The sequence below is a fragment of the Neofelis nebulosa genome, chromosome 8, assembly GCF_028018385.1.
Source record: "Neofelis nebulosa isolate mNeoNeb1 chromosome 8, mNeoNeb1.pri, whole genome shotgun sequence".
In the NCBI taxonomy this organism is placed as follows: Eukaryota; Metazoa; Chordata; class Mammalia; order Carnivora; family Felidae; genus Neofelis; species Neofelis nebulosa.
The window spans coordinates 118,536,030-119,112,745 of NC_080789.1; the positions used below are offsets into that span (position 1 = coordinate 118,536,030).

The window sequence follows — 576,716 nt, forward strand, 5'->3', positions numbered from 1 at the left end:
TGGAATCTTTAGGGTTTTCTATAGAGGAGATCTTATCATTTGCAAACAGAGATAATTTTACTTTTTCCTTTCCAATTAGGATTCCTTTTATTTCTTTTTTGTGCCCAGTTGTTCTGGCTAGAAGTTCTAATATTATGTTGAATAAAAGTAGTGAGAGTGTACATCCCTGTCTTGTTCTTAATCCTAGAGGAAAACAATTTCAGCCTAACACCATTGAGTGTGATATTTGCTATGGGTTTTCAGATATGGCTGTTACTAGGTTGAGATAGTTTCCTTCTATTACTGATTTCTTAAGAATTTTTATCATGACAGGATGTTGAATTTTGTCAAGTGCTTTTTCTCTATCCATTGAAATGATCATGTGATTTTCTTTCCCTTTATTCTGTTTATGTGGTATATTATATTGATTGATTTTCATATGCTGAACCACCCTTGCATTCCAGGAATAAATTGCACTTGGTCATGGTGTTTAATCCTTTCAACATGCTGCTGAATTTTGTTTGCTAGTGTTTTGTTGAGGATTTCATTTCTCTTTTTGTGCTCATATGATTTATGTCTAATATTCTCCACCTAACTCCTTTTTTTCCTCTTTTGCCGCAAATTAACTTTTTTGCTATAGGTCAAACATGGCCACTGCCTTGGAGCAGATCTCATGGACTCCAGACTCTGAGATAGAGATTTCTGTGCAGAAAATTTGTTGCAAATGATCTCAGGAACAATGCTTGCAAAGGAGTGAAGGAAGAAGGATGGAGATGGAGAAGTTTGGCTATGATATATTGGCAATAGAAGCTTTAGCCAATTCTACAGAGAGCTTTAAGAATGGGAGGCAGGACCTTTGCTTACCCCTTATTAACCAGCCATTGGATGCTGGTTGTCTCTGGGGAGGAGGCTGTGCCCTTAGACAGAATGTCTCCCTTTGGTCAAGGACAGTTTCTGGAGAGGGACTCAAGTATAAACAGTCAGCAGCTACCACTGCTATAAAGGAGACATTGAACCTGGGGCATCCATTCAGCTACCTAGTCCAGATTGACGTTCTGTCACATCTCAAACACCAACTGGGACCGAAGAGAGTTACTATGTTCCATTTTCAAATTCCTGGGAGCTAGAATCTGATTGGCCATGTTTTATTAGGTATCTTCTGATCAGCTCTGGCTCTGGAAGTGAATTTTTATGAGGTATATTATCTCCTAGGTACTGATATGTTTGCTGATATCCAACTATCAAAACAATTGTAATTTGTCTTTGAATGTAAATGCAAATTAGTAAAGATTTGGTAGTCTCTAAAGCAAATATTATTTGCTTAACATTTTTGTGGAAGAGCAGTTATGATTTTGTTGAAATAGTGGCAAACATTTAGATAAATATGATTCTAAAAGTCAGTGTTTGTACAGGGAGGGATGTGTGGGTGGAGAGGTCATGTAAAAAATAAGAAACATCCAAACCCACATTTATCCAGAAGACAGACTGAATAATTACCTTTTAACAGCATTTTTGTTTACCATCTCTACAGTTTTACCTTTTCCAGAATGTTCTATACATGAAATAATACAGTGTATAGCCTCTTCAGATTGGCTTTATTCACATAGCAGTATGCATTTAAATTGATCCAAGTCTTTGTGTGGCTTCACAGCACATTCCTTTTGTCACTAAAAGGTATTCTATTGGATAGTTAGACTGCAGTTTGTTTATCCATTCACCAAGGACATCTTGATTGGTCCCAATTTTTGGCGATTGTGAATAAAACCGCTTTGAACATTCACATGCAGAATTTTGTATGGACATAAATTTTCAAAGCAGTTGGCTAAATTCCTAGGAGCATGATTTCTGGCTCATATAGTAAGGCTGTGTTTAGCTTTGTGTGAAACTGCCAAACCATCCTCCAAAGTGATGGTACCATTTTGTATACCCATCAACAATAAATGAGAGCTCCTATTGTTCTTCATCCTCACCAGCAAATGGCATTGTCAGTTGTTTTGGATTTTAGCCATTTTAATAGGTATGTGGTGGTATCTCACTGTCATTTTGATTTGCATTTCCCTAATGACAAATGATGTTGTGCATCTCTTAATATGCTTACTTATTATATACATATCTTTTTTTGTGTGAGGTGTTGTGTCTATCCAGGAGAAATAAAAGCAGGGGTCTCTGGGTGGCTCAGCTGGCCAAGTAAGCATCCAACTCTTGATTTCGGCTCAGGTCAGGATCTCACTTTTTGTGGGATAGAGCCCTGCCTCCAGCTCTACACTGACAGCAGGGAGCCTGCTTGGGGTTCTTTCTCTCTCTGCCCCTCCCCTTTCTCTGTTCTGTGCTCTCTCTCTCTCTCTCTTTCAAAATAAATAAATAAACATTTAAAAAAGCATTTGTCCACCAGAAGACCTGTTACATGAATGTTCATAGCAGCTTTGTTTGTAATAGCCCAAAATTGAAAACAAATGAAATGTTCATCATAGGTGAATGGGGAAACCAATTACACCATGGAATACTATTCTCCAAAAAAAAAAAAAAAAAAAAAAAAAAAAGGAATAAACTACAGATACACCCAACAAGGTGGATGAATCTCAAAATAATTATGCTGAGTGACAAAAGCCATATTAAATAAAGAATGCATGTTGTTTGATCTCATCTAGATAAAATTCTTGAAAATTCACACTAATCTGTCCTGAGTAAAAGCACTGAGAAGGGGAGGGAAGAGGGAAAAAAGAAGGATGGGGGAGACACAGGAAACTTTTAGGAGTCACGAACATGTATATAATCTTGATTTTAATGATGGTTTCCATTTAGTGTGTACATATGTCAAAACTGATCAAATAGTATACTTTAAATATATGCAGTTTATGTCGATTGTACCTCAGTAGAGCTACAAAAAAATTCTTTGCACCTTGGACTATTCTTTAATTCATGACTGCAAAAATGTAATTAAAAACATATATTAAATTTTAATTAAAATCTTATTCATCAAAATAAGGGAAAATTTAAATTGTAAATATTAATATTTATAACAAATATTGATAGATAAGGAAGGATCACTGCTTTAGACTTTTTAAAGCTGAACATTTTATTGTTGGAAGCCTTGATCTAAAATACAAATAAAAGAGAGAGAGAACATAAAATTGTATGGGAAGAAATTGGAAATCAAATACTACAAATGTTTTGGAAGCTCTGTGAAATACCATAGGCTACAACAAGCTTCTGGATATTGCAGAGCCTTACATGTACTTCAGGAAGGTGATAAAATAATAGTAGATGTGTTTCTACAGCAAAGAGGGTTTTGTGCCAGGACTGAACACTGAAAAAAAAGCATATGACTTAAGAAACACTGGTGTTACATATTTTTAAAGTTTAGAGCACAAAATTTACTACAGGTCTTTTTCATCCAAATTAAGTTCTTTTATCTTCCTTTTTGCTAGATCCATTTGGCTCCTGGTAATAGAAGCCAAAACACACAAACTTCTCAGACTATCTAGCAAAACTCTATTTCAAGTTACTTTTTGTAAGCAGTATAAGATAGAGCTTGGATTATTTGCCGCTGTACATCTTGCCTCCCTGAACTGTCGTTCTTTGTTTACATAAAATTTAAACTTGCCTTTGTACTTAGGATAAAATCTAAACTCTTTGACAATATCATTAAGACTTTATAAGATCTGGGGCACTTGGGTGGCTCAGTTGGATAAGTATCCAGCTCTTGATATAGACTCAAGTCATGATCTCTTGGTCATGAGATCAAGCCCTGCATCAGGCTCCATGCTGAACATGGAGCCTGCTTGGGATTCTCTCTCTCTCTCTCTCTCTCTCTCTCTCTCTCTCTCTCCCTCCCCTCCTTTTCCCTCTCCACCCCCCTGCTTGCGCGCGCGCACACACACACACTCTCTCTCTCTCTAAATAAATAAATAAACTTAAAAAAATACTCTTGTTTTAAAAAAGGAAAAAAAAAGATTTTATAAGATCTGCAGCCAAGCCCACTTCTCCAACTTCATCTTAGAGTTGTCTGTCCCCATAGAAAACTAAGTTCAAGGCATATTGTCTTCCTCTTTGTTCTTGAAAATTGAAAACTGTTCTTTGCTGCCAGGAATGCACGTCTGGTTCTTTGAATGACATCTTCTTGTCCTTTTAGTCTGAACTTTATGATGACGTGTTGCCTTTGTTAAGTAAGCTCCACGAAGATCTGGAGACGTAGCTGAAGTGTGAAGAAAGGGGCACCAAGGGAACTTAGGCTCCATTTCTCCTAGCATATCTTCTTAGACTGGTGCCTTTTCTAAGAGTAGTGTGCACAGGCTGAACCTGCGAGCAGACTGTGAAACATAAGGTCAGAAGATGTTTTTTTTCAATATTCTCACCCTATCCACAACTGTAAAATGAGGCCAATAATGTTTTCCTGTTTGAATTGCAGGGTTGGTGTTCAGAGAGCATGTACAAGATTGCTTTGAAAGCTGTAAATAGACACAGATGTTAATAAATTCAGGTTAATGTGGTCTCCACACTAGTGGTGCCTTCCCTTGTGAATTCTGCCAAGGACGAAGTCAGCTCAATGTGCTTTGAGAAGAAGCCCTCGGTAGGCATTTCATTGCCTGTTCTGGGACCTCAACAGATTCTGCACTCCACTACTGCTCCTGTAGCAATCCTCAGACACCATTTTTTTTTTCAATCAATACAGCAAAAAATATATTTTAAGTGGGAACCTTTTCTCTTTTCCTCCTCCATTCTCTTTCTCCCTTACCTTTCTGCTCTCCCTCTGTCCCTCCCATCTTCCCTTCCTTCTCATCTTTGTCAATTGAAGAAGGAATCTGGTCAAACTGAAAAGTTCTATATGAACAAATGAATTTGAAGCTCAGTAAAATACGTGGCAGAAGGTGCTGGTGTAATCAAATGACAAAGCAGAGTTGCTAAGACCCCACAAAATCTCTCAACTACTTCTAGTTTTCTTTGCTTTATCCAGTTTTAAATCCTGTGAGATCTCAGATAAAAGTATATAAAATAATTCATTGTTGGGAATTTAAATTTCTAATTAGATCCATATCAAAATTATTTCCCCACTTTTTAATTGTAACTCATTCTTAGTGAGGGACAAAGACCATACTGTCTCCTGAGCCATGCTTACAATCAGTCAGTGAGGCAATTGGTAAAACCACTGTTTCTGTCTACAGTTCTCTTTAATTTCAGTTCCCATCCTTATCTCAACTGATTCCAAGTTTTTCTTATTATTATTTTTAAAAGTACTGTTACTCAAATTTGCTCCTTTATTTTTTCCTTTTGCATGATGATATGACTTTCTTTCATTTGAATCTTGTGATGCTAATCCCAGCAAACTCCCAAGGACAGGGTCACACAGTCTGGGTCCCCTGGCAGTCTTCCCCTTCAGTCTATGGAAACTCTCTTGGTTGAAAGCTCTCCGTCCTGTCTTTACCATTCTGGGCACACAGGAGAAACGCTTGGCTACTTTCCATATCATGCTGGGTAAAGATTCTGCACCCAATTCCAGTGTGTGAGGGGAGTGTTCCCCACACCAACATGCAATTCTAGGACACTAGCTGCCCCTCCCCCACAACTTCAGATGCCAGTCTCATGTGGGATTCTGACTCATCAGCTAGAGATTGGAAGTTCCTACAGCCCCCTCCTTGGGTTTGATTAATTTGCTGAGGCAGCTCACGGAACTCAGGAAACCAGTTTACTCCCCAGATTACTGTTTATTATGAAAGGATGTGACTCCGGAACAGCCAGATGGAAGAGATGTGTACAGGGAATGGTATGGGGAAAGGTCACCGAGTTTCCATGTTCCCTCTGAGGGCACTATTCTTCCTAAATTGCCATGTGTTCACCAACCTGGAACTTCTTTGAACCCTGTCTTTTTGGGGTTTTTTCGATGGAGGCTTCATTCCACAGGCACGATCAATTAAATCATTGGCCGTTGGTGGTTGATTCCAACCTCTAGCCCCTCCCCCCTCCCCAGAAATCGGTCCCACCCCTCTCTTCATGGTTGGTTCCCCTGGCAGCCAGCCTCCATTTTTGGGTGCTTTCCAAGTCACTTTGTTAACATAAACCCAGTTATGGTGGAAAGGGGCTTGTTATGAGTAACAAGACACCCATTTCACATTTATGACTCTGAAGTAATTTGAGGAACTGAGGACAAGAGACCAAATATTACAACAGAAGATACTCCCATTGCTCTTACTGCTCAGGAAATTCCAAGGCTTTTAGGAGCTCTGTGCCAGGAATCAGGACAAAGACCAAAATTATATTTCTTATTACAAATCACAACATTACGCTGGGGCTCAGGGTTGGTGAGAGGCATGTTTTGACCCATCTTCTTTGGCTTGCCATGCAACTATCTTTAGTTTCCCAGTTGTGGGGGTTTGGGGGGAACACTGGCTCCTTCCAAAGGCAAGCAGGTTGGAATCAGGGTATAGGTCCACCTGAATCAGGACTCTTATTTTTGCAGACTTGGCTGAAAGGCTGGGCAACCCATTCCAACTGTCTTCTCTGTTCCTCCCAGACTCTGTCTTCCCACCCAAGCTTTGTCTCATTGGAAGCTGGAAATGCAAGTGGGAAAAATGAATTCTGCTCAATCACATACTATTTCAAATCTATTTTTCTTACATTTTGTGTTATAGACCATCACTAGGCTCCAATATCCATTGTCTTCTTATATAATATGGAATTTTGGAAAATGTGTCCAGCCTCCCCTGAAGCTACTTGCAGCCATGTGAGTAAATTTTGGCTCACGAGGGAGAAGTGAAAGTATTATTTTGGACTTTTGAGAAGCTCCCTTAAGATGTGTCTTCATTCATATCGTCCTCCCTGTTGCTTAAAATACAAACCTTGGAGAGGCTCTCTTGGACCATGAGATGACCTTGAATATAGAAGCCACACACTAAGGATGGCAGAACAGCAACTTAGGAGGTGCCTGGGTGTTTGAGGGTTTTGTGGAGCAGCTGCATTAGTCCTAGACTGTCTACTTCTAGATAGTTATTTCGTGTGGGAATAAGCCCTGTGTGAGTAAGCCCCCAATTTTAAGATCTCTGTTGCATTAGTGTACAAGGCTGCCGTAACACAATACCAAGGATGGGTGGCTTAAATAACAGAAATTTATTTTCTCACAGTTCTGGAGGCAAGAAGTCCATGATCAAAGTGCCAGAAATTCAGCTTATGGTGAGGCCTCTCTTACTGGTTTGCAGATGTCCATCTTCTTTCTGTGTCCTCACATGGGTTCTTCTTGGTACACATGTAGAGAGAGGGAAGGGGAAAGAGGAGGAGGGGGAGGAAAGGAGGTAATCTTTGGTGTCTCTTCCTCTTCTGATAAAGACACCTGTTCTATTGAATTAGAGCCCACCCTTATGTAACCTTCATTTAACCTCATATAACCTGCAATTACCTCCTTATAGGCCTTATCTCCAAGTACAGTCACAATGAGGGCTTTAACATATGAAATGGGGGGGACCAGTCCATAACACACACAGAAAAATGATTCCTATCTAATATGCCCAGCAACCTTCACTTTTGGGGTTTAAGAGCAAAGAAATTGGCTTAAATTTTCTTATATATATTCTTATTTGTTTTTTCTTATATACATTCATATGTTTCTGACACTGGGAGCTTGATGCCTGAAATTTCCAAGCCACAAATAAGATACTTTGTCCTCTAGATTTGCTGAGACAGCCCTGCCCTACAGACCCTCTTGCTCATGCATGGATGTCTGGGCTGAGAAGTGGGTAAGATCAGGAAAGTATCTAGTTACAGGGAAGTATATGTGGAGGTGGAATTCTGGTGAATATTATCTGGACACACTACCAAGCACTTCACCTTTTCTCAGTGGGACCTCCACCGTGGAGTCAGAATGGCCTCTTTAATGGTCTAATTTGACCAGGCCACTCTTCCTTCAAAATTAGGGTACATTTGATCTCATCTGTATATACCAGACATTTTGATTTAGGGATATTTCAGCATGGCCTAAAAAAGAAATTACTAAAGTTTCAACTTTTTTTTTATTACTAAGTAGTGTATGAAACAGATATCCTCACCGCATGCCTGAATTTTCCAACTCTAAGATTCCGCACCCTGGAGTGGGGGTTGGGGATGGTGTAGAGAGGGGAGGTGAGAATGAGGGGGATCATGGATCAAAACAAAAAGACTGGGTGGATGAAGATGGACTGGGGTTCGGTGCCACTTGGAAACATGGAGCCATAGATAGTTCCTTACTCATTCACTTAAATCAATCTGGCAGAGGATTTGTTTTGTTCTCTGAGAATTAGATGCTGCTGGTCAGCAGACTCCCCAGTTTCTCTGTTAATGTTTCAATGAGTGTAGGCAGTTACTCATGATAAGTATTATACTTTGGTTAATAATGGGACTGTATTGAGTTGAACAGTGTCCCCTCAAATTTGTGTGTACTAGAACCTCAGAATATGACCTTATTTGGATCTTTGAAGATGTAGTCAAGTTAAAACAAGGTCATACAGGAACAGGTTGAGTCTTAAAATACAATGGCTGGTACCCTCATGAGAAAAGGGAGATTTGGATAGACATAGAGGACACACAAGGGAAGTGGCCATGTAATGACAGAGGCAGAGATGGGAGTGATGCAGCTATAAATCAAGGAATGCCATGCACTGATTACTGGTGAGCACCAGAAATTAGGAAGAGGCAGGGAAGGATTCTTCCCGAGGGCCTTCAGAGGGAGCATGGCCCTGCTCACACCCTGATCTTGAGACATCGGTTTTTCAGAACTGTGAGAGAATACATTTCTATCATTTTAAGCCATCCAGATTGTGGTCATTTGCTACGACAGCTCTGGGAAGCCACTATAGGCACTTTTTCTTTTAAACTCTAGAGAACAAACACATCTGCCTTTTAAAGTTGTAATTGTGCTAATCTTATTTGATTGGGAATATATTAGGCATTAGTCTAATCCATCTGAAACCATCTAATAATAGTTTTGAAAGGTCTTGGAGACAAATTGAAGTCTAATTATATTGTTATGTAATTTATGAATTGTGGAGGTAATACAGGCTCATAAAAATTCAAGGAAATCAAGGGCGCCTAGGTGGCTCAGTGGGTTAAGCATCCAATTCTTGATTTTGGCTCAGGTCATGATGTCATGGTTTTGTGAGTTTGAGCCCTGTGAGCTGACTGCACACAAGCTGCTTATGATTCTGTCTGTCTGTCTGTCTCTCTGTCCCTCCCCCACTCATTCTCTCTCTGTCTCTCTCAAAATAAATAAAATTTTAAAAATATTTTAGGGGAAAAACTGAGAGCTTTCCCCCTAAGGTCAGAAACAAGACAGGGATGTCCACTCTAGCCACTGTTATTCAACATAGTATTGGAAGTCTTAACCTCTGCAATCAGACAACACAAAGAAATAAAAGGCATCCAAATCAGCCAGGAGGAGGTCAAACTTACACTCTTCGCAGATGACATGATACTCTATATGGAAAACCCCAAAGATTCCACCAAAAGACTGCTAGAACTGATCCATGAATTCAGCAATTTTGCAGGATATAAAATCAATGCACAGAAATCAGTTGCATTCCTATACACCAACAATGAAGTGACAGAAAGAAATCAAGGAATCTATCCCATTTACAGTTGCACCAAAACCATAAAATACCTAGGAATAAATCGAACCAAAGAGGTGACAAATCTATACACTGAAAACTATAGAAAGCTTATGAAAGAAATTGAAAGAAGACACAAAGAAATGGCAAGAGATTCCATGCTCCTGGATAGGAAGAACAAATATTGTTAAAATGTCGATACTACCCAAAGCAATTTACATATTCAATGCAATCCCTATCAAAGTAACACCAGCGTTCTTCACAGAGCTAGAACAAATAATCCTAAAATTTGTATGGAACCAGAAAAGACCCCGAATAGCCAAAGCAATCTTGAAAAAGAAAACCAAAGCAGGAGGCATCACAATCCCAGACTTCAAACTATACTACAAAGCTGTAATCATCAAGACAGTATGCTACTGGCACAAGAATAGACACTCAGATCAATGAACAGAATAGAGAACTCAGAAATGGACCCACAAATGTATGGCCAGCTAATCTTTGACAAAGCAGGAAAGAATATCGAGCAGAATAAAGACAGTCTCTTCAGCAAGTGGTGCTGGGAAAACTGGACAGTGACATGCAGAAGAGTGAACCTGGACCACTTCCTTACACCATACACAAAAATAAACTCAGCATGGATGAAAGACCTAAATGTAAGACAGGAAGCCATCAAAATCCTTGAGAAGAAAGCAGGCAAAAACCTCCTTGATCTTGCCCGCAGCAACTTCTTACTCAACACGTCTCCGGAGTCAAGGGAAACAAAAGTAAAAATGAACTACTGGGACCTCATCAAAATAAAAAGCTTTTGCACAGCGAAGGAAACAATCAGCACAACTAAAAGGCAACCGACAGAATGGGAGAAGATATTTGCAAATTACATATCAGATAAAGGGTTAGTATCCAAAATCTACAAAGAACTTATCAAACTCAACACCCAAAAAACAAATAATCCAGTGAAAAAATGGGCAAAAGACATGAATAGACATTTCTCCAAAGAAGACATCAGGATGGCCAACCAACACATGAAAAAATGCTCCACATCACTCATCATCAGGGAAATACAAATCAAAACCACATTGAGATACCACCTTACACCTGTCAGAATGGCTAACATTAACAACTCAGGCAACAACAGATGTTGGCGAGGATGCAGAGAAAGAGGATCTCTTTTGCATTGTTGGTGGGAATGCAAGCTGGTACAGCCACTCTGGAAAACAGTATGGAGGTTCCTCAAAAAACTAAAAATAGAACTACCCTACGACCCAGCAATTGCACTACTAGGCATTTATCCAAGGGATACAGGTGTGCTGTTTCAAAGGGACACATGCACCCCCATGTTTATAGCAGCACTATCAACAATAGCCAAAGTATTGAAAGAGCACAAATGTCCACCGAAGGATGAATGGATAAAGAAGATGTGGTATATATATACAATGGATTATTACTCGACAATCAAAAAGAATGAAATCTTGCCATTTGCAACTACGTGGATGGAACTGGAGGGTATTATGCTAAGTGAAATTAGTCAGAGAAAGACAAAAATCCTATGACTTCACTCATATGAGGACTTTAAGAGACAAAACAGATGAACATAAGGGAAGGGAAACAAAAATAATATAAAAGCAGGGAGGGGGACAAAACAGAAGAGACTCATAAATATGGAGAAAAAAACTGAGGGTTGCTGGAGGGGTTGTGGGAGAGGGGATGGGGTAAATGGGTAAGGGGCATTAAGGAATCTACTCCTGAAATCATTGCTTCACTATAGGCTAACTAACTTGGATATAAATTTTAAAAAATAAAAAATAAAGTTAAAAAAAGATAAATAAGAATCTAGAAAAGCACAACAACATTACAACAGAATGTAATTGACATTTATAAAATATTCTACCCCAAAACAGCAGAATAAACGTTTGTCTAAAGTGCCCATGAAACATATGCCAAAAGAGACTATATCTAGGCCATAAAGCAAATTTAAAATAGCTGAAATTATACAGTGTTCTATGACTGCGATAGAAGAAATAAATAAAATTACTAGAAATAAAAAAAATATTTTAAAAAAATTGAAGGAATACAGTAATGAATGAAGTATAAAGTGCCATTATTGATATGGGAATTAATAGTGGAATAAAGGCTTGGGATGATTTAATAATTTTAAAAATCAGTGCTTTTATGTTTTGACAAGGTAATTTTTGTAGTGGCTGCAGCAAAAGATGCCTGCATCCAAAATAGCTGTATGCAGTTAGTTCTGATTTGCAATTCATCACTTACAGGACTGAATCTTAATTCCTTGGCAGATAGGGTGACCAGTTAATGTATGGTCCAACTGAGACACTTTTGAGAGTGAGAGGAAAAGCTATTATCTGAGATAAATAGGGACTGTTCTGGGTAAATTAAGACATGCAAAGCTTTTCACAAAGTGAGTACTGTCTTAATGCTCCCCAAACTCCCAAACTCCAGAAGTACTGGGCAACTTCCAGAACTGTGTGCCTGCACGTACAAAGTCCTTTGCTTCTGTTTGTGGCTGAATCTCAACACAAAATGCAATCTCTTCTGTAAAGCCTTCTCTGGCTTTTCAGACGTAGGCATTTGGTTCACAAATCCCACAGGTGCAAACACCAACTTATCGTATCATATTTCTTCATTTGCATGTCACACAGAATGTAATTTACTTGAAGACAGGCATCTTGTCTGTTCTATGTCTAGATCTCCAGTTGTCAGAGAAGTCTTTGGTTCCATAAACACTTGTTGAATTGAATACGTAAATTAGTTACAAGATTGTTTTTCCCTTTAGGTTTGTCAAAACGATTAAAGAATAATTCCAGACATGCTATAATATTAGTTAGGATCAGGACAGTGAATAAATTCTTGAATTAATACATATAGGCTTGAATGCTAGGACAGTGAACCAACAATGAAGAATGTTCTTTTCTCTCTCTTGTCGACCTTGAGCCTGGTCTGGAAGCTCTGCTGTCCAAGGCTGTTAGAAGTCCAGGATCCTTCTGTTTTGTTGTTTTGCTGTGTAGATATCCACAAGATGTTCACAGGAAATCTTCAGCAAAGACATTTATTACTTTCCAAGGCTTTTTGGAGTCAGAGTTGTGTTTTTTTTTAATGTGCCCTTATACTGTGACTGACCTTGAAGTAGAAAAAAGCAGCTCCTATTTATGCAAGTCATGGAGTCTTTGCATGGTGAAGTTCTGAGGTTCATTTATTTGGCTTATTATTCTTTGCGTGTAATGCAGGCAGACCAGGTCCAAGGGCCCGGGGCCTGGTGGGGAGGGTCCTACGGGACCAGCCAAGGGGGTCCTTGGTGTTGTGCAGGATGGAAATCAAACGTGAGCCAGCAGGAAGTGGGAGCAGAGTTTATTGAAGATATAGAGAGAGAGCAGATATAGACAGAGCATCTGGGAGACTCAGAAAGGAAAGGATAGAGAGTTTTATCTTTGCTTGGGGTCTGGGGTTTTTATTCACAATTGTGGTCTGGTCTATCCACTCAGGCATCCAGGAACTGGTCAGGACAAGGACAGGGGCCAGGTGTCTATCATAAAGTCACTTACTCCCTGGTGCCAGGGGGCTGGATGTTGAGATGTCTAGTGCCAGTGGCCTTGGAATATGCACATGGTCACCTTGTGCAGTCATTCCTTAGATGTTCTCTGTCACTCTGGAAGACTCCAAAGAAATCATTAACTTCTTGTACCCTACAAGGAGGACATATATTAAGGCATGTGTAAGGCAGGGGTGCAGGACCTAGCAGGAATAGAAGCAGGGAAAGGAGAAAAAATGGTTTTCTTTTATGGGGTCCCTTCAGTTTCTCTATCTCACATTTGTACATTGAGATACATTCTAAAGAGTCTTGATTTATATCTTCAAAATGAATGTTCTCTCTTTTGTGGTCAATGACATTAATGCTCATAGTTTTTAAGGGAAAAAGGGAAATCATCTTTAGACAGAGTCATTCTTGTCAAATTTTTCCTCTCATGTGAGTAAATAATGAAACAAATGTGGTATTACAGCCTCCTGACATGTACTACTTCTTAAATAAGCTAAACTCTCTATCTAAATTGTTCATAACTAAAACATTCAATTGAAATAATTTAATTTATTTTGGAAAATGAAAGGAAAGTCACCACATAGAAATAATGTATGGCCTATATTAGAGTGTTATATTGTTATTTACATTTTCTTTTTGCTTGTGGCAAAACATGTAATAAAACTATAGACTCCAGTTACTCTGAAAGCCACTCACTCACATCCCCACAAAAGCCAAAGTGATCTTACTAATGCAAATCTGACCATGCCTTTCTAGCATTTTAACCCTAATGAGTCCCCAGTTATCCTCAGGATTAGCTAAGAATAGCACCCACATATCTTTCTATTTCAGTCCCTGAAAGTCTATTTCCATGTTATTTACAATGTTATTCAAACATTCCATGTTTGAACATATGGTTGCTATGATAGTTAGTTGAGATAATGTATATAGAGCACTTCAGAGGTACCCAAATAGTTGCTAAACAATCTTCAACTTCCCCAATGTACAATTAAGTCTTTTCTGAAGGAAGAACTGTTTATTCATAGAACAATTTTTTCTATCTTCTTTTCTTCAGCACATCCTCCTCCCCTGAATCTTTCTTTCCCTTTCTCTCTCCTGGGAATTGGTGGTCATTCTTACTCAGTGTTCATAATGATCTAGAGAGTGGAGCTGACAGGGAGCCCCCAAGGGAGTAGGATTTCAGTATTCTAGAAAAATGAAGAAATGAAGGGCAGCAGGAAGTCCACACAAGGCCAGGAGTGTTCAATATCTTGGATGTCCTGCGATGTGTGGACAGGCACTCACACTATGAAGCACAATGGACAACTTCTGATACCACGTCTTAACAAATGTGTGTGTGTGTGTGTGTGTGTGTGTGTGAAAGAGAGAGAAAGAGAGAGAGAGAGGTGGGGGACAGAGAGAGAGAGGAGAGAGGGAGGGAGAGGAGAGAGAGAGAAAAAAAGAGGAAGGGAGGAGAGAGAGGAAAAGAGGGAAGAGAGAGGGAAAGGGAGGGAGAGAAGGAAAGAGGGAGAGGGAGAGACAGAGACAAAGGGAGGGAGAGAAGGAGAGAGAGAGAGGGAGAGAGATAAGGTGATTTGTAATTTAGGTAGTGTACTCCTTGAAACTCATATCTTGATTTCCCATTCCAATTGCTGCCTATGCTATTTGAGTAAACAAAGAAAACATGGATAAAGAGAAAAATAATTAAATACCATTGGGTTAAATAAGAGCATTACAAAGAAGATAAATAACAATTTATAATGCACTGAAGCAGAAATAAGCAGTAATTTTAGTATAAAAATTGCATTTGCACAAAGAAGCTATTTAGTAACAAATATCATTAACTACATCAGAAACATGTCAAAGTTGTATGAGTCACACATATACAATGTCACAGTTCACATGAAACTTTGCTTCGAATAAGCCATCTGAAGGTCACATCCTGGTCTGAATGCAGCAAAGGTCTGTCACCGACTTATATAAGAAAGAAGATTGTAGATTTTCCTGTCTTTCTAGTGATGCCTGGGCCAAGTGACTCTTCCTGCCCCGCTGCCAAGGGGCCACCTCTGTTATCATTCATTTCTTCCCTGTCCTTGCATACTGCTTAGCTTACTGCCTGTGTTCTGAGGTTACTTTCCTCATTATAAATTCATGATATTATGCAGGCAGTGGTGGTGGGTCCTTGTTCAGTGGTTATGCAGCAGTGATTTTTGCTTCTGTCTAGTAGAGTCATTCCCCAAATCTTTCACACAGTTTTACAGCCAGTTAAAGTCACTAATCTTCATTGTCTACCTCTTTTTCAGGAAAAGCAGGTAAACCTCAACAGAGAGAAACACAGTTATAGGGACCAATGTGAGGACACCTCTGGTCTTTTTATATGACATTCATAAAGGCCTCATGGTACTTTCTTATATAGTCTTAAAATTCACACACATACTAATTATAATTTTAATGGAAATAAGTGTGCCAGGACCCAAACTGAGGACTGAAATGTCAGATTGAGTTTAATACTTTATATTAAATGAATGAAGAATAAAATCTTGAGCCAATTGATTGCAGGGCTAATAAGTAACCCCCTCTCTTCCTCTCTTGAATTCTGAGCCAGCAGAAAGATAGGAGCAGCAATCTGACAGATGGAGATAAAAAGAGCAGCTTCGTGATTCCTAAGTCTCAATGGAAAATTTGGCTTGATTTGGGGCAAACGTGGCTTCCTATTATTTCCCACAGAACAGAACTCACCTGGCATCAGCTGACCAACTGCTGGTGGTTTCCATCTTGGCCACACATTGAAATCACCTGGGGATATTTTTAATATTTTTTATTTTAATGTTAACATTTTTGAGAGAGAGAGAGTGAGCAGGGGAGAGGCAGAGAGAGAGGGAGACACAGAATCCCAAGCAGGCTCCACGATGATAGCAGAGAGCCTGATGAGGGGCTTGAACTCATGAACCGTGAGATCATGACCTGAGCCAAAATCAAGAGTCTGCTGCTTAATGGACTGAGCCACCCAGGTGCCCCTCACCTAGGGATATTTTTAAGACACCAGATACTTGAGCCCCCTGCCCCCAAATCAAGTGAAAAATCATCTCGTGGGTGCATTTAAAAAAATCTCCCCCAAATATTCTCAGTGCCTATTGAAAAACTATGAGGGTTGAGGACCTTTGAGCTGGATCATTACAAAGGCCGGTGGAGAGGAGAGAGCAGAACCAGGAGCACATCAGGGCAGTCACACCTGAAAATGGAGAAGGTGATGGGAGGGTGAGCTAATCATCCCCGCAGAGAAATGAATGAAGACATGAATCTGTGGTTTCATGTCTTTTGACAATTTTGGAAACTTCTCCACCCTTAGCCTATCAAAAGTCACTTTGTTTCCTCTCTTCTTCCTTACTCTGGGACTCTAATTACATATTAAATGTTTTTACTGTGTTACATTATGTCTCTTACGCACTCTTCTAGATTTGAATCCAATTTTTTTTCTGTGTATTAATCTTCTGATTTATTTTCTAGCTTACCTCTTTGAGCTGTGTAATCTACTGTTAAATCCAGTTGATTTTGTTCATCATTTCAGTTCTGTCATTTCCATTTAATTCTTTTTAAAAGCAGTTTCCAGGGGTGCCTGCATGGCTCAGTTGGTTGAGCTTTCAACTCGACTTTGACTCATAAGCCCAGCGTCATGAGATGGTGCCCATGTTGGGCTCCATGCTAGGCATGGAGCCTGCTTGGGATTCTGTCTCTCTGTCCCTCCCTTGCTTGCCTGCTCTCTCTCTCTCTCTCTCTCTAAAAAAAAAAAAAAAAAAAAAAAGCAGTTTCCAGTTCTCTGAGATTTTTCCATCTTGTCATCTAACTTCTTTGAGCATATTAATCATAGCTATTTTTCCAGCTTTATGGAAATATAATTGACATATAACCTTGTAGAAGTTTGAAATGTGCAATGTGATGATTTTATATACGTACACATTGCAAAATGGTTACTGCAGTAGAGTTGGCTACACCCTTTAACCTCCCATAATGACCACTTTCTGGTTATAGTCACAAAGGTAAAGCTCTACTTTCACAGAATTTTTCAAGTATTCAACACAGTACTGTCAACGATAGTCACCATGCTGTATGTGAGATGCCCAGGACTTAATCATCTTGCAACTGAAAGTTTGTACTATTTCACCCACCCCATCAGTCCCTGGCAACCACCATTCTATTCTCTGTTTCTGAATTTGATGTTTTTATGTTCCACAAGTGAGACCATGCTGTATTTGTCTTTGTCTGATTTATTTTACTTAGCATATTGCATTCAAGGTCTATCCTTGTTGTTGCAAATGGCAGGATTTCTTTCTTTCTCATTGGTGACTAATGCTCCAGTGTGTGTGTGTGTGTGTGTGTGTGTGTGTGTGTGTGTGTGTGTTTTCTTTATGCATTCATCCATCAATGGACACTTGGGTCGTTTCCTAACCTGGCTATTGTGAATAATCCTGCAATAAACATGAAGTGTAGATATCACTTTGAGATAGTGATTTTATTTCCTTCAGATATATACCCAGAGGTGGAATTCCTGGATCATATGATAGTTCTATTTTTAATTTTTAAAATAATGTTTATTTATTTATTTTGAGAGAGAGAGAGAGAGAGAGAATCCCAAGCAGGCTCTGCACTGTCAGAGCCATGAGATCATGACCCAAGCTGAAATTGAGTCAGAGGCTTAACTGAATGAGCCACCCAGGCACCCCTATTTTTAATTTTTGAGGAACTTTCATACTGTTTTTTCACAGTCGTTGCACCAATTTATACTCCCACCAACAGTGCACAAGTTTTCTCTTTTCTGCACATCTTCACCAGCATTTGTTATCTCTTGTCTTTTTGACCATAGCCATTCTAACAGTTGTGAGGTAATATCTCACTGTGGTTTTGATTTGCATTTCCCTACTGATGAGTGATGTTGACTGTTGCATGTACTTGCCAGACATTTGAATGCATTCTTTGGAAAAATGTCTACTTAAAAGTACTCTGCCCATTTTTAAATTGGATTGTTTGCTACTGAGTTGTGTAAGTTCCTTATATATTTTGAATATTAACTCCTTATCAGATATGGTTTGCAAATATTTTCTCCCATTTTATAGGTTGCCTTTTCATTTTGTTTATTTTGCTGTATGGAAGATTTTTAGTTTGAGGTAGTCCCACTTGTTGATTTTTGTTTTTGTTGCTTGTGCTTCTGGTACCTACATCCAAAAGTTTATCTCTAAGACCAATGTCAAGGAGATTTTCCCCTATGTTTTTTCTAGGAGTTTCTTCTAGGAATTAAGTCCTTAATGCATTTCAAGTTAATTTTTTTTTATTATTTTTTTTACAAATTGTTTGTTTGTTTTGAGAGAGGGAGAGAGAGAGAGACTCCCAAGAAGTATGCAATGCCAGTGCAGAGCCCAATGTGGGGCTTGAACTTATGAACCATGAAATCATGACCAGAGTGGAAACCCAGAGTTGGATGCTTAATTGACTGAGCCACCTAGGCACCCCTTAAAATTTTATTTTATTTTTTAAAAATTTTTTAAATGTTTTTTTTAAATTTATTTTTGAGACAGAGAGAGACAGAGCATGAGTTGAGCAGGGGCAGAGAGAGAGGGAGACACAGAATCCGAAGCAGGCTCCAGGCGCTGAGCTGTCAGCACAGAGCCCGATGCGGGGCTCAAACTCACGGACTGTAAGCTCATGACCTGAGCTGAAGTCGGACGCTCAACTGATTGAGCCACCCAGGCGTCCCTTAAAATTTTATTTTTAAGTAATCTCTGCTCCCAATGTGGGACTCAAACTCACAACACTGTGATCAAGATGTGTTCCTCAAGTTAATTTTTGTTACTGGTGTAAGATAGAAGTTCAATTTCAGTCTTTTGCATGTAAATATCTAGTTTCCCCAATACTATTTATTTAAGAGACTCTCCTTTCCCCATTGAGTATTCTTGGCTCCTTTGTCAGATATTAGTTGCTCATATATGCATGGGTTTATTTCTGGGCCCTCTATTCTGTTCCATTGATCTATGTGTCTGTTTTTATGCCAGTATCATACTGTTTTTGAATACTATAGTTTTGTAATGTGGTTTGAAATAAGGAAGTATAATGGCTTCCATTTTGTTCTTTCAAAATTACTTTGGCTGTTTAGGATCTTTTGTGGTTCCATAAAACTTTTGGTATTGTTTTTTTCTACATCTGGAAACATGCCATTGGAATTTTGATGCATTGGGATTGCATTGAATCTATAGATGGCCTTGGGTAGTATGGACATTTTTACAATATTGCTTCTTCCAGTCCATGAGCCTGGAGTATCTTCCCATTTATTTGTGTTTTTGTCAATTTCTTTCCTCAATGCCTTCTAATTTTTGCAGTCTACATCTTTAACTTTCTTGGTTAAGTTTTTTCCTAAGGATTTTATTGTTTATGATAATATTGTAAACGTGACTGTTTTCTTTATTTCTTTTTTGGATACTTCATTGTTAGTGTATAGGAATGCAACTGGTGTTTTGTATGTTGATTTTGTAAAACTTTTGCTGAATTCTTTGACTGTAACAGTTTTTTGGTGGAGTTGTTAGGACTTTCAGTGTACAAGCTCATGTCATCAACAAACAGAGACAATTTTACCTCTTCCTTTCTGACCTTGGATGCCTTCTTTTTTTTTTTTTTTTTTTTCCTAATTGCTCTAGCTGGGATTTTCAGTATTAAGTTGAATAGGGGTGGTGCAAGTGGGCACCTTTGTATTGTTCTTGATGTTAAAGGGAAGGCTTTCAACTACTGGGTATGAGGTTAGCTGAGTGTTTGACATATATGGCTTTTCTTATGTTGAAGTATGTTTCTCATATACCCAATTTATTGAGAATTTTTATTATGAGAGATTGTTGAATTATGTTTATTGCTTTTTCTGCATCTGTTGAGATGCTTATATGATTTTTGTCTATCATTCTATTAATGTGATGTGTTGCAATTATTAATTTGCATATGTTAAACCATCCTTGCAACCCAGGAATAAATCTCATTTGCTCATGGTGTATGATCCTTTTAATGTGCTGTTGAATTCATTTGCTAATATTTTGTTGAGGATTTTGGCACCTATGTTCATCAGTAATATTAACTTGCAAATTTATTTTTCCATAGTGTTATCTGGCTTTGGTGTGTGGGTAAGTTGAGCCTTGTAAAATGACTTTGGGAGTGTTGCCTCATTTGCAATTTTTTATAGAAGAATTTTGAGAAGAATTGGCTTCAATTTCTCTTTAAATGTTTGGTAGAATTCACCCATGCAGGCATCTGGTCCTGAGATTTTATTTTCTGGGAGAGTTTTGATTACTGATTCAGTCTCCTTACTCGTTATTGGTCTGTTCGAATTTTCTATTTCCTCATGATTCAGTCTTGGTAGGTTGTCTCACCAGGAACTTCTCCATTTCCCCTAGATTGTCCAATTCTTAGCCATATAATGGTTCATTGTAGTCTCTTATGATCCCTTGTATTTCTGTAGTATCAGTTACAATGTCTTCTTTTGCTTTTGTAATTTTAATTACTTGAGTTCTTTTTCATTTTCAATAAGTCTAGCTACATTTTTGCCAATTTTCTTTACCTTTTCAAAAAACCAATTCTTAGTTTTGTTAGTCTTTTCATTTTTCTATTCCCTACTAAGTTTATTTTTGCTCTTATCTTTGTTATCTCCTTCTTCATGCTAACTTTGGACTTAGTTTTTCTCATTTTCTAGTTCTTTGAGGCGTAGAATTAGGTTATTTATCTGAGATATTTTTCTTAATGTAGACATTTGTTGCTATAAACATCCTTCTTAGGGGGCGCCTGGGTGGCGCAGTCGGTTAGGCGTCCGACTTCAGCCAGGTCACGATCTCGCGGTCCGTGAGTTCGAGCCCCGCGTCAGGCTCTGGGCTGATGGCTCGGAGCCTGGAGCCTGTTTCTGATTCTGTGTCTCCCTCTCTCTCTGCCCCTCCCCCGTTCATGCTCTGTCTCTCTCTGTCCCAAAAATAAATTAAAAATGTTGAAAAAAAAAATTAAAAAAAAAAAAAAAAACATCCTTCTTAGAACTGCTTTTGCTGCATCTCATTAGTTTCGGGATGTTCTGTTTCCATTTTCCTTGTCTCAAGATGTATTTTGGTTTCCCTTTGATTTCTTCCTTTACTCATTGGTCATTCAGGAGCATGTTGTTTAATTTCCACATATTTGTGAATCTTCCAGTTTTCCTGTTATTGTTGATTTCTAGTTTCATACCATTGTGGTCAGCAAAGATAGTATAATCTCTTCATTAAGGGGGGACTTCCACTTGTGGGAGGGGGATGCTGGAGCATGCTGTGACCCCAAATCTAGTGGTGCAGGTTGCCAAGTTCAGGGGCACGTGGTGGCACCAGGACCAGGGGTCCATGGTGGCTTGCTAGCTCAGGTTGTTGGATTCCACAGCGTTGACAATTGTATGGTACTTGGTGGGTACTGTGAAGGGAGAGGAAGGAGGTCCAGAGAGGCTGCAAGTGCTGTTGGGGTCCTGCAGCACCTCTGGGTCCAGGGGGACAGGGCAAGCAGTGGCAGTGGCTGGAGCTGGTGGTATGTATGTATTTGGCTGTGGGGGCCAGCTAAAGGTGCCTGTGGGGTAAAAGCCAGGGAAGTCTGTAAGGGGTTTGTAGTGGCTGTGCTGGCCATTGGTTTCTCCAGTGGTGAAAGATGCTGGGTTTTTCTCCAGAACAGGCTACTGGGAAGCTGATTATTCCTGCTATATGGCTGCTATTGGTACCCCCTGCTTTTCTTTCTTGTTACTAGCCATGTCTGCTAACATCTCAGCTTTGCTGATCTCTGGATAGGGGCAAACTGAAATGGGACCTTTGTGCAGGGCCCTGAAAGGCTAGGGAAGCTGGTCACTCACCCCACTCTTCTTCTCCCTGTGAGGGGGAACTCTTTCTAATTGGGAAGTTCCCTCCTGGTGCTCAGCAATGCTGGCTTGGAGAATGGGATGATGCAGGCAAAATGAAGCTGTCTTCCTTCCCTTTTTTGTACAGTTATTCTCAAGTTTTTTGTTCTACTATGTTACTGAAATTTCTTACGTGGACTCCTGAGTTCTCCCAGAGCTATTTTTTTGTTCTTGGATAGCTATATAATTGTTGATCTTTGTTGGGGGGCAGAAGCTAGGCTACTCTGCCGTTTTGGTTACATCACTCTCCCTGATAGATGTTGAAATATATGTAATACATGCACACACATTGTATAAATGGAAATACCACAACAAAAATCAAAGCTAGACCACTTTTTCATGCTTATACATAGTAAAGATGTCATATTAAAAAACAATAAACGATTAAATAAAATTTTCAAGAGCAAATTTTGAAATAGGGAAATCCTCCAGACAGACCAAGAAACTTGGTCTGTCAGAAAGACAGATATGTCTTTCTACATATATGTTTTTAAAGGTTCATGACAATTTTTTATGCTAAATAAAAAAGCAGACTGGAAAATAGATTTTCAATAGACATTACAGACAAAACTATTAATATCCATAACAATAATATCTCTGGATTAATAAGACATAGAAAACACACAGGAAAGAAAGGGCAGAGGTGATTCATAGAAGATAAAATGTAATGACCAATAAATAGATGAAAAGCTTGCTAGAAGTCAAGTTGGTGAAAGTTAAGGAGTTTATATATATATATATTTTAAAGTTTTTATTTATTTTGAGAGAGACAGAGACAGCACCAACAGAGGAGGGGCAGAGAGAGAGGGAGACAGTGCAAGCAGGGGAGGGGGAGAGAGAGAGAGAGAGAGAGAGAGAGAGAGAGAGAGAGAGCGAGATGGGATCCTAAGCAGGCCCCGCACTGTCAATGTAGAGCCTGATGCGGGGCTCGAACCCACAAACTGAATTGTGAGATCATGACCTGAGCCGAAAACAAGAGTTGGTCGCTTAACCGACTGAGCCACCCAGGCACCCCAAGGACTTTATATTTTCAAATCATGTAACTGGCAGGAAAAAAAAAAGAAAAAGAAACGAAGGGGAGAGATCACATCATGTGCAACATGTCGTAGGTACAAAGCAGGTCTCTTACTTTGCTTCCGACAGTAGTGGATTGCTATGTTTTTTTCTGAATGTAATCTGACTATATCTATTAAAATTTAAAAAATCCATTCTCTTTGGCATGGGAATTCCCATTTTGAAATCTATCTTATGGAGATAATGATATGTAAAACCACATATTCCTGAACATTTATTACAGCATTCTTGTAGTGGCAAGGAAACTGAAGATGATTTAGTTGGTTATCAGTTAGTGAATGACTAATTTAGAATGATGTTCAAAAGTCAGAGATACATTCATTCATGAAAACCTACTGATATGGAGCGATGTTATGTGATCTTGTTTCTGCAGCAAAAACTGCCCCAGGGGAGGAAGTGCCCTGACCTTGATTTCAATATTTTATAAGAGCTACTTCTTTATGTTTGAAACCTCTCATCATGAAGATGTTTAGGTGTTTGAGTTTATTATCTGTTCTGTTTTAGTTGGGTATGATAGAGTGAGCTTTGCCTCCATGTGCAGTTAAATAATCCTGGAGCTTTGCATGTGCCAAACTGAGTGTGTTTATGTCTATAATATATTTATGTGTATTGATATATATTTTGTACATATTGGTATATCAATATATATCACATGTATAATATATATATATATATATAGATAGATATGATATAGATATGTGTTGACAAAGGTGGAGAGTTTCCATGATTATTATTATTAAATAAGAAAAACAAAGTACTAAGAAATATCTGTAGTGTGATCCCATTTTGTAAGACCAGATACACTCCTGTATATATCTCTACATATTTTCATTTGTTCATATAAATTTGGAGAAATTTGTTGAAGAAATACCTATCTGCTTATTAACATTGATTTCTTCAAGCAGTGGGAATAGAGCTGTGTGATTGCATAGGTATATCTTTAAAATTTTTTTTTAATGTTTATTCTTAGAGAGAGAGACAGAGAGAGAGAGCATGAGCAGGGGAGGGCAGAGAGAGAGAGCGAGACACAGAATCTGAAGCAGGCTCCAGGCTCTGAGCTGTCAGCACAGAGCCTGACGTGGGGCTCAAACTCATGAACCATGAGATCATGACCTAAGCCGAAGTCAGGCACTTAACTGACTGAACCATCCAGGCACCCTGGCATGTATATCTTTCACTTTATGTCTTGGATTGTTTCTCCTGTTACAGTGAGCAGGTACTTCTTTAATTTTTATAAATTAATAAATATATAAAAATAAAATATATAAAAGAAAAACCCTTAAAGGTAAATTTGTTTGCTGAAGATAGGAGTAAGGGGCTTGAGATTTGGTGAAGAGGGTCAAGACTGCAAAAGGGTGGGAAACAATTTGAAAACCAACCAGAAAGAATTGTGAAGCACCATTGAACACCCACTTGAGGTTGGGGACCATGGATTTATGGGCTTACCAATATGCCCTGGTGTGTGACTTTCTCTGGTAGTGCTTGACAGAACTATGGAGAAGGCAACATTTTGCAAACTCTAAATGGGGCTGTGAAAAGACCCTGGGATGAAGCAGTTAAAGTTTTCTGCAGCATCTTGCTGAGATGAAGGATCATTAAGTATAAGCTAATTGAGTATGGAAATGAAGGAGAGAGAGACCTTGGAGAAACCAGAGGAGTCAATAGATTGGTCCCAGTGAAGTTGAAGAATAGTTTAGTGGGAAAAGTCAAATGTGGTTTAGCATGTGCTCATGGCTAGGGCAATATTAAAAATATTTGACATCAGTGAAACATGGGTACTGGCCAATCAGATGGATATCCAGTCAATTGACACAACACCCAGTTCACCATAGGGAATAGATAGTAGAAGAGTTGAGAGAAACATCACTGGGGCTAAAGAGATCAAGAACTGAGGGATAAGCATTTTGTCTGAATTGTCCTAGTGGACACTAAGGTCACACCATATGATGGCAAGAAATGAAGTAGAAAGAGACTGTGAGCCAGTTGTCTAAATCTTCAGTGAGTGACTGGGATTGGTGGGAGGATTGATTGTTGATGATGGTGACAAGGAGGGGTGAGGGTGATAGAGTCTAAGGGCATGAGAGCCTAAAGAGGAGAGGTTTTATAAGAGTTTGAAGAGGAAATCGGGAGTGTGGGGGATAGCAACAGTGAGGACCTCCCAACTCTGATGGCCACATGGGAGAGAATGTATAGACTTGGTTGGGGCATGCTGCGGTCTGGGCAAGTTTTAGGTAAGGCTAAGAGGTGAATGCTTTCAAGGAATTTACACTCTAGTAAGGGAGATGGGTGAAAAGGCAATGAAAATAGGGTATCTTAAACGCTATGATAAGACCTAAAGTGCTATGAGAGCATAAGGGGAATGGTTGACATAATCTTGGGAGTTTCTGGATAAATGAGATCTGAATGAATAACAATAATAAAATATTATGATAAACTATAGCAAATTAATAAAAGTAATGACAGTTATAGCTTTGCATTTATTGAGGGCTTAACTATGTACATGACCAGGTACTCTACCGAGCACTTTACATGGTTTTTCCTTAATTCCTACAACAACCCCAGCAGGTAATACAATTATTCCTCCCCAGTTTACAGACACGTAAACAGAGAAATCAAGTAACTTCTACAGCAGCACAGCTAGTGTGGTGATCACTGTGATACGCTGCCCAAATCCCCAGTAGCTGGGAGTGCTGCCAGCTAATAGTCCTCAGCTGTTAGCCCTTTCTGGAAATTTCTCTCTTCTAGAGAGAGGTGCCTTGCCCAAGGTCACCACCGTCTCCAGGTGACAGTCTGCACACAAGAGTGGTTGATGTGGATGCATGAAGGCCCGGCCCTTTTCCTGCAGCTGGGGACAGTTCTGAAGGGCCATCCTCATTACAGAAGGTTTGCTTGAGACCTTTGTTGAGACTGCATAGTAGACTGATTTTCCCCCTGTCCGATGCTGCTTCATTCCTGCCCTTCCAGGTATTTACCTACAGACCACCCCCCCACTAAACTTCCTGCACTAATCTCCATCTCCAACCCTACAATCCAACCTATAACAGTTGGCGCCAGGAAAGGTCCAAGAAGGTAGAGGCTAAAACAAGAATGTAGGGTTGGATCACCTGCCAGCTGTATTGAAATGAGCATCCCATCAGTAGTGATAGAGGAGAACAGGTAGTCCCTGCCTTGAGGTAGTAAAGCAATTGTGAAAACATCCAGTCTTGGTGACATAGGGTGAGGATATCCATAAGGATATTGAGTGGCTGTTGCTAAGTGCAGTAGATGCTTTGAAAGGACTTACGACTGATAGGGATCGAAGGTACCATCCTTGATAATGCTTTTCATTTAGAGTGAAGACCTAATTTGGCAGGAGATGAAGATGCTTCTGCTTGCTTTGGGATTTCCAAGATGAGGTTGGGAGGGCGGGATGTATGTGTGTGGATATATGGGTTTGGAGGCCAACAGAGACATTAGCCCTGAAGATACAGATTTGGGAGTTGCCAACATATATATGGTAACTGAAAAACCATAGCCAGAGATGACAGCTGGAGGGGTTGTGTAGGGAAGATGAGGGATGGGATTGTCATAGGCAGTGTGTGACCCATGTGGTACAGTGCTGGGGACCAAGCATGGGACTCTGAGGGACACCAAACACTAAGGAATGGGTGGAGGATGATGAGCTAATGAAGGAGATTTTCCTCCAGCCAGAGAAGTCAGAAGAAAATCAGGAGAAAGTGATGTCATCAAAGGTGAAATGATGAAGCACAATGAGAAGCTTTAGCTAGAAGTGGTTACAGGATTAAGGAAGAGTTCTTTTATTGGTTCTTGTTTAATAAGAGAGAGGGCAGAAAACCTTTGCATGTTTACAGGAAGGAGCTAATAAGAAGGGGGAGGTGATGGTACTGGGAGGCAGGGAGATCCCCACAGGTAGAAGGGGATGGGTTTCAGAGCCAAGGGAAGGGGTTAGCCTTGAAAAGTAAGAAGAAGGCAGAGAGGCATGTAGATACAGATAAATTTATAGTGGCAGAATGTTGTCGGAGGTGAGGTCTGGTGACTTTTAGTTTCTTTTCTGTGAAGCAGGAGGTAAAACCATTGGCTAAGGTCAAGTGAACCTGAGAGGTCAGAGGTTCCAGAGAGCTGCTGGGGAGAACAGGGTGGAGACTGAGGAGAGAAACATAAAAGGATGGCTGGGGAGCAAGGAGCGTCCAGTTGACGTTGGAATGTAAACTACAAATCGCCCCATCTAAGTATCTGTATGTTTAGCTGCTGGGTATTGAGCCACAGGTTTACTGAGAGATTTAAGAATCCCAGGAAGGGAGATGATGAAGTGATAGCAGATGCAGTCTATGGGAGGAAATGAGGAGAGAAGGGGGAATGATAGAGTAAGGAAAGTTGAGGTACAAATACCATGGGGATATTAATACATCAAACCAGTGGTAATTTTTCTGTAACCTACTAAACTGGAAACTCCTGAAGGGCAGTTGTGAGAACTAGCAGTTTATTAAATGAATCATATTTACCTTAAATAGTTAGCATGAGGCTAAGAGAAAAATACACACAAGAAAATTTGGTATAGGGTCCTCATGTACAAGGTGTTGGGTAAATGTTATTTGAATTCGAATCTGAAAGAATAGTTTTCAGTAGAAATCAGTGCGTGATTTCTTAGTGTAGAAAAACATCACCATAAATAAGAGAAAATGATAGGAAGTGATGTCGATGAACAGGGAATTCATATAAAAAAGACCAGCTTTGGAGTCTGAAGTCCTGTTTGGAATCTGCTCTGGCAATTGTGAGCTTGGTCAGGTCACTTGACCTTGTTGAGGTTTTCAGCATCCTCAAGGGCGTAATTCATGCTTACATTACAGGGTGGTGTGAAAAACCAAAGAGCAGTGGTTTTAGCACTGGGAAATGCTGTAGCATATGACATGGAAACAGTGATGGCAATTAAAACTGAATTCTGTATTGAATAGTACTCTGTGTTCACCCTGCTCCCGATGCATAGAATGACAATTAGTTTCCATTACACTTTTTAAAAAATTTTTTTAACGTTTATTTATTTTTGAGACAAAGAGAGACAGAGCATGAACGGGGGAGGGTCAGAGAGAGGGAGATACAGAATCTGAAACAGGCTCCAGGCTCTGAGCTGTCAGCACAGAGCCCAACGCGGGGCTCGAACTCACGGACCGCGAGATCATGACCTGAGCCGAAGTCTGCCACTTAACCGATTGAGCCACGCAGGCGTCCCTCCATTACACTTTTTCATCCTTTCCTCAGGGGACAGAAATCCCTGTTTATCACATGCCAGGTTCTTAGAAATCTGTCCTCAGGGGACAAAGCAAATGTTGCCTAAGCAGTGTATTTATTTATAACCCTCCTAAACAGCCAGAAATCAGGCAACATCAAGAGGCAGAATGATGTACTAAAAAAGGCTCAGACTTTGGATCCTGACAGAACCCAGTTCAGATTTAGACAGATCAGGGTTTAAATTCCAGAGCTTCCAAGGTGTTTGACCTTGGGCAAATTCTTAGTTGCAAGTTCATCTTTTATGAAGTAAGGATAATAGTACCTGTCTGGCAGAATTATTGTGAGGACAAAATCTGATGTTACACACACACACACAACACATACACACACTACTACTACTACTACTACTACTACTACTACTTAGCACAGTGCCCTGCACATGGTAAGTACTGTCTTCCATAAGTGGTGGATATTATTAGATATAAGACTGCAGTCTGACTTAAAGAAAATCTATTTAAAATACTTGGTACATAATTGGTGCTTAATACATGGTGGCTAGTACAGAACTATACTTCAAACCAGGAGAAAATATTAACTGTTTTTCATCTTCCTAATGTTTAGTAATTTATTTTTCTTAATGTTTAATTTTAAGTAAGGCATCAAAAATGCTTACAGCTTGGATACTACTGATTGCATAATACTGATGTGTAGTGGGAAAAAAAAACGTTTAATGAGGTTCCTTGATTTTCTGTGTGTGTGTGTGTGTGTGTGTGTGTATTTGTATGTATAATTTTGTGTGTGTGTGTGTGTGTGTGTGAGAGAGAGAGAGAGAGAGAGAGAGACTAGTTCAGCTATGATTAAAAAAACTTTAAACTTTTAAATGGTAAAAATATATTAAAAACAGTTGGATTGGTATTGCCTGATTTTTAGAGAAAGCATCCTTCCTGCAAATCATTCTTATTTTCATGAAATGCACATATAAAATGTTCTGTTTCAGGTAATGTATAGTTAGTATCATGTATTAAGTCAATTAGAAAGTATATGTTTAGTCTTTTTGAGGTATGTATTGGCTAGAACCCAGAACATTACTATATTGGAGAGCAATAGCATAATTTGACATAACAGAATTGAAGGAAGAAGAATAACGGGCATCATTTATAGGTCTACACACCGTGGCTTCTAAATTCAAACTGGACTCTCATTTAAGGTAGGCTCCTGCTGGCTGGGTGGAGCCTGCCTGTGAGCACGTAGAGCCCTGTGCCCTCACCCTCTGCTCCTGCCCACAATGCCCGACCCCTAGAGCCCAGCCACCCAGGTCCACAAGGCTGCTGTGCTACTCCAGGGGCCAGGAATCTAGGGGAAGCTCCTATGAGCTGGCCCACACTGCTGCCCAGCTGGGAGGCACAGGCCCTGGGGTGCAGCTCCCCCATGACATTGGGCCAGTGGCTTGGGATAGGGGAAATCCACCCGGTGGTTCCTAAACCCCTTATGCAGCATATTTAACTGTGGAACGTGTTTACCATATAACTCTCTGGATGCCTTCTGCTGGGCTCGATACAGCTTGGAAATTTGCATTTTACTGTGAGCTTTAGGTCATTTGAGACTTCTGGGGAGCCAACTGCCTGTAGGCAGGTTTTGGTTCTTTTCTTTGTGCAAAGGAGAGTTTCATGTCATGCCTCCAATAAGCCTAAGGACAAAGAAAAAGCTACAAGAGTGACATCAAGCTAGTTGAGACAAAGTGGCTTGCATCAACCAATGGGCATGCCTAGGATAGACAACTTTTAAGGAACTGAAAGTGGCTTAAATGATTAATTTACACATAACTATAGAGGACAAACTGATGGTTACCAGAGGGGAGATGGGTGGGGGATAGGGGAAATAGGGGATGGGGATTAAGGAGTGCACTTATCATGATGAGCACTGGGTAATATATGGAATTGTTGGATCGAATATTGTACACCTGAAACTAATAGAACACTGTGTGTTAACTACACTGTAATTAAAAACTAATAATAGAAAATAAATAAAAATGATTAATTTATACAGATAGTTGACTTATTGACAGTTTTTCACTTAAGGTATTTTCAGATAGTCTAAAGAGCGTTTAAGGTTACACAGTTCAGGGTGCCTGAGTGGCTCAGTCAGTTAAGCGTCCAACTTCAGCTGAGGTAATGATCTCACAACCCGTGAGTTCGAGTGCTGCATTGGGTTCTGCACTGACAGTGCAGAACCTGCTTGGTATTCTCTCTCTCTCTCTCTCTCTCTCATTCTAAATAAATAAATATTAAATAAACAAACTTTTTTTTTTTTTTAATTTTTTTAATGTTTTTTATTTTTATTTTTGGGACAGAGAGAGACAGAGCATGAACGGGGGAGGGGCAGAGAGAGAGGGAGACACAGAATCGGAAACAGGCTCCAGGCTCCGAGCCATCAGCCCAGAGCCTGACGCGGGGCTCGAACTCACGGACCGCGAGATCGTGACCTGGCTGAAGTCGGACGCTTAACCGACTGCGCCACCCAGGCGCCCCTAAACAAACTTTTTAAAAAGAAGTTATACAGCTCAATTCTTACATGTTCATAACACATCTTGTGGCTTCAGAAGTATTATTAAATTCTTTATTCCTTTGACATACAATTTCAATAGAGGTTTAAAGGACTAAGGGGCCACTTTTAAACTTTGCGGATCCTCACTTTCTCTACTGTTGCTGTCACTGCTTTTTATCATCTCCTTGCCATTGTTTAATGCTGTCAACATTCATTTGTATGTACCCCTCCTGCTCAGGCATTTACATGTTTATAGAATCTAATTTATATGGACCCAAATTCCAAGTCCTAGAATGTCTCTATTCACTAAGAAGGTCCCTACAAGAGAAATATAAGCTGAGTATAATCTAAAACCAAAGTAGTGGTTTCATTCCACTAGGTCAAAATCAACTTTGATGATATGGAACCAGATGACAGAACTGAAGACTCCAGTTAATATTCTTTTTATTATGTGATGTGAGCTTGGTCGAAACAAGGTACACCTCTTCATCAGGAGTTAAGTCTAGAATATTTTCTGAGACTTGTTCCCTCAGCCAGGTTGAACACAACTTAAGATGTCTCAGTTACCTCTGGAGTCATCTCAGTGACAAAAGTAATTGGGAGAATTTAGGAATATTAGTCAGGAATTAAATCTTAATCATCAAGTTGGGAGCATCATCAAAGGTGCATCCAGGATATTTAGCTCTGCTCATAATCCAGTGGGCTAGTCATTTCTCCCCCAGGTCCTAGTTTTCTCATCTATAAAATGAGAATTGAACTTGCGAGGGGGGTCCATAAGGACTCTGGCACTCCTCATTTCCATGTGTCTATAGTAGAGAGCACTGCTAAACTCAATCACATGTAACATTGAACCCCAGAGAGGAATGGATGGAATTTCTTAGTACATCAGACCACCAAAGCCTCCAAAAATAATTTAAGCAGTCTCTGGGACCTTTTGTCACTGTTGTTAGCTGACTTATTAGGAAGGGGCTGGAATGTTCTTGGTGGTCATTGCAGAGATCTAAGGGAGTTCTTCACCTTAGGTCCCTGGGAGCCTTATTAAGGAAGGCAGATTGGGTATTATAGGTAATTAATTTGATTGAATATTTGGTATCATGTAAAGCTAAAATAATTGGGGAAGTATTCTTAGCAAGAACATTACACACACACACAGAATAATTATAATTATGTTTAAAAGACTGTTTCCACTCCAACTCTATATTTCTACTCAATTGGGATAAGAGTGTTGGTAAATGACAGCCTTCACACTAAGTGGAAGTGGTTAGTAGGAGTCTGGTTTGGTGGGTCCACTGGATCAGAAGATAATTCTTCAGTAGAGCCTGGAATGAAAAGTGGAGGTTTGGGCATAAAGAGATGGTGACAGTATGAGCAGCCCTCTCTGAAGGAGAACATGTTCTTGTCACATTCCTAATCTGTTGGCTCTGATCCGATAAAAAGGAGCAACCAAGATAAGGGTTAATGTTTTTGCCTGGTTCCAGTTAGATTTTATATAATGTGAATATAAAATATAAAAAATTTATATATATGTGTGTGTGTATATATATATATATATATATATATATATATATATATAGTATAGTCTTTGGGTTTCATCATAAAATAACAATTTCACATATAAAATAACCATTTCCTTAATGTAAAAGGAAAATCTTTAACAAAGTTTTCCCCAGGTATTTCTCATTGTCTCACACTATTTAAGTATATACCATGATTTTAGTATGCTATCAAAATGGAAGCTTTGAGGAGGGAGATTTGTTATCCCAAATATGATTACATAATTTCTTCAAACATCTCAGGGCTTGCTAATGTGCTTTCATAAAGTGGTTTGTAGAAAACTATGGACAGAACTCCTCAAAGAGCCTTTTTTTGTTAAAAAAAAATCAGTGTGTGGGATGCGACTTTTCTCAGGAAAATACCTAGCAAGATCTCACATTACTTTTACTGTCTTCCCTAACATGCTTATTTCAACCTACAAACATTGGTTCAGCTGTTGGGCCCACTTAGTTACTAATTTTTCTGTAGAGTTGGTTGATAGGTATAGTTAAGGGTTACTTTAAATTTCTAGGCATTAGATAAAAATCTTTCACTCTTTTCTGAAATAGTGTGATTTCTTTTAGCCAGAATTGTCTGAAATGTTAGCAAATTTCCAGCCATGTAGTTACACAAATTTTGTGACTATGAGTAGATAAAAGGAGGGAATGTTAGTATATTGTGGTTATCATATTAAATTAATATTCCTAATTAATCTTCCTAATTTCCTTCTAAGTTGTTTTTGGCATTCATTAGTGGTTTGTGTTTTCCTTTTTTTATTCCACAAACAAGCTCTGAATTTATGAATAAAAAATGAACAGAACCTGTGTCTCATCAGATTGGTCACCCTCTGGAGAAAAGCCTAAGTATAAACACACATAGACATATACACCCACACATAAACACACACACACACGCACACACCCCTGCCACTTATAGGTACACAAATAAACACATAAAAGAAGCTACGATCCCATTATCCATCTCTTCTAGAGGCTGAGATAAATTGCAAAGTTAGCATTTTCTGTTAACTGATAAATTCTGTGGATAGCTTTGCATAACCACAGTCTATGTGTCATTACACTTTGAACTATGGTTGTATGTAAACTTTAAAACCACATAGTTTTTATATCAAGGTCAATACTTTTGGTCTTTGGAAGCACCTATTAAATTTTGATGCTCTAAAACTGTAAATAATACAAGGTTTTTGTATATGCAAAAAGCCAAGAGCTTAAAACTTCATGTTGGTGCATAGATGGCATGTTCAGGACACTTAAAATTTCTTTAAGTTTAAAGTTTCCAAAATAAGAAGTCATGTTATTAATATTGCTGTTTTAAACTCAGCGCATTGCCTGAAATGGAAAATGGTGAGCAGTTGTGTATGACATCATTGTTGTTCTAACTGTTGGAGGAGAAAACGGAATCCCATCTGAGGATACACTGGTCCTTCAACTGGAGTCTGCTAAGGGACAAGAGAAATTTGTGGAGATGCTAAAGAGCCAGCACATGATTGTCCCTGATTTGCGGCAGAAATTCACAAAACAACAGCAAATATTGATTAGCTAGCAATGAACTATTCTAGACCAATGGAAGAAAATGCATGAGCAAATGAATCTGATGAAGGTTCAGTGTGGCATACTCTTTGATACTGGGAAACAGATGTCTTTCCATAGCTTGTAGGGGGACAGCCAGTGTTCTTTTGAAACTCATCTTCAGGAACTACTGCATCATATCAGATATCATCTTATGAGGTCATACCCTCTGCAGAAAGTTGAAGTTGATGTGAAAGTAATTAATGTTGGGGGGAAGCTCCCAAGAATGTGACCTTTGCAAAAGTGATGAATTTTGCAATTTTTAAGAGACCATCACAGTGTGAAAATGAACTTTTTGCCCTGCTGGGTTTTCCCCAGTTGTCTGAATGTTCCACAAACATGGATCAGATCCATCAGATGAAGTATTATAATTTTATAATTAGGGATTTAAAAATACCTCTGTAAGGCAGTGGGCTGCCTTCTCTAAAGTTGTTGAAGTAATTATGACCTTTAAGTTTAGTTTTTACTTGGTTAAATGTGAATATGTTAATGTAAAAGATTTCAAATTAATTTTTAAATGGTACATAGTGAGCAATCTGAAAAGCTTTATTTGCCAAAAATATACTGGTAAAAATAATATAACCTAAATAAACTTCTATGTACAGATTTGCAAACAGCATATATCTAAATTTGGAACTCCAAATTTCTTTATCTTTCCATAATTTAGTGAGAAAGGTACATATTTTCCTCAAAATAAGATGGCCAAATCAGCATTTCAGTGTCCTTATATCGTCTCTATTTTTGTGATTATTGTGCTTTTCAGGATAGAGATGAATGCATTGAATCTTCAAATATCTGTGGTGAAAAGATAAAATGTCTGAATATCCCAGGTAATCTATTTATGAAGTACCTAGTTTTTGTAACAATGAAAGAAAGGATAGTATCAGGCCCAGATTTGAGCATTTGAGGCTTTTTCAAACACATACATGCTTAAACACACAGGCCATTGATCCTTGTTCAACTGCATATAGATTAGTAAATTTCTGGACTTTTGGGAGAAAATTCTAGCTCTAAATTGTCTTCCTTGTATTTTGTTTTAATTTCTCAACCTCTGCTTGTGAGTTCTCAGGAAACACAAAGATATTTTATTCATTAGCAAGGGGGGATGTAATTTAAAATGTAAATTAGATGTTAACAGGTAAAACAATGCATTTGAAAGCCAAAAAAACTTGAGTTAGGTTGTTTGGATTTCCTGGATGATTCCTTGAATTCAGATGACTGACCCAGCTCAAGAAAAGGTTAGGACTAGTTCTAAGATGAAGGAGGATAGGAAAGAATGCAAGACTGTGGTCCCAGAGCACCTTCCTTTGTGGGCTGAGCTCACTGAGCTGATGGAAGAGAGCAGGGGAGCTCCAGCTTTTCCCTCTTATTCAGAGCTGAGAGCAAAGGGACTACTTTTCATCATTCTTCCCCATCATTAGTTGCTAGGAAGAAGGGAGATGATTGAGGGTGGAAAACTGCACATGTGAGTGAGTAGTGTATTTTGACTATAGATGAAAGCTGATAGGGAACTTGATTTTTATGAGAACTTTTAATGAGATATGTATTAGAAAAGTTGTTGATTGAAGATAGAAGCCTGAAAATATGAGTCTAGGCTGATTGATGCCTTCAGGTTTCTGTGATACCTTTCCCATGTATCAACAAATGGATCATGCAAGTCCTTTTTGAGAGTGTGCAGCTATTTTCATTTAAGCCTGTTGCCTGATTAGGTTATGTTGTCCACTGGGCCATGTGTATAGTTTTCGAAGTCCTGCCTGAACTTGGAAGTATATTTAGTTTGAATTATGATACATTTAGGGGAGTTCATTGAAACTTATGGCATGATTAGCTCACTAATTTTTGCAAAAAAAGATTGGTGCCTGTGGTTCAGAAATTTTGTTGTTTTTGTGTTTTGTTTTTCCCCCCTCCCCTTGAGCTAGACCCCTTTTGGAGAGTTCATAGGTTTAGAATCTTTGGGTTAAAAAAATATCAACGACAACAGCAAGAACAACAACAACAACAACAACAACAAAAAGAATGAAAAAGAGTGAAGTGAGCTTAAAGGACTTTTAGGACACCAATCCCAGAAGGGTAAAAAAGAAAGAGACAGAAAGTGTATTCAAAGAAATAATGGCTAAAAAATTCTCTTACCTGGGGAAAGAAACAGATATCAGATGCAGGAACCCACAGAGTAACAAATGAGATAAGACTATGGAGACCCATACTGAAATATACTATGGAAAACAGTATGGAGTTTCCTCAAATAATTAAAAATAGAATTATCGTATGATCCGGCAATTCCACTTCTGCATATACATCCAAGGGAAACAAAATCACTATTTTGAAGAGATATCTGTACTCCCATGTTCCCTGCAGCATTATTCACAATAGCCAAGACATAGAAACAACTTAAGTGCCCATTGACAGATGAATGGATAAAGAAAGTGTGGGATATATATATATATATATATATATATATATATATATATATATATATATTATTGTTTAACCTTAATTTTGTTAATGTTTATTCATTTTTGAGAGAGAGAGAGAGAGAGAGAGACAGAACATGAGCAGGGGAGGGACAGAGAGAGAGGGAAACACAGAATCCAAAGTAGGCTCCAGGCTCTGAGCTGTCAACAGAGCCCAATGTGGGACTTGAACCCACAAACTGCGAGATCATGACCTGAGCTGAAGTCAGCTGCTTAACCGACTGAGCCATCTAGGTGCCCCATATTTAACTTTAAAAAGGAGGGAAACCTTGCATTTTGTGACAATACGGATGATCTTAAAGTGCATGATGCTAAGTAAAGTAAGCCACACACAGAAAGACAAATACTACATGTTATCAATTTGGAATTTTTAAAAAAGTCAGTCTCATATAAACAAAGAATAGAATGGTAGTTGTCAAAGCTAGATGAGAAGGTGGGAGAAATAGAGGCTGATATAAGGGTACACAATCAAGTAAAAGATGAATAAGATACAAGAGACTCTCATCCAACCTAAAGACACATAGAGATTGAAAATGAAAGGATGCAGGCTCCTGGGTGGCTCAGTCGGTTAAGCATCTGACTTCAGCTCAGGTCATGATTTCGTGGTCCATGAGTTTGAGCTCCACGTCGAGCTCTGTGCTGACAGCTCAGAGCCTGGAGCTTGCTTCAAAGTCTGCATCTCCTTCTCTTTCTGCCCCTCCCCCACTTGCTCTCTCTCTCTCTCTCTCTCTCGAAAGTAAATAAACATTAAAAAATTATTTTTAATAAAATAAAGGAAAATGAAAGTATGGAAAAACATATCTCATGCAAATGGAAGTGAAAAAAAAAACAAGGTAGTAATACTTATATAAGACAAAATACACTTTATTTTTTTTAAATGCTTTTATTTATTTTTGAGACAGAGAGAGACAGAGCATGAGCAGGGGAGGGGCAGAGAGAGGGGGAGACACAGAATCCGAAGCAGGGTCCAGGCTCTGAACTGGCAGCACAGAGCCCGCTGTGGGGCCCGAACTCATGAAGCATGAGATCATGACCTGAGCTGAAGTCAGACGCCCAACCGACTGAGCCACCCAGGCGCCCCAAGACAAAATAGACTTTAAAGCAAAGACTGTAACACAAGATAAAAAGGGCATTACATAATGATAAAGGGATCAATCTAATAAGAGGATATAACAATTATGAATATCTATGCTCCCAAATTAGAAGCACCTAAACACATAAAGCAAATACTAACAGACATAAAGGGAGAGATTGATAATACAATAATAGTAGGGGACCTTAACACCCCCTTTACATCAATGGATAGATCATTTATGTGGATAATCAATAAGGAAGCAGTGTCTTTGAATGACACATTAGACCCAATGGACATATCAGATATATACAGAATATTCCATTTAAAAACAACAGAATACACATTCTTTTCAAGTGCACTTGAACATTTTCCAGGATATAGTGCATATTAGGCCATAAAACAAGTCTCAATAAATTTAAAATTGAAATCAAATCATGTGTCTTTTCTGACCACATATAAAACTAGAAATCAACCACAAGAAAAAAAATTGAAAAAACAGAAACACGTGGAGGTTAAACAACATGCTACTAAACAACCAATGGGTCAAGAAAGAAATGAAAGAAGAAATAGGGGTGCCTGGGTGGCCCAGGTCATGATCTCACAGTTCATGAGCTCAAGCCCCAGGTTGGGCTCTGCTCTGACAGCATAGAACCTGATTGGGATTCTCTTTCTTCCCCTCTCTCTCTCTGCCCCTCCCTCAACTCAAAGAAGAAATAAAAAAATACATGGAGACAAATGAAAATGAAAACATAATGATCCAAAATCTTTGGGATACAGCAAAATCAGGTCTTTAAAAAAATTTTTTTAAGGTTTATTCATTTTTCAGAGACAGAGAATTGAGGTCAGGGGAAGGCGCAGAGAGAGAGGGAGACAAAGAATCTGAAGCAGGCTCCAGGCTCTGAGCTATCAGCACAGAGCCCAACGTGGGGCTCGAACTCATGGACCATGAGATCATGACCTGACCCTCAACCCACTGAGCCACCCAGGCGCCTCACAAAAGCAGTTCTAAGAGAGAAATTTATTGCAATACAGGCCTACCTCAAGAAACCAGAAAAAACTTAACTAAACTATCTAACCTTACACCTAAAGGAACTGGAAAAAGAACAAACAAAGCCCAAGGTGAGTAGAAAGAAGGAAATAATAAAGATCAGAGCAGAAAAAAAATGACGTCGAGACTTGAGAGAGAGAAAGATAGAGAGAGAGAGAGGTATCAGTGAAACCAAGAAACCAAGAGCTGGTTCTTTGAAAAGATAAAATTGATAAACCTTGAGGTAAAGTCTCCAAGACACAAAAAGAAAGGGCCCAAATAAAATCAGAGATGAAAAAATAACAACTGACACCACAAAACACAAAAGATTATAATAATACAAAAAATTATATGCCAGCAAATTAGACAGCCTAGAAGTGGATAAATTCCTAGAAATGTATAATCTCCCAAAAATGAATCAGGAAGAGAGAGAATATCTTAACAGATTGATACTAGTAATGAAAGTGAATTGGTAATCAAAAAGCTACCAAAAAAATGAGAAGTCCAGGACTTAAAATTCTACCTAACATTTAAAGAAGAGTTAATATCTGTTCTCCTTAAACTATTCTGAAAAATAGAAGAAGAAAAGTTTCCAAATACATTGTATAAGGCCTACATTACCCTGATACAAAAATCGCTGCAAAAAAACACTGGGAAAAAAAAAAAGAGAAAACTACAGGTCAGTATCCCTGATGAACATAGCTGCAAAACTCCTCAACAAAATACTGGCAAACTGTGCTCAATAATACATTAATAGGATAATTCACTACAATCAAGTGGGATTTATTTCAGGGATACAAGGGTGGTTCAATATTTGCAAATCAGTCAACATGATATACCACGTTAACAAAATGAAAAATAAAAACCATATGGTCATCTCAATAGATGCAGAAAAAATCATTTGACATAATTCAATATTTATTTATGATAAATCTCTCAACAAAGTGGGTTTAGAGGGAACAGACCTCAATATAATAAAGGCCATATATGAAAAACAACACAGCTAATATCATAACTAATGGTGAAAAACTGAGGGCTTTTTCTCTAAGTTCATGAACAAGGCAAGAATGTCCACAATCACCACTTTTATTCCTATAGTACTGAAAGTCCTGGCTATAGAAATAAGACAAGAAAAAGAAATAAAAGCCATCTATATTGGTAAAAAAGAGGTTAAACTGTCACTATTTGCAGATGACATGACACTACACATAGAACACCCTAAAGACTCCCCTGAAAAACTATTAGAGCTGATAAATGAATTCAATTAATTTGCAGAATACAAAATTAATACCCAGAAATTGGTTGCATTTATATATACTAATAATAAAGAAGCATAAAGAGAAATTAAGAAAACAATTCCATTTACAATTGCACCAAAAAGAATTAAAAACTAGGAATAGACTTAACCAAGGAGATGATCTATATTCTGAAAACTCTAAATCATTTGATGAAAGAAATTGAAGATGACACAAACAATGGGAAGATATTCCATGGCTCATGGATTGGAAGAATTAATATTGTTAAAATGTCTATACTACCTAAAACAATCTACACTTCAGTGCAATCCCTATCAAATTACCAACAGCATTTTTCACAGAACTAGAGCAAATAACACTAATATTTATATAGACTCACAGAAGACCCTGAATAGCCAAAGCAATCTTGAGAAAGAAAAACTAGAGGTATCATAATCCTGGATTTCAAGATATACTGCAAAGCTATGGTAAAACAGTATGATACTGAGACAAAAAATAGACACGTAAATAATGGAAGAGAATAGAGAGCCCAGAAATAAACCTACATTTATATGGTAAATTAATCTATGACAAACAAGCCAAGAATATACAATTGGTAAAAGACAGTCTCTTAAACAAATGGTACTAGGAAGACCAAACAGCTACATGCAAAAGAATGAACTGGACCACATTCTCACACCATACACAAAAATAAATAGAGGTGCCTGGGTGGCCCAGGTCATGATCTCTCAGTTCATGATATCAAGCCCCAGGTGCGGCTCTGCTCTGCTCTAAAAAAAATTTAAGCTTTTGCACAGTGAAGGAAACCATCAGCAAAACAAAAACGTAACCTAATGAAAAGGAAAAGATATGTACAAATGATTTCTCTGATAAGAGGTTAATATCCAAAAATATATAAAGAATTTAACACCAAATTTAGAATAAAAAAGACAATAAATAACATGTGTTGGTGAGAATATGGAGTAAAAGGAACTCTCATGCACTATTGGTCGAAATGTAAATGGGTACAGTCACTGTGGAAAACAGCATGAAGTTTCCTCAAAGAATTAAAAATAGAATCACCTTATGATCCAGTAATTCCATTACTGGGTATTTACCCAAAGAAAACAGAAATAGTAATTTGAAAAGATATATGCCCCTCTATGTTTATTGCAGCATTATGTACAATAGCCAAGATATTAGGTGAAGCAACCCAAGTGTCCATCGATAGATGAATGGTTAAAGAAGATATCGTATGTGTGTGTGTGTGTGTGTGTGTGTGTGTGTGTATGTGTGTGTGTGTGTGAGTGATATTACTCAACCATAAAAAAGAGGAGATCTTGCCATTTGTAACATGTATCTAGAGGGTATTATGCTAAGTGAAGTTAGGCTGAGAAAGACAAATACCATATGATTCATTTATATGTGGAATCTGAAAACCAAAACAAAGGAATAAATAAACAGAAAGCAGAATCAGACCCATTAATACAAACCGATGGTTGCCAGAAGGGAATAGGATGGGGGGATGGGCAAAATGAGGGAAGGGTGGTGGAAGATGCAGGCTTCCAGTTATGGAATGAAGAAGTCATGATATTAAAAGGCACAACACAGGGAATATAGTCAATGGTATTGTAATAGTGTTTTACAGTGACAGATTGTAGCTACACTTGTGGTGAGCACAGCATAATGTATAAACTTGTTGAATTACTATGTTGTACACTTGAAACTAATATAGCATTGTGTGTGAACTATTCTCAAAAAAAAAAAAAAAAGATGAATCAGATCTGAGGATCCAGTATATAATGCGGTCACTATAGTTTATAATACTATGGTATGTAATTGAAATTTGCTAGGAGAGTAGAACTTAAGTGCTCTCACTAAAAATATATATTTATAAATAAATATGTGAGATGACAGAGGTGTTAATCATCTCAATGGTAGGAATTCTTTTATGATGTGTACATCTGTCAAGTGATTGTGATGTACACTTTAAATATATTACTATTTTATTTGTCAGCTATACCTCAATAGATTGGTTCAGCTACTTTTCTATTCCTTCTGTTACATACACACATATAATAGATATATATGTGTATATATATGTTTATATATGAAAATGCTTACATGGCTTTTAGTGTTTAGCAGTACAATAGTATCTTAAATTTAGAAAGAAGCTTTGTGGAAACTTTCTACACCTCTATTTATTACTTTTTAAAAAATATTTATTTATTTTGAGAGAGAGAAAAAGAGAGCATGTGAGCAGAGAAGGGGCAGAGGGAGATGGAGAGAGAGAATCCCAAGCAGTCTCCATGCTCAGTGTGGAGCTGATGTGGACTCAATCTAATGACCATGAGATCATGACCTGAGCAGATATCAAGAGTCCATCACCTAACCAACTGAGCCACCCAGGCGCCCGTCTACACCTCTCTTTAAAGTGATTTAACAGTGAGGAGGGGCGTCTGAGCTCACTGGGTGTCAGTTGAGCAGCCTGAAGAGAAATACTTCGGAGTACTGATGTCAGCAGCAGGACCCAAGTGGAGCTGACCATGCGCTTGAATTATGCGTCAAAAATACTTATTAGTTTTGCAACCTAAGCAAAGACTACCATGTGTTGATCTTCACATGCCACTCAGCTTGTTTTGTTTCATGACAGAGGGTGGTGGCCACAAAGGCCTAGACATCAACAGTGATGCACTACCTAATTACCTATTGTCCAATTAAAACAAAAATTTTTTTTAAGTAGGCTCCATGCCCAATGTGGGAGCTTGGTCTCATAACCCTGAAAGAAAGAGTCACATGCTCTGTGACCTGAGCCAGCCAGGCATCCCATCTATTTTTCTATTTTTAAAATGAACTCTGACCCACACATAATCAGCCTATCCTGTCATGGCAAGGTTGGATAGTTCACCAAATCTGGCACTGTCGTTTGTTTTCCAATGGGCTTCGTATTCCATGGCTCCCACTGGTGTCTGTGAAGGGTTGACATTGGTCTCTTATATCAGCAAGAATGGTACCAATGTGGGACTGATGAATATATGCAAATGTGCTGGAAGTTACCCAGACACATCATTCAATCTCTGGATCACCAAGGTCCAGGCTGGAGCTCTGATGAACTTTGAGATTCTCTCCCCTGATCAGTGCCATGTATAGTATTTTTGGAGATGGCTCTGATGACAGTATCTTTAGCTTCATCTGGATCCTGTCAGCAATTCCTACTGCTCTTTCAGTAGTAATACCTACTACTGTTTCCAAGACAGGATTGCTTACTGGAGCTGTAAGGCACAAACCTACTTAAATCCACAATGAGAAGCAGATACAGCTGGTTCCTTCCAGACAGTTTGTTCAGAAGTCTTTTAGATTTCCTGCCAAAGGGCATTGCTAATGTTGCCATTAATTTAAAGCTGCTCCACTCATGTAGTATAACTAAAGTTACTTCAAGTCAGTTGGCTCATGATGACATGCAACCTGCCTTAAATGCTCAGTGACTTGGTGGTCAGATGACTGAAAGAAGTCTGTGGGCATTGTAAGTCTGTCTTCTTTTGAGGTTCATAATGACTCAATGATCTCTGTTTCTCCAGAAGTACACATAGAAGGATCAGTTGGATGGCTCAGTAACATGGCACCAGCATATCTCTTTTATGGGTTGCCTCCTAACTTCCTTGGGGAATAGAGAAACCTGATTGACAGCTTTTGGATTGTCCTTGAGGAACACTATCTAATGTTTACATATTGTGATATCAACATTTAGAAGAACTGTATTTTTGAAATATGTTTGAGTCATCATGAGCTGATTGCATTCCATAGAAAGATGACCCATCTGTCTTTCTTAATATACACAGAATTCAGTCTTATTTATAATCTCATTTCTTGTGGGTTGGAGTTAGAGTTGGGTTAAATATAAACTCAAATTTTAAGTATTTATCATAGTAAATTCAGGACTTACATTTATTTGGACACCAGAGCATGTTACTAAATTAATGCTATGGAATTTTGTGGATCTAACTTTAGGTTAAGTGAATACATAACCGTTTCAGTTTACACAAAGCTCATAAGAATACTTATGAGCTTTGGTGTTGGTGCTTCTCACACGTCATGTTAACTAAGGTAACAACAATAAGTCTTTTATGATTTAAAGCTGGATTAAATGATTAAATGATGATGTTCAACATGTAAATGCTTAAACTATCAATCATGTTAGTTTTGCTGACTTGTATTTATTTATTAATCACATGTATTTATACTCTTGCTCTTTTTTGCCTTTTAAGAGTATTTGGGGCTTTCATCAAGCATACTTCCTTATTTTTAGAACTTTCTAATGTATAAAGATGGTTATAATGGCTATGATTTTTTCTATTGACTCTGCTCTATAAAATTGCACAGCTTCCTTTTAAAAATTATAAAAATCACAAATTTGTCACAAGGAAGGCCAATGGAGAAAATGCAGTATCCAACTTAGCCATGTATAGGATTGGATTGAACGATGGTGACTTTACTACTGATGTCTTTTGCAGCTGTTTGGGAGCATTCCTGTTGGCACCTACAGACTTGTTTACTATTGCATTAATACTTGGGAGATCAGCAAAATGCCTTGTTCTAGCCTCTAACTCAGCTAATGAGCAAAGAAAGGCAGACTTCATGTCTAGAGGATAATCAAAGGAGCTTTATCTAACAGACTGAAATGTTCAGTACCAAAGGCAGTATAAAAGTTCTTTGTTTCAGCTGTGAATAACCAATACCCTAACACTATTCAGTACCATTGGACTGAATAACCTGGACATATAAGAGGGAGCCTTGTGTCCTTGGTGTGGTTGTGAAATCAAGCTTTGAGATGGAACTGAAGGGCTGGTGAGAAGTAAAAGTCTCTGATCTATGAGACTGTGGTTCTCAATCTTGCTGCAGATGATGTACTTGGCTTTGTGTGTGGCTTGTTTTAGCCATATTAAGTGGCAATGTGCCTGATGGTCACAATTAACATTGGCTAGCAATATAGGAGCACCAATCCATGGACCTGAAAGTCACCCAAACTATAATTTATTTTTAAATATCGAAGTAGGAATATAACATGTGTATGAGGTAGTCTACCCTCAGGGAATTTTCTGTCAAATGGTATGATCACCACTTTTATATTGGTTATTTAAATCCTGACATTTAAATATTTTTTACTGTTGTGAATACAGTGTTTCTTAAACATATAATTACTCTTGTAAGAGCTAGTTTTCTATTAAAAGGTAGTTTTCTATCAAAACTAGGTTTCTGATTGAATATATTTCAGTATTCCTAACTTTTAGTACTGGGAGGTATCTATTAGGGGTCTAAATTATAATTCATTATATATAAATTATTTGTTGAAACATCAGAGATGCTGATTTATACATATTATACCTTTAATAAGTGAACTCAACTGCTATACATAAGAATTAAAGGTACTTAAGGAAGAAATAAATTTTTTTCTGGGGTTTATGGTTTTTTCAATTACACTTTTGTGTCTTAGCTAGTGCTGCCATAGTAAAATATCATAGATTGGGCGGCTTAAACAACAGAAATTTGTTGTCTCACAGTTCTGGAGGCTGGAAGTCCAAAATCAAGGTCTCAGATGATTCAGTTTCTGGTCAAAGCTAACTTCCTGGCCTTCTTGCTATGGCCTCACATGGCCTTTTTTTTTTTGGTGCATGCACACAGAGGGAGTAATGTGGGTGTGGGGGTCATTGGTTGGAGAGAGAGAGAGAGAGAGAGAGAGAGAGAGAGAGAGAGAGCTATCTGGTCTCTATTTATAAGGCCGTTAATCCTATTGGATCAGACCCCATGCTTATGACCTCATTTAATCTTAATTACTTTCTTAAAGGCCCCATCTCCAATATAACCTCTCTAGGGGTTAGGACTTCAACATATGAGTTTTGGGAGGGACACAGACATTTACCTCATAACAACTGGTAATCCACAGTTTCACATAGAAAAGATAAATTACCCTTTATGTTATTACAGCTGGATGGGGCTTCCCTATATACTTGGGAGAATTAAGTTATAAGATATTGTTGTAATTGATATTTGAATAATGGGCATAGACATACCACAGATTAATGTGAAGTTGCCTTAGTTCTTTTTTAGCCATTACACCTAATGGAGTAATATCAATTCCATTATTTCATTGTGTGTAAGCTAATTAAAAACACGAATATATCATTTATTCCCATCACAAAGTGTGATAGGAATAAATCATATATTCGTGTTTTTAATTACATATATCTATATATAGATATCTTTATGATAACTGTGGTAGATAAGTGGTATTTTACTCTATGGTGGTCTAGAGAAGTAAATGACTCACCAAGTTCATGGGGCTTGTCTAGGCAGAGGCCTTATTTGAATCCTTTTGGCTATCTCAAACTTTGTGCCTTTTTCTTGCATCACTGTTGCTTAAAAGAGAGTGTTACGTGTCCAGGAATGTAATGGAACCAAAGGCAGTACTACATTGGGATTCCCACATTCGGGATTCTGGATTGTTTAGCCTCGTTTCTATTAACTGGGCAGGATAGCCATAAGACTGCTCTATTTAAATAAGCCCAACACTAAAGCCCCTACCTACTGAACTTCGAGAAATTTTCCAAAGAAACATTTTCAAGTAGCCATCGTGAGAGCTGTAGCCTGAGTACAACTTAAATGATAGTACCGAAATAACTTAGGTCAAGCTGTATTTCTGCAGGGCAATCTGGAGCCTAGCCTGAATGTTTGGTAGCTACAGTCAAGCAGAACTTTGTTATTTCATTTTTCACTTGTATAGTATGGGCTAACGGCATCTTAAAAATTGAGGTCAGTTCATTCTGGTAACTGGTGGTGTTTCAGGGCTATAACACTATAGCATGGGAACTCACATCAGGATTTACCAATAGTAATCGGGTGAGCAGGAAGTGGTAAATGAACTTCATAAAAGCATGAAGTCAGCAGATGCCAGAGCAAATGTTGGCTGCTGGGCATGAATGTAGACTTCTGACACGATATAGGACAGCTTTAAGGAAGTGGCAAGATAAAAATAAATTAGAGAAGAACTAATTAAGTTCCATACCAGTTTTTGACTGTGCCTGCTAAAGCTGGCTGTCTATTAAACCTGGTTTTCATTAAAATCGCCTTGGGCAGAGAAAGGTGTTCTTACTCTGTTTTCTTTTGTATCATAATGTAACATTTTCATTTCACCTGTAAGTTGAAGACAGATTATTAACCTATGGTTAAATATGGTAGGAAGTTATTATTGAAGGGATACACACACACACACACACACACACACACACACACACACACACACATATTGCAAATTCATGAAGCATCCTATTCCATTTTTATCTTATGTTGAGTTGGACAAGTTTGTGCATTTATTTCAAATGATAGTTAATTAAAATTTGAAAGCATTTAAACTGTCACAGAAAGTTACAATTCTTTCATTGCAATGATAGCAATTCAGCAGTTTTAGAATTTCTGTTTATAGTTTTTATAATTGTTTACTAGAGATTTTGAGATTCTAGTTCTGTGTTGAATTTGCAAAGGTGGATTTAGATAGCACTGCAATGATAGTTTAACACACTTAAGGTTGTAAAAGTAATTGACTCTATTTTGGAGTGGTGTTGATATGACTAATTCAAAAAGAAAATGTTCATTATATCTAATTGCATTAGAAGAAGGAGAACCTTGTATCAGGGTACAATTAGGAGCCTGAAACCATACTGGTAACTTAAACAAGGGAAATTTATTACAAATATTATCATTTTAGTCCATTTAGGTTGCTATAACAAAGTGCCACAGACTGGGTAGCTTATAAACAACAGAAATTTATTTTGCAGTTTTTGAGGCTGGAAGTCCAATATCAGGGTGCCAACATGGTCAAATGAGGGCTCATTGCCAGGTCCCAGACTTCTTGTTATATTCTCACATGGCAGAAGAGGCTTAGGTAGCTCTCTGGGGTGTCTCTTTATAAAGGCATTAATATCATTCATGAGGGTGTCCCCCTCATTAGCTAATCACCTCCCAAAGATCCCACCTACTAATACCATCACAGTGGGCATTAAGATTTAAATATATGCATTTTGAGGGGACACACGCATTCAGACACAGCATTTATTAACTAGGAAAAGGTAGGTAATTACTAAAAGGGGTAAAAGAAATTTGCAAACAATATAGCAATAACAAAGATAGGGAACAGCTGCTACCTCTAGGGCTAAGGGAGAGAATCCACAGAAGTAAAACTTGGAAGAGGGCTCCTCCCCCAAAGATAGATATTCAGACCTTTTTGGAGAGGGTACAGCTGCAGGCTACTAGATGCAAAAGAAGTTCCTGAAGTCCTGAAGTGCCTTAGACCAGAGCTGATTGTAGCTGTTTGGCTGGGGCTGGTGAAGAAGCAATTCACCTCGCCAGGGTGCTAGCCAAATTTGCTGAAAGATGAGAACCAATGGGTCTTTCATGTGCCACTGGCAGCCTCATTATAGGGGTAAGAAGAAAAGCAGATCAAAATGAGGAAAAGAAGCTCCTTCCTCTTGCAGTGTGCCTTCCATGGCCTCTGCAGAAAAGCATCACCTTTGCTAGAAGACAAAGAAAAAACGTTTATAATATCCAGCTCCGTTATCATAAAGCACTGCAAAGAAGGGTAATTCCACAGTGAGCTAGCACTTCACACACCCTAGAATGGCTATCAATATCAAAAAATTGTCAAGAAGATAACAAATGTTGATGATGGTGTGGAGCAACTGGAAGCCTCATACACTGCTGGTAGGAATGGAAGAAAGTGGTGCAGTTCTTTGCAATAGTCTGACAGTTCCTCAAGTGGTAATATAGTTACCATATTACCCAGAAGTTCCACTCCTAGGTATAGCCCAAAATAAATGAAAAAACACGTCCACACAAACATCTGTGCACAGATATTGATAGCAGCATTATTCAAATATCCCCAAAGTGAAAACAACCCAAATGCCCATCAATTGATAAAAGGATAGGTTGACAAAATATGATATATCCATACAATGGAATATTATTCAGCAATAAAAAGGAATGAAGTACTGATACATGCTACAACAGGGGTGACAGTTGAAAACGTTATACTGAATGAAAGAAGATAGTTACAAAGGATCACATGTTCTATGATTCCATTTAAATGAAATGTCTAGAATAGGCAGGTCTATAGAGACAGAAGGTATATTTATAGCTATCTGGGTGGGTAGGGGATGGAGAATGAGTGGTGATGGCTAAATGTAGAGTTTCTTTTTGAGAGGAGATGACAATGTTCTAAAACTGATCATGGTGATGATCACATAGCTCTGTGATCTTAAAACCATTGAATTGTATATGGTAAGTGGATGAATTGTATGGTGTGTGAATTATATCTCAATAAAATGTTACAATTTTTTTTAAATTAAGAAAAAGGGCAGATTTGAAACTGAGAGACAATAAATTGATTGCTGTAGAAATCTCAACACTTTGGACAACAATGTAGCCATTTTACTATGCTAAATTAAAAAAAAAATTTTTTTTACAGGAAGCTACTAAAGATGTCCAAAGCCCAAATAGGATAGGTGAGTTGCTCAGAACATGTTTTTCCTGACTCCCAGTTTATTGTTTGTTGTACAAGACAATACTACTTTAAGAGAGTCTTTAAGAAAGGATTCCAAAAGGGGCACCTGTGTGGCTCAATCGGTTGAGCATCTGACTTCAGCTCAGGTCATGATCTCACAGTTCATGAGTTCCAGCCCCATGTCAGGCTCTGTGCTGACAGCTCAGAACCTGGAGCCTGCTTCGGATTCTGTGTCTTCTTCTCTCTGCGTCTCCCCCTTTCATGTTCTGTCTGTCTGTCTCTCTCTCTCAAAAATAAATAAACATTAAAAAAAAGAAAGGATTCCAACAACCTCTGTCCTTCCCAGAGAAATGCTTTCTGAGAGCAGAGACTTAGGCAGAACTCTGTAGCAGAACCTGTCTATCTCTGACTTAGATGTGTTAAAGGGATAAGGTATCAATTTTTAAGGTGAAAACTACAGGTCTGAGTATGAACATGGCCTCAGGTACAGGTATGAAAAACAGCTGTTTGGAAAATATATTACCAGTCTGAAGATGAAAGGACTGTTGATGGAATGAAGATAATATTTTGAATTAAGTTACTAAGAAGTTTTTGAATTTTGATAAATATAGACTTCTGTCTTACTACAAGAGAATATTATTTCTTACATGCATTACTGTTTTAATGCTTTACATTTTAAAGTCTTGAGACGTAAATCAATATGGACACAATTCTGGATCATGCATTAAATAACTTCTTTCTGGGGGCTCCTGGGTGGCTCAGTCAGTTAAGCATCTGACTTCGGCTCAGGTCATGATGTTGAGGTTCATGGGTTTGAGTCCCACATTGGGCTTTGTGCTGACAGCTCAGAGCCTGTCTGGAGCCTGCTTCAGATCCTGTGTTTCCCTCTCTCTCTGCCCCTCCCATGCCCATGCTCTGTCTCTTTTTTCCTCAAAGATGAATAAGCATTAAAAAACATTTTAAATAACGTCTCTCTGTGTGATAATTCACATCCAAGATTGCTTAGTTATAGGGTTTATGTTCATCTGTAGATGATTTGTGATGTGTTTCTCATTTTCACTGTATCTTTAGCACTGTGTCTTTCTTCTGTCACTTCTAGTTTGACAAGCAGGAATAGTAAGCCATGTGGCATTTACTGTATTAATATTACACTAAATATTTCTTCTGGTTGTATTTAAAGACAGCATTCCCTTCCTTGAACAACAGAAGTATCACAACTAACAACATTTTTGTTATATTTTGGAGGTTAAACCTTCCAAAAAGATCAGGAATGTAGAAATTTTATTTTTACTTTTAAAGGAAGAAACTGTATATGTTTCATATTAACTGAAGGATATATACTATTTTTAAGCAATTTTTATATTTTCCTGAATGGCTTCAAATACACTGAAGGTTTCAGTGTATCATTTAATCTTATTTTTTTTAACTGATTATAATTTTTAGAGTTTGAATATTTTCCTGCAGTGGAACAACTCTCATCACCATCTTAATAAGAGATTCATAAATACTAAACACAATAGCTAATAAATCAATAAAAATATTAAGTTGCCTTGTAGTTTTATTATGTAAGTTGTTTTTTGATTGGAAGAGTTATGTTATAAAAGGCAGCAATCTCTGAGGTATGACACAAGAGTGATGAAGAGGATGGCCAGAATCTTTATTCACATCATTTGAGAACAACCCTACATCCTTTAACTAAAGCATAAGCACCTTGAGAGAAGGACTGGGTCAAATGCTATAATTGTGGATTTAGTGAAAGACCCAGAAGTTATTTTCCTGAATTGAATAATAAAATTCAGTTAATAAGTGTTTCCAGATCTTTGGAAAATCTGGCATAAAGCTCTCTACATGGGTATTTAAAATTTAGGGGTGCCTGGGTGACTCAGTTGGTTAAGCATCTGACTTCAGCTCAGGTCATGGTCTCGCGGTTCATGAGTTTGAGCCCCACATTGGGCTCTCTGCTGTCAGCACAGAGCCCGCTTCAGACCCTCTGTCTCCCTCTCTCTCTCTGCCCTTTCCCTGCTCACACATGCTCTCTCTCTCTAAAATAAAAAAACATTAAAAAAATTAAAAAATTTAAATAACCTCTTTCTAGACAAAAAGAGAATAACGTTAAATAGCCTTAACTGACATGTTATAAATGTGCTTGGCAGTTCATGTTACTCATAAATGTAGGAGCTTTCAAGTTTTAGTGAAACATGTTTCACATTTATATTTTTTTTTTTTGGAAAAGTGTTTTTGTACTTTATTTGTATTCATTTGCCACAACGATAAAAAATCATTAGTTTTTGATTGTTTACAACCTTGCCCTTGTAACTATTTATTTATTTATTTATTTATTTATTTATTTATTTTTTAATATATGAAATTTACTGTCAAATTGGTTTCCATACAACGCCCAGTGCTCATCCCAAAAGGTGCCCTCCTCAATACCCATCACCCACCCTGCCCTCCCTCCCACCCCCCATCAACCCTCAGTTTGTTCTCAGTTTTTAACAGTCTCTTATGCTTTGGCTCTCTCCCACTCTAACCTCTTTTTTTTTTTTTTTTCCCTTCCCCTCCCCCATGGGTTTCTGTTACGTTTCTCAGGATCCACATAAGAGTGAAACCATATGGTATCTGTCTTTCTCTGTATGGCTTATTTCACTTAGCATCATACTCTCCAGTTCCATCCACGTTGCCACAAAAGGCCATATTTCATTTTTTCTCATTGCCACGTAGTATTCCATTGTGTATATAAACCACAATTTCTTTATCCATTCATCAGTTGATGGACATTTAGGCTCTTTCCATAATTTGGCTATTGTTGAGAGTGCTGCTATAAACATTGGGGTACAAGTGCCCCTATGCATCAGTACTCCTGTATCCCTTGGATAAATTCCTAGCAGTGCTATTGCTGGGTCATAGGGTAGGTCTACTTTTAATTTTCTGAGGAACCTCCACACTGCTTTCCAGAGCGGCTGCACCAATTTGCATTCCCACCAACAGTGCAAGAGGGTTCCCGTCTCTCCACATCCTCTCCAGCATCTATAGTCTCCTGATTTCTTCATTTTGGCCACTCTGACTGGCGTGAGGTGGTATCTGAGTGTGGTTTTGATTTGTATTTCCCTGATGAGGAGCGACGTTGAACATCTTTTCATGTGCCTGTTGGCCATCCGGATGTCTTCTTTAGAGAAGTGTCTATTCATGTTTTCTGCCCATTTCTTCACTGGGTTATTTGTTTTTCGGGTGTGGAGTTTGATGAGCTCTTTATAGATTTTGGATACTAGCCCTTTGTCCGATGTGTCATTTGCAAATATCTTTTCCCATTCCGTTGGTTGCCTTTTAGTTTTGTTGGTTGTTTCCTTTGCTGTGCAGAAGCTTTTTATCTTCATAAGGTCCCAGTAATTCACTTTTGCTTTTAATTCCCTTGCCTTTGGGCATGTGCCGAGTAAGAGATTGCTACGGCTGAGGTCAGAGAGGTCTTTTCCTGCTTTCTCCTCTAAGGTTTTGATGGTTTCCTGTCTCACATTCAGGTCCTTTATCCATTTTGAGTTTATTTTTGTGAATGGTGTGAGAAAGTGGTCTAGTTTCAACCTTCTGCATGTTGCTGTCCAGTTCTCCCAGCACCATTTGTTAAAGAGACTGTCTTTTTTCCATTGGATGTTCTTTCCTGCTTTGTCAAAAATGAGTTGGCCATACGTTTGTGGGTCTAGTTCTGGGGTTTCTATTCGATTCCATTGGTCTATGTGTCTGTTTTTATGCCAATACCATGCTGTCTTGATGATGACAGCTTTGTAGTAGAGGCTAAAGTCTGGGATTGTGATGCCTCCTGCTTTGGTCTTCTTCTTCAAAATTACTTTGGCTATTCGGGGCCTTTTGTGGTTCCATATGAATTTTAGGATTGCTTGTTCTAGTTTCAAGAAGAATGCTGGTGCAATTTTGATTGGGATTGCATTGAATGTGTAGATAGCTTTGGGTAGTATTGACATTTTGACAATATTTATTCTTCCAATCCATGAGCAGGGAATGTCTTTCCATTTCTTTATATCTTCTTCAATTACCTGCATAAGCTTTCTATAGTTTTCAGCATACAGATCTTTTACATCTTTGGTTAGATTTATTCCTAGGTATTTTATGCTTCTTGGTGCAATTGTGAATGGGATCAGTTTCTTTATTTGTCTTTCTGTTGCTTCATTGTTAGTGTATAAGAATGCAACTGATTTCTGTACATTGATTTTGTATCCTGCAGCTTTGCTGAATTCATGTATCAGTTCTAGCAGACTTTTGGTGGAGTCTATCGGATTTTCCATGTATAATATCATGTCATCTGCAAAAAGCGAAAGCTTGACTTCATCTTTGCCAATTTTGATGCCTTTGATTTCCTTTTGTTGTCTGATTGCTGATGCTAGAACTTCCAGCACTATATTAAACAACAGTGGTGAGAGTGGGCATCCCTGTCGTGTTCCTGATCTCAGGGAAAAAGCTCTCAGTTTTTCCCCATTGAGGATGATGTTAGCTGTGGGCTTTTCATAAATGGCTTTTATGATCTTTAAGTATGTTCCTTCTATCCCGACTTTCTCAAGGGTTTTTATTAAGAAAGGGTGCTGGATTTTGTCAAAGGCCTTTTCTGCATCGATTGACAGGATCATATGGTTCTTCTCTTTTTTTTTGTTAATGTGATGTATCACGTTGATCGATTTGCGAATGTTGAACCAGCCCTGCATCCCAGGAATGAATCCCACTTGATCATGGTGAATAATTCTTTTTATATGCTGTTGAATTCGATTTGCTAGTATCTTATTGAGAATTTTTGCATCCATATTCATCAGGGATATTGGCCTGTAGTTCTCTTTTTTTACTGGGTCTCTGTCTGGTTTAGGAATCAAAGTAATACTGGCTTCATAGAATGAGTCTGGAAGTTTTCCTTCCCTTTCTATTTCTTGGAATAGCTTGAGAAGGATAGGTATTATCTCTGCTTTAAACATCTAATAGAACTCCCCTGGGAAGCCATCTGGTCCTGGACTCTTATTTGTTGGGAGATTTTTGATAACCGATTCAATTTCTTCGCTGGTTATGGGTCTGTTCAAGCTTTCTATTTCCTCCTGATTGAGTTTTGGAAGAGTGTGGGTGTTTAGGAATTTGTCCATTTCTTCCAGGTTGTCCAATTTGTTGGCATATAATTTTTCATAGTATTCCCTGATAATTGTTTGTATCTCTGAGGGATTGGTTGTAATAATTCCATTTTCATTCATGATTTTATCTATTTGGATCATCTCCCTTTTCTTTTTGAGAACCCTGGCTAGAGGTTTGTCAATTTTGTTTATTTTTTCAAAAAACCAACTCTTGGTTTCGTTGATCTGCTCTACAGTTTTTTTAGATTCTATATTGTTTATTTCTGCTCTGATCTTTATTATTTCTCTTCTTCTGCTGGGTTTAGGCTGCCTTTGCTGTTCTGCTTCTATTTCCTTTAGGTGTGCTGTTAGATTTTGTATTTGGGATTTTTCTTGTTTCTTGAGATAGGCCTGGATTGCAATGTATTTTCCTCTCAGGACTGCCTTCGCTGCGTCCCAAAGCGTTTGGATTGTTGTATTTTCATTTTCGTTTGTTTCCATATATTTTTTAATTTCTTCTCTAATTGCCTGGTTGACCCACTCATTCGTTAGTAGGGTGTTCTTTAACCTCCATGCTTTTGGAGGTTTTCCAGACTTTTTCCTGTGGTTGATTTCAAGCTTCATAGCATTGTGGTCTGAAAGTATGCATGGTATAATTTCAATTCTTGTAAACTTATGAAGGGCTGTTTTGTGACCCAGTATATGATCTATCTTGGAGAATGTTCCATGTGCACTCGAGAAGAAAGTATATTCTGTTGCTTTGGGATGCAGAGTTCTAAATATATCTGTCAAGTCCATCTGATCCAATGTATCATTCAGGGCCCTTGTTTCTTTATTGACTGTGTGTCTAGATGATCTATCCATTTCTGTAAGTGGGGTGTTAAAGTCCCCTGCAATGATCACATTCTTATCAATAAGGTTGTTTATGTTTATGAGTAACTGTTTTATATATCTGGGGGCTCCAGTATTTGGGGCATAGACATTTATGATTGTTAGCTCTTCCTGATGGATAGACCCTGTAATTATTATATAATGCCCTTCTTCATCTCTTGTTACAGCCTTTAATTGAAAGTCTAGTTTGTCTGATATAAGTATGGCTACTCCAGCTTTCTTTTGGCTTCCAGTAGCATGATAAATAGTTCTCCATCCCCTCACTCTCAATCTAAAGGTGTCCTCAGATCTCAAATGAGTCTCTTGTAGACAGCAAATAGATGGGTCTTGTTTTTTTATCCATTCTGATACCCTATGTCTTTTGGTTGGCGCATTTAATCCATTTACATTCAGTGTTATTATAGAAAGATACGGGTTTAGAGTCATTGTGATGTCTGTATGTTTTATGCTTGTAGTGATGTCTCTGGTACTTTGTCTCACAGGATCCCCCTTAGGATCTCTTGTAGGGCTGGTTTCGTGGTGACAAATTCCTTCAGTTTTTGTTTGTTTGGGAAGACCTTTATCTCTCCTTCTATTCTAAATGACAGACTTGCTGGATAAAGGATTCTCGGCTGCATATTTTTTCTGTTTAGCACACTGAAGATATCGTGCCAAGCCTTTCTGGCCTGCCAAGTTTCAAAGGAGAGATCAGTCACGAGTCTAATAGGTCTCCCTTTATATGTGAGGGCACGTTTATCCCTTGCTGCTTTCAGAATTTTCTCTTTATCCTTGTATTTTGCCAGTTTCACTATGATATGTTGTGCAGAAGATCGATTCAAGTTACGTCTGAAGGGAGTTCTCTGTGCCTCTTGGATTTCAATGCCTTTTTCCTTCCCCAGTTCAGGGAAGTTCTCAGCTATAATTTCTTCAAGTACCCCTTCAGCACCTTTCCCTCTCTCTTCCTCCTCTGGGATACCAATTATGCGTATATTATTTCTTTTTAGTGTATCACTTAGTTCTCTAATTTTCCCCTCATACTCCTGGATTTTTTTATCTCTCTTTCTTTCAGCTTCCTCTTTCTCCATAACTTTATCTTCTAGTTCACCTATTCTCTCCTCTGCCTCTTCAATCCGAGCCGTCGTGGTTTCCATTTTGTTTTGCATTTCGTTTAAAGCGCTTTTCAGCTCCTCGTGACTGTTCCTTAGTCCCTTGATCTCTGTAGCAAGAGATTCTCTGCTGTCCTCTATACTGTTTTCAAGCCCAGCGATTAATTTTATGACTATTATTCTAAATTCACTTTCTGTTATATTATTTAAATCCTTTTTGATCAGTTCATTAGCTGTTGTTATTTCCTGGAGATTCTTCTGAGGGGAATTCTTCCGTTTGGTCATTTTGGACAGTCCCTGGAGTGGTGAGGACCCGCAGGGCACTTCCCCCGTGCTGTGGTGTATAACTGGAGTTGGTGGGCGGGGCCACAGTCCGACCTGATGTCTGCCCCCAGCCCACCGCTGGGGCCACAGTCAGACTGGTGTGTGCCTTCTCTTCCCCTCTCCTAGGGGCGGGATTCACTGTGGGGTGGTGTGGCCCGTCTGGTCTACTTGCACACTGCCAGGCTTGTGGTGCTGGGGAGCTGGCGTATTAGCTGGGGTGGGTAGGCAAGGTGCATGGGGGCGGGAGGGGCAGGCTTAGCTCTCTTCTCCTTAGGTGATCCACTTCAGGAGGGGCCCTGTGGCAGCGGGAGGGAGTCAGATCCGCTGCCGGAGGTTTGGCTCCGCAGAAGCACAGAGTTGGGTGTTTGCGCGGAGGGAGCAAGTTCCCTGGGAGGAACTGGTTCTCTTTGGGATTTTGGCTGGGGGATGGGCGGGGGAGATGGTGCTGGCGAGCGCCTTTGTTCCCCGCCAAGCTGAGGACGGCAGAGCTCAGCAGCTCTCCCTCCCTTTGTCCTCCAGCCTTCCCGCTTTCTGAGCAGAGCTGTTAACTTATGACCTCCCAGACGCTAAGTCGCGCTTGCTGTCGGAACACAGTCCGTCCGGCCCCTCCGCTTTTGCCAGCCCGACTCGGGGGCTCTGCTTGGCCAGCGAGCTGCCCCTCTGCCCCGGCTCCCTCCTGCCAGTCCGTGGAGCGCGCACCGCCTCGCCGCCCTTCCTACCCTCTTCCGTGGGCCTCTCGTCTGCGCTTGGCTCCGGAGACTCCGTTCTGCTAATCCTCTGGCGGTTTTCTTGGTTCTTTAGGCAGGTGTAGGTGGAATCTAAGTGATCAGCAGGACGCGCGGTGAGCCCAGCGTCCTCCTACGCCGCCATCTTCCCTTGCCCTTGTCCACATTTATATTTTGAGAAAAATTTTGCAGCTAGTTCTGCAAAGATAATCTGAAAGATGAAGTTCATTAAAAGGAAGAAAATCAAAAGCTGAAACAGATTTCCTCTCATGTCCATGGTGCTGTTGGCATTTCTTTTCTCCCCTAGTTGAAGCAGAGTGGATTTATTTTGTGCTACTGGCACCACCTGGGAAGTGAAATAGTTCTTAGGACTGTTTGTTTATAGGTTGCAGATGGGAAGGAGAGAATCTGAAGAATAACTTTATCTGCATTATTACACCATAAGTGGGAGACCAGCAGATGTCAGCATAAAGATACAATTTCTGCTGTTTTCCATTACACCTAGCTGAAAATATTGGGTCCTGCTGCTCAAATAAATGACAACAGCTGGAGCTTCTTCCCATTTCCAGATGATAATTCCCCCTCTAGGGATATAGCAGCAATTAGAGGTATCTGTAGAAGAATTATTTCATGCTCTTGGAAATTATCTGTCCTCCATACACATGACAAATACCAGCTCTCAGGATTCTTATTCTACATTTCTGGAGTAGCATCTTGGATTTTTGTATTTTTGGTAATCTCTACAGGTTATTCTAATGCACAACTACAACTGAGAACTGATGTCTAAAGGAGTAATAAATATATGACTTTTGCTTCCCTTCATACTTGTTTTTTCTAAGTGTGTCCTTGGATTTCACTTTTTTGAAAGCTATTTGTTGATGTATTTTTATTAATTCATCTACAATTTACTGAGTCTACTATGCCCCAGGAATTGTGCTGAGGCTAAGAAGAGTACCCTTAAGTGTGGTTGAGAAGATATATTAACAAGTAATTTTAATACAAGGTGACAACTATGATAGAGATAAATTCAACAGTGGGGAGGAACTCTTAAGGAACACAGTCATGACATGACTAAAATATTAATGGGGAGGAGAGAGCCTGGACAGACAGCCAGGAAAGTAAGCCTGGACAGTCATGGGTGCCCCCTGTCCTTGGTGCTGAACCTTCTCTTCACCTGCTAGGGTAAGGAAGTTGTTCCTAATATATGGCTTCTGATGATTTCTTTACTACCTCTCCACTAATTCTGAAGCAGATGAGGAAAGAGATAGCAACAATGGAGGAACACAAATATAAGCATATTAAAGAGGTTTTTGCATAGACAGCTACTGAGTTATTGACTCAGTAATGTGGGCATTTGGGAAAGTAGAGAGCACAGTTTTCAAATAATTAATTCCAAGAAAAATGTTTCTTCTTTGGAAACATAAGCTCTTCAGTACTTTCTACAGTGCTATTCTTATGGAGGCTTTCCAATAATGCTAACAATGTGAAATGAGTCTGGAAATACACCTCTAGATGAAGGGGGCATGAAAGACATTCGGGGACAGAAAGCATTATTAAGCAAAAAAAAAAAAAAAAAAAAAAGGAAAGGAAAAAAGGACTCATTCAAGGATCTACACGTAATTTAATATAGCAAGAACATATAGTATGATGATATGATATAATGGTGAAGATCTAGCTGTTACCAAACAGGGCCAGCCCTTGGGCTCTCTAAGCAATAAAAATTAACAAGAGGCCAAATGGGAGTTTCAGGCAGGACTTTATTTATTTTTTTTTAACGTTTATTTATTTTTGAGAGACAGAGAGATACAGAGTATGAGTGGGGGAGGAACAGAGAGAGAGACACAATCTAAAGCAAGGATCCAGGTTCTGAGCTATCAGCACAGAGCCCAATGTGGGGCTCGAACCCACGACCCATGAGATCATGACCTGAGCCAAAGTTGGATGCTTAACCAACTGAGCCACCCAGGCACCCTCACAGGTGGGACTTTATATTGGGACTTGTGTTTGAGTACAAGTGAAGCAGCACAAGGGAGAGAATCCTCAGGCTGACTCACTGATCAGGGAGAGTTTTTAAGAAAAAGTTGGGTGGATAAAGGATGACATATAATCATGTAGAGGCAAGGATTTGTTAACACCTGTGTACTTGAAGGTCTTGCTTTTTCATGCATCACATGTTTAATTTCATGCACCACATATTAAATCACACCTGGGGGTGATTTTTAGTATCACAATGAGGAAAAAAGTTGATGAAAGGTCAGCACTGGGATCCATCTTGGAGCAGACTGTTTAGGTCTTGAATCTTCTCCAGTCTTTGTAGGAAGCATCCTCCTTTCAGTAAGCATTCTCCCTATGCATTCCTGCAGAATATGCAACTTAAGAGGCATAGAGTTTTAGCCTTTACTTTTCCTTATGGAGGCAGCCAAAGAATGATGGATTTTGTAGTCAGGGTTGAGGGGACCTGAGTCTAGTCCCTGCTCTGTCTCATAGCTAGGAATTATCATGGAAGATCTTGCATGTCTATTTGTGTGTTTGATAGTGTCCAGGGAGTCTCTTAAACTATCTTCATTCTTTTTCATTCTTTTTCCCTTTTGATCCTCTGATTGGATGAATTCCATTGCCCCATCTTTGAGTTCTCCAATCCTTTTGCTTCATCTGCTCTGCTGTTAAACCCCTGAATTGAATTTTTTTCAGTTCAGTTAATATATTTTTCAGCTCTGTGATTTCTGTTTGGTACCTTTTAAATATTTCATATTTCTGGGTTGAATTATCACTGCTTATGCATTGCTTTCTTAACCTCAGTGAATATTTTTATGATTATTATTTTGAACTCTCTATAGGGCAAAGCATGTATCTCCATTTTGTTCAGATTGGCTTGTGAAGATTTCTCTTATTCTTTGTTTGGTACATATTCCCCTGTTTTTTTTTGTTTTCTTTGATTTTTTGTGTTGGTGTCTGCACTTAAAATAAAACAGCCTCCCCTTCCAGTCTTAGAAAATGAGCCTCATTAATCAGTCCAGGTTGAGCTCATGATTGCCTCTCAAAATTTTTGTGATCATCCAAACCTCCTTCTTTCTAGATGGTTCTGAGTAGTTGAGGGTATAAAAGACCTACCAGTGTTCTCAAAGGATGGATTATAGTTATTACCTAGATGCAGGGTGATTTAGAAGCCAGACCCTCAGATAGCAGCTAGGAAAGTATGTAGTTAAGCAGCCTGCAGGGAGAAACTAGGAAATGGGCATTTTGTCTGGGAGTATAGCTACAAGGAAGTTCTCTGGCACCCATTAAGAACTGTTTCTTTGTTTGCTATAGTCCCACAGGACTCATGAATGCAAGCCCTGTTGGGTATTAAAGAGCCATGCATCTGGGGAACTTGTCTCTTGTGTGGCTGCTACAAAAGCTGGGGCACCAGATATGTGGATAAGCTCCTTCCTTGGAGTGGGTTAGATGGGGAAGGCAAGAGGGGTATCCTCTAGCTTCCTTGGTCTCTGGAGGAGAATTGCAGCCAACCCTTATTAGTATCTGCTGAGGTAGAAGACTGGCCCTCATAAGACTAGTAGCTTTGAAAATATGGAGATAAACCTCTTTCAGGGAAAGACTTAGAGATAGGCATTTTTTCTTATTTTCTCTGCACTGAGGCCTGGAGGGGATAGTTGCAGTGAGTGCTCATGCATTGTTAAGGTTGATTCTTTGTTTGCTATAGTCTTGTAAGTCTCATGGACACAAGCCTTTGGCTTTCAGAGCTGGGCTTGTTAGAAACCCAAACATCTGGTGGGAGTCTTTAAAGTTAGGGTGCTAGATATGGGGTCCAAACCCTTCACTCAGGGTGAAGCTCAGAGTTGGGAGTTTCCTCCCAATTGAATGGCACTGTGCTGGGTATGGGGTTTATGGTAAGAGAATATCTCAGCTTTTCCTATCCGTTTCAATGTGAGTATTTTCTCATTTGTCTAATGTGTAGGAGTCACTCAGCTAATTTCTGAATCTCTTTCAGAGGGGTTTGCTCTGTGTGGAGTTGTACATTTGGTGTGTCCATGGGAGGAGGGAGGAAGAGAGCTCAGGATCCTCCTATATTGCCATCTTGGTCAACTCTTCAGTCCCCAATTACTTCTCAAATATTTTGCTAAGTTCACACATTGGTTTAAGTTGCTTATTTTACTATTATTATGAATAAATTGCTTTTTAATATGGTTTATGTATTCTTATTTTTATTGTTGCCCCATCTTTGGCCAGTGGGAACTTCTTCAAGTTGTCTCATAAGTGATCTGATGTATGGTCAAAGTACTGTATTTTAAAATTATTTGAAATAATGTCTATCTGTGTGTTTTCAGTTTGATACAGAGATGACTTCATTTATTTCATTTTGCTTTTGATATTTAGGGATTGCTTTATTTTCATTTTGATTTGTTTTAAAGTTATGTAAAATGTTTACATGATTCCAAAGTCAAATTGACAACACATGTTGTATTCAGAAAAGTTAAGTGTCTGTTTCTGGCCCTTTCTCTCCCTCTATAGATAATCCTTTGATGTATTTTATACGTTATTTTTTTAATGCTTTTTATTTATTTTTGAGACAGAGAGAGACAGAGCATGAGCAGGGGAGGGGTAGAGAGAGAGGGAGACACAGAATCCGAAGCAGGATCCAGGCTCCGAGCTATCAGCACAGAGCCTGACGCGGAGCTCGAACTCATGAACTGTGAGATCATGACCCAAGCCAAAGTCGGACGCCCAACTGACTAAGCCACCCAGGTTCCCTTATAGTTTATTTTTTAAAACTAAAAGTGTGCATGTGACAGGCACCTGGGTGGCTCAGTCAGTTGAGTATCTGAATCTTGATTTTGGCTTAGGTCATGATCTCATGGGTTCATGAGTTTGAACCCCGCACTGGGCTCTGTGCTGACAGTGTGGAGCCTGCTTGGGATTCTCTCCCTCTCTCTCTCTCTCTCTCTCTCACTCTCTCTTTCTTTGTCCCTACCCTGCACACATTTTCTTTCTCTCTTGCTTTCTTGCTTTCTTGCTTTCCTTCTTTCTTTCTTTTCCTTTTCTTAGATAAATACTATGTTTATTCTTCCACATCTTGTTTTTCTTCCAGCTAAGATTATATTTTGATGATCACTTCATATTAGTATATAGAAGTAATCCCCATTCTTTGTATAGCTGTGAGTTGTAATAGGAAGCTTAATTTATAATGTTTCATACTTTGTAATAGATCCTTTAGATTATATAGAAGAGATTCTGTTATCTGAAATTTAACCAAACCAATAAAATACTCTAGAAAAATCTCTCAAATGAACACTGAGACATCAAAAGAATATTCATAGAAGCATTGTTTGTAGTGGCAAATCTGGAAACAACCTAAATTTCCATCAGTAGTAAGAAGGATGAATGCATGCTGGTATGGTCAACTAATAGAATGCTGCAATAATGAAAATAAATGACCTATAGTTGTGCACATTCAGTATGGATAAATCTTAGAAATATAATATCAAGTCAAAAAATAAGTTGTGGGATATGCATGATTTCATTTTTAAAGAAATAAAAATGTGCAAAATGAAACCATATGTTGTACAAGGATACAATCATAGTACTAAAACCATAACTAAATGCAAAATAATGATCAACACAAACTTTAAAATGGTGGAATACTGATGGGAGCCAAGTGGGTAAGGAGGAAGGACAGTGAGATTAGGGAGGGACCCACAGAGAATCTTAAGCAGGTTCCACACTCAGTGTAGAGCCTGATGCAGGGCTCAGTCCCACAACCCTGGGATCATGACCTAAGCCAAAATCAAGAGTCAGACGCTCAACCAGCTGAGCCACCCAGGCACTCCAATGCTCATTTCTTATGCTGAGTGTAGGATGCATGAGATTTTTCTTTGGACCAGTTGGTTGTTATACCTCAAACACATGTTATAAATATTTTGTATTTATTCAATATTTAATATATTTTTCTACAGAATCATACATCAAATGGTAATGTTTAGAGATTAAGACTATGCAACTATGAGTGAAAAAGCCAACTGACAGTATTCTGTGAATGATTATTGATGGTATGGAATAAACATTTCAGAGCCAGAATCATATTTATAAAATATAATAATAATGTGCTCTGGAGAACTGTACTCAATAACTCCAAAAGTGATTTGAATAATGGTGAAGATGATGATGTCAAAGGCACAGGTAAATAACTTGAATACATTTTTTAAAATGTAATGTGAGTGTAAAAAAAATCAATGTTGGTAATCAGAAGGTGTTTAATAATACACGACTAAAGTATATATATGTAATTAGGTCAAAAACAGCAACAGGTATTATCAACAGGTAGACATTTGACTATTTCATATACATCACTAAACATTTGTGTATCCAAATTGACCAAAACTCTTTGTACAATACCACCTCCCCACCCGCTGTAGGTATAATGCAGGGTTGTGGAAATGGGACAAATCAGTCTTTCTCTCTTCCCTTTCTCCCTCCTCTTCCCATAGGGCAAAAATTACTTTCTTCATAGACATAGTTATTTCTAAATTATGTTGCCTGTTTTGTCACTTTATTTTTATCATCTGATGCCAACTGAAGACCATAGGCTTCTGGAACTAGCTAAATGCAAAGACTGGGATATGGGGTGTAGGTGGTGGAGGAGGGACCTCAGAATCCACATGCTTTTTGCGCTTACTGAGGCTCTTTGGAGTCCCTTGTATGTGGCTTTTTAAAAGGCTGCTTTTATCCTGAGCAATACAAGACACTGAGAGGTTTGTTGAGCACTGCTCTAAATCACTGGGTCACTTTAGTTCTTGGTTTCCTGTTCCTGAACTATTAACTGTCTTCCCATCCTAGTACTGTGCAGTTTCACCAGATATATTTTTAGGCTACTTAATTTTCTTGGCTTGTTTTTTACTTCCCCTTTATTTCAGTTTTCCATGTTTACTTCCTTTTTTTTGTCCCCTCTCTACTGGTATCTTCTACTTTATGGATTCACCAACTTCCTCTTCCTTTTTATCACTTTCTGTGAGTCCTCAATTAATTTTGTTTTTCACATTGTCACATATTGTTGTGAAGCCTCTGTGTAACCTAAACAGGCCCTCAGAGTGGTCATAGATTTTTCAATAAATTCTTGATAAATTTTCAGTGATAAAAAGATATAACTAATACCACCAGCCCAACTACCTATTATACCTATGCTATTCAGGCACTGCATTAGGCACGTCCCATTAAGTAGGAAACTCTTGTTTGGTAATTTAATTTACAATTTTAATATACAATTGTATAATTTTACAATTTTGGTTTTTTAGTTTTCTTTAAGAAGTGAGGCTTTCCCAATTTCTACTTATCCAAACTACTTTTTTCTTTTATACAAGCAAAAGGCACAACAAAAACACATGCAGTACAGAACATCGACATAGCTGATTTCTCAGATTCATTGTTCATGGGTTCCCAAAACTAGAGCTGCTATTAGGAGGTACGTACCAATATGGTATCTGTTCTGGTTGGTTGGGCTTCCATTCTGAGTGATCAGTATCTCCCTACTGGATGTGAAATATTTTGGTTATGACTTCTGCCTAAGGTGCTATAAACTCATCCTACACTAGATCTGATATGGAAAATGTAACCGAATAGGGAATAGTTTAAAGAAATTTTCAGTGGCAGGTAATTTTCAGAACGAAGCATTAGTCCTTCTAAAGAGCTGGTGCTCTTATTACCTCAGCAGAAGTAAGGGTCATGGCCACTCACGGCTTCTTGAGCTTCTTCATCAGGTCATTTCTCGTGACTAGCCAAACCACAAACACTCAGAACATGATGCAACAAGTACAGAATCATTTCTGTATGTTTAAGGATGCCCATGTATACATGACATCCTTTGGAATAGCCCTGCTGCAAATGCAAATATAAATTTCCAACAGAAAAAATACAGTGATTTTTTTCCCTCAAGGATTTTCAGGACTGGATTCTATTTCTTAACATGTTCTCATTTTAAAATGCTATTCTTTTTTTTTGTGATTAAACTTGGACTTTCCATTTAAAAGTTCTGCAATGTTTGGAAAAAATAAACTTTTCAAGGGTAACACATAGTAAGTGTACACATAGTAAGTGTATAAAAGGAAAATAGTCTGTAAAACTGAGACGTTGCAATGCCTCTGACTGGCAGGTGTTATTCATGAGAATTTAGAACCATGAGGCCAGGATTTGTGTGCCAGCATTAAGGGTTGGTGAGATTCTCATGGAGAATCAGAACAGAGGTGTGTAGAGCCCCAAAGAGCAACCTAGGACAATGGTGCAAGGTCATTTCATAATATACTGAAGCAAATTTTACTTACTTTAAAACCATTGTGAGTATCTGGTATTTTCTCACCTGGTTTCCCAGATAGAGAGCTCCAATATGGGGGCTGTCTGATTCAAAACCACACATTTGGCAATACTTGTTCCTTGGCAAGTATTGGAGAAAATACTTTGGTTGTGGCAGAAAAGAAAATGAACAACAACAACAACAAAAAACAACTGGAAGAGAACCATGGAAGAGCATAAAATAAAAAGAGACATAGAAACAGACATATTAGGAGGAAGAAAGACCAGAAGACTGAGATGGTGGAGAAAGGGTGAGAGGAGGGAAGAGTAGCCAATGGCATTATTTTTAGGGAAAAATATGAAAGAATAGTGGGTTGGAAAGAAGATAAGAGGCTGAAATAGGATTGCTGCAGGGTAAGTTCAGTGGGGCAGCTGAACACATGTGAAGTAAAGGGAATGAAGAAGGTGAATGTGGTTTCCCACTGCTGATGTTCCCACTGCTTACTGTTTGAGCACAGAGGCCAATTCTCGGGGCCGGCAGAAGCAGGACAGGAAGCTGGGTCCAAGGAGAGCCAAGTCAAAGTTGCAGAAAGAACAGAGGCAGGATAGGAAAGAGGTTCATCTCAGAAAACTACACAAAGGAGGAGCCTGGGACAAGACAAACAGCTGGATGGTGAGAAAACATGGACACAGAGTTCTGTCCCAGCCAAGGAGGCTCTAATGGGGCCAGGAACAAAATCTAAGGCATAGCTCCTGAGGCTTTACTTGAAAGCTGGTAACCAGATGGGAAATATGGCGCCTAATGTCAAAGCTTACTTAGACAGTCTTCCATCAAGCACTGTTCTTCCTGGAAACTGGTATTGATCCTAGCCGAAATAAGTCCATTGGAAGCTTTGCAGCACCAAAATGAGATTTAAAAATAGTCGTCTCATATAAATGTTTACAAGTGTAGTAGTAGTTAATTAGTCAGTGACCTAATTAGATAATTTAAAAACCAGTATTTTAATAACTTTAGGTAGTAAATTTAAGGTGAACATCTAAAATTGTGTGAAATTCTGTGTAGAATTCACATTCCATTGAGCTCTTGTCTTAAGGAGAAATGGGTTATATTTAGAATTCAGGCTGCATAGGACTGAATGTACAAGTTTAAACCAGCAAGTTTTAAATCAGACCAATTGCCATATGTCAGGAGAGGCTGTGCTAGTGTAATTTTGGAGTTTTAAACGGAGCAGAAACTGATGACTATCTTCAAAGACCTTGAATACAAATTGAACCAGGGGGTTAAGTCTTCTGAAAACCTTGTATAAATGTTTACAAGTGTTTCAAAAAGCAAAATAAAGAGAAACTGGGGAGGATTTTTTTAATGATTTTTTCATCTTGTAAATTCTCTGAGAAATATTTCTTTCTTTTTTTTAATATGAAATTTATTGTCAAATTGGTTTCCATACAACACCCAGTGCCCATCCCAAAAGGTGCCCTCCTCAATACCCATCACCCACCCTCCCCTCCCTCCCACCCCCCATCAACCCTCAGTTTGTTCTCAGTTTTTAAGATTCCTTTATGCTTTGGCTCTCTCCCTTTCTAACCTCTTTTTTTTTTTCTTCCCCTCCCCCATGGACTTCTGTTAAGTTTTTGAGAAATATTTCTAATAGATAAGTCTGTCTCACAGAAAGCTCATAAAAATACAGAATGGTAAAGAATTTTTATCATTTTTCCAATTTTTAACAATTATTATGGTGATATTGACCATTTTTTGGTCAATTTTTAGAGCATTTCCTGCTTTATCATGCAAAATAATTTTTCTTTTATATATTAGAGACTTGGTATTAGCCAGGTCTCCCCAAGAGAGAGAATTGATGTTTATTGCTTTTCAGGATACGTACTCCCCATTTAAAGACACGTGGGGGATCGGGAGAGGGATTGGGTGAACCAGAAAAGCAGAGATAAGAAAAACAGGAGAATTTCCTCATCATAGGACCCTTTCTGCAAAACCATTTTGCTGAAGGACACATGGGACCTCTTTCAAAGCTCTTGACTCAAATTTATTTGTCATCTGCTTGAAAATCTCTCATTTCTCCCATTTTCTATTATCCTAAACATACACCCCCAGATGTTCTGTCTGCCATCCCCCTTTCTTTTCATTTCTTCTCATTTCATCACCTTGTATGAAATGGTGGAGATTTAATCATATGTAGTGCAGCATCAAGGACAGTCTTCAGTGAAAGTGGATGTTTTAAACTATAAGTACATGGTGATAAAGACTATGGTAATGACCAGTATAGTGTAGTTTGGTGCCACTGCCTTGATTCATGTTAAAGCACATGCAATTTTAATCACTATTATTTTTGCACGAAAATGTCAACACAGTAAAAAAAAACACAAATAACGTTTTACAATTATTAATCGTAAAATAATTTTGACCCCATGGGCTCCCTGAAAAGGTGTTTGGATCCCCAAGGTTGAAAGAACCCCATTTTGAGAACCACTGCTCTAATTACTATGTAATATTGTTTTTTTGTATTGTAAACATATGTTGTTCCATCCATATTCCCACTATCTTCTTAGCCATAAATCATGGCTTGCTCTTTGATTTTATTCAAGTTTTTTACTCAAAATTTATTAGAACTTAACAAAGTTTTATTTTGAAACTATGTCAAGAGTCTAAGGCACTCCAAACATTTAAATATATATATAGGACCAAAGTAATACCAATGTGACATGGTATAAAGGGATCCATATATATAGAGAGAACTAAACTATGTTTCTCTAAAGGCAAGTATATTGCCAATTCCTCTAACACAATTCAACCTTTATAATTGGATACAGAGGTGTGCAATTATTGATGAAAATATGGTCATGTTATGTGATTCCTCATGTCTTAAATTACTGTGGAATATCAAAGTTGAAAACAATGTTTCAATTTTATATACTTTTTATATAAATAGTATATAACATATTATAACATATTATATATACACCTAGATAAAGCCAATTGAAAATAACTCTGTTTTTGTAAGTTTTACACTTTTTGAGAGTTTCATCTTTTATTTTTAAACCAGAAACCTCCCAGCCCAGGCCCAAGCTACTGCTGATCAAATTCATCTCAAAATTCTATCAGCATTATTCCTCCATTCAGTCATGTTAGAATCAAATTTTTGACATAGGGAGCATGTTGATTTTTATAAACGATATTTTTTTGAAACTTTATTTATTTATTTAACTGTTTTGTTTTTGTTTTTTATATGAAATTTATTGTCAAATTGGTTTCCATACAACACCCAGTGCTCATCCCAACAGGCGCCCTCCTCAATGCCCATCACCCACTTTCCCTCTCCCCACCCCCCATCAACCTTCAGTTTGTTCTCAGTATTTAAGGTTTTTATGGTTTGCCTCTTTCCCTCTCTGTAACTTTTTTTTCCCCCTTCCCCTCCCCTTGGTCTTCTGCTGAGTTTCTCAGGATCCACATATGAGTGAAAACATACGGTATCTGTCTTTCTCTGCCTGACTTATTTCACTTAGCATAACACTCTCCAGTTCCATCCACGTTGCTACAAATGGCCAGATTTCATTCTTTCTCGTTGGGTATTTTGGCATGTATCTAATCTGATCCACCGTGTGTTGATTTTATGTTTTATGTCTTCAGAGGACAGTCCTATTTATCACATTTTCATGCTCTTGGTATGCCAGTAATGGACCTTAACCCTGAACAGAGTGGCCAACGGCTCAGTGTTCTGGATGACATTCATGCCATTCTTCTGAATACACATTGACCCTTACTTAGAACAAGGCATCCCCCTTTTGGGAGCCTTATCTAAAATTTTCCTCTCTGACATCTCAGTGTACCTGCCATTACAGATCGGGGTATATCTACAGAAACATCCCAAGAACTGTATTAGTTTCAACTCTGCTTGCAAGCCACAGAATTCAATTCAGGCTGACTGAAAACAAAAATGAAAAGGTAGTGGTGGGAAGTTCATTATGTGGGCATAAGGGTGTCTCATGGACCCCAGCTGGACTCAGTATGGAACTTGGGCTGGGAATTGCCAAGCTGCCAGGACCCTCCGTGTACACCCACTGCATCCTGCTCTTAGCAGTCTGACTTTTTCTCACCTCTGGGTTCAAAGAGCTGAATATGGCCATGCCACACTGTCCAGTGAATTGTCCCAATCCTATTCATACAGGATCTTTCTTCCTCCCTATTCTCCCTCCCTTCCTCATTACAGATTTTTTTGGAGGAAAAAAAAACCCTAATGGGCTAGCTTTGTTCTCATGCCCATTTCAAACCCCAAAAGCACATCCAGGCATGGTGCTAAACATCTACATACATGTTCATATCAACTCTGTGTTGATTTGGAAAATGAGAACAGGATTGTGATTGACTAGCAAATGAACTCACACGGGCTATTTGGGTCCCCTGTGTAGAGCGAAGGTGGTGGTAATCACTGCATTTAATGTGGCAGAAAAGCCTTTGGTACAAACATAATCAAAGTTACATAGGCCATCTGATCAGGATAGTTTCATGATTTAAATGAGTCTAACAAAGAAGAAACCAAACCTTAGACACTTTTGTGAGTTATTAGAAGTATTTCACTAAGGAAAGCGTCAATTGAATCCCCAAATCGAAGCAGCACTGATGGAAAGCATCCCCTGTGTCTCTGAACATCAATTTTCTGCTGCTTCCTCACCCCCTTGCTATCCTACCCTCTCTGCACAGCTTTTGATAAACCTTTGCAGGTAACAATGTCACCGATATTTTATGTTACCTCTCTCAGGAGAATCTGCATTTTTAAAGACCCTACCTGGAAAAAGCAATGCCTGATCCAAAGGGATAGCCCTCTCACAGTAAATTTGCCTGCTCTGTGGAGGGAAGGACAGGCAGCATATAAAATAGTTCAGAGTGGGAAGGGCAGAAAAGTTCATCCTGGCATCCCTTGAAGCTGACTATCTAGGTTGTGTCCAGGGGTTATATTTTAAGTCCAAGATATAAAATAATTTTAACACCTAATTGGAGATTAGATATCCTTTCAAAGATGGAACTTGGATTTGGCAAGTCCCAAGTTCAGGATCTCTTTTATCCTCTTTGCACCACATATTGTTACATACTGTCCACGTTTGATCAACTATTTACATGCCTTCCACCTCACACCTCTTTAACATGATATTTTCTTTTTAATTTTTAGTTGTATTTCCTACCCAACAGGTATTGGTGGAAGGAGGTAAACTTATCTTCCAACTATTATAAAAATGTCATATAAACGCTAAAGGAGCCCATGAACCAGGGGTGAGTTCTGAATCTTCTTGAGTTATGAGAAATGCAGACCTTCATCACTGTGATTTGCAATGAAAATTTGAATATTACTGGAAGCAGAATGCTGATTATATTGAAATGGACAGAAATAGCACCTCATTCACTTGCAAATAGACAACTTAATTTCAAATGAGTTTTTCTAGGTTGTGATATTTTTTGCTACCTTCTAAAAATGTTTCTCCTTAAAAAAAGGGCCACATCCTTCCAAAAAAAAAAAAAAGAAGAAGATGCATTTTAATAAGAGAGTCACATAATTTGCAAAGCTCATGCGGTGAGTGTAGAAATGGAATATTAAAAATCTGTCCATGTCTACTTTCATATTTTACCCTTGAGAAAATTGAAACAATATGCAACTCCTGAACAACAATTAGTATTACCATCTGTTACTACAGAGATGTAGTCAATAACCTTGTGCTTTTAGCTTCTTGATTTTTAACAGTTTTCTTCTTAAATGTTTTTTTTTTTTTGAGAGAGAGACAGAGAGAGAGAAAGAGCACACAAGTGGGGAAAGGGGCAGAGGGAGAGAGAGAATCTTAAGCAGGTTCCACACTCCATGCAGAGCCTCATGCAGGGCTCGATCTCACAACCCTAAGATCATGACTAGAGCTGAAATCGAGTTGGACACTCTCCTGACTGAGCCACCCAGGCACCCCAACATTTTTCTTCTAAATCCACTTTTTTGGGAATAGGTCTGAGCCTTCTGTGATGCCACACTAGGAAACCAAATTTCTCTTTAAAATGTTTTCATGAGTGATCTGGAAAAAGGAAAATAAGAACATGCATGTTAGATTCATATATACTACTGAATTGGTTGAGACTGAAACACTGTGTGAGTGGTACTGATACTTTGTAATCTTAGAACAAAATTTAAGTAGAAATGGAGAAGTTAGAAAAAATAGTCACACACAAAGAAGACAGTATTTGGATAGAGAAATTGATCACTTCCTTGGTCATCTCAATTGCCTTGGGAAGGCTCTTACTTTCTATGTGACATTGACCCTCGTTCAGGGCTGAATGGAGTGAAAGTGGTCACCTGACCCTTATAATAAGGGTCACCCAGAGTCTCTCCCATGAGAATCTGGAATTGCAACAGGGAAATTAAGGAAATGTTGCTTCATGCTATTAGAAAATATTTCTGAAACCTATGATGTCAGGACTCCAGGTAAGTCTGTATAAGCCAGAGCCACATGTAAAAAAAGTTATAGGAGAGGAGCGCCTGGGTGGCCTAGTCAGTTGAGCATCTGACTCCTGATTTGGCTCAGGTTGTGATCTCACAAGTTCGTACTCTGAGCCCCATATTGGGCTCTGCACTGACAGTGTGGAGCCTGCTTGGGATTTTCTGTCTCCCTGTCTCTGCCCCCCTCTCTCTCTCACTCAAAATAAATAAACTTTAAAAAAAAGTTACAGGAGAGGAGTGAGATTTGGATCCTCCCAGAGGAGGTGAATCTGGAATGTATTGATGGGCAGAAAGAAAGAGATGAGAGATCATCTCTCTATCACTTTAGTAGTCCTTTAATCCTCTGATTACCCATCAGTGGCAAGGAGCACAGTTGTGGGCGATGAGGTGGAGGGGGATGCTAGAGCTTGACTATGAATGTGGTCCAAGGTGAACTTAAGGATTGTGAGCCTCTCCCTCAGGGCCGTGGGTATTAGCCAGGAATGGCCAGATTTGACTTGTTTTAGGAGAATCTCTTTGGCTGGAGGGTGGAGATTGGATGCCTATGGCCTAGAAAGACTGATAACGTTGAGAAGTGGATAATGGGAAGAATAACTTCCTTTTGGTTTTAACTTCCCTTGTGGCTCAAGTCCTGGCGTCCTTAAAATAACCTCCCCCTATCCTTGAAATTCATCTTTTCTTTTCTTTTCTTTTCATCTTTTCTTCCTTCCTTCCTTCCTTTTCTTTTCTTTTCTTTTCTTTTCTTTTCTTTTCTTTTTTCTTCCTTCCTTCCTTTCTTTTTTTCTTTTTCCTTCCTTCCTTCCTTCCTTCCTTCCTTCCTTCCTTCCTTCCTTTTGTTCTTTCTTTCTTTCTTTCCTGAGCAACCCATATTGCCCAGCAGAACTGCTAGGTAAACCTTCCCACAGTCACCTGTAAAAGTAAGGTGTTCACACCCGAACTTTCATCCTGTGCTTCTTGTTTGAGTGAGTCTCATAAAAGTAGGATTTATCCTCGGCTCTGTTGTCTTCTTCAGTCCCCTTATCTAGTTTGTCACTAAGTCCTGCCAATTCTTCCCAATACATCTTAAGTCTGCCTTCCCTTTCCTTCCTCTAAGCCTCCTGCCTTTGTTCTCTTGGGAGTGTTCATCAGCTTTCTCCCCTGCTCTCCCCACCCTTGGCTCTTCCATCTCCAATGCACACTTCCCCTGGGTGCGAGGAGGAGCTTTTCGAAATGTGAATTTGTCCATGTCACTCCTGAAATAAAATCAGCTCAATTTCCAACTTCTAGCCCTAATTTATCACCCAGCTTTTACATCCCACCAATCTCCAGGCCAAACCTTGCAAGTGCATTAACTTTTCATTGAACTAGCTTTCTGTTTTTCTGTCTCCTTTCTTTTGTTTATTTTACCTCCTTTGTCATGAAGTACATTTCCTACCTCACTTTTGGTATCTTAGTCTATGCTCTCTTCAAAGTCAGGAAGAAGAAAGCTTTATTAACACCAGGGTATAGAGCAGGAGTGGGTGTAGATGTAATCTGAAAACATTTTTATTATGGCTAAAGTGCATCATTGTTGAGGATTTTATTTGAGATTTGAGAAGGCAGACAGAAACTTAAAGAAAATTAAAAAAATAATTTTTGGCTTATCAGGCACTCTATAGAGCTGCTGGAGTTCTATGAGATCTGGAGCCCAGCCTCAAGAAGGTTATGATCTGGCAAGTACATAGCTTTCCAATATCATAAGCTATCTTGGAACTACTATCTTTATCTTTAAGAGATGGGTGGATACACACACACTCCAAACTATTCTAAAGATTGCTAGCATGGTACCCAGAGGCTTCTGGAAAACTAGCCTTTGTTCTGGGCTCCCAGTACTGAGTTTAGAGATAAACTTGAACCCAGCTGGAAGAGCCTAGGAGGTGGAGAATACATGGGTGCTTGTCCTTGAGATTTTACTGTTGCCTGTATAATTCCATGATGGATGAGGTGTCCTCAGCCCAGGTGAGGTGATCTCTAGCACATTTCCAAATTAGGACTGCCAGGAAGGAGAGAGGTTAGGCTTCTAGTACCATCTACAATTGTGCATCTCCTAGGGAGAATTTTTGGAAACTTGTACCTCTGGTTATCCTGGGTGATGTTGGTGATCTCTTTGCTGTGTATCTTGGCTGTACTCTGTGTTCTTTCTATGGATAACCTTTCTGATTTACCCAAATCTAGTCTTTTCCCAAACTATTGAAATCTGAGCCAACTATTATGTTTGTCAAAAATGGTACCAGCTTTATCTATAGATTTATTTTTGCTCTATTCAGGCTTTCTAAAAGCTATATCCTTAAGAAGTATTGGTATCCAATGTTTTCCTGAGTGAATTCTTTTAAATTTTCAAGAAATAGATAATTCTGATGCCTTTATAACTGTACAAGAACACAGAAAAAGACAAGTTTTTTTTTATAAAACGGCATATAAATTTTGACAAAAATAGCACGCAAAAAGGAAAATTATAGGCTAGTCTCACATGTGAGTGTCTATGCAAAAATTCTAAATAACAAAGCAAATAAAAGCCAAGAATAAACTAAAAAAGTAGACAAAACCAAGTGAAGTTTATTCTAGGACTTTTAAAAAGGCTTAATATTAGAATATTTATTAACAATTTACCTTATTAACACGTCAAAAGGTAAAAAGACATAATCATGTTGATAGGTATGGAAGAGGTATTTGATAAAAAGTTAATGTCTATTTCTGACTTTAAAAATCATAGTAAACTAAGAAGATGTGAACATTTCTTTAATATTTAAGAATATATCTGTCAAATCAAAATGTCGGATTATATGGATGGCAAAACACTGGAGGCATTCATGGTAAAATCACAAGTATTACTAAGATACCATCCTTACTACACTGGACTTTATTTTTTATTTATTTTTTTAACGTTTATTTATTTTTGAGACAGAGAGACAGAGCATGAATGGGGGAGGGGCAGAGAGAGAGGGAGACACAGAATCGGAAGCAGGCTCCAGGCTCCGAGCCATCAGCACAGAGCCCGACGCGGGGCTCAAACTCACGGATCACGAGATCGTGACCTGAGCTGAAGTTGGCCGCTTAACCGACTGAGCCACCCAGGCGCCCCCACTTGACTTTAATATACAAAAGTTAATATGTTTCCTATATAACCAATAATCAGGAAATAAAATGCATAGACCAAGTCCTGTTACCATTAAGATGTTTGCAAATATCTCTGTAGAGGGATGTAAAAGAAGACAAATAAATAGAGAAGCATACTTTACTCATGGAAAGGAAGACTCCTTAGACTTATCGATTCTTAAATCAATGTGTGTATTCATTAGGATCCCCATGTAAAACTAGGCCAAGATTTTTGGGAAAATTTGCCAAAAAATAATTTTGAAGTTAATTTAGAAAAATAAGCATAAAAGCATATTCAGAAAGAGAAAAGTCACAAAAGTAGAATAGCTTTATGACATCCAGTTGTGTCATGAGGCAGCTGAAAATCGAGAGATTGTCTTTAAGGCTGGACAATCTAGGTTAAAACCTTGGCTCCTCCATTTAATATCTGTGTGAACTTGGGTAAATTAATGAACTTCTCTATGTCTTATGTTCCACTTGTAAAAAACATAATAATATCAGCACATAATAAACATTCAATAAATCAGCAAAATAAAATTGCTGTTGTCACTAAAGTGACCTTAGTTAATACTTTAGGGTACTTATACTGAATGGGTGGTATAATCAATGGAAAGGAATCAAGAATTCATTGATAAATACAAGAACTAATACAAATTCAGTATATAAAGAAGAGTGGCATTTATTTATTAAAAAATTTTTTTTAATGTTTATTTATTTTTGAGACAGAGAGAGACAGAGCATGAATGGGGGAGGGTCAGAGAGAGGGAGACACAGAATCCGAAACAGACTCCAGGCTCTGAGCTGTCAGCACAGAGCCCGACATGGGGCTCGAACTCACGGACCGCTAGATCATGACCTGAGCCAAAGTAGGACATCCAGTTGACTGAGCCACCCAGGAGCCCCAAGAAGAATGGCATTTAAAATCAGTGACAAGAGGGGAGCTTGAGTGGTTCAGTCAGTTAAGCATCTGACTCTTGATTTTGGCTCAGGTCATGATCTCACAGTTCATGAGTTAGAGCCCCACATTGGGCTCTGGGCTGACAGTGTGGGGGCTGCTTGGGATTACCTCTCTCTCCCTCTCTCTCTGCCTCTTCCCTGTACATGTTCTCTTTCTCAAAATAAATAAACTTGAAACAAATGAAATAAAATCAATGAAAAGAGTAAATGAATAAATAATATTAAAACAAGTGATTAGCCATTAATAAACTCCTACATTACTTCTTTTTTTAATATGAAATTTATTGTCAAATTGGTTTCCATACAACACCCAGTGCTCGTCCCAACAGGTGCCCTCCTCAATGCCCATCACCCACCCTCCCCTACCTCCCACCCCCCATCAACCCTCAGTTTGTTCTCAGTTTTTTTTTTTTTTTTTTTTTTTTTTTTTTAAATTTATTTTTGGGACAGAGAGAGACAGAGCATGAACGGGGGAGGGGCAGAGAGAGAGGGAGACACAGAATCGGAAACAGGCTCCAGGCTCTGAGCCACCAGCCCAGAGCCCGACGCGGGGCTCGAACTCACGGACCGCGAGATCGTGACCTGGCTGAAGTCGGACGCTTAACCGACTGCGCCACCCAGGCGCCCCTTGTTCTCAGTTTTTAAGAGTCTCTACATTACTTCTTAAAAAAAATTATCCAGGAAAAAAATTCAGATAGAGCAAAGATTTAAATATAATAAATAAAGTCACAGAAGTGCCAACAGAAAACATGAGAAATTTTTTTTTTTTATAATTTCTGGGGTGGGTATGGATAGGCATAAAGCCCAAACCCATTAAGAAAATGTCAATAAATTTGCTTCTATGAAAATTAAAACTTTCTTTATGTCCAAAGGAAACAAACAATCAAAACAAAAATAAAAGCAAAAACAAAAATTCTCCTCCACTCATAAAAAAATACACTGACCAAAGTTCAGAAAAATATTGGCCAAGTTTCTGTACCTGAAAAAATGAGCAGTATTTGTTTTGCTCTAGGGAAGAAGGTGTAGAAAAGAGATATGGGCAGAGGAAGATGGGGCTCACTCCTAGGGATGCCTCGCTGTCTTTGCTCCTCACTTAGAGCTCAGTTGGGCAGCCTTCTTCTCTCCCACCCTTTCGGCCACTCTGTCCCCTTTCCTGCCCTCTCAGAGCACATTTTTGCTCATATACTCCAGTGGAATGGTTTAGTCATCTTAAAATAGCACCTGACATATACTAGGTATTTAATAAATACTGACCATAACAAAGAAAATGATGGTTTTTAAAATTAGTTCATCTTTTGTGTTACTCTGTCTCTTGCAAATACCTATGTTTCAATGTCTCACATCCCATCCCAAATGACCTTGCAAAAGAATTTTCTTAAACAAATGCAGTTGCCATCGTGAGGAGAATTACAGTGCCAGGGATAACAGATAAATGTGAAAATATATGTATTGTGTATATGTATATATATGCACATTTGCATACATATATCTATATATATACACATGTACATGTACATTCACATGAAAACAAATATACCTAGAAATATGACCTCACACAGCTATGTATTTCTCAAATTTTACCCTCTATCTGTTTACTTCTATATTCAGTAATACATATAAATCCAGAAACACATATACCTATAAATATATTTAGGTATGTATGTATATATATACAATTTTATTCTATGTCTATGTAAACATATATACTGATACATCTATATGTTTGCAAATGTGTAGAAAAATTCCAGTGTGATACAGCCAAATCTCTTTACAGAGGTTATCTACAGGGTTTGTAGAAAGGCTTTCAGGTTCTGTTTTTTGCTTTTCTGTATTGATTGGATTTTCCAGATATTTTATTATTTTGACAAAAAAAAAGACTTAAAAGTGAAAATTGTTTGGAAGAACCATAAAAGAGAAAGTGAAGATAGAAAATATTCCCAGGTTTAAAATTTCTAGAAAATACTTGCAGTCATTTTACCAAATTCTAAATGAATTTTTAAAATGTCTTTATTTATTTTTGAGGGAGAGACAACATGGGGGGGCAGCAGGGGAGGGGCAGAGAGAAGGGGACAGAGGATCCGAAGAGGGGTCCGTGCTGACAGCAGAGAGCCCGACATGGGATTCAAACTCATGAATTGCGAGCCGTGGTCTGATGCTCAACCAACTGAGCCACAGAGTCTTGAATCTTGGGCTCTCTACTTAAACAGCAGCAGCAACAACAACACCAACAGCAAACAACCTGGTGCCCCTCTGTCATCAGCCTCCTGCATCCTGCAGCAGGGTTGTATGCCACATGGAGAAACATGCAGCCACTCTTCCAGCCCCCAAGAGCCCATTCTGGATTATCAAGTGTCCTGACTTGTTCCCCTGTGCTTTTGGACCATTTTTACTATTTCCTATCATCATTCTGGGGGAAAGAGAAATGGAAAGAGAAAGAATATAGATCCCAGTTCTGTTTCTCCTTTCCCTCCCTCCCTCTGTGTGTGTGTGTGTGTGTGTGTGTGTGTGTGTGTGTGTTTTCCTAATTGCTACTGTTAGGGTTTTTTAAAGTTTATTTATTTTTGAGAAAGAGAGATAAGGAGAGAGAGACAGAGAGAGAGGAAGAGAGAGGATCCCAAATAAGTCTGCATGGTCAGCACAGAGCCCTACCCAGAGCCTCAACTCACAAACCATGAGATCGTGACCTGAGCCGAGATCAAGAGTTGGACACTTAACCAACCAAGTCACCCAGGTGCCCCTAATGTTAGGTGTTTTTATAATAGAACCTCATGGAGGCAATTGTTGCCCACTGCAGACTTGAACGGTGGGGAGTAAGGTGACACTTCATATATAGCATTTAAAGGTTCTACTTTTTAAAAGTACCAATAATTATGATTTGCCAGCCTCAGCAACAGCATTCATCAGCATGCTGGCAATATGACTCAGAAAACAGTTTCTTTTTATTTAAATGTGCTCAGTTCCACTCTCTGCTTGTGAAAGGAAACTGAGGGGTCTAATTATATATGAAGAATAGATAAGTGACAAAAGAAAAGATTTGTCCTCCAAGAACCACAATAGAGAATTAGGAGTGGAGGACAAGGAAATGGCAAGAATACCAAAAAAATTATTTTCTTTGTGTCTTTAGGAATTGAGGTGAAATGTGGCACAAGCCAGAAGTTTACCAGTGATGAGAGAATTCACAGAAACCCCTAGCTATTCAATGATGACTCCTTGCTCTCAAAATGAAACTGTCTTTGTGTTCCATGTGTCCTTCAGTGTGAAAGGAGCAGAAGAAATTAAAAACGAGGACCCAGAAAACATTTTCCTTAGAGTGATCTCTAAAACAGCTGATGAGTCCATTCTTTGTAAGTGAACATTGGAGAGAATGAATGCAAATGTAGATGCTGTGTGAAGGCACATAAAAAAAATGCAGGAGGGGCATCTGGGTGACTCAGTCAGTTGAGCGTTTGACTTCAACTCAGGTCATGATCTCAGGTCATGATAGTTAAGAGCCTGTTTGGGATCTTCTCTCTCCCTCTCTGCCCCCCCCCCCCCCCCCACCGCCCCTGCTCTCAAAAATGAATAAACATTTTAAAAAATACTGGAGAAAAAACAGCTTGAATTCCTTGAGGAAGACACTGATGCTGCTTGGTACTGCCCTTTGAACAGGTTGAAACTATAGAGCTGATAATAGGAGCCTAGATTCCAGAACAGGTGCCCTGAGATCATAATATTGGCACCAGTTTCTGAGCATCGGCTAGGAGCCAGGCATGAGCCAGGAAGATGCTGGTGCAAAAGTCAAGTTCAGGTGACTCCATCTCACTGTGAAGGGTGAATATATGGACGACTATTGTGACCATTGTGTGCGGATGTGGAATTTGTTTAAGCTGATTATGGGCTGGAGGAAGGGCTCAAGGGTGAAAAGAATTAGGAAAGAACACTCAGATATTTAGGCTTCCACTTTCGTGTTGGGTTCAGGCATCTCCTTCAAGCTTGTATTGGTTTTATGCACAGTCCAAGTACGTCATAGTTTTTCACCTTGTGTTACTAAGGTAAGTAAGGTCACTAAGGTAAAGTAAGTTACTGAATACACTGAGTAATTAAAGCCTAACTCTGTCAGTTTAGTTTTATCCACCCCCTAAAGAGGATTTTCTGTGAAAATATAGCCCTGTCTTTTAAGTGCAGCATTATCATATGGAGTATTGGTAACCACGTATGAGGCTCAAAGGAATAATTACATTATAGTTGAAAATTTAAAAGCCCTGTGAGAAGCTTTCTATGAGAAAAAGATGGTGCTTTTCTTCAATACCATATTCTAGAAAAAGCTGATGAGGCTATTTGAAATTTTCTTATGGGATCTCTTTGAAGATGTCATAGAGTTTTCTGCGTGGGAGAATAGACTTAAATACAATTCTGGAGGAGACGAGTCTCAAGTTATTAATGATAACTGGAATGTTTCGAAGACGTCTCTAGTACTTGAGGTTTGCTTCATGTAGAGTAATCCCGTTTTCCCAAAGTAAGTCCCTTGGTGTCACTCTCAGACCTACAATCTCTGGAAAAATCGGATGTTAGTTCTTACTTCAGTTGACATATATTATAGACAGAAACGTGGGTGTCTGACAAGCTACATTTGGCAGAGATGGGGCCATGACAGGGCAAGGTTGGGCTGGGAGTAAAGAGATGGCAGGGAAAGGGTCAGCAGGGAAATGAGTCGCCATTACTTACTGCAAATTGCTTTTCACACGGTAGAGGTAATGGGCCTGTTCATTGTTGTAAACGGAGACACTTATGGAGATATAGATTCCTGGCTGAGATTTCCAGTGGAAGCCAGGAAAGAATTCTAAGTAAGTGGTATCAGAAAATCTGTGAAGAGGGGCCCTGGGGTGGCTCAGTCAGCTGAGCATCTGACTCTTGATTTCGGTTCAGGTCATGATCACACGGTTCCTGTGATAGAGCCCCACATTGGGCTCCGTGCTGACAGTGCAGGGCCTGCTTGGGATTCTGTCTCTCTCTCTCTCTCTCTCTGCCCCTCCCCTGCTCTCTCTCTCTCTCTCACACGCACGCACACACACACACACCCTCTCAAAATAAGTAAATCTTAAAAAAAGAAAGAAAGAAAATCTGTGAAGAATTCTTGCTGAGCAAGCAGAGGCTTGGAGCAGGAATCCTGGGTGCTCTTGCTTTTCTTGAAAGTTACTTCTCATTACTATGTCAGGTGATCCAACCTTAGAGCTACACATCTTCTGTTCCTTTCTCCTTTGTGCCTGTTTGGAATTCAATGCACTATGAAGCAGCAGTAAAGACAGCTGGGACCTGTTGGCCAGGGTGGAGAATATGCATTTACCAGGTAGGCCAGCGATCAGAGAGAAAAAAACCACACGAATATTACCTCAGAACCCATTAAAATTCAGAATGTCTCAAACTTGCTTAAGAAAATGAGAAGCTGTTTAGGGCAAAATAACACGTTTTAAGATTAAAAAATATCTTTTCAAAGAAGGTGGTTGCAAACTTGAGAGAATGCTGGCTGAACTATATCAAAGACGTTTGGTGCAAGGGGAAGCAGGGTTGGCGGGTCTGAGGCAGGAACCGTGTGAGGAAAGGAAATTTAGGGAGACTGCTAAAGTATTATGTATTCCCCGTGTTTCCCAGGCAAGAGGCAGTTGAAGACATAGGGCTGTGTCCTCCCATCAAGACCGTTCTATTGCAGGAACACTTTGGCCCAGGTTCCTTCACCAGGTGTTGGATCCTAAAATAGAAGTGTTGCCATCAGTGTCATCACTGATTTTGACAGGTTCTAAAATATATTTTGTCATGTAAGAGGTGCTTCTGAGATGAAGTATATTTTAATACAGATTTTGAGTGCAATCAAGCCCCCTTTAATCTAGAATGACAGGAAAGTGGCATGACCTGTGGGATAGTTATGTTAATTATTTTTCTCTAGAGACAGAATAAGCAATGACATATTTTATTAAAGGCAATAAAATGCATTAGCCACTAATGCTTTCATTTGTTTAATATGTGGCTTAAAGATGGCTTCGCCTTTTTTAGCTATTTTTTTTTTCAGATTATTCATATATGTTTTGGGAACCAGTTGTTCTAAGGGTCATTTTTACTCACAATGATATACAGCACCAAAAAAAAAAAAATGTCCCTAATGAGTTTCTGAATAATTCTGTTCTGTGTAAATAGTGGTTCTTGGATATCGGTCGGTTATTCTTATTTCTTTCAGTTATTATACAAAATGTTTACTGAGTACCTCATCCAGAGCTCACAGCCTGGGAAGGGAAACAGCTAAATAAACAAATAAGTTTGTATGCTTTTCTCCTGTTAATCTGTTTTTATCAGTTTTATCTTCAGACCCAGCCAGAAACTGAGAGTGTTGAGGAAAAATCCCCGCACTGTTTTTAATTTTCTTTATGGGGGAGGGCATATTAAAAATCTCTTCTGAAAATGCATGCAACTCAAAATGGAAGGATTTTAGCTATCCAAGCTAATCTTAAGAAGGATAGGGTTAAGAACAACAATGCTTAAAAAATAAGTTCTCGTTCTTGAAAATATTAGGGAGGTAGTTACATTCTGAATTTAAGTTTAATCTCTAAAAATTACAACTTTTGTTAAGGAAGATACTACTCTCCCATAGAGCTTCTGACGGCATCAGTGGTTAAATGGCAATTGTTTCAAAAGAGAGGACATGAGGGGCGCCTGGGTGGCTCAGTCAGTTAAACATCTGACTTCAGCTCAGGTCATGATCTCACACTCTGTGAGTTTGAGCCCCATCGGGCTCTGTGCTGACAGCTCAGAGCCTGGAGCCTGCTTTGGATTCTGTGTCTCCCTCTTTCTCTCTTGCCCCTCCCCTGCTTCTGCTCTGTCTCTCTCAAAAAATAAATAAACATTAAAAAAAATTTTTTTTAAAGGGAGAGAACATGAGACAAAAAAAGAATATTCTGAATTTTGGGAACACTTCAGACTCTGGATATTCCAGATTAGGAGAGGGAGAGAATGAAGTATCCTTGTTTCTTTATCGCTAAATTCCTACACAGAGGGCTGCCTTAATCCTTCTCTTCTCTGAAATTCCATTTCATTGTCTGCATTGGTTTTTCTTTTTATTTAGGAGTCTGCTTGTGGTGAAGACTTGAGGACAGAGCATTCAGAGGAAATTTTCCCTCATTCGGTTTTAGTTTTAGGAATCCTCTTGCTCCTGGATGGTGGTGGTCTGAGAAAGCCACTGCCTAAGCCCATTCTCGGGAGTTTCTTCTGGAGCCCCCACATCTGAGCAGGCTCCCCTTGTTAAAATGGGGTCATACATACTTCAGCTTTGAGCCTTTGGATATCCTCACTATAAATCCATTGTAAAATAGTGTTTACTGCTCTGGGGAAATCAGAAGTATATATTTTTTTCAGGCGCACATAATTATAAGTATTGTTTTCACATGACATTATGCTAAAGGATCCCTAAAGAGGAAAAAAAAAACCTTAAGGAAATTTAATAGTTTCTTTTGAGAGACCAGATTTATATACTCAAGAAAGGCAATTCCTTCGTGCCTATTTGTGTCAGTTGGTAGCTGTGTCCTAATTTGGCAAACAAAACAAAACAAATTCAAAAGAAAAGAAAAACAATTCCTAACAGTTTTCAAGCCTGACTTATGGCTTCACTGAGAAGGCACTGAAAATCAACGCTGCTAGGGTAAAGCAATTCCACACTCCTAGAAACTCTCCCTGACCTTTCACTGGATCCATTAATAATGCCATCATTTTACATGCTTATGTGAGTGGCTTTCTCAGAATTCACATTAAAGTAGTTACAAAAAGCCAAATAGTAAGGGGGTTAACTATGCTATTTGAATTACAAAGCCTATTCTAAGCTCATTCATTATCATTCTCTTTGAGTCTTGTGTGGGAATTAGTGGAATGCTCCTGTCTTTCCAGAAGGCCCAGTTTAAGTAAGCTCTATGTCCAACATGGTGCTCAAACTCAGCACCCCAAGATCAAGGGTCACATGCTGTACTGACTGGGCCAGCCAGGTATTGGAAGGCATGGTTTAAACTGAGAGTCTTACAAAGTGTAGAAAAGAATCAGCTGAACTGAGTCGGAATGAGGAAGAGTCATGTCATTTTATATCAGAATCAGTGTATGATTTAGAATTTTTGTGTTCAGTTACCTGACACAGTTTGAAATTTTTAAAAATGTTTTTATTTTATTTTTTTTGAGAGAGACAGAGGGCAACCCGGGGAGGGTCAGAGAGAGAGCGAGACAGCCTGAATCAGACTCCAGGCTCTGAGCTGTCAGCACAGAGCCCAGTGCGAGGCTCAAACTTATGAGCCATGAGATCATGACCTGAGCTGAAGTTGGATGCTTAACTGATTGAACCACCCAGGCACCCCTAGTTCCTTTTTATCACAAACATTTGGTTCATTCAAGTAGTTTTGACAGAGTCCAATGCTAACAAGACATATCTCTCTCTCAAAAACTGACCTGCGGGATGTGGATAAAAGGGAACCCTGTGCCCTATTGGTGGGAATGTAAATTGGTGCAGCCACTTTGAAAAACAGTATGGAGGTTCTTCAGAAAATTAAAAATAGAACTACTATATGATTCACCAATTCCACTTCTGGGTACTTACCTAACGAAAACAAAAACACCAGTTCAGAAGGAATATATATATCCCTATGTTTATTGCAGCATTATTTACAATAGCCAAGATATGGAAGCAACCTAAAGTGTCCATTGATAAATGAATGGATAAAGAAGATGAGGTGTGTATATGCAATGGAATATTACTCAGCCATAAAAATAATGAAATCTTCCCATTTGTGACAACATGGATAGACCTAGACGGGTATAATGCTAAGTGAATAGGCCAGAGAGAGACAAATACCATATGATTTCACTTATATGTGGAATCTAAAAAAAACAAACAAACAATAACAGAGAGAAATAGACTCATAAATACAGAGAACAAACTGGTGGTTGCCAAAGGGGAGGTCTGTGGGGCTTGGGTAAGAGTTATGAACTTATAAAATAAACAATCCTGGGGATGAAATATACAGCATTGGGATTAGTCAATAATAATTGTAATACACTATATTGTATAACCCAATAATATTGTAATACATTTACCATGGTGAGCATTTTGTAATTCTGTAATTGTTGAATCATTATGTTGCATAACTGAAACTAATTTAATCTATGTTAACCGTATTTCACTTAAAATTTTTTTAAAGAAATTATAATTAAAAAGCTGATATATAAAGCAGAAAATACATGGATATTTAACATTTATTCACTAAATATTTATTAGATGCCTACCATGTTCCAGGAACTGTTCTTTATGCTGAGTATTAAAGCAAGGAAAAAATAAGCAAAAATCCTTGCCATTGGGGTTATATTCCAGTGAACATAGAGGATTTAAGTAGCAAATTTTAGGGGTGCCTGGGTGACTCAGTTAAGCATCTGGCTTCAGCTCAGGTCATGATCTCAAGGTTCGAAGTTTCAAGGCCCACATTGGGCTCTGTGCTGACATCTCAGAGCTTGGAGCCTGCTTCAGATTCCGTGTCTCCCTCTCTCTCTCTCTCTCTCTCTCTGCCCCTCCCCTGCTCATGCTCTGTCTCTCTCAAAAATAAATAAACATAGAAAATAATAAAAAATGAATAGCAAAATTTACAATTAGATTATATACATATGTGTGTGTGTATAAGTATTATACATAACATGCATATGTAAAACTTGGGAATTTTGTATGTACATGAATTTTTTTTTTTTTTCAACATTTTTTATTTATTTTTGGGACAGAGAGAGACAGAGCATGAACAGGGGAGGGGCAGAGAGAGAGGGAGACACAGAATCAGAAACAGGCTCCAGGCTCCGAGCCATCAGCCCAGAGCCTGACGCGGGGCTCGAACTCACGGACCGCGAGATCGTGACCTGGCTGAAGTCGGACGCCTAACCGACTGCGCCACCCAGGCGCCCCTGTATGTACATGAATTTTATATTTATACATATAAAATGGGAATTTTGTACATGTATATGTATATATACGTATATATGTATGAAGTATATATACATATACATGTACAAAATTATATATATATATATATATATATATGGGAACATACATATGCCCACACATAGAGATTTGTATCTAAATCCATTCAAGTGACTATGAAATACCTATGAAAATCAGTAAATGTCACTATCCTATTATATAGGCTGTATTTCCAACCATGGCTCATTGCAATTAGAAAATAACAAGAGGATAGTCAAAAATAACTCATCAGAAAAACTTATGGAAGGCTTCTGGGAAGATGGCGGTGTAGGAGGACGCTGAGCTCACGAGTCCTGCGGATCACTTAGATTCCACCCACACCTGCCTAAATAAGCCAGAAAACCGCCAGAAGACTAGCAGAATGGATTCTCTGGAGCTAAGCACAGATGAGAGGCCCATGGAAGAGGGTAGAAAGGGCGGAGAGGCGGTGCGCACTACATGGACTGGTGGGAGGGAGCCTGGGCGGAGGAGCGGCCTGCCAGCCAAGCAGAGCCCCTGAGTGCCAGCCAAGCAGAGCCCCTGAGTCTGGCTTGCAAAAGCGGAGGGGCCGGATGGAGTGTGTTCTGACAGCAAGCGGGACTTAACATCTGGGAGATTATAAGTTAACAGCTCTGCTCGGAGAACGGGAGGGCTGGAGGACAACGGGAGGGAAAGTTTTTGAGCCCCGAACGACAGAGCTCAGCTTGGCGGGGAACAAAGGCGCTCGCCAGAGCCATCTCCCTCGCCCATCCCCCAGCTAAAATCCCAAAAGGGAACCGGTTCCTGCCAGGGAACTTGCTTGCACTGCGCAAACACCCAACGCTGTGCTTCTGCGGATCCATCCCTCTGGTGGGTCTGACTCCCTCCCGTTGCCGCAGGGACCCTCCCAAAGCGGATCTCTGAAGGAAAAGCGAGCTGAGCCTGCCCCTTCCGCCCCTGTGCACCTTGCCGATCCACCCCAACTAATATGCCAGATCCCCAGCACCACAAGCCTGGCAGTGTGCAAGTAGCCCAGACAGGCCACACCACCCCACAGTGAATCCTGCCCCCTAGGAGAGGGAAAGAGAAGGCACACCCCAGTCTGACTGTGGCCCCAGCGGTGGGCTGAGGGCAGAATTCAGGTCTGACTGCGGCCCGCCCACCAATGCAAGATATTCAAGACAGCACAGGGGAAGTGCCCGGCAGTCCCACACCACTCCAGGGACTATCCAAAATGACGAAACAGAAGAATTCCCCTCAAAACAATCTCCAGGAAATAATGACAGCTAACGAATTGATCAAAAAGGATTTAAACAATATAACAGAAAGTGAATTTAGAATGATAGTCATAAAATTACTCGCTGGGCGTGAAAACAGTATAGAGGACAGCAGAGAATCTATTGCTACAGAGATCAAGGGACTAAGGAACAGCCAGGAGCAGCTAAAAAATGCTATTAATGACCTGCAAAATAAAATGGAGACAACCACGGCTCGGATTGAAGAGGCAGAGGAGAGAATAGGTGAACTAGAAGATAAAATTATGGAAAAAGAAGAAGCCGAGAAAAAGAGAGATAAAAAAATCCAGGAGTATGAGGGGAAAATTAGAGAACTAAGTGATACACTAAAAAGAAATAATATACGCATAATTGGTATCCCAGAGGAGGAAGAGAGAGGGAAAGGTGCTGAAGGTGTACTTGAAGAAATAATAGCTGAGAACTTCCCTGATCTGGGGAAGGAAAAAGGCATTGAAATCCAAGAGGCACAGAGAACTCCCTTCAGACGTAACTTGAATCGATCTTCTGCACAACATATAGTGAAACTGGCAAAATACAAGGATAAAGAGAAAATTCTGAAAGCAGCTAGGGATAAACGTGCTCTAACATATAAAGGGAGACCAATAAGACTCATGACCGATCTCTCTACTGAAACTTGGCAGGCCAGAAAGGAATGGCAGGAGATCTTCAATGTGATCAACAGAAAAAAGATGCAGCCGAGAATTCTTTATCCAGCAAGTCTGTCATTTAGAATAGAAGGAGAGATAAAGGTCTTCCCAAACAAACAGAAACTGAAGGAATTCGTCACCACTAAACCAGCCCTACAACAGATCCTAAGGGGGATCCTGTGAGACAAAGTACCAGAGACATCGCTACAAGCATGAAACATACGGACATCACAATGACTCTAAACCCGTATCTTTCTATAATAACACTGAATGTAAATGGACTAAATGCGCCAGCCAAAAGATACAGGGTATCAGAATGGATAAAAAAACAAGACCCATCTATTTGCTGTCTACAAGAGACTCATTTTAGACCTGAGGACACCTTCAGATTGAGAGTGAGGGGATGGAGAACTATTTATCATGCTACTGGAAGTCAAAAGAAAGCTGGAGTAGCCATACTTATATCAGACAAACTAGACTTTCAATTAAAGGCTGTAACAAGAGATGAAGAAGGGCATTATATAATAATTACAGGGTCTATCCATCAGGAAGAGCTAACAATTATAAATGTCCATGTGCCAAATACAGGAGCCCCCAAATATATAAAACAATTACTCACAAAAATAAGCAACCTTATTGATAAGAATGTGGTACTTGCAGGGGACTTTAACACTCCACTTACAGAAATGGATAGATCATCTAGACACACGGTCAATAAAGAAACGGGCCCTGAATGATACATTGGATCAGATGGACTTGACAGATATATTTAGAATTCTGCATCCCAAAGCAACAGAATATACTTTCTTCTTGAGTGCACATGGAACATTCTCCAAGATAGATCACATACTGGGTCACAAAACAGCCCTTCATAAGTGTACAAGAATTGAGATCATACCATGCATACTTTCAGACCACAATGCTATGAAGCTTGAAATCAACCACAGGAAAAAGTCTGGAAAACCTCCAAAAGTATGGAGGTTAAAGAACACCCTACTAACGAATGAGTGGGTCAACCAGGCAATTAGAGAAGAAGTTAAAAAATATATGGAAACAAACTAAAATGAAAATACAGCAATCCAAACGCTTTGGGATGCAGCGAAGGCAGTCCTGAGAGGAAAATACATTGCAATCCAGGCCTATCTCAAGAAACAAGAAAAATCCCAAATACAAAATCTAACAGCACACCTAAAGGAAATAGAAGCAGAACAGCAAAGACAGCCTAAACCTAGCAGAAGAAGAGAAATAAGAAAGATCAGATCAGAAATAAACAATATAGAATCTAAAAAACCTGTAGAGCAGATCAATGAAACCAAGAGTTGGTTTTTTGAAACAATAAACAAAATTGACAAACCTCTAGCCAGGCTTCTCAAAAAGAAAAGAGAGATGACCCAAATAGATAAAATCATGAATGAAAATGGAATTATTACAACCAATCCCTCAGAGATACAAGCAATTATCAGGGAATACTATGAAAAATTATATGCCAACAAACTGGACAACCTGAAAGAAATGGACAAATTCCTAAACACCCACACACTTCCAAAACTCAATCAGGAGGAAATAGAAAGCTTGAACAGACCCATAACCAGTGAAGAAATTGTATCAGTCATCAAAAATCTCCCGACAGGAGAGATTTGGTCCAGGACCAGATGGCTTCCCAGGGGAGTTCTACCAGATGTTTAAAGCAGAGATAATACCTATCCTTCTCAAGCTATTCCAAAAAATAGAAAGGGAAGGAAAACTTCCAGACTCATTCTATGAAGCCAGTATTACTTTGATTCCTAAACCAGACAGAGACCCAGTAAAAAAAGAGAACTACGGGCCAATATCCCTGATGAATATGGATGCAAAAATTCTCAATAAGATACTAGCAAATCGAATTCAACAGTATATAAAAACAATTATTCACCATGATCAAGTGGGATTCATTCCCGGGATGCAGGGCTGGTTCAACATTCGCAAATCGATCAACGTGATACATCACATTAATAAAAGAAAAGATAAGAACCATATGATCCTGTCAATCAATGCAGAAAAGGCATTTGACAAAATTCAGCATCCTTTCTTAATAAAAACCCTCAAGAAAGTCAGGATAGAAGGAACATACTTAAATATCATAAAAGCCATTTATGAAAAGCCCACAGCTAACATCATCCTCAATGGCAAAAAACTGAGAGCTTTTTCCCTGAGATCAGGAACATGACAGGGATGTCCACTCTCACCGCTGTTGTTTAACATAGTGTTGGAAGTTCTAGCATCAGCAATCAGACAACAAAAGGAAATCAAAGGCATCAAAATTGGCAAAGATGAAGTCAAGCTTTCACTTTTTGCAAATGACATGATATTATACATGGAAAATCCAATAGACTCCACCAAAATTCTGCCAGAACTGATACATGAATTTAGCAAAGTTGCAGGATACAAAATCAATGTACAGAAATCAGTTGCATTCTTATACACTAACAATGAAGCAACAGAAAGACAAATAAAGAAACTGATCCCATTCACAATTGCACCAAGAAGCATAAAATACCTAGGAATAAATCTAACCAAAGATGTAAAAGATCTGTATGCTGAAAACTATAGAAAGCTTATGCAGGTAATTGAAGAAGATATAAAGAAATGGAAAGACATTCCCTGCTCATGGATTGGAAGAATAAATATTGTCAAAATGTCAATACTACCCAAAGCTATCTACACATTCAATGCAATCCCAATCAAAATTGCACCAGCATTCTTCTTGAAACTAGAACAAGCAATCCTAAAATTCATATGGAACCACAAAAGGCCCCGAATAGCCAAAGTAATTTTGAAGAAGAAGACCAAAGCAGGAGGCATCACAATCCCAGACTTTAGCCTCTACTACAAAGCTGTCATCATCAAGACAGCATGGTATTGGCATAAAAACAGACACATAGACCAATGGAATCGAATAGAAACCCCAGAACTAGACCCACAAACGTATGGCCAACTCATTTTTGACAAAGCAGGAAAGAACATCCAATGGAAAAAAGACAGTCTCTTTAACAAATGGTGCTGGGAGAACTGGACAGCAACATGAAGATGATTGAAACTAGACCACTTTCTCACACCATTCACAAAAATAAACTCAAAATGGATAAAGGACCTGAATGTGAGACAGGAAACCATCAAAACCCTAGAGGAGAAAGCTGGAAAAGACCTCTCTGACCTCAGCCGTAGCAATTTCTTACTTGACACATCCCCAAAGGCAAGGGAATTAAAAGCAAAAATGAACTACTGGGACCTTATGAAGATAAAAAGCTTCTGTACAGCAAAGGAAACAACCAACAAAACTAAAAGGCAACCAATGGAATGGGAAAAGATATTTGCAAATGACATATCGGACAAAGGGCTAGTATCCAAAATCTATAAAGAGCTCACCAAACTCCACACCCAAAAACCAAATAACCCAGTGAAGAAATGGGCAGAAAACATGAATAGACACTTCTCTAAAGAAGACATCCGGATGGCCAACAGGCACATGAAAAGATGCTCAACATCCCTCCTTATCAGGGAAATACAAATCAAAACCACACTCAGATATCACCTCACGCCGGTCAGAGTGGCCAAAATGAACAAATCAGGAGACTATAGATGCTGGAGAGGATGTGGAGAAACGGGAACCCTCTTGCACTGTTGGTGGGAATGCAAACTGGTGCAGCCGCTCTGGAAAACAGTGTGGAGTTTCCTCAAAAAATTAAAAATAGACCTACCCTATGACCCAGCAATAGCACTGCTAGGAATTTACCCAAGGGATACAGGAGTACTGATACATAGGGGCACTTGTACCCTAATGTTTATAGCAGCACTCTCAACAATAGCCAAATTATGGAAAGAGCCTAAATGTCCATCAACTGATGAATGGATAAAGAAATTGTGGTTTATATACACAATGGAATACTACGTGGAAATGAGAAAGAATGAAATATGGCCCTTTGTAGCAACGTGGATGGAACTGGAGAGTGTGATGCTAAGTGAAATAAGCCATACAGAGAAAGACAGATACCGTATGTTTTCACTCTTATGTGGATTCTGAGAAACTTAACAGAAACCCATGGGGGAGGGGAAGGAAAAAAAAAAGAGGTTAGAGTGGGAGAGAGCCAAAGCATAGGAGACTGTTAAAAACTGAGAACAAACTGAGGGTTGATGGGGGGTGGGAGGGAGGGGAGGGTGGGTGACGGGTATTGAGGAGGGCACCTTTTGGGATGAGCACTGGGTGTTGTATGGAAACCACTTTGACAATAAATTTCATATATTGAAAAATAAAAAAAATAACTCATCACTTGAATTTTAAGAATACTGTTGTATATACTTCATGCATTAAGAGAAAATAAAAACTAAAATTATAGGCAATTAAGAAATGAATGACAATGAAATTACTTTAATTTAATATCTGTGAAAAGGGGAGAAAGCAGTGCTCAGAAGAAAATCTATAGACTTGCATTTACTAGAAGAGAAGGAAGCTGGATGAAGAAAGGGAGAGCAGTTAACAGGATTGTTGCAGTGGTGTGGAGGGAGTCCTCAGGGCAGCAGGTGAAGGTATTGAGTGTTTGGATATGGGTTAGATTTTGTAGAAGTGCTGAGTGAGTTGGGAAGGGAAAGAAAGCATTAGTCATTTCGTAATGACATTTCAATGAAATGAACTCCAGCCAATTTGATAATTAAATTAAACATTTGCGATCTAAACCCCCCTTTCTCCCCTCCTCCCTTTGGAAGAGAAAGGCTTAACTTCAAGTTGAAGGGGTTTCAGGCATCATTAAGAACATAAATGAAACTTTGAGGCGTGAGGAAGAGCAGAAGCCTCCTGAGACAACTGAATACTGGCTTACAAATTCTATCTGGAAGTTGACTAGGCTTATTTCTTTCAGGATGCAGTGTGGTCATGGTGGCCCGGGAGGTAGGAAACAGGGACAGAGCTGATGGGTGGGTTCCTGCAGAAGAGAAAGGAAGGTGAGTGATGGGCAGGTGCACAATGAGCCCTTCCTTATCCTCTGTATGTCTGGAGCAGGGGTGCACCCAGCCATGGCTGAGATTTAGTGGCTGTGAGCAGTTTCCTGAGTGGGTCTTCCATGCATTCTCCCTGGAGGAGAAGATAAGAGCTTTATTCTCTCTGAGGCTGCTTTCTCTGCCTCTTTCCCCATCTCTTGCCTGAATACAGATAAACCATCTGCCCTTCCACACTTCTCTCCTTCCCCCGCCCCACAAGCTTTCCAAATGCGTATTCTTGTTTTCTTGTAAATCTATATTATTTTCGTCAGTATTAAATAATTTTCCATACTAAAACTTCACTTATAACCGTGCACAAATCGTCCTTTGACTCTGGGGCATGAGATTCTAGTTCAGATGTTGCTACCTATTGACTTGGTGACCTTGCTTGTCTCCCTGTGTCTCAGTTTCCTCATCTGTCACTAATGGGGTTGAATCAGGTGATGTCCTCTTGTGCCATCACTTGGATTCCCAGACAACACCACAACTTGGAATAAAATCTCTCAGAAAGAAACATTTTGTTAGAAAGCATCCCATTTGGCTCAACCATCCCATAAATTTGGCTCATTTTGATCTTCTTTGGTTTCCACTCACAGTGCATGATTTTTCCAATTTGAAAAGTCTACATGTAAAAATGGGAGGTGGAATTCCCAAAAGCTGGGTTGGGAAAAAATGCTTGGAAAGAAAATTTTTTTTTTAACGTTTATTTATTTTTGAGACAGAGAGAGACAGAGCATGAATGGGGGAGGGTCAGAGAGAGAGGGAGACACAGAATCAGAAGCAGGCTCCAGGCTCTGAGCTGTCAGCACAGAGCCCGACGCGGGGCTCGAACTCACGGACCGTGAGATCATGACCTGAGCCGAAGTCAGACGCTTAACCGACCAAGCCACCCAGGCGCCCCGAAAAGTTTTAAAAAGAGGGAAAAATACTAGATTTTCATTGTTTAAAGGAGAATAATTCTGAAAATAACTATTCTTTTGTCATTTATCTTATACATAAAATAACCCAGGAACCAATTACACTTCCAGACCACCAAAAACTTGTGTCTCTTTTAAGAGAACACCCAGAACATTTACTTTCATGGAAGTATTTAGATGCTACTAAACTAGAAACTTTTTGTAAAATGGTTTTTATTTCAACCATAGCTTAACATCTCTTTTGCTTTATCTTTAGGATGATGGGTATCTGAACCTCAGACTTGATCCTTATGTCTTTAGGGTCACTGTGTTCAGAGCATGTTAAAAATGCCTTTGGCTTCATGGTGACACATTTAAGAAAAAAACCTGTCTGGAGTCTGCTTCATTTCCTTACTTCAGAGTAAAACAGTATACTTTTCGAACCTAGTAACTGAATGAAATCTATTTTGGAATTTCTTGCCATCATCTGAAACTCTTTTATTAGGCAACTGTCAGTAAAACACAGAAATAAATGTCTGTTGTTTTGTAGTTTTCACTTTCCCTAAAGAAATTGTAGTGGGAAGTATGTTCCTGTTGAGTGGGTATTCTGAACACAGCACACAGTGATGCTAGAGTGACGTTGACATTCATGCTCAGGTGCTTTCCACTGAAATTTTGTATCTGTCTTCCACTTTTTTTAACTTTTCCTCTCTGTCTCTCTTCCTTATACTTTTTGGGACAGGGACTTGACCAATTTTTCCAGGTCATTGGTTGCTTCTTGGTTTGTATCCACTCTGTTCTTTAGCGTATTCTGTTGAACGCATTATTACAATTATATGTTTCATACCCTGTGTCACCTGGTTTCTTTTTTGTAACTATTTCTTCTTACTTCATGTTTTTAGTATCCTCTTTTATCTCATCGAGGATATTTATTAGGCTTATCTTTAAAACAAGTTTTTTAATGTCTATTTTTTAGAGAGGGAGAGGGAGGGAGACAGTATCTGAAGCAGGCTCTGTGCTGCCAGCACAAAGTCCAAAGTGGGGCTCGAACTCACCAACAGTGACATCATGATTTGAGTCTGGCTGCTTAAACAACTGAGCCACCCTGGAGCTCCTCTTGGCTTATCTTAAAGCTTTAGTTTGTCTCGGTTATTTATTCCTCTTCTTCTAATATAGATTATCCATTTTTTGTCTTTATTTTGTAATGTCCATGCTCCCAAATATCTCATTAGTTTTCTCTGGAGTGTATAGTCCCATCCAGCCACATTGGCTTGTCAAGTACACTATGACCTGGGCTCTCCTAGCCTCACCCTTTCAGATGAATTTGGGGATGTTTTCTTCACTGTGAGGTTTGCCTCACGTTAAAATCTGGGCTCAGCATCTTCCCATTTGTGCTCATCAGTAGATACCCCTACCCTCACAGAATCTCCCAGTACTTCCACTTGAAGGGCTGCTATTTTCCAAAAGTTTTCCCCTTGCTTCTAGTTACATTTCCCACAGGTTGGAGATGGGGAGGAGATGATAATGCCCAGGGGCTGCACAGTCTGCCTGTACCTGTCATCTGATTCATACTCCAGTAGCCCCAGCCCTGCCCAATGTGACCCTGCTTACTCCAGCCAGGGCTGGGCAGGTGCTGTTGTTTCTTTTACTCTGCTATGGAAACGGGTGAACCTCTCCCATGTTCCTGCCAGAACAATAAGGGAGAAAAACAAGGTAAAACAAAAAAGTTGTTCCCTTATGGGTTCCTTGTGTATAGCAGACTGCATCTGCTCAAGGCTAGAATTTCTCCTCCAATCTGGGATCCAACCACCACTCTCTCTCCCTTGGGGTTTACATATTTATTGATGTTTTTATTCTGCCTCTCATGTATGGGGTGGAGAGGGGAACCATGTTTGTGCTACATGATACATCATCTTGGATATGGCCAGTTTGACCAGAGTGGACACTTGACCCACCCAAACAAAATTTGCTCACCCAACCAGATTCTTCCTTATGAATAAGAGCAAGACACAGAGACTGGGAATTCAGAGCTGGGTCAGGTAATCAATTGATGGCAGGGCGATAGAGGGACCAAGCACAAACTCTTGCAGCTGGAGTCGTTGGAGTGCTTGGATCACTGCCTTTCTCAAGTCCTGAGTGCTCCCGGGGTTCCTGAGACTCTATGAGCTTTTCTAGTATCCTACCAATTTTTTTCCTAAGCTAGTTCAAGTTGATTTTCATTACTTGCAAGCAAAAGAAACTTATCTTACAGAAGGTAACTACTATTGCAAAATTCCCAATTAGAAATTAGGGCCAGAACTGAGGTGAGTGGCAGCAGCAATAGACAGGGCGTGATGGATTTGAAGAAGTGGACCTGACATTGGTAGAACTTGGTGCAGTGGAGTATGGTTCAATGTAGTCCTGTCTGAAATAGAAATGATGATTTTTAAGATGCTCTGTGGTAGAGGAAGCCAGGAAGCAGCTCATGTGCCTAAAGGTTTATTGCCTCCAAATCTAATAGATTTAATCACATGGAAACTATTTCACTAGTATTCATTTTCTTGGAGCCCAGTGAATTTATAAGGTTCCCCCCCCCCACCTTTTTAGCATGGCTGAACATATCTTAAATCTTATGGCACTGAAGGGGTATGAACCCAGGGCTAGTCCTAAAACTGCACTTGTTCCAGTACTATCTACCCTTGGAGAAACATGGTTTCTAGAGAAGCAAAAAAAAATTAAAAAAAAATTTTTTTAATGTTTATTTTTGAGAGAGAGAGAGAGAGAGAGAGAGAGCATAAGCAGGGGAGGGGAAGAGAGAGAGGGAGACACAGAATCTGAAGCAGGCTCCAGGCTCTGAGCTACCAGCACAGAGCCCGACATGGGGCTTGAACTCACTAACAGTGAGATCGTGACCTGAGCTGAAATCAGACGCTTAACTGGCTGAGCCACCCAGGCGCCCCTAGATATGCTCTTTAACACAGGAAATTTATATTTATATTCTTGGGCACTGTGATGGGTCTCCCCCAACCCTGAAGCACATTGTGTGTTATTTAACATCAGAGGGAATAATGACTAAGACCCCTTTCCGTTTCTTTCCTCTCTTTCTGTTCTTCCCTTGTCTGGGCACAGGGAGGATGAGACGATTATGGGTTCTGTGTCGGACGGAACTTGAAAGGACCTGGTTCCTCCTAGGGTTGTTCTTAGCAGACGGGGCTCCTTGTGCGTGATCCTGTTCAGGGGCCTGGGGAGACACAGGGAGAGTGGCTTTCTGTGGCCTGTGAGTGACATGAATGAGGCAAACAGCGATTCTTCCCGAGCGCCAGTCTTGTGGTGTGGGATGTGGGAGACAGAGCCTCACTGGTTCTGTTCGCTTGCACGCTGAGGCCTTCCGCGGCCCACAGGAGTCAGCTCCGCAGCTGCCTTGAAATCTGTCAGCCTGGGGTCCTCTGTCTCAGGTGTCTGTTGCTCACCAGCTAATAGCTGATTATCTGGTCTGCGCCTTGTGGGGCCCTATCTAAATGGAATCCAATAAAACCCTTATAAATGAGCTTGCTGGAGTCAAACCTGCTCCCAGTGTGCTCAAACCCGCGACTCTGTGCAGCAGCACACGGTCTCGACGTTTTGTTGCAACAAACGAGGAAACAAAACCCCTCAGTTAAGTGAAGAGCTACCCAGGGTGGCAATCACATTCGTAGTGAATACGTTGTCCTGGTTGACTCCCCAGCAGCAGTTCTCTCGGGAGGCAATTCTAGTGCCATGGGAAGAAAGAGCAGCCACAGGACAGGGGAGGGAACAGAGGGAACAGGCTCCAGCAGCTTACTCTCGACAAGAGCCTTGAAGGTATTTTCTCATCGAATCCTTACAACCTCTGTGAGAATTATCACGAACCCGATTTTACAGATGAGGAAAAGACATTCAGAATTCATAAAGACAAGGGACAATATATTACGGGGGAGTAGGGAATTTTGTCATTAGTCCAAGAAGTACTAAAGGGGCTTCTGGAATTCTGGAATAGCTGTCTTAGATTCAGAATGAGTCAGGCAAAAGCACTGGGCCATGCCTTTGCCAGTTCTCCCATCCCTCAATTCCTGCCCTGAGTGTTGTTATAACTTCTAGATTAATTGGTGTCAGTGGCTTGGGGCCCTTCATGCATTGCATTTCTTCCCCGACTGAGTAATCTCTTATGATAAACTATTATAGCTCATCATGACCTGGGCAGAGATAAGGACTTGATGTCAGAATTAGATGGAATTAGATTTCTCACCCATGAATCACTGTAGATGGTCCATCCTCAATAGATATTTTACCTGAGATTCCATCTACCCTTTGGCAGAAGTGAAGTGAGGGGATGCTTTGTTTCTGCAACTTTACCAAGCGCATACAGAAAGAATACTGTTTCCTTACATCTTGGCTCCTGCGTGACAATTAGAGTAATCTTCTCTTCCCCAAACATAAACCAGAGCAGGCTCAGCCGTCTGTGGAGACGCACAACGAGGAATGTTTCTCCGTCTAGAAGAGATCCCAGCAGCACAGAGGGAATGTAAACCTTCCACAACAACTGAAATAAAAATGGACACTAAAGAAAAGCCCTATTCTTTACTATCCTGATCTCGACAATCCCCAGACATAATAGGAAATAAGGAGAAGGCAAAAGATTTAGCAGCAAGATTTCCTTGACTGACTGAAATCTGAGTTGAAAGAAGTCCTTTGAATCTCTCCTCTTCTCAACTTGGTATAATTGGATTTTCTTGGAATTTACAAATTTAGCATATTTAAATAAATCGGAATTCCTCTTAAAGTCATTTTCTTGCCAACCGTGATAAGCTTTTGATTACTTTTCCACAGCCAGAGGCCTCAGTTCTGACACTATTTGAGATCCCAAACATTTTTTCCAAAAATGGGAAACGAATCCAAGTAGAGAGTGGAGCGCTTGTATTTTATTTGTGTTTAACTGTGCACATGCTACATGCCAGGACCAATGACAGCAGATGCTGGCCAGGGAGGACCTTCAACTCAGTACTTTTAGTGCTTCCTTGCTACTTGTTTTTGAGGTGTTGGAAGCTCTTTAATGGCTTGGGGGAGACAAAGTCACTCTTCCTTCTTGAGGTGTGCCCCGGTGATACATTTTCATTGTATAAATGGAAGCTCATAAGCCTTAAGAACATATTAGCAATTCCAATGAAGCCAAAGCTGAGTCTCCTTCCATTTTGCTCTAACTCTGATGGGTGCCTGTCTGAGGCAAGGATGTGCTTTGGGGGACAGGGTTAAAAACAAGTACTGGAGGGGCGCCTGGGTGGCTCAGTCAGTTAAGCGTCCGACTTCGGCTCAGGTCACGATCTCAGGGTTCGTGAGTTCGAGCCCCGCGTCGGGCTCTGTGCTGACAGCTCAGAGCCTGGAGCCCGCTTCAGTTTCTGTGCCTCCCTCTCTCTCTGCCCCTCCCCTGCTCATGCTCTGTCTCTCTCTGTCTCAAAAATAAATAAACACTAAAAAAAATTAAAAAAACAACAAGTACTGGATAAGTCATCCCATCTAACATAGCTTACTTCCTTGTTGCCTCTTTACTCAGCTGTCTTGTCCAGCTTATCTGGGTCTCCTCCTAGTCTCTATTAGTACTGAGACCGAGGTGACCAAGGCTTCCTCAGTCACCCGCCTGCTATTCTCACGGTTGATGATTCGTAGAATGGCCTTCTACAGGAAGATGCAGCTGTCACCTCCTCTATGTGTTTGGGACAATCTTCTCTAGCGGAGTTAAGGATGAGGGGCTTGCATCTAAGCCTGGACCTTACAGGCACAGCATAAACATAAAATGAACACGTATTGAACATTTGCTAATGTTCCAGGCATCTGGTTTTCTTTTCATTTGAATCTTCGTTATCAGTCTATGAGATAAGTACTATTTTTGCCCTTGCTTTATAGCTGAGACAACTGGGATTCAGAGAGGTTAAGTGATTTGCTCAGGGTCACAGAGCTAATGAAAAGCAGAGCTGGCATCTGAGGCCAGGCAATCTGGCTCCAGCAGCTGCCTCCTTTGGAGGAATGTATGTGAGCACAGGTCTCCGATCTCTCCTGGCCGGAGCCTAGGTTTCTAGGCTGCCACAAGCCCACTCTGTTAAGGCTCCTCCCATAAAATTATAGTACTCCTAAGTGCCCATATACTAAATCAGATTTGGAGTTACTTGGAGCCATGGAAGTCCTTGGGAAGGAAGTTAATAGGACTCGGTGCCTCTGTAGACGGCAAGGACAAGAAGAGGGTCCTGTGGGAACCCTCAGCGTCCATAATTAACACCTCCAGTTTGTTGTTTTATCATAAATGTTGGGCAGGTAATTCCAACACTGGTTGGGTTAGCATGGTGATGGGAATCCCTTACTATTACACAGGAAAGAAATATCAGGTGAGGACGTGGGAATGGGGACATGTTTTAAAATCTCTCATATTTTGGGGTAATACCTTTTTTTTTTTTTTTTTTTTTTACAATTTAAACAAATCCCCTCAGTTATTTGGTCTTCCAATACTCACATTTACAAATGGGATGAAGAGGTTAATACAACAATAGAACTTGGTTTCTCTGCTCATATTCATCTTTCTCCCTATTCCCTACAGCAGACTTCCAGGAATTAACCGGGATGGCAAGAATCAAGAATATCCCCGAGTTTATAAAGTCTTTGCCAATCAGAGCTTCCTTTGCACAAACAAAGACAGATGTTAAACCAGGTGCTTTTCCTAAGTGGACATTTTGATGTATGTTGCTGCAAATTGTCAGTTTCCACGCAGCGGCAAATGGTATCAGATGTGTAAATTTGTTTGAATCACAGACAAGGAAACTTCAGGAAATGTGAAGTAGAAAAAGAATTGCCGCTCTACTCAGTGGAGCACAGGAAACATCCAGGTCACAAAACAGTCCTATAACTCACTCTCATATGAAGTCAGCAGAGTAAAGCAAAGAGATGGTTTTGATACTTCATAGTCAGAGCTTCTCATCCGTCTATCAAAGACTAATTTTGAAAGTCTTTGTTTATTTGAAACATCATGAAAGATCTTAGGCTCTAATATCCTTAAGTAGCTGCCTGGGGGGAAAAATTAAAATCTTATTATTTTGCATGGCCAAAGATAACATCTACCTGGGTAAATCACAATAAAATGCAAGGAACGAATGAGGAGTCTGATGCCAAAAGGTGTGGGGATGTACGTGAATTTGAAAATGAAAATATTATTGGTGGACAAGTAGACTACACCACATTCCAGTGTTTCAAAGCATTTGATTCGACTTGCAAATACTCAAGTCAATTTAAATTGCATTCATTAAAGGCTGATCAAGTGCCTTGAAATGGAAGTTGGGGTGGGGAGAATCTGAAAGATTTGATGAAATGAATGGTTCTCAGATTTATGGTTTACATAAAAAAATGCAGTTAGCAGAGTTGGTAACTCTTTCTTTTGCCATCACTATCATGTTAGAAATGACAGGGCACTGATGAACGACAGCAACAACAGAATGTAACAAGGGCAGAATCTGAGATGAGAGCCTGCCCTTCCAAATGAATGGCTTTGGTGGTACAAAACCCCCTCTTTGTTGTCCTCATCTTCTATAATTTGCCCCAGTTTGGAGAAGTCTTCATTCTTCTTGGGTCCCCCAGCCCAGGGCTTGTGAAGCTATGGGCCAGATAATCTTTCAGAGTCTTTCCAGGTCTCTAAGCCTGTGACTAGGAGGCCTGTTCTTGCCCTTGAAACACCATGGACAGACCAGAGTCACAGATATCAAACAGTTGGAGAATGTTTCCAAAGCAACATAGATACCAGTGAGCCTTACAGAGATGGAACATCTAAAAGCACAGTGTATTTGCTTAAGGGTACGTGAGGAAGGCTTTGTGGGGAGGTGAAACTGAGTCAGGTCTTCGTGTTAATGGTGTTTTCTTCTGGTGGGAGATTAGGCAAGTGAAAGTAGTTCCTGGAATTGGGCTACTGGTAGAGGACTCAGTGAGATGGGTGTGGAAAATGGGCTACAGTTTCCCTCAGCCAAGGGGCATGCAGATCTGAGATGGTCACTTACTTGGGCTTTGGTCTATTTCCATCCACCCTCTTGGCCCCTCATGGCGGCTTTATCCCGTTTTTTTCTTTCTCATTCAATCATCGTTCTCTCCATGGCAGAAGATGGCCCATTGGTAGTTATTTTACCCTTTTGATGCAATTTTTATTTTACATTTCCTCAGATAAAAATAGCTCAGCAGCTGAGAGAAGGGTAAACGGTGGCCGAAGAAGGCGTGGGGTGGTATAGACTCCTTGGAGACTGCTACCTTCCTCAGCCTCCCTGCTCCCTGCCTTCCTTCCTTCTGGGCCTCCCCCATTCATAGGCACAAAGAAACGGTTATGACTATTTGCCAGCCAATGCTCACGGTGTGTTTTTATAGCGCTTCTGCTTATTTCTTGGGAAATCAACCCCTCCAGTTCTCTTTAAACTTGGGCTCTGAGCTACTGAGCATTTGGTGAGTGCTTGATCTTCTTTTGTGTCAATTATTAAAATTGATTGGGATTTTTTAAATGCTTATTTATCTTTGAGAGAGAGAGAGAGAAAAAGCACTTGAGCAGGGAATGTGGAGAGAGAGAGGACAGCGGGCTTTATGCTGACAGCAGAGAGCCTGATGCAGGGCTCGAACTCACAAACCATGAGATCATGATCTGGGTCAAAGTTGGGTGCTTAACCGACTGAGCCACCCAGGCGCCCCTGAAATAGATTTGAATTTTATTGTGGTACCACTAAGTGCATTAAATTATAGTGGATGTGTGTGTGTGTGTGTGCTTTTATCTGCATAATTACAGATAAGGGTATGCAACTGTGTATAGATAGAATATCTATATACATACATACATACATACATATTTGTATATGTACTTTTTTTAATGTTTTATTTGTTTTTGAGAGAGAGAGAGCACAAGTTGGGGAGGGACATAAAGAGAGGGGACAGAGGCTCCAAAGCAGGCTCTGTGCTGACAGCAGAGAACCTGACATGGGGCTCGAACTCACAAACCATGAGATCGTGACCTGAGCTGAAGTTGGACACTTAACTGATTGAGCCACCCAGGTGCCCCTGTATGTATATTTTAATAGGCAAATAAATTAAAGAAGATTACACTGGCTGGTCCCGTTATTGTAAAACATAAACAGAACCTCAGACAGAGTTGTCCAAGATGGTAAAAATTGGGTTAAGCTGGACATTGCCTCCGGTTTAATTTTAGAGCTAGCTGTGTTTGCCCAATTGCAACAGCCAGCTCAAAAATCAAGTTAAACAAGAAGTCTAATTCATAAAAGTAGAGTGTAAGAAGCCCAAGGTAAAATGTGAAGAATCATATAATAGAAAATTTCAAGGTCTAAATGAGGAGGGAGTGACCATAGAAAGCTGATATATGGCCGGGCACTATCAAAAAGCCTTTAGTAATTGTGTATTATCAGGATGTTAGGATGGGCATATTGCTCCTTCTTTTGCTCATTCATGTTTGAATTTTCTCATTTTGACAATGATGGAGTCTAAGAAAATTCAAATTCAATTTTTGATCATAAATTTCTTGGATAGGCCATGGTTTGCATTGTTATCTCCCACCGAGGCATTTTAGAAGTTTGCAAAAAATGAATAATGAGAAAATTGTTATGAAAAAATTAAATGAAATGGCATGATTAAGAGTGAAGAAATTCAGATCAGTTGGTCTGGGAAGGCTTTGACAAGGAGGTGGTATTTGGAAGAAGGATCCAGCTGTGGAAAATTCTTGGGCCAGCGAGTTCTCAACCGAGGGCATGGTAAGGGCAAAGGCCCTGGGGCAGGACTCAGAAAAGGCTAGGTGGCATTGAGTGTGGGAGAGAGTGGTAACAATGGAGATGGGAGATGTCAGTAGGGAAATACGGAAGACGAGATGAAGACAGACAGTCTAGAAGGGTTCTAGAAGGCAGGGTTCTGAAGCTTCACCAGGTGTATCAGCTCATTGCAAAGTGCTGCTAGTGCTGTGAATTCACTGACTTTGGAAAATGGCTAAACTTCTCTGAGTCTCATTTTTCCCATATGTCAAATGAAGGTGCTGGATTAACATATGAAAGCATCTGGCATAGAGTAACTCCTCAATAAAACTTAGCTGAATTAATTAATGCATCTGAGGGCCTTCCAGATTTGTAAACCTGCAATCTTTTTTCCACTTAGTCTTTTGATTTGTTTACTATTTACTTATTTATTTTTAAATTTGAAGTATAGTTGACATACAATGTTACATTAGTTTCAGGTGTACAACATAGTGTGATTCGACAAGCTTATGCATTATGCTATGTTCACCACAAGCATAACTATCATCTGCCACCATACAACACTATTACGACGCCATTGACTATATTCCCTATGCTGTACCTCTTACTCCCAAGACCTTTTCATTTCATAACTGGAAGTCTGTATCTCCCTCTCCCCTTTACCTATTTTGCCCATCCCCTTCTCCCCTGTCCTCTGGCAACCATCAGTTTGTTCTCTGTATTTATGAATCTGTTTCTGATTTATGTTTGTGTCTTTATTCAACTTTTTTTAGATTCCACATGTAAGTAAAATCATATAGCATTTGTCTTTCTCATATAGTATTTGTCTGACATATTTTTCTTAGCATAATACTCTCTAGGTCCATCCATGTTGTTACAAATGGCAAAATCTCATACTTTTTTATGACAGTAATATTTCATTGTGTGTATGTGTGTGTGCACATCTTTATTCTATATATATATGTCACATCTATATACTACATCTTTATTCATCCTTTAATGGACACTTGGGTTGCTTCCATATGTTGGCTATTGTAAATAATGCTGCAGTAAACATAAGGGTGAATACATCTTTTCAAATTAGTGTTTTTTTGTTTTGTTTTATTTGGTAAACACCCAGGAGCAGAATTACTGGATCACATGGTATTTTGAGGAACTTCCATACTGTTTTCCACAATAGCTGCACCAATTTACTTTCCCACCAACTGCGCACAGGGTTCCTTTTTCTCCACATCCTCGCCAACACGTTTCTTTTCTTTTTGATTCTTGCTTTTTTGACACGTGTAAGGTAATATCTCATTATGGTTTTGATTTGCATTTCCCTGATGATAAGTAATATTGAGCACCTTTTCACGTACCTGTTGGTCATCTGTATCCCTTCTTTGGGAGAATGTCTAGGTGTCCTCCTCCCATTTTTAATTGGATTATTTGATTTTTTTGGTGTTGAGTTGTATAAGTTCTTTATATATTTTGGATGTTAACTCCTTACCAGATATGTCATTAGTAAGTATCTTCTCCCATCCAGTGATATAAACCTATAATCTTAAAACACATTCCACCTACATTCTTCTTGGAGATCAAGTAGCTTCCCCCACCCCATTTATCAGCTGAAGGAGTTTTCTTGCCTAGAGTCATCATGGAGAGGTCCAGTGACAGTAGGGATGGAGGGCCTTCTACTTGTAGGACACCACTGGAGACTGCAGAATTTTGTCAGGGGTGTGTGTGCTGTTGGAGGGGGAACATAAGGGAAGGCTGATAGCATAGAAGGATAAGAAACAGACTCCACTTATAATCTACGTTGGTTAAGCAGAAGAAAATGCAAAAGGTGATATTTCCAACCTGAACTTGTTAGATAAGTGCCCAGTGAACACTACTGACCAAGAGCAGGTAGTTGGGGAATCCAGAGAAGGGTGGGTGTTTGAGGAGGTGACAAAGCTGATTTATAGAAGTTATATATAATTACCAGCATCACTACAAGAACAAGATTGTTGAAAGCTTATTGTGTGCAAAGCATCATGCTAAGTGCCGTACATATGTTTTACTTAACCCACACAAAATCTAATGAAGAAGGCTGTTGTTGTAACAATATCCATGAGATCCTGCTCTCTAGAGCAAGGAGGAATGGAGATTCTTCCCAGGCTGAGGAAATAATGAGAATAAAGGCAGGAATGCACAAAGTGTTCTCTCTTTAGCTCTTGTCTATTGGGTCCCCTATAAGCAATACTGAAATTATCAAGAAACCTTGTCTCTCCTTCCCCTTTATGTCCTCCTCCAGCCCTGCATCTGCTTGAAGTAGTATCTACTTACTTCAGACTAATACCTTTGAGGGCAACTCGAGCCCATAGGGGCAGCCTGGACCTGATGAGGCACATCAGGATATATTCCACCAACTAAATCCCCATGGCTTTCTAGCATTTAACCTCTTAACCCCTAAGAGCGAGCATGGGAGAAAAGCCCTTGAACACATGATACTTCCAAAACTCACAACCCACAGAAGGGCAGAAATAACCAGTATTATACAACAGCTTGCAGTAGCCCATGTGTATAGCATCGTATCATGCTCCTGATTCCTCTGTGCCCCACCTGTCCTGAAAGCTGTGTGGGCCTCACTGGCTTTCCTGGGCCACAGGCCATGGGCTATGGGTTTTGCTATAGAATTAAAAATCAGGGAAATGAGAACATTAACTGAATATTTGCTACTATTATGACAATATTATTCTAGTTTTAGTTGTGATAATTGTCATGACCTTTTTCTAGGAACCCTTTTACAGATTCATATACAAATAATCTGGTGTCAGGAAGGATGTGGGGTAGGGGAATGGTTGAAACAAGATTCAGTCTCTGACTCAGTAAATGTTGAATCTAAGTGAAATCTATATGGGAGTTTATTGTCTCCATTTTTGTATGCATGTGTAATTTTCCATAATAAATGTTTATTTTTTTATTTAAAAAAATTTTAATGTTTTTATTTGTTTTTGAGAGAGAGCATGTGAATGGGGAGGGGCAGAGAGAAAGGGAGACACAGAATCCAAAGCATGCTCCAGGCTCTGAGCTAGAGCCCACAGAGCCCAACACGGGGCTTGAACCCATAAACCATGAGATCATGACCTGAGCTGAAGTCGGATGCTTAACCAACTGGGTCATCCAGGGGCTCCTAAAATGTTTTTTTTTTTTTTTAAAGATTGGATCATGGGGCACCTGGGTGGCTCAGTTGGTTGAGTGACCAACTTTGGTTCAGGTCATGATACCACGGTTCATGAGTTGAAGCCCCAAGTTGGGCTATCTGCTGACAGCTCAGAGCCTGGAGCCTACTTCTGATTCTGTGTCTCCTCTCTCTGTCCCTCCCCTGCTCATACTCTCTCTGTCTCAAAAATAAATAAAGACATTAAAAATTTTAAAAATAAAAAATAAAAAAAGATTGGATCTGATTGAATGATTGAAGCCAAAGCAGTAAAACAACATCCTTCAGAAGCAACAGTAGGAGTCAGAGCTTTTTCCCCAACAAAGACCCACATTCTGAGCTCCGTGACAAGGAAAGGGCCTCTTATTCAGGCAATTCATTAAAAATTAGCTCCACAAAAAGGCAAAACCAGAAATAAGCAACCAAAACTTGAGGTGTGTCCACATTTACACATTTATTTGGGTTTAGAGAGACAACACAGATAAAATACTTAGATCATACACAGGTTTATATTTGGTAAGAAGAACAGGTTGCCACATGTTTATATTTTTTATTTTTTTCTGTCTTGAGTAATGGAGTAATGTTGGGAAGATGGCGATGTCTTCCAGAAACACCAATTGGGAACAGTATTTTGGCACACGTAACTAATAAATACACAGTGTTTGTACTTAGCATTTGAAAACAGGAAAGCACGTGCAAGATGATACCCACCGTTAGGGTCCTTGATTCCCTGTCCTGCTGCTATATTTACACCCGTGCATCCTTTGTCCATATTCTGAGGGGTGGCGCCTGCTCCAAAACCCTGGCAGGGACAATACCTGCAATTTGGAAGGGTTGTGACACTCTATCCACATCGGTTTCTTCTATTTTCAGAGATGAAGTCGAATTCACCTTGCCTTTTGTGAAATCACATAGTTCTCAAAGGAGATTTCTCAGTGGGGAGCTTAGCTGAGGGCATGTTCTCTATTAGAGCTGATGTGGAGGGTGTACAGTTTAGCAGAGAGAGGGAGGGGGAGAGAGTACAGCAATGGATGCAAATGTAGTTCTCATATCAGTACAGCTACCACACGGAAAACGACATATCAATAATATATTGTACAAGCTTTTATAGCAACACATGTTGATTTGCAACACCATACAGTTCAGATCTAAAGTGCGCAACCCCAATCTGAGGTGACGGGACAGTACTATCAATATAAACAAAGGCAACACGATTATACACACAATTGATTTCCTTTCCTTTCCTCACAAGCCTTGTGACAGTACATGAAGTCAATACCATTTATGCATCTCAGATAAAGACATACCACTTTTTTTCAAGTATTTAAAAATAATAAACACAATATTGCTGAATAAAATGAAAATGGCCATGTCAACTCTGATTAAGCTAAAACCAGGCTTTTCTAAAATTTGTAAAGGATGGTCCCCTCTAAAGGCCTTTGGCACTGAGAATTTGAGCTAATGTTCAAAACAACCTTCCTTCCTTATTCCTTCTCTCCCAAGTAGATTACAGACCTACTTTAAAGAATATTTATTAAACTACTGGGACCTATTAGGCTTTCATTTACCTCCTTTTCTGGGTTATGGTTGGCAGGGATTTTACTGCATAGGATTGAGCAAGGCTCCCAGCCAACTTAGGGAAGGATCTGGAAGGGGCAGGGGGTGAGAGAAACAATCTATGGGTAGAAGTTATTTTGCTGGAATTTCATGCACAGGTACAAGTGTTCCTCCTTTTAAATTCTGTCATACTATCAAGTTAAAAAACAGCAGCTTCTGACAGAGAATCCATACCACAAGGTATAAGCATCCTGGGGTTAAGAGGGATCTGTCTAGGGCAGGGCCCTGGACCCCACCATCTTCTCCAAGCAGGACAATGGGTTTGATAGTGACTCTGCCTCTGAGGTAGGACCTTTTGGCCTGAGGCTCAAAATAGGTGGGCAGCTCTGTGCTTAGTCTCAATAGCCGATATCTAGAAAGGAAGGGGATGCATAGCCTAGATGGGGAAGCTTATTCCTTCATGAAATTCTGGGGCACAGGTAAAAGTTTTCTCCTAGTCGTCATAGGGAACCTATTTGCTTCCTAGGCAGGAAAGACCCAAACCTATGTTCGTTTCAAGTATCAATGTTTTTGTATATAATGTGGGAGAAAGAACGTAGGGGCAAGCTCATGCAGATTTCAGATGGTTGGATCTTGTGGTATGTATTATAGGGCATTTCTTTCTTTCTCCCCTTGTACACCTGAGTGTACTGAATACTAATCCGGTCCATATAGAAAGGACGAATGCTTCTAAGTTTCTATCTACAGTCTGCATCTATGAGTCTGCAGTCATCATTCTAGTACTTGGAATCCAACAATCTGTGGCCGCACAAATATCTATGAGAGCTCGTTAGCTCGTGTCTCTCCATCAGGTTTATAGGGGAAGAAGAATGCTTTCAAAATATTATCTTGAATTCTAAAGATCTTACTATTTCTGCATACTCTGGTCACTTTGGATCTTGATGAGAGGCAGATCAAAGAAGGTCTTAAGATGCTGTCTCAAAATCTCAGGTGAGGAGCTCACTTTATGAGAGGAAAATAACCATCCATGGAATAGAAATTAAGTATTCTGGATTTCAGTGATGAGGCCTAGCAGGAGAGAATTTTTGTGGGTAGGAGAGGGGGAGGGAATGGGAATAAGCAATTACCCAGGAGGTAAATGACTCCTCCCCGGACAGTGGCAATATGGTGCCCAGGATGACATCATTGTTCTCACGCAGAGATCTCCTGTCTCAGGGCTGAGTTCAATTTTCTGGGCTCACCACATTTCTAGAGCACGCTTCATTCCTCTTTGCTCAGGCTGATTAGATTTTATTTTTATTTTACCTAATTAATCCAAATGACGTACTAAAAGAATATTGTTTGGGAAGATGCCTCAAGAACTGGCATCAACCTTCTGTTCAAAACAAGCTGAACTGGAAAGCAGAGAACAATTACCCTAGTTTAGCCTAAGATGAAGCTTGGCTTGTCAGGCTTCCTGAGCAGCTCTGCTCGGGGCCAACTGGGTGGAAGACTTAACTAGGAAGAGAATCTTATTGTTGATCTGGTCAGTCATTTTAAAGAACTTGCAATATTCTTTTGTGTTCATTTTGTAATACTAACTTTAGGGATGTGATAAGCCATACCCTAAATAGAAAGAAGGCAAGATACCTTTTAAGAATTTTGTGGGCCTAGGTTTCAAAACAACTTTACTGTTTATTGTGCCTCCATTAAAAGAAAGAGAAAAAAAAAATCTGGCTTAGTTTTTATATCTGCCCCTGCAGTTTGTATAACCCATATAAAATAAAAATCTATATGTTACAAAATAGGATTTCTTTTTAATATATATATTTTCCTTTTGTAAAATTATATGTATTTAAATACATTTGAAATGTCGCTATAGGTAAATTAGAAATTTTTTTTTCTAATACTATGAAAAAGGCAAGAGTTTTTATTGTTAGCATACATTTTATATGTACTTTCTCCTTTTGACTGCACCCCAAAGAACCTTTTATGATTCAGGGGCAATTTGGCACTATTCAATCATACTACTCTGAAGTGAAAATAAAGTTTGATTTGCACACTATATTAAAAGTAAGGGAAGTATTTAAAACAATTTTAAGCTTCTCATTATTGATTAGAACACAGCCTTTTGTCGCTAATTTTTAGAGAGGTATTCTAAACTTAAGAAAGGATTTTTAAAAGGAGCAATGTGGTTTTTTTTGTTTTTGTTTTTTGTTTTTTGATTTTTAAACTGTACTCTACTTTGACACCACAATAGAGAAATAGATTTACTTTGGAACAAACTACAAATACATTCGCACAGTTTGTGACAACTTAATTGTCTACCTAGAGAATTGAAACAGCTCAGTGAGCTAATTATAAATCTTGTCCAAGGCGTTCTATTTCTTCAATCAGGAAGTCAATGTCTTGGTGAGTTGCTGCGGGATTTGAGATGACCATGCGGAAGAAATTGACCTTGTCTCCCAAGGGCTGATAGCTGACCATTGTGGTCCCATACTCCATCATTCTGGCTTTAATCACTGGGGCCACCTGTGGGAGAGACCAGATCAACATAGTGACTCCTGGGGACTCTTCCTTTAGCCAAAGAACCCAATATCAAGTAGCACTTTTAGTTTTTAACTAAATAACTAAACTCATATTTGTTTTCCTTAAGGGAATTGTCTCCAAGTTTTGGGGGGAATCAGGGGACTAGAACAGTTTCATACATCCAAAATCTTGAAGGTGATAAGATGAATAATAAATGATAGGCTCTCAGGTGCTTTCCATGTCAGGTGATTCAAGGCCTGAGACCGCAGGCCCAAAATAGAGTCACTTATGCTGGGCCATTTAACCAAACCCCAGGCTTCGTACCTAACCTACTTGCACTTTCAACTTTCCCCAGAAATATAGTCTGGTCAGAAATATAGCTGGTCAGTCAGGAGTTTTCTGATCAGCACCAATAACGTACTCTGTCACATGGGGCCTCACCATCCCCAGAAGAAAGATGAGGTAATTCACCTAATAAGAGCTTTTTCCCCAAGGGAAGGTGACCTCACCCAAAGTAATTCTTTCTGTTTGTGACTTCCTTGTCCTGCTTTTAAAAATCTCCCCCTTTCTACTTGCCAGAGGGGATGCTGCCTGATTTATGAACTGATTCATAAAGCCAATTAGATCTTTAAAATTTACTCAGTTGAGCTTTTGTTATTTAACAACTTCCTAGTTGCTATTTTGGGAGCATAGGAACAATTGGGTGTTGTTTCCGAGGCTAAATAGTTTAGCAATATGACATTTGGTGGAAGGCTCTTTTTCCCTCAGTATGTGTAAAAACAATGGAAACAAAACATAGTTCAGAGAATGGTTATGGAGAGGTAAGCCTCAATATCAAGTGATGTCTGAAAATAAGCAGACTTTTGAGGCCCTAAAACACTTATTTCTTGATACCCCAAAGCTTTCCCATTTCTTTTCATTCTCCTTTTGCATTTTCTCAGTTTATATTTTGAAATATAGTCCATAATCATGATGAAAATCAGCAGAACCCACAAAGACGTAACATTACAGAAGTGGATCACAGAAAAGATCTTACCACTTGTATGCCAGATTGATGATTACAGAGTTCTCTGACTACTGTGTATGAGATGAAGTTCAAACTCTAGCTCAGCATAAAGATGTTTTGTACCGCAGCTCTGAAGACTCATCTTCCAGTGCTCACCAAAATGAATCTTCAACTCTGACAAAACCTATAGTCAATATCCCTTGAATGTGCCACACACACTTTTCTCCTTTCACACTTGTCCTCAGTCTTACCGTGTCACACTTGTCTTGGCTGAGAGTCCCTTTTCTCTTCCAGGTCACATCCTGCACACACCCCAAGGCTCTACCATAGACCTACAATCACTATGAAGCCTTTCCTGACTCCTCTAGTCCAGTAGCATGTTTTCTCTTTCAATGATCCTTACCCATACATTCTGTCTACAGAATATTTCCTATTGTCCTCTTGCTTATGAGAAAATACATTTCATCTCTGTAATTTCAAAACTGTAAGCTCTGGAGGGCAGACACAGTGTCTTTTACTTCTTTTGTTTACCAGCACAGTACTGTGTACACATTGAGGGCTTCCCAAGTCCTCGCTGATTGTACAGAATAGAATAACAGGGATAGCTATCTAGGAAGAGGAATGCATTTAAATTATGTCTAACCGTGTGCATGATCTATTCACGTATTTTACCATTGGAGTTTATAAAAATTTCTGGTGCCTGATATCTCTTCTGTGCTTATGACTGAGCACGGAAGGTTTCACTTGGTGGGTCAGCCAACTTCGGCAAGGGTTCTCGTTGCATCATGAATGGCAGTAAAGCTAACACCTGATTACTTATTTTAAGGTCTCATAAACTTGCCCTCAGAAAAAAGAAGCAAAAAAAAAATAGGGGGGTTGTTAGGGGGGGCACCTGGGTAGCTCATTAGGTTAAACATCTGACTTCTGCTCAGGTCATGATCTTGCAGTTCATGAATTCAAGCCCCACAATGAACTCTCTGCTGTTAGTGCAGAGCCCGCTTTGGATCCTCTGTCCCACTCTCTCTTTCCCCTTCGTCTGCTTGCATGTGCGCGCGTGCATTTTCTCTGTCTCTCAAAAATAAAGATAAAATTTTTGTTCTAATAATAAAATTTAAAAAAAAGAAAAGAAGCAAATAGGGTAGTTACAAGTCTGGATATGCCAGTTCTGAAAGTCCTGGTTCTGTAGGATTCCTCATGAAGGGGAGTGGGCCTGCACACCAAGGAAGAGGTTGGATTTCTCCTAGAGACATGTGCATGTTAGAGAGATGCCATGCACGTGGAAGGCCCAGTGTACACACCAACGTATATACCAGAGGAGCCTGTATCACTGACCTTTGAGAGGCGGCTCATTCTCTCTTCATTGTCTTCCAGGACACGCAAACTTGGAGGCACGTACCAGAAGCAGACATTTGTGTGCTGAGGCTACAAGGAGGAAAGTAAGATTCACATTCAGCCCATGGTGGCAGTTTAGAAAATTCCAAGGACATTTCAAATCTATTCTGCAACTTCTGAATAGAATTCCTACTTAAAAAAATTTTTTTTTAAATGTTTTATTTTATTTTCGAGACAGAGAGAGACAGAGCATGAGCGGGGGAGGGTTAGAGAGAGAGAGAGTCACAGAATCCGAAGCAGGCTCCAGGCTCTGAGCTGTCAGCACAGAGTCCAACGCGGGGCTCGAACTCCCGGACGGTGAGATCATGACCTGAGCCGAAGTCGGAAGCTCAACCGACTGAGCCACCCAGGCGCCCCAAGAATTCCTACTTTTAAATCCATAACCACTTTTAGAGTGCCTGACGTTCACCACGATATACAGAGTTATTGTTTTGTGAGTGTGATTTCTTACTCCAGCTCAGAACCCCTGCTTCTCCTTTGTAATGGTCCCACTTACCTGGACAGTACATGATTGACACACAAAAAATCAATGATAAGAATTAGAATTGGGGCACCTAGGTGGCTCAGTCAGTCAAGTGTCCAACTCTTAATTTCAGCTCAGTCATAGTCTCATGGTTCAGGAGATGGAGCCCTGCATTGGGCTCTGCGCTGACAGATTCTCTCTCTGTCTCTCTGCCCCTCCCCTGCTTTCTCTTGTGCTCATGCTCGCTCTAAATAGAAACTTTAAATATAAACAAATAAACATTTAAAAACATAAAAAAAGAATTGGAATTGACTAAACTTTTTGAGATCGTAGAGATCAGAATACATACCTTTCCATCAAACACCATTTCATATCCTTCTCGGTTTTTTATGATATTGTATAAATATTCTGCCAGCTCCAAACACTTATCAATATGTGCTTCAAACCCAGTGGTGCCCTGGGTAAGAGAAGAAGAAAGGTTATCGGCAGGGGGCTGAGAAAGGCAGGTAAGCTCTTTGTGGGACAAATCTCACTGGAGACTGAAGGTCTTTCTGTCACTTCCAGCTCAGCTCTGCTCCACACTTTCCTTGCACAAGACTGTTTCCAGAGGCTTTTCTGGTGATTATTTCTCCTTTAGTGTTCTCCCCTCAGGTGTTTTTGTTGCCTTTCATGTCATCTCGGCTCTCCACGGTAGTTTCCTTTTCTTTTGGAGCCCTCATTCTCTAAGCAATTATTTTGATTACTTGAGGGGAAAATTTGCCTCTGTCATTCTGAGGGGTAATTATGGAAGTCATTAATGACAGAGGACTGGGCTATTCTCTTCCTGCGGATAAGAAGCATCATCAGAGACCCCCCCCCCCCCAGCACGCCTGTTTAGCTCCTGACCATCATGAAAATTTACCATTTCCAGACTGCACTTCTGTTCACCAATGTACCCCCATTATGGAACAAATAGGGTAGGTACTCAATGAATATTTGCTGAACAAATGAATGTATTAATCTTAAAGGGCACACAGATGCTTTGTTAGCCTGTCAGTCTGCAAGGCTCATTAGATTTCTCCTTTGGGGACAAATGATTTACATGCTTGTAACAGGCGAACATAATCACAGAGGTCTTTTTAGTTTCCGGCTCTGGAAGCCCAGGATCTGGACTTGTGAAAAACAACACTACAGCCTTGGACTGGTGCTGTTTACCGACCTCAGGACACTTCAGGGAATTACTTTTCAAAATGGCTTTCCTCCTAATCCTTTCAGCATTTATGGAGCACTAATGGAAAGCTTAGACAAACAGCTAATGCTCATCCCAGGAGCACTTAGAACAGGCCAACCAGTGACTAATCCAACATGGAAACTGGAGGAAGAAGCTGCAATGGACATAAGATGGGCCCACATTCCTATTTATAGCCTCATCACCTCAGCTAAAAGGGGGATACAGCATGGCCAGTGACTTGAATGTCTGAAGCATCAAAGAAATCTGATGGGTTCAGAAATCATTTCTGTGGAGATTGCTGCCCTGGTTGATTGGCCACGAGTTTGACTGGTTCCTGATGGCTCAAAGGAAGGGCCCCAAAGCTGAATATTCAGGCCAGAGCCTACACCATGCACTATATGACTCTGTGGTACCAAGGATTCGGGGTTGGTTCGGACTGACCTGGCAGTTTGGGTACACTTGGTAGGTACACTTTGGGTACTCCTAGGTAGGAGGAGGGAAGTTAATTGGTCTCCATACTGGATCCTTTGGACCACTCCAGAGTTGGATTTAAACTTGCATGTATCTGATCCAAGATAATAGCCAGGACCACTAGGACTCATCCTGTCTAGTCACATGGCCTTGGCTAATCTTACTGGTCCCATGGGAATGATGGTGCTTGTCTGATCTCCCATATAGGGACATGGTAAAAGTAAAATGAATACTCTGAACATGAGTTTGATTGTATCACAAAGGCAGTGGGATTATCAGAGACTAGAATGGGAATCTTCTCGCTTTTGCTAGTCTAGGACTTCACTTAAGATGATTAAGGAGTTAACTGATCATCCTTTAGTTGAAAGCTAAAGAGGTACAAGGGGGAGTGACACAGGGAACTCTACTTTGCCCTTAGAAGCCTGGCCTCTCTTGATATTGGATATTTATGGGAAGAAGATCCATGTTTTATTTCCATAGTTTGGAAGGTTTTACGAGATTCTCCAAAATGCATTCATTCATCAAATACATGTTGGGTAGTTGTCACATGCCACACAGCTCTTATTCTGAGGATGACAACAGCACATGGAAAACTTTATCACCATGACCTGGGTTGCTATGAAGGAGGCTGAAGGCTCCGAGGGACACGTCTAAGTGAAAGTCTAGAGACCAGTGTCAGAGTTATGCTGAGGGAGCTTCTGGAGAAAGGTGGTTTTATTTTCTCCCTCGTTGCCTACACACTTAGGATTGGTGTAGACTTATCTGGCTGAAGTGGACACTCCACAAGGGCACAGACTGGTGTTTCCTTTGTTCACTACAGTCTCCGTCATACCAGCAGGGTTGGCATACATTAGGGGTTCAATGCACACTGGTTGAATGGGTGGATGAATGAATGGAGGTGTAACTTTTACTCCCTGGGGCGGTGTTTTGACACAGTATGTTCTGAGGAACCATCTGTATCAGCACCAGATCAACTGTGTTATTAATGTAGATTCTCGGGTCCCACCCCAGACCCCCAAGTTGGTATTTTAGGAAGATGAACACCGCGTATATCCACTTCTTCAGTGATGCCACTGTCTACCAGCGTTCAGCTACTGCAGCTGTGTTGTCTCCAGGGCCTGACACCATCAGTGCTGCTCACGAGTCTTCTCTGCTTCTCGAAACCCTCATCTAATGCTCTCAGGCCCCAGAAATGCGGGTCTGCAATAATGATTGAATCCCTTGCTACCATCTCCATTTCTATGGCTGCCCCCCTACCTAGGCCCTCTTTTTACCTGGATGGTAGCTCCCTAATTACCCTTCCATAAACCTGGACTCTCCACTAGCATCAGAGTATGCAGGAGAGCTCCTGCTAGACCTGCATCCCACGGTGTCCTCCCAGCTCCACTGGCTGAAATTCTATGTATTCTACCTGTCCTGCTCTAGACCCATCTTTTTTTAAAAAAAATTCTTTTTAAGTTTATTTATGTGTTCTAGAGAGAGTGAGAGCAAAAGGGGAGGGGCAGAGAGAGAGGGAGAGAAAGCAACAATCCCAAGAAAACTCCACAAGACAGGGGTAGAGCCCCATGCAGGGCTCAAACTCATGAACTGTGAGATCATGACCTGAGCAGAAATCAAGAGTTGGACACTTAACCAACTGAGCCACCCAGGTGCCCCTTGAAGGTGACCTCTTAAAACATCATTCTTGGCTCTCAAACTCGGGATGGGCTCCCCATCCTCAAACTTTTGGGGAGGTGCATCTAGGTTTCTTTTACAACCAGTTATATTCTGTCTTATGTGATGCTTATCTGTGCATTCATCTTATATCATCTGAAAATTGTGTCCCCTTCATCCCATCCAGGATCAGGCACAAAAACAGATGCTCATTATCTAATGTATTAAAATAAGTTAATATTTTAAGAGAAAATGAACATTCATTCAGTCACTCAGCAAAGAGTGTGCCAGGCATCAATTTCCCTTTAATAGTTTTCTCCTGGTATTTTTTTTTTTTTTCTCAGCCATTTGTCAGTCCCTTTGTTATCTACATTTTCAATGAGGGAGGCCAATCACAGAAAACTATAGGGAAACCTGCTAATTTGCATAATTTGCATAACTATATACAAACAGATTTACTGTGAAAACTAGGTAGTTATATATTACACCATCCTTGCAGGCCTAAAATTAAGGTTTGTTCACCTATCTTCCTTCCTTCCTTCCTTCCTTTCTTCCTTCCTTCCTTCCTTCCTTCTTTCCTTCCTTCCTTCCTCTCCATATCTATCTATCTGAGTTTTTAAAACAGTTTTTTAAGTTTATTTCTTTACAGAGAGAGCGCTCTTGCAAGCCAGTGCGGAGGGGCAGAGAGAGAGGGAGAGAGTGAGAGAGAGAGAGAGAGAGAGAGAGAGAATCCCAAGCAGGCTCTGCACTGTCAGCGCAGAGCCCGACGCAGGGCTCGATCTCATGAACTGTGAGATCATGACCTGAGCTGAAACCAAGAGTCGGCTGCTCAACTGATAGAGTCACCCATGCACCCCGATCTACACTGAGTTTTAACCACGATGGAAATTTGTGACATCCGGAAAATAATCATCAAGTCTTAGCATTCTCTAATTAAATTGCAGACAAAATGAAAGGTCTACTCAGTAAGAACAGAGTTGAGGGCAGGTGGGGGCCTCTGCTTATGACAGGCTTAGGTATCTGTCTAGAATGCCTCCTAGCATTCATATCAAGAGGCTCATTCTTTTTTTTTTTTTTTTTTTCATACAGTTGCTCTTATCAATTATCTTGGACTTAATCTGACGCTGTCATCAGTGCATTTAGCTCCACCAGTCATTAACAGATTAAGCAATATTTATATTTAGGTTAGTATTTTTCCTGTGGTTTGTATTGCTAAGGAGAAAAATACGGGTTTACCTTACTATGGGTATTCTCCAGGTATATCTGATAACAGAGGATTTACTGATTAACGTTAGCTCCTCCTCAGTCTTGTTTTTTCATTCCTGAGGGGATTCAAGATCAAGTCATCGCCAACTCTTTCACAGTTCTTTTTTTTTTTTTTTTTTAATTTTTTTTTTTTTCAACGTTTTTTATTTATTTTTGGGACAGAGAGAGAGACAGAGCATGAACGGGGGAGGGGCAGAGAGAGAGGGAGACACCGAGTCGGAAACAGGCTCCAGGCTCCGAGCCATCAGCCCAGAGCCTGATGCGGGGCTCGAACTCACGGACCGCGAGATCGTGACCTGGCTGAAGTCGGACGCTTAACCGACTGCGCCACCCAGGCGCCCCTCTTTCACAGTTCTTATTAGGACAGGAAGACTTCTCCTTCCCTGGCTGGCATCACTAGAGAGATGGGGATGTGGGAGGGTGCTTACCCGCACCTCTCATCTGGATTGTAGGACTGATCTTATGACTTTTATAATTATTATCATCTCATTTTGCAAAATGTGCAGCTTTAAGTTGAAAAGCAAATGGACGTTTTTGCCATTTACGTGTCTAGATACTTAAGGTTTTGCGTGAGAAATTAAAGGAATATGTATCCATAAATTATGTGGCTGCTGGGATTGTTCTTTTTTCCTTTTTTATTCCCTCCTCTGGTGCCTTTATTTCAGCACGTTAGAAACTGGATCCTCTGCCTATTTCAGGCTTCAGTTGTTGCTGTTGTTTAATTCACACCTGATGTCCTCCAAGTTATTTCTCTTATAACCAACCGCTGCCCCATGCTGGCGAGGAGGCTTCAGATGGAAGAGAGCAGCGGGAACTGATGAACCATGAGAGGAACATTTTTGTGTAAATATAGCTAATGATCATCATCTTAATAGAAACGCCGCAGGAAAAGGGGACAAGAAGGATGATACTGAACAATATTTAGAGCTCAGGCTTTCCTCAACTACCTAGCTGATATTTATGTTCATCATTTTTGATTCCCACCAATCAAGGAAATGAAAAATCTACTCATGTTAAAACAATTTGAGAGTATGCCAATAATTCCTTTTCTTTCTTTCTTTCTCTTTCTTTCTTTCTTTCTTTCTTTCTTCTTTCTCTCTTTCTTTCTTTCTTTCTTTTTTGCCAAATGCAAGTGTCTTTGCCAACAGAAGGAGTCTCGTTTGGGTGGTGGGGACCAAGTAAGTGTCTTTGTCAGGCTCTCATCTTTCAAGAGAGGAAGGGGCCCCTGCCCGGCTCAAGGGATGGAAGCCCACCCCTCATACCATGTTTATGAGGTAACGACTGCAGGCAGCTGCTGGATGGATACTTAGCAACACACTTAGAGGAAATTCAGTGAGAGCAAACACTATTACAGAGGCTTGTCTGAAGAATATGTAGCCCAGCCATCCCTGGAAACCACGTAAGAATTATTTCTGCATTAAGTGAGACCATCTTTCTACTGCCTTTTTTCCTGGATGAATTTAGAGAAGATTCCATAAAATGGCTGTTGACTGCATTATTTCACTCCCAACCCTCCTTATTTTCTTGTTAGCTATCCACCTCTTTAACTGCTCAAGGCATTCAGTTTTACTTAGAAACATCTTGTAAAGAACAGCACATGGAACTTGTTGCCATAGACATGGTTCCTCTTCACACGGACCCAGGGAAGGGCACATTCTCGGGTCTTACCCTGGCAGGTCTCACTCCTGCTGACCGAGTTATTTCTGTGTCCCCTGGGATTGAACTGCCACCTGCTTGTGCAGGCTCCTGAGAAAGCTCACAGCTAACTCTTGGGGACCCTCTCCCAAATATACAGGACCTCAGGGAGTGCCAGCCTTCCTCTAAACTCTCCTTTTCTTGTTTCCTTTGTCAAGGTTCCCTCGTGCACCCTTTCGGTTAGTTGGGTTTTTCTAGCAGTTGGGTTTTTCTGGCATGTCCAGCTGCTCTGACCATTGCCTCCTGTGAGAGGTAAATGAAACCAGGTGGGAAGTTACTGATGTGTGACATTGAAATTAGGAATCTGGCCAAAATTAAAAATAAAATATTGGACCTTTCCGTCCCGCTTACATTTCAGCAACCAGGTATGCTCTTTGAAAGGGCAGCAATTAGGTCCAGCCAGTACCGTATTCCCTTACTTACAGAGTCTCTGTCCCTGAGAGGAGTGATCATCTATATTTAAATGCTGGGGTCAACAGAGAAGCTGAACAAATGGAGGTTACTGGGTAGTTCCAGAGTTTAAAAAAAGCTTTATCTCGAGAGGTTATCCCTTAAAATGTCAAAAGAAAGCTATCACGGTGGGGTTTTGACTTTTCACTTTTGTCCTCCAAACAAAAAGAAGGCACCAACCACCCTGAGGGATCAATCACTGGGTAAAAACCAAGAGCTAAGAGCCAACAACAACAAAACAACAATAACAAAACACCTCTTAAAAATCCAGATGTCCTGCCGTATAAAGCAGCCTGGATTTGTTTTCTAGATGAGTGAGCGTTACAAGCAATTTGGCTTATGTTCTTGCCCGTGCAGAAGGCAGATATCTAGAAACAGGATTAAAGAAACTTAATCGTGGGTAATCTGCAATTTGGAAATCAGTTTTTAATCTCATAATAAGGGTCACCAGATATAGTTTCTGTCTTTAGTCGATATGCAGCGGATCTACACATGCTCACCTTTGCCCTCCACATTAGCCATAATTTAAAAACATCGACATGGCGTCCGCACTGTAAGGCCTTGTCTCCAGTGTCGTAGGACAGGTCGTAGTGTTTATCTTGCTGGAAAAGGTAGGAAGCATGCATCTGGTTGCAACTCTGCATCAACCCCTAGAAGAGAAGGGAAAATTTAGGAAACTCTACTGACTTGGTCAGGTATTCCATCAGATTTATATTGTGGTGAAAAGTATTAAGAAAAAAACTTGCGGAAGATGGCGGCATAGGAGGACGCTGGGCTCACCGCATCCTGCTGGTCACTTAGATTCCACCCACACCTGCCTAAATAACCCAGAAAACTGCCAGAAGACTGCAGAACGGATTCTCTGGAGCCAAGCGCAGACGAGAGGCCCACGGAAGAGGGTAGGAAGAGCGGAGAGGCAGAGCGCACTACACGGACTGGTGGGAGGGAGCTGGGGCGGAGGGGCAGCCCACCAGCCAAGCAGAGCCCCCCCGAGTCTGGCTTGCAAAAGCGGAGGGGCCGGACGGAGTGTGTTCTGACAGCAAGCGAGACTTAACATCTGGGAGGTTATAAATTAACAGCTCTGCTTGGAGAATGGGAGGGCTGGAGGACAATGGGAGGGAAAGTTGTTGACCCCGGAATGACAGAGGTCAGCTTGGCGGGGAACAAAGGTGCTCGCCAGCGCCATCTCCCTCGCCCATCCCCCAGCCAAAATCCCAAAGGGAACCAGTTCCTGCTGGGGAACTTGCTTGCACCGCGAAAACACCCAACGCTGTGCTTCTGCGGACCCATCCCTCTGGCGGCACGTCTGACTCCCTCCCGGTGCCGCAGGGCCCCTCCGGAAGCAGATCACCGAAGGAGAAGTGAGCTGAGCCTGCCCCTCCCGCCCCTGTGCACCTTGCCCATCCACCCCAGCTAATACGCCAGATCCCCAGCACCACAAGCCTGGCAGTGTGCAAGTAGCCCAGATGGGCCACGCCACCCCACAGTGAATCCCGCCCCTAGGAGAGGGGAAGAGAAGGCACACACCAGTCTGACTGTGGCCCCAGCGGTGGGCTGGGGGCAGAATTCAGGTCTGACTACACCCCGCCCACCAACGCAAGTTATTCAAGGCAGCACAGGGTAAGTGCCCCATAGTTCCACACCACTCCAGGGACTATCCAAAATGACAAAACGGAAGAATTCCTCTCAAAACAATCTCCAGGAAATAACGACAGCTAACGAACTGATCAAAAAGGATTTAAACAATATAACAGAAAGTGAATTTAGAATAATAGTCATAAAATTAATCGCTGGGCTTGAAAACAGTATAGAGGACAGCAGAGAATCTCTTGCTACAGAGATCAAGGGACTAAGGAACAGTCAGAAGGAGCTAAAAAATGCTATAAATGAACTACAAAATAAAATGGAGACAACCACAGCTTGGATTGAAGAGGCAGAGGAGAGAATAGGTGAACTGGAAGATAAAATTATGGAAAAAGAGGAAGCTGAGAAAAAGAGAGAAAAAAAAATCCAGGAGTATGAGGGGAAAATTAGAGAACTAAGTGATGTACTAAAGAGAAATAATCTACGCATAATTGGTATCCCAGAGGAGGAAGAGAGAGGGAAAGGTGCTGAAGGTGTACTTGAAGAAATAATAGCTGAGAACTTCCCTGATCTGGGGAAGGAAAAAGGCATTGAAATCCAAGAGGCACAGAGAACTCCCTTCAGACGTAACTTGAATCGATCTTCTGCATGACATATCATAGTGAAACTGGCAAAATACAAGGATAAAGAGAAAATTCTGAAAGCAGCTAGAGATAAACGTGCTCTAACATATAAAGGAAGACCTATAAGACTCGTGACCGATCTCTCTACTGAAACTTGGCAGGCCAGAAAGGAATGGCAGGAGATCTTCAATGTGATCAACAGAAAAAAGATGCAGCTGAGAATCCTTTATCCAGCAAGTCTGTCATTTAGAATAGAAGGAGAGATAAAGGTCTTCCCAAACAAACAGAAACTGAAGGAATTCATCACCACTAAACCAGCCCTACAACAGATCTTAAGGGGGATCCTGTGAGACAAAGTACCAGAGACATCGCTATAAGCATGAAACCTATGGACATCACAATGACGCTAAACCCATATCTTTCTATAATAACACTGAGTGTATATGGACTAAATGTGCCAACCAAAAGACATAGGGTATCAGAATGGATAAAAAGACAAGACCCATCTATTTGCTGTCTACAAGAGACTCATTTTAGACCTGAGGACACCTTCAGATTGAGAGTGAGGGGATGGAGAACTATTTATCATGCTACTGGAAGTCAAAAGAAAGCTGGAGTAGCCATGCTTATATCAGACAAACTAGACTTTAAAGGCTGTAACAAGAGATGAAGAAGGGCATTATATAATAATCACAGGGTCTATCCATCAGGAAGAGCTAACAATTATAAACGTCTATGTGCTGAATATGGGAGCCCCCAAATATATAAAACAACTACTCACAAACATAAGCAACCTTATTGATAAGAATGTGGTAATTTCAGGGGACTTTAAGAAAAAAATTTGCAAGGGACACTGAATTTCCTGGAGAAAGAAAGCAATAAGAATCAAATTTTTTAGATGGGGCCAATATCCAGACAGGATGAGCTGTTGGGATAGGTAAACCCTGTGGGATAAATGGCTCACGGTCAAATGTAACTTCAGGTTAACAACAGTGAAATATATGCTTTTACTCTCCTTTTTACAAGAATGCATTTATTCAAAAACAATCATAATCAGAGTATAATGTTCATTCTTTGAGGAATATCCTGATGTTTTGGTTTTATTGTAATTAAAATACTTTAGAAACTTTTGTTTTGTAAAATACTAATAGTGTGATTATTCTAGTGTTTCATTTACACTTAGTTCAGGTACTTTATCCTCTGGCTGTTATGGTTTGAATTCTCTTTGGAAGTCATAGCTTTTAAGACAGCTTATTGTTATTTTTACATGCTGAAATCTAAAAAAATAAAGACATCATTATTCTGAGATGTCTTAAATAACCAATCTTTGAAATGCCATATTCCCCTCTCAAGAGTGGTTAGAGCTTCAGTACTGTATTTTTAAAAAATGTTCATTCATATATTTTGTATTCATGCAAGAGAGAATGGGAGTAAGAGGGGCACGGGGGTAGGGGCAGAGAGAGAGGGAGAGAGAGAATCCCAAGTAGGCTCCACACTCAGCTTCTTAGAGCTTGATACGGGGCACAGTCTCATGAACTGTGAGATCATGACCTGAGCTGAAATCAAGAGTGGCCTGAGCCACCCAGATGCCCCGAGGTCGTATGTTTTGAAAGAACCACTAGAAGCTGGTCCTCTCTACCCACCGTTCCACACTTTGGGGTGGTCTCCCTTAGGACTGGTACACCTTTTTGTGAGCTTGCATGCCGAGTTTCTGTGACCATGAAACAAAATGGAGTCACCTGTTGCAACTTTCAATTTTATTGGCCTTCAAGTGAATTTTCTTTTTCAAATCCAATGTCATTTTACCACTCTATTACAATTATTTAATTTCCCTCACCCTCAAAAGAATAACAATGAATTTCACTGCAAAAGGAGCCCGAACTATAGGGTTGAGACCAGTTTTATTGCCTACCATCTGGTCTTTCAGGGTCTCCTTACAATTTTAGTTGTGTTACATTTTGTGTTAGTTTGGATAAATTCTTTGTTAAAGAACTCTCACTTCTAACTTTAACTAGATGATCACATTTTCGTCTTTTCTTTACTTGCCATGAGTCACAAGAGAAAAAAAAGCCAAACGTTCTGTAAAAACACAATTGTACTATAGATAATGAAAGAGTCAGAGGCTTCCTGTGGCTCGTGACAAATTAAAACGTGGTGGGGTTTCTGGTGAGGAGACCAGCAATGCTGCTTTAGTCAGAGAGCATGATTCATTCACTGTTCTTTGGAATAGTTCGGTCACTTTGCCACCCATGTTCCATACTAAACTTCTGGTGCTGAGGCTAATTAATTATCATTGGCAATGAAATATCCCATTGTAACTACCACAAGCAATAGAGTATAAAAATGCAGTAATGGAGTGCCAGTACTTGGGATTCTCTCTTTCTCTCTCTCTCTCCCCCTGTCTCCTTCCCTCCCTCCTCCCCGTCTCAAAAATAAATAAATAAACATTAAAAGAAACCAAAACACATGACCTCTTAAAGGTTGGCCAGCACCAGTCTCATTGCACAAAGGGATAAGTAAACGTGACATTTTTCACATAAAGGGCCTTGATAATATCCTGATTCCAAGCCATTAAAAAGTTATAGACCATTATGTCGTAAACTGTTTTAAGTAGGCTCCGCACCCAGCATGGAGCCCAACATGGGGCTTGAACTCAGGACCCTGAGATCAAGACCTGAGCTGAGATCAAGAGTCAATGCTTAACCAACTGAGCCACCCAGTCACCTCTGTTACAAACAATTTTAAATATAGTAATAGTTGCTGTGCTATAAAATAGTTGTAAAAGAAATTCCCATGGTCAAATAAATTTAGGAAACTCTACTTGATAAATTCCTTCTTTAAAGATATTTGCAATATATATCCGCCTATGAAAGGCTCTGGTATGCCCCGAAGTAATGAATCTTGCTTTTAACTCTTCAATTTAAAATATCCCAAGTTTTTAAAATCTTTTTTATTTTTATTTAAATTTTTATTTAATGTTTATTTATTTTTGAGAGAGAGAGAGAGAGAGGAGAGAGAGAGAGAGAGAGAGAATATGAGCAAGGGAGGGGCAGAGAGAGAGGGAGACACAGAATCTAAAGCAGACTCCAGGCTCTGACTTGTCAACACAGAGCCTGATGCGGGGCTCAAACTCATAAACGGTGAGATCATGACCTGAGTCGAAGTCAGACGCTTAACCAACTGAGTCACCCAGGCACCCCTAAAATATCCCAAGTTTTGTAAGCCCAGAGCTCCCTTATCACAGAATACTTAATACGGTCTTATACAATGTCCTTATTCCTTATATCTCAATAAGGAACATGCTGTCAGAGCATCATAAACTCTTGGATTTGGAAGGGATCCTAGGGGTTTTATTCTGTTCTTTTTCAATAAAGGAATCTTTTCTCTCCCTTTACTAATAAGCGTCTGTCCAATCTCCAGTCACTTACCCCCGGTGGTGAATTTATTCCTATGCAAAGCATTCACTACCTCGGAGGAAGCTTAATTTTTAGAAAAGCTTTCCTTTTATTGACCAGAAGTCAGAACTTCAATCATGGCATATTCTGATTGTGCCATCAAATCACTCCATCCAGTGCTACAGACCTAGTTCCCTGAAGAAACCGAATCTCTTCCACTTGAGTCCTTTAAACTGTGAAGGATGCCATCTTCTCAGTCTTTTAAGTTTCTTTTTCTTTTTAGCTTAAACATCCTTGCTTATTTCAACCACATCTGTCACAGGTTCACCAATTGTTGCCCACCATTCAAACCCTAGCTTGGTGGGGTCCCATATGCAATTTGGCACTGACCTAAGCAAATGGCTTCAGGCATGGTTTATCTAGAGGACAGTGGGAGACTACCACCTTTCTCATCCTGGAACTCTACTTCTTTTTTTTTTTTTTTTAACATTTCATTTAATTTATTTTTTAAATTTACATCCAAGTTAGTTAGCATGTAGTGCAACAATGAGTTCCTTAATGCCCCTTACCCGTTTAGCCCATCCCTCCCCACAACCCCTTCAGTAACCTTCTGTTTGTGCGACTCCACTTCTTTTAGACCCATTCCTTTTTTTTGAATGCTAAGTTTCTCTTGATGCATTGTTGAGCCTGCCAAGTACAACCTAACATTCTATGCCTTTTTTCACAAGTACAATTTAGCCATGTATGAAACATACCTGTCTTGTAGACTCAAACTATGACCGTCCTATACTTGGACATAAGAGGACCTCATAATCATCCTTGTTAACAATTTGCCCTTTTTGGAGATGGCTCGCTGTTCCAGGCTGTCAAATCGTCCCGTATTCTGATTCTGTTACTACACACATTTATTCTACTGAACTCCATGGATGGACTGGGCCATGAGTCAGGGAAGACATACCTCTTCTCTAACCAGGAGAGCAGAGCACTGTAAGGGGACGCCCATCATCTTGTGTGGGTTCCATGTCACAGAGTTGGCCCTAAAGGAAAGAAATGAAGTTAAGAGGGTGGCACCCATGGCAGACTCAGACTACAAGGTCCCGTGCTGGGACAACAGAGCTTCAGTGTTCTTAGCACTGTTTCTCAGACTCCCAGATGACACTAACTTTATAAAACAAGAAGTGGGCTCTTAAATCTACAACTTTTTCTTTGTCTACAAAGAGAATAGGCGAGGGTCGGCATCTTCACGCGGTGCCCCCTTAGCTTCCATGCAGTAATTCAGCCAGCCTCCCTGTGGTCCCCTTTGAGGGACTGGGATCACCCAGTCCAGGGTCCTGCCTTTGGCCATCAAGGAGCAGAGCACCATGCAGGTGAAGGGCTGTCCTTGTGTGCCTCCACTGTTCATGTTTCTGACACTACCACAGTGGCTCATTTCACTGCTTAATTTTGTTCTCACTCAGCTTCTCCTTCTTCCTTTTCAATTGATCATGACGTTTCTCCCAAATTTCCCTTCACAACAGCTTCTAGCTCATCCATTTCCATCTCTTCTCTAACCCACAGACATCCTTCTGGACCACAGGTGGGATATGCTATAGCCCCTACAGCAGTTTTCAATCTATTTTGTCCTGACACACTTGAGAAATACAATGCTCTCCCATCAGCGATTGCCAGGTATTTATGCTATCTGAAAAGTCTAAAGCATAGTTCTGGGTCAGATGATGATAATAATGATAATAAATAATAATAATAATGCCCTCAAGGGTGAGCCCAGGCCACGTGTTCTGTCTTGTGTTCTTTCACTTTTCCATACCCATTTTCTTCACAACAGACTATTTTATTTTCATTCTCAGAAAACTCTATACTCACGCTCCTGGGTCTCCTTAATACCATTTCCTCTTTTTGGAATGTCATCTCTCTTTGCTTCACTTGGTTAAATCTTACTTATTCTCTAAGGCTCAGATCAAGTGTTATTATCTCTGCAGCCTTCTTCAAGTTCATTCAACTTCTCTCCCTCACTCTCTCTGGACTACTCAACTAGCTCTTCCCCCAGCTCCAGGGAAAGCAGCAGTTCCCTCCATGAATGAGTTCCCATTGCAAGGTGAGCCTCTATGCATGTCTTCTGAGAGCCTGAGGGATCCTTGGGGTGGAGAATCATGAGTGTGACCCCGGTATGAAGAGACTCACAGCAGGAGGGAAAGGAGAACAGCCATGGCAGCTGCCTCCGGAGTGTGGGAAATTACTTCCCCTCCTCTGAGGGAACAAAAGACTTGGGTTCACCCTCCTCTCAGCTCTCAAGGTGCAAGAACACTGGGAAGAAATGAGAAGCTGGGACAGTCTCATTCGTTTACCTGATGAATGGTGGGCGTCAGCCGGCCAGTCGGAGAACGCCTACTGGCCTGGGGATCTCATCTGAATCAGTGAATAGGCCCAGCTCATCTTCTGATACATGGTAAACATTAAATAAGGTTGGCTTTTGCTATCAGTTTCAATTCTATCATTTCCACGCTTGGTGACATGAAGCATATATATATATACTGCTTCTATAATATTCTACAGCTATATGACTAATCCTGATGAAACTCAGCTTTGTTAATAATGACACCTGATGGAGAAGAAAATAGCTGTTCTCCATTTCTCTGACTGGAGGTGTTTGTTTCTATGCAGTGGCCAACTTGTCTTTTTAGAGTAGAAGCTGCTGAGGTTCACAACTGCCTGTCACTGAGTCTCCTGTCTTTCCTCTCTCTCAGTGGGGCTGCCTCACAAACATGGCAAAAAGCTGCACACAGTGATTCAGTGATGTGCCGTTAGTTTATTTGAGAAATGTTGGCAATTTATGAAAAACAGCCTCAGGTTCATTTCAAAGTGTTTGCTGTGAGACTCAGTTATGTGGCTTCTGTGATTTACTTTAAGTTAGAAAAAATGAATCCCTTAGGGCTGTCTTAAGACATATCCTTGTGCCCTCATTTGCGCCTCAAACTCAGAAGACCCCACACGAACTCATTAACTTACCCCCTCCTCATCCTTCTAGATCTATCCTTTCTTGTGTGTTCTGTGCCTCAGTGCCTCACACTGTCTTCCTCCCACACATCCAGCTCTCAAACCTCAGTGTTTTAGTATCATTTTCTTTTTCCTGCTCTCATGACATCACCCCTTGCAGCTTTATTTAAATAATAGTAATAATAATAATCATAATCTCTGTATAAAGTGTTTTATTCTTTAGTCCTTGGTGCTAGATTTTGTTGTAATTTTTAAGGAAGATGTTTCAAGATGCCAGCTTGGTCAAAGATATCTACAAAAAAAAATGTCCCCCATACCTTTTGACATATTATGCAAGACTGTAAAATCTGCCAAGGTGGAAAGTCTCTAGAATTTCTTAAAGTATTGGAAAGTAAGGCAAAAGGAAGTATTACGTACAGACAGTGTTTAAGCATTCTGTAATGTACAATGCTTTTCGTGTAATTAGATATATATATATATATATATATATATATATACACACACACACACACACACACACACACACACACACATACAGTGTTTCAGAAGCAAGGGAGGTAAACAGAAGTCCTTGTTCTTTAAATTACACTTGGTCCTGGGGCGCCTGGGTGGCTCAGTCGGTTAAGTATCTGACTCTTAATCTCAGGTTAGGTCATGATCTCACAGTTTGTGAGTTCAAGCCCTGCATCTGGTTCTGTGCTGATGGCACAGGGCCTGCTTAGGGTTCTGTCTCTCCCTCTTTCTTTGCCCCTCTCCTACTTGCTCTCGAAAGAAAGAAAGAAAGAAAGAAAGAAAGAAAGAAAGAAAGAATGCAGGAAGGAAAAAGAAAGTTTAAAGAAATAAGAACCAAAAACTTAAAGAAAAAATCACACTTGGTCCCATAGACGAGCAAGTCTCTGTGAATAGTTTGTCCTTTTTGGTGGAAGCGACACTCCTGGGTTCATCCTCTCATTTCCCTCCCTGCTGCTACTGCCCCAGTTTGCACCCTTAGCTTCTCTTACCTCCGCTACCACTTCTCACCTGGACATTCCCAAAAGCTCAATGGTTTCCATCTCCTCCCAAATCCAGAGCTGTCTTTCCAAACGGCAGGTGAGATAATCCGCCTCGTCTCCTCAAACCCCTCCATGGGTTTCATTTTTGAAAGCCACAGTAGGGGCTTTCATTTTTGTGCCCCCAACCTTTGAAATCCAAGGCTCTCCATGTGAAATAGTGGCTCCTACAGCAGTGATTCTCAGCTCGGGGATTTCTGTTGATCCTGACATGGCCCAGGAGGCAAGTTCTCCACCGAGACTCCCTGGGCAGGACTTGTGGACATTCCACGAGCTTACTAGTCACTTCCATGAGTCCAAGGCTCCAACCAAACTTATCTGGACTTCCTCCAAGGACTCTTTCCAACCTCCATGTCCTAGCTAGCTCTTCACCTTGAATGCCCTTCTTCCACTTCCATCTCATGAAGCGCCAATGCCCACCCCTGTGCGAAGCCTTCCTTTAATAACCCTGTTGAGTAGGAATCATTCCTTTCTCTGTGCTTGCCAAGCAGCTCGCTTGTCTGTCTCTTGAGCCTTTACTTCCTCTGCCTTGAATTTTAATCCATTATTGACTGTCACTCTTCCCTACTAGATTCTAAACCCTTTGAAAACAGGCTTCACACCACGTTGGTCTTTGTTCTCTCACTGTGCCTTGCATATGGCAGAGGTTTAGTAGCTACTGAATTGAGTTTCTAAATAGCTCTCGGGGCAGGGGTGAGGGCAATAATTGGTGATATGGTAGAAGGCATGCCAGGACCTCCAGCTGGGCTGGAAAACCTGGAGAGTGGGCCACCACAAAGGGTTATCACAGGTAAGCAGCAACCTGCTGTGGGGAGGGATTAAAGGAGTCAGTTTACATCACACAGAAGCATACTTTGGAGTATTAGGGCTTTTGGCAAGCCCTCTCAGCTATGACATCTCTAGAAAATTTGACAGAGTTAGTGAGGAAGAAGGTTGCTTTCTGAGAATTTGGTAGGCACTCCAAGGGAAGCCAGGCAGGCTCTGGTTACATGTGCCATTTTGTTATAAGGATGTCATAGGGGACCCTGTGACCACTGGGGAACCTCTTGATCTGGAGACAAGAATTGTCCATGGATTCCCTCCACTTTAGAGTGAATCTTTGAGAAAATGTATACTCCCAAATGAGGCAAATTTCTTTCTTCATCTTAAGCCCATACACATTATGCCCAGGGCTTTCCACTGGCCCTACAACCTTATTTGCCAAAGATAGTGTGCCTTTTGCTAATAAGTCAGCAAGATGGATGCTCTCAGGTAGACAGGTGGCAGTCCCTCATTTTTTGGGACTTCATATTTCGCTATCCCACTTAGTAGATTTAGTTATAATACCGTTTCAAGAACTATGGCCATTGGAACAGACTCTATGTTCCACAGTGAATGTTCTAAGCTTTGCTCTCAAATAATAGTCTTTAGTACAAAAGTGTGTGGGTGTTTATTTTTCCCAGGTTCAGGGTAAGTAATTTAGTGAGCTTTTAAGTCATCATTGGCGGAGGACGCTCCGTGACTCTCAGCACTTGGGAGTCCCAGGTGTATTAAAGGTACAATAATAGACGCTTACTTTTTGTGCTAGAGAGAAAGAAACTCAAAGAAGAGAGAAGTACTGTGTACAGGCCACCTCTCTCAAAAGCACGAGAATTTTGTTCTTGTTCTGATCATCTGAGCAGGCACCTTCCAAGCTGTTCTTTTCTTTTCTTTCTTTTTTTTTTTTTTTTTTTTTTTGCATTGTCTCTCCCTGCTTAGTGCATTGCCTCCTCCTTACGCGTCTGGTTTCATTCAGATCTTCACAGGGAAAAAAGAAATTGGGCATGGGAGAAGCACCTGGACTAGAGGCAGAGGCCAAGACCGGCTCATTCTGGGAGGGGGCTATGCCTGCCTTTAGCCTCCCATACCTAAATGGGTACCAGCGATCAGAGAGCATAAGCAGTTCTACAGTTGGGCACTGACCCCAGCCAGCAGACTCAGGGACAGCTATCCTGCTGACCTGAGCCTCAGCCGGTCTATCTCGAGTCTTCCATGAATCAGGCAATGTGCCCCTGACTCTGCCTTGGTAACCCCCACCCCTCTTTCTACATTCACGGGCTCTCTGCGTGTGAATGGGCCTGGGTATTGCAGAGCATGCCTCACGCATTCATTCTGGTCTGGCTGCCTGCACGACCCGTGCTGACAGACGCTCCCACACTCCACTGGCCTCTCTCCTCGTCCCAGAATAGAAGTTGTGCCAAGACGTCTAGGGGCAGAGCCAGTGGGAAGCTCTTTCTGGGCAGCATCTGGCTACCTGGCAGGGCATGGGGGGCACTTGGCCTCGGATGAACTCAGGCTCTCTCAGCTGCCTGAGTGTCAGAGCTAACCATTGCTGTTGACCTGCCATGGTGTAATGGGAGAACTGGGAACGTTGAGCTTCCTTTGCACATGGTCAGCAAAGCCTGGGGCTTATTTTGCATTCTATAATTTTTTTTCCTTTCTCTTCAGACCTGCATATGTTTTATGCTAATCAAATATGACCTCCTTTGCTTTTCTCAACCATCTACTGCTTAGTCTTTGGGGAAGAAAGAAAAGGTACTCTGCTGCATCAATCAGAACTATGTAAACAAAATTATCATGGAATTATAACCATGAGATGATGTTATCACAAGTATGTCTTGCTTTCAGTGGGCTGTATCAAACCCCAGACCCATGCTTGCAACACTAATAAACTATAAGGGTGCAAATTTACTTATTGGTTTCCTTAAGGCGGTCAATATTATCCTTTTATGGAGCATGAAAGCTACAGATCCTCTCCCTGGAAAACTATGACCTGCTAAGAGGTTTTAAACAACTTTGGTAGTTGGTTCAGAGATTCTAGGAAGGTCATTCCTGAGTCCTCTGGCCAACCACGGACTGCAGTTAGGAATCTCTATTGGAGAAACATTCCGCTTGGGCCACTTGATATGGGAATTTGATTTCTTTTTGTTGTTTACACATAATACACATGTGTCAATGACCACACAGGCAAGGCACACAAACACTACAGAAATGGGCTCACCTGTGTTCTAAGAGTTCTTAGAAATTGTGTGCAATTTGCTTTTATATTTAGCTTTCATGCTTTACGTAGTTAACAAGAAAAATGGGCATACCTCTCCACGCCGCTCAGTTTCCACTTGTGTTTCCGGGACATCAGTAATCCCCCACCCCAAGCTGCCTGCAAAAGGAAGATCATACAAGGAAAAAGGTAGTGGGTTTTCATTGCCTAGATTTCTAAAGTTTGGTGTCTTCCAGAACAGTGAAAGTCTTGTGGGGTGAAAGTGATCTCTTCAACCCCAGGCAATTTAGGGGGTTGGCCACCTTATTCTGGTACTAGATTTGCAAAGCTTAAATTGGGGGCTGTTCTAAGGTTTTAGGTTCCACACTACATTTATACAAGTGGAAGGAGACAGATTGGGGGGCACATTTTTTCTGTCTGCATAAGAAAAAAGATCCTTTCCCCAACTTATCACCACCACTCATAGTGCTAATGAAACTCATGATCTCAAAATGAGAAACCCTATTGTCTCCCCAGTTGGCATTACAGAGGATGAGCTAGGTACCCATTAGACTTCTTCTGAGTTGTAAGGAAAACTCCTTTGACGAGTCTGGATAATTCCAGAGGAAATAAGCAGCTTCATGATCCTATTTTACTAATGTGTACTTTTGGATAAGATAATTTCTGTACCCAAAAAAGAAAGAAAGAAACAAGCAGGAAGAATGTGTACCAGTCAATTCCCTGAGCGATAGGAACATGCTTTTTAAAAATTTGTACTCAAGTCTGAAGATTTGAATTAGTGTACTGATGTAGTGATCTCTTTTAAAAAAATGTCAAGATGGAGATTCATTGGAAAATGTTGACATTCTTTGTGGGTAAAAATAATCCTAGGATAATTTTAACGAAAAAAAAAACCCACCTGTTAGGGTATAATTGCTTTATTTACTTATTTCTTAGTTTGTTATAATTTCAGGTTGAAAAATTATCCAATTTTCCAAATGGGTACTATTTTAAGAATTTTTCTAATCTAATTATAAAAGTATAAACATTTAAGATAATACGAGTAAGTGCTAAATTTGATATGTTTCAAAGAAAGCAAATACGATTAGTTAAGAAATCTCTCTATTTTAAGTAGAAATCCTGGAGGGGAGACAGCAGCATCTGCTGGTTTAGGACACACAGACATTGTTATTTTTAATGTTGTCAGGTTAATCCTCTTCCTGAATCAGCTAGCAAGGTTTAACAGGCTCTCCAGTTCTGAGATCCAGGTCATAATGCTACTGGAATTGTTCAACCTTTTCTTAGTGTCTTCATTTCTAAAACGGATGGGGTCATTGGTAGCCTAAGAAACAACTCACACTGTGAATCAGGGAAGGAAAAGAAGACTGATACCCGCCATGCAGGATAACACTGGGATAGTGGAAATTTACCTGGTTCAGCCTTAGTTAGTAATAATGGATTAGTAACAAACATTTTGCAGGTAACAGCTGATCTTTGAGCCAGACTTTGATTTACAGTGGTTGAAGTTTAAATCTTTTCATTTTGTCCATGGAAAACTTGACATTTTTTTCATTTGAAAATGCTTTGGTGGGCACATCTTCATTTTAGTGTGCCCAGGCCTGGAGTCAAAACATTTCAAATATGAAGTATCTTCTTAAGTGACCCAGCTAAGAAATTGGAAATTGGTGTCCCATATCTCCTAGCAAGCTGTCAAGTCTGCTTTCCTTTCCAAATATACAAATACCTGACTTGAGTTTGAGTTTTGTATCCTTTGGGTTTCCCATGGAAACGTAACTCCTTTATGCCTTTTTGATCATTCTCACAGGGAAGTACAATCTGCATGTGTGTGACTGTGTATGTATGTATGTAGGCTGCATTCCTCCGTGGATGTTATGGGCCAATGAACCGAGAGCTAAGTGCTCAGCTTGGATACTGGTCATAGAAATGAGAATATTATCATGTTGGGAACATTAACGCATCATCAGCCTCCAACTTCCTCTAGTCAACATTGTGTGCTATGTGAGTTGTGTGCTTTGTCTCTGCAATCTTAAAATCTTAAATATCCCTATTCTAAAAAGAAGCTCCCAAAGGAAAAAAAAAAAAAAAAAGAGAAAAGACAGACTTCATTCCATGAGCCTCAAATGAATAAACATGCAAGGGCATTTTAGTGGCAGTTCCTATGGGATACTCACATCCACATGCATCCAGATCTTGTACTTTTTGCAAATGTCAGCGACCGCCAAGAGGGGGTCAAATGCTCCATACACAGTGGTCCCAGCTGTGGCACTCACAAGGAAAGGAACAAATCCCTATGCAAACGAGAAAGCCCCAAATAAGGTCAAATAGGGCTTTGAGAATTTTTTCAAACAGCTGATGAAAACAGTAGAAATTCTCCCCCATCATCTGCAGTTTTGGAAACATCAGCAGGATCATCGACACCTTGGAGCCTGGAAGGACATTCACTCTCCAGGATCTGAGTTCTCCAGGCCATTCTCTTGGACCTGTCAGTCAGTCTCATGAGAACAGACACTCTGGTTCTCAGAAGAGGCTGCACTGGACCCATAGGTGAGGAAGCTTTGTGGTGCCCACAAGCCATTTATTTATTCCAGGTAGATTTACCCCCCCACCTTGGCCCACTCTCTGGTCTTCCTTTTCTGTAACAGTCCTTTAGAGTGAGCAGACAAAAGAACAAAGAGAAGGAAATCTGACCGGCCCATTATTCCTAGTTGGAAAAACCTCAGATATAAATTTATTTGGTGTCTTGGGCGGGACGGGTTCGTGTGAGACTATATAATAAGCCATGACTCTTATCCATCTAAGCAGTCCTCTGGCCCTGGCTAAGTGAAAATTGCTGGAAGAAGGTAGAAGAATGTCTCAAACAGGGTGTGAACATAGCGGGAGATGTGACAGGATGTTACAGAGTCTGTCTTTAGGTGGCAGCAAAGGTTTAATCTTATGGTTTGTGCTACCAGGAGTAGTTCCATTTCAGAAACAAGGGGAACCTTCTGGCCACTGTGTAGGAAATAAAAAAGGCATATGAAGAGGAGTAATTTTTCCTGAGTTGATAATAATAAAATGTATGTTTTCTGTTGAACTAGGAACTGTAGGTTATATCCACTAAAAGTTACATTTAGGGGTGCCTGGGTGGCTAGGTCGGTTGAGCATCCAGCTCTTGATTTTGGTTCAGGTCATGATCCCAGAGATGTAGGATTGAGCCCCACGTCGGGCTCTGTGCTGAGCATGGAACCTGTTCAAGATTCTCTCTCTCCCTCTTCCTCTGCCCCTCCCCTCCTCATGCTCTCACTCTCTCTCTCTCTCAAAAAAAAAAAAAAAAAAAAAAGAAAGAAAGAAAGAAAGAAAGAAAGAAAAAAAAAGTTACATTTAAGGGAGTTCTACAAACAAGCTCTCTGGTTTGCAAACCATCCAGAGATGTAAATGACTTTCTAGGGCTCCAGAACTTGCTCCTTCTAAGACTTCTAAATTGTTTCCTAAAAAATAAGATGCTTAGAGAGCCAATCGTATCCATATTTGTAGGCAGGAAAAATGGGCCCCTTTCAAGTACCCATACAACGGTAACTCATGCTGCATTAACATTGTGATGTTTTCCACTTGTGAAAATGATCTTTCAAATGTATGTCTGTTTAATGTCAACCCTCAGCACAGAGAAAGACAAATGCTTTAGAAATTCTTACAGCATCACTATGTGCATTACCACAGTGTATATTATTTAAAGAGCAACTTAGACCTTTCCAAAGCAGAGTCTACAACTCAGAGTCATAAACAGTGACTGAATGCAAAATCCCACATTCTCAGTAAGGCTTGGAGGTTGAGAATTGAGTCCTCTTTTTAAAACAAAGCCACAGTGTGTTCTCCATTGGATGAAAATAGAAATATGTACCCTTGGTTTGTTAACTCTCTACAAAAACTTACTTTCTGTTTGGCTTCAAGGATCCTTCTTTCAAGATCAGATGGGATCATTTTCCCTCTGAAAGGAAAAATAAATACATTGTAGGTTTGCTTCGAATACGTTACTTTGTTGCCCTTACAAGCAGCCACATCAGGGTAAAAAGTTCAACCCTCTCGCAGTCCGTGAGTTCCAGCCCCACGTCGGGCTCTGTGCTGACAGGTCAGAGCCTGGAGCCTGTTTCGGATTCTGTGTCTCCCTCTCTCTGACCCTCTCCCGTTCATGCTCTGTCTCTCTCTGTCTCAAAAATAAATAAACGTTAAAAAAAAAAAAACACAAACAAACAAACAAAAAAAACTCTGTGGCTAATTTCCAGGCAGAAAGGCATTTCCTCCCTGAATGATGCAAGACTGTGATTTCTGACACATTTAGGAGAGTCCTGACCACATGTCCCTCCACTCTGCACAGAACGTGCTTTTTAGGCCATCCTCTTAACTCAGCTAAAACAAGCCTGTTTCAGTGCAAGACAGTTGGCAATGAAAAGAGAGTGCAGAAGAAAGATTTGCATTCCCAGTCTTTAAATGAATGGAGCTGCAATTTCGTATATAGATGACATGCCAAGAAGAGAAAATCCATTATGAAACAACTGAATGAAAATATTAAGAAAGCTACCTAATTACGTGCTGAAAGCATAAAGCAAGCCAAGAAAACATGGGCTCAAATTTCAAACGTTTAGATACGTGGGCTCTGGAAAAAGAAACATCCTTTCATCCCTGAAATGTTTCTTTCCTAAAATAAAAACAAAGATAGTGCTTTGCTAATTATAAAACTCCATCATTATAGGAGGCGTCTTGGGTGGCTCAGTTTGTTGAGTGTCCAACTCTTAGTTTTGGTTCAGGCCATGATCTCATGGCTCATGAGTTCGAGCCCCACATGGGGCTCTGCACTGAGAGTGCAGTGCAGATGTCTCTCTCCCTTTCTCTCTCTGCCCCTCCCTGGCTTGCTCTCTAAACAAACAAACAAACAAACATTAAAAAAATTTAAAAATACATTATTATAATAATCAAAGGAGTTGATTTCCACAAGAAGCTAGATGTAGCTAGATGTGTAATTCTTAGTCAAGTTGCTTAATTTCTCGGTGCCTATTATTATCATCCCTGGAACATAGTGATAATAATATTACTTATGGAGTGATGAGGTTTAAATAAATTAATACATACAAAAGTATTTTAAAAGTGCTTGACATGTGGGAAGCACTCCGTAAGTGTTAATTTGTATTGTTGAGCTTGTAATGCACTGTGACATGTATATCCCGAGTCTTTGGGGAAAAAAATAGGGAAAGGACAGAGTAGTTGCATGGTGACAGAGGCAGAAAAATATTCTTTAAACCAAAATACCTCTCTTGAGGTTGCTAAACTGGATAAACTTCTCACATCAGGATCATCAATCTAGGGTGTTAAAAGGCAATTTGAAAAATAAATTTTGGGCAGGAGGTTGTCACAATAAATGGCTGGGAGATGCTGCTGGCATTTAGGGACCAGTGAGCAGGGTTTGGTATTTGTCACTAGTTCAATAATTTATTTGTGGCTGTTCCTGTGACTTTAGGTATAGAGCAAACATTGAGCTACTTTATTACGTCTTCTAAGCTTTACATATTGAAATATTTTATTAGAAGTTACTTTTCTAACACCCATTTGAGAAAAATATGTTACTTTTCTTTAAATTTATTTTATTTATTTTTATTTTTTTACATTTATTTATTTTTGATAGAGAGAGACAGAGCACAAGTCGGGGAGGGGCAGAGAGAGAAGGAGACACAGAATCCGAAGCAGGCTCCAGGCTCCAAGCTGTCAGCACAGAGCCTGATGAGAGGCTCAAACTCACAAACTGCCAGATCATGACCTGAGCTGAAGTCGGACGCCTAACTGACTGAGTCACCCAGGCACCCCTTTTCTTTAAAATTTTTTAATGTTTATTTATTTTTGAGAGAGAGAGACAGAGGGCAAATGGGCAAGGGGCAGAGAGTGAGACACAGAATCTGAAGCAGGCTCCAGGCTCTGAGCTGTCAGCACAGAGACTGATGTGGGGTTCAAACCCATGAACCGCGAGATCATGACCGGAGCTGAAGTCGGATGCTTAACAGACTAAGCCACCCAGCCTCAGTTAGAAAGTTACTTTTCTAATGGCCATTTTATAAAAATAATTTTTGGCGTTATATAGTAAGTAGGTAAGTTATATTTTCTGTGATTTTCATTTCATTTCATGAAGGAGATGTCACAAAATAGTTGGAATATAAAACAGATATTAGGCCTGAAAGCATTAAGAACCACTGATTTATGTGAAGCTGTTTTCCAAAGGAAGGCAGTTAAAATGCAATTATCTGGAAATGGTAATGGACAGGTTACCAATGGTCAGTCAGGCTGGGTTGGAACAAAGGAGAGTAAACGAACATCTGGTGCTGAGGGTATGATTCCAGCTCAGAGCAGCCTACCTCTGGGGAACTTCTGTGAGAGGGGGCTTCTGAAGGAAGGGCAGAGGGAACGGAAAGGCAGGGTAGTGGGGCTGGGAAGAGGAACTCGCTGCCTACATTTCTCCCTATGCTTCACAGCTTGGTCCCAGGGGCATCCCCCAAAGCAGTGATTTTCAGTCTCTCCTGGATCAGGCTATGCTCAAACACCTTGCTTCAGCACCGATATAAACAAAAGGTGCAGATTTCAGAAGAGATTCAGGTATTATATTCATCCTTTACATAAAATTTTCAGCCCATTAAAATTGCCATGGTATTTTTGTGGGTAAACACGGACACTGAGGGAGATTCTCAGAAACTGTTGCAAATCCCAAATTTTGCCAACCACCTCTGCTTTTGGAGAGTTTTGGGTAGACTAGTTTTACAGCTGCTATTTGCTCGTCTAATCACATCCGGATAGTTTTATTAAGCATGAGGCAGTAAGGTGTCACCAAGAAGTCACAGACTAGGGTACATTAAAATTACAAGGGGCTGGAGACCTGTTTCTAGTCTAATTGTCTCATTTTTCAAATGAGGAAGCAGGCCAAGAGAAGTGAAGTGAGGCCCAAGATCAAATGTGGGTAAAAAGTTGGTTGTTACTAGAAATAAAACACCGAGCTTCCTAGAAGGGCTGAACAGATAGGAAACAAGCCTATTTAGAAAGATTAGAGTCTTGAAAGATAAGATAAATCCTTGCAGATAATATCTGACTTTCATGGATCAGAGGTGTCTTTCAAGTCTGTCGGGAAAGCAGTAATGAGCAGACAGTCTGTTCTATTTCCCTATCAGGGATCTTTGGGGCAGGCTTGTCGAATAATCAAGTTTAAGTGGAAAGCGGTGGGTGTGGCTCTTAACAAGGCAGGTTCCAGCCTTTCTTAGGCTCTGTGCTTAAGATAACCTGCTTTATCCACTTAGGAACCCAGAGGACACCTCCCCTGCCCTCCCCACTACTGCTTCACACACTGCAGGTGGTGCTTTCTCTCACAAACAAACAAACAAATAAACAAACATTTAAAAATAAAGAAATGGAGATTTTAGCCTAGTAGCATGTTCAAATAATTGTGTGACATACTAGCCAAGTACCATTCATATGACCTATGGTTTTGAGCCATCATGGTTGTAGGGCAGGAGCAGAAGGGGCTCTAGACATGGATTGTGTATTCCTTGTCTGTCCATGTGCTGTGGGGTAAGAGAACATTGGGTGACAACTCGCAGGGTCCTCTGAGGAATAGAAGTGGTCTGGCCAGGCTTGGCTTTTCCAGACAAGCATCTCGGTGCAGGGAGGCTTTGGACAGCAGCTGTTGCATTCTGTATGTCTAGCCTAAAAGTCACTCCATAGTGGAGCACCTGGGTGGCTTAGTTGGTTAAGTGTCTGACTTTGGCTCAGGTCATGATCTCGCAGTTGGTGGGTTCGAGCCCCACATCGGGCTCTGTGCTGACAGCTTGGAGCCTGGAGCCCGCTTCGGATTCTGTGTCTCCCTCTCTCACTACCCCTCCCCTGCTCACGCTCTGTCTCTCTCTCTCAAAAATAAACAAACATTAAAAAAAATTAAAAACAAATAAAAGTAGCTCCATAGCAAAAAGGTGTATCTTTAATGTTTACACCTTCCAGACCTTAAGTGTACAATTATGTAGTGACTGATGCTTTGCAATGCTGCTCTCTGTTAGGTGTTAGCGTTTTAGAAAGGACTGGCATTTGAGTGCAGACTGTTGAACAGACGTCTGCTATGGATGTGGCTGCCTTGCACAGAGATTTCTGATTTTGCCACAGTCTGCAAAAATGTATGTAATGCTATAGGGTCAGATAACTTGACAGTTTCCTGGGCAAAATCCCACAATAGCAGCTAGCATTGCCACCAGGAAAATCTTCTCTTTGTGGGAAGAAGCTAAAGACACAACTTATACCACGTGTGGATTTTGGACCCAGATTCATGGCTAACGTCCCATACGAAGGAGAAAAGCTATCTTACAGAAAGGAGCATGTTACTAGAGGGTTGATACCTCTAGGCAGGCATCCAAATGGTCACAAATCACGTGCTTGAGTCACTGGTGACCCTGCTCGTTGGCCCTGATGAAACTGTAGTAATTCAACCAGCTTTTCTTAAGTGAGTAGAGCTTGGCTCTGTCCACAGAGATATGTATGCAAAGAAGAAAGCATGTGTGACTCCTTCCTGTTAGAAACTGATTAATATTATGATCACTGCTAATAGCAATACTGCTGTCAGAGATGATGAATTGTCAGCTTCAGAAGCAGTCACTGCATTGTGCCTTATTCCATGATCTCTGAGCCTCATGCCAACCCTACAAGAGAGTTATTGTTTTGACCTTGCAGACAAGGAGACTGAGGCTCAGAGAGGCAGGTGACCGTGGCTAAAATTTGGAACGCAGAGGCAGAACAACTTGCTTCTTGCCCCAGATCCTATGCTAATTGTGTGTACTTGAAGAATTAGGTTCTCCCTCTACTCATTCATAAAATGATGATAAAGTACCTCTCTCATAAGGTTTACATGAGGATTAAATGAGATAATAAATATAAGACATGATAAAGCACTGAGTATAAAACTCAATACATATGAGATGGTCTCGTTTTCACTAGCAGTAATTCTAGGAGTCGTACGACTTGTAGGATGTCACACAGCTAGCAGAGGGTAGACCGAGAAACCTTGAGCTGTCTGACATCGGAACCCAGGTTCTTCGCACCATACACTGGATGCCTTCCAAAGCTTTTATGGGGTTCAAACAAAGTATCTGCCTCTCTGCAAGGCTGAGTTCTGGAACTGTAATGTATGTAATATCAATACTATGGCTTTTTGGAAGCCCCTCAAAGTGAGTAGTTCCCTGATTCCAATTCTATTTGTTATTAGCACTGTTTAGTAAAGTAAAAACCTATCACCTCCTACTAAAATATACTGCTCCATCATCTCTTTTTTTAAATTATTTAATGTTTTTATTTATTTTTGAGATAGAGAGAGACAGAGCATGAGCAGGGGAGGGGCAGAGAGGGGGAGACACAGAATCTGAAGCGGGCTCCAGGCTCTGAGCTGTCAGCACAGAGCCAGACGCGGGGCTTGAACTCACGGAGTGTGAGATCATGACCTGAGCTGAAGTCAGACGCTCAACCAACACAGCCAGCCAGGTGCCCCTGCTCCATCATCTCTTGATGATACTGTTCTTTCCTGCATAGCATCTAAATGCTATAGGACTAATCAAAATTTGCTAGGTTTTCTACCTAGTATTTTTACCCAGTCAGTGCTAAGCAGAACTGTTTCTTCCATATAGATTGTGATATAGGAACAGTAAAGGGAGCTCATGGACCCAAGCAAATTTTCAAATTGCCCAGACTCTGTGGTGACTCAAAAATCTCAGACTCTGTGGTGACTTGAAACACTTTTACTGGAGAGATCCCCTGGGGAGAAGAGCTCCCTATGTCTCCACATGGCTGTTGCTGGTGTGTGTAACCTATCCAAGGACAGACCCACAAGATAGGCTAACAAACAAAAGTCAAACAGATCAGGGGCGCCTGGGTGGCTCACTTGGTTTAAAGAATCCAACTCTGGACTTCAGCTCAGGTCATGATCTCACTGTTCTAGAGTTTAAGCCCCACATTAGGCTACGTGCTGACAGCGTGGAGCCTGCTTGGGATTCTCTTGCTCTGCCCCTCCCTTGCGCATGCTTGCTTTCTCTCAAAATAAATAAACTTAAAAGAAAAAGTCAAAACAGTACTTGTATTACAAAACCAAACCCTCTGCCAAAAATTTTACCATAATTAGAAACAGTAAACTTCCTTGGTCCCTTTAATATGTAGTTTGATTTGGAAAAAGAACTTTAACAGATAATCATATTTTCCTTTTAAGATTTGTTTTCCAATATGCACAATGAGATCACTTAGCATTATGGCCAGGATATGGGAGCAGGATATTTTTCGTGATTTTTGTATCTAATTCTAACAATTTTTAAAAAAAGATTTACCTTCTCCAAAAGCATTCACTTCACACACACACACACACACACACACACACACACACATTCAGTCACTCACTCACTATGCAACAATTCAAGTGATGTGCAATTGAGGACCCCAAGCATGATATGGTAAGGAGCTACTTTTGTTTTCATATGAAGCCTCCAGATTGCTGCCATTGGGTGCGAGCCTTAGAGTGCACAGAGAAGTGTGTGACAAAGGAAAGTTGTCTGAGGGCAAGAAGGTATGCTGGCCATCTCTCATCACTGCCTCAACTCCCCAAATCTGCCACTCCTCTTCCCTGAACACACTGGTACAGAGAAGAAGTGGATGATAGAAGTTCAATCACCATGTAAGGAAACATACTTGGCTATTCCAAATAAGTTTTGAATCAAGGAGGAAATAAACACTACAATTAAAGAACATTAAAAATTAATGACATGGGAATACTACATATAAAAATATGGGAAACATCCTAAATCATTCTCAGAGGAAAATGAATAGCCTGACATGCTTTTGAAATTAAATAAGAGGGAATAAAAAATAACTAAATATTTAATCCAAGAAACTAAGAAAATAAAAACAAACAAGGTAGGCAGGGGGAATGAATGAATTTTTCAATGAATTAGAAACTTTAGAAAGTAAACTAAATTAATAAATTCAAAAGCCGGTACACTGAAAAGATCAGTGAATATACAAGTATCTGATTAGTTCAGTAAAAAGAAAACATGTAGGGCTGCCTGGGTGGCTCAGTCAGTTAAGTGTCCAGCTCTTGTTTTTGGCTCATGTCATGACCTTACCATTTGTGGAACTGAGCCCCATGTGGGGCTCTATGCTGACAGCACAGAGTCTGCTTGGGATTCTCTCTCTCCTTATCTCTCTGTCCCTCTCCTGCCCCTCAAAATAAATAAATAAGCATTTGAAAAAAGAAAAAAGAGGGAAAATATCACATTTGAAATAAGAAAAGAGGTTATGGAAAAAGATATTTTAGAATTATAAAAAAATTAGATGTAGAATTTTATGCTAATCTTAAATTTTTGAGTAAATATATAATTTTTCCCTGATAAAATATAAGTTAAAAGAAATGATTCCAGAATATGTAGAAAATTTAAAAAGACCAATAACCAAATAAGTGAGAAAAAAGTTGCCCAAAACCCATCACCTGAAATGACAGGCCCAGATGTTTTAATAGTGAATTTTAACAATTCTACTATTGGGAGGTAGTACGCTCTAAACTCTTACAGAGAAGACAATGGGGACCTGTGAGATCATTTCTAGAAACTAGCTAATACTAAAAGCAAAATCTGTCAAAGGTAGTTCAGAAAAGCTTATCAGCATATCTTATAGCTACAAAAATCTGGAATATGTTTTAAAATATAATACAGAGGAAATTACAGATTAACATCGGACCAAGTACAAATTGTTGCAAGAATACAAAGAATGGAAGGAAGGGGTAAAATAATAATTACCTTCTGTACCTATACATGAGTAAACAGAAATAATGTATAAGAAGAAAAATACAGATCTTTACCAAAGAATGCAAAAAATATCTGAATAAATGGAGAGACACATGTTATTTGATGAGAAAACTCAACACTGCAAATACACAGAATTGATCTCAACACAATTCCAACCAGCTCTCCATTGGGAGTTTTAGGGGAATGAGAATCTGAGAAAATAATTCTAAGGTACAAGTGGATGAAAACAATATTAAGAATATTCAATTTAAAAAAAAGGGGAGGGTTTAAAAAAATAAAAAAAATTAAAAAAAGGGGAGGGTATAGATTTTTCTTTACTAGAGTGTAGAACATATTATAACACTATAGTGATTAAAAAGTATGGCAATTGAGCCAAATGGGCAAATCAGTGGAACAAAAGTAAAATTAGGAAGTGATTAAAGAATAATTTTTTGGATCTCACATGGTGTTGAGACAACATCTGGCAAAAACTAAGTGGATAAAAAATAAAAAATAATTAGGTACCTCTCAGACACCATATATCAAAATAAATTTCAGTTAGATCAACTATTAAAATAATAATATAAAAGTTCTAGGAAAAAAGATGAATATTAACATGTACTAAGAATGAGGGAGACACCCCAGAGGTAGAAAATGGATAATTGATGATAGCTCTGACTACCAAAAAATGAGGTATTTTTACAAATACCATAAATAAAATTAAAAAGCAAACGATACATTTTTGAAAATATTTACAGCATATATACAAAAAGTGTTTTGTGTTCTTTTTCACTAATGAATGATTGAAAAGAATAAAATGCTCAACTTTGCTAATTATCAAAACTTCAAATGTAAATAATAAAAAAACAGTTTTCCTTTATCAAATTGACACAGGTCACTTAAAGGTTTTAGTTCCTAGGACTAGTAAGAACATGGTGAATAGTCAGCCCTGTACACTTCTTAGGGGGAGTGTAAATTGGCTGGTTCTTTTCTGAAGGGCAACATGCCAGCAAGTATCCAAACTCTTAGTGCAGACATAGTCTGGGGCTCAGAAATTCTATTTTTAGGAATTTTTCCTACGAAAATAATATAAGTATGCATGCAAATATTTAGCCACACTGATATTTATATTAGCAATTTTTTTAAATAGTAAAAATTTAAAGTAGCTTAAATGTCTAACAACAGATTTGTTAAGTAATATAAATTCCAAACAATAGATTATTAAATAGTAATTAAAAATGATATTGGAGGGGTGCTGGGTGGCTCAGTCAGTTAAGCATCCAACTCTTGATTTCGGGTCAGGTCATGATCTCATGGTTTGTGAGTTGGAGCCCCACATCAAGCTCTGCATTGACAGTACAGGAGCCTGCTTGGGAATCTGTCTCTCTCTCTCTCTCTCTCTCTCTCTCTCTCTCTGTTGGAGATGCAGGAGAGAAGCATCAAAGAAAAGACTTCAAAAGGGAAGGGCTGGAGAAGCTGCAACTCTGCTGTGGCTCAGCTCCTAAGGAACAAGAAACGTAAGGAACGCCAAGAGCCATTAACATTGTCCAGGGCCAGATCCTCCTTCACACCTGACCCTTCCTAGTGTTATAGAAACCAATTCACTCGAAATTCAACCATGAAAAGCTAAACCATTAGACTGATTGACACACTTGCTTAGCGGACTTTATGCACATAGTCTTTAGCAATTATCCTAATAAAAAGAAGCTTCATTCTGGAGTTGGGGCCTCATTCTGACTCATTCTGAGTATGAGGACGTTCACTTAACTGCACTTTGCGGACTCATCTTTTGTGACTCTGGCCATACTCCCTGCAACATCTCTCTCTCAAAAATAAATAATAAACATTTAAAAATGATATTGGAGAATTTCTAATGACATGAAAGTTGCTCATTATATTTTATTATGTAAAAAACAAAGTTGTAATCAGTAGGTTTTATATTTAAATATACATAATATGTTTGGAACTATATACACCAGAGTATTAGGAGATTATGTCTAGATCCTTCTATTTTCCTATTTTTTATAATGAATATATTCTGTTTCTAGAATAAGAAAAGAATCTTGTTTTTTTTTTTTTTTTAAAGAAGGGGCTATCCATTACCTAATACCATATACAAAAATTAACCCAAAATTGATCAAAGACCTGTATATAAGGGTTAAAACTATAAAACTCTTAGAAGAGAACATAGGGCAAAACTTCATGAGATTGGATTTGGCAATGCATATTTTCATGGATATGATGCCTAAGGCACAAACAAAAAAAAGGAAAAATAGACAAATTGGACCTCAAAAATTAAAAACTCTTGTGCAATAAAAGATACTATCAACAGAATAAAAAGCATCCTATAGAATGTAAGAAAGAAAATAGTTCCAAGTTTCTGTAAAACTTGATAAAGGATTAACATCCAGAATATATAAAGCACTCCTTCAATACAACAACAACAATAACAAAGACCCAAACAACCTAAGTCAAAGGTGACCAGATGGACCTAGAGACACATATATGACATTACATCCAACAGCAACAGAAACACATTCTTCTCAAATGCACATGGACATTCTTCACAATAGATCATATGCTAGACCACAAAACCAATCTTAACAAATTTAAGAAGATTTAAATCACATCAAGTATCTTTTCCAACCACAGTGGTGTGAAAGTAGGAATCAATTAAAAAGAAGAAAATTGGAAAAATTACAATAAGTATGTGGAAATGAAAACCACACTGCTGAACAATCAGTAGATCAAGGAAGAAATAAAAAAGAAATCAGAAAGTATCTTTGGACAAATAAAAATGAAATACATCATAACAAAACTTATGAGATGCAGTAAATCAGTTCTAAGAGGGAACTTAATAAAAATCAATATCTCAAAATATCTGACTTTATATCTCAACGAACTAGAAAAGTAATAACAAACAAACCTAAAGTTTAGCAGAAGGAAGGAAACAATGAAGATTAGAGCAAAAATAAATGGAGACTAGAAAGATAATAGAAAAGATCAACAAAATTAAGATCTGGCTTTTTGACAAAAAAGAAACAAAATTGACAAACCTTTAGCCAGACTAACCAAGAGAAAAAAGGAAGAAATAAAATTAGAAAGGAAAAAGGAAACATTACAACTCATACTACATAAATACAAAATATCATAAGAGACTACTCTAAAAAATATTATGTCAACAAATCGGATAATGTAGAAAAAGTGAAGAAATTCCAAGAAACATACAACCTACTGAGACTGAATCATGAAGAAACAGAATTTCTGAGGAGACCAATAACAAGTAAAGAGACAAAAGCAATACCCAACAATTTCCAACAAAGAAAAGCCCAGGACCAGATGCCTTTATAGGTAAATTCTACCAAACATTTAAAGGGTTAATGGTAATCCTTCCCAAACTCTTCTAAAAAGTTGAAGAGGAAGAAACATTTCCAAACTCATTTTATGAGACCAGCATTACCCACATACCAAAGCCAGATAAGGACACTACAAGAAAAGAAAATTACAGGCCAATATCTCTGATGAACATAGATGCAAAAATTCTCACAAAATACTAGCAAACCAAATTCAACAATACATTAAAAGGATCATACACAATAATCAAGAGGGATTTATCCCTGGGATGTAAGGATGGTTCAACATCTGCAAATCAATCAATTTGATACACCACTATAATGAAGGATTAGAATCATATGGTTATCTCAATAGAGACAGGAAAAGTATTTGACAAAACTCAACATCTTTTCATGATAAAAACTCTCAATAAGCTGGGGTTAGAGGGAACCCACCTCAACATAATGAAGCTCATGTATGACAATCCAATTGTACTTAATGATTGGAAGCTGAAATATTTTCCTCTAAGATCAGGAAGAAGGCAAGAGTGCCCACTTTAAATTTTTTTTTTTAATGTTTATTTATTTTTGAGACAGAGAGAGACAGAGCATGAATGGGGGAGGGTCAGAGAGAGAGGGAGACACAGAATCTGAAACAGGCTCCAGGCTCTGAGCTGTCAGCACAGAGCCCAATGTGGGGCTTGAACTCACGGACCGTGAGATCATGACCTGAGCTGAAGTCGGCCGCTTCACCGACTGAGCCACCCAGGCGCCCTATAGAGTGCCCATTTTTACCACTTCTATTTAACATAGTACTGGAAGTCCTAGCCAGGGCAATTAGGCAAGAAAAAGAAAAAAAAAAAAAAGACATTCAAATTGGAAAGGAAGAGGTTAAATTGTCTCTGTTGCACAGGACAGGATCTTATATATAGAAAACCTTAAAGACTACCAAAAACCAGTTAGAAGTAATACATTTAATAAAGTTGCAGGATATGAAATTAACATAAAAAATCAGCCCCATTTACAGTAGCATGAAAAAGAATAAAATATTTCGAAATAAATTTAACCAAGGAGTAAAAGATATGTATACTAAAAACTATAAGATATTGATGAAAGAAGACACAAATGGAAAGATGTACTGTGTTCATGGATTGGAAGAATTAAGGTTGTTAAAATGTCCATACTACCTAAAATCCTCTCCCTATCAAAATTCAAATGGCATTTTTCACAGAAATATAAAAAACTATCTTAAAATTTATATGGAACCACAAAAGAGTCCAAATAGCCAAAACAATCTTGAGAAATAAGGACAAATCTGGAGGCATCAGATTTCCTGATTTCAAACTGTATTACAAACATATTGTAATCAAAACAGTATGTTCTGGCATAAAAATAGACACATGGATCAATGAAACAGAACAAAGAGCCCAGAAATAAACCCATGAATGTACAGTCAAATTATCTTTGACAAAGGTGTCAAAAATACACAATGTGGAAAGGATAGGCCCTTCAATAAATGGTGCTGGGAAAACTAGACAGCCACATACAAAAATACGAAACAGGATCACTATCTCCACCATGGACAAAAATTAACACAAAATAGATTAGTGACTTCATTATAAAACCTGAAACCATAAAAATCCTAGAAGAAAACATAAGCAGTAAGCTCCTTGACATCAGTCTTGGCTATACATTTTTGGATTTGACACTGAAAGCAAAGGCAACAAAAGCAATAATAAACAAGTGGGACTACGTGAAACTAAAAACCTTCTGCACAGATGGGGTGCCTGGGTGGCTCAGTTGGTTGAGCATCCGACTCTTGATTTAGGCTCAGGTCATGAGCTTGGGGTTGTGGGATCAAGCCCCTTGTTGGGTTCCACGCTTGTGTGGAGTCTGCTTAAGATTCTCTCTCTCTTCCTGTGCCCCTCTCCCCTGCTCTCTCTCTAAAATAAAATAAAACAAACAAAAACCTTCTGCATAGCAAAATAAAAGATCAACAAAATGAAAAGGCAATTTATGGCACAGGAGAAGACATTTGTAAACCAAATATCTGATAAAGGATTAATATCCAAATTATATAAAGAACTCCTACACCTCAATAGCAAAACCCAAATAAACTGATTTAAAATGGGCAAAAGACGTGAATAGATATTTTTCCAAAGAAGACATATAAATGACAAACAGGCATATGAAAACGTGTTTGACATCATTAACCATCAGGGAAATGCAAAGCAAAACTACAGTGAAATATCACCACATACCTATGAGGATGGCTATTATCAAAAAGACATGAAATAATAAATGTTGATATGGGTGTGGAGAAAAGAGAACCTTTGTCTGGTGCAACCACTATGGAAAACAGTATAGAGGTTCCTTAAAAATTAAAAATAGAACTACTGTATGATTCATGAATCCCACTCCTTGTTAAATATCCAAAGGGAATGAAGTCAGTATTGCAAAGAGATATCTGCATTCCCGTCATCACTGCGGCATTATTCACAATAGGCAAGATTAGGAAACAATCTGAGAGTTAATTAGTGAAGGAATGGATAAAGAAATGTGATACACACACACGCACGAACACACACACACACACACACACACACACACACACACACTGGAATATTATTCAGCATAAAAAGAAGGAAATTTATGACAGCATGGGTGAACCTGGCAGATACTACACTAAGAGAAATAAGCCAGACATAGAAAGACAAATATTATATAATTTCTTTTTTTAAAAATTTTTAATGTTTATTTATTTTTGACAGAGTGAGAGAAAGAGACTGAGTATGGGTGGGGGAGGGGCAGAGAGAGGGAAAGGGAGACACAGAATCTGAAACAGGCTCCAGGCTCTGAGCTGTCAGCACACAGCCCGATGCAGGACTCAAACTCACGAACCGTGAGATCATGACCTGAGCCCAAGGTGGACACTTAACTGACTGACCCACCTAGGCACCCCAATATTATATAGTTTCACACACACACACACACACACACACACACACACAGACACACACATATATATATATGTGTGTATATATATATATATACATATATATATATATGTATATATATATATACATACTTTAAAAAAATCAAACTCATAGAAGCAGAGAGTAGAATGGTGATTGCCAGGAGCTATTGAGTGGGAGAAATGGGGAAATGTTGCCCCAAGAGTACAAACTTTCAGTTATAAGATGAGTAAGTTCTAGGGATCTAATATAAGTTCTAGTAAGTCTAATGATGACTTAATAATGTTATTTTGTATAGAGTTTGTTAAGAGAGTAGACATTAAGAATTGTCACTACCCCCTTCCCCCCCACACACAAATGGTAACTGTGTGAGGTGATAGATATGTTAATTAGCTTGATTGTAATCATTTTACAATGTATGTATATATATCACAAATCATCATACTGTATACACTAAATATATATAATTTTTATTTGTCAGTTATACTTCAGTAAGACTGGAAAAATATATCTTCAAAAAAGTAAAAATAAGCAAGTGAAATTATTTTTAAAAATGGGCAAAGGACTTGGATAGACATTGCTCCAAAAAAGATGTACAAATGGCTAATAAGCACATGAAAAGGTATTCGACATCACTAATCATTAGAGAAATGCAATCAATATCACAAGGAGATACTATCACACCCATCAGTATGGCCACTATTAAAAAAAAACAAAACAGGGGTGCCTGGGTGGTTCAGTCGGTTGTGTCCGACTTTGGCTCAGGTCATGATCTCAGAGCTCATAAGTTCAAGCTCTGTGTTGGGCTCTGTGCTGACAGCTCAGAACCTAGAGCCTGCTTCAGATTCTGTATCTCCCTCTCTCTCTGCCTCTTCTCCACTCACGCTCCGTCTCTCTTCCTCAAAAATAAATAAACATAAAAACAAACAAACAAACAAACAAACAAACCAGAAAATAGCAAGTGTTGACAAGGATATGGAGAAATTGGAATGCTTGCACACAGTTGGTGGAAATGTCAAATAATGCAGCCACTATGGAAAACAGTATGTCAGTTCCTCAAAAAATTAAAAATACAATTACCATATTGTCTATCAATTCCACTTCTGAGTATATGCCCAAAAGAATTAAAAGCAAGGCTCAAAGAGATATTTGCATACACGTGGGCATAGCAGCATTATTCACAATAGCTAAGATGTGGAGGCATACCAAGTGGTACATACATAGAATGAAATTTTACCATTCAGCCCTAGGAAGGAAGGAAATGCTGACATTTGCTACAACATGGACCATCATTGAGGATATTATGCTAAGTGAAATCAGTCAATCACAAAAGGGCAAAAACGAGTCAGGTACCTAGAGTGGTCAAATTCATGGTGATCGAAAGTAGAAAGGTGGTTGCCAAGGGGTGGGAAGAGAGGGGGGATGGGAGGTTTTGGTTTAATGGATGTAGAGTTTCAGTTTTGCAAAGTGAAAAGAGTTTTGGAGATGGATAATGGTGATGGGTGCACAACAAAATGAATGTACTCCATTATCACTGAACTGTCGATTTAAAAATGGTTAGGATGGCAAATTTTAAGTATATTTTACCACAATTTAAAAACTGGGGAAAAGGGGACGAAGGACCATGTTCAACCAGTAAACACTAGGAGCTGTCTTCTGAGTCCAAGCCCTGATTCTTCTTCACTTCCCAGCTAAGTGATCTTGGACATGATGCCCCTCTTCCAGGGTTAGGAGTCAAAGGGAGGAAGGTGGACTTACCATACTGCTGAGGACTATTGTGTACATAGAAACTCTTCACAAACTGTGTCAGCACCAGGTACGTGTGAGGGGATATACTCTTCTGTGTCTCTAATAAATGCATTAACTAGATCAATTGTATAAGGTGCTCAGGAGTCTGCCTGGCACGTAATAAACACTCAGTAAGTGTCGGCAATTATTATTTTATAATCCTTCCTGATATAGGACATAATGAAGTGCATACATCTCTAGCACCTCTGAATTCTCTGCATGTAAACCCATAGGAAATATGACACTCAGAGGGCTTACCCCAGCCCTGCTCAGTAGTAATTGATTCAAGGTCTCTGCGAAAGCTATCCTATCACAGTGCACTCAATAGCTCCCCGGGGATCTGAAAGAGTTAATTAGCTTCCCTAACTGCCTTCAGACACTGGCCACAAGTCAGCTAATTTAATAAAAGAGTATAATGACCCCAGATTATTTACATTTTCAATTGTTTTTTTTTTTTTTTTAAATTTTTTTTTCAACGTTTTTTTTTTTTTTTTTTTTTTATTTTTGGGACAGAGAGAGACAGAGCATGAACGGGGGAGGGGCAGAGAGAGAGGGAGACACAGAATCGGAAACAGGCTCCAGGCTCCGAGCCATCAGCCCAGAGCCTGACGCGGGGCTCGAACTCACGGACCGCGAGATCGTGACCTGGCTGAAGTCGGACGCTTAACCGACTGCGCCACCCAGGCGCCCCTACATTTTCAATTGTTTAAATCAACAGAATGATAAAGTGTGGTACTTAATAAGCACAAGGAAATGTTATCTAACTGTAATTTATAAAGCTGAGAGATGTGTGAAAATAAAAAGCTAAAATTTATACAAAAACATAAGCGTTCACTTTGTGGTATACAAGTATTCATCATAATACCTAACAGAAATCTTGAATTACAAGGATGGCCAGTGACTCCTCTAGTCCTCTGCCAACCAGGTATCACCTGTCTTGCTCAGATTTGTTTTCTATAAGGTTTTACAACAATTTAGATAACTTAAAGGAAACCCTGAAGGGAGGAATAAGAGATGGAAAAATGGGGAGAGAGTGCTAAAGAGAATTAATTTCTTTAAATTTTTTTAAAAAAAGTTTATTCATTTATTTTGAGAGAGAGAGAGAGAGAGAGAGAGAGAGAGAGAATCCTAAGCAGGCTCTTCACCATCAGCACAGAGCCCCATGAGGGGCTAGAACTCATGAACTGCAAGATCATGACCTGAGCTGAAACCAAGAGTCAGATGCTTAACTGACTGAGCCACCCAGGCACCACTAGAGAGAATTAATTTCTAAACGCACCTATGAGTCCATACTCATGGTAAATACACACACACACACACACACACACACACACACACACACATACACACACAGAGTGAGGAGAGGTCTTCCTTATAGTAGAATGACAGGAACTGATAAATAGAGAAGGAGTGATGGAGTTAGAACACCACTGTTTTGCAACCATCATAATCATAATTCGGGCAAGAACCTTCAATGGATGCTACATTAGTGAGTGAATGTTTCAGGAGGAGCTGAATATTTATATTGTTGTGAAGCATCTCCTAGAAGATAACCTGCAAAGTAAGAATAGTCATTTTGCAGGGGAGAAATCTGGCAGACACTACCCTAAGTTGACATTACTAATAACATGACAAACCTCCTGAGGAGGAACAACTGAGAAAGACAAGGATCACCCCCCTGGAATTCCTGCTTAAAATGCATTGCTTGGATCTAACCATGAGGCAATATGAGACAAACCCAAATTAAGAAATATTCTTCCAAATAAATATGCTCTTCAAAAATATCAATATCATGAAAGACAAAGGAAGAATGAGGAAACATTCCAGATTAAAGGAAACTAAAGACACATGACAACTGAACGTAATGTGCGATCTTGGACTGGGAATAAATAGCTCTAAAGAATATTATTGGGGCAACTGATGAAATTTGAATAAGGTATATTGATTAATAATTGTCTTGTGTCAAGGGCAGATCTCCTGATTTTGATCATTGTACTATGGTTATGTAAGTGAGTATCTTTGTTCTTAGGAAATGCACATTGAAGTATTAAGGGGCAAAGCGGCCTGATGTCTGCATGGAATTCTTAAATGGTTCAGAAAAATCTGTATCTATAACATACATATAATTTATATTTGTAATATTAAAATATTTATTACATTCAAGATATAATATTGAATTATATACACAAAGAGAAACAGAACTCTAAAGCATGCATACTGAAACTTTAAATGGATTAAAGACCTAAATGTGAAACCTGAAACCACTCTGACATTAACCATAGCACCTTTTTCTAGATATGTCTCCTAAGGCAAAGGAAACAAAAGTGAAAATAAGCTTTTGGGACTACAACAAAATAAGAAACTTTTACACAGCAAAGGAAATCATCAACAAAACAAAAAGACAACCTACTGAATGGGAGAAGATATTTTCAAATGACACATCCACTAAGGGGTTGGTACCCAAAATATAAAAAGAACTTAGAGAATTCAATACAAAAAGATCAAATAATCTAATTAAAAATGGGCAGAGGATCTGAACAGATGTTTTTTCAAAGAAGACATAGAGACGGCCAACAGATACATGAAAAGATGCTCAACACCACTCATCATCAGGGAAATGTAAGTCAAAACCACAATGAGATACAACCTTATAGCAGTTAGAATGGCTAAAATCAAAATGACAAGGAAGAACAAGGGTTGATGAGGACGTGGAGAAAAACGAACCCTCAATCACTGTTGGTGGGATGCAAACTGGTGCAGCCACTGTGAAAAACAGTATGGACGTTCCTCAAAAAATTAAAAAGAGAAATACCATATGATCATATGATCAAATAATTCCACTACTAGGTGTAAGGAAAATGTGATACACACACACACACACACACACACACACACACACACAGAGTGTGTGTAAGCCCAGGGCTTTGCCCCTCCCCCACTCACAGGTCCCTAATCTTTCCCTTGTCCTTCCAGAGCCTGTTTCCTCTCTCTTGCTTCCTTCTAGTTGTATAATGTAAGATAACAGCAGAGCTCTTATGAGTTCTGCAGAGAAAGACCCTACACAATTTTAGCCAAAGGAATAAGGAACTCACAAGATAAATTAACTTCTATTTTATCCCTTCTTTTCATATAATTCACATTTTTTCTCCCTAGCAGGTCCTTCATCTCACAGTGAAATATGCCTTAAGCACCCTCCTTAAAACAATGAAACCAAAAACCATCCTGAATTTAATACCCTCTCCAGCTTCTATCCTCCCTGCCTCCCTTCATGGCTCAACCTCTAGAGAGGCTGTCTATATCTGTTCACTCTTCCCTCCCCTCCAGCCGCCCTTCACCCACTGCAAACTGCCTTTTGCCCTCACCCCTCTATTGATTTTTTTTCATGTTTATTTATTTTTGAGAGAGAGAGAGAGAGAGACAGAGACAGACACAGAGCATGAGTGGAGGAGGGGCAGAGAGAGACACACACACAGAATCTGAAGCAGGCTCCAGGCTCTGAGCTGTCAGCACAGAGCCCGATGTGGGGCTTGAACTCACAATCTGTGAGATCATGACCTCAGCCGAAGTCAGAGGCTTAACCAACTGAGGCACCCAGGTGACTCACCCCTCTATTGAAACTACTCTTGCCAAACTCGCCAGCTACCTCCTCATAACTAAAGCTGATGGGCAGCTGTTGACCCTCAATTTCATCTATTGGTAGCATTTGAGGCCGTTAAACCACTTCTTCTAGAAAGATTCTCATGGCCCTCATGGCCCCCATTCCTGATTCTCCTCTAACAACTCTGGCTGTTCCTTCTCAGTCTCCACTGCAAGACTCCCATAAGTCTGCTTATCCCTGAAATGTAGGTGCTACTTAGAGTTCTTTCCTAGGCCCACTCTGTGTGGCTTCCATTGTGTAATTTCAGAGCTTCAGGCTCATATTTCAGAATGCCTATCTGAATCCTCACTTGGCCATCTTATAAGCTCTGCAAACTCGACATATTCAAACTTGAACTTTTCACTTTGGCCAGGGTTCCTTATCTCAGAGAACAGCACCACACGGACTGAGCTGACAAGCCAGAAGGCTGTCATTCATCCTTGATTCTTCTTTCAACCTGCATACCAACCAGTCAATAATTCCTATTAATTCCAGCATTCATTCCAGCTGACATCAGGTCAGCACCATTCAGCATCAACTCATATCACTGCCACAGCTACCAACTTCCAGCCTCCAACCTACAATTCACTCTGTATTTAAAATGATCTTTCTAATGGTAAAATACGATGTCACTTTGCTGCTCAAAACCCTTTGGTGACATCTCATGTCTTCAACCTAAAGTCGAAACATGGCTCATAGAATCCTTCATGATGAGGACATTCTGACCATTTCTCCCCAGAATTTCTTTTCAGTTCCTTGGGCAAGCCAACTTCCCTCACATCCATGACTTAGAATGTGCCATAGCCTCTGCCTGGAACATTCTTTCCTCTTCACTAGCTAATTCCCATCATCCTCCCTCTGGATGTAGAATTACATGTGAATCAATAGCAACCTGTACTTGCCCTCACATAGCACATACCTTTCTCAAGTGTTATCCCATGTTCCCAAGTCTGCCTTTGCACACTAGACTAAGTTTTGTAGCATCTGTGACTATGTCTACCTTGTTCACGACTGTGTTTCCAGTCAAGGCCACTGCCTACATCCAAAGAAGCCTCTCATAAGGCTCCCACATCTATCATATGGGAACTCTGTATAGAAGTTTTCTCCCCTCTGCTGTCTGAACTCTTGGGAAACATCTTTTTGTTTAGTGGCCTAACCCAATTCTAAAATATCACTCACTCCTCTTTCACAAATATTTATTTTTCTCTAGATATTAACTCATACTTTTCTTCTCTATCCTTAGACACCATCAATGAAGCACTAATTTGGATCCCAGAAAATATTAGACCTAATCACACTAAAGTAAAAATCCATTAATCTCAATACTGTGAAGATTCAACTTTTTGGTTATAAGGAAAAAGAACTCTTAAACTAGATCTTAGGAAATCAAGGATGCATCTAGCACATTTTCCTCTTTTGAATTTAACAATTTTTACAAAAATAGAGCACTCTTCGCGTTCAAATGTAAGACATGGTGAAATGCAGTTTTCCATTGCCTTACTTTACTTATTAGAGTAATAACAAAGTTAAATATGCTTTTTGATTTTTATTCTGAAACAACCTTTTCCAAATAAATGAAGATTTATTACGTAGTTCTCTTTATTTGAGTTTTAACTGAGAACCATGTTTCACTTTGAATGGGTTACCAAACTGAGCCCCTGTGATTACTAATTAAGAGACAGTATCTTGCAGTATTTTCTTCCATATGTGGCTTTGGGCTTGTTGTTAGAAAGGTACAGGGGCACCTGGGTGGCTCAGTCGGTTAAGTGTCTGACTCTGGCTCAGGTCATGATCTCATGCTCCATGGGTTTGAGCCCCACGTCAGGCTCTGTGCTGACAGCTCAGAGCCTGGAGCCTGCTTTGGATTCTGTGTCTCCCTCTCTCTCTGCCCCTCCCTCGATTGCTCTCTCTCTCTCTCTCTCAAAAATAAATAAACATGAAAAAAAATTGAAAAAAAAAAGAAAGAAAGGCACAGACCACTCTTCACTAGGACATTTTGCTTCATTGTGAGCTTGCTACTAAGTCAACTGTCTGCCGAGAACAAGATAAAACCTATCACCCCCTCCACTGACAGACCAACATGCAGAGTCAGAGTAACTGTAAGAAATGAATGTCTTCCAGAGCAGGTCCAGGTTCATGTTTTGCAAAACCTGGATGAACTTTGCAAAACACATTAGGAGAAACGAGAATGCAGATACACACTTTGTCAGCCTCAAGTGATTTTCTGAACTGCACATCTGACTTTCACAAGGAGGGGAAAGAATAAAAACAAAATGGCTGCCAAGCATGTTTTAACTGATTCCGACTGGAAGGGTGGCTACTGTCCAGTCGGGATGACTGGAATGACTGCCCAGAGCCTGCTCCTTGGCTCCTGACCCCAAACACTTCAATTGCATTTAATCCATTAGGCCACGCTCTGTCTTAAACTCATTCCGTAGAGATGATATGAATTATCAATATAGAATTAAAGACTGCATTGCACTACCAACACAGCTTTGAGCTTTTCCCCCAACATGCTCTCATACAATACTGCTAGGAGAATAAACTGGCAAAACCTTTGAAAGGCAATATGGTCTGATGTATCACTTTCCTTAAGAATATTTATATAATTTAAGTTAGCAACTGTACTAAGAAATAATCATAAATAGAGAAGCCCTGGGCACATAAGAATATTCACTGAAGGATAGAAAGGTTATTTACAACAGCAACACCAGAAACAAGGAAATGAACACGAGGGGAGTAATATTTTGTGCTTGCTTTCTACTACATATAATTTTTAGTATTTTACATTTGCGAACACATTTAATCTTCATAACAACCCTATGAAGCAGGGCCTTTCCTTTTTCCTTTTTTCAGATAAGAAAAGTAAGACAGATAAGGATCTGCCCAAGCTGGTGCTGGAGCTGAGATAGGAAGGATAGGGTGTCAAAACAGTCCAGCTCTGGAGTCTGCCCTTCAAAGTACTATCACTTCTGTGCTTTCTCACATAGTCACTCCTCACATATTATGTAGTTAAGCATGTTTGTAATAACGTGGAGAAATGTTTATCATGTCTAGCTAGGAAAAGAAATGTAACCACAAATATGTAAATTAAAAAAGGAAAATAGGGGCACACCTGGGTGGATCAGTCGGTTAATTGCCTGACTCTAGATATCGACTCCTGACTTCGGCTCAGGTCATGATCTCACAGTTCGTGAGGTCAAGCCCTGCATCAAGCTCTGCACTGACAGTGCAGAACCTGCTTGGGACTCTCTCTCTCTCCCTCTCTCTTTACTCCTCCCCTGCTTGCTCTCTGTCTCTCAAAATAAATAAATAAATAAATAAACATTAAAAACCTTTAAGAAAAAGAAAAAAACCCCACACCTCTATGGTTTGAATAAGATATTCAAGGTTTAGACACCAATATGGTATTAGTGATAATCTTTGGGTGGTGGAATTACAATTTTTCCCTGTTATTTTGTATTTAAAAAATTTTTTTTGACGTTTATTTATTTTTGAGACAGAGCATGAATGGGGGAGAGTCAGAGAGAGAGGGAGACACAGAATCTGAAACAGACTCCAGGCTCTGAGCTGTCAGCACAGAGCCCGACGCGGGGCTCAAACTCACAGACCATGAGATCATGACCTGAGCCGAAGTCAGATGCTTAACGGACTGAGCCACCCAGGCGCCCCATTATTTTGTATTTTTTAAAGTAAGCATGTATTTTCTTTCAGATGGTAAAAATGATCACTTAGTCCTCTTTAAAGCTCTCATGTGCTTCCTACTCCCACTCACCTTTCCCTCTACCTGCTGACCTTGAACGACACAGGTTTGAACTGTGTAGGTCCACTTACATGTGGGTATTTTTTCATAAATACAGTACAATACAATAAATGTATTTTCCTTCTGATTTTTTTTAAATGTTTATTTATTTTTGAGAGAGAAAGAGAGACAGAGAGGCTGTGAGCAGGGGAGGGGCAGAGAGAGAGGGAGGCACAGAATCTGAAGCAGGCTCCAGGCTCTGAGCTCTAAGCTGTTAGCACAGAGCCTGACATGGGGCTTGAACTCCTGAACCGTGAGATCATGACCTGAGCCAAAGTCAGATGCTTAACCAACTGAGCCACTCAGGTGCCCCTCCTTCTGATTTTGTTAATGATATTTTCTTTTCTCTAGCTTACTTTATGGAAAGAATATAGTATATAATACATATAACACAAAATATGTGTTGACTGTTTATGTTATTGGTAAGGCTTCTGGTCAACAGCAGGCTCTCAGTAGTTTAGTTTTTGGGATGTCAAAAGTTATATGTAAATTCGACGGCACAGGATGGGGGTGGGGGTCAGTGCCCCTTGACCCCCGTGTTTTCAAGGATCAATTGTATTTCCTTCCTCCTTGTTTCACTTCATACTTCCACTGTGAATTTTTTTTTCCTCCTGGGCCTCATTTCTCCCATCTCTTATTTCTTATCTTTTTTTCTTTCTTCTCCTTCTTATTCTTCTTCCTGTGTTGCTCTCTCCTCCCTTCCCCATCCATCCCATAAGGCTCATGAGCAGAAGGAGAAAAAGTCCCCATAGCCCTAAGTTCCTAATGGCCCTTTCCCTCTGTACCCTCCTGATGGGTATATGTAAGGGGAAGGGAAGTTGCAGGGTATTTTGTGATAAAAACCGATAATTTTTAACATTATGTTTTAGTTTTTCTAGTGGCTTCTAAAATTGCTGATATAAAATTCTTTGACGTGAAAATGTGAGGTCACTTGGCTAGTCACCGATTCTTGACCCCACTGGTTTCCCAGCATTCTCTGCTTTCTGCTCCTTTCTCTGCTGCTGGTGAATGATGGGCACCTTTTGGCATTTCTTCCCGGCAGCCCTGTCTGTGTTCCCTGTTCCTGCAACATTCTTGCTTTTTCTTCTTGCTCTTCCTTCTTCCAGGCCTGCACTTCTCTTTGGACCATGATGCTGCCCTCAGTCAGTAGTCCTCAGGCCACGCTTTGGCTCCCGGAAATGCCTGGTTGGCTGGTTTCATTGACTCACTCCAAGGCCCCTTGCATTGTTAAAACCTGAATCTGACAGGAGTAGAAGCGGTAATATCGATGCCTTGAGGAGTGAAGGGTTCCCTCTGTTCTCCCAGGTCATCTGCCAGACCACTGGGATTCCAGTCAAGAACACCTGCTGACCAGGCTGGCTTAGAAGACTGAGTGGGTCAGGTAATTAGGGCCTGTCTAGATGATTCTTCCTCAGACTCTAGGCTCCTTTTAAGAGTTGGCTGCAGATTTTAGTATGTGTGTTGCCGAAGCGAGCATAAGAGTTGGCTACCAATTGAGAAAAATGTTAGTCACCTAAAGTTTTATTCCCAGTTAGCAGGTTTTGCTAACTTTCCAGTGCCAGTTTTCTTCTTAAATCTCGGTTCTCAAGTACCTTATAGTATTGGCAGTCTCAAAAATATAAGCACTTTTTGGGGCATCTGGGTGACCCAGTCAGTTAAGCAGCCAACACTTGATTTTGGCTCAGGTCATAATCTCAAGACTCATGAGTTCAAGCCCCACATTGGGGGCTTGAGATTCTCTCCCTCTCCCTCTCTTTCTGCCTCTCCCCCACTCATGCACTCTTTCTCTCCCTCTCTCTCCCTCCCACTCAAAAAAACCCCCACAAAACTTGAAAAAGTCTTCAGATTATACATATATATATGTGTGTGTGTGTGTGTGTGTGTGTGTGTGTGTGTGTGTGTATATATATATATATATATATATATATATATATACACATATATATCCTTCCTCAAAATGTGCTTGCCTGGCTCCATTCCTCATAATAATTTCCCACCCATCGTATTGCTAGAGCCTCATGACCAGCCTCACTGACCTAGGTCTCTCCTGTTCCTGCTTCCTGAAGGATGATTTCGATCATGCTCTTCTCAGATAAAAATGCTTTCAGGTTACCTTTATTACTGACCCAACAAACTCAAATGCTAAGTTTAGCATTCCCCTCACCACCCCCATAACAAGGAAAAAAAATCACTTTTTCTGATTGTAGAAGTAACCTGTATTCATTGTAAGCAATCAAATAAGGTCAGGCAAGACATAAAGGTGTGAACAAGAAAGTGGCAATCCCTTGTAATTTTCCCTCCCAGAGAGAGAGGTGTCATTAATCAGTTTGTTTTGTTGAGCTTTCAAAATCCCACATGGCCCACTGGATTCACCATGGCTGTCCGTCCCCAATGCCTCTGGTCAGGCCCCGTTCCTCAAGCCCCACAAGCTGACTCCTACTTCTGGGGCTTTGCTGGTGGTGTTCAGTCCTCTGTAATGGCCCCCATCTTCCCCTCCCCCCATCCACTTCATCCCTAGCTTTGAAAAGTTCTACTTGCTGCATGGAGCCTTCCAAGCCTTACCAATGTACCGAGTATGTACTCTGTGCCACACGATTCAACGAGAAAACTGTCTCCTGCTGGTGCGACCCCATCTCTCCTAGATCATATACTGTCAGGGAACCAGGATCACACCTTATGCTTTCTGAAGCCTCATGATATGGTGGGCAATCACAAATGTCTGTCTAATAAATACTTATGAAAAAATAAATGGTTGAGTAGCTTCCTTCTAATTTAGTGAAATGTCTTAATTCTTTGGAGACTACATTTAATTTTTTATAGGTTACACACCTATAGGCTAGTGAAAATTTACATGGATATAGTGGAAATGCCTTTTAAGCTCCCTACTTCTATTTCCAGAATACCTATGACATTTGCGTGCCTATTAAGGCAGGGATTTTCCTTATGAGAACCCTTTGGTTCCAGCACAGAGTGGATGAGTTGCTGGGGCATCATTTACTTCTTGCTCACTAAACTGTCCCCCCTTCTGTAATCAGTCCATCAAGTTCACACAATCGTGGCACCGAGAATGATGATACGTCCATAAATCAGTGCTCGAACTGCTGGTTGTTGCTTAAGTGCCCAGGTGATGAATGTCCTTCTGCACCTTCTTGGTGCAGAATATTTTGATTGATTTAACAAAGGTTCCAATTCAGTCAAGGGCCATGAAACGCTCCATGGCGCTGAGGAACAACATCCCAGGACTCCAAGCAAGAGCCCATGTGAAAAAGAAACAGCGAAACATAAGCAGGGATGGAGGTAGGTTTGCTGCCCCCCCCAGCCAATGCCTATTTTTGGACTAAAAGATAATACATGTGGAAGTTGCAAATTGCCAACCAACAAGGGTTGCAGATTTGCACTCACCTCTCATCGCATTTAATCAGAATCACGCTGTCTGTTCCAATCCCCAGAGCTGCAGCTCCCTTCTTGAGAGAAAAATGACTCTAAAAAAAAACAAAACATTTATAATTAGTTGTGTGTAAATTCAAGATCCATTCCCTCAGCTGTTTTTTTTCTCCTTTTATTTTTAATCTCCCTCAAAAAACCTCGCTTGCTGAGAGAAGATGGCATCCTTCCATTGAGGTTTGTTTTTTTAACCTGTGGTGAAAGGCACATAACATAGAATTTACCACCGTAACCATTTGTAAGTGTATAGTTCAGTGGCCTTAGGTACATTTATGTAGCTGTGCAACCATCATAAACCATCCATCTCCGGAATTCTTTTCATCTTGCAAAAGTGAAATTCTGTACCCATTACACAATAATTCCTCATTCCTCCCTCCCTCAGCCCCTGGCAACCACCACTGTGCTTTCTGTCTTTATGAATTTGACTACCTTTGGTGCCCCATGTAGTGGAACCATATAGTATTTGTTAGTTTGTGACTGGCCTATTTCACTCAGCATAGTCGTCCTCAAGTTTCATCCATGTTGCAGCCTGTGCCAGAGTCTCCTTGTCTGTCCATTCATCCATCAGTGGATACTTGGGTTGCTTCCACCATTTGGCCATTGGGGATAATGGTGCTATGAACATGGGTGTACAAATATCCCTTTGAGCCCTGCTTTTAATTCTTTTGGGTATAAACCCAGAAATGGAATTGCTGGGTCAAAGGTAATTCTATTTTTGAGGAATTGCCATACTATTTTTCATAGCAGCTGCCCCATTTTACATCCCCACCAGCAGTTCCCAATGGTTCCAACTTCTCCCCAAACTTGCCGATAGTTGTTATTTTCTGTTTTTTGGTAATAGTCATTCAAATGGGGGGGAGTGGTATCTCATTATAGGTTTCAATTTGTATTTCCTTAATGGTTACTGATGTTGAATGTTTTGTGTGCTTATTGGCACACATTGTACATTGTCTTTAAAGAAATGCATATGCCAGTCTTTTGCCCATTTTTGAACAGGTTGTTTTGTGGTGGTTGTTGTTGAATTCATTTGAGTTTTTCTTTCTTTCTTTCTTTCTTTCTTTCTTTCTTTCTTTCTTTCTTTCTTTCTTTCTTTCTTTCTCTTTCTTCTTTTTTTTTAGAGAGAGAGAGAACATGGGCAAGCAGGGGAGGGTCAGAGGGAAAGAAGGAGAGACAGAATCCCAAGCAGGCTCCATACCTAGCACAGAGCCCAACATAGGGCTCGATATCATGACTATGAGATCATGACCTGAGCCAAAATCAAGTCAGACACTCAACCAACTGAGCCACCCAGGGGCCCCTCACTTGAGTTTCTGAGTGAAGATAATAAGACCCTGGAAATTATAAATGGACCTGCTACCCCAACAGACAATAATCCAAACCAATTCTACATATAAGGCATAAAAACAAGTCAACTGACTTCAGGAGCTATGTACAATATGGCTTCCAGGCTTATATTTTCCTACCAAGAGATTACACTCAGTGTCTCTCAAGTTCAGTGAAATTGTGGGCACTCAAGAGAAGAAGTTGGCCTTAAATCCAGCACTCTTTACCCCAGACTTGGCGCAAGAACTAGTTGCTGTGTAGGCGACCTCTCATCCTGAGGCAGGAGCAGGGAAAAGGCATCAGTCACTGGCTTGAGGAGGATAGTGTGCAGAAAAGGCCACACTGACAAGCTACTGCCAGATCTTTGTTTGTGCTTTTGGTTATTGATCGAGGGTAGGCTTCTGAATCTCAATGGCTGTAATCACAGGGCAATTTGGAAAACTGAGAGAGGCTAACCTAAGCCCAGCTGTATGGCATCTGCCCAGCAGCCTCTTACTATTAACTACACATCATTAAGCTGTCCGAAAGGAGAGCTGCTTCCTCAATTTACATCTCCAAAGGGTTGCTGACTGGAATTTTAAGTTAGAGTTTGGAGTGTACTCTCTCTGAATGCCCACTTTTGACTCATCTGAATTCTTATATATGCAGCATAGGAACTATTAACATATATATTTTTAGGGGGTGTGTCTAATAAGCAAGAAGAAATCACATTGATAACAGCAGCAAATAATGTAAACCAATAAATGAGGCCCTGGACAGAGGAGTTTAAAAGGCCCAGTGTACCCAAGGAGTAATGACAAAGGGCCATTAGCCTCATTTTACAATCAGAAAGACGAAGTAGACAGTCGTTACCAAGATACCTGGGAACTAGGAGAGAAAGCTTAACTGGGTTTGTAAAGATGCATGACTCCCCCAACAACACAGAAAAGTGTTCTCTCTTGCATCGTTAGCAGATATCCGGGTGACCCCCAGAAGAAAGAGCTCAGGGGGAAATGGCACAGAACAGAGGGACCAGCTGCCCACTGAGCAAGCACAAACCACTCAAATGAAGCCCCTCAGTGAAGGAGCTCCTAAGCACTGTTAAAACCGAACACAAATGGTGACCAGACTTGAAAATTTCCTGAGCAGACAAAATCAGTTTAGTCCTACAAGTAGAGCTTAATTTAGCTTATTTTGCATGACAAGTGAGGCTAACAACTCGGGTCACATCTTGCTTCTGCCTCCGAAAATCATAACAGAAAGTTAAATTGTTCCCCCAAATTGATATGAGGTAACCACTACGCAATGCTCTTTCATTTCAGAGAATTCTAATGCTGTTCCCAGTCACTGTGAAGAGTCAACAGTCACTGCTGCCACACTATATAAACTGCTTGTAATAATATACTCGAAGTCTCATACCCTGTTTTGGTTTGAGCGCTCTGGGTTTGCAAAGTCTCTTTTTGGTGTGTGCACAATAAACTTTCACTAATTACTACTACCTCAGTGATTCCTTGGTTTTACTTTTGTTTTTGTTTTTGTTTTTGTTTTCCTAAACCTTTGATAGTACTAAACTGCCAAATGGCAAATTGGGGCTAAGTAAGAGATCTGGTGCACCTGGTCAATGAGAGGAAGTAGTCTTGTCTGTTTTTTAATGAGAAAGAATAGGGATTCTCAAATTAAGGGCAATTACCTAGGATAATTGATCACTCTAGCAAATGCCACACAAGTAAAGAAAAAACACATGCCCAAATAGAAGGCTTCAAGATGGGGAACGAAAAGGGATATGAGGCATGAAAAAGAAGATTAGGTACCGAACACTGAGCCTGTTTACATTTTCAGGAAAGAGAGCAGGGAAATCACTAGATGTTATCCACAAATAGCAAGGGACCATGGAGAGCAAGGAGCCAGAGGTAAAAAAAAAAAGACACTACCTAATGAGGAAGAAACAGTGAAAACAGCTTAAATGGCACATCTCTGTGCTGGTGAGAACACATGGGGAGTCATTTTTAATCCTTGGCACATGTTTAATGGACCTACTTGTTGATGAACCACAGCAGAGCAGCATGCTGGGAGCTGAGGAGCCCAGAAACCAGGTGTTTGAAGAGAGCTCAGAGGATGCTTGTTCATGGGCAGAGGGCAACCAGGACATGTGGCATGGGTGGCCTTCATATCTGAAGGGCTGTGTCAAGGTAAGAGGAAAGGGACAGATGGTTCTGGGTGGCTTCAGAAGGTAAAGCTGTGAACAAAAATTGAAAGCTACAAGGATTCGGATGTGTCCCCAAATCATCAAGACTCTTGTGATGATCAGTCTTTCATCAACAGAATGGCTGGGGAATGAGTTAATGAATATCCCCCGTATCTCCTCCACCCTGATCTTGGAAAAATAATAGACTTGCTAGAATCTAGGGCTTATTTAGAACTATATCATATTTCTATTTGGGTAATAGATATTAAAACCCATCTGATTTTTATTTTTTTACAAAATGAAAATCCAAGATTGATGGGAGATTAACTTCTCTATCCTTTTTAAAAAAAAATCACAAGTAATCTAGATACAGGCTACATGATTCAGCTGACATTTAAAATATGTGCAAATAGGGGGGCCTGGGTGGCTCAGTCAGTTAAGCGTCCAACTCTTGATTTCAGCTCAGGTCATGATCTTGGTGTTCATGAGATTGAGCCCCACATAGGGCTCTGCACTGGGTGTGGAGCCTGCTTAAAATTCTCTGTCCCTCTGCCCCACTCCTGCTCATGTGCACTTATGCACACACTCTCTCTCTCAAAACAAAATAAAATAAAATAAATAAAATATGTGCAAGTAACCATGGGGTTGTATAGTTATAAAATAATTGTAATTTAAAAAATAAGCTGGCTTTCTGGGCTTGGGTAGGATAAGATTATCCAGAGTAAGAATGCGTGGGGGTGAGAGCCCACAGGCTGGGGCAGGGGCATGAGCTCCATAATTCCATCTAGCCCTATGACTAGAGGGTACACATCAGCTCCTTCCTTCAGTAATGGGGACAATAAATCTTTTCTGTCTTTAGGGATGGTGGGAGAATAAGGTGAATAGGGAAAAGCTCTGAGACAAACCACTTCAGTCTCTTGACATGCTGGTTTCTCTCCCTCTATTACAATTTAGATAAGCAGCTTGGAAACCTGATTATAACTATGTCAAGCCATTGTTGGTCACATCCAAATTTTTAACGGAGACTCAGATTCAACTACTTAGTGGACCACAGGGCCTCAGGGAAAGCTTCTGCTAAGCTCACGGACACAAAGATTTTTAAAACGGCCCTCAGTCCCCTGCTACCTCCCCTATTTCATCACCTGCCTTGCCTCCTCTTGCTCTTTCTACTGCTAGCACTGGTCTTCTTAGTCTTCTGTGTGCTCACGAAGCTTGTTCTTGCCTCTCAGCCTTTGTACTTGCCATTCCATTTCTTGGGCAATCCTTCCCTCAGACATTTATATGGCTCCCTCCCTCATTCGATGTAGGTCTCTGCTATATATCACCTCCACAAAGACCTTTTATGAGCATCTTGTAAAACAGCCCACTACTGCCCCATTCTCTTGTCAGCATGTGGCATTAAAGCAAATATTTATTAGTTTACTATCTGTCCCCTACTAGAACACAGGTTACATGAGGGCAAGGACTTAGCTGTAGTATATAGTTAACACGGATTTATCAAATTTGACCATATGCTCAGAGAACAAGTCCAGAAAAATGTCTACTATTTATTGACACAAATCTCTGGCCACAAATCCCAATATTGAGGTGTGGCTTTGGTGATTGGGGCCAGATGATGGTGGCCTAAATAGACCCCAACACCTCTAATCTAAAGCTCATTCTAAAAGCAAGTCCAGAGATCTTCCTGGCATCCATCCCAAAGGGCCCAAGATGGGGTCCTTCCCAAGCAGGAAGCTGCTGTAGGCCCTGATAGCCAGATCAGCCATTTTGGGAAGAAGCAACTCAAAACTTCAAACAAGGAAAGAAAAAGGACACATTAGGTTGGAAATGTCAGTTCTTGACTCTTCTGACATTCTGTCAAAAGCTCTATCTTCTATCTCTAAGGTCTATTCATTGTCCTTGGACTTGAACCCCTTTGTGAGTGGAGTGAATGAAGCATGTTTGGAGGAACACCAAACAGAGGTGGATGGGGGGCCTTACATAGCAGGACCCCCAACAAATATGTCGTGAAGCCCAACCTACAAAAGAGCTGAAATCTGCTTCGTTGACCCCTCCGCATGTTTTGGACACCCCTCCCTGCTCAGCAATTATAGGAGCAACAGTCTTTCCCTTGTCCTCCTTTTTCTCCACACTCCTCCCATACACCTACTGGTTTGCCCCTATACATCCTGAGATTTGATGAAAATGATAGCCTTTTCTGCCTTAGACTGGGTCCTTGTCCTTGCTTCTACTCATCAAGTGGCCTTAAAAGAGCATCCTACTTTCTAAATCATCTGATTTACAAAGAAGCTTGTACTCTGTGAGACCACCTCATTGATTTCTAATTATAAGGATTTGGAGGATAGGGGATCACCCAACCACATTCTCAGAGACTCCATGTGATTCTGATGTGATATGGATCTGCATACAAGGCACCTCCGGGAAGCTGGTACCTTATCACTTATAGTTCTACAGTGTGAAGTCACCCATTGTGAGCTTGTGCTCTAAGTAAGTGCTAAAAGAAAAGAATAATATGTATCGAGATTCAGTTGACATGAAAAGAGATCCAAGGATGACAGCTGGTGACAAATGTGAACATCAGCACTGAGCATGTTTTCCCTTACAGTGATCACTCAGTGTGGTCTCTGGGGCACTGAGAAGTGTGACTATCCCCTCCGGACCCCTGTCCTTTCCTTCCCCCACAGTACAATATATGCTCCCTGAGAGCAGGCACTGGGTCTGTTCTGTTCACTGTTGCCTCCCCAGTACCTGAGGCATTGCCTGGCACATATTGCACTGAGTGAATGAAGGAAGGTATAAAGAAAACATCCCACTGCCCCATGGTGCCCTGTGCCTTGCTGACCCCTTCTTTTGTCTCCTATTGCAACAGAAATACCCCAGGAGAGGCACTTAGGTTTTACGAATCATTTACAGGGCTCTCAGGCTCTTTCTTGAGAGTAGGTTTTCATGGGATTAAGTAGAGGGAGAAAATGACACAGGGGTGATGATGGCCCTGAAATGAATAGGAAGTAGGAATGCAGAGGCTAAAGGTAAACTGGTTTTAGCTCACAGTTTCACTTCCTGAAGTTCTGTCAGGTGAAGCTTCTGTCTAATGGGAGCATTACATGGGAGCTGTCTGTTTCCAAGCTGCCTGGGTCACCTTTAGTTTTTTTTTTAAACATAAAGGACATCTATTTTTTGAATTGAAGCCTCTCCTATAGTGTTTTTATGTGAAAACCATTTTTCGAAACAATTATGAGAATCATCTCCCTCCCAAAGTGGGCTGAGGCCATGAGGGGGCTCTGCAGAACACTGGTGACTAGTTGTAAAGAGTGGAGTGAGTTGTGCCCATTGCATAAAAGATCCCAGTACCTGTAATATGATTTGAAGAACAGTTTTCCTAAATGCAATTATGCTGTTCCACTGAAATTCTTTCTGGAAGAGCTTGTTGCACACAAGGAAATAAGAGAAATTTGGAATGAAGCTCACAGTTTGGGCTTTCAAAGGATTCAGAGCTAGAGATATAAATTATTGAGCTAGAGTCTTAACTTCCCTCTAAACCTACTTTCAAGAAAGGACCTAAAACTCATCAGATTAATTTTTGCCAAGCTTTTCTATCACTGAAGATTTGGTGACAACGATGAGATTTCAGCAAAGGATGAGTATTGAACCAGCCAATCTTTAAGATCCTTTCCAATTCTGAGATTTTGTGATTCCATATTGTGGAGGAAAATAATCTTAGAACTCTTTGCTTATGTGCTCTTATTTCAATTTAGTGGATATATTTACTTCTTTTAATGTTCTTCATAGCAATATTATTTGTTTAATTCAGCCCTGTTCAAAATTTCAAGAAAACAGTTGGATTTGGACAAACAAAAATTTAATAGCTTGCCCTCCTTATCAGCATGGGAAAATTCTAGTCTGGGTTGGCATCCAGAAAAGAGACGGGTAGCTCTGTGGGTTACAAAAGAGCGAGACAGTGTGGATCATTTAGAAAACAAAAGATGACCCTTCCCTTCCTCAATGTGTGATGTTTCTGGTTGGATGCTGGAAGACTTTCTTAATGTCATTTCTATCCCTATAGCTCTACACAGGTCCAAGTTTTAAACTCAGTGCTCAGACTAGAAGAAAAGTCAGTAACTGGCTCAATAGATTAGAAAATTATATTAGCACTAGAAGAACTAACATGGGGAAAACAGGATTTCAGAAAGGATGCTACCACGTGAATTTAGAGCAGCCAGCTAGAGTGGTGTAGAGATCACCCAACCCAGTATTTGAAAGACCGGTACTGGGATTATCAGGAAACTGATACTCTAGATCTGACTCTGTCATTGACTGGCTGTGAAACCCTGGGCAAAGCATCTATCACCTCTGGGACTTGGTTTCCTCATCTACAAATAGTTTTTTTTTTTAAGTTACCTAACATTTATATAGAGTTTCCTACATTACAGGAGCTGAGGTGACTGCTTTTTTTTTAAATGTTTATTTTATTTTTGAGACAGAGAGAGAGAGAGTGAGCAGGGGAGGGGCAGAGAGAAAGGGAGAGAGAGGATCTGGAGTGAGCTCTAGGTTGATGATGGAGAGCCCAATGTGGAGCTTGAACTCACGAACTATGAGATTATGACCTGAGCTAAAGTTGGATGTTTAACTGACTGAGCCACCCAGGCACCCCACGGTGACTGCTTTATGAGGCTCTCATTTAAGTCTCCAAAAGTCTTGGGCCTTGGAAACTCTCAAATAACATGAAGAAAGATAATACTTAAAGCAGCTTCTGCCATAGCCATTGTCCTACCCCCCACCCCCGCCCCTAGGGATCCACAAAGCAGCTCTTCTACTCATCCTTTCTCCCTGCAGGTAAGGGACTCAGGAAAGAACTTCCATGCAAAGATGGCAATTGTTTGGCCTGGAAAAAAAAAAGGCATTTGAGACATGACTTGGTAATCTTCTGTCTTCAGCCTGTGGGGATCTATTTCTGGGGCTGGTGGAGACAAGGTGATTGTAAAACCTGAAAAGATGAAGGGAATATACGGCCTGGCCCGAAGCTGGAAGGAACTACACTAAGTGATGAATGGGATGGAATCGCCCTGAGGTTTAAAGCCCAAAGGAACTAGATATAGGGGTCACATTACCTCTCAACCTGGAGCTTCAAGGGTAGGGCTCACTTTTAAGGGCTTATCTGAACAGAATGGTTTGGATCAAGAGTTCAATAAGACATAGGAGTGCCTTAAGTGAACTCTGAAAGTCCCCTCCAGCCCAGGTCTATGAGATAATAAGGAAGGTTGCAGGGTATTTTTTGTTTTGGTAGGGGCAGTAACAATTTAGCATCACGTTCACATTAAGAAAAAGCACTTGGTGGAAATTTTATTTGGGAAAGTATAAAATATTAAATTAATTGATGAGATATGGCATACAAAATGTTGTTGCTGAATATTTTAATCTGGTTTCTACATTGGTAGTGGGACAGGGAGCTCACTGACCTGGGGGTTGGGAAACCCATTTAATCCTGACTCTACTTGCAGCCTCTTCATTTAAAAAATGCTGATAACAGTCTTTGCTCTACCTGTCCTATGATATTGTTGTGTGAGTCAAATGAGTTAATGTATATTGCAAGTGTATTGGAAATTGTCAAATAGTTATCATATATAAGGTATCATACGTTAGATAAAGAGCTCATCTGGGGCACCTGGGTGTCTCAGTTGGCTAAGTGTCTGACTTCAGCTCAGGTCATGATCTCACAGTTCATGGGTTTGAGCCCCGCATTGGGCTCTGTGCTGACAGTTCAGAGCCTAAAGCCTGCTTTGGATTCTGTGTCTCCCTCTCTCTCTGTCCCTCCTCTGTTTGTGCTCTGTCTCTCAAAAAACAAATAAATGCTAAAAAGTTTTCTTTAAAAAGAAAGAAAAAGAGTTCATCTTGTCAAAAAATAAGCCTAGAGTTAGAACCAATTGGTATTTTAGGAAAGGTTCATAATTCAAATGTTCTTTCATAATTATATGCATGGATAGAGGTAAAGAAGGAGGAGGAAAAATTGAATGGTAATTGTACAGCTGAATCACCTTTCTTTTGCTTAGAAGTGAAGAAGTAGACTCTAAGTTTGCAATATCAAAAAAAGAAGGCATAGCAAAATTATTCTTACACCACATGACCTGGGTTTTCTGGGCAAGGTTAAGTCAATTTCCATGAAACTTGAGCCAAGAAATTCATGCAGACACCAGACAGCATAGTACAGCTTGCTGGTCGACCAACCTCATTTCAGGTTGTGCAAACAGCATGGAAGCCAAAATAAAAAGATGCCCAATATAAGATCATTTGAATTTTTTGAGGCTGAGACCAGAGTAACATTTAACTATTTTGGGACACAATACTATAGGGAAATAGTAATTGGAAAAAATTATATCATGATTTTCTATCTGTGGACAAGTTGAGAAATGAAAATTATCTCATGGTGGGGTACTAGGCTTAACAGGTTGAATACGCCCTCCCTGAATAGATGTCCACATCCTAATCCCTAAAACTTAAGAATATGTTACCTTACATGGCAAAAGGAACTTTGTAGATGTGACTTAACTAAGAGTCTTGAGATAGGAAATTGTCCTGGGTTATTTGGGTGGGCCCAATGTCATCACAAGGGTCTTTATAAGGGAAAGAAGAGAGAGTCAGAGTGAGGGAAGGTGATACGGTGACAAAAGCACAGGTTAGAGAGAGAGAGTGAGAGAGAAGAAGAGAGAGATTTGAAGATGTTTTACTGGTTTTGAAGTTGGAAGAAGTGTCCATGAACCAAGGAAGGCAGCTGGCCTCTAGAAACTGGAAAAGGCAAGGAAACGGATTTTTCCCTTATGGTCTCCAGAAGGAACACAGTGTTACCTGACCCATAGATTTCTGACCTCCAGAACTATAAGATAATAAATTTATGTTGGCTTAATCCATTAAGTTTGTGGTAATTTGTTTTAGCAGCAATAGGAAGTAAAACACCAGGTAATTTGAGGCTGTGGACTTCTCTGTTAAATTTGACCTCTGCAAATTGAGGAAGAGCAAAACAAAATACTAAAACATGATTAAAAACAAGATGCTAAAGATCATTTGTTAACATAAATCACTAGTTTCCTTTGATTCCATGGCCACTGCTATAATTGTGAATTGTATTCACTGGCTTCCAGTCGTACTTGCCATTTGTTTCCTTATTATGAACACACACACACACACACACACACACACACACACACACACACACCACTTAAAGAAGAAAAAGAAAAGTTCCATAGGAGATGTGCCTTGACTCCTACTATGACTCCCTGCATCTCCCCACTGATGTCTCTTTACAGGAGCCCCTAGTTTCCCTATAGACCCTTCTTCCATCCCCATCTCTTTATTTCCCCCACCATGAGAGGGCTTCTTGATCTTCCTTGAGGCAATTGTTTCCCAAAGTTTAGGCTACTTCGAGGAAGAGGTTGTGAAAGGAAAATCTCAGTAATTACATGGCTGGTAATGCTTACTAATGCCTGTTGAGAACAGCCTCTGGTTTGCTGCAGGCCCATTGGTGGGAGAATCTGGAACCAAGATTTTGCTCAAACAGCTGCTTTGAGCTTGTGTGTGGCCCCATCTCTGCACAGGAGAGTAAGCTGGAGGCCTAACAGACTGATGCTGTTTAGCTTATGTAAATAGGGTGGGCCACTTTTTTCAATGTGCCTGCAACAGTAGGGAGAATGGCATTAACTCTTCTAAAGCCATGGAAAGAATATGGAGTACCACACTGTGGCATTCAGCTGAAAGACCCAGCTCTCAGCACCCCACCTGGATAACTACATAGCAGAGCACAGGAGCCTGTGATTGGCTGGGACAGAACTGACCCAGAGATGAGATATGATAGATATAACCACTAGGCCATTTCTCTACAGTGATAAAAATCTCTGATTCAGCCTCCCAAAGACTAGCATTAAATGGTTCAAGACACCATTAGGGTTGACTATCTGATCAGAATTTTCATACAGAAAGATTGTATCAATAGGACATACTGGAGTTTTGAGTTATGTAGGCACAGCATCAATTGTCCAAATGAGCTCATAGTCACTCTGGCCTCTCCTCTCCCTCTTCCCCTAACATGCAACATTACTACAGAAAAATGAAGGGTAGGAACTAGAAGTAAAAACATTCTGCTTTCTCTATGAAGGTTTTCCTAAATTTCAAAGAGAAAGGGCTTTTCCCATCGTACCACTCAGCTGCTCCCTCTCCAAATACTCTCCCAAGAAGTATCTTCTAGGAAGAGAACCTCTGGGGATAAAGCGTTTCCAAATAGGACTCCTTCCACTTGGGCTTTACAGATGAAAACCTTAAACCTGGAAAGAACAGAAACACGTACATGCTCGGATGTGAAGGCAATGAGCCTGGGAACAGCAGCCATTCCTTTCTCCTTGACTTCTGGGAACATCTTAAAGCGTGCAATCAGCATGGCATACATGTTAGATATAGCGCCACCTAAAGTAACAGCAACACACAGTTAACTTTTCTAGTTATTATCAACATCATTTCACATGCAAGAAACATTCCTCATTTCCACTGACCCAGAATCGTCCTGGGACACAGGAGAAGGCCATTGTATTGGTTATCCTTCGAACTGAATCCTCAAACTCAGACTGAATCCTCAGGCTAAGAGGGTCCAGAGAAAGGAGCACCGGGCCCAACCACAGGTTGGATGCCACCCCTCCACACCCCAAATCTGTCAGCTAAAGAGAACCACGATTGATTCTGCTCTTGCTGGGAGTCCTTTGAAGCGGTTCTTAAGAACTGAGAAATTGTTGCCTTCCTTCCCACCTTGTGAGTGTGGTCATTCTTCATTAGTTCTGTGAAAATCCTACTTCTATCCTGATGGAGAACACATTTCTTTTCATTTCAACTCATTCAATGCCTTGCACTTGCACCAAGACAAAATCAGTTGCAGTTCACAGTGTGGACTGTTAATCAATAATCCTTACAGAATGAGGATAAACATCCAAGCCCATCTCATCATACTCTTCTGTTAATTTCCCCAGAACAGTTCTTCCCTCCCAAAGACATCACAGAAATATAATTGTAACAGCTAACAAAATCTCATTTCAAAATGATGCAAAAACACAAAACGAAGGGAATTTTAAGTCTATATTGCATTGCTTTTCTTGTGTCATTCTAAGATTGTCAAGGATTTCATACCATAATGTTTACATCATATAAGTAAGGTCTCCTTTGACAAGCAAAGGAGATTTTCCCCAAGATTGTTGGAAAGTTTAGGATTTCTGCTATACCAAGAGACAGATTGTTGTGCATGCAAATGGATACGTTGGCATGGAAGCTGTAACACCACGTGGCGGAGTGAAGGCACTATCTCCTCCTTTCCCCACAGAAGACACACTGGGCTCAGCCATGATGTGGGTGCCCTGAGTTCCCTTCCCTTTGGGTGGCTGAGGAGCAGAGGGCTCTTTATATCAAAATGAATGGCCCACGTAGGGCCACGATTTTTGCCTCATGAACCCTGGGCTCTGATGCAAGCAGGCAGGCTGGCACAGAGCAGTCAGTACCCAGATCCTGGCTCTGTGCTCCGTCAGAATAAGGGAAATTTCTACCTCTTCTGAACCCCAGAGACACAGGGCAAGCAAAATCCAGGTCAGGCCTTCTCTGAACAGACACCTTGTCTGAAAGGCTGAGTGCGTAGGATGCTGCTGGGCAAGGGATCAGCTATTAAAGGAAATTCTACTCTAGCGTGTGGTTTCTCCATCTTGGCACTTGATGGTATTTTGGCTGGATAACTGCTTGTGGTGGGGGCTGTCCTGTGCCCTGGGGATGTATGTGGCAGCATCTCTGGTTACTACCTGCCAGGTGCTGGTAGCACTACACACCCCACCACCAAATTGTGACAATCAAAAACTTCTCGGGGCGCCTAGGTGGCTCAGTTGGTTAAACGTCTGACTCTTAATTTCGGCTCGGGTCATGATCTCAACGGTTGTGAGATTGAGCCCTGCATCAAGCTCTGCGCTGAGCGTGGAACCTGCTTGAGATTCTCTCTCTCCCCCTCTGCCCCTCCCTGCTTGCATGCATGTGTGCGCTCTCTCTTTCAAAATAAATAAATAAACTTAAAAAAACCTTCTCCATTCTTTGCCAAGTGTTGCCTGGGGGTACAATAGCCTCCATGTGAGAAGCACTGCCCTAGTTCTTGTCAGAGGCTGGGGAGAAAGAAGGCCAGAAGGAGAAGGGAAAGGTGAACACAAAGAAAGTGTGTCACACAGCACAGTTACTCAAGAAGCTTCCAGCTTTGCTTTCCCACTCCTCATTTTGCCACTCAGTTATTCTCTAAAGATCCAGTATCCCTACTCTTCGTCCTCTGCCATCTCTTACTTGGCATCATGGCTGCCTTCGGACTTCTGGTGAAGCCCAAGATTGTTAAAAAGATGACCACGAAGTTTATCAGGCACCAGTCAGACTGATGTGTCAAAATTAAGTACAACTGGCAGAACCCTAGAGGCATTGACGACAGGATGTGCAGAAGATTCAAGGGCCAGATCTTGATGGCCAACGTTGGCTATGGAAGCAACAAGAAAACAAAGCACATGCTGGCCAGTGGTTCCAGAAGTTCCTAGTCCACAGCATCAAGAAGCTTGAATTGTGGCTGATGTGCAACAAATCTTACTGTGCAGAGATTGCTCACAATGCCTCCTCCAAGAGCCACAGAGCTGTTGTGGAAAGAGCAGCCCAGCTGGCCTTCAGAGTCACCAACCCCGATGCCAGGCTGCACAGCGAAGAAAATGAATAGACTGCTTATGTGCACATCGTATTAGTGTTAATAATACCATAAAACTAAAAGAAAAAAAAAATCCAGTAGGTCTGAGAGAAAGGAAGAGGATTCTGGGCCACTAGACAGAGCAGACTGCTTTGTGCAGCCCAGGCAGGAGGATGGATGCCTCTTCCAGAGAAAGGATGCAAATACAAGCTCTGAAACATCAGGAAAATCCCGTTAGACAGGAAAAGGTTTGTGACTAAGCCATGATTTCCCTTTCTTCTCCTTCAGCCTTTGTGACTTGCTGAGCAGTGAGGAATACTCCAGGTCTCTTTGGTTCCCAGATGTGATATCACATTAACAGATTTCTTCTAGACATCCCAAAGAACTTTCCATGAAGCATAAATCCTCTGTTGTTATAGATGGAGGTGTAAGGTAAACTGAGCTGAGTTATATATTCAAGTCACAGATCTAACTCTTTGTGTTTAGTCCTGGGCAACAAGACCTTCAGATCTCAGGCCCATAAGATGTATGATTTTCCCTGTTCCTACCTTTTAAATTGTAAGACCCTTTACCCCAGGAATGAGCCTGGATGCTACCCAGAAAGGCATCCATTAGCAAGTGAGGATGCTATAATCCCTCTCTCTCGGTAATGGCTTGTAGAAAGCAGGGCAGAAACAGTTTGCCAATGGCCTTTACTTCTGTCCCTTTCCCATTCTGCAATGTCTACATTATATTTAGCATATGGCATCTGTGGCTTCCATGTTGGCATGGGAGCATATGGATCTTTAGCATCCAGGGAAGGAGCCTCATGATCAAGGTTAAGTCTTTTTACTTGATCATTTGGTCACGTAGAAAGACTGACCAAATGATCAGGTGTCCCGCGATGGGGGTGTCCATACCTGGCTTAGCAGAGCTGCGGAAGAGGATTCTTTCTCTGGGTGTATATTTTCTGGAGTGGGTGGGTTCTAAGACCAGCTAAATTAGGCCTGGCCCAAGCCCCCTTTGCCAATTTTTCAGGGTCAACAGGAACAACTGTTCTTCCCACTCCCAGGGACCGTTAAAAGAGAGCCCAGGATTCTCAATCACACACCAACCTCATAAGAGGAAGAAGAATAGAGGTAGAAACGATGTTGATCTCTGAACACTACCTAATTCCTCATGAAAAATACCTTACGAGCATCAGTTCCAGAGAATGATGACAAAATTCCCTCAATAGGGAATGGTTTTCCAAAGGAAAACTAAGTCCTCTACAAAATAAAGGCTAGCTTAAAATTCATCACAACTGGTGTTCAATGAAAAAAAAAAGGCTAATTTTCCCTTCCATTTAACTAACATGTTTTCCTTCTGCACCTGAAAAATTGTGAGGTATTTTTAAAATCATAAAATATAATAGCAGATCTGAGCTTGTGGGTAAAGCTGCTTAATTTAAGCCCTATCCTTGAGGCCTCTGTTGCTTGTTTATTTCTTCTTTCAACCTGTTCTTTATTTTCTCTCTTCCTCATCATCCACTTATCTTGGCAGGTTTGCTGCAGGGACATCTTGATGTGGCTTTTGCTGGGCCTGACATAATGGCAGGTGTGGCTTTGACCCCCCCAGCAGGGCCAATCTCAGTGTACTGAGTGTATGCCCCCTTCTGATGACCCTCTCCTGCCACTGATTAGGTGACAGTCTGCACACCAGGTTTATTTTCCATGGGTCAGTGACTCTCTCCCCATTGCCTTTCTAACTTCTATTTCTTCCTGCATTAAACCAAGGTCACACACAGATCTGGAATGAAGGGCAAAGCTTTTTGTGTCAGGTTGATTCTCTTGGCTGGAAGAGGTGTAGATAATGGAGCTTAGAATCCAATGGCTGGTGATAAAAGTAGGATGGAAAAGACTGAATGGTATGATAAAGAAGGAAAAAGAAACCTCTTGAAGAAATCATCACCCTCTGTTTCAGCTTTAAAAAATGGTTTCCCAGGGGCGCCTGGGTGGTTCAGTTGGTTAAGTGGCCAACTTTGGCTCAGGTCATGAGCTCGCAGTTCATGAGTTCAAGCCCTACGTCAGGCTCTGTGCTGACACCTCAGAGCCTGGAGCCTGCTTCAGATTCTGTGTCTCCCTCTCTCTCTGCCCCTCCCTTGCTCATGCTTTATCTCTCTGTCTCTCAAAAAAAAAAATTAAAAAAAATGATTTCCCGGAAACAAATATAATATAAAACGGGGGGGGGGGCAAAACAGAAGAGACTCATAAATATGGAGAACAAACTGAGGGTTACGGGAGGGGTTGTGGGAGGGGGGATGGGCTAAATGGGTTAGAGGCACTAAGGAATCTACTCCTGAAATCATTGTCACACTATATGCTAACTAATTTGGATGTAAATTTAAAAAAAATAAAAATAAAACAAGTTAATAAAAAAAAATGGTTTCCCAAGCCACTCTCTACCCTCCTTGAAATTAGTATGAATCAGCTTCTCTGGTTGTTACTTGAAAGGGACAGGGTACACAGGCTCTGTTACAGAGATCTGCCTCGTAATGCATCCTGAAACAGGATGCTTTATTAAACGAGGCTACCCTTTCACTAATTGTGGGAAGTTTCAGAGAGCGAATTCCCTTATTAGGAATCTTTATTCCTTTGTTCCACATGATCCATACATCTTCTGTGTAGGATTACAGTAGGAGTACTGGCTAAATGTCATCCCTGTTCATTCTCTTTCTGAACACAAATAACTATTGCTCAAGCATGAGGTAGTTGCTTGGAAGCATGGTCAGTGGTCATGTATAGTCACACTCATTCTTTTGATCAACATAACTCATTTAACCTAAGCAGAAACACAGACTAGGTATTTAATTGTTCCTAGGTTCATAATGAGGCATTGCATATCAGAAGAAAAACCACAAAGAAAGGTTGAAATATCACATACCAGGAGAAAATATCCCATCGCCGGAGCCCCCAGGCCAGCCAATGATTTCTCTCATTTTTTTCAGCGTGACATATTCCAAGAGCACAAATACTGGAGCAATTTCATAGGTGAACCTGAAATGTAGTAATGGTCACATTTTATGCATGCAACTCAAAGAAATAATTCATCGTCACAACACGTATAGAACTACTGTATTTCCTTTTTCAAGCCCTACATTCACCCAAGTTTTGATTATAGAATTAAGCAGACAGAAAATTACATCTTCTAAAGGGCTGCTCATTTTCCTATATTCCTAACGTTAGGAGCTTCAATTATTGGCTTAATGCCTAAGGGTCACTTATCAAATGAATAAACAAAAAACATTGCAGAGTAATTCTATTTAAAAAAACAGCATCTGGTCCCATTTCTCTTTCATATTATATATAATTATAAATCCCAAATGCCAAAAAAAGTGCCTTTTGTGTTTGAAAAATGTTGTATAGCTTTGATTGCATGAAAGATGTATCAGGACTTCAGTTAGATTGAACACCCCTATACTTCTGAAGTTGATATCCCTATTTTAGGAGCTAATCGATAAAAAAAGATTTTCACAGGAGAGGCTGAATAAAGACTATGAAATCTCGCTAATAATTATCTTGGATTAAGCAAAACACATTAACTACTCACATATTAGTGTTTGCTGTTGATGTCAGCCAGTCTGCTGCTAATCCAACCATATCTAGTCCCGTGGAAAGTTGATTGAAGTACCTGGGATGCCCTGAAGAAAACAGAGTACCAGAATCAGGACTGCACCAAGTGAAAATAAATGCCTCTCAAACACATGATTTCTCTAGCTAAAGAACCTTGAAAGATCCTTCAGTAATAGGAATACTGTATTCAGAAACCCAACATGTGTGTGTGCGTGCACGTGCGCGCGCGCGCGCGCACACACACACACACACACACACACACACACACCCCAAAGGAGCATTTCATGTAACGAGACAGACTATTTTGGGTTATGGTGTTTCTTAAAACACACTCTAAAAATCTTCCTCTGAATATTATCCTATAAAAAAATAACAAATGTGGTTTGCCATGTGGATGCTAGTTTACCTCCTAGCATCCCTTCAGTGTATTTGCAAACTAAAATGCTAGTACAATCCAAAGCTATTCTTGTTTGCACGCATGCTGCTGAAAATCCTTTTTTTGTTGTTGAAGTTGTTCTGGGAATCAGTCATACCATGACATCCGCCAGGCATGCCAACATTCATAATAATATCCGTGACAAATGGCTGATGATTACAAAAGACAAGGCAAAAATGAGAAAATAGGACACTGTTGAATGATTTGCCCTGGATTCAAAAGGTGATGATTGCCTAAAGATGGCATGGACAAATCTAATTCTTGTCAATTCTTTTCTGTCCAAATATTTGATTATAAACAACAGAACTTCTTCATAGTTGTGATTTAAAATAAAGCTGAATACAGTCAGCATCACCGTGTTGTCAACAAGATACGTAAAGATATATTCAATGGACGGATGAGTCCATTAGCAAGGCTTATCTAATTAACTTCTAGATTTCTCTAAAACTCTCTACAGGAGTTGACATCCGAATACTCCTGAGGCCATTATTTAAAATGTGGTGGTAAATACCTCGTCAGAATTCCATTCCTTGTCTTGCCCCATAAAAGCCTATCTCTAAATCTGCGATTTGTTTGGCAGCCCACATTTTGGAAGATTATCAATTATGGAAATAGCATCTGATAAAAAGGCATCCGCCACTTATTGGACATCTGTCTGAAGCCTGGGGATGGCAGTCTCTCCAGCCAGTATGGGCAAAACAAGATAAAGGAAGGCAATGAGGAAAGCAGGGACAAAAGTCAACACAGAGCTTATCTCTAGTACTGGAGTGCTCCCTTATCAGCCGCGGGCATGTGGCTAGACAATTAGACACTGAGAAAAGATAGGGGCTGGGAAAGGGCACATTTCAAAGAGACTGGGATTTGTGTGGCTCTCGCTCATTCTCCAGCATTGTTTTGCCTCCCTGTGGCACGGTGCCCTTCTACCTTTTCGCTCCTTACCAGGCCCTCTGCAGCTGACCCTGTCAGTTGATGCATCCGCAGAAAGTGAGAAAGCCCCTTTGCTGCCGCCGGGCGCTGTCTGGAACAACCCTCTCCTGTCTCTGCCTCATTGACTCCCCATTTCATTAAAGCTCACAGCTGAAGTCACAGCCGCTTCTCCCCTCCGGATGCCCCTTCATTTTCTCTTTCCCTGAGCCATTTCTTTAAAGTGAGGAAAATAATAACGATTAGCAAATCAATCCGTTAATCTACTCTCTCAATTCATATGCATTTTCTGGATGAATCTGGTGTCCATTATCACACACTGTTTAACTCTCTAGAAACTTTGGCATGAAAACCTCCGCATAAAATGGAGAGAAATTTCAAGGTGCATGTGGGTTCCCAGGATATCAAAAGGTCAATTCATCCTAATGACTGCCTTTGGAAAACCGTGAAACAAGTTTGATGTTTCAAGCTTGACTCTCTTCTCCTATATTTTTTTGACCTTGGTCTCCCATTTCACCTGAATCTCTCCTCCTCAAAATTTTCATTCATTGATAGTGATGTGAAAATATGGAAGGAGATAGTTTGCCAGGTTAGAACAACGTGTTCTCTTGATTTCTGCAGAAGTATGCTACAGAAATATTCTATTTGCTCTCTTCCTGTGACCCCTGAAGGCTGCTAGGCAATCCAGGCAGGGCTTTTGGAAAGAAAGGGTGTAAAAGTACCGCCTGGGAGGCTGCCAGCTGTCCCTGTGCATGCCTTCCGCGGCTGCCACCACCCCCACCGGGCCCGGAATCGGTGGCCACACGCAGTCGCAGCCAGGGAGGCAGTGAGGGGGGAATGTGAGATTAGAGCTGCTGGCGCCTCTGGAATGCTCCAGCTGGGAAGGATGTGCAGGCTATGGGAGCCACCGGCCCCAGGCAGCTCAAACCCTCTCGTCCACAATCAGATGGGGAGGGCCCCAAAGTCGGTCCAAACTGCTCTCCTGGTACCTGCAGCGCACACCCAAGGACGGCCTCATTTATTGATGCTTCAATTTCTTTGTCTGATGGTTCCGTAGAAAGACTCAAGACAACATTAACCCTTGCACTCCCCAACCACCACCACCACCACAAAGTCCAATGACCCCTGAAAATCTTAATTATTCCAGAATTCTATTATTCTCTGCAGTTTTCAGTTTTCTGTTCCAACAGTTCCTACAGGGGTAATTTTAAAAACACATGAAGACTTCATTTGAAAGTATTTCCCCACTGGCTCTCATGCCTCTCCATGCTTGGAGGCCAGGTGGAAATTAGATTAAGGACTCTCAGTAGAAAGCAGGGGATAACATATTTTATAAAAGCATCTCCTGAGGTACACTAAAATGCCTAACAGTTATAGGGATGGTAACTATTTTACAGACCCTAAATATTACTAGCTGTCAAATACCAGGTATAGCATAAAAACCTGTAAATTTGCAAGTCAAAAAAAGAGGAGGTGACCAGTGTTCATTCTTTGAAATTCTATTTGGGAGTGAAATGGGAAGACCGGAAGACTACATCTGCTATAAATAATTATTGATATTGATGCTTAGAAATTCAACTTCATCATATTTTCCTCTGAACTTTAAATGCATTAGATCTCCACTTGACCAACAGTTTCAAAAGCATTATGGCAAAATCTAAATATTGAATTGGTCCATCTTCTCCTGACACTAACTGAAACATTGACCGAATGATGACTTTCACTGATTTGCAATTCTCATGGTCTTAACTCTTTAAATTGCTTTTCAGACATCACCAGCTTTTAAGGATGAAGATGTAAAACATTTTTATAGGTACGTTTTGGTTTGGTAGCAATAAAAATAATAGGGAGCAGCCTACTATTAAGATATTTAAATATTAGGTTAGGGAATAGGTCAAACAAAAATGAATTAAAAGCACTATTCATATTTGCACCTGCAGATCCATAAAAAGCTGGGAAGAGGAACATTTTTAATGCCTAGTATATACACATTCTGTGGATTCTCTGTGAACATAACTGAGAATGAGACCTAATAAGCCTTCAAAATTCATATCCCACAGACCGAGTGTGATAGAAATCACCAGGTTAAATTCCTTTCCCTAGTATCTGGTTCCAAGTCTATAGCCTCACAAAAGTAGATACTAATAATACGGTAAATCGATTTCCCAAGGCTTCTTCTCTGCATACTTTCCCTCTCAGTTGGTATACCGAATGCGAAAACAAAAACAAAAACAGTAGCTTAAAGCCACACAGCAAACACTCTTAAAATGTTTGTTGTTGATTAGAGTAATACCAATAATTAATTAACCAAAAAATTTGCAACATAAAAAGATCAAGTTCCTGTGGTAATTAATAGTCATGTGACATTTTTATTTGCTAGCAGAGCTTTTTAAGGTTACATATCAATTTAGATCCACAAGGTATTCTTCCCCTCCTGAAAGTCATTCGTACTTATTTTTATTGCTTTAATGAAGTGTAGTGCCATCATGCATCAGCATGATTAGAGACAATGCAGGAAGAGAAGGGGTAATCACGATTGGGAGAGATGACTAGCGACTTTGTGTAGACAAAATGAAAGCTTAGAACGTGCCCAGATAAACATTACACCTGGGACTACAAAATGGATAAAGTGTGAAGAATACTGTGAAAAAGCAATAAATACAAAATACATTTTAAAATAAGGATATCTGATTCCCCTCCCCCACCCACTTTCTTTTTTTATATACGGAATGGCTGAGAAGCACACATCCTTATATAACATGGCTGAATTGTTATGCTAGTTTGTATTGTGTTTTCTTTTGTGTACATTTCTTTAAAAATAGAGAAATCCTGAGGTTCAAATATGAAGTCCTGGACATTTGAGACAATGCCAAAATATTATCCCTCTGTTTCAGTGATTATATGGGATGGTTTGTCCAATGCCTGACCATTCCTATGCCATGGAAATTACTAGCACTCCTCTAGTATTTGGGCTTTTGTTTGGATCATGCCTTTTGAGCTTCCATTTCCATATTCCCTTTCTTTCTCCATTTTGAGTCACTTCTACTGGCCTCTGCTGACAAATGGTTGCTTCTACATCAGTGGTTAATCTCCGTGGCCCAATACGTGCAATGTAAAATCTGATGATTTATACTTAATACATTTATAATGTTTCTGACGTTATCAACTTCAGAAGCATTAACATTAATAGTAAAGGGTACCTTTCTTTGTTTTATATCGTTCTAATAATGACTTTTTTTAGTGATGAAAATAACTTTGCAAATTTGAAAATACCAGTAACACCATCAAACAGAAAAATGTTTATATAAAAATAAAAATTGTAAAAGAAAAAAGAGCTTTATTATTTTTGATTGGACAATACCTGTTTTTATTGCATATTTTAGAGTCGTTTGGCAATGCATCAAAATTTCCTCCAAATTTTGTGGTTGGTCTGCCAATTCCCAGTTATACTCTTGCAGGAGCTCATTAGGGTAATGGAAATCAATCACTTTGGTTGATCTGTCGAAACTTTTCACCACATACTGAAGCAAAATGCCCATTACATCTTGCAGAAACGCCAAAGTGGGCCTTTCTCCATCACAGGCTGGCAGCAGGTCTAAAGAATGGAATCAAAATGTCACATTTTAATTTTATCGTGAAAATGTCCAGGCAAGATCTTGATTCGGCAATTTCTCTTTGGCTTGAGAGATTTTGTGTTAAAAAAAAAAAAATCTTCAGGAAACGCAGAGCATTTTCTTTAAAAGGGAGGTATTTTTCAACGATAAAGGAATAAGAGAAATTGCGATTTCTCCCACACCCCAAATTATTCCTTGTATTTCAATCCATGACGTATTTGCTTTCTTTTTTTAAAAAGGAGTGTGCCTCCATTCATCTATTGCAGAGGGGTTTGTCCTAAATGTTGTATCTGAATAAATCATCTTAAGTGGTTATGGAAATACGTCACATCAGAAATGTTTGAGGAATGCCTTTGGGCAACTCAGACAAAGTGGAGCATGCAATGTTAAGGTCTCTGGCCTATTACGTTAGCTCGGTATTTCCTAAGTCTGTGTGTGTGTGTGTGTGTGTGTGTGCGCGCGCGCGCGCGCTCATGTTTAGGTGACTGGGTGGGTAAACGCAAGGAACTAAAACCTACGCAGGTCTCACCTGAATAGAATAGTTCCCCTGTGAAACTGCAGCTACGAATTACTCTTTCGATCTAAAGACCTAGAAAGTCTCAGCAATTCCGAACGGGAAACCAAGTCCTATCGGTTTCAGTCGCACCAAGAAGCCGACCTCGAGGTCCAGCGCTCGAGGGGGCCTCTGCCAGCCGCAGACCCGAAGGCAGCACTGGAGCATGAACGCCGCGGCTCTAGAATCCCCTCCTAACGCCCGCGCCCAGCGCCACGTAGAGGCCGGGTCTGGGTTCAGGCCCGTCGTATCTCGCTTTCAGCTGAAGATTCTTGCGAAGTCCGCCCCTTCCCTGCCTCTCCACGCCTCGGGTCAGGCCCCTGGCACTGAGTCCCTTCTGGCTGCGGTGGGTGGGACCGAGCCAGGGGCCGTGGTATTCGGGGGCCCCGCGAGGCGCCTTTACCTGTTGCGTGTAGAAACGCATAGTTGACATCCGCTTTGGGGCAGCTGCAAGGCTTCTGGTTACAGGCACAGGTGGCCTTCCGGGAGGTGGCCCGCGCGGGCTGGCTCCCTCCACTCTCTGCCGGCTTCTCTGAATCCCCGTAGAGCAGGGCTAGGCAAGGACAGGGAGCGCGTTGGTCAGCCGCCCGCCTGGCCCGGCTGCATCGCCCCTGCCCACTCCCAGCCAGGAAACCTCCACTCCGCTGTTGGGGATGCGGAGGTGAGAAGGTGACATTGCCCCCGCGGGACTGGCCTTGTCCGATTCCCTCCCCCGGCACTTGCACTCACCGCACAGCTTGTTTCCGATGCCGCCCGTGAACTTCTGGGCCACCTGACACCAGGCTCTCGCTGCAAGGAAAGACAGGCAGGAGGACAGCGAGTCAGAAAGACAACAGCAGACGGACGTGTGAAATTTCGTTCTGTGGGAACAACGGCAATAAGCCCGGGGTCCGGAAAGGGGCTGCCTGGGGCTCCGCACAAAGGGCGGGTGCAGGATGGGTGCGGGGGCCTGGTGGCCCGGCCCAGCCCGACCTTAGGTTCGCTAATTTGTTTCCAAGAGAAGCCCATACTTCAGCCCTTTTACACTTGCCTTCCAGGTGCCAATAGGTTCGGCCAAACTCCCCTTTCCTGCCTTGGTCCGGCGAGTTTTCCTAGATACCGAAGCTGTCCGTTGGCTCTCCTTCCAGACCAAGAATTCTCTCTTTTCCATTTATTTTTCCTTTTCCCACAGCCACTCTATCCCTCTACAGGGTCCAGACACCAAGATGGTGGCAGTGCCCCAGGCCCACGGAATTCGGTGTCGAGGGGACGGGTCTGTGTTTGGGGAGCTCTCCCAGACTTCATTGAAAAGGGCTTGTGATTCTTTGGGTGTCTTTCCAAGGGATAAGGGCCCGTGGGGTTTTGGTCTCTTGGGCCATCAGGGATCTACACCGAGAGCAGGGTGAAGTGTCCCAAGTTTCCTGTTGCAGGTGGAAAAACCGCTCCCGTCTTCCCTAGCCCCGCAAACCCCAGTCCACCCGCAAAGCTCGCCTGCTGCAGGCCCCGGTATCCCTACCTGTGCCGGGGTTCTCGGGATCCCCGGAGCCATCTTCAGACCCGAAGGACCAAAAGCCTGAGCCTGGAGTTGCCATCAGCGCCGTGAGACTGGAGCAAGTCGCCTCCGAGTGCGAACTGTCAGCAAGCTGCCCTCGGCTCGGCCCTGAGCGCGCGTGCGTGCGTGAGTGTGGCGGGAGGAGGGCACCGCGCGGGGACCCGCGCAGCCGTGCGGCAGAGGGTGGGTGTCACACTGGGACAGGAAACGTGCGTGTGTGTGCGTGTGTGTGTGTGGGGGGCGGGAGGGGGGGGATTAGGGTTTAGAGACGTGGCAACTCTCTGAAAGCTGAGGTTGAATAGGGCAGGAGACCAAAGGGTCCGCGCAGCCAGGGTATGGGAAAGCGCCGAGCACCCGACTGCATTTGAAGGAGAAGGAGTCCAACCCGTATGGATGAGGGGGCGGCGGAGAGAAAAAAATGGGAGAGGGAGGATGCGAGGCAGACAGTGCGAACGCACTGGAGTCAGAGCGTGTGGGTGGGAGGCGTGCGGGCGAGCCCCTGGGGAGCGCGAGGCGGGGGGCAGGCGGGCAGTCCCCGCGGGCCCGGGTGCGCTGTCCAGAGTGCTAACGCTGCTGCCTGCGCGCTGGCTTCAGCGAGGCGGAGAGGGTGGCCCGATGAGTCTCATAGAAGCATCGATTGGCGTATTGTTTGAGGTCTGGCTCCTGCTGCCGGGAAGGAGGCACGATTTCCGCGCCGCCTTCCTGCAAGACGGTGCTGAGGTCGCTGTGACCTCGAGAGCCTCGGCGGCTGGGCTGGAATCACGAGCGGTTCGTGAGCTTGGGGAGGGGACGGTGGGGGAAGGGCGCCTACGTACTGAAGGGCCCATTTCGGCTCCTTAGGCTAGACTGACGCCTTCCTACTGAGCCGCGCGGCGGTCCGGAGCGCGTCATTCCTGTGCTTCGGAGAGCGCAGTCGCCGGGCCCACCGTCCAGGATCTGACTGACTGATGGGAGAAAGACTGCTGATTGAGGCAATTAAAATCCATGCAGGAGCCTATCACCGAGGACCTCGGGTTGGGGAAAAAATAATAAAAGGAATGGAAACTTCTTGGAGGGGAACGAGGGAGAGCAACTAGCGTCGTCAGCATTGACGGCTGATGGGGGATGGGATCGGGTCGTTTGGTGACCTTGGCCTGCGGAGGCGTGGAAGGTTTTGCTGCTTTCGTGTGACCAGAATCGATATGTGCGTGGGAGACCTGCATAGAGTTTCCAACTAGGCAATCTGAGCTTTCCAAATCCCAGGCGGAAAGAAGGCATCGCCTGCTGGGCCCTCGAGTCAGCGGGTCTCAAATCAATGATCTGTCCATCCCACCTCCGAAAATCTAAATGATACCGGGCAATTGGAGGTGGGGGGAGGGCGAGATTCACTCTTTCTGAGGCCTGGTGAGAAGGGCTTTCTTCTTTCCCTAGAAAGTCAGAATCTCTCCTCTCTTACAATATCCTTTCTCTAAAAGCTGTTAAACAAAGGGAAGGCGTCCTGAGAGTTTGGGCCGCGTTGAGTTTGCGTTGCTTTCCCTTGATAGCGGAGGTCAGAGTCAAGTACACCTTGAGGGCTCCTGGGCTCTCAGAGAGAGTGCGAGGAAGACCCTGGTGGGGAAGGGTTGCATCCCGCCTTCTGCCGCGTGCATTCCCTTGGGCGAGCGTTATTCATTTCCACTCTGTTCATAAGCCCTTATTTCTCTGACTTCCTGAGTCAAGTTATTAAAGCTGCTGCCGAAGCAGAGACTCATCCGCAGTCTTGGCTCCCTCCCCTCGACCCTCACTTAAGGGCGTCGTGGGGCCCAAGGTGGCTGCATACAAGCCCAAATCCTGGTCCCCGGACACGCGGGGGCCTGGTAAATTATTTCCATGAAGCTTTGTCTTCTCACGTGCTCGAGCCGGGAGGAGTAGTAGGATCTACATCGCGGCCTCGGAGCGGTGTCTGGGAAGGGCGCTGGCCAGGTCCTGCGGTAGGCTTGGCGCAAAGCCCTAGGTGTTGAGAAGCCTGAATCGGGCTGCCAGTGCTTGGTGGGCGTGAACCCAGGCCTCAGTCTGGCCCCTCCGTCCGGCACCCTTGGCTTCAGTGGACCCAGGTAACAACGCCAGGGTGTAAAGCCTTCCTGGTTCGGCCGTATGCGCACGGGCAGGGAAGCTCCGCAGCTCTCGCTCCAGCAGCGCAGATGCGAGTCGGAGAGACTAGTTCTTTGTTTAAATCCACACCAAATCCTGCTAATGTTTTGCTTCAACCCACCAGACTGGGGTTGCAGAACTATTCTGCTATGGATAAGTGGTCGAAAACATAAAGATTCTTTAAAACAAGCGTTCAAAACACAAATCTTCAAGGAAGAAACGGATTAAAATACAAGGCGGGTAGTTGGGGCGCCTGGGTGGCGCAGTCGGTTAAGCGTCCGACTTCAGCCAGGTCACGATCTCGCGGTCCGTGAGTTCGAGCCCCGCGTCAGGCTCTGGGCTGATGGCTCGGAGCCTGGAGCCTGTTTCCGATTCTGTGTCTCCCTCTCTCTCTGCCCCTCCCCCGTTCATGCTCTGTCTCTCTCTGTCCCAAAAAAAAATAAATAAAAAACGTTGAAAAAAAAATTAAAAAAAAAAATACAAGGCGGGTAGAAACCACAACACCTGGATTTAACTTTTTTTTTTTTTTTAACGAGACTTAAAATCCTGCTGTTTAAACTCAATTAAATCCCGCAGCTCTGGAGTACTTTGAATCTAATGGTGGTATTTACATTTTTTTATTTAACGCACCCTACTTCAAATGCACTCAGGGATCTGATTTGTCTTTCCTTAACGTGGTCCCTCCCTAGACGGCAATTTGCTTCATAAAGACTTTCATTTCGCAAAGGAGCCCACTCCCCCCACTCTTGGGTTTGGCGTTGGAGATAACAAAAGAGCTCGGGGAGGTAATAATTACAGTCATTAGTTCACAAAGGAGGCAGCCACCGAATGGGAAGGGGAGGCAGCCAGCGTTCAGGGGAAAAGCTTTCGCAGCCTCTTCCTCAAATAGGGGATGGGTTGGGGTGGGGGTGGGGGGATAAACCCAGGCTCCAGAGGATACCCTCCCGGGCAGGTTTCCTCGGTTGACCTATTTCTTGTCCGTGGTTTACCCAGAGATCGCATTGCAGGCCTACCAGTGAAGAATGTCTGGTACAATTTTTCCCTTGTGTCTTCCCAGTGCCTAAATGTCGAAGGACAGAAAGAAAAAAAGAAAAAAAGGAAAAAAAAAAAAAAAGAAAGAAAGAAAGAAAAGGAGATGTAAAAAAAGGGAGAAAGAAAAAGAGAAAACAAAGAAACACAAAAGGAAAGGAGAAATAAAAACACTGAAACCTTTCACTAAGCGTTTCCCATTCCTTTAATCTCACTTAAAAAGTGGGTGGGGAGTTTAGGGAGGGAGCCTACTGCCTCCCAATCCAGAACCGAAGGGCCGGACTGCCAGGGCTCTGGTCTACACAGGCCACTTCAAAAGCTTTAAGAAGGGGCCTGGTAGCGACGCGGAGCTCAGCTTTGCCCCCCAAGGGCTTTGTGGTGGTAGGTGGTAGGTGGATGGGTAGGTTGCGGCGGAGGGACTCGATTCACCTCGGGGTCCACAATCCCTCTCTCCCCCTCGGCCGTATACAGTGCCCCGCGGCGCTGGTTTCACCGGTGCCTGAGCTAGGCCCAGCCTGCAGCAAGTCACAACCCAGCCGTCGGTCTGCTGGGCTGAGCCCCAGCGGAGGCCGCAAGGAGAACCCGGGGAAGGTGCAGGGCCTACAGCGCCCTTGAACTCTGAGCTCGATCCGGCCACTGTGGGAGGTTTCACCTCTCGGGGGTCTCCTCGGTAAAATGAAGAGGTTGTAGGAGCATCTCTGGGGGACCTTTCGGCGTCAACATTTTGGGTTGGAGAATACTTCTGATGAGCAAGCGGCTAACGAACGTCCACCCGTCCTCACTCAATCCAGTCTTCTGGCTTCGGGCCCCGCACGCGAGGGACACCAGCAAAAGGAACAAGCCCTATCCCAGCCAGAACCCTCCTCCTAGTTCAGTCGTCCGTGAAATCACTTCGTCATCCTTCCGCGCGCTCTTCAGACCCCGTTGACAACGGAGGGTGTCAGTTCCATAGAAGGGCTCAACCCAGGTTCTAAAATAAGACGCAATCAACTGAGAAAAACCTCTCTGCCTACCCATTGCCCATCCCTCTTACATACGCCAAAATTTGGCGCCGAGATCGCCCCAAATCTTCAGACTAGAAGAACCTAAAAAGCCCAACAGTTAGCTCAGCGGTGGGACCAAAGGTGTGTGTGTGTGCGCGCGCGCGCAGTGTGTGTGTGGGGTTTGGGGATTTGTCTGGAGGTCACGTTTGCGCCGCAAGACTCAGGTTTTAACTTAGTATGTTTGTTTGGGATGTCTGGAGGCGATGATTGTTCGCTGGAGGAGACAGAAGGCACGGTCACTTCCTTGCCTGGGCACCTGCACCCGCACAGCTGGACAGCAGGAGTCTAGCCCTAAAGGGGAATATGGCGTACCAGCCCCGAAAGCCACGGACTTTCCAAGGCAGTTCCTTTATTTAATAACCTCAATAACCAAGGGAAGGGAAAGCGCGAGTTTAAGAAGGAGTTCATCTTCAAAGCTTCCCCCCTCCCCCCTCGCCTCTTCTCCCACCGGGCTTTGTTTTACTCGCCCCTCCAGTGTCCCGCAGGCCTGGGAGAGCGGTTTCCAAGGAAAAAGAAATCTTTGAAGTCTTCCAAAATGAGAGAGGAGGGATCGGCGAGAGCTCAGGCGCAGTTGGGTCCACAGGAGTCTCAAATGAGTGAACAAAGAGATACATTGGGGGCCAGGGATAGGGATGCCCCAGCTGGCGGGCTGGTGGGAGTGCAGGGTGCCGGAGTGCCGAGACGCGGCATCAAGGCTCTCACTTCTCCTCCTCCTTCGGTGAGGCTGGCCCTGACACTCGAGAGGCGAGCGCAGCGGACAGCCCCTGCCATGGTCAGGGCCGGGGCATCAGCGCCTGGTCGTGCCAGCGCCCGGGCTTTGGCTCCTGCAACCCCGCAGTCTCGCGCACATTCCCACCGCGGTGGCCTCCCCGAGCCGGGCTACACCTGCTGCACGAGGCGCTGCCGCTGGGAGGTCTTGCGCAGGAGCCTCCTGTAGTCGTAGGGATTGGTTGCGGGCCCATTTTCCTCCAGCCCCTGGTTCTCCTCCGCCCAGAACCTGCAGTGAGACCCAGGGCCCGAAAGTCAGCGGCGCCAGAGCGCAGCGCAGCCCCGCCCATCCCGTTAGGCGGTTCTATTCCTCCCACTCCCCCCAACTACAGGCATTTAAGAAGGGCACATTCAAAACATCAGGAGAAAGGCCAAACGCAGCTGCATAATTTTCTCAGCAGATTTTCAATTTTCCCCAAGCAGGCGGGGGTGGGGGGTGGGGGGGGGGAGGGTGACTGTGTTTGGATGACAGCTAAGTAAGGTGTCAGAAGGTGCAGTTGAGACAGGCGAGCTTCCTTTGGTTTGAAGTAACTCACAACCAATAAATAAATATTTTAGTACCTTAATTTTTAACCCATTTTATTCAAACAGGAAGATTCAAAGTGCCTAAATAGACAACCATCATTTCTCATCTTAAAACCACTCAAATGTTTCTCTCCAACACTCCTTCCAAATCTGATCAACCAGTTAGCTGTGGGTCCTGTCAGCTCTCTCAGTGAGGCTGCTGGGCCACCTTTCCCGAAGGTAGAGTTGGGAAACCCCACCCACTTTACCTCTAGACTCTACAACTTGCCTGGAGAAGAAGGGTGCTCCCTATGCAGCCACATAGGTGCATTCATTTACTTATGTGGCACCTACTAAGTATTAGCCATTAGTGTAGGCTAAAGGTGAACAAAAGCCCCCATTTCCATGGAGTTTAATCTAGTGTGGGAGAGGGCTATAGACAACCTTAATATGCCAGGTGGTGGCAGGTGCTATGTAGACAAGGCAGGCTAATGAGGAAAAACTGATGGTGTGTGTATGTGTGTACGTACGTGCATGTGTGTGTGTGTGTGTGTGTGTATACACAAGGTTACCTTGTTTATCTTTGTTAGATCTTTACTTTCTCTCTAGAGTCAAGCTCTTTGGTGACAGAGATTACATCACATGCACACTGTGTCCACCTCTTCCTCGAGCACCCGGCACAGGGCTTTGCACGGGGAGGCAATACAGGGTAGTGGTGAAAAGCATGGACTTTCAACTCAAAAAGGCCTGTGTTCAAATTCTGGCCCCCTCACTTTTTATCTAGGTGACTTTGCAGTCATTAAACTTTTGAGACTTAGCCTTGTCATCTATATAACGGGGCAATGAGAGTGACTGCCTCACAAGGTTGCCATAAGGATGAAGTCAGTGCCCGGCACAATGGCCAGCCCGGAGGAAGCATTCAGCCAACACTGGCTTGTGGCATCCTCATTCTGGTGAATTCTAACTTCACATCCACAGGCACCGCTGGAACACCAGCAGAAACTCAGGGATGTGATATTTTTCCAGCAGATGTGTGTCTGTGGTTGGGGGAAGGGGGAGAATATACTAGAGAGGAGACAGGCTGGGTTGTTAAAATGGGAAGCAGGTAAGTCAGTGACAAACCTTGGGTTTTAATTCACTGACTCAGTGTGGAACCTGGGGCAAGTCATTTAATCTTGCTGGGCACTCCGTAGTCTCCTATGTAGGACCCCGTGATTAGACTAGAGCATCTCTAAGTTCTGGCAATATGTTACAGTTCTTGATCTCAAGATGGAAGAAAGACATTTTGTTTGGAGACAAGGGTCAGAAATCAAGAAGATTCTGGAAAAGCAAATAAAGATGAAAAAGGCCACCATCTCCGGAGCCTCTCCCCTGTTGAGTGCTTCACATACATAATTTCACTTAACCTCTATGACAACGTGGTGAGGCAATTTTTAGTAATCCTTTCCCAGATGTGGAAACAAGCTTAGAGAGGTCTGGTAATGTGAGCAAGGTCACTCGTCTACCAAGTGGCAGAATCAGGATCCAAATGTAAGACTCTCTGACTCTAAAGCACCAGGTCGCACTGCAAAAGAGATGGTGAGGGGTCTGAGTGCCCTGGGCTGACAGGACGTTTGTTCAGGATTTTGGCAAAACAGCTTTTCGTTGCCTGTCCTTATTCTGGTTTCTCTCTCACATACAATGTTTGCATTTTACTATGTGCCTTCACTTTCAAAACTTCACAAAGAATTTTTTCGGGGGAAAACATTTGCAAAGTAGTAAGTGAGCAAAAATGGTTTGAGATACTTAATGTCAAGCAAAGTTAATGGCAAACTGAGAAATCAAATCCAAAATATATACTTCTATGTGAATCTTTCTTCCGGATACTTTTTGGTCTGACATTGCGGATTCTGAGAACAGATACAGCATAACTGAGAAACCAGTAAGTGTTTAAAATTCCATTGGTTAGAACTTAAACACAGATTTTGACTTGTTGCTTGTTGCTTGTAATTAGTATGGCCATGTAATTTATCATCCGAAGTGAGGCACTTTTATTTTTTATTTACTTTTTTAAATGTTTATTTATTTTGAGAGAGAGAGAGAGAGAGAGAGTAAGAGAGAACGAGGAGAGGCAGAGAGAGAGAGGGAGAGAGAGAATCCCAAGCAGACTCCCTGTTGTTAGCACAGAGCCTATTATGGGGCTTGGTCCCATGAACCGTGAGATCATTGACCTAAGCTGAAATCAATAGCCAGCTGCTCAACTGACTGAGCCACCCAGGGGCTCCCAAAGTGAGGTACTTTTAAAAGGGGGCTGCCATTGGGGCACCTGGGTGGCTCAGCCGGTTGAGCGTCTGACTCTTGATTTTGCTTCAGGTCATGATGAGATTGAGCCCCACGCTGGGCTCCATGTTGGGTGTGGCGCCTGCTTAAGATTCTCTCTCTCCCTCTCCCTCTGCCCCTCCACTGCTTATGTTCTCTCTCTCCCTCTCTCTCAAAAATTAATAAAATAAAATAAAGTAAAAGGGAGTGCTACTAACAGTGACACCAAGAAAACAGGTATAAAACCGGGTTGTCTGAATACCTGACCATAATCCTTATGAGTTTACTTTAAGATAACATATCAATCTTTTTTTAAACATATCAATCTTAAGAGGCAACATTCAGTGAGAATATTTTGTTATAGTCCAAAGACAGAATGGCAGTGCTTTATAAATGGAACTGTGAGTAAAACAGGGAACATGCTGTACCTTAGTAGGTAGCGTATTACCTTTCATCAGCATTAAAACATCGATGCTGGTGTTCTCTCTCTTGTCTTCGTTCTCTTAAGCTAGGGTTATGTTCCTTTGGTCCAGAACGACTAGGCAAAAATTCCTTATAATAGAAATCTTCCAAATCTAATAATTTCCCCTGACTGTAAATGAACACATAAACACATCATAGCTTCAGTCTACTTTTCTACTCAAACTTATAGGATATTGTTCTCTTCTTTTATTTTATTTAGTATAATTTAGGAGTAACAATTCATGTCAAAAGAAACAAGAGAAGTCTTGAAATGCACAAAGACAGTATATACCATAAATTAAAAAAGAAAAAAAAAACCCCTCATCTCTCACCTTTAAGAGAGCATTTTCCTGGTTTAATCTCATTCAACTTGGTACAAAATTAGTAGTTACTAGACAGGAGTGATTACAAAGTTCGTTTGGCCAGTCTAGGAGAGGGTTCATAACTGGCCCTTGGGCCACTCTGAGAAAACCTTACCTTTATGTACCAACACATAGCATTTTCCAATTTTCTCAGGCATCAGTTAAGTACATGGATGTACACAATGTTTCATGACCTTACCTTACTTCCTTCACAGGTAACCTTCTGTCCTTTCCTTACCATTGGCCTTTAGTGGGTTAATTTCTGGGCCAAATTTTAATTCCTACACATGACATACACACAGAGGTGTGTCCGTGACCATTTTAATTCCTGGATTTACTCACATTAGTTCTGTGATGCTCAGTACCTGTGGTCTGATGGGACTTCATATGAGGTAAACAGATATAGGTCTAGAAAACTACCAAGTGTTACAGTGTTTCTGGGGAAAAGTGTTTTTCAAGTCACAGATACCAATTTACAAATGAGCTTTCAGAATGCCACCGATACATAAGTCAGGAGTTCAGTGTCCACTCATCTTAGTAGAAGAAGCCTCAGTTGTTATTAGCACACTCTGGAAGTCAGTTAATTGAAATAGTGTTATAATGTTAAATTAGGAAAGTATTGGTGGGCTGAAATGTTATAGGAAATGGGGACTAGTGTGAATCTAAGTTGTCACAGCTGCAGGTGACACAAACCTTATTTCCTGACAAATCCATAAACATTACAAGGAATGAGATTTAGCATGTGTTGAAGAACAGAAAGAAAAGGGGTTTGGGGAAAGAAAGTTCACGGACATGGGTGTGTTCCAATTTCCTGATCAAAACCAAGAAATGGACCAAGAAAAGCAAATTCTGAATTGGGACAGTACAGTTCATTCACAAACTATTTGAGTTCTTAATGTATGCCTCATACTGTGCTAGCTCAACATATTTCCAATAGGTGAGATCTTCTAAATTATATATAAACCACATATTCATCATATAAATGTATGAGAGCATGCTACTTTCCAAATCTACACATATGAATAGGTGATTTTTTAAAAAAAATAGATGATTTTCAGTCATAATTTGAACACATGGATTTATATTTTGGTTTGATAAGATGGCACTGAAATCTAGAAGTAATAATTACCTATCTTTCCTTGGTCTTCGTTTTTCTTCTTGGATTGACTTCTAAAAGGAACAGAAAAAAGTTAAAAATCAGTATATTATGATTAATGTAATGTAACCGATATAATTACTATATTAATATATAAATACATTTGTTCTTATAAAGCCAATTTGGAAATAAGCAAATGGACACAATGTTTTAAAAATCTAATGAAATGTAATTCACTCAAATTTTATTAATTATGTATTTGTGATTATGTTTTTACCAGATCGCAAATAATCTTTGCGTTCCATGCCGAAAAGAGCTTAGCACACAGTGACCAGTATACACAAGATTACCTAAGGTCCATCTACCTATAAATGGGAAAAATTATGTCAGAATTCCTGGAAAACCCATCTCTCCATCACAAATGCGCTGTGATTTAGGCAAGCTGATTAGGTGGCTTTGACATCTTGCTTATACGTCATCTTTGTCTGCTGGCAAAGCAGGTGGGCGGACAGTGAAGGCAGGTGCAATAGTCCACAAAAGAATGGAAGTGTGACTTACTAAGAGCCCATTTACGGTATGAAAGTAACAGACTAGAGGATATGTATGTTCATTTGCAAAATGTTTTCACGGTTGAGAATTTATGTATCAAGGCAGAAATTAGAATATGTAGGTCTAGATTTAATTAGATACCTTTTAATCAATACTTCAATCTGAACACTAACAAAATGGTACCTTACATACAAAGCAATATCATCTTTTATATTGTAACACTAGTAATGCGTTTCACTGTCAGCTGCCTCAAGATATTTGAGCTCACCTATTACATGTTGCAAGAGCATATATGTCTTTTAGGCTGAGAGAACAAACAGGACACTCACCTTGAACAAGCTGAAGATACTGTAAGTGTGGAAACCCTCATGCAGATATCAAGTTGGCTGGCACCATAATAAAAATGGCAAGATAATAAAAATGGCAGCTGATAATGGTTTGTAAATATTGAGGGTTTTCTCCAGTATTTTTTAGGCACATTCATCTTTTCTCATGATTTAGCATTTGTAATACACTAAAATGTTGGATAAATCAAACAGTTCATGTTTCACTTATTCTTATTGGTTGGTATTTTAGTGGGTGGATGAGGTAGAAGGAATGCTTAAATGCATCAAGTCTGGGAGTGGACCATTCAAGAAGTAACCATGTTAAGGGGCAGGACATCAATTACATTCATGCCCTCCTTCCCATTTCCTATTACATTCCTGATCCAATGCCTTGGGCTGGGAGGTGCATACAAATAATTATATTACCACCATAGATACAATGGACCCTAGCAGTCTAGTCAATGATCCCTGGAACCCAGGTAGTATTTGTTGTGGTTGTTGTTGTTTTAATATGACAGAGGTTCTTCCTCCTTGATCTGTTATCTGAAAAAAAAAATGTCTCTTGTTCTCAGTAACAATTTTCTATAATCCAAAGTTATGCTTAAATGATTGGCACTATGTTGAGTGACAGAGGTTCCCTTTATACCACCACAAATCAAATAATGTTCTGCCCTTGAATTCGCAAGCTGGTAAGGACCATTTTTTATTCTGGACCAGCATTTCCCTCTGGGAAATGGTGTATATAATTTGGTTCCCAGTTACAGGAATTCTTAGAAGAGGAAATACAGTCCGGTCTTCTGCTTTATTTCACTCTTGCCTGTGCTAGAATATTCCAATGAAATATAATTCATTAATATATTTCCCCCAAAATTATTTAAGGTGGTTTATCATGGAAGCAATTACACAACCAAGGTGATAAAGTAGAAGTTGTAAATGAGGAACAAAGAGGTCAAGAGTGTGTTAGGATGGGGCCTTACATTTGTCTCAGTGTCCTGGCAGCTGGTGCCAAAAGGGAGGCACAAAACTGTACCCTCAAGGGAGAGGACTGAATAGTAATTTTACCACCTGGGACTTTATATTAGTGGCGTTTATTGCTAAGACAAACAATGTTTTCAATTATAGTTTTTTTTAAATTTATTTTTATTTACTTATTTCGAGAGAGACAGAGACAGTGCGAGCAGGGGAGGGGCCGAGAGACAGGGAGAGAGAGAGAATCCCAAGCAGGCTCCATACTGTCAGTGTAGAGCCCGATGTAGGGCTCGAGCCCATGAAACCATGAGCTGAAACCAAGAGTCAGACGCTTAACGACTGAACCACCCAGGCACCCCTCAATTGTAGCTTTGAAATTATAAATCACTGACTTTAAATTTGAAATGAAAATAGAGAAGTAAATATCCTGTCAGTTTCTTATAGAACTGAAGAAGAGAGAGAGAGAGAGAGAGAGAGAGAGAGAGAGAGAGAAGGAGATAAAGATGGTACAAGGAGAAGATATTCTGGGGAGGGTATTTCTTGAGGAGGACTTTGGAAGTCAGAGGTCTTTGCCCACTGGACTCTGAAGAACCTGTTTCTCAGTTAGCTACACGACAGCCCCTCCCCCCCACCTGACGCAGAGAAATACATTTATGACAGAACTTTAAAATTCACATCGGTATATCACTCGGTGATCAAAAAGAATGAAATCTTGCCATTTGCAACATGGATGGAACTAGAGTGTATTATGCTAAGCGAAACAAGTCAGAGAAAAATAAATATATGATTTCACTCATATGTGGAATTTGAGAAAACAGAGGGACAAAGGAGAAATGAAGGAAAGTAAGATAAAAAGAGGGAAGGAAGCAAATCATAAGAGACTTAAATATAGAGAACAAATTGAGGGTTGGTGGAGGGGAGGTGGGTAGGGGCTGGGCTAAATGAGTGATGGGCATTAAGGAGGGAACTTGCTGGGATGAGCACTGGGTATTGTATGTAAGTGATGAATCACTGAATTCTACTCCTGAAATCATTATTACACTGTATGTTAACTAACTTGGACTTAAATAAAATTAAAAAATAAAAAATAAAAAAAGAAGAAATAGAGTAAAATAAAATTCGTATCTGCTACTTTCTGGTGGATACAATCTTGCATTCCCTTTGGAAAAACACTAACACTTTATTTACTTAGGGGGACTCACAAGGACGAAGAAAGTAGCCAAAACATAGAAGGAAAAAAACCCCACACTGGAGCGGCCCAATTACCTACCCCTACTACCTACCTATCAGTTTCGGAAAGGTCCCGGAGAAAAGAGCAAAACCAGAAGGACCTTTGATGGGACTGTGTTTAGTTACTCATTTTGTGAGGGAACTGTTGGCCCCGAGTCACTTTTTGTGATGGCTGCACAGCTCTGTGCGCTGGAGCAGGCACCGTGGGCAGAAACAACAGGGCGTGTGTGCTTGGCCCAGGTCCTCCGGGCACGCTTCTTAGGCTCAGCTCATCCTGATTTTGGACACAAGGATAGCAACATCTGCTAGATATAAGAGATTAAGACCATCAACTGTCAGAAGAATGCTGGTGTTGATTTAAGGCAGAAAATGAAGCAGGGCCAGGAGAATGCAGAGAGCTGGGGTGCTACCTCATAAATCTAAATAAATCCAAACGTTTTTGCTCCGTACATTGGCCTTGGGTCATCAAGAAAAGGTTTAACATGTGTAGTATAATAGAAATTTATTTCTATTTCTAAATTTCTAGATTTCTGAAATAGAAATAATTTTAGAAAGAGTTTCATGAATGCCATTTGAAATTACAGAAAGTGGGTTTTTTTTGATACATAGATCTTTTCATGTGCACGTTATGAATTCATGTTCCTTCTTCAATTCAAATGCTTACCTGAAGTTGTGTATAAATATAAATCTTCACTTGTTGCATACCTCATTCCCTACAGCAACATTCCCTGTGTCCTTGTGTATCTGTATGTGGTTTGGCTGTTTCTTACATGGTTGGGGGGGGGGTGGTTGGGTGAGGTGTAGCAGTTTTAGGGGTTTTCAATGCCATAACCATTGCTTTCTTTTTCAGGAAGTGTACCCAAATCTTTGCTTCATTTTGTTCAACAGAAATGAGGAGCCTGGTTTGGATTTTAGGTCTTCTCTATTTTGGATGCAGTGGGTCGTGCGACAGATAATAAAGAATACAAGTCTTCAGCAAGTCTGGAGATTTATAGATGGCACAATCACTTCCTACACATCCATGGTGCTTTCCACCAGTAAGCCGCTCAGGATGGCCAAGGGGAGCTTTCATTTGATATTCAGGGTCAGTCTAACTGCCTGAAAATTTAATATTAGGACAAATATTTTAATGAGTCTGAGGCACAGGAGTGTGTGGTCATGTTCCCAAATGACGGCTGCAATCAGCAAGAGTTTTCCATTGCTAGATGATAATCGTGCTTTCAGCAGCAACACGAAAATGAAGTTGGGTTTATTTGTTTTTTCACTGTCATCAGTTGGTCGCTGTACCCACAGGAAAGTAAAAATGCCAATAAAAAAGGCAATTTGTTCTAGTGAAACAATTGCAAACATTCTATGGAAATCCCGCTCCATGATGAAGTCGTCAGGATCACGGTTCTGGTCTGAATCCTGAAGCGGCCACCACCTCAGGTACACTTCACAAAGCAAACAAAACATGCAGAGTTTCCCAGGCGTGTTTATTTTAGTCCTGAAAAGAATTCATCTGTAGGTCTGGGCTTTGCATAAAATGGCATTAGTCAAGATGATAACAGGATCATACTCAATGTATTTGTCTACAGGTGTCTGGTAGGATTCGCAGATGGCTATCTTCAGCACTCCGTGGTTATGGTCTCGGCACTACTCCTTGACCTCTTGGTTGCATTCAGTGCTCCTGTACTGGCAGGAGGCTGCGGCAGCAGGAGGAGTGGGCACCACCCCATCCATGTTCCCCTTGCCCGCCACCACCCTTTCTGTGTTCTTGCCTGGCCATAGCCCACTCTGCCCACTGGTGCCCGTTTCCATGCAACTATAGCCCAGCTAAGACAGTGTTTTGACAGTGTTATAGACAGTGTTTTGATGGTTCAAGGGCATGGGCCCTATCACAGCTACAGATCCCACTATGTGTAATGACCCAAATTTGGATAAGGGCCAGATAAATAGGAACGCATGGTGTGCTGTCATTTATACTAATCTCCTGGTTTTCCGTGTTTTATTTTTCACTGAAGCCACAGATTTCAAGACTCGTGGCTATAAACAGAATTCCAGTCACTAGTAATTTGAGATCTATCAAACCCTTTATATTCATTTAAAAAAAGAATAGTACAAAAGTGAAGTAAACTTCTTGAGGGCAGGGACTCATTTGTGAGGCTCAGAATCTGTTGCATGATTCTCACTGAAAGGGTGGTTGTTAGCAATGGACATTTCACCTTATCTCGAGCTCTTATAAATTCTCATATCGAGGATGGCGTCTGTCGTTGAAGCCCTCATGGTCAATTGTCATTTGAGATGTAGTTAATAAAGGTCACTGAGCATCATTTACCACTTATATTCAGGGTTAATAAGGAATGTCTAGTAATTTCTAATCTTGTTCTCTGCTCTTCTCTCTACTTAACTACATAAACAAATGTCAGGCTATCTACTTCCTTCTGGGGGAGGGCAGTGTAGAAAAAAATCTGTAATCAAGATTTTTATCAAGTAACAGCCCAATGCAGCTATCTGGAATTTTCACTTTCTTAATTTACTTCTAATTGTATCTTACTCAAATTTCATTGCATTCATTTGTGCCACAAATACTTATTGCATGCATACTATGTGGCAGGCTAAATGTAAGGGCAAACTCCTTGACCTCATGGAAACCACATCAGTCACTCTTTGGTGGGATACAGCATGGTGACAGGGAAGTATGGGCCACTTAGGAAGGACACAGGAAAAGCTCCTTTGGGATTTGGGAGTATTAGGAAGGCTTCCTGAAGAAAAAGGCATGTGGACTGGGGACGTTTTGTCTCCAGAAAGTGAGAATAGAAAAAGAAGTGGGTTTTAGTCTGAGGACGGAGCATGTTCAGGGACAAATGCCTATGGACAACATGAAGAACAGGTACAGGCTAACAGGAGGGAATGGCTGTAGTGGAGAGTAAGGAGGGGTGAATGAGTATCAGGAGGTACAGGAAGGTAAAGGAAAGGTAAGCAAGGCCCTGATATTGCCCAGCCCCTCTATCACAGGACACTAGGAAGTGATTACAAGGTTTTCCATCAGAGGGGTGGCATGATCAGACGTTAATTTCAAGAACACAACTCTAGCTACCATGTGAAAGATGCATGAATGAGAAGGGGAGCAAAACAAGAGAACAGTAAGAGGAGGGATGCAGAAATATCAACTAGAAATGCTGGCCTGAGGAGGCTGTGGGCTGAGGATGTGGAGAAGAACAGAAATTCAAGAGATATGAGAGTAGATTCTTGGATATGCTAGATGAGAAAGGGGAGGAGTCAGGATAATATTCCGATTACTAGTTTATAAAAAGTCAGTCATTCATTCACAGAGACCATGTGTGGCACATTTATATTTATATGAAACGTTCAGAATAGGCAAATCTAACAGAGACATAAGGTAGATTAGTGGTTACTTGTGGCTGGAGGGTGTGGGTGGGGAATGACTGCTAATGGGCATGGGGTTTCTCTTTGGGGTGATGACGATGTTCTAAAATTGATTGTGGCAATGGTTGTACAACCCTGAATATAATGACAACCATTTAGTTGTCTATTTTAGATAAGTGAATTGTATGGCATGTGACATATCTCAATAATGCTGTGTGTGTCTGTGTGTGTGCGTGCACGCGTGCACGTGCAGGACAGATGCCTATGTGCACCCATGTAGAGTATGTAAAACAAACATTAGCCAGTTTGACATTTGAGTGTGGAGCTAGAGAAAGAGATATAGCCAGAGATAGACTCAGGAATCAGTAGTAACTGAGGTCATGAGATTGTCCAAAGGTAAAGAGAGGGGAAGAGAGCCCAAGATTGAACTCTAGGCAACACCAAGGTGGAGAGGAGCCTTCCAAAGACAATGGGGAGAAACCACCAGAGAGAAGAGTAGGAGACTGTTTGACTTAGAAAGCAAGTGGGAGCTCCATCTTCTGCCCAGGAGCTGGGAAACTTAATTCCAATTGGTGGGAAACATTCTCTGGGTGCAGTGGGGGCATGGAGAACCAGTGCTCACTCTCTGCGGCAGTGGGAGTGGAAGAGTGAATAAGTATTGCAGAAGGAAGGACCAGCAGGTGCAAAGGACTGAGGGGCATGAGAGAAAGGCACTCGCTGGCAGGGTTTTAGCAGTTAACTGTGGCTAGTGGACATGGGGAGCCTGGAGAGGGGGCTGAAGAGTAGTCCTGGGTCCAAGGAGGAGGTCCTCTACAGCATCTGGACTTTGCACTGAAGGAACTGCCAAGCTATTAGAGGGATCATCAAGGGAGGAGCGCAATCACAAGACGGTTTAGAGAAACATTCTGATAGGGGCTGAAGAAGCTGAGCTTGGAAGCCTGAAATATTCTAGGTGGGGGATAATGATGGTCTAACACAGAGTGCTGCCTGTGAGGTCAGAGGCAGGGCATGAATAGGAGTGAGCCTTGGTCGGTAGAAGCCGTACTTTAGAGCAACAGATTGGATGTCAGGAATGAGAGAGAGTGAAAGATCCAGGATGACTCCCATGTTCTTGGTCTGGGTCACCAATGGATGATGGTGGCATTTGTAGAGAGCAGGAACAGGAGAGGAAGGGCAGACTGGCAGGGGTGGGACCAGTGAGGCCTCATGTTACAGGGAGTGAGCAGGAGCTGTACAGTCAGAAGACTTCGGTGTAGCTAAAGACCCCAATAGCTATGGAGTGCCTACCTGGGTAGTCCCGCCAGTGAGATGGGGACACCACCTTAAGGGCTATTCATAGGATTAGATGTCACAGTGTATATGAACACCCCTGTCTCTAGTGCTAGAATTTAAAAGGTGCTCAAGTAAATGTCTCCTTCTTCCTCTTTTCCTTTCTTCTTCTTTCCCTAAAACTTGCCTTTTGACCCAAAGTCCTTCTCTGCAGAGCTCCTGTTCTGATGCACTTCTCTTTCTGGGTTGGTATTTACATCTCAGCTCAATTAACAGGCCAGCAGAGAAGACTACTGGAGGACAGGGGGTTTACAGGACTGTAGGAGAGGCCTGGACCATGTGCAAGAGGGGATTTAGTGGCTGCAATGGCTCCCATCTGATGGTACGAGTGAGCCACTTACATGTAGTAGATAATAGTATGTGGAGTCCTCAGGGTTATTTAATGTTTTGGGTTTCCGGGGCCGTCTTGGGGGCCTCAATATTTTTGGCTCTTCTTCTTTAGAGATACCTACAAGAAAGGTGATCATAAACAAGTATTCAATTACAAAGACTATTATCAAACAAGTTTTCCTTTTGGGGTAAATAAGAAATTACTTACACACAACTGGGGCTCAAGCTGGGAGAAAGAGGAAATACCTTTGTGTCCCCAACCAACCCTTATCATATTTCTTACCCTGTGTTCCTTCTGATTGTCTGGTGGTCTGGGGCTTTGAGAGGTAAGGGAAAGGAAAAAAGGGGAAGAAAAGAAATGCATGCCTTGGTAGTATGGAATAGTGTGCAGCAGTCCAGAGGATGAAGGGGAGAGGAGTCAGAGCTGCCAGAAAAATCTTTAAAAAGGAGTATTATGCTGGGGCGCCTGGGTGGCTCAGTTGGTTAAGCGTCCGACTTCGGCTCAGGTCATGATCTCACGGTCCGTGAGTTCGAGCCCCGTGTTGGGCTCTGTGCTGACAGCTCAGAGCCTGGAGCCCGTTTCAGATTCTGTGTCTCCCTCTCTCTCTGCCCCTCCCCTGTTCATGCTCTGTCTCTCTCTGTCTCAAAAATAAATAAACGTTAAAAAAAATTAAAAAAAGGAGTATTATGCGAATTATTTAAAGAAGAGTTAATACCTATTTTTCTTAAACTATTCCAAAAAATAGAAAAGGAAGGAAAACCTCCAAATTCATTCTATGAGGCCAGCATTACCCTGATACCCAAACTAGATAAAGACATCACAAATGAAAAGAACTACAGGTCCATTACCTCTGATGAACACAGATGTAAAAATCCTCAACAAAATACTATCAGACTGAATCCAACAATACATTAAAAAAAATCATTCACCACGATCAACTGGGATTTATTCCTGGGCTGTAAGGGTGGTTCAATATTCACAAATCAATCGCTGTGATACGTCACATCAATAAAAGCAAGTATAAGAACCATATAATCATTTCAATAGATGCAGAAAGAGCATTTGACCAAGTACAGCATCGATTCATGATAAAAACTCTCAACTAAGTAGGTTTAGAGGGAGCATATCTTAATGTAACAATGGTCACATATAAAAAATCCACAGCTAATATCATCCTCAATGGGGAAAAAGTGAGCTTTTCCTCTAAGCTCAGGAACAAGACAAGGATGTCCATTCTCACCACTGCTGTTCAACATAGTACTGCAAGTCCTAGCCACAGCAACCAGACAACAAAAAGAAATAAAAGGCATCCAAACTGGCAAAAGAGAAGTAAAATTTTTACTACTTCCAGATGACAGGATACTCTCTGTACAAAACCTGAAAGACTCACCAAAAAAATGCTAGAACTGATAAACAAATTCAGTAAAGTTTCAGGATACAAATCAGTGTACATAAATCTGTTGCATTTCTATACACCAATGATGAAGCAGCAGAAAGAGAAATTAATAGAAATCAATCCCATTTACCACTGCACTAAAACTAATAAGATACCTAGGGATAAACCTAAACAAAGAGGTAAAAGACTTGTACTCTGAAAATTATAAAACAGTGATGAAAGAAACTGAGGAGAACACACAAAAAATGGAAAGATATTCCATGCTCATGGATTAGAAGAACAAATATTGTTAAAATGTCTACTATCAAAAGCAATTTACACATTTAATTCAATCTCTATCAAAATACCAATAGAATTTTTCACAAACCTAGAACAAAGAATCCTAAAACTTGTATGGAACTACAAAAGACCCTGAATAGTCAAAGCAACCTTGAAAAAGAAAAGCAAAGTCAGAGGCATCACAAATATAGACTTCAAGTTATCTTGCAAAGCTGTAGTAATCAAAACAGTATGGTACTGGCACAAAAACAGACACATAGATCAATGGAACCCAGAATTATAGGGTCAATTAATCTTTGACAAAGCAGGAAAGAGTACTCAATGGGAAAAAGATGGGAGAAGATATTTGCAAGTGACATATCTGATAAAGAGTTAGTATCCAAAATATATCTAAAACTCAACACCCCACAAATGAATAATTCGATTAAAAATGGGCAGAAGACATGAATAGACATTTTCCCTAAGAAGACATACAGACGGCCAACAGACACGAAAAGATGCTCAACATCACTTACCATGAGGGAAATGCAAATCAAAACTACAATGAGATATCACCTCATACCTATCAGAATGGCTAAAATCAACAACACAAGAAACAGCAGGTGTTAACGAGCATGTGGAGAAAGGAGAAAAGAGAAAGGAGAACTTTCTTGCCCTGTTGGTGACAATGCAAACTGGTGCAGCTGCTCTGGAAAACAGTATAGCGTTCCCTCGGGAAGTTACAAATAGAACTACCCTACCATCCAGCAATTGCACTACTGGGTATTTACTGAAAGAATGCAAAAATACAAATTCAAAGGGACACATGTGCCCCCTGATGCTTATAGCAGCATTATTTACAATAACCAAATTATGGAAACAACCAAGTGTACATTGATAGATAAATGGATAAAGATATCTTTATATATCTATATCTATATATGGATAGATATAGATTTAATTGACTACTACTCAGCCATGAAAAGGAATGAAATCTTGCCATTTGCAATAATATGAGTGGAACTAGAGAGTATTATGCTAAGCAAAATAAGTCGTTCAGAGAAAGACAAATACCATATTATTTCACTTACATTGGAGTTTAAGAAACAAAACAAATGATAAAAGGAAAAAAGAGAGAGAGAAAGGCAAGCCAAGAAATGGATTCTTAACTATACAGAACAAACTGATGGTTACCAGAGGGGAGGGTGGGAGGGGTGAAATAGGTGATGGGGATTAAGAAGTGCACTTGTGATGAGCACCAGGTGCTGTATGGAAGTGTTGAATCACTATATTGTACACCTGAAATTAATAGAACGCTGTATGGTAACTAACAGAAATTTAAATAAAAACTTTAAAAAAGGGCATTATACCAATAGAATCTTGCTGTGATTCCCCCAACCACCAGCCTTACACAGTGACTCATCCGTCTAAGCACTGCACATTCTCCACTTCAAGGACCATCTCCTATGTTACGTCCAAACAAGAACACAGCTCATTTTCAGGCTTGACTCCCTTATAAATGTAGAACCCCAAACTATTCGAATCTTCAGACCTAACTTTAAAAACCTTTACCAAGAAAGAATAAAGTTTGTTGTCTTTTTCTACTCTGTCTGTATAGCCAAATTCTCAAAGCCGTACCAACATCATCAGAGCTTCTGACGATCTGTATACTTGGCTTTACATTTATAGAGCTAATGAGCCTCTCCTTAAGTATTTGTCTGTTTTGACCACTGCATCCCCTGACTGCACTTGTGCAGAAATGTCCGTTCAATGGATATGTCAGAATCAGGGTGGGAGTAGAGTATGGGTGCTTACTGGAGAATGACTTATATTCAACATACACCTGAGCATACATTTCTTATGGACTTAAAGGCAGTTACAGATCATTATTTCATATAATACAGGGGCAGGAATGATTCCTAATCTAGATGTAGAAACACAGAGAAACTGAATTTCTCCAAACTATGCTAACCAAATCAAGTCAAACAGAATCAAGTCAATGAATATCTATACTATGTGTTAACAACCGTGACTGGTAGTGCCGATCAGTTTTAACCGGGATAGAGACTCACACAGATGTCTACCTTCCTAGTCTCATGCCCAATGTACTAGGTGAACCTACAGCATTCATATTCTCACATAATCCAGCTCATTCATTTCAAGATCTATGGGAAATTGCTGGATGACACAGATCAGCTAGCTGTGACTATTTCAGAGAGGTGTAATGCATGGAGCAATCAGAGAAGCATGAAATGTTACATATGACAACCAGACGTTCCTGTTCTCTTTCAAATAAGACAAAACAACATGAAATCTTTGTTAATGAGACCATGCTAATAGAGATTAGTAATAGACAAGAAGAGTGAAACCATTCTCCAACCAAACTCTGCACATTATTTCTGCATCACCTTCTGTTCTCTTTTTCCCTTCTTCTTCACAGGAATAGACAGAGGAGGTGGAGGGAATCCAAATATCTGAGCCCTGTATGATCCTGTCCTAGACTGTCCCAGCACAAGGAAAGACAGTAAAAGCTGGATTCTTGCCACCACTTCAAGTGATGGTCTTTTTATTTTTTTCGTTCTCTTTGCTAATCATCTTTCTCAGTGCTGATTATTAAAAAGCTTCCATGGCTCTTGCAAAGTCTTACCATTTTAAAATGTATTGGTGATATCCACTTATATTATCCATTTGAGTCTGAACGGCAAAAAACATAAAAATATAGTATGGAGTTATTATGTTTTTAGAAGCATGAAACTGATCTGTGACTACATTTTAGCTTGACTTTAATGTTATTTAGAGTCCGAACTGAAGTATCAGAGGATTACTATTGTAACAGAAATTAATCAAACTGAAGGTGGCAAAGAATCTGAATAAGTGCCAGGGGAGTGGAAAACGAAACAGATTCTGGGAATAAACAGAGTCTTGCTCTTAGCTCCATTGTCTCACCAAATGTTCCCCATTCAATCTGATTTCTACTACCAAAACTATTGAAACTGCCTTCTAGAAAGTCAAGGGTGACCACTCTATTGACAAATACAAAGGCCCTTTATCTGTCCCTCTATGGCTGACTTCTTCATTATTTAACATTATTGACCATCCCTGGCCTTCATGGCTGAGGATGAGGTTTCTGAAGAGGACACCCCTTCTCTTATTTACCACTGTATTCCTGGCACATGAGGAAGTGCTCGACAGGTAGGTCCTTAAGAAAATTTTGCTGGATGAGTAAATAATCGCTTTGCCTCCTAGACTGAATCACTCCCCTCTTTGTTTCTTGAATTTCCCACAGCGTACTCAATACTGATGACTGTCTGATACCCAGCTCATGTTGGGTGTTCTCACCCTGTCAGAGCTCCTGCCCCAATTTCTCATCTCCTATTCAGTACCTTCCATCTCAAACTCTCAGGCTCAAATGAACCGGTGGTCACTTTTCTTCTCCATCTAGGATTCTGTATACCACAAGCTTAATGGCCTGGCACCATTGTTTCTGCAGCTCTCCCCCCAACCCCAGCAAATACTGATACCACCTTTGCCTTATCCCTCTTGTTCCTTTCCTATAAACAGACCATCATCAATCAACTTCTGTCATTTTTTGGATACATTTTTTGACATGTCTAATATTCACCCACAATTTCTTCTTGTCTACCATTGCTACCACTCTGGGCTAAGCTTCTCATTTAATAATTGTGGCAGAGTCTTAATCTGTTCTCCAGGCTTCATCTCACAAATGAAGACCAGACTTCTCTTCCTTAAATATCATGTTAATTATGAAGTTTCATTTCCCAGAAATTTATGATGCTTTTTTGGCTTCTTTGATTAAGGCTAAACTTCTCCTAAATCCAGATTACTTACAATCTCAGCAGTTCCGATTTTATCACCCGCTTCTCCCCAGCACGAACTATCTCCTCTGGTCGACTTACCTCACTGGAACCTGACACACCATGTTCATAGCTATCACTCTGCTTATTTTAATCTTCTCATAGAAAAGCTTTCCACAGCCTCACTGAAACCTGAAGTATGCTTCCAGTGCCTGTCTCCAGTGCTAGCTCTTCCAAGAAGCTCTCACTTACTGTCCAGTGATTCCCCCTCTCAGTACTTACAGGCTGTATAGATCATTTGAGATGCCCCCTCAAAATTCATACGTTGAAGACGTAACCCCCAGTACTTCAGAGTATGGCTGTATTTTTCTGAGAAAAGGTCTCTGAAGGGATGTGACAAGGGTGGGCCCTAATCCAATATGACCGTGTCCTTGTAAGAGGAGATTAGGACACAGACTCACAACAGAAGGAAGACCATGTAAGATATGGACAAGACAGCCATCCAGAAACCAATGAGAGTGGCCTCAGAAGAAACCAACCTTGTCAACACATTGACCTTGGATTTCTTGTCTCCAGAACTATGAGGAAACTAATTTGTTGTTTAAGCCACCCAGTCTGTGGAATGCTGTTATGCAGCCCTAAGCAAAACATAAAATATCACTATTTTTACCTGTGGTTTTTTTTTCTTTTTTTTTTTATAGTGGGGCCATAGGTTTTTGGGTGGTGGAGATCATGACTTAGGTTTTGATGTCTTCCTGACTTTCATGGTTGTTCTGCAAGTGGTAGGTATTTGGAGATGCTAAGAGGTTAGATGGATTCCATTCTACCTTATTAGAGACACAGTGGAAATTGAATTTTGTCAACTGGATCACCATTGACACTGTTCAGAAAAATAATTCCTGATGCTTTAAAGACAAGTGCAAATAGGGGAGTGAAGAAAACTCTGGAAAGAGAACCCAGAGGGCTTCAGGAACAATCCAGGGGTACAAATGTCATAACTAAAATTCAGAAGTCATTAAAAAGTAGACATATTTGGCTATGGAAAATAGATAAAAGCGTTAATATGGCAACAAAGTCAGAAGATACATGATAGATTTGGAAAACTATATTTACAACACAGATGAGAAATCAAGGGATGGTATTTCTAATACATGAAAGTGCTACAAAATGACTACAAAAATACAGACAAACAGAAAAAAGGGCAAAGGAGTTAAACAGGAAATATAGGATGAACAAATCCAAAAAGACAGTTAACTACTAGTAGACAAGGAAATAGAAATGAAAATAATGACAACCTATCATTTTACTTCAGGTACATTAGCAAAGATTAAAAAGAATGAGAACAGTACTGAACCAGATGTCAGAAAAAGTATGTTCTCACAAAGTGTTGGAAGAAATGTCAACTGTTAGGGCCTTTTGGGAAAGCAGTTTATCAGAACCAAACATACCTTTCAACTCAAGAATCCTACCTGGGAACTTACCCACAAAACTAAAATCCTGGAAGATCCTTGGGAAGATGGCGGCGTAGGAGGACGCTGGGCTCACCGCGCGTCCTGCTAATCACTTAGATTCCACCTACACCTGCCTAAAGAACCCAGAAAACCGCCAGAGGATTAGCAGAACGGAGTCTCCGGGGCCGAGCGCAGACGAGAGGCCCACGGAAGAGGGTAGGAAGGGCGGCGAGGCGGTGCGCGCTCCACGGACTGGCGGGAGGGAGCCGGGGCGGAGGGGCGGCTCGCCGGCCAAGCAGAGCCCCCGAGTCGGGCTGGCAAAAGCGGAGGGGCCGGACGGACTGTGTTCTGACAGCAAGCGCGACTTAGCGTCTGGGAGGTCATAAGTTAACAGCTCTGCTCAGAAAGCGGAAAGGCTGGAGGACAAAGGGAGGGAGAGCTGCTGAGCCCCCGGACGGACGGCAGAGCTCAGCTTGGCGGGGAACAAAGGCGCTCGCCAGCGCCATCTCCCCCGCCCATCCCCCAGCCAAAATCCCAAAGAGAACCAGTTCCTGCCAGGGAACTTGCTCGCTCCGCGCAAACACCCAACTCTGTGCTTCTGCGGAGCCAAACCTCCGGCAGCGGATCTGACTCCCTCCTGCTGCCACAGGGCCCCTCCTGAAGTGGATCACCTAAGGAGAAGCGAGCTAAGCCTGCCCCTCCTGCCCCCGTGCACCTTGCCTACCCACCCCAGCTAATACGCCAGCTCCCCAGCACCACAAGCCTGGCAGTGTGCAAGTAGCCCAGACGGGCCACGCCACCCCACAGTGAATCCCGCCCCTAGGAGAGGGGAAGAGAAGGCACTCACCAGTCTGACTGTGGCCCCAGCGGTGGGCTGGGGGCAGACATCAGGTCGGACTGCGGCCCCGCCCACCAACTCCAGTTATACACCACAGCACGGGGGAAGTGCCCTGCAGGTCCTCACCGCTCCAGGGACTGTCCAAAATGACCAAACGGAAGAATTCCCCTCAGAAGAATCTCCAGGAAATAACAACAGCTAATGAACTGATCAAAAAAGATTTAAATAATATAACAGAAAGTGAATTTAGAATAATAGTCATAAAATTAATCGCTGGGCTTGAAAACAGTATACAGGACAGCAGAGAATCTCTTGCTACAGAGATCAAGGGACTAAGGAACAGTCACGAGGAGCTGAAAAACGCTTTAAACGAAATGCAAAACAAAATGGAAACCACCACGGCTCGGATTGAAGAGGCAGAGGAGAGAATAGGTGAACTAGAAGATAAAGTTATGGAGAAAGAGGAAGCTGAAAGAAAGAGAGATAAAAAAATCCAAGAGTATGAGGGGAAAATTAGAGAACTAAGTGATACACTAAAAAGAAATAATATACGCATAATTGGTATCCCAGAGGAGGAAGAGAGAGGGAAAGGTGCTGAAGGGGTACTTGAAGAAATTATAGCTGAGAACTTCCCTGAACTGGGGAAGGAAAAAGGCATTGAAATCCAAGAGGCACAGAGAACTCCCTTCAGACGTAACTTGAATCGATCTTCTGCACGACATATCATAGTGAAACTGGCAAAATACAAGGATAAAGAGAAAATTCTGAAAGCAGCAAGGGATAAACGTGCCCTCACATATAAAGGGAGACCTATAAGACTCGTGACTGATCTCTCCTTTGAAACTTGGCAGGCCAGAAAGGCTTGGCACGATATCTTCAGTGTGCTAAACAGAAAAAATATGCAGCCGAGAATCCTTTATCCAGCAAGTCTGTCATTTAGAATAGAAGGAGAGATAAAGGTCTTCCCAAACAAACAAAAACTGAAGGAATTTGTCACCACGAAACCAGCCCTACAAGAGATCCTAAGGGGGATCCTGTGAGACAAAGTACCAGAGACATCACTACAAGCATAAAACATACAGACATCACAATGACTCTAAACCCGTATCTTTCTATAATAACACTGAATGTAAATGGATTAAATGCGCCAACCAAAAGACATAGGGTATCAGAATGGATAAAAAAACAAGACCCATCTATTTGCTGTCTACAAGAGACTCATTTGAGATCTGAGGACACCTTTAGATTGAGAGTGAGGGGATGGAGAACTATTTATCATGCTACTGGAAGCCAAAAGAAAGCTGGAGTAGCCATACTTATATCAGACAAACTAGACTTTAAATTAAAGGCTGTAACAAGAGATGAAGAAGGGCATTATATAATAATTACAGGGTCTATCCATCAGGAAGAGCTAACAATTATAAATGTCTATGCGCCAAATACCGGAGCCCCCAGATATATAAAACAGTTACTCATAAACATAAGCAACCTTATTGATAAGAATGTGGTCATTGCAGGGGACTTTAACACCCCACTTACAGAAATGGATAGATCATCTAGACACACAGTCAATAAAGAAACAAGGGCCCTGAATGATACATTGGATCAGATGGACTTGACAGATATATTTAGAACTCTGCATCCCAAAGCAACAGAATATACTTTCTTCTCGAGTGCACATGGAACATTCTCCAAGATAGATCATATACTGGGTCACAAAACAGCCCTTCATAAGTTTACAAGAATTGAAATTATACCATGCATACTTTCAGACCACAATGCTATGAAGCTTGAAATCAACCACAGGAAAAAGTCTGGAAAACCTCCAAAAGCATGGAGGTTAAAGAACACCCTACTAACGAATGAGTGGGTCAACCAGGCAATTAGAGAAGAAATTAAAAAATATATGGAAACAAACGAAAATGAAAATACAACAATCCAAACGCTTTGGGACGCAGCGAAGGCAGTCCTGAGAGGAAAATACATTGCAATCCAGGCCTATCTCAAGAAACAAGAAAAATCCCAAATACAAAATCTAACAGCACACCTAAAGGAAATAGAAGCAGAACAGCAAAGGCAGCCTAAACCCAGCAGAAGAAGAGAAATCATAAAGATCAGAGCAGAAATAAACAATATAGAATCTAAAAAAACGGTAGAGCAGATCAACGAAACCAAGAGTTGGTTTTTTGAAAAAATAAACAAAATTGACAAACCTCTAGCCAGGCTTCTCAAAAAGAAAAGGGAGATGACCCAAATAGATAAAATCATGAATGAAAATGGAATTATTACAACCAATCCCTCAGAGATACAAACAATTATCAGGGAATACTATGAAAAATTATATGCCAACAAATTGGACAACCTTGAAGAAATGGACAAATTCCTAAACACCCACACTCTTCCAAAACTCAATCAGAAGGAAATAGAAAGCTTGAACAGACCCATAACCAGTGAAGAAATTGAATCGGTTATCAAAAATCTCCCAACAAATAAGAGTCCAGGACCAGATGGCTTCCCAGGGGAGTTCTACCAGACGTTTAAAGCAGAGATAATACCTATCCTTCTCAAGCTATTCCAAGAAATAGAAAGGGAAGGAAAACTTCCAGACTCATTCTATGAAGCCAGTATTACTTTGATTCCTAAACCAGACAGAGACCCAGTAAAAAAAGAGAACTACAGGCCAATATCCCTGATGAATATGGATGCAAAAATTCTCAATAAGATACTAGCAAATCGAATTCAACAGCATATAAAAAGAATTATTCACCATGATCAAGTGGGATTCATTCCTGGGATGCAGGGCTGGTTCAACATTCGCAAATCGATCAACGTGATACATCACATTAACAAAAAAAAAGAGAAGAACCATATGATCCTGTCAATCGATGCAGAAAAGGCCTTTGACAAAATCCAGCACACTTTCTTAATAAAAACCCTTGAGAAAGTCGGGATAGAAGGAACATACTTAAAGATCATAAAAGCCATTTATGAAAAGCCCACAGCTAACATCATCCTCAATGGGGAAAAACTGAGAGCTTTTTCCCTGAGATCAGGAACACGACAGGGATGCCCACTCTCACCGCTGTTGTTTAATATAGTGCTGGAAGTTCTAGCATCAGCAATCAGACAACAAAAGGAAATCAAAGGCATCAAAATTGGCAAAGATGAAGTCAAGCTTTCGCTTTTTGCAGATGACATGATATTATACATGGAAAATCCGATAGACTCCACCAAAAGTCTGCTAGAACTGATACATGAATTCAGCAAAGTTGCAGGATACAAAATCAATGTACAGAAATCAGTTGCATTCTTATACACTAACAATGAAGCAACAGAAAGACAAATAAAGAAACTGATCCCATTCACAATTGCACCAAGAAGCATAAAATACCTAGGAATAAATCTAACCAAAGATGTAAAAGATCTGTATGCTGAAAACTATAGAAAGCTTATGCAGGTAATTGAAGAAGATATAAAGAAATGGAAAGATATTCCCTGCTCATGGATTGGAAGAATAAATATTGTCAAAATGTCAATACTACCCAAAGCTATCTACACATTCAATGCAATCCCAATCAAAATTGCACCAGCATTCTTCTTGAAACTAGAACAAGCAATCCTAAAATTCATATGGAACCACAAAAGGCCCCGAATAGCCAAAGTAATTTTGAAGAAGAAGACCAAAGCAGGAGGCATCACAATCCCAGACTTTAGCCTCTACTACAAAGCTGTCATCATCAAGACAGCATGGTATTGGCATAAAAACAGACACATAGACCAATGGAATCGAATAGAAACCCCAGAACTAGACCCACAAACGTATGGCCAACTCATTTTTGACAAAGCAGGAAAGAACATCCAATGGAAAAAAGACAGTCTCTTTAACAAATGGTGCTGGGAGAACTGGACAGCAACATGCAGAAGGTTGAAACTAGACCACTTTCTCACACCATTCACAAAAATAAACTCAAAATGGATAAAGGACCTGAATGTGAGACAGGAAACCATCAAAACCTTAGAGGAGAAAGCAGGAAAAGACCTCTCTGACCTCAGCCGTAGCAATCTCTTACTCGGCACATCCCCAAAGGCAAGGGAATTAAAAGCAAAAGTGAATTACTGGGACCTTATGAAGATAAAAAGCTTCTGCACAGCAAAGGAAACAACCAACAAAACTAAAAGGCAACCAACGGAATGGGAAAAGATATTTGCAAATGTCACATCGGACAAAGGGCTAGTATCCAAAATCTATAAAGAGCTCATCAAACTCCACACCCGAAAAACAAATAACCCAGTGAAGAAATGGGCAGAAAACATGAATAGACACTTCTCTAAAGAAGACATCCGGATGGCCAACAGGCACATGAAAAGATGTTCAACGTCGCTCCTCATCAGGGAAATACAAATCAAAACCACACTCAGATACCACCTCACGCCAGTCAGAGTGGCCAAAATGAAGAAATCAGGAGACTATAGATGCTGGAGAGGATGTGGAGAGACGGGAACCCTCTTGCACTGTTGGTGGGAATGCAAATTGGTGCAGCCGCTCTGGAAAGCAGTGTGGAGGTTCCTCAGAAAATTAAAAATAGACCTACCCTATGACCCAGCAATAGCACTGCTAGGAATTTATCCAAGGGATACAGGAGTACTGATGCATAGGGGCACTTGTACCCCAATGTTTATAGCAGCACTCTCAACAATAGCCAAATTATGGAAAGAGCCTAAATGTCCATCAACTGATGAATGGATAAAGAAATTGTGGTTTATATACACAATGGAATACTACATGGCAATGAGAAAAAATGAAATATGGCCTTTTGTAGCAACGTGGATGGAACTGGAGAGTGTGATGCTAAGTGAAATAAGCCATACAGAGAAAGACAGATACCATATGGTTTCACTCTTATGTGGATCCTGAGAAACGTAACAGAAACCCATGGGGGAGGGGAAGGGAAAAAAAAAAAAAAAGAGGTTAGAGTGGGAGAGAGCCAAAGCATAAGAGACTGTTAAAAACTGAGAACAAACTGAGGGTTGATGGGGGGTGGGAGGGAGGGCAGGGTGGGTGATGGGTATTGAGGAGGGCACCTTTTGGGATGAGCACTGGGTGTTGTATGGAAACCAATTTGACAGTAAATTTCATATATTAAAAATAAATAAATAAATAAATAAATAAATAAATAAATAAATAAATAAATAAAATAAAAAAAAAAAATAAAAAAAAAAAAAACTAAAATCCTGGCATACAAGGACGTTTTCAGAGATGTAACATTTCTCACAGTGGCAAAAAGCTGAAACAAAGTGAACCTCCAACAATAGAGCAAAGCTTATATAAAGCATGTTATCCAACACATGCAATATTATATTGCCAGTAATGAATTACAGCTCTTTCGGCTGATGTGCAGGGATTCCTGCTAAGGAATTGGAGAAAAGCAAGATGTATAAGTATTTCTATTATGATCCTATTTATATAAAAACAATGCATATGTATGTGTGTGTAAATACATGTATACAGATCTGCAAAAGCTATGAAAGAATACATGCTTTATAATAAAGGTTCCCTTGAGGGGGAAGTAATGTGGGCTAGGGAGAGAGAAACGGGGGAAGAAACAGAAAAAAAATGTTTTAGTTTTTTTACACTTCATTTATGTAAAATTATAACTATGCACATGGGTGTGTGTATATTATCGAGATAAAAAATGTCAAAATGAGTTGAATTTTCAGAATTTTTGTTTAATTCTTATACGTTGCAGTATCTGCTCTAATGTTAGTTCATTGACTTTTTTTCCTTCACCAGGATAATCTGAAGGAGAGGCCTGAATGTTCTTAAAAAGGTGTCTCACTTGGGGCGCCTGGGTGGCGCAGTCGGTTGGGCGTCCGACTTCAGCCAGGTCACGATCTCGCTGTCCGTGAGTTCGAGCCCCGCGTCGGGCTCTGGGCTGACAGCTCAGAGCCTGGAGCCTGTTTCAGATTCTGTGTCTCCCTCTCTCTCTGACCCTCCCCCGTTCATGCTCTGTCTCTCTCTGTCCCAAAAATAAATAAAAAACGTTGAAAAAAAAATTAAAAAAAAAAAAAAAGGTGTCTCACTTAAGATATTGCCATGCAAAGTGGGCAGCCAGTAAGTGAAAATTATTGATGAGTGTGTTCAACAGGGTCTGATTGAATTCAAATTAAATTTCTCCAGAATGTTTTGTATTTTTGAAGAGCAAACTTCCCATGAGCTTATCAGCATACAAATATTCCAGAAAGGCAAGCTGATTTTGCCCTCTAAATTTTTGTTCTTTTAGGGGGAGTACAAACACTGTCTGCTAACGTCATTCTAACCCCTTAATTACAAAAGTGACATAAACATTTGTAATCCCCAATTAACAGCAGCATATCAATGTTGGCAGTAGCAAAATTAGGTTTGTGACTCTTTTGTGTGATGTGCATGATAAATATTAGCTTGTAAAGGTTATTGCTATATTAAATAGCCAGAAGGTAAAATATTTATTTGTATTATAGTTCTGTTAATAATTTAGGTGTTTTAGTTCACGGGGAATGCACATTTCTTTGAATAAGGAAAGGACAAACAGCTCAACATTTTTCATTTGGAAGAAAGCATAAAACTCATTGGTAATATTTGCTTTGGAAAACTATCTCAGTATTATTCTTATTTTAATTATAATTAACTATTTTACTTAAGTATGCATTCCGAGTATAATTTGTGTGTCATGTCTAAATCAGATATTAGCAGAACAGAAATGCCCTTATATGGTATTGTAGTTTCTGCTTTAAGAAGTCAAGTTTTTAGGTTTTTTTTTTTTTTGACAGTCTGTGAACTTTAAGCAATATATATTTATATTTATATTTATATTTATATTTATTTATATAGTTGACCTACAGGAAATCTTAAAAGGGAGGAATATTCATTGCTGAATGTTAAGGGCAGGATTCACACAGTCAGGGTTGCAACTTGCCTTCCAGAAGCTTCTGTTTCTGCCTTTCCTCTCATTTGACCTTTGGCCAGTCTAGCCAGTCTGGAAGAGACTGGATACAGGTTTTGAACTTGTGTGCCAGTTCAGTTCCATTCTGCTCCTCTCTGCCTTGCACTGCTTGTGCTCTGAGCTCCTGGAGCCACTTTCATGTCTCATGGTTACCCTGCATTTGGCTACTTGCTTTACTCTATGGTCTATCTGTGTTCTCTGGCGTCTACCTGAGGTGAAGGGTTGTAAGATAGGTGCTTCTCCTACTCTGAGTTGTCCTTAACACTTTGGGGATGCCTTACCATTCACTGGATCTGTCTCACAGGCTTCCTCTGACCTTCTCGATAGGCAGCTATGGGCCCCTGTCCCCATATGGGACTGCTCAAGCCATTCCTTTGGCTCCTTCTTCTCTACCAACCAAACACTGATGCCTTAGAGGCAACTTACACCTGTACTTGTTCTGTAGGTCATGAGCTTTTAAGCTTTTTGCCACTCTCTGATTTGGGCATATTGCACAAATATCCAGAACCTTTAAAACTGAGCCTTTACTTTTTTTTTTTTTTAATTTATTTTTATTTTTTTAATATATGAAATTTATTGTCAAATTGGTTTCCATACAACACCCAGTGCTCATCCCAAAAGATGCCCTCTTCAATGCCCATCACCTACCCTCCCCTCCCTCCCACTCCCCATCAACCCTCAGTTTGTTCTGTTTTTAAGAGTCTCTTATGCTTTGGCTCTCTCCCACTCTAACCTCTCTCTTTTTTTTTTTTCCTTCCCCTCCCCCATGGGTTTGTGTCCAGTTTCTCAGGATCCACGTAAGAGTGAAACCATATGGTATCTGTCTTTCTCTGTATGGCTTATTTCACTTAGCATCACACTCTCCAGTTCCATCCATGTTGCTACAAAAGGCCAGTTTCACTCTTTCTCATCGCTACGTAGTACTCCATTGTGTATATAAACCACAATTTCTTTATCCATTCATCAGTTGAGCCTTTACTTTTTAAATTATACTTCTAGGTGTAGGTAAGGTGCTGCCCCCAGCCTGTCCCTCGTGTCTCTTTTAGTTACGCTACAGGAGAAACAGAGGAGAATTAAGTAGCTCTGTTTGTAGGTGGGCCGAGGTACATGCCCTCTAGATTACCATTTGTCTCCCGGACACGATCACTACATATCTGCTGTGTAGTGCTGGCATGTTTGTTGGGCTGAGGTCTTGGCCTAGTCTTCAAAGACCAGTTTGTTCTAGTTATCGGGTTGGTTATGTTCTTACTCCCAGCCATCTTGCATACTCATGCACCATCATCAAACCAGAGTGCCCTGACAGAGGCAAATGAGAGTACACACAGTGGTGCTGAGGGAGTCTTGAGAGTGCCTTCTTTGTTAGGGATGGTGACCTGTCATGCTGAACTGGCAGCATGTGTCCTGTGTTTGGCCACAGGACTATGGAGATGGTCAGACACCAAAATATACACTTCCTTGCCTGGAGAAGGGCATTGGAGGCCCCCTAATGACATCTTGGTTATTTTTACAGATCATATTGATCTTAATCCATCTGAAAAATACTTAAGTATATAGCCTGAGGTGAAACCTATGTTAATTTTCCGCAAGAGAGCCACATTTGAGAAAATTATTCATTGTTCGTAGTCACTTTCTCAGATTGGCCTTTTGAAAACAGAATAGAAGGACATTATCTGATTTTAAACAGGCAACCTTTAGTTGCCTTCTGCTCCTCCTTTATAACACACATTAGGTGGTTCCTATGAAGGTGAGGTGAAATACACTATTTTTATTTTTATTTTTTTTTTTTTTAAAATTTTTTTAATGTTTTTTATTTATTTTTGGGACAGAGAGAGACAGAGCATGAACGGGGGAGGGGCAGAGAGAGAGGGAGACACAGAATCGGAAACAGGCTCCAGGCTCCGAGCCATCAGCCCAGAGCCTGACGCGGGGCTCGAACTCACGGACCGCGAGATCGTGACCTGGCTGAAGTCGGACGCTTGACCGACTGCGCCACCCAGGCGCCCCTGAAATACACTATTTTTAATGTCATTGTTCCTTATTGGAGCATGTCAAGGAAGCAAGGAGCATGGCTGGAGGAAATGTCAAGCAAGCTTTCAGTGACTCAAGACAGCCTGGGAACAAAGATGACATACCTGGAGATGACGCTCTCGTCTTACCGCACGTGGCTGTGGAAGCTCTGTACTAGGCTGCGGTCACATTATTCAGATTCCTAATTTTATACAGAAGTGGACTCTGAAGGTCCAAGTCAATGAAGGATGGAGAGGGCCCACTCTACCGGCAGTTGCTTACTCAACCAGTCCACTCAGCTTTTCTAGAACTTTTCATGTAGGTGCTCTTGTCAATGAACCACCTCACACGGTGGAAGATTAAGCTGATTATTTACAGTGTTCAAATTCCAGTTCTGTAATATTTCATCCCGTAGTTGGATTAGCTAGCAGTTTTCCAAGGTTGTTCTTTGAGAAATGAATTTTTGGGACTGTTAATATTCCATCTATGAATGTGTCATTACTTATTAATAATTTTCTTATAGCCTCATTTTATTTTTTGCCATGTACATAAATTTTTCTTTTTCAGTTCTGATTATTTCCTTAGGCTGTAAATCCTAATAAGTGGGTTTACTGGGTCAATGATACAAACTATTTCCACTTTTTTATGTTGCCAAATCACTTTACATGAAACCTGGACTCTGCGGTCTTACCATTAGTGTTTGAGAATAGTTACATTGGCACATTCTCATCACTGTTAAATGTTTTTTCATCCTTGACATTTTGAGGACTAAAAAATAGTAATTTTGTTGTAGTTTGTATTTTTATTTCTAGGGTAGTCATCTATAGGTTTAGGTGGCATTTGCATTTGTTCTTCTATAAATAAATCAATGTCTTGTGCCCAATTTTCCATTGGGGGGTGTTAACGTTTTTCCTAATTATTTGTAAGAGCCTTTTGTGCATTACACATGCTAACCCTTTTCCATTTGTTCTAAGGTTTTTATCCAGTTTGTATTTAGTTAACTTCTAATGCTTTCTAATCTCTGGAAGGTTTAAATGTTTACGCAGTCCAAAGCTATCACATCTTTTCTCTGTAATTCCTTTTATTACTTCTTATGTTTTATCCCTTCCTAAGAAGAGATTGTGAAACCATCATCTGGTTGCTTTTGGTTTATTTCTTACAATGAAATCATTAATATATGTGGGAAATATTTGGGTGTTCAGCATAATGTAAGATTATCTTATTTCTTCTCTCCAAATTAGAAAAAAATTAAGCATTATTCATCTATTTCTTATTGTTTTGGTTTTTGTGGCAGGTTTTTATAGATACCAGGGTCAATTGTAGGGGTATCCTGTCTGTCTTATTAATATGTAGTTGATTTTTATAACAGAAGCATATGATTTTAATTATTGTAGCTCTATAGTATTCATTTTTCTATCTAATAGAGAAAGTCCTCATTTCTAATTATTCTTTTTTCCTGAAATTTACCAATGATCTTTAGGGACATTTTCTTAAGTTCTAAAGAAAATCTCATACAGATTGCATGAGGTTTTCTTTTTAAACCTTGAAATTAATTTTAGAAGTCATGTTTACATTATTTCCAGAGAGCTCTTTTATCCATTATACACTTTTATGGGAAAGAATGCCCACATATCTATATATCCTTGCTGAATTCTATTGTTAGTACCAATCATTTTGGTTCATTCTTTGCATTTTTAAGATCAAAATTCATGTTGTCTACTAATGCCTTTACACCTTATCTTTTTGTTTTCAATAGTTATGCTTTTGTAGAAACTTCTGTTTGCTGCCTTGTTGCATCATGTAGAAATTCCCAAATAATGTAAAAAAGTGTGCTAGAATACTTATCTTAATCTCACTTTCTAATGGAACTGCTTCCAGTGTTTTACAGCTAACAATGATGTTGACAATTGGCTTAGGAAATATATCTTTATATTATTAAAGAATTTCCTTCTATTTTTAATTTAGTAAGAGCTCTGCTTTTCATCAGGACCAGGTATTATTTTTTTGAAAAGTGTTTCAGAATTTATCTAGATGACTTTTTTCTTTTGACCTTTTGATACTGTGTTACATTAATATATTCTATTTGGAGAGCCTTTTAATGTAATATTGTACTCAGTTAGTTAGTACTGCACTTAGGAGTGTTACCTCTGCACTAAGTTAGTTAGTACTGCATTTAGGAGTGTTACCTCTAAATCTCTGAGATTGACTCAACGCTAAATTCCCTCTTTTCCTCTCTCCCTGCCCCCCCCCCCCCCCCCCCCCCCCCCCCCCCCCCCCGCTGCCACGCGCTCCCTTCCTTCCTTAAATGTTATTTGTCAGACTTTGGTTTCAGGGTACATGACCTTCATAAAATAGGTAACTTTCTATATTATTCTTTGTTTCTTAAACAGATTGCATATTATGGGAATTATCTGTCCAAGAACTTTAAATGCAATTGTGTAAAATACTCAGGTTCTTGTCAACTTTTCCTTTATAGACATATCATCATATTGGCTAATTTCTTTTTCGAAATTTATGTTTCAGACCCAGATTGTGTTTGTGAAATTGATTGCATTGAGTATAAGATTTTAGTATTATCAACTGTATTTGTTGTAATCTCTTATTTCTAAGTTTTTTGGTGGATTCTTTTTTAAGTAATTAATTAGGAATTTATTTTGTTGTTTTATTTTCAAAAAAACATTATCCTAGTTTCATTTAGATATTTGGTGTATTTTGTCTTATTGTAATTATTATTTTTTTTTGTTTTTTCCTGGTGTTGAAGAACATCTAATTTTCCTTAAAAATTTCTCAACTTACATTCTTTTTTCATTATTTTCTCTCAATTAATAATGAAAACATGTAATGATTTGAATTTTCCTATGAGTATAGGCCTGGCTGCCTCCCATTCATCATTTTTATATGTGACTATTTTCATTTTTATTAATTCAAAATAATTTATAGTTCTAATTATAATTTCTTTACTTCAGATTATCTTATTGATTTTTAATTTGCTGATCAGTGGTTTCCAATTCTATCTCAATTGCATTATGGTCAGAAAGTGTAATCTGGTTCAATTATGATTTGGGGGAGTTTGTGGACTGGCCAGTATGTCTAGTTATAAGAAAAAAAATTTTAGGGGTGCCTGGGTGGCTCAGTCGGTTAAGCGTCTTCCTTTGGCTCAGGTCATGATCTCACAGTTTGTGAGTTCGAGCCCTGCATTGGGCTCTGTGCTGACAGCTTGGAACCTGGAGCCTGTTTCAGATTCTGAGTCTCCCTCTCTCTCTGCCCCTCCCCTGCTCACTTGTGTGCTCTCTCTCTCTCAAAAGTAAATAAACATTAAAAACATTTTTAAAAAAATTTAAAAAATTTAAAATACATTAGATACTTGAAAAAAGTTATTTTCTCTATAGGATATGAAATTATAAATATATTATACATGAACTTACCTTGTTGATTACACTACTGTATTAACTATGCTATATGATTTCTCTGTGAATTGATCTCAAGTAGCTAAGTAATATGGTGTCAAAATATGTAAAGAAAAAACTCAGTTTCTAGTGCTGCTATTATTGGTCTTTTTGTGTGCATTTTAATCAAAACTTTAATGGGAAGTTGAGGGGGGGGTTACATTGTTCATTACTCTCCTGCTTCCATGTTAGCTCCATGTTCTTCCTAGTTTAGAATAGGTACAAAGTATGGAATGAGGAGAAATAATTTGAGTGTAGAAAAGTGTAGCTGTTTCCATTGAAGGCTTCTAGGTCAAGTATTTTGTCTGAACTAATTCAGTTAACTCATCAAAAATCCACACTTCAGAGCGTAAACTTATGTAAGATAAACTGTTTAATATGATTAGTGTTTAATATGTAGTTAAATACTGAAAATAAATGATTCTCGCTGAATTGTAAGATTGTAAGTAATATCATTTAATTTTATATACTGAGTTTTTTTAAGAGACCTGGAGAGTTGGTATTACTTCTTTTTATTTTTTTTATTTTTATTTTTTTTTATTTTTTATTTTTGGGACAGAGAGAGACAGAGCATGAACGGGGGAGGGGCAGAGAGAGAGGGAGGCACAGAAGCGGAAACAGGCTCCAGGCTCTGAGCCATCAGCCCAGAGCCTGACGCGGGGCTCGAACTCACGGACCGCGAGATCGTGACCTGGCTGAAGTCGGACGCTTAACCGACTGCGCCACCCAGGCGCCCCTGGTATTACTTCTTATGAAGAAAGAGGAATAGCAAATGAATTCAGGTAGATAAGTGTTAGGTGGGAAGCAATACAACTTTTGAAATCTCTTTACCTTCTACTCTTAACAAAAAAATAATACTATAAAATATATAACCCAGCATTATTTGAACTACCTGGCTTTCACATGAATGTAAGCATGTTTATAGATGCAGGTGGACATCTATTCTTGGATAGTTTGCAAAATGCATTTCTAGGTGCCAGCATTAAATGGCAAGATGACAGGCAGTCCTTAAAAATAAAGCAGATCAAACCTATATCATAGTAAATGAAAATATAAAGCATTATTGCATGGATCTAAATGCCATAAAAATTTAGAAATAAATGGAAAATTGTAAGTTTTGTCCCCCCGACATTTACTCTGAAAGCAACATAAAAGCATTTGTATTATATCCACTGTTTGTGTGCATGGCAAGGGGCAGCTTTGATCTAGTGTTGAATTTTCTGTTGATATTACGTAGATGAAGCATGGGAATTACAATAGCATTCTTATTTGTTAACCTTGCAACCCATCAAAAAATTACAGCCTGTTGGATAGTCATAGCTTCTTTGTAAAAGGAGAGAAAGAGAATATGCTTTTGTGTTACCCGAATTCATTTGTCCTAGAATTAATCTTTTTTCTTCTCTTCACAGTGGTCAAAACAAATCGCCAGGTGTACCATAATTGAGAAGAAAAACATCCCCCCCCCCACCACACTATTCAGGGACTAATAATGCAATGTCATTGTATACTTATGAATACAACAGCATTTATTAGGATCTACGACCCAACGGCCATGCTCCAGTTACACATATCCTACACTACATTTCTCTCAACAAAAATGCAGGTACAATTAGCTCATATCAGTTTCAATTTATTACAACTGTTATCAAAACAAAGATATAAAATAAGTAGTTCATGTGCTTACCTTATTTTATTTTTAAACTTCATAACTAGATGCTCAGTTTTCATTTGGACATTATTTTACCTCGACACTTGTGCACATTAAAAAGATACGTCTCCCAGAAAAAGAAACCTTTCAGAGTAAGGTCAGAGCTTGATAGAATTAATTTGAAAAACTTAATTATCTTCCTGGACTATCCATGTTTTCTAGGGCTTTCTTTAGAATAGGTAAGAAGTTTCCCCAGCTACTTTATATAATCCACCTACGGCTTACTGAGTTCTTACAACAGAGTTCGGTGTAGCAAAGAGTTGAAGGTGCCTATGGATTTGTGAGAATCGTGAGAGAATTAAAATTTCAGATGACTCTTAGCCTTATTTTAATGATGGAGTTATTTGTAAATGAGCTTGATTTTGTTTTCCCAAGTGAAATTTTTCATGGGGCGGGGCATGGTTTGCCATGAAGGTCGGTACTGTAGGGGTGGCCTGCTGAACCTAAACTAAGAGCGCATCAGCTAAATCTGCCTCCACAGGTGAGGGCAGCTGCTTGGACTGCAAGGTGCCAAATTCGGGGGTTGGTTATCCTGTTGGTCTAAGGAGACAGGTCGTCTATATAGTATAAGAACTTTTTTTTCTTTCTGACTGGAGGAGTCTAAAATCAGATAATATACACAAATCCGTGAACATTCAAAGAATGTAATGTGGGGCGCCTGGGTGGCTCAGTTGGTTAAACTGTTGGCTCTTGATTTTGGCTCAGGTCACGATCTCATGGTTCGTGAGTTCAAGCCCCATGCTGGGCTCTGCGCTGACAGTGTGGAGCCTGTTTGGGATTCTCTCTCTCTCCTTCTTTCTCTGTTTCCTCCCTGCCTTGTGCTCTCTCTCTCAAAATAAATAAACTTAACAAAAAATAAAGAATGTAATGTTACATTTTTTTGTTTTTATAAAAACCATACTTTCAAATTTTCACTCCTCTGGTCACTATAGTTTGTTCCGCTGTAATTCAAGGAGGAAATTAAACAGCTTTCTGGCCAATTAATAAGCAGTTACTGAATGTCTACTGTGTGATGAAGGTATGCTAGGGTAACAGAAAAATGAGTGCACAGTAGCATATGACATGGCATAGGGTTGAAAATCTCTTTGAGGAGGAAAACACTAATTGACACCAAATACCTCTGAAGTTAAATAAGTACATGCTGACTTATTTGACTGATAATCCTCCAAGTGTGCACCTGCCTACCTGTGTGAACTTTGTGATGCCTGAAGGTGTATGAAGATAACTGAGAAAATCACTAGAGCTGGAGGAATAGGGAATGGGTGGTAGGAATTCCTGGTTTAAATGTGGTTAGGAGGGGGACGTTTGGGTGGCTCAGTCAGCCAAGCGTCCAACTTCAGTTCAGGTCAGCTCTTGGGGCCTGTGGGTTCGAGCCCCATGTCGGGCTCTGTGCGGACAGCTCAGAGCCTGGAGCCTGCTGCGGATTCTGTGTCTCTCTCTCTCTCTCTGCCCCTCTTCTGCTTGTGCTCTGTCTCCCTCTCTCTCAAAAGTAAACAAACATTAAAAAAATAAGTGTGGTTAGGAGATTGGCAAACTTGTGCTGTTTTATAAAGAAAACAAGAGTCCAAAACTTAGGTTGGAGTTTTCCTATCCTGAGGTGAGCAAGCCCATCCAAAGGTACAATGAAATGGACCTAGAACCATTACAGGGATTAAATACTGACCAAGCAATATCTGGCTCAGTGTGTGACCTCAGTTGGAATTCTTTATATTTTCCATAAACTTTCATAGACTAGTCAAGAAATTTTTTAAACTTGCAGAGATCACTAAAATATACGAACACAGATTATACCCAATGATAAAGCCTAGCAGATGTTGTGAGTGTAATCTCCCAAAATGCAGCACAATGAACATTTGCATCCCCTTTTCCATTTGTATCTATTCTAATATTAAAAAAACTCTGGGGAGTTTAGTAAGTAATTCCTAATGCATAGGAAATTCAGTGGAGACTTTATAATTCTCTTCTTGTTAGGTCAGTATCATTCTACACAACACCCTAAAAACCTTCTTACTGGGGCTTCTAAGGTGCTAGGCTCCGTGGTGTTCTTCCCAGCTCTCTGGTTGCTCCTCTTTGCTGGTTCCTCTCTCCCTGATCTGTATGTGTCTGAACTCTTGCTCTAGACTTTCTTCTCTTGCGATTGGTGGACTTCCTGAATGACCTCACGGCTTCAGGTGCTATGCACTTATCCACCTGTCTGTTGACTAACCTCTGCTTCTGTTTACCTCCTCAGCCTCACTGCATCTGAACCACCATCACCTCTTGCTGGTCTTCCACGTTTATCCTTTGTGCCATCAAATTCTATCCCTACGATGCAATCCAAAGGATCTTTCAAAAATGCAGTTGTCTATAGCAGGGTTGAGTATCCACTGTACAACAATTCAGATGTACAAAAATGTAACCTGAGTTTCTTAAAACCAGACTTAATTTTTACCTCTTGGTGTTCGTTTCCATTTTCTACTGTTACATTATTTTTTAGAAGTTTATTTCTTTTGAGAAAGAGTATGTGTGAGTGTGCGAGCAGGGTAGGGGTATAGAAAGAGGGAGAGAGGGAATCTGAAGCTGATAGTATGGAGTCTGATGTGGGGCTCAATCCCACGGACTGTGAGATCGTGACCTGAGCTGAAGCCAAGTGTCAGACGCTTAACCGACTGAGTCACCCAGGTGCCCTTCTACTGTTAACATTATTTTTAACGAATCCTAGTTAAACTCAGTCTCTTTCAATTTTCTTAATGTGTTATGAGTAAACTTAGTAATTTTAGGTTTCTGACACTCCTCTTTTCTCCCCGGGTCACATCTAGGTTGGGGTTGGCAGACTTTTACAGCCTCATGGTGTCAATGAAAATAGTCCATCTGCTCTGTAGTTATTCCCAGATTTTCATCAGCATCTGCTGAGAGTGACTGCTATCTAGTCTCTGGTCACTGGCATCTACTACTTCTGCCAATGTCCTCCCTTTCTCCTTGGTTCTGGGTTGTCAGGTCCACCCGGATCCTCTCGGTCCTCAGGCCACACCACGCTCTCTTGCAGGCTCTTCCTCTGCTACTCTCAGGGACACAGGACAACTCAGATGTTTGCCAAGTTAGCCTTAAAGCAGTGGAGTATAATATGTAACCTCTCTACGTGTGTTCAGAACAAAAAGCGCTCCCGCTAAACCTGGGGTCAAAGAAATGTCACTGAACAACAATTCTCCCCCTAGAAGCTAAAAATTTATCTCTGATATTTTTGTTAGGTCCATTTAAAAACAAATAATCCAGTGAAGAAATGGGCAGAAAACATCAATAGACACTTCTCTATAGAAGACATCCGGATGGCCAACAGGCACATGAAAAGATGCTCAACGTCGCTCCTCATCAGGGAAACACGAATCAAAAACACACTCAGATATCACCTCACGCCAGTCACAGTGGCCAAAATGAACAAATCAGGAGACTATAGATGCTGGAGAGGATGTGGAGAAACGGGAACCCTCTTGCACTGTTGGTGGGAATGCAAACTGGTGCGGCCACTCTGGAAAACAGTGTGGAGTTTCCTCAAAAAATTAAAAATAGACCTACCCTATGATGCAGCAATAGCACGGCTAGGAATTTACCCAAGGGATACAGGAGTGCTGATGCATAGGGGCACTTGTACCCCAATGTTTATAGCAGCACTCTCAACAATAGCCAAATTATGGAAAGAGCCTAAATGTCCATCAACTGATGAATGGATAAAGAAATTGTGGTTTATATATACAATGGAATACTACTTGGCAATGAGAAAGAATGAAATATGGCCTTTTGTAGCAACGTGGATGGAACTGGAGAGTGTTATGCTAAGTGAAATAAGTCATACAGAGAAAGACAGATACCGTATGTTTTCACTCTTATGTGGATCCTGAGAAACTTAACAGAAGTCTGTGGGGGAGGGGAAGAAAAAAAAAGAGGTTAGAGAGGGAGAGAGCCAAAGCATAAGGGACTCTTAAAAACTGAGAACAAACTGAGGGTGGATGGGGGGTGGGTGATGGGTATTGAGGAGGGCACTTTTTGGGATGAGCGCTGGGTGTTGTATGGAAACCAGTTTGACAATAAGTTTCATATCAAAAAAAATAAAAAAATAAAAAATGTCAGATTGAAGAATAAGGTGAACTAATTCGACTTTCTAATCATATTCTAATCATTTAGGTCTCTTCAAAGTCCCTGACAAAGCAATTTTGAGAAAGAAAAACAGAATTGGAAGCATTATACTTCCTGATTTCAAGCTGTATTATAAAGTTATAGTAATCAAAAAGAGTATGATATTGGCATAAAAGCAGGCACCTAGACCAATGGAACAGAACAGAGAAACCAGAAATGGACCCAAGCATATATGTTTTGATATGGGCACCTGAATACACAAAGGGGAAAAGGCAATTTCTTCAACAAATGGTGCTGGAGAAACTGGATATCCACATACAAAAAGATGAAATTGGACTCATCTTGCATCACACAAAAATTCAGCTCAAAATGGATTAAAGACTTAAGCATAAAACCTGAATCCATAAAAATCCTAGAATACAACATAGGGAAAAGCTCTTTGACATTGGCTTTGGCAGTAAATTTTTGGCCATGATAACAAAAGCACAGAAAAGTATATCAAAAAAGCTTCACTATAGCAAAGGAAACCATTAACAAAATAAAAAGGTAATGTATGGAATAGGAGAAAGTATTTGAAAACCATGTATCAGATAAAGAGTTAATATCAGATAAAGAGTTAATATCCACAATATATACAGGGAACTCACACAACTCAAGCAAAACACCAAGCCACCCCAATTTAAAAACTGACAAATGACCCGAAGTGACATTTTTCCAAAGAAGACATACAAATGGCCAATAGTATTTGAAAAGATGTTCAATATCACTAATCATCCAGAAAACGCAAATCAAAATCACAATGAGATTTTACTTCAACATCTGTTAGGATGGGTATTATTAAAAAGGCAAGAGAAACACACGTGGCTAGGATGTGGAGAAAGGGAACTTTTGTACGTTGTTGGTGAAAATGTAAATTGGTACAGCCACTACAGAAAACAATATGGAGGTACCTCAAAAAATGAAAAGTAGGGGCGCCTGGGTGGCGCAGTCGGTTAAGCGTCCGACTTCAGCCAGGTCACGATCTCGCGGTCCGTGAGTTCGAGCCCCGCGTCAGGCTCTGGGCTGATGGCCTGGAGCCTGTTTCCGATTCTGGGTCTCCCTCTCTCTCTGTCCCTCCCCCGTTCATGCTCTGTTTCTCTCTGTCCCAAAAATAAATAAATAAACGTTGAAAAAAAAAATTAAAAAAAAAAAAAAAAGAAAAGTAGAACTACCATATGATCCAGCAATCCCCCTTTGGATACATATCCAAAGGAGGTGAAATAAGTACCTCAAATAGGTATCTGTGTTCCCATGTTCACTGCAGCATTGTTCACAATAGCCAAGATGTGAAAACAACCTAAATTTCCATCAACAGATGAATAAAGATGTCACACACACACACACACACACACACACACACACACACACACCGCTTCGTAGGAAGCTGCAACCCCTCCCCCACTCCTCCTTTCCCTTTAAGGACAGGGCTGAGCTGCTTGCTCAGGGACACTGCCTGGTTTCCCTGGCTTCCCTGCACCACCAATACCTCACTGCCCCACATTTACCAGGGCTGCGGCACATATAACCAAGAGGGAAGCTGAAGTCCCCACCTTTCCCCTCTGCTTCCAACTATCAGCAGGCCATGTGGGCCTGGGTCACAGGAGGCTGTCAAACTGATGGGCATCTGGGCTCTGACTTGTGAAGCTGCTTCTTAACATCAAGAGGTTCTGGGCCAGGGCCTGAGAGCAGTGGTGGTAGAAAGGGCAAGAGAGCCACTTTTGTGTGTGTGTGTGTGTGTAAATTTATTATCACATTAACTAACATATAGTGTATACAGTGTAGTCTTGGCTTCAGGAGTAGATTCCTGTGATTCACCACTTACATAACAAAACCCAGTGCTCATCCCAACAAGTGCCCTCCTAAATACCCATCACCCATTTTCCCCACCCCCAACCCCTCACCTCCATCAACCCTCAGTTTGTTCTCTGTATCTAAGAGTCTATTATGGTTCAAAAATCTATAAAGAACTTACCAAACTTAACACCTGAAAAACAAATAATCCAGCGAAGAAACGGGTAGAAGACATGAATAGACATTTCTCCAAAGAAGATATACAGATGGCCAACCAACACATGAAAAAAGGTACAACATGACTCATCATCAGAGAAATACAAGTCAAAACCACAATGAGATACCACCTCACACTGGTCAGAGTGGCTAAAATTAACAACTCAGGAAACAACAGACGTTGGAGAAGATGTAGAGAAAGTGGAATCCTCTTGCACTGTTGGTGGGAATACAAACTGGTGCAGCCACTCTGGAAAACAGTGTGGAGGTTCCTCAAAAAATTAAAACTAGAATTATCCTATGACCCAGCAATAGCACTACTAGGAATTTATCCAAGGGATACAGGAGTGCTGATTTGTAGGGGACACATGCACCCCAATGTTTCTAGCAGTGCTATCAACAATAGCCAAGTTAAGGAAAGACCCCAAATGTCTATCAACTGATGAATGGATAAAGAAGATGTGGTGTGTGTGTGTGTGTGTGTGTGTGTGTGTGTATGCATGTATGTATGTATGTATGTGTCTCTCTCTCTATATACAGAGACACATACATATATACATATAATGGAATATTATTTGGCAATGAAAAAGAATTAAATCTTGCCATCTGCAACAACATGGATGGAACCGGAGGGTATTATGCTAAGTGAAATAAGCCAGTTGGAAAAAGACAGATATCATGTTTTTACTCATACGTGGAATTCAAGAAACTTAACAGAAGACCATAGGGGAAGGGAAGAAAAAATACATTACAGAAAGGGAGGTAAACCATAAGAGACTCTTAAATACAGAGAGCCATTTTTGTTTTCAAAACTTCACTACAACTATAGACTTGAAAATAATGTGGCAGGACAACTGACTGGAACATGAAGATATTTTCTCTTCCTCCCATATCAAACAGTCAGGCTCATCTTAGTAATTTCCTGCCTAAGGGGTTTTTGCAGAAGCTGCATGAGGTTAGCAGGATTTCCGGTCTTTGGCAACACCAAAGTCATTGCAGAGGTGATGCCAGGTGTCTTGGTAGGGATGGCGAGAGAGCAGGAGGCCTCCAAGAAAGTCAGGGAAAATAAATATTTTCCCAGACAGATGTCAGCAGGGCCATCAGTGGCTGCTTCTGGGGGAGGTTATAAGGCTGCAGAAAGGATGGCTACCTGAAGCATGTATGGACCAGGTGAGACTCCCGACTTGACAGTTTCCAGGTACCTGCTGAGGGTATGGGAACAGCACAGCTCCTGACTTGAAGGGGTCATGATGCCAGCGAGAAGATGGGTGTCCCAACAGTAACTGTGTAGGCAAATAACTAGTGACCACAGGCTCAGGCTCTACCTGGTCCTTTGATGGATGTGTAAGACCGCAGGGTCTTTGCACAGCCCTGGAGAGGGGAAGGCCTGATAAATACTGAGTTTGAATCCCCTACCAGTTTAGTGAAATGGGGACAGACTGTGACACAGTTGATCAGAAGAAAAATATAATAATGCATTTGGGTTTGTCATATGAATGGAGATTTGAATCTCCTATAGTCTACTTAAGGTTGCAGATGTTGACAAAGGAATAGATATTTACTTTTTTGCTCCCTCTCACCAAACCTGCATTCTGCCCACTCCTCCAAACTCCATCTCTATTTCCTTCTGATGTCATTTGAAAAGTTCTAGTTAACGTGTATATGAAGGGGGAAAAAAAAAGAAAAAAGAAAAAAGAAAAGAGGGGAGAATGAAGTCAGAGAAAGTAGAATGTGTGTGGAACATTCTGGAAAAGTTTTTATCTACACATGAGAAATGGAATGAAGAGAAGGTTCTCCCCCAAACAGTTAGAAAATAGTTACCTCAAACCTGACATAGAATAAAGGTCAGAAACTAATAAACAAATAGAGTATCTGGCACTATGTTTCCCTTCAGGAAGTTCTAACTACTGATTTTTACCTGAGAGGCACTGCTGAGAAGAAACTCGTCTATTAATTGGCTTATGAGGATAGACACCCAGATAAAGAGGCTTCAGTTGCTGTGACAAAATCATTTCATTCAGTTTTTTCTGCAGAATGAAATATTCTTCAGATAACTTTGATATCTAAAAAGAAGGTCATGTGTCAGATTAAATCAAGGAAAAGAATTCAGAGGGCTGCACATGTACACCAGGATCTGGTAAATTCCTGATTGACTGTCCCCAGGACTCTCACGCACTTCTCCAGAACCTACCTTGAACCAGGCCTGAAAACCCAAGGTCCGAAAAAGTCCTCACTTGACCAAGCCTCCCCCTTGGTGCAACTTGCGCATCTCACGTTTTCCATTTACAAACTGCCAAACGTGTCATGCTACATGAAGCATTCTGTCCTGATCACTCCTCCCTGGGGTCCCTGAGATCTGGCTTCTGTCTGTACCATTCTGTAGCAATTGCCTTTCTGCTTTTAGCCCACAGAAGCCTTTGGTTGCCTTTGATTGTGTTAACCCCCTCCTTTCCTTTCCGGTGTTCTTAGCCTCAAGTCAGGGCTCCTCTCCTCTGGCTCCTCTCTTTCCATCCAGCTCCTCTGCCTCTCTCTGGTCTGCATCCTGACCCTGTGGACATCGCTGTACTGCTGGGCTGTACGTGGAGCTCCTGCTTTTCTACCTCTAGCTTTGTCCCCCTGGAGTGCTGATTCCACGGCATTATTATCCAGCTCTATGGAGATGATTTAGTAATTCTGCATCTCCTCAATGTCCCTTATGCGTAGCAGATCAGGTTTCCAATCCCCAGTTTGGTCTTTAGAGTAAGAAAATGTATGCACCAAGGAAAGGAAGGACTGCATGCATATTAAACTCTCTATGTCCGTGTGCTTAAAAAAAAAAAAAAAAGGAACAGGAAAGGACTGGCAGATCTCTACTAAAAGCTACAAGTTGGAGATGTTTAGGCCACACCTATAACATGAAAGTGGTGCCCAAGAGTGGCTACTGTGCTTTTGCATGGACGCAGTCACTGTCAGAGACAAAGAGCAGAGTTTGGGGACCCAAAAGTATTAGGCAATCCCTCTTTGAACTAACCCATAATGATATTTCTTCAATGATTGTATATACTATTGATTACCCTGGTGATGCATCTTAACTTACAATATGCATTTTAGAGGTCATCTAGTTAAAATCCTTCACTTTACATAAGAGAAAAATAAAGGTGACTTTCTTAAGGTCACACACAAAGTGATTCTCTTAAGATCAAACACCTACAGAGAAGGCAAGACCTGGGATTGGCATTTTCAGCAGCAGCTCCCTGTGGTCTCTCCCTCCATAGTACTAAGTAATCAGTGTTCCATGTACACCCATGAGAAGCGCTAAAGCCAACTGCCCCCTTCTAAAAACAGCCAAAACATGCCTACTCTTGGCACACGATATACTCCAAGAGGGGATTGTTTTTTGCGGTTTCTTATTGTCACAATGTAACACGTAGATTTCTACCTTCATTGCATGTATGCCTGAGTATGGCTACATGCCTAATTTTGACACCTCATTATGTCTTCTTAAAATCTGGGGCAGGGGCGCCTGGGTGGCTTGGTCGGTTAAGGTCCGACTTCGGCTCAGGTCATGATCTCACAGTTCCTGAGTTCGAGCCCCGCATCAGGCTCTGTGCTGACAGCTCAGAGCCTGGAGCCTGTTTCAGATTCTGTGTCTCCCTCTCTCTCTGCCCCTCCCCTGTTCATGCTCTGTCTCTCCCTGTCTCAAAAAATAAGTAAACATTAAAAAAAAAAATTAAAAAAAAATCTGGTGCAGAAAAAGCATAGATTTTAGAGGATTTATAACACTTTTTTTTTCTGTTTCTTTTTCTTTTAAACTCTAGTGAAAGATCTCAGAGAAGGAAATCTGCATTGTCCAATGTCAACATTTTAGTAACCTGCATAAACCAATGACTAGTCTCTTGACTACAGAAGGTTTCTATCGTATTTTATACTACTTCTAACAGCACATCGTCTTAAAAATTTATGGCTATTTGAATAGCAAAACCTTTGAGACATTCATTAAAGAGGGTTGCAGCCTCATAAAAAGAGATGAAACAATTATTAATAATTATTAATTAATGGTACATTTACTTCAGTTACTGTGTAGTTCCCAGAGATTTCTACTAGTAAATAAATCTGTTTGTTTACATACCTGTTTTGAAAAGATTGCCAAATCACATGCTTCGTTCTCTAAAACTGCCTTTGAGTCTCTATCATTCTTTGTCCTGATATTACAGGATTCCTCATGTTTTGTGGGATAGGAGTATAAATCATGGGTATTTGTTGCTACTTCTGTTGGTTTTGAAACAACCTTTTGACTTTGCAAAGAAGACATCCTGTCCTTCTGTAATTGCTGCTTTCTCTTGTAGCCCCGGTATTTGCTCTGAACGAACACTGCTGCTCTATCTTCCTCCTGGGCGTGCATGCTGGCTTGGGCTGGCCTCTCTCTGACCGACCCAGGCGTCAAATGGCTTCTCTGATGGCTGCACACTGGTGCATTCTGGGTAACTACAGATGTCTTCTTTTCTTTTTCCTTGCTATCTGCATTTTGATGAACTGACCTTTGGCTAAGACTGGGTTCCAAACTTTTTGTTAAAGAAGGTTGCTTTGTCTCATTCTCCACCACCCAAAGTCCTGGGTAGCTTGGCCTTTCCGAGATGGCCTTCCTTTCTAGATATGCTACTTTTGATTCTTCAAAATTCCTTTCCTCTGCATACCTCTGGTAGTAATTCTGGAGCACAGTGTTCTCCTCCTCCACTCTCCTTACCTTACTATTCTCTTCCAGGTCTTTCGCATATTTCTTCTTAGGCTGTCCTTCTGTCCAAGGGTCCCCCACCAGATACACTTCCTGCTTAGCCTCTTCTCCATACATGTTATTCATTTTTTTCTGAGTTTGATGTCCTCTGTTGTTACTTTCAACAGCAATCATGGCTTCCCCTTCAACTCTGAAAGTAGAAGTCTTCACTGCAGATGTACTCCCTTTATTATTTGGAGCTGGAATGACTGTTTCGTTAGTAGGGACCACATTTTCTGTCTGTTTCTTCACAAAAGATTCCCTGTGTAAAACATACTGCATCTGAATATATGATATTAAACTGGACCTTATTTACCTGTATAGTGTTGGGAGAACAGTAACAGGGGCAAAAAAACAAAAACAAACAAAAAAACCCAAAAAACAAAAAACAAAAAAACCTCCAAATAAAAACTTCTCAAGTCACGTTAATCAAATGTTTCCCACATGTTCTCTCTAGCAACAACTGTGGTAGCTGCTCTAATAATGACGAAACCAGTTTCAATTTAGAATGAGAACTATCCTAGCATATTTTCACTTAATGAGGCATCAAAACCCTAGGAATTTAATCACTTCAAAACATGTCTTTTTCTAAAGAAAGTACCTACGGTGAGGAGAGGTTGTGGAAAATATATCAAAATTTGAGACTAGTAAGCAGGGTATGTTCACTAGGCTAATGTGCTGTATTTAATAAGCTCCCTCGAGCTCTGGTGATCACAGTAAATATGTTACAAAATTAAAGGGAAACAGTGTCCTTGCTACGGTTCATGATCATATAGTATGTTGACCAAAATTTCACAGTTGTTACTTTACCAATATCCTCCCAAAATGATTTTCCTTAAAGATAACATTTTCTCTAGTTTTTTTTTTAAAGCCACATAAGTTTCTTTTTCACTTTTTTTTTTCTTTTGGTGAGGACAAAACCCTCACAAGAGCAATATGGCCACAAAAAGTGTGTTACAGTACAGTGAAAAAGTCATGACCTGATACCCTGACATGCTACTTGGGGAGTTTTCAAAACTTTCCATTTTGGCTTAGGAAATCCATGGGAGATTTTTGGTCCTTTGCAATCTGTTTGTACAGAAGGATTTGTCTGGGAGTCAAACTTGGAAAAAGTTACTGGAATTCAATTTATCTAATTCCACTGGCCACTTCCTAGGCCTATAACAGCATCTTCAGGTTTATACAGGAGGCATAATAGAATCTCTGTTATTTTGCCAGGGACCAGAGAAGGAGGCAGGATACCAAGAACCCATAATTTTAACGAATGGCTATGCTAGTATTTTGAACACCTTCATAACACCCCCAGAGAATGCCTATACTAATCAAAGTATAATTAATGAGAAAAAGATAAGCAAACTACCACAGAGCTATAGTAATCAAAACAGAGTGGAATCGGCATAAAAACAAACTCACAGATCAATGGGACAGAATAGAGAGCCCAAAATAAACACACACATTTATGGCCAATTAATTCAGGACAGAAGAACCAAGAATATACAATGGGGGTGGAATAGTCTCTTCAATAAATGGTTTTGGGAAAATTAGACAGACACATGCAAAATAATTAAACTGGATTCCTATCTTATACTATATACAAAAATCAACTCAAAATGAATTTAAAGACTTGGACATAAGACCTGAAATCATAAAACTCTGAGGAGAAAATATAGGTGGTAAGCTCCTTGACTTTGGTTTGGCAATATTTTTTTTTTTTTTTTGGATTTGATACTGAAAGCAAAAGCAACAAAAGCAAAAATAAACTAGTGCGACTACATAAAATGAAAAAGCTTCTGTACAGCAAAGGAAACCATCAATAAAATGAAAAGGCAACCTACGCAATGGGAGAAAATATTTGCAACGCACAGACGTGACAAAGGGTTAATATCCAAAAATATATGAAGAACTCATACTACTTAATAGCAAAACAATGAACAACCTGACTTAAAAATGGGCAGAGGATGTGAACAAGCATTTTTAAAGGTGATGAAAAAATGACTAACAGGTACATGAAAAGGGCCTCAACATTTGGAAATGCAAATCCAAACCATGATGAGGTATCACTTCACACCTGTTAGAATGGCTATCATCACAAAAGACAAGAGAAAACAAGCATTGGTGAAGGTGTGAAGAAAAGAGAATCCTTATGTACTGAGAATGCTGTGCTGGTGGGAATGTAAATTGCTGCCAGTTTGGAAAATGATATGGAGGTTCCTCAAAAAACTAAAAATAGCACTACCATATGATCCAGCAATCCTACTTCTGGTTGTACATCCCCCCCCCCCCAAATCAAAAAACAAAGCAATGATCTCAAAGAGCTATCTGCACTTCAATGTTCATTGCAGTATCATTCACAACAGTCAAGACACGGAAATAACCTAAGTGACCATTAAAGGATGAATGGATAAAGAAGATATGGTATACATATTCAATGGAGTATCATTCAGCCACAAGAGAGAAGGAATCCTGCCATTTGTGACAACATGGACGCAATAAATCAGACCGAGGAAGACAAATACTGCATAGTATCACTTATGTGTGGAATCTGAAAAAGAAGACAAAAAGTCAAACCCACACAAATGGACAGTTGTGGTTTTGAGGGGGAGGTAGAAGAAATAGGAGGGAGAGGCTGGAAAAAGGATACAGCCTTCCAGCCATTAGAGGAATAGGTAGGTCTGAGGATCTCATATAAAACATGGGACTACACATGGTTTTGTATAACTGAATTTTGCTAAAGGAGTAGAATTTCAATGTTCTCACCAAAAAAGCACAAAAAGGAACTATGTAAGGTGATGGACGTGGTAATGAATTAGATGGGGGAATCTTTCCACAATGCAGATGCATATCAGATCATCATGATGCACACTTCAAATATCTTATAATTTTGTATGTTAATTACACATCAATAAAACTTAAAATTTTAAAAAGATGAATAAGTTCTTGGGATCTAATATACAGCATGGTGATTGTTAACAGTACTGTATTATAGACTCAAGAGTTGCTAAGACAGGTGTTCTTAAATGTTGTCACCACACACATACACACACAGAGTTGTAATTATTGAGGTGATAAATGTGTTAACGAACTTCACTGTGTTAATTATTTCACAATATATATGTGCACCAAATCCTCATGTTGTACACCTGAAAGTGACACAGTGTTATAGGTCAACTGAATCCCAATAGATTAAAAAAAAAAGACAAGGGTCCTGGGATTGGGGCTGGAATGATCTTCATTTCCCTGGAGACCACTCTTTCTTCTTTCGATCAATTCAAGCTTTACCACTGAGGCAAAATCTATATACTTTCTCTTCCCCTAATCCCTACCAAGATCTTCCATGCCCTACTGCACAATTTGCATATTTTTCTAGCAGAGTTAACTTGTGTTATTAGAATCACATATTTATTGGTTATATTTCCTTCCCATGTTTCTATGGGCAATTTGAGGATCAGGATTTTGTCTCATCTATCTACATGTCTTCACAGCTTACCATACAGCTTTATGTATAAATGCATTCAGGTGGATCTGCTAATAAGCACTCAGAAATATAGATATGGAGGCTCAAGAGAAGAAAGGGCAAAGTGTCATGCTTTGAAGGTTGGATTCTGGCTTAGGAGTTACGGTATACTGATTATTAACACCATGGGAATGAATGAGAAAGCCCAGAGATGATATTCAGATGTGGAGGAGGATTTAAATATGGGGACGGGAGGAGGAGTTAGCAAAGGATACTCAGAATTAGGAGCAGAAATGCAGAGTGCAATCCAGCAGAAGCCTAGGAAGAAAAAAAACTATGGAAGAAAAGTGTGGTCATCAGTGTGAAATGCCAGTGAACTCCCAAATAGGATAAAGAACACAAGAGTGGCCACTGGGTGTTCACTGACATTTAATGCACTGGTATTAGGAGCCTGATTAGGTACAAGAAAGACTGTGAACTTTATTTTGACTTTACAGATTTGAAAAATGTATAATGTCAAAATGGTATAAAAATGAACATCAATATACCTTTTATTTTCAAAGTTTTTCTTGTAGTCAAATTGCTGATCATGAGTCTGAAGAGTTGTTACTGCTGTGTTTTTTGTGTTAACAATTTCTTTTCTTTGTTTCCTGACTAGATGTCCTCTTGCAGCTGAAACATACAAGGTCCAGAGTAGCATTAATCAGAATAAAGAAAAAGCCATTACTTAAGTGAATAGAAACAAATTTTTTTTGACAATCAATTGTCAGGAAAATGAAATTAAAGAGCCCAAATAGGACAGGTTCATAAAAAATATTGTTCATTAACAAGATTCTTCTATAGCAAGAAAATAATTAAAGTGCCTTTTGCATTAAGGACAGTACTGGGATGAAACTAAAATGAAAGAGATTAGCTAAGTTGTTGAAAAAGACAAACTGTATTCATTTGCTTAAATCTGCTAATAATTACGTCAGCTATTTACAGGAGAAAGCCCCTATTATTTAAGAATATGTTTTGGACTTTTTGGCCAATTATCCTTGGAACCAGATAGATTTCAGAATTCAGCTTTAAACTTTTTTATTTTATAAAGGTAATTCAGAGCAAATAACACATATCCTATAACATTCCCCATGTCAGGGCAGCATTCCATAATCAAAAATACAAATATTTCTCCAGAAAACCAATATTTTTACTAGGAGTGATGAAGGACTATAAATATTAGGTCATGTTTCACTGCCAGATGAGTTGTGAAAAACCGTTTCTTCAGTGTTTTATAAATTGTGAAACTGTGGATAAAGAATCTGATCCCAAATTTTAGGGATTTGCATTTTGATGCCGCAGGGAGAAGTTAAGGGCTTTAAAATCCCCGAAGAGATGAGCCCTTACGATCTGACAGACCCGAGACTGGAACAGGAATCTCTCAAATGTTAGTCAGCTATTCTGTCCCCCATGTCAGTGCTCCTCAGAAGGCAGGCTGCAGATCATAGTGGATCATAAAATGGATTAGTGGGCCAAATCTAGCATCTAAAAATGAAGTGGGATAAGCCAGAACAGAAAATATCAGAGTGCATTGCATGTAGTATGTGTGCATATCAGGTTACACGGGAGAATATAGTTTTTACTATGGAAGTCCACTCAACACGTTGTGGAAGATGCTTCACTGAACCATACCAGGTTCTAAATTTAGTTTCTTATTGAAAAATGGAAAGTGAAATCTAAAGTCTATTGATACATTTTAATAAAAATGTGTAAAGTATTATTATAAATATTATTTACCTACAGTTAATAGAAAGAAACGGATGCCCTTTAACATAATGAGATTTAATCAAGTGGTCAAACATTGTGGCAAGTGTAACCTTTGGAATAAAGTAGGAAAAGTGTTATTGTCCAATGGATTATAATAATATGATTCCTGAGATCTGTAACTAATTTAATCACTTGTATCTTGCACAAGAGGTCAATTGTATTTCATTGATGCTTGACAGAAAATCTAAAAATTAAATTATTTTATTTAAAACAAAACATTCAAATATTAAAAGTGTCAATCACTGAAGCAATCAGATTTAGATTTAGTATAGAGAAAGCATCAACGTAACCGAGTCTGGAATTAAATACAAAAGCTACATAAGAATGGGGGTTTGAATATAAGATTAGATGTCCATATCTGAACATAACATTAAGTTTTGTTACACGGTGAGACCATCTGAGTGATTACCTGACTGTATTATTATAGCACTCTCTTTTCTTTTCTCCTGTATTTTTTGGTACCTCCTTGAATCCAAGAATCCTCTGACACAGGCTTGAATCAAAATAAGCTTGTCAATGGCTTCCTTTCGCATTAAATTTAACTGTTCCACATGATAATATTTAAGGAACACCTTAAAAGAGTGAAAATAAAATACAGATAAAACTAGGGCACACCAATGCGAAATAGTCATACGCTATGAAGAACAGATTATATTCTAAATCTTTTTCAGATTTTGGAAATCACTATCTTCTGCTTGTTTGGCCTGGATTTTGCTACATTTTACATTTTTATTCTTGAAGAAAACCTCTCTTTGAGAACAAATATTGTTTAGCAATCATACTGTTCTTTGCAGCCAGTTAACTAGGTTTTGTTGACTGGGCCAATAAGAATGGAGGATGGTCAGCTCTTGTATCAAAGTTTTAGCATCATATACTGTGAACAAAACTAGATTTTTATGTTTTCAAAAAGACAACTGTATTTTTCAAATTAAAAAGTCTTACAAATCTAGCTGTAAGACAGAGGACACTTACAGCTATAGCAATTCACTCATCAAATGTTTATTGACACCTGCTGTGTGTACTCATCTGCTGAGGATACAAAGGTGAATAAGGCAGGGCACCGTCCTTCAGGGCCTCTCATGTTGTCAGTGGAGGGACTAAGGCAGAGAGTGGCCCCAGACAGAACAACATTCCTGCTAGACTCAGTGGCCCCCACGGAGAAAGGAGGACTGACTTTCAATCATTCTAAAATCGAAATGAATTGAAGAAACGGAGGGGCCTGCAGGCCTGGAGTTATTCTCATTTAAGAGTTTTCAAACTCCCCCAGGAAATAGGAAGATTTTTTTTTCTTTTAATGGATACATTTACTAATAAAAGTCACCTAAAAGAAAGTTTATTGAATCCACTAAGAAAGTCACTTAAATTCAAATTTAACAGCGGAGTCATAAGAACTGGTAACACTGAAAGCAGAACCCTCTTTGCAGCTCCATGACTTGAAAGCTTGGCACCACAGGCAGGTTAGCATTACAGGGTTTGACGGAATTTAGTTTTAATTTCTATGGGACTCTGGATGCTAATTTATTTAGTCCATTCTACTGTTGACAATTCATTTAAAATTCAGTCTGTTCAAAAAGGTCATCTTTTCTTATTATTTTTTTTGTGCAGCATTAGAAATGTTTCTGTATTGAATACTTTTATTCATCTTAATGAGTTGGAAAAGGTGAAGTGGAAAAATACAAACAGCTTTAAAATGCTACTTAAATACCATGTAGGACTGGAACTGCAAAAGGCCCTTTTTACGAGTTAAAACTCCATTTGAAGTTAGGCATGTGTTTCAGGCCATAAATCGTGAGACTTCAGCCTGACAAAATTCATCTTTGTGATCATCTAAAAGAAAATGGTATAAATAAGATACACATCTTTTTTAGTGCTCAGAATTTCGCCTTGCTAACTACTGAAGTAAATATGGATTACTGAATATGTAAGACACTCGGTCTAAGATAAATATTTTTTAAAATCCCTTAAGTTGTTAAGGAGTAGCTTCTTTTGTAAACATGAAAATTCTCTCCCATATCTTCCACCCCTAGACACGACTAATGTGGATGTTTGTTTCAGTCAATATGGCTGACAGTGGTTATTCTTGAAGGTCAGTCTCTGAGGACTTTTCTTTAGATTGACTCTTTTCTCAATCCTCCCCCCAATGATATATTCAGTGTACCCCTAAGGCCTGGTACCCTCTTTATTTCCTTATCCCCATTTTGTAATGCTTTGAGGCTATCTGAGGAGCCTAATGCATCCTTTCTCCAAGCAGCCACCTATCTTACTTCCATACGCAAAATCTGTTATGATTTTTTTTCTTCATTCTCTAAGTGATTAAATAAGCTAAAATCTCTCCGGTCTCAACATAAACATAAACACAGTGATAGCCAAACCCTTATAGCAAGTCTACTAGCAATGGTGAATATTTTGCTCCAGATAAATTTGAAGTTTACAACAGAAGCAGATTTGAGAATTAGGAAAAAAAAATATTAGGATCCTGTTCAGATCATTATGATTTTCTACAGAATATATTCTGTATATATTATATGATATTAATATATATTAACACATTCTGAATATTTATAGACTATATTTGTGGTGATAAAAAAGAGAATATATCTCAGTATGTTTTTAATACTACTTGAAATGAAATGTACTCACTCTAAATTTCATCTTTTTTTTTTTTGGATAAATCTTCAAGAGAAACTTCTCTTGAATTTCTTAAAAGAAACCTTTATGACAACAAAGTGTTTAATTCTGCTGAAGAAGAAAACCTTTATGAATTTGTCAACTTAATTCCCTAGTTTAAGCTAGAGCTTCTGTAACATAAAAAAGCCATAATATTTTCAAGCACTGGAAAATGTTATAATTCTCAGTAAATCCAACACATTTACAATTATTATTTGTCCTTGAAAATTACATGCAAACATTACTTTCGTTTTTCCAAGAGCCCAGTTATCCAGACCAGCTTTTTCCAAAATGGTGGCACAGGTGTCAGGGCTCACTGGGGGTTCTTCATTCCACTTGTAGCAGAGAACATGGTACCTTCGAGTGGGAGAAAGTGCTGGTTAGTATTTCATAAAGTTTCCATGCCTCAGTAGCCTGGTGGATACTTGACAGTTCTGTGCAGGGAAGAAAGAGATTCCCAGACTCAATGCACAGGACCCTTCTCAGAATCCTAAAGTAGACTGACACAAATCCAGACCAATTCGTTTGTATAGATTTGAGCATTGTTTTCTCAGTTTAGTGATTACTTTTCAACACTGATCACTGAAATCTCCCACAAAAACTCCATCGCTAAAAAAGAAAAAAAAGTTAGTGGGGTATTTTAAGAGGAACAGCATTTTTCTGGGTACTAAAAGCAGAAGGATTGCAGTGGCAAGAAGCAAAGGGAAATATTTCATTTTTTCACCTTCACAAAAACATTGGAAGCTGATCTTAAAATTGGATGAAGGAGTTTAATTCTCTGCAAACCTCCTACTACTGTATACACACCATCGAGCACTGTCCTTTGAGGTACACTTTGTGTCTCACTGGAGGTTTTCTCTATTGGCTTAATACATCAGTAATTGAGGGGAAGAAGTGAGTTAAGGGGTTAATGCAGGAGAAAACTGAAACAGGCCACCAGGTGAATTACAGAAAGAAAAACCAGTTGACCATGGTCAACAATCTTGTGCAGTTTTCTAGGGTTTCCAACATGCCCTTATTTAATTTCTTGGTGCAGGATTAACCTGCTGATCCAGAGGAAACAAAGCATCAAGTTTTGGTAGGTTTTGAATTTCAAAACAGAGGCCATGTGTGTGGAAGAGTGAGGTGGCATGGTCAGGAGAGCTGAGTTCTCATCCTAGAGACTAATTACCCGTGTAAACATGGACACATCATGGAACCTCTGTAAATGTCAATTTCTTCATCTAAAAATGAGCCTGTAGATAAAACCTCTAAAAAGAACACACTCCAGCTCCAAGTTTCATCCTTGATAAACATGCAGATGAACTCTTTTCTGTTAGGCTCTTTGGAGAATCCTGGCCTAGAATGGTCTAGAAAGAAGTGATGGTCATAGCTTTTGTCATCTGTGCAAATAACCTCAGGGAGTGCCCGTTAACGTCCCCTCATTCTTTAGGCCTGCCAACTTGAGGACTAAACTTGCTCGTGGACACGTTGTGACTGAGGAGCTACTCTACCCTTCCAGCCTACCAACTATCTCCTGGTTTTACTTCTTTCCAGATCTAGCCAGGATCTCGTGGCTCATCATATGAGCAACCCTTCTTCTCATGCTCCCTCTCTTGGTCTTTTGTCGCACATGCTCTGCAAACATACAAACCTGGACCAGCCAATCATTGTTCTCTGCCCTCCTGTCAGGCCTTGGAGATCTGCCAGAGAAAAATCATTCACAGCACGCTCCCCTATGGCCTTGTGGCTTCCTGAGTCAGCCGAGTCCACAAGGACACCAAGAATCCTGATTGGTGTCCACAACTACTTTCCTCACTCAATCCTCACAACTGTTTCATCTCTCCTGTCCTGTTCAAATCTCCCACCTGCCCCTGCCCTCTGCGCTGCTCTCAGCAGATAAATGTATCTTCTATTTTACCAGAGGCCACCAGATGCAAGCTCTGCTGGCTTCCTCCCCGGCTACAGATCTGTTTGTCCATTATCGATTCTTCCCTTCTTCTTCAGAGGAGATATCCACTCTCCATCTGCCTGTGTTCTAGAGGTCATCTCTTCCTCCTCTCCTTTTTCAAGCCCTTTTCTCTCTTCTGGTGCCTTCCATTTAGTTCAAGACAAACCCTCTAAGTATGTCTCACCTGAAACGATTCTCTGTAGCCCACCCACTTCACAGAGAAGTTGAAAGATTGCTTAAAATAATTGTCTCCATTTCTCTACTTCCCATTAATCAGCAGCTCCTGGAATCTGATTTAATCACATAGTAATAAGGACTCTTATTTAATCACATAAAGATCTTTTAGTGATGAACTCTAAAGGGATGTCTTCCATCATAATCCTAAGTGTTGTTTTCTGCATTTACTATTGTTGACCCTTTTCTCTGTCTTGAGTATCCCCATGTTTGCATCCCACCTTGCCTCCCTGCTTATCCCCCTCCCCCCATCAGTCTCCCTGACATGCCTCATATTTAGACGTTCTGCTCAAATGCAAGTGTTCTCCAATGTCCCATTTCTTTCTGAGCTCTCTCCACAGGGGTCTCATCTACATGCGGACTGGATGATTCCTAAATCTTCATCTGTGGCCCTCTTTACACAAACTCTGAACACATCACTTCTGACTGCCTGCTTTGCTCCCCCACCTGGTTATCTCACAGACACTCCAATTCATCACCTTGCCTTTCCTCTGCTAGTTCCTACCTCTGAGAATGATGTCACTATTTTTTTCAAAGGTGATAAAAATCTGTGTGTCATCCTAGATTCTTCCCTATTCTCCACTCAGTGTATCCATCAAGCTTAAGAATCTCTCTGAAATCCATTTCTTTCTCTCTATTCCTACAGGCATTGCCTTGAACTTACTTATCATCACTTCTCAACTTGACTTCCATAATTGCCTTCCAACTGGTTATGTCTGTTCTCACTCTCCCTCCCCCAGGTCTGTCTGAATTGTCTTAATAAGATGAAAATCTGATCAGGCCCTTTCCCGACTTGGAAGGCTCTGAGAAAACCCAAGCTCTAAGCCATGATGGCAAAAACAGGTGCTTTCAAAGGCTAGGCACATAACATAGGTAAGTTGGAGAGCAGTGGAAATGTAGGAAATGCAAAGGTCACACCTGCCAAAAAGCAGTCATTTAAAATTAGGTGACATGTATGAAGACCAGCATGAGAACTCCCTCCCTCCTCTGTATCCCTGCCTGCCTTCCCAGTCTTACCTTCTGCTCTTTTCTGTGGACAGCCTGAGCTCTGGTAATAAAAATTATTTAAAATTATGCCAGAAGGCCATGTTTGCTCATGCCTCTATGCCTTTGTATGAGACTTCCAAGTTGGGAAAGGACATGATCAGATTTTCATCTTATTAAGTGTTGTGTTATTTGTATGTGTTATTCTCTCTGTCTGTATGTCCTTGATCCTCCCTGGTTGTTCCTTTAAGGAAGATCGACTCTTCCAATATTCTAGAAACTCTTTCTCATGCATCTTCAATGAAGAGACTAACTGGGCTAACTGACAGTCTCCTCCCCTGTGTTAGATGCACTGACTGCTGTCCACACACACCTGGAGCTCGTGGATACTAGTTCTCAGGGGTGTCCCCATGGGCTCCTGCTCCTGCCGGGAGAGTTGTGTCTGCTGCCAGACCCGTGTCTGCCAGCTGCGCTTGAGGTGACAGGATTCAAAACCGTATGACGCAAACTGATGAAATATGAGTGAGGAAAGCCAGAGAGTTGTTTCTACACAACTGCATCAAATGCTTTGGTAAGACTTCAGAAAGAAGTGGTCTAAAGCTATTACAAAGGGTTGAGGAGAATCTTAAGAATCAAGAAATAGTCAGCCCTGTGATTGTTTCACTAGTTATCTTCAATTTCCTGCTTCACCTCAAGAAACATTAACTAGAAATTGCAAGTAAGGGATTATTGGTAACTCATGCAAGGAAGAGTCACTATGGGGTGCTTGGGTAGCTCGGTCGGTTAAGTGTCTGGCTCTCGATTTTGGCTCTGATCATGATCGCAGGGTTAGGAGATGGAGCTCCACATGGGGCTCAGTGCTGACAGCACGGAGCCTGCTTGGGATTCTCTCTTTCTCTGCCCCTCCTCTGCTTGTGTTCTCTCTCTCTCAAAATAAATAAATACACTTAAAAAAAGAGTCAATAAACTCCAATTCATGGAACTTTTATTCAAAGAAAAAAACTGAGCCTGTATCAAAAGGCTGAAAAACGAATAGATGTTCATGTTCCAAGTTAAAATGTGATATTTATAGTATATATTTATATATGACTTTTATGATTCTCTGCTTTATCTGAATTTCTACTATAATCTAAGAAGTCTTCCCCTTTCCTCCTCACTTCTACCTTCTCTATGTCATGCTTTCAGAGTGCCCTGTGTATACTTTTATTAAAAATATCCACTACTCTCTCATTCGCTTCATAAATATTTATGGAGTGCCTACTATGTGCCAGGCACCTTTGTAAGTGCTGGGGATGGAGCCGTGAACACAGTACCCTCGTCCCTGGAGTTTACATTACGTTGTATGATAACGTAATTAGGTCCTTGTTTCCACAGCTAGTCTGTGAGTTTGTTAACATCAGAAGCTCTTTCATTATTCTTTGGATCTTTAATCTTTGGAATAAGATTTGGGTTAATCTTTTTTTCAAGGACTAGAATGTAGTGGGTGCTTAATTAAATGTCTGCTGAAGGTCTAATGACCTGCCTCTGGGACTTGCTATGGAAATAAACATGTAGGTAGACCAGTTGCACTGGGAAAGCCCCCAGACTCTTGCTTTGCTGCATCCCTTGTTTTAAAGACTTGCTTTAAAGGCAACATACTGGCTGCTGCTTTGTTTTTTATGGACTAGCTTCATGACTTATGCTGTGGGATTCAAGACCACGGCACTGTAGGTAATAAGCAATTTGGGGAGCTTGGGGCTGAGGCAAGAATAATGAAAATAATATAGCTAATACGTATTGATGACATTTGGGTCTATCAATAAACTTCATATATATTATTTAATTTAATGCTCATAACCATATACAGAGTAGATACAGTTATCATCCCTACTTGCAGATAAGAAAGACTGAGGCTTAAAGCTTATAGAAGTTACTCGAAGTAACTTTGAACAAAGTCACACATTTAGATGTGACAGAATTGGGGTTTGAACTTGGGCTTCCTGATTTCAAAGCGTGTGTACTTACCTACTTCACTATACTACTGTCTTCAATACGTTCTGGTTGACTTAGAGTTCTGGTAGCCAAACCATTGTGTATAGGTGTCTAGTGGAAAAATGGAGCTCACTATGGTAGCTTCTTAGGATAAGAGTTCATTTGAAATAGCTACAGCAAAAACCCTGTGCAAAGTAATTCCATATTGTGTCTCTTCTTGTAAGATTATTTCTTTGTCACAAAACAGAAGAGTTTATCTACAACAGAACAAAGAATCTGATGAATTTTGCATCATACAAGAAGGGTTGGTCAAAGGCTAAGACAGGACAGAGGAGAATTATGTAGTCCTATTTACACCTCCACAGGGCCTTTGCAAATTGTTCTGCCTCCTAAGAATCTACGCCAATTTAGATGAAAGCTTTCAAATTAGTGACAGAGAAAAGGTTTAGTCTTTTATTTCTGGGACTTCCTGTATTTAGAACAGCTGCACATATTCTCTGTATACTGAGTTTTTTTTCCTTCCTCATTTATCATGCAGTAATTTGCTATTTTATATAGCATGGGACTTTGAAATACATTTATAAATTTAATCTCACTTCTGACCTGCCAAATAAGCGACTTTCAACTGTAATATTGTCAAAAAGTAGGTTTAGTCCTCTTTACTGTCCATATTGTAAAACCATGGAGAACTGAAACGGTAAGTTCACTATGTCATTCAAGGCTCTCTGTACATAATTTTTAACCTGATCAGTTTTCCCATCTTATCTTCTGTCAATTTCTGTCACTTCACTAATACCTACTGTGCTAATCCCGGCAAATCCAACCAAGTCCCTCTAGCTTTTGACATGCCAAACAGTACAGTGAGAAAGACCTTTCCTGTCTTTTCCACAAACTGTACCTACCATCAGATTCCAGTTTGAACCTTCTTTCCTAATATTCTCTCTTATCAGCCCTCCTGGACATAAATTTATCTCTTCTGACCTCTTGCACTGTGTATACCATTCACTTGGATCTTGGTACTTATTACCCTGCATTGCTTATTAACTTTCCATGCCTGTGACTTTGAAAATTTTAACTGGGAGTGTCAATTCTCGAGGTTTAAGACAGTTTTAAAATGTGGTGTCCTCTGCAATGCTTAGCACAGTACTTTGCACATAAAGAAAAGGTCACTGAAATTCCATGGTAGTTATAGTAATATTATATTAATATTGTTTATTTAATTAAAAAAATTTTAATGTTTATTTATTATTTTTGAGAGACAGAGAGACAGAGCATGAACAGGGGAGGGGCAGAGAGAGAGAGAGAGAGGGAGAAACAGAATCCGAAGCAGGCTCCAGGCTCTGAGCTATCAGCACAGAGCCTGACACAGGGCTCGAACCATGAAATTATGACCTGAGCTGAGGTCAGATGTTTAACTGACTGAGCCACTTAGGTGCCCCAAAATTTATTTCTTAAAAAACAAGCTAGGCAGTAATTACTTACTGAATTCCTGAATTCTTTCACTTGATCTTAGCCAAAAGACTGAGAAATAATACCTGAATTCTTTTAAACATTTTTAAAAAAATACCTTTCGTTTCTTTGCCAGTGGGTCAAAAGGGTGAGGGGAGGCAAAAACTACTACAGATTGCTGAAAAAATGAAAATTTGCAAAAATAATTAGGATTCTCATTTTATTTAGTAAGGGTCTTTTGGTTACCCCAAGTGAAAGAATGCTTGACACAAGGTAAGATGTTTTGTTTTGTTTTGTTTTGTTTTGGGAGGAGGGAGTTAGAAATTTTGTTTTGTTCTTAATCCTAATTTATACACTCTGAAAAAGGCCAGAGAATGTTAGGTTTTACCTGAAAATTGCTAGGTTTTACCTCAAATGCTAGGTTTTACCTGAAAATGGTAATACTGTTGAAAATTGAAACTTCAAATTTAATAGGTAATAGTAATCACAGAATTGATAAATATCAGAAACGTGAGCATTTAAAATATTAAATATATAAGGAATATATTGAACCTCTATATCACTATAAATATATTACTTAATAAAATATATTTAATGTATAGCTTAATTCATTTTACATTAATCTCAAATATTAAAAAGGACCTCATACTTAATTGAGTCTTTATGTCTTCTAAATCACTGTCAGAGATAATGTCTCATTTGATCCTTATAACAATTCCACTAGGCAGTCACGGTAGATTTATTAAATGAGGAAAATGGTTCTGAATAGGCCAGGTTTTCTCAATCTCGGCACTGTTAACATTTTAGGATGGATAATTATTTGCTGTGGGGGGCTCTCCTGTGGATGGTAGGATGCTTAACAGCATCTTTGGATTTTATGCACTAGATGCCAACAACAACCCTCAATCCCACCAGTTGTGACAAACAAAATGTCTCCAGACATTGACAAATGTTCTTTGAAGAGCAAAATTTCTCCCTGTTGAGAATCACTGGTACAGCCCAATGGTCACCCAACCCAGAACCTCTAACTGCTCAGTACAGAAGCTTAGGCCTTTCAATCATACTGCCCATGACATTTATCCCATGTGACCACACAGGATCTCCCAGGTGACAATAGAAAACTCTTAGCCCCAGTTACTTTTTCTTTCAGTACAACATCTTTTGCAAAAACAAAATGCCTCCCTCCTAGAACACCTAAGTCATTCTCTTCCCTATTTTGCTTCCTATAATTCTTCTGATGAATTTCTCTATAAACTGTACATGGAAACTTGAAAAGAGTTCCACATACCGCTTTATAAAGTTAGCAAAAAGTATCCGATGTGAGTACCCCAGCCTTCGAATTCTTGCTGTTTCCAGAATTCCTGTGTAGCGAAGCTGTAGGAGAACTTTCTCTCTGTCGTATTTTCTTGCCTGACGGTCATTATTTGGTTTGATGCACCGGACAAAATGAGGTTGGCCCACCATCATTTTAGATAACAAATCCATCAGAGAATACTATAATATGGAACAAAAATAAATTTCCCAGTGTAGCATATAAAAATTTAGAAGGTTGCAGGTATTTCTTTTTACTATAAGAAAAAACGCTGAAACCTGGATGTTATACATGTTCACATGAATTCACAGTCAATGGAGGAATATGCATATTAATGAAAATTTTATTTATAGCATATTTTTAAAAATCTGTATTTACTCAAAAATGTAGAGGCAATAACTTGGAACTTAGCCATTAAAAGGTTTCATGTACATTCTTAAAGCAACTTTAATGAATAGATAAAATTCCTTTTGGTATAGTTTGTTTGTTAGTAATTATATCCTCTTAGGGAAGCTTGCTGACATACAGTATTTAGGCATACAACTTAATTTCCTCCTTATACCATTAATTTCCTTATTCAACTCTTTCTTTATAGAAAGTATGAAAGTAAACCCATCAATGCCTATCAGAATCATCTCCTAGTTTAAAATAAAGAATGAGAGGGGTGCCTGGGTGGCTGAGTCGGTTGAGCGTCCAACTTTGGTTTGGGTTATAATCTCACGGTTTGTGGGTTTGAGCCCCACACTGGGCTCTGTGCTGACAGCTCAGAGCCTGGAGCCTGCTTCGGATTCTATGTCTTCCTCTCTCTCTGCCCCTCCCCTGTTCACACTCTGTCTCTCTCTCTCAAAAACAAATAAACATTAAAAAAATTTTTAAATAAGGAATGAGAAGTTAAAGCAGTTTAATATATAGGACATAGGAGTTACAAAAATAAGCAAATTCATTTAAGTACTCTAATCTGCTCAAGTTCGATAATTTTCTTATTTATTTTAGAATTTTCAAAGTCACATAGATATGAAAATTGTGGTTTTTTTTTAATGTTTATTTATTTTTGAGACAGAGAGAGACAAAGCATGAACGGGGGAGGGTCAGAGAGAGAGGGAGACACAGAATCTGAAACAGGCTCCAGGCTCTGAGCTGTCAGCACAGAGCCCGACGCGGGGCTCGAACTCACGGACCGTGAGATCACGACCTGAGCCGAAGTCGGACGCTTAACCGACTGAGCCACCCAGGGGCCCCTGAAAATTGTGTTTTCAGCAATACCTTGTTACAATGGTAGCCAATTACTGGACAACTGAGCATAACATATCAGGATAATCATAGTTCAATTAAAAGTGGAATCTCAGACAGTGAATATGTTAAAGCCAGCATTGCAATTTATTGGCAAGGTAATGAATGTATGAACACAGGCAGCTGTTGTCAGTTGGATTTCTTTTAGTGTTGGAAATATACAAGCCTAGGGTTATAAAATACCCTGGTGCAAACCAAATACTGGAATTGCACAACTGACAAAGCCTTGGCTTGGCATGGCTTCTTCTTGGGCACTGAAACTCCTGTGTGATCCTCAAACAGCTGAGGTTACCACTTCGGAGTCCTTTTCCATTACATTTATATGTGAGCCATCACACAAACATCTGCCAGGCACTGGGGATACAAAGGTGATATATCTGTCACTGGCATTCTGAGCAAGAGCTTGCTACAATTTAAATATTGGTTTTTCTTAGGGACCAAGGCATGGTATTACACTATATTCCTTCTCCACAGAATGAAAAATTACTTTAAAAATATGTTATATACTATACGGAATTATCTTCTATCACTTTTCACTTCAGCCTGAGGATTAAACGATTTTATGAATGAATGGCTTAAGCAGACACACGGTGTTTGATGTCAACAACAGTGGAATGAGAATGGTCTTGGATAACTCACTTAAAAAAAGAAAATAATCTGTGTGTACATATGCTTGGTAATTCAGCTGTGCTGTAGTTCTCATGTAAGGTGAATGGACCAGCTGCAAATGTGAGATATTGAGCATATATGTACACATAAATGTGTGTGTGTGAGCAGATGCTACTCAAAGATGATTAAGCACACACTGTCTGTGAGGAGTTTAGGACTTGAAAATATCTAATAAAACTACCCAGTTATTTTAAAAAATACTTCATGATTCTGTTAGAAAACTGGATGCAATCGCCAAACACTTACAGTAAATTTAACCCAATTTCCTCCCCTTCCCCTCCTGTCTTAAATTATACTATTAATAATTTCCAATTTTCAGTTGGCATTTTCTTCCTTTTCTTTGGCTGATTCATATGATTTTATCAAAAGAGATAAATAAGAACTGAAACCAATAATGAGGGCAGAATTATCTAGAATTGTTCAGAACACAGAGGAAGAAAAGGACTCCCTGTCCTTCTCTTCTCCCATATTGTCTAAGGAAGAAAGGCCACCTTGATCCAATGCTAGGGACACAGTGACTGACTTTCTTGGCATGTTACTGTGTTTCCCTGGTGTCCCTACTCCTTGCCCCATGATTATACCAGTTCTATTTTTCTTTTGAGGTTTTCATCTCGTCTATGTGCAGGGAGACATGGAATGGACCTGGATGCTCAGGCTTGCCCCATCTGTCCACCCTAAAATCATCTAGGAGTGGGAAGGAGAATTGGTAGCTATCATAGCATTGAATTAAAAATGCTGTCAGGTTTTATTCTAGTAGAAATGCATTTGGTTCTTTGGACAAATTTTAACCAAGGTATACAAACCTCCATTACGGTGGACTTAGTATGCAATCATTTTATAGGTAAAATATCAAAGCAAACCAATCCATAGCTTTTTGACAGTATTCTCTACTATATTCTGTATCTAACAAATAGTAAATGGAATGTAATGAGAATTTTATTTTGTGAATAGCACTCTGATATTTGCTACTAGTTTTTGATCTGTAAGTCTCATTTAGAACAAATGACATTCTTAAGCACAACACAGCATAATTTAATATCTTACTCTAAAATATGATGCAACTGTTTGTGTTTTCATGTTGGTTGTCTCTATGGCGTGACGTGTGGCTTCTCCAGTTTCACCCTACAGAGACCGAGAAAGACAGTGACGCTTTGTTATCTATTGTACTTTATGATCCACAGGGAGCACGTGGAATTTCCTTTGGGTTATCACAGGCTATGCATTCAAATACATAAAATGACAAAATGTTAATATTTTTACTGTAGGGTAATTGTTTCATCAGCTGCATTGGAATTTTAATTGGTCTTATACAGAATGTGACTATCTCGGACCTTCACTAATATACTTTGAGTTGCTCCTAGCGTAATATTAAAATGAGCTATAAAAGAAGAGTTAGGAATATATCATAAATGCATGATTATTTTAGCGGCTAGCAGTAATATGAACATAACATAACTGCTTAAGCAGAAAAGAAAGATCAAAAAGGAAAAACTAAGGAAAATGATGCTTACTTTTAGGAGCACACAAACATTGCCATTGTAAAGGTTATATTCTTAGACTCACTGTCATGCAAAATGCATTTTCTTACCTTTGTCAAGTTGATTGTTTTTTCTGAGGTCCTCATTTGATAGTTTATTATATTTTTAGTTTTAGAATGTGGCAGATTACCTATGGGAATATGGATAAAATTAATACACTTAATGGCTAGAAGAATTCCCCCATTTACTGAAGTATTAAAATAAACATTGTTGATCCCACAATATTCATCCTTGGTAAAGTATTTATGAGAAATTAAGGGATAAAGTAATATTGCATAAACATTTGTAACAAATTTTAAATTCAGAAAAAAACCCTCCAGCTTGGAGATTAGAAAAAGTACAGGTGAATGTTGGATTTCTTTTAATTGCTACAGGATATGGTGTGATTCTGACAGAAGGGACAATTTAATTTGTGTGTGTGTGTGTGGGTGGGTGGGTGGGTGTGTGCATATGTGTGTGTTAAATGGCATCTGAGATTTTCTTGAACACAAAGGTAAACTTTACAAGGGGCCTTAAAAATCATATAGATTATTAAGTCATGAAGTTGTTAGAAGAAAATCACGAATGGTTGAGAGCAATGGATATGTTCAGTCTAACATTCAGAAATCAGGGCATGGCGCGGGCGCTACTTAAGCGTGCACAATCCAAGGCCGTGAGAACCCTCTGGAGTAGTGAAAAATTATGGCCATGGGAGCCAGGAAGACCTGGATTTGAATACCAGCTGTGGTACTTAAATTGTGTTTCTCGTGAATCACTTACTTTGTCTCTGAGTTGCATTTTGAAACTACATAATGGGGATAATGCTGTCTCGGCTGCCTCACAGAATGTTGATGACACGTGGAAGTATGTCTGGCACATGGTGGGTGGCTGGAAATGTTAGTTCATCTTCTCTCCTGTACCACCCCCCACCAAGCACAATACATCAACCCACCGTCCAAGAGTTCGTCATCCCAATAGCAATGTTCAAATCTGTCTCCAGAATTCAGTATCACTTCAGAAAGATTATTTCTTTTCACTCGCATTCTTCTAAGTGAGAAACAGAGGCTACACATTTTTGACAAATCTTTCACTTTCTTTGTGGTGGCAAAAGGCTGGCTCTGAGGTGATGATGTGGGATGGGACCCTGCCTGGGATGCGGCTGGCGGTGCCTCTGCTGTGCGGTCTTCCCCCCTCCCTCGTCATCAGAAGTGCTACAACGGGTGTGTGTGTCCGCCTTCATGATGGGCTGCACACCCTTCAGATGTGAAACTTCCGCAGACAGCAGAATGGATAGAGACAGTAACGCATGCACCCCCTTCGGAGGGGCAGCTCTGGAATTTCATTTGTTCTTTTTTTTTTAAGGGAAAGTTTGAGGAAAAAAAATTACCAAAATTACTACTGGCTTGAAGACTGCTTGGGAGCATAGTAAGTATACAAAGGACTAGTAGCACATTCATTAGAATAGATCCATTTATGGGGTGCCTGGGTGGCTCAGTGGGTTAGGCATCCAACTTCAGTTGGGGTCATGGTCTCATGGTTCGTGGGGTTGGGCCTTGCATCGGGCACTGTGCTGACGGCTCAGAGCCTGGAGCCTGCATCAGATTCTGTGTCTCCCTCTCTCTCTGCCCTTCCCCCGATCTCGCTCTGTCTCTCTCTCTCTCTCAAAAATAAATAAACGTTAAAAAACAATAAAAGAAAGAATAGACCCATTACTTAATAGATACCATTACTTAATATTAGCCAAATAAGAAGTAAAACTTTAAATTTCTCTGAAAACTAAAAAACAAGAGGAAATTTACTAAGGGATTAATAATTTCAATGTAAAAAATTATACACTAGTCATCAAATTCTTTAACAAAAAAATAAATGAAAGCCTTTTAAAAATTCATCAGTGCATATCAACGGAACTAAAATTAGCATATATCTTAATTTCAGAAAATATATCCACTTTGCCTTTATAGTTGACCTGATAAACCTGTAATAAATCAAGCTAGAGATGTGAGCTGCAAGAAATTGTGGTACATTTCCCCCCAATAATGGCTGAGCTGTATTTCATAGTTAAAGTCATACATGTAAAGGGCCATAGTTATTTTAGAATCTTGGAGACAGCATAACATAGGATTGAAATACCCAGACTTTTAAGCCCACTTCTAAGACTTCCCAGAGGAGTTACACTGGGAAAGCTGCTCAACATTTCTAAGACTCAGTGTCTCATCTATAAAAGTAGTTCGTCCTGAAGTGTTGCTATTAGGAGTTAATGAAAGTACTCAGTACAATGTCTAGCACACTGCAATTTCTAAACAAATTTTATGTATTATTATTGTTGTCATCATTATTATTATGTTTGCATATCTAGGTGAATATGAAACCCAAATGCCTCTGATAGCTTTGAGATTCTGAGTCAATGAAACATCTTTGATTTTGAAGTTCTCATCTCCCTAGCCAACGAGACATGGTTCTGATGATATTCAGAAGACAAAACATAGTATTGAAAACCTGGCTGCATATTTTATAAGGATGAAAAAAATGAGATTAGATGCACAGATGCAGTTGGTGGATACCGAAAGAGATGACCGACTGAAGGGGTGCCTGGGTGGCTCAGTTGACTGAGCATGCAACTTCAGCTCAGATCTCATGGCTCATGAGTTTGAGCCCTGCATTGGGCTCTGTGCTTACAGCTCAGAGCCTGGAGCCTGCTTTGGATTCTTGTCTCTGTCTCTCTCTGCCCTTCCTCTGCTCATTCTCGGTCTCTATCTCTGTCTCTCTATCAAAAATAAATAAACGTTAAAAAAAAAAACCCTGAAGATATTTTGCTTCTGGGCATGATAAAATAACACAAATGCATTAACTTAAATAACTAAAAAAAAAACCATACAAAATATATGAGCAATAGTTTTTCTTCCTTTTCATTTTTATTGTAAAATTTACGTAACATAAAATTTAGCATCTTAATCATTTTTAAGTGTACAGTTCAGTAGCATACCTTCATAATAGTATGCAACAATCACCACCATCCATCTCCATAACTTTTTTTATCTTGTAAAACTGAAATTTTATACCCATTAAATACCAACTCCCCATTGCCTCCACCTCCAACTCCTGGCAACCACCATTCTGCTGTCTCTATGATTTTGACTGCTCTAAGTAGCTTATATAAAAAGACTCATACCATGTTTGTCAACGTATAACAGTTTTTAAATACTGTGCATGAAGCAGTCCAGGACATTGATCCCTCAGCAAGGGGAAACAAATGAGGTGAGCCCTATGATTACTCCAGCTTTCTGCCTACGAGGTTTTATGCTGTAATGCAAGGGGGGGAATCCAGATGAAGAGTATGGAAAATAACAGATGTAACAGTAGAAAACAAACAGCAAATGGTGGAGTCAAACCCAACCATATCAATAATCACATTAAATATAAATGGCATGATCACCTCAATTACAAGGCAGAGATTGTAGGCATTTAAAAAAGGAAGGTCCAACTGCATGCTGTCTAAAAAAAAAGGTTAAATATAAACACAAAACTAAGTTGAGGTTGAAAGTATAAAAAAAGATATACCATTCAACCACTAGTCATAAGAAAGCTGGAGTCTCCATATTAATATCAGGCAAAGTAGATTTCAGAGCAAAGAATATTACCAAGGATAAAAAGGGACATTTAATAATAAATAAAGGGGTCCACTGATCAAGAAGATATAATAATTCTAAATGTTTATATGTCCAATAAAAGATCTGAAAAATACATGAAACAAAACCTGATAGGAATGAAAGAAAAAATAGATAAATTGACAATTATAATCAGATATTTCAAAACTCCTCTTTCAAGAACTGGTAGAACCAGGAGAGAGACAACCAGTAGGGATACAGAAGACTTGAGCATTGACCAACACTATCAACCAAGCTGACCTAACTGACATTTATATAACTCTCCATCCAACACAGTGGACTACACATTATTTTCAAGTATAAATGAAATGTAAAACAAGGTATACCATCTTCTGGGCCATAAAACATATCTCATTAAATTTAAATGGATTAAATCATACAAATAATGCGTTCTGAGCACTATGGAATTAAATTAAAAGGCTACAAAAAAAATAAATAAATTAAAAGGCTACAACACAAAGATATGGAAAATACCAATATTTTTAGAATTTAAATATAATACTTACAAATAATCGATGCAAGTACTTATATTAGAAAAGAAGAAATGTTTTCTTAAATCAATTACCTAAGTTCTCACCTTAGAAATTTGAAAAAGAAGAGAAAATAAAACCCAAAATAAACAGAGGAAAGGAAACAAAAATGACAAAAGCCAGAAAGAAAAAAAGCAAGAAAGCAAGCAAGAAAGAAAGAAAGAAAGAAAAAGAAAGAGACATCAACAAAATAGAAAGCAAAGCCAAGGGAGAAAATCAATGAAACTATATACTATTTGCTAGCTCTTTGAGAAGATCAATACAATTGATAAATATCTAGAAAATCTATCAAGAATAAAGTGAAAGACAACACAAAAGATCCATATTGGGAATGAGAGTGCTGATAAAACTTCAACATCTATAGATATTAAAGGATAATAAGGGAACATTATAATCAACTTTATGTCAATAAATATGACTACCAGATGAAATAAATTTCTTAAAAGACACAATCTACTATAAAGCTCATTTAAAAAATTAGATAACTTAAATATCCTTATATCTGTTAACAAATTGATTGAATTTGTAGTTAAAAACCTTCTCACAGAAACTCTTCAGGCCCAGATGGCTTCACTGATGAGTTCCACAAAGGAATTTAGAAATAAATAATACTCTTCCTGAAAATTGAAGAGGAAGCAATACTTCTAACCCATTCTATGAGGCCAGTATTACTCTGATCCCAAAATTAGAAAAAAATTACAAGAAAACAATAGCCCAATATCCCTCATGGACATAGATACAAAAATTCTTAACAAAATGTTAGCAAATTGAATCTAGCCATACATAAACGTCCAATGTATCACGACCATGTCAGGTTTTTCCCAGGAATAAAAAGTTGGCATAACATTCAAAAATCAATCAATGTAATTCACCATATTTATAAATTAAAAAATAAACAAACGAATGATCATCTCAATAGATACAGAAAAAGCATCTGACAAAATTCAAAGATGCATACTTGATAAATATTCAGAAAACTAGGAATGGAAAGAACTTCCTCCTACTGATAAAGGACATCTATGAAAGACCTACAGCTAACATCATAGTTACTGGGGAAAAACTGAGATCTCCCTCTGAGATCAGGAATAAGGCTGGAATGTTTACTCTTACCACTTATGTTCAATATTGCATTGGTGAATCTACCCAGGGCAGCCAGGCAAGATGAAGACATGCAGAAGAAAGGGCAAACTTTTTTCACAGATGACATGATCATCTACATAGATGGTCTATATAGATCATTCTATATAAAATTTACTAAAAAAAGCTAAGCTAATAAATGAATCTAGCAACATTGTAGGGCAAAAGATCAATGCAGAAAAATCAACTGTATTTCTCTATACTAGCAACAAACAGAATTTGAAATAAGTTACCGTTTATAATAGCATGAAATCTGATATACTAGCAGATAATCTGACAAAAGATATGCAAGACTCACACACACTGAAATCTACAAAGTATTACAGAGAGAAATTAAAGAAGACTTAAATAAATGGAGAGCTATATTGTGCTCCCTGATTGGAAGACTTTCTCAAGATCACTGTAACCCAAAGATTTCTGTAGGATGATCCAATATGGCTGTTGTTATGGGCTGAATTGTGTCCCTCCAAAATTAATATGTTGAATTCCTAACCCCAATCCTCAATATTGTGAAGATACGAATTAGACTAAAATTAATTTATAGCTCCAGGTACATCCCAATCAAAGTCTCAACAGGATTTTGGGTAGAAATTGACAAGCTTATTCTAAAATTTATATGGAAAAGCAAAGGAGTTATAATTGCCTCGACAACTGTGAAAAAGAACAAATTGGGTAGCTTATACCACCTGATTTCAATTATTTTTTATAAAGCTACAGTAATCAAGAAGTGTAGTATCAGTGCGACACAATAGAAAGTCCAGAAATAGATCTATACATATATAGTCAATTGATTTTCAACAGGCTGTCCAAGCAATTTAATGGGGGGAAGAAGAATCCTTTCAACAAATGGTGCTAGAACAACTGGACAGGGGTCAGGAGGAGTGGTAGGAAGGATTACAGAGTCACAAGGAAAAATGATCGGGGATGATGAATATGCTTTTGGTTTTACAGGTGTTTATATATGTCAAAACCTCATCTTGTTTTACTGTCTAAACATATGCTATTTATTGTATGTCAGTTATACCTCAATAAAGCCATAAAAAGAAATGCAAAATAATAAAACAAAATCTGATAAATAAAAACCAACCCAAACCACATTTTTACCTACTTAAAAGCAAATGCAAGTATGTCTATGGATGTAAGTTTTTAATCAATAAGGCAAATCTCACTAAACCTGTAGAGTCTTAAAGTACCACCCAAAAGCCACCCAGTCCTGAAACAGGTGATTTTGAACTCTTCAGAAATCAGCATATTCTTCTAGTGAGTAGCTAAAATACCATCATATTTTCTGGCTAGTGCTTCAAATACTTTGTTTTAATGCAAACCTAGTTTGTTTACATTCATTTTTACATTTTCTTCAGACAATTTGGACAGGAGATATTAATAAATGTGTATTTAGTGAGCTGAAAACAAACCAACATAAACAATGGAGGATTATACTCATGAAAATCACAGTCAGAAACTACTTGATTGGGCCTGAGGAAGCTTCTCAGTTAAAGGAAACTGCCTTGGGGCACCTGGGTGGCTCAGTCAGTTAAGCGGCCGTCTACAGCTCAGGTCATGATCTCGCGGTTTGTGAGTTCGAGCCCCGCATCGGGCTCTGTGCTGACAGCTCAGAGCCTGGAGCCTGCCTCTGATCCTGTGCCTCTCCCTCTCTCTCTGCCCCTTCCCTGCTTGGTCTCTGTTTCTCTGTCTCTGTCTCTGTCTCTCAAAAATAACAAACATTAAAAAAAATTTTTTTTAAAGGAAACTGCCTTAGCTTACCTGTTTTTGTCAGAGGGTGACTGACCAGTTGCCGAATTACGCTGTTTTCGGATGATCTCAAAAGCAGCACAATATCTGTTGGAAGAGTGTCTCTATTTTTAGCTAAGAACCCACTTGCATTATAGAGGACCTGTTGATAAAGTATGTTATCATCAGTATCACAACCAACATCATCCTCATTGTCATCGTCACTATCATCAGCAGCAGCAGTAGCAGCAGAATCATCACTTGGTATTTACTGAGAATTTCCTCTGTGCTGAGCAACAGGTATACAAAGATTTAGAATGGTAGTCCGTTACAACTTGGTTGGAAAAGCAACCTTCTCCAGGTTTACACTATATTTTGTCAGAGAAAAATTTGCGTCTTGCTGATTTTATTTGGGTTGGAATGATAAAAGAGGTCTGATTCCTCTTGTTTATTATGTTGGAAATTTGGCACTTTCTCCTGTTGGGAGGGAGGAGAGACAAAGGCTGCAGTGGACAGAGACCCACCTCAAGTTTGAAAAAGGCAGTTTATAGAAAAGGCTGTCAGCTATCATTAAAAGAAGGAAAAAGTAGGTTCCCGTTGGCAGCCAATGTCACCCAAAGCCAGATTTTAGGATTAGAAACATGGTGCTTTGAAGCTTGTCTCTTTCTTTTCTTTCTTGTTTTCCCTTAGTTTCTTAATACAAATTCCTCTAGAAAAACTACAACAATGTGTTTGTCAAACTAGGAGAAGGATTTTTTTTTTTAACCTTTGCAGGATATATGCTAGGGGTAGATGCCCTGGAGTGGGAGTAGCTGGCAGTGGATCACACAGATTGTAGGAGGTTGGAGAACAGAGTCAAGGCCAGATTGGGGCAGAAACAAATGGCTATCTTATTATAACCATCTGTAAATATTTTTGGCCATAATTTTCATGTTCACCACTATTATTTGATGAAAGGCTAAGAGAAACTCAGTCCTAATTCTTCAAAGTTCTTACCTTTCCCGCATAATGGTGAATTCCAAAACTAAGTTCCATTCTTTTGGGCCTCCAGAAGTACTGTGATTTCAGGTTACCTTCAAATTTTTCTGTAGAAAAAAAGTTGAACCCCAATATCAAGCCATGTAGGAGATCCTCAAAAATACTTATTGACAGAATCATCTCTTTCACCATAAAATGGACAGTGTGCAGTGGAAAAAACAATTTTACATAGTTGATAAACCCAGATTTGGGATATAAATGGTGGAGCAAAACCGAAGGTCATGAATTTAACCATTCCATTATGATTTAGAGCAGTTCTTAAACCTTAGTAAGCACTGGAACTCCCTGGAGGGCCTATTAAAACACAAAGCTTCTGACTTAGTAGGTCTGAGAGTGGAGGGAATCCAAGAAGTCACATTTATACCAAGTTCCCAGATGATACTGATGTTCTTGGTCTGGGGACCACATTTTGTGAACCATGGGTAGAGAGGAAGGAAACTACCTGAGATTAACTGATCAAAGAGGTTTGTGAAACCCAGTTTGAAGTGAAGTGATGAGCTTAGGAATCTGGCATTCTGGCTCTCCTTTCTATCAGGGGAGCTGTAAGTTATTATTCATTACATGGGAAAAATGTAGGATCATAAAGGCAGTTACATCCCTTTAACAATTTTGCCACCTTCAGAGAACTTTTTGCTCATGTCCTAGAAAGGACATTTTAACCTCAAAATCAAGTAACTGCTATGAAACAATTTTTTCCCACAACTCTGGGGTTATTTTGTTTTTCACTAGCATGGTCCAATTAGAGGAGAGAATTAACCAATCAGTGAGTCAGCAGGAAGTGACATCACAGACTTAATCATAAGAACAGAGTCTATCACCCAAAGTAAATGAGAGAAATGTGAATCCCAATTTTCTGCAAATATTTATTATACATAATCAATATCTCCTACCAACAGGGAATATGGTATTTCCACATTAAAAAAAATTATTTTTCACCTGAACAAGCTAAGGTTTTTTTTTTTTTAATCTCAGGAGTAAGACATTTTCTTTTAACCATTTTAGTTGATCATCTTTTAAATATAGGATACCTATCTGTGCCTTCTCAAACAGAAAAAAATGAATATGTTTATGCTTTCTTTGATGACCCAGGATTATTATGAATATCTATTAATGTACTGTAATTAGAGATTATTAAGGTGTTTGAGTCTATTTCATTGTATTAGACAAGTGACCAGAACATCGCAGACAAATTTATTTCCTTCCCATTAGCTGTCTCTTTTCAAATTCTACAGCTGGCCCTTTGCCCTGCCCTCTAATTTCTAATTAGGGGCTGGATAATTTTTTTTTGGGGGGGGTGGATAATTTCTAAGATTATTTCTAATACAATATCCTGTAATTGGGACTCTACCATAATGTATGGAGAAGTCCAATATCCAAACTTGTTTAATTCATCATTAAATATTTCACCCTACTATAAACATTCACTGGTCCAGATATTAGATCCAAAGCCTCTTCTTTAAAGTTACACATGCAGGCTTTGCAATAGCTATTTTCTCCCAGATAATGAAACAACATTCTTTTTAAGTCACTGAGAACGTTATAGGACTACAGCACAAAACTATGCAGACATGCTGGACTTAAAACTCACCTATAAGAGTCTGGTCGGTGGCCTTGGGAAATCTACTTTCTTCATCAAGTAGGGACAGTAGACCCATCGGCTTCTGCAGAAACATATCTAGGAGGGGCCGGTTATCTTCATATTCAATAACTCTGGCATTAACATCCTCATTTAGGTATTCATTCTATAACAGGACAGGATTCATAGAAAAAATTCACTAAAAATTTATGAATGATATGTAGCTTGACAGTAATTACCCAAAACTCTATTTTATACATAATATAATAAATTGCTTCCTATGACATTGTCCTTAAAGTGAGGGTATCATTTTATTTTTCTTTCCCCAAAGTTCATTAAAGGCAGTGCTGATTCAGGGTAATAATAATAGTTTCTAGTCTCTATACCAGAATTATAGACACCTTAAGCTTTCAAAATGCAAGAAAATATGTTGTTAATGAGCAGTAATAAAGGTATCCTCTAGGGGCGCCTGGGTGGCTCAGTCGGTTAAGCTTCCGACTTCGGCTCAGGTCATGATCTCTCGGTTTGTGAGTTCGAGCCCCGGGTCGGGCTCTGTGCTGACAGCTCAGAGACTGGAACCTGCTTCAGATTCTGTGTCTCCCTGTCTCTGCCCCTCCCCTGCTCATGCTCTGTCTCTCTCTGTCTCTCAATTATAAATAAACGTTAAAAAAAAGGTATGCTACAGAATTTATAGAATATTAATTAGGTATATCTTAGAGTTATACTGCCTCTTATTGAAGGCTTTTATCTAGCTTCAGGAATGGATCTCTCAAGAACATTTACTTAACTTCTCAGTCATGATGCCATTTACATTGTTAGTAGGGTGGACATCTGTGACTCACAGGAATCAAAGGATTGAGAACCAAGAACACCTGGGTTCATATCTGGGCTCTGTCTCTTAACTAGCCATATAATCCTTTGGATTTTGTTTCTTTGTTTGTTTTTTACTCTATGAGCTCCCACTGTCTCATTTACTAAATGGAGGTAACAAACTCTATCTAACAAAGTAAAAATATCTGGTACATTAATAACCAGTTGCTGTTGAGTATACTATAAGATGCATAAAATAAAAACAATGAATAACAATTACTGCAAGATCACGGTGCCAGCACAACATGGTTGCTGATCTATTCTGCAAAAGGGACATGAAGAATTATGCTGTCGCTCCATTTCTATGACTTTGCCCTCACACTGTGCCCCTACCCCAGTGCCACAGTCTGTAAGAGGACAGGCATGACCTGTGCACAACGACACATAGAGACGCTCACCTGCTTGGCACTCACCAGTTCTCAGGTGATAAAGCAACTATCACTGGGAAGTGTATCAAATAACTTCCGACTCAGGCAGAATACTCTGCACCATTCACAAATTAAAGTGACAGGACATTTTCATTATTATTTTAATATATTCTTTAATTCATGAAATATTTTCATTAAACATCTTATAAGAAGGCACAGTGATGGGTGATAAAGAGCTGTTTAACACAAACTCCCTGTCCTCAGTGGATTTAAAATATAACTTGAGTTATAGAGTTAGTAAATATTCAAAATTCAAGGTAGCATATAATAGATAAGTGATATGCACAATGTAGTACCATAAGGAGTTCAGAGAAAGAGAATTTATTTCCAGCAACTTCATGGAGGAATTTAATTCCATCAATGGCAGGTGGGTCATCTGATAAGTCAAAACCTTTAATCAGTATTTTGGAGCCTTATGAAATTGAAATCTCATTTCAAGGGTGTCACCCAGAAAAATAAATGTATACTTTTAAGTAAGACAAAATCTAATACGTAACAATTGGGCAGTGCCCATTGGTCTAAAAGGTAGATCACCTGAAAGTCATTTAGTTAATCCAGTACATAAAAATGGAAACAATGTCTAAAAGTTTCACAGCTTTTTCATTTGAAGGTAACCTTGGGAGCAATACACAGACCCAGAATTACTTTACCAGTAGACACATTAGGCTGACAGCATATTATAGCTTAAATGGCAACTGCAAAGTTCAAAAGAGGTTTTGTGTGTTTTGTATAGAAAGCACATAAGGTTAATATCTAAATCAATGCATTTGTCATTTCTATTTGCCTGTGTCAAAATCTGGGGAATTCTTTCCTGGCAGGTCATACACAGCAGAGATGAGTAACTTGGAAAACAATGGGCTCCCCTTGAAGATACATGTTAGTATTATGGACTCCAGGCAAGTCAGTGGAAAAAGCATGCTATTACTCAGGATTTATGAAGCATTTTAGCAAAATGATCACGTCTAAAACAATAGAATATATATTTTTATAGCAGTTACGACCCCCAAATACTTAGTTGTTTTTAAGTCTAAGTGGAGAAACGAAGCTCACGTAACTCTTCAGAAAGTCCTCTGCTATGCCCTGTGTGTTACAAATACATTCAAAGCAGAAGATGAGTAGTTCTTAACTGCAATAAACTGTTTAGCAGATATAATCCCCACTCTGTTCAAATGGCCCAAGTTCCTTTTTGAGAAGGACAGATGAATAATTATTTAAATATAAATCAAGGAGGTGAGGGAAATCAGAAGACTTGGATGTTAGGAAGCCTCATGCCTGAGTCAAGTTCTTGCTTGTTTTTCATTGAGTTTTTAGTGTGAGCTATGAAAAGGTCACAGTGGCAAGAAAGCCCATGGAAGGTGCCCCCCTCCGCATAGCTTTGGCCTAGACAGCATGCTTAAATACACAGGGCTAAAGTGTCACCACAGGAGAGATTCTCCATGCCTAAGTGGAGTTCTCAGTCTCACAGAGTAGCATGGGAAAGGGGCTGCCATAGACTTAGAGGCTACAAGCTTCCCTGTGGCTTCTAAGGTAGGTAGGAATCTTAGCATAGACCTCATCATAGATTGCCACGCAAGAGAGGCTGGACTCTAATCATTCAGGTCTCACCTCCTCCGAGAGTCCTTCCCCCATTGCCCAGACTAATTTAGCAACCCTCCCTTCCTCAGCTGGTCACGCTCTATCCTTGCCGCCATGTTTTAAATTCTTTCAAAGTATTTCTAGAATTTTTTCTTGTTTATTATTCTCCCTGTCTCATTAGAATGGGACCTCCAAGAGGACAAACACTTTTACTCACCTCTATATTATTCACCTCTGTATCTAGGGAGAGCAGCCATGTTAAATAGATAACCATGTGTTAAGGAGTAAACTGTGTCCCCCAATCCCCAAATTTATATGCTAAAGCCCTAATATCCAATGTGACTGCATTTGGAGATAGGGATATTAGGGAGGTAATTAAAGTTAAAGGAGGTCATAAGGGCAAGGCCCAAATCCCATAGGACTGGTGTTCTTATATGAAGAGGAAAAGACCCCCGGGAGGAGACTGCACACAGTCAAGGTCAAGTGAGGTCACAGGGAGAAGACAGCCATCTGCAAGTCCAGGAGACAGGCCTCAGGAGAGACCAAACCTGTCCCTGCTTTCATCTTAGACTTCTAGCCTCCAGAACTGTGAGGAAATATTCTATTGCTGAAGGTCCCCACTCTGTGATATTTTATGGCAGCTCCAACAAATGAATATAATGAGTTTTCTGGGTTCCTTTTGTTAAAAGTTGTGTGGAAAAGCTATTTGCTAGGTAGAAGAGGATTGGGGTGAAAATAATAAATCATGTGTGCATGGGTAATCCTTAGCTTCTGATTACAAATGTGCTCATATAAAAGTTAAAATATGGAGAAGCGCCTGGATGGCCTGTTGGTTAAGCGCCCAACTCCAGCTCAGGTCATGATCTCATGGCTCGTGAGTTGAAGCTGCATGTCGGGCTCTGTGCTGACAGCTCAGAGCCTAGAGCCCGTTTCAGATTCTGTCTCCCTTTCTCTGCTCCTCCCCCGCTTGTGCTCTATGTCTCTCAAAAAGAAATAAACATTAAAAAAATTATAAATTTTAAATATGGAAACACCTTAATGGAGTCTTAATGACCTCAAAATTCACACACAAATTCATCTGCTCTAAATACTATCTTACCATTTAGTAGAATCTTTTCCTATGTATGATATTTTTAATAACAAAAAACATACTATTTATTTGATTTTAACTTTATTTCCTTTGACAAAATGGAATGGAGAACATGTAATTAATGGATTTTCATGACCATTATTTGAATGGCTACATGACATTGTATCCTGTAGTTTTCTATTCAGTTCTCTTATTTGGGACATTTTGGATTACTTATTTTATTTATTTTCATTTTTAAAGTAGTCTCTATAACCAACGTGGGGCTTGAACTCATGATCAAGAATCGCAAGCACCACCATCTGAGTCACCCAGGTGCCCCCTTTTATCTATTTTAAATAGTGTTCTGATGTATATCCTTGTGCGCCAAGCTTTTCTGGATTTTGGATTTTATCTTTAGGACAGATTAGCTGATCAACTAGTGTGATTATTTTACAGGCTCCATATGTGTATTTCTAGATTGATTTTTTTCTAAGCTTGCCGCAATGTGCTTTCTAATCAGCCCTGCATACACATTCCTATCTTGCTGTATCCTCACCAGCACTGCATATTCTCATTAAAATTTTTTTCTGATATTTTTGATAGGTGAAAATGACCATGTATTGTTGTATTCGCATTTATTTGATTAGATCTTAAACTACTTAAGAGGATACTTTTGGGGGGAAATATGGTAGATCTATGCTTAGCCCATATTACACAACACCTGCCAGCTATTGTGTCATTATTCTGAGACATAATAATAAACATAATTTAACTTCTTCTTGGGCACAGAAATACCATCACACCACTGTCAGCTTTTGTGATGTGGGCAAAGATTTGTGGAGGTAGAGATCAGAGTTAGAGGAAAAGCTCAGGGACTTCACTAAAAACATCCTTCATGTTAGGATGACTTTGGTTTCTTTGTCTCTTTCTCATTTGTTTTTACATGTCCTCCTGGTCATGTGCTATCTCTATCTTCCTTAGGAATTTATTCCTGGGGGTGGTTGGCTGGCTCAATTGATAGAGCATGTGTCTCTTAAGCTTGAGCCCCACTTTGGGTGTATAGATTACTTAAAAACAAAATCTTCACAAAATTAAAAATGGAATTCATTCCTGAAGCTGGCTTCTAAGTGACTTTCCTGGGGAAATTATCTTCTTTTTCTTCTCCCAGCATTACCGAGATATAATGGACATATAACATGGTATAAGTTCAAGGTGTATGATGTATTGACTTGATATACTTACATATTACAAAATGAGTATCATCATGGAATCAGCTAACACCTCATCACATAACTACCATTGCTTTTTTGTGGCGAGAACATTTAAGATCTATTCTCTTAGGAACTGTCAAGAATATGGCACAGTTTTATTGACTAATCAACATATTGTATATTAGGTCCCTAGAACTTACTCATCTTCAAACTGCAACTGTACTCTTTGACCAACATCTCCCCATTTCCCCCAACTCCCAGACACTGGTAACCACCATTCTAGTCTCCAATTTTCACTTAGCATAATACCCTTACGTTTCCATCTATGTTGTCATAATTAACAGGTTTTCTTTCTTTCTCATGGTTAAATAATATTCCATGGGGTGGTGGTGTGTGTGTGTGTGTGTGTGTGTGTGTGTGTGTGTAATACTCTATATGCATTCATCTTTTGACAGACACTTGGATTGTTTCCATATCTTGACTATTGTCAGTAATGCTGCAATGAAATGGGAGTGCAGACATCTTTTAGAGATCTTGTTTTAATTTCCTTTGGATATATACCCACAAGTTGGATAGCTAGATCATATGGCAGTTCAATTTTTAATTTTGGGGGAAGCCTCCATACTGTTTTCTGTAGTAGTTACACTGATTTCTATTCCCACCAGTAATGCAAGAATTCCCTTTTTTCCCACATCTTTGCCAACACTTATTATCTCTTTTTTGATGATAGCCATTCTAACAGGTGTGAGGTGATAGCTCACTGTGGTTTGGATTTGCATTCTCCTCTTCATGTATCTGTTGGCTACTTGTGCATCTTCTTTGGAAAAATGTTTACTCAGATCCTCTGCCCATGTTTTAATCAGATTTTTTTTGCTCTTGAGTTGTAGGAGTCCTATATATATTTTATCAAATATATGATTGGCAGATATTTCCTTCCATTTCATAGGTTGTCTTTTCATTTTGTTGATGGTTTCCTTTGCTGAGCAGAAGCTTTTTGTTTGACGTACTCCCACTTGTTTATTTCTTGTTTTTGCTGTCTTTGCTTTCAGTGTCAAATCCAAAAACTTATGGCCAAGGATGATACCAAGGAGTTATCCCTTATGTTTTCATCTAGGAGTTTTACAGTTTCAGGTCTTGTGTTCAAGTCTTTAATCCATTTTGAGTTGATCTTTGTGTACGGTGTGAGATTGGAGTCTAGCTTCATTCTTTTGTATGTGGCTTCCCAATTTTCCCAGCACGGTTTATTAAAGAGACAATCCTTTCCCCATTGTGAATTCTTGGGACCCTTGTCAAAAATCAACTGACCATCTATGATTGGGTTCATTTCTGGGCTTTCTATGTTGTTCCATTGATTTATGTGTCTGTTTTTATGCCAATACCACACTGTTTTGAGTACTATGCCTTATAATATAGTTTGAAATCAGGATGCGTGGTTATCTCCAGCTTTGTTCTTTCTTAAGATTGCTTTGGTTTTTTGAGGTCTTTTGTGGTTCTACCCAAATTTGAAGATTGTTTGCTCTATTTCTGTGAAAAATGTTATGAGAATTTTGTTAAGGACTGTACTGTACCTATAAATGGCTTTGGGCATTTAAACAATATTAATTCTTCCATTTATTTGTGCCCTCTACAATTTCTTTCCTCAATGTATTATAGTTCACAGTATACAGATCTTGCACCTCCTTAAATTTATTCCTAAGTATTTTATTCTTTTTGATGCTAAAGGACTGTCATATTCATTTCTTTCTGATAGATCGTTGTTAGTGTATAGAAATAGAGCTGACTTTTCGATACTGTTTTGTATTCTGCAGCTTTACTGAATTTGTTAGTTCTAACAATTTTTTGATGTAGTCTTTAGGGTTTTCTACATAAAATTTCATGTCATCTGCAAACAGAAACGATTTTACTTCCTTTCCAATTTGAATGCCTTTTATTTCTTTTGTTTGCCTAATTGCTCTGGCAAGAATTTCCAATATATTGTTGAAAAAAGTGGTTAGAGGAGGCATCCTTGTCTTATTCATAATCATACAGGAAAATCTCTCAGCTTTTCACCTTTCAGTATATTAGCTGTGAGTTTGTCCAATGTGGACTTTATTCTGCTGAGGTACATTCCCTCTCTACCCACTTTGTTGAGACTTTTTAAATTCTTTTTTAATGTGTATTTATTTTGGGGAGACACAGAGAGACAGAGCATGAGCAGGGGAGGGGCAGAGAGAGAGGGAGACAGAATCTCAAGCAGGCTCCAGGCTTGGAGCTGTCAGCACAGAGCCCGACGTGGGGCTTAAACCCACAATCCATGAGATCCTGACCTGAGCTGAAGTCAGATGCATAACTGACTAAACCACCCAGGTGCCCCTGTTGAGACTTCTTTTTTTTTTTTTTTTTTTTAACGTTTTTTTTTTTTTTTTTTTTTTAATTTATTTTTGGGACAGAGAGAGACAGAGCATGAACGGGGGAGGGGCAGAGAGAGAGGGAGACACAGAATCGGAAACAGGCTCCAGGCTCCGAGCCATCAGCCCAGAGCCTGACGCGGGGCTCGAACTCACGGACCGCGAGATCGTGACCTGGCTGAAGTCGGACGCTTAACCGACTGCGCCACCCAGGCGCCCCTGTTGAGACTTCTTATCACCATGAATGGATGTTAAATTTTGTCAAAAGCTCTTTTCTGCCTCATTTTGTTAATTCGGTGTATCATATTAATGATTTGTGTATGTTGAAACACCTTTGTATCCCTGGAATAAATCCCACTTGATTATGGTGTATGATCGTTTTAATGTATTGTCAGATTTGGTTTGCTAATATGTTGTTGAAGATTTTTGCATCTACTGTTCATCAGGGATATTGGTCTGTAATTTTCTTGTAGTGTCCTTGCCTGGTTTTGGTATCAGGGTAATGGTTGCCTCGTAAAATAAGGTTGAAGTTCCCACCTCTTTTACTTTTGTGAAAGAGTTTGAGGAGAATTGGTATTCTTAAGCGTTTGGTAGAATTCACCAATGAAGCCATATGGTCCTGGACTTTTCTTTGTTAGGAGATTTTTGATTACTGATTCAATCTCTTTACCAGTAATTGGCTTGGTGATATTTTCTATTTCTTTATGATTCAGTCTTGGTAGGTTGTATGTTTCTAAGAATTTTTCCATTTCTTCCATATTTTTCATCCTTTGTATTTCTGTGGTATCAGCTAGCTGTAATGTTTTCTTTTTCATTCCTAATTTTTTGAGTCAGTCCTCTTTGGTTTTTTCTTGATTAGTCCAGGTAAAGGTTTGTCAATTTTATTTATCTTTAAAAAAACACAGCTCCTGGTTTCATTATTCTTTTCTATTGCCTTTTGAGTCTTTATTTCATTTATTTCTGCTCTGATCTTTGTTATTTCCTTCCTTTTAACTTTGGGCTTAGCTTGTTTCTTCTTATATTTCATTGAAGTGTCAAGTTAGATTTGCTTACTTGAGATCCATCTTTTTTCTTAAAGATGCTTAGAGCTGCCTTTGTTGCATTCCATAAGTCTTGGTATGTGGTGGTCTCATTTCCATTTGTCTCAAGATGGTCTTTGATTTTTCTTTTGATTTCCATTTTGACCCATTGGTTGTTCAGGAAGACACTGATTAAATTTCCACATATTTGTAAAAACAGGCAGACTTCATCACCATGTAAAAGACAGGTGCTACCTACTCCCCGAAAGCATCACTCTATCATTTTACTGTGGGAGAATACTTTTCTACTACCGTCTGACAGATTTATCTAAGAATGAAGTTTCAAAAAGATTTTCCTGAAACCACCAAGGTTTCAATCAAGGAGTTTGGCTCATATGGTATTTTTCTTTTATAAAAGGTGGGGGTATGCAGCGACAGGGTGCATTCAAGTCTTTCACTGAATTTATACCTATGAAATGAAGTCATATGTCTGTTGTGTAGGTAAGTCAACCATCTGACACTGCTCTGCAGTTTCACATATTTTAGATTCTATAAATATTTTAACAGCTGGGATAAATGATCCTCAATATTTATTCTCTTGTGTTTGCTGTTTGGAAGTCATAAATCAAGTATCTTTTATTTTTATAAACACAGTCCACTTGATGCAGGATGGTATTAGGAATTCACCTAGGTTTGTGGCATTCTGAATAGATCATTGTAGAAGATGCCACATACTGACATTCCTTAAACATTCGTGGAGCACCTCCTATGTGTATGTTTAAAAGTAGGTGGGCCTGGGGAAGGAAGAAATAGACAAAAAGGTAGAGTTTTGTCCTTTAGGGCACAGCAAAGAGTCTGTCTGCCTTTCCATTCTAACCCTGAAGTCACATCCTAGGAATTTTTTGCTCGTGCTGTATTTTCTTTTTCAGTTGTTCCATCAGTTAGTTCTAGATCTATCCTGTTAGGTGCTTTCTGCTTCCTCCAGTGTCACAGTATCTGTTACCACTGCCACCTGCCTCAGTGCTACTGTTCTTTCTAGTTTCCTTCTTTGTTACCTTACATGGATGCCCCTTGGCTTTTCATGTGAAAGATTGCCTCTCTCTATCTCTCTCTCTTCTCCTTCCTCCCTCCCTTTCTTCCTCCTTCCTCCCGTTCTTTCAAATCAATGGAACACCCTTTTCTTCTGCATGAGAGATTATTTTGTTAGGTCCCTGGTTCTTCTCAACTTTTCTTATTTGTTTGCTTGTGAGAAAAGCCCCAGATATGTATCAGAAGACCCAGATTTGGGTTCTGGCTTTGTTTAACCAGGCTGTGACTTCAAGCAAGTCATAACGAGTCATTTTTATCTGTGAAATATGGATGATCTACTTAGGTTTCTTCTGGTTCAAACATTTCAAAATGCCCACGCTGCCTGAACGTGTTGTGAAACATAGTGAATAGATGCATACACATTCTGTTAACAGAACATTTGCAAGGGGAAAGAAGCACATAAACACATTTATTCCCTGATGTCTGCCTTTAGTAAAAGAATCCTACTCGCCAACTGCTCACATGAGTATACTCATTTATGGAAACATTGCTCACAGTGGAAAGAAACCACTGAGAAGAAGTTACTCATTCTAAGAAACATGTTTTCAAGGTTGAAAATCTAGGATTTAAGGTGCTATCACTATTCAAGGTGAGTTTTTTTTATTATTACAGAGAAAAAAGAAACTGTGCCATTTTTCATTTTGAAATAACTCCAAATTTAAAAGGTTGCAAGGACAGTACAAAGAACTCCCAGGTGCCCTTTCCCCAAATTTTCCGGTTGCTAATATTTTACATTTACTTTATCATTTGCTCTCTTTCACAGGGTGCCTGGGTGGCTCAGTCGGTTAAGCGCTCTCTTTCTACATACCTATAGTATTGTTAGTAATAACATTCCACCGAAGCAAGTAAATATTTTTAAAAACTAAAAATGAAGAAAACAAGGTGGTTATATGCATGTTGTAAAATCTAAACTCTTGATGTAAAATAGTACTTATGATTTGAAATCTATTTCCTCCTGTACTTATGTTTTAATGTTCACTTATTTCTGAGAGAGAGAACAAGCAGGGGAGAGGCAGAGAGGGAGGGAGACACAGAATCCGAAGCAGGCTCCAGGCTCTGAGCTGTCAGCACAGAGCCTGATGTGGGGTTCAAACTCCTGAATTTCAAGATCATGACCTGGGCCGAAGTCAGATGCCCAGGCTCAGCCGACTGAGCCTCCCAGGCACCCCTCCTCCTGTACTTTCTATTCAAAGCTGATATCAACGATCCTGTTGATTTTTTTGTTAAAGTTAGTGGCAAGCCACAGGGAATGTTGATCATCAGTAACTTGAGAAGACACAGATCACTGATTTACCATTTGACAAGTAACCTAATGAGGAAGTATGGTAGATAATTCCTCAAAAAAATATACTTATTTTATTTTACATGTATTTAATGAACTTTGGAGGAAAAGTTTTAAATGATGCTTCCTAGAGCAGCTTCTTTTTTCAGAAAGAAAAGGAAACAATGTATATTAAGATGAACATTGTAATCTAGTCACGTTTTGTGTATAAAACCTATTCTTAAAAACTCTTCAAAAGCCATAAAAGATCTTACAAATTTATATTCTACTGACAGGTAATGGCTTAGGATAAGGAGAAATTTCCATTAGGAATCCAGAAATGTAGTTTTTCATATACCAAGATTTCTTTCAAGTTAAACTATTTTTCCTTTACTGTCATGTTTAAATATTTACCAAAAAATTTTATTTCCGCTTGTCAAGTATACTCTAAACTCGCATGTAGAAAACTACAGTAATTGAATGGATCTAACCTCCTTATTATGTATTTCTTCCAAAATTACTTTTTATCATAATGAAAGTATTTTTTTTATTTAATTTTTTTAAAAGTTTATTTCTGAGAAGGGGGGAGGGGCAGAGAGAGAGGAAGGCAGAGAATCTGAAGCAGGCTCCCTGCTGTCAGTGCAGAGCCTGGGGCTTGAACCCATGAACTGGGAGATCATGACCTGAGCCAAAGTTGGAGCATCAACCAACTGAGCCACCCAGGCACCCCATAATGAAAATATTTTTTAAAAAGTATTTTAAAATAATAACAAATTATCCAAATAAGTACCACAAATCCCCACAGCACATTAAAGGTGTTGACCCAGCTTCTCTGATGAAAGAGAAACACACTGTGCAACACGGGTATAAAGCAAGAGATGGGGCGGGGGGCACGGGAACCCAACAGGCTGCCTGCCAAGAGACGGGGGGAGAGGAGCACACGTTCACAGCTGGGATCTGTTGTAGGGATGCTCCACACATATCCAGTCACTTGCATATCAACTTCCATACTCAGTACGTGAGTCTACAGAAAATTTGTATGTGATCTCAAACAGTAACCCAAAACTTGGCCAAGCACTTAAAAAGCAAGATTTGTTGTATCTATTTGTTTCTTAAATGCATGGTTGTTTTAATGCTTTAAGAAAATGCCTATACGTTGGCTTTTATCACTTGGAGAACTAAAATAAGACAAATGCTACCACCATTGCATGCATATGGTTTAATAGGGAAGAAATTTGAATATGAAATAAAAATTCACACTTTGTAAGCAAAACAATTTGAAGGCATTTCTAAGGGGTTTGCCCACACATTTTTTTTTATGTGATGACTGATTCTTTTTACTTCGTAACGTAAAAAAAGTTGAAAGTGTAGATACTGTATGATGAATTAATTTTTGTTCTTTGTAATTGCCACAAATTATGTGTTGGAGCCCATATTCAAAATCTCAAAAGCTTCAAACTTTGAGATATGAACAGCTGGAGAGGAAAGTCATACACATCACTTTCTGCAAGAGAAGCCAGAGCCATAATTACAGTTATTGTCTCCATTATGTGCTGTAAATGGTTTCCTGCTTATAAAATGACTTCTAACTTTTAATTTTAAACCCACGGGTATATATATAAATGATGTATGTAACAGCTTATCCTTGTACAGAACAAGTATTAACAGCTCACTTTAAAAACGAACTTCAGCTCAGTAAATAGCCGGCAAGATGTCCTGCACTAATGGATAAGAAAGCTCACCCTAGGTGTAAGTAGGAGTATAAGCAAGGAGAGTGAATCTTCAGGATTCTAGAGCAATACGTCGTAGGATACCTATGTCTCGGGTGCCTAATGGTCCTAAAGAACAGTGGCGTTTGTTCCACCTCAAACTCATGCCCATTGGTGACTCTTCAGTGGTTGGCTGTTCAGTCCCCTTGATTTGAAACATAACATAAACTTCTAGGGAACAGGGTTCATTTCTTTTGCATGGTCTATACCACAATGATGTATCATAGTGCACAATTAAAAGAAAGGACAAAACCCACTACTATAGCATCAGCATGACTCCTTGAAGAGAACTTCAAGCTTTAATTACACTTTGACTACTGTTGTGCTCTCCGTCCCATGGAAGAATGCCAGAAAACAAACAAAAATAACCAAGCAAAACCAAAATCTTGGCTACACAGTCCCTGTGGAGATTCAGTGTAAATGTTATTGTAAGAAGATGCTTCCCTTATCAGAAATGTGGTAACTTGTTCGCTGCCCTTTCAGCTGCTTCACTAAAAGCTTTTTGGGGGCGCCTGGGTGGCGCAGTCGGTTAAGCGTCCGACTTCAGCCAGGTCACGATCTCGCGGTCCGTGAGTTCGAGCCCCGCGTCAGGCTTTGGGCTGATGGCTCGGAGCCTGGAGCCTGTTTCCGATTCTGTGTCTCCCTCTCTCTCTGCCCCTCCCCCGTTCATGCTCTGTCTCTCTCTGTCCCAAAAATAAATAAAAAACGTTGAAAAAAAAATTAAAAAAAAATAATAAAAGCTTTTTGAAAAATATGGGAGTAAACAGTGTGTGTCAAAATAATGCCATACAAATGTAATAGGGAAGGCTGACATATAAATACTTTATTTGTGGAATTAATTAAATTGACAGAAAATTATATTTTTCAGTTGCTGCTCATTTAGAAAAGCCTGAGTCATGAATATCAAAAGATTACAAAACTCTTAATCAAGAGATTACTAAACTCTTAATGTCTATTTGTAGGTAGCCACAGGAATCCAGACTGTGATTTAATTTTCAAACTATTGTTTTCATATATAAATTGTCCCTTTAAATTTTGTTAAAATCAATATATACAAAATGGTTCTTCCAGTGCTGGAAAAGTATGGAAGCTTCAAATATTATGAACCATCAAACTCCAGAAAAGTCTGAGGAGCTATGTATTATTTAAAACTATCCACTCAGCAAACTATGGATTGGGTCAGTGACATAAACTCTTTCACTAAAAATATTTTACTGTAGTCTGTTGATTATTGTTTTAATGGAAAATAATGGGAAAACAATATTCAAAATACCTTCATAACCAACTTTGCTGGAGTGTCCCACTGTGTATTACATGTCAATTGAATTTGGGCCAAATTTTAAAAAAATAGTGTTTTCAGCAAACCTTTATTTATGTTCCATTGTGGCAGGACTGCCAGTAAAGATAATGTTTGTTGGTTTAAATAGAAGCAGAAGTTGTATCATCTGTGAAGGTGCTGGCCGAAGCTTGTGTCTTGCTCAGATTGCCAGATTATCTGAATGCCCATGAAACTGAGTATGTCTTACGGATAAGCAATAATGGCCTTATTAAATGAAGGAGTTCTCAGGTGAAAGTTATGATTATATCTCACCAAGGAAAGTGTGACCATAACTCTAATTTATGATTTGGCTTCATAGCTATTTCTCATTTATAGAAATCAGTGTGTTGTGTGTTCTCTACCTGTGATAGCTAATACACACAGCTATAGTTAGCATTTCTCAGTTACAATTTTTGCACTCACAGAGAAGTGACAGAGTGGAAAAAAACCCAAACATGTACACCCACATGTTAAAATCAAGAGAATCACTGACTAATCCCATATCCAGCGGATCACACATTCATCAACCTGATCACTCAGCTGCCAATGCCTGTCCCATAAGATTATGAAGCAGAGATTCTTGGGTAGTTACCCTAGAAAGGCACTTGAAAGGATTGTGAATGGCCTCAATTCCTTAAACTGCTTTGTATAATCCTGGATTCTAGTTGAAATCTTAATTTGCTAGGGACAATTTTGAGTTGTTTTGTCTTGAAAGCCTCTCAAGGATGTTTAAAAGAGTCTTCCAGAATAGTTTCATTTGTAGCAAGCCCAAAGACAAAAGCAGTAACAGCATTAGGATCATGGATGAAATTCAAGGCTATCAAAGTGGATTATAAACTATAACATCCTATAAAAAATGAAGAGCAAATAATTTTGAAAGATATGTACATTGGATTAAAGACTAGTTCCAATCAAACCATGTTCTAACCTCAACCTGCAAAAGAGAAAAATAACAGAATCCTACCAACACAAGTTGCTAATTAATCACATGGGAAATACATGAAGATGCACCTGGTCCCATGAAGAAGGTAATTCTAATAGATCCCCATCAGAAAGTCCAAACAAACAAAGAAAAAAACAAAATTCACTTGTTTCAGGCTCTGGTTAGAATGGATCTTGTGAACACTGTGAGACCTTAAAGCAAGATGACATTCATTTAATATTTTTCGAACACTTGCTGTATGTCAAGCTCTGAAGATTCAAAATGAATTAAGACATAATCCTTGACCTCAAGGAGTCTGTAGCCTAGTGAGAAAGGCACAAATATAAACCAAATATTTTTACTGGAGCATAGAGGAGGGAGAAACATGAACAAGTCTCACTAATTTTCTGGATTTCAGTAATGAGAAATGAAATGCATTTTTGGCTTGAGTAAGTGGCATATAGAGATGTCACTTGCTGAGGAAGAATATAAGTGAGAGGGAAACACGGTGGGTTCAATTCTAGATAAAGTTCTGGAAGCTGTCTTAAAAGCAGGCCAGGAGTTCAAAAAGAGAGGTGGGTTGGATGGGGGCTTAAGCATTACTAGCATGAAGGGGGTGATCGAAAGAATGGAAATGGATGATCTTTCCTAGTGAGTACGAGAAGGGGTAGAGGATAGAGCTCTTTCGTGAGTTAACATTTAGGACAGTAATTCTCAACGTTGGCTGCACATTGGAATAAACTGGGAACTTTAGCAGATGTTGATGCCTGTATCTCATTCCAAGAGATCTGATTTAACTGGTCTGGGACAGGGTCTGGGCATTGGGATTTTCCAGTACCCAGTGATTCTAATATGCAGCCAGGGTTGAGAACGACTGATTTACGAGATGGTACAGGAAGTGACAGGAAGATGGCAGAGAAACAGAAAGATGGTATTAGGGATGCTAAAGGAGGGGTTTTCCAGAAACAGGAATTTATCAACAGGGTTGAAAATTACAGAAAGGCTAATAATGTAGAGACTAAAATGTTTCTGATACTAATGACTGATGAGATTAGGAAGGCCCATTCCAGGAGAGTGGGCGAGGTCAGAGCCAGATGCTACAGACTCATATACTCAGGTAGAGAAGAAATCAACACAATGCAATGAATACTGAATATGCTTTCAAGCAGCTTGGCTGTGAAGGGAAGAGAGAGGCCATAGCTACTGAGATAAGCAGGTTGGAGAAAGGCTTTTGTTTTTAACAATTTTTAAAGATCTCATTATTTGGGGGCGCCTGGGTGGCGCAGTCGGTTAAGCGTCCGACTTCAGCCAGGTCACGATCTCGCGGTCCGTGAGTTCGAGCCCCGCGTCAGGCTCTGGGCTGATGGCTCGGAGCCTGGAGCCTGTTTCCGATTCTGTGTCTCCCTCTCTCTCTGCCCCTCCCCCGTTCATGCTCTGTCTCTCTCTATCCAAAAATAAATAAAAAACGTTGAAAAAAAATTAAAAAAAAAAATAAATAAAGATCTCATTATTTATCTAGGCTACGGGACTGCGTGCGCTAATGGAGAAGAGTGGAGAAAGAGGAGAGAGAGAGACACAGAGTGAGAAAGAAGAGAGGAATGTATATTTGATAGAACAAGATCCTGGGGTAGATCAGAGCTACGCAAACACAGGTAAAACCTTACACTTTTGTCCCTTTTTTTGGCCTAAGAAATGTTAATATCTAGAGGTTTTCTTTTATGACCAGTGTTTTCAAAATGCAATTTTAAAGTAAATTCTCAATAAGCCTAAATATTTTGAATCAAAAGAAGTTCATGTACCTCTCATTTATCTCAAATTTAAGTAAAAACGTCAGTTCTGTTCAGTAAGCACAAAACAATGTGATATTATTTACAGGAGACACATGACACACTAAATGACACAAAATATGACCACTGCTGCTTTTAGACTTGATAAAATAATTTAAATAATTTTAATACTACAGCTTTGCCAAATGCAATTCAAGTAAGTCTCTGATTTTTGAAGCTGAATCATAAATTACATATTGTACCCTGTCAAAATTGCCATTTCATGGCATTTGCATCAAACCCATTATCTTGTGTTCTGTTGCCTAGTTACCGAAATTCTGAAGTTTAATGCATTTTAGATGGATATTTAAATTTCAAACAGAGTTTCAGCTACACAGTCTACAGAAAGAGAAACAGTTGGACACATCTGCTGACTTAAATTTCCAAAGGAAACTTGTTTGTGTATAAGGGCTCAGACTTGCTAAGTTTTGGAGAAGGGTGCATTGGTTTTTCAAGGAAGGGCATCTCATATGGAGACACTAAATTCATACTTGTTTTCTGGTTTTATTTTTGTTTTTACTACAGGCATGGAGAAAAGAAAATCTTTCCTTTGTCTATATATTTAAGGCCCTAAACCTATGATCTAAGTCTTGCTTCATTAGTACAATTCTGCATGTAACACACACATACATGAATCTTAATAGTACCATGACTTACCTGTTCCCATGTGAACACGTGTTGATTGAAATAATACTGAATTTGTTCATTTGCAATGTTAATGCACAGCTGCTCAAAGGAATTTTTTTTGAAGTTCTCAAAGCCAAATATATCCAGAATGCCAATGCTCAGCTCATCACCGTTCCCACTGGAAAATTAAAGAGGCATTATTGAGTCCTTATTTTCTTAAGAGGGAATGGAAAGCAGGGTGTCTCAGAATATGCTTTTGTGATTTAGCTAAGAAACTCCTACCAAGACACAGAGTGTAAATTTTCTTAATTGAAAAAGTTTCCCTCCATAAAACATAAAGTAGGTAGCATCAATTTTAACATGTAAAAGATACAAGATTTTCCTTGTACTACAGAAACCTGTCCTATACTTTTTCCTATGGGTTTGTGGGTACAAGATCACAGCCCCAAGTGAGTCATGAATCATACGGAAAACCTGGCCAGCACTCAGAAGACCACAAAAATATATTCAATAAAAATCATACCAGAAAAGCAAAAATTCTGTGTAAGGATGTCTTTAGTCTTTCACTTTAGAACAATTAAAACATCTTGCTAAAAACACTTCACCTCTTTTAAAGAATCATTATTTACTTTTGCGTTATTCATTCATAATTGTTTAATAGAGAATAAATGGTAACTTGGGGAAAGACAAAAATGTATTTGAGTTTATTTTATAATCAACTACTTTAAAATGCAATTAAATATTATTTTATTTTATTTTATTATTTTTAATATACGAAATTTATTGTCAAATTGGTTTCCATACAACACCCAGTGCTCATCCCAAAAGATGCCCTCTTCAATACCCATCACCCACCCTGCCCTCCCTCCCACCCGCCATCAACCCTCAGTTTGTTCTCAGTTTTTAAGAGTGCTTTGGCTCTCTCCCACTCTAACTTCTTTTTTTTTTCTTCCCCTCTCCCATGGGTTTCTGTTAAGTTTCTCAGGATCCACATAAGAGTGAAAACATATGGTATCTGTCTTTCTCTGTATGGCTTATTTCACTTAGGATAACACTCTCCAGTTCCATCCACGTTGCTACAAAGGGCCATATTTCATTCTTTCTCATTGCCACGTAGTACTCCATTGTGTATATAAACCACAATTTCTTTATCCATTCATCAGTTGATGGACATTTAGGCTCTTTCCATAATTTGGCTATTGTTGAGAGTGCTGCTATAAACACTGGGGCACAAGTGTCCCTATGCATCAGTACTCCTGTATTCCTTGGGTAAATTCCTAGCAGTGCTATTGCTGGGTCATAGGGTAGGTCTATTTTTAATTTTTTGAGGAAACTCCACACTGTTTTCCAGAGCGGCTGCACCAGTTTGCATTCCCATCAACAGTGCAAGAGGGTTCCCGTTTCTCCACATCCTCGCCAGCATCTATAGTCTCCTGATTTGTTCATTTTAGCCACTCTGACTGGCGTGAGGTGATATCTGAGTGTGGTTTTGATTTGTGTTTCCCTGATGAGGAGCAATGTTGAGCATCTTTTCATGTGCCTGTTGGCCATCTGGATGTCTTCTTTAGAGAAGTGTCTATTCATGTTTTCTGCCCATTTCTTCACTGGGTTATTTGTTTTTCGGGTGTGGAGTTTGGTGAGCTCTTTATAGGTTTTGGATACTAGCCCTTTGTCCGATATGTCATTTGCAAGTATCTTTTCCCATTCTGTTGGTTACCTTTTAGTTTTGTTGATTGTGTCCTTTGCTGTGCAGAAGCTTTTTATCTTCATGAGGTCCCAATAGTTCATTTTTGCTATTAGTTCCCTTGCCTTTGGGGATGTGTCAAGTAAGAAATTGCTGCGGCTGAGGTCAGAGAGGTCTTTTCCTGCTTTCTCCTCTAGGGTTTTGATGGTTTCCTGTCTCACATTCAGGTCCTTTATCCATTTTTTTTTTTAATTTTTTTTTCAACGTTTTTTATTTATTTTTGGGACAGAGAGAGACAGAGCATGAACGGGGGAGGGGCAGAGAGAGAGGGAGACACAGAATCGGAAACAGGCTCCAGGCTCCGAGCCATCAGCCCAGAGCCTGACGTGGGGCTCGAACTCACGGACCGCGAGATCGTGACCTGGCTGAAGTCAGACGCTTAACCGACTGCGCCACCCAGGCGCCCCTCCTTTATCCATTTTGAGTTTATTTTTGTGAATGGTGTGAGAAAGTGATCTAGTTTCAACCTTCTGCATGTTGCTGTCCAGTTCTCCCAGCACCATTTGTTAAAGAGACTGTCTTTTTTCCACTGGACGTTCTTTCCTGCTTTGTCAAAGATTAGTTGGCCATACGTTTGTGGGTCTAGTTCTGGGGTTTCTATTCTATTCCACTGGTCTATGTGTCTGTTTTTGTGCCAATACCATGCTGTCTTGATGATGACAGCTTTGTAGTAGAGGCTAAAGTCTGGGATTGTGATGCCTCTCGCTTTGGTCTTCTTCTTCAAAATTACTTTGGCTATTCGGGGCCTTTTGTGGTTCCATATGAATTTTAGGATTGCTTGTTCTAGTTTTGAGATGAATGCTGGTGCAATTTTGACTGGGATTGCGTTGAATGTGTAGATAGCTTTGGGTAGTATTGACATTTTGACAATATTTATTCTTCCAACCCATGAGCATGGAATGTTTTTCCATTTCTTTATATCTTCTTCAATTTCCTTCATAAGCTTTCTATAGTTTTCAGCATACGGATCTTTTACATCTTTGGTTAGATTTATCCCTAGGTATTTTATGCTTCTTGGTGCAATTGTGAATGGGATGAGTTTCTTTATTTGTCTTTCTGTAGCTTCATTATTAGTGTATAAGAATGCAACTGATTTCTGTACATTGATTTTGTATCCTGCAACTTTGCTGAATTCATGTATCAGATCTAGCAGTCTTTGGTGGAGTCTATCTTAAATATTATTTTATAATTAAATATTCCAAATGTACTTTTTTTCCTGCTCCCCCATAATGGTTACCTCTCTGTTCATTAAAGGCTAGATAGTTGGTCAAAAGTTTGCCTCTTCTGAGAAATATATGCATTACAGTTATTTTCATGTGATTTTAAAAAGGAGAGTACAAACATTTCTCTGTGCTCACTATTTATGTAACCTAGGTTAACGCTTAGTGTTGTGTGAGGAAGTGATTTAGAAATGACAGCTGTCAACCTCTTGCTGGGAAGTGAAGGATGCTCTCTGTATTCGGAAGAACTGACTGAACTCAGAACACAAAGTTATAGGACCCTTTGTGTGATGGGATTGACAAAAGGAAAGCTATACAAATACTTCTGAAAATTCCTATTTTGAATAGAGAGTGAAAATTTATGCTGGTTTAAGTCAACATTATTATTCTTTTAAAAAATCATCCCACAGGATCCTGCTGAGATATTTAACTCAGCTAATAGTGTGTTACAGCCAGGAGGACCTTAGAGATGACCTCATTCAGGGATTCTTAACCTGGGGTCTGTTAATGGTCTTCAAGGGGGCTGGAATCAACCATGCACAATATTTTGGTGGGTATATAGAAATATATCCATTTTTAAAATTTTGGAGTGAAGAACATAGTTTCAATAGATCCTTTTATTCTTTCTTTTATTCTTTTCTTTTCTTTCTTTTTAGAGAGAGAGAGAGAGAGAGAGAGAGGGAGTGGGAGAGGTGCAAAGGGAGGAGAGAGAACAATGCAGGGCTCGATCCCATGAACCATGACATTATGACCTGAGCCAAAATAAAGAGTTGGACACTGAACTGACTAAGCCACCCAGGCATCCCTCAAGAGATCCTTAAAAGGCTCCAAGATGTCCGTCAATAACTAAGACCACTGATTTGTCATTACATGCCTTTATTTAATAGCTGAAGAAGACAAGATGCAGACAAATGCAGTAATTTGTCAAGGGTTGAACAACAAGTTAGTGGAAAAGACTGGCACAGTATACAGGCTCTTCAAAATCTTAACATAAATCTTGACAGATTTTTGCTGAACTATATGAATGGTCTTATTTTAATTTGTTAAACTTTATTTAAAAAACATTTTTTTTAAACATTTATTCATTTTTGAGAGACAGAGAGAACAGAGTGTAAGCTGGGGAGGGGCAGAGAGAAAGCGAGACGGAATCCAAATCAGACTCCGGGCTCCGAGCTGTCAGCACAGAGTCCAACGCGGGGCTCGAACTCCCTGACCTTGAGATCATGACCTGAGCCGAAGTCGGATTCTTAACCAACTGAGCCACTCAGGCGCCCCTGTTTGTTAAACTTTCTATAAAAATTTTGAAAATCTAAGATTTGGCTGGCTTTCTTTAGTGTATGGAAAGGAAAGTTACCAAATAGTAAATAGGCTGTAGTGGAATTTTCAGGAGATCGCCTTAGTGCAAACATGCAGATGATAAGTAGCAAAATGTAGTCATCTGTGGAATACATAGATAGTGAACATTCTGGAATTTTTCCATTTTCATCTGAAAGCTTGGCATCATACATATGGCCACACATGAACATACAAAGTGTTTTGATCATTAAATCAGAATGGGCAAACTGGAATTTGACTTGCAGACCCAGTCAGATAGGTTACAGTTTAGCAGAAAGGGAAAGAAGCAATTCTGGGGGATAGAGAGTTAAGAACATGGAGGAATAATGGATAATCTCTTAGACATTCTGGATAATATTATGATGTGGTATGGCCCTTCGTGGAAAAATGACTGAATTACATGCCTGAAATGTGTATAGAATAGTCTTTTATGCTTAGTAAGCAAATGTGAACAAGGTGACTTAAGGTAGGCATCTATCCTGCTTTTTGTATACAATTTCTACAGATTGTGTAATTTGTGGCGGAACAAAGCTTTAGGTGTAAATGGAAGGGCTTATACCTGTGCGCAATCCCTGGTACATAGAGAGTACTCAGTCAGTGGTGGCTGTGATTCTTTATTTCTAAGATGGGGTACTAGGCAGGGCATAAACGATGACATCATCGTTCATATATTCACTCTATCATTTACTATTTACTTGGGACATTTTGGAACCAAATTTCATTGGAGGTCATGATTCCTATCCTTACAGGATTATAGTGAGAGTTAAAATATAAAAAGAAAGCTTTCCTTTGCCTTCAAGATTTAATTCAATCCCTCAAAACAAAGCAAACAAACAAAAAAACCTGCTGGAATGACATTTTATGCAAGTATAAAATGGTATACACTTTGCAGTACACCTTCCTATCAAAAGAACACATAAATTGATGTCACTTTAAAAATTCACTTTTCATGTTTATTCATGTTGCTACAGTTTTTGTGTTCCAGGACGTTTGCATTTTTATAGCTATCTGGCCTAATAAAGGGCTACTAGGAAATAAAGCAGATCTACTGAGATAGAACCGTAATAATTCAGCGATAGCAATTAGAAACGTCTTCAAAGGGGCTCATATACAAATCAATAAATTAGAAAACAGATGTACATCACCTGACATTTGGGGGAAAAAATGTTTCCATGAGAATTTTTACCTTGGCGATGTGCCGTGCTTCAATAAGCTGTTAATGCGATGGACTATCCAACTAAAGAGACGCCCGTATAAAGTTTTGGCCATAGCATCTCTGACATCAGTAGCTTTTTCGACCGTATTGGGTCGAATAATGGTTTCTCCTCTAGTGACCACACAGTGGGAGGTAAGAGCTTCTTTTAGTTCATCTGCCTGAATGCAAAGCAAAGAAGCAGCTAAAAAAAACAAACAGATGTGTTGTTAGAAAAGGTTATGGCAATGAAGTCACTTCCTATAGAATGAAAACGTCTTAATTTACCTTCTTCAAATGACATAAAAGAAATATGTGAAGACTTTCTAATGTAAAAATAAGTTGCTGTTGAGTAGGAGTCCTGTGTCTCTTCTTGATCATTTTTCTCTCCCTGAATGGTGACATGCAGGCTGCCATATAATAAATACAGCACAACCCAAACCGAACTGGCTGACAGGAGGGAACATTGGCACAAGCCAGTGGTTGTTTACATGATGCCAAACATAATTTCACTGAATTATGTGAAATAATTTATAAGCATAATGAATAAATTTGGTATAATTTGGATGCCATTATCATATACACGTTTTCAAAATGTAGAAATTAACTGGAAGTTACTTAGACTTGAGGGATATGCTCAAACCAATGTATTTTACCTAACTTTTGCAATATTTAACCAAAACAGCATAAACCTTATCTCAACATTAATGTATTTTTGTATCCTACTACTTCTCAGTTATATATTTCAATAATTAAATTCTGTTAAAGTGTGATGCCTGGAACATGCATATTTAATGGTAATTAAATATCACAGGGAATTTTAAATGAAAAATACCTAAATTCAGGGAATAAAACTCATTTTTTAATATAAAACATCTTTAACCCAAACTATCACATGACAGACTATTTTTTAAATCAGTTCTCCTTTTAAATTATTTTCAACATTTCAGGGGCGCCTGGGTGGCACAGTCGGTTAAGCGTCCAACTTCAGCCAGGTCACGATCTCGCGGTCCGTGAGTTCGAGCCCCGTGTCAGGCTCTGGGCTGATGGCTCGGAGCCTGGAGCCTGTTTCCGATTCTGTGTCTCCCTCTCTCTCTGCCCCTCCCCCATTCATGCTCTGTCTCTCTCTGTCCCAAAAATAAATTAAAAAAAAATTATTTTCAACATTTTGAATTTTACTTTTAGCATTGGGACAAGATAGTTCTCAGCTATGTGGCTAAGATCACTGGACCTTGCTTAAATATTGTTTTCACATTGTAGAGGTAATACAAGTCCACTGTGGATATCTTGCTTTTCAAGTTAACATTCTGCATTTCTTTCCTTTTAAGCATGTTTACTGTCACTATTCTGCACATATATTTCATCTTAATATCTTAAGCATTTCTCACTTTATTAAATATTGCTTGTAAATTTTAATTTGCTGCATAATAGTCTGCTATATATCATAATATATCAATAATTTAAAATTGTTGGATATTTAGGTTGTTTCCATATGTTCATAACTGTAAAGAATGCTGGGATAAATATTTTGTGTATGAATTTGTGTTCCTGTTTTGTATGATTTTATTAGCATAAATTGCTTAGAATCAGTAATTGGTTCAGTGTATATAAACATATTTAAGCCTTCTTATGTATAGTATTTAGCTATTCTTCAAAAACCCTGAACCAATTACATTCTTATCAGCCAAATAAAAAAACAATTTTAATGCAATTTCATGGGTACCACATATTATTTTTGAGAATGGCCTATTTGATAGGAAAAAATGCCTTCATTTTTCAATTTGTTTTTAACTGACTCCTAGTGAAGCTAAATACTTTCTTTTTTTCATATTTTTATTAGTAATTTGTGGTTTTATTTTATAAACTCCCTTTTTTCATTGATATATTTGTCTATTCCTAATAAGCTTAGGAGAGCTCTTCATAGCTTACACATATTTCTTATATGTATAGTACAAATATTTTCTTTTATTTTTTACCTGTATTGCAATTTCGTTTATTTTTCTTTTGTTAGTATGAAAGAGTTTTAATATGTATGTAGTCAAATATCCATTAAAAGTCCTTTCTGCTTTTGGTTTTCTGCACATAAAATCCTTCAAGTCTTTTCTCATTTCAGGATTATATAAACGCACTCTTGTCCTGAACTTTTATGATTTTTTTGCATTTAAATGGTATAGATTTGTAATTTGTTTTGGTATATGGTGTATGACAAGAATTCGAATCCCCCCTCCCACCCCCACTCCCCTAAGTGGCTAGCCAATTTGCTGTCCCTACAACACTGATTCCCTAGTGATTTGTGATTTGTAATGCCATTTCTGGCAATTCTGCTTCGATCTGTTTCTGTTTCTGAATAGTGTTTCCCATTGATTAATATGTCTACTTCTATTCCTGCATTGTTCATTTTACCTGGGGATATATTGGTAAGTATAATACCTCATAAGGCAAACTTCTAGTCTTGATCATCTTTATCTAGAAGGAATGGAAGCTAATCAAGAAACTTAAGTAGGAAGATAGAGGGAGGAGGAGAGGGACAGGGAGGGAGAGAGGGAGAGAAAGATTGAGAGAACCTTCTAGATACATGCATTAAGTGGTTTCTGAATGAATTGTGAAGAATGGCCTGGAAAAGTTCAAGAACTGATGTAGAATGAACAATTGGGAGGTTACTTAGCTCAGGTGAGAGGTGATGTTGTCTTCAATGAGAACGAAGATCATGGAGATAAACAGAAGTGGTCAGATTTGAGACATATTTATGAGACAGAACAGCCAGAACTGGCCCCTGATTGAAACAATGTACCTGTAAAACCATCAGGAAACATGGCCTTGGTTTGGAGATAATTCCTTGCAACTTTAATTATAAATCATTATAAGTTAGCAAAATTTTTATTTGCCATAAAAGGCTATTCCACAAAGTGCTTTAATTTTAACTATATTCGTATAAATATTAATCTTTTGTGACCCATATGACTGTTTCCTATATAGAAATAGGTTCTCAATTATCAAAGTCAGTTCTTAGTTTGTTAGTTTCTGAGTATATATTCATAATCTACAAATATCTCTGTTGTAAATCATTCTCTTCATTGTTGCTAACTCTTCTAATTATGATCAATGGTGAGATCTGAATATATCACTGGAGTTTTCTGTTTTTTCCTTCCACATCTGATAACTGGGGACTGCTGGGAGTTACAGATCAACCTGGAACTACTGGCCCATGGGTGCCAAAAAATATTAGATCTACTGAATGAAGGTTCAGCCCAGGATCTACATAGCCTGCAGCACATTGGCCAGAAGAAGGCCCGGCTCATCATTGGCCAGAGGGAGATCCATGGCCCAGAAACAAAACAAAACAAAACAAAACAAAAAAACTATTAGTCTAATATCTTCTGGTCATTTAACTTTATTTATATATGAAAAATCAGAACAGGTTCTCAGGTCCACGGCAATCATTACATGCCAATCTCAGTTCTTCTGTATTACTAAGCTGGTCCCAGAGACAAAGTGGCATGGAGATGATAGGGATCTAAGGACAGGTCCAGACTAGGATGGTTCGTATCTGGTCCTCTGAAATTTACCCTAAAACAGCTCATTCTGTTTCTGATTAAGTATAAATCAGAAAAAATATATAAATAAAAATTTATATCATGATTCTCTACATTATATATGAAACATAACAAATCTGGAATTATAGAGGCATATGCCCACATTAAAAATTTTAAAAAATAGCATATATTCTAAATAAAAAAGCTGTGCCACCAGAAAATCAGTGGGAAACCTTAAGTTATTGGAATAATTCATTAAACTCTGCTAGATAGAGAAAAAAGTTGATTTGAAGCAAATACAATATTGCACTTTTCTTGTATACAAAATTATTGCAAAATCAGTTAACCCAGGATGAATGAGTATAAAAATTCATCCAGTATGAAAATAAATATACAAGTCTTTACTGCTTATAAGTGAAATAAGTCAGTCAGAGAAAGACAGATACCATATGTTTTCACTCATATGTTGATCTTGAGAAACTTAACAGAAGACCATGGGGGAGGGGAAAGAGAAAAAAAAAGTTACAAACACAGAGGGAGGGATGCAAACCATAAGAGACTCTTAAATACAGAGAACAAACAAACTGAGGGTTGATGGCGGGGGGGGGGAGGGAAAACTGGGCGATGGGCATCGAGGAGGGCACTTGTTGGGATGAGCACTGGGTGTTTTATGGAAGACAATTTGACAACAAATTATATTTAAAAAATAAAATAAAATGATATATACACTAAATCTATCAAATAACAACTTAAACTCTTTTCAGATCAGTTTACTAAATTTTAATTATATTTTCTGTGTTTTTACATTGAAATGTAAATAGCTCCTAAAACAGTCTAAAGCCTAGTCTTAGGAAGGTTTTCTTCAGTAATCAGTTAATTTGCAGGCATGAATATGTGTTTTAAATATTGTACTTTAAAAGCTTCATTTTATGCAAAATGAATCTGAATATTCTTTTTCAGGATTCTCTATCAGTACAATCGCTTGAAATTATCTTTTTTTTGAAGTTTTTTTTGAAATTGTCTTTATGTGACACTTACAAGTATGTCATTAGACATTTTTCAAGAGTTCAGTGTTGGGGCACCTGGGTGGCTCAGTCGGTTGGGCGTCCGACTTCGGCTCAGGTCAGGATCTCACAGTTCGTGAGTTCGAGCCCCGCGTCGGGCTCTGTGCTGACAGCTCACAGCCTGGAGCCTGCTTCACATTCTGTGTCTCCCTCTCTCTCTGCCCCTTCCCTGCTCATGCTCTGTCTCAAAAATAAATAAACATTAAAAAAAAGGGGTTCAGTGTTGAACAGAAGATAATAAAACTCACAGTTTTCCAGAGCTGCATGATTGGAAATGTGGCTCTTGTCAAGCTGGTGTTCAGTTGCCACAGAAGAAAATTCAATGTTTCCAACATTCATGATTGCAGCCAGTATACTGTATATGCTTCCAAGTTGCTGAAACATACCATGAAAATGTTAACATTACCTTCCCTGGCACATAGCAAGGCAGTGACTATGGCTGGAGACAGACTGGGTAAGAATTCTAAGGCTCCAGCATAAGAAGGTCATCCCATAGACAATGATGTCATTCTGAGACCCAAGTAGGCCAAGATCCAAATAGGCTCAGTCTCATTTGTTATTTTAATATGAGAGGTGAGCATGGTACCTGTTACCCGGCGAGTGATAAAAAAATATTTTATGAATGCCAGTATGAAGAAAAAAAATAAATGAGGAGCTCCCCTCAGAGGAGGTAAAAATATCTAATTCCTTGGGCCACAGAAAAATTGGTCTATGTGATACTTAACTTTGGGACTTAATGTGGTCATTTCCAGATGTTCATTTTCCTTGAGGCCATCTTAAAAGTGAGCTTAATAAAGGGAGCTAAGGAAGAAAGACCCAAAGATCCCAGTATCAAAATCAAAGGATATGTATCGTTTAAGTATAGGCATGAGAACTCTGGACTACAGCTTAGAATTTATAGTAGTAAAACCCTAAATAAGGTACATAAAAATATATTCAGAAACACACACACACACACACACACACACACACACACACACACACCACACCTCTTCTTGGAGGCATAGAAGGCATTTTATCAAGGAGTCTATGGTAATTCTTGGTGTCATTCCAACTATGTTCAAGGTGCAGTAAGGTATAGGAAACAGACAAAATCTTTATTGTTTTCTTACGTTGCTGCCTTTATTTTAATCCAGCTCTTACACTTAATAGAATTGATTATTCCATCCACTCCAACATTCTAAGTCATGATAAAAACTGGATGTGAAGGGGCGCCTGGGTGGTGCAGTCGGTTAAGCATCCGACTTCAGCCAGGTCACGATCTCGCGGTCCGTGAGTTCGAGCCCCACGTCAGGCTCTGGGCTGATGGCTCGGAGCCTGGAGCCTGTTTCCAATTCTGTGTGTCTCCCTCTCTCTCTGCCCCTTCCCCATTCATGCTCTGTCTCTCTCTGTCCCAAAAATAAATTAAAAACGTTGAAAAAAAATTAAAAAAAAAAAAAACTGGATGTGAAAAAAATCTTCAGGGATATTTTTTCATTCATATATAACATATGAATACATAAACATTTAAACAAATACATTTGCTGAATGAATATATAGATATATCTGTATATATCTAGGTATTCACTTATCCAATAAATATACATCTTATGCCAGGCACTGCTCTTGTCACAGGGGATTCAGAAGAGGCAAAACTAAGATCTTTGTTCCCTTGGGGTGTTTAGGCAGTGAGAGGGCAGGCATTAAGAAACAAATAGACAAACATGACATTTTCAGTAACAAAACGGGCTGTGAAGAGAAAAACACATAGAGGAGCAATGGAGAGTGACTGAAAAGGGCAGGGAGGGCCTTTTGAGTTGGGGAAGTTAGGGAGAGCTGCCCTCTGAGAAGCTGAGGCCCTGGTGACGAGGGAACCACCTAGGCGAAGAACTGGAATCAGAACATTCCAGGCAGAGGGGACAGCAAGGGCAAGGGCCTTGCGTGAGGAAAGAAGGAAGTGGGGCTGGAGGACAGTGAGGGATGATGTGATAGGAGCCAGAGAGGTGAGCATGAGCCAGGCCCTCTGGGCTCACTGTAGAGTTTGGACTTCATTTGAATCGCCATGTAAAGCCACTAGAGATTTCAAAGCAGGGAGCTGTAATATTTTAAACTGATGAATCTGCCTACTATGTGGAAATGTATGGATTGGGAGCAGACAGAAAAGTGGAATTGTCAGGAGGCTATCGCAGTAGTCTAGTGAGAGATGATGATGGCTTGGACTAGAATAGTAAATGGTGGAGACAGAAAGAAGTCAGTGCACTGGGGTATATTTTGGAAGTAGAACAATAAATGTGCCGATAGGCTGGATGTGAATCACTTTTCTAAGAATACTCTCCTGGTAAGGAATTTCCATTTGTAACATGCATAACTTTTAAAGAGGCAACCAGTGTGGGCTTTAACGGCAGGCGGGGAAATAAATACAGCATCTGACATCCTGCTGTATTTTTCTTGAGGAAACTGTAGACGTTATGGATAAATGACACCAGGAATATGCCTTGAAATAGACTGTTGAAAACTGTGTTCCTTCAAAACTTTGTGTGTCAGTTACAGACTAGAAAGTCCAGGTGTGTAAGTTCCCAAGTTGGATTTTTAACAGCATTTAGAGATTCATTACAGAGAATCACATGCTGAATCAATAGACATTTAATTCTTAATTCAACTGTTTATGAGAAGAACTGTGTAATCTTTCTAGACTGGGGCTCCCCTTGATATCCTGTAATTACAATATTCATTTGGAGTACAATTGGAGGCTCAGAAGACAGCAAATCAGGGCCCTAGCTCAGTCTGGGTCTGGCAGCTAGACTGATGGGGCTCAAAGGGGCCTGACCTCGGGCACGGGTATGACCTTGACCAGGCACTTGGGTCATTCGTGGCACAAAGACTAATCATCTCTGATGCTGTCACCCCAAGGAGTCCAGAACAATTTTTATTTGACAATAATAATAAGCAAAAGAACATTTTTTCATTTTACATATAAAACTACCAAGGCATAAAAAAACAAAAACAAATAAAAAACAACAAAACTACCAAGGCGTGAAACAATCTAACAATGTTCCATGGACTTTGAATGAACTGAGATTTGAATCCTGCCTCCCAGCTCACTGAATGCACTATACCTTCCCACAGAGGAAGAAGAGTGGCTTACAGGAAAAGCATACTCTCCAAGTGCTCCCTAGAGATTGGAAAATATTCACAATTCCCTCTATCTACTCCACCTCCTGCTTTGTCTGTACCTGAGGAGGCTGGACTGCTACTGCTCTTGCAGTATCTTCAAGGAGAAACATGTTTCTGGCTTGTTTTCTGGAAAGTCAGACCTTCATTGTTCTGATGCATCAGGCTCCAATCTACTCCACTGCTGCTCTGGACATTCCCGCTCTGCTTCTGAGCTTGTACACTAGGCTGATCGCCTATGCAGACAGCAACCCAAAACTATGTGTGTGTGTTGGGGGGGCGCCTGGGTGGCTCAGTCAGTTAAGCGTCCGACTTCGGCTCAGATCATGATCTTGCGGTCTGTGGGTTCGATCCCCGCGTCGGGCTCTGTGCTGACAGCTCAGAGCCTGGAGCCTGCTTCAGATTCTGTGTCTCCCTCTTTCTCTGACCCTCCCCTGTTCATGCTGTCTCTCTGTCTCAAAAATAAATAAATGTTAAAAAATTTATAAAAAACAAAACAAACCAAAAAAAACACCGTGTGTGGGGCAAGGTCACTAATCTGTCTGCACTGAGTTAATCTTCCCAAGGCAAAATAATTGTTAGAAGGACTCTTCCTCTTCCAGAAGTTTCTTGTACTATATCTCTTATTCAACCATCCACCCATCCATTCGTTCATCCAACCAGCATCTGTTTGCTATTTATTAAGCACTATGTCAGATACTGGATATATCAATAACTAAGAATAATTTCTGTTCTCAAGGACTCTACAGTCTCCTGGAACAAAAGGGTATGGATCATTTCCTATACTGAATTTCTATATGGATTATTTCTATGTATTTCTACTTTCTGTATTTTATTATAGTTTTTTTAATAAATAAACTTTATTTTTATTTATTTATTATTTTTATGAAGGCTTCACATCCAGTGCAGAGCCCAATGCTGGGCTTGAACTCATGACTGTGTGATCAAAACCTGAACTGAGGGGCGCCTGGGTGGCTCAGTCGGTTAAGCGTCCGACTTCGGCTCAGGTCACGATCTCGCGGTATGTGAGTTCGAGCCCCGCGTCGGGCTCTGTGCTGACTGCTCAGAGCCTGGAGCCTGTTTCAGATTCTGTGTCTCCCTCTCTCTCTGACCCTCCCCCGTTCATGCTCTGTCTCTCTCTGTCTCAAAAATAAATAAACGTTAAAAAAAAAATTAAAACAAACAAACAAACAAAAAACCTGAACTGAGATCAAGAGTCAGACGTATAACTGACTGAGCCACCCAAGTACCCCTAAACTTGATTTTTAGAGCAGTTTGAGGGTCACAGCAAAACTGAGTGGAAAGTATAGAGTTACCAGTTAGTCCCTGTCCTCCTTGCTCCACACACCCAGTTCTCCCCACTATCAACATCCTGCATTAGGGTGATGCATGTGTTATAATCAATGAACCTACACTGAAACATGATTGTCACCCAAAGTCCATAGTTGACATCAGAGTTCACACTTGGTGTTGGATATTCTCTGGATTTTTATAAATGTATAATGACACCTATCTACCACTATAGTACCATACAGTATTTCCATTGCCCTAAAATCCCCTGTGCTCTGCCTATTCACCTCTCTTTGCAGCCTATAACTACCCGTGGTCTTTTATTGTTTCCATAGTTTTGCCTTTTCCAAAATGTTCTATAGTTGGGATCATATAGTCTATAGCCCTTTCAGATTGGCTTCTTTCACTTAGTGATGTGCATTTAAGGTTCCCCCATGTGTTTTCATGGCTTGATAGCTCGTTTCTTTTTAGCACTGAATAATACCCCATTACTAGGATGTGCCACAGTTTATTTATCCATTCACCCACTGAAGGACGTCTCAGTTACTTTAAGTTTTGGTGATTATGAATGAAGTTACTACAAACATTAGTACACAGGTTTTTGTGTGGATATAAATTTTCAATTCCTTTGGGTAAATACCAAAGACCTTGACTGCTGAATCACATGGTAAGAGTATGAGAACTCTTCCCATGGAGACTGCCATGTGAAGAAGAAGACAGAGATCAAGGTGAGGCATCTGCAATCCAAGGTCACTAAGGACTGCCAGGGAATCACCAGAAAGTAGAGAAGAGGCATGGAACAGATTCTCCCTCACAGCCCTCTACAAGAAACTAACCTTGTCTCAGACTTCTAACCTGTAGAACTGTGAGGAAATAAATTTGTTACTTAAATCACCTGGCCTGTGGTACTTTGCTGTGGCAGCCTTAGCAAAGGAATATAGTATCAATGCTTTTTTACTAAACTGATGAATAAGATGCATAACCTTGGGATAATCATGTTTATTCTTTTTCTTTTAATGTTTATTTATTTTTGTGTGTGAGAGAGAGAGAGAGAGAGAGTACAGGTAGGGGAGGGGCAGAGAGAGAGAGGCAGACATAGAATCTGAAGCAGGTTCCAGGCTCTGAGCTGTCAGTGCAGAGCCCAACATGGAGATCAAATCCATGAATCACGAGATCATGACCTGAGCCAACATCGGACACTTAACCGACTAAGCCATCCAGGCTCCCTCAATGTGTTTATTCTTAACTGTTTAAAACCTTTGAGATAATATTAGAGACATAGAAAAAAAATCTGGCAATTAACTTTTGTGAGTTGAATTTAAATACTTATTTGATAATATACTTATGATTTTAATTTTAAAAGCATAACATAATTTGCAAAGTGTATTCAAATATATAAAATACTTGATCTTCTACATTAGTAATTTTAAATTATTATATTTTCAGGGCTAGTAAGTTGAAGTGTTTAAGATTTAGTTAAATGACTAGAAAGTTTAGAAAGTCCTTATCAATCCTGATAAGACTGCTGTGTTAGTCATTTAGAATATCTGAAAGACTGAAATGTACTAAATTTTTACATAGTTTCAGGCATGCAAAGAACTTAATTATATCTGTTTAGGACAAGTTATGAGTTAAGTGAACAAAGCAGACGGAAAGTTGTTTCTATTCTTAGACAAAGATTGTTAGATGCACAAATTGAAATAAAAGATGTGTCAAGAGAATGAGAAGACAAGCCACGGACTGGAAGAAAGTATTTGCAAAAGGCACATCTGATAAAGGATTGTTATCCAAAACATACATTTTTTTAAAAACAATAAAAAAAAAACCTGGTTAAAAAAATGGGTCAAAGACCTTAACAGACACCTTGCCAAAGAAGATGTACAGATGCAAAATAAGCATATGAAAGATGTTCCATATCGTAGGTCATCAGAGAAATGTAAATGGAAACCACAAGGGGTTACCATGGCATACCTTTCAGATTGGCCAAAAGCCAAAAAAAACACTGACAGCACCAAATGCTGATCAGGATGTGAAGCAACAAGAACTCTCACTCATTGCTGCTGGGAATGCAAACTGTTACAGCCACCTTGGTGGACAGCTTGACAGTTTCCTACAAAACTAAACACACTCTTACCACATAATCGAACAACTGAGATCCATGGTATTTACCCAAAGGAACTGAAAACTTACATTTTCACCAAAAGTGAATCCTAATGTCAACTATGAACTTCGGATCATAATGACACGTCAGTGTAGGTTCATCTACTTGCTTCCTTGTAGGTTTCTAAGAATTCCCCATCATTTTCACACCTTAGTTCCAGTTCATGTTCTTTTTCTCCTTCTCCACACATTATAATCTCTTCTTAGAACCTCTCAGTGACCAGCCACTAGACTTCATGTTTCTATAACATTCTCTGTTTGTTATCATGGAATTGATTACATTTTATTGACATTATGCTCAGCATATGTGTCTTCTATCAGATTATAAATTCAATGAGGACAGAGACTCTGCTTAATTCATATCTCTAATTCCTACACAGCAGGCACTCAATTAATGCTCATCAAACTGTTTTCTTTTGCGTCAATCAAGTGACAGTAAAGTTTTCTTCACCCCGCTCAAGAGAGTGGTGAGAAAGGACGATCCCTGTGCTTCAAAGCAGGTGGGAATCACCGTGGACCGTGACAAAGTGACAACAGCCCAGGCTGAGGGGTGTGGCACTACCCAGTCTAGCCCTGGGATAGTCAAGATGCTAATGCTGCCACTGGGAAAGGACAAAGAAGGCAGGATGGGGAGGAGCAGGCTGGGACAGTTACCCACAGGCAGGGACACTATCAGAGCCCACATTACCAGCCAAACAGGAACTGACAAGAGGAAAAGAAGGAGAGGCCCTGCCGTCAGCATTTGCAGGTGAATTTCTATACAAGGGATATTAACATTTGCTCTGTGTAGGATGAACTTCGCACGTACTTAAAGCAATAAAATGACATGACCAATCTGCAAAGATTAGAATTAAAATTATAGAGCCCTCAATTTTAGTCACCAAATCACAGATAATGAAACCTATTGTATTGATAATGAAACTCACACTAGACAGGTTTAGTTATTGGTCTAAGGACACACAGCTAGAGACAAGCCATGTCAAGGAATTTAACCCACAGGTGCTGACTCCCTAGTACAGAAATATTGTTATTTTAACTGTCTTCCTGGGTCCCATCATTCATTTCGTTCAGGTCATTAGTGTTGGCTGAGTTAGGACCTACTAGAATCATAACTTATTTTCTGCATTTTGAATGAAGGCAAGTAGGTATCAAGTTATTATTATTTTAAAATCATTATCAAATGACTAACTAAAAAAGACTGATCTGCCTCTCTCACCCCAGCCCAAACCAATTTTTTAAAATGAAGCATTTCACAGAAATTCACTTAAGATACTTAAAAACTTGTTTCACAAGTTTTGTTGTAACTGTATTTTGTTGTAACTATAGTCATAACTTGTAATCCAAAGAAAATGTATTAGAATGCTATTTTAGACTATCATAAGAAATGTAAGCAAAATTAAAGCAGAAAAAGGCATTCCCATCTTAGACATGAAACAAATGACACTGTGCTAAGAAAAACAAAACCTCCTGTTATGACATAGTAAACATGTTCTCTAGATGAGTTGAATCATAAAACTAGTCACCATTTACTTTAAAACCATGGCAGGACAGTGGCTTAGGAAATCATATGTTTTAAAATGTTTTAGAGGTTTCCAACTTGTGTGATTTTCAGAGAAGATCTGCTTTTGATTTGCCTGTCATTCCTTTGCATTGTGTTGACTCACCAATGCACAAGTGAATTGTATGTAACCCCAGGGATATTTAAAGGGACACATCTACCATGGGTACTATCAACACCCATCAGAGAATGATAAGGGAGGGGGAGAGAGAGAGAGAGAAAGAGATGGTCATCTTGGAGAATCACCACAACTCTGCTCCAGTGAAGTGGGAAAGCAGCAAGCAATGCTTGGAGGGTGTGAGAATCATGTTACTTAACTTGATATTGAAAGTTGCCTCTTTCCAAAATGGAACTGAAGCAGCCACTGCCACAGGAAATATCCAAGAAAGCCATTGAGGTTAAAAAAAAATCAGGGGTGCCTGGGTGGCTTAGTAGGTTAAGCATCTGACTCTTGCCCAGCCCCTGGGATCTATGCCTAGTGTAGAGCCTGCTTAAGATTCTTTCTCCCTCTCCCTCTGCCCCAACTCCAAAACAAAACAAAAAGAGAAACAAACAAAAAAAACAACCACAAAAAACAAACAAACAAACAAAACCATCAGGGCTTGGATAAAAAGGAAATAAACATCTACTCAGTTTAATTCTACTGTCTCCAAACCTGGGCAATAGGCCCTGTTAACTCTCTGAGTCTCTGCTTTCAGATGGGAGATACCACATCCTAGGAGAGTCACCTTGAACTGGACCAAGTCTTCACGAGATATTTAACAGTGGGGTACCTGAGTGACTCAGTTGAGTCACTCACAGTTTCATGATGCGGGTGGGGCCTGCTTGAGACTCTCTGTCTCCCTCTCTCTCTACCCACACCCTCTCAAAATAAAAAATAAAATTAAAAAAGAGAATAAAATAATTAAAAAAAGATATTGAGCAGTGATTATGCTTTGCTCCAGAAACAGATTTTATATTTTCCTTTATTCCAAACTATATGTTTAGATGTTTGCATGCTCAATAAACACTGAGTATGTGTAAGTTTAGAATACTGTGGTTTTAGAATACTGTGTTTTAAAGAAATGAATTATATTTGTCAGTAGATGTTAACTGCAAAACTACTTTCATTTCAGTGTTACTAAATATGGTTCTACCAAGCAAAAGAAAGGAGCTGAACCAAATATAAGTAAAACCCTGCCTCTAATGAGAGGGACTTAGAAGTAAACAAACCAATTAAAAATGATTCCCTGTTTCTAAGATAGCAACCTCTGGGGGAGGGAACTGCTAAGAAGATAAGCTCTTCTGATGACAAACACCCGGGAAAGGAGCTACAAAGAGGTCCAGCCCTGGTCAGAACCAGGAGCTGCTTGCCTCCTGTATGACATGCTTCTAGTTTGGAGGACGCCCTGAGATGCAGTCAACCTCTGTTGTTTCCCCCAAAACCAGTCAGCCCACAGAGCCAGAGCACTGTCCAAAGGATCACCTACTACGAGCAACATTCACCTTATGACCAAAGACTGGAGAAAAGGGTAGATGCTGCTTTTTTCTCTATTTACTGCATGCACAAATCAGTTGGCTTCTGCTTTAAGAGGCAGGAGTTCACCCCCATTACCCCCCCGGGCTTAAATCAACTTGTCTTTATAGGTACAAGCTGGGGGTGAGGGCAGGGTTAGGGAGGGAAAGTGATATAGCAGAAGGGGAGGAGCCAGATTTGAAAGTGAATTTTGCCAGGTAGAGTGAGAAAGGTACACTGGGAAGCAGTTGTGCCCAGGGAGAGACTGGGGTCAGGGTAGGGTTAGGGTTAAACTAATTAGTATCGTGCCAGCTGGCAGAGCAGCAAATGTTCTATTTCTACTCACAATGCGGCCAATCTAGGTTTACACTGTGCTGAAACACTCAGAGGAGGACAAGATCTTGGTCCTTTAAGCCAGAGAGCAAAAGACCCAAGTGGTCACCTATGATGCTTGGGACATCAGAAGGAAGTATAAGAAGGGGACCTGGAACATGGCTGAAACTCATGCTTCCAGAGCTGAACCAACAACAAACACATTTATTTTGCCAATAATAAAAGTATCTATTTTATTAGGAAATGTATTAGGGTTATCTCTGACTCTAGATACTACAGTTGAGATGTTGCTCCCAAAAGGTAGTCAGGTCAGGTTAACAGCACAGTTTTCAGCACAATACGACATGATACGACACTCTGACCTCAGAGCACATATAGGGATGTACAGCAAGCACTCTACTCCTTACATGAGATAGCCACAGTGAATTCTATAAGCTTAATAATCACTTGATTGTCAACCAATATGCCATCCTCACCATTTCTCTCCCAGCTCTCCAGCCAAAGCTGCTACTGGTCAAGCAAATTCTCCCATCCTCATGTATCCATCCAGTCACCCTGCCAACCTTTGCTGTTGTTCTCTTTTATGAGGGTGGAGTAGGGGAATGAGAGTCACACACTGGCCACTGTAAGAACCAGGCATCTGTCTTGCTGGGAGAAAGTTCTTCATATTATATATAGGTAAGCACAGAGTACAAGCTTCCTCAAAAACCTTCAGAAATCTTATCAAACAATGGTTTCTTTGTTCCACTTTACAGCATTAAGCTATTTAATGCGTCAACAGAGAGAAGGTCCCCCCCAATCATCTCCTTGCTACCTAGGTACCACAGAGCCACTGAGTTTCCCTATTTGAACTGCAATTTACTGGTTATGGAGTTGTAAGCCCAGTGGTTACAAGCACAGGTTGCAAGCTGTGTTGACAGCTCAGAGCCTGGAGCCTGCTTCAGATTGTGTGTCTCCCTCTCTCTCTGTCCCTCCTCCGCTCATGCTCAATCTCCTTCTCTCTCTCTCTTAAAAATAAACATTAAAAAAAATTAAAATAAAAAAGAGACTAAGGCCAAACATACATAAATGAATGTAAAAGGAAACACAACCAGAATAACTTAAAAGCATCAGAAAACAGCATCAGTCATATCTATGGCATCAGATTTGATGATGATTTCTTAGCAAAATACAGATAACCCAAAAAGAAAACAGAATTTAAATAGATAAGTATCACAGAAGAATCAGAAAGCTGATTAAAGACCTAATATGAAAAAGGCCCAGGACCAGAGGCACATATGGCTGAGTTTTATCTAACCTTAATTCAAAGTTTTAAATATCACTGATCCCCAATCTTCTCTAATGATAGAAATAACCTAGGGTGCTTGTAAAAGGCCCAGCTGACTAGGTCTCTTCCGTGGAAATTTCTATATAGAAGAGGACCTATGTATCTGTGTCCAGGTGCTTTATGTCTTCAGAGACACTGGGAGCTAATTTTAACTCTGATTTAAACTTTTATAGGCCAAAGAAAAAAGATAAAAAGCTCACTGGCATACCTTTAATATGCAAATCTGATAAAGATATAACAGAAAACTAAAACAGTAGGTAAATCTCACTGATGAATATAGATGCAAAAACTCTAAATAAAACACCAGGGAATGTAATCCAGAAATTTATCTAAAGAGAAGCACAGTTTGATTCCATTATATTTATTCCAGAAACGTAAGGATACTTACATATCAAGAAATCTATCAACATGATAGATGTCAACAAGTTGCTGTAGAAAAATATGATGTCAACTGATGAAGAAAAGGCATTTGATAAAAGTCTGCAGGATTCCTAATAACAGCCCTCAGCAAAGCAGCAATAAAAGGAAATTATTATGATAAATGCTCTTCATCAGAAATAAGAGCAAAACAGTGAAACCATTTTACTTAAAATCAGAAACAAGACAGGGAGACAAGTTATAATCATTTGTAATTAATACTGACTTAGACTCTAAGTCTTAGATGCTCTAAGTACACAAAAGAATAGATGACTGACATAACAGGAAAAAAGTATAAAACTCTTCTTTTCGCTGATGACATGATTATATTTACATAAGACTACTAGCAGAAAAAAACATTTAGAATTACACCAAAACCCATGACCTGGTTAGGAAAAAAACCTAAAAGCTTAAGTTCTACATAAATAAAACTATAAATTGTTAAAAACTCAAACAACATCTAAACAAATAGAAAGGCAAGTCATGACCCGTGATGAGAAAACATAAATAACATGATAAAAATAACAATGCCACAAAAGTTACTAAATAAATTTAATACAATTCTCATTAGAATTCCAGCAGGGCTTTCAGAACTGAATAAGGTGAACTTAAAGTCTATACAGAGAAACAAATGACAGACATTAGCTTAGGCAAGGATTAAACAGAAGAAAGTGAGAAGAGGACATGCCTTTCTTGGTAGGATGCTTTACTAAAAATATAATATCAAACCACTGTAATTGTCAACAGGATATTGATATAGAGACAGAAACATAGATTGGTGGATAAAATAATGACTCAGAAAGAGATTCCATTCTATATAAGACTTTAATATAGGATAAGTCAATCCAATAGGCAAAGGGTAGTTATTTAACATAGTGAGGCATGACTGGCTCTCCATAGGGAAGAGAATAAAAGTGGTACCCCATTTGGCACTATGTAAAAAATTAATTTCAAATGGATCAAATATATTTAATATATTAAGTATATGTTTTTAAACTTTCAAAACAATCTAGGAGTCTACATGTATAATCCAGAGAAAGTGGAAAATTTCTAAACCAAGTCTAGAACCCAGATGTTATAAACAAAAAAAAAGACTTGTCTGAATATACAAAAATGAAAACCCTATTTTTATGTGGTAAAAGTAATGACAAAAAGTTAAGAAAAAAAAAGTATAAGTATGCCATGGACAAGCCATATAACTGAAAACATATTTAAAACACAAATGCTAAAAAAAATATAATGTCAATAATATTCAATGAGAACAAATTGGCATAAAACATAGAAATGACTCAATAAAAGGGCAACATACATACATATATGTTCATAAAAAGCAAATCCAAGCAGCCAACACAAAAAATAAAAAAAAATTAACAAAAGGAAAGATGCTCAAATTCACTCTTAGTTAAGGATATGCAAACTTGAAATGAGAGGTTACATACACCCGTCAGATTACCAAATATTTAAAAAGCTACAACACATGGCAGAGATGGTGGTGTAGGGGACTCACATACATTGCTGGTAGAAATATCAAATGTTTTATAGTTGTTAGAAAGCAATTTTGCAATTCATATTCAAATTTAAAATACATATACCCTATGACCCAGCAATCCCACCGCTAGGGACCTATCCCACTGAGATAAAAGCACCAAGAAATAAAAACAAATTACGGCCTTGTTCAGTGACAAAGACTTAGAAACATTAATAGTTGTATGCCCAGTTATATCTGAGTGGCAGAATAAATTATGGTAGTACATACCATGGAACACTATGTTGCTTTTAAGAGGACTTATTAGGAGCACTTGGGTGGATCAGTTCGTAAGCGTCCGACTTTGGCTCAGGTCATGATCTCACGGTTTGTGGGTTCGACCCCCATGTTGGCTCTGTGCTGAAAGCTCAGAGCCTGGAGCCTGCTTTGGATTCTGTGCCCTCTCTCTCTGTCCCTCCCCTGCTCATGCTCATGCTCTGTCTTTCTCAAAGATAAATAAACATTAAAAAAAATTTAAGAGGACTGATTTAGTGCTACACTAGGTGACTTGAAGGAATTTCCGCAAGGTATTGCAGAGTGAGAGAAACCAGGTATAGAAAAATGTGTGTAACACCAGTTAGAGTGGCTAAAGTTAACAACTCAAGAAACAACAGATGTTGGTGAGGATGTGGAGAAAGTGGAACCCTTTTGCACTGTGGGTGGGGAATGCAAACTGGTGCAGCCACTCAGGAAAACAATATGGAGGTTCCTCAAAAAATTAAAAACAGAACTACCCTACGACCCAGCAATTGCACCCCTAGGAATTTATCCAAAGGATACAAAAATGCTGATTCAAAGGGGCACATGCACTCCTATATTTATACCAGTGCTATCAACAACAATCAAATTATGGAAAGAGCCCACTGTCCATCAACTGATGAATGGATTAAGAAGATGGTGCGCACACACACACACACACACACACACACACACACTACTTGGCGATGAAAAGAATGAAATCTTGCCATCTGCAACAACATGGATGGAAATGGAGGGTATTATGCTAAGTAAATAAGTCAGCCAGAGAAAAACAGACACCACATGATTTCACTCATATGTGGAATTTGAGAAAATTAACAGATGATCATAGAGGAAGGGAAGGAAAAATAAGATATAAACAGAGAGGAAGGCAAACCATAAGAGACACTTAAATATAGAGAACTGAGGGTTGATGGGGAGGGTTGAGGGGGTAGGGGAAGTAGGTGATGGACATTAAGGAGTGCACTTGTTGGGATGAGCACTGGGTGTTATATGTAAGTGATGAATCACTGGGTTCTATTCCTGAAGACAAGACTATACTGTATGTTAACTGGCCTGAGAATGAATGTATATATATGAATGCATATGTACATATGTATATGTACATGTACATATATGTATATGTGTGTATAAAAGAAAAATGTGTGTAATATAATACCATATTAATAAAACAATGCCCATCCCTCCAGATTCATGTGCATGTACATGTGTGTTTACACATGTATACATGGTGTCTATAAGCAGTACTTAATAAGCAAGGAGATAAATATGAAATGCTGGATTATAAATGCTGAGTTGTTAACATCCATTTGCTGGGGAAAGGGAAAAAGAGCAGATATGGATGGAGGGGGTGAGATGGGGAAGAGCAAGATGAACAAAAAAGAAGTCTTATAAAAGGCTGCGCTAGAAAGTGACAAGCTGATCCTCAAATTCACGTAGAAATTCCAGGGACTCAAAACAATTGGGAAAAAGAACAAAGTTAGGAGAATCACACTTTCCAATTTCAAAACTTATTACAAAGCCACAGTAATCAAGCGTGGGACTAGCAGAAACATGTAGAGGTAATTATAATAGAACTGAGAGTTCAGAAATAAATCTATACATTTATGGTCAACTGATCTTTTTTTTTTAATTTTTAAAAATGTTTATTTATGTTTGAGAGACAGAGACAGAGTGTGAGTGGGTGAGGGACAGAGGGAGAGGGAGACACAGAATCTGAAGCAGGCTCCAGGCTCCAAGCTGTCAGCACAGAGCCCGACGTGGGGCTCGAACTCATGAACCGTGAGATCATGACCCAAGCAAAGTCGGACACTTAACCAACTGAGCCACCAGGCGCCCCTTCTTTCTTTTTCTTTTTTTTAAGTTTATTTATTTTGAGAGAGGGAGAGAGAGTGAGTCGGGGAGAAGCAGAGAGAGAGAGGAACAGAGAGAATCCCAAGTGGGCTCATCATTGTCAGCATAAAGCCTCCCGTAGGGCTTGATCTCATGAACCATGGGATCATGACCTAAGCTGAAATCAAGAATCAGATGCTTAACTGACTGAGACACCAAGGTACCTCAATTTTCTTTTTTTAAATGTTTATTTATTTTAGAGACAGAGAGAGAGAGAGAGAGTGCATGTGAGCACAAGGGGGCAGGGGCAGAGAGAGAGGGGGACAGAGGTTCTGAAGTGGGTCTGCGCTGAAAGCAGACAGCCCGATGTGGGGCTCAAACTCAGGAACAGTGAGATCATGACCCGAGCTGAAGTCAGATGCTTAACCCACTGAGCGACCCAGGCGCCTCTATGGTCAACTGATGTTCACAAGGATGCCAAACCCAACAATGGAGAAAGAACAGTCTTCAACAAATGGTTGTGGTACAACTGAATATCTACATGCAAAAGAAGCTATCTCACATCAGACACAAATATTAACTCAAAGTGGAACAGTAACCTGTATGCAAGAGTGAAAACAATACAGCTCCTGGAAGAATATTTAGGTATGAATTTCTGTGACTTTGGATGAGTCAATAGTTTCCTATATATAACACAAAAATAACAAGCAACAAAAGACAAATGGATAAACTGGACATCATAAAAATTAAAAACATGTATACTTGCAAAGGACACCATTAAGAAAGTGAAAAGATAATAGGAGCGTCTGGGTGGCTCAGTCATTTAAGTGTCCGACTTCGGCTCAGGTCATGATCTCGCAACTTGTGAGTTTGGGCCCTGCGTCGGGCTCTGTGCTGATAGCTCAGAACCTGGAGCCTGCTTTGGATTCTGTGCCTCTCTCTCTCTCTGTTCCTCCCTGCCCTGTGCTCTGTCTCTCTCTCTTTATCTCTCAAAATTAAAGATTAAAAAAAAAAGAAAAAAGAAAAAAGAAGGTACAAAGACAACAAAAGGGAGACAATTTTTGCAAATCACTTATCTGATAAGAGACTTGTATTTACAACATAAATAATCCTTAATTCAATAATAAAAACGCAACCCAATTTTTTAAAAAGGTAAAGGGTATGAATAGACATTTCTTCACACAAGATACATAAATGACCAATAAGTACACGTAAAGAAGTTCAGGGTCATAAGCCATTAGGTAAATGCAAATCAAAACCACAATAAGGTACCACTTCATACCCACTAGGATGGCTATAATAAAAAAGACAGATAATAGTAAATGTTGGGGAGGATATGGAGAAACTGGAAACTTTGTGCACTGCTGGTTAGAATGTAAACTAGTGCAGCTGCTTTGGAAAACAGTCTAGCAGTTCCTCAAAAGGTTCAACACAGTGTTACCCTATGACTCAGTAGTTCCACTCCTAGGTATACACCAAAGAGAAATGGAAACTTACGTCCACACAAAAAATTGTACATGAGTGTTCATAGCTGCATTATTCATGATAGCCCCCAAATGGAAACAACCCAAATGTCTATCAACTGATGACCGGATAAATAACATCAAGTATATCCATAAAATGGGGTATTATTCAACAATGAAAAGAAATGAACTACTGATACATGCTCCATCCAACATGCGTGCACCTTGAAAACATTACTATGTTAAATGAGAGAAGCTAGTCACACAGGATGATGTATTGCATCACTCTGTTTATGTGAAATGTCCAGAATAAAATGATCCATGGTGACAGAAAGCAAAAATGGGTAAGAATGAGGAGGAACTCCTAATCACTAGCATGTTTCTTTTGGGAGTGAAAAATTTAGAACATGAAAATATTCTAAAAATGATTATGATGATGGATGCATAATTCTGAATATACTAAAAGTCATTAAAATGTACCCTCTAAATGGCTGACTTGTATGGTATGTGAATTACATCTTAATAAAGTTGTATTAAAAAACTGCACTAAAAAAAGACTCCACTAGCACTCCCATTTAGGTATTTATGCAAAATGTAATACATATGGGAGATGCAAATATAAATTAAAGATTCAGAACAAAATGAAATTCAATTATATGTCATGGCCACCATCTCTTTACATATGAAGTAAATACTGTAACATTCTGGTAAGTATTCTCGTTATTCTGTAAGGTTGTTTCAGTAATTAAAAGAATGATTCACATAAAACACTTAGTACAATGCCTGGCATATATTAATCACTCAATAAATGCTCATTCTTACCATTAGTGATGACAAAATGATATTTCCTAAAGAGGTTCCAAATGTCTTTCATACTTACCTCCATTGTAAAACCTATGACTTTGAAACATTGCTCAATTAATTCATATTGGGATTTATAGAAACTATTATTCATCATATCCTGTACTGTTCTGAGGTGGTCATTTTGTAGATATCTGAAAAAAATACGAAAGGATGGGTCAAAATCTAAAGTTCAATCAGAAGTGAAAATATTACTTACACAAGTACCACCTTGTATAAGGTGGTAACCTTACCTGGGAGGCTTATTTTCAGGCAATTTGTAATGGGCTAGTTTCTTCTTTTCAGCTAATCCAGCATAGATGTAATAAAAAATATGAAAATTTTTTTCTCCACTGAAAAAAGAAGACATTTTCAGTAAGGGGTTAGTAAGAATATTTACTAATTTAAAATTACTTGGCAATATAATTATCAGAACAACTGTGAGTGCTAACATGGGCTTCCCAGAAAATTTGATTTAGGCTTTTTATTGTTGTCGTCATTATTTTCAACAACCACTGTCATTAAATTCCAGACACGACTAACCACTTTATATGAATCATTCAATGCATGTTTGTGAGGGACTATTAGGCATTGTTCTAGACACTAGAATGTAGCAGGAGTGAAACAGTCAAAAACCCATAACCTCTTGGAGTTTACACAGAAAAACAAATTAATTATATATACAGCATACCAGATGGTCATAAGTGCTACATTATCTCATTTACCTGCCACAGCCCCCTAGTTACTCATGGGCTCCCATCATTTTACAATCATGGACACTGAGACTTAGAGGGGCTACCATTCTCCCCTCCGCTCAAACAGCTGATGGCTAAATTGGATTCAAATCAGGGCTGTTTCATTCCAAAGTCTTTAACTACTTTGTTAAATGTTTTTTTTCTGGGGCTCACTTGCATGAGAAATCTGTTTCTTAGGACTCTCAAATTCCATTATTCTGTGGTCTACATATTAACAGCATTCCCCAGATCCTGGAATAATACAAATAAGGGAATAACAGTAATAATTTATTCAATTATGTATGCACATGCATATATGTATATATATATACATGTATATATATGCTTACATATTATAAAATTAATGATAACAGTGATACAAGGGACTGGAGAGAGAAATTAGGATTATTTTGTTATTATAGGGTGCTGACTCTAGTGTTATTTGAAAGTAGACTTACATTAGTGGTAAATATATATTAAAAACTCTAAGGCAACCACTAAAAAACTAAAAAACAATAAATATTACCAAAATACGCTAAGAAAGGAGAGAAAATGGAATGACAGAAAATGCTCAATTAAAATGACAAAATGCAGAAAAAGAATGGGAAACACAAATAGGAACAAAGAACAAGGGCAACAATTAGAAAGCATTAACAAATATAATAGATATTAATCCAACTATATCAGTAATCACTTTGAACATCAATGGTTTAAATATACCAATTAAAAACAAATTGTTAGAGGGATCAAAAAATAAGACCTATGCATATGTTGTCTGCAAGAAACTCACTTTAAATACAAATAAATGGATAAAGAGGAATATACCATGCTAACATTAATCAAAAGAAAGCTGGAACAGCTATATTAATTTCAGACAGAGCAGACTTCAAAGCAAGTAAGTTCTCAGGGATTAAGAAGTATATTACAATAATGATAAGGGGTTCACTTCTCCAAGAGACATAATAATCCTTCATGTTTATGGACATGACAGTGGAACATGAAACTATGTGAGACAAAAACTAATAGAACTGCAAGGAGAAACAGAAGAATGCATGTCTCTCAAAACTGGACAGATCTCGGGGCCCCTGGGTGGCGCAGTCGGTTAAGCGTCCGACTTCAGCCAGGTCACGATCTCGCGGTCCGTGAGTTCGAGCCCCGCGTCAGGCTCTGGGCTGATGGCTCGGAGTCTGGAGCCTGTTTCCGATTCTGTGTCTCCCTCTCTCTCTGCCCCTCCCCCGTTCATGCTCTGTCTCTCTCTGTCCCAAAAATAAATAAAAAACGTTGAAAAAAAAAATTAAAAAAAAAAAACAACAAAAAACTGGACAGATCCCATAGGCAGGAGAAAAGCAGTAAGGATACAGGTGAATGCACCAATAACATCAATCAACTGGATATAACTGATATAGACTACTTCACCCAACAACAGAATTCACATTCTTCTCAAACTCATATAGAACATTCACCAAGACAGACCACATCTTAAGCCATAAAACACACCTTAACAAATTAAAAATAACTGACATCATATATCTCTGCTCTTAGACCACAATGGAATTAAACTAGAAGTCAATAACAGAAATATAACCAGAAAATTCCAAAATACGTGGAGATTAAACAATGTAGTTCTAAATAGCACATGGGTCAAAAGAGAGATATTAAAAGAAAGTTTAAAATATTTTGAATTGGGTGAGAATGAAAATACAACTTACCAAATTTGTGGGATGCAGCGAAAGCACTGTTTAGACAGCTATTCATTGCATTGAATGCATATATTAAAAAGAAAACAGATCTAAAAACAATAAGTTTTCATTTTAGGAAACTAGAAAATGAGCAAATTAAACCCAAAGTAAGCAGAAGAAAAGAAATAAGAAATAGAGCAGAAATCAATGAAATTAGAAACCAGAATTTAGTACAGAAAGATCAATGAAACCAAAAGCTTTACAAAAAAACAAAACAACAACAACAACAACAAAAAAATAAGCTCCTAGTCTGGCTAAGAAAAAGAAAAAAAAAAGAGGACAAAAGTTACTAGTAATAGAAATAAAAGAAGGGACCTCAATCACCAAAGGTCCCACTGAAATTAAAAGGATAATAAAAGGATACTATAAGCAACTCAATCCCTCAAAACTGAGATGAAATGGACCAATTCTTTGAAAGACCCAATATGTCAAAACTCACACAAGAAGAAACAGATCATTTAAATAGGCTCAAAATCTATTAAAGAAGTTGAATCAATAATTAACAATCTTCCAAACTAGAAAGGTCCAGATGGGTTCACTGGTGAATTATGCCAAATACTTCATGCAGAATTTATACCAATTCTCTACAATCCCTTTCAGAAGACAGAAGCAAAGTGAACACTTAAACTCATTCAATGAGGCTAGAATTACCCTAATACAAAAACCAAATAAAGATATTATAATAAACTATAGACTAATATCTCTCATGAACATAAGCGAAAAAATCCTCAACAAAACATTAGCAAATTGAATCCAGCAATGAATAAACAGAATTATACACCATGACCAAGTGGGATATATCCCAGGTACACATGCATGGTTCGTTCGATGTTCAAAAATCAATCCATGTATTCTATCATATCAACAGGCTAAAGAAGAAAAATCACATGATCATACCAATAGATGCACAAAAAGCATTTGATAAAATCCAAAAGCCATTCATGACAAAAACTCTCAGTAAACTAGGAATAGAGGGGAACTTCATCAACTTGGTACAGAATATCCACAAAAAACCCTACAGATAAAATCATATTTAATGTTGAGAAACTGAAAGTTTTCACACTAAGATCAAGAACAAGGTAAAGATGTCCCCTCTCACCTGCTTTTCAATATTGCACTGGAAGTCCTAACTCATGCCTACAGTTTGAGAGGGGAGAAATAAAACAGTCTTTCTTCACAGATGACTTTATCATCTGTATAGAAAATGCTAAAGAATTGACAAAAAAATTCCTCAAACTAGTAAGCAATTATAGCGAGTCTGCAGGGTACAGGTCAAATACAAAACCAATCCCACCTAAAATCCCAGCAAGTTATTTTGTGGATACTAACAGATTCTAAAGTTTATATGGAGAAGCAAAAGACCCAGAAGGGCCAACTCAGTATTTAACAAGAAAAAAATTTAAAGGACTGATATTGCCTGACTTCAAGAATTCTTATGAAGCTTTCAAAATCCAGACAGTGTGGTATTGACAAAAACACAAGAGACAAATAGATCAATGAGACAGATGGAGAGCCCAGAATATAGTCCACTGATCCTTTAAAAAATTTTTTTTAATATTTCTTTATTTTTGAGAGACAGAGAATGAGTGGGGGAGGGCTGGGAGAGAAGGAGACACAGAATCTGAAGCAGGCTCCAGGCTCTAAGCTGTCAGCACAGAGCCCAATGCAGGGCTCGAACTCACAGACCATCAGATCATGACCTGAGCAGAAGTCGGAGGCTTAACTGAGCCACCCAGGTACCCCACCACTGATTCCTGACAAAGTAGTTAAGACAATACAATGAAGCAAAGACCAAAAAAAAAAAAAATCCAAATGCAGACCTTACACCATCCACAAAAATTAACTCAAAATGGGTCACAGACCTCAATGTGTAAAACACAAAACTATAAACTCTTAGAAGATCAAATAAGAGAAGAGCTGATGCTGGATATGGTAATGACTTTTTAGATACAACAACAAAGTCATGATCCATGAAAGAAATGATGGATAAACTGGACTTCATTAAAATTAAAAACTGTCTGCTCTGTTAAAAGCATTTTCAGTAATCGAAAAAGGCCTATGCCAGAGATGGCAGCGTAGGAGGACTCTGGGCTCACTGCGTTCTGCTGATCACTTAGATTCCACCTACACCTGCCTAAATAACCCAGAAAACTGCCAGAAGACTCGCAGAACGGATTCTCTGCAGCCAAGAGCAGACAAGAGGCCCACGGAAGACGGTAGAAAGGACGGAGAGGCGCTGCGGCTACATGGACTGGTGGGAGGGAGCTGGGGCGGAGGGGCAGCCAGCCAGACAAGCAGAGCCCCCCGAGTCTGGCTTGCAAAAGTGGAGGGGCCGGATGGAGTGTGTTCTGACAGCAAGCAGGACTTAACATCTGGGAGGTTGTAAGTTAACAGCTCTGCTTGAAGAGAGCGGGAGGACTAGAGGACAATGGGAGGGAGAGTTGTTGAGCCCCAGACGAAAGAGCTCAGCTTGGCTCGCCAGCGCCATCTCCCTCGCCCATCCCCCAGCCAAAATCCCAAAGGGAACCAGTTCCTGCCGGGGAACTTGCTTGAACCGCGCAAACATCCAACCCTGTCATTCTGCAGATCCATCCCTCCGGCGGCGGGTCTGACTCCCTCCCGGTGCCACAGGGTCCCTCCCAAAGCAGATCACTGAAGGAGAAGTGAGCTGAGCCTGCCCCTCCCACCCCCGTGCACCTTGCCAATCCACCCCAGCTAATAGGCCAGATCCCCAGCACCACAAGCCTGGCAGTGTGCAAGTAGCCCAGACAGGCCATGCCACCCCACAGTGAATCCCGCCCCTAGGGGAGGGAAAGAGAAGGCACACACCAGTCTGACTGTGGCCCCAGCGGTGGGCTGGGGGCAAATATCAGGCCTGACTGCGGCCCCGCCTACCAACACAGGTTATTCAAAACAGCACAGGGGAAGTGCCCCACAGTTCCACACCACTCCAGGGACTATCCAAAACGATGAAACAGAAGAATTCCCCTCAAAACAATCTCCAGGAAATAACGATAGCTAACGAACTGATCAAAAAGGATTTAAACAATATAACAGAAAGTGAATTTAGAATAATAGTCATAAAATTAATCGCTGGGCTTGAAAACAGTATACAGGACAGCAGAGAATCTATTGCTACAGAGATCAAGGGACTAAGGAACAGCCAGGAGGAGCTAAAAAATGCCATTAATGAGCTGCAAAATAAAATGGAGATGACCACAGCTCAGATTGAAGAGGCAGAGGAGAGAATAGGTGAACTAGAAGATAAAATTATGGAAAAAGAGGAAGCTGAGAAAAAGAGAGATAAAAAAAATCCAGAAGTATGAGGGGAAAACTAGAGAACTAAGTGATGCACTAAAGAGAAATAATCTACGCATATTTGGTATTCCAGAGGAGGAAGAGAGAGGGAAAGGTGCTGAAGGTGTACTTGAAGAAATAATAGCTGAGAACTTCCCTGATCTGGGGAAGGAAAAAGGCATTGAAATCCAAGAGGCACAGAGAACTCCCTTCAGACGTAACTTGAATCGGTCTTCTGCACGACATATCATAGTGAAACTGGCAAAATACAAGGATAAAGAGAAAATTCTGCAAGCAGCTAGGGATAAACGTGCTGTAACATATAAAGGGAGACCGATAAGACTCGTGATGGATCTCTCTACTGAAACTTGCCAGGCCAGAAAGGAATGGCAGGAAATCTTCAATGTGATCAACAGAAAAAAGATGCAACCTGGAATCCTTTATCCAGCAAGTCTGTCATTCAGAATAGAAGGAGAGATAAAGGTCTTCCCAAACAAACAAAAACTGAAGGAATTCGTCACCACGAAACCAGCCCTACAACAGATCCTAAGGGGGATCCTGTGAGACAAAGTACCAGAGACATCGCTACAAGCATGAAACCTATAGACATCATAATGACTCTAAACCCATATATTTCTATAATAACACTGAACGTATATGGACTAAATGTGCCAACCAAAAGACATAGGGTATCAGAATGGATAAAAAAACAAGACCCATCTATTTGCTGTCTACAAGAGACTCATTTTAGACCTGAGGACACCTGCAGATTGAAAGTGAGGGGATGGAGAACTATTTATCATGCTACTGGAAGTCAAAAGAAAGCTGGAGTAGCCATACTTATATCCAACAAATGAGACTTTAAATTAAAGGCTTTAACAAGAGATGAAGAAGGGCATTATATAATAATTACAGGGTCTATCCATCAGGAAGAGCTAACAATTATAAATGTCTATGTGCTGAATACAGGAGCCCCCAAATATATAAAACAATTACTCACAAACATAAACAACCTTATTGATAAGAATGTGGTAATTGTAGGGGACTTTAACACTCCACTTACAGAAATGGATTGATCATCTAGACACATGGTCAATAAAGAAACAAGGGCTCTGAATGATACATTGGATCAGATGGACTTGACAGATATATTTAGAACTCTGCATCCCAAAGCAACAAGGGACATTCTCGAGTGCACATGGAACATTCTCCAAGATAGATCACATACTGGGTCACAAAACAGCCCTTCATAAGTATACAAGAATTGAGATCATACCATGCATACTTTCAGACCACAATGCTATGAAGCTTGAAATCAACCACAGGAAAAAGTCTGGAAATCCTCCAAAAGCATGGAGGTTAAAGAAACCCTACTAAAGAATGAATGGGTCAACCAGGCAATTAGAGAAGAAATTAAAAAATATACGGAAACAAACAAAATGAAAATACAACAATCCAAACTCTTTGGGATGCAGTGAAGGCAGTCCTGAGAGGAAAATACATTGCAATCCAGGCCTATCTCAAGAAACAAGAAAAATCCCAAATATAAAATCTAACAGCACACCTAAAGGAAATAGAAGCAGAACAGCAAAGATACCCGAAACCCAGCAGAAGAAGAGAAATAAGAAAGATCAGATCAAAAATAAACAACATAGAATCTAAAAAACTGTAGAGCAGATCAATGAAACCAAGAGTTGGTTTTTTGAAAAAATAAACAAAACTGATAAACCTCTAGCCAGGCTTCTCAAAAAGAAAAGGGAGATGACCCAAATAGACTAAAATCATGAATGAAAATGGAATTATTACAACCAATCCCTCAGAGATACAAGCAATTATCAGGGAATACTATGAAAAATTATATGCCAACAAACTGGACAACCTGGAAGAAATGGACAAATTCCTAAACACCCACACACTTCCAAAACTCAATCAGGAGGAAATAGAAAGCTTGAACAGACCCATAACCAGTGAGGAAATGGAATCGGTTATCAAAAATCTCCCAACAAATAAGAGTCCAGGACCAGATGGCTTCCCAGGGGAGTTCTACCAGACGTTTAAAGCAGAGATAATACCTATCCTTCTCAAGCTACTCCAAGAAATAGAAAGGGAAGGAAAACTTCCAGACTCATTCTATGAAGCCAATATTACTTTGATTCCTAAACCAGACAGAGACCCAGTAAAAAAGAAGAACTACAGGCCAATATCCCTGATGAATATGGATGCAAAAATTCTCAATAAGATACTAGCAAATTGAATTCAACAGCATATAATAAGAATTATTCACCATGATCAAGTGGGATTCATTCCTGGGATGCAGGGCTGGTTCAACATTCGCAAATCCATCAACGTGATACATCACATGAATAAACGAAAAGATAAGAACCATATGATCTTGTCAATCGATACAGAAAAAGCATTTGACAAAATTCAGCATCCTTTCTTAATAAAAACCCTCGAGAAAGTCGGGATAGAAGGAACATACTTAAACATCATAAAAGCCATTTATGAAAAGCCCACAGCTAACATCATCCTCAACGGGGAAAAACTGAGAGCTTTTTCCCTGATCAGGAACACGACAGGGATGTCCACTCTCACCGCTGTTGTTTAACATAGTGCTGGAAGTGCTAGCATCAGCAATCAGACAACAAAAGGAAATCAAAGGCATCAAAATTGGCAAAGATGAAGTCAAGCTTTCACTTTTTGCAGATGACATAGTATTATACATGGAAAATCTGACAGACTCCACCAAAAGTCTGCTAGAACTGATACATGAATTCAGCAAAGTTGCAGGATACAAAATCAATGTACAGAAATCAGTTGCATTCTTATACACTAATAATGAAACTACAGAAAGACAAAGAAATTGATCCCATTCACAATTGCACCAAGAAGCATAAAATACCTAGGGATAAATCTAACCAAAGATGTAAAAGATCTGTATGCTGAAAACTATAGAAAACTTATGAAGGAAACTGAAGAAGACATAAAGAAATGGAAAAACATTCCATGCTCTTGGATTGGAAGAATAAATATTGTCAAAATGTCAATACTACCCAAAGCTATCGACACATTCAATGCAATCCCAATCAAAATTGCACCAGCATTCTTCTCGAAGCTAGAACAAGCAATCCTAAAATTCATATGGAACCACAAAAGGCCCTGAATAGCCAAAGTAATTTTGAAGAAGAAGACCAAAGCGAGAGGCATCACAATCCCAGACTTCAGCCTCTACTACAAAGCTGTAATCATCAAGACAGCATGGTATTGGCACAAAAACAGACACATAGACCAGTAGAATAGAACAGAAACCCCAGAACTAGACCCACAAACGTATGGCCAACTAATCTTTGACAAAGCAGGAAAGAACATCCAGTGGAAAAAAGACAGTCTCTTTAACAAATGGTGCTGGGAGAACTGGACAGCAACATGCAGAAGGTTGAAACTAGACCACTTTCTCACACCATTCACAAAAATAAACTCAAAATGGATAAAGGACCTGAATGTGAGACAGGAAACCATCAAAACCCTAGAGGAGAAAGCAGGAAAAGACCTCTCTGACCTCAGCCACAGCAATTTCTTACTTGACGCATCCCCAAAGGCAAGGGAACTAATAGCAAAAATGAACTATTGGGACCTCATGAAGATAAAAAGCTTCTGCACAGCAAAGGAAACAACCAACAAAACTAAAAGGCAACCAACAGAATGGGAAACGATATTTGCAAATGACATATCGGACAAAGGGCTAGTATCCAAAATCTATAAAGAGCTCACCAAACTCCACACCCAAAAAACAAATAACCCAGTGAAGAAATGGGCAGAAAACATGAATAGACACTTCTCTAAAGAAGACATCCAGATGGCTAACAGACACATGAAAAGATGCTCAACATCGCTCCTCATCAGGGAAATACAAATCAAAACCACACTCAGATATCACCTCACACCAGTCAGAGTGGCCAAAATGAGCAAATCAGGAGACTATAGATGCTGGAGAGGATGTGGAGAAACGGGAACCCTCTTGCACTGTTGGTGGGAATGCAAACTGGTGCAGCTGCTCTGGAAAACTGTGGAGGTTCCTCAAAAAATTAAAAATAGACCTACCCTATGACCCAGCAATAGCACTGCTAGGAATTTACCCAAGGAATACAGGAGTACTGATGCATAGGGGCACTTGTAGCCCACTCTCAACAATAGCCAAATTATGGAAAGAGCCTAAATGTCCATCAACTGATGAATGGATAAAGAAATTGTGGTTTATATACACAATGGAGTACTACGTGGCAACGAGAAAGAATGAAATATGGCCCTTTGTAGCAACGTGGATGGAACTGGAGAGTGTTATGCTAAGTGAAATAAGCCATACAGAGAAAGACAGATACCATATGGTTTCACTCTTATGTGGATCCTGAGAAACTTAACAGAAACCCATGGGGGAGGGGAAGGAAAAAAAAAGAGGTTAGAGTGGGAGAGAGCTAAAGCACTCTTAAAAACTGGGAACAAACTGAGGGTTGATGGGGGGTGGGAGGGAGGGGAGGGTGGGTGATGGATATTGAGGAGGGCACCTTTTGGGATGAGCACTGGGTGTTGTATGGAAACCAATTCGACAATAAATTTCATATATTGAAAAAAAAAGCATTTTCAAGAGAATGAGAAGACAAGCCACAGGTTGGGAGAAAATATTTACAAAAGAAACATCTGATAAAGGACTATTATCCAAAATATACAAAGAACTTTTTAAAAACTCAACAATAAGAAAACAACCTGATTAAAAAATGGACCAAAAGCCTTCACAGACACCTCACCAAAGAAGATATTACAGATGTCAAATGAGCATATGAAAAGATGCTCCACATCATATGTCATCAGGGAAATGCAAATCAATACCACAAGGAGATATCACTATACATCTGTTTGTTGACAAAACCAAATGTTGGCCAGGATGCAGAACCACAGGAACTCTCATTCACTGCTGGTGGGAATGTAAACTGGTACAGCCACTTTGGAAGACAGTTTGGCATTTCTTACAAAACTCAAAGTATTCTTACCATATGTTCCAGCGATTGAGGTCTTCGGTATTTAGCGAAAGGGGTAGAAAATTTGTGTTCACACAAAAATCTGTATATGGATGTTTGTAGCAGTTTTATTCATCACTGCCAAAACTTGAAACAACCAAGAAGTTGTTAGTAGGTGAATGGATAAATAAACTGTACATCCAATGGAATATTAATTCAGTGCTAAAAAGCAATGACCTATGAAGCCATGAAAAGACATGGAGAACCTTTACGTGCATATTACTAAGTGAAAGAAGCCAATGTGCAAAGGCTGCTTTTACATACCATCATATTGTATGATTCCACCTATATGACCTTCTGGAAAAGGCAAAACTATGAAGAAGGTAAGATGATCATTGGTTGCCAGAAGTTGGGGGAGGCAAGGATGAATAGGCAGAGCAGAAGACTTGTATAAGACAGTGAAAATACTCATATATAATACTGTAAGAGTAGATACATGCCAAGCAATTGTCCAAACTCAAAGAAAGTACAACACCAAGAACGAACCTTAATGTAAATCACGGACTCTCGGTGATTACCATGTGTCAGGGTTAAGTTCATCGGTTGTAACATGTATAGCATTCTGGTGTGGGATGTTGGTAATGGGGGAGGTTATGCACCTATTGGGGTAGCAGTATATCTGTACCTTCCTCTCAATTCTGCTGTGAACCTAAAACTACTGTAAAAAAATAAAGTCTTAAAAACAACTTTCCTAGGTCTCCTCCTCCTGTATATTATGCAATATAATTTCAGTTGAGATAGACGTTTTACCTTTGCTCTTTTTAGAAATTATTATTTCAGTACATGTAAGTTTTCCTCAGAAACAAAGATGAACATATCCACATACATTTACTTCTCCAGTGATGCAATAAAAGGTATTTGGAGCTTTAGGGTATCTGTGGCTTCATCTTATAATCTCCAGCTTTGTTTCATGATTCTGCCAAAAATCATTACAAGAATAATTTTTACGGAAGCTCATTTTGGGCTCCAACACACAATTCATATGGGTTTAAAATAACATGGTTAAACGTTTGATATTTGTGTCACATTAGTAACTATTTAAGATACTCTATTTAGTCTTTAACAAATGAACATTTGTAAGTGGATGTGTGCAACTTGATAAAGTGGTTAATGTGGCTTCCTGTTCTTCCTTGTGAGTATTTCAAAAAGAAGGAAAACATTTTGAAAGAAAAAAGTAACACTGATTTGATTGGTATGCATTCTGGGTTGAGAATGTTCCCTGAGTCTGAAAGGGCATAATATCACCATGCCTCGGAAGAGAGTTCAAATGTCCAGGAAATCCAATTCTTTCAAATGTCTGAGTCAGAGGGAACAAGGGCTTGAGGTAAAATAGCAGCAGAGGAAGGGAAAGTGGAGGAGAGTTGGGAAAGTCATTCTGGAGATCAACTCACAAGTGTTTGGGCATGGGGAGTGAAGGGAGGGTCCAAGGTTTCATATAAATGGAGAAGGATGGTTCCCGTTCCCCCAAAAGAGACCATGGGGAACGAAAGATGTGTGGGACAAGGTGTATTCAGTTGAATTATATGTGGCAGCAAGACATCTAGGTACATGGAAATGAAAAATGTGAAGTCAGGTGGGAGTGAGGAGTGTATCTTTAGGTGTCAATCACTTTGAGCTACCTGTTGATGCCATGGCATCAGAAAGAATTGCTAAGTGAGAAAGTAGAGAGAGAAAAGAGAAACACTCTGAATACAAATCTTTGGCAAATACACGTTTGGAGAATGATGGATGAATCGAAGTCAGAGGAAAAAAATTCAGGGAAGTAGGAGAGGAATCCAGAGAATCCAGCTGGGGAAAAAAAGACAGGTGAGCTTTTCAAGTAAAGGGTGGTCCATGGGCTTGGACAGTGAAGCAAGGACCAGCATGTCCTTTAGAAGGGGAGTTCCCCACCATGTCTTGAGCAGTCACCAGTAATGCTTCAACAAACACTAGCATCGTACATGAGTAAGGTTAGAACAAAGCTAAAAGTTTACCTCTTGTCTTTTCTCACCACAAAATAATACAAGTTCTCTAAGACTGGCACAGCACATATTTTAGTTCACTTTGTTCTAATGAAATCACATCGATTGCTCTATGTGTCACACCTTCAACACTTAAACAATGCAGTGTACAATTAGAGAGGTGAGTCATAAATGTAGATGCACACAATTGGTGGTTTTCTCTTTAATTATCAGTTTACGTTTACTGAGAATTGTAATTTGACAGGACCTGGAGATGCTATAGGAAATACACTGAACTTTGGTTGGATAAACAATCGGAGAGTTAAAGAAACAGGAAACGAAAATACTGCCAAAAATTACTCATCTCCTACCTTGCCCTTAACCACATCAAAACTGTATTTAAGAAGGCAGAGGACCATAGCATCCCATACATGCTCATATGACCAGTGGTTCCCAGCTCAGAATGGCTGGGGACAGATGTAGGGTCTCAGCAAGCTACTGAATAGTATTTCTCTGACTCTGACCCCACCCCTGACTGTGAATCTTCTAATACTTCTTCAGAGTTCCACTCAGTCATTTGTGGGAAGGTCCTCAGGGCTGTCTCATGTGTGTCCATCTGCTCTGGACCCTGGGGATCACTTATGCAGCCAAGACCTCTAACACCCTGAAAAATGTGGCAAAGTTCTCACAAGTGTATGGCTTACCCCACTTGTGAAACTTTCAGTTTTTGACAAAGCGGCCAGCAATAAGGCTTGGAAAGGCAACAATGCAGCTTTGCATTCATAAGACCTCTTAGGATAGTCATGAAACAGTGTTTTTAATTTTTCATTTTTAATTCCTGCTTTCTCCACCAAGATTCCTTCCTCTAAGACGCATAGTCTCCTCAGTCCCTCTCCCTTTATCCCCATCTGGTTACACTTGGCAGATAAACTCATTGCCTACTTTCCTGAGACTAGAAACCAACAAATGATCAGCAAGTTTTGTTTCAAAGCATACATTATCCAGAAGACTGAACTGCTTTATTGGAGCAATCCTATGTCATTCAGCTTTATATCTCCTGTGCCTAGTACAGTTCCTGGCACAGAGTAGGTACTTGATAAATATTTGCCAAAAGGATCAATGAATGAATTATGGACTTTGGAGTCAGACAGAGACATGGGTTCAAACCCCAACTCAGTCATTTATTAGCTTTTTGGCATTAGGTGACTTATTACAATTCTCAGTCCCAGTCTTACATGCAAAACAGCAAGAATATCCTGTCCTATCACTGTAAGAATTAAAATGGATATAAAGTGCTTATTAGCACAGTGCCGGACACACAGTAAGTGTTCCATGAATAATATTTTCCTTCCTCTGTAAAGAGCACCACATCTCCCACTGTATGGATGCCTCCTGCAGCATCTGGTAAAGTACTGGGCATGTGAGTGAAACACAATCAATGCTTCCTGCATGAAACTGTAGTAAGGGAAGGAAAGTGCAGTGAAACAGCGATAATGTATATTTGTGAGAATTATCTAGCATTGATTTCAATATACTCATTTTCTTCTTGAAATTAAGTAACCCCCTTTAAGAATTTCTTCTTTAAAATTATCCACATTTAAATGAAGATTTAAGCCACAAATGACATGACACTTCCATCATTAGAAAAAGAAAAAAAAAATAGGGGCACCTGGGTGGCTCAGTCGGTTAAGCATCCAACTTCAGCTCAGGTCATGATCTCACAGTTCGTGGGTTTGAGCCCCATGTTGGGGTCTGTGCTGACAGCTCAGAGCCTGGAGCCTGCTTCAGATTCTCTGCTTCCGTCTCTCTTTCTCTGCCCCTCCCCAACTTGTGCTCGTTTGCTCTCTCTCTTTCTCAAATAAATATTTAAAAAAAAGAAATAAAAAAATAGGGGCGACTGGATGGCTCAGTTGATTAAGTGACATCTGATTTCAACTCAGGTCATGATCTCACAGTTCATGAGTTTGAGTCCCTCATCAGGTTCTGAGCTGTTGGCGTGAAGCCTACTTGGGGGTCTCTCTCTCCCTCTCTTTCAAAAATAAATAATAAATATGTTAAAAAATAAATTAAAAATATATAAACATATATAACACACATATAAACATGTATTTATGAATATATTAATAATTATTTATACTTATTATTTATAAATATTTAAAATATACAAACATATATAGATAAATACAAATATATATAAAAATAAATGTGGTGAGAGATTAGGGTGGGATGACATGGGCAGAGGCAAAAAGAGAAAAGAACTTATTTCCTTAAAAGAAAGGGTAAGTTCATTTAAAAGACACAGATGTCTGTTCTGCTTCTTCTCTGTCACCTAGACTCATTCTTCACTCTGCCTCGTTCTCTGACTGAAAGAATTCTTCACTTGTCTGTTTGACACTTCATTTTCAAAGATCATGAAAAGCTTCTCTAGAATTTAAAAATGCAACTGAAACTAAGTAAAAAAAATATAGGTGTAAAAAAATAGAAAAATGGAAAAATTATAAGGCAGCTATATTCAAATTATAAACTGAGTTGAATTTCAACCTGACTGTAAGTTGGGAACTTAAGAGTGCCTTTAAAAAAAAATGTTTATTTACTTTGAGAGACAGCACACGCACATGTGTGTGAACGAGCAGGGGAAGGGCAAAGAGAGAGGGAGAGAGAGAATCCTAAGCAGACTCTGTACTGTTAGTGTAGAGCCCTAAGGGGGGCTCGATCTCACAAATTGTGAGATCATGACCTGGACCAAAATCAAGAGGATGCTTAACAACTGACTGAGCCACGCAGGTGCCCTAAAAGTGCTTTTCCCCGATAAACAACATTGTAAAACTAGAATAGTTCCTTTGGATAGTTGGAAAAAAAAGCTTAATTAACTCACAGCCTGTCTAAAATATGATCTTAATTGTGCAATTTCCTAGAATATATCCTAAATATATCAATAAACATTAACAAGGTTGTTTCTATTATTACAAACACAGGGCCTCATTGTGTAGCTCCAGAAGTTACTGTTCACAAGACACATAGTTCCATAGAACCCCGGTGTATGGTACCCCCTGACATTGTGTACCATGGTGGCCCCACCCAAATCTCAGTAATTCACGCCCTTAGGTAGTTCTTCCCCAGAGGCCTGAAGGAGAGTCTTACACAGTTCTGAGAACAGGACAGATTGTTTTGAGAACCAGTTAAGTCTGCACATCTGTATAAGACCCCAAGGTTCCTCTAGGCATGGGTGACAGAGGCACAGACATGCGTATTCACTAAGCCCTGGGGACCTGGCACACATCGATAATAGTAGCTGCCATCTACTGTACTGTGCTAGGTGTTGTTTCTAAGTTTTTGCACAACTATCCACACCATTACTGCTAATAATGGCTTAAACTTATGGGTTCTTACTATGTGTTATTCATTGTGCTAAATGCTTTACAGGCATTATCTTAACTGATAGGTAGGTACTACTGCTATTTCCATTTTAAAGATGAAAACCTGAGGTGCAGAGAGGTTAAGTTTTTCAAATCACACATAGAACCAAGGTCCTAGAAGGGTTTTTAGGGTTTAAATATCTTACCCAAAGTGAACTAACATGTAGTGAAGCCACAATTCAAAACACTCGTCTTATAATCATTTCTTATGTATTTTGAATTGAGCACGGACCAAAGGATAATTTTCCACATTGAAAGCTGAGTTCAGGAGGTGAACCCCAGGCAACTTATATTCACAATTGACTCACAAATTGAATGATAGCAACTTTGAAAGCATTTATGTTAAATAATAATGTAGTAATACATAACAAGAGCTTGTGTTCCCATGAATTTAACAAATGACCTACTACTATAGTAATGTAGGTATGTTTGGTGTAAAACCTACAGAAGAAAAAGGAAAGACTAACTTGCCACACCTTTTAAAAGGAATATAAATACAGGGGTACAAATATAATGTTTCGACTATAGTTCCCACATAAGAATAACAAACAAAGATGTTCTGCAAGCATTAGGACAGGAGAGAAATATTGCCATTCAGCTATAAACTGCTGAAAGGAACTCCTTTAACTTAACGCCAAAGCATGGAATTTACAGCATTAAATCAGCTGTAAATTAAAAGGGCAATACAATTAAGGCCATACCTGAATCTTTTATTTGGTCCCATGTGTATAACCATGGGAAGGATAGAATTCATACAAAGATCTATTTATGTATGTAAACATTTAAAAGAAAAAAAGACTGATGTCTAATTAAATTTCACTTTAGTTTTGTGTAAAGAAATATATGCTCCCCTACTTCCGAAATCATTCCAATCATTTTACCTGTTAGTATCTATGATGGGCATACGTTTTATATCTGGTATCATAAATTTTAGGTGATTTATTAACTCCTCTACTAGATATAACACATGTGAGAGTAAGACAGTGCTGAGGGACCTTTTCAATTCTAACAAGTGCGTTGCACGTAGTAGATGATCAATAACATTTTGTTGAGTTTGTTGAATACGTAAGACATTTTAGCATTAAAACAAAAGCGTTATTTTTGCTTGTTTCCCAGAAAAAAAGAAAATATTTGACACGGACTTACAGAGGCTGGTGGATAACTCGGGATTTCTCCAGAAGGTATTCATAAATCTGTGCTCCCACTACAGCTCCAGAAGAGGTAAATTTCATTTCTAAATATTTTCCAAATCGGCTGGAATTGTCATTTATAATAGTGGAGGCATTGCCAAAGGCTTCCACCAAATTGTTCACTTGTAAAATCTTCTCTTGCAGAGTTCTGTTATTAGCCTAGAGAAAATGTCAAGATTGTTCTTTAAATGTAAAAAATTGATTTTGTATATAATAAAATGCCTCTTCTTTGATAAGCACTATATGTAGACATAAATGTACTGAGAGCATATTCTTGGCATACTGCCAGATGTTACAATATCTAGACTATTTTTCCTTTCCCGTAAGTGCATTCACCCACTTGCTTTCTCCAAGGGGCAAAGAGATGTTCTGTACTTTTTCTACTGAAATATAGTTCTGGTCAGTGCTCGATTTACAAACACAATTTATAAGCAGACTATGCATACTGGGGTATACCTCTCATTTTGTTATTCCTCCTCTACTTCCCTGGGCCCCCATCCAAATGCTCCCCAAGATCAGAACCACTTCCCTTGCTTCCATGGAAGCTGTTAAAGCTGGAAATAAGGGAGTAAAGATAATTTGTAAATTCAGAAGTAGGGGAAAGGGAGGAACTGTGAAAACTGAGAACAGTTCAGAAGTGTGGATGGAAGGGGTGGAACCCCAGTCAAGGTCAGTGGGCCTACTTGGCTGTCCCTCTATTTTCTCCTACCCCATCTCATATACTCCTTCCCTGAAATAAGTGTTATTGTTATAATTAGGTTAAGGAGGTATCAGTCATTCACATCTTGGTAGAAATTAGATTGAGTAGATTATGTTTAATGTAATACCTGGTTGAGATCAGCTGTGTTAAAGGTATGCAAATTATACAGGTAAGGGAGAGGAGCAGTTGGTATTTCTGGAACACGGGCCATGTTAGGACGTAGGTGGGCTGGAGTGGGTATTTACAAGGAGGGTTTGGGGGCATATAAAGACTTTTAGTAGCTTCTAAGATAGGCAATAAGGGTTGAGAGAAGAGAATAATGAGCATTGGAACAACCTTAGGCCTTCTAAAATGGGGCTGGATTTGCACTCATATAAAAGGTGAGAAAGCATCTTGATCCACCTGTATTAACTAGCAGTGCCTTTATTAAATAAGATTATAAGGACTGCATATTACAAATGTAAATTCAACCCACCAAACATCCTGTTTTGTATCTGGTAAATCTTTATCAAGGAGATAAGTAAAAGATATGATAAGATCTAATATGGGTAGGATTCTGGGAGAGATATATATTCCCAGTTAATATTAAATCACATTTTTAGCTCCTGAATAAGATAAAGTGAGTAGATAAACAGGTTTACTGACATCTACAAAACAAAAGTCACGCACAAGTTAATCCATCATTGACGGGACCCTCTATGCAACCACAAAAGAGAATAGCAAAGGCCCTTGTGGACGTGGACGGTCCTTGAGTAAATTAAGTCAGGTGTTCAAGTCTTCTATGGCAGGATCATATGCTGTGCCTCACCACCCCTCTCCCTCAAAAATCACACCTTTTTTTTTCTTCTTATCCTAGAAGTAAGGAGAGGGGAAGTTGATGGAAAATGGGATGCGGAAGGGACTGGGATGACAGTCCTGAGGTAGCACTAGCTTCCTGGTCACTACTGGCTGTTCCAGTTCTAGCAAAGTCATGTTTCTATTTCACACCCACACACGTGATTGAAAACATAAAAACTAGTTAATTGATTTTTTAATACAAGCACAGAAATCTGTCAGTTAATTGATTTTTAATATAAGCACAGAAATCTGTCAACTGATGATTCTGAAAATGAATTAGATTCAATTAAGAAGTTGTTTTGACATGATGAAGCTTCACCCTTTTATGGAGAGATTAAGTCTGTCCTTACACTCACAGTACTTAGAAGATTCTTATAATCATAGTGAGGAAAAATTTTAATAGAATACTATATCGTGTATAACTATGTGGATCATAATAAAAATCTTCACAGGGATCAGTTGTACACAATGGTTTTTTTTTCCTTAATTTTAGTCATCCTAATATATATATACATATATATATATGTACATACATATATACAATATATATATATATATATATATATATATATATATATATATATATATATATTATATATATATATTTCTTGACTTTATTCAAGGACCCTACCTGGAAAATCATATATATATTTCTTGACTTTATTCAAGGACCCTACCTGGAAAATCAAACCAAGTTTCTATCGTCAACTTCTCTTTTTCAAAAATTAAGGTATATTTTTACACACAGTAAAATTCATCCTTTATAGTGGCTCAGTTGGTTAAGAGGTTAAGCATCTGACTTTGGCTCAGATTGTGATCTCACGTGTTTGTGGGTTCAAGCTCCGCGCCCTGCATTGGGCTCTGTGCCGACAGCTCAGAGCCTGGAGCCTGCTTCAGATTCTGTGTCTCCTTCTCTCTCTGCCCCTCTCCCAATTGTGCTCTGTTTCTCTGTGTCTCTCAAAAATAAATAATAAACATTAAAATATATAAAAAAAATTTATCCTTTATAGAGCACAGTTCTGAAAGTTTTTACAAACATGTACAATCAAATAACCCCCACTACAAATCCACACATAGGACAGTTTCATCACCTCCCAAAACTATATTGCTACCCTTTATAGTCAACCCCTCCCTCCATCCCCAGCCTGTGACAATCACTGATTTGTTTCTCTCTATAATTTTGATTTTTTAATGTTTTTTTAAAATTTTTTTCAGAGTGGGGGGAGGGGCAGAGAGAGAGGGAGACACAGAATCCAAAGCAGGCTCCAGACTCCAAACTGTCAGCACAGAGCCCAACACAGGGCTTGAACCCACCAACCATGAGATCATGAGCTGAAATCAACAGCAGATGTTTAACTGATGGAGCCACTCAGATGACCCTGTCTCTATAACTTTAAATTTTCAGGAATGACATATAAATTGAATCATATAGCATATAGTCATCTGAATCTGACTCTTTTGACTTAACACAATGCATCTGACATTCATCCAAATCTCATCTAATGAGATTCCTTCCTTGTATCAATGTTTGTTCCTTTTTGTTATTGAACAATATTCCACTGTATAGATGTACTGGTTTGTTTATCCATTCCCTTGTTTGGTTGTTTCCTCATTCTGGAGATTATGAACAAGGCCACTATACGTATTTGTCTGTGGTTTCTGTATGAACATGAGTTTTCATTTTATTTGGATAAATAAACTAAGAGTAGGATTGCTGGGCTGGATGATAAGTATAGTTTAAATTTATAAAAATATTCCCAGGGTGCCTGGGTAGTTCATCGGTTAAGCGTCGGACTCTTGATTTTAGCTCAGGTCATGGTCTCACAGTTCATGGGTTTGAGCCCTGCACTAGGCTCCACGCTGAGAGCATGGACCCTGCTTAGGATTCTTTCTCTCCCTCTCTCTCTGCCCATCCCCCCACTTGCGCTCTCTCTCTCTCTCTCTCTCTCTCTCTGTCTCTCTCTCTCTCTCAAAATGAACTTTAAAAGACAACAAAAAAACCCCAAAAACAAAACTTCCAAACTATTTTCCAAAGTGACTGCAGTATTTTGTATTTCAACAGAAATATATGAGCGTTCCAGTTATTCCCCATGCTTCTCAGCAGTTGGTATTATTAGATAAAAGAAAAAATTAGACATTTTAATAGGTGTGTAATGATGTCTCATTGTGTTTTAATTTGCACTTCCCCAATGACAACTGATGTTGAACAACTTTTCATTTGTTTATCTGCCATCTACATATTGTCTTTGGTGAAGTGACTGTTCAAGCCTTCTGTTCATTTTTAAAAATATACTTTTATCAGCTAACTCTAGTTAATACATCCTTTTGTTAATTTTTTGTTATTTGATTTCTTATTATTGGGTTTTAAGAGTTTTTTTTTATAATATATATATTAAGGATACAAGTTTTATTAGATTCGTGACTTGCAAATAGTTTCTTTGAGTATGTAGCTTGTTGTTTCATTTTAACAATGTCATTCAGAGAACAGAAGTTCTTAATTTTGGTGAAATCTAATATTTTTCCCTGGTGAATTAGGCTTTTAACATTGAATATAATAACTATTGTAGCTCTACAGAGAGTGAAAATCAAGTAGTAGTAGCTCTCCAACTTTGTTCTTTATCAAATTTGTTTGATTATTGTAGCTCTTTTGTCTTTCCATATAAATTTTTAATTCAGCTTGTCAATTTCTACAGAAAAAAATCCTGCTGGTATTTTTATTGTAATAGCACTGAATCTACAGATCAACTTTGGCATAATGGCATATGTAATGAATCTTTTAATCCACGGACATGGTATAGTCCATTTATGTAGGTCTTCTTTGATTTCTTTTATCCATTTTTTCCATTTTTCAGCATACAAATTTGGTACATATTTTAGAAGATTTAGATATAAATAGGTAATTTTTTGGTGCTATTGTAAATGAGACTTTAAAATTTCAATTTATAATTTATCATTGCTATCATTATAATTTATCATTATATATATAATACAAATTAACTTTTGTATTACATATAAAATAGATGATATATATATTATATATGTAAAATTGATTTTTGTATATTAACTTCTTTTTTACCCACAAGGAATAAAAGGAGAAAAGTAAAGAAGGCATTTAGTGAATGTGCTGGGGCTAAAAATAGAGAATATCACATTTATAAAGCCTTGCCTACTATAAGAGTGAGAAAAGTTAGAATATCCTCAAAGCAGAGCGTATGCTTTTTATTTTGTTTTTTAATATTTATTTATTTATTAACATTTATTCACCTTTGAGAGACAGAGCACAAGTGGGGTAGGGGCAGACAGAGAGGGAGACACAGAATCTGAAGGAGACTCCAGGCTCTGAGCTGTCAGCACAGAGCCTGACACAGGGCTCGAACTCACAAGCTGTGAGATAATGACCTGAACCGACGTCAGCCACTTAATGGACTGAGCCACCCAGGCGCTCCAGAGCATATATTTTTTATACTGTTTGTTATATTTTAAACTCACAGAGGATAACAAGTGTGTTTTATAATTTCTGTACATTATCAAATGTGGGAATTAGCAAGCATTAATCTAATCAGTTGTATTAGGTTCTGAAGTATAACAAATATTTCTGTTAGGATAGAGAAAAATTATACCTTTCCAAGCACCGTCAGCTGCCGAACCAAAAGATGAGCACTTTCAGTCTTTCCAGCACCACTTTCTCCAGAAATAACAATGCACTGCACAATAAGAAAAGGAAACCATGAGAAAAGTTCATCCTCACAAGATCGGGTTTACACATAAGAACCTAAGAAGGCAATTTCTAAGAATGTGAAACTCTCCTTACCTGATCTGAATTATATGTTATCATGGACTGGTATCCTACGTCAGCCATTGCAAAAATGTGAGGAGGATTGGCAGTTCTCTTTGCTCCAATATATAGTTTTGAATGCTAATGGTTAAAAAGAACACATTTTGTGGGGCTTTTCTTTTTGTTTTTGTTTAAATCTTAAATTATTTATAGACAGGACTCTCAATTTTTAAGCAAAATATAAATCAAAATACACTCTCACACCACCAGAACTTTACACACATGTTACACACACATACTACCCATATTTACATGCACAAATCATGCACAATTATGTAAAATAAGGCCTGATGTAAAAAAAAATCCAGAAATAGGATGTGACATAATAAAATATAATATCACACTGGGAGCAGTATTTAAAAGAAGACTTTCTTGGGAGTGCAAACCACTTTCAAAGAAGAAGTTAATGTTTCAAAATACCATTATTTCAGAAAAAAAAAAACCCAAAAAGCAAAAAAACAAGCAAACAGAAACCCAAAATACTGTAATTTCTTGATTTCTGCTTAGGTCATGATCTCACAGCTCTAGGGATCGAGCCCTACGTCGAGCTCTGTGCTGATAGTGAGAAACCTGCTTGGGATTTTCTCTTTCTCTTTACCCTCTACTCTCTCTTTCAAAATAAATAAATAAACTTTAAAAAAAGTATAGGGATGCCTCCGTAGCTCAGTTGGTTGAGTATCTGACTTCAGCTCAAGTCATGGTCTCGTAGTTTATGAGATGGAGCCACACATCGGGCTCGCTGCTGTCAGCACAGAGCCCGCTTTGGATCCTCTGTCCTCCTCTCTCCGTTCCTCCCCCACGTGTTCTCTCTCTCTCTCAAAAATAAACATTAAGGGGCGCCTGGGTGGCGCAGTCGGTTAAGCGTCCGACTTCAGCCAGGTCACGATCTCGCGGTCCGTGAGTTCGAGCCCCGCGTCAGGCTCTGGGCTGATGGCTCGGAGCCTGGAGCCTGTTTCCGATTCTGTGTCTCCCTCTCTCTCTGCCCCTCCCCCGTTCATGCTCTGTCTCTCTCTGTCCCAAAAATAAATAAAAAAATGTTGAAAAAAAAATTAAAAAAAAAAATAAACATTAAAAAAAGTATACAAAATCTTTAAGAAATAAAAAATAAAATAAAAAATGAAAAAATGAAAAAATGAAAAGGGTGCCTGGCTGGTCCAGTCAGAAGAGCATGTGACTCTTAATCTCAGGATCCTGGGTTCAACCCCCATGTGTGGTATAGAGATTACTTAAAAAAAATTAAAAAAAAAAAGAAAAAGAAAAACAGCCTAGCTTAATTCCAGAATACTGATTTGTATTTAAACCATTAGGGCTTGAATAATAGATAATTATATACTCATATTCAAAAAAACACACACTGTCTGATACTAAAAACCAACTAATATGTCAAAAGGAATTTTAAAATTCATAATGACAAGTTTCATAGCCATTAAGTATATATTACCTGTATAAAAATGTAATTATGCTCTTCACTCTCCCATACTTGGTTCAGAGGTAGACAATAAGATACACTTTTGTAAACATCTATTTATTAATATGATACATAGTACAGGCCAGTTACCAATAACTATAAGTAATTAACATTCCACCACATACTTTTGGGAAAAGAAAGACCACAAACCATATCCAGACTGATTCACCTTCTATTTTTCCTATCTCTATGTTTTAGCAATAATTATCTGTTTATTCAAGATATTGAATAAAACTTTCTTTGGCATCATCTAAATTAATTTAAATATCTGAATAGTATAATTACTAGTACAAAGTAAAAGAATGTAAGCCACACCACATACCTCTGTGGAATAAAGACACAGACTCTGAAAAGGATTAAGAGCAATGAGTATATCTCCCACATAGATGTAAATCTGATCTCTGGAATAACACTTCTCAAGTTGCTCGGAGACTGTATTCTGTAATAAAATAAAAATATTTTTTTCTTAAAAATAATTTAAGGGTAGTTACAATTTAAAATGTAAACAGTAATAAATAAAACATCTGGAATCTGGACCAAGGATCAGAAGGAAATAGATATGCTGATAGTAAGAAGTATAACATTGGGTCAGCAACTATCCTTCCACGGGGCAGACATTTTCTTGTTTTGAGAGCCATAGAGGTATGGCATTGTTCTGTGCGTTTTCCAAAGGTCACGTGAGATATTACAGGGATATTATATGTAGAAAGCCTTCCAGGAAGTAAGTAAATGTGGAAGATGAAAAAAAAAAAGAGAGAGAAAAACCAATAGAAAAGGGAAGGGAAGATACAGTGAACATGATTTTATTCCAAATCAAGGTTATTTAGTGGCTCTGTAGAATATCTTAGCCCTTTGCTGAGACATTTGGCTTTATGAGGTACAGTGAAATGTGTGGAGAAGTAACTTTCATAGTTGATAAATCATGAGTACATGGAATCAATTTTAATAGTGTCAGAAATCATCATTTAAGACATGACACGAGAATAGCAAAACATCATAGCTCAAAAGAGACAAAAACAAAAGCACAGATAACAGAAACAAATAAACCCAGTGTTTAATATATAGGTCAGCAACATGATGAGTGAAGTCTTCTTTATAATATACAAATCCAGAAATTCACATCATTGAAAAATGTGGTATGAAAAGATTCATAAAGGTGCTGGCAAATCTCTGACTTGAGAACACTACTTGATTACAAGATATTTGATGTTCCCAAGAAAGATTATTTCGAGCAAGTACTTCAGTTGTTTAAGCCACCCTAAATTTACCAAATGACTACTTCTGTTCAGAAGATGTCTCCTGATTTGATGAATCTCAAAGGAAAATGTTCTGGCATGTATCAGATGTATTTAAAAAAAAAAAAAGTTGATCAGGCAGGATAGAGATCCCAACTTGTTATTGAAAAGGAGCTACTTATTTCTCTAATGATCTGATTATCCAGAATGAAGGGAGATGAGAGGAAGGGAGGCTGAAGCTATAATTTACTGGCTTGTATTTGTACCTTCATAAGAGATGCTTGAGATAGCTGTGAGGCACTGGGTAAGAAGCGTCAAGTAGAATTCACTGCCCTAAAGGCCCAGCTCTCTGATATCAGGGGATCTGGGACCCCACAAGCAGGACACTGACCCTAGTTAAGACAGACAGGCTCTTGAGGTTTCCTAGAAGCCTCTGGGTATAGACACTGAGAGTGGAACAGAAGAGGAAATAGAAGGAGGATGCCACATTAGAGGTTGTAGGAAGCAGACCATTTTCTGACTTCAGTAAATCATCCCTCTGAGCTTTCTGAAAAGAATTCAGAGGAAAAAGGGTCTGTAACTTATAAGCAACTCATGCTAGTGGGAACCCACACCTTTGTAACCTGACTATCAAAAAAAGAAAAAAAATTGACGTTAGGCTGGAAAGATCTGGAAATTTGAGTTATACGTATTAAAAGTGAAGATGGGAGAGATAATCAGGAAGCTAAGAGACATTGCATACAGATGCTATTCAAACAACTTCCTGTTCATATCTATAAATTAAACAAAATCTAGAATGTTTAAGTTTAATTAAGCCACGTTTCTTACCTCATCCAAAACTTCTAGGGTTGCTAAATCGTCTACATCCTTCAGAGTGGATATTAGTGATCTACTGAAGTTACTTTTCTTGGTGTGAATACGTTCATGTCTGTGGAGCAGTACAAAGAGAAAAATCCTTTCTGACTTGAGACCTTATCACTGATCATAGCGGAAGTAGGTTTTAGATACATAGGAGATTAAAAAAACTTCTACGAAGCTGATTTCCTAAATTCAATGATGACCACTTATCAGAAAATAGCCTAATACATTTTATCTGTTTTCTCCTCTCTATTGGAAAATTACAACATGTCAAGCTTACCTCACAGATGATGAAAAGAGTCCATTAATTCTATCAAGAACTCTCCTATATATAATTTGCTTGGAAGCTTCCTCTAAATTCCTATGTGTGACTTGATCTGTTACAAATTGGTGAGTCAGAGAGATCTGAATTCATTAGATTTCCAATTTTGTCTGAGGTAGTGTCAGACCATTGGTGGCCAAGGAATGGCAACATTAAAAATTATTATTCATCAATTTTTAAGAGAAATACAAAATAAACCCCATTGTGAATTTTCAAATGGTTAGACGTACGTAGAAAATTGGTTTCAGGCACTAGGAATTTATTTTCAAAGGAAACATTTCAGCAACTTCAGAGAATAGCCAAAGGTTCTTGATTTGACACGAAGGCTGTGGAAGCTGCTGAGATAGACACCATGGTTTGTTTCAACTTTTCTGGCCATGAAATTCTCATCTACTTGGTGTTTTGAACAAAACTGTATTTTCAAGGTTTATTTTTGGAGATACAGTAGACTTTTGAAACAATGTGGGGTTAGAGGTTCCAATGCCTCCACGAAGTCAAAAATCCAGGTATAACTTTTGACTCCTCAAAACTTAACTATAGTGTTGACCAGAAGCCTTACCGATAACATAAAGTTGATTAGCACATATTTTCTATGTTATACATATTTTATTCTGTATTCTTACAATAAAGTAAGCTAGGAAAAGAAAATACTATTAAGAAAATCATGAAGAATAGGGGTGCCTGGGTGGTTCAGTGGTTAAGTGTCTGATTCTTGATTTCAGCTCAGAAGTCATGATCTCATAGTTTGTGAGATCAAGCCTCATGTTGGGCTCTGTGCAGAATTCTCTCTCCCCCTCTCCCTCTGCTCCTCCCCTGCTCACACGCTCTCTCACCCTCAAAATAAATAAAATTAAAAAAAAAAGAAAATAATAAGAGAAAATACACTTACAGTGTTATATTGTATTTATTGGAAAAAATCTGCATACAAGTGAACCAGTGCAGCTCAAGCCCATGTTGTTCAAGGGTCAACTGTACTTTTAAGCATTTGAATTTGTCCATTTGTAAAAAGAATAGACTATGAGGAATAACAAGAACCATACTACTTACTCAGTAGACTTTAATGGTTTCTCATTGCTTAGAGAATTAGGTCACTATTTTTCAAATTTTTTAATTCCAGTGTAGTTAACATAGTGTTATATTCATGTCAGGCATACAATATGGTGATTCAACAATTCCATATACTACTCAGTGTTCATCAAGATAAGTGTTACTCTTAATCTGTTTCACCTATTTCGTCCATGCTCCCACCTACAGCCTTCTGGCAACCATCAGTTTGTTCTCTATAGTTAAGAGTCTGTTTTTTGGTTGGTCTCTTTTTTTCCTTTGTTTGTTTTGTTTCTTAAATTCCACATATGAATGAAATCATGGTATTTGTCTTTCTCTGACTAGCTTATGTCACTTAGCATTATACTCTAGTTCCATCCATGTTGTTTTGTTGGCAAAATTTCATTCTTTTTTTGGCTGAATAATAGTCCATCACACACACACACACACACACACACACACACACCACATCTTCTTTATCCATTCATCTATCAATGGACACTTGGGCTGTTTCCACAGTTTGGCTATTGTAGATAATGCTGCAATAAACATAGGAGTGCGTGTATCCCTTTGAATTAGTATTTTTGTTTTCTTTGAGTAAATACCAAGTAGTGTAATTCCTGGATCATATGGTAGTTCTACTTTTAATTTTTGGGGGAACTTCCATACTGTCTTCCACCATGGCTGCACCAATTTGCATTCCCACCAACAGTGCATGAATGTTCCTTTTTCTTCACATCCCTGCCAACACTGGATGTTTTAGAATTAAGTCACTATTGATAAACTGTCCCCACCTCTATCTTTGGCCAGCCCCTCTTTTGGTTCACTGGATTCTGTCTTCTCTCATTTATTCAAGGACACCACTTCCACTGGTTCCTCTCTCATTCCTAACATCACTCATTTTTCCCTCTCAGGTATTATAGTACTTGTCTGAAAAGAAACAAACACAACACCCTTTCTTGAGTTCCAATTTCTTTCATCTACTCTTTTATTTCCTCGCTTTATAGCAAGAAAAATCCTCAAAAGAATTATCTCTACTTAATTTCTTTCCATACTTTAAGAAAACCCATTTCAGTCAGGCTGCCATTTCTTACTCCATGGAAATAGCTCTTGTTAAGAACATTAATGGCCTTACACTGCTAAATCCAATGGTCAAGTCTAAGTCCTCATTTTACTTAACGTACTGGCAGCATCAACAAACTCCTTCTTAAATATACTTGTTTTAGTGTCCTGTACACTTCTCTTGATTCTCTTCCTTGCCTCACTGGCATCTCCACCTGAGTATCTTTTTCTGGTTCCTCCTCATCTTTCTAACTGTCATGTTTGGGATCTCTGGAGCTTCAATCCTTGTGGTTATTTTCTTCTGTATCTACTCACTTCCTGATTTCAGAGCTTTAAATACCACTTACGCATTGACAACTCTGCTGATCTCCAGACTTAAGCATCCAACTGCTTACTCAACACTTCACTCAGAAGTCTAACAGGCAGACTTAACACATCCCAACCCCTCCTGAATATGCAGCCCCAAACCTGCTCCTGTCCCATAATTCTTATCTCAGTAAATGGTGACTCCACTCTCCTGATTGTTTATGTTAAAAAGCTTAGGGATCCTTAGCTCTTCTCTTTCTCTCATATCTTTCATGCAATCTACATACAAATTCCATCAGCTTAATGTCAAAGTCCATCCAGGACCAACAATATCCTACCACCATCACCTCTGCCATATTGCATCCCACTATCACTATCTCCTCCCACCCAGGAAGGTTCCCTGCTGCCACCTTTGCCTTCTACATTCTTCTCAACATTGCAGTCAGTAAGATTTACCTTTTGTTTATATTATTTCCTCTTCAGCTGTATGATGAAACTTTATGTTCACAGCTCACCTCAAATGTCACCTCTTAAAACTTCTCAGCATAATTCTATACATCCTTCAGGACAAATATTTTAGTTATGGCATTTCAGCCCATCATTTGTATATGAGCCCTATTTCCTTAACTAGACTGTAAAGTTCTCTGGGGATTTCTCAACCTATGGAGCTGGAAAAGCTGGATGTCCATATGCAAAAATAAAAAAAAAAATCTAGACACTAACCTGGCCCCTTTCACATAAATTAACTCAAAATGGATCACAGACCTAATTGTAAAATCCGAAACTGTAAAACTCCTAGAAGATAACATTGGAGAAAATCTTGATAACCTTGGGTTTGGAAATGAGTTTTTAGATATAACACCAAAAGCACCATCCATGAAAGAAAAAAATCAGTAACTTGGACTTCATTAAAATTAAAAACTTCTGCTCTATGGAAGATACTGTTAAAGAACAAAAAGCAAAGCCACAGACTGGGAGAAAATATTTGCAGATCACCCTGATAGAAAACTTATATCTAATAATGGGGATAGTTTTACTTCTATTTTCAACTCTTAGATTCCCCAATTTCGATAGAATTTACAAAAATTTACAAATATGCACTTATTGGTATGGATGATTTAGTTAATATTTGAATCCATTATTACTCTGTAAACTCCAAGATGCATGAGACTGTGTGTCCTTGGTTCCCCCTTGTACCTTAGGAACAAGCAGATTATTTAAAACATAGTAGGTCCTCAATAAATGTTAGTTGCATGAATGAGTCAATATATATCCTATACAATTTCTGGCACAGAATTTCCACTTAGTTGGTCTCCATATTTGCTGAATTCAACAGGTATCATCTTATTTATTCTCCTATTTCCAAAGAGACTCATATTATTTTTGAGAAAACAGAGAAAGAAATCCAATTATCCATTTAATTGCAGAACCCTGAGTTTTTCATCTGTTTTTATGGGCTGATTTGGTAGCTAAAGACTGTTCCTAGAGAATTACAAGAAACAGATGGTGAGGAATATGGGGATCAATATTTGGCTGGCTGCTACACTCACTCTTCCATTCCTGTAAATTCATCCTCTGATGCTTTTGGTCCAAAAACTGAGAAAAGATCTTATTATTGTAATGACTGAAAACCTCAGATGGCTCTCCATTTTCTACAACATGACTTAAAAACTCCTTGGCATGGAATTCACAGCCCTTCACGGCCTTGTCTCAAAGAGTCTTTCCAGCAGCATCAACTATCATCTCTGTACAGAACATTCCCCAATATGCCAAGTATTTTGAGATTCTGTGCTTTGCTCATCCTTTCTCTGCCTGGAATTATTTTCCTTCCATGTCTGGCAAAGTTCTACTTTATCATACAAAGTCAGGCTCAAATAACATCCTCTCTGTGAAGCTTTTGCAGGACTTTGCAGAGAGAATGCACTACTAGCAGAGAAGCTTTCATATTTAAGTAGGAATGTTCATCATTCCTATTGGACTAGGAGAAACTTGTGGGCAGAAACCAAGCATTACTCATCTTTCTACGCCTGGCATCAAGGATACAGATGCATGAAATATGTTGGCAGCTTGAATCACCATACTGAGCCCCACCCAACTAGCCAGTATGCAAAGAATATTATCTCTTCGTGTGACCAACCCTATGTCCTTGTATTTTACTTCATATCCCATAATTTCTGGCAAACCTTTTAATTAAGCCAGCGGGCACCAAAACCTACCTGACATACCATCTTTCTGACCTCTTACCGTAATACGCTTGTAATAGCCACAGAATTCAATTCTGTGATTCACAGTTTTAATGGGAAATATGAAATTTCGCTTTTTTATATATATGTACCCAAGCGTGCAGAGGTTGTCAGGCCGATACCTGCTGGGGAAAAGGGGAATAACATGCACGGGGGCCTGGAGGCAGGTGGGCATACGTTGTGTTCCTTGGACTTAGCGAAGGGCCCTGTGGCTGAAATGGGACAGTGGTGCGTGGTGAGGCTGGACTCCAGGCATAATGGGAAGCCACTGAAGTATTTCAATGAAGAGGAAGACTGGAAATGATGGAGTAGAATAGCATATTGTGGTAAAGAAAAAAAAATCACTGTACTCTAAAAATAAACATCATCACTAATGTATCACTAAGGACAGCCAAGAAAAGTTAAAATTCTAGTAGTGAATATTTTATAATTTAGGGTCATATTCTAAGAACATATTATAAATGTGGCATTTCAAACTAGTAGAGAAAGAAAAAATTCAAGAAATTGGGCCAGAACAGCTAATTAAACATTTGGGAATCATGTACCTTATGTAAAAATATATTCCAGGTGGATTAATAAACTTAACAGATTTAAAAATACAATCATAAAGTTCTAGGAGAAGATACAGAAGAATAGTTGTGTAATAATAATGGGGTAGGGATGGAATTTGTAAGTATGATAAGATAGAAAAGAGAATAAAAAAGATGGGGTAGATGTGACAGGATAACAATTTTAGTAGTATAATAAAAACACAAGCTATAAGGAAAATAAAAAAAAATATTTGCAGTGTACATATATGATGGAAAAAATCAATGTTTAATATATCAAGAACTTTTGAAATTCAATAAAAAGAACACTGAAAATGAGATACCATGAGAAAGTAGGATTTTAGGCTTTTCTATTTAGATTTGAGAAGATAAATCTATCCCTCTCATCATTTCCTAAAAAGACACGTTATCACCAGAAAATACTGAAACCTAATAATCTTCCCTAGATTGATGGCATTAAAACAGCTGAATCATATCATCTCTGCTGCCTCTTCCAGTCCTGGAATTCTATAATTTGTCAACTTAATGGGCTTGATAATTTTGTGTATTGATTAGGTATATTACCTAGGAGACGGATGATTGCTTCATCATGAAGAGAAAAATGTAGAGTCATTTTCTGTGACTCTAAAAAACTTTTTTTTAAAATCACTTATAAAGACTTTATCAGGGTGATTGTGAAGATGGCTTGGTCCTAGTCTAGAACATGACTCCTCTATTTTCTTTTCAATTCAACTCAAGGGTAGAGGGGCTGAGGGATGCAGACCCTGGTTGAACAGGTGACAATAATGTGTAAAAAGTCAGGGTGGATTATGGATTGACTGAAAAAGTATTAGACACTGAACTAAATTCTGAGATGCTTATATAGAGAATCAAAAATTATTTCTGGGAGTACCTTGGTGGCTCAGTTGGTTAAGTGTCTGACTCTGGATTTTGGCTCAGGTCATGATCTCACAATTCATGAGATCAAGTCCCACGATGGGCTCTAACAGTGTGGAGCCTGCTTGGGATTCGCTGTCTCCCTCTCTCTCTGCCCCTCTCCCAGCTCACACTCTCTCCCTCAAAATAAATAAATAAACTTTAAAAAGTTATTTCTGAAGCTTTATGAACCCTTTCCTTTGTTTAGATCATAGTATTAATGACACCCAAGTAGTATTAAAAGCATGGGCTCTAGAATCAGAATGCTCAGAGAAAACAACAAAAGGGTTTGTGAGGATAAATAAAAATAGATTTCATGTAAGATGTTTATTTAGAATGGGCACTTGAAAATGCCTAACATTTAATAGCTATTATTACTCAAACTGTGGCTCGACCGCTTACTAGCCATGTAGCCTTGGACAAGTAACTTACTCTGCTTTCTCAGATATAAAATGGGAATGATAATAGTCTGTTTCATAAGGTTGTTATGAGGTTAAATTAAATAATACATGTGAAGTGACTCATTCAGTACCTGCAATGCTTAATAAATTTTAGCTATTATTGTTGCTTTTATGGTCATGGGTTCGACCTTCATATACTTTATATTTAATATTTGATTTTAATTTATCTTTAATTATACTATAAATTTTTATTTCTATTAATTTTATATTTAGTGGTCTCCATCTCTTCCCACTCCAGATACCCTTCTACCTTCAACAAACGTAACTTGTAAATACATGACACTGGACTCAGCATAAACCAAGCAAGAAATGAGAAGAATTTGGGCCCAGGTCTTGCTGATGGAGGATTCATGAATATTCTTGTTTTCCAAGGATTTCATTGTGTTTATTGTTAAGTCCTATGTATACCCTGATGGTAGCATCTCAGCAGGAATTATGCATTCTATCAGATGACAGGGAAACAAGCAAACTCTTTCTTCTCCTCTCTATTCTCACTGCAGTGTCAAGGCTGACTTTAGAGAACAGGGCTGAAGCTTAGACGGTGCACTGTGAAAAGACACACAGCTGCCAAGCACATCTTGGCTCCAGCACACCCATCTCCCTGACCATTTCTTGCTGGTCAGGGCAGAGTGGTGCTCTCTGCCAGGCCGGCTTAACTGGAGAAGGCCCATGGTCGCTGGAATTGCCTATCTGTGTTTCTCCCATATCTGTATTTCTGCACCATCAGTTACTGTTAGACAGGGCCATTGGAATGGGCTGCTCTGGAAAGCATGGTCAACACTGCTGTCACTTGGTTGGGTCTTAACGTTTATGGAGACAAAGCGAAAAAAACCACAACAGTTTCAGCTGTCATAACAAAGCACTAGTGAGTGGCTCACATTTATTATATTCTTTCATGTGGCACTGAGGCATGATTAGTTGCATCAGTGATATCATTGTTCAGCTTTCAAATTAGCTTAACATTTAAAAAGCTACCCAATTAACAATGCACAAGATCACAGGGTGTAAGAGTGAGAAGAACAGGTAAATACATTACAGTCCAATTTCCTCCCATTTTATGAATTGTCAGCAAGCCTGTGATATGTCCAACCTTTTGGCAAAACTCAAATGAAGCAGATGATATGACATCTCCATCCTGTTTGGGTTTGTTAGGCTTTCCCCCTCCAAACACAAACACGCACACACACACACACACACACACACACACACACACCAGGTAGAGCTTTAAATTATACATGTTTCAACATCTATTACTGCATTCACTCATTCAATAAATATTTAAATTTCTACGACATCCAATATATTTCAGGCAATTCAGAGCTGGGCTAAAGCTATGAGGAAAACAGATAGGGTCACCTGCTCACACAAAGCACACACTCTGATGAAACAGTTAATAATGTACATATAAACAAAAAAGTTAAGATAATCTAGGCTAGGGCTGATATGTTTGGATAGGTTCATTTTCAAAGAAGAAGATGTTAAAATCAAGGATGTAGCTTTGGCTATTGCTACAAATAATTAATTGATAAAGCTGTATTTGCTCACATGGGTTTTGAAAATACATAATCATTCACAGTTAATTAAGGTATATACAACGGGTGTATAAAAGCTTTCTCCATAAGTTAAACATCTTTTTTTTTTTTTCAACGTTTATTTATTTTTGGGACAGAGAGAGACAGAGCATGAACGGGGGAGGGACAGAGAGAGAGGGAGACACAGAATCTGAAACAGGCTCCAGGCTCTGAGCCATCAGCCCAGAGCCTGACGCGGGGCTCGAACTCACGGACCGTGAGATCGTGACCTGGCTGAAGTCGGACGCTTAACCGACTGCGCCACCCAGGCTCCCCCATAAGTTAAACATCTTAAAAGCTATTGAAGTTTCAATGAATAAGAAAAAAAATATGTTCTATGAATGAAAATTTTAAAAAGATCGGCAACTGAGAAAATCTTTTACATCTTACATGCCTCTTTTGGTCACTAATGTATCCTAGGGACCGAAACAGTACTGGGAGATAGCAGGTAGTCAATAAATAAATGTAGATTGAGTAAATGAAAAAGCAAATGATTATCTGTCAAAGTAAGATATTTAGTCCAATCTTCATCACTACCTTAATATGATATCCATGCTTGTTTGAAACAAACTTAATTCTTTGGAGACTGTATAGATAAAAACTTTGAATTTTTCCCAGTATAATATTAGGTATTTTTTAAAATGAGTAAGTACACCTAGATTTCCAAAAGAATATGTAAATGCTTCTATAATTTCATACATTAGTGAATATCTAATCAATCACGATTGCTACTATTTTGGTGAACCTTCATTTTTCTGGTGTCTAATCTTTTAAACAATGCATACAACAATTTGTTAGATTTAACTACATACCAAGTATCAGACAGTAGATTGTAAGGCAAAATTTTTTAATAATTAAGAAAATACATGTTTATAGAAAGTGAAAGCTATAGATTTCAGAAGTGCATTTTCTTTAGAATCCTCTCATCTATGTCATTTTTCAATCCAACTCATATTTACTGAGACCCTGCTCTGTGCGAGGCACTGTCCTAAGTGTTAAGGGATTACTGTAGGTGAAAAGAGATCCAAACCATATGTTCAATGAGTCTCAATCAAGTGGGAGCTATAAATACATTTAAAACAACACAAGACATATGGCAAGTGCCAAACTGAAGTTAAATTAAATAGCAAGGAAGCAATAATCCCCTTCTGGTGAACAGGGAATGGTGCTCAGCAGATTTAGCATTCAGTCTTGGCATTTGAGTACGGATAGGGTTCCAGAACCTGAGGAAGAGTATTTGTATGTGGGTGGTGACTGGCAGGTGGTCAAATCTGAGAGAGAGTAGCATGTGTGGATTGACCAGAGAGGGCATGTGCCCCAGGACAGTGACAATCTACTGCAGCCAGAAGGCAGAGTGCTAGTGTGGGAGAGGCTGGAGGTTGAGGAAACTGGGATGGCGGAGGGCATGACTGTTGAGAAACACAGAGGTCTTCAATGCATTCAAATTCCAAATATCCAAAGAGTAAAGCACACTCTTCTGCAACAAAGCCTAGAACTCCTCCAGCACTTGTCTCACTGGCTGACCCATCATCTAATTAACTGCACACACCACAAATCTCCATCTCTCTAACCTCCTATATCTACTCCATCACCAGATTATGTCATTTTCATCTCCTTAAAATATCTGAAGTCTTTATTTCTCTCCATCTCCACTGAGGAGATGAGAGCCCATTAACCAAGGTTGGAAACAGTGAGAAAGACAGGGAAAAAAACTGATGTCATGAAAGCTCCAGAACACATGTAGGAACAGCTCAGAAAGGTTGCCTGGAGTTGCTGACTTGCCACATGGGTAAAAAGGGGCATTTCTTACAAATGAACAATATTCTGCTCCCTTCTAACTCTTAAACCAAGAGGGTATTGAATAAGACCTCAATGTCTATTTCTGAGTAAAACCTCCACTGCTACTCCCTTGATCTTTAAGTTCCCATTATTCTTATTGGATTATGACAAATAGTGAGAATGACCATATATATATATATATATATATATATATATATATATATATATATATTTAATTTTATTTATTTTGAGAGAGAGAGAGAGAGAGAATGTGAACAGGGGAGAGACAGAGAGAGAGGGAGACAGAGAGAGAGAGAATCCCAAGCAGGCTCTACATTGTCAGTGCAGAGCCCAATGCAGGGCTCCATCTCATGAACGGTGAGATTATGACCTGAGCCAAAATCCAGATTGGATGCTTAACTGCCTGAGCCACCCAGGTGCCATGAGAATGACCTTTTTAAATAAGTTAGATGTCAGTCTCCAATCAGTACCCTCCAATGGCCTGATGTTACTAAGAGAAAGGCCCCGTGTAAACTGACCCGCCCCTACCTACTGCATCAGATCTTGTCACCCCCTGCTCCCTCCTGGCAGGGTTTCAATACTTGGCGCGGTCTTGCCTGAGGGGTCTCCCGACTCTTCCTCCACCTGCAGAGCCATAGGCTGATGCACCTCTTCCATTGGGAGGTCCCGGCTGATGCCCCTCTTTAACACGGCAGTTCTACCCTCCCCCATCCCTCCAGGAAGTTCAGTCCTCCTTACCTTTCTCTGTATTTCCTTTAGGGTATATCACCATCTAACATATTACATAGTTTACTTACTCTATTTTGCTTTGTTTGTTTTTTCATCTGTTGACTGACTTACCCCTTACTCCTAGACCAGATTCCTGCAAATGGTAGGTTCTCAAAATACATTTCTCAAACAAAAGGAGTGATAGGTTGCTTTACAAAATGTTCATCTATGGAGCCAAAGAAATTTTATTATTTTTTTCTCTGATTATAAACAATTGGAATGCTCAAAGAAAAAGTATATATGTACACATATGTTTATACTTCAAGATAATTTTACACTTCTAACATTTTCCTTTTGCCTTCATTTTATAGAATTGGTTTCCATTCTTGTTACTTTATTATTTTATTTCTGAAAGACTTGGAAAAAGCAAAGTCAGAATCCTTCTATAAGATTTTTGTCCTCTTGTGTAAAGTACAGCTTGTTAAACAGATTATCTTTTTCATTTACTCTGTCATACTGAAGAGACATAGTTTCAGACTATAAATATTTTCTTTCTGTGTTGTCAAAGGTCACAAATACCCTTAGGGTGGATATTACAGCTCCACTTGTAATTCAGTTCTACCCACTGAAAAAAGAAACAACTATTGCTGCCTGATGTTAAATTTTTATCCTTACTATTCAGTTGTACTGTTATAATGCAACAGCTTTATTTGCTTTTAATTTGGTAAAATGCACTCTTGTAAATACCAAGCTCTATGCTGTAAGGTGATTCAGGAGTCACTGGGGGTTGTACAGAAATCCTTTGTCAAACATAAATCTAATCAATGGTTTTGTTTTAGTTTCCTTATCCATCTTTAAATTCCAGTAACTAAGTCACAACTGGTGGTACCAATGGGGGTACAGGCTCTCACTGGTATGCTCGGGAAGACCAGTTTTTATTTACCTGCACTTGGACCCCTTTGGCCAAGTACGTACTTCTGACATAGTGGGGAGGAGAGCACACACCAGCCTGGCCAGCCAGATCAGGAGGTCAGCTCTGGCAAGGACAGCAGTGATGGACGTTCACAGTTACCCAGCAAGCCCCCACCACATTTTTAATTGCGTTTTTCATTCACAGAGCTCTTCCTCTCTCACATATAATTTTGTAAAGATGTGCTTTCATCTGGACTATACAGATAAACACTCATTCATAAAACTTGTAGCACTGTTGGAAGGAAGGATGAAGTGGGAAAAGTGATACATGAAAGCAGAGGAAAATCCATATCTATGTTAGCATCTTCCTTAATTTATTCTAAATCGTTGCACTAAAGCCCCCTATGATGTTGTCCCTACTATTCTAAATCTCTTTCTACTTTCTCTGTGTGGGTGCTAAAGTATATGAAATAAATGAACACCAATATAATATGCATGCTGCTATATGATACTCTGTACCATCATAATTTCATTGACACCCTTAAAAATCACTTCTTGATTTTTCTTTTCTCTAATGCCTTTTGCCCATTCATTACCATGACCAAGATTCCATACTCTAGAACAGGGATTGGCAAATTTTCTTTGTAAAAAAAAAAAAGTAGATGAATATTTTCAGCTTTGAAGGCCACATGACCTGGGTCACAACTACTCAATCTTGTCATTACAGTATGAAAGCAGCCACAGATAATATATGAACAAATGACTGTGTTCTAATAAAATTTCATTTACAAAACTAGGAGGCAGGCCAGATTTGACCTGGAAGCCATAGTTTGCTGACTCTGTTAGGCAAGAGACCCGGGGAAAAGAGAAGGGTCTAGAAAAGAGGGACAGCAGAGGCGCCTGGGTGGCTCAGCTGGTTAAGTGTCCAACTCCTCATCTCGGCTCAGGTCATAATGTCACATTTCATGAGTTCAAGCCCCACAACATCAACCTAGAGCCTGCTTGGGATTCTATCTCTCCTTCTCTTTGCCCCTTCCCTGATTGTGCATGTGCTGTCTCTTTCTCAAAATAAATAAATAAACCTAAGCAAAGGGGGGGGACAGCAGATACTACCAATGATCGGTGGGTCAAAAGGTAGACAGTCTTTTTAAAAAAATAAATGTATTAAAGATTAATGTATGCATGGTGACTAAGAGTGTGAAACTACTTTAAAAAATTAAACCATGAAATGCTTAGTATTACATTAAAATCCACAAGCTAGTTGCAGAACAGGCATCTCATTTAAATAATGTGTCCATGAAAGAGGTCTGGGGATCAAGGTGTTAGAAAGTGCCTCTTCTCCAATCACATTGTTTTCTATTAATGCTATAGTTACTGGCTTCCACATAAATAGAAGCTCTCTAGAAATACACACAAAACACTGGACACATTGGTTCCCTTTGGGAAGGGACATAAGTGAGACTATTTTTCACTCACTACTCTTATGCACTATTTCAATATGTACGCATCACCTATTTAAAAAGCAGAATAAAAGAAAATGTAAGTTATGTTCTAGCATAGATTTGATTTATAACTACAAAGCAACTGCATCAAGAAAAAGTATATGATCCTTTACGAGTTGGACAATAGGCACAATCTTACCTATCAAAAGGACTAATTTTATTAAGGCAGTTAGCAAATTTTAAGTAACATAAATCATCTGGTAATCTTTTAGTTCTGGGCAGGGTTAAAGCGTGCCTGTCCACTTTTAAAAAGGAGTCACATATCTGGAGGCTGATGAAAAATCTTCTTGGTGGGAAATCTTGTCTATTTCTGCTGTGAATGTGAGTTCTTTGTGCTGTTAGTTTAGATAGAGTGACCTGTTTTGAGATGTTGAAATAAAACTGACATCTGAGTTTGTAAGAATATTTGATGGCTATTATACATCTGCCCAGGTCTCCTAACATCTTTCTTCTCCTCACTCTTAGCTTAGAGGCAAGACAGTAGTGAAAAGCCAGTTTCTGTGAGTAGAATTTTGTGGCAGAGACGGAGGGGCACAGGTCCTTCAATATGAAGAGTTACCAGTGTCACAATGAGTATCCATAGGGCACACACCATTAGAGAAAATTAATCTGGTTAAGAACAAACACGGCCCTGGAGTTTTGTCTTTAACACATTCATTTTTTTTCTAAGTATAAAAATAAACTACATTCTTTGTTAAAAAAGTTGAAAAATGTCAAAAGTTGTAAGACAAAAGTCACCTATAGCCCCATCACCGAGAGATAACCATTGTTAACATTTTAGTGTTTCCTTTTAGTCTCTTTGCTATATTTTAAACAAGTAAACTTTTTCTCTCAGCCTTCTCTCTGGTTAGGATGGATAAACTGTCCCCACTCTGAGCAAAGGCCAGCTCACCTATTTGTTCATTTACTTTCTCCAGGAGTCACTGCTCTATCTCTCCCCTCTCATCTGCATTGTCAACCTCTCCCTGTCAGCCTACAATCTCCCAGCTTTAAAAATCTCTCCTTTGATGCTCTATGCCTTCCAGTGACTGTACCATATCTCATTTCACAGCTGAGCTTCCTGAAATAGTCCATATTCCCCAGCTTTCTTCTTCATATCACCTCTATCCTTTAACTCTCCCAGCCGAGGCTTCCCTCCACCCACTCTACCGAGATGGCCCTCATCAGGGTCACTGAAGAACTTGCTGGGTCCAAACTCAAGTGTTATTCTATTTTTCTTGAATTTTCAACACTATTTGCCAGAGTGGACCATTCTCTCCTTCTTGAAACACGTGGTTCAAATGGCTTGCAACAGACCCCACTCCCTCAATCTCCTCTCTCTCTGCCAGGTTCCAAAATGTTAGTGTCTCCCAGAGTTCTGGTCTCCTTCACTTCTCTTTCTAAGCACTCACATGCAGTAACTTCATGCAGTACCATGGCATTTGCTCTATAAGCAAATGACATAAAAACCATTTCTAACACGGACTTCCTCCTTGAAGTCCAGACTCCTATATCCAGCTAACCTACTTAGTAACTCTAGTTTTTTATTTGATTGGCATAACAAATTTAACATCCCCCAAACAGAATTCATGCCCACCCTCCACCCAATTTCAGTAAATATAGAGGAATTATACTATCATCCACAGACCATGAAAAACACCCACATTTTAGGCCGGGCTGCCCAGGTAATGTCTAGATAGGTAGATACGTAGGTAGGTATGTAGGTAGATAGGAAGAAAGATACAAGTTTTTTGAGAGGAATTTGTGGTACAGTAATATCCATATAAGAATCAACCATGACATAACAGTATTCCCTTTCAATTTCTATTCCCAAGATTGGAATTGCCATGGTTAAGTATTTATTTATTTCCTGTTCTTTCCTTCTTTTTGAAAAAAATCCTGAGCATTTTAACTTCAGATTTTTCCCTTAAAAAAAACCCAAAAAACAAAAAAGCAGCTGTATTTACATAAGTGTATAAAAATCTAACTTCAAAGTGAATCATAATCTTCCAAAACTAAAAATTCTATAAATACAGCTTTTTTTTTTCTCCCCAGAGATTACAAAACTAAATGGGGAAGCAAACAAGATTAGGGCAGCTGAACAGCCAGAGATAAAGCTTTACGTGCTTGGCAGTAAGGAATGAGGGGCATGTCATTTTGAATTCTACTCAAAGACTGAAATATTGTGCTGTAAACCTTGACTACTATCCTTAAAAAACACTTCTCTCCTCTTCCCCAGCAAAAAGACGGTTAAAAAGTTTCAGCTCATTTAAAGCTAGGTTATGCCAGTAAGTTATGCTCAATTGCCTTATTACTAAGGTCTTTGACATGATGGCAAAAATATATTTAGAGGATTAAAAATGTGAAGACACTCAGGGAAAATAGTATGTCTGCCCTCCACTCACCCTGTACATCTCGCTCTGCTGCAAAAAAATTAGTATCCACAGTGTGTGTCCTGCCTCCTATGAGGTACTGCAGAATACAACAGTCAATGTAATTCTATGCAAATGTGACTTTTCTTAGGGCAACAATACCAAAAATGGATGCATTCAAATCCTAGGCCATTGCTAATTTGAAAAAGAAAGAAATAGGTAATAGTACAGTATTTCTTGCTATCTTTATAATGTAGGTCAAGGCTTTTGACAATCCATTAGGTTATTTTTTCCTCTCTAGAATAAAAAATTTTTAAAGGCTTTTAAGAGAAAGACCAAAAGATGCACATGAAGAATCTTTCTGGAAATTTTGTTCTTTTTAGAAAAATGTGTTATATTTTGCCCTCTTTAATTAAGTACATGTACTTGTTGGATTCACGGCATTTTACCCCACGAACTCAAATGTGATCGTTTTCAGGAAACTCTTAAAATAATTATAAAATTATAAGAAAAAGTATAAATATTTTTAAAACAACTGAGTGTCTGAACAAATTTAAGATGTCTAAAAATGGGTGATGCTATCATTAAAATAATCATTTTCTAAAATCACTGCAAAGTTAACATTACAGGAATTTGGGAATCTGATGAAAGCTTTTAGAATTTGTAAAGTGGTCCTAATATCTGATAAAATTTAAATTTCCCTACAAGTAATTAGCATATTTTAATACTAAATGGTAATGAAAAAACATCTTTTATTAACTGATGCTAAAGATATCAAGAAAATGACATAAATTAGTCCACAGGAACTTATAGGAAATATGATAGGATTTCATCCTTGTATGTGTTTCCTGAAAGCATTTTTACGTGAAAGGAACTTTACGTGAAAGTACTTAGGGGGACAAAATTTTCCAGGCTGAATCTGGACCCTGATAATAAAGAATGAATCAGGAAGTACTTTTTACTCTATCCAGCTTTCTGTTTGTGCTAAAATCACATGAGCACAGCTAATATCACAGATGGTAATCTATCTGGGGGCTGTCTTCTATTAACTGAGGAAGTCACAGAAAATGCTGGGGCTCAAGGCGGGGGCAACATAGACTCCCACTCTTGATGTAAGAAGCATCCCAAAATTGTGATAACCTGTAATCCACCACACCCTGTCCCATTTTATCAAGAAGCAGGGCAAGAGTTACTTCAAGTTAAAGATCACGGAGTAACATCATTGTTCCCTACCCTGACCACTCAATAAACAAAAAGGATGAATAGTTGAGAAGTCTCTTTGTTTAATGAAAAACAGAAATGGCCATAGCCCCAAACTATAGTCATAATTGCCAAACACTGTGAAATCTGTGTTAAAATGAGAGAGGAAGCTGAGAACCAACATATAACTCCTTAGACCTCCCATTTTCTGAGTTCTTTATTTTCATTATTCCCTTGGGTAGCTAAATTGTGTCATCGCATGGTTATTTGCAGAAAAGAGATTTTTCTAAAAGAATGTGCACAGCCCTGAAAGGTGGATTCAATGAGCCTTTGCTCAGAGCTATCAGTTCTAGGGGCATGAGTAGTTCACAGTGGGGAAAAAGTTCTGATGAGACCCAGTTCACACGCAGGAAAGCAAGGCATGGGAGCTGGAGAAGACCATGGGATTGACCTATCATCTTCTAGTCCAGCAGAGGGTGGCCAATGGCCAGGGGAAGGCCGGACAAAGGGAAAGAAGCAGCAGCAGCAGTTCATATACTAGATAAGGTCATGACACAGAAAGACTGTCATTATGGATTTTTGCTGTGAGCCACAGAGAGCAGAGTATGAATGGTGCTACCTGGGTTTGTACCGCCCAGTGGCTTTGTGCACTGACTTCTTAAATGTTCAAAACTGAGAGAAGGCAAAGAAAATACAGATTTGGTGAGAGGATGTTCAAGAGAATACAAACGGAAGACTTCTCAAATCATCCTTCCTCCATTCCCACTTTTTTATTTTTGGCTAGAATGCAGCTATTTCCAATCCCACTTGAGAAGACATTCGCCACCATCCATACATTAAAAAAAATATTTTAATGTTTGTTTATTTTTGAGAGAGACAAAGAGAGACAGAGCGTGAGTGGAGGAGGGACAGAGAGAGAGAGGGAGACACAGAATCCAAGGCAGGTTCCACGCTCTGAGCTGTCAGCATAAAGCTCAGTGTGGGACTTGGACCCATGAACCGTGAGATCATGACCTGAGCTGAAGTTGGATGCTTAATCGACTGGGCCACCTAGGTACCCCTCACCATCCATACTTTTAACCAAAAAAAAAAAAAAAAAAAAAAAAAGAAGAGGAATAGTAGTTAAGGATTATAAGCAAAAGGCAAATGAAGAACACATACCACAGAAAAGAATCGCAGAAAAAGTACAGACAAAAAGTTCTCTATCCTTCAGAGATGTTTCTTATATGATCTTCTCATTTAAAAGGAACAATCCAAAGATTTTTTTTCTCTTGGAAGAGATGGTACAAAGCTTTAATAAAGATATTCTAAGACAACAGAAAGAGACAAAAACTGAGTTGGTTGTGATCAGAAAAGGACTGGAGGAAAAATGATGACAGAAAAAAAGAGGCAGAATAAACGTGACTGAATTCACAGACAGGGTCAGGTACCTGGGTCAAGTACACAAAATGAAAGAGAAAAGAACACAGGTTCAATTGGCTCTCATGAGGCAGCGTGAACTGGCTCCCGCACGTCACAGGGTGTAAGTGAAACTGACACAGAAGGACGGTCACTAAGACACAGCTTGGCGAAGTTGCAAAACACCTATGGACATCCTGCAGAAGAACTAGCTGTGGACAAAGGGAGGAGTCTCCTTGCCTTGGTTCCCTCAACAGCAATGCACACTGCCAAAGACAGAGTGGAACAGTGCCTGCAGTGTCTGCAGGAACAGAAAATGCACACCTAAGCATATTTTACCCAACTAAACTGAGTTTCGAGCTCAAGCAGGCAAGAATTTAGGGTTTGAGGCTTTCTGGAAATAACTATGAGACGACACAATCTTAGCTCCCCAAGAGAATAATTAAAATAAGGCACTCAGAAAAGGGAGGGTATAATTGAAAAGACTTGAGGTGAGCACTGAATCAACGTAAATACAGACAAAAGATTAGACATCCTTAGAAAGCATGCTTATAGACAGACCATGAACATGAAGCATTGACTACATAAAAGAATTGTGTAACAGTCCCAGGATGCAGAAATCAAGGAGGTGGGAAGAAGTGTAACTGTGCTAACTCCATTCTTCAGAGCAAGGAGGTAGCAGATACTGTCTAGAATCAAATCAAAATGAATCTAACCTTTAAAACCAAAAACTATTGAGGTGAAGAAAGATAAACATTTATCTGACTTTCAACAATTTCTTCTTTTCTGCTCTAAGTTTCTCTTTCTTCTGTTAAATATTAGTAAAATACTTAAAATAGTATTCATACAGTTCTGTAAAATGTAACCATTGAGGGAAATTGGGTAATGGTACATGGGTCTTCCTGTACTATTTCCTATAGATGCATATAAATTTATGATCATATCAATAAGAATTTCAATAAAAATAGTATTTATAGAATAATTCCATATTTGTAAGAACTTTCTCTCTCTCTTGCTATACACACACACACACACTCACCAAATATTTAGGCTAGGTCTTTTATTTTCTCTTGATGCTGTGGTTTTAACTGATTACCTAAAACTTCTTTATATTTTTATATATTTATTGGGTTTTTAAATAAGTAAGGGGCACTTTTACAAATAAGCTAATATTCATATTCATTATTCTTTCAAAAGAATTAAGAAGCAGAGATAATCAAAATACGTTTCAAAGCAAAGGGTTCCAACCACTGGCATCTGAGAAATGTTAATAGAGTGAGTGAAGCAGGCAAAGATAAGTGGGAGCATGTGAATAACTGTGTTGCCACAACTGGTAAAACCTGAGTGATAATGAGAGCTCAGGCCTTATAAGTCGAGGCTTCAAACAGAAAATGCAATATTCTCTTGCAAGAACAAGTTTCTGTGTTCTAGAACTGCATGTGTTGCTTAGAAAACAATGGCATGACCAAATCCACCCAACCCATAACTTCCACTATCAAAAACGCCTCTATGCAACACATGATTTACCCCCAGGGTATTAGTCAGACTCTCCTGATGAATGAATAACTGAATTTCAAGAAACAGCCAAGAGATGAACGTGAGAACTTTGCTTCGGTGGTGTGATCCTAAAAGAAGGACCGTGCCACACGACATCATCGAGATGATTTTAGGAACAAATGAGACATTAATGTAAATTTTACCATTTTTCCCCCAAGTCCCCTTTTGCTTCTGCCCCTAACCCAGTAAGGGAACTATAAAAAAAAAGTTTTCTCTAGAAAAAAATTTAAAACCCTTCTCTCAAAAAAAACCACCCTTTCATGTTGTGTCTCTTTTTTTTTTCACAGCTAAGTAATAAGTAGTTAAGTGCACTATTAATTGTGTCTATTAAATATATGAAGCCAGCTGAGGGCTTTCTATTCCAGATCTCAACCCAAACTCTTCAAGTCAAGATAGAAAGTTGACCCTCGGACAACCTGGGTGTGAACTGCATGGGTCCACTTATATGCATGTTGTTTTCCAGAAATACGGGACAGTACTGTAAATGTGTTTTCTCTTCCTTATTATTTTCTTTTTTTTTTTTTAATGTCTGTTTATTTTTGAGAGAGGGTGATACAGAGTGTGAGTGGGGGAGGGGCAGAGAGAGAGAGGGAGACACAGAATCCGAAGCAGGCTCCAGGCTCCGAGCTGTCAGCACAGAGCCCAACGCAGGGCTCAAACTCACCAGCTGTGACATCAGGACCTGAATTGAAGTTGGATGCTCAACCGACTAAGCCACCCAGGCGCCCCTCTTCCTTATTATTTTCTTAATAACATTTTATTTTTCCTAGGTACTTTGTTGTAAAAATATATGTATATATAAATAAATATATGACACATACAATATGCAAAATGTATTAAATGACTATGTTCTCAGTAAGGCTTTTGGTCAGTGGTGGGCTCTTAGTTCAGTTTTGGGGGAGTTAAAAGCTATACTTGGATTTTCAACTGCACAGGGGGTTGGCACCCCTAAGCCCATGTTGTTCAAGAATCAACTATATATTTATTGAGATCTTACTGCATGCAAAGTCCTGGACCCCACACTGGAGATACAAAGATGATTAAGGTTCACAAAATATATTGTCTATAAGTACCATTAAGTGATGGTGATAACTTACACTGTGTCAGGTCCTGTGCTTCATGTGTTTGTAGGCATAGGCTTCACAGCTCTATGGGGTAGGTATTATCAGCACTCCCATTTCATAAACAAGGATTACCTGGATCTAAGAGAGGTTCAATAACTTGCCCAGAGTCACAAAACTAGTACATGGCAGAACTGGTATACAGAAGGATGAGGACTCGAACCCAGGTCTATGTGACTCTGAAGCAGGAACAAAGGGCTGTATGACCACAGAGGACAGAAGATGTAAACATGTGCTTGGGGCTTTGGCGAAAGGTGTCTCAGAAGTGCTGAACTGACTTTTGGAGATATGGTTTTGAAGTATATTTTCAAGGAGAGAATGAAGCGGGGGGATTTCAAGGAGAGAACACTGCATGAGCCCAAAGGGAGAGGAACAAAAATGCATGGCAGGGTCAGCAACCAGAAAGTGGCCTGATGGCCAGGGGAAAGATACCAGGGAAGGGATGGATATGGTGGTCATCACAGGCCCACCTACCGTCATCAGTGACATGATGGGAGCTTTTGAGGGTTTGCCATTTCAGATCTCGGCAAAATCAAGGACTGAAAAATAACATAATGCTTAATGAAGTCTTGGAGCGTGGTATACCTTCAAGTAGTAATTACCAGAGAAATGGGACAAAGTCTTTTTTAAACTAATGCAGTTTTGTTGGCCCCTGCTGATAACTTGCTTACCAATAACAAAGGCAAATCCTTAAACTCATCGCAGAGATGAGGGACACTTTTCAAAGAAATGAAAAGATCACAATGTTGATGATTATCAACTCATGTCAAGCAGTCACTAAAATAGGGTTGCTACAGGACTATATCCCAAATATTTCAAAGATACTGTAAATTAGATTGCCGTTTCAAACTTAGTTATTTCTATATTCTACCCTCTTAATTAAAACAAAGAAGTCTGGGGAAACACAAGCAAAGATTTATTGACCCTTGAATCCACTACTCAGTAATGTAAACTCCAACTGCAGTACCTCAGAGAAGTTGGGTTATACTGGAAATGCCCATTATGAGTAAGTAATACAAAGCAGCCCAAAAAGTCTGACAGAAACTCTTTGTATCATCAGTTTTGTGGATTTCTACTACTAGAGAGGAAAACAGAAACTAGTAAGAGTACTGGTTTGAAAATCATGGGCTTTGAGCGACAGCCCAGCACTGACCATGAACTGGCTATTGAATTGGCAGGATTCCATTTTTCTGGACTTTAGTTTTCTGGCCTCTCAAATAAGGAATCAGAAGAAAAGTTCCCTTCTAGCAATAACAGCCTATGCTTGTAAGATTATTCTCTGGAGAAAAAAAAAAGCAGCATAATACAGAGAAGGACTGAAGTAGGTATTAGGACAAATGGGTTCTGGCCCCAGCTTTTCTGCATGACAGGATATATAATGAACCTGAACAAGTCTTTTTTATCCCCCTTGGCTGATGGTTTTACCCTTTCCTTGATTTTTTTTTTACTCTGTACAGCATTTGACTCTGTTTGAAGCATCAACGTAACTAACTCCTAGGAATTATTTATAGCTTCTTAGTACGTTTTAACAACTTCTTCTTCCTGCTTATTTGAATTCCTTTATTTATTGCAACTTAAAAGCTGAGACACTCATAACGGTCTTCCTAAGGGATACTTATTCAGTAGCCTATTCCTTATAAAATTCCTTCAAGAGACTATGCTTTAAAAGGTATTTAGCTCTTACTTGGGAACTTTTGGGCAAGAGGAAGTAGTAAAGAAAAACATAAGAAAATATTTCAGGCCGGGAAAGGTAAGTTATAATTTCTTTTCTAAATTTCCTGGCCCTAGATGGGCCCTTAGCTTAATATTCCCCGGGCTTAACTTGTCATTTTCTAAGTTTCCTATCTTGGACAGACACTGCCACCAGGTCATGCCTTAATGAGAACTTTCCTCTTATATTTCATATGGACAATTCCTTTACCCTCTCATTTTGGCCAAGATAAAACTGGAATTTGCCAAGATAAAATTTACTTAGGATATAAGCAGTCACACACAGACACACACACCAAACAATGAAAACATCCCACAAATCATAGAAATAAACATGTATGGATACATTTGTCATCTCCAAATAGCCAAACACTAGCCACACACTGTCTTGATCATTAAACATGATGGGGACAGACTTCCTCCACTTCCAAAAAATGTAATAAAGTTAGGAAGAAATACTAGGGACAAGCAAAATGCATCCAAAATTGCTGCCTCAGTCTGTCTTGGTGTATCCATAGTTTACCTTTTACTACCAACAACTAAAGGATGGTGCACAGCAGGACACAGGTGGCATGGGGGGGGGCATCCCCAGTGTGGGCTGTCAAGAACACTGGTTATGTCTTGCCTAACTCTCAATGCTCTCTGTGGTCTGCTCTCCAGGGATATCTACAACCATATTTCTGAGTTTTCTCATTACAACTTTGATTAAATGCTTGCCTTTCTGTGAGCGTATCTCCCTGCATTCATGATTTTGCTCTGCTGTTCTTTCTAGAAATCATGTTCAGAGGGTGGTAACTCTATTTTCACACATGATTAAGTCCTGTTTATCCCACCCCTGATTCAAAGGTCACCTCCTGGATAAGCCCTCCTGTCCCTATTACCATAAACATTCTCTGCTTCTCTCATAGGACATTGTTTGTATTCCTTTCATGGGATTAAAACTTCTTACTTTGTATAATGGTTATTTACATGCTTTCCTTATCCCTTTTATTAAAAAGTGAGCTCCCAAGTACACAGACTATATATGCTTTAGCTGTCAGACCCCTGTGTAACGCGCGATCTAGAGCTTTACACAATGGCCTCGATAAATATTGAGACAACACTGGTATTATCTCAATCAATGATTTCCATGGTAGCAAGGATTATATCACAATTGGTAGTGGGTTGAATGGGGGCATAAGAAATTTAGTCATGCTATGGACTAAAAACAGAAAGTAGGAGAGAAGAGTATGTCAAGATAATTCCTAGATTTCTGGTTGGCATAAGGAATTGAGTAGTGGTACCATCAATAAGAAAGTGACCAAAGAACTAATTTTGGGTGGGACAGCATAAGTTCAATTTTGGACATGTTCAGTTTGAAGTATCTTTGAAATATTCATGTGAAGATGGGAATCAAAAGAATGGTTATTCTAAGAGCAGCCAGGATAAGCATTGTAAAAGTCCCACATATTAAGGGAAATGAGTAAATGTTCCAAAGGGTGAATAATTCTCACAATGACATAGTTACAGCCATTAGAGAAAAATTATCCTGCCCAGAAAATAGAGAGTAAAATGGAATCATGCATTGTATCACACTGAAAAAGCCCTATTATTATTACCTCCTACTGATTTTTCTTTCTCTTTCTCTCTCTTTTTTTTTTTTTGTAAAATCAAAATCCCATTCAAGTGAATTTACATGACATAAAGTCTTATACATAAATAACAAATTGACAGCTTGAACCAGGCTTTTAGAACAGAATGATTAGGTAAGTTTTTAGTTTTTCTTTCATTTGTTAATCCTTTGAGATAAGTCTCAAAGTTACCTTATATCCTGGTTTGAAGACCATATATGCTGGGACAAGTGAGGAGATGGTAAGAACGCCACAAAAACGGCCAGTGTTTTTGACCTAAGAAATAACTATGTTTGAGTTACTAAACTCTTACAAATATTCCTTTTTGCTTCTATAAAATTATATGCAAAACAATTTATACACATTAATCACCACTAGCATATTGAGGGTATCAAGTAAAATATTAAAGTTATTTTGCTTTGTATATACAGCAGAAGAAATTTTTAAGAGTAACATGTTAATAATATAGCCACCACAAAATGATATTATAATTTGGGATTTATCATTCAAGGAGGTGCTGGGCTAGGTTTTTCCTTTATTTGCAAGGAATGCAAATTATACCGTAGATAATATTTTTAGGTAAATGTTCAAGATGTATAAAAGAAAGAATTATAGAAACGTATTTCCATATTGCACATACTGGATATTCATTCAACACTTTTATACTAGTTCCAAAGTGTGAGATGTACTCAGGCTCAAAATACCCTTCCTCTGTAGGAAGAAAGTCCAAGATGGTTGCAAGAAAGGATTCTGCCTCATACACAAAAGCTGGAAGTGAGGGAGAAGCAAGTGTTTCTCACCGCATTCTTTCACCAACAACATGGACCTGTGACCGAAGCATGGGGAACCAGATGGTCTTGTAAGGAATTAGAATCTTGAGGGAGTGAGCTCAAGGTCAGTTTACAAATATTTTGAGGCAGTTGTGGCATTCAAGAAACCAGTGTTGCTGCAGGACATGTTGGGGTAGGGAGGGTGGGTATCAGAGGTGGCCTCTGAGCAGGCAGTTCTTGAGGGAGGCTATTTGAGGTTTCCTTTGCTTCAGCCTAAGCCTGGCTCTGCCTTCCCCTCAATTCTCTGAGCCATCCAGTATTTTTCACTCAATTGCTTTTCTTCTTAAATTGGCTTGTTTTTAGTCAAGAATGCTGAATAGTACATTTCAATTACAAATGACTTTCATCTATTCCCATTAAATCAGGCAATTGAGTACTTTGAAATTCTGCATTCAAAAGTAAAACTTTCCTTTTAAAATACCTTATAATTTAGGGGCACCTGGGTGGCTCAGTCGGTTAAGCATCCGACTTCGGCTCAGGTCACGATCTCACAGTCCGTGAGTTCGAGCCCCGCGTCGGGCTCTGGGCTGATGGCTCAGAGCCTGGAGCCTGCTTCCGATTCTGTGTCTCCCTCTCTCTCTGCCCCTCCCCCGTTCATGCTCTGTCTCTCTCTGTCTCAAAAATAAATAAAAACGTTAAAAAAAATTTAAAAAAATAAAATAAAATACCTTATAATTTAAAGTTCTCACTGATTCAGCCTGCACTTAACACTGTTCATTTAAGTCTTGTGAAAAATGTGTTCCCTTGGTTTGGAGCAGGTCACAGAAGGAGTGCCTGCAGGCATGCACACCCTGACTCCTCAGAACAGTTGAGTTAAGTTATGAGAGTGCCTTGACTTAACATAGAAAGTCCTTGTATCCATTCCACAGTGCCTCCAACAATGTCCCCTCACTATTATCAGGAAACTAAAGGACTTAGTTTGTGTTCAATTTATTGTAGGACAATCTTCTTTAAACCTGAATTGTGATTTTTAAAAAAGTTATCCAGCCAAATACATACATCAATCCAATTCCAAAGTGGATATCGTGCACAAAAAATGTCAGCTTTGAGTTAGCTACGTTGATTTGGTACAGTCAGATTTTGGATCAATTTTACCAATGTTGGGACCGTACCAAATCAAATAATTTAGCATGATCTTAAAAACTACTTTTTCCCAAGGTGTTGCCAGTGGCGTACCACAGCCTACCGTCCCCCTTCTCCCCTCCCCCTCCTTCTCCTCCCCTCTTCTCCCTCCCCCTCCTCCTCCTCCTCCTCCTTCTTCTTTTTATTTTTGTTTGTCTCAGTACATCTCACACTTCGGAACTAGTATAAAAGTGTTGAGAGCAGGAAAATATTCCCTCTACCTATGGCATGGAACTAAAATCTGTGGTCAAAAAGGTGTTGTGCATTAATGATTCAAATGCCACACCCACCCCCTCCAAACGTACACTTGTGAAAGATAAAATTTTTTAAAAAGATTTTTAAGTAGAATTAAAAAGACAAAGACATTCTTTAAAACAAGGTGAGCATTACAGTGGACCTAACAGGTCAGATATGCCCTGGGTGAGAGGACAGAAACTATAGGCTGAAATGAAGCCACCTGCAGTGAAGACCCTTATCTAGGCTGAGTAGAGAGAATGCAACTGAATGTGGGGAGGGGGTGTCTCTTACCTGGAAGAAAACACTGAAAAAATTCGGCATCTTCTTCCTTTTATGGAGCCAAGTGCCTGAGATGCCATGGGGTCTACTTCCTACTGGCTCTGTGGCCAGATCTGCAATATTCTCAAAGTCCTATCGGGCAGAAAGGCTTCAGAAGCCAGAATATAGCAAAGCAAAACCTCCAAAATAGGAGTAAAGAATGCAGAAGGAAAGAGAAAGCAGAGCAAAATCTCTCCCATTCAAGATGAGAGAGCAAACCAAAATTCTAAACCACAGAAGAAACCAAATATTAAGGAAACAAATGACCTCAATAATCAGGACAATTCACCCTTATTGAAATGCAAATCAAAAAAAGACTGTTACACAGTCTAGACTGTTACAGAGAAAAAGGACTGCATTCACAAAAAAGAAAAATATATTAGCTAGATATGAACAGCCAGATATAAAAGTCAGATATGAATAAAGAATAAATGTTTATAAAAGATGAGAAATTCTAGAAATGAAAAACAGCAGTTGATAGAAATATCAGCATGAAAAATAAGTATATAGGATAACTCTAGACTAGTCCTAGTTTAAGAATTAGTGAATTGAAAAACAACTTTGAAGAAATTATCCAAAATACAGGAGGGGTGAATAAATGAATGACAAACATAAAATAGAAAATATAAGACACATAAGGTATATTAGGACATTGCAATATTTATCTCTTAGAAGTAGAAAATAAAAAGCATAAGAGAGGACCAATATTTAAAGGAATAATGACTGAAAATTTTCTACAACTGAGTAAGACAGGAGTTTTCATATTCAAAGCATATTCTGAATTCTTTTTTAAATTTTTTTTTAACATTTATTTATTTTTGAGACAGAGAGAGACAGAGCATGAACGGGGGAGGGGCAGAGAGAGAGGGAGACACAGAATCAGAAGCAGGCTCCAGGCTCTGAGCCATCAGCCCAGAGCCTGATGCGGGGCTCGAACTCACGGACCGCGAGATCGTGACCTGAGCCAAAGTCAGACGCTCAACCGACTGAGCCACCCAGGCGCCCCCATATTCTGAATTCTTAACAGGATAAATAAGAATCAGCTTTGTGACTCAGAAACAGAAGTGTTGAGCCTAAAGCAGTACCCAATATACAGTTGTTTTCAATAATTTTTTCTTTATTTTGATCTCTGGAACTTAGAGCAACGTGCTTATAATCTAAACATTGTGTAGTTCAACCATTCCTATGATGCTTGGATGTTGGGAGACAATCCTCGATGGGTCTCTCACATTTCTGGATGTCCTATATTAGCCTTTTTCCCAGACTATATTTCCAATGATGCTTGTATTGTAAACAGTCTTGGAAGTTAGAGATAATGTCTCTCTACAGGACAGAAGGAGGTTGGGTTTGCTGAACAGGATAGTAAAGATAATGACTGCTCCAGGACAAAGTTTGGGCAGGTTTGTTAGCCTCTTCAAGGAGTGGTGTTTCCCAAGCTCAAGATTCCCAAACTGTGAGGCAAACCCACTGCATATACCTACCCATCCATCAGCCCTAGGACTTATGGGGCAAGGACAATGAACATGAATGTAAAACTCATGTTGCTGGCTTAACAAGAGTACTCAAGTCCTTTGTCTCTGATCCAGGAGTCTCATATCTCCTGCCAATATGCACGAAACTGGAAGGTTAACTTATTAGCTTGCAAATAAGGTAAAACCTCAAATTCTCTATAGTTCTTGACATAGTTCTTGAACACCTTGCACAATGTTGGTACACTTAAATTTCTGTTCATTTTGTTTCTTATTTGTCTGCTTGCTCTGGGAAGAAGGGGTTGTGGCCAACTATGGAACTGGATTCAACAAAGAAGAAGTGATAGACATGTATGAACCCATGGCCACCTCCTCACCATAAACTACAGGCCTGCATCCTTCTTTTCTGCAGTTCATTCCACTCACAACATAATGTTTCTTCATTACAGATATATGAGTGCTCTCTCTCCAGCAAGGCTGTAAACTCATACAGGCAAGGACTACTACCTCCAGAGAGGTCTACCATCATTACTCCATTTACTCATGTGAATAAAGCCTGGGCTTTGGGATCAGGATTTGAATCCCTGCTATGCCATCCATTACCTGGGCAGCCTTGTACAAGTTAATTAGCCTCTGCTAACTTATTTCTTCTCAGCTGTGAAAATGGGGCATGGGGTGTTCTAGAACATTTCACTCAGGGCTGTTGTAAATCACATGAGATAATATAAAGTCCTAATACAATGTCCCCTTTTAAGTCATGTACTATTTTCTACTCACTTTTCCCAACTTATCCCTAAATAGTGATACATTCCTGAGATGAAACTAATAGAATTCTCAAGAATAAACTGAAATTACAAAAGGCTACTCTTTGACTTAGCACTGTCTCTAGGAATTTATCTTTAGGAAACAACGGATTCATGTACAACTCTGTTCATTACAGTGTTACTTATTAGAATTAAAAACAATTACCAACAACCTAAATGTCTAATAGGGGATTATTTAAATCAATCACTGAATAGTCACGCAAGGTAATGTTCTGCAGCAATTAAAAAAAAAATCTGTCATAGGATTACATAGATTTAATGACATGGATATTCACTCTTCAGTGAAAACAAGCATGTTCCAATATGTATATCGGTGGAAGAGGATAAAGAGTCCAGAAATAAACCCACTCGTATATGGTCAATTAATCTAGAACAAAGGAGGCAAGAATATACAATGGGGAAAAGATAGTTTCTTCAATGGTGCTAGGAAAAGCTGGACAGCTACATGTAAAAGAATGAAACTGGACCACTCTCTTACACCATACACAAAAATAAACTCAAGATGAATTAAAGACCTATATGTGAGATCTGAAACCATAAAACTAAAAGATAACATAGGCAGTAGACTCTTGGACATTGGCCTTAGCAACATATTTATGGATATGTTTCCTCAGGCAAGGAAAACAAAAGCAGAAATAAACTATGTGGACTACTTCAAAATAAAGAGCTTCTGCTCAGCAAAGGAAACCATCAACAAAACGAAAAGGTAACTTACTGAATGGGAGAAAATCCACACAAATGACCTATCCAATAAGAGGTTAATATGCAAAATACATAAAGAACTTCTACAACCCAACACCAACAAATAATCTGATGAAAAATGGGAAGAAGGCCTGAATAGACATTTCCCCAAAGATATACATATGGCCAACAGACATATGAAAAGATGGTCAAGATCCCTTATCATCAGGGAAATGCAAATCAAAATGACAATGAGGTGTCACCTCACACCTGTCAGAATGGCTAGTATAAAAAGATAAATAAGTATTGGTGAGGATGTTAAAAAAAGGGAATGCTTGTGCACTGTTGGTGGGAATGTAAACTGGTGCAGCCACCATGGAAAACAGTATGGAGACTCCTCAAAAAATTTAAAAGGGCTATACTATACAATCCAGTAATCCCACTACTAGGTATTTACCCAAAGAAAATGAAAACACTAATTTGAAAAGATGTATGCACCCCTGTGTTCACTGCAGCATTATTTATAATAGGTAAGGTAAGATACGGAAGCAACCCAATATATATATATTATATATATATACCCAATGTATATATATATATATACATACACACACACACACATATATATATCTCCCCATACACATGGAATATTACTCAGCTATAAAAAAAGAATGAGACCTTGCCATTTGCAACAACATGGATAAGCCTAGAGGTATGATGTTAACTAAAACAAGTCCAGGGATGCCTGGGTGGCTCAGTTGGTTAGGCATCCAACTCTTGATTTCAGCTCAGGTCGTGATCTCACAGTTCATGAGATTGAGCCCCACGTGGGGCTTTGCACTGATAGTGTGGAGCCTGCCTTGGATTCTCTCTCCCTCTCTCTTTGCCTCTCCCTCACCTGAGTGCACACACACGCTCTCTCCATCTCAAAATAAATTCCACAAAAAAAAAACCTCCAACAGAGACAAATCCATATCATTTCACCTATTATGTGTAATCTAAAAAATAAAACAAAGAAACAAACAAACAAAAACAGACTCATAAATACAGAGAACAAACTGGTGGTTGCCAGAGGGAAGAGAGTATGGGGCGGGGGGGGGGCGGGGGTTGGGGGGGAGGTGGGGAATGGGCAAAATAGGCGATGGGGCTTAAAAAGAAAAAAAAAGCAGGCTACAGAACACATATAAATACTATTCCAATTTCTTTAAATGTATATCCATCATAAGATACTAAAAGGTTACAGATTAAAATGTTTTACTGATTGATTTTGTTATATACTTCCCTGTATCTTTTAAATCTATCTATATCTGTATCCCTGAAATAAACATACATACGATCTATAATAAGTAAAAAACACATCTGATATTATAAAAACTATACATAGTATCTTATTAGAAACCCAAATAGGAAGTAGGAAAATATTTAAAATGATTTTTGAGTATAGTTCAGCCTGAAAAAAATGATCCAAGAAATAATACTATCAGAATGTCTTGGAAGGCTTATGTTCCTTTTTAATCTCAAATCTAAGATACCTTACTTTACAGAAGAGCAGAAAACACAAGAAGATACATGCCAATACTAATCACCTACTGAAGTTTATATTCTTTATTCTGATAAAGTTGTTTAGAAAATGCGGCCAGCAATTACCAATACTGGGATGCAACTCAACATGTGAATTCACTTTTCATGTAAGTACCCCCTTATCTCCCAACCACAAGGAACGAATTTAAATGAGTTCTTTTCTCACCTTAACACCTATTACATTATAAAATTGTTCAGAGTCTTTAGAAGATGTTTGGAATGAAGATATTACTCGATTACCTGGCTTTTTCTGTGCCTCCCATGCCTTGATGAATATCAATGAATTCCATCAGCTGCTTCTGCAACATCACATCTTGGCCCTCAATTTGAGTAATGAATTTATGCTGTAAAAGATCTGATACTGTTGGACGCTTTTCATAATCTTTAGTCAAGCACCTGCACTAGCAAAAAAACAAAAACAAAAACAAAAAAAACCATGTAATTATTAGATAAGTTCGAGTTTTGGCATTATTATTCATCTTGCTAAGGACTATCATAACACAAGAGGACGAGGCTCCTCTCAAATGTTCATCCTGCAAAGCAGACCTCAAAAAAAAAAAGTCAAACTGCAATATGAAGAATGCATGTTTACAAAAGTGCACACATCCGTGAGCGATGACACTATAGTGATACCAACTTCCGACTAAACACTCCTCCCTAGTGCTCCAGCAAGCACGCTGGCATAGAGGTCATTAAATGTGGTCTCTACTGCAAAGTCTCCTTTACAAGCCAGGAGCTAAAGAAGGAAGCACTGAAGCCATTACAGTTTGAATGGTTATCTAAAATTAAAACAAACTTTTCCTTTTCCCTCCCACAATGCTTTTAAAGGCTTCTCAACTGATCTATTTCTTTCTATGTAATCAAGCTGTTAACCTACTTGAGAAGGCTAATGTGTTGAAGATGTTTAAATTCCACACCAGATGTTTTTGGAGAGCTGTATATGAAGCAGATTTACTAAGGCACACTGCACCTCTTGGTAGGTTCAACGGGATGAAAAAGGATGAGGTTCAACGGGATGAGAAAGGATAAAGGTAGTGAGAACACCTGAAGTAGCATCACGAAAGGGACATTTGAACAAAGGGGACATCTAATCAGCCATGACAGGTGTCTTCAAATATTTGAAAGTGGGATTAGACCAGTTTTCAGTGGTCAAAAGTGACAAAGAACCTGGGATCGATTCATGGAATTAAGAAAGAAACAGGGGCACCTGGGTGGTTCAGTTGGTTAAGCGTCTTTGGCTCAGGTCATGAGCTCACGTTTGTGAGTTCAAATCCCGCATGAGGCTCTCTGCTGTGAGCACAGAGCCTAGTTCAGATCCTCTGTCCTCTTCTCTCTCTGCCCCACCCCCACTCGCACGTGTGTGCTCGCGCTCTCTCTCTTTCTCTCAAAAATAAATAAAACATTTAAAAAAATTAAAAGAGAAACAGATTTCAGGTTACTATAAGGAAGAACTTTCCAACAGGAAGGCTTCTCAGACAGAATGGGCTGCACTGGGAAGTATGATTACCTTTATTGGACATGGTTACATACTGATGGATGGCCACTCAGTGTACATGTTCAAGAAGGATTTATGCTCTGTGTGTGGTTTGGGCTGTATGCTTTCCAGTATCCTTCCAACCATGAGATTCAGAGGAGCAAGACAACTGGTCAGAGTTGGGCTGACACTTGGGATACAGGAAAAGAAAGAAGAAGAAGACACCCATGCCTTGACTTGGGCAGTGGTGTTTCTAATCTGTACTGTTACTCCTCCTGGTATGATAATTTAGCAATTTATTTTCCTGGGCTTAAGCAATAACATATTTCCCAAGGATGCTAAAATACGCTAAGGAATAAGGATGATGATGTCCGAAAATAAGAACAAGTGCTCTTAGTTTTCATTTATTTTCATTTGTTTCATTAACAGAATGCATCGATTTCTGACATCTGTAGCACTTGTTCAATGTATTGAGTAGAATCACATATGAAATTATTTTATTCAAGTAAAACTGTATCAAATAGCTGATGTGAGGGGCGCCTGGGTGATTCAGTCAGCCAAGTGTCCAACTTCTGATTTCGGCTCAGGTCATCATTCCAGGGTCGTGGGATCGAGCTCCATATTGGTCTCCTCCCTGAGTGTGGAGCCTGCTTAAGAATCTCCCCCTCTGTGCCTCTTCCCAGCTTATACACTCTCTCTCTAAAAAAATTTTTTTAATATTTAAAAAATGTTCAAATAGCTGATGTGTGCCAGGCACTCTGCTGGACACTGGCATTACAATGACAAATATGGCATATTCAGTGCCCTGCAGTTACTTACTGTCTAGCTGGGAAGAGAGGCATCTAAAGAGGCAGTTAAATAAAAGTGGCAATGTTCCTAGGGGAAGAAGAAAAAAATACAGTGATAGCACACAGGACAGAATACTAACTAGCTGCCTAGAGGAAATCAGGAAATGTTTCTCAGAGGTGAAATTGTGTGAAACATGTCAAAATCAACAAGTTCATTCAAGGAGCTATGCGAAAGGACTCCAGACATGGGGCACCCTTCAATGTTACCAGCGATTCTCCCAAGAGATGTGTTTATTAAATATTCTGCAGTGTATGGTGCATACTCAATAATAAGGGCTTATGTGAAATTTGGGGAACAAAATGGACTATCAATCCTTGGATTTTCCACAACCCTTAAATCTAAGCCTCTTGTCTTTACAGGAACGAGCAGATATTCTTGGTAGAAAAACCAATGATTGTAGTATGTGTGAGTATGACTGGTTCCTCTACTTTCTTTGCCGTTTCCACATTTTCTGAGTGTTGTCTGACACACCTAATTTTTTCTTTTCAAATTTTTATTTAAATTCTAGTTAGTTAACATACAGTGCAATATGGGTTTCAGGAGTAGAGTTCAGTGATTCATCACTTACATACAACACCCAGGGCTCATCATAAGTGCCCTCCTTAATACCCATCACCCATCTAGCCCGTGCCCTGCCCACCTCCCTCTGTCAACACTGTTTGTTCTCTATCTTTAAGAGTCTTCATGGTTTGTTTGCCTCTTTCTTTTTTTCTCCCCCGGCATATGTTCATCTGTTTTGTTTCTTCGATTCCATACATGAGTGAATTATGTAAGATTTGTCTTTCTCTGACTGACTTATTTTTCTTAGCATAATACACTCTAGCTCCATCCATGTTGTTGCAAATGGCAAGATTTCATTTTCATGGCTGAGTAATATTTGTTGTATGTGTATATGTATGCGCGCACACACACACACCACATTTTCTTTATCCATTCATCAGTCGCTGGACACTTGGGCTCCCTCCACAGTTTGGCTATTATTGTTGATGATGTAACACACCTACTCTTAATGTCCTCTCTCTTCGAATTACAAACTGCGTCATCCCTTACCTTATTATTACTACTGTTACTACTACTACTATTATTATTATTAATTTATGGTGAAAACATAGTAAGACTGTGAAAACAGGTTTGTGGGGCAGATATGTAGAAATCATTCACTCATATCTTCAAGTCAACTGTCCGAAGGTGCTGCACTTGTGTTAAATATTTGTCAAATTAAAGATGTTCACTGAGGGGCACTGGGTGGCTCAGTCAGTTAAGCGTCCAGCTTCGGCTCAGGTCATGACCTCGCAGTTCATAAGTTTGAGTCCCGCATCAGGCTCTGTGCTGACTGTTCAGAGCCTGGAGCCTGCCTCACATTCTGTGTCTCCCTCTCTCTCTGCCCCTCCCCCACTCACACTCTGTCTCTCTCTGTGTCAAAGATACACAAACATTTAAAAAACTGTTAACTGACATCCCCAAAGGCAAGGGAATTAAAAGCAAAAATGAATTACTGGGACCTTTTGAAGATAAAAAGCTTCTGCACAGCAAAGGAAACAACCAACAAAACCAAAAGGCAACCAACAGAATGGGAAAAGATATTTGCAAATGACATATCGGACAAAGGGCTAGTATCCAAAATCTATAAAGAGCTCACCAAACTCCATACCCAAAAAACAAATAACCCAGTGAAGAAATGGGCAGAAAACATGAATAGACACTTCTCTAAAGAAGACATCCGGATGGCCAACAGGCACATGAAAAGATGTTCAATGTCGCTCCTTATCAGGGAAATACAAATCAAAACCACACTCAGATATCACCTCACGCCAGTCAGAGTGGCCAAAATGAACAAATCAGGAGACTATAGATGCTGGCGAGGATGTGGAGAAACGGGAACCCTCTTGCACTGTTGGTGGGAATGCAAATTGGTGCAGCCGCTCTGGAAAGCAGTGTGGAGGTTCCTCAGAAAATTAAAAATAGACCTCCCCTATGACCCAGCAATAGCACTGCTAGGAATTTACCCAAGGGATACAGGAGTGCTGATGCATAGGGGCACTTGTACCCCAGTGTTTATAGCAGCACTCTCAACAATAGCCAAATTATGGAAAGAGCCTAAATGTCCATCAACTGATGAATGGATCAAGAAATTGTGGTTTATATACACAATGGAGTACTACATGGCAATGAGAAAGAACGAAATATGGCCCTTTGTAGCAACGTGGATGGAACTGGAGAGTGTGATGCTAAGTGAAATAAGCCATACAGAGAAAGACAGATACCATATGGTTTCACTCTTATGTGGATCCTGAGAAACTTAACAGAAACCCATGGGGGAGGGGAAGGAAAAAAAAAAAAAAAGAGGTTAGAGTGGGAGAGAGCCAAAGCATAAGAGACTCTTAAAAACTGAGAACAAACTGAGGGTTGATGGGGGGTGGGAGGGAGGGGAGGGTGGGGGATGGGTATTGAGGAGGGCACCTTTTGGGATGAGCACTGGGTGTTGTATGGAAACCAATTTGACAATAAATTTCATATATTGGAAAAAATAAAAATAAAAAATAAAAAAATAAAAAACTGTTAACTGAATTTCCAAATAAATAATGTTCGCTAAATTTCAAATACATAAGCATTTTACCTGTACAATTATCTGATTCATTGATTGCAATGAAAATTCCCTGATGGTGACAAGAATGAGAGGTGCAGATAAATGAAAGGTTAAAAAGCCGATTGCATAGATGATGGTTGGGTTGAGTGTGTGGAAGATGCTAAGGGCACAGCTTGCAAAAGGCAGGTGGACAGAAGGATGTGTAAACGGACAATGCAACTTCAGGAGCATAGCTATGGTTAAGCAAAGAAACGTGACCCTAAGATCATTATTAGAGCAATAATGAATTCACTGAACATTCAGAAGAAACGTTTTTGGTTTTGAAGAAAATAATAGAAACTACTGGGGCTATTCAATAGATAAGACATAAAGAGGAGATTCAGAAGCATGGAGGAATGGTTGTAAAAGGCACATTTCAAAGTTCTAGCAAGATGGTATCTCTCTCTCTCTCATTTTTTTTAAGACTCTATTGTTGGGGCACCTGGGTGGCTCAGTGGGTTAAGCATCCAACTTCCACTCAGGTCATGATCATACAGTCCATTGAGTTCGAGCCCCCACATTGGGCACTGTGATGACAGCTCAGCCTGGAGTCTGGTTTGATCCTGTGTCTCCCTCTCTCTCTGCTCCTCCCCCACTCACACTCTATCTCTCTTTCTCAAAAAAAAAATGTTGAAAACAATTTTTAAAGAAAGACTCTGTTGTTACTCACTTGCTAATGAAGTCATTGAATTCTGCTGACCATATCTCAGGCTGCCTTAGATGGGGGGGTGGATTCCTAGAAAAATAAGAACCAAGGTTGGATTGTGCACGTTGGTCAGTCAGTGCACAATCAGAGCTGGACAGACTAATGCGTTACTGCAGTCAGAGGTTCTGCCAGGCATCATCAAGCAGGGCCACAATTTTCCAATTCAAAGACAGATAATTAGTTATTAATCATTCTTTATATAAAATGACAGCTTGTTTCTCTGAATGCACTTAATAGATGACCCAATTTTTCTAACTGATAAATTTTTTTCTTTTAAGGAGTCTTTCTGCTTTTACCTGAGAGCCCTATGGGGAAACATCAATAATTTGGCAGAATAGAAACAAACAATGAATACTAGAGATTTTTTTTTTTAACTCTGAGTCCTGCAGAAGCCTCTGAGGAATATCCAGGGTACAGAGAGATAGCCTCAAAGGTGTGCTGTTCAGAATATGAGGGAGACTGTGGCAGAGAGGGGCATTAATAGGATGCCTTTAGGAGTTGTTCTGTTGCTTCTGGAAACAAGGTTACAAAAGTAAGGAACTGGAAAATATGATTAGCTATAAAGCTCTGAATGCCACTTAAAAGATTTTGTTATTAGTTTCTCTTATTTTTAGGCCAAACAAATCTTTTCGTTTTTGGCCTGTTCAGGAATACAAAGGCACATCACTTGGAAATGAGGCTGATCTAACTCTGTAATCAAGCAGCATTGATCAACCATGATGGCTGAACTTGCTGAAGTACTGCCTTACGCTAATTCTAACAGCTCTTTGTTTTCATTAGTAGAATGGAAACACTTTGTCTTCAGTTCTGCATTACTCCTTAAATAGCTTATAATGAAATTAGTGTACAGTTTGTACAGGCTCATTAAAGAAAAGTGCAGCCACTCATCTACCCTAGATCATGCCTAGGGCTCATTGTACAATTCTTAGGGCCATTTGAAGACTGCTGATTTGCACATTAAAAGAAGTAATTCTTTTCTCTGATGGTCTTGCTTTGCTTCTCGTCCTCCTGAAAATTTCCTTTCTAAGAGATTTATTGGCTTGCTTTGAGTATAACAAAGTTTCGATGATTTGAGAACACTCAGAACAAGGTAGCTTTTCAGATCCCTTCCCCCCCCCCCCCCCCCAATTATTTCTACAGTTAGTATTCTAAGAACTTCATGTCAGAGATATACTCTGACATGTTGGCAGAAGTAAGGAGAAATAAGGAAGAGAATGTAGTTTCCAGAAGCACCTTGCTCACAGGTGCAATAAACACGAATGGTGGTGTCATTCCTCCTCCATCTGGTGTCATTACCAAGAGTAATAACATCCGGCTAACAACCTTGGTAGTTTAAACCATAATTAAAATGGCTCAGGAAGTACAGTGCTTCTTACACACTGAATGACAGTAGGAGTTAGGAAACATAGATTTTTTTTTTTCTGTTTTCCTCAAATTTAATGAAATGGCTTAGACTTGGCAGAGAGCCGGTTTTCTGTTCTTTTTTGTAATCTTGTTTCCCCTCTTACCGAATAAGCAGTATATTTTACAAGTAAGTTAGACCCGAGATTTACATTCACATTGTTACGTAAAGGATGATAAGGCATTATATTTCAGAACATGTATATCAGACAGGAAGGTCAAAGATAAAATTAAAAACACACTCGAATTCTTTGGTCTTCTACTAATTTAAATACATGCCAAATGTCCCAAATGGACCCATTTAGACATGAATACGACATATTGGCATTATTTCTTTAGGACTGGAGAACTGCGCCCCAGGGCTTTGCATATATGATTCTCATGCTATAGGCACTAGGGTGACAAGATTTGTTTAATGGAGAGTGGTAACAAGCTATTTAACATACTACCCTACTACCCTGCCCTAGACCCCTTTCATCACAGGCCCTGGGTGTGCACTCCATTAGAATTATGGTACCAGGCACAGTCTTTAAGATAGTCCTCAAAAGGTAACATATTTGTATTAAAAACAGGCAGTCTTTTCAAATCAGGTTTTGGCAATATCTAGGAACTAGCCAAAACATGTATAAAATAGTGTTTAATTAGTAATACGATAAAAAGGGGAAAATTTGTCAATATACACACTGAAGGGGAGGGGTCTACGTAGATAGGAAAGTGCTTTCGTGGCTCCAAAGAGATTATTCTAAAGTTACTGTTCTATGTTAATATGTTCAAAATATTAACAAGTTCAAAATCATTACTATTTTATCAGTCAAATCTGTTTATAATTTTATTAGTAATATCATTTTAAACTTCCAAAGAGACATCTTAGCAAGTAGTAAAAAATTACTGGATTGATAGAGTAAAGCAAAGCAAATCACTGTTGCATTGACTATGGCCCAGGGCCTTCCTGACAAATTTGGGAGTGGATCAAGAGTGAAAGGAACTGCTGTTTTCTGAGATCAAATCCTCCAAAAAGGAAAACACACTGAGTGTCAAGAGAAAGATCTTACTTAGACCAGGAAAATGAAACCATTGAATAAATACAGTGTCGCAGAATAGGCAGAATGATATTCCAGGCCACTGTGCTCCAAAGTTGCTGAAATATGTTGAATATTTCCATGATGAGCACCACTGGCTTGGGGAAGAAAGACAGGCTACAGATACTGTACCCCATGTTCATCCTCTGACCTTGGTATTTTGAAGAGTGCTCTCATAGGATGCAGGTCGGCCAGTGGAGGATCTCCATCCCCTAGCTCGATGGCTGTGATCCCCAGGGACCATGTGTCACACCTGGCATCATAAGTGGTATCCAATTGCTGTTCACATGCAATCACCTAGTAGAAAATAGGGGGGAAAAAAGTGAAGTTTATGACTTTAGCAAGCATTGTAGCAAAAGTAAGCATAAAAGTCCCCAAATTATATTAAAAATTCATGTGACAAATATTCACAGTATTAGTCATAATAGCCCCAAAGGGGAAACAACCCAAATGTCCATCAACTGGTGATGGATAAACAAAATATGGTATATGCATACAATGGAATATTATTCAGCCATCAAAAGGAATGGACTATTGATACATGCTACAACATGGGTAAACACTAAAAGAAAGAAGCCAGACATGAAGGCCACACAGTGTATGACTCTATTTACATGAAATGTTCACAATAAGCAAATCCACAGACAAAAAGCAGATTAGTGGTTGCCTAGTGTAGGAGCGCTTGGGAGGAGAGCTTGGGAGTGACTGTTACTGAGTAAAGGATTTCTTCTAGAGGGAAAGAAAATGCTCTAAAACTAGATTCTGATGATGGTTGCACAACTCTGTAAATATACACCTAAAAGTAATCAAATTGTACATGTCAAATAAGCTAATTATATGGTATGTGTATGTGAACTTCATATTAATAAAGCTGTTAAAAATAAAAAACACATTCATATGAATTTTCTGTTCTATTGTGTATCTTCAACTTCCTTAATATAAAAATGTATTTTGCCCCACCATATTTTTTTCATTATTTTATGGCTACATGGGATCCTGGAATATCTCACCAAAGGCTTGGGTGAATTTATGCCCCAATTTGCCTAAGACATTGTTGGTTTTATGCTTGCTTTCCTAGAGTCATTATAAATATCATCCCCTTTCTCTCTGCAAAGTGTCATGGCTTGTAAAAAGTATATGTTCACCTATCATGGTCACTATTTCCCTTGTGCCCTCCATCCTGACACACACGGATTTCAGTTTGGAAAGGATGGTTTTATGTACCCAACAACTGCTACCTTTGATCTAGAATTTAATTTAAAAATATCAAATCAAGGGGTGCCTGGGTGCCTCAGTCAGTTAAGCGTCTGACTTTGGCTCAGGTCATGATCTTATGGTTCATAGATTCAAGCCCCACATTTGGCTCTGTGCTGAAAGCTTGGGGCCTGGAGCCTGATTCGGATTCTCCCTCTCTTTCTGCCCTCCCCTGCTCATGCCCTGTCTCTGTCTCTCAAAAATAAACATAAAAAAAATTTTTTTTAAATGTCAAATCAAGAGTTTCACTTTTCAACTTATAATTGACTTGAACAATCTTGCCTCTGAGGCCGTAAAAACACTGAAATAAATTTATGCCATTAATTATGGAGAACATATTAAAACTATTTACCTTACTATTTTCTAATCTAAGAGATTTGTCATTAATAACATAGAGCTGGTATATATGTGATGCCTTCATTAGCTAGACAGCTGGTTATTCAAAATATACTCTTCAACAGTTCTAAATAAATGGACATTTATTGAAATACTGACACTTATTCACAAGTTAGAAAATGCTTATTACAGAAAGACATATAATATGCACAAAATATGGAATATATATGTATTTATATGACAGCTTGAAAAGACGGCAGTGAATCTTTCCCTTTTATGTAATACCCATTGGTTTGTTAAGCAGGAAAGCACTTTCAAACCCCGTTTACTGAAAATAAATAATGACCTACCAGTAAAATGATAGTCTAGTAACTGCATATTTAAGGAGTGTCAATTTTATGATTAACTCATTTAATACTCTGATAATTGAATTTTAGATAGATCAAAATATTTTCTTTTACTTATATGTGAGAGTTGTTCCAAGATCCACTAATCAAAATTGCTTTCTTTACTAGGGTGCCTGGGCGTCTGACTTTGGCTCAGGTCATGATCTTGCAGTTCATGGGTTAGGGCGCTGCATCAGGCTCTTGCCAACAGCTCAGAGCCTGGAGCCTCCTTCAGATTCCATGTCTCCCTGTCTCTCTGTCCCTCCCCCACTCATGCTCTCTCTCAAAAAAAGACTTTAAAGAAGTTTTTTTTTTTTAATTGCTTTTTCACTAAAAGCAAACTTACACATGTAACAATGGTCTGTTACTATAACATATGAAAAATATAAAGCTACACTATTATTTAATATTAATAAGTAATAGTACAATTATTACATATTATAGCATTTATATTATTAATATACATAAATAAGATACACTGTTTAATATTATCCCTATATTTTATCAATATATTTTTAAAACTTTGTCATGAGCTTTTAAAACACTAGTAATACATCAGAACAAACTGAAGAAACTCTCACTTGAGAATCCCTTAATTCAATTTTGGTTTTGTTTATATGATTACGCTATTTTTATTCCAAGATGTACACCTTGCTTAAAAGTTTTTTAATTCAGGGGCACTTGGGTGGCTCAGTCGGTTAAGCGTCCAACGTCCGCTCAGGTCATGATACACCAGTCTGTGGGTTTGAGCCCCGCATCAGGCTCTGTGCTGACAGCTCGGAGCCTGGAGCCTGCTTCAGGCTCTCTCTCTGTTCCTCCCTCGTGCTCGCTCGCACGCTCTCTCTCTCTCAAAAGTAAATAAATATTTTAAAAAATTAAAAAGAAAAAAGAGTTTTTTAATCCATTGGAGTTTTTAAAAGATTCTTAAGATAATGTATGTTTTACATTTACATTTTACTTTTCTGCAAGTAATAATTGAATTAGTATTAAAATAGAAACAGCACACAAAGATTTAATCCTCAAACACACTTAGTTCTAAAATTTTGCAATATTAATGTAGTATTTGAACTGCTTCTTCTCCCTTCGCTCCCTAGAAAATGGTAGATAAATAGCAGAACCCTCCCCAGAGGCTGAGAGTTTTCAAACATAAGTCTTCTTTACTGATAAACATAATTAAAAAGATTAAAGGCATTAACAGGGGCTTTGGAGAGAAGATGGGACTCTAGAAAACTTTCTCCCTCAGCAATTTTGGCAGTTTATTCACCACTTCCCAAGAGTCACCCAAGAAGAGCATGGCCCTCCCAGGCAGGCTAACTCAATATAGGAACCCGTTACACAGGTTAATAAGCAAAAATCTGACACTAAACAAAGGTTAGGGATTTTCATGATATTTCTTAGTTTAAAAACAAAATCTAAATATCAATAATATAGATACATGCTGAGCAACTAAAAGTAAATTTAACAGAAAATTAAGGCCGCAAGCAGTTTCTCTTGACCTCATTGGATTTATTCATTCAATCCTTCATTTACTCATTCATTCATTCACACCCACGTATTGAGCACCTCCCATGTTCCTTCTCATACAAAAATCTCTCATAAAAATGACACAACTGACGTTTCCTTCTAGTACATTCCTAAACATGGGGCAACAGTGCATGCATGAAAAGGAAAGCCGGAAAGGATTCACTACTACATTTGTCTCTCTCAAAACTGTCTGACCTCAGGAGCCATCCAAAATGGTGTTCCCACGGATGTATTCCTACGGTGCCAAGTGCTGGTGAGTTGTGCAGACACACCTGGAAGGAAGAAACAAGACTTACATTCCTGCATTAATTACTCATGCAAAGAGACTCCAGTTGTAACAAATTTGCTTACAAACTAATATTAAAATTCTGTTCCCGTAAAGCTGCCACAGAACTTGAACTTCACATTAAAGTATACTACGTCAAGGGGCGCCTGGGTGGCTCAGTCGGTTGGACATCCGACTTCGGCTCAGGTCATGATCTCACGGTCTGTGAGTTCGAGCCCCGCGTTGGGTTCTGTGCTGACAGCTCAGAGCCTGGAGCCTTTTTCGGATTCTGTGTCTCCCTCTCTCTGACCCTCCCTCGTTCATGCTCTGTCTCTCTCTGTCTCAAAAATAAATAAACGTTAAAAAAAAAATTTGAAGTATCCTACATCAGGATTTTGTCATAGCCAAAGTCTAGAATGATCCTCTTATTTTATATTTCTCATATCCAAACCTCCCTATTCTTAAAGCCCCATTTCAAGTTTTATTCCCGCATGCTGATATTTAATCTGCTCCTGATCATACTAACCTCAATTTTTTTTAAACTTCTACATTTTTAACTACCTGTCTATATTACTTATTTTGGCATGTAATTTGTATCTGAACGGTACACTTCCCTCCCTCCCTCCTCCTCCCTCTGTCCATTACCAAATTGTGGTGCATTTGAGAATTTTTCTATGGTTGTATGCACATAGTAGGTTACTTGTGAATGTGAATCAAATTATTTTCCATCACACGATCAACTTTGGACAAATCACACCTGTCTAGTTTCAAATTAACGGCATCTATTTAATCCAACACCATGAATAGAATTAGTTGTTTTTCTTTATAGAGATTACAGATGGAAGGACTACAGTGAAGAGGCATAACCAAGTATTTCAGTCATGGCATCCCACTAATTACACCTGTTAGAAATAATCATAATTAACCCTTAAGAAAATTAGGAGCAAAGTCTCTCCTTGCATTTCACCCTCCCGTTCCTCATGCAGGCTGTCCAGTGCTCTTCCCTTGACCTGCTCTGAAATTGATGGGTTACCCCCACACCATGGGCCTCCACTCCCTGATTTCCCTGTTTTGAAAAGCACCTCTTAGGTGTCACATTTGTTTTAGGCTCTGGCTATTTATAAGCCAACTAGGAGAAAGGCACTGATTAAGATTTATATTTGGATATATTTGATTCTTCCAAGATGACATCTGACTTTTATCATGAAATTCAAAGGCCATATTCAGCCACATGGGTATTTCAGTGGGGGAAATATACTTAAATATTGGTGGAATATACTTGGGCAGAGGGTAGGCAGTATGTTTTGGTTCCACATGAATTGCATCTCACAATGACCTAACCTATTCCACCATTGTATAAATCCTGTCCCACACAGAATCTTCATCTATGCCCTTCCACTTTTGTCTGTGAAGGGGCGCCTGGGTGGCTCAGTTGGCTAAGTGTTCGACTTCAGCTCAGGTGATGATCTCATAGTTCATGGGTTCAAGCCCCACATCGGGCTCCGTGCTGACAGCTCAGAGTCTGGATCCTGCTTCCGATTCTGTGTATCCCACTCTGTCCCTCTCCTACTTGTGCTCCGTCTATCTCAAAAATAAATAAACATTAAAAAATAAATTAAAAAAAATTTTGTCTGTGAAAAAGTTAATTATGTGACAGAAAAAAATATCCTCACTAAATAATTTTTTCAAATTCAAAGGAGATTATCTAATCTGTGCTTGAAGATTCTCCCTTAAATATTTTCTCACAGACTATCTGAAGAAAGAGAATCAACATTTAAGAGCACATTTCTCCAAAATACTCCTTCTACTTCTACCCCTACTCCAAGCATTTGAACCTTCAGAAAAATTAAATTTATTTAAAAAAATTTTTTTAATGTGTATTTATTTTTGACAGAGGGAGACAGACAGAGCATGAGCGGGGGAGGGGCAGAGAGAGAGCCAGACACAGAATCTGAAACAGGCTCCAGGCTCTGAGCTGTCAGCACAGAGCCTGATGTGGGGCTCGAACCATGAACCGTGAGATCATGACCTGAGCCGAAGTCGGATGTTCAACTGACTGAGACACTCAGGCGCCCCAGAAAAATTAAATTTGAATCTAAACATTTTAGATTGTCTTCTTCTATGAATTAAAGGTAGAAGTGACTAAACTTGGATTTTATGATAGTATCAGAGTATCGTAATTTATTTATATAAGTGGGAAAAGCAAACGGATTTAAAAATAAATTTAGGGTGCTTGGGTAGCTCAGGAGGTTAAGCATTCAACTCTTCATTTTGGCTCATAATCATGAGATTGAGCCCCACATCAGGCTCGGCACTGAGTGTGGGACTTGCTTAAGATTCTCTCTCTCCCTCTCCCCCACTTGCTCACACACTCTCTCTCAAAAAGAAAAAAAAATCAATTTAAAATTGATTCTAAATTTACTAAGATTTATTCTAAGGGTATAATTTATTCATTTATTTATTTAAATTTACATTATACTTGATCTTTGGTGAACATTTTTGTCTCAACTTCATAAAGATCATTTAAAAATTCAAATGTCATTTAACTGAAATGTAAAGGGAAAAAACCCACAACCAAGTAAAAACATCAAAAGTTTTGCTCAGGGCAGGTGAGTGACATTTTAGACTAATCATGAGATCTTTTTTCCTCTTCATGAATATAAAGAAAAGATTATATTACTAGAGTTGGCATTTTTTAGCAAGTAGTCATGTCCTGCGGTCTGAATTTATAAGCTTGGATGGTTGGAAAGGACTTTCCATGGAAGGATACTGGTAAAAAGTTTTTTAGGGTGTTATATGTGACCCAAAGCAGTTCCATTCAGACTCTTTTTTCTTGGAAGTGTGAATATTTTTTTTTTTTTTTTGAAATGTGAATCTTGAGTAGAGTGGACACTCAGGGAGGAGGTAACCAGAGTAGAGTCAACCAATGGCAGGGTTCTAAAACTAGGTCCAGGTGAAGTTCTATTCTTAGGAGACCAGATGGCCCAGCTTCTTTCTCCCTTGACTTTGTAAGCCCATCAGTGTTGTTGTCAGTATCTTTGCCTAAGTTGGCCAGAGTTAGTTTCTATTGCTTACAACCAAGGAATTCTAACTGATACAAGGCCTAAATGATTTTACAAATAAAGGAGCAAATTAACAAGGGTAATAGTCAATAATGAGTCTATAAAGCCTAAAAGTCATTAGGTTTCATATTAATGTGAGTTTATATTACATGTATACATTAATATGAGATTAAATATTTTCTAGGACAAATATTTGGCCTCCAAACTCTTTACTCACACATCCCAAAGAATAAGTAAGTTTTGAACAAGCACAATCGATACAGATATAGCTATAGATAGACTATTCTCTATATATTTACTTCTGTTTTTAAATTTTTTTAATCTTTATTTATTTTTGAGAGAGAGAGAGAGAGAGAGAGAGAGAGAGACAGAGTATGAGCAGGGGATAAACAGAGAGAGAGGGAGACACAGAATCCAAAGCAGGCTCCAGGCTCTGAGCTGTCAGCACAGAGTCAGACATGGGGCTCAAACTCACAAGCTACAAGATCATGACCTGAGCCAAAGTCGAAGGCTTAACTGACTAGCCACCCAGGTGACCCATTACTATGTTAATATATGCATTGTGAAACACGTAAATGAAGATAATTTTAAAGAATGAGGTTAAATAACTGTACTATGAATATTTCATAATTAGATATGAATATTTTTTTCTGCACTACAATGATGTCTTACAAACACCCTGGTATTGACACCCCCTTCAAGGACCACTGGTTAGAGTATGGAGTGCAGGGGTAATGAATTACAATGCTCTTGAGGTCTTACTTATCTATCATTTAGTGGCTTTTAGGATCCTGCAGAAATAATGTTTTACAGCTGGTTCCTGTATGGAACTAAGGAAATGTAAAACTGTAAACTGTGTGGAAAGAAAAAAAATTTAGTCCAGAATGTGAAGGAAAAATAAAAGCGCTCAAATAAGTGAAAAAGGGACAATGCAACTAGGTAGAGTAGGAAGCTTTGTATCTGATAATATTAGATGATTTTTACATTAAAAACAAGACACAACTCAACTATGAAGGAGTGACCAAAGAAGGTGTTTACCAAACTCCATGTGTGTGTTAAACATTTATGCAATTGCTAAACTTCAACTTCATTTTACCAACACAACCAAACAGCTTTGGAGCTAGCAGACAACTTAATGGTCATAAAGTCTGTGTTCATTTTCAGGTTAGTAAACTTTGGCTGGAGTCAGTTTCCTGAGGACAAATGGCATTTTCACTTGGTATAAATTCTCACAAGAAAAGTGGCTAGGAAGGTAGAAAAATGCAAAATTCCATTAAAAGCGATTGCCATAAATGACTTTAAAAGGCAACAGGAATCCAAATGATGAGTTTGGGAGCCCTAGGAAGTAAAGACGATTAGGAAAATCATCTTGTCCAGAGAGGGAATAATGGAATAAGTCACCAAAGTAAACAGTTATGTAAGCATCTCAAAGGAGAAGATGCTAAAAGGTGGAAAATTCCAGACAGGTTGGGATAGTGAGAATACGGGAAGAAACAGGAGGCCAGAGAGAGAGATCAGGGCTGAAAAGAAAACAGACTAGAAGAGAGGACAATAATACACTGAAAGTCAAAGCCACAGGAACATTAAGGTGGTATACATTAATGATTCTTCAGCCCTTTGCTTTGATTATATTGAAATTCTCATGCTTATTTTAGGCCCTTCCAACAAGGTTTCCTGAGCTGCTTGATGGTTTGTACAACAACTCTGTCCCCTATTGCATAAGTCCTCTTTCTAGGGAGAAAATTGTGTCAGGAGGTCTCTTAGGTAAGTTAGAAGAAGCATTAAATATGTGGCTTCCAATGTGGTTTCAACAAACCAGACAACTTCAGGAAACTTGATTTGCTATAACCAGACAGCAAAATCCTTGACATCTAAAGAGAGCAAAGGGAAAAGCATGAGATTTTGTTGTTGTCTTTGTTAAAAACAATACTGCAGGAATGAGAATTGAAATTATAAAAATACAGATTTTTTCAACAAGAAGAGTCCATAAGATTTATTACACCATCTAATATCCTCATTCTATTGATGAAGTTAAGATTGTATAATGATTAATCTGGCCATGGTATCCACATATTTGGTCAAACATCATTCTGGATGTTTCTGTGAAAGTGTGTTTTGGATGTAATTACCTGTGAGTGAAGCAGATTATCCTCCACATTGTGGATAAGCCTTATTCAATAAGTGAAGGGCCTTAATAGAACCAAGACTGACATTCACTGGGTAAGAAGGACTTCTGCCAGCAGACTACCTTGGACTTAAACTGTAACTTTTCCCTGGGTCTTCAGCCTGCCAGCTTAACATTAGATTTTGTGTTTTTATTTTTTATTTAAAACAATTTTTTTAATGTTTTATTCATCCTTGAGAGAGACAGAGCATGAGCGAGGGAGGGGCAGAGTGAGAGAGGGACACAGAATCCGAAGCAGGCTCCAGGCTCTGAGCTGTCAGTACAGTGCCTGATGCGGGGCTCGAACTCACAAACCATGAGATCATGACCTGAGCTGAAGTCTGATGCTCTGCTGACTAAGCCCCAGCACCTAGATTTTGGAATCACCAAGCCTCCAGAGTCATATGAACCATTTCCTTAAAATAAGTCAATCTCCTCTTCATCCCCCACCCCACCCATCATATCCTGTTGATTCTGTTTCTCTGGAGAACTCTGACAGAGATTTTGGTACTGAGAGTGGTTCTAAAGGAACAGAATCTTAAAGATGATTTTTCTAACTTGGTTCTGGGGTTTTTGGAATTGGCTTTCTAATCTAGTTAGATTAAAGACATTGATGGCTCTATTTCCAGTAGTAAAGAGCACTGATAGTCCATGGCATGATGTGGCAAATAGACGTACACAAAATATCAGCATTGGATACTTCTAATCAAACATTACTTGTAAGAGGCATGGTTCAGGGTGACATCTTTGAACATTTTGTCAAACTAATGAATAGAATGAAATTGGCTGGTTTCTGTTAATATCGCTGGACAAGATGAAGGGAAAAAAAAGAATGAGCTCAGGGATTCAAATTCCCAGTTTCAAGTGCTACACAAACGACCTGAAAGCTTCTACGTCTGCCCTAAAAGAAACCCTTCTCTCTGGTAGATGAAGAGCTTAGATTACTGAAAAACAAACCTAGAATCCCATTATTAAGGGTGTGGGATAATGGTGGAAGGAACATAAACTTGAATAAGGCTGAATTTGTTGATAGATACCCACAATGCAGAGATTTTGCATTTAATATCGCAGCTTGGGAAAGAAGGGGCTTTACCCAGTCTGGTTGATTGGTTGGCTCAGACACGGGTGAAACAGTTGCCCTAGTAAATGAACTTGAAATGCCAGAACTACACTGGTTTACTCTAGAGGAAGAGATTCAAAGACCTAGGAAGATTGAAATGCTGGAGAGGATTTTTCATTTAAGACCTACTCACCCAACATGGGAACATCCAGAGGACATGCCTTTCAATGTAACTGTGAGAAATGCATTTTTGATGGCAGTCCCAGAATCCTTGAGAGCTCTATTATCACTCTTCTCTGCAGGCTAGAAGTTACAATGGGAATTGATGCCACTGAATTAGGAAAGCTAAATACACTGAGAGGAATTGGATCACACAGTGGTAGGAGCCAAGTGGTAGTCCTCAACTCCAAGGGTAAGATGGGCAGTTACCATAACAGGCAGCAGAGTCAAAGCAGTAATCAGAAGACTCTGCATTGCAGAGACCTACGGTGTTGCCTAGTCGATATCAGTGTTAGCAAAAGTGAAATAGATGGGAAGACTATGAAATTAATCTGAGTAAGCAAAATAGTCCTAAGTCAAGTGAACATAAGTGTAACTTGAATCATCAAAAACAGACAGTCATGGCTTCTCAATCAATCCCAAGACTTGAGCTGGTTTTGTAGACCCAGAATCCCTTGAATGAAGGGGAGGTCGCCCCTTGAGAAAGTACCCCAGTACGCTACCAAAACTTTGTTAAGAATCTCTGAGCCTTCCCCAAAGGGACCAATGGCTTTTTACTAGGGTGATTTTGCACTGGGGAAAAGGAAATAATCAGACTTTTCTGGGATTGCTAGATGCCACCTCTGAACTGGCACTTATTCCAGGAGACCCCAAATATCACTGTGCTCCACCAGTCAGAATAGGGATCTAATAGACGTCAAGTGAGCAATGAGGTTCAGTTCAGATCCATCTCACAGTGGGCCCAAGCTTTTGTTTTCTCATTATTAATTCAGGAGACTAGGATAAGTCAATGATTATGACTTTTGGGTCACAAATTATTTAGTTTTGTGAAAACTTTATACTTTCTCATCAGGAAATTCATATTCACATTATGTGTTGCATATAGGAATATTAAAAATCTCCTGACATTCTTGTACTTAATATACCAAATGACATTCAAGGTTACCTCCAGCTTTAGCTTTCAGTGAGTCTATAAGATGACACAAGGTAAGTGATTCTGTGCAATCACTACTCCTATCCATACTGATGTGATTTCCTTTGGAAATCTGTCCTCTCTCCAGTCTACCTGGCACTAAATCTTTCCCTTTAATACTCAGCTTATATCTTATAATGGAGATTATGCAGTGCTTTCTCTAAAGACATCAAGACCACACTGCTTGCTGCACTCTCCTTGGCTTTGAACATAAAACCATGTACCTAGATCTGTGTAATTTAATTATGTATGACCTTGCATGTGTGTATATGTATAATACTGGACCTCAGTTATAGAGAGTTGAGTACAGTTGACCCTTAAACATGGGGCGTAGGAGTGCCAACCCCCAACCCCCACAGTTGAAAATATGCATATACTTTTGACTTTCCAAAAACTTAACTACTAAGGGCCTGCTGTTGACTGGAAAATTTACCAATAACATAAACGGTTGATTACCACATATTTTGTGTATCATATATATTATATACTGTATTCATACTACAGAGTAAGGTAGAGAAAAGAAAATGTTATTAAGAAAATCATAAAGAAAATACATTCACAGTACTGTACTGTATTGAAAATAATCCATGTATAAGTGGACCGGTGTTGTTCAAGGGACAACTGTATATAGAATATTCCTCATTTATGGTGCATTATCATCACTGATCTCTTATTTTTTCATTCCCTTTTATCCCCAATCACCTCTCCCATTACCCTGTCTCCTCCCTTCCCCTGCCCTCCTCCCCAACAAAAATCTTTTTGCTTGGAGCTTTTCAGGAATTCAAATATTAGAGCTGCAGACAAGGCCATGTAATTTTAGTCCAAGTCACATACTCTATAATAAGAAAAACTGAGAGAGAAAAGAGGCGATTCTTAAAAAAATATAAGGAAGTCCTCTTTGACTGACCTAAATTCATCATTCCATGGAAAGGCAGACTTGGTACTTTTACTAAAATTTCTACAGCTGCATTAAGGTAATTAGTTTGCTTTGTGTTGGGTAAATCTCTAGATATAAAGTTTTCCCTATTACCAAATAAAAGCTCTTTCAAAACATCTGAAATCCATTCTTTTTTTTTAAGTTTATTTTTATTTTTAGAGAGACATAGAGAGCAAGTGGGGGAGGGACAGAGAGAGAGGAAGACAGAGTCCCACGTAGGGCTTGAACTCATGAACCACAAGATGATGACCTAAGCGAAAATCAAGAGTCAGACACTTAACTGACTGAGCCACCCAGGTGCTCCTTTCTGAAATCCATTCTTGACTTCATGATAGAATTTCTAGGTTATACTTCATGTAATTTAACTTCAACAAATAATTAAAATTCTGACCATCTCTCAGAATATAAGGCAGTGCACATCAATAAGAAACCATATTGTCTAGTATATTTAGAAAATATCTTTGTCCTTCCTTTTCCATAATGCTCTTAAAAGAAAATCTTTCTGTATTCACAGTTACTTGCAAAATGGAAAGGTTCAGGCAGGCTTGCTTAAGACTCTTTCCCTGGTCATGGCTAACAGGATCAAAGAAAGGTATCTGACCCAGCTTGTCCAACTGAGCTTCTTCTCCCACTCCAAATTCCTTTTGACTTGGGGTGCTAAAAGTCCAGGTAGGTTATCTATTCCCACTGGACCCACACGTCATATAGGCTGAGAAGGTTGAGGCTGCTATTTGAGTAAATAGCCTTGATGGGCAACATGAAAACTCCAGAGGCTGGTCTGTAGACAACCACAGAGAACAGAAAGGAGAGATTTGGTTTCTCCAGTGACATAGCAAGAGGCAGCAACTGATTGTGGTTCTTGCCTTCCATTCTTCTGTTGGTTTCAGTCCCCCCTGTTCTTCCTATCTATGAGATTGCCTTTTGTATCTTACTCTTTTTTGAAGCTAGTTTGGTTTTCTTGTCCTTACAACTAAAAGACCCTTGACTGAAACATACAACGTAATCTATAATGTTGAAAAGCTTAGTTCAAACATAATCTATGATGTTGAATAGCTTAATTCAACTTTGAGGGGCTTGGGTGGTTCAGTTGGTTGAGTGTCCAACAACAGCTCAGGTCATGCTCTCACTGTTCATGAGTTTGAGCCCCACATTGATTCTTTCCTGTTGGCATGAAGCCCACTTTGGATCCTCTGTCCCCCTCTCTCTGTCCCTCTTCCACTTGCATGTACACACACTCTCTCTCTCCCCCCCCCCTCAAAATTAAACAAACATTAAAAAAATTTTAATTAGGGCTCAGTCAGTTAAGCATCTGACTTTTGGTTTTATGATCTCATGGTTTCATGAGTTCGAGCCTTGCACTGGGCTCTATGCTAACAGTGTGGAGCCTGCTTGGGATTCTGTCTCCCTCTCTCTCTCTGCCCCTCCCCAACTCATGCTGTCTCTCTCCCTCTCAAAATAAATACACTTAAAAAAAACACTTTAATTCAACTTTGGAAAATGTTTAGTTTGGAATACTTGAGCCTACAGGTTCAGCTGGAAACAGTCCATTTATTCATGGTTCTGTTATAGATAATAAAAGAATTACAAGTGTCTTTTCTTTCAAATAAATTCTATCTGGGGTGCCTGGGTGGCTCAGTTGGTTAAGCATCAACTTCAGCTCAGGTCATGATCTCACAGCTTGTTAGTTCGAGCCCCACACTGGGCTCTCTGCTCTCAGTGCAGAGTCTACTTTGGATCCTCTGCCCCCCTCTTTCTCTGCCTCTCCCTGCTCTCTCTCTCTCAAAAATAAACAAACATTAAATTTTTTAAAATAATACATTTCATCTGAATGAAATATTAATTTTTAGTATATGTATGAAAATTATAAAGCTCTGCCAACTTTCAAAAATGGCTCTTCCCCCTAGTTATTTTTCCCATATATTATTTCATTCTATAAAGCACTAGCTCTCAAATTTTCAAGATTCATAACATCCAACTACCAACACACATATTTATATACATACACATATATATCTTTAGACATATATATATCTTTACATATATATATCTTTACATATATGTATATACGTATATACACACACACACGTACATAAACATCGAGACTTCCATGTTAAATCTCCAGCTCTATTCCATAGTTTAAAAATGTTTTTTGCATAATTTCAACACTAGAGAAAAGTTGGTAAGAGAAGTTCAAAAAAACTTTTCTCCTGAACCATTTAAAGAGTTAAGTAGGGGGGCGCCTGGGTGGCGCAGTCGGTTAAGCGTCCGACTTCAGCCAGGTCACGATCTCGCGGTCCGTGAGTTCGAGCCCCGCGTCAGGCTCTGGGCTGATGGCTCGGAGCCTGGAGCCTGTTTCCGACTCGGTGTCTCCCTCTCTCTCTGCCCCTCCCCCGTTCATGCTCTGTCTCTCTCTCTGTCCCAAAAATAAATAAAAAAAAAAAAAACGTTGAAAAAAAAAAAATTTAAAGAGTTAAGTAGGGGCGCCTGGGTGGCGCAGTCGGTTAAGCGTCCGACTTCAGCCAGGTCACGATCTCGCGGTCCGTGAGTTCGAGCCCCGCGTCAGGCTCTGGGCTGATGGCTCGGAGCCTGGAGCCTGTTTCCGATTCTGTGTCTCCCTCTCTCTCTGCCCCTCCCCCGTTCATGCTCTGTCTCTCTCTGTCCCAAAAATAAATAAAAAAACGTTGAAAAAAAAATTAAAAAAAAAAAAAAAAAAAAAAAGAGTTAAGTAGGCCACATGATGCCCCTCCACACCCAAACAGTTTAGTGATTGCTACAAAGACATTCCCCTACACACCCACTGTACAACTAATAAGATCAGGAAGTTAACACTGATACATTTCTACCATCTAATCTATTTTCCCTATTGAAGATTCATCAATTGTCCCAAATATGTCCATCCCCACAACAAAAGAATCCAGCCCAGGACCATGTGTTGCGATTTAGCTGTCATGTCTCTTAAGTCTCCTTCAATCTGGAGTTCTTCAATCTTTGCTTGAATTTTATGACCTTGACACTTTTTAACGTCAGGCCAGTTACTTTGCAGAATGTTCCTGAATTTGGATTTTCCCTCACAATTATAGTTTTGGCAGGAACATCATGGAAGTGATACTGATGGTATATGACTGCGATCCTACCAGACGGTATGTGATTTTCACTTGTTCCATTACTAGTTGTACTCACTTTGATCAACTGCTTATGTTTTGTCCTGAAAGTGTCTCTTTTTCTTTTGTAATTAAGTACTTTATGAAATCTTTTGAGACTATGTAAATATCCTATTCCTAATCAAAATTTAACACACTAGTTTAGGACCCATTGAAGTTTTGGTATGAATTAATTATTACTATGACGATTTCCAAGTGATCATTTTAAAAATTTCACTATCCCTTCTATATTTATTAGTTGCTATTCTTCTGCAAGAAAAGCTTTTGCTTCTTTCCATTCATTTATATATCTAAGTATGCAAGTATGGATTAATGGATTTCTATTTTATTCAATGAGTTACCATCATTACCGTCATTATTATCATTATTTTGATGCTAAAATTTTCCCAGATTTGCTCAGTGAGAATTCCTTCAATTTGGCTTCTGTGTTCTTTTGACATGTTACCATTATTCTTTTAACATTTCCTTCCTTTTGAGCACATTAAGTTCCATGTTCATCTTGTATAGCCATTAAAATCAGTCTTTCTCTAAGAATCCTGGCTTCCTCTTAATTGAGAACTGTATTTAGAAACCAAAAGCTAAGCGCTTGATGGGCTTGTTCTTGGTACATCAACGTTTGCAAGCCCTCTTAGTAGAAATACCTAAATAACATGTATACACCTACACACACACACACACACACACACACACACGTCCCACATGCACATTCCATTATATTTATTTTTATATTTGTCTATATATATTGAAAACCATGCATTCAAAATGATACCTCCAATTCCAATCTAACACTACTGGGTTCAGTTTTCTTCCTTTCCATATTTGTAATTCTTCTCTTTAACAGTAAGAAACCTGGCTCCGCTTGTACACATTATATTTCCTGATGGTATTAATCCCCCTTTATGTAACAATGTCTTGTCTCCATCTCGACCCCTACACAGATGTCTTTCTTACCTAGCTTGGGCTCTGATAACCTGAAGTAGGGTCGTCATCATCTCCCTAGACAGATGTTCTCCTTGTCCCACCCAGGGACTCACACTCCTCTCCAACTGAACTCCATTACCACCACCCTCCCAGCATGGATGTCTTTCTCACCACACTCAGGCTCAGACCTCATGTTGAGCTGCACCCTGCTCTCTTGTGCTTGTTCAGTCCCACCTAATGGCTTTTATTCTGAATTTTTTGGGAATAAAGGAAGGAATAAGAGGAACTTCACAGCTTTTAAGTTCAGGTATAACTGCCTCACTTGATGCTAAAAGTGGGTTATTAACAAAAATCACAACTTCTCTTTGACCTACATTACTCATTGGGGATTTGGTCTAAAATTGGGCATGTGGGTAATAAGAGATTGAAAGCCATAAAATATTCTGTCATAAGAACAATGTCTAAATAAATCACAAGAAGTACATTCTGCACTTTTGTATTGAAATGTTAACTATCCTATTAGAAATGAAGCTCCCCAGAGAGAAATCCATAGAAATGAGAACTGAGAACTGCCCTTTACATTTAGTCTCTCCTGCATTTTCTAGTCCACATAAGAACTGCTTTTTCAGACATTAGTTGATTTGCCTAAAGGAGTTTACCTCCTGGGAGATCATATTATTTATTGATTGATTATATACCAGGGACTGCTAATGTATTTCATTAATAATGTTTACAAGCTCCCTTGTCTTTTTACTTTCTGAGGTGTCTAGGGAATTTTTGTAGAAACATATCCATTTAAGGGGCACCTGGGTGGCTCAGTCAGTTAAGCATCTGACTTTGGCTCATTTAAGGGGCACCTGGGTGGCTCAGTCAGTTAAGTGTCCGACTTTGGCTCAGGTCATGATCTTGTGGTGTATGGGTTCGAGCCCCACGTTGGGCTCTGTGCTGACAACTCAGAGCCTGGAGCCTGCTTTGCATTCTGTGTTCCCTCTCTCTCTGCCCCTCCCCTGCTTATGCTCTGTCTCTCTCTCTCAAAAATAAACATTAAAAAATTTTTTTAAAAATATCCATTTAACAAAAAAACCAAAGGTTTTCTTAAAGGCTATATTTATAACTAGCATCAGCAAACTGAATCTTTCTTTTAGTATAATTAAGTAGCTTGATATTTAAAGTAACACCAAATTTACTCTAGCAAAGGGCTACTTTTTTTGGAAACAGAAAGAAGCTATTTTGGGAACTCATATTTCCAGTATTTAGCAACTATTTTTTTTAAAGTATTTATTTACTATTTATCAAGTACCTACTATGTATACCACAGTGAGCTAGGGGCTAAGAATACTATTTCATGATAATGGTAATACCTCAAATTTTTTAAATTATAAAGTATCTATAATTATACTAAGTAGGTTGCCTGTATCATGCTGTTTATTCTTCACAGCAATCAACCATATGAGGTAGAGCCTGTTATTTCTCATACTTGTAGATGAGCATTTTGATGTCCTTGGAGATTGTAACGGACTTTCTCAAGGTCACACAACTGTATGGAAAAATCCTGCCTCTCATCATTCATTCGACAGTATTTACTGAGCATGTCCAAGGGGCCAGTACCATGCTTGACTCTAGGGACAAAGTGCCAGACCAAAGAGATACCATGTCATCATGAAGCTTATAGCTTAGTAGGAAAGGTAGTCAAATTAAATTATGATTACAATCAAGGGTGACAATTGGTTGTCTAAACAAAGTATGGGTGGTGGGAGGTACTCAGCCAGGCAAACAGAAGTTAGCTAGGTGCAGGAGTGAAGAGAGGTTTCAAGCATCATGTCCACAACTGGTCACAAAATGGAATCACCCTATACTAAAATACAATTCCTTTTGCTTCTATTATGGCCTCTCCCTGTGCCCCTATCTACTGGCTGGGGGGGCAGTAAAGCTTGCTCAGAATTAATAAACCCATAAAGTCCTTTTAGATAGAGCTCAGTTTCTGTTGGATAAAAGTGCCTGTTCCATCTCTCAGATGGCATTCCTCCTCCTTCCTCCCTCCTGAAGATGGTACCAAGTGTACAGGATGAGGGATGGCTTAGAAGACCTTGTGGCAAGGAGAAGAGGGAGGGTCTTTGGTACGGAGGTCTCTGGCCTCTGGGGCCATTTGCCTGTGTGTCTGCCTAGCTGCTAGGTGCCCTACTGGCCTCCCATGCCGGCACTGGCATCGGGTGAGCTCATGGTCCACTCTCCTCATACTGGCAGGGCTTCCTGTGGTTCCTCTGAGCAGACGAAGGCTCAGGTTGGCTTTGGCTGGAGCTGAGAACACTCTGAGCTCTGGCCGTGCCTCCTAATCAGACCTGGCTCAGGTGATCTGCTCTGTGCCTCACTGCCCAGACTAAGCAACCCCTCTAGGAACTCCCCAGACAGATTCTCAGTGACTTTTGGGTTTCTGGAAACTAAGGGAAGAGCTGGGGAAGCTCAATTTGAGTACTTCCCCTACGTAATCACTTTACACCTCCGTGTGTAAACGACAAGGACATGGCTCAGCTCAGTCTGCAGCAATGGCCTCTCCGTAGCGTGGATGCAAATGGTGGGGAGTGTGCAGGTGAGAGCTTTTATCTGCCCTCATTGTCATCTTCACTTCTTTAAAGCTCATCTCACTCTCCTGGTCTCCTTCTCTGCTTCATCTTTCCACCATCACCCTAGAATTGGAAAGGGTTTCCCTCTTCTTTCTTTTCTCTCTTGTGTGAAACCCTCTAAAGAGAAGATAAAACAATTTACATTGACCTTTCTCAAGAGATATCCTGGGTCTTGCTACAAATTCCTCTTTTTGAATGTTAAAAACTGAATATTACTCCAGTCATTTTCTTGCATTTCCTCTGGAACAAAGCTTAATCTTCCCCCCAGATAGAGAGATGCCTCAGGCAGACTGGAGTGAAGATAATGTTCTTGGACAGGTAAAGAGTAAAAACATGTTAAGATATTTCAAAGTACTCAGTCACAAGTGTAAGAGCCCTGACTGAGCAAGAGTGTGGGGCGTTTAAGAAACTGAAAGAAACTGACCTGGATCGTAGGTAACAGCATGAGAAGGTACCTCATGAAGTACTAACTCTGTGCCAGCACAGAGAATCATAAGGCAAAGGCTTACCCAAGGGCTAGTGGAAGCCACTGATGAGCAAGACAGTGCCAGGATCAGCTATGCTTTCTGATAGGGGTCCCTCTGGCTGCAGTGTGGAGAAGGGACAGGAAGGAAGGAAGGAAGGAAGGAAGGAAGGAAGGAAGGAAGGAAGGAAGGAGAAAGGAAGGAAGGAAGGAAGGAAGGAAGGAAGGAAGGAAGGAAGGAAGGAAGGAAGAAGGAAGGAAGGAAGGGAGGGAGAATAAAGGAAGGAAGAAGGAAGGAAGGAAGGAAGGGAGGGAGAAGGAAGGAAGGAAGGAAGGAAGGAAGGAAGGAAGGAAGGAAGGAAGGAAGGAAGGAAAGGAGGGAGAAGGAAGGAAGGAACGAAGGAAGGAACGAAGGAAGGAACGAAGGAAAAGAGTGGGGGAGGAAGGAAGGAAGACTGGATGCAAGGAATTCAGAAAAGTATAACCGCAGGACGTCAAGTCGGAGATGATGGCTAGGACAAGAGAAGCAAGAAAGATGGAGTCTGGGTATGTAGGTAATAGAGACAGAGCTTTGTGACTAGTTGTAGATGTGAGAGGTAGACAAAGGAAGACTCGGATGAGCCAAAGGTTTCCGACTTAAGCAACAAAACAGGGCTAGTGACTTTTTCCAAGACAAGGAACTCTTGATATGAAGCAGACTTCTGGGGATGGATGAGGTGGTGGAGCTCCATTCGGACATTTTGAGGACTGGAAGCCACCCACGCACAGATCTGCAGAAGCCATAACGAGCTTAATATATATTTTGTGAGGTGAGAAGTTCAAATAAAATGTATTCTCAAATACTTTGCTCCCAGTCTCAGCCTTCCCTAAATCTTATTTAAACACTGAATGAGGACATCCTTTTTTTGCTTAATGCTCACCACATCTTACTCCTCTGCCTTTGAGAAGTTTCACCATGCATGCCAACCTCAGCTTTGAATTCATACGAAAATCTACACATCATTTTAGGCAAACTGAATCCACGTCCTCTTACCATGGAGGATAGACACAGAAGAATTCTCTTACATGCAAATAATAGCATTTTAGTATCCAACACTGGGAACACATTGAATAGGCAACTGGCCCTCTTTTCTAATTGCTGCTGAAAATAAAGTCCATAAGCCAATTAATCTAAAACCAAAGCCCATATTTTGTCAGCTTCCCAACTTATGATTATTTACAAAGATATCGTACAAAAGGCCACCTTATTAATTATATCGGTATATGTGTGAAATCTAGACTACTTTGGAGGGTATCCCAGGAAGTCTGCATTTCTCAAAGCTACTGGTTGACTAAGTTTTTCTTTCACGACCGAAGAGACTGGCTCTTTCCATGGAGCAATGAAAAGGATTTTGTTGTTGTTTTCCACTTCAGGCACAAGTTGTAAACACAAACGCAGGGAGAAATATATAGGGTACAGAAGCACAAGGAGAGATACCTTCCCCAGCCAGAGTGAGGGAAAGGGGAGGGGAAGGTGACTGAAGGACACTGAGATGTCCTAGAATAATGTCGCCCACCTTCCCAGGAGCAGTGCACTCGTAGGGATCCAATGATAGGAGGTGTGGAAGGGCACTGTCACACTGGTCAATAACTCCCCAGACAAATGTGCGAGGATCAGCTATGGTGCCTTTGGCCATGACACAAAAACCCATTTGGCTGAGTAAATATGGAAATTTATTATCTCACATGACAAAAGGTCCTTTGATGGGGCAGGCTCCAGAATCTGTTGATTTAGTGGCTCAATTATATCAAGAACTCTCATTCTTCCCATCTCTCAGCTCTGCCTTTTCCAGGGTGGCTTTCCACTTGGGATGGAGCACCTCAGGACAGAACAAGGTGGCTGCAGCAGGTTCAGGCATGGCAGTAAGACAGAGAGGGTCCCAAGGAAGAAAGAGACCATCTTTCCATGTGCTTCCTTCTTAGGATCGAAACTATTTTCCCAGAGACCTTTGAAGTTTCCTCCTCATTTCTCAAAATCCTGTATTCAGGCACATGCCCATTTGTAAAGTAATAATAAGGGCCGTGGGACTACCACTTAGGCTTAGTGCAATTATTTGGAATGCTATTTTATTTATTTTTTTTTCACGTTTAATTATTTATTTTAGAGAGTGAGAGAAAGGGAGCATGAGCACAAGCAAGAGAGGCACATAGAGAAAGGGAGGAAAGAATCCCAAGCAGGCTCCATGCTGTTAACATGCAGCCCGCAGCCTGACTTGGGGTTCGATCCTATGAACCGCAAGATCGTGACCTGGCCCAAAATCAAGAGCCGGACACTCAACCAACTGAGCCAGCCAAGCGCCCCTGGAGTGCTATCTATTCTTGAGAATCAACCACACATAACCACTACAGCGGTGTTATGGCTTGACTTGAAAGAAGTCATTCTTTCTTCTGGGAATCTTCACTGGCCAAATTTATAAAGAATCTCTGTACTTTCTTACCTCAATAGGATACTGTTTTTCTCCACTTTCAATGCCTAGAAAGCGAGGGTAATGGAAAATGATCAAATCATTTATCAAACCCATGCATTTCAAAACAAACTTACCAAAATCTACAAGTTTAACTCCACCTTCAGTGGTCAACAGAATGTTATTTCCTTTTACATCTCGGTGGATAGTTTTGTTGTTATGCAAATGCTGAAGTCCCTAAAAGGTGAGAAATATACAGTGACTTTAAAGAAAGCATCAAACAAAAGTAACATTTTTCGGATGGATGCATTTGTGCAAAATCAATAGGAAATATTTGTTAAAATTCACATTAAAATGTTCCACACTGAATTAGTGAAACCAAAGTAGATCATTTCTACTTCGGATTTTATAAAAATTCATAAAGCAGAGCATGCCCTTCCTTAGCTCTTATCAGATACTTTATCAAAAATGTGTTGATCTCAATAGAAGAAACATTCCATACACTTATTTTAAACAACAGCAAATATAAACCTATTATTAAAAAAAATACAAATTATCTACCTTCATCATAATCAGTCTCAGAAATATACTTAGATATCAGAACTCCAGGTTCTGCTGACACACAAGGAGGGTAGATTTCTAACAAATAATTAGTCATGTTAAACATTTCAGATTTTGCATATACTCTTGCATCAACAAATACCAATGTACTGATATTTTCCTAAAAATAGGATCCACATTTTTTATTTAACTAGAACTGCCCCATAATTAATGCACAATTTAAATTGCCTTACCAATAGTGCTTCACGTAAAATATAGGCAATTATGGGCTCACTCATTCTTTTGCCCTTCTTCAGAAAACCCTTCACGAGATCTGTCACTGATCCTCCATTGCACAGCTATAAAGGAACATTCAAAGATATTAAGATGGATATGACATTTGAAGTCCTTGTTATAAAAGGTTTTCTAAAAACATTTTTTAAAATTGTTCCAGGGTGCCTGGGGGCTTAGTCGGTTAAGCGTCTGACTCTTGATTTAGGCTCAGGTCATGAATTCAACCCCCACACTGGGCTCTGTGCTGACAGTACAGAGCCTGCTTGGGATTCTCCCTCTCTCCCTCTCTGCCCACATGTGTGTGCTCTCTCTCAAAATAAATAAACTTTAAAAAATAGAATAAAAATGTTTTTTTTAAATAAAACTGTTCCCATTTTTTTTTGTTTCAAATGATTACTCTCATCATCTTTATGGCTTCATAAATGAAATGAATCATAATTTTAGGGGCATTTGGGTGGCTTGGTTGGTTAAGCATCTGACACTAGATTTTGGCTCTGGTCATGATGTCACAGTTTCATGAGTTCAAGCCCTGTATGGGCTCTGCACTGTCAGACTGAGATTCTCCCTCTTTTTCTGTCCCTCCCCACCCCCTCAAAATAAATAAGTAAATAAACTTAAAAAAAAAGAGAATCATGATTCTACAAATTAGTCTCAAATTTTAGGATCTAGGGCTTAAAAAGTATTCTTGATTTCTGACAGTTTAATTAAAAGTGCAGTAAGATTCTATGACCTCACTACAAGGCTATATAATATTTTATATATGCATTAATTTAAAAACATGCCCCCTTTCTGACAAAATTTCAGAATGCATTAAAATAAGGATTACAAGTAACATTTCAGAAAGCTGTTTTAAATACCATGGTTCTCAGGTTTTTTACCTTCTTCCCTCCCCACACTCCTCCCTCCTCCCCAAAAGAAGTGGGATCTATGAAAAAAGGGGGATTTTTCACATGCAGGTTCTCCAAAGTTAGGGAACATTAAATCCCACAGAAAACTTTCAAAGGAGCTGCAGATTTGCAGAGCAGAGAAATACCAATATAAGCATTGGAATCAGAGAGAAGAGATAATTAGGTAATGGTCCCAATGAAGCTTGGACCCCCCATGAGTACTTGATCCCTTAATCTCTGACTGTCTAGCCTTTACCTTCAGCCCTGACCCTCCTCTGGGGCTCTTGTCCATGGTCTCCTTGCCCCTTACCCTGAACTTTCTGGCCTCCTCTTCTACCTGTCTTTGTTACCCACCAGTGCCTGGGAACTAAAAGCCATAATTTCACTGACTCTACTAACCTCAATGGAAACAGAGAAAGGAGGTGTGAGGAAATAAATTCCTGGCATCCTAGTTTGAAAGACTGAACACATTTTCTTCCAAACTTTTTCCTAACATGGCGATTAGATTTTATGGGATGCCCAAGACTTCTGATACGTTACAGATTAGGTAATAACAGCTATCCATTCACATGTGGTATCTCTGTATCTCACCTCTCTCTAGGTAGGTATTATCATCTCCATATTAAAGATTGGGAAAGTGAGACACAAAATGATAAAGTAACTTGCCAAAGATCACGCAGTAGAGACAGAGCTAAGATAGGAACTCAGACGGTCTGATTCTACAGTGGAGCCTTCACAGTTAACCGATTTGTAGCTGACGTCTTTCTCCATTCAAAGAAAACTTCTTTCAGCTTATAGAGGAGTAGGTGTAGTCCTAGCATTCCAAAACCTGCATTTTCTTCTGCATCAGAAAGGGGAACACCCTTTCACTGGACAAACAGAAGACTATTGCCTTAGCAGCAGAGAACAGGATCACACCATCTCCACTGTGGCCCAGCATGATCAGTTCAAAAAATTACTCAAAACCGACTGAAAAGAAACTCAGAGCCCTTCAAAATGCATGGCATTTATTTAAAAGAACCAAGTTTTTTTTTTTTTTTAATATATGAAATTTACTGTCAAATTGGTTTCCATACAACACCCAGTGCTCATCCCAAAAGGTGCCCTCCTCAATACCCATCACCCACCCTCCCCTCCCTCCCACCCCCCATCAACCCTCAGTTTGTTCTCAGTTTTTAACAGTCTCTTATGCTTTGGCTCTCTCCCACTCTAACCTCTTTTTTTTTTTTTTTTTTCCCTTCCCCTCCCCCATGGGTTTCTGTTAAGTTTCTCAGGATCCACATAAGAGTGAAACCATATGGTATCTGTCTTTCTCTGTATGGCTTATTTCACTTAGCATCACACTCTCCAGTTCCATCCATGCTGCTACAAAACGCCATATTTCATTTTTTCTCATTGCCACGTAGTATTCCATTGTGTATATAAACCACAATTTCTTTATCCATTCATCAGTTGATGGACATTTAGGCTCTTTCCATAATTTGGCTATTGTTGAGAGTGCTGCTATAAACATTGGGGTACAAGTGCCCCTATGCATCAGTACTCCTGTATCCCTTGGATAAATTCCTAGCAGTGCTATTGCTGGGTCATAGGGTAGGTCTATTTTTAATTTTCTGAGGAACCTCCACACTGCTTTCCAGAGCGGCTGCACCAATTTGCATTCCCACCAACAGTGCAAGAGGGTTCCCGTCTCTCCACATCCTGTCCAGCATCTATAGTCTCCTGATTTCTTCATTTTGGCCACTCTGACTGGCGTGAGGTGGTATCTGAGTGTGGTTTTGATTTGTATTTCCCTGATGAGGAGCGACGTTGAACATCTTTTCATGTGCCTGTTGGCCATCCGGATGTCTTCTTTAGAGAAGTGTCTATTCATGTTTTCTGCCCATTTCTTCACTGGGTTATTTGTTTTTCGGGTGTGGAGTTTGATGAGCTCTTTATAGATTTTGGATACTAGCCCTTTGTCCGATGTGTCATTTGCAAATATCTTTTCCCATTCCGTTGGTTGCCTTTTAGTTTTGTTGGTTGTTTCCTTTGCTGTGCAGAAGCTTTTTATCTTCATAAGGTCCCAGTAATTCGCTTTTGCTTTTAATTCCCTTGCCTTTGGGGATGTGCCGAGTAAGAGATTGCTACGGCTGAGGTCAGAGAGGTCTTTTCCTGCTTTCTCCTCTAAGGTTTTGATGGTTTCCTGTCTCACATTCAGGTCCTAAAAGAACCAAGTTTTAGGGCCAGTTGTAAATGTCTAAAAATCACTGTGGGGAGACTAAATGTCTTTTCCAATTTCTCTAAAGTGTGGCTTCTCTTTGGCTGCTTCTTCTGGGGTTGACTATTACATTAATGCAAGAATAAATAGCTGGAATGTTAGAGCTGGAATGGATAAAGGAACCCTAAACAATGTGCAGGAAATAAAATGAAAAATGAAATACAGGAAGAACTAATGTAATTATGTAATTCACACTAAGCAGTTCAAATCTTACTTTCTAGAGTCAATTTTTATTTGAAACAGTTGTTTTTCCCATCTAGGAAAGTTTAGAATACAGGATTCTTCATAATATACACTTCACTTTGTTTTTTAAAGTAAAGTATACTGAGGTATAATTTACATACAATAAAATTTACCTAATTGAGCTGTAATTCTGAGTTTTGACAAGTGCATTAGTCACATAACCACTACCACAATCAAGATACAGAACAAATCCAGGACCTAAAAGTCTTCCCTCTTGTTTCTTTGTAGTCAAACCCCTCGCCAGCCCCTGGAAATCATTCATCTGTTTTCTGTCCTTGTGGTATCAACTTTGCAAGACCGTCACAGAAACTGAATCATAAGGTACGCAGCCCATTCATCCTGGCTACTTTGACTTTGCCTAATGAATCTGAAATTCATTACTGTTGTTGAAGATTTGTTTTCTAATGTTTAAATGTCGTTCACTCCTTTTTTAATGCTGCGTATTCCAACGAAAAGATCAGGCACTATTTGTTTATTCATTCAGTAACTGAAAGACATTGGAGGTGTTTCCAGTTTGGGGCAATTATGAGCAAAACCACTATAAACATTGCATATAGGCTCATATATGAATATACTTTCATTTCTCTTAGGTAAGTACCTAAGACAGGGAATTGTTGACTCCTATGGGTCATGTGTTTCACCTTTTAAGCATCTGCCAAACTATTTTTCAAGGTAGCTATTCCATTCTGCATTCCTACTACCAGTGCATGAGAATTCCATCCTTGCCCTCCATCCTTGCCAGCAGATATTAATAAGAGGTTTTCTAAAGCCGTTTTAAATGGCAGTGTTATCTCATTATAGTTTTAATTTGGATTTTCCTAATGACTAATGATGTTGACCATCTTTTCATGTGCTCATTTATGCTATCCACATACTTTCCTCAGTGAAGTATCCCATTTTTTGTTCATTTTTTTATTGGTTGCTTATTTTCTTATTACTGATTTTTGAGAGCTCTTTATATTTTTTTGATATAAGTCCCTTATCAGGTGTTTTGCACATATTTTCTCTCAGTCTGTGGCTTGTCCTTTCAAGAGTCTTTTGAAGAGCAGAAATTCAAAATTTATCATTCTTAAAATATTATAGAATCTGATTCTTGTGTTATATAAAAAGCCTTTGCCTATTCCAAGGTCACAAAATTTTTCTCCTGTATTTTCTGTAGGAAATTTTATAGTTTAGGGTTTACATAGGTAGGTCTGTATTTTTATTTAATTTTTATATATGGTGTGATACAGATTATACATGGATGACAAATTATTACAGTACATTTTTCTGTTAGTCAAAAATGTCCAAGAAAAAGAAAATCTGACTCTGAATTGAGCTTAAAATCTAGTTGCCAACACCAAGAATCAGGGAATCTTAAATGCATACTGTTAAGTGAAAGAAGCTAATCTGAGAAGACTATACATACTGTATGATTCCAAACTATATGACATTCCGGAAAAGGAAACACTATGGAGACAGTAAAAAGATCAAAGGTTAATGAAGGCTGAGGGAAGAGGAGGGGAGATGAAAACATGGAGCACAGAGGATTTTTAGGACTGTGCAGCAAGTCTGTATTATACAGCAATTGTGGATACAGTTATTACATATGTGTCAAAATCCATAAATGTGCAACACCAAGAGTAAACCCTAATATAAACTATGGGCTTTGGGCAACAATGATGTGCCAGTGTTGGTTCACCAATTGTAAGACATGTACCAGTTCTGGTGTGGGGTATTGATAATGGGGGAAGGTATGAACGTGTGGGGCAGGGGTTATATGGAAAATCTCTGTACCTTTCTCTCAATTTTTCTATGAATTTAAATTACTCTTAAAAAAACGAAGTCTTTCTAAAATTCATAAAATGCACCACAACACAAAGAATGAACGCTAATGTAAATTATGGACCTTAGTTAAGAATAACGTATCATGGAATGCCTGGGTGGCTCAGTCGGTTAAGCATCTGACTTCAGCTCAGATCATGATCTCACGGTTTGTGGGTTTGAGCCCCGCGTTGGGCTCTGCGCTGACAGCTCAGAGCCTGGGCCTGCTTCAGATTCTGCGTCTCCCTCTCTCTCTGTCCCTCCCCGGCTCACGCTCTGTCTCTGTCTCTCTCTCTCAAAAGTAAATAAACATTAAAAAAAAAATGTATCGTTATTAGCCCATCAACTGTAACAAGTGAACCATACTAACACAAGATACCAATAATAGGGAAAACTGGGGGGCAGGGAATTTATGGTAACTTTCTGTACTTTCCACTCAATTTTTCCACAAACCTAGAACTGCTCCACGAAAGATGTGAAAAGGTCCTAAAATAATAACGAAGGAGCATACAAAATTAATCTGTTATGATAAGCCCCTTATAGTGTCTTCTCAGGAACTATTCTACTCACATTTGCATTTTATATCCAATACATTTTAATATGAGTGAAGTATGAGCACAGAAAATATTTTTGATATATATGTTTTCCTTGTAATAGTATTTCTGGTTAAGAAGAAATTTTTAGAAGAATCATTATTTATCCCTTTATATTCAACAAATATTTATTGAATAATTTCAATAATTTCAACAATTTCAATTTCAGTAATTTCAATAAATTATTACTATATGCAAAGCATGGAGACAGATATTAAAGCAGGTCGGAGATGACAGGGGCAGCTTTGGCTCCCAATAGGCTTGAAGTACCATCAGACCAGCGGTTTTCAAACAGGGACAATTTTGCTCCAAGGGGACGCTGGGTAACGTGTGGACATATTTTTGATTGTTAGGACTAGGCGTGAAGCTGCCACTAGCATCTAGAGGTCAGGGGGCTACTAAACACCCAACATTGTACTGGATAATCCCCTCCACCCACAATCAGTCCCCCCCACAAGAGCTCCAAGACTGAACAACTCTGCATTCAAGAGATGAAAAAAACAATTACCAAGATTATGTAATTGTAGTCATATGGGAAACTAATAATGAGCAAGTACCACAGACAGACTGATAATATCAAGTCAGAAGGGAAAAAAGAAAAATGTCTAAAGACAGGATGGAATCTGCCCTAGTGTATGTTAACAACAGTTTCCTCCAGGTTGTTTTGGTGTATTTACTTTCATTACAGTGTCTTTCGGAAAAAGAAGTATCCTTGGGGTGGGAGGAGATTCAAATTTATCACCTTTTTGGTTTTACTGGGTCATGCTCAGAAGAAAGGCTTTTTTCTAAACTAACATCATTACCATACTTTTCTGTTGTCTTTTATGATTTTAACCTATTTTGATCTTTAATTCACTTACAATGTTTTAAATGTGTAATATTTAGTTTGTTCCATACAGATAGTCTGCTACCATATGAAATATCATCATTACTATATACTGGATTCCTGTGAATACCTGGGGTCTTTCTCTAGATTATCAATAAAATTCCTCTGATCTGTCTATTCTTGTCATGTATCAAACTGTTTTAAAGCCTGCAGGTTTAGAGTTGGTTTATCAAATAAGTCACCTCTTACTATCTCCCCAAAATTTCTAGGCTCTTTTTGTACATTTACTCTTCTAGATGATATTCAGAATCAGCATCTCAAAAGATCGAGCTATAAATAAATTGAGTAACACAATACTTTCAATAACATTATTTTATAAAGCATTTGAAAAAGAGTAACCATTTATTGGTTGAAACTCTTACCAATAGGAAATGAAACCAGAATAACCAAAAGTTTTTTAAAGATGACCACAGGACTACTGATGACTCGGTTGGTTGAGTGTCAGATTCTTGATTTTGGCTCAGGCCATGATCTCACAGTTCATGGGATCAAGCCCCACATTAAGCTCCGTGCTGACAGTGTGGAGCTTGCTTAGAATTCTCTCTCTTCCTCTCTTTATGACCCTTCCCTGCTTGTACACACACACTCTCTCTCAAAATAAATAAGTAAACTTTAAAAAAAATGACAAATTACAATTAATGACTAAAAGTTAAAAAAAAAATAATTTTTTCAGGGCACTTGGGTAACTCAACAGATTAAGTGTCTGGCTCTTGATTTCTGCTCAGGCCATGATCTCACGGTTGGTGAGATCCAGCCCCACATCAGGCTCTGCACTGATGGTATGGAGCTTGTTTGGGATTCTCTCTTTCCCTCTCTCTCTGCCCCTTCCCTGCTCACACTCTCTCTCTCTTTCTAAAAATAAATAAATAAACTTAAAAAAAAAAAAAAAGAAAGAAAGAAAGAGGGACACCTGGGTGGCTCAGTTGGTTAAGCTTCCTAAATGCAGCTCAGGTCATGATCTCACAGTCCGTGTGTTCAATCCTCACGTCGGGCTCTGTGTTGACAGCTCAGAGTCTGGAGCCTGCTTCGGATTCTGTGTCTCCCTCCCTCTCTGTACCTCCCCTGCTTGCACTCTGCTTCTCTTTCTCTCTCCCTCTCAAAAGTAAATAAACATTTAAAAAAGTTAAAAAAAAGAAAGAAAGAAAGAAAGCTTTCAAGGTGGGTTAGATTTTAAAAGTCCACCAAAATCCTCAAATTATGAATCAAAAGAAAAATACAACTCCAACTTCTTAATATTTAGGAAATGCTAGGATATTCTGTACTTAATACAAGCACTTCATATGCAAATGTGATGTTAGCAAAAATGTGGGAAGTTCCTTGTCATCAATAAAGAGCTCCTGAGGGCTCAAAAGAAAGAGCTCTTCTAGTTATCAGTCAGGTTACTCTGTACTTGAAAAGGGATGGGGCAGAGCTACAGGAAGAGAGAATAAGAAGACAGTGACAGGCAAAGAATTATTGCAAGGAGCTATATATATAATGCAGTACTTGGCATATCCAATAAATATCAACCCAATGAATAAATGAACAAGCAAAGAAATGACTTTATGAAAGTTGGCAAGTAATTGGAGGAAGAGCTATGTAAGGAAAACCTGATTCATGAAGGAATTTGCAGGGTAAACAGCCCCAGGCACTAGCTGACATACTAGGGAGTTAAAAGACAACTTGTTTTGAGACTTCATGAAGAATGCTAAAGTCACTTTAAGTAGAGAAGCAGTCAGACTGGATAGGGTAATTAGAACAGATTGTGTTGAAAATAAGTTTGACTTAGTTTTTGTTTTTGTTTTTTAAGAATGTTTATTTATTTTGAGAGAGATAGAGACAGGGCAAGAAAGGTAGGGGCAGAGAGAGTGAGAGGGAGAGAGAATACCAAGCAGGCTCCACACTGTCAGCACAGAGCCCAATGTGGAGCTTGATCTCAGGGAACCGTGAGATCATGACCTGAACAGAAACCAAGAGTTGGACCTTAACTGTCTGAGACACCCAGGCACCCCAAGTTTGACTCAATTTTTAAGGAATAAAGATGAGACAGACTGCCAAGAGCAAATGTAGCCTCTTAGTAGAATCAGACTCAAAACAAATAGCCAAGATGTAATGTACTTTTGTAAAGACAACTTTTACAAAAAAAAAAAAAAAAAAAAAAAAGGTTTTTGAAGAATCAAGAAAGTACACATATAGCCTTATATCTTAATGCTAGAATGCAATCCCCCAACCTGAAATTCTGTTCTTGGGGTGAGATTTGCAACTACTATGGAAGGAAGAATATTTGTGAGACTTACAAGATGATAATTGAGTCATTTCCCTTCTATCACTTTACTTAAGTTCACTGGATTTTTTAAAATATGCATATCAGAACCAAAGCAGGAAAAAACTTAAAGTTTAAAAAAGAAAGAACGCCATTCACTCTAACAGCTGTGACCACTGTACCCTGATTCTGCAGGGCCACTGAGCTGGACTGTCCTGCAGGAGAGGGAACCTAACAATAGGCTGTACACTAAAATGCAGTTTTTCCATGACGCTAAAATGCGAGCTGCTCTCTTAAAAAAGAAAGAGCAATAAAAGTCACCCCAGAACGTGAGAAGACATGAGCGCCAATGTTCTAAGACCTTTATAGAAAGTCAGTGAAGACACAAAAAGAAATAGTTAAAACAGACTGAAGGTACCAAATATCAACAAGCTACATACCAATTTGTGGTTGAAATCTTGCTAAAGGTGCTCAAAGATCACACCATGATTTTTCTAAATCCTCCTTCAGAATTAGCGAAATTTCAAACATGCTCTTGGATGAAATCTACTTTAGTTCAACTAGCATAAAATGCCTTTCCTATATAATCCCATATTTTATATTCTAGGTAAACAATATGGAAAAACTTAGTCAAGCACTTCCAGGCAATGAAGTAGTAAACAAGAGGCCATAGTAAGTCTACACACATCAAACATACTAACTGCCATTAGTAGTGCTACCAGCTCAGAGCCTGGAGCCTGCTTCGGATTCTGTGTCTCCCTCTCTGTCGCTTCCCGGCCCATGCTCTGTCTCTGTCTCTGTCTCTGTCTCTGTCTCTCAAAAATAAACATTAAAAAATTAAATTTAAAATGTTTAATTTTTGATACCTCAGTTTCATTAAAACCCATGCCCAATTCTTTTTAAGTTTATTTTATTTCATTGAGGGGGGTGGGCAGAGAGAGAGAGAGAGAGACAGAGAGAGAATCCCAAGCAGGCTCCGCAATGTCAGCACAGAGCCTGACATGGGGCTCGAACCCACAAACCGTGAGATCAGGACCTGAGCCGCAATCAAGAGTTGGATGCTTAACCGATGGAGCCACCCAGGTGCCCCAAATCCATGCCCAATGTAACCATTTGCATATCATCTTTGATTTTCCCGTGTTTCATTAAATAATTAGTGCCTGCTTAGATAGTACATTTTAACAACAAAGATTGAGTGCCTATTATATGTGTGACCTTACGACAGCTATTAATGATCCACCTCAAGTTGAGAATCTTGAAGTCTTCCTGATGAGGGACAGGGCTGTCCCTTACATCTGCCTAGCAGGATCTCCTATCAGCACCCTTCCTGAGGAGCATCTGATCTGTTTTCAATATTGACCTGTGCCTCACTTTCCCAAGGTCCCAAACTTCACCATGAGAGGGCAGGGGTGACTAGAGTACAAAGACCAAAAATTACTCCTGTTTATAAACCAGGAAAAAAAAAAAGAAACAACAACAACAAAAAACCCAACAACATCAAATTGCAAAGGGATGGATAGCAATGGTGAAATCAGAGATGGAACTTCACCAAAATACAGAGACTCTCCTGTGGGATATTTTTAGCAGGAGACCTCATTCTCTATCCGGAAGTAATGTGAGATGGGAAACAGAAAAGGGAAAATGCCTTTTTCTTCTGTGCATCTATTCTGTAAAGAACATGTACCTAAGATGTTTTATCTTCTAGTATTTAGAGCTCCATAAGTTAGAAGGAGTCAGTGTAAATCTAGATACTTGCCCTTTGAAGGCATAAAATTCCCATTTTACATAGCTTGAGACACACACACTTTATCCACTTATTCACTGATTCATTTTATTTGTTAGATTACTTACAATGAAAAAAAAATCGCCTCCAAATATTTTATTTTTTAGGAGGTTAACGAGAGAAAAAGTCATAAATGATGAAATATCTTTAAATCAAACATCCTCCCCTTCACTGAATGTATGCTAGTTGCTCTGCTTGACTATGGTTGTGTCTGCTGTTAGGGGAAATTACTGGGTGAAGCTTCACGTGGACCTTGACAGAAAAGAACTGAGGATGTGAACAATTCTCTCTTTCTGGACCCTACCCAATGTCTCCTGCAAATGTTCCATGCAGGGACTAGCAAAGTTTATCTCTAGCTGCTGCCTGAAGCAGGAACAGTGCTTTAGTTTCCAAAATAGAAAAGGGTCTTCTGAATGAAACTTTAAGAAGTTAGGTTAAAATGAAAGTCCAGTGGGTGAAGAGGGCAAATACAACAAACATGGAAATTATTAAACAGACTGTAGGTGCCACATGTCAATAGGCCACAGATTAATTTGTGGTTGAACTCTTCCTAGAGATGCTCAAAATGAAACAGCATCATGAATTTCCTAAACTCTCATTTAGAATCAGTGAAATTTCAAATATGCTCTTGGATGAAATTTACTTGTGCTCAACTAGTATAAAATGCCTTTCCTATAAAAGAAAAGCAAAAATAAAAAATTTTAAACTTAAGTATGTTTGTTTTAAGTGATTATGAAGGATTAAAATATATAAAATGAAATGCAGATGAAATTATTAGGCAATAGATCTTTAAAAATGAAAAAATGACCTGGGGTGCCTGGGTAGCTGAGTCGGTTAAGCATCCGACTTCAGCTCAGGTAATAACCTTGTAGTCCGTAGGTTCCAGTCCTGCGTTAGGCTCTTGTGCTGGCTGACAGCTTAGAGCCTGAAGCCTGCTTTGGATTTGGTGTCTCCCTCTCACTCTGTCCCTCCCCTGCTAGTGCTCTGCCTCCTTCTCTTTCTCCCTCAAAAATAAACAAACATTAAAAAAAATAAACACTAAAGATAAACATAAGAAAATGACCTTAGGTTTCCCTTTAAGAAGAATTGCATCCAGGTGAATGAACTATGTCCTATTTAGCCTACGCAATTCTTAAATCGCCAACATAGACTAAAATGGGAATTTGTAATGGGGGACTGAGAAACCTTTAAGTATAGTTTTGCAACACAATGCTGTAAGAAGCCCTTAATGTCCTTTCATCAAGAAAAATGGAAGTATAACTTTCTCAAACTAGAGCTACACTAATTCACTAACGGAGCAACACTAAAAATGAATGCTCTATTCAATTCAGGCTATAGTCAAATATTTAAAAAAACAACCTAAGTCAAAAGGGATGAGATTCTATAAACAGACCATTACAACTAACTTCCAAAGACAGCCTTTATATGTTTTCTACACGTATTCTGTCTATACTGTTATGAGAGCATATTTTTACTCAGATTTCTAAAAAAGACTACTAATTTCTAAAATTGGCATTTCTGACTTTTGTTATTTTTCAATTTTTTCCCCCTTTATGGGTCTGTTTCTGGGTTCTGTATTCATTGCATTCATCTACCTGGCTTTTGCTGCAACAATATCCATTATATTAATAACTATCGCTTTTTAACAAGAATTATATTTGGTCAGGCAAGTCTTCCTGACTTCAAACTGTTTTTTGTTTATTCTGGGAATACTCTAAGGCCATTTGCTTAGTCTGACCATATTCTTTGGGAGGCCACAAAAGCAGAAACTTGTATCTTCTAAAACTCACTCTACTCTTTTCCTTTGCCCATTTTATGAAAGTGCTATCAGCATTCACGTTTGAATCTTTTTATAGACATTAGTCTTTAGTGAATGCCTACAGGCGAAACTTGGGTCATATGGTAAGTTGATGTGTAATGTTATAAGAAACTGCTGTACAGTTTTCAAAACAGCTGCACCATTTCACACTGCCTGAGCAACATGCAAGAGTTCAACGTGCCCCACAATCTCACCAATACTCAGTTTTATCAGCCTGTAATTTTGTCATTTTGTGGGTATGTGCTATAGTGTGGATTGTGGTTTTAATTTAAATTTTACTAAAGATATTGAACATATTTTATATATACGCTTTGGTGAAGAGTCTAAAATTTTTGCTCACTTTTTAAAAAAGTGGGTAGACGCACTTTGTTAGGTAAAATTTCCATCTATTCCTGGTGTCCTGGGAGTGTTTATGACAAAGAGGTACTGAATTTTGGCACAGGTTTTTCATGACTTTTTTCCTTTTGGTTCTGTTAATGGAGTGAATTCTGATGCAGAGAATTTTATTGTTTAACCACATTAAGTTTTAGTTAACTTGCATTACAGGGACAAGTACCATTTAGTCATGATATATTAACATTTTTTAATATATTACTGCATTTGTTAATATTTTGTGAAGGATGTTAGCATATATGTTCATGTGGAATGTCAGATTATGGTTTTCTTTTCTTGTAACATCTTTGCCTTCTTTTGTCAGTATAATCCCGGCATTATAGATGAGTCAACAAGACTCATTATTTCTTTCTTAAAGATTTTATAAGACTTTTTTCCTCCCAAGAACTCTGTGGACCTATATTCCCCCATGAAATAACTATACCTGTATTATGTTTTATAATAAAAATTATAAAAATAAACAACCATTTAAAGTCTTTAGAAACTGTTGTAAGGACATACAGCAAATGAAGAAACATCTGAGAACATAACTAAATCTTGGTAAGAACAGCAAGATTCTGTGTGGCACCTGAGCCACCCTGTTATCACCAGGTCAGAGAGATATAAAAGCTCTACTCTGGGCGAATGAGTATCACCAAGAAGATAGAGTCCTCTCTTGCCAGCTCCCATTCAAGGTCTACAGTATCTTCTTAGGGGGGGCAGACCACCAGCATATCTTACCCTTCCCCAGCCTTGTGCTGTAAAGCTGGCTGAGAAGACCAGAGTCCACCTTTCTGATCCATAGCTCTGCTTATAAAATAAGATGATGTGGGCAACTGCCCAAGACATGCTGCCGGCTCCAACAAGTGGCTCAGATATTTTGCCCTGGGAAAGAGGCAGGCCACAAAAATAGAGAGCGCCAAAGCTGGACCTTATATTATTTGAGAGTAAGAGTGGGGAAGACCAAGCCTAAGGGTATTCTTGAAAACAGTGGAGGCTCCAGTAATTACAAGGAGCCTGGTAACCCCATGATAACAAGAAAGTAACCACAGACCAGCTAGCTTAGCAGAGAGATTCAAGGAAAGAAACAGCTAAGAATAGCTCTCCTAGGGTCAGAAAAACCTCCCAAGTACTAGCCTCAAAAAGCATCTGCGCATAGAGGCCTGAATTTAATTAGATCAGACCTGGAAGCAATTTTTGCCCCAGGATGTTGTTGAAAACAATAGAGGAATCAGCTGGCAATTAGTGGAACCTATTAACTGAGTGTTAAACCATTAGAGACAGACTGCTTGATAGAAAGATCAGGGAAAGAGACTGGGAAAGAAAGCATTGTTAAAACCACTGCCATCCCAGGGTGATTTCACATGCCCAAGGCAACATCAGAGGTTTCCTACCAAGGGGGATAAACTTCCCCAAAATAGTTCAGCCAAGTCACCACAAACAAGCAAACAACAAAAATAAGCCCCCAACCCTCATCAATATCCAGAATTCCTATAGTCTAGAACGTCTACTTTTCAACCAAAAAAATTATGATATGCAAAGAAACAGAAAAATTTCACTCATACACCTGAAAAAGAGCAGGCAACAGAAACTGCTCATGAGAGAGCCCAGATGATGAACTTAGCAGACAAAGACTTCAAGGCATGATTTATCAACATGTTCAGAGAATTAAAGGAAATCATGCTTTAAAAAGTAAGGAATGGTATGATGGCAATGTCTCATCAAGTACAGGATATCAACAAAGAGATAGAACTCATAAAAAAAGAAGCAGGGACACCTGGGTGGCTCAGTCAAGTGTCTGACTTGGGCTTTAGGTCATGATCTCACAGTTTGAGGGTTTGAGCCTCATGTCAGGCTCTGTGCTAACAGCTCAGAGCCTGGAGCCTGTTTCAGATTCTGTGTCTCCTTCTCTCTCTGATCCTCCCCTGCTCAGGCTCTGTCTCTCTCAAAAATAAATAAACATTAAATGATAACAATAATAATAATAAAGTGTGTTTGTATTTGGTCTTGCTTTTCATCCAGTTGGGCCATTCCTGCCTTTACAATGTAGAGTTTAGACTGTTCCCATTTAATGTAATTACAACTATAGTTAGGTTTAAGTCTACCTTCTTGTTATTTATTTCCTATTTTTTCTATCTGCTTTTTGATCTCTTTTTTCCCATTTCCCTACTTTCTTTGGTTTGAATATTTGTAGTATTCCATTTTGTCCTCTATTGGCTTATTAGCTATACTTATTCATTTTTATTTTTAGTGGTTGCTTTAGTGTTTCCAATATGCATCTTTAATTTACCACAGTATACCTTAAAATAATATTACACCATTTCACATGTAACATAAAACTCTTAAAATGGCATATTTCCATCTTCCCTCTCCGGACCCTTTGCTATTTTTTACCATACATTTTAGTTTTATATTCTAAGACCCCCAAAATATAGAGCTATAATTGTGGCTTTAAGTCATGATTTCTTTTTTTAAATATTAGAATAATACTATTTAAAATATTAAAAATATTTTTAAAATATAAAATCAAAAGTTTCTTGTTTATCCTTATGTTTACCACTAACAGTATTTTTCTTTTCATTTTGTAGGTCTGAGTTTCCATTTGAAATCATTTACCTTCAGCCTAACATTTTTTATAGCGCATGTGTCTGGTGGTAAATTCTTTTTCTCTGATGAAAATATCTGTATTTTGCCTTCATTTATGAATAACATTTTCACTGTACACAGAATTGTTGAGAGCACTTGAAGATACCATTCCACTGCATTGGTTGTCCGTGGCCACTCTTTGATTCCTACATGTAAGTTTACTTTTTCCTCTTGGTGCTTTTGTTTATTTTTTCATTATGAGTGTTTGACATATTGATTATGGCATATCTTTGTGTGAGTTGTTTATCCTACAAGACAGATTTCAGGCTTCTTACATCTGCAGCCATTTAGTGTTCACAAAATTCAGAAAGATGTTAGCCATTACCTCCCCCAAACCCTACCTGTTTTCAGACTGCAATTACATGTAGGTTAGAAATACATGTAGTGATCCATAGATCACAGGGGCTTTTGCCCCTTTCCTTTTTTTCTACCTGCTCAATCTGGACAGCGTCTATTTCCCTGTCTTCAAGTTCACCAATCTTTACTTCCACACACTTAATTTCTAATCTGTTGTTAAATTCAATATAATATTTTTCCCTACTGATACTGTACTTTTCAGTTCTAGAAGTTACATTCAGTCAGTTCTTTTCTAGTTTCCACTTTGTTTTTCAATACTGTGTTCAGGTTTTCCTTGAAATTCTTGAACACATTTGTAATTGTTTTAAAGTTCTTACTTGCTAATTTCATCACCTGGGTTATTTCTGGGTCTATTTCTCTATTGACTGATTTTTCTTCTGATAATGGATCACTTTTCCCTGCTTCTTCACATATCTAATAATTTTTTACTGGATGCTAGACATTATTAATTTTATATTTGAATCCCTGGATTCTGTGGTCTTCCATTAATCAATGTTGAATTTTGTTCTGGCATACAGTTAATTTGTGCTTGTGGACCAACTTAAACCTGTAAAGCCTTGCTTTTGAACTTTTTATGGGTGTGCATAGGGTAGCTCTTATTCTAGGGCTAGTTTAGTTCTTTTTCTAATGAATAACCTTTCTAGGGTCTTTACTAAATGCCTCAGGTGTTTAATAAAGTTCTCCATTCTGGTTGTCAGAACTCAAGCATCTTTCAAACCTGCACAAACTCTGGTAGTTTGTTCAGATTACAGCTTTTCAGCAATTCTTTCCTGGTTCTTTGCCCAACTTCCTGAAATCTTCCTCCAGACATATCCAGCTTGGTTTTCCATCAAATATTCAAGGAAACCCTTAAGCATATTTCTGAAGCTTTCTTCCTGCTTAGCATCTTTATTCTGCATATTTCAGCCACTGCTTTTCCAGTCTTTTCAGTTCAGCAAGATCACCATGACCTTTATGGGAATGCCTTCCTTTTTCTTGTGGTCTGAAAATTGCCTCCAAGGATAAAGCTGAGGTGACTGTCAAGTTCCCCTTATTTATTTCCTTTCTCAATGTCACAATCCTAAGCTCTTTTCCAATGTTTGAAAAGTGTTTATCTATAAAAATATATTTTATTCAGCTTTTTAGTTATTTATAGTTCAACAACATGATGACACAAGTTACTACCATGGCCAGAAGCAAAAATCCAGGGTTATTTTTATACACACTGAAATTTGAGAACCTCTGACAATGTTTTCTGAGCTTACCTTTGATAAGAATCACTCTAGTACTTGTTAAAAAAAATTTCCAAGACCTCATTCTCAGAGCTTTTGCTTTGAGATGAAGATGATTCTGATCCTGAGAGTATTAGTTCTTTTATTAAAAATAAAAGAACGGGGCGCCTGGTTGGCTCTGTCGGTTAAGCGTCCAACTTCGGCTCAGGTCATGATCTCGCGGTCCGTGAGTTCGAGCCCCACGTCGGGCCCTGTACTGACAGCTCAGAACCTGGAGCCTGTTTCAGATTCTGTGTCTCCCTCTCTCTGACCCTCCCCCATTCATGCTCTGTCTCTCTTTGTCTCAAAAATCAATAAACGTTAAAATTAAAAAAAAAAATAAAAAAATAAAAGAACTAAAATTATCCCTTTTTTTCAGGTGACAGATTAAAATGTTACAAATTCAAATAGGCCTTGACTTCTCTTTTCATAAAAGGTCTTCTCTTTCATTATTGACGTATCATTTATATTCTCCCTGGCGCTAACAAAAATGTATACTAAGTTAATTAGTTTATTTAGCTCTAAGTTGTCCTTCTCCAACAGTAGACTATAAGCACCGTGATGAGAGTTTTTCTGGTTCTCTACTGAATGCCCAAAACCTACCAACACAGAAAGGGGCACTAATAAGTATGGATCACTCTACCTTGGGCCTGGCCTTAAGTAACATAATATCTATGGAATCAACAAATGACTGGATTTAGAAACTTATGTTCTGTACAATTATGCACACACACATACACATATACAAAATGACAGAAGGCCATCTTTTCACACTGTCTGGAAAATACCTCTTCAAAGTGTGAATGTCTGACTTAATTTCAATAAAAGGTAACAATGTACCAAATTCCGCATTCCAATAAAACATTGATAAAGTATTAATGAGAATGGCACCATCACCTAATAATAGATGTTTCCTAATGTGTAGTCTTAACATAAAATTTCCATATTACTTTTCTAATGTGTAAACTAGAAACAATATTTTCAAGGTTATTATTGACATATAATATAATTGACTCATTTAAGTATGCAGTTTGATATTGTCTGGCAATTTGTATACAATCATGTAACCACTGAATCAATATATAAAACAATGCCTTCACTCTGAAAGATTTCAAAAGTCTTGCAAAAATGCCATAACACATTTGTAATGTTAATAACAAGAATTCTCTGATAAAAAAAATCAAAAGAAAAGAAAACAAGTATTTTAATGTGGATGGTAAAAACATACTGATTTACCAAATGTCAAAACCTCTCTGGTGACCTCATATTCTCCCCCTGAAATAATGCTATAAATTTCAATCCTATTCAGAGAGCAGATGCTTTTGCAATCACTGAAGTACTATTACAGAAGAAAGACATACAAGTGTTGTATATATTATTTATAGATTTCCTGCATTAGAAGAGCATGGAGAAGTACATTTAGACTGCTTTTCCATCTTGCCCTTTAAATAAAAAATAAAATGAAATCATTTTAGGTAATTTGCTGTCTGTCCTGATGCAAGTACACCAAATAACAGCCTTTTCTATGAGAGCTGGGAAGGACTGTTCCAGCCCTAAGAACATGAAAGGAATCACCCTGTCAGGCTGCTACTCCACTGCGAATGTGCACAGCTAAAGGAAGGAAGGAACAATGCTGTGCTATTAGGGCAACCCAGAAGCCCAGCTTCCCACTCCTGCTTGCTCTGACCCCTCCCACATACACAAACCTGCAGTGGCCTCATGTCTCCTTCTGCATACATGTTTATCTCCTGTACGGTAACATTAAAGGGTTAATAACCGAGCAAATAAAAACCATTTGTTCATGGTGAACTCATTTTCTAGCCTGTTTCCTTTCCTCGTGGCAGGTTTTGTCTTACGAGATGCAAGTATAAAAGCAGAATACCCAATAATGCATGAGAAAGGAAAGTAGTATTTATATCTATGAAAACCACTTCGATTACCTGAAATGTGCATTTGAGAGACTTTATGACTATTCACTGAATTTTTGTGCTTCCAAATACCACCTGTAATTTCCAGTCTTTGATCTCTTGAAAGGGACATAATTTAAAAATTTTTTTTTTCAACGTTTTTTATTTATTTTTGGGACAGAGAGAGACAGAGCATGAACGGGGGAGGGGCAGAGAAAGAGGGAGACACAGAATCGGAAACAGGCTCCAGGCTCCGAGCCATCAGCCCAGAGCCTGACGCGGGGCTGGAACTCACGGACCGCGAGATCGTGACCTGGCTGAAGTCGGACGCTTAACCGACTGTGCCACCCAGGCGCCCCGAAAGGGACATAATTTTAAAGAGAAAAACTACTGTAATTGGCAAACAGTGAGAAAGCGACGTCATTGTTAAGAATGAACAAATCAGGACCAATTTAGATAAATAACAACGCAATCTATAGCGCCACCATGAAAGAAGCAGTTATAGCTAAGACTGGATTATGAGGGAAAGGGTCTCTTAACAGAAAGATGTCCAAACTCTGAATTTCAACCCCACTATGGCAGAGGACACACCAAGCAAAGGGCCCCCAAGACAGGAGACTGGATTCCTTACATCCTTAAAATGTGGCTGTTTGGCCAATGGAGAAGGGGAAAATTCTAGTTAAATCTCAATTTTTCCCTTTGTGTTCATCAATAGCAAATGCTTAATACCAGACACTTTGAACTCAGTTTTGACTCTTATTTTTTAGTCTCCTGGTCAGTGATAAGCATATGCAGAAACCTAACCAACTGCCACTTTGCTGGCCCCCCTCCATCCTGGCTACCGACTCTGAAGAACAGACTCTAGCAGTTAAAGGAAACACAAAGCCAAAAGCGGTATCCACATTTAACTAAGCAGGTCAGTCAAGATTGGTAACAGTAAGTAGAAATGAAGATATGTATGATCTTTAAAAATAAGGCAGAAAAAAAAAAAAAAAAAAAAAATTAAAGGGGCGCCTGGGTGGCGCAGTCGGTTAAGCGTCCGACTTCAGCCAGGTCACGATCTCGCGGTCCGTGAGTTCAAGCCCCGCGTCAGGCTCTGGGCCGATGGCTCGGAGCCTGGAGCCTGTTTCCGATTCTGTGTCTCCCTCTCTCTCTGCCCCTCCCCCGTTCATGCTCTGTCTCTCTCTGTCCCAAAAATAAATTAAAAATGTTGAAAAAAAAAAAAATTAAGTTCTCCCTTTATGCCTACATCATTAGGAAAACCTAAAATACTAAGTGACAGTAAAAATCCCCGTAGACATTGCATCAGTTCCCACAGCAGAAAACTTCCTACCCTATCTCTTATTAGATAGTTTCATTACAAATATGCAACTGGAATTTCAGAGAGCTAGCAACGAGTACTCTCTTCCTAAATCTGGGCAACAATTAGCATCTGAAAATGAACATACAGAGAATTCAGAAGGAAATAATTCCTGAACAAGGCCCTGTATATTATTCGTGCTGAGAAACTCATAACAAAAGGAGAGGGAAATACAAAGGAAAAATACAGGAAAGAGAAAAATTATATCAAAGTAAACGAAATAATTTAGGAATCACAAAGAAAGAATAGAGAAAATAACCCAGTAAGATCTGAGTTAATATTATTTATCTTAGGATTTGAACTCTGGATTGAAATAGAAATAAAATGATATTTCATGGTGAAAAGGAGTTTGTCCACGCTGGAATCACCTCCCCACACGCCCAGCTGATAATGAGGGGTGTCACCAACTGCTCACCCCCTGCAGAACATACCCTATGAAGATTCCCATTAGAAGCCCAGCGCTGTTAGCATGACTCTGGGTAATATCAGATTCTCTCTCTGGCCACTCTTTTCCTATCCTCATGCAAAGTAATTTATTTGGGCTTTCTTACAATAAGAGGTATAATTAGCAGTCATTTTGTAGAATAAAGTATTGATGCCACAAGCCAATTTTCTGAAAGTGCCTCTAAAGCAGCACCTGCACCATTCATGTTTATAAAGCAGGTAATTGTGCATCTAGCCACTTATGTGTATATGTGATTAGTATAATTTACATATGTAAATCAATTACCTTATATACAGTTGGCCAACTTCTTCCTTTATTTTTTCCCTCATACTCTAAGTTCAGATTAATTCAGACTTCCAAAATACCATTTTAATAAACTACCAGTATTTTTTTTTTCTCAAGCCATCTAGGGATATTTCCAATTCCTCCATGTGATAATAAAATACAAGAAGAAAGTTCAAAGAAGCTGTTAAGTTCCTACTGATTCATTGTTATCAGGAAGCTGCTTTACTTGTACTGGATGTTCCAAACCTTTTTAATCAATCTTCTCTCCTCTCACAAAAGAACATTTAACTGTGATCAGGAGTCTCCAACTCTTACCTAATTCCTACTGACAATACTGAGAAATGACAATATAATTATAATATAGATTTGATAGGCATAAAAGACAATGACCGATCCCATTTAATATTTTTAAACCCTGGGCAAAGAACTGTATCTTGTGCCCTTGCCCATTTAGGCCTACAGTAGGCAGAATATCTGAATTTCCATTCAAATGCTAATCTACCAATGATTCCATATGGAAAAAAAATAAAGATGCATTATTAAAAATGTTTTGAGGGGGCGCGTGGGTGGCTCAGTCAGTTACATGTCCGACTTCGGCTCAGGTTATGATCTTACAGTTCACAGGTATGAGCCCGCTGACACTGCAGAGCCTATAGCCTGCTATGAGTTCTGTGTCTCCCTCTCTTCCCCTCTGCCACTCATGCTCTTTCAAATATAAATAAACATTAAAAAAATTTTTTTTAAATAAATACAAATTTGAAGGATTCAAAATTTTATTCAAGACTGCATTAAGGGTCTGCACAGAATTACATCTCAAATATACAAACACAAACATGAGGTAAACTTAGAAAATTCTCCATTTATTTAAGGAAAAATGTTTTCAGTTCCTAATTTACATTCTATCACTTAGGTAAAGTTTAGAGGACTAAAAGTTTTGCTTTGTTTTAATATGTGACTTAATTAAAAATATAAAGCAATCTCAATAGAGAAAAAGTAATTTTGAAATCATAATACATTGCCTATTTTTAAAGAACACAACTGGTTATTTACAAATTTTCTTGATTTCAGGGCGCCGGGATGGTTCAGTCAATTAAGTGTCCAGCTTCGGCTCAGGTTGTGATCTCGTGGTTCGTGAGTCCAGGCCCCACATCAGGCTCTGAGCTGACAGTTCAGAGCCTGGAGCCTGCTTCACATTCTGTGTCTCCCTCTCTCTCTGCCCCTCCCTCATCCAAGCTCTCTCAAAAACAAATAAATATAAAATTTTTTTTTTAGATTTTTTAAATTTCTATAAAATAATAAATACAGTTTCACATTTTGAAAAGGTTCCTGAAAATACTATTTTACAATTTTGAAAGGCTCTATGATTCAATTTAAAGTGGCAGATTAAACATATAAATTTATTTCCTCTCATTCATGAATCTCCATTAAAATGTTAGTAATAGAATCAAAAAGTATAAACCACACACACACAAAAAAAGAGAATGGAAAAAAGGAGAGCCGTAGACAAGAGAGTTCAATAAAATTTTTCAACATGGAAAGCAGATGGCCCAGTGGTGACCAATTTGTCAGTGCAGAGGAAGCCACAAAATAAAGCAGTAGGCGAGAGCTATTTTGTGGTCACCTGAGCAGATTAACCCAGGAGTTGGGAGAGGTGGGGTAGAAAACAAGGGACCCTTTGGAAGTTTGATTAGAATCAAAAGACTTGACAACCTCTTATCTCACATATAAAATACCAACATCCAGAAGCCTGCCAGAGTACTCCTCACATACACACACATCCAGGCAAGAGACTGGAGATTTTATTCCCTAGAGAAACTGACCTGAAGGGACATGAGATTTGGTGACATCAGTAGAGTGGATAACGAGAATGAAGCACACGCTACTACATGGTATGTAAAATAGGAAAGTCAACTTGGAAAGGGGAGGCCAAGCGATTTGGGGAACAGTGGATCCCACATAGGTGAGCGGCAGAGAGAGAGAGATTAGAAAGGTCTGATGCTCGGCAGAACTCCACTGTGGAGCAGGAGGACGCAGGGTTCCAGAAACACAATTAATACCTTGCCAAAATTCAGGACACAGATTAGAAAATGAAAGAGAAGAGAAGCTCAGCCCTGCGTTTCCAGGTATGCATCCAAAGCACAGACGTGCTCGGGACAAGTTAACACCACCAAACTGGATCTACGCTGTTACTGCTCTGGATTATAAGTCTTTTGGTTCTACTTGCTTTTTATTAACCAAATGAATGTATTTATTCAGAAAAAGATAAAGATGATTAAGTTTATCTGCAATTATATTTAGTGAAAAAAGTAGGATAACTTCATAATAATGATATTGCCAATCATTTGAAACACAGACAAAAAGATGAAGGAAATATCTTAAATGTTAACGTACATAATGTTATTTTTATAGTTTCAAGTATTTTTTACAATGATCATTTATTTCAAATCATTAAAAAATCATTTAAAGAATAGAAAAAATATAAAGTATGAAAACAATACAATTTACACGTATGTCTGCAGAAAAACCAACAGAACATTCTGAAAGAAATACAATAATCAAACGCTAATAAAATCATAATGAACACAATAAATGCACGCTACTACAGTGATCCAGTAAAGGTTTTACCAGTCCTGAGTTTGATAAAAGCAACTATTAAAAACACTTATGAAGGGGCGCTCGGTGGCTTAGTCGGTTAAGCGTCCGACTTCAGCTCAGGCCATGATCTCACTGCCTGTGGGTTCGAGCCCCATGTCGGGCTCTGTGCTGACAGCTCGGAGCCTGGAGCCTGCTTCGGATTCTGTGTCTCCCTCTCTCTCTTCTCCTCCCCCCACTTTGTGTTCTATCAAAAATAAATAAACATTAAAAATTTTGTTCAAAAAATAAAAATGCTTATGAATTTTATTAGAATTAATGATTACCTCACTTCAGTCATATTCAATGAAAATGAGAAAAACTACATTCTTCTGGGACTGGCAGTTCCCTTAAGAGAGCACCTTCTAGGGGCGCCTGGGTGGCTCAGTCGGTTAAGCGTCCGACTTCAGCTCAGGTCACGATCTCACGGTCCGTGAGTTCGAGCCCCGCGTAGGGCTCTGGGCCGATGGCTCAGAGCCTGGAGCCTGCTTCCGATTCTGTGTCTCCCTCTCTCTCTGCCCCTCCCCCGTTCATGCTCTGTGTCTCTCTGTCTCAAAAATAAATAAACGTTAAAAAAAAAATTAAAAAAAAAAAAAAAAAAGAGAGCACCTTCTAGTATTTCCGCATTAGACAGAATTGTCTAAACCTACTCTCAGGAGACTCTACAGCTTCCCTTTGGCAACTTATTCAGCATTCAATACCATTTCTAATAAGGTTTTTACTCCTTAAATGTAAATACCTGGTTCTGTAGTTTATATCATTAGTATTCAATGAGGACAGAAAAAAACCTCGCAGCTTACCATTTTTGTCTAATGAAGCCTCACTTACATTAATTTTCTATTATATCCAGCACCTGGCACAGAGCCTCAGTCGCGTGTTAGCCGAGCAAAATGCAGATGAATAAATAAATATTATAATGAAGTCCCTTTAAGCTTGTTCCTCTACAAGGAAAATAATTCTTGCTTATTGAGTCTTTTATCGTGGAGATGTCTCCTTTTAGTCTTTAATAGCCTTTAGGGCTTTTCTTTAATTTCCTCTTGTGTCTTAAAGCCACAGGGCCAGAATGGGGCACAACATTCTATTGAGTCTATGACCAGTCAGGAACATACTAAAGGAACCATGGTTTTATGGTATTGATGTTACACAAACATTCAGTCATTCCAAGACCACACAGCAAATTTCTACACATAGAATAATGTTGAAACACTTACCTCAAGAACCAACCACAGCTTATCTCCATGTATTTTATCCTTCTTAAAGTACATCCCATAGAATCTGACCACATTAGGGTGGTCAGAAAGCGTTTTTAAGATGTTATACTCTGCTTCAATCTCTTCATCAATGTCCTAGTTTCAAAAGGTCATAAAAAAGAAAACCATGAGAAAAACATGAATTATATCAAAGAGGCACATATTGTAGACCACCAAATAGAGAATTTAATTTTGTCAAAGCAAGGTTATAATAATAGGTTTTATTATGCTCAGTAGTAGGCATTGAAATTTCTGATGCCATTATTTAAGGGGAGAGATTGTGATTTTCCTGCTAATCAAATACATCTCTAATTATGTTAATTTCCTTGAGTTACAAAGGGACAAATAAAAGACTATTTTTGTATGTAGTTAGAAAGAAACATACATGGAGATTCCAAAAGATACTCTTTGCAGTGTTCACACATTGTTTTAGTGGCCACTGTTTTGAAGCCACTGATTTGAAATAAATACTTTTAGCTGGTTCATTTGTTTCTTTGAAATATAGGATATTTAGAAGCTTTCAAAAACTAGTCATATAAGCAATAAATTCCTACATATATAAGATGGCACACAGCCTTAAGTTAGGTAAAGGCCCATTTGCCAGAAGTAGAATACATTGCTATCCTGTCAACAAAAATGCAAGATAACCACTTAAAGTCATGCTTTTAGAAAACCACAAAACATGAAACAACTCAGAGTAGTAATAAGAGAAACCCATCTACTACTGTTTTTATAGTAATACTTAGCATCCACATTGTTTTCTTACAAAATCATGTAATCACAGAGCTGCAAAGAATTTTAGACCAGAGCTCTAATTTTAGAAAAAGAAACTAAAGCTCAGAGAAGTTGGTCACAGAGCTGGTTAGTGTAAGATCCAGAATGAGACTGCAAGTCTAATGCCTATGACCTTCTAATCCCGTTCATTTTATCCCTTTCTTGGATAGACACTTACTCTATCAAAATTCATAATAGTAAGACTCTTTTAATAAAAAAGCCACTCTGTAAAATGCTCAGATGCATTTAAATTTATTTTATTAAGATTATAATCTCTCGGTTATAAATCTTTTTTATTTGACTTCTGACATGATGAATGAAGAGGAAATAATTCTCAGAAAAACATATATGTACTATGACAAGAATAAAGGCAGCAAAAGAACAAATCTCACAAAATCAATATATATTTCATTAAAGCAATAGGACAAAAGATGATTTTTAAGGTTCACAGTATACAAAACATGAGTAAATTATAAAAGGATAATGGCTATCTGTATTCATAATTCATTTGTTCTTCTCCACTAAGGAGTAGAAGAAAAGAAGAGACACTGGTTACCGACACTGTTACAGACATCTGGCCAGAGCCCTTTCCCTTACCACCATGACCCTAAACCATAATTATGTAGACCAGAGGAGAGAGTTATAGTTACTTTGGTACAGCTTAATTTGTGTCTCTCCTCCTTCAGTTTAAATTATAAGAACTGTCCATTAGAGAGTATGAAAACATTCAGCATCAGTAAAGCCCAGGCATAGTTCTTTTTTCTTCCCCCTCCAGTGTATCTAATTTCTTACTGAAAATAAACCCCCACTCTCCCTCCCCTCTCCTCAAAATAATATGAAACACTGTAGGTATAATGGGTTTAGTAGAAATAAACAATCCAAAAAGAAAGAGCAACCCTAAGATGTACAAATAGAGGCCCAGAGACCTTTTGCAGTGTCCTAGAGTTTGATAGTATAAGGGCTGTGACAAGCACTAGGAGTCCGTGTCCTTCTCACACACATCACATCATTTCTGTCATGTCATACTCCATCACCTGTGCAAGAGTCAAGTAACTAAAGAAACTGCTCCCAATAGAAGTTTGGGGATTATGTGATTACGAGCTCATGGTGGCTCACCCAACGTGCTACCGGGAGAGCTACATGTTTCCCAGGAGCTGAAAATGTTACAAAACAGCCAGTTCTCATTCTCAGGGGGAAAAAAAAAGTCTCATCAGTTTCTTCATGCTCTGAAAGGCCCCCCCCCCAAAAAAAAAGGCTTGGAAGTTTCCCTTATCACAACTGCCATTCCAAAAACAGCAGAAGAGGACCCTACTGGGGCATCACTTAAAAGGCCATAAGGACTCCACGTGCAGTATCAGTTCTTTACAAGGTAACCCACCTTGATTATAAGCGAGTACCATTTTTGCTTTGGAAACATTTCAGCAAACCTGAAAATAAATTTCCCATCTCTGAAAGAAATATAATTTAAAATAAAATATTTCTGGTGTAGCTTAAGAGACATTCTGCCTGAAGCCTAAATAAATATAGGAAGAAAAAGAGATATGGCAAAGATGACATTTTAGAATTACCTCTAGACCCGAGTCTGTGTTCTTACAACTTTTTGAAATCTAAAATAACACTGACTTAACTGTTGAGCTGTTGAGACATGTATTTATCTATTTACTTATTTGTATTTGGTCCTTATTGTATATGTTAAGCGTATAAATAAGAAAAACCTAACAGATTTTTTTTTACATTTTCTTCTACTGTAACTGACGTTGTGACAAATCAAGATATTTACAGAATTTTTAACTGCTTAATACAAATAAAAACAAAGTTAATTAGGAGAAGAAGAAGGAGGAGGAGGAGGAGGAGAAGACAACAGCAATGTGACATACATGAATCGGATCCAGAATTTTCACTGCTGCTTTTTGGCCATTTTTCTTATTTAACACTTTAAAAACTTTCCCGTAAGTTCCTTTGCCGATCGTTTCAATGATTTCCCATGTATCAGAAGGATCAGGAAAGTTATCAAAGATGATTGTTTTTCCAGTTAATGGAAGCATCTCACAAGTTTAAATCACTGGAGAGGAAAAGTACAGTTTCAGGTACATCTCATTGGCGATATTAAATGGCAACATAGACTCAAGGGAAATTATCTAACACTTCACTAATATGATGGAAAATATACAGCTGTAACCAAATGTACTCAGAATTATAGAAAATTTTAATTTCAATTCTTTTTGCAAAAAGATTACTAAGAGTAATAATGCTTTGTAAACAAGGCTTTATTTCTGTTTAATATAGTCCCATATTAATTGCTCTTAATTCTTTTCATATTAAAATAAGAAACAAAATATTTCAATCACTTTGATGTGCTGCTTTATACTTAGGTATTAGTACAGTGAATGAAATTAATTTAGAATTAACCGCAAAGATAAAGATTCAACATCATCAAGGCAAATCCCACACTTTAAAGTGATCATGTCTTATACCACTCCTGTATGTAAAACCCAATAATGGGTCCCCTCATATTACTTTTAGCATGAAATTTCTTTAACATTAACTTGCCAGGTTCTTTAAAATATGGTCGGTCCTTGCTTAATGTTCTAGCCTCATGTCTCAACTCTTCTCTCAGTCACTACCAACCGGCCACTCAGGATCCTTAAGGTCATTTTTTTTTTCTTGCTTAAGGATTTTAATATACACTAATCCCTTCCACTTCTGCCTGTGGTTTCTTTACTAAATTCCACCACTTACTTATCTTTCAGATCTTGGCTTGATGTCATTTCCTCTGAATGTGACCACTCTCCATCCCATTTGGGTTGATGCCCCACCTCTGTACTTGCATAGCATTTTACCCATGTTTATCAGGTATCATGATATGCCCAAAACCTGGAACAGTGCTGAAATAATTAGGACACTATGGCCAATGAATCCAGGTGACTTTACAAAGGTGATGCTATATGTAATGTGAAATAAGATCTCAGGTTTTCTGACTTCCCAGTGGTATTTTCAACCTCCTATACTCTCCCTATATTACATTCAACCATTTGTATAAAATTATAAAAAAAAAAAAAAAGTAACAGAAATAGGTCCCAAACTTCTGGGGGCCTCACATTTTTTCAATTATCTATGCAAAACCTCACTTTTTTCAATGACAAAAAGTTGACTGCAGGGGCACTTGGGTGGCTTGGTCAGTTAAGCATCCAGCTCGTGATTCAGGCTCAGGTCATGATCTCATGGTTTGTGAGTTTGAGCCCACGTCAGGCTATGTGCTAACAGCACGGAGCCTCTTGGGATTCTCTCCCTCTCTCTCTGCCTTTCTCTCTCTCTCCCTCCCTCTCTCAAAATAAATAAACATTAAATATAAAACAAAAGTTGACTGCAGTTGTGCTTGTATGTGTATGCACACACATAGAAACACATCTGTTAATAAACAGGTATTAATACTACGTGATAATGTTGGCTCATGAAATACACTAGTCTAACTACAATGTTCAACCTCTGTCACACCACCAATCCATTGAGTTCTCACTTTCTTTATAGCCATCAACCGTATTCAGTCTTCATTTTCTTCTTCCCTGGCATAAATTCTACAGCTTGAGTTATTATGATCTCCTTGCAAACACCCTCAACGCTCTTGTTCCTCTTTCTCCACCATGAGTCTCCCAGGGTAAAAAACAAACAAAACAAAAAAAACAAACAAAAAACAAAAAACCACAAAACAGCTCTGGTTAAACCTTACATTTCTTCACACCTGTGCCTACAGCTGGAGAAAACCACACAACCATAATGCTAGTTTCACTTCAAATTCAGGATAAAAAAACCTACAAGTAGACCGTCGACACTGCCCAGAAGTCCTACTGCGCTTCCCTGGTTTGTCTGTTCCTTGCTCTCTGGAGGGATTATTTCACAATGATCTCTCTTCTCACACTTTTCTCTCCTCAGATTGTTCCTCTTTGTTCTCTATCCCCTCTCACAAAACCTCCCAGCTGATGCCCCTACTTAATAATTATTGAAAAGATGAAAGCAATAATAAACTCCTTAGCTTTCTCATCTTGAAAACTAAACTAATGTGCATAAAACAGGAGTTCATTCTCAGTATAATCAATTTTGCTGTTTTGCCTCAATTAGTCTTGTACTTCAGTTCCTTCTCAGCCTTCAGATCTTGGCTCAAACATCACTTTCTTACAAAGGCTTTTCTTGAACAACCTACATAAAGGTAGCTTTCCCCACATATTTCCCCATTTCTCCTTTAGAATGCAAACTACAAAAGGGTATAGACTTTGCTCTTTTTACTACTGTATGTGCAGTTTCCAGAATGATGCCTAGCACATGGGAGGCAATTAGTAAATTTGGGAAAATGGGCAAACATTTTGTTGTTTACCTGTTAATTTTGACAACACAGACCTTATCTATCGTGTTCACATCCAAATCTAATAATGCCTAACTCTGTTCCTGGCATGTAGTAGATGTTAAATATACAGCTGTTGAATAAATTAATCAATATGGCTCTTCAAAAGAAGTTTTTAAATGAGGGAGAAAAATAAGGATGAGGGAGAGCTGAAAAGAATTTGAAAATCTCACTAAAATAAGGATCATATTCTGATTCATTATACTTAAGGGCACATCATCTAGTAAATGGCTATGAATGTCTGCTAAAAATTACATTACTACATAAAAATACACTTATGAATACTTCATAGAACATTTAATTTTATGAAATTTGTGCCTTTGATCCAAAATGCAACAGAACAAGTAGGAGGTAATCAGTAATAATCATCCACTTTAGTGACTGCACAATCAGTGACAAGATTACTTCTTCCATCTATGTACTTGAGTCATGCAAATAAGCATTTATGCCATCCATATAGTGTAAAAGACCAAAAGACCATATTAAATCTTATTAAATACCTGAAATAAGCGTTTTCAATCACAAGAAACATTCATTACATGGAATGTAACCTCTCAAGTGGTAATGTTATTGAACACTACTTTCTGCTACGTTAATTATTAGGAATTAACTACTGGTATTTATTTATTTATTTATTTATTTATTTATTTATTTATTTATTTAAGAGAGGTAGACCATGCGTGTGGGGGAGATGGCAGAGGGAGGGGAAGAGGGGAGAGGGAGGGAGAGGGAGGGAGAGGGAGGGAGAGGGAGAGGGAGAGGGAGAGGGAGAGGGAGAGGGAGGGAGGGACAACAGAGAAAGAGAAAGAGAGAGAGAGAGAGAGAGAGAGAGAGAGAGAATATCTCAAGCAGGCCCCATGCTCAGCTTGGAGCCTGACATGGGGCTTGGTTCCACAAACCTGAGATCATGGCCTGAGCCAAATATCAAGAGTCAGATGCTTAACCAACTGAGCCACCCAGGTGCCCCATAACTATTCATATTTAAATATACAGGCATCAGAATTCAACTAAGAATGGCTGAACACCCAATGTGTGCAAAGTATTTTAGTGTCTTGAGGATACAAAGATAGGCAACCCATAGATAGATACATGTAAGTAATATTATGAAAAGTGACAGATAACAGAAATAACCATAAAGTGTTATAGAAGCCCAGGTGAAGAAGAAATTCTGAAGTGATCATGAAGAGATACAGAAAATGAGCAGTATTGGAGCTGGACATTAAACATGACTGAAGTTTGTCCAAAATATAATATCCCCTTTAACAGTTCTAAGTAAGATAAATATTTAAAGCAGTGCATTATTATAATATAAAACAATAATCACAGAATAACCAAAGCACAAGTGTTTTGGAAACAGAATGCAGCTAGTCAAATCTCATTTAAAACAAACAAAATTCTCAACAAGTAGGTAAAATGAAGCCTAAAATGACTTTCTCAAAATTAAACTTTGAAGAACTTAGGGGTGACTAGGTGGCTCACTGGCTTAAGCATCTGATTCTTAACTCAGGTCATGATCTCATGGTTTGTGAGACTGAGCCCATGTCAGGCTCTACACTGATAGCATGGAGGCTGTTTAGGATTCTTTCTCTCCTCTCTCTCTCCCTCTCCCTCCAAATGAGCACATGTGCATGCATACACACACACACTCTCTCTCAATAAATAAATAAACATTAAAATAAAGAAAGGAAAAAAAGAATTAAAAAACTTAGGATAGAAGCAAGTCTTCTGAATCTTAAGCCATACTTCTCCCACTACGTGATAGGTTATTATTTAAAAATAAAATAAATGTCAGTTAAAAATTAATTATTTAATAATTACAGTAGATTGTATTCCACATAACTATGAATGTTCATCTTTTTTTCTAGTCCTTTAGCACTCATAGAATAAAAAATAATTCTCTAGCTCATAAAACAAAAACTAATCTCTCAATTAAATGATCATATATACTAAATATTTTTGGCATATATACTTACTATATTTTGACATATGTATTTACCATAATTCCAAAAGATACTATTCTATTTTAAGAGCCACATTTTAAAAATGAAGAATAATCCTTTTGAATTGACTTATTGTATATTGAGCTGCTGAGTTTTTGTGTGTGTTTTTTTTTTCATGATAGAAAAAAGACCATAATACAATGAAAAAGGTATCTTACTTTGGGATCTTAACACTCATCTCAATACTTATTGTACCTGCTTAAAAAAAATTTTTTTTAATCTTTATTTTTGAAAGACAGAGAGAGGGACTGTGAGCAGGGGAGGAACAGAGGGACAAGGAGGCACAGAATCTGACACAGGCTCCAGGCTCTAAACTATCAGCACAGAGCCTGACGCGGGGCTCGAACTCACGAACCACAAGTTCAGGACCTGAGTTGAAGTTGGACACTCAACCGACTGAGCCACCCAAGCACCCCTTGACTGCTTTTGTAAATCTGCACTTCATTCTTATTTACTAAAATAACCAAAATGCCTTCATTCTCATTCTAAAACACAGCAGGATGATGTCCCCTTGGGCTGTGTCTTCCCTCTGCCTGGAATGCTCTTTCTCCAGATATCCACATTGCCTACTCCATCACTTCCTTTAATTCTTGCATCAGCCATCACTTTCTCAATAAGCCCTACCCTAACCATCCTGTTTAAAATGCCAACCTGCCTTCCTCCACTCCATCCTACCTCCAAATTCCTGGTCCCACCTTCTCTGCTCTATTCTCATAACACTTGTTACTTCCTTTCACACTATATCATTTCCTATTTAGTATGTTTTACTTATTGCTTTTCTATACTCCTAGAATATAAGCCCATGAGCACTGAAATTTTATCCAGGTTGTTCACTGATATATCCCAAAGACTCTAAAACCATGACTAGCACAAAGGATGTACTCTATAAGGATTTGTTGAACACTGACTGAAATGAATAGAACACAGTAACTAGAAAATTTTCAGATGATTTTACCAATGAATTATATCAAATATTTAAGAAAGAAACAAAGAAATAAAGTCATCCTGTGCATTTTTTTTTTCAGAGAACAGATATAGAGTACCTACAAAGAGATACAAATTATGTTAAAAAAAAAAAAAAAAGAACCAAACAGAAATTCTGGATATAAAAATAACTGAATTGAAAAATTCCCTAGAGGGGTTTAATAGCAGACTTGAACAGGCAGCAGAAAATCAGCCAATGAAATAAAAACAAGTCATTTGAAATTATCAAGTCTGAAAAACAAAAAGAAAAAAGAATGAAGAAAAATGAACAGGGGTGCCTGGATGACTCTGTTGAGTATCCAACTCTTAACTTTGGCTCAGGTCATGATCTGACAGTCATAAGTTTGAGCCCCACGTTGAGCTCTGTGCCAAGTGTGGAACCTGATTAAAATTCTCACTCTCTCTCTCTTCCTCTGAACCTCCTCTCTAAAATAATAATAATAATAATAATAATAACAACAATAAAGGAAAAAAAAGAAAAATGAACAGAGCCTAAGGGACTTATGAGATACCATCAAGAGGACCAATAAAAGTATTATGAGTTCTAGAAGAAGAAGAAAGAGAATGAGGCAAAAGATTATTTGAAGAAATAATGGCTGAAAACATCATAAATTTAAGGAAAGGAGAGACGCACAAATCCACGTAGAAGGGTCTACAAATCCAATAGGCCCAACAAATTGCAAGGATAAATCCAAAGAAACCCACACTGAGATATTATAATGAAGGACTCAAAAGACAAAGACAAGGAATCATGAAAACAATAAGAGAAAAGCAACTCATCATTTACAAAGGATCCTCAATAAGATTTCCCACCAGAAACCTTGTAAGTCAGAGGCAGTAGGATGATATAGTTAATGTGTTGAAAGAAAAACCTGTCAACTGAGAATTTTATATCCAGCAAAACTGCCCTTCAAAAAATGAAGGAGAAATTTACACTTCCCCAAATAAACAAAAGCTGAGGGAGTTCATTACCACTAGATCTGTCCTACAAAATCTGCTAAAAGGAGTCCTTCAGGTTGAAATGAAGGATACTATAATGACAAAAGGATCAACTCACCAAGAAGATATAACAATTATATATGCACAAAACATCAGAGCTCCAAAATATATGAAGCAAACATTGACATAATTGAAGGGAGAAATAAACAGCTCTACAATAATACCAGGAAACTTCAATACCCCACCTTCAGTAATAGATAAAACAATAGATACATAAAGAATGCTCCATCTAACAACAGCAGAATACACTTTTTCTGAAGTGTATATGCAACATTCTTCAAGATAAACCATATGTTAGGCCACAAAATGAGTCTTAATAAAATTCAAAAGACTAAAAACATACAAAATATCTTTTTCAATAAGAACATAATGAGGGGTGCCTGGGTGGCTCAGTTGGTTAAGCATCTGACTTCAGCTCAGGTCATGATCTCACAGTTCGTGAGTTCAAGCCCTGCGTTGGGCTCTGTGCTGACAGCTCGAAGCCTGGACCCTGCTTCAGATTCTGTGTCTCCTTCTATCTCTCTGCCCCTCCTGCCCCTTTGTACTCTGTCTCTCTCTCAAAAATAATTAAACACTAAAAATTTTTTTAAAAAGAACATAATGAAACTAGAAATCAACAGCAAAAGAAAAATTGGAAAATACACATACATGTGGAAATTAAACAACACACTATCAAACAACAAATGAGTCTGACAAAAAAACATCACAAGATATGGCAACGAGAAAGAACGAAATCCTGCCATTTGCGGTAATGTGGATGGAACTGGAGGGTATTATGCTAAGTGAAATAAGTCGGTCAAACAAAGACAGATATCATATGTTTTCACTCATATGTGGAACTTGAGAAACTTAACAGAAGACCATGGGGGAAGGGAAGGGGAAAAAAATAGTTACAAACAGAGAGGGAGGGAGGCAAACCATAAGCGACTCTTAAATACAGAAAACTGAGGGTTGATGGTGGGGTCGGGGAGAGGGGAAAATGGGTGATGGGCATTGAGGAGGGCACTTGTTGGGATGAGCACTGGGTGTTGTATGTAAGCAATGAATCACAGGAATCTACCCCCAAAACCCAGAGCACATGGTACACACTGTATATTAGCCAATTGGACAATAAATGTTAAAAAAATAAATCAAAAAATAAAAATAAAAAATAATATTTCACTCTAAAAACATCACAAGAAAAATTAGAAAATATCTTGAAGCAAATAAAAATACAACATAGCAAAACTTAAGGGATGAAGTGAAAGCATAGGTAAGAGGTAAATATACAGCTATAAAGCTTATGTTAAAAAAGAAGAAAAATCTCAAATCCTAGTTTTATACCCTAAAACTAGAATTAGAGAAAGAGGAACAAATTAAAACCAAAAGTAATAAAAGAAAATTATAAATACTGGAGTAGCAATAAACAAAATAGAAAACAGAAAACAATAGAGAAAATCAATAAAACCAAGAGTTTGTTCTTCAAAGAGATAAACAAAAGTGACAAACCTTTATTCAGACTGACTTAGAAAAAAAGATGAAGAACACACAAATAACCAAAACTAGAAATGAAAGAGGAAGCATTACTACTGATTTCATTAAAATAGAAAGAATTAAACTAGGAACAATTATATGCCCACACAATGAATACACTAGATAAAATGGACAAATTCCTAGAAACACACAACCTACCAAGACTGAACCATGAAAAAATTAAAAATCTGAATAGGTCCATAACTAGTAAGGAAATTGAGTCAGTAACCAAAAACCTCTCAACACCAACAAAAGAAGCCCAAGACCAGATAGCTTCACTGGTGAATTCTACCAAACATTAAAGAAAAATTAACACCTTAAACAAAAATTAACACCTTAAACTCTTAACAAATAAGTACTAAGAATTCTTAAACTCTTCCAAAACATTTAAGAAGTGTGAATAGTGCCTAATTCATTCTATGAGGTTAGCATTACCCTGACACAAAAGCCAAAGACACTATAAAAAAACTGCAGACCAATATCCCAATAAAGATTGATACAAAAATCTTCAAATAAAATACCACCACCCTGAATTCAACAACATATTCAAAGGGTCTCAATAGCATATGGAAAGGGTCATATACAATGACCAAGTGGGATTTATTCCTGGAATGCAAGAAAGGTTCAATATATAAAAATCAATCAATGTAATACATGGCATTAACAAAATGATGAATAAAAAAATGATCATTTAAATTGATGCAGAAATGCTTTAAGAAATTCAATACCTGTTCAAGACTTAAAAACAAAAACAAAAACCCTCCAACTAAGAATAGAAGGAAACTACCTGGGCATAAGAAAGAACATACATGAAAAACCCACAGCTAACATCACACTTATTGGTGAAAGACTAAAAGCCTTTCCTCTAAGAACAGGAAGAGGCAAGGATGCTTACTTTTGTCATTTCTATTCAACATAGTACTGAAAATTGTAGCCAGAGCAAGCAGTAAAAAAAAAAAAAAAAAAAAAAAAAAAAAAAAGACATTCAAATTGGAGGGGAAGAATAAAACTATCTCTATTCACAGATGACTTGATTTTATACATAGAAAACCCTAAAGAAGCCACAAAACAGACCGTTAGAACTAATCAATGGATTCAGAAAAGTTGTGGGATCCACAATCAACATCAAAAATCAGTTTCATTTCTATATACTAACAATGAATCTGAGAAGGAAGTTAAGAAAACAATTCTATTTACAATAGCATTAAAAAGAATAAAATACTTAAGAATAAGTTTAACCAGGGAGGCAAGAGACCTGTACAATGAAAACTACAAAACATTGCTAAAAGAAATTACACCAGACACAAAGAAATGTAAAGACATCCTGTGTTCATATAGGATGTTAATATCAAGTTCAAGACTTCATATTAAGATATTAAGATGTCAGTACTACCCAAAACAATCTACAGCTGCATTACCTATCAAATCCCCAAAATAAAAAGATCCATCCTAAAATACATATGAAATCTAAAAGAACTTCAAATAATCCAAATAACCCTAAAAAGAATGATAAAGTTGGAGGTTTTACACTTCCTGATTTCAAAATTTATTTCAAAGCTACAGTAATCAAAACAGTGTGATACTGGCATAAAGACAGACCAACAGAATAAATTAGCCCAGAAATAAAACACATGTGGTCAAATGATTTTCAACAAGACTGCCAAGCCCATTCAATAGGGAAAGAAAAGTCTTTTCAACAAATAAGTGTTGAGAAAACTGGATAACGATATGCCAAAAAATGAAGCTGAGTCCTTATGTTAAATCATACACAAAAATTAACCCAAAATGTATCAAAGATCTAAACATAAGAGCTAACACTCTAGAACTTAGAAGAAAATATAGGAGGAAAGCTTCATGACAATGGATTTGGCAATAATTTCTTGGATATGACACCAAAACACGGGCAACAGAAGAAACAGATAAGCTGGATTTCATAAAAATTAAAAACTCTTGTATATCAAAGGACGCTATCAACAGAGTGGAAAGACAACCTGCAGACTAGGAGAAAATATTTCTAAGTCATGTATTTTATAAAAGGTTAACCAGAGAATACAAAGAACTCCTACAACACAACAACAAAATAATCCAATTTAAAATATGGGCAAAGGACTGGAATAGACATTTGTCCAAAAAAGATATACAAAAGGCAATGAGCAAATGAAGTGATGCTCATCACCACTAATCATCAGGAAAATGCAAATAAAAACCATAATGAGATAGTACGTCACACCCATTAGGATGGCTATTATGAGGAACACAGGAAACAAGTGTTGTTGAGGTTGGGAGCAATTGGAACTCCTGTGCATTGCTGGTGGGAATGTAAAATAGTGTGGCTGCTGTGGAAAATGCATAACACAGAATTACCAACAATTCTACTTCTGGGTATATATTCAAAGGAACTGAAAGCAGGTTCTCTAAAAGACAGATGTATACCCATATTCGGAATAGTGTTACAATACCTAAAAGGTGAGAGCAACCAACATGTCCATCAATGGATGACATACATTAATAAAATGCTGTATATATATACAATAGAATATTATTCAGCCTTAGAAGGCAAGGAAATTTTGACACATGCTACAACATGGATTAGCCTAGAAGACATCATGCTTAGTGAAAAAAGGCAGCCACAAAAGGGCAAATATTACATGATTCCATTTATATATATAGTACCTAGAATAGTTATATTCAAAGACAGAAAGTAGAATTGTGGTTGCTAGGGGTTCGGGAGAAAGGGAATGCATGGAAATTATTGTTTAATGGGTAGTGTTTTAGTTTAGTAAGATAAAAAAGTTCTGGAGATAGATGGCGGTGATAATAGTACAATAAATAATGTAAATGTACTTAATGTCACTCAACTGCACATTTTAAAATGATTAAAAGGGTAAGTTGCATGTAAAGCACATTTTGCCACAATAAAATATTACTCAAGATGCAGTACAGGGAAATGAAGTGAAAAAAAAAACCCACAAAAGCCAATTGAAAGCTATGGAAAGGAGAATGGAACGGTCCACTTGCTCTCAGATCCATGCATAACCTTCCATGCCCTGAGTCTGGAGAGCTGATATCTCAAAACTGTATTTTCCACACTCCTTGTCCTATTGGCTTCTTTCTCTGCTAGATTCCATCCATGAGAGTCTCAGGCAAGAGACTGGATCATAGGTGGAAAAGAGATACCAGGATATTTCTCCTTTGCTTTCTTTGGCTTTTATGGTGTCTCCATCAGTGGCTACGTCTCTCCATGGTCCCTGTTTCTGTAGGACAGAACTGCCATAGTTCTAAGATGGCCTCACCTTCTGGGTTCTGGTAAGACTATCTCCTTATTGCAACCCTACAGCCCAAGCAGCGATAAGAGTTTTTTTGCTATTGCTAAACACAGACTGCCTCACTATCTCCTGGTTGGAATTCAGATACCCTAAAACATTTGTAACTAGTTCTTAATATGTCAGTCTGTTCAGGCTGCTATAACAAAAATACCATAAATTGGTGGCTTATAAACAACAAACATTTATTTCTCCCAGTTCTAGGGGCTGGGAAGTCCAAGATCATGGTGCTGGTAGATCCTATGTCTGGTAAGGGCCCACTGTCTAGACAACTGTCGATTTGCAGTAACCTCACATGGTGGGACAGATGAGCCAGCTCTCTGGGGTCTCCTTTACAAGGACACTGCTCCCATTTGTGAGGCTCTTCCTTTATGACCTAATCACCTCCAAAGTCCCCACCTTCCCAACACCCTCACCATTGTGGTCAGGATCCCCACATAGGAATTCTGGGAGGATACAAACATTCAGACCATAGTATCATCTTAAATTCTCTGTTGAACTATCCAGTATTAACCATTTTCCTGACTGATTCTAACAACACATCCAATCCATTTGAAAAAGAAAGAATAGAAACAATGGATAAAAGGCAACAGGTAATGGCTGAGAGTTTTCCTAAAGAGGTGAAAGGTGTGAACACTCAAATTTAGGAAGCTCAAGTAGAATAGATAAGAAATTCACAGTTAGATACATATCAAAATAAAACCATGGAACACCAAAGACAAAGAGAAACTCTTAAAACCAATCAAATAGAAAAGATGCATTACATGTAGAAGAAAACAATCGGAATGACTGCTGATATTTCAATAGAAAACAGTAGTATGATATATTCAAAATATATATATATATATATATATTCAAATGAAAGAAAATAACTATTAATCTAAAAGAAACAAAAGTACCCATAAAAGTATCTTTCAATACCAAAGGCAATAAAAAGATACTTTCCACGAAAAACATTGGGGTTTAACAACGATGACCCCTGAGAAAAAGCATGTTTATAGGATACCTTTCAAGAATGATAATGATCCACAAGAAAAGTCTAAATTGCCAAAAACAACAAAGAAATTGTCACGCATGTGTGTAAATCTAAACCAGCACTGACTGTAAGACACATAATAGACAATAATGAATAATTAAAAGTGTAGTAATAGGATTTAAATGTTCCTAAATTCCTTACACGGTTAAAGAGATGGTCAGAAATAATAACTTTAGGCTTTTAGGGTAAATATGAAACACTAGAACCTCAAAATACCATATATAAAGAGAATAGCAGATGGCTTTACTCAGAACCAAGCAATATGTTAATACCTTGATTCTTACTTTAAAAAATACTCATCATATATTTTGGCAGAGCATTTTTGGAGGATCCTTCCCTTTGTGCACCCACTTTTGCTAAGCTGTGCTTCTGCTGCTTCAACTCCCATCATACAAAGTTTAAGTTAGATTCAAAGGGAGCTCCTGCCTATGAAGGAAGAGGCACACTGGACGGTCAACAGGTCAGCTGTGTAGGTCGTTTATCTTCACACAACAGCCAGAATGATTTCAACACAGAAACCAGATCACATTATCTTTCTGCTAAAAATCCTTCAAAATCCACATTCTAACTATGTTCTCCAGACCCTGGATGATCTGGCTGTTTCTGACGCCCCTAAACTCACCCTAAGTTCTTCTTTGCCTCTTCCTGTGTCTTCACCCTCCACTGGCTTCTGACAGGTCTGAGAACACTGTAAACTCTTTTCTGCTGCAGGATCTCCTGTTGTCTTTGCCTAGCTGCTTCCTCAAACCTTCCACACGGCTGGTTTGACCTTCTCTCATACACGGACCATCAGGATCACATGCAGTTACTCCACCCAGAAATGAACTACCCCTGCTTTGAATTTATTCTATAGATTATTCTCCTAGCATGATTCTGAAAGTAATAAAGCATTCCTGGTTAAAAGAAGCCCACAGAAAAGTGAGTTTGCCATATAAAACGACCTCACACAGACAACAGGATGAATCACCAAACAGGTTTTAGGTATCTCCTTTCTCACAAAACTTTAAAACACACTCACAGAAATCTCTGGTCTAGCTTACTGCAGAATAGAAGAACTGGACACATACCCCTTTCAGCTTTCCAAAAACATAGGAAACAAAGTATGGTTTAAAACAGACCTTGTCTAGTTATATGTATGGTTTGTTTTGAATGAGCCATAATCAATGTTTTGTTCCCTTCATTTGCTTAAAGATGCTTTGTAGGGAGAGAAAACAAGGTCTACTTTTGTACTTCCATACATGTATTCTTTCCACTACTCATTTTCTTAGTTGGTAATTATGGGGATAAAAGTACTTGCTTAGAATAAATGCTAGAACCAAAGGAAAGGCTTTCATTTCCTAGAAAATTTCTCCATATTTTAAAAGTGGCATTAGTGGGGTGCCTGCGTGGCTCAGTCGGTTGAGCATCAGGCTCTTGATTTCAGCTCAAGTCATGATCCCAGGGTCGTGGGATCGAGCCCCACATCAGCATGGAGCCTACTTAAGATTCTTTCTCTCTCTCTCTCCCTCTGACCTTCTCCCCTACTTGCTCTCTCTCTCTCTCTCTCTCTCTCTCTCTCTCTGAAAAAAAAAAATGGCATTAGTGAGAACCCGAAACAACTTTAAGTCATCAGAACACTATTCTAAGCTTTAGTACAAATCCATAAGCTTCAATGTCCACAGCTATAAAACGGAATGATAATTCATGTCTGAACTAATTCTCAGAGTTGCTTAAGTACCAAGTGAGTTTTATGAAGAAATGCTTCATAAATTGTAATACAGGATTACTCTCCTCCTTAAGGATGAAAGTTGGGTTAGAGTTTGGGCTACACAATTTACCCATTCGAATTAGTAAGGGATATTTTCTGAGTCAGAAATCACAACCTGAAACGTCTGCAGGGACAAAGGAGGTGAAATACATGAGTGAAGCTGGTCTGGACGAAGTAAAAGCAGGGAGTGGAGGCCTTGTGGCAAAGTAGAGAGTGCACATGCCCCATTCAGAGTGGGCAACCACATCTGCTTTGAGCTGCTTACAGGTGCAAACTCCTACCTGCCGGGCCCTATTGTTTTTCAGGAAAAGCTAGGACTCTGGGAATGTATGTAAAATTTACTAATTTTAAAATATTGGTAAATAGTTTCAAAGTATTCAGTCATTTTAAATTGATGAGCTGACCCAAATAAACACATCCAAAGACCAAATTCAGCTTTTATGTTATCTCCTTATGACTTCCACATGAGTTTTTGTGGGTTTTGTCACAAAGAGATGGCCAATAGACATAAGTCTAACCACATGGTGTAATCATCCTCAGACCTCAGGAAAAATGGACAATAACAGTGGCTAGCATTTTTCTGACTGTTTGCTATATGCCAGGTGCCCACTGTAGTTACAGTTTTATATGCATTATGTCATTTAACACTCACAAAAAGCATTTCAGAAAGGCATTGCTGTAATCCACATTTTCAGAAAAGAGGACTGAGGGTTAGAAAGAGTTTTTAAAGTCATAATGCTGGTAAATGGTAGAGTCAAGAAAAAGACCAAGTCAAAGGCCATGGTAGAAGTTTGGTGTTCAAGGACAGATGACCTCAGTTCAGAAGGCTAATTTCCCCAATTTGAGGTTCTTGATTCCCTATGTGTCCCCAGTGTGGTAAGGGGTCTTCTGTGAATTATGTTGAAAGTCTAATGGAAACCTTCTATCTACCCTGTAATGGATGACTGAGTTTGTTTCCCATTACCAAGGAAAGGGAGTTTGCTTTGTTAGATACAATCTTTCAAATTACAGATCTAGGGGAGAGACTAATGAAGGGATCTTTGTCTATAAAAATGAAGAAGAAAAGAAGAAAGAAGGAAGAAAGGAGAAGGGAGAAGGAAGAAGGAAGGAAGGAAGGAGAAGAGGAAAAGTTGGAACCGAATAGTTTAGAGCATGGACATTGCAGAAGTTATTACAATGATACATTTTTACATCAAAACTTTATATAATCCCCATTCATATAAAGTAGATTTGTATTGGGGCGCCTGGGTGGCGCAGTCGGTTAAGCATCCGACTTCAGCCAGGTCACGATCTCGCGGTCCGTGAGTTCGAGCCCCGCGTCAGGCTCTGGGCTGATGGCTCGGAGCCTGGAGCCTGTTTCCGATTCTGTGTCTCCCTCTCTCTCTGCCCCTCCCCCGTTCATGCTCTGTCTCTGTCTGTCCCAAAAATAAATAAAAAACATTAAAAAAAAAAATTTAAAAAAATAAAGTAGATTTGTATTTACAAATATTTATTCATTCACCAAACTATTAGTAGCAACTCATGGACCTTCAGATACTTTGGATTTGACAGATAAGAGTTATTTTTCAAATATATGCACCAAAAAACGTAGGCTGTAAAGATACAGTTGAAAAAGGATGTCCAAGCCAATGCTATCCCCTTTTGCCATGTGGCCAAACTCTCCGCAAATAGATATGCCAAGCTGGTATTAAAGACCACCAAGCTGAATCTTTCACTTTGCACTTTTTTTCTCCTCACCAATAATAATCAAAAAGGACTAAGGCAAATGAGAGCAATTTTTCACATGCTAGACATCATACCAATAAATTCATAAAAAACAAGTTACCATTGAAATCTTACACATCTCTAAATTTTCCCACTTGAAAACAATGATCTTTTATAATGTAACAAAAATCAATATGGCATGAATAACATGGACCCTGATTTATTTGTCAAAACTTGGAACTCAGGCTCCAGCAAATCCAGAGAACTTGTCGACTTGATCACCTACCTTTAGAAAAGCCTGAAAGTAACGAATAATAAAGCTCAAGTACAAGACACAAAGTGGCCAGGCTACAGCTGTGATCCTGGGCCTGTGACACGCAACAACAGAGTCATGGTGTTTGTTACAGGGATAAGCATCCAGGATCTGGGGAAAGTAATTAGACGTTGAACTTACAAACATTTGGGTAGAATGACAGGACTATAATTTTCCCCTCAGTTTTCGCATTTTTACAACTAACACGGAGCAATAAGGTACCTCCTTTCTTGTATTGACCTAAACCAAATCTAAAGTCACTGGGTCGATGTGAATTCTAAAAGAAATTTAAGAGGCTTTAAGAGCACCTACAATCACCAAGAAAATAGCAGAAAAAAGGAAACCCATGAGGATTCTTTGGATTTTCAAAAATCTCTCTTTTTAAATTTTAGCACCATTACAAAGGCTATTTCAAGGCTTACATCCAATTACCATCTTAGTACTAATAAATTATCACTTACTTTTTTTTTTTTTGTTTTAAATTGTCTTAGGGAAATTTTAGCAAGGTGCAGATAGAAACTACTGAAGAACAGAACAGAGTTGTTAGTGAGCAAGTTGAAATGACATCATTTCTGGAAGGATTGCCCTATTTCTCAACAGCGATCACAAGGCTCTGGTCTGCACTTTCTCTCTCCTTAGAAAACTTTTCCAGATGCGTGTAGAGTTGCAGGGACCCCAGCCCCACAGACCTGCTTCTAGAGAAGTCATCCCCGAGCAACAGCTCCCTGCGGCCGACCCAACGCGGCGCCGCCACAAGTTCTCCCCGGGGCCGCGGGGACGATTCGCGACCTCCCCTCGGGTTCTCCCCGCACGTTCTCCACACGCCCCCTCCGCGCTCCAGCTCAAATACTCCCGGCCGGCTCGGGGCGGGCGCGGGCGCCGTGACCTCTCACTCTCGGCGCCCGGGAGCGCCCCACACGCCACTGGTGGCCGGGAAGCGGCACCGCCCCCGGCACCGCCCCCAGCGCCGCGGGGGCCCCGCCCCCTCCCAGGGCTCCAAGCAGCACCCGCGCAGCCCCGACCGCTACCTGGGCCGGAAGCGGGCGCCTCCTTCCTCCCCTCCCCCGGGCGTGGGAACGTTCTTCGTCTTCACCGTGCGCCCGCCACCTGCGCCGCGGCTCCTCGTAGGGCCTTGTGCGGCCGAAGGGAGCTGCGGGGGGCGCTTCCCGGGACTCGGCGCGCGCCTCCCTCGCCTGGTGCCGAGGCGTGGAGGAAGTGGGCAGAGCGCCCACCTTGGGTTGCCCCGGATCCCTGGAACCGCTCAGACAATCCCAGTGTCCTGGAGCAAATTCACTTCATTTTAAGGCTTGGTGTTCCTCCCCCCCCCCCCCCGCACCCCCTAGCCCCGAGAACTTCCCCCCGCCTACGTGGGGCTCATGCCACCCGCAGGGCCCGGGCTGAAAATAAGCATCAGTTTTAGATCAAGAGGGAAAGTGACTAATGAAGTTGCCCCCGGATACCAATTCACTTTGGCGGTTTGAGGAACTGGGGGCTCAGGCTGCAAGAGATCTGGAACCTCTGCTTCAGGTCCTGCCCTCTTGGTCCTGGAAGTCCTGACTGGGGTCACTGAGTGGGTCCATCCTGACCAGATTCACCTGAACAGCCTCAAGGGACATTTTGCGCATAGTTCTGCCTTCCTCCCCTTCAACAGGTGCACAGTCAAAATGTCCTTTGATTTTGTTAATAATCTAAATGGGCCTGATTTTCATGATGATATCTAAATGAGAAGAATTCTAGAAGAGAACAGAAGTCATCTAGTCCTAATCAATGAATGTGTCTTAAAAAACATGATCACTTGAATAGATGCCAAAAAGGCAATCAGCATATTCAAGATCCTTCTTCAGAAGATATCTTTGAAATCTAGAAATTGAACGGTGGGGTTCCATCTGATACACGAGGATATCGGAATATTGAGAATATTATATCAATACCAACTTGTAAACAGACTCAAAATTTCAAGTTACTTCTTTAAAAAACAGCATACCAAATATATTTACCATAACAGTAAGCAACCCACTGGCCACATACAAAATAAAATAGGCAAACAATAACCAATTAAACTACAATGGGAAAATGGATCCCATGCACAATAGCAACAAAGAACATAAAATAACCAGGAATGATAAAAAAAAAAAAAAAAGTAGGAAATCTGAAAAAGAAAATTGCAGGACTACTGAGAAATTATTTATAAAACATTTTATTAACTGGGGAGACATAGGATATCCTTAACTGAGAAGAAAAGATTTTAAATGCATAATTACTGCCTCCCTAAAAGACAACAATATCTTGAATTCATCTGAGAACCTACATAAACTAGAAAAGCTAAGACTAGTGGTTCTCAGACTGTGGTCTTGGGGCAGATGAGGTTCAAGGGGTTCAAAAAATCAAAATTGCTTTCCTGATGATATTAAGACTATTTTTCACTCCTTTTTTGGTAGCCACTCTTTCACTAGTATACACTGAAATATAGTATATTCCAGTGGCTACATCCAACGTATTATCACAAGAGATTTAATGCAAAAGCAGATATCTTCTATCATGCCAGACATTAAACAAGTTTGCGAGAATGTAAAAGAATGCCATTTCTACCACTAAATTCCTTTTGTTTTGGAAACTATAGTTATTTTTCATTTAAAAACGTTATGTTAACAAATAATTTACTAGTGTTTTTAAATTTTTAAATAAATACATTTAAAATTTTTCAGCTTAATTTCTTTTTTCTTTTCTTTTTTTTTTTTTTTAATAGGATTCACTCCCAGCATGGTGCCCAACTCTGGGCATGAACTAACCCCCCTGAGATCAAGACCTGAACTGAGATCAAGAGTCGAACGCTTAGCCAACTGAGCCACCCAGGTTAATGTCTAATGTGGTAATTATCCGTAGATATAATACATTATAAAAACTCTATGGTGTCTTCAAATGATTTTTAAGAATGTAAAAGAGGGTCCAGGGCCAAGAAGTTTGAGAACCTTTTGATAATAATGAAAAAAATTAGTAAACTGTAATAATTAAGAGTATGGCACTAACACGGGAATAAAATAAAATTTACAATCCAGTCAGCCTAAGACCATTAAGGACAAAACCTGTGGTCTCCTTGTCAAGTTTACTGGATCCTTGAAACAATGGAGATTGCCGCAAAGGAACCATGAAGGCCAGGTGCTTTCTTAATCTTTGTTTTGGGCCCTTTGGCCAGTTACCTCCTTACTATACAGTTTCTGAGCTCTGAGGACATTTACATATGCATACTGCTAGTTCAAACACATCACAACTATTATTTTTATTTCATCTATCCAGGCAGATAGAGTCGGAGATTTGACTTATATGTTTGTAAAATATTCCACATTTTAACATCTCATTGGTGATACCTATTGATTTTTCCTTATGAATTTTGAACTTATGTTATTGCTTTGCATTACATTGTGGGGAGGGAGGAGCTGTATAATATTGTAATTTAACTGAAACATGCACTGAGTAAAGTGTATTCAAGCTACTTCAAAAAGCACCTACTGTATAGGCTTTCTTTTCCTCTTACTCTTTATGTTTCAGTAATACAATGAATACAAAGGAAGAACACGTCTCACTTGCTTAATGATGATTTTTGTTGGTGGTCATTTTTTTTTACCTGATCTAAATTCATTCAGTATCAGATATTTCCACTGAAGCTCGTGAACTGGCAAGATAACATTTGAAATAATCACCACCAAAATAAAAATGTTTGCTTTGGATTCTTAATGGGAAACAAAACTATAGTTTAAAAACAGTTTCACTTTAGGGCGCCTGGGTGGCTCAGTTGGTTAACTGTCTGACTTCAGCCCAGGTCATGATCTTGCAGTTCAGGAGTTCAAGCCCTGCATCTGACTCTGTGCTGACAACTCAGAGCCTGGAGCCTGCTTCAGATTCTGTGTCTCCCTCTCTCTCTGCCCCTGCCCTAATTGCACTCTTTCTCTCTAAAAAAAAGTAATAAACATTAAAAAAATCAAAAAATATTTTCACTTTAGAGGGTATGTTTTCCAAGAAAATTTAATGAAGATAATCAATAAAGATAAGCACTTTATAATACAAACTACTTTTTTTTGGTGGTAGGGAAGAAGTACAAGAATTGAGGACGTGAAGTAGGGCTTAAAATCTTTTTATAAAGTAGAGGAAAGTATTTGACATTTTTCCTTCAAAATATTTATAGCTAACGTGGCTTTTTAAAAATTTTAAATGTGTTGAGGTATTTCTTGGTTTTGTTTTTTGTTTTTGTTTGTTTTTTAAACCTTCTCTGGATTGTTGCAGACTGTTTAAAACTATGCGTTTTTCCTTAGGGGGCATTTGGGTTTGAGAGTAGAGGGTTGTGATAGGAGGGAATTTAAGAGAAATTTCAACATAATTTACTTCAACCCCCTATTTTATAAAATAGGACCTTTGGGTTCAATTCACTTGCCTGAGGTCACACATCGAGTTGGTAGCATCCCCAAGGGTGTTGGGCAAGAATGTTCTGGCGAGAATGTCCGTGCTCTGTGCTGACAGCTCAGAGCCTGAAGCCTGCTTCAGATTCTGTGTCTCCCTATCTCTCTGCCCCTTTCCTGCTCGTGCTCTGTTTCTCCCTCAAAAAAGTTTTTAAAAAATTAAAAGAAAGTGTGATGAGCACTTGAAATAAAGGAAGAGGCACAAGAAGGGACTGAGAGCTGGAAGCTAACCCACAGTGATTCTGAGATTGTGCAAAACAATGGACATCAGGATACAAGGTGACATTTGCCCTGAAGGCAATCTCTGTTCCTGAACTGCCATTCCTAGTGTTTGTTTCCTGAGTTTCACAGGTCAAAGTGTATACATGCCCATTTTAACCAGTTTCATTCATATACACATAGATAGGATCTTGGGGGAGGAGAGATGTAAAACTCATTGTAACTTCTGCTAGCTGACTGGAACTGCCCTTAGGCTGAATGATTTAGGAAGTCCTTTGAGAATTAGTGCTGTAGTTGAAGACCTTTTATTTCCTGGAGTTGGTTGATTAGGAAGAGATAATAAACCAGCCATTGGATTCTCTGATCCAACAGTAATCCTGTGGATATTTTTTTAGTGGGGTGGGGAGACTCTTTTTTGTTTTTCGTCCAGCTCTATTGAGATATAATTGACATATAACATTGTATAAGTTTAAGAAGTCCAAGTATTGATTTGATACATTTATATATTGCAAAATGATTACCACCATAGCATTAGCTAACACTTCCATCTTGCCATATAATTACCTTTTTTTTTTTTTTTTTTGGTGAGAACATTTAAGATTTACTATCTTGGCAACTGTTATGTATATAATACAGTATCATTAGCCATCATCATCATGCTGTACATAGAAATTCCAGAACTTATTCATCTTTTAATTGGAAGTTTGTACCCTTTGACCAACATTGCCCCATTTCCCCTATCCCCTAGTCCCTGGCAACCACCATTCTCCTCTCTACTTCTAGGAATTTAGTTTTTTTAGATTCTGCATATGAGCGGTATCATATATATGTTATTCTCTGTCTGACTTTCACTTAGCATGAAGCCCTCAAGATTCATCCAAGTTGTCACAAATGGTAAGATTGCCTTCTTTTTCATGGTTGAATAACATTCCACTGGATATATATATACTATATCTTTACTATATCTTCCTTATCCGATCATCTGCTGACAGACATTTGGGTTGAATATTCTTAGTTTATCAGCATGATGAGATTGTTACCACTCAGGAAACTTAAGAGTGAATCCAGTAATCCAGTAAAGTGGTTCTATGGATGCTCCCGGGTAGATACACACACCACAAGGTGGTAATGATGGATGGAGGGTCCAAGTAGAATCAATTTTGGAAGGAAATGACTTAAAAAACATAGAATCGAGTTCCTGTTTTCCACTCAGTTACCAGATATTGTAGAAACCTCATGCCTAACTTTTAAAATTATGGAACTAACAAACATTCTCTCACTTTGTATGGTCAGATACTGGGATGTGAGGAATTTTCAGGTCAAAACGCATGTGTGTTACTATCTCCTGTTGGCATTGTAATATAGAAGGTAACCTCTGGGAGATCTTGAACATATTTAGGCAAAAGCAGGCAAACATTACAGATGTTACAAGTGTAGAGAATCCTTAGGGATAGGTATGCCAGGGAATAAGAATAAGAAAGAGTAAATAGAATGAAAACATCCTCGAGTCATTAAATTGCCAATTTATGAAGGTGCTTCAAAAATGCTCTCTATTCTACAACACCCAGCATATTTTAGTTCTCCAGACCCTTCCACACCATTACATTTTAACAGAGTTTATTTCACTTACTTTGGTTTATCTTTCCCATACAAAACTCAACTCTTATTTTACATTAGCAGTAAAAAGGAAAGATAGGATTCATCACACACATTTAATTTAATTTATTGTCAGTTGACCTCTTGGCTCCATGACTTACTAGCTATGTACAATTACAGTATATATTTGCATTTAGTGCATTATTTAAAGTTTCTGTGCCTCACTGTACTCATCTAGAAAATGGTGAAAAATAAGAATGTTATTTATATCATAGAGCTGTTTTAAGGATTAAATGATGCTATCACTATAATAGCCTAGCACAGTAAGTAGCATATAATACATAATTAACATATATGAGCTCTAATTGTTACTGTTGTCATCATTATTATAATTATCACCATCTCACAGGATTTCAGGGTTCTTATTACAAAATTATTTTCTTCGTATTCCAATATGCCAACCATTTGAATCAAGACATTTCAATTAAAAAAAAAAGAAACTTGGATAATTTTGTGCAGAGTGGCCTTTATAATCTAATGGGAAGAAAGTGGCCTTTATCATCAAGATTCGCTCCATTACTAGACTCATGAATTTTGTACAATTCTTTTAATTTCTGTGAGCATTGTTTTTCTCATTTATATGACAAGATAGATATTATTAATGCCTTGACAGAGATGTGTACACTCAAGTTCAGAGATGTTAAGGACTAAAATGTCCTTAAACATTAGATGTTATTTCCTTTCAGGAAAGTCCTAATACTAAAACTATGTGTTTCTTCAAACAGAGGTAGCCAAAGTCAAAACTAATAGAGATTTTTTCCCTCCAGAAATACCACTTAAAAATCAAATGTTCCCTGCTTCTTTCCTGCCCAGTATTAAGTATTCTGCAGAAATCTAATTAAGATGTGTCCATAGCTTCTGAGAACCTACTACTTTATGTTAATCATATTCTTTCATTGAGTGAGGATCCTGAATTGTGAAAATGAATCCTATCTTCCTTCAGGTAGGTGATCAAATGTATCAAAATAAAAAGACACACACAGCAATTGCCCTGTTCCTTTTCAGGGCTAACATACCCAGGAGTCTGGTTCTGTCACTGAAGAGACAGCTTCATACTCAAGTTCTCACAGAGGAGGACGGAGCACTGCCACTTACCTGCATCACATTTCCTTTGACTCATGAAAACTGCAGGGCAGGCTGGAGCCCCAGAAGAACAGCCCCAGAGTTTAAGCCAGATGCACTCGTTCTAATGAGGAATCATACAAGCAATTCATGGGTGGATCATAGAACAAATGGAAGCAACCATTCCCACGCAACAGTTGCATTTCTTCCGTGTTTATAGGTTAGTTCATTATTGCTAAAACTTCCTTGCTTGGCAGAGACCTTCAAAAATACTGCAATCTGGGGGGCAGTAAGAACAAGAGCAGAGGAGGGATGGAAAAATTGACAGAAAGAAAAATTGTGCATATCCCAAACAAGCCTCGGTCAACACAATGGGAAGGGCGTGGAGGGATTACATAAGTGCCATTCAATGACCGTGAACTAGAGTTTTTAGGCAAACATGGCTGGGGTGGACTTTTCCTGATTAGCAATATAATTAGCCTTCCCTTTGATTATAGTAATTAATAGGCCAAAGGTTCAGGATGTGTACAGTTTGTTCTCTGTTGTAAGCAACACCAACAAAAATTCCAATGTGAATCCTGTTCTGAGAGTCTCCCTGGAGCTGAAATGAAGGCAGACCCTTATCTTCTACTTTACAAACTCATTTCTGATTTCAAAACTGTAAAATTCTTGATCGTGTAATGAATTCGAGGCTGGGAAGCATCAAGTGATGGGGTGATGCAAGTTGTCCTGGTGGTGTTAAATTATACATTTGCTTAAAGCTGAGGTAAAGTAATCCCACAGAGTTTGTTAAAATATTTACATTGCTGATTAGTGTAATGGGAGCAGTTGATTCTGTACAAGATAGCTTTGAAAAGCAAAGCAAATGTTAAAAAAATAAATAAAAAGAAAGAACAAGATCCACTTTTGGAAATAAATTTTAAAATGTTTTCAGACTCAACACATTTTCCCCCAAGTCCACCAAATATGTAGTCTTTACACCTCTGGGTGCTCAGTCTTTGATGCTTAAAAACATATGCAGAGATATGTTTCAGGCAGAGCAAATGAGAGCAAATAATTTGAGTCCCTTGCTGGGGGTGGCTCTCCCCATTGGTGGAGACAGTGACACTGGATGAGCACGCGATGCCCAAAAGATGTGGTGCCCACAAGAAGTTGATACCTAAGTGTACATCTGATGCTACAAAGCCACAAAATCCCCACTATTTAAAAAAAAAAAAAAGAATGGTATCACCATCTTCACTTTCATGTATATCTGTGACCCTCTTTTTCGATTGTGATCCTCAATGTATAATTAATTTTCATTTCAATGAATTTATCTATAAAAGGAAACAAACATATTGAGAACTGACTGTGCCATATGCCCATGAGGCCCCTTTGCATACATCGTTGACTATAATCCTCACAAGACCCTGACTGGAAAGAAATTGACATTCCCATTTCACAGAAGAGTAAAGTAAGGCTAAGAGAGCTTAAGTAACTAACCCACAGTACTACCCTTTATAAGTCTCGGGTAGTGAGAAGCAAGTTTATATGCAGCTGAGCTTTATAAAGTATGGGACATGTGCCAGCTTTTTCATTTTAAAACTTGCCTAAAATAATAAATTCTAGTGACATCTCTTTGCTTTTTAGATGCTTTGTTTACAGGCGAGCGTTCAAATGAGAAATGGCAGACTTTGATGTGTGTGCCACATTGGTTGACTGCCTCTAAAAAAATTCTGGCAAACTACACATAACGTAATGTTTGCCATTTTAGTTATTTTTAAGTGTACATTTCAGTGGCATTAAGTACATGCGCACTGTTGTGCAACCATCACCACCATCCATCCACAAAACTCTTTTCATCTTGTAAAACTGAAATTGTGTACCCATTAATAGTAATTACCATCTGCCATTCCTCCTGGCCCCTGGCACCACAAGAAGCAATAGTTCTCAGTGCTCCCTCCTCTGTTCTACTTCGTGTTTCTTGAATTGAGTATCTCAGGCACCTTCTATAAGTGGAACCATATGGTATTTGTCCTTTTGTGACTGTCTTATTTCATTGAGCAGAAAGTCTTCAAGGTTCATCCATGTTATAGCTTGTGTCAGAATTTCTTTCCTTTTCAAGACTGAATAATAATCCACTGTGTATTTATACTGCATTTTGTTCATCTGTTCATCCATCCATGGACACTTGGGTTGCTTTAACCTTTTGGATCTTATGAATAATGCTGCTATGAACACGGATGTACCAACATCTCTTCTGTCTCTGCTTTCAAGCCTTTTGGGTATATACCCAAGAGTGAGATTGCCAGATCCAATTATAATTCTATTTTTAACTTTTTGAGGAACTACCATACTATTTTCCATAGAGGCTGTACCATTTTACATTCCCACCAACAGTGCACAAGGTTTACAATTTCTTCACATCCTCTCCAACATTTCTTATGGTGCTTTTCTGATAGAGGCCATTTTTCGTGGATGGAAGTTGAGATTGCCGTTTAATGCATAGGGTTGCTTCTGCATAGAAACATAGGACACTTCATAGATATCCCAAAATATTCTCTGCATCTACTAATAGCTGAATGTGAAATTCTTTGCAGTGTGTGAATCCTTCAAGGCTCTCAGTAGAATGGATATCAGTTATTAATAATTAATAGCATTTGTGTAATTGTTTTCATATACATTCAATCCTTACAACATTTCTGTGAGATCAGTATTATTAATATGAGGAAACTGAGGTCTAGATTATTCAAGAGTTTGGAGACTCAAACTCAGATCCTCTGGCTCCAAATCCTGGATATCCCATACTGCTGGAGGCTGGAGGCCCTTAGGAAGGGTATTAAAAGAGGAAGTCGTTATCACTGACTAAAAATTATTGGACTGATGAGTAGAGAGCAGGACCTGAGGGAGTCTGGGACTTCATACTGCTTAGTTTGATGGTAGGGTTGCAGTAAAACTAAATTCAAGTGAAGGATCCTAGGATCTGAAGTGAGGGAGCTTTCAAAAGAGAAGAATATTGAAGTGAAAACCGCAAAAAACAAATGTAATAATAACCCGTTTCACTCTTTTGCAGAGGGAGGGCTTTACTTTCTTGGGGATTTGCTACCGACACACCTTGGTACACTGGTCAACACTGTTTCTCTCCCTCTCAGTTTTCCTCCGAAAAACAGAGATCACTATCTTCCTTACAGGAAAACCCAAACCATTTGATTCTGTACCGTTTTCTAAGCTTCTCAGAGAAAAATGCTCACACTATTTTATTTACTTGATTTAACTCCAAAAAAAAAAAAAAAAAGACAAAGATAATTAAACATTCTTTCTGTGTTTAACACAGAACTTGATTATTTATTTATTCATTTATTTATTTATTTATTTGAGAGAGAGCTTGAGCAGGGGAGAGGGATGGAGAGAGAAAAAGAGAGAGTCATAAGCAGGCTCCATGACCAGCGTAGAGCCCAACACAAGGACTGATCCCACGACCATGAGATCATGACCTAAGCCAAAATCAAGAGTTGGATGCTTAACCAACTGAACCACCCACACACTCCCAGAACTTGAATATTTAAAACAAAATGCTGTATATGAAAGTGTTAAACTGCCTTTCAGAAATTGTCGTATTATAGTTCCAAAATTACTATGAACACCATTCATTTAAAAAATGACCTTTAGTAATGTTTGACACTGTAATAATGCAATTTTACAAATTGCTTCAAGGGGCATCTGTCAGTTGAGTGATGGACTCTTTATTTCAGCTCAGATCATGATCTCACAGTTATTGGGACTGAGCCCTAAGTTGGGCTCTGCACTGACAGCTCAGAGCCTGCTTGGGATTCTCTCTCTGCCTTTCTCCTCTGCTCACGTGCCCTGTTTCTCTCTCAAAATAAATAAATAAACTTAAAAAAAATTGTTTCGAGATCAGTGTTTCTAGGTAAATTGGGAAATAAGGAATAAAAAGATCAGACATTATGGGGCGCCTGGGTGGCTCAGTCGGTTAAGCATCCAACTCTTGATCTCAGCTGGGTTCATGATGTCGCGGTTTGTGGGTTTGAGCCCAGTATCGGGCTCTGCACTTGCAGCCCGGAGCCTGCTTGGAATTCTCTCTCCCTCTCTCTGCCCCTACCCAACTCATGCTCTCTCTCTCTCAAAATGAATAAATAAACTTAAAAAAAAAAAGATCAGACATTATGACCCCATTCATTTGTTCATTATCTAACCAACTGACACTAAGAACTTTAGAATATGGACAACCATTTAGTAATCTATCGACTTTATTACTTAAATAATTTGGAACAACAGAACAGTAATATGCTGAATTTAGAAACGAGACAAAATTAGAAACATGAATAAACAGAAAAAATAGGGAAGAATGTGGGAATAAGCTTTAGAATGGTCTAGCATAACTAGGCATCTCTAATAAAAATCATTTTCTAATAGTACCTTACCCATTTCAAAGTATTACCTAGTTACAATGAAGTGTGCCAGTGATCATTGTAATTCACACATTTCAAAACTAAACAACCAGAATTATGCTCTATCTGCAGGGATATAGCACATCACCAGTGAGATTATACACATTTATTCCAAAAAAAAGATTGTGATTTAGGCAACATAAACTATCAAGAATGGAATCCTACTTTAAAGTCTTTAAATAAAAATAGTACATATATCTTTTGGTGAGTGTGGTATGGAAAACTGTTTCCATGGCTCGTTATACTTACCTAGAAGAGTGCCTCCCCAACAAATGTTACTCGACTCTCTGGCTCATGGAGGGAGATCTAATTTCTAGAACAGTCTTGGAAATTAGGATATAAACTTTGATCATCCCTAAGGAATTGACTCTGGTTAATGGCGATCCTGGAGAGTTTGATACCTCTAAAAGTTATCCTAAAATAACAAAGTTTGATTAAAATGCTTCTGCAAAGCATAGGTCAGGAAAAGCCCTAGAATACCAGACCAGGGATTACTTTGCAACTGTCCTTACTATCTCTAAAATTGCACACATATGTACACAAATATAGATAAACTCAAAGATCTTGTTTATAAAACGGGTATCATAGTGTGTATGTAATCATACATACATATACTGGGGTGATTCCTATTTCATTCAAGATCACAAACATTTTATTATTTATTTATTTATTTTTAATGTTTATTTATCTTTAAGAGAGAGAGACAGAGCCAGGGAAGGGCAGAGAGAGAGGGAGACACAGAATGTGAAGCAGGCTCCAGGCTCTGAGCTGTCAGCACAGAGCCCAATGTGGGGCCCAAACTTGTGAATCATGAGATTATCACCTGAGCTGAAGTTTAACTGACTGAGACACCCTGGTGCCCCAGCAATTCTTTATATGTTCTGAATATAACATACCTTGTGACACAATTCTGCCAAAAGTTTGTTCATGTCCTTTCCCATTTTCCTACATATCCTCTTGTCATCTTGTTACTTTATAACAATTCTTTATATATTTTGGACATATACCTAATGTCGATTACATGTGTTGTAATTTCTTCTTCCAATTGTGCACTTTTTTCCTACTTCCTTTATAAACTCTTTACATAAATTAGAAATTATAATTTTAATTTTTCTGATAATGAATTACTATTTTTGTATCTTGCTTAAGAAGTCCTTCTCCATATCAGTCGTAAGGATATTGTCCTACATGATCTAAAAGTTTTATAATTTTAGAATTCACATTTAGAACTAATTATTATGTATGATTTGAAAAGAGTCCAATTTCTTTTTCTTTTTCTTTTTTTTTTTCATTTTGATGAAAATTCTCTCAGGCCAGCTTTTTTAATAGTCCATTTTTTTTCCCTACTGATTTTAAAATGTCATAAATAAAGTTTCTAAATAAACAGATTTTTTTTTCTAGGTTACTTATTCTATTCCATTGGTTTATTCTTTACTTATGTGCCTATGCTATTGGATAACTTTGAAGGAGCCTACTTGGGTATAAATCCTGGCTTCTCTATTTACTGTTTGTATGGCCTTTGGGTACTTAATCACAGTCATTGCTTTGGTTGGTTAATGTATAAAACTATAATAAGACCCCACTTCACCTCTCAGTCATTGCTGAGTTGTTTTCCATTTCTGACTTTAAGGTTTCAGGTCTTTCTTGTTCTTTTAACTAACTGCCTGTTCCTCTTGGGTTCTAGTTTCATCGTGCTGCGTCTCCTCAGCCTGGTGCCTAGGAAGATTCTGAGAAGTTGTCAAATAGCCCTTGCTATTCTGGGATCCCATTAAGCTCTTAATATCTGTACTGGTTAGAAGGATATAAGTCTGCCTGTGTCCCCAAATCTCTGTGGTATTTCTGTTCTCCAACTTCTCTTCAGGCTCTTTATTTTTCTCTCTTCATGTCAATGAGCATCAAACACCTTAGCTAATGCCATAGTTAGGAAAATATCACCAGATAAAAGAAATTCTAGGAGTAAATCAATTTTTAAATATAATTTCAAATATATTATTCTGCTAAATAACGAATAATACAGGTTCAGAAAGATCTTATTAACATTTCAAAATTATTATTCTATTACATCTGTCTACATTTATTTTTTTTTGTTTTTTTTTTTACATTTATTTATTTTTGAGAAACAGAGTGAGACAAAACGTGAGCAGGGGAGGGGCAGAGAGAGAAGGAGACACAGAATCTGAAGCAGGCTCCAGGCGCTGAGCAAGCGGTCAGCACAGAGCCTGATGTGGGGCTCGAACCCACAAACTGTGAGATCATGACCTGAGCCGAAGTCGGACGCTCAACCGACCGAGCCACACAGGTGCCCCGCATCTGTCTACATTTAAACACAAGTGGACAAAATGCTTTATTTTCTAACTATTTTGAAGACATGGGAATCTCTATACTTCTCTGTTAAAAAAAAAAAACAACACAGTTTCCAAAATTCCCTGTAAAAGTGCTCTCCACATATTCACTTACCAAACTTGGCCTTTAAACAAAAGTTAACTTGAACTTTCAAATGAAAGGAGCACAGGGGTGCCTGGGTGGCTGTCAGTTGAGTGTCTGACTTTGGCTCAAGTCATGATCTCATGGCTCATGGGTTCAAGCCCCTCCATCAGGCTCTGTGCTGACAGCTCAGAGCCTGAAGCCTGCTTTAGATTCTGTGTCTCCTTCTCTTTCTGCCCCTCCTCCGCTCACACTCTGTCTCAGTCTCTGTCTCTCTCTCTTAAAAACAAATAAACATTTTAAAATAATTTAAATGAAAAGAGTGTTATTATTTTTGGGCAAAAGGTTTTAATCTGAAAAGACAAGTTTAGATTAATTACTCTGTCTATATTATTCATTGGTATAGCTAATGAATTTGTAGAACACTTAGATATTTTTTTTTTTTTTAGATATTTTCTTAGGTAGAGGTAATAATTTAATTTGATCAAAACGAATTCCTAGAAGTTCTTAATTATTAAGGCTTGTTAAATTGTACATAACAAAAGATACACCCTGAGAAGAGATGAATCTGTGCCTCTTCCATATCTTTCGGAAAAACTGTCTTTTCCTTTTTCCTGTGCTGATTTGCCAGCTTTTAGTTCTGAGGCATGATAGATATTCATTTGTACCCCACCACTGAGGATTTTGTGAAATTATTGATACAACCTGTCTTGATTTGATTTCGCATCAGCAGACCCCTTCTTTGCGAACTATAAGGTAATTGCATAATGATTTTTAATGCTTAAAAAGTTGACAAGTGATTTCTTTCCAAGAATCTCAACTGTTTGAGAAGTACTCATTTACCTATCAAGCAGTCTTAACTATAGTCAGAATACATCCCTTGTAGGCACTAGATTTTTCTTTTTAAAAAAAAAATTTTTTTTTAACGTTTATTTATTTTTGAGACAGAGAGAGACAGAGCATGAACGGGGGAGGGTCAGAGAGCGAGGGAGACACAGAATCTGAAACAGGGTCCAGGCTCTGAGTGGTCAGTACAGAGCCTGACGCGGGGCTCGAACTCACGGACCGCGAGATCATGACCTAAGCCGAAGTCGGACGCTCAACCGACTGAGCCACCCAGGCGCCCCGGCACTAGATTTTTCTAGGCAGTTTGAATGCTTATAGTTATGCTGTTATTGACCATGACGATAATTTAAATATACATGTTCATGGGTATTAAGGGAGTTAGGGTCTGACTGTAATTTCTGTCTCTTATTCTCTGTGTGGTGGTTCCCAACAGTAGTTTGTTTTTCATCTGTGTTGTGCTGGTGGGGTCTGCCTGATGCACACCACTTTGGAGTTAGTCTAGGATTTGGCCAGTGGTTTATACCATACTTCAGTCCTTGAACTTTTGCTGTTGTCCTTTGGGTGCGTTCAGCACATGCGCAGCTCAGGAATAAATCCAGGACTTACGAGTTCATACACTGAATAAGAGATCACCTTCTCTAGAGTTGCTCTCTCTGAGATAACCCATGCACTTTCTGGCCCGGGGCCCTCTCTTCCTCTGGGCAGAGTGAGGTTTTCTGTCTTTTCTCTCAGGGTTTTAAATGTCAGAGTTGCTGCCACAGCAAACGGTTCCCCAGCTGGGGCTGGCCTCAGGACAGGGCTGGGAGGTAAAAGGGAGAGGAGGGGTCCTGCCACGGGCACTCGGAGGGACCTTCCCCTGGTGCTCTGACTAGAACTAGAGTGTTTCTCTCTGAGTTTTGGCAGCACGTTTCTGCCAACTGGGCTGCCCAAGGTCAAGGCTGGACTTCCAAGGAGGGAAGAACAAACTGGGATTCTCATTCCTGCTGCAGATCATTATTTAGATTTTTCCTGCGGTCCCAATGAGTCGGCTTACTCCATCTAGGCTGACACCAGATGTTCTGGATCTTTAAGAATACATGTGGAGACTGACCACACGAAATAGGAAATTGAGCCAAGGCTCAGCTGTGTACACCCAGGGCAGCTGGGCTGGTGATGGGGCTCCTTCTCTATGCTAATTACATAAAAATTGAAAAGCCACATGGAAGGAAATAAGAAACAACTGGAGGCAGGGCGGCGTGTAGTCTGTTTAGTTCCATCTTAAGGGAAGCTCTGAGGAGGAATTTGGGACAGATTGATGACATGGACAGATTGATGCCCTGAGGGAAGGAATTTGAGAGAGCTTCTAGGAGCCCCTGGAGGTTGCCTCTCCCCACTGCCTTTGGATCATGTCAGTGTAAGCAACAAATCAGAGGTATGCATATTCATATCCTGTTCCATTTGTCAGCACAGCTGCTAGAAGGAAGCTGAACCGGGAAAAGGTGGCTGTCCCGCCCCTTCTGCTGCCCTGGGTGGTTTGTCTTGGAGATAAGCCCCAGGCCCTGTGCAGCCTATATCTGCTTCCTGCCTCCAGGGTGGGGCCTTCCACAGAGGGGACTGGAACGGGAATTTGATGTCGATTACAGTCTAAGTCTGTTTATATATAAAATTGGCCTTTAAATTTTTAAAAATTTTTATATTTTGAGATAAAATTCCAATTACAGTCTTATTTGTTTATTGGTTGCTACCTTGCTTGCTGTTATCATTTACCGTGAAATTTTGTTCCTAATTTTTACATTTTTTCATGTTTATTTCTTTGTTTTCGGAGAGAGTACGCATGCCAGCAGGGGAGGGGCAGAAAGAGAGGGAGACAGAGAATCCCAAGCAGGCTCCCTGCTGTCAAGCACGCAGAGCCCCATGGGGCTCCTCTCATGAACCATGAGCTCCTGACCTGAGATGAAAGCAGGAGTCAGTCACTTAACCGACTGAGCCACCCAGGCGCCCCTCAAAGTGAATTAAACCTGAAAGTCTTTTTGGCAGTATCTGTTATCCTCAGTCCTAACTGATTACCATGTACCAAGCACCATCCGAGGTATTTTGTATAAATTGTCTCCTTTATACAAAAATGCTGATTCAAAGGGGCACGTGCACCCGAATATTCATAGCAGCCCTATTGACAAAAGCCAAGGTAAGGAAAGAGCCCAAATGTCCATCAACTGATGAATGGATAAAGAAGATGTGGTATGTATACCCAATGGAATATTACTCTGTGATCAAAAAGAATAAAATCTTGCCATTTGTAACAATGTGGGTGGAACTGGAGTGCATTATGCTAAGCGAAATGCAGCAGTCAGTGAAAGACAAATATGATTTCACTCATATGTGGAATTTAAGAAACAAAACATGCACATGGGTGAAGGGAAGCAAAAAGAATATGAAAATAGAGAGGGAGGCAAACCATAAGAGACTCTTAAATACAGAGAACAAACTGAGGGTTGCTGGCAGTGTATGGGGGGGGGGCGCGGGTGGTGAACTAAGTAGGTGATGGACATTAAGGAGGATACTTGTTGGGATGAGTACTGGATGTTATATGTAAGTGATGAATCACTAATTTCCATTCCTGAAATCATTATTATACTACAATCCATGTTAACTAACTTGGATTTAAAATTAAAATAAAATAAAATGGTAGAAACAAATAAATAAAATAAGTTGTCTCCTTTACATCTCAAAACAATATTTAAAGCTCAGATTTTGCAATTTGTAAAAAAGCCAAACTGAGATTCAAACGCAGAAGTATTTGTTTAAACCTTGTGTTTCCTTTCGATGTCAAGGATAATAGACCATTGTTTACTTTTACTCTATTTGCCTTCCACAACCTCTAGTGTTCAAACATATTTACATCTTACTACAACTTTAGCTTTTATCATAAAGAGAAAACGGAGCCACTTGTTTTTGGAAACAATCTGCAATTGTTTGGAATGTCAGGAAGCTTGGCTTGGCCACTGCCAGACTTAAATTCCTTAGGGTACCCAAGAGGTTTTGCTTTTACAAAGCCACCACCACCAATCCCTGTCATATATCAAAGGGTCACCACGATCTTTGACATCTGGTCAATAGCCTGGACGTTTAGCTCATAACCGGGCTGGATATGTAGCTCAGAGCCTGGCTGTGCAGCCTCCCCAGGAAAGGAGAGTGGGGTCACCTCTTCCACTGCGGCCAGTTCCTCTGCTGGGAAAAATCTCATGGATAATATCACAAGAGTGACTCTCCTTTGGAACTACACAGGAGCCACAGCAGTGCGGCCTGTAGTGGAAAGACATGGTAGTTAGAAATGATGTGATCCTTGTCCCATCGAAGATGGGAAAGTTACCATAGGTAACTGAAACTGCAGAAAGCAAAAGCACAGATAAGGGGGAAAGCTACCGTCTTTGCATAACTTATATTTGAGGAATCTGCAAATTGTACTTATACTCTCACGTTGCCCTAGCAATAAGCATCACACATTGAAAAAGGAGAATTAGAAGCAAGGGATGTGAGCTTAAAGAATAATAGTGGAATTCAGAGGTAGAAAATCCAGTTGAATAATTTAGGATATTTTTCCTATTAATTTTATGGTTTTCAGCCATCAGTTTGTTATTTGAACTCACATGTGAAGACCCAATGATAGATTGTAGATTTAAAAGCCACAAAGTGGCTGTGAGCTTCCTGCTTCTGGTGCTTTCTCAAGTTTACATTTCTTTATATCCTGTAGCTCTGCCTTTGGCTCTGGTGTTTAACTTTGATCCCGTGCAGGGTTACTATTCACAGTCGTTAGTACACTGCAGAGAGAATAGCATCAGAGAAACCCAGATCACAACAGGCCTTGGGCAGCTGGCCCCTGAGGAGGCCCTCTGAGGGATCTCCTCCAGCAGGTAATGTACCTCTGGGTGGGATGAAGGCACCATGAAAATATCAAGGATCATTACTTCCACATCAATAGCAGAATTAACTCTTTTCTACCTATCCTCTTGCTTTCCATTTTCCCTAAGTCTTTATGAAAACTGGGTGTGTATGCCCTTCTCCAGATGGAAAACATAGCCAGCAAACAAAGAACCCCAATCCACCTTAGCTGTAACCTCTTGTCTTACTAACAGCACTTGAGCTTTACATCCAAGTAAAAAGAAAATATCACTCATTTCCCAGAAGAGTTTATTTAGTAAAGTCGTTTCCAGCTGGAAGATGATCTAAATAACTTATTTGAAGGATGAGGTGATGACAAACTCTCGAATAATTTGCAAGACAATTCTCTCTCTGGTCCAAAATGTAATGTCACCTTACACATCATATTTTCATTCAATCAATTTCCATGTCAAATCAGACAAGAGATTTCTTTTTATGCATTTCAGATCCAGAATACAAGCATTCAAAAAGCATTTGTATGTTGATAGAATGATGTGGGAGGAAAACGGATTTCCATAATCTTCAGGCCTGGGGTCATTCTTTAAAAATGTATATGTACAATTGTATGCCCTTTTTGGGAAGAGTTAGCTATCTTCTTTCTGATTCTGTGAGGATTTCTTCACTGCAACCACACCAACTGACATTGTCTACTCTTCTAACTATTGCTATTATGAAGATACATCAGTATTTTACTGAACTGGCACCTGTTTTTCCTTAAAGACTAGTTGGTAAATTATTTTATTTATAATATCCAAGAAGATTTTTAATTTTAATAATGGGAGAAGAATCATGTTCTGAACACCTACTTCATGATAACTTACATCCATGTGATAATCCAAAACAGCATCTCCGTTTAGATTTTCTTCGTATATGTATATCATATTGTCCTTAATCTTCTGTGGAAAATTAGATATTCACGAGTCCCCCCTAATGGAGAAGAGCATCTCATATCTCTGATGCAGAAACAATCAGCCACATAATTTTCCAAACCCACTAGGAATAAATGAATTTCTGAAGTAATTTGAGAGTAGAAATACATTAATATTACCTAGTCACAAATGTCAGATAGGGTCAATGTGGGAAAAAAAAAGCACATATTGAAATTAATTATTCCTATGCAAAAATCCATCCACTTAATCTTTTGAAGCATAATAGCATATACATTTTCTAAGTGTTTAACTTTGTAATAGTCCTCATAATGAGTATTTTGATGTAGAGTAATGTGTGAATAAAGTGATGGATGTACTGCTTTCTACTGTGAATCCTGTGACATTTACTGACATTTGATGTTCAATTAAATACTCTTCTAAATATTTGTATCTTTCAAGTTACTTACTTTTACACACTCTCTGATGTTTGCTAAAGTGTATATTTAATACGAAGGACTTTGCTCATTGATTATGTTTGCAGGGTTTAAATCTAGTGTGCGCTTCCCGATATGGATTAAGGATTGAATTCCAGTGAAAAGCTCTGCAAGTTTCTCTACATTTTGTGGTTTCTATCATGTAAGATAGCTATGATGTTGAGCAAGTTGTGAGTTCCAGCTACAGGCTTGCCACATTCTTAACCTTTGTAACATTTTCCCCCAGTATAAAGTCCATGATGCTAAGTAAGTTTGAGCAGTCCTAAAAGTTTTACCATTCTGTGATGTAGAATGAAGCTTGACCTCTGATTAAAGGGCTTGCCAAATTCTTTATATTTGCAAAATCCTCTCCAGTATACCTTCTCTGATCAGGAGTCAGGGTTTAGCATTGCTTAAAGGCCTTGCCACATTCTTTACAGTTCTATGGTTATTCTTCAATATGAATCTTCGGATGTGAAGTTAAGGTGTGAGCTGTCCTTAAAAGTTTTCTCACATTCCTTAAGTTTGTAAGGTTTGCTCCAGTATGAATTCTGTGATAATGAGTAAAGGTTGAGCAGTGATTAAAGACCTTACCACATTTTAAGATTTCTCCAGATAGGAGATTTAATTTTTTTTTTAATGTTTATTCATTTTTTGAGAGAGTGAGAGAGAGAGAGCATGCACGCAGGGGAGGGGCAGAGAGAGAAAGACACAAAATCTGAAGTAGGCTCCAGGCTCCAGGCTTTCAGCACAGAGCCCAATGTGGGGTTCGAACTCAAGAACTGCAAGATCATGACCTGAGCCCATGCGGAAGTTGGACGCTTAACCGACTGAACCACCCAGGCATCCCTCCAGACAGGAGATTTTTAAACTCGAACCGTCAGGAGTGTTCATTTTTTATTTAGGCTCTAAGCAGGAGGAGCCTATGGTCTCTGAAAAGGCTCTCAAATTCCTCACATGATCAAGGTGCACTGAGGGAATTCAGGAGCCAACCCATGACAGCAAAAACAGCAACATTGATTTTTCAAGGAAGACTTAGCTGACAGAAAATCTACAAGGCATGGGGCACTTAGGTGACAAAACTAGGATGTGTCATGTTCATTCTCTTGTCAACAAATTGAGGCAATAGAATCATCTGCTGTAATAATACTGCAAAAGTTGGATATCCTGTCAAAGTCGGATGTCCTGTCTCAGACCAGACAACAGGGACAGGAGCAACATAGACGATCCAGAGGTGAACACTGCCAGCATTTCAGTTTGTCCCTGAAGGAGCAGCCATGTTTTCTTTATTTTCATCTGTAGCTCACTCTCTGCAGACATATGTGGGGGTGGGGGGGGTCTTGGGTAGAGGTCCTGGAGACAGGAAGCCCCTGGTGTGTGCTGAAGAGAGCACTCTGCTCTCTCAGGATGCTTGGAGGCTGGCAGGACAGCCATCAGAAGTCTCTGCATGAATGACTAGGAGTGAACTAGGAGAGAGCTTTCCCTAAGGGAGAAAGGAATCGTGACAAGCTTGACCCAAAAACAAAGCCTTAGTCATCAGAGGGGAGCACAGAGCAAAAGCTGTCACTCAACCAGGTCCCTGGACCTTGACTGAGTCCAAGGGCAAGGATGGAGGCTGTAAGTGAAGCAATTAAACAGCTGTGACACCAGAAGCCGAGTTTCTGTGTGGGCAGCACAGATTGGATGCTCTTTAAGCACAATTAGAGCAAGGACACCGAGGTGCCCCTTCTGCCATAGACCACCACACAGTACAGGTCCCCAGGCTCTCCTCAGCATCTGTGGTGGTACAGGTGTGGGATGACAGAAGCATGGTAGTTCCAGGAAGCTGTCATCTGAGATGATTTGATCATCAGAGTGCTTGAAGAAGACTGGATAGAGACCAGATAGAGTGTCACATGAGGGGTTCCTAGGACAATGGGAATTGTCACAATGATGTTCTCTTCTGGAATGTGTAAATATATATATATATATTTATATATATATATATATATTACATATATATAATATATATATATTACATATATATGTAATATATATAATATATATATATGTAATATATACATATAATATATATAATTATGTATACATATAATTATGTAATATATATGTATATATATGTGTGTGTTGTGTGTATATATATATATATATATATATATATACACACATATATACACTTATTACATTACATCTAGGAAGTTTATATATAAGAAGCTACTAGGCTGTCCATAAGATCTAATTTCTAAATTTCTAGATGGAGAGTCAGGATAAAATCAATGTGATCAACCCCAAGTGAGTAACTCAGACCCTCTGAGCTATGTGCAGCTCTTGTGATCTCCTGTCCATCTACTTTTGCAGGGAAGGCTAGATTCCTGGAATCCTGCCAGAATAGTTTTCTGGGGCTGGGGGTTCAGGTTGTAGGATACCATAGCATCAAAACTAAAGAAGATATACACACACACACACACACACACACACACACAAGTGCAAGGTTGGGGCTGGAGGAAACACTGCCAAACCATGTGGTCAATTTGAGGTTGACCATATGAAGCAGAGATAAAGCTATGGAAACAGAAATGCAGCAGGGAGAGACATGAAGAATTCCCACCTCCTCAAGACATCCTGGAGCCCTCTTTGGATGCTCTTCTCTGGCCTTCCTAGGTGTGCTTAGTGCATTTAAGGGCAGGAAACAAAATCCACAGATTTTATGATTACATGTTAGAGTAGTTTGCTGGAGCTGCCCTAACAAAGTACCACAAAAAGGGTGATTTAAACCACAGAAATTCATTTGCTCACAATTGTGGAGGTTAGAAGTTTGAGACTAAAGTGTCTATAGGGTCGGCTTCATCTAAGATCTCTCTCCTTGGCTTGTAGATGGCCATCTTCTCCTTGTATCTTTACATGGTTTTCCTTCTGTGTGAGTCTGTGTCTTAATATCCTCTTCTTATAAGGACACCAGTCATACTGGATTAGGGTCCATGCAAATGACCTCATTTAACCCTGTAAAAACCCCATAAAAACCCTATCTCCAAATACAATCACATTCTGAGGTATTGGGGGTTGGGACTTCAATATATGAAAATGGGAGGAGTATAATTCAGCCCATAACATGTTTTAAAAATAATTATATCTGAGTATACACTCATGGCTAGTCTCCTACTAATTAATTAGTAAAGAAGTAGTCTTTATTGCAATGGTCTCTGCACTGAGAAGACACCAGCGAGTGGAGAAAGGAAACTGAGGACAGTTTAGGCTAGGGCACTGGTTGGCAGGAGACCAAGTCATTATCATTTCCAAACTTGCTGTCAGATACTATCTATGTTGGGGGAGAGCTGAGCAGCAGGTTCTATCTGCCTTTTCCAGATAGAAATCCTTTTAAGCCAAGGAAAAGGAAAATGGTGGGAAAGAGTGGCACCAAATCATCCCAGTCAGTGTCTCAAGAAGGAGACACTATGTCCCTCTTGAGGTGGAGATTTGGGTGCAGGGGGTTTATTGGGGAGTGTCCTCTGGATGGACACCTGTGAAGTGAAGAAAGTAGGGTTGGGCAAAGAGGCACTGGACACAATGCAGTCAGTGTTTGCACAGCAAAAGCCTCAGCTGATCCCAGAGCTTGGGATCTGGGATGGCCCCTCCAAGTTGAGCCCCCAATTAGACAAGAGGCTGGACCTCCCCACACCACACATACCCAGGGGTAGTTTTTAGATGAGGACCATCCCCAGGGATGGGGCATGATGTTAGACTAGACAGTTTTCTTTAAGTTTACCCATAATAGCTGGAGGATGAGGGTTTCATTCCCAAAGGAAGGATCCAGGTGACTCACTACAGCATCCACTTCAGTCAGTTTTAGATATATTGACAAAATTATTCAGAAAAGCATCAGTCAGAAGCCCCCAAGTAACAAATACCCACTTGAAAAGAAATTAGTTCTCGATCATCCCTGATCACAAAGTGGGGAATCCTATGAAACCTGGCCGTGATGTTGGTTTCAAACCACAGAATCCTCTAAAATTAGAGAGATTTTAAAAATGGATTCATGTGACCCACTGTCCCTGAATATGTCAGTTAAATAACTACACTGAGCAAAATTCCTGAACTTACATTTGCATGTTCAACATGAACTCTTAATAGAGAATTCTTAAAACAACCGTGCCTTATAGAGTGAGTTATTTCTAACCTTTTTAGGTTAGAATAAAATGTGTATCTCACTTTTTTCCTTCTCTGACCATTCAATGAAGAGTGAAAGTACATTATTACACATCTAATGTATTCTAACCGTAAACATTTACAAGATTCAGTTATTCAATTGCTCATGGTTTTCAACAGATATTTACTGAATATCTTCTATATGCTGACCCGCACAGTGTGTGAACTGAGCCCTGGGAGTGCTTTAAAAAAAGATATGGCCCTAGCCTAAAAGTTACTTACAGTCTTTGGGTGACACAGACAAAAAAAAAAAAAAAAAAAAAAAAAAGTAACAAATGAAATAAAAGAATTACAAATTGTTTTATGTGCTGTTAAGAAGACAGTGTGCCAATCTAGATGATAACTGGGGTAAAGAGGTCAGCTGCTTTAGTTGGAGTATCGAGAAGGCCCCTCTGAGGAGGTGACCTTGAAGCTCTGGCTTGAAGGTCAGGAAGGGACCAGAAGTTTGTGCTAAAAAGGAAGTGCCCCAGGTAGAGAGTACATGTGCAAAGGATCTGAGTGGGAAGGAGCATGGCTTGTCACAGGACTGACACTGGAGTGGGGGGAGGGAGTAACAGGAGGTGGCATTAGGGGGATTATGAGGATGTGGATCATGTAGGGCCTTGGAAGCATTTAGAGTTTATTCAAAGTACAACCAGAAGTCATTGAAGTGTTGCCAGCTGGGAAGAGTGCTATCTGGGGTATGTTTCAAGAAGATGGATCTGGTTTTGTGTGGTGAATGGGCTAGTGGGGGGTTTGAAAAACAGCAGGTAGTTAGAAGGTAGTCACAGACCACTAGGGAAGGATGGGATAATGGAAGGACACAATAGCTGGGACTGCACAGAGGGTAGATGGGTCCAGCCAGTAAGGGAAAGGGGCGTGGCAAAAGGGACTGAGACTATGCAGCTCACAGGCGGTGGGCGGAGCCAGCCAGTAAAGGAAAGGGGCGTGGCAAGAGGGACTTCGAGACACTCTGCTCCAGCAGCTAGGTGGATGGCAGTATTTCCATTTACTGCGATGGAGAGGACCAGGAATAGAGATAAGATTCAAGTGTTAGGGGTTGGAGAGTGAATTGGCACTTACTTCCTGCTTCTTTCTCGGCCTCCTCACACCTTCTCCTTCGGCATGCCTACACATACCTTCCCAGCATGTAGATATTAATTAACTGTGATACCACAAATTTGTTAATATTATAAAAACAATAATGATAATAACTTTCATTCTGTTTTCCATTTATACCAGGGACTATGCTAAGTGTTGTATACACGTGATCTCATTAATCCTCACTATAATCCCCAAGAGGCTGCCCTCGTTGACTGTATGACAAAACAAAAGCCTGCAGAGCTTAAGTCACTTGCTCAAAGTCACATTATGTGACTACGTGGCATTGAAACCAGGAAGCTGGACTCCAAAGCTGACATGGTTTTTCTACATACTGAATTTAAGCCTTTTGAGATGTTAATTCTCTGGCAGTTTTGGTGACACATTCAAACATTTCTCTGCAGAGAAACTTCCTTCCTTCATACTGTTGTGTGGCAGTTCCCATTAATCCCTCTTTACCATCTGTATGTGATAATCAGTTTAACATCAGTGGATCAAAGTGTGCAAATATTTTGTATGAACACAAGCTTCCTGCTTGATTTCAAATATGTTGAAACCCAGCCTAGAATAGAGAGCATGATCAATTGTCTAATCCATAATGTCTGTTGTTTTTCTAGAGGATTTCTGCCTGTATTTTCTATTAATGTTAAAGGCAGTTAATTTTCTTTGATAGTGAACAGACCCTTTGGATTTGAAAATAAGAATGATTCCACTGCATGCCAGGGGACTGAATATTTGAATTTTGTGGATTACTGGTAACATCTATCACCCTTTCTTTATTGCAGGCTGGCCCTGCCATCTACCCCTCACTGGCTGGGGTGGGTGGGAAAGGGGGTCACTTCTGTGGGTGAATCAGCCTCCGGCAGAGCTTCTCTGTGTACCTGCGCCTGCCTCCCTGCACCAACCAACATGTGGCCCCAGCAGAGCAGGAGTCAGGAAGGGCTGTGAATGAATGCCAGCCACTGTGCTTAGGGCTTCATACACAGTGTCTTTGACCTTCAACACCAAACTACAGAGAAGGAAAATGAAGCCAACAGCAATGTTTCACATCTTTGGAGACTTTCTCCTTTATCAGCTACTTTTTCTTGCCCCTCCACATCACTTTATATTAATTACTTTTATACTTTCAATATTTGTTCTTTAAAAAAAATTTGTTAATGTTTATTCATTTTTGAGGGAGTGAGAGAGAGAGAGAGAGAGCACAAGCAGGGGAGGGGCAGAGAGGGAGACACAGAATCTGAAGCAGGCTCCAGGCTCCGAGCTGTCAGCACAGAGCCTGACATGGGGCTTGAACCCATGAACCGCGAGATCATGACCTGAGCCGAAGTCGGACGCCCAACCGACTGAGCCACCCAGGTGCCCCTCAATATTTGTTCTTAAAAATGATGGTTGTTGTAGGAAATTGAGACACTGTAGCAAAATAAAAGTAAAAATAAATCACCCACATTCACATTCCCTATATACAACCATGGCTAAAATCTCATTCCCTCAAGTCATAAATGTATATGCAGAATCAGATTAATTTTGTATGGACTACTTTAATTTTATTTTAAAACAAAATAACACGACAAGAATTTTTCCATGTTGTTACCTGCTTGTCAAAACAAAAACACTTAAAAACATTTACAATGTTCTAGGATATAGCTATATCCTAACAATTCCCCTAATCTTTGACATTAAAATTGCACAAGGGAACATTAAACTGGTATAATCTATACACCAGGAATAGATAACGATACTAACACAATAGTTAGATGGATCCATCTGGAAGAAGAAAAAAGAAGAGAATTTGGAAGCAGTACACTTGCTTTTTCGTTAATGTTGTTATTTTGAAACAATCTCAAACTTATAAAAGAGTTGCAAGAATGTTTATTTCTTCAGGAACCATTTGAGACGCAGTTGCTTACATGATGCCTCATCACCCTTGAAAGCTCTAGTGTGTATTTCCTAGGAGCAAAGGCATTCTGCTACGTAATTATAATACTACCTTCAAATCCAGGAAATTAATACTGCTACCTAATTTTCAGTCCCCATTCCGGTTTCAACAACTGTCCCCAAAATGTCCTTTATATAAAAAGATCAAATCCAGATCGCATTGCATTTAGTTGCCATGTCACTTTAGCCGCCTTAAATGTAGAACAGTTCCTCAGTATTTCCTTGGTTTTCATGACCTTGGCGTTCTTGAGAAATACAGGGCAGTTATGGTGTAGAATGTTGCTAATGAGTTTGATGTTTCCTCATGATTAGATTCAGTTTATGTGGCTTTATCAGAAATATCATACAGGTGATGCTACATTCTACCATGTAGAATACTATTTGAATTTGTCCCAGTATGGGTGATGTTCACTTTAATGTTTATTTATTTTTGAGAGAGAGTGAGAGAGAGAGTGCACGAAGTGGGGGGCGGGGAGAGGGAGACAGAATCTGAAGCAGGCTCCTGGTTCGGAGCCGTCAGCACAGAGCCTGACTCGGGGCTTGAACCCATGAACTATGAGATCATGACCTGAGCCGAAGTCGGATGCTTAACTGACTGAGCCACCCAGGCGCCCTAAGGGTGATGTTCACTTTAAACAGTTGATTAATGCCATGTCTGTCAAGATTATTCATGGTAAAGTTACTCCTTCTTTCTTGGTCATTAATAAGTATTTTGAGGAGAAGGATTTTTCACCTCAAAATTTCAACTGATTCATTATTAATTTAAATCAGTATGGGCTCATGGATTCCTATTTTGTTCAGTAGGTTATAACCTATTACTGTGACTTATTTTGATGAACAAATCACCCCAGATTTTTGCCAATGGGAGCTCCTATGACCTTCTGATATATCCCCAATATTCTTTAAGCACTTTCTTACTTTGAGCACAATAAAATGTTTTAGACCCATTTTATACTTTCCCACCCCTATTTTTTTCTAAGAGTCCTAGTTTCTTTGAGTGGAAGTGGGTATTTAGAAACCAGATCTGAATGCTGCGCTTGCTCATTGCTTCTGTGGTATCATTGCTCCCAGGCCTTCTCAGTAAACAGACCTAGAGAAAAGATATACAGAGAATACATACATATTCACACCAATATTTATTTCTATAACTATTTATATTGAAAGCATCAGTTTTTGTGTATTTATGCAATCGATCATTATATGAAAATGTTATGATGTCTTCCATTATTTTTATGTCATTAAGTCCTTGCTCATCAAACTGATTATTTATTTACATCTTCTAGTTTTCTAATGGGTTTCTTTATTATGTTTAATTTCTCAACTGGAATTTACTTGGAGTATGTTACAAACTGAAACTCTTGCTTGTTTATTGCTTCAAGTAATTGGTCAATCTGCAATATAATTAATGGAGTAATATGTCCCTTCCTCATTTACAATACTCTGTTTTCAAATATATTCTCATATATTATATATTAGGGCTTCAGGGACGTTCATTCTGTCTGTCGGTTCTTTTGTCTCAGACATTCAAGTTTCATTATCGTGGCATTGTGTTATACTTTAATATCTATTAGGGTAATTTTCCTATACTAGAAATCTTGCATGTCAATGGACTAATATTTTGTTAGTCAAATGACTGAGGAAATTTTTGGAGTTTGGGGACTTTGTGTACTTTCCCCAATTTTGTTACATAACAAAATTGCCTTTCCTTTGCTTGCCCTGGATCCTTGAGTGAATAGTTGCGATCTATAACATATGGGCAGAATACAGACATGTTGGTGGCTCCCTCCTAACTGGACAGTTGGCCAGAGCATCTGCAGGGATATGAAGAACCAACAGGGGACACAGATTTGGGTCCTTCCATACAAAGAGAAAAAATAAGCTCACTCGATGCGAATATTATTCAATAACTTTCTACCCCTCTCTTTTGTTTTCCTCATTGGCTATTATTCAAGCAGAGCAATTTGCACTTCAAAGCAGACTGAAGGAATGACTACAGATAGCATAGAAGTTAAGACCTGCGAATTAAAACCAAAAGATGAAAACAACGCATTAAAAACAGATCTTCAGTTCTGTACCATCAAAGCCAGGGAATGTATTTCAGCCCATCCTAATCTGATTCTGACTGTGCCTTGGTTATTCCTCCGGGTGATTTAGAGAATCGTGCTTATTTGGATGGACAACAGGAGGCAGAAAGGCAGCAAGGTAATCCTATACCTTTATTGCTACTGGTATCTCACAGGCAGGACTGCCGTGTGTCCTTAATTTCTTGCTCCACTGATTTACAAATGGTAACTGTATAGCTAGGAGTCAACACAGTAGTAGACTTTTTAAAAAGCCCCTAATATCTTAAATGGCCAACCGGCAAGTGTCCAGAAAGCATGGTTATCTGAAACAGCAGAGTGACAACGGAAACATTGATGTTGGAAGATAACAAGTCCCAAAGCTAGATGAGAATACTAGGTCATTGGTGCTTAAATGTTTCATATTGTTTTCAGAGGTGCAACTTTTTTATTATTCGGTTCCGCAATGGTGTGTTCGCACAAAAAATACTAAGTGACTTTTAGATAACCCTATGTTAAGCGTGACAATAAGAAGAGCCCTAAAGAGAAACAACAGTATCAATATTTCAGTTTGAAATAGGTCTTCATACGCGCCTACATATTCACAATACACTTCTCAGTCCATTTTCTCTTTTCTGCATCTAAAAAATAATTGCATTTATGCAGTACTCTTGGGCTTATAAAATGCTTTCATATATATTAGCTTATTTTTTTTTTAAGGCAAACATTATTGAGGCCTTGTTCAACATTGGACACTATGCACAGAGCATATACCCGTTATCTCATTAAATCCTCATAAAGGCAACATAAAGTGGCTTTCAGATTAGCTCTCTAAAATAGGCGAGGGAACAGAGGTTAAAGAGGTCAGTTAATTTACCATGGTTATGCTCCGTTTCTAGCAAGTGCTAAGAGAAGAGATGGTTCTTCTTTCTGAATTTTGTTATCCTGGCTCAACTTCCCTCAGACTTCAGAGGCTACTTTGGAAGTTTCTTGCTAAACCAATTTTTCCAGTATTAGCTATCCTTTCTGTCTCCTTTGATATCCTAACCTCTTCCCCACCCCCCATCCACAAAGTTTTTATGGGAGCAACAACAAGGGAGTTTAGTACGAATGTGGGTATGGAACACCTGCCATCTTGAACACCTGGAAGGATCAGGTATGAGAAGATGGGATGAAATTCAGAATATCAGGGTCTGATGAGATGTATTTAAAATACTTTCGACTCAGAGATGCAGAATGATATCAGTATCCCCCTAGCACCGGGATATAAAATTACACATTTTGTCTTTGCAAGAGGAAATAGGAAACTTTATTCTCTCCCATTTACACTACGACTCAAAGGAAGAAAAGATCCTTTTGTTCCTTCCCCCCTTGATCTGTAGTAGTGATTAAAGCATATCTGAGTTTAAATCTTGGATCCAGCCTTCATAGTGATGGAATTCAGGGAAGTTACTTACCCTCTCTGGGTCTCAGGATTTTTTGGTGTTTACAGTGGGGAAAATGATAACAGTGCTTTCTGCATGGTGTTAGGAGGACTAAATTAGAGAGCATCCAGGCACAGCAGAAGGACATGGCGGTGTTAATTCTTGTTATTATTATTATTGTTATAATAATAAATAAAGGCTATGGCTTTCTTGTGGGAATCCTACAGAGTTTCAGCTACCTCCTGCTACTAGCTTTGTTTGCCTGCCCCTCATGAGCCCTCCCTCCCTTCCACTACCACAGGAGCAGCTGTCGATGTGGATAGGATTGAAGATCACTCCCTGGAGAGCCTGGAGCCCATTCCTTCATCATGCCCAGGTTGGCTGTGTCCCCAGTGTTTCTCTGGGGGTCACAGCAGCATCTCTTTTCCTTGTTTGTTCAACCTGATCTTGTGGACTCTCGAGGTGTCTAATGGATAATTCTTGGTTGTCTCAAACTCACCCTAAATTCAACACATCACAGACCCATCTCAGTGTGTTCTCCCACACAAAATTGCTCTTCTTCCTGTTTTCCTACCTCCCTCTCTCTCACTCCCAGTATCGTTTTTCATTCCCACCTTTTGCTTACATACGAGTTATCCAAAAGAGGTGTGTCCATTCGTTGATGCCAGCCATCACCCAGTGCCTTTGTTTTCAACTCTTTTATAGAGTTGATACTCACTTAATTTATCACTATTGGCTGAATGTTTTCTCCCTGTTAGACAGTTAGCCCCGTGAAGCCTGAGTCATGTCTGGTTTCTCATGACAGTATCTCTAGTACCTGGCGCAACCTCTGATAATGGTGGGTACCACACAACAAGTAGCAATGGACTGTTGGTCAACTCTCCGTGACATTTGTGGGATTTTTCCCCCATTTCCATCCCGTCATTCTTAATGACACATTCCCTAGTGAAATTATCAAAACCTGTCGTCCAGATCTTTGAAAGACCCTCCTGTAAGAATATTTGCATCAGTGGACACAGATGAGTCTGAAACCCAGTTCAGCAACTTATTAGCTGTGTGGACTTTGGAAGTTTTTTGAGCCTTGGTTTTCCTAGTTCTAGTACAGAAATGAGATATACCCATAGGGTTGGAGGATTAAATGAAATAATACATTTGAAGACCTTTGGAAGTGTCTGGCACATAGTAAATTCTCAATGCTTGTTACCTAGAGGAAAATGTGAAATGAAGGGCATAAAAGACAAATTTCCCCTTAATTTTCAGTATGTATAAGGTTACCTGCTCTGGAACTCTATTTCCTTCAAATACCCTTTAAATCTTATATCTGAATCTTATTCCCTCAGGACCTTACTCTCTCCATTTCAAACTAACAGCTAATCTGATAAACTAATATGTGCTAAAGGCTAATCTCTTAGGGGTTTAAAGTGTTATCTCTCTGGTAATATTTTTTAACTTAACAGATCCTCTTAAAAAAAAAAAAAACCTAAAGTGATTTTAAATATGAGACATTTAAGCACACGGCAGGCAGGCTGGTGGTTTCTGACCTGCCAGTGTTCCCGAGCAGTGTTTCCTTTTTTCTCCTCGTTGCTCTGTCTCTTGCCTCCCTCCATTGGGCTCAGCTTCATAAAAAGTTGCAAAGATCGGGGCACATGGTGGCTCAGTGGTTGGTTAAGCATCTGACTCTTGGTTTCAGTTCAGGTTGTGACCTCATGGCTCTGTGGGTGTGAACCCCACATCGGGCTCCATGCTCACAGTACAGAGCCTGTTTGGGATTCTCTCTCTCCCTCTCTCCCTGCCCCTCCCCCACTCATGCTGTCTCTGTCTCTCTCAGAATAAATAAATAAACTTAAAAAAAAAAAAAAAAGAGTTGCAAAGATGAATGTGTGCAGGAGACCAAATGGGTTGGAGACACTCTGAGACCCTGAGTGGGTCCTTCCGCAGCCAGTTTGACTCAGACCTGAGGTTTTCTGTCTTGCTTCTGTCCTAGTACTATTGTCTTTCTCGAAATAAAGGCTGCATTTCTCTTTCTAATCTTGCACTATTGCTCCCAATCCTAGATACTCTGCTGGGTTCCTGCCATGCTGTGATAGATTTCCCTCACTGCTAATTCTTTCTGCTTGCCTGGTTCTAAATGTCTTCGCTTTGGAATTACATGTGCTTCTTTCTGTTGGCAAGCGTCGAATTCCCTCCCCTGCCAGAGTGTCAACCACACAGAGTACTTTGTGTCTGGTGCCATAGGTTCTGGCAGCTTACTTGACTGACCTCTCTTCTGGAACCTGTTTTTATAGTGCTTGGCCAACTCAAGAAATCATGTCTAGAAACAGCTTCAGTCAACCTTCACCCGATGGATTTAACTGGATCTTCCTTAGCTGTGATCCCACGATGAGAGATACAGTGCAGGCCAGGCCTTTTGCCACTGATCTAACCATTTTATGCAGACGGTTATTCTTCTATCGGAGTGCTAACATCTTCAATTCCTTGCGTTAGACTTATCTAGAGAGATGTTTAAAAGCACTTTGAACAGGAAACAAAATACAAATAAAAACAAGAACACAATCACAAAGACTTCACACTGACTTATAATTAACCCCAAATTCCCATATTATAAGCATTATTATATTAATATCTTGTATTATATATTTAATATAATTATAAAAGTTGCTGCAAGTTTTTGGGCATGAAATAGTTGTACTTATGACAGGACTTGTGAATCCTAGTCCCATGGCATCCATCTTAAGGCCTATTGTAAAATAATCTGTAAAGCTCTCAAAAATGGTAACCTGAACTTTATTTAATGTTGAAAACAAATATGCAATAGCACATTTATCATGAGATGGGATGGATTTATGTAATTAGTATTTTTGTTAATGTTTATTTATTTTTGAGAGAGAGAGAGAGAGAGAGAGAGAGACAGAGAGAGAGTGGTAGAGGGGCAGAGAGAGAGGGAGACACAGAATCCTAAGCAGGCTCCAGGCTCTGAGCTGTCAGCACAGAGCCCAACATGGGGCTCGAACTCACAGACCACAAGATCATGACCTGACCAAAGTCAGATGCTTAACTGACTGAGCCACCCAGGAACAAAATGTTTGGTTTTTTTTGAGAGAGAGAGAGAGAAAGAGATAGAGAAACAGAGCATGTAATTATAACTTCTAAGTCATAAATAATCATAATTTCCAAAAGATTTGGAATGACTGGGGTGTACTTTTGGAAGCTTGGCTTCTGTGGCAACAAAGGATTAGTGACATATAGGTCATCTGTCACTTTTGGATGTTATTTGGAATTCTTCGGACATTTTCCTACCAACTCAGTGTTATAAATTATGATTAAAATCTTAGGTCATGGAACCCACATCTTTGGAAAATTTGCAAATATTTAATGAGATTTCTATAAGAAGTGTATTTGGTTTTCCAAGCACCTGATTAACAAAGGAAGAGTTATATATAACTCAAAAGAGGGAAATTATTTCTTTCTTTGGTGTCATATAGCATGACCTAAACCATGAAAAGGACAGTCGGGTCCTTTTCAGTGTAGTAAGTGACACTAGACTTGCCCTCCCTTGAAACAACTGGAAAACCTGACCAAGTGTTTTGAGACATTGGTTGACAGACGGCACAAGGCTGGGACATCTGAGACAAAGTAAACAAGTCAGATGAGCCTTTAATTGCCCCAGATTTCTCTCAGGGAGTACCTCGGAACCGTGTCATAAAAAGGGGGAACACAAGCGGAATATGACTCCCTGAGTTGCACTGGCAGAGGCCGTGAGGTTCATGGAGGCTCAGGCAGTCTCCAGAAAGAGTACTGAAGAGGAGGGAGCTACACAGAAATATGTCTTTTTAGGGTGAAACGTTGTGAAGCAGAGCAAAGAACTACCAGGGAGCAGTAAACTGAAGATTCCCGAACAGTTGAGTCCTGACTAGCCAGTGACAAAGCTCACTGAATGCCCTGGGGGTAAGCCTTAGTAGCAGGCTAAACCAGCACTGGAGTAAAGGCTATTCTAGACCTTCCCCAACCTCACTTCCTTGTTATTAGAATACCAATTTTTGACCACAGTCACAATGTGTCTAGTCAAAAACCTACGTAAACATTTTTTAAAATTTAATTAAAAAAAATTTTTTTTTAAATCCGCCTTCCTTGCAGCTAGATTTGGTTATGTGTTAGGTCTAGGTAATTGTAGTCTAAGTGAAGATCCCTGTGAGTGTCTTCTGAGAAAGCTCTTTAAAGGGGGCCGACTCATCTGGATTATATCTTTTTCACTCTTGCTCATCCCCTTCTTGCTCCAAAAGTGATGTGGGGCATCACAAAAAGGGAGCTAGAGCAGCCATCTTGAAACATGGGAGGAATGAGCTTGAGGCTGGCTAAGAGGAAACTTAGAGGAAGCCCATTTTCTTTTGAAGGTATCATGACACCACCATACTGGTCCTCAACTGCCTACAAGGGTTCCCGGTTAAGAAAATTATTGAGAAAAATAAAATCCATAATTTTGGAAACTCCTGTGTACGCTAGTTTTCTGTTTTTTAAAAACCTTAAATATCTCCTAAGTTCTTCTTTTTGGAGACTTTTAATAGCTACTCCCAGATGCTTATTCATTCAGATAAAATCTACATTAAAAAAGTTCTGAAGAAATAATCTTATTTGAATTTTGATTAGAATCTCCATCATTTAGATTGCTGTGGGCAGTTAAATCTAGGCTGTGACCCAGAACGCCTGGCTGGTTTTAAACCCTGATTATACCACTTGGTAGCTGTATAACCATGGGCAAACTATTACTCTCTTGGGCATCAGTTTTTCATTGATAAAATGGGGGATATTATAACATCTACTTCTTAGTGTTGCTGTGAGTTGATATGTCTAAAGAATTTAGAATAGAATCAGGCACATAGAAAGTGCTTGCTAAGAGTTAGCTGTTATTATTTTAAATAGATATATTTGGAAGGTATTGACTGCAATATTGAATCTTATTACCCAGAAACAACTACACTTTTTATTATATTCAAATTTCCGTTTGCAAGAGTCTAGAGTTCTAAACATTTTATTAAAGATTTAAGCTTTTTTTTTTAGACAATTTCCAAATTAGATGCAAATGAATATATTTCAATGAACGCATATTTACTCTTCCCATCCAAAAAACAAATCCTTCCTGGGTATAAAAAGGAAACAATTTATGTTGACAAATTGAATAATTCTGTCATCCCATTTCAGTAAAAATCAGGATTAAATTATATTTGGAAGGAAAATAGAACATTATAAAATAATCAATAATCAATTTTTCAGTTTTATTAGTTTGAGATATTTTTAGCAATCTTGGTGATTTACATGATTTTCTCACATTGCACAAAGCATTATTTTCTAGAAAGAAGTGTAATAAAGAAGAGTGAACCTCATTAAAATTGGTTACATTGGCTGCTTCCATTTCCAATACACAAATATAATTCCAAAGTGAAACATATATGTGTGCAAAGGAAAAATGCTATTAATATAGAGTCTATCCAAATGTCAAAGGCATGCAGAATCTGTAGTTTTGGAAATACACTCCAAAATCCAAATGTCACAAACACTCAAGTGACCTTTGTGTTCCAAACAGAGACCAAATGGCCAAATCTGGCTTGTGTTGCCATGGAGACACGTTTTGATGGAAGGACCTCTGATGAGGTCGAACAGCATGGAAGATTAAGGGCAGTGCTGTGATAAATAGTAATATGTGTCAATGTGGCGAGAGATTAAGGGCGCGGTGCATGTGCTAGATAGATGGCATTATTTAAGAAAACATATCGGCTAATGTCTACAAGTGATAAGCAAGTCAAAAATATTTTTAATATTCTCTTTGGGGCTCTTAATACACACATGTGGGGTGTGAGAAGGACAGCTTTAAAGACAAGAGTCAATCACAAGAATATTTTAATGTGCCTCTCAACAAATATTGTTTAATGTTCTAAGAAACACTACACAATAAAGTTTTTAAAAAGTTTTGGAATTGTTAGCCCAAGCACAAGGTAAAAGATGAGCTTTCTCTTATCAGGGGGAAGTGGCTACAAATTCAGATTAATTCTATTTCAGTCAGAGATGATTGTCCCTACTATGTGGAAAGCGCTATTATGAGCAATGGGAAAATAAGAGAGACACTGTAGCTGGTGTGAAGGAGAAATAAGTTCACAGGTAATAAATTATGCTGTATCTTATAACTTAGCCATAACAGATATTCATATTAAGGACCAGAAGGATTCACTGCAGAAGAATATTAACATTTGGATATGGGATCAGGGAAGTCTTCAAGGAACAGAAAGTCCTCAAGCTGAGCAAAGAAATGTGTAGCAAGAATCTCACTAAGCAAGGCTTGAAGGAAGAAAAGCAAAACATGAATATCCATAAGGGTTATTCAATGAATGTGGCTGGTACACAGGGTATCTAAGGGGACACATTTGTAAATGAGAATGGGTAAAATGGCAGAGTGAGCACATGTGCCTTCCCTCAGTCCAACAATTATCCTATGTAAACATTATGTTCAAAATAAAAAACAATCCCTGGAGTGCCTGGGGGGCTCAGTCGGTTGAATGTCCAAGTTTGGCTTAAGTCATCATCTCAAGGTTTGTGAGTTCAAGCCCCATGTCGGGCTAACTGCTGTCAGGGAAGATCCCTCTTCAGATCCTCTGTTCCCTTCTTTTTGCCCCTCCCCCATTCTCTCTCTGTCTCTCAAAAATAACATAAACATAAAAAAAAAAGAAAAGAAAATCCCATAATAGTATGGGAAAACAAGACGATCTAATCAATGCACCAGAAATTTTGAAGAAATCTTTGATATAAATCAGTCAGGATCAGGTCTACAGAGAAATGTAAATGGTGGAAATCTCAGTTCATCAAATATGCTGTCTAGATAGGATAAGTCAAGAACAGGTCCAACCCAAGAGGCAGAAACCCCAGAAACAAAAGGGGGTCTTATGGTAGTTTTCAGGGTAATTACTGGAGAATAGCATCTTGAGCCCTAAGACAATTTGGTCTTCCCTCCTCCTACAAAATCATGGACAACAGAGCTATTTGTCTACAACTGAAAGCATCAGTGTGGGTGCTGAGCTCCTGGGAGACACAGGACCTCAGAAAGATACCAATAAATGGAAATGATAGGGACCCTTCACTCTCAGAAAACAAGCTACACACGTTGGAGGGAGATAAAAGTGTGTGAATGTTCTTGCCTTTACATGAAAGTGACAAGAATATTCTAAATTTAGAAATGAAATGTATGTTAGAAAAATATGTATATAAGAAATGAAAGGCTTTAGAATGAAAATTTCCCAACAAAATATGAAAAAAATAGAACAAATAATCATCCATCAATCTAACAAAAGACAAAAGGAAACAAAAAGAACCAAAAAATAAATAAATAAATAAATAAATAAAAAGAAAGAAAGAAAAAAAGAAAAATAACCAGCAAGTACAGAAAAATGATAAAATGACATTAATAAATCCAAGGATATCACTAATCACAGCATTATTAATTGGTAAAGTTTTCCGAATAAAACACAGAGAGGTCGGTATATAATCTGAGTTTTTTTACAGGTTGTTTTCCAAAAGCACACCTGAAAATATGACAGAAAAAGGGATGGATGAAGTATATTAGATAAGCATTAACGAAAATAAAATGCAAGAGTAGTAACAGCAGCACCGTACAGATGGAATTCAATGTAAGATATATGGGAGAAAAACTGATTCTTTAACAGTAGAAAAATCAATAAAGAATATATCTATTATAAATATATAATTAACAACACACCCTTAAATCAAATAAAGCAAAAAATAATAGAGATTCAAAAAATTGATGTATCTGCAATTGTTGTAGGAAATTCAATACATCTCATGGAGATGTATTCAAGGAATCAGAGAAAAGAAGAACTAAGCGAAGAGGTAGAGAATATGAAGAGCACAATTAATAAGCTTGATCTTTTAGATTTAAATACACTTTTGACCCAATACATAAGAAAGAGTATTTTTAAGCCCACATAGAACCTTAAAGAACTAGATTAAATTGGGCCACAAACACAATTGCAATATTTTTTTTTAACGTTTATTTATTTTTGAGAAAGAGACAGAGTGTGAGTGGAGGAGGAGCAGAGAGAGAAGGAGACACAGAATCCAAAGCAGGCTTCAAGCTCTGAACCTTCAGCACAGAGCCTGAGGTGGGGCTTGAACACAGGAACTGTGAGATGGTGACCCAAGCCTAAGTCGGAGGCTCAACTGACTGAGCCCCCCTGGCTCCCCTGTAATAAATTCTTAAAGACACAGATTCTACAGACCAGTCATTGATGAGAATGCAATGCTATTAATAACAAAAAGATAACTATGGGCTCAAGAGGAAAACAAAATAAAAATTATAAATTTCTGAGAAATGAATAAGGATGAGGACAATACGTAACAACTTTGAGATAAGTATAAAAGCAGAACTCAATGAGATAGCACATTAAATATCAGTGTATTTAATTAAAAATAGATAATACTTTGACATATTATTTGAGAGAGAGAGAACACATGCGAGTGGGCCTGCTCAGATGAGCAGGGGAGGGGCAGAGGGAGAGAAAGAATCTTACGCAGGCTCCACACTTAGTACAGAGCCAGACACCGGGCTCAATGTCACAACTTTGAGATTGTGACCTGAGCCAAAATCAAGAGATGCTGCTTAACTGACTGAGCCACCCAGGCAACCCCCCAAAATAGATAATACTTTGGAAAGCCTAATAAAATAAGAATGCCTGATATATCTGATTAAGAAAAAAAAGGTGGGGGCACCTGGGTGGCCCAGTCATTTGGGAATCTCTCTTTCTCCCTCCCTCTCTGCCCTTCCTCCACTCTCTCTCTCTCAAAATAAATAAATAAACGTGTTTTAAAAAGAGGTAATAAACAATTTAGTTCATTGCAGTTTTGGTAAAATGATCCCAAGAGTACTCAACACACAGAAATATGAAAATTTTCTCAACTAGTAAGAATAGATGCCCAAACCAATCAATAATAGATCAAAGCTTCATTTGAAAAGAAGGAAGGAAAAAATGATGGTTTACTTAAACTATGTGAGCCTTTAATATCATATGTAAAATAATAGCAAATAAAACTAACAGAATATTAAAAGAATCACACCAAGTAGGGTTTGTACCAGAAATGAGAAGATGTTATAGGCTTAATGTAACTCCTATGAAAACTCCAGCAGGTTTTTTTTTTTTTTTGAGAAATTGACAATCTTAACATGTATATGAAAACACCTAGATTAGCCAAAAGAACTTTAAAAAAGGAGAATAAAATTGGAGAGCTATCACTTTTCTGATTTTGGAATTTACTGTAAAGCTACAATTATCACAAAAGCATGATACTGTCAACAAGGATAGATACATAGAGCAGTGGAACAGACCTCAGAAATAAACCCTTATATTTTAGGCAACTGATTTTTTGGAAAGGTGTCAAGGCAATTTACTGGGGAGAGGATAGTCTGTTCAACAAATGGTGCTAGGAGAATTGGATATCTCCTAGCAAAAAGATAAACTTAGACCTTCACCTCACACCTCATACTTGTTAACCCCAAAATTATCTCAAAATAGTTCATAGCCTTGGGGTGCCTGGGTGGCTCAGTTGGTTAAGCAATCTACTCTTGATTTTGGCTCAGCTCATGATCTCATAGTTCGAGGGATCAGACTTAGTATGGAGCCTGCTTGAGATTCTCTCTCTCCCTCGCTCTCTGCCCTCCCCCTACTCATTCTCTCTCCCTCCCTCTCTCTCTCTCTCAAAATAAATGAATAAACTTAAAAAAGTAGATCATAGCCTTAAATGTAAGACCTAAAATAATATAACCTTTAGAAATACAAGGATGGGTTGATTAAAAAAAATCTACATCAACAGATTAAAAGAGAAAATGTGATCATCCCAAGAGATGCATAAAAATCATTTGCTAAATTTCAACAATTATTCCAAATGAAAAGTTTCAGTAAGCTAGAAATAGGAGGAGGTTTCCAAAACTTGAAAAATAGAAATCTCTCTGAAACCCCTAATGACTTTCTATCATCATTAAAGTGAAACTTTAAAAGAATTTACCCACAGGCAGGAGCAATTCAAGGATGCTTTTCATCACCTCTACTGACCAACATCTTACTTGAGTTCCTAGTCCACTACAAGAAGGCAAGAAAAAGAAATGTGGAACAAATATGAAAGTGAGAGAGAAATCTGTCATTATTTGCAGATTTTTTTGTTTATTTATAAAATACAAGTAAATTAAAATAATTACATGGAATGTTATTCAGCCATTAAAAAGAATGAAATCTTGCCATTTTCATGACAGAAGGAGCTAGAGCAGATTATGCTAAGCAAAATAAGTCAGTAAGAGAAAGATAAATACCATATGATTTCACTCATATGTGGAATTTAAGAATTAAAACAATGAGCAAAGGAAAAAGAGAGAGAGACAAACCAAGAAACAGACTCTGGAGAACTCTAGAGAACAAATGGATGGTTACCAGAGGGGAGGTGGGTGGGGGGGATGGGTAAAATAGGTGATGGGATTAAAATAGTACACTTATCATGATAAAAAAGAAAATGAATAATAAAAAAATGCTCAATAAATTATACCACTTTAACTTAAAAAATTAAAAAATTAAATACCATAAAAACAGTTTATTCTGATAGCTAGATATGATATCAACATTAAAGATCTGTCACTAAAAATATATTACTAATACCAGATTAGAAAATGCAATCGAAATGCTTCATTCACAATATCAGGGAGTAACATCAACTAACTTCCTTCCTTCCTTCCTTCCTTCCTTCCTTCCTTCCTTCCTTCCTTCCTTCCACCTTCCCTCCCTCTCTCCATTCATTCACTCATTGACTTGAGTACCTACTATATAAGAGAAACTATCTTTCCACACTTAGATATATATCCAACAAAAAGCGTATATACATACACCAAAAGGCAAGAAATTTTAGAGTAGATTTGATCATAATCCCAAAATGAAACAAACACGGATTGTAGAAAAGCACAAATACGTCCTGGTACATTCAAAGGATGGCACATGTTGCAGCAAAGAGAATGAACGCACCACTGCTACCCGCAGGAACAGGGTTGATTCTCTCAAGCGTAATGTTGAGCAAAAAAAGCCTAACACAAAAGAATGTTTACTTTCACGATTCCATGTTATAAAGTTCAAAAACAGGCAAAACAAACTGATACTACCAGAATTCAGGGAAATGGTTTGCTTTGGGTTGAGGATGTTCCCAGGACAGGGTGTGAAGGAGGTTCTGGGGATACTGGTGGTGTCTGTTTCTTGATCCAGGTGACAGTCACAGTTTCCTTCAATTTTTGTGAAAAGGCATTGAGCTGTATATTCTTGGTCTGAGCATCTCGCTCTTTCTTTTGTTGTGGCAAAACGACATAACATAAAATTTACCATCTTCACCACTGTTAAGAGTACGGTTCAGCGGTATTAAATACGTTCACATTGTTGTGCAACCGTCATTACCCCCTACCCATCTCCCATAACTCTCTTCATTTTGTTAAATTGGAATCCTGTACAAATCATACAGTTTGTCTTTTGTGATTGGCTTCTTTCACTTAGCATATTGTCCTCAAGTTTCATCCATATTGTAGCATATTGGAAAATTTCTTTCCTTTCCAAGATTGAATGATATTCCACTGTATGGATATACCACATGCTGCTTATATATTCATCTGTGGATAGACACTATTTTCTTACATGTTTTAGTTGTTTAGTCTTTGAGACCCTGCTTTCAATTCTTTGGTGTATATACCCAGAAATGGAATTGCTGGATCATATGGTAATCTATTTTTAATTTTTTAGGAGCCTTCGTACTGTTTTCCATGGGAGCAATACCATTTTACATTCCCAGCAACAGTCACAATGGTTCTGATTTCTTCGCATCCTTGACATCTGCCATCATTAGTTGCTTCTGATTTCTAATTTGTTTGTTTTTGATAGCAGCTATTCTAATGGGTGGAAGGGGTGGTTTGTGTTACTTTTAAAAAGTGAGTGAATGTTGAAGAAGTGAAGATAACAGCTTAGTTCATACCAATTTTTCAAATAATTTAATAGCAACCGAAAGGAGAAAAATATCAGTAAATGGAAACATAATAAAAGGGAGAGGAAAATTTTGTTTCAGCACAGAAAAGACCATAGACAATTTGTAGACAAAGAGGAAAAAAGTTAAAGGCTGTCTGGAGCCAGCTGGAGGGAAGAAATCTGGAGCACAGAGGAGTTAGCCTTGGAAAAGATGAACAAAGAGAGAGAAATTGACAGTTTAGGAAAACTTTGAGATGGAGATTTATATGAAAGAACCTTAATCCTCTTAGCTGGGCTGGAAGCTGAGGGTGTTGGTAAGCTGTTTCTACCTTATTGTTGAAGGAAAGAAGCTCTTTGATGAAAATGAAAGTCCAGATATAACGGTAAGATATGGTGACTGCTTCTAAATGACGACATGCATTTAAGTTTTTGAAATAAAAATCAGTTTTGAAACATATTTGAAATGGCTACACTCATTTTAAATAAAATCCAGGAAGAGAACATTGACTTCTATCATAATTATGTAAAGAAAAGTCCGTCTTTCTGGTATGGGTTTTATCAGTAAAAATAAGTGGATATTGAGGAAGTGAAGGCAAGAGCTTAGTTCATACTGATTTTTATATCATAAAGCACCCAATAGAAGTTTGACAAAGTTTAAAAAAATAAATGAACACTTGGAGTTGCACACTTCTAAAAGCCAAATTATCGAGGAATTGCAATGTCCACGGGAAGCGAGAGTACCTGGACAGCTGCATGCCTCAGGTGAGAGCTGTCCCCGGGCCAGCAGAACAGCTCAGAGGCCAGCAGTGGTCCCAATCTCTCCAGTGAGCTCACCTGGTGCTGAGCCCTGGCAACCAGGTGTGATGGCCCAGTTGACAGCCATTGTAGCTGTGGGCTCTGCCCTGCCATCCCTAGAGGATTCAGTGGAGGAATAAAAACTGAGTCCTCAAGGCTTGACATCCTGACCAGAAGCTGGAGGAAGTCCCTTAGGCGTACCAACAGCGGTTTTGTCCTGGCTATTACGAGATGAAAGATTTTGCAATGAGCCCAGACCCAGAGTGATCTTGAACTTTGTGAGGGTTTCATTGCAGTGCTGAAGCAGGGCAGGTTTGCAAATGGTTAACATAATCAAGAAGTTTCAATTGAAAAAAAGGGAAAATGGCGGGGGATGATGTTCTTATAGAGGAGTTAACAGAGGTGATGTAGAATTTGGGGCTGGGCAAATGTTTGTGTGGCCTCCTTGCATGAGCTTTTGTGATGTTACTTGTGAATTAGTGAGAATCAAGTGATTTTCTAGAAAGAGAATAAAGAAACAAAACACATACTCTGTGAAATAGAGAGTATTATAAAAAGAATAAGTTGTAATTGACTGGAATAGAATCTCCAATTCCTGGTGAGTGACCAGATATTTTGCTATTTGAAGTGAAAGAAAGTAAGAACTCTTATAGAAACAACTGGACCATGTAGGAAACTATATTTTATTTGATGTTACTTATCCCTACAACTATTGGCTTCTTTTGTAGTCTTCTTAATATCGTTCTTGGTTTGTAGTGTATTGACATCAACTAAAATAGCTTAACATGCACTTATAAGAAAATAATTTAAAAGTCAGTGAACTTAAGATCGTACCAGAAATTTCAATAAAAAAATTTTAATCATTCATTGAGCATCATTTACTGAGCTCTATATTGGATACTATGAGAGATTAAAAAAAAAAGCCACTCTTCATACTTGTCAGAATTGTGTATATTACCAAGGGATGTAAGATACACATTTGCACACTCATTCTTTCATTTACTCATTCTGCATATAGCAAGTCGTTCAGCAAACGCTTCGTTGGAAAAAATCCTTCGTGCTGATGGAGGGCTAATGATGAGTATGACACAGTCCCTGTTCTTGAAGAATTTGTAATTCAAGACGGGAAACAAACATGTAAACAATTATAATCCAAAGTGATACAGAGTTGTGCCTGACATGTTAAAAAACCAGCCAAAGCAATAGCGACTGTGAATTTTCTATTTTAATGATATGCTAGCTCAATATTCCTGGACTGAGGGCCTTTATGAAGCAGAGTGGTCCTACAGAACAAAAAGAATGTTCTGAGAAATTGCTGATTAGAATCTCAGCTCTGTGCTTTCAACTGGATGATCTTGAATAAGACATTTTACTCATCACGTCCCAGCTTCCTTGTCCATAACTTGAGGATGATAATTCCTTTCTCCCTGGTCTATTACAAAGGTGAAAAAAAGATAAGGCATAACTAGTCCAGATGTCCCATGCCTGTGACTACAGAATAAGGTCAGATCAACTTTAATATTTCCACCAATGACTCTGAATCCAGAAGTCCTTCCAGACAGCCAGTCTCATCTGCCAGGACCTACCCCCAAGACCTTTACTCTGGAATGTCCAAGAGTCCAGAGTGACTTCTGAGCCATAAAGATTAGTCTTGTGATTCTCAGTTCTTTGATGAGTCAGAAGAAAGTCTCTAGGCAGGGCAGAGGGATACCTTCCCAATATCCTAGATGGAAAACCAGTAGAGCCTTTTTAAGTTGCTGTTAACAGGAAGGAGGAAGCTCGAACACTTGGGCCACTTGTTCAAGAACATACACCTAGATTTTGGTGTTTGGGGGCTTAAAACCCCAAGCTTAGGGTTTCCATTGTAATGAAATAAGGCAAAGATGGGTAACAGAAAAGCAAGAAGAGGTTTTGAGGGTTCAGGGGAGAGTGATGGTGGTATTTTTGTTTTGTTTTCCTAAATCAAAATGCACCAGATGAATTTAACAATCTCTCTGTGATCCAGGAATAGCCAGTGAGAATAGAATATAAATTGGCTGAGACTGTACATTCAAAGTCTCTCACTCAATGCTACTATTGCTTGTAGAAAATGAAAATAAAAAGCAGCAAATATGCTGCAATATAGATCCTTATCTCAATAACGTTTCATTTCTTTCTGGTGTGCTTTTGAGTAAAACAATCAAAAACTCAGAAACCAAAAAACTGCAATCATTTCATTCAGTCCTAATCTGAACCCCATTTGTTTTTCTTGAAAATGTGCTACAGCTTTTTTTCCCCTCTTCTTCTCTCATCTAAATCTATACTGTCGGGGCGCCTGGGTGGCGCAGTCGGTTAAGCGTCCGACTTCAGCCAGGTCACGATCTCACGCTCCGTGAGTTCGAGCCCCGCGTCAGGCTCTGGGCTGATGGCTCGGAGCCTGGAGCCTGTTTCCAATTCTGTGTCTCCCTCTCTCTCTGCCCCTCCCCCGTTCATGCTCTGTCTCTCTCTGTCCCAAAAATAAAAAATAAAAAATGTTGAAAAAAAAAAAATTTAAATCTATATTGTCAATAGAGTCCCTAGAGTCTCTCAGCCTAGTTAAATGGTTGAATATAGAGAGAATTTTTTTCTTTTGTCTCTATGCCAGTGACCCATGGGGCCAGGATAAACTAAAGGGTTGATATTGAAGTTTTTACTTAAAATACTTTTAGATTTCAATTGACGAACAATATTAATAATTATGAATCTGTCATTAGTCTACTCAACCCTCCTGAGCTCCTCTCCCCTTATTCTCAGCAGATGACCTTGCTTTCTACTTTACTGGAAAACACATGTAGCTGCCATCAGTGGGTATTTGCCCTTTCCCCGCCTCTCCACATAGTCCTCTCCTTCACTCACGTGCTCTCACTCTTCTATCAGCCAGGTACCCATGATTCTGCCCAGTCCTTGGGTCCCATCAATTAGCTCTTTATCTTCTCCTTCCCCATCTTTCTCTGATCTCTCCCCTATTACAGAGATGTTTGGGAGGTAGACTAGTAAATTCCTTGTCTAGAGAGCCTTGACCCCACCTCCTAAGATATATCCAGATGAGCTTTGATACTGATATCATTACTGATGGTGGGGGGGTGGGGGGGGACAAGATATGTCCCTGTAAACCTTATCATCTTTTTTAAAAACTTTAAAAAATATATATTTATTTGAGAGAGAGAGAGCGAGAGAGCGAGCAGGCAGGGGAAGGGGCAGAGAGAGAGGGAGAGAGAGAATCCCAAGCAGGCTCCACATTGTCAGCACAGAGCTCAATTCACGACTTGAACTCATGAACCGCGAGATCATGACCTGAGCAGAAGCCAAGAACCGGATGCTTAACGAACCACGCCACCCAGATGCGTGTGTAAAGCTTACCATCTTGAGTAATTCCAGGTATCTTAGAATTGGTCTCACTGGCCTTACTAGTTGTATTCTTGTCTTTCATGATAAAAAAAAAAAAATGACATCCTGAGAATACCAACCCAGGGTCGCTCTTTCCTTTGGCTCACCCCAAACCCTAACCTCCACACTGTGGCCCTTTTTTCAGCGCAATGCTAGGAGACGTGACCAGCCTCTTGCGCTCTCCCTCCCTTCAGTCCTAACTGAAGTTTGCTTTTCATCTTCTATTTACTTAGTGCACCTATTTCCATGTGGTAGATGAACTGGCCCTTCTTTTGCCCTGTCCCACTTATCCACCTTCTCCCGACTTACAACTGTATCCTTTTTCTCTGAGGTTCTTCTTGTTCCCAGTATTGTACAGCTGATCTATTTCCTTTACTCAGAATAAGGGAGGTTTTCATGCAATTTCTGCTAATCTCCTGAGGTTAAAAGGACAAAGGAACAAAATATCCAGGAGGCGTGGAGGAAAGGAGATGGAGAGGGATAAAGAGGACAGTGAGAGCTCAGAACAAGGTCCGGGAATTTGTCCTTAGAGTGGGAACGATTCAGCCTTCTGGTTCTTTGGAGAAATTAAAAAGGATGGCACACTAGAAAAACAGAATGGATTCCTCTTTGAAATAGTTTTGTTTAACCTTATTTAGTAAAATATACATGATTTTAAATGATACAAGTTAGCAAAAAAAAAAAAAACCCTCAGAAAATTTAGCTATGAAGACTTAACTAAATTTGAAATGCACAAAATTATGTTTTACAGTGAAACCCAAAGGAATGCACATTAAATGTTGTATTTTAATCAGTTTTGACCATTATCTCTGGTTCAAGCAGAGTGTCATAATAGGATGGTCATGGAAATTAACACTTTTGCCAGAACTGTGTGTCCCTCTAAATAAAGGAAGATGAAAGTCATTCTTCTCTTAGAATAAGACCCAGGACAGAAACTCCAGAGGGAATGTGTTACCCATTCCCCCCATCCCCCAATCCAATCAGCGTGGGCTCCAGGAAATGAATGAAAGATTTGTAGCAAAGAGTATCAACAATCAAAATTAGGTGTAGTTAATCAGGGATTTCATGGAATTTTATATTTCCCTTTGTATTCATTCGGTTCTAGATTGTTGTTATAATTGCTGACATTTCCATTATCATTTTCCAGAATAACTTTTTCTAAAAGCATAACCTATAGCAGGCACTTGTAATAGAAACTGTTTTTCATATATATTTTTTCTTTACATATACATTGCCTTTTTATTGGTTCTGGTTATATATTCTATTTGGTTAAAAAAACACAACATGTTAAAACTTAACTAGTTATTTTGAAAATGACAGTTTATGATAATTGAATTTTATCAGATATATAGGGTTTTTTTGGCAGAAGCTAAAATAATACATGTCCTTAAAAGCAAACATTTCTTTAGTTTTTTATTCTGTTGAAAAGACTGATTTAAAAAAATGAAATTTAGATCATGGCTGAGCAACACAAAAGTTTTAACTGTATTGTTTATTCTAGTCTAAATTTTCACTCTTTTTTTGCATGGAACCAAATAAGATAGCATTGAGATAGGAGTGAAGTCTGCCAGCCAGAGTGATGTGTACTGACCCATTCCTACTGGGGACCAGAATGCCGAGTCCGTACATGTGGACAGGTGTCACTAGTGTTGATTATTCACTGGATTGCTAACACGCAACCCAGATCCATTCTGCCAACTTTGGGCATCTCACCATTGGTATTCTCCACCAGCTGCTTTGCTTTACCAATGCTAACTAGAAATGTCACTTAAACTCTATATATTAGAAATGCAATTTAAATAAGTTTGTTCATGATTCTTTCACCTGACAAAGGATTTGATGAAAAAGATAAAGTGAATACTGACTTGACATATTTAAATTACTTTTCATAAGACATCAAGCTTCCCCCAAATCCTTGAGATGCATATTGATATTCCCGTTTTATAGCTGAAGAATATAAAATTCAGGACAATGTGGTAGTCTGGGTCTAAATCCAGGTTTATTTGACTCCCAAATCTGTACCCATTCATTTCTCCTACACTTTTTTTCCCCCAAAGGACAGAGGTTGAAACTATTGACAGAAAGAATGTTTGGAGATTATCAAATGCATTTCAGCCCTGTATCCGATTCCTATTATTATTACCAAAGATTTAAACAACCAGAAAATAGTCCATAACATACCCCCAAACCAGATGTATTATCCTTACACTGGGGATCTGAATAACAAAATTCTCCTATAAAATATTCAATGCTATTCAGCTGGCTACATGAGTAGCAATTCTACTGAGAGCGGAACTGTTGTCTTGGGTGTCAAATTGCTATGATTTTAGGCACATGGGTACATATGGGAAGTATGTTATGTATGGTACTCATGTCTGGAAGCCCCTCTACCCTCAAGCAACTCCCACACTTTCCTCAGTAGACCCCCTTTTTAAAAAACTATATGAAATTTATTGTCAAATTGGTTTCCATACAACACCCAGTGCTCATCCCAAAAGATGCCCTCTTCAATACCCATCACCCATCCTCCCCTCCCTCCCACCCCCCATCAGCCCTCAGTTTGTTCTCAGTTTTTAAGAGTCTCTTATGCTTTGGCTCTCTCCCACTCTAGCCTCTCTCTCTCTTTTTTTTTTTCCTTCCCCTCCCCCATGGGTTTCTGTTAAGTTTCTCAGGATCCACATAAGAGTGAAAACATATGGTATCTGTCTTTCTCTGTATGGCTTATTTCACTTAGCATCACACTCTCCAGTTCCATCCACACTGCTACAAAAGGCCATATTTCATTCTTTCTCATTGCCACGTAGTACTCCATTGTGTATATAAACCACAATTTCTTTATCCATTCATCAGTTGATGGACATTTAGGGTCCTTCCATAATTTGGCTATTGTTGAGAGTGCTGCTATAAACATTGGGGTACAAGTGCCCCTATGCATCAGTACTCCTGTATCCCTTGGGTAAATTCCTAAGTAGACCCCTTTTGATTTTGGAGTTAGAGCCAGTTAAAAACATAATTCTATCTGGGGGCACCTGGGTGACTCAGTCGCTTAAATGTCCGACTTCAGCTCAGGTCATGATCTCACGGTCTGTGGGTTCAAGTCCCACATCAGGCTCTGTGCTGACAGCTCAGAGCCTGCACCCTGCTTTGGATTCTGTGTCTCTGTCTGTCTGTCTCTCTCTGCCCCTTCCCTGCTTGCACTCTGCCTCTCAAAAATAAATAAACATTAAAAAAAACACACAATTCTATCTGGACAGGTGGGTGTGGTTAGAAATAAGGTGTCATCAGCCATTATACTTTATCTTAAACAAGATTGTCAGATTAACAAATTTGCGATTTAGCAGGCCTGTCCTAGGAAGTGGGAGCCAGGGCTGGTTGGTTTGAGGGAAGAGGAAAACAACAAACAAACAAAAGCAAACACACAAAAGACCTAAAGAGCAAGTTTGGGAAGAATTCTGAACTGAAAGAAAATTCCTGTATGAACAGAGACTCTATAAAACTCTAAGAAAGATGCCCTTCAAGGATAAATTTTATAATAAAACAATATTACAAACAGGCAAGCTTCAAATTTTTAAATAATTTTGTCTAGGACTGACTTTACATTAAATGTGGGTCAATCAATACAGATTTCTTAAATTTAAAGTATGGAAAAATAGACAAAGACTCTCACCAAAATTCCTGGACAATAGCCCTTCTTAGTGCACTCTTACCTACAAATGGTGTCCTCACCACAGAGCAAATGCCACTCGCCCTCTAGTGTATCCTTCTGGAAATACAGCTTCTGGGTCTATGCTTATGTAACTATTTGCTCTTCCAGAAGAGAATTTCCAGAGTAGCCCGTGCTTAAAATCTCAATTTATTCTGCATAGCCAACGCAGACTAATGACTTTCTGCAGTGTTCATACAAACCATTATTTCACCTTGTTTATTTACCCCCCACCTAGTCTTAAAAATAGCATACCAGGATGCATAAAATATGACAAGTTTAGATATGTTAAACTGTGTTGAATGATAAAAGAAAAGCAAGGGTGGAGCACCTGGATAGCTCAGCCGGTTAAGCATCCAACTCTTGACCTCAGCTCAGGTCATGATCTCACAGTTCATGAGCTGGAGCCCCGTGTCGGGCTCTGCGCTAACAGCGTGGAGCCTGCTTGGGATTCTCTGTTTCTCTCTCTCTCTCTCTCTCTCTCTCTCCCCCTTCACTCTCTCTCTCAAAATAAATAAATAAACATTAAAAGAAAGGAAAGCAAGGGTGAGGCAAAATGATTAAAAATGGATTAAAATACATAAAATAATAATCAACCATCCTTCCATTGATGGACTGTATAGTTAACTGCACATGTTTAAATTAATCAGAGTAGACTAGGTTATGCTATGGTAAAAATATACCCAAATCTCAGGAGCTCATAACAACTCTGCTTTAGCTTCTCTTTCATACTATAGACCCACTACAGGTGACCTGGAGTCCTGCTCCCCACTCTTCTAATTTCTGTGTTGATGGAGAAAACATGATATTCATACTATCTTTCATTGTGGCAAAGGGAAAAAGCTTTGCACTAGCAATTAAATTCTTTGGTTATGTTGCTTATACCCTCTCTTTGACCAGAACCAGTGTCATGACCCCCACCTGCAAGACAGCTGAAAAGTCCAGTCTTCCATGTGGAAAGAGAAGAGCCCGAGATTGGTCAGCAACCAGCGTCTACTATAGCGTTCCAACAGTCAGGGTGAAAAACGAAATTAGGACAGATCTAATTCAGTGTTCATGAGATTAAAATGAATGTAACAGCTCAGGAAAACTTCAGCTATTTTTGACTCTAAAATCAGATAGGAATTTCTCCAGGATTCCTCATTAAAAAGGCAGTGTATAAGACAAATTACATCATCTTTACAATGCATTCAGGGCTTTTTTCTTATCAGGCTCATGTGTGGGTTTATGATATCATAGCAACCCACAATTTGGATCGAAACTCAAGAAGGGTCAAATTATTGTGGTATAGGTATCTATCTTTTTGTCAATCACATAATTCAGGGATGTATTTAAGGATTCCACTTGTAGGTTGTGTATAATCAATCAAGGAGTAGAGGCATTAGATTGGGTTCTCCAGAAAATTTCTTTAAAAAAATGGAACAATAACCATGGAAGATATGTATGCATAGTTTAAACCGAGGCAGGGGATTGTGATGGCAAGAGGCCTAGGGCTCAGTCCTGAGGGGTTAGTCTTCCAGGAGGAGTTTGCTTTGCCTTTCAAGTGACCTAGTCTAACACAGAATCAATATACCTGAGAATAGCAGCTATAAACATCCAAGTTTGCTTGACCTTTCATGTTCACTGAGTAAGAGAATAAAAGCAAGTGGGAGCGAGAACTCTGGTGACCTTGATGCTTGTGGTTCATTGGGGACACAATAAACAGTAATTTATACAACTAAGATCTGTAGAACAAACCATTTTGCATGGGGTCTCCTAATACAAACACCTAGCCGACACAAACAAAATGGCATAATCAACGTTTCACCTAACTGCCCCCAGCTCAAATAGCAATGGTATGGGTGTTTCCTCTTGTGCACTCACCCCTCCCCGCACATTTAAGTCTGTCAATCCTCTTCTGTCTCTGAAAGAGGGTATTCAAGCACAAGTCTTGGCCCTAAGACTGATCCCCAACCAGAAAATAAGTATTGACAAGAAACTCATGCTGGAGAGATCTTACTCCACTGCTATCCGTCAATATCCCTGTTCCATCCAGCAGGAGTAGAAACCCTCACCTTGGCCTACTCTTCCAGAGGGCTGAGCAGGTCATTTGATTCAGTATGAGTGAAGTAGCTGTCAGGAGCTGGTGATCCTACAAATTAGAATGAATCCTTTTCCCCTTACAGGTGGGAGTACATCGATTGCCTTTGTCTCTGTGTTCTCTAATGCATCCAGTGCATTGCTGTCTATCTTGATCTGACAATCTTAGTTTTACCCAGAGTATTAAATCCATTTATGTTTAATGCAATTACTAATATAAGATGAAAATAAATTTTTTACATTTATTTATTTTTGAGAGACAGAGCATGAGTGGGGGAGGGGCAGAAAGAGAGGGAGACACAGAATCCGAAGCAGGCTCCAGGCTCTGAGCTGTCAGCACAGATCTTGACACAGGGCTCAAACCCATGAATCGTGAGATCATGTCCTGAGCAGCAGTCAGCCACTAAACTGGCTGAGCCACCCAGGCGCCCCCTAATAGAAGATTTAAAAAAAATGTTTATATTTGAGAGAGAGAGAGAGAGAGAAAGAGTGCAAGCGGAGCAGGGGCAGAGAGGGAGACAGAGGATCTGAAGTGGGTTCTGACAGCAGAGAGCCTGATGTGGGGCTTGAACTCATGAACTGCGAGATCTTGACCGGAGCTGAACTTGGATGCTTAACCGACTGCGCCACCCAGGCGCCCCACTAATATAAGATTTAGACCATCTTCGTGTACATTTTTTAATGTGTCCCATCAATGTATGTTCCTTTGTCTTTTCTTCTTTCAATCAAAATCCTTTCTTATTAACCCATTTCTTTCAACACATTAATTTTGCACACTTTTACTATAGTTTTAGTATTTATCCTAGAGTTCAACATTCATTTGCTTTCAGTCTGTTAAGGTTTTAATTTTATTTTTTAGTAGGTTCTGTGCCCAACGTGGGGCTTGAATTCATGACCTGAAGATCGAGAGTTGCATGCTCTACTGACTGAGCCAGCCAGGTGCCCCTAGTCCATAAAAATTTTTAATTTTACGGGGGCGCCTGGGTGGCTCAGTCGGTTAAGTGCCCAACTTCGGCTCAGGTCATAGTCTTGCGGTTCGTGAGTTAGAGCCACACATTGGGATCTGCACTGGTGGTGCAGAGCCTGCTTGGGATTCTCTCTCTCCCTCCCTGCCTCTTCCCCACCTGCACTCTATCTGTCTCTCAAAATAAATAAACTTAAAAAATTAAAATAAAAATTTTAATTTTACTATTTTAGTTTTTATTATTTCTCGAATACCTGTAGGACCTTGGAACCCTTTAATTCCCCTTAAACCTCCATCTCTTCTTGTGCATCATTTTTGTCATACATTTCATTTCCACGTGTATTTTAAGTTCTACACACGTTGCCATTATTGATTTGTAGTCAATATTGATTTACATTTACCCACATGCTTATCTTTTCTGGTATTCTTTATTCCATGCTCTATTTCTATTTTTCCACATGGGATCATTTTCCTTCTACCTTTAGTTTTACTTCTAATGCAATTCTACTGATGATAAAATTTTCCAGCGGTTCTTTGTCTAAAAGTGTCTATTTCACCTCTGGCTTTGAAGGTTCTTTTGCTGAAAAATTCTAGGCTGAGAGTTATTTTCTTCTGGTAATCTAAAAATATTCATTGGTTCTTGTTTCTCCCATTTGTTTTGAGAAGTCAGCTGTCAGTATTATTGTTACTCTTTGAAGATCATAGTTTAAAAAAATCAGCTTACATACAATAAAAATCAGTCGTTTCAAGTGTATGATTTAATGAGATTTTTCAAATGTATATAGTCATGTCCATTACCTCAAAGAGTTTCCTCATGCATCTTTGCAATCAGCCCCTTCTCTCCAAAGCTGACGCTGTTCAACCACTTGATCTAACCTATGTGACTATAATTTTGCCTTTTCTAGAATTTCATGTAAATGGAACTGTAGAGTATATAGCATTTTATGGCCAACTTTTTTCACTGATCATAATGATTTGAGATCTATCTTTGTTGATGTATGTTTCAGCAGTTTCTTTGTATTGCCAAGTAGTATTTCATTGTCTGGATTTACCAGAGTCTAGTCAGCTATTCCCTGATTGATAGACGTTTAATTTGTTTCCAGTGTTAGACTTTTATGAATAAAGCTTCTCTGAACATTCATGTATAAATCTTTGTGTGGATATATAGTTTCACCTCCTTTTGGTCATATGATAAGCGTCTACTTCACTTTATGAAAAACTATCCTCCAAAATGGCTGTAATAATTTGCATTTGTTACCAGCAACATACGAAAGTTTCAGCTGTTCCACTTCCATACCAGCATGTATCGTTGTCATTCTTTTTTATTTTAACTATTCTAACGTGTGTGCTGTTTTTTAATTGTGGTTTCAATTTGCATTTCCCTAGTGACTAATGATGTTGAATATTTTTATGTACTTACATGCCATTTGTACATCTTTCTTTGAGAAGTGCCTGTTCATATATTTTGCCTCCTCCTTTGTAAAATCAGGTAGTTTGTTTTCTTATTATTTGAATTGTAGAGTTATTTATATATCATGGTAATATTGCTTTTTTTTTCTGGATTCTTTTAAGATTGTCTCTTTCTTTGGATTTTGACAGTTTGATATGATTATTATTTAGGTATGATTTTCTTTTGTTGTGTATTTATCCTATTTCAGTTTCTCTGGGCTTTTTAAATTTGTGGGTTGGTGTTTTGTCTTGCTTTAATCAATTTTAGAAAATGGCCATTTTCTTTTAGGACATTTCTTTTTTTCCATTTTCCCTCTCTCATCTCCTTCTGGGACTCCAATCGTATATATGTAGACATTTTAAACATGTCCCACATATCTCTTATTTCAAATGTTCTTTTTATCTCTGCTCCATTTTGGTTGTTTTCAGTTGAATTGTCTTTCTTTTTTGCAAATTCTGTTTTCTGCTGTGTTGAGACTACTGTGTTTATCTAAACTGTTCCACATCCATTTGATTTTTTAAAAATTGTTTAATGTTTATTTATTTTGAGAGAGAGAGAGGGAGAGCATGAGCAGGGGAGGGGCAGAGAGAGAGGGAGACACAGAATGTGAGGCAGGCTCCAGGCTCTGAGCTGTCAGCACAGAGCTCAGTGTGGAGCTCAAACTCACAAACTGTAAGACCATGACCTGAGCTGAAGTCGGACGCTAACTGACTGAGCCACCCAGGCACCCCTCCATTTGATTTTTTTTAATGATTCAGATATTCTAGTGAACTTCTCCATTATTTCCCTTATTTTTGCATTAAAAAAATTTATTAATCATAGCTTTTTAAAAAATAAGCTTTAAAAATTTTAGAACAGTTTTAGATTTATCAAAAAAAATTTTTTTTTTGAAAAGATGTTAGAGAGTTCCCATATTGTCCACACCCAGTGTCCCCTATTGTTAATGTCTTGTTCCATGACTATGATATATTGGCCGCCAGCGCCTAGTTCTTCTGCTTTTTACTACCCCATTATCACTGTCTCCCTTTATCTCTGATTCTGATCCACTCTTACCAAGATAGTGGAACCTCATGGATTCCTTAGAATATATCATGAATGTCATTGCTGAAACTCTACAGCCCCCATATGTTACGATGAAAATGGGCTTGCTTAAGGATATAGGGACTGTCAGCGGCAGTAAGTGGACAAAAGCCAATAAACACTTACTACCAACCCAATATTCATTTTAGTAAACAACAAAATAAAAATTCCCAGTTCAACATAAGCTTCTGCTGAAACTGAAACTTAACTGAAAAGAACTCAAAATTCCTGCTTAATTCCACCCACTGATTCTCTCACCTGACACATCAATTATCATAGTTATTATAATTTTAGTCACAGCCACATCTATGTACTTCAGTTTATTAGATCTTGGAGGAGGAAGACTGATTTCAAAACTTTCCACTAAAATCTGTAAAAATTAGCCATTGTTGAGAAAATAGCAGAGGAGAGCAAAGGAAGAGCAAAAGTATGAATACATTGTGGAGGAAATAACTATGTTACATATAACTTCAATCATGATTTCCAAATACTGTTACTATGATCCTCACCATTTAGACTTCCAATATTTTATGTGATCTAAAACACAGCAAAATGAGATAAAACAGTACATATAAAATACCACAACTGGCAAATAGTCTTAGTTCTCCAACTCAGAGGACTACCAAAAAATTTGTTCAAAAAATGAATATTATTTGATCAATAGAAGTTTGGACATAGGATGAACAGCTGTGGAAAAAAAATAAATTATTTTAATTCAATTTTAAATTAATTAGAAAAGAAGAAGGTAAAGTTAACAATACATGCATTCATATACATAAATAATCTCTTATTCATTTTAGTATAAACTGCCTCAAATCCTCTGTGGAATGAAGCACTCAATCAATGCATCCCAAGGCAAAATTTCAACAGTGTCTTGTGAAATCTGTGCTACTATTTCTGAAACCTTCTTTTCCACTTCTGTTCTCTTCTTGGTAGTGTGGCAGTATTTCTAAATGCTTTCTGAAGTTTTCTCCTTGAATTATCAAAGCCAAGTTCACTATCACCTTCCACCCACTAATCCGCCCACTTGTTCATTTCCCACCCTCTGTCAGTGGAACCATCATCTTCTGCATTATTGAAGCTTAATTTTTTGAGTCATCGTTGGTTGACTCATTCTTCTTTATCTTCTGATTTTTAGTCACCATGAAGTCCTATATAATCGTTTTGCAAAACGTCTCTGGATTCCATTTATTTTCTTATTTTCAATAATCTCATCACCTTGTCCTTGTGTAATACTCAAGTTCATATGCTACCTCAATTTAGAAGAACAGCAGTTTGACTGAAAATTGAAATTGATTTAATTTAAGTCTTAGTCTCTCAAGAAATGCACAGTGTAGTGGTTAAGAGTGAGGGTCTGAAGCCTGACTGCCTGGGTTAAGAACTGGCTTCCGTCAATTCCTAGCTATTATTTCATTCTCCTCAGTGACTTCACTTGTAGAGTGGGAATAATGATGGTACTTACATCATAGGGTTATTGTGAGAATAAAATAATGCAATGCATGTACAGCATTTGCAACAAAGTCTGGTATTCTTTATTATTGGTTTTATTGTTATTGAAAATCCTTCTTAGTCTCTGTCACAGTCAAAGAAGATAGCAGTCATTTCCCCTAGATTACCTCTTATCTCCTCTCTTAACTTTCTACCCAGATACTCTCCCAGAAGCCAGCTAAGTGTCTGAACTGTTGATTTCGGCTCAGGTCATGGTCTCACAGTTTGTGGGTTCAAGCCCCAAGTAGGTCTCCACGCTGTCAGTGCGTGGCCTGCCTGGGATTCTCTCTCTCCCTCTCTCTCTGCCCTCACTCAGTGTCTTTCTCTCTCTCAAAATAAATAAATAAACTTAAAAAAAAGAAAGGATGATGTTAGCTGTGGGGAAACGTATTCTTTTCAAAAAAATTGTTAATTGTTTTAAGTCTAAGGAATGCATCAATAAGATAATGACTAATGCTGATTAGTACGGGATTATGACTGAAAACAATTCTGTCCGATAGAGTAGGGCCGTTAAAGTCCAAGTGCTCTGACTTGGCATCCTTCTTAAATTAGGGGTTGTGAAGGCTGTGCAAATTCGCATGCGTGAATAACTCCTGTCTGTTCATGGATTACTGCATCTGTCCCCTAACGGGTGGCTGCACCAGACTCTGAGCCTTCCTGCTAAGCCTTACCTTCAGCCCCTCACTCTTTTGCTCGAGCCCACTTCAGTGCATCAGATCTAAACTTCTCTGTCGTGGCCTCAGAGTCTTTCATAGCTACTCTGTCCCACCTCACCTGTGGGGTGTGCCTCTTCATATGTCCCAGCCACTTCTGCTGTTTTCACCATTTCCTCTTCCCTGGAAGGCCCGCCCTCTCGGCGTCTTAATTTTATAGGCCTTCCAAGGGCTAGCTTAGTACTAAGTGGCCTTTCAAGGTCTCTCTGACCGTTGCAACCCCACAGATCTGGCTCTCCTGTCGGGTCCTGTGGCAATGCAGAGCCCACGCTACGCGACTTGGCACATCCCAATCGTGGTTTCAGGTTTTTTTTTGTTTTTTGTTTTTTTCCATATTTAAGTCCTTGCTCTTACAGAGCAGGAATCAAAACTCACCATCCATGCACCCTACATGGTTTGAGCACACAAATTACAACAATGGTAATTATTTTGAAGCACTTATTGAATATTGTGGGTGTCAGCTATTATTGATTATTGGCACAGGTTCAAAAGCAGAATGTACATTTCTGTTGGGTGAGGAGGGGATCCTAGAAAAGTCATGTACAATGCTTAACCCAGGGTCAAGGACACGGTGTCCTTGGAGTCTCTCCTTCAGTTCCCAGTGTTGCAAAACTCTGCCTGACCTCACCCTGCCTTCCACTCTCTCAGCTGAGAAAAGGCTCCGGTCACGGGCTGACTCTAAAACTTGAAACCTCCCAGAAGGTGTTTCTGTTGCTGTAGTATTCACTGCAGATACCAGTAATATGGTTTCACCGTTAGAGAAAAAAGTCACTTGTGCCACGTGAGGGAGAATGTTCCGTGTGTTCCAATTTTAATTTTTGACTATCTCAGTAATTCGATATGTATTTTAGTTTACTCAACTTTGGAGCATGTCCTTCTTTTTTAACCAAAGTTTTTCTTGCATTTCCATTTTGCAAATCTTCTTGTTGTGTGCCTGCACATCTTTAAGACAGTCCTTTCTCTCAGTCATGATCATGGTTTCTATTACATGAAATCTCCTTTTTTTTTTTTTTTTTTGAAGATATTCTTTCTGTATTCTCAAACTTGTTGTTTCCATGGGACCAGTTGCCCTTTCTTCTCAGCCATCATTTTAGGGGCATGCTTTTTAGTTTTAAAGATGATCTGATTCATTTTGTTAAAGTAATAGAAGGCACGGTTTTAAGAAAAATAACATACTTATAATGACAATTTTAAAAAACAGAGCCCTGTCTCTCCCCAGTCTCATTCCACTCCCCAGAAGCAACTTAAAAAAAATCATTTTAGATGTTTCTTTTGATAGATACCTCAATACTTTAAACATTTTCTTTTTTTTCTCCCAGTCCCTAGATAGTTTCTTGACTTATCCATTTTAAGCATTATCTCTTTGCTTTCTGCTATTAGGGATGAGGATTTAACGTTTCTTAAATTACTTATTAACTTCCTTCCTTCTCTGTTAAGCCAATATAGTTATATTTCTATTTTTCTATTATTCTAGAGTTGATATTTTTGTAACAATGACAGTGCAGTTCACTGTCAAATTAAATATTGCAGTCTTTCTTATGCAGCTTTTTTTCCCACTGGAATTTCTAATAGAATTTCTTTCCTTATTGTGTTGTTTACCCTTATTATAGCCTCAAGCCCCACCTTTCTCCCCCACAGCTTATTTGTATAGTGACACAGAAAATGGGGATGAGAACATGGCTTCTGGAGTCAAGCTACCATGTTCAAATTCTGGCTCCAACACTTCCTAGCTGTGTGGCCTTGGCCAACTCTGTGTCTTCATTTTCTTACTTATAAAATGAGTCTAAGAAAACTACCTAGCTCATAGGTAATTATGAGGACTGAAAACATCGCTCTATCAAGAATTTGGAATAGCACTCGGAATATACTATTATTATTTTTGGTTTACTATTTCAACTCCCCTCTCCTCTTCTTCCTCTCCTCCCCCCTCCACCCCCCTTTATCTCTCTTCTCCCTCCCAAGTAAAATTTCCTTCTGGGGATCTGCCCTCCTGCTTTCATCTGGACTTGTTGCTCTCTAGGCCTTTCACGGCTCTGCCATCTTGAGTCTTCTCTGGCTGGGACTTCCTGCTGATGTTCCCCATGTTCTTACGGCTTACAGGGTTGCGGTTGAAAGGTGTGATGCTTCTCATTCTTGCTCTTTCTCTCTTTCTTTTTCTCTCCCCTCCACCCTTCCACCCCCTTTATGATCTGTGTCTGTTACTCTCCCTCTCTTTGCCCCTCTGAAAGCTTTGAACATCTTCCTCTTCTTCCTAGTATGGAGACACTTTGTAATTACGTAGCTAGGACTGGACATCTACTGGACACTCTCCAGACTCTTTATTTTATTTTTTTCAATATATGAAAATTATTGTCAAATTGGTTTCCATACAACACCCAGTGCTCATCCCAAAAGGTGCCCTCCTCAATACCCATCACCCACCCTCCCCTCCCTCCCACCCCCCATCAACCCTCAGTTTGTTCTCAGTTTTTAAGAGTCTCTTATGCTTTGGCTCTCTCCCACTCTAACCTTTTTTTTTTTTCTCTCCAGACTCTTTCAATCTGGAAGCTAATGCACCTCACTTTGGAAATTTTTCTTCTATTATTTCTTTGATGATTTCCCCTTAATTTTTTCTCACCTTTTTGGACACATGTATTAGAGAGATGTTAGGTTTCCGTATTGAGTCACTTTGCCTCTTTTTTTATTATCCATCTCTTTTTTTTGTTTTGTTTTGTCTTAAATTTATCTTCCTTTCATTAGAAAACTTATATAACATTCTGTTCTTGTAATATGGATACAATATTATTTAAAAATTTCTGAGCATTTTAGTAGAGATTTTAAAAGTGCTAATCCTCTCTGTTTCCTTCTTGGTCATGTCTTCTCTCTTTCTCCTGTTTTCTTTAATATTGATCTGCTTCTTTTTCTCAAATATCTGATGATATATAAAGTTTGTTTGTCTGTTTGTTTATTTATTTCTTTAATTTAGAGAAAGGGAGAGAGAGAGCACAATCAGGGAAGGGGCAGAGAGAGAGGGAGAGAATTCCAGGCAGGCCCCAGGTTGTCAACGCAGACCCTGACATGGGGCTTGATCCTACTAACCATGAGATCATGACCTGAGCCAAAATCAAGAGCCAGAAGCTCAACCAACTGAGCTGCCCAGGCACCCTCCAAATATCTAATGACATATAAAGAATAAAGCTGAATGAGAACTCTGCATGCTAGTAATGGTGAAACATTCTGTTGACTAATGAGGATTCCCCCACCTCGTCCCCAAGCTAGGGGACCTTAGAAGCCTCTGATCTCCCATCTGGAGGCAGACACTTAGTCCTCTGTGTTGTGTCCACAAGGATAGTGTTGGGATACACTCTTCCACCCACAGGCTTTCCGTTCCTCTGCTTGTAGCCTTTTGTTTCACTGCTCTCCTCTGTCTGTTGGGAGTCTAACCCTCTTCAGGGAAGCACAGAGTGCTTTGGCTTCATTGTTCTCCACATGCCCCGGAAAGCATGCTTTGTCCTATTGTTCTGCCCTCCTATATTCGTTTTCTCTCCTTCATCATTTTTCTTCTAGAAAGATTTTTAATTTCTTGTGCAATGATAATCTCTTTCTTATTCTCATCGCCATTGTGAGTTTGCACATTTTAAATTTCTATACTTTCATTTTATTCATTCTTGGTAGGGAAGAATTAGGCAGTAAGCCATCTTTAACCAAAAATGCAGGAATTTATTTTTCGTTGCCCCTTTGGGTGCACTGGAAGCACACCTTTTGAATTCTTACATATTAAGATGTCTGTATTTGGCCCTCACACAGGACCCAGGCGCCCTGTCCTCTAAAATTTAATAAAGCTACTAAGCAATATTAACATTTAAAAATCTGTAGAATCCAGGGAGTACCTGGGTGGCTCAGTCAGTTAAGCATCTGACTTCAATTCAGGTCATAATCTCGTGGTTCGTGGGTTCAGGCCCTGCAGTGCTGACAGCTCAGAGCCTGGAGCCTGCTTCAGATTCTGTGTTTACCTCTCTCTCTGCCCCTCCCACACTCATGCTCTGTCTCTGCCTCTCTCAAAAATAAATAAACATGAAAAAAAATTTTTTTAATCAGTAGAAGCTACATGAAAAAAATAACTAATTAGCAAATTTATTGGGGGAAAACCCTATTCCTAATGACAACAATCTATAATCTATATTATTTTAATTGTATTATAGTTGAATTGCTTTGAATTGATAGATCATATTTGGTGTAAGAATTCTCTCCATATGTATATCTTCACCATATTCCTTCCTCACAATTATCAATTCATATATTCATTTATTCAGCTTCCCATTCCACAAATACTGACTGAGCACCTCTTCTGTGTATACTGGTTATAGAATAGTGAATAAAACAAACAAATAAACCAAAAGATAAAATAAAATAAAATAAAAATAAAACTTCCTGCCTTCAGGGAGATAAGCCATAAACATCATCTATCTCTCCATTTATTGAGGTCTTCCTTTAGGGCTTTCAACAAATTCTTATCATTTTTCTTGTTTATTAGCGTGTTAGTTTTTCTCATTCCTTTTTTTCCCCTTCCTACTGATTTGGGAGAGGGAACAAAGTGAATACCCTTGGAATTTCAACTTCGAATTTACCAAAGACGGAAGTCATCCAGTATCTCTTCTCAAACAGCATATGTCAAACTGTACTCTATCCAGTTAACTTTCAGTTGTCCTGTACTTTATCTGTCTTATTTTAATTATTTTGCCCCTCCCCACTAGATTGTTATTATTGTTTCATCATTCCAGTGTTTGTTTATATTTATCCGCAGGTAAACCCTTTCAATTTTTTTCTTAAAATATATCTTATTTAGGGGCGCCTGGGTGGCTCAGTCGGTTGGGCGTCCAACTTCGGCTCGGGTCACGATCTCACAGCTTGTGAGCTAGAGCCCCACGTCGGGCTCTGTGCTGACAGCTCAGAGCCCGGAGCCTGCTTCGGATTCTGAGTCTCCCTCTCTCTCTGCTCCTCCCCCACTCACACTCTGTCTCTCTCTCTCTCAAAAATAAATAAACATAAAAAAATACATATATATCTTAATTATATTTTTTGAGTACATGTAGTTCACAAACTTTGTTTCTGCTCATCTTAAAATATTTTCTGGTTTTGAAAGATATTTTTATGGAGAATACAATTCTTCATTAATAGTTTTTTCGTGTTGTTTGGTTTTAGTCAGCAGTTTGAAGATATTTTTCCTCCACTGACATCTGTCTTCCAGTGTTGTTTGGAGAAGTCAACTATCAGTTTAATTTCTGTGTTACTTTGCAATTGATATCTCTACTCCCCGATCCGTTTTGGATATTTTGTCTGTCTTAGGTGTTCAGCAGTCTCATTATAATTATTCTTCCTGAATCTGTGGATTGACGTTTTCCTCTAAATTCTGAAGCATTTATGCAGACAAAAAATATTAGGTTGAATCTCTTTTCTTTGCATCACATAACTATTATCTTTCTCTTCATTTTCACCTTTTTTTCCTATGCATTATGAAAAGTGGCACACCTTATTATTGTTTTGGCTTTCTGTTTAAATGTTGGTTTAAATGTAAAATTCTGTTCTTTTTTGCATATTATGTGAATTTTAACCTTAACCTCATATGTTTAGTTTTCTTGCATTTACTTTTAATCTTCAGATTGCTTGCTTTTTATCTCCACCTTTGTCTCAGCCACTTTGTCTTCCAGGTTTTTGCTCTTATTTCTTCCTCTTCAAACTTGTTGAGGCCAGCAAAAATGTGAGTTCTAAAATTTTCTGTAGAACTATTGCAGAGAAATGCTTTTCTTCTGAGTCTTTTTCAGAATGCTCCCTCTCTGTATTAAGCGTGGATTCTATTCATGGTGATGTGTATTAGGATTTGCAGTATAGGAAGGCAACAGACAGGGAGATAAGTGTCTTAAGTACCTCTTTGTGTACATTTGGATGTTAACTGGCTCTTGTTTCTGGGTTGAGATCACATGTAACAGTTTATGTGATTAGCAAATATTTCACTGGCACCTAGTAAGCTTCACCGACTTAGAAGATTTTACTTTTCCCATTATATTTTATGACTCTGCCAAAGTAAGTAGTTTCCTTGGTTTGGGTGTGGACCCTGAAAGCTCTTTCCCTAAATGGCCCTCCTGTCAGGGCTCCTCCTGTCTCTGTGTGTCAACAATGTTTCTTCGAGGGTGGCTGTACACTTCAGAGCACATTGTGCTCTCCATGGAGAAGTTACCACAGTGCATTGTTGGGGCTACAGTGAAAGAGGGATGTACACCTCAGAAAATGGTTAGAAAAGAAAATAAAAGGCCAGGTTAGAAAACAGTCCCTGTACAGTTAAGAGTTGCTAACCTAACTATGCATCTTTATGTATCTGTGTTAGGTGCTAATGGAGAGTTAACTTAAGACTTCTTATTTTCTGTAGTGCTTTTTGTTTTGTTCTGCTTCTGAAGGCAGAATGCAAGATGTTGAGAAATACATTTTTCTTTTATGACCCACAATTACATTTAGTGGGAATTTCTCCAAATATGTTCTTACTTTTTGTTGCAGGTGGTGTGATTGTGTTATGTTGTTATTTATGCACCTGCTTGATGCTTTTCATAGGAAAATGGGAGAGGTCTCTGGTAGTATTTTACACTGATAATCTGGAATTCTGTATTTGCATATTTCCTTTTGGCTTCCTTTATGATTTTAAGGCCTTTTGTGTCATTTATGTAACATAAACTACATTTTCTGGAGATTGCTGAATTTCTTGATTTCATATAACTGATCTATTCAGAGAAGAAAAAACTTTTTCTTGATTTCTACTTCTATTCTTCCTCAGGTAAGTTATCATTCATGAAATTGAATCAGCCAGATTTTAGAGGAGTCAGGTAATTGGTTGAATAGCAGGATGATGAATAGATTACCTACATCTTTCTCTCTCCTGGACTTGCAGAGTTAAATGTTGGGATCGGGGGCAGCTAGACTATTCACACTAGGAATTCTTCAGCCATTTTCCTTTCTTTCTTTTTTTTTTTTAATTTTTTTTAATGTTTATTTATTTTTGAGAGAGAGAGAGAGCAAGCAGGGGAGGGGCAGAGAGAGACGGAGACAGAATCTGAAGCAGTCTCCAGGCTCCGAGCTGTCAGCACATAGCCCGACGTGGGGCTGGAACTCATGAATCACAAGATCACGACCTTAGCCAAAGTCGAAGGCTTACGTGACTGAGCCACCAGGTGCCCCAATCTCAGCCATTTTTCATCTGGATTTCTGACTTCAGGTAAATATTAAAACTGCATGTTTCCATACTTTTTATTTTAAAATTTTAAAAACCTACAGAGAAATGGAAAGCATATTACAATGAACACCCATACATTTTTAATCTACCTTTGTGTACATCCTGTCTCTTAGGATGCCCCCTGTGGCCACACCCTCCCATTTGTAGAGAGCTTCCCAGGAGCTTTCCTTGAACCCTTCTTTGATGCCTTTTTGGTTCTTTGCCCTTCCTGACTGCCACCCAGGACTTGCCTTTACTTGTCCTCCACAGCATGGGTTGTGGCCATTTAAGTTCCATTCAATACAGCTTCTATTTGGGGCCAGAGGGAGAGAGGCTTCTCACCTAGTGGACTGAAGAGAGTAGAGAAAAATAGTCCTTCGATGTGCAGAAATATCCATCCATCTTCTACGACGAATCTGTTTTTCTGCCTTGAACTCTGGTTCCAAAGGTCCCCTCCATTATTTCCTACTTAGTACCTGTCAGTCCCTGAAAAGGAGATGAGGGTGGAATAGAAAACATTATGATTCACTGGAATTCACTATAATTGGGTGATGTTTCTTTACTGCTCCAGCCCTGAGACAACACAGCCCTAAAATAAGGCCATGACGCCTACCTTTCAGGACTCCCTTGAGAAGTAGATAAAATAAATCACATCAAACACTGAGGAGAGAAACCAGCAAAATAACCAAGCACTGAGAACATGGTAGCTATTCTTATTTTACCTAACAAAGAATCTTATGTGAATCAAAGCAGTTTTCTCTGAGGCTCTGACATATTTTTGTGTTTATTGGTATTCCTGGCATCCTGAAATACATTTATCTCACTGAGACCTGATATATGTTCAAGATTATCAGAAGTAATCCTGAATATATGGGTATTACTTTTATGATGTGCTTTGTTATGTTGCTCTGCAGGGGAGTGGTATCCAACTAAATGATACATGATCATGATTTTATTTTAGTATAGTTGCCTGTTTTCTCATGAAATTACATGAGACAGATAGCAACGACAGTGTTGTGTGAGCAAATACATGTTTCATAAATTTACAAGAAATAGAGATGACAGGTGTGTATCACCTATAAGTGGAGGATTCCTTTTTGGCCTGAGGAGTCATTATAAATATGACTCCCCTGGATAATTCAAAAACTGCAAGAAGAATTGATCTTGAACAAGAGTTTCTCAACCTCGGTACTATTATTATTTGGGACCAGAAATTCTTCTCCGAAGGGACAGTCCTGTACATTGAAGGATGCTTGGCAGTATGTTGGTTTCTACTCCTTAGGTGTTTCTACTCTTTAGGTGCTTGTGACAACCAGAAATGTCTCCAGACATTGCTAGATGTCCACTGGGGGAGTGCTGGGTGGCACAAAATCACCCTGGTTGAGAAGCACTGCCTTAAACTCATGCTATACCTATATCTATCTATCTATCTATCTATCTATCTATCTATCATCTATCTATCTATCTATCTTGAGAGAGAGAGCGCAAGCAGGGCAGGGGCAGAGGGAGAGGAGAGAGAGAATCCCAAGCAGGCTTTGTGCTGCTGGCACAGAACTTGACGTGGCGCTCCATCCCACGAACTGTGAGATCATGACCTGAGCCGAAATCAAGAGTCAGATGCCTAACTGACTGAGCTACCCAGGTGCCCCTAAACTTACACTATATTTAATTTGCCTCAAGCAGGTTATAAAAAAATGGAGAAAATAGTTCCCAGGAGGAAAAAAAAAACAAAAAGAAGCAAGAGGATTCTTAGGATGATCCATTCCTATTGGTTTGGCATTTAGGACATTTTTTTGGTCAAGATTATTTTCCCCCAAATGGACAGAATCCACCCACCATTCTCACCAAAGCACTTACAGAGCCTTTCTGCCTGACACATCATTCTTGGGCATAGCAAAGAGCTCCTGATGGCTGCAATTTATTTCAGAATTCAAGACACCAATTTCCTCCTCACATCTTGGGCTATTGTTCTTGTCTCAGTATCACGTGGCAACATTTACCCCCATCACTTCACAGAGACCATCTTCTTCCAGACACTATAAAGTTAAGGGCTCAGTATTCACAATTAAATGGTCCATTTTAAGACTTTGCAAAGCTCTGTGGATTCATTTAAATAGTGACTCATCACATCATCCTTCTCAGAAGCAAAACCCACTTTCCATACCCCCATTTATTGCTTTCCTACATAGTGTGCTTGAGGTTTAAAAGTGTAGGAGCCTGATAAAACACAAACTCAACATATTTTTCAATTAAGATGGTGTGAAATTCAAGGGGTCATGAAGATACCAGAACTTACCAGATCTTGGTCGGTGACAAATGGACTTATTTCATTTTACAAAGCAATCTTGTATTTCCTCTTTTTATTGCCCCAGTGACCCTTAGCACTATGTATCAAATTGTCACTCCTAGTTGAGAAAGTCCCTGTTAATATGGTGTGTGATTAAAACACAGAGTTTTTCAGGTCATAAGGAAACAATAGATGTGATCTCCTAAGATGCTGATTGAGATGCTGGGATGAATGGGGCTGCTTTTCTTTTGTGCCTCTTCCCATCCCAGCCATGGATGTCTGCTTTCAACCCAAACCAAGGAGATGGTGAGGTTTGGGGCCTGTTTGCTCTAAAGAGGTAAAATGACAAGCCTGTGCTCCAATTCAGGAATGTGATGACCCTTTCTAGCTCTGCTGGGGAACATAGAGGAACTCGAGCAGGCAGGGGTTTTGAAGTGGTTTCCATTGCTCTCTGTCTCCCCAGTGACTCCAGTCATCACCTAGGTGGCAGAAAGATGATGTCAGTCTCTCTGACAGTCTGACCACCTCTGAAAGGGACAAGATGTGGTATCTAAACTCTACACACTGTCATCTTTCCAGGACTGGCTCAAATGTCCCCTTTTTGGGTGACCATGTTCACTACTTAAAGTAATCAAATACAGCCCACAGCCCTTTCTATGGGAATCTCTCTTTGGACTCTTAATCCTTTACTTATGTACAAGCTGTATATCTCTTACTAGTGTGTGAGCTCTTCAGAGCAGGCTCGGTGGTGGTTTTCTGGCTTCAGGCCCTCTCCTCCGAGTTATGGGCTTTGTTCTCTCTGAACAAAGAGTAGAGGAGATCTATGCCTGCTGTGTCTCTGCACCACCGTGCTGTCAGATCATCCTTAAAGTTTAAGTCCTCCCAACCCCTGGTTCTAAGCTGAAATGGTGGGAAATACCCAACCTCTTTACTTCCCTTTTATGCATTGCATCTGCAAATGTCACTCAAGCAATAATAGTGATTATACTTGTCAGCCCAGGAAATCTGAGTCTCCTGCTAGATTTGTCCCTGTAGAAAGATTTTTCTTCTTTCTTTCCTTCCTTTCTTCCTTCTTCCCTCCTTTCCTTCCTCCATTCCTCCCTTCCTTCCTTCCCTCCCCAATCATTAAATATTTTAGTGTTCACCGTGTGCTGAGTACTACTCTAGTACTAAATACGGTATGAATATGAATATAATATAATGTATGAATATGATAAAGTCCTTATCCTCATTAATCTTACATCTTAGTGTAAATCACAGACTTGTCTTGAAGATCTCAAAGTGACTTGGCCTCCTTCCTCCATCTAGGTGGGGTCTGCTGGGGTCCTGACAAGTGGGGGGGCAGAGCCGGTCATCATATTTCTTTGGAATGTCCAGTGGACCAAGATTCCCTCCAACACTCATACTTCCCGCTCAGGCTGGTGTCCTGAGTTTCTCATGACATCAGGGAACTGGGGACAAAGAAACAGACTCTCACAGAAAAATAGTTACCTGGATAGTTTTACAAAGCAGTTTCTTGCATTTCCTTTTTTTCATTATCCCAGTAACCTTTAGAACTATATGTTAAACTGCCATCCCTACTGGGAGAAATTCCCTGTCAATCTGATGAGTGTCTAAAACACAGAGTTTTTCAGGTCATCAGGAAACAATAGACTTGATCCCACAAGATACTGGCTGGTTTGTCATCTGATATATCCCTTTACTGCTATCATAAAAAACGTTCCCTTTAGGAACAAATGCCCAGGATGTTAGTTATATTCAATGTAGAAATAAGGGCCTGTACAACCATGCAGCACGAGTGACGTGGAGGTTTTTTCTTAAGTACTTCCTTATGTAAATTTCTATTCTATTAACAGAAATGTAAACTATTGCATGTGTAATATCTTAGAATGGGCCTTTACTAAGATTCAGATTATTTCTATTTTGGTGAGCTGAAGAAACAATACACATTTTAAAACTGGCAGGAACAGAAACAGAAAATAAAGGCAGAATGATTACACGTCATTAGAAGAAAAGAAAATGAGTTACTGCAAAGGCACATTTGATTTTCTGTTTGAGAAACAAATTCTCCCCAACAAGAGGGTATTTTTTGAGATGTTCAGAGATGTATTTCGACAGCATGCGTTTTTCCTTCTGGTGACAGTGCGTGCTTTATAATAATGTCATGTGATAAGGCTCTGGTGAAGGAATTGGTTTTCCGTGCCCCATTTGAACTTAATTTACCAGGCATATGCTAGGAACTAGTATTATAAATCAAGGCACTGACCACAGTCCCGTGACTCATCGCATTTTCTTTATGTTTTTCCATGTCATTTCTCCACCTCCTTTCTGGGGAAAATATTAATCTCATTTTGTGTGTGTTTCTTTTTTGTTTCAGGTCTCACAACAGATTTTCCAAGGGCACCAAATCAGGAAGAACTCACTCCGAGGAACCAAATGAAGCACAATTCAGATCTGCTGTGTCTGTGCTTGTCACCCTTCATTGCCTACTAACTTTGTCTATCGGACTGTGGGAGCGACTCAGACCCCAGACATCCCTTTCCTCAGAGCCGGTGTGGTGCTAGACAAAGAGAGACATCAGGCCACGCCTTCAGTTATAGACTAAATTAGATGTTTTATGAAGTGGGAGTCAACATGACAACGATTTACCCTTAAATTATGCTACGTAATTAATGTGGTGGGTTTTGTCCCCAATGCCATGTCAATGTAGTCAGTCATATCCCTCATACTGTAGCATACAGATAAAGCTAGACCTGGCAGTCCAGAGCACTCTGCATTTCTCAAGCGCACTTTTCTAAATCTCCTTTCTCTTATGACAGAGGTTCTGTGAACCACTGACCTCATTTTCTCTTCCCATTAGAGAAGCTCCTGGGACTAAGAGTGGGATTCTATACGTACATTTCTTTGCATGAAATCAAACAACACATTCCTTTAGGGAGCCAGCCCTTGAGTATCTCGTCTTGTCTATTATAACAAGAGGCCCTCCCAGGGCACAGACTATGTATCTCTGGTGGTTGAGAGAATAGCAGTGGGGCAAACTGGCCTGAGGAACAGGACAGATGTCGGAGCCAACCAGCCCTGGGTCCCGTGCTCAGATCCACCATCCGGTGGCTCCAGGCAGTCGGTCAAAGGTTTTAACTCCTCAGCCTCATTTTTGTCAACTGTAAAAAAAGAGGTATAATACCTTCTGGATGGTTGTCAAAACTGGAGAAATGATCTATAACTCTCCTATTGTTTTTCACCCTCATCTCACACTACTCCATCGCTTGCCTCTGGCAACACAGCCTCCTTAGACACATGGTTCTTCTGTCTCTTCGTACTCACTGATCCTTCTTCTAGGAACGTCCTTTCTCTCAGTCACTGGAACATCGGTGGCTTCTTCTCCAGGCCTCATCTTAAATATCACCTCCACAGCAAGATCTTTCCTGGTGCATCTATGCCCTGCCCTCTCAACATGCTCCCCCTGCCCACCCAAGTTAGTTACTCTTTCTCATGGCATCCTGCTATTTCCTTTGTAGCATTTACCATTTATAAAGTCTATTATTTCCATTAGGTTGCTTGTTTATTTTTACACAGCTGCTCACCACATCTGTTTTGTTCACTAACCACGAATGCTCTGCGTGTTGCAGTGTTTGGCACATACAGATGCAGGGTAAGTGTTATTGAGTGAGTGAAGTAGTAAATGTTTCTTATACCACCACACAAGTTAAAATAAATAGGCATATTTATCCTCATTTTAAGAGGAAAGAAATGATCCAAAATCTATAAAGAACTTATCAAACTCAACACCCAGAAAACAAATAATCCAGTGAAGAAATGGGCAAAAGACATGAACAGACACTGCTCCAAAGAAGACATCCAGATGGCCAACCGACACATGCAAAAATGCTCCACATCACTCACCATCAGGGAAATACAAATCAAAACCACACTGAGATACCACCTCACACCTGTCAGAATGGCTAACAGTAACAACTCAGGCAACAACAGATGTTGGCGAGGATGCGGAGAAAGAGGATCTCTTTTGCATTGTTGGTGGGAATGCAAGCTGGTGCAGCCACTCTGGAAAACAGTATGGAGGTTCCTCAAAAAAGTGAAAATAGAACTACCCTACGACCCAGCAATTGCACTACTAAGCATCTATTCACGGGATACAGGTGTGCTGTTTCGAAGGGACACATGCACCCCCCATGTTTATAGCAGCAATATCAACAATAGCCAAAGTATGGAAAGAGCCCAAATGTCCATCAATGGATGAATGGATAAAGAAGATGTGGTATATATATACAATGGAGTATTACTCTGCAATCAAAAAGAATGAAATCTTGCCATTTGCAACTACATGGATGGAACTGGAGGGTATTATGCTAAGTGAAATTAGTCAGTCAGAGAAAAACAAAAATCTTATGACTTCATTCATATGAGGGCTTTAAGAGACAAAACAGACGAACATAAGGGAAGGGAAACAAAAATAATATAAAAACAGGGAGGGGGACAAAACAGAAGAGACTCATAAATATGGAGACAAAGTGAGGGTTACTGGAGGGGTTGTGGGGGGGTATGGGCTAAATGGGTAAGGGGCACCAAGGAATCTACTCCTGAAATCATTATTGCACTATATGCTAACTAATTTGGATGTAAATTTAAAAAAATAAAAAATATGATTAAAAAAAAGAGGAAAGAAACGAAAACTTAGGTGGTGGAAGTGACTTGGCCAATTTTACTTTTATCTGAAAAGAATCTAGGGCTTGAGCCCAGGTCTGCCTGCCTCCAAGCTTTCTTTCCTTTTCACTTACTATCCTTTTCAGCAGACATTCTCGGTGGGGCAGAAAGATGGCACCCAAACCACAGAGCATGCATTACTCTGTAAGGCTTGAAAAAGCATGGTGGGTCTTATGATGCAATTTTATATTTGGAAAATGGAAAAATATAGTTTTCATATGTACATTGCAAAATACAAAGCTCTGCATTGTCTTGGCTGGGTGGGCAGAGGTGAACAATACAGCTGATAAAAACCATGCTGTACTCCTGTTGAGTATGCCTCAGTCATGCAGCCAATACTCTTGGAGAATGTGGAAGTCTCTCTTGACTTCCTTTCCTTCATCCCCATTCCCCCATCAAAAACCAGGTCCTGTCTGTTTATATCTTCAATATGTCTCTATACCCACTTTAATTACTACCCTAGTGTAGGCAACCGTCACTCTTGCTGCCTTGTTTCCCCTCTCACCCCCTCAGGCTCTGCCTGAAGTGCTTGTCAGACAGAACCATTTTCAGTTCCTCAACAAACCATTTTCTCCTTTGACACCACACTTCTGTAAACACTCTGTGAATACATATGATATTGTAGCCAAAGCCTAGGAAAGGGCAAGATTCTACCCATACTTGCCTACACAGGTGTTATTGTTCTATATCAAATTTGATAATTTGATGGGCAAATGGGGGCACTGCCTTTGGTCTGTCAGAACTGTGTTTCCCAAACCGTCTGAAGGATCATTAACAACAAAATGCCAACCCATCCTGGGCTTATGCTTTTATAAAATAGATCATGAATTACTAGAAAATGAATTTTTAAAATTAAAAACATATAATGATAATACACTTTTTCAGCTATTAGACTAATAGACATAAAACTGCTTTAGAGTTTCTAAATGCCTACATTGAATTTCTGATCTTACCTCATGACGGGCCCTGCGCAGTGTAGCACTGGCTAGAGGTAAGGAGGTCAGGCCGATACAAATTAATAGGAGGAAGAGAGATAGATGTAGGAAGACTTGTGGGCTCAGCTCTATTCAACTAGAAATGGAACAGGCCTCGTGGGATCGCAACAGTTCCACTGTTTCTATAGAACATGTCAGGACCCTATAGTTTCACCACTTCGCTTTATATACTTATATTAATATTTTTATTTACTCACTTATTTATAGTTTCTTTCAGCACAAGATCACAGACCTGAAATCAAACCACTAGTTTGATCCATTGGAGAGATCCCCCAGGTTTCTGGATAGGAGTTCATACTGCTAAATTGCATCACTCTTGAAATATTATTCAAGCTTTCATGCCACTGGCATCTTTGACAGAAAGTGTTCTGAAGAAAGAATATATGCCTATGTATGCTTAGTTGTATGCCAAAAATAGCAGTGATTCTCTGACCAAAACAAACATTTTTTTTTTTTTAATCACATGTTGTCTTAGGGCCTGAGCACATCCCCGGGGAAAAATGAGATGGGCAACAGTTGCTGAGCTGAGATTTAGCCAGTAAAACTAGAGGCTGGAGTAGGGGGTAAAATAGTAAAGAATATTTGTTAGACAGAGAGCAGAAAACACATTCAGGGGTAAACACAAAGGCAGCTTGGATGATGAAGATTTATAGATGGCCAGGAGATGAATGGCCAATAATTTTTCCTTGGATAAGCCTGGTTTACTCAAGGCTATGTGCATTATAAAATAGGAAGAACAAAAAAATAAGAAAAGCCAAAGGCAAGCTCATGTGGATCATTAATCATTGATAAAGAAGAAAGACAAGACCTATTTGAAGGCTCAGAGTAATGACTTTGAGGATCTTTATCACAAAAGCCTGGGTAGATTGTACATACGAGTCAGAGCAAGAGCACGAGAGTCACCAGAGTCTGTGTGACAAGATCTGAGCACAACACCAACAATCCTGTTTCTAGGGAACACGCTCTGGGACCCCAGGAAGGGAAATTTAGGGAAGTGAAGTCTGTGCCTCTGCTCAGTTCAGAGCGAGGTGAATTAATTCAGAAGATCAGACTGCTGAGGGTTCAAAAAACCGTAATTATGGATGTTTAGACTTTTCCAGTGACTTTTTCTTATCGTGGAAATACAGCCTTAAAACTGCATAACCTGCACTAAAACTCCTGAAATAGCTTGGAGAGTTCGAGAAGGTGCTGGCCTTGGTTTTAGGAAACCTAAGACCTCAACACCTGCCTGCCTGACCTTGAGCAAGTCTTGAACCTCTTCTTGTCTCAATCTCGATCTCTGAAATATAGGAACGCAAGTGATCCCCACAGTGTCTGACTCACCAAGTTGCTGTAAGGGTGAAATCAGATCATGAATGAGGGGTGAGAAAGAGTGATATGACTGAGATGTGTAAGGCCTGCAAAATGCAAGATGCACTCAACTTTAGCTTAGCTTGGTCTTGATCCATTAGAGATGATGGAATTAATAATTTAATGCATTATTTATTTATTATCTTTAACTCATTCCAGATTGTTTGTTAAGGTAACTATGTGGGTTCTGTTGATTAAGTTCATACTAATGACTTATGAAATAAAATCTTCTTTCTCATGGGGTAACACTGACGAACTACAAACTAAAATATAGTGCATTTTTGTTTTTATTGTTGTTGCTGTCAGTGCAGTTTTATTATCCTTACCTTTCTCCTCCTCATTAAATATTTCTTAATGGAAACAGACTAGAATCAAATGGCTTTCCTCTGCCACTTTGTCTGTGGCATTCTCAGATCGACCCCTTGTGGTTCAGGGCAGAAAAGCTAGCCAATGCTGGCATAGCTCTACTGTTTTCCATGTGCCTGGAGTTTTGATGGGGGAGAAAGAGATGGTGGGCATCAGACTGAGGGTTCCAGAACTCCAGTTGTATTCCATATGGCTTTCTTTCAACTCAAGCTGGCGCTCAAGGAAACTGTGCGAATAAGCCCAGCCACTTGGGTCATGTTCCTGGGTCCAGTTTGCTGGCAAGAAGCCAGTCTAATTTCTCCAGGGCCCGTCCGTATGGAAATATCCACAGCCAGCTACACAGGAGCAGCTGGTAACCTCAAATGCCTTAATTGTTGGAGGCTTATTTCCATTTATACACTTTCCTTTGTTCCTATCGCTCCATTAATGGCATATAAATTAGCACAATTTATTACACGGGAAATCCTGTAATGGCGTCCAGTGCATTTTAGCACTAAGGATCTCTCATGATACATTGTCCACAGTCTAGAAAGAAAGAACAGCCTCCAGGGAGTGTTTCTCATTTCCTGAAGAAATATTTGACCCGATTTAAAATGGATTTATATTGTTTTTCAATATTTAAGAGGAAGTGGGGGGAGTAAAATTTAAGTGATTGAATTCCAAGCAGTTACTGGTAAAAAGGCTAAATTTTAAACCTTGTTATTGAGTACCTACATTATTATTGTAGGAGGTCAGCAGACTCAAATATATCTGAGGGGGTGCTGGCTGGCCCAGGCAGGGGAGCATGTGACTCATGATTTTGGGGTTGTGAGTTCGAGCCCCACTTTGGGTGTAGAGATGATTAACAATAAATAAACAAACTTTAAAAAAAAGATCTCAATTGAGCTTAATCTCTGGACTCTGAAGATACACTGCCAGGAATGACTGTAGCTTTTTGACATTCCTATTTGAAGCCTGTCAGCTTGATGTGCCCAAGGAAGGGCATGAGGGTCCATAAGATATCCAGAAGAAATGGAAACTAAATGTATTGCACAAATGGTTTTTCATTCATTGCAATGGTTCCTGTGATCATAAGAGGAATAGATACTGGATGACTCAGTCAGTTGAGTGTCTGACTCTTGATTTTGGCTCAGGTCATCATCGTAGGATTGCGGGTTCGAGTCACGTCAGGCTCTGTGCTGACAGTGGAGCCTGCTTGAGATTCTCTCCTCTCTCTCTCTCTCTCTCTCTCTCTCTCCCTCCCTCCCTTCCATTGCCCTTCTCCCACTTTTGTGAATTCTCTCTCTCTCTAAAAAAAAAGAAAAGAAAAGAAAAGAAAGAGGCATAGATATCTACTCATCCACCTAAAACTTTGAATAACAGGGGCGTCTGGGTGGCTCAGTCGGTTAAGTGTCCAACTTCAGCTCAGATCATGATCTCATGGTTTGTGGGTGCAGGACCCGCATCGGGCTCTGTGCTGACAGCTCAGAACCTGGTGCCTGTTTCAGATTCTGTGTCTCCCTCTCTCTCTCTGCTCTTCTGCTCACACTCTGTCTCTCTCTCTCTCTCTCAAGAATCAATAAACATTAAAACAAAACAAAACAAAACTTTGAGTAAGCGTAAATAATATCTGCAGCTCATAGTTTTTGTTTTAAGGTCAGTATTTCCATCATTTAATTGCTTTTGCTACTAAATACAAGACTCAACACAAAACCAAATGTTTAACCAGAAAGTATGCAATAACAGATGATTTCAGAAATAGGATTACCGGAAGAGACTTGCACGTAGCACATAAACATTAAGTAGAGTAATTCAATGAAAAGTACAGGAGAGGTGTAGGACATGATTAAAGATAAATGGAGTTGTAACATTAACAGTAAATGGCGCGTTTTTAAAATATTCAAGAGAATTACTTAGTACTGAGGGTTGATAATGGTGAGAGACGGCATTATGTTCTACAGCCTCCAAACTATGCGACCCTGCGTGAGGGACTTCCGCTCTTTGCGCCTCAGTAAAATGGTGATAATAACAGCTCGCACTTCACAGGGAGGCTGTGAAATGGAGTAAGGTAACATACAAAGCGTCTCCAACAGTGCCTGTCCGAGTTAAGGGCTCAGCTCAGCAGAGGTTCAGCAACACTATTGCTGCTGCTGTTACCACCACATGTACCACAGCTGTTATTGACTCTCCCTTTACTGGTTGGCATACATTCTTCCAGAAGAATAGCATATGTATATCCCAGACTCCTAGGTCTTCATTCTGAGAAGTGCTATTGAGAATCTCTTGAAAAGAGAATTTCCACTTAGAGGGCCATGGATTTAGTTGTGGACTGTTCACCAAAACCGTGAAATTTGGAAAAAAAAAAAAAAGTCGAGACACTTTTGAGATGCTTTAAAGTATTCCTCCTGTGCAGTAGCTTTTGAAGAAGCATTTAAAACGGGGGTGGGGGGGGAGCACTTGAGTGGCTCAGGTGGTTAACAGTCGACTTCGGCTCAGGTCACGATCCCATGGTTTGAGTTGAGCCCCGTGTGGGACTGACTGCGCTGACAGCTCAGAGACTGCTTGGGATTCTGTGTCTCCCTCTTTCTCTGCCCCTCCCTTGCTCACTCGCTTTATCTATCTCTCTCTCTCTCTCTCTCTCTCTCTCTAACAAAAACACATAAACATTAAAAAAAATAAGTAAATACAAAATAAAATTAAATTAAGGGTTAATAGGGGCACCTGGGTGGCTCAGTCGGTTAAGCCTCCAGCTCTTGGTTTTGGCTCAGGTCATGATGTCACAGCTTTGTGCGTTTGAGCCCTACATCTGGCTCGGTGATGACAATACAGAGCCTACTTCGTCTCCCTCTCTATCTGCCCCTCCCCCACTTGCACTGTCTCTCTCAAAATAAAAATTAATCAATTAATTAAATTAAAGGTCAAAAAACTGACTTGGGGTGAGAGTGGAAGACAGACACAATGGCCAAGAACTGGTGGGCAATCCCCATATGATTACTGAATGGACCACCCAGGTTGTACCTCTATCGTAGAGGGAATGGCTTTCCTGACCAAATCTTTACCCAGTTTCTTGTTTCTGCTGTGTGGGAGATTTAATTTCTCCAGTTTCCTTCATATTTTTCTTTCCTCATATACTGGACTTAAGAGACAACACAATTAGACATGTGGTTAGCTTGGGGTACCTGAGTGGCTCAATCGGTTAAGCATCCAACTTCAGCTCAGGTCATGATCTCAGGGTTCATGAGTTCGAGACCCATATCAGGCTCTGTGCTGACAGCTTGGAGCCCGGAGCCTGCTTCAGATTCTGTGTCTCCCTCTGTCTCTGCTTCTCTCCTGCTCACGCTCTGTCTCTCTCTCAAAAATAAATAATAAAAGCATTTTAAAATATTAAAAAAAAAGAAATGTGGTTAGTTTAAAAATTATAACAAAATGTGAGGCCAACATTTGAGCATCTTTCTTGAGCTAAGTGCACAAGTAGGGCTGATCATTTAATTTGGATGCTCATCAGTTTGACTTAGAGTTAATAGAAAGTTAATTGTTGCCCAGTATTTGAAAAAAAATTTTTTTTACTGCTTTTATATTTTCTGATGAGATGCAGGCCCATAAGACAATTAAAAAAAAAAACACCAATATATATTTCATGGAATTAATAAGGTGAAAATGGCATGATTATTGATGAATTTTTAACTGAATAAGTTTATCTGTTATTCTAGATTATAATTTGCTCAAATTAAGCTCTTTGACTTCAGAACATGTACATACACAAAAATCCTCCTAAAATGTAAACTTGGCATCCTGGTGATGGGAAATACACCATACCATTTTTGAAAATGTCTTTTCTTATACTTGCCAGTGGGGAAACACTGGACCAAAGTCATCACCACACCTATGGGGGTAGGGTAATAGTCAACAGAGCAATTTGGCTTTAGTCTCAAGCTTGAGAAGTTTCACATCTTGGCCATTCTTCTGTTGCTTGGTTGTGGCAAAGGGAGCAGGAGAAATCTCATCATGACTTTGGATCAACATCGAAATCCATCGGTCCCTAGCACTAGTTCAGTCTATGAATGGGGATAACCCATCTGTAGAAGGTTTTGGAACACCTGATCCCCCTGTTGATGCTATGAAATTTGGGACATATATAAAAGGATGAAGCATGTGAGCCCAGGAGCTAAAACAATGAATGTGAATAAGTGACTCAGTGGCCCAGACTTTGCCTCTGTCTGATTTTCCCGCTGTATTTCAGACTATCCATGATAATAGATAAGTGGACAAAGTTCAGATGTAGAATAGCTAAGTAGAAGCTATTGTCCCAATGACTTAAACACATTTGTTCAAATCTCAGTTTGAAATGGAAAGCTTTTATGGTTTTACATGACCTATCAAACTATTTCTCATTTATCAATAAATGTTTATACGTCCTCATGCCCTTGATTCTGGACTAAGCTCTGTGAAGATAAATTTCATCAGATATAATCCTTGATCTTTAGTAACTAGTAATCGGTAACTGACATGGCCAGCTACAACAAATCAAAGTATAGTTTTTCATGCAAAGACAAAGTGTGTTTTTATGATCATACAATTCTATGTGTAATGTGTAACAAGTCAATAGGATTTGATCACTTGAACCATTTGCTTCATTCTTCATTGATTTGAAATTGCACCTTCAACCTTTTCCACGAATCCTGTATACTCAGTTAAAACAATTTTTTTCCGAGACAAAGCTCAGATATAGATATAGATATAGATATAGATATAGATATTATTTTCTGGAGATGAAGAAAGGTAGAACCTCTCAACTCCAAATCTGTTGATCAAATATTTAGCGTGGTATGCAGCAACATAATCAGAGACTATATAATGTTCAAAATTCAGTCTAAATGACTTCCTTTATTTTAATGTTTTTTTGTTCTTGAGAGAGTGAGAGACAGAGCGTGAGCAGGGGAGGAACAGAGAGAGGGAGACACAGAATCCGAAGCAGGCTCCTGGCTCTGAGCTGTCAGCACAGAGCCCGACGCGGGGCTCGAACTCACAGACCGGGAGATCATGACCTGAGCCGAAGTCAGACACTTAACTGACTGAACACCCCAGGCACCCCTAAATGACCCCCTTTTAGGAGGCATAATAACTACGGTGCCTTCCCCCACCTTTGTACCCCCTGCTCTGGGCTTAAGAAAGCTGAGGTATAGGGGAGGCAGCTTCTTTCTTTTTCTTACCAGCTGGGGTACTTAAGAGTTAAGAAACAGTCACTCTTGTCCCCAGTCTTTGTTCTAATTAGCCATTATTAAAAAGTCCTCCTTTCCCCCCACAATTTCAGATATTTTACTTGTAGTAAGAGGAATTAAACTATTTAAGCACCAAAGCATAAACATCATGCCTTTCACCCAAACTTGATCCTGCTTGGTCACCATCCTGTTAATGATGTCACCCATCATACATACTCTTGTCTTCTTCCACACCCAGTGAATCCCCAAGTCTTTTGGATTCTGTCTATAAAATATTTCTTGCACCCATTGTCTTCTCTTCATTCCTGCTGTTTTAACACTGGTGCCAGCCTTGACTGCATACATAATTTCTCTCTCTGGATTGTATGGTGTTTGGAAGCACACATTTTGTGTCTCTTTATATCCCCTAGCAGGTAGGATGATATCTGTGCCCTGAGACCCTAAAATGTTCATTAGAGGGTTTTTATTCTGCATCATGAAACTGCCCCACATAAATGGCTCTCTCTCAAATTCAGATATCCTTATATGTCTTTCAAATTATCCATTTAAAATTCCTGAATTTCTTTTTTTGGTTTGTTAGAAAAAAGTATGTATATATATTCTAAAGAACTGGTTTACAAGTTACTTGGTTATAAATTTCACATTATTCATGAAATGTGATTGATTTTTCTATTTAGTCATTGCTTTCATTTCATGTTTTACATCAAGCTGCTGTTGAAATGTTATTGTCATCATTCCTGTGTCTATCTTTAACTGATATTGAAATGCACATTCTAGAATATTAAGACAACTACACCTTAGGAAAACAGGAGCTGTTATTTTAAGCCGGTGAAATAGAGTGGCACATTTTGGTCTCGGTTAATAATGTCCCTAAATTTATTCCTCAGCCATTCATATGCCACAAGCTAGCACCAGTCAAGCATAACAGTGCCAGATGTATGTTCTCTTCAATCTGAAATGAGGGCATAAATGCTTCGTGCAAGCCCTTCAGCTACTGGACATTACGTGTCTGTGGGGAAGTCACCATCCCAGGTTTGTGCACGAGCAAACTCCTTTTGTGCGGCTGGGGGCAAGTACAGCTGACCAGTTAGCACAAAGGACCGCTCTTTCTTCGAGGGAATTCTCTTTGGTTTCATTAGGTCTTTGAACATTTCAAACCACTTCTTGGCAGGATCTGTTTCAATATTTTACTTACACTGCTCACATAAATCAAATTATAGTCTTCATTGGTATGGTCACACTGGATGTTTGTTAGTCAAAAGAGCTTTGAAACTTAGAGGAAATAAAATAAAACCGAGTGATCTTTAATCTCTCTTCCACAAATCCTGATACTAGTTTACTGACACTGATGAAATTATTTTCATATATGTATACAATTTTCATTTATAATAGACCTTGCACACACACACACACACACACACACACACACGGCACGATGTATGAGCATGCACACACATATGCTCCATGTGCCTTCGGGCCCAGCTTTTAATGAGATAATCAGATTTTATTGAAAGGGGTCCAAAGTTAAATAACCATATAATGATTTATGCTGCATGGTGAATGGTATTATTTAGTGGACAAGAGAGGAAGTCTGGGCTAATGTTCATAAACACTGTAACATCTAAATGTTTTCTTTATATTTGTTTGATTTCTTTTAAAACTGATTTAGAAGTGCATGGGTTTTAAAATTCCCAGATGTGTGGATTTTCTCCAGTTACGTTTTGTTCTCAAGTTCTAGCTTAATTGCACTGCGTTTCTCAAACAAGATCTGTATAATATCAGTTCTTTAAAGTTATGGAAACTTACTTTGTGGTCTTATACTATATATCAGCAATTTTAGCAGGTAGGCACTCCAAATATTTTGTGTAAGGTTTTATATATGTTCATTGGCTCAAGCTTATTAATTGTATGCTCAAATATTCTATTTATTTACTAAATATTAGACTGCTTAATCTATCATTATTGAAAGAGATGTGTTAATCTCTATTATGTGAATTTTCTTTTTTTGCTTTATGGATGTTGAACTTATGTTAGTAAGTGTATACATGTTTAGAACTGTTAGTGTTCCTGCTGAATGTAAACACTTATCAATATTAGTGACTCTCTTTATTGTTATAAAACTTTTGCCCTAAAAATCTATTCTATGTGATTTAAAATTAGGCAACCCCAGATTTTTTGTTAGTGTTTTCCAGTTACATCTTTTTTTCCAGTTTTGCTTTTTGTTTTAGAGTTATCTCTTATAAATAACCTATAGTTACATTATTTTTATACAGTCTGACAAAAATCTTGCTTTTTAATAGCCGAATTTGGTCTATGTGCATTAATTAATTGCATTTATTGATATATTTAGACTTATTTCTTCCATTTAACTTTGTGTTTTTGATTTTTTATGATTTTCTATTTACTTCCTTTTCTTTTAGTCTTGACATCTGCCCTCTCTGCTTTTTTCCCTTAATCTATTAAATATTTTTGACATATATCATTATGTAAATTTGAGGTATACAAGATGTTTATTTTTTTTAAGTTTATTTATTTTTGACAGAGAGACAGAGTGCCAGTGGGGGATGAACAGACAGAGAGGGAGACACAGAATCTGAAGCAGGCTCCAGGCTCAGAGCTGTCAGCACAGAGCCGGATGTGGTGCTCGAACTCATGAACCCTGAGATCATGACCTGAGCCGAAGTCAGACACTTAAACAAGGGCACCCAGGTGCCCCTACAACATGTTTATTTGAAACATTTATATGATGTTATATGATTGCTATGGTAGCTATGTTTAACCCCTCTATCACATTATACAATTAGCCTTTCTTTTTAGTGGTTGGAATAATTGAGTTATACTCTCTTAGCAAGGGTGATGAATAAAGGAGGATATTATTGTCTATATTCATTATACTGTGCATGAGATCTCTAGGGCTTTTTTAATACTCATTGCAAGTTTGTACACTTAAACATCTATCTTACCCTCCCCCACATAGTTTATCCCCTGATAAACACTATTTTACTCTTTGTTTTTAAGAGTTTGGCTTTTTTAGCTTCCACATTTAAGTGATAACATGATAGTACTTGTCTTTGACTTATCTCACTTAACATAATGTGCCCACTCTGCCTTTTGTTATTATTATTATTATTATTTTCATTTTTTAAGCAATTTTTTAATGTTTATTTCTGAGGGAGGGAGAGAGACAGAGCATGAGCAGGGGAGGTGCAGAGAGAGGGAGACACGGAATCTAAGCAGGCTTCAGGCTCTGAGCTGTCAGCACAGAGCCCGATGTGGGGCTCGAACCCACAAACTGTGAGATCATGACCTGAGCCAAAGACAGATGCTCAAACAACTAAGCCATCCAGACATCCCACACTCTGCCCTTTAAAAAAATGATTTTAATATTATTTTTCTCATGCCACTTTTTTCCCTTATTAGGTTGGAAATTATGATCCCTTTCTCCTTTCTTAATGGTTACCCTGTGTATTTTAACATGTATCCTAACTTTAAAATTAATCAGTGTGCCTTTTCCCCCAACTTCCTCCAAGCCATACAAAGACTTTACAATGCTATTAGCCTATTTCCAACTTCTATACTATTGTTTTTAAGGATTTTATCTTAAAAAACAAATTAAACACTTTTATTATCTCATAGTCAATATCTATCTACTTGTCTGCCATTTTCTTTTCTCCCGTTATTTCTTTCATCCTGGGATCCGTATTTTTCTTCCTGAAGTACATCAGGAAGTTTCCTGAAGCCACACACTGTTACTGCCCAAGCCAGGAGCAAAGCAACTTCTCCTTTCCTCCTACCTTCCAATCTTCTACCAGCACCTTCTTTCAGTAGAACCCAATCATTAACCAAGTGGCAAGAGAATCTGGGAAATGTGTTTTTCAGGATTATAGTTCCAGGTAAGCTCCAGGCAAGCTAGCTCCAGGCAGTAAAGAAGGAATAGAGCTAAGTACTATCAGATAGCAACTGGCTCAGGGATTGTGAATATCATGGGAATATCATGGGAAAACGGAATTATGTGAGATCGCACCTGCTCTCTCTACCACAGTAACTGTAAGACAGGCTAGTTTCCTTCTTGACTTCCTTGTAGAGAATTTCCCACCCCCCCTAATTTATGTTTTTTTCTGATTTTACTAAAAGATCTTTGAGCAGCACTAATGATACCACATTTACATTAACTTTTTAAAAATTCCAGGTGTCTGTATGGCATGTTTGTTTGGCCATCCTTTATGTGAGTTTGGAGTGGAAAAGAAATGTCTATGCTTAAGACAAAGATTTGGAAGTTTATGGTAACAGATGAGATCATCTAGAATGGTGTTACAGACCCACACTGTCCAGTACAGTAACCATGAACTACATATGGTTATTGAGCACTTTGAAATAAAAATAGTTTACGTTGAGATGTGCTGTAAGCATAAAATATATACTGGAGTCTGAAGAGTTAATGTGAAAAAAAGAATGTAAAATATCTTGGTGATTTTTATATTGATTGAATATTGAAATGATCACATTTTGGATATATTGGTTACAAAAATATGTTATGAAAATTAATTTCACTTGAATCTTTCTGCTTCTTTTTAATATTGTGACTAGAAAATTTAAAACTGCATGAGCAATTTGCATTGTATTAGTATGAGACAGTACGGTTAAGGATGAATAAAGATGAGGTCTAAGACAAGATGTTTAGAAACAAAAGAGCAAGCTTCCCAGAACAACTAAAGAACTCAGAGGAAAGTAAGAGAGACTTGTTATTGAAGGCAGAGAAGTGAATGCCTCCAAGAAGATGATCAGTATGGCGAACTGCTAGTTTAGTGGCTTTGATATAATTTCCCATCAAAGCTTCAGGATCTGTCTTACTGTGCATCACCTGAGAGAGATGTGCATTCTAGAAAGGCTGGAGTATTCCAGTGACAACATATTGACCAATTTTTCATGCATAGAAAGTAGAGAAATGTCATGAATTATTAAAAGATTAAAAATGGCTTTTGCTTTACTCATCAGATTGTAATAATTAAAACTCCTTTAAGTTAATGTTTCCTGTGTAAGACCAGTGTTCTAGATGTGGAAACCAATTGAAACTTACAAATCAAAAAACATTTTAAATGCTATTCATCTTTGTGATTGTACTCATGATAATTAAACATAAAAGGATAATGCAGGTTTTTTTCCTCCCAGATTGGTAGGTTTTAATAAGCAAGGAAACTTACAAAGTTTATCTTGGTCATCTGCAAGAGGAGTAGGTCTCCACACCTGCCTATAAGAATCTTAAATTTTTTTTTAAATATGAAATTTATTGTCAAATTGGTTTCCATACAACACCCAGTGTTCATCCCAACAGGTGCCCTCCTCAATAGCCATCACCCACCCTCCCCTCCCTCCCACCCCCCATCAACCCTCAGTTTGTTCTCAGTTTTTAACAGTCTCTTATGCTTTGGCTCCCTCCCTCTCTAACCTCTTTTTTTTCCTTCCCCTCCCCTATGGTCTTCTGTTAAGTTTCTCAGGATCCACATAAGAGTGAAAACATATGGTATCTGTCTTTCTCTGTATGACTTATTCCACTTAGCATAAACTCTCCAGTTCCATCCACGTTGCTACAAAAGGCCAGAGTTCATTCTTTCTCCTTTCCAAGTAGTATTCCATTGTGTATATAAACCACAATTTCTTTATCCATTCATCAGTTGATGGACATTTAGGCTCTTTCCATAATTTGGCTATTGTTGAAAGTACTGTTATAAACATTGGGGTACAAGTGCCCCTATGCATCAGCACTCCTGTGTCCCTTGGGTAAATTCCCAGCAGTGCTATTGCTGGGTCATAGGGTAGGTCTATTTTTAATTTTTTGAGGAATCTCCACACTGTTTTCCGGAGCAGCTGCACCTATTTACATTCCCACCAACAATGCAAGAGGGTTCCCGTTTCTCCACATGCTCACCAGCATCTGTAGTCTCCTGATTTGTTCATTTTACCATTCTGACTGGCATGAGGTGGTATCTGAGTGTGGTTTTGATTTGTATTTCCCTGATGAGGAGCGACGTTGAGCATCTTTTCATGTGCCTGTTGCCCATCTGGATGTCTTCTTTAGAGAAGTGTCTATTCATGTTTTCTGCCCATTTCTTCACTGGGTTATTTGTTTTTCAGGTGTGGAGTTTGGTGAGCTCTTTATAGATTTTGGATACTAGCCCTTTGTCCGATATGTCATTTGCAAATATCTTTTCCCATTCTGTTGGTTGCCTTTTAGTTTTGTTGATTGTTTCCTTTACTGTGCAGAAGATTTTTATCTTCATGAGGTCCCAATAGTTCATTTTTGCTTTTAGTTCCCTTGCCTTTGGGGATGTGTCAAGTAAGAATTTGCTGCGGCTGAGGTCAGAGAGGTCTTTTCCTGCCTTCTCCTCTAGGGTTTTGATGGTTTCCTGTCTCACATTCAGGTCCTTTATCCATTTTGAGTTTATTTGTGTGTATGGTGTAAGAAAGTGGTCTAGTTTCATTCTTCTGCATGTTAAGTCCAGTTTTCCCAGCACCATTTGTGAAAGAGACCGTCTTTTTTCCATTGGATATTCTTTCCTGCTTTGTCAAAGATTGTTGGCCATACTTTTGTGGGTCTAACTCTGGGGTTTCTATTCTATTCCATTGGTCTGTGTGTCTGTTTTTGTGCCAATACCATTTTGTCTTGACAATTATAGCTTTGTAGTAGAGGCTAAAGTCTGGGATTGTGATGCCTCTCGCTTTGGTCTTCTTCTTCAAAATTACTTTGGCTATTTAGGACCTTTTGTGGTTCCATACAAATTTTAGGATTGCTTGTTCTAGCTTTGAGAAGAATGCTGGTACAATTTTGATTGGGATTGCATTGAATGTGTCGATAGCTTTGGTAGTATTGACATTTTAACAATATTTATTCTTCCAATCCATGAGCATGGAATGTTTTTCCATTTCTTTATATCTTCTTCAATTTCCTTCATAAGCTTTCTATAGTTTTCAGCATACAGATCTGTTACATCTTTGATTAGGTTTATTCCTAGGTATTTTATGCTTCTTGGTGCAATTGTGAATGGGATGAGTTTCTTTATTTGTCTTTCTGTAGCTTCATTATTAGTGTATAAGAATGCAACTGATTTCTGTACATTTGTTTTGTATCCTGTGACTTTGGTGAATTCATGTATTAGTTCTAGCAGACTTTTGGTGGAGTCTATCAGGTTTCCATGTATAATATCATGTCATCTGCAAATTAGAGAAGAAATCAAAAAATATATGGAAACAAATGAAAATGAAAATACAACAATCCAAACGCTTTGGGACGCAGCGAAGGCAGTCCTGAGAGGAAAATACATTGCAATCCAGGCCTATGTCAAGAAACAAGAAAAATCCCAAATACAAAATCTAACACACACCTAAAGGAAATAGAAGCAGAACAGCAAATACACCCCAAACCCAGCAGAAGAAGAGAAATTATAAAGATCAGAACAGAATTAAACAATATAAAATCTGAAAAACTATAGAGCAGATGAATGAAACAAAGAGTTGTTTTTTTGAAAAAAATAAACAAATTGATAAACCTGTAGCCAGGCTTCTCAAAAAGAAAAGGGAGATGGCCCAAATAGATAAAATCATGAATGAAAATGGAATTATTACAACCAATCCCTCAGAAATACAAGCAATTATCAGGGAATACTATGAAAAATTATATGCCAACAAATATAACCTGGACAATCGGGAAGAAATGGACAAATTCCTAAGCACCCATACACTTCCAATACTCAAACAGGAAGAAATAGAAAACTTGAATAGACCCATAACCAGTGAAGAAATTGAATCACTTATCAAAAATCTCCCAACAAATAAGAGTCCAGGACCAGATGGCATCCCAGGGGAATTCTACCAGACATTTAAAAAAATTTTTTTTAAAAACATTTATTTATTTTTGAGACCGAGAGAGAGAGCATGAATAGGGGAGGGTCAGAGAAAGAGGGAGACACAGAATCCGAAACAGGCTCCAGGCTCTGAGCTGTCAGCACAGAGCCCGATGCGTGCCCTCACAGACCGTGAGATCATGACCTGAGCCGAAGTCGGACGCTTCGGACGCCCTCTACCAGACATTTAAAGCAGAGATAATACCTATGCTTCTCAAGATGTTCCAAAAAATAGAAAGGGAAGGGAAACTTCTAGACCCATTCTATGAAGCCAGCATGACTTTGATTCCTAAACCAGACAGAGACCCAGCAAAAAAGGAGAACTACAGGCCAATATCCCTGATGAATATGGATGCAAAAATTCTCAATAAGATGCCAGGAAATCGAATTCAACAGCGCATAAAAAGAATTATGTACCATGATCAAGTGGGATTCATTCTTGGGCTGCAGGGCTGGTTCAACATTCGCAAATCAATCAACGTGATACATCACATGAATAAAAGAAAAGATAAGAACCATATGATCCTGTCAATCGATGCAGAAAAAGCATTTGACAAAATTCAGCTTCCTTTCTTAATAAAAACGCTTAAGAAAGTTGGGATAGAAGGAACATACTTAAAGATAAAAAAAAGCCATTTATGAAAAGCCCACAGCTAACATCATCCTCAAAGGGGAAAAACTGAAAGCTTTCTCCCTGAGATCAGGAACACGACAGGGATGCCCGCTCTCACCGCTGTTGTTTAACATAGTGTTGGAAGTTCTAGCATCAGCAATCAGACAACAAAAGGAAATCAAAGGCATCAAAATTGGCAAAGATGAAGTCAAGCTTTCACTTTTTGCAGATGACAGGATAATGCAGGTTTTAATTGACAGTTACAATTTGTACCATTTTCTATGAGGTGAAACAACTCTTTGGAAAGTAATTTAACAAACTTTTGACAATTTTTCAGTTGTCATTAATTAATTAATCAATCCATATATTTATTGCAAGTATTATGGCTATAAATATTTTAAATGAATTAACTAGCAATATTTTATTAGCCTTAATGAAATCATGATAAAGCATTGAGTTTTCTGCAGGCAGTCACTGGTAGGTGACTAAAGACAGTTTCTAACTCCTCTTGGGTGGCTCAGTTGGTTAAGCGTCTGACTTCAGCTCCGGTCATGATCTCATGACTTGTGAGCTCGAGCCCCGTGTCAGGCTCTGTGCTGACAGCTCAGAGCCTGAAGCCTGCTTCGGATTCTGTGCCTCCCTCTCTTTCTGGCCCAACCCACTTGCATTCTGTCTCTGTCTCTCTCAAAAATAAACATAAAAATTTTTAGGGGCACCTGGGTGGCTCAGTCAGTTAAGCAACCAGCTTCTTTTTTTTTTTTTTTTTTAATTTTTTTAAGTTTATTTATTTTTGAGACAGAGAGAGACAGAGCATGAACGGGGGAGGGTCAAAGAGAGAGGGAGACACAGAATCAGAGGCAGGCTCCAGGCTCTGAGCCATCAGCCCAGGGCCCAATGCAGGGCTCGAACTCACAGACCGCGAGATCGTGACCTGAGTTGAAGTCAGACGCTTAACCGACTGAGCCACCCAGGCGCCCCAAGCAACTAGCTTCTGCTCAGGTCATGATCTCACAGTCCATGGGTTCAAGCCCTGCATCGGGCTCTGTGCTGACAGCTCAGAGCCTGGAGCTTGCTTAGGATTCTGTGTTTCCCTCTCTCTGCCCCTCCCCTACTTTTGCATGCTTTCTCTCTTTCTCTCTCAAAAATAAATAAACATTAAAAAAAAAATAAAGACAGTCCCTAAGCCACAATTTCTGCTGGAGCACTAGTGGGAGTGGCAGAAATTATTCTCACTGGTCTAATAACCCAAATGCTCTTCCTGGGGATTAGGTTTTTTACACCTACCTACAGCTCTAATGCATTTTGTGTTTCATATTGTGTGCATGTTGTTCCCCAATATCTCCGTTCTTCAAAACAAGACAAAATATCTTAATTAGCTCAGGGGTATATCCCTCCAATGGCATCCATTTCTCCCCACAATGGGACAGTCAGGAGATCTTCACTTGAGGAGAAATTGCATGAAAGAGGAGAGGTGACCAGAGCTGGAGAGATCATCTTTCTGCATGCTGCACTCTGTATTGGAGTGAAGACAGAGTAAGTCAGTCAGGACTGTGTGGACAGCGAAGTTGCAAGTTGGGAGTCTCTCCAGGAGACAGTGTGGGGAGAATTCTCTCCACAAGGTTTACATAGGTCAGTGTGTCAGAGTTTACAAAAAAATTCAAATAATGAGCATTTCCAACACTTTTGAATCTTTGAACTTCTCCCACCAAGGTAGGTCAAATGTAGTGGCAATAATCTAGCAGATCTTTCCAGGAAGTGAAGGTAGAGATCTTGGCATTCCTGGCCTCATGCGAGGCCCTGGAAGTGACTGCTGAGGCTCTACTTGCAATCTCTCAGGGTCAAAGACAACCGAAGAATCAGGCTCCTCTTCCAGCTCCTTCTCAGTCTTCTGCACTCTGCCTTTGGGAGGCAATTCACTTGAGGATTGGGGTGCCCCAGGACCACTGGTGGACAGCCATGGCTGTAGGAGGACTCCCTGGGGAATTTGGAGTCCTAGTGCCCCATGTCCCTACGCATCTTGACAAGAGTCTCCGATGAAATACCTTACCTTTTCTTTCCAGAATTTCCCTCCATTGCTCTTCCCAGATGGATTAGAGGAGCAGAAACCACAAACACTTCTTTTTGTTACTTTCCAGGAGAAAAAAGGATGAAAGTGAATTCCTTGGGGGTGAGGAAGCATAGCTCAGCAGTCTTAATTGGGGCAGTGTCTTCAGGTCCAGTCATTTTATGATACTCTGAGCACCTGTATCACCACCAGATCTGTAAAGCCCAGTCCAGAATAAGTATCTGTTTTTGTCAGAACTTGTTTGTAGTTGATATCACACCCATTTGGTAGCTATGTGCAGCGGCTACCCCCAGGAAATCTACCCCAGGCCATTTGTAGCCTCCTTCTCTTGTTGGCAGACAGGACAGTTCCTATTTTGTGACTCAGAGAGTACAAGAGGAATATGTCTAGATTCAACAGTCTTAGTTCAGGCTGCTGCAACAAAGTACCATAGACTGAATGGCTTATATATATCAGAAATTTATTTTTCACAGTTCTGGAGGCTGGGAGTCTAAGACCAAGGTGCTGGTGAAGACCACTTCCAATTTGCAGACTACTAGCTTCTCATGTGTCCTCATATGGCAGAAAACGATGAGAGAGCCCTTTGGGGTCCCTCTTGTAAGGGCACTAATGCCATTCATGAGTATTCCACCCTTTTTATCTAATCACCCCAAAGCCTCCGCCTCTTAAACTGATTACATTAGAGGGTAGGATTTCAACATACAAATTGTAGGAGGACACAAATATTCAGTCCATTGCACCAACTCATCTCTGCATTGTTACAGTCCTTTCATGTCCTCTCATTTCATGGAAACAGGGGGCTGCCTCAAGTGAGCACAATGGGACATCCACTTGCCAACTTAAATTACCTTCAGTCCTGAAAGGGGGTTCTTCTAATGGGTGCTAACCTGTCTTGCTTTAATGTGCCCCTTAAATTCCCACAATGATGTCCACAGAACTTTTCCCTCACATACACATCCTTTAATAGGGCAGTTTTTCACTGCCCTTCTGCCTAACCATATGGGCAGGCCATTGGCCACCACCATAAGTTGGTTAAAAACCAAATACAGGGAAGACATTATGCTGTTCGCCCCTCTAAGCTTATTTTTGCCTTCATTGATCAGAATGGCAGCCTTCTAAACAAGATGCTGTCTGATCACTAGGAACTGCTATCCATAAACCAAGTAGCTCTTTTTTGTTTGTTTGTTTTTTTGGTCAATCAAGAGCTGTAGATAAGGAACTGTCCAAGTGGTAATAAAAGCCAGCAGCTCCTGAAGTGGTTACATAGTCAGTTCTAGGGGAAATGATTCTACTTGCCTGTAATGTCAAATAAGAATAAAATAGTATATTAATGCACAAATCAATCCTATTTTATCATAGAACTCTTCTGGGCACTGGCCTTACCACAGAGCATTCTCTGACATCACCCAAGGCACGAGTATTTCATGTTTCAACGTTCTTTTATGTCTTCGGTCAGGGATGCAGTTACAACTAATGTCTGATAGCAAGCTAGTAAATGCTGTCTTCTTCCTTCACACACAAATCTGTCCCTTTTCTTTGCTTTATTTTTCTCTTCACAGCACTCATCACTATGTAACCCAATTATATTTTATGTACTCATCTCGTATTTGTTAATCTCCTACCCACCCATGCTAGAATGTAAGCTCCACCAGGGGAGGAATCTTTGCATATGATATTTACTGCTTTATCCTCACTGCCTAAAATGATACCTGGCAAATAACATACCTGCATAAACATCTGTTATGTGAATGAATCTATTAGGACACAGATCAACGTAATACTTAAATCTCAGGGTATAAATATGTATTGGATAAAAGTGATATCATAACTCAATGAACAAAGAAAGGAAGAGTCAAGAAATCCTGCTGAGACAATTAGTAAGCTATTTAGTGAGTAAATTTGATTAGATACTCTCTTTTCATCTTACAATAAAAAAGTTCAGATGTATTCAAGAGAAAAATATAAAATGAAATAATGTAGGACTCAAACTCTATTAGATATTAGTGTGTAGGAAACTTTCTCAGCATAAGAATGATTAGAGAAATCACAAAGGAAAAACTTTTTAAAACTAATGATATAAAATATAAATTCAGGAGCATCGATATTCTTAAAAACTAAAAGGCTAGTGTCAAATAAGAATAAAATAGTTGCAAAACTATGACAAACTGAGGATAGATATCCTTACTAGAAAGTGTCCTATAATAAGAACAATGCAGTCAAATGGCAAAAAGTGAAAGGTTATGGCCAAACAATTCACAAAGGAAAAAGATGTAAAAATAATTAATAAACTTGGCAAGACTCTTCAACTATGCCAATAACCCAAGAAATGGACATTTCAATGCCAGTTAGATGGATTTTTCAAAGTCAAGCTGTAAAAATGTTTAAATGATACTACTCACTGTTAGTGAAGATGGGGAAGGGTTTTTTTCACAAACTGTTGGTGAGATTGACAATCGTTACAATATCTCTCGAAATGAATGAAGTAAGATTATACGGGTGAATATAAGGAGACTCCAGAATGTTCTTTCTTTTGATCCTTTAATACTACTTATAACTTTTATTAATGAGTGGATTCGAGATGTGACTAGATATTTGTATATCAGGATGTTCACTAGAACATTTATTTACAATAGAAAAAAATGAAAAGTTTTAGATGTTACAAACGGAGAATGATGACATTATGGCACAATCACCTGCTGGGATATTATGTGGCTGTTAAAAGTCTCTCTTAGAGGATATTTAATAATATGGGTAAATGTTCATACTGTTAAATGAGAAAAGGGGTTATATAGTCATATATAAAGTTTATTGTACATATACAGTCATGAAAAGATTTCATTGTATATGTATGTGCTGGATATTTATATATATATGTGTGTGTGTGTGTGTGTGTGTGTATAAAATTGTAAAGGAATATACCACATGTTAGTGACATATCTAGTGACTATGGAGTGGTGTAATTGTAGGCAACTTTTAGTGTTCATTTGAAAACTTTTTTTTAGATTTTCCAAATATTCTATTATAATTAGGTATTGTTCTTACCAGCAGACAAAAAAGCAAATACAATGGAAGTAGTCTCAAAGATATTGCAACCCCCCCCCCCCCACAAAAAAAAGAGCTCAAGCAGACATGTGAACAATATTCACCATCTCGCATTCCTTTTGGAGAAATACTTGAGTGCACAGTCTTTTTGAGGTGATGCAGTTGAAAGCAACACATGCCAGCTAACTTTGATCCCAGAAAAAATTCTTAAATTTGTATTGCACAAGTGAACTTGCACTTCCAGAGTATACTATGTGTTTTTATCACAAGTGCTGAAAAGAGTGCAGACCTCAAAATGAATGGATTACATGTTCCAGGAAAAAAAAAAAAACAAAAACTCTGCACACTTTAAAAGGGAATCTCAGTTGGAAGAGTTTGGGTGCTCAGGGGAAGTTTTAGTGCTCAAAGGAAGTCAGGTCGTGTGAACAGAAACTCACTTCTGCAAAGCCTGATGAGCTCTCAGCCTGCCTGGTGAACCAAGAGGGAAAAATCCCATTTTCTCATGTAAATCAAGGATTCATACCATATGTGCAAAAAGTAATAGTGGTGGGGCGCCTGGGTGGCTCAGTCGGTTAAGCGTCCGACTTCAGCCAGGTCACGATCTTGCGGTCCGTGAGTTCGAGCCCCGCGTCGGGCTCTGGGCTGATGGCTCGGAGCCTGGAGCCTGTTTCCGCTTCTGTGCCTCCCTCTCTCTCTGCCCCTCCCCCGTTCATGCTCTGTCTCTCTCTGTCCCAAAAATAAATAAAAAACGTTGATAAAATAATGAATTAAAAAAAAAAAAAAGTAATAGTGGTGTAGGCTTATGGATGTAATGGTAACAGCTAAAGCCAAAGGCAGCCTTTATTCCTAACAGATTAATATACTTTCCTGAAGCAACACAATTTTCAATTATCTATATTTTTTATTTTAAAATAAAAGGAATTAAGGAAAAAGTAATATTCACACTAAATCCAACTGTCTTTTTTTTTTTAAAAAGAACTTAAGTTTATTTATTTACTTTGAAAGAGAGAGACAGAAAGACAGAGAGTTAATGAGCAAGGGAGGACAGAGAGAGAGGGACGGAGAGAATCCCAAGCAGGCTCCATCCGCCCTGTCGGCACAGAGCCCTATGTGGGGCTTGAACCCATGAGCCGAGAGATCATGACCTGAGCCGAAACCAAGAGCTGGACACTCAACCGACTGAGCTGCCCAGGCACCCCCACATTGTCTTTTGAAATTTTAAGTCTGTTGCTTCTCTTACATATCTGATGGCATCTGCCAAGGCTCTGAATTTCTCTTTATGCAGGCAAGGAACACAGCCCTTTTATGGAGAGCTAATTCTACCTCAAAATGAGCTTGTTTTCAAATGTGAACTTAAAAAAAAATTGAACCCAACTCCTACAGATTGGATTAAACACATCCTTTCAAATCAGAAGTTGGGAGCTGGGAGCGATGTGGTGACCACAGAAGAAGCTTTGACTGCTTCTTTTAAAATGGAAAATGGAAATTGACTTAAGCTTTACGTTTCTATTTTTTCCACAATTAGAAAATTTTTCTGTGTTCATCATCACACAAAAGTAGAGTTCCTCAAAGCATGAATCTTGCCTTCCTTTCTGGTCATTCCCACCCCTCATCGGCTCTGACACTGCAATCTAGAAGTCTAGAACTACTTCCGAGAAGACCCCATGTCCTGGACTTTTGCGTGCCCTTCCCACTGTCTGAGGCAGGAGGGAATGGAATGGACTCTGTATGAAGATGGCAAAAGTTTGTTTTTTGTTGGTCAGCCTGCCAATGTCTACCCCCAATCTTAAATTTATTAGACACACAAGCAATCTAATGAGTGTGACAAACTTAGATTATATCCAATCAACTCTTGGGACTAGAAAGGAAATTTCATGCCAGTGTTTGAATATTCACCTTCCTAAATGATCTCCTAAGTCTTCTTTGTGTTTTTTCTTGTAACGATTCTCTATTTCTCTGCTTCTGTTAATAGGATTCTTCCATATTTTATTTGCGATTGCCACTATGTGGAGTAGTGGCTTTTTCTGTGAATAAATACAACAACTGTAAAAACGAGAAGTAGTGATTGACTCTAGGTAAAGCAACAATAAGCCCTCAGGATGGCTTCTCACCTCCCAGATACCTAGCAGAGATCATAAGAAAATTCCAAGATTTTTTTTGTGGGCAGGGACTATTTCTTCCTCACATCCTCCTGGATGAGCATCCTAATTAAAAAAAAAATAAAATTCTAGTAAGATCATTTGGGAGAATAGCTTTTCTGGTGCTTCTCAAAAGGTTAGCCTGGTTTGGAAAGTGATTTCAATTTTCTCTCAGCTTTCCCTTTATGCTCTTCATTTAGAATAAGAACATGCCCTTCTCTTGTAGCCAAAAAAATAACTGTCAGCGGTGACATTGCACAGGAGACTCTGGGCTTGTGCTTTTTCCTTGTGTTCTCTGAAGAGAAAATGATTATACTGTGGCTTGCCATTGATTAACTAAAATCATCCAACTATAGAGAAAGGAGACAGTGTAGCACAGAAACCATAGCAACCTTCATGAAAATGATTGCTATAATGACACGCTTTCAGAATGTCCAGGCTTCCAGGTGGCAATTGCTTACAATTTTTGCCTGTGGTGCTGGATCATCCACAGTGGAGCTGGCCGGGGTTCACTTGTGAGGGCCATTCTGATTGTGAAGGGGGAGCTAGCACTGGCTACGGAGACATAGCAACAGAAAAATTAGCTTTTGATACATTGTATAACCAAGGAGGGATTATCGATACTCACCTCACTGCTTTGGAAATCTTTATGTATCTTATCTTAGTCTGTTCAGGTTGTTATAACAAACACCACAGATACTGTACTGGGTGGCTTTAATGTCAAGCATTTTATTTCTCATGCTTCTGGAGAATGGAAAGTGTCAGATCAAGGCACCAGCAGATTCTGTATCTGGGGAAAGTCATCTTCTCACTCTCTCTTCACACGGCAGAAGGAACAAGGTAGCTCTCTGAGGGTCTTTCATAAGGGCATTAATCCCACTCAGGAGAGCTCTACCCTCCTGAGCTAATCACCTCCCAAAGGTCTCACTTCCAAATACTGTCACACTGGGGATGGTGTTTAAATTTGTGCATTTTTGGGGAGACAAACATTCAGGCTATGGCATATTTGCAATCATTAATCGATCTTTTAATTTTATTTGATTTACTTTACAATTTTACTTGATCAACTAGAAGCTGGTCTCCTTTCAGACTCTAGAGAGCAACTTCCATTTTGTGGGACACAGATATAGTTCTCTCATTAGAGACTGTTCTTGTCTCTAATGCAAGAATATTGAAATTCACCAGTGTTATATTTTAAAATTTTTTATTATCTATTTATTTATTTATTTAGGAGAGAGACAGAGTGAGAGCACATGAGCATGAGCCAGGGAGAGGCAGAGAGAGAATCTTAGCAGGTTCCACGCCCGGCACAGAGGCTGACATGGGGCCTGGTCTCATGACCATGAGATCATGACCTGAGCCGAAATCAAGAGTCGGTCATTTAACTGACTGAGCCACCCAGACACCACAAGCAGTGGTATTTTATATTTTTGTATTTTATGAGGACAACTATTTCATTACCAACCATAAATTCAAAAGCTGAGAGACTGCAACTCTGGAATGAAAAACTCAGTAGCAGTGATAATACCTGGAAACCAGAGGGAAAGGCTAGAAGTAATAGCCTTTCTTTATTTAATTTAGGAGATTTTTTACCATTTAAAATCATCTTTATTACTGCATTTGCAAAAATCATCTAATTACCAGATTTATACATACAAAGCCAAAAAAAAAAAGACAGCGGTCTTTTGACATCATTGTTTTGGTATTCAAGAATTTGTTGAGGCGCCTGAGTGGCTCAGTTGATTAAGCGTCCAACTCCTGATTTTGGCTCAGGTTGTGATTTTGCAGTTCTTTTTTTCTAATTAAAAAAAAACCACATTTATTCATATTTTTGAGAGTGAGAGAGACAGAGCATGAGTGGGGGAGAGGCAGAGAGAGAGGAGACTCAGAATCAGAAGCAGGCTCCAGGCTCTGAGTTGTCAGCACAGAGCCTGACAAAGGGCTCATACTCACAGACCTCAAGATAATGACCTGAACTGAAGTCTGATACCTAACTGACTGAGCCACCAAGGTGCCCCTTGATCTCGCAGTTCTTGAGATCAAGTTGGGCTCTGTGCTGACAACCCAGAGCCTGCCTGGGACTCTCTCTGCCCCTCCCCTGCTTGCATGACCACATGCGTGTGCACACTCTTTCCCTCTCTCTAAATACATAAATAAGCATAAAATTTAAAAAAAAAAGAATTTGTTGATCTATGGTACGACCCAATATCAAAGGCAAACATTGGAAATAACTTTATAGATTATAGTCTTAAATGCAGTCTTCCGCTTATTTAGAAGAATCAAAAGACACTTTATCCAAACTTAGGCTGTACTAATTAGTTTTATATTTTAACACTGTTATAAAGAAGACACTTTTCATACATACATTTTTTTTTAATCAAGCAAGCAGAGAATATTGAAAGCCTAGCATGTGCTAAATGCCTTGGTGGGCACTGGGACAACCAAAATAAAAATTATCTTCCTTTAAGGGGAGTAGGACCTAGAAACCCTCAAATTCCTACTGGTTAATAAGTTGATGGGTAGCTAAAGAGTTTAGGGTATTTACTGAGGAAAGTTTGCTACCAATTGAAATGGCTCCAGATACTTTTCTTGTTTTCTGAAACTCTTCTTTTTTTTAATAGGCTGCTTAAGGCTTATGTACTACTCTTATTGTTTTAGAGAGAGAGAGCACAAGTGAGCATGAGTGGGGGGGGGGAGGGAGAGAGAAGGAGAGAGAGAGAGAGAGAGAGAGAGAGAGAGAGAGAACCCTAAGCAGGCTCCCCGCTCAGCCTGGGGCCCAATGTGGGGCTTGATCCCACCATCCTGGGATCATGACCTGAGCCAAAATCAAGAGTCGGACACTCAACTGACTGGGCCACCCAGGGTCCCCCTAATCTTTTATGAAAACCACTCTCAGGGGATAATAGAAGTCTCCCATTTGGTAAAGAAAATGTACCTCAGTTTAAGGCTTCAGGAGGCTGCCGTTAGACCAAAAGGAGCTAGGCTTCAGGCCGTGACCAAAAGAAGGGGCAGGGGGCGCCTGGGTGGCGCAGTCGGTTAAGCGTCCGACTTCAGCCAGGTCACGATCTCACGGTCCGTGAGTTCGAGCCCCGCGTCAGGCTCTGGGCTGATGGCTCAGAGCCTGGAGCCTGTTTCAGATTCTGTGTCTCCCTCTCTCTCTGTCCCTCCCCCGTTCATGCTCTGTCTCTCTCTGTCCCAAAAATAAATAAACGTTGAAAAAAAAAAAAAAAAATTAAAAAAAAAAAAAAAAAAAAAAAAAAAAGAAGGGGCAGAAGCAGGCAGATAACTCAGAGATAGTAAGGGCATATTAGAACTTGGAGAAACTATGAATTTTTAGTCATTTCCATACAATATTTTTTTCTACCTATGACTATTTCATCTAAGTCTTTCATCCTCAGCGAGACTTTACTCTCTGGGTAGACAAACTGTATCTTACACCCCTTTTCTAGATCCATATTACATATGGGTGTTTAATACATATTTATTGACTTCACTCAACACCACTCTCATAATTTAAGTTACGACGTGAATGCAGGAAGCAAGTGGAAACATATTGAGTGCAATCTATGACTTTGGAAAATTGTAACAGTGTGTTCTTTTAAGAGATTTAATATCAGCTTCAAACTTGACTTTGGGTTTTAGTCATCATTTAAATCCACTTTGGGGTTATGTAAGGTTACTTCTTGAAGCTAAATATAATGATGAATACATAAGTTTGCATTTCACATTCCCCTTTTAAGGAACTAATTTAGCTTATCTCTCAGAAACAGGTTTGATTAATTTAAAATATGCCCTTGGATATTGACTTTTCAGAATGAAAATCTGCAATAGGCTTGGTGCACACCTAAGCTGAGAACTGATCGGGGGAAACAAAAAACAACTCATAGAGTCAGCAGAATCCTTGTCACTTTCCAAGGGCTTGACCTGTAATGCCAGTTAATGTCCAGTTCTTTATTATCTCTCATTATTGGTTTTAACATGATTGGTAAGATGTGCAGGATGTTCATCAGGAGATGCATTTATAAGTTATTACATGAAAGGATTTTGAAATGCATCAAATATATCATAAGGCAAGAATTCACAGAGCAAGTCTTATTGCTAATCCTTTGCTTTGAGGTAAGCAGTGTCCATGGGAGGTGGAGGGGTAAAGTGTTTAGTAAATATTCACTGGCTGGTGGGTTATTACAGTTGAAGCCATGATAGAGATGATTTTGCTTATATAAGTAACATTTCTAATATCTGTACTATTAGAGGCAAAAGGCATTGAAAATGTGAAAATTACTATCAGCTTATACTGGAATGCAACTAGATATATAGGGAGGATTTTAAAGACATGATGAGTCAGAAATTTTTAAAAAAGTCTTTTGTGTGCATCCATTTTCATAATGACGAAAATGTATTTTTCCCCCACCCACCCTTCTGTAAATAGCTGATTTGGAGTTGTTTTTTCCTGGACCTTGTGGGCATTCCAGAAGTCTGAACAGGAATCCCAACTCTTTAGTTGACTATACCTAGCACTTATGTGTATGTGACTAGACATTTCATAAACCAGACATTGTTCTTCAGAGAGCATTAGGGTCTGACTTCAAGTCTAAGAGAGGCATCCAAGTATACTGGTTTAAAGTGTTGGTGAGTGTCAACCCGTCTAGTTTTTAATCCCGGCTTGGCCATCTACTTTTTTGATATCATTGTATGAATTACACAATCTTTTTTTTTAAGTTTATTTATTTATTTTGAGAGAGAGAGAGAGCACCGACAGGGGAGGGGCAGAGAGAGGGAGAGAGAGAATCCCAAGCAGGCTTCACACTGACAGTGGGACAGACATGGGGCTCAAGCTCATGAACCATGAGATCATGACCTGAGCTGAACCAAGAGTTAGACTCAACTGACTGGGCCAGCCAGACACCCCACAAATTGTGTAATCTTAAAGTCAAGAATAAGCACTTACTAAACGGTAGTCATTGTATGATTTTATTAACATAGTGGAATGTTCAGTGTTTAATATGGCCTGGAGGTGTTGAAAGATAGATGGTGGAGAGGTAAAAGGGACAAGGCTTAATCTGTTGTTCTGTTCCAGGTAAGAGGTATTGTGGTTTAGTCTGATGGCTCTTAAATAGCAGGCCCTGGTTCCATTTCATCAGAGACACTTAGAGGTTATTTTTTTTATGTAGATTATTTTTTATGTAGATTTCCTGTTTGATTTCTTTAGGTCTCTGTGAAACTGTTTACTCACCAGTTTACAAATGTGCAAAATGATTACTCTGGCTTCTACTTTATGTTGTGTTTCAGTTTTACTTTTCAACATAATTTGACAACTTAGAATCAGTTCTGTCTACATAACCAGGGCCAAAAAAACCAAACAAACACGAAAGTAGGGTATTAGGAAATTTACAAGAATACTACAAATTATGCCTGTATCATGAGGCCAGAGCTGAACTCAGAGACAAATTCTTAGTGTTAGATGTTTTACACTAGAAAAATACTACCAACAAAAATATAAGAAAAAATTGCAATAAAAAAATTTGAAAAATGAAACGAAAAAATTGAGATAAAAGTAGAAATTATTGAAAAGGAGAACTGGCAAAAAGAAAATAATTGAATCATGGGGTGCCTGGATGGCTCAGTCAGTGAAGCGTCTCACTTCCTCTCAGGTTGTGATCTCTCAGTTCAGGAGTTCGAGCCCCACACTGGGCTCTCTGCTGTCAGCATAGAGCCCGCTTCAGACCCTCTGTCCCCCACTCTCTCTGCCCCTCTGCTACCTGTGCTCTCTCTCTTTCTCTCAAAAATAAACATTTATTAAAAAAAAAAAGAAGATAAATAAATCAAAGGATTCTTTTATTTTCAGTTGGGGTGGGAGTGGCAGACATATCTGTACCATTAAACAAAGGGAGAACACAAATAAGGCGAACGTGGAACCAAAATAACATAGTATCAGGTGGAATGACAATTATGATTATAACAAAATATTATGTGGAAAGTCATTCTGTATAATAAATTGACACTATCAGTGTTGAAAATTTCCTTTAAAAAATATAAAGTACCAACATTAACTCAAGAAATAGTTAACCTTAATAGACCAATGTTACGGGAAAAACATTTAAATATTGTAAAGAAAAAATGATCTCCCAAAAGGTTTTGGCTTCATAAAATTTTACTGGTTCATTTTTTTTAAGGTTTATTTATTTTTGAGAGAGAGAAAGAGAGAGAGAGAGGCAGAGAGAGGGAGACACAGAATCCGAAGCAGGCTCCAGGCTCTGAGCTGTCAGCACAGAGCCCAGTGCAGGGCTCAGACTCAGAACCATGTGATCATGACTTGAGCCGAAGTTGGACGCTTAACTGACTGAGCCACCCAGGCGCCCCTACTGGTTCATTCTTAAGATATTTTCAAAAATAAATAACTATTTTGCTTTACAAAGTGATGAAGAACATGGAGAGAGAGGAAGGGATCTTTAAAAAATTCACTCCTGATTCTTTTACAACAGTGAATTACAAATCTAATGTACCCAGTGAAAACTTATTTAAAGTTCAATCACACATATTATCATAATTGTAAAAGTTTCCAAGTTACAATCAATACATCTCATTCATCAATATAATAAAATAATAGGATGTCATAATTTATTTCTTTGCAGAATGTGAGGATAATTTAATGTAAAGAAATACATCACATTTCATAAATAGATAAAAAGAAAATATTATCAGGGGTGCCTGGGTGACTCAGTCGGTTGAGCGTCCGACTTCGGCTCGGGTCATGATCTAGCAGTCTGTGAGTTCGAGCCCCGCGTCGGGCTCTGGGCCGACAGCTCAGAGCCTGGAGCCTGTTTCAGATTCTGTGTCTCCCTCTCTCTCTGACCCTCCCCCATTCATGCTCTGTCTCTCTCTGTCTCAAAAACTAAATAAGTATTAAAAAAAAAAAAAAAGAAGACATTATCAGACAATAAGAAGGCATTTAGAAACTTAAACTCTGTACTTATTTTTGAATTGTCTCATTAAGCTACACTTTGAAAGATATTTCTATCATATAGTTTACCAAATAGATCTCAACATAAACTTAATTAACATCTTTAATGGTGAAACAACACAGGCACAAAATCGTTAAAGTCAGGGGAAGAAAGGTGTTTGGGAGCATTACTATTATTTAACATTGTTATGTAAATTCCACCATTGGCTGGTCTACAAGCTGGAATTCAGACACCAAATTTTCATTTACAGACAATATGAATACCTAGAAAGCTCAAGAACATAAAATAAAGGAGAGAACTAAGAAAGGAGAAAAACATTTACTTAAAATATAAATATATAACATTGATGAACAGCTTCCCTATACGTGGACAATAACTAGTTAGAACATAAGACAGGAACAAAGTGCCAATTCAACTATAAAGACAAAACAAACAATAAGTTAATTTAACAATAACGGTAGAAGACTCATTATAAAAACAACTTAATACATACTTAGATAATTAAAAGAAAACTTTCAGCAGCTAAAAAAATACATCATTTTCCTGGAAAATAAAAGATATCAAATGTTATCCAAAAAATTTTAAGGTTAAAGAAATTATAATACCCAATAGGTATATGCTATTATTTAATTGAACGTTTTGCATTGATATTCATATATGAAATTGAAATTGATTTGTAGCTTTCCTTTTGGCACTATTAGAAAAATAGTAGGACAAATGACTAAAACAGTTTAGAACAAATAAGGTAGTAGTGAGGGAACAATTGTGCAAATTATGAAAACCTATTTTAAAAATATACACAGGCTGTTACTGGTTCAAGAATAGACATTCAAATGAACATGACAGAATCGAAAGTTCAGGAATAGACCCTGATATTTAGGACATGGCAAAGCTCATTATTTCAAATAAGTCAGAGAATAAACTATTATTTAATATATTTTGCTGAAACAAATGGTCATTTTATTTAGGAAAAACAGTTTGACACCTGCCTCATACCTTGTATTCCTGTAAGAACAGTAACAAAAATTAAAGCTAACTTGTTATGTGCCAGGCCCTATTCTAATCACTTTATGGATAGTAACTAATTATATCCACACAACAGCTCGCTAGGGAGAGAATTATCCCCATGCTACAGATAAGTAAATGGAGGCAAAGAAAGGTTTAGTAAGTTGCCCAAGATTCTACAGCTATGTAAGCGCAGAACCAGCTTTTATTCTCATGGATAATCTGGCTCTGGAGCCAGGACTCATTCTCCATGCTGAATTCCATTTGTCATCCTATTCTTTTAGTTTATGGATAAATTCTAATTAGTACTATTTAAAAAATTTTTTTTATCTTTATATTTTAGAGAGAGAGAGAGACAGAGGGAGAGAACAGAGGGAGGAACAGAGAGAGCGGGAGACACAGAATCTGAAGCAGGCTCCAGGCTCTGAGCTGTCCGCACAGAGCCTGATGTGGGGCTGGGAACTCACGAAATGCAAGTCCATGACCTGAGCTGAAGTCAGACGCTCAACCAACTGAGCCACCCAGGCACCCCTGGTATTGGTATTATTTTATTTAAACTCTTCCATTGATAATTTATTCAGAAGTGAGAATTATTTTTTGTCTTTTTTTTTTTTTCACTACCTTTGTCTGGTTTTGGTATTACTGTTATTTTGGCTTCATAAAAAAGAATTTGGAAGCTTTCCATCATTCGGTTCTAGAGCATTTTATTAAAATTTTTTTTAATGTTTATTTATTTTCGAGAAAGAGAGGGAGACAGAGAGCAAGCAGGGGAGGGGCAGAGAGAGGCTGGGGAGACATGGCATCTGAGGCAGGCTCCAGGCTCTGAGCTGTGCCAACAGCTCAGAGCCTGACATGGGTGGGGCTTGAACTCACACTGTGAGATCATGACCTGAGCCGAAGTCGGAAGCTCAACCAACTGAGCCACCCAGGTGTCCCTGTTCTAGAGCATTTTAAACCGCAGCAAAAGTATTTTTCTTATTGAATGTATGAAAAGACTCACATGGTCTTCTTTGTTTATCTTACTATCCTAAGAGATGTTCCTATGTACACAGTTTTCCCAGGAGATGATGGGCAGGCCACCAGAACAGGTGGGCAGGATAGTCTCTTTCTGGTGGCCACGCTGTTGGAACGTGAAATCGAATACACATCTGATTGGGGGCAGAGGACTGAAAATAAGAAAACCGCATTCACTGTGCTGTCTCCTCACTCTGGGGTACAGCCTGTGATCAACCACACAGCCGCCTGGTGCACATCTCCTCCTAAAGTCACTTCTCTGAAGTCAATGGGAGGGGGATCTGGCAGGCGCCGGCACGACCAGACCTGTATTTAGCAGGAGGTGCAGCTGACTCAACGCCTGCTCGTGACTCCCGGGTGCTAATCAGAGGTCTATTGTGAGGTGCAGTGGCTGAGCGATCACTTCGGCAACTCTGGCTTCTGTGCAAAAGGAGGCCTATTCTTGGAGGGTTCTTCCTGAGAAATGATCCACAGATTATGCAAAAAAGTTCTCAAATGTGCCAAACTGCTGTACAAAAAATTGGTTCCTTGGACACAGCTGTTTCTTATTGTATAATGGTGAAAAGCATTGAAGGGTTCAACCGGTCACATGGTTTCAACTCCAGAGAATTTGCTACTAATTCAATCACTTAACAGATGAGGAAACTGAGGTCCAGAAAGATGAGATGTTTTTCTTAAGGTTTCTCAGTTGTTAGTGACTAAATGAAGTTTCAGAACCAAATTTCCTGGTCTTTAACCTTTCCTCTCTATCTCTCTGTCTCCTAGTCCACCAGTGAGTAGAATTTAATACTCTAGACAAGGACCTCTGTGTTTGGCTGCACAGGTTGTGCACTGCACAACTCTGGGTGGTGGCATCATACAGACTAACAAAGAAACAGGAAAATGGATAGTGCTGCCTTCCACCCTTGACTTGTACCACGCCAGTGACACCTGGGTTACGGTGGGGAATCAGCTGTTCCCTGACGTTGGCTCTTAAGTAGATTCTTCTGAGAATACAGTTTCCTCCCTAGAACTCAGGTATTACTGACTGAACAGGGATTGAGTTGAAAGTTGTTCACTGGCTGACAGGAAAATCAGCCTTTTTCTCAGAACATAACACATTCTCACTAGTCCTATTATGGGACTTAATTTGCTCCTCGTTGGGATGACTTATCGTGCAAAGTCCTTGGTTCTTGGTGTAAAGAAATCTTTGCCTGGCTCATGCTAAGAGGCCTTCAGACATGGTCATGTGTGTTTCTGTGAGCACCCCATGCATGAACGATAAAGCGGGTTCCCTAAAAAGATAGTACATGCTGAAAGAGGGTTCTCACGATTCGGCAGGAAGAAAACAGAACAAAGGGCTGGGGGAATCTGGATTCTTACCTGAGTCCAGCGCACATGACCTGGGTGGCTGGGGAAGTAATGTCTCTTTCTTCCTTATATCTTCATGTCTCATCTCATGTCTCAACTCAGTTCACCGGTTCCTTCCGACAGTAAATTTTATTTGATGTGAGTGTCTTTTTCCTGTAGTATCTCACTCTCCAGAGACATCTGAGCCAGAGGGGAGGCCAGCCATGCACCTCACGTGCCTATCACTTTGAATTAACAACTTCAGCAATGGTTGTATCTGCTATTGGATGGCGTGATCGTATCAGACACCGAGGTAGCAAGGAGAAGCAGAGGTCACTGGCACAGCTTTGAAGAATGGCAGGCAACCTTCCAGACTCACGTGCAGGTCTGTTTATGGCGCCCATTATAGGACAGAAAGGTGACAGCTTACCCGTAGTGACTCGAGAGGCACTTGTGTAAAAGCCTCTTTACCTATCACATCCCTCGCTCTGCCCTGTAGTGATACCAGGAGAGTCTTGGCCTTGAAAACCGGTTCAGTCTTTAAGAATTCTCCAAGGAGGGGGTGCCTGGGTGGTTCAGTCAGTTAAGCGTCTCTTGATTTCGGCTCAGGTCATGATCTCACTGTTGGTGAATTCGAGCCCCGTGTCAGGCTCTCCCAAAGAAATAAATTAAAACAAAAACAAAAACGAGAAAACCCAAAGAATTCCCCAAGGAGACTGGGGGTGAGGGAGGCACAGGAGTTTTAGGACCTCCCGGTTTAAGTAGGGTCTAGTTCCAACACAATTAGGGTCCCACCCTGCCATGAGGAGAGCAGGCACTGAAAGGACTGGGCACTCCTGAAAAGGGAAAGAGGCCAGGTCCCAAACCCAGCCTCCCCTCCATTTTACGATTCCCTCAGAACTCGAAAGCCTTTCAGAAGCCACTGGGTGAAGAGGAAGGGCTGGCCCCGTTACCTCCTCCCATAGAAAAAGCTCCCTTTCCATCTGCACATATTAATTTACGAATTTCAGGTTCACTTGGCAATCTAAAAATTGTCGGTTCCCTCCTCCCCTCACACGCTGAGGCAACAGCTGAAGGCCCTCACTGCTCACTTGTATGCCAGACTTTGAGAGACCTGTGCAGCGTGACCCTGTTTCTACGTTATTCCTTCCTGCTCTGCCGTTCTGAGCTCATCAGGAGCCAGACCCTTTCAGGGGCTATTGTACAGAGATAATGCTAGCTCATCTTCATTTTCTGCTTCAATTTTCATTGCCTTAATAATAAGAGTGTTTTCTTCCTCTCTATCCTTCCCCACCATGCCCTGCACGGTCACTTCCAACAAATTAGGTGAAGGGTGGAAGATACAGACAAGAACTATGAGGGAATACAGCTATCTGAAAGGAAAAAGAACTCCATGGACTGAAAAGTCAATGCTTTGTAGCTACACACAATTTTCTTCTCTCACCATCCATCCACAGAGAAGGAAAAGAGGGCAACACGAAAGCTTCGTAATTTCACTAAAAGGTTATTCTATAATGTGTCAAACCCGGGGGAGCAAAAAGAATGTGTTGGCCAAGCCATTTCCCGTTGCCTGCAATTTCCCCCTCTATTACTCTAGTGCTAAAGATGAGTTTATACGACAAACTTTTCCTCCTAAAACCGCAGTACTGAAATTGGAAAACCCCAGTAAGATCCAATTCGATTTTCTGACATTGAATTCTCTAGCGATGAGCCCTGATGCTTGTCTTTGTGATGATGCAAAAAAGGAAAAAAAAAAATCAACACAACTCTCAACACAGACTTTGTTTCTGTTTCCTTGAGGGAGCAGATTTTGTTGCTGTGAGCTAGGGGTTTCTGGGGAGTAAATTCTTGAGATGAATGTGAGTCAGAAGCAGGAGGTGAGGCAAAAGCTATTAATTCCGAGTGATAGGAAATTAGGATTCATGCTGAGATTGGTCCATCTCCATAACATTTTTCACTAGTGTTAAAATCAAGCGAAGTAATAAATCTTTTTGTGGGAATTTTGCTCAGTGAATAATGTTGAATTGAGAGCTTTAAATGATAAGCATAGGTAATATCCAGTCATTATTAGCTCTGCTCCCTCTACCAACAGTTAAAATATGTTCCAAGAGCAAAAGCTAAGATTTAAAACAGACTATAATCTGGGCACCTCGATGGCTCAGTCAGTTAAGCATCTGACTTCAGCTCAGGTCATGATCTCACAGTTAGTGATTTGAGCCCCATGTCGGGCTCTGCACTGACAGCTCAGAGCCTGGAGTCGGCTTCGGATTCTGTGTCTCCTCCCGCCCTCTCTCTCTCTCTGCCCCTCCCCTGCTTGTGCGTGCGCGCTCTCTCTCTCAAATAAATAAACTTAAAAAAAAACAGACTATAATAAAGCCACTAGGATATCATGGAATATCTTTCCAAATTGTAGAATTGATACTTCCTTTCTGTCAGAGGTAGTTGGATTTAGTTTTATCTCCCCATTGGTGATGGAGTATGAGAAACAGAATAGAGGGCCATGAGGTAGGATTTGTCCTTCATCCTTTCCTATGAGGGTTGGAAGTCAGACATCTGGAAGCCCGAAATAATTATGGGTCTGGCCATGGGTCTTGTCTGGGGAACAGAGCAGGATTTTAGGGTCAGAAACCTAGGTGGACATTTCTTCCATTCATTCATTCATTCATTCATTCAACAATGACAGTCTGAGTGGCTCCTGTATACCAGGTGCTTTTCCAGACAGTCGGGCACATCAGTGGCATAGAGAAAGACCCTTGTCATTGGGGAACATACGTTCTAGTGGTGGGACACAAGCGGTGCACAATAATCACAGTAACTGAGAAAGTGCTAGAGTGTGTTGGAAGCTGAGAAATGCTAATGGGAAAAACTGAAAGGAGACAAGCAGGATCAGAAGTGCATGGATACATGTGGGGTGTGGGTTTCATGTTTTAAATAGGGGAGTCAGGGGAGCTTTTGTTAGGAAGGTGGCACTTGAATAAAAGACTAGGAGAGCTTGAAGATCTGAGCCAGGTGGGTGAGGTCATGTGGGTGAGGCCAAGTAAGGGTGCACCGACCTACCTGTTATCCCCAAAAGCATTGCATTATGTAAGTAAAATCACCCTCAGGTATTCCAAGGCGGTTTGGGCATTTTTATAAAGCATCATGTTCATTACTATCATCATAGCTATATATTCATTACCTAATGTCATTCTCACTGCAGTCCTGAAAACAAGATGCTATTTTCACCTCTTTTTTTGTATGTGAGGAAACCAAACTATAAAATCTGAGAAACTGGGGTGCCTGGGTGCCTGAGTCAGTTGAGTATCTGACTCTTGGTTTCAGCTCAGGTCATGATCTCATGGTTTAGCGAGTTTGAGTCCCACATCGGGCTCTGAGCTGGCAGCTCGTAGCCTGCTCGGATTCTGTCTCTCTCTTTCTGCCTGGCCTCCATTCATGCTGTCTCTGTGTCTCTCAAAATAAATGGATAAACTTGAAAAAAAAAAAACAAGAAAGAAAATCTGAGAAATTTTCCCATTCCAGTAACTAGTGCATTGCAGTACTTGGCTTTGAGCCCCACCTTCAGCCCCTGCCCCCCTCCCCCCCCCCCCCACCCTGCCCTACTCCATTCCACTGCAAATAAAGGCCAATTCCACAGCTAACACAGCCAATGCTTAATAAACAGAATATACGCCATGGCCGTTTTTGCTCAATATTTTCTTAAGATAAAATACTCTCAGAATTAACACGTCTATTATTTGCTTTGAAAATGGGTGCAGTCGCCCTGTTCTCCTCTTGGCTCTAAATGACAGAGATGACAGAGAATGTGCTATACGACGTCAAGATAAAATGAAATACTCTGCAAACAACACTAGGTAAATTTCATCTTCTCCCTTGCAAACTGCTGTCTACCTCCTCGTTTTGAATTGATTTTATCATTGCCCTCAAAATATAGCAGCCAAAATCCTCTTAGTACTCGGATGAGGAAAAGTCCATTCTCGAAAAGCCTGATTACCCAGATGGAACAGAGAAATCTGTTACCGGCCTCCAAATATCAACAGTGCATAATTAGCAGCTGCTAAAATAATAGAAGTCAATTGAACAAAAATATGGTACACTCTGCATTCATTTATTAAATACCTTATGTTTCCAAACACTGCTTTCCACAGTGACTGAAGAGCCTTTGAGGGGCATTTCATCAAGTATCCCTGGGTACCAGACAAAAAGAATTGCCAGAGTTTTTTGACAAACTTTTAAAATGAGCTGTTACTCCATATAACAAACGGGTGTAGACACGACTATTTTAACAAAAAAATATATTTGTCAGAAGCAACCTCTAAGTAGGCTGTCATCATCAAAGACGTCAGCAGCCCGTCTCCCTGGGAGACAGCAAAACCCCACATTTATCTAAATTATCTCAGTAATATGACAGAGTGATTGCTCACTAATGGTCAATAACAGTTTTCTTTGTCATTTTCCTAGTCATTACCTCCTCAGAATGAACTCCAGAATACACTGCTTGCAGTCCGTGACTAGAATGCTAATTTCCCCCTCGCATTTGTGGCTGATTTCCTTAAACGCATGTACTTGGCTATCACATTTATGACACTTTTCATTTTGTGAAAAAGCATACCTGCCTTAGAAAGCCTGATGAACGCAGGGAGACCTTACATGCAAACAAAAAGTGCCGTTCCCATTTCCCCCCATTGTGAATTCTGCCTTTCATCTGATAAAGCGTGTAGTGACTGCATGCTCAGAATGGCAGGCAGAGGTTTTTGTGGGTGTGTGGGCTCCATTTCTGTAGCTTTAACAAGTCCTGTCTCAGATTTTCATGTTTCAGGCCATCCTTCTTTAAAGATACCGATGACACAATAAAACCGACTGCACTCGAGAGCCGATTCCGTGAATATTTTGCTGCAACAGCGTGAGTGCAGCAGCCCGGTCCTTTCTGAGGAGGGGGGTGACCAGCTATTTGTTATATGTGTCTTTCTATGCAGTCAAAGCTAGATCAGACCTCAAAAAATTAAAAGCCAGAGACAAAGGGAGAATGGTGAGAAAGCAGAACATTTTTTGTTCCATATAGAGCTGAGGATTTTTTTTTTAATGAAAATTTAAAAATGTAGAACCTGCTCTATCAGGAAAAGTAGGTCATGGTAGTTCAAATGGCCACTGCACTGGGCAACGCAGTAACAGGAGCCAAAACGATTAGCCAGGACCTCAGAAAGGTAGCTAGTGGCCCCAGCAGGCATGACAAGCTGTGTCTTTCATGTTCCCTCCTGCGCCCATGGCCCCCACTCCATGCAGAACGACCACCTCGTTAAAATGAAATGAAGTGAATGAGAGCACTATAGAAATAAATATCTAGGAATATTACCACAGTGCATTTACATGCATAGGGAGTGCTGAGCAATTCAATAGTCTCCTTTGCAACCCAGGGCAATCTCTGCCACTGCTTCTCTAGTTGTTTTGACTACTTTTTGTTGACAGAAAAAGCAACCATACGATCATTATTTTTGACTCAAAACGATTTGTCCATTCTACTTAAAAATACATATATGCTTTTCAGAACAAGCATGCCAATTTGAGCTTGGGAAACTACGGTCACTAAACTTACAGGAGGTCTGTGCCACCTTCAAAGTAGGTTCACTGCCTGTCATTCATTGTCATCTCTCCCTATCCTCCCTATCCTACCTGGTCCATGTGGCCAGTCACTCCCAAGAGCATGCATATTTCCACCTGTCAATTAAAACTGGCAGCCTATGTGCCCCATGGGCATCTCAAAGGTATCTTATCCAGAGCAATGAACTCAACATTTTCATTCTCAGACTGGTGTTATAGTCCATTAAGTTTCACAAATCAGAAAACTAGCAGAGTTGATCCTTGAACAACATGGTTTGAATGTGCACGGGATTACTTTACACGGATTTTTTTTATAGGAAGGTACTATAAATGTATTTTCTCTTCCTTATGATTTTCTTAGTAACATTTTCTTCTCTGTAGCTTCCTTTATTATAACATTACAGCATAACACACACACACACACACACACACACACACACACACACACCTACTAGATATGTTACTAGACTCCTTATGTTATTAGAAGGGTCCCAGTCAGCAGTAGGCTAGTAGTAAGGTTCATGGGGAGTCAAAAGTTATACAAGATTTTCAATTGCATGGGGGTTGGGAGCTCAGAGACCCTAACCCTTGCATTGTCAAGGGTCAGCCATGTTCTAGAATCCATCTTCTCCTTCACATCCAAGGCAAACGCAGCTAATTCTGTTCTGCTCTCTAGAATACATTTCCACCTCTATGCCCGAAACCACTACAGGCAGGCTACATTCTTTGCACAAACTATTCCAAGAATTTCTTAACTCTCTTCATTTCTGGTTTCTTCAATTTCAGACCATTTTCCACACTGCTTTTACTTTTTAAAAAAATTAAAAAACTAAAAATTAGGGGTGCCTGGGTGGCTCAGTCAGTTAAATGTCTTACTTGATTTTGGCTCAGGTCGTGATCTCATGGTTCCTGAGATTGAGCCCCGAGCTGGGCTTTGAGCCTGCTTGGGATATTCTCTCTCCCCCTCTCTCTCTGTCCCTCCCTGGCTCTCTCTCTCTCTCTCTCTCTCTCTCTCTCTCAAAATAAATAAATAAATAAATAAATAAATAAATAAACAAACATTTATTTAAAAAAAAACACTAAAAATTACCTTGTCATTCTCCTGATTTAAAATACATAATACCTGCCCCCAGGAAATTCTCCAAATTTCTTACCAAAGGATTTGATTATGAACCCCAATGCAGTGTCGTCACTCAGTCTCCAAACCCCAACCCCAAAAACCTTATGCCTTCCTCACAGTGTAAAGATGCCATCACATTTTGCTTCTTCTGTGCTTTTGTCAAAATTGTTCTTCCCCCTCTCCTCCACACGCATCATTTAGAAGCAACTTTAAGTCCCATCTTTTTTGTTTAAATTCCATTCCATCCCTTAAGTAAGTTAACCCGACTTACCATTTTATCCACTTGCTTTCCTAGCTCAATTTTCATGCCCAATATAGCACTTAACACACTAAATACTGATTGTTGGTGTCTGAGTGTGGTTCCCTTTCTGGTCTGTCAGCCCCTCAAGGGCAGAAACTATGTCCAGTCATCTCTGTGTCTCAGTTCCTGGCATATCACACACCTTTAATGAATCCATGTTGAATTGAATGGCTATAGATGGTCACATTTGATATTCTAACTTGATCCTGTATAATTATTTTTTTATTTTTATTTTTAATATTTATTTATTTATTTTGAGAGAGAGAGAGAGAGAGAGAGAAGGGGGAGGGGCAGAAAGAGAGAATCTCAAGCAGGCTCTGCACTGTCAGCATGGACCCCAACTTGGGGATCGATTTCAAGAACTGTGAGATCATAACCTGAGCCGAAATCAAGAGCTGGCTGCTTAACCAGCTAAGCCACCCAAGTGCCCTTATTTTTATTTTTAACAGTGCATAATCTTTTAAAAAACACTTCTTTTCCCATATGATAGCATTTCAACTCTGAAGACATTTTTCATCTTTATGATAATAACATATCTTTTGTGTAGCAATCAGATGTTGGCTGGTTCACTTTCTGGCAGCAGAAATCCCAAGTGAACATTGTCTTCTGAATAGCAGAAATATGGATAAGAAAAGGAACATAGCTCTGTGGTTTGCGGGGCTATCCAGCTGACCTGTGGCCTGAGACTCGTGTTTTGGTGGGGAGCAAAGGGAAAGCAAGCTAGTCCACAGGCACTGTTCAAACTTCATCTTGTCTTTTCAAAGCATTTTTTCCTACCCAATATTTTCTCCTGAACCTAGAATCCCTCAGTGTTAGTTTGAGTGTGATGTGCAATTTGGCGTGATGTGCTGAGGGTCATTCATATTGTTCCTCTCCTGATTAAGAAGAACTCTTGGTCGTGTCAGCATCCGTGAACATTGCTCTTCTCAGAGGTTCTACCTCACTTGAAAGGAGGGGCCAGAATATTGCGCATGAAATTACACTGAATCAATAAACTTAAGGTCACAACAAAAAGACCCCTTGTGGACCACAAATCTCAGAGATAACAAAACAGTCTTAGCCTCCTCAGTGGCCCTGCCAGCACGGCTGTATTATCACCCAGGACAAGGACTAATGTTCACAGTGTTGACAATGAGTCATCAGTGAAAGGTTCAATTATGCTCCATCCATCTATTTAAAAATCCAGATGAATATGGAAAGTTTTTAGGAGGAATTTCCCCCAAATGGTATAATTTTAAGTCTTATCCTTAAAGGAATGAACTACCATTGCCTGATAACTTGCTTTTTGTCAATTAGCTCATTTCTCTTCCTACCTACGCAAAATCAACCGAAGTATTTATGGTACCATTAGACCAGCTCCATGCCAGTCACATATCTGAAATTCATTTTTAAGTGTTTTGAAAAACATTTTATTCACCCTTGTGAGAGATAAGTGGTAGACATTGACTATCGTATATACTCAAAAACAAACTCTGAAAAAATGTAAAACATCTAAAATAATTACATAGTGTGGCTTTCTATTTTGCCTTATTATAAACATGTACTGTTTAGTTCTTTGCCTTCCTCCCAGACTAGATGGTAAGTTATTTGAAACAAGACTATATCTAACATATCTTGTGTCCTGTGCAGCACATAAAGGAAATGCCTAACACTGTTAGTGTTCTCAACATTAGTGGTGACAAGGACCATGAGAATGGAACTGTAGCCTGGTCATCACAATACAGATCCTAAGTTTGAGGCCAAATATGTCTATCGCTATCTGGAGCACCCAGTGGCACAAATGGGTGAGTCTTCATAAAATACAGAAAGAGGAAGTGAATGATGGTTAAAACATGGCCAAATACAGAAGAATCCAAGTTAGCATTTAATAGAATATCCACAAATTCAGTCCAATATAAATTTTATTCTACACCTCTAAATATCTTGAAATACCACAAACTAAAGAAAGTTTTCATTCTCTCAAAAGAGTGGGTCTAGGGAGGTTTGATTGACACTGTGAAGGCATGAGACTAGGCTATCAAGGAGTGTTTATTTAACGAGAAGAAAGTAAATCCAAATGGCATGATATTTGAAGAACTATCTCGCAAAAGAAAGAGGGAAACATGTCTCTCTTGGTGATTTAAGTGAAAGTAAAGTCAGTAAGTGAACTGCATTACAGGGAGGAAAAGAAACACATGTGTGTATGCGTATGTGTGTGAGAGAGAGACAGAGAGACAGAGAGAGAGAGAAGAAGAAAGAGACCGAGGAGACAGGAAAATAAAAAGAGATAAAAGAGATTGAGGAAGATAGTCTTATTTTCAGATTTTCAATACGGGAAGTACTTTCTCCAACTAGTAAGAGACCACACTAGATGACAGTTAAGGTCCTTCCAACTCCAGATTCCCTGCATTCCATGTCTGGATGCTTACCTTACTCAGAAGGGAGTGGATGATTGGCAGAAATAATGACTCAGCTCCAAATGGAATCTTAACAGCAATTTTTGGTTGTCATGGCAATTCAACCTCCAGCTTCTTAAAAAATCCAATGGAAGCGCACAGACAATAAGTCTCCTTGAATGCCCTTCAATCCAACAGCAGCAATATTCTATGCTACACCACAGACTCATGTCTGCTATTTTCCTTCAGAAGTCACTGCAGAGTATGTTGGTTGACTGTCACACATTCACACAAACACACTGAAATACAAATGACGCAAGCTGGGTCTTGCAAACAGACCAGATTCACACAACCTCCTTTGTTGTGTGTCTTTGTTTTCGAGATTCCACTGCACCGACATTATATTAAAAAACCAAATGAGATGTACCTAACGCAGTATGTGAAGGTAAATTTATAGTCTTCAATGGCGTTTGCTTGAAAAAAAAATAGAAGAAAATTTGGAAATAGGTTAACCGTACAAGTTAACTCATGAACTCGGGTTAAGGACATAGTAAACCCTAAATTATAAAGAGAACAATAAAGAAAAAAGCAGAAATCCGATAGTAAAAATGAGAACAGAGACAAATAACCAAACCAAACTGATCTCCCACGACTTGTTCTAAGTGAGGTGAAAGATTCTCTGTGAGGAGACCTTATTTCTCTAATCCATCTGGCAAGTGCATTATAATATAGTCAATAGGAGTGTTGTGGGTGGGGTGGGAAATCAACTGCTAGTGAACAGGCAACTGATTTGTAAAAAGTGCTTTTAAATGGCAAATGAACTTTTCAATGATGAGAATATGCTTGTTAATGTCATTAACAGAAAGATGACACACAGCCCAGACACTGGCCTCTGCAAGACCCTCTGTGTCTGCCTTTCGTGGGTCAGACCCCTTTTCTAGCTCAGCACAGTTGTCGCTTATGCAAATGTAGAGCGATTGTTCCCCTTTTGTTGTCCCTGCCAGCTGCCAGGTGGCCCAGGTGCCTTAACAGCCACCTTTATTTCCAGAACTGACAAAGAGGAGTGGGTAATTCTCCTGCTGGCAGATTGGGGTCAGTGGGACCTGTTGACTAGAAGCTCGCTGGTGACTCTGCACAGCTCGTTTTTTCTCCTGTGAACATTTATAGCTCTAAGCAACATTTCAGGGAACTGGAGCCCTCTTCTCATTTGGCAGATGTTTCGGCAAATTATTTTTCTGCTGCATATCTGGAGAAAAGTGGCCATAGCGGTTAGTGACTACTGGTATGTTGGGTTTCCTGTAGGGGAGAAACAAATCAAATGCAATTAGAAAATTTTTTTGAAGAGTATGGATCATAGCATGACATAACTATTTCTATCTCTGGCACAATCTATAGATCACATAGGACTCTAATAAATGGCATAATATTACAGTAAAATATATGACATATTCTCTTGATAAATATTATGACCAGTTTTTTTGTTTCAAATATGCTTTTTGCTATGAAGCATATTCCAAGATGAATCTTTATCTTTAAAATTTTTTTTAATGTTTATTTATTCCTGAGACAGAGAGAGACAGAGCATGAGTGGGGAAGGGGCAGAGAGAGAGGGAGACACAGAATCAGAAGCAGGCTCCAGGCTCTAAGCTGTCAGCACAGAGCCCGACGCAGGAGTCAAACTCACAGACCGTGAGATCATGACCTGAGCCGAAGTCAGTCGCTCAACCGACTGAGCCACCCAGGCGCCCCATGAATCTTTATCTTTAGAGGTCACCCTTCATCATAAAGAAAAATTTGAATTTTGAAAAGCTGAGTTTAGGGTATTTTATGAATTAATTATTAAGACTAAATCTAGAATGTTATTAGATATAGCATATAACTAAAGACTGAGAAAACCAAGATCCCTTAATCAAATGTAGTAGTGCATTAAATGATAATTTTGCACCGCAGAGACCCAAACCAAGCTAATTAATAGGTGATAGGTATTGGTATTGACAGTATATCCTTACAGTTTCAAACTATGGATTTTAAATGTTAGACAACACTAACCTATTTTGATATTTTCAGATCTCTCAAGGAGAAACCAACAGTAATAATAACCAATAGGCATAAAAGTCTTTTCCATAGGGGTCTAGAAATCTAACAATCCTCTCAAAAATGGAGGGTTCAAGTTGACGGAGTTCAAGACATACTACCCCAAAATATTTCACCTTGACATATTGAATATTTCAAGCTGAAGGAATGTGAGAAATAGTTTTTCTTAGTTTTCCTCAAAGAAGGACTTTCTGATTTTTCCCCAAAGGAGGTCATAAACCACTCAAGTGACAGGTGCTCTCTCTATATTCAGAGGAAAGATGCATCATTTTCTCTGAAACAGAGAGGAATCTGAACAACAGGCTTTGCTAAGTTTACCATACTTACCCCATACTTTTGTCCTGTAGTAGCTTTCCACAACTTTCTACCCATCACCAAACTCAGCATAAAAAACACTCAGGTTTAGTGGTTTCTTTGGGTCCTATGTCACATAAGACTTATGTTAAATACGTGTGCATTCTCTTCCTTTGCTAATCTGTCTTTAACTAACTTGAAAGGTAGGTGGAAAACATATTTTTACTTCCCTATAATGCTTTCTGTTTCCTGTTCTCCTGAAAAAAAATCGATTTATTTCCCCCATTTTTCTACTGCGTTTGAGTTTCTTCAGTTATTTTCTCTGGAGGAAAGCATTCTTCTATTTTTCAGGCTCTGTACAAACAAAAACAACAAAACAAAACAAAACAGATTTTTGGAATTACCAAAAGAATTCACATAGAAACTTCCCATAATTATATATGTAGCTGATGCTCATGAGATTGTATTTATTCCAAGTAGCCGAAAACATTTGCTTCAGTGGGTTGGTTAGTCACCCCAATGAGATCATCAATTCTGTGGTTAATAGCAGATCCATGAGACAACTTGTGTTTTTTTTTAATTTTTTTTTTTTGAGAAAGAGAATGCAAGCAGAGGATGTGCAGAGAGAGAGGGGGACAGAGGATCCAAAGTGCGCTCCACACTGTCAGCACAGAACCCGACGTAGGGCTCAAACTTGTGAACCACGAGACCGTTACCTGAGCCGATGTATGCTTAACCAACTGAGCTATCCAGGCGCCCCAGAGACAATGCGTGTTTTATTTCACTTAGAACACAGCTAAGTGGATTTCTTTTTGTCCACTCTTGTCACTCTCCACTTTCTCCCGGTGTATCAGGGTTTCTGTTAAATTTTTTATTATTTATTTTGAGAGAGAAAGCGCAAGCAGGAGAGGAGCAGAAGGAGGGAGAGACAGAATTCCAAGCAGGCTCTGCACCATCAGCACAGAGCCCGATTCAGGGCTCCAACTCATGAACTGTTAGGTCATGACCTGGGGTGAGATCAAGAGTCAGAGCTTAACCCACTGTGCCACCCAGGTGCCCTCAGGGGTTCTGTTAAGATGATGAGCCTAGAGCAAGGTAGTTTATCACCCTCTTATACCCAGAAACCAAGTTGCCCACCCAGAAGGTTTTTTCTATCCTTCCAGAAATTTTACATGCATACCCAGTTAGCATATGTGTATAAATATTCCTAATCTTTTTTCGTAGAAAATAAGGAAATAACCACAAAGGTTTCCCCACTGCTCTGGACCTTACTTTTCTTATTTAATAATAAGACTTGGAGTACTTTCCACATGAGTGCTTGTAGAGTTGCTTCATTCTTTCTAGGAATAAAGACAATTTTGTAAATTGTGGATAAGTTTTGCATATTCTTTTCGGGTGATGATGCTGTTAAGGTTTTCTGTCTCATATGTGGTCAATATCAATAATTTATAGTTTCTGAAAGAAATTCATGCATTACATCCAGTTTTTCAAATTTATTTACATAGTATTTACAATGTAGTCCTATGTTTTTCTTAATTTCTCCTGTATCTGTAGTTATCTTTCTGTTTTCATTTAATTTGTATGAACTTTGTCACTTTTTTCTTTGCTAGGTAGCTACCATTTATCTATTTAATGATTGTTTCCAATGAAATGGAACAATGAATAAATTTTTCATAGTCCTTAATTTTTGTTGTAATCATCACTTCTTCCTTCCTTCTGCTTTCCTTAAACACACCTTTAAAAATTTTTCTCAAACACTTTGAACCGGAAACAATGGCTAATGTGTGTTCATTCCCCCCACTCCCAGGCTTTATTGAGGCATAACTGACAATTAAAATTGATACATTTAAGATGTACAAGCAGGTGATTTCATATATGATTACCACGGTCAAGTTAGTTAACATATCCATAACCTCACATACTTACTGTGTGTGTGTGTGTGTGTGTGTGTGTGTGTGTGTGTTGAGAACATTTAAGATCTGCTCTCTGAGCAAATTTTGAGTAAACAATACAGAATTATTAGGTATAGTCACCATGCTATACTTCAGATCCCCAGAACTTACTCATTTTATAACTGAAAGTTTGTACACTTTGACCAACATCTCCCTGTTTCCCCCACTTCCCAGCTCCTGGCAACCACCATTCTCTCTCTGTTTCTCTGAGTTCAAATTTTTTAGATTCTACATATATGTGAGATATACAGTATTTGACTTATTTTGCTTAGGAGAAAGCCCTGACGATTCATCCATGTTGTCCCAACTGGCAAGATTTTCTTATTTTTTATGGCTGATATTTGTTTGCATATATATTCACCACATTTTCATTATCTGTTCATCTGTCAGTGGATACTTAGATTATTTCCATATCTTGGCTATTGTGAATGATGCTGTGATGAACAAGGCGGGGCAAGTATCTGCTTGATATACTGATTTGTTTTCCATAGGCCTAGAAGTGGAACGACTGGATCATATGGTAGTTTTAGTTTTAATTTTTTGAGGAATGTCCATACTGTTTTCCATAATGGCTGCACCAATATATACCCCCCTCAAGAGTGCACAAGTGTTCCCTTCTCTCCACACCCTCTCCAACACCTGTCACCTCTTGTTGTTCTGGTAATAGCCATCCTAATAGATCTTAGGTGGTATTTTCTTTTTTTTTTTTTTTTTTTGGCATATAAGTATTTAATACTACATATATTCCAAGTATTTAAGATTATATATTTTCTTCTGATATATATTCATATGTTTTTGATATATATATTCATATATATATCATTCAAAATATATATATATTCATATATATTTTTTTAGAAATCCTGCAACTTCAATGTTCATTTCTGCAGTGTCCCAAGAGTTAAGAAACATTTTACTCCAGGTGGGAGTGGATTTGATATGGTGGTCATTGTTGTTTTTACTACTTTCTATGCTATTTTTACTGCATTGCAGTGAACTGAATGTTGTCTATATTATTTCTATGTTTTATAAATTATTTATGATTTGTGGACCATATGTGGTCATTTTTGACATCATTTCATGGACAAATAGAAGGAAAGTATTTTTTGTCTTTTCAGAGTATAGAGTTGGATGTATACCAATTAGATACAACTTACTTCTATCTTCTGTATTATTGTATCAATTAAATTATCAACCTTGATTTTCAGGTTATTTTTACGAGTATTTTCAGTATTTTTAGTCTCATTTTTTCCATGGGATTGCTTCAAGATAAGTGAAGTTCATACTACTATTGTTTTTCTATCTTCCTCTAGGTATTTTGTATTTTGGCTTATGAATATTTATGCCATGATATTTGCTGCCTAATCACAAATATTAAGTGTTGCTGCTGATGGAACCATTTGTCATTATATAGAACATTTTGATTCATTTAATGCCTGTTTACCCTGATTCAACCCTGTTTCTTTCTTTCTTTTTTTTTTTTTTAATGTTTATTTAGTTTTAAGAGAGAGAGACAGAGACAGAGCACGAGCAGGGGAGAGGCAGAGAGACACAGAATCTGAAACAGGCTCCAGGCTCTGAGCTGTCAGCACAGAGCCCAACACGCGGCTCGAACTCACAAACTGTGAGATCGTGACCTGAGCTGAAGCCTGACGCTCAACCAACTGAGCCACCAGGTGCCCCAACCGTGTTTCTTTAGATTGCAACATTTGCTTTCTTTTTATTTGAATTTCTCTGGTACATCTTTGACAAACTTTAGTTTCAAGCATTCTGAATCCATTTTTAATTTTTTTAACATTTTTATTTATTTTTGAGAGAGAGAAAGAGAGAGAGTGAGCATGCTAGGGAAGGAATAGAAAGAAAGAGGGAGACACAGAACCTGAAGCAGGCTCCAGGCTCTGAGCTGTCAGCACAGAGCCCAACATGGAGCTCGAACTCATGAACTATGAGATCATGACCTGAGCTGAAGTCAGATGCTTAATCAACTGAGCCACCCAGGCACCCCCTGAATTCATTTTTAAAAAGATGTGTTTTTTTTAATGTATCATTTTATTAACTGTTTATTTGTGATTCAAACTTAGAATCCTTTTATTTTCTGTTACTGGGAAGTTTAATTTATTTGTATTTTTCGATATAGTAAATATCTACAGGGTCATTCCTAACATCTGAGGGGACTAGTGCAAGAGTATAAATATAGGTCTTATAGGCCACAGGTCATGAACGCCATTGTTTTCATCTTCTAAGGAGCAAACCAGAGTGACGTTTTGTTGTTTATGACTTGTGATTTTCATAGAAATAATTCTTTTTCATTCTCATTGTTTTGATCAGTAATTAAATATTCATTTAATAAAGAAGATAAAGTCGCAGAGATTTAATTTGTTCAAATTCTGGATTCAACAAGATCGCCTTGCTCTTTTTTTTTTTTTCTTTGTTTTGTTTCTTTTCTTTTTAAAAAAATTCATTCATTCATTCATTCATTCATTCACTTATTTAAATTCCAGCATAGTTAACATGCAGTGTTATATTAGTTTTAGGTGTACAGTATAGTGATTCAACAATTCTATATATTACTCAGTGCTTCTCAAGATAAGTGTACTCTTGGGCACCTGGGTGGCTCAGTCAGTTAAGCATCTGACTTCGGCTCAGGTCATGATCTCATTGTTTGTGGTTGAGCCCCACATTAGGCTCTGTGCTGACAGCTCAGAGCCTGGAGGCTGCTTCAGGTTCTGTGTCTTCCTCTCTCACTGCCCCTCTCCCACTCACACTCTGTCTCTCTTTCTCAAAAATAAGAATAAAAATATTTAAAAAAATTAAAAAGGGGTGCCTGTGTGGCTCAGTCGGTTGAGTGTGCAACTTCGGTTTAAGTCATGATCTCGCAGTCCATGGTTTCAAGCCCCATGTCAGACTGTGCTGACAGCTCAGAGCCTGGAGCCTGCTTCGGATTCTGTGTCTCCCTCTCTCTCTCTGCCCCTCCCCTGCTCATGCTCTGTCTCTGTCTCTCTCTCTCTCTCAAAAAAAAAAACATAAATTTTTTTTAAATAATAAAAAAATTTAAAAAAATTTAAAAACCAGTGAGTGTACTCTTAATCCCCTTCATCTATTTAACCCATCCTCCACCCACCTCTCCTCTGGTAACCATCAGTTTGTTCTCTACAGTTAAGAGTCTGTTTTTTTTATTTGTCTCTTTATTTTTTCTTTGCTGTGTTTTGTTTCTTAAATTCTCCATATGAGTGAAATCATATGGTATTTATCTTTCTCTGATTGATTTACTTTACTTAGCATTATACTCTGTAGCTCCATCCATGTTGTTGCAAATGGCAAGATTTTATTCTTTTTTATAGTTATATATATATATATATAGATATATATAGATATATATATATATATATCACATCTTCCTTATCTATTCATCTCTCAATGGGCACTTGGGCTGCTTCCATAACTTGGCTATTGTAGATAATGCTTCATATATCCTTTCAAATTAGTGTTTTTGTATTCTTTGGGTAAATACCCAAGAGTGGGATTACTGGATCATATGGTGATTCTATTTTCAATTTTTTGAGGAACCTCCATGATCTTTTCCACAGTAGCTGTTTGCATTCCCACCAACAGTGCAGGAGGCTTCCTTCTCTCCACATTCTCGCCAACACTTGTTGTTCGTTGTGGTTTTGATTTTAGCTATTCTGACAGGTATCAGGTGATGTCTCACTTATTTTTCATTGTTTTAATCAATAATTGTATCTTCATGATATACATAATTTATAACATCCTTTTTGAGAGTTTTATGTGGGTTATGCTTAAAAGCATTTTGTTCATCTTCACTGTTTAGAGTTTTCAAAAATTGAAACGGAATTTCTTTCTGAAAATTTTGTTTTCTTTTCTTTTCAGCTTTCTTTACTGACCTGTACTTTTGTGTTTTCTAATTATGTCAAGAATTGTATCCTTTCGGGATGCCTGGATGGCTCAGTCAGTTACACATCTAACTCTTGATTTCGGCTCAGGTCATGATTTCATGGTTTGTGAGATTGAGGCCCATGTTGGGCCCTGCACTGACAGTGTGGAGCCTGCTTGGGATTCTCTCTCTCTCTCTCTCTCTCTCTCTGCCCTTCCTCTGTGCTCTTTGTCTCTCAAAATAAATAAATAAATACATAAACTTAAAAAAATAAAAACAAGAATTGTACCCTTTGTAAGATATTAAAGGGGTGCCTGGGTGGCTCAGTTGGTTAAGCATCTGACTCCTGGTTTAGGCTGGGGTTGTGACCTTACAGTTTGTGGGTTCTGACCCCGCATCAGGCTCTGCTCTGGCATTGCAAGCCTGCTTGGAGTTCTCTCTCCTCTCTCTCTGCCCCTCCCCTTGCTCTTGCTCATGTGTGCACTTTGTCTCTCTCTCAGAATAAACTTAAAATAAAAAAAAAAGCTATTAAAAAGTAAAATTCAACTGTTTTCAAAGCGTATACAGTTTTAGTATATTTTTGTCAAAAACACAAAATTGAGGTAAACATTGCAAATTGAAAAAGTATCTTACTATCTTTTAGAAAACACATTATCTATTGTCTACTTTTTCCTAGCATTGGATATTGCTAAGGATAAACATAAGCCCAGCTTGTGTGTGTGTGTGTGTGTGTGTGTGTGTGTGCATATGTATGTGTGCGTGTGTCTGTTTATCCTATGTGAATTCTAAGGATTCATCCCAATAATTTTTCTGGGATCTGTCTCATTGTGTATCTCCCTGGATTGGTTTCATATGGAATGCAATATGCTGTTTATTATACACTCAAATCTAATTTTACTTATGAGAAGTTTTCTTAAATTCTTTTAAAGTGTTTTATCTAACAGTCCTTACAGATATTTGCAAATATTATAGTTTCCATTCTGGGTACATAGGAGCATTGAACTAATTCTCCATTTGGAAATAATTTTGGCTCTCTGACTTGTTAGTGGCCAAAGGAATGTTTGTAGAAGTGGCATTTGGTATTTCTGCTGGAAGTTTTTAGAGCCGTTGTATGATATGCCTTTTTTATTTCTGATTATAGAGATTTCAGACATTCCAGATAACGGTGAATCCTTCAGCTTGGGCTCCTTACTAGGGATGACATGGAATAAGGCTCAGTCAACCCAAAAAAGACACATAGCCTGAGTGAGAGATTAAAATTTACTGTTTTAGGGGTGGCTGGGTAGCTCAGTTGGTTAAGCATCTGACTCTTGATTTCGGCTCAGGCCATGATCTTGCTATTTGTGAGACTGAGCCCTGTGTCAGGCTCTGAGCTGACAGCATGGAGCCTGCTTGAGATTCTCTCTCTACCTCTCTCTCTTTCTTCTCCTGCCCTGGTCTCTCTCTCAAAATAAATAAACTTAAAAAAATTATTGTTTTAAGCCACCAAGATTTGAGAGCATGTTGTCATTGCAGAATAATTCGGTCCATCTTGATTAATAGTTTTGCTTTGTTCTGCTGTCTGTTGTTTTATTTTATTGTTTCTTTGACTTAAGTTTTCTTCTCTTTTCTGACATTATTTTTCTGGTCAATGTTTTTCATCTTCCATTTTTTTTCATTTTTTTCTTCAATTCTCATTTTCATAAATAACATCTTATGGATGATTCCTTCAGATTAGTGTGTAACTTTGAATAAGGTTGAGTTTTTCCTGGACAAGACCCTTGCTTTGTTAGGACCATTTTCTAGTGCATGCAATTGGGTGTTTTGACCTTTCCTTCTGTCAGGTCAACCAAGATCAGCAAATGCAATCCTACTTGCTGTAGAGTCTCTTATACCCTCTGCACTGCAGATAGATTGCTTATAAAATGTAATTATAGCAAATACTTAAACAGCATGTACTTTGTCCTAGGCATTGTTCTACATGCTTCACCAACATGAATTCATTTAATTGTCATGGAATCCCTATGGAGTAGGTAATACATGGAACCCCATTTTATAGATTGTTAATTAGAGAGACTAAAACGTGGCGATTTGTCCTCACAGTCAAATGGCTGCACGGCTGGTAAGTGGCAGAACCAGGATTCAAACCCAGACAAGCAGGCTCTAGAGTCCCCTTTTTTCATTAATATAGCACAAGAGGAGCCAAGATGGCAGAACAGCATGGAAGTTTTCTGTGTGTCTCGAATCCATGAAATACAGCCAGGCCAACACTAAACCATCCTGCACACCTAGAAAACTGATTGGAGGATTAACACAAACAATCTGCACAACGTGAACCACGGAATTCAGCAGGTATGTGGCACGGAGAGGTGAACTTGGGGAGTGAGAAGCCGTGGGAAGGGAGGTGCTTTTGTGGGCAGAGAGAGGACGGGGGGGGGTTGGGTGGGGAATATGGGAAAAGCACTCCTCCCCAAAAACAGCTGGAGAGAAAGTGGAAAATTGGAAACAGCCGCAGGGACTAAACTAAAAATGGAGAAAGGAGAAAGGTGAAAGGAGAGGGTTTAAATTCCATTAAGGCTGTAAACAAGGGGAGCGCAAAGGCTGCAACTCCACAGCTCAATACCTGGAAGTGCTCTGGTGGGAAGGGTGAATTCCCAGGAACAGAGTGGGGTCCGGGAGGTTCGCAAGCCACACGGGGAAAAGTGGTTCCATTGCTGGAAGGACATTTGGTAGAGACTGTTGAAGCCACCTGGTCCCAGCAGACGCCAGAAAATGGCCATATTCGCTGGTGCTGGAACAAGGTCATTAAGGGGGGCTCCTGGTGCCAGATGTGTGTTGTGATTTCCCATAATCCCTGAAAAGCTGCTGCTACATTATCTTGAGAACTTTTCCTGGGGCGGGCTGGCACCTGGCTGCAGTCTCGGGGCACCGGCAGCAGCAGGATCCAGCAAGTGGTCCTGGGTGCTGTCGATATTCGGCCATTATTCATTTGGCCATTGCTCGGTGAGACCCTCCAGCAGAGGGGCAGAAGGGGTCAAAGCCACAGTCCTTTGGAAGTAAGGGGCGAGGAAAACAGCTGCATCTGAGATAGGACTTGGGAGAGAGGTGCTGCCTGGGGCCTGATCACAGACAGTGAAGAAGCAGGGAGTGGACGAAAGCTGAAGACAGGACGGGTGAGTGATTGCTGATGGGGGAGAACAGAGTTCTGATGCTGGAGACTGGGTAGCTGGGTGGCACCATTTTCACCGCTCCCATGCATGCACATACACACCTATGAGTGCCACAACAATCCACCCCAGTAGGCTGGCAGCACCATCTAGTGGAGAACGGAGCCATTGCACTGAGCTCTACCTAGCTGGGCCAACCTTGCTCTTCAAGAACATAACTCTCACTGCCTGCTTAGTTTATGGACTACAAAGCACTTTATAGTCTGGCTTCTATGGGAAAACGAAGTAATTTGAGTTCTATTTCAATCTGTTAGCAAGTCCATCTATTCAATTTTCTTTGTTTTTTTTTTCTTTTTCACTTCTTTCCTTTTTCTTGAATACAGAAAGAGAATAATTTCATTTTTATTTCCAATTTTTATTAAAAATATTTTTCTTTAATTTTTTACTATATTTTTTACTTTTGTGTAAATTTTTTCAAATTCTATTTTACTTCCATCATTTTATTTTAGTCTACTTCAGTGTGTTCACTTTTTCAAATTTTCAAATGATTTCCTTTTTCTTTTTCTTTTCTCTCTTTTTCATTTCTTTTCTCTTTCTTGAATGCAGAAAGAGAAAAACTTCATTTTTACTTTCAATTCCTATTAAAAATATTTTTCTTTATTTTTTATTATGCTTTTTGCTTTTATGTAAATTTTTTCAAATTCTATTTTACTTCCATCATTTTATTTTAGTCTACTACAGTGTATTCACTTTTTCAAATTTTCAAACGATTTCCTTTTTTTCTCCTTTTTCTCTTTTTTGTTTCTTTTCTTTTTCTTGAATACAGAAAGAGAAAAATTCATTTTTATTTTTAGTTTTTATTAAAAATATTTTTCTTTAGCTTTTTCTACTGTATTCTTTACTTTTGTGTATATTTTTTCAAATTCTATTTTACTCCCATCATGTCATTTTAGTCTACTTCAGTGTATTCATTTTTTCAAATTCTCAAACGATTTCCTTTTTTTTCTCTCCCCCCCCTTTTTTTTCCTCTAATCTGTCAAACCACTTTCAACACCCAGACCAAAACACACCTAGGATCTAGCATCATTTATTTGTTTTTGTATGTGTATGTGTGTGTGTTTTACATTTTTTAATTTTAATATTTTTTAATTTTAATTTTTTTTTAATTTTAACTTTTATACCTCATTAGTTCCTTTTCTCCCTTCAAAATGACAAAACGAAGGAATTCACCCCAAAAGAAAGAGCACGAAGAAACGACAGCCAGGGATTTAACCAGCACAGATACGAGCAAGGTGTCTGAACCAGAATTTAGAATCACGATAATTAGAATACTAGCTGGAGTCGAATCCAGGGATTAGAATCCCTTTCTGCAGAGATAAAAAAAGTAAAAACTAGCCATAATGAAATTAAAAATGCTATAACTGAGCTGCAATCACAGGTGGATGCTGCAGTGGCAAGGATGGGTGAGGCAGAACTGAGAAGCAGTGAAATAGAGGACAAACTTATACAGAATAATGAAGCAGAAAAAAAAGAGGGAGATGAAGGCAAAAGAGCACAATTTAAGAATTAGAGAAATCAGTGACTCATTAAAAAGGAACAACATCAGAATCATAGGGGTCCCAGAAGAGGAAGAGAGAGAAATAGGGGTAGAAGGGTTATGTGAGCAAATCATAGTGGAAAACTTTCCTAACCTGGGGAAAGACACAGATATCATCAATACAGCACATTTTCCCTCTCAGATATGGTAGCCACAAAGACTCTCTCCTTGACTTAATCTAGCCAGGCTCCTCTGAGCCCTCTCCTCAACTAGACCTTAACCTTGGCCTATAAAAACCGGAACAAACACTAGTTTGTAGTTTATAATAGCTCAAGGCTGCATCCCTAGGATGACCCTAGCCATCCTTAAAGTGCCTGCCTGAGAAAACTCAGGGTTGCCAAATGAATTGTTCCAGCCAACACATGAGGAGACAGCCCTGCCACCCAGGATCAATGGGAGGGTAGGAGTCTAACTTGGATAAACACCGGTCAGCAAACCCAGGTAGGTTCCAATAGACCAAACCCTCCCTTCCCGCTTGTTGTAATTTTTCACTTCTCTGACTCTACTGAGCTCCTGCTCGCCGCCTCCTGCCACCCCATTCTCTCTGAAAAATGCCGAGTCACTCTGTACAAATCAAAGTTGAGTTCAGGTCATGCTTGGCTCTTGTCTTTATTACAGTAGTTATTACCAATTAAAGTCTGTCCTTCCTGTTTTAACTAGTGCCCCCCTTTGCTTATCATTGACAACAGTCTGTATGATTCTTCATTCAGTTTCAATTCCCTTGCTTCCAGATAAGCCCTCAGCGCTAGCATCTATTCCCATTGTTTCCAACAATGGGCGGAGGTCTTGTTTCACCAGCTGTGCCAACATTTTGGAGTTCCTGCACCCTCTGCTCGCGAGACACAGCTGTAGACATTTTTGCCCCATGTTTCCTCAAACCCAAGTTTGACTTTGCCTCATAAAGACCATCTTTCTACATTATGGTTTGGGACTATAACTGTCTCCTAGATGAAATTTGTGTTTTTACTTTAAATTCTCTGTGATTTTTAGAATGATGTTAAAAAGGCAGAAAGGCAACACCATTTCCAGTCTGCCATTTTAAAGTTAAATTTTGGATTCATTTTTAAGATTAAACTCACTAAGAATACAGATCAAATCTAAGACTTAATAACCTTAGATGTATCGAAATCACAATGCTGGCCAGTAGTACCGAAGCTTTTATGCATTCATAGGGCTAAATCATCTCCACCGTAGGCAGATGGGGTGGTCCCAAACACAATGGCCTGAATGATTTAAATTTGTTCCATGGAAAATATCATTAAGGTCTGCAGCGGGAGAATCTTTTCCCACTAGCACTACTTGCAGACTATTACTCTTCCAGTTGTAAGGAGTTTAAAATGACCCATAGCAGAAAATGGATAGAGCTGGAGAAAAAGCAGCCAGTAGCTCCATACATCTCTCC

At 39.2% G+C, this 576,716-nt stretch overlaps 2 protein-coding genes, 2 long non-coding RNA genes and 2 pseudogenes across 10 annotated transcripts; 3 read left to right on the forward strand and 3 right to left on the reverse strand.

Moving 5' to 3' along the window:
- Positions 1-107,473: 107,473 nt before the first annotated feature.
- GAD2 (glutamate decarboxylase 2) lies at positions 107,474-189,963 on the reverse strand. Its single transcript, XM_058681671.1, has 16 exons — positions 188,975-189,963; positions 188,209-188,268; positions 187,883-188,032; positions 186,674-186,907; positions 181,930-182,020; positions 181,264-181,376; positions 175,975-176,090; positions 164,114-164,193; positions 137,280-137,334; positions 135,542-135,658; positions 133,465-133,529; positions 127,270-127,348; positions 121,210-121,359; positions 114,314-114,421; positions 113,442-113,531; positions 107,474-111,106 (listed from the first exon to the last, which is right to left on the reverse strand). The coding sequence occupies exons 1-16, from the start codon at positions 189,048-189,050 to the stop codon at positions 110,933-110,935; spliced, it is 1,758 nt and encodes a 585-aa protein (XP_058537654.1). The 5' UTR covers positions 189,051-189,963; the 3' UTR covers positions 107,474-110,932.
- LOC131483485 (uncharacterized) lies at positions 112,999-115,884 on the forward strand. Its single transcript, XR_009247717.1, has 2 exons — positions 112,999-113,545; positions 114,616-115,884. It is a non-coding gene; the product is annotated as an uncharacterized LOC131483485 (long non-coding RNA).
- On the forward strand, positions 177,989-178,941 carry LOC131483483 (large ribosomal subunit protein eL32-like; annotated as a pseudogene).
- A 2,372-nt stretch (positions 189,964-192,335) lies between the features above and the next one.
- Positions 192,336-446,829, reverse strand: MYO3A (myosin IIIA). Of its 7 annotated transcripts, XM_058681668.1 has the most exons (35): positions 446,637-446,824; positions 429,811-429,995; positions 427,121-427,255; positions 402,101-402,205; positions 401,444-401,543; positions 383,212-383,288; positions 379,668-379,813; positions 377,001-377,066; positions 371,622-371,777; positions 339,949-340,048; positions 338,208-338,324; positions 336,394-336,498; positions 336,203-336,286; positions 331,002-331,204; positions 313,912-314,010; positions 313,698-313,812; positions 296,257-296,383; positions 291,406-291,616; positions 285,951-286,098; positions 270,134-270,223; positions 268,562-268,715; positions 266,932-267,020; positions 265,969-266,098; positions 258,944-259,023; positions 258,400-258,477; positions 255,373-255,578; positions 247,762-247,873; positions 245,259-245,421; positions 243,592-243,715; positions 238,948-239,851; positions 236,758-236,902; positions 206,795-206,901; positions 198,715-198,755; positions 197,210-197,353; positions 192,336-194,188 (listed from the first exon to the last, which is right to left on the reverse strand). In XM_058681668.1, the coding sequence occupies exons 2-35, from the start codon at positions 429,976-429,978 to the stop codon at positions 194,071-194,073; spliced, it is 4,947 nt and encodes a 1,648-aa protein (XP_058537651.1). In that variant the 5' UTR covers positions 429,979-429,995; positions 446,637-446,824; the 3' UTR covers positions 192,336-194,070. The 7 variants fall into 7 exon arrangements, with proteins under 7 accessions (XP_058537651.1, XP_058537648.1, XP_058537645.1 ...); XM_058681665.1 differs by lacking the exon at positions 270,134-270,223 and having other exon boundaries at positions 239,563-239,851; positions 446,637-446,823; XM_058681662.1 differs by lacking the exon at positions 270,134-270,223 and having other exon boundaries at positions 446,637-446,822.
- On the reverse strand, positions 198,764-203,555 carry LOC131483722 (protein ARV1-like; annotated as a pseudogene).
- Positions 446,830-563,511: 116,682 nt separating the features above from the next.
- Positions 563,512-572,881, forward strand: LOC131484080 (uncharacterized). The gene is made up of 3 exons (XR_009248004.1): positions 563,512-563,607; positions 567,538-567,601; positions 572,742-572,881. It is a non-coding gene; the product is annotated as an uncharacterized LOC131484080 (long non-coding RNA).
- Positions 572,882-576,716: the final 3,835 nt, after the last annotated feature.

Coding starts and splice junctions, on each gene's coding strand:
- MYO3A (XM_058681668.1), bottom strand. CDS start 429,978: ATGCTTCCATTAACTGGAAAAACAATCATCTTTGATAACTTTCCTGAT. Junction 371,778..377,000: donor TTCAATGACTTCATTAGCAA/GTGAGTAACAAC, acceptor TTGCTAGTGCAG/GTGCTTGACTAAAGATTATG. Junction 314,011..331,001: donor CGAGTTATCCACCAGCCTCT/GTAAGTCCGTGT, acceptor TTCTTTTTTCAG/TGGAGAAAAAAATTTTCATA.
- GAD2 (XM_058681671.1), bottom strand. CDS start 189,050: ATGGCAACTCCAGGCTCAGGCTTTTGGTCCTTCGGGTCTGAAGATGGC. Junction 137,335..164,113: donor CTGATTAAATGCGATGAGAG/GTGAGTGCAAAT, acceptor TTTTCCTTTCAG/AGGGAAAATGATCCCATCTG. Junction 135,659..137,279: donor TCCTTGAAGCCAAACAGAAA/GTAAGTTTTTGT, acceptor TCGTTTGCATAG/GGATTTGTTCCTTTCCTTGT.